The 576,716-nt window shown below is 39.1% G+C and overlaps 2 protein-coding genes across 5 annotated transcripts; both read left to right on the forward strand.

Moving 5' to 3' along the window:
• Positions 1-22,498: 22,498 nt before the first annotated feature.
• Positions 22,499-482,519, forward strand: Fras1 (Fraser extracellular matrix complex subunit 1). Of its 2 annotated transcripts, XM_046459197.2 has the most exons (74): positions 22,499-23,531; positions 31,141-31,172; positions 208,628-208,735; positions 216,746-216,838; positions 231,492-231,651; positions 233,309-233,442; positions 240,723-240,806; positions 242,513-242,614; positions 242,918-243,109; positions 246,941-247,030; positions 249,136-249,171; positions 251,018-251,165; positions 252,763-252,906; positions 254,286-254,420; positions 268,660-268,803; positions 284,250-284,390; positions 286,044-286,184; positions 287,874-288,050; positions 299,443-299,583; positions 303,055-303,198; positions 323,293-323,445; positions 323,651-323,797; positions 330,665-330,811; positions 333,519-333,659; positions 334,535-334,675; positions 336,205-336,345; positions 339,431-339,701; positions 343,122-343,206; positions 345,905-346,231; positions 356,118-356,271; positions 362,327-362,505; positions 366,485-366,601; positions 372,477-372,591; positions 374,031-374,168; positions 376,264-376,296; positions 379,611-379,742; positions 382,377-382,502; positions 384,586-384,833; positions 391,504-391,652; positions 391,935-392,097; positions 393,847-393,982; positions 397,967-398,157; positions 399,162-399,315; positions 400,680-400,943; positions 402,739-402,927; positions 404,366-404,485; positions 404,770-404,949; positions 416,235-416,359; positions 416,649-416,789; positions 418,477-418,704; positions 420,554-420,667; positions 422,762-422,912; positions 424,478-424,637; positions 426,010-426,178; positions 428,188-428,434; positions 429,618-429,962; positions 431,140-431,300; positions 431,750-431,897; positions 438,140-438,345; positions 441,366-441,522; positions 443,789-443,989; positions 445,745-445,932; positions 446,980-447,255; positions 449,595-449,827; positions 451,803-451,963; positions 454,092-454,306; positions 457,241-457,391; positions 458,952-459,059; positions 460,068-460,227; positions 464,457-464,573; positions 473,097-473,263; positions 476,079-476,284; positions 477,651-477,797; positions 478,914-482,519. In XM_046459197.2, exons 1-74 carry the CDS (start codon positions 23,456-23,458, stop codon positions 479,505-479,507), a joined length of 12,039 nt encoding a protein of 4,012 aa, XP_046315153.1. In that variant the 5' UTR covers positions 22,499-23,455; the 3' UTR covers positions 479,508-482,519. The 2 variants fall into 2 exon arrangements, with proteins under 2 accessions (XP_046315153.1, XP_046315167.1); XM_046459211.2 differs by lacking the exon at positions 333,519-333,659.
• Positions 482,520-497,739: 15,220 nt separating this feature from the next.
• On the forward strand, positions 497,740-554,256 carry Anxa3 (annexin A3). 3 transcript variants are annotated; one of them, XM_046459221.2, is made up of 13 exons: positions 497,740-497,893; positions 500,566-500,618; positions 519,657-519,744; positions 523,501-523,595; positions 526,929-527,042; positions 531,981-532,071; positions 536,058-536,137; positions 539,224-539,280; positions 539,632-539,725; positions 541,096-541,191; positions 545,903-545,961; positions 547,989-548,111; positions 553,664-554,256. In XM_046459221.2, the coding sequence occupies exons 2-13, from the start codon at positions 500,604-500,606 to the stop codon at positions 553,721-553,723; spliced, it is 972 nt and encodes a 323-aa protein (XP_046315177.1). In that variant the 5' UTR covers positions 497,740-497,893; positions 500,566-500,603; the 3' UTR covers positions 553,724-554,256. The 3 variants fall into 3 exon arrangements, with proteins under 3 accessions (XP_046315177.1, XP_046315185.1, XP_058440310.1); XM_046459229.2 differs by lacking the exon at positions 497,740-497,893 and adding an exon at positions 498,087-498,381; XM_058584327.1 differs by lacking the exon at positions 497,740-497,893 and adding an exon at positions 498,087-498,359.
• The last annotated feature ends 22,460 nt before the right edge of the window (positions 554,257-576,716 follow it).

The following is a 576,716-nucleotide window of genomic DNA, read 5'->3' on the forward strand; positions in this document are numbered from 1 at the left end:
TTAAAATTTTGGGGTGCTAGCCCAAGATTCCAGAAACCTTCAAATTCTAATTTTACTTCCCTTATATATAATCTCCTTCCACTAGGTTTCTTTAGGAATCTAGAATGAGGATTGATCATCTGTATTTTTGGCAGGACAATCCTTTCTCAAGAGAACACCAACCTCCCCTTCATTCAAGGGGCTCTGTGTCTGGGGATTGGGTGAGGGCCACAATCTTCTGTTGTAGTGATTCAAGTCAGTCTTCCTACATGAAACTTTGAGATTTTCCATTTAAACATCAAGTTTTGATTTTAATAACTTCTTTTAGCTTTTAAAAACTAGTGTTTTCTTTTTACCAATTTTTAATTTTTTTTTCTTTTTTAGTTGTTGATAGACCTTTATTTTATTTATTTATATGCAGTACTGAGAACTGAACCCAGTACCTCACACATGCCAGGCAAGTGTGCTACTGCTCAGCCCCAGCCCCAGCCCACCAATGTTTTTTGTACATACACGTTTTTACTAACTTGAGATATTTGACCTGAATTACTTTTCTCTTTGCTTTTATGTTTTCTCAGAAAGGACACAGAGATAATATATTTTGTGATCATATAAGATTTATTCTTTTGCCCTTTCATAGGGATGGTGTCTAGAATTCTTGCATTTTACTCTTTGTCTTTGGAAAGTAAGTAAATACATTTTTCACTGTCTTCCAGAGTTCCAAGTGAGAAATCCATTGTGATTTTCTTTCCTTTGTAAGTTAACCTATGTGTGTATGCATATGTATGTGAGTGTGTGCATGTGTGTGTATTAATGCCTAGAAGTATGAGATTTTATTCATATATTTTTATCCAATTTTGTCAAAATGTGTGTCATTTAAAAATTAACTATGCCTGGCATATTTCAATATAAAAAGGCAGACTCTTCCTTCTGTTGTCTTTTTAAGCTTCTCCTTTGTACGTTTCCTTTTTAGTTCTTCCAGTGCCCACTGGCAACCCCCCCCCCCCCACCACCAACTCTTCTGGATCTTTCTTCCACATGTTTTCACTTATAGCTTTCCACCTTTATGTTTTGGGGCATCATTGTCATGTTTCATTCCTCTATGGGACCTTTTAAATTAAAATTTTGTTTCTAGAAGTATTCATTCTATTTTGGTGTTTCTCTAATTAACTTTAGAATTCAAATTCTATGGTTTAAATTTTTTCAGATAAATATTTTTGGTTTTCTGATCCTTCATTTCCAATATTTTCTTATATGCCACTAATTTCCATATATTGGTTTCTTAAATTGTCCTCTCTTCATATGTTAATTGCCTCAATGGGATATGGCTGTTCTGGTTTTGGACTCCGGTCTTTCTCTGTCAGGCTACTGAACCATTTTTAAAAGTAACCTGGGATCCTTTTCTGTTCTTCCATAACAATATCTGCGTAAGTCAGGAAGTCAGGTTTTTGGGTCCCTTCAGTTGGTGGGAGAAGGGCAAGAAACAGAGTTAAAAAAAAAAAAAAACTTTTCTAGTGAGCAAGCGCTAAACAGGAACTTCACATGCTGGTCTAATCATCAACTTTCTTTAGTGAGATAGAGGGAGCGCTGATCCTTCTTTTGCAGCATCGACCCAATGGAACAGTTCTTCCTGAGAATGACCTGCAATGGTGGAACCAGAGGATTTCCTTGTGTTGGGGGGCATCTGTTAAGCTCAAATAGCCAGGTCTTGTTCCAGTAGATGAAAAATCAATATACTTCACCTTAGTTTCTGCTAGAGTGAGATCAGCCTTCTCCTTGGATGTCTGGCCTTTGATCCTTTCATCTTTCTAAAGGATGCTATACACAAAGAACCCAGACCAGGTCAATAAACTGTCTCCATAGAATACTAAATCCTAAGGAGGCCATACTTTCTTCATTTCCTCTCTCCCTCCCAAGGACCTTTCTACATTAGCTGTTTATCCTGCTAATCAACTGGAAGACATTTTGGTATGTGCTCAAGCCCCCATCCTCCCAGTATGAATTACTATTGTTTCTTTGATTTCTGACCCTATGTTTTCTGTTTCCTCCATTGGGAACACTCTATAGGCAGATATTGGGTCTCCTGGAGTGGTCTTGTTTTTCATTGCTCTAAGTTATAAAAACATACTCAGTTTTATCTTCCAAGTCTTCATCCATGTGTATTCTATTATTCAGAACTTCTACTAAATTTTTCTTATTTGTGGGATTATATCTTTATTTTTCAAAGACTCTTTTATGTTTCAGCTGTTCTTTTTTATTTAGTAGCCAGTACTTGCTATATAGAAATGTGGCCCTTTTCAAAAAACCCTGAGAACATAAATTCAACCCTTTCAAGAAATTTCTTTTGTTTCTTGAATAATGTTTTGTTTTGTTTTTTTTTTTTACTCTGAGGTCAGTTATGTTGTTTGTTTATCCTCACATTCTATTTTTAGCTGTAGTTCTTTTCTCAAATGTGTTTTGATTATGGGACTTCATTCCTATTTATGAAAGGGCTAGGTTGACTGATGAAGTGGCTGATGTGCATTTCTTCAGCAACAGTGAACAGTAGTTGCATCTTCCCTGAATGGGTCTGTGTATTTGGGGATTCCAGAGGTGGGTTAAGTAAAGAGGTCTGTGGGTGAATGCACACGGACAGGTTCTTTTCTAATCATGGGGCACTGAGCAGTCAGGTTAGCCTGGGACCCCTGCAATTGCTCAAGTTACAGAGGCATTACTCTCATTGGAGTGCTTTTTAAAAAATGATTTTTAATTGGTACATCATAATTGTACTTATCTATGGGGTACCTTGTGATATTTCCATACATATATACAATGTGTAATGATCAAGTCAGGAGAATTATCATATCCATCACTGCAAACATTAAATATTTCTTTGTGTTGGGAACATTCAAAGTCCTCTTTTCTACATATTTCAAACAATAAATTACTGTTAACTATAGTCACTTGCTACACTCCTTTTAATTGTAATTTTGTACATGCTAACCAACCTCTGTCTATCCCCCTCTTCCCACTGTTCTTCATAAACTCTGTTAACCACTATTTTACTTCCAACATTTTAAAGATCATCTATGTAGATTTGGATGGAGAGCTTGATGCCATAAATAATGCTAATTAATGTGTCTCAGCGTTATTTATCTTATTTTAAATTGATGTAGGTGGTCACTTATGAAATCCCTACTTACACATAGGAAATGAAAACAACTGAGGTTATTTTGGTGATTATGCAAAGTAGCACCATCTAAACAATGTTCCAGTTCAATTCAAAGCTTATTTTAAGTCTTTTAATATCTTCAGACTATAAGAGGATTTATAAGTGCTGCTGTGGATGAAAACAATTGCCTCCCTCTTTTAAAAAGAAATAGAAAATCAGAGTATACATTTATTTATATTCTTTTTTTCAATGGAAGGGAAAACAGAAAAATCAAGACGATCTAACTATGCTAGATCATTATACATAGTGTGTTAGCTTTGTTATGTCTTTAGATAACTATGGAAATAATTGTATTTTTACAGTTCTTTTCTTTTACTTATTTGCTCATCTTCACAGCAAATCTTACTCTATTTTACACTATATTTAAATTAAGATGCTATGTAAACAGCTTTGGTCTTACTTCATTGCAAGTTAAAGTTTCTATGCTGCTGCCACCTTCCATGCATCATTGATTCAGATTCATGCTGGTATGCTTTGGTGAGGAGAAGCACACTGGCAGATGCTGAGGGAGGATGCCGAACTCGGCAAGAGGGAGCCAATTCAAGAGACATAAACATTCCTCCCATCTCATCTGAGGTGTGTGTCTTCAAATTCTGTATACTTTTTGGTACTAAATGAGATGTGAAGGGACACAGGGTCATGGTTCTTCACTGTCTGCCTTCCCACCTTCTTTTTGTCTTGTACCCACAAGGGAAATATTTTTCAACTCTATAACCTCCTAAAAATGACAGCAGGTGTAGGGCTGCCTGTCTGCCAGTTAAGTCCCAGGAGAACCCATGGCCAGTTTTTCCCTGTCATTTCAAAGTCCACAGTCAGTTTAAGATTGAATCACTCCAGAGGCTCCAAAGTCTGATTTACTGCAACTCAGCTGTTACTAGATGTTCATAGAATAAGAAAAAAGAAAAAACAACCAAAACAGCAAAATTAAAAGCTAATGAATTAGTGTGAGCAAACATACCAGTCACACCCGATTATAAGGGCTGTGGCTCCAATTATGTCATCACTGAAATCTTTAAAAAAATAAAGCAGCTAAGGGGAACTTAGTGTTCTTGCATGGATGGGTATGAGATCATCTATCTTTACTTTCTGTTTCTCATTCATGGTTAGAGAAATATCATTATCATCATCATCATCATCATCATCATCCATTTTGATTTATCTGAATAGCTGGCTGAGATGGACCTCTGGGAACATTTACATATCCAATTACAACGGGGTGATTAGTCATACCCTTAAAACTGCCTTGCACATAAAAATGCCTGACCTAGCTGAAATTTCTTAATAATAATGTTTCACCCTTGTAAAGTGCTCTTAATGTTTCAAAAGTTTTTCATATCCATTTTCTTAAATTGAGCCACAGCACAATGCAATTTGATAAGTAGATCTCGAATATTTTACAAATGAGAATTTAGAAGATCTAATAATGACTTATCTGAAGTCAACCACCTATATTGTATCCTAAGTGTTTCTTCCTGAACATGGTGAGGCAACACAGTCTCTTTTTCCTAAGATTGTGGAGGCCAATATCTTTGAATTGCAGTGAAAATAACCTCAAAGTCCTGAGTTTACTTCTGAGAAGATAGAGTGTATTACCCTTTGTCATTTATGCTCTCAGATATTTAAAAGCTTCAGTGAAGGAGGAAAGCCCAGGACACTTCAGGAGGGTTAAATTCACTAATATTGATTCCTACTTGTGTTACCCTGGAAAGGATACCTGAGAAATAAGCTGGCTTCAGGAGCAAGCTTTGTACTCCACTGAGTTTTCCTTCATAGACAATTTATTTGATAATTAGTGCCTCAGGAGCCCTTTATTTTCTTGTAGGTATGTGATTAAAAACACTTTTTACAATGATCATCGTGATTGTGTCTCCATATCCACATTACCTACCACATTTTCTTACTGCCTTCCACATTTTCATTCAGGTGGCTATATCTTCCCCAGGAAGCCACATACTTTGAGAAGTCCTGATTTCTGTTTTTATTATTCTGGAATAATTATTAATAGCATTCTCTGTTGCTGTCAAAACATCTTGATTTGGATAGCAAATTTGTTATCCCAGGAGTGGGATGTTAACTTTACCCCTCACTGTAAATAGTCAGGCATGTTATGTAATTTCAATTTTTAATTTTATTTATTTATTTATTAGTTGTAGTTGGACACAATGCCTTTATTTCACTTATTTATTTTTATGTGGTGCTGAGGATTGAACCCAGGGTCCTGCACGTGCCAGGCGAGCGCTCTACCGCTGAGCCACAACCCCAGCCCTGTAATTTCAATTTTAATAGTTCAGTGAAATCTCAAACTCTGTCACACAATTGATTCTGTGATGAGAATGGGTGTGAATGTGGTCCAAGGAAACAGAAGGAAAAGTTTGCTGGAGGTTCATAATACAGTAGATTCGTTTCTTGTCTTAGATAGCTTTGATTTACCCTCAATGGACAGGACAAAACCAAACCAAACCAAACAAAAATAAAAGTAGGTATTGGCCGGCAGCTATTTTGAACGTAAAAGCAGGATCCAAGTAGAAGATGAAGCTGACACAGTGGAAGGCAGTATTGTCGGCATAGATTAGGTTTTGCAGATTAACATTAAACAGAGACGAGTGGGGGGAGAGAAAGGGAGAGAGAAGGGAAACTGTATGGAAATGGAAGGAGACCCTCATTGTTACACAAAATTACATATAAGAGTTTGTGAGGGGAAAGGGGGAAAAAAAAAACAAGGGAGAGAATTAAACAACAGCAGATGGGGTAGAGAGGGAAGATGAGAGGGAAGGGGAGGGGGGATAGTATTAATGACAGTATTAATGATAGTATTAATGAAGATGAGAGGGAAGGGTAGGGGGGATAGTATTAATGATATTAATGACAACAGTCATTAATATGGTATTATGTAAAAATGTGGATGTGTAACCGATGTGATTCTGCAATTTGTATTTGGGGTAAAAAAATGGGAGTTCATAACCCACTTGAATCAAATGTATGGAAGATGGTATGTCATGAGCTTTGTAATGTTTTGAACAACCAATAAAAAAAATAGATTAGGTTTTGCTAAAGTAACAAACAACCTAAAATGTCCATTGTTTAACAAAACAGTTTATTTCTACACTAGCTTGCCAGTGAGCGCTGGCAGAGACCTTTATTCCATGTAGCCATCCAGGGACTTGGTTTTGTTGAGGTTCTACCTTCTTATGATGTTGCCATCATAGGTTTCAGATTGAATTGAGGCAGAGGAAGGGAGCTTTGCTCAAGTGCTTTGGCCCTGAAGTGACATAGCTCATCATCTAAAACAGTGCTGTCTACCAGAAATATAATGTGAGCCAGAAGTGTAATTTTTTTACTAACATTATTATTGTTGTTATTTCTGAATTTGAAAGGGTATGGTTTGCTAAGATTTCTTTGTTGGTTTTTTTCTTTCTATATTTTAAATTGGGTTATAAGTCTGGGTATGGTGGTGCACATCTGTAAACTCAGCAACTCAGGCAGCAGAGGCAGAAGGATTGCAAATTTGAGGCCAGCCTCAACAAATTAGAGAGCCCCAAGCAACTTAGTGAGATTCTGTCTTAAATAAAAAATGAAAAAGGACTGAATATGTTGCTTAGTGGTAAAGCACCTCTGGGTTCAATGTCCAGTACCAAAAAAAAAAAAAAAGAAATATATATATATATATATATATATATATATATATATATATATATATAATTTTTAATGTTTTAGTGCATTTATTTATACATAATAGTGGAGTTCATTTTGACATAATCATAAATGCATATAACATAGTTTGCTCATTCTTAGTTTCTAGAAATTTCTCTTTTCCTCCTCTTCTCCCTCCTTCTGACTCACTTCCTCTGCTCTCCTGGTCTTCCTTCTATTTATTTATTTCTTAAAATTTGTGCATTGGGCTGGGGTTGTGGCTCAGTGGTAGAGGTGCTGGATTCAATCCTCAGCACCACATAAAATAAACAAATAAAATAAAGGTATTGTGCCCAACTATAACTAAAAAAAATGTTTAAGAAAAAAGAAGTTTGTGCATTATAATTATACATAAAAATGGAATTCATTGTGATGTATTCATACATGCATATACCATAATTTAGTCTGTTTCATTCCACAGTTCTTCTCTTGTCCATCTCTCCTTGCTACCCCTCAATCTTCTTCCTCTACTCAGCTATATTTTTTATATTCATGGTATCCTCTTCCCTGTTTTCCTGATGTCTCTCTAACTTCCAGAAATGAGAGAAAATATTTGACCCTTGACTTTCTGAGTCTGTTTATTTCCCTTAGCATGATGTTCTCAAGTTCCTTCTATTTTCCTGCAAATGACATAATTTTATTCTTCTTTATGGATGAATAAAAACTTAGTGGTGTGTGTGTGTGTGTATAGCACATTTTTTTATCCTTTCATCTGTTGATGGATATGTAGGCTGGTTCTGTAACTTGGCTATTGTGAATTGTGCTGCTATGTGTTTGACTGTAACAAACTGATTTTAGTTTTTTTGGTTAAATGTCAAGGAATGGAATAGCGATGTCATGTGGTGGTTCCACTTCTAGCTTTTTGAGGAATCTTTATACTGCTTTCCAAAGTGGCTGTACTAATTTGCAATTCTACCAACAATGTAAAAATGTAGCATTTCTCCTGCATCCTCATTAGCAATTATTGTTATTTGAATTCTTGGTGATTGCCATTCTGATTGGAGGGAAATGAAATCTCAATGTAGTTTTTTGTTTTGTTTTAATACCAGGGATTGAACCCAGGGACCTTAACTGAGCCACATCCCGAGTCCTTTTTAATGTTTTATTTAGAGACAGGGTCTTGCTAAGTTGCTGAGGCTGGCTTTGAACTCACAAGCCTCCTGTCTCAGTCTCCCAAACCTCTGGGATTACAGGTGTGTGCCACTGTGCCTGGCCTCAGTGTTGTTTTGATTTGCATTTCCCTAAATGCTAAAGATGCTGAACATTTTTTTTCACATACTTGGTCACTTGTTTTTCCACTTTTGAGAAATTCTATTTAGATCATTTTTCCATGTATTCATGCAGGGTTTTTTTTGGGGGGGGGCAGGGGTTAAGTTTTTTTTTATTCTTTATATATTCTGGTTATTAATTCCCTGTCAGAAAAGTAACTGGAAAAGATTTTCTCCCTATCTTTAGGCTCTCTCTTCATGCTCTTAATTGTTTCCTTTGCTGTGTAGAAGCTTTTTAACTTGATGTTATCCCAACTTATTGATTGATGGTTTTATTTCTTGAGTTTTCTGTGCTAATATGTTGGTGTATTGAGCCTACATTTTCTTCTAGTAGTTGTAGTATTTCTGGTCTAATTCCTAGGTCTTTGAGGCTCTTTGAATAGATTTTTGCACAGGCTGAGAAACAGGGATCCAGTTTTCCCTTGACATATGGATGTCCAGTTTTCCCAGCACCATGTGTTACAAATACTACATTTTCTTCAACATATGTTTCTGGCACTTTTGTTAAGGATCAGATCACTGTATCTATGTGGATTTGTCTGTGTCTTCTATTCTGTTACTTTGGTCTTCATGCTTGTTTTCATGCCAATACCATGCTGTTTTTGTTACTATTGATCTGTCGTATAATTTGAGGTTAGGTATTAGGATGTCTCCAGTTTCACTCTTCTTACTCACTATTGCTTTGGCTCTTCTGGGTCTTTTATTTTCCAATAGAATGTTAGGACTTCTTTCTAGTTCTGTGAAGAATGTCATTGTTATTTTGATGGGGACTGCATGAATCTGTAGATTGCTTTTGGTAATGGGGCCATTTTGAGAATGGTAATTCTGTTTATCCAAGAACATGGTAGGTCTTTCTCTCTTCTGAGGTCTCCCTTCCATTTCTTTCCTCAGTGTTCTGTAATTTTCATTGTAGAGCTCTTTCATCTACTTGGTTAAATTTATTCACAAGTAGTTAATTTATTCTTTTGATGCTATTGTGAATGGAATTGTTTTCCTAATTTTTTCTCAGAAGATTCATCATTGGAATATAGGGAAACTATTGATTTTTAAATGTTGATCTTGTAATCTGCTATTTTGCTGAATTTGTCAGCTCTAGGAGTTCTCTGTTGGATTTTTTTGGGGGGCGGTTTTCTAAGTATAAAATCATGTTATTGGCAAACAGAAATAATCTGACATCTTATTTTCCTATTTTCATCCCTTTAATTTCCTTCTTTTGCCTGATGGCTCTGGCTAGAGGTTTAAGACTATATTGAATAGGAGTGGTGAGAGTGGATATACTTGTCTCATTCCTGATTTTAGAATAAATGCTTTCAGTTTTTTTCCATTTAGTGTGTATACACAGTAAAATTTATTCTTTTTTTGCAGAGGTGGGGGTGGTTGGTCCTGGGTATTGAATCCAGGGCATCACCCATGCTAGGCAAGTGCTCTAACGCTGAGCTAAACCACTAGTCTTTTTTATTTTGAGATAAGGTCTCTCCAAGTTGCCCATGCTGACTTCAACCTTGAAATCCCCCTTTCTCAGATGACCAGTAGCTGGGATAATAGGTGTATGCCATTGCACTTGGCACTTTTTATCTTTTGATAAACACATATAGTTGTGCAACCGCCATTATAATCAAAGCTTAGAACAGTTGTATAGCTGTCAGAATTCCTTCTGTAATTAACCCCTCTCTTCTTACTCTCAGTCCCTGGAAACCACTGATGTATTTGTTGACCCAGTACTTTTGCTTTTCTGGGCTGTCCCATAAGTGGAATTGTAATTTTTGATTCTGGCTTCTTTCACTTAGCATAATGCATTTGAGATTTATTCATGCCATGGTGTGTTTCAATAGTTTGTTCTTTTTATTGCTAAATAGCTTTCTATTGTATGGATGTACCACAGTTTGTTTATGCATTTCCTAATTGAAGGACATTTAGGTAGTTTTCAGTTTTTGATGACTAATAAAGCCAATAAAAATAGTCATGTACAGGCTTCACATGAACACAAGCTTTAGTTTCTCTTCAGTAATTATTTAGGATTGGGTGGAGAAGTCATATAGTAAGTTTGTGTTTATAAGAAACTGCTAAACTATTTTCCAAACTATCTTTTTGCACTAGCCAAGAGTATCTGTGAGAGTTCTAGTTGCTCTACAACCTTGCCAGTGCTTGATGTTATCATGCTTTTTAAATTTGGAAAAGAACCTAGTGTCTAAAAGGGGTTTACTTTTTCATAGAACTGGTCATTTGTTATGAATAATAGATGTATCCAGTAAGTGTTTAAGGCTTAGTTATAGAATTCTTTACTGTTTTAAATTTAATTAGTTGGCAGCTTATCAAGGAATAAGATTTGCAGATATGTGACATCTCCCTTCAAACTATAACTCCAAATGATATTGTAATGCCCCTATCTCAGAGAAGCTGACAGCACATACAGACTTAATTTGCTAATCCTCCAAATACATCCTTCAGGAAAAAGTTTAAAAATAGGTGAGCCAACTCTATTCCACATCTTCTAAAACTGAAAGTAAAAAGGATTGGGTTAGATGTTAGGGAATAAAAACAAAGTCTTGAAGCTCATTTATTTCTTTTGTACTCTAGAATCTACTCATTCCTATCTTTAGTTCTCTATCTAAAAATTAATAATGGTAATTATTGTTGATTCTTTTTAGCTATACATAACATTAGGATTCATTTTGACATAATTATCAAAGCATGGAATATAGTTTGTTCTAATGCATTCCCCACTGCTTCCCATTTCTTACCCCTCCTCTCTCTCCTGTTCCCTTCCCTCTACTCTTCTATCTGCTATTTACTTATAGTTTTTTTTTTTAAATTAGTGTCTTTGTATACACATGATGGTGACATTCACTGCAGTATATTCCTGTATATACACAGGATGGTTAGGTCAGATTCATTCCACTGTTTTTCCTTATCCTATCCCTCTTTTCTTCCATTCATTCTCCTTTGCCTACTCTGCTGATCTTTCTTCTTTTTTTTCAACCATCCCCCCTTATTTTGGATTAGCTTCTACATATCAGAGAAAACAATCGGCCTTTGAATTTTGGGGTTGGCTTATTTCACATAACATGAAATTTTCCAGTTCCATGCATTTACCAGCAAATGCCACAATTTCATTCTTCTTTATGGCTGAGTAATACTCCATTGTGTATATATACCACGTTTTCCTTATCTATTTATCTGTTGAAGGGCACCTAGGTTTGTTCCATACCTTGGCTATTTTGAATTGTACTACTATAAACCTTGATATGGCTGTATCACTCACTGTAGTATGCTGATTTTAAATCTTTTGGATATATACCAAGGAGTGGAATAACTGAGTCATATGGTGGTCCTATTTCTAAATTTTTGAGGAATCTCCATACTGCTTTTTCAGAGTGGTTGTATGAATTTTCAGGCCCACCAACCATGAGTGGGTGTACCTTTTACCTCATATCCTCTACAACATTTATTGTTACTTGTATTCTTGATAATTTCCATTCTTACTGGAGTGAGATGAAATCTCAGTGTAGTTTTAATTTGCATTTTTGTAATTGCTAGAGATGTGTAACATTTTTTTTATGTATTTGTTGACCATTTGTACTTCTTCTTTTGAGAAGTGTCTGTTTAGTTCTTTGACCAATTTATTGATTATGTTATTTGGGATTTTTTTTGTTTTGTTTTAAGTTTTTTGGGTTCTTTGTACATTCTGGATACTAATACCTTATTTGTGGAGCAGGTGGCAAAGATTGTCTCCCATTCTGTAGACTCTCTATTCCCGATTGTTTTCTTTGCTGTGCAGAGCCTTTTAATTTGATGTCATCCCACTTATTGATTTTTGGTTTTACTTCTTGCATGTTAGGCGTCTTGTTAAGGAAGTCAGTTCTTGTGCTGACATTGCTAGTATTGGGCCTGCATTTTTTTCTAGCAGGTACAGGGATTCTGGTCTAATTCCTAGATCTTTGATCTACTTTGAGTTGACTTTAGTGCAGGGTGAGGGATAGGGGTTAAATTTCATTCTACTACTATGGATTTCCAGTTTTCCCAGTATCATTTGTTAAAAAGGCTATCTTTTCTCCAATGTATGTTTTTGGCATCTTTATCTAATATCAGATAATTGAATTTATGTGGGTTTATTTCTGTGTCTTCTATTCTGTTTCATTGGTCTTCATGTCTGTTTTGGTGTCAGCTATTTTTGTTACTATATCTCTGCAGTATATATTATAATTTTTTAAAAGCCATTCTCATAGGTGTGTAGGGAATATATATTAACCTAATTTTCTAGTAGCCATGTTTCAATTTAAAAAATAAAAAGAAACAAATAAAATTAGTTTTAATAATGTCTTTTATTTAATACAACACAAAATATATTATTTCAACATGCAATTAATATAAAAAATTAATGAGGTATTTTAATGAGATATTCTTTTTTGTATCAAGGCTTTGGAATCTGGTATATATTTTATACTTGCAGCACATCTTAATTTGGACTAACCATCTTTCAAACATTCAGTAGCCACATGTGGATTGAGGTTGCTGTATTGGACAGTGTGGGTCTGGATTTAGTCACATTGCTCTACCAATTTGTGGGTGGATTGGCAAAATATGATATCCTGTGTATCCAGAAAATGTTAGTGAGCACTAGTGATGTCTGTTCACACAGTCAGGGTGAAGAGAAAGAAAGAATTTAGATTCTCTATGATTATTATTAAACTACTAATTGAAGCACATCTGTAAATTTTCTAAGGTAGCAGTTTCTACTTGTAAACGACAGAAGTGTCACATATAGTTAAGCCAGGTTGAAATGACTTATTCTGTTATTTGAAAAATCCCTTCAATATAATTTTTCATTGCATAAGTAAATATGTATTCAATATAGAAGATGAGAAAATATAGATAAGCTAAAAAGAGAAATGAAATGTGACCTAGAATCTTAGAGGCAATATTTTTGTGTATGTTCTTCTTAGATAGATGTATTTGAATATGTGTGTGTGTGAGAGTTTAAAAGTACATGTGTGTAAGCAATACATAGGAACTGCTATGTACTGAATTGTATCCATCTGCCTCATAAATACATAAGGTATCATTTTCAATTGCTGTATAATACAGGTTGAACAATCCTTAGCTGAAATGGTTGGGACAGAAATGTTTTGGATTTCAGATTTTTGTCAGATGTGGAATGTTTGCATATGCATAATGTGATATCTTGGGGATGGACCCCAAGTCTAAAAAAATTTATTTACATTTCATTTATGCCTTGTATGAAGGTAATTTCATACAATATTTTTTAGTGTGTTCACATTTTGTAGTCCACCACATGAGGTCAGTTGTAGAATTCTCCATCTGTGATATTGTGTTATTAATAAATACTTTCAGATTTTAGAGCATTAAGATTTTGGATTTTTGGATTAGGGATACTCAACTGGTACTCCACTTTATGAAGGTCTCATAATTTATGTAACATATTTTATATTATAGGCTGTTCAGAATATATCATTGCATAAACTAGGAACAGAGGAGGTGTCTATTTTGGATTTATATTATACCTTCTTATCTAAAACAAAAACAAAGAGTATTTGGAAATCTTGTTATGTTAGTTTTCTGTTGCTGTGACAAAATACCTGAGAAAATCAACTTAAAAAGAGACTCATAATTTCAGAGGTTTCAGTCCATGGTCACTTGGCTCTATTGTTTTGGGGCCTTTGTTGAGGTTAAACATCCTGGTGAGGAGTATGTGATGGAAAAAAGATGTTCACCTCATGACAGCCAAGAACAAAGAGAAAGTGAGAGAGGAAGGGGCCAGGTCCCAATATTTTCTTCAAGAACATGCCCCCAATAACCTAACTTCCTACAACTAGTCCCACTTCTTGCAGATTCCACCACCTCCCAACAGTGCCATCCACTGAGAACCAAGCCTTCAACATATGGCCTGTGGGAGACATTTAAGATCTAAGCCATAACATTCTGCCCCTGGTCTTTAAAGGTTCATGTCCATTGTACAAATGCAGAATTAATTCAGTTCCTCTCCAGAGGTCCCCAAAGCTTTAACAGTGTTAGCATTACTCAAAAGTCCATGTCTAACATCTCCTCTAGGAATGGTGAACTCTTAGCTGTGATCCCCCTGTAAAAATAAAAAGAACAAGTTACATACTTCTAGGATGGAATGAGAGTAAACATTCCCATCCCAGAGGGGAATAATGGGAGCATAAAAAGAAAGGCTTGGACCGAAGCAAGACTGAAACTCAGCAGGGCAAACATTACATCCTGTAGTTCCAAATCGGACCTCTGGGGCACATGATGGTGTGATATGGACCCCCAAGGACTTGGGTGGCCCACCCCTTTGTCAGTGTTCTCCCCGCCCTCCGTGTTTTTCTTTGTTTTCACCTTTTCTCTTTTCACCTGGCCTCCTCTCCGTTTGTTGTGTGAAAACAGATAAAATGGGAATATACAATTCATCACAGTGACTGGGTAATTAGTAAAATAAGAAAAAAATCATTTCCTATAAAGTTGTTAGTAGTTTTTTTTTTTTTACATGACTATCTTGTATTTGTTACCAATAATACTTACATACATTATTCAAGGTATTCTAGGTGTAACTAGAAGATAATTGGTGATATAGAGAATGGCAGATAAAGTTTAAAAAGATCTGTAAGCAAGGATATCATGGTAAAGTGCAGGCTTATAGGAGTTTTATTTAAAAACAAAAAGCCAGTGCAAGATTAAAATCTGCACAGGAAAGAAATTGACTAAATGTGCTGAGCGGATCTGTTTTTCTTTATTGGCTGCTGTGACCTTTTGGCATTGGCACTGACCTCTGATGCTTGGCTTTCTGTTGTGTGGCTGTGGTAGGCATAGGGGTGATATTAAAAATATTTAACAACTGGTAAGGCAGGGGCACCAGCCAATGAGAAGAATCTCAGTCTGAGACCCTTTTGTGACTGAACCAGTGTGTTAGGGTTGGATAGCTGCCCTGAGTGAGGAAATAAAACAAAGAAACATATTAAAAAGAAAAAAGAACTTGAAGTTTTTGCTTATTTTACTCTAGAAAAAAGATTTAGGTATTGTTTATTTTTTATTTTAATCTTGTATGTGTTTCCAATGACACTGTGAGGAAATTTATCTTCCACATAAATAAACAGTAAATCACTATTCTCTTTCTGTAAAATACTATCTAAATTCATAGAAAAGGATTAATATATTGAATATTTGAATGATTCTTACAATTCTACATAGAAACAACAACAACAACAACAACAAAGGAAATATAAGCAGGCCTTTCAGATACACACACAAAATACAATAAATGTAAGAAAAGGTGTTTCAGATCATTAATGGGCAAAAAAATGCATATTTATGAGACAGCTGCATTTTACTTAGCTAACATGTTAAATGAATAACTTGATTCTGGTACTTTTACTTAATGTAAACAAAAGTCTTTAAGGTGGGCACTATTATAAGGTCCATTGAGTAGGCAGGGAACCTGAGGCTGGGGGGTTTACATGCCTGAGGACATGGCTGATAAGTGGTGTGGAGCAAAAAGCTCTTTTTTTTTTTCTTCTTTTTTTAAATTTTTTATTGTTGGCTGTTCAAAACATTACATAGTTCTTGATATATCATATTTCACACTTTGATTCAAGTGGGTTATGAGCTCCCATTTTTACCCCATATACAGATTGCAGAATCACATCAGTTACACATCCATTGATTTACATATTGCCATACTAGTGTCTGTTGTGTTCTGCTGCCTTTCCTATCCTCTACTATCCCCCCTCCCCTCCCCTCCCCTCCCCTCTTCTCTCTCTGCCCCCTCTACTGACCTTCATTTCTCCCCCTTGTATTATTTTTCCCTTTCCCCTCACTTCCTCTTGTATGTACTTTTGTATAACTCTGAGGGTCTCCTTCCATTTCCATGCAATTTCCCTTCTATCTCCCTTTCCCTCCCACCTCTCATCCCTGTTAAATGTTAATCTTCTTCTCATGCTCTTCAACCCTACTGTTCTTAGTTACTCTCCTTATATCAAAGAAGACATTTGGCATTTGTTTTTTAGGGATTGGCTAGCTTCACTTAGCATAATCTGCTCTAATGCCATCCATTTCCCTGTAAATTCTATGATTTTGTCATTTTTTAATGCAGAGTAATACTCCATTGTGTATAAATGCCACATTTTTTTTATCCATTCATCTATTGAAGGGCATCTAGGTTGGTTCCACAGTCTTGCTATTGTGAATTGTGCTGCTATGAACATCGATGTAGCAGTGTCCCTGTAGCATGCTCTTTTTAGGTCTTTAGGGAATAGACCGAGAAGGGGAATAGCTGGGTCAAATGGTGGCTCCATTCCCAGCTTTCCAAGAAATCTCCATACTGTTTTCCAGATTGGCTGCACCAATCTGCAGTCCCACCAGCAATGTACAAGTGTACCCTTTTCCCCACATCCTCGCCAGCACTTGTTGTTGTTTGACTTCATAATGGCTGCCAATCTAACTGGAGTGAGATGGTATCTTAGGGTGGTTTTGATTTGCATTTCTCTGACTGCTAGAGATGGTGAGCATTTTTTCATGTACTTGTTGATTGATTGTATGTCCTCCTCTGAGAAGTGTCTGTTCAGGTCCTTGGCCCATTTGTTGATTGGGTTGTTTGTTCTCTTATTGTCTAATTTTTTGAGTTCTTTGTATACTCTGGATATTAGGGCTCTATCTGAAGTGTGAGGAGTAAAGATTTGTTCCCAGGATGTAGGCTCTCTATTTACCTTTCTTATTGTTTCTTTTGCTGAGAAAAAAACTTTTTAGTTTGAGTAAGTCCCATTTGTTGATTCTAGTTATTAACTTTTGTGCTATGGGTGTCCTATTGAGGAATTTGGAGCCCGACCCCACAGTATGTAGATCGTAGCCAACTTTTTCTTCTATCAGACGGCGTGTCTCTGATTTGATATCAAGTTCCTTGATCCATTTTGAATTAACTTTTGTGCATGGCGAGAGAAAGGGATTCAGTTTCATTTTGTTGCATATGGATTTCCAGTTTTCCCAGCACCATTTGTTGAAGATGCTATCCTTCCTCCATTGCATGCTTTTAGCCCCTTTATCAAATATAAGGTAGTTGTAGTTTTGTGGATTGGTTTCTGTGTCCTCTATTCTGTACCATTGGTCCACCCGCCTGTTTTGGTACCAGTACCATGCTGTTTTTGTTACTATTGCTCTGTAGTATAGTTTGAAGTCTGGTATCGCTATACCGCCTGATTCACACTTCCTGCTTAGCATTGTTTTTGCTATTCTGGGTCTTTTATTTTTCCATATGAATTTCATGATTGCTTTCTCTATTTCTACAAGAAATGCCGTTGGGATTTTGATTGGCATTGCATTAAACCTATAGAGAACTTTTGGTAATATCGCCATTTTGATGATGTTAGTTCTGCCTATCCATGAACAGGGTATATTTTTCCATCTTCTAAGATCTTCTTCTATTTCTCTCTTTAGGGTTCTGTAGTTTTCATTGTATAAGTCTTTCACCTCTTTTGTTAGGTTGATTCCCAAGTATTTTATTTTTTTTGAAGATATTGTGAATGGAGTGGTTGTCCTCATTTCCATTTCAGAGGATTTGTCGCTGATATACAGGAATGCCTTTGATTTATGCGTGTTGATTTTATATCCTGCCACTTTGCTGAATTCATTTATTAGCTCTAATAGTTTCTTTGTAGACCCTTTAGGGTCTGCTAGGTATAGAATCATGTCATCTGCAAATAGTGATAATTTAAGTTCTTCTTTTCCTATTTTGATGCCTTTAATTTCTTTCGTCTGTCTAATTGCTCTGGCCAGTGTTTCGAGAACTATGTTGAACAGAAGTGGTGAGAGAGGGCATCCCTGTCTTGTTCCAGATTTTAGAGGGAATGCTTTCAATTTTTCTCCATTCAGAATGATGCTAGCCTGCGGCTTAGCATAGATTGCTCAAAAAGCTCTTTTTACCTTTTGAGATTTGCACAGATTAAATGATACATAACAAAATGATTTGGGTAAACACACAAAGGGCTTTCATAAAGACGTTTAGTGTGCCATTATTTGTAATGCAAACAAACAAACAAGTAAAAACCCAAATTGAAGTGTTCTTTCAAAGGGGATTGGCAAAATATGTGAGGATATCACCACACAATGTAAGCTCAAGCAGCTCTTAAAAAGACTGAGGTCCTTAAAATGATTTCAGCTTATAAACTTGTAGTTTTGTTATATTATTCAGTGGGAGAAAAATTCAGGTCACAAAATAGCATGTAAATTATAATCCTAATTTTGTGAAAGGAATTCCCCTTAGTTAAGCAGAGAAAAATGTCTGATTGTATATGCTGTGCTTATCCTGGTGGAGGAATTATAGATTATATATATTTAGAGTCTATTGGTTTATATTTCTATATTATTTGAGTGTTCTTTTTATTTTTTATTTTTTGGTACCAGGGATTGAACCCAGGGGCACTCAACCACTGAGTCACATCCCCAGCCCCTTTTTTGTGTTTTATTTAGAGACAGGGTCTCACCTAGTTGCATAGGGTCTTGATAATTTGCTGAGGTTGGCTTTGAACTCATGATCCTCCTGCCTCAGCCTCCTGAGCCACTGAGGTTACAGGTGTGTGCCACCACACCCAGCTGAATATTCACTTTTAATATAATTATTTGAAGCAGAAACAAAAAGCACGAAATATTGTCAAATGCTAAAATGACAGATCAGAACAAATGCACTAAAACTGCAAAACACTCCTAGGGCAGATGAGGTGAGTCAGAGAAGGCAGGCACAAGAGATCCAGATGATAAAAGACTTCACAGGATGGGGTTGTATAGAAGGAAGGCAGGAAAGATAGATGGGAGGGGTAAAGAGAAAGAAGAGCAAAGTGGAAGAGAAGGAAAGCAGAGTAAAGCTAGATTGGAGACGCAGTAGAACATTGTTCAAGGGTCAGCAAGGCCCTGGTGGTAGCAGGGAAGATCCAATTGGAGTTTGGCTGATAATGTAGCTAAGGGTAGGGAAGATGGTTAAGAGCATGGGCTCTGGATTGAAGCAGTACTGATAGAGCTAATTGCCACATGTCTCCCTATGGATCCTATCTTCCCTAATAGTAGCTTTCAACCATGTGACTCCTTCTTGTCACTGGACTGTGAGAGGGAGTGCTGAGGCCCTTAGAGGTTGTAGTGCCTCCTTTACTACTCATATGCAGAACTAGTGATGGTACATGTTCTATGATGGTTTGGCTACAAAAAGGAGTCATCAATGCCCATGGGCCAGGATGTAATTGAGAAATAAATTTTTTGTTGTGTTAAGACTCTGAGATTTGGGGGTTTGCCCATTTCAGTAGCGGGGTGTTTGCTCTAATGTGCTGTCATGTATTAGCTGTCTGACTCTGAACAGATTATTAACTCTCTGAACATCAGCTATTTCACTTGTCAATGGAAATAATAATGGTATCTATCTCATAGGGTAATTGGAGGATTACATGGGAAAGTGTACAGTGTTAGGCACAAAGTATTCAATATATGTTAGCTGTTATCATGTACAGAAGGAGTCAATAAATAAATCCCTCCAAATGGGCAGCAACAGGCCAAGTAAATGTGAACAGATGATAGCAGGGATCATCTAAGAAAATATTGTGAGACATAGTAACAAAAGTCAGGGAATCTGAACTGTGAAGAAAGAGGATTGAGGATATAGACCCAATACACCTGGGTAGTAAACTGTTGCTCCCTGTTGGAAGAAGTGTTTATTATTTGAATGAAACACTCATTTGTAGGGTTGACTTATAGAGATAAGGTAGTTGCATATCCATAAAAATGCTTACTAAATTTTTATCATAATGAAATTATAATTCCTTTCCTAACATATCAGTTTAAGTGGCCATAGTAGGTGTTAGATATGCCTAATTTTATCGACTCATTGGTTGATGTTTTTAACTATTTGGTTATCTAAGTTGTCTTGGGGTAGGGACTCCAGGACCACCTGTTCTACATTATGTAATTAGGGTAGAGGGAAGCCGTGAGCTGCTCACTGTGTGCTCCTGTGGTGGGAGAAGAATGTTGTATATAAATCTAATAATTATAGCCTATGTTGTATTCAAAATAATTTGATAGATCTATTCTTTCCTTCTCCTTTTTCTTCATCTCTTTTCCTTTTAAAGAGTAATACATTCGCATTTAGTAAGTATAACAGATATCTTATTGAGACCCCATTGAGTTCCATAATTGCATAATTTTTAATTTTTTTTTAAATTTAAAATTTTGTTTATTCTAATTAGTTATATATGACAGCAGAATGCAGTTCAATTCACATTACACAAATAGAGCACAATTTTTCATGTCTCTGATTGAACAAAAAGTAGAGTCACACCATTCATGTTTTCACATATGTACTTATGGTAATAATGTCCGTCTCATTCCACTGTCTTTCCTACCCTCATGCCCCTCTCCTTTGCCCTATCTAAAGTTCATCTATTCTTCCCATGCTCCCCCAATCCCCATTATGAACCAGCATCCTAATATTAGAGAAGACATTTGGCCTTTGGTTTTTTGGGATTGGCAACTTAGCATTATATTCTCCAACTCCATCCATTTACCTGAAAATGCCATGATTTTATTCTCTTTTAATGCTGAGTAATAATCCATTGTGTATATATGCCACATTTTCTTTATCCATTCATCTATTGAAGGGGGGTACAACCAATATGGAAAGCAATATGAAGATTCCTTGGAAAACTGAGAATGGAACCACCATTTGAGCCAGTTATCCTGCACCTCGGTTTATACCCAAAGGACTTAAAAACAGCATACTACGGGACACAGCCACATCAATGTTTACAGCAGCACAATTCACAATAGCTAAATTATGGATCCAACCTAGATACCCTTCAGTAGATGCATAAATTTTAAAAAATAAAATAAAATTGTTGATTCTGGCAGGAACAAATTGTTATTCTTAGTAGTGGCTACAAAAATCCTATGTAGGAGGGGTTTGGTGTGGTAATCTGGTTTGTCAGTGTGTGTGTTTGAATTTGCAAAATGCTCTTCTTGAGATTGAAAAAAATGTCCACTTTCTTAAAAAAAGGGTAATCCTTTTTGTTGGGAGGGTTTTAGGACCCCCCAGTCCAGCTTGATATGGCTGCTGCTTTCAGGAACTTACTATTTTGTTTAGTCCATTCTTTCAAGAAATGTTTACAGAGCCCTATTATCTGCTTCAGATACAGAGGTTAAAAAAAAAAAAATCTGTCTCTAGGAAGTACAGCCCAGTGGAGAGACTAAGGGTGAGATGCAGGATTTCTGGGTCCTCCAGATACTCAAGAATCACAGCCAAGTTGTCAGAGGTTCCCTCTTTGCTCTGGCTAAATATTACAGTCACAAGGACCTGCCAATTTCAATTTATCCAGTTATCCCCCCAAAAGTGAATGGTTCCAAAAGGCATTAGTGTGCTTTAGAACAGTGGGCTTGCCTTATGATGGCGGTGAAAATTGGGAACAGCTGGCACCTCTGCCTACTCACAGCTACCAGTTCAATGCTACTTCAAATTCTCTTGGACAGTCTCTCCATTACAGCTCAGCAGAGTGAACCAGGACATCTTTTCTCTGGGCCCATCGGAACCTAGCCAGTATCTCTCTGATGCAACTATTCCCGTCTTATAAAATGATTAAACTTAAACCCGGACCAGCTATTTTTATTTGATTCTACAAAAATAGCTATCTGTCAGTCCCGGCTGGGAATCAAAGCTTCCACTCTTCAAGTATGCGCCCCAGTCGGCTTTGCCTTAAAATTTACTTCCCAGGCATTGGCATTTGGGGGCGCAGCTGGACCCTCCACGCCAAGACAGCGTGTTGTTTCATTGACAGCGGCTCCCAGGGAGAGGTAAAGGTGCTTTCGCAGTGGGATTATCCCCCTCCGGCTTGCATGACTAGATTCTCCCAGGTTGCGGGTAAAACCCCAGGAGGGTCCCAGGACGCACTTGGTGGTAGAGGGTAGCTCTAGGGCTTTGATGTGGACGCTTTCGTCCATGAATCGGCCCCTCCTAAATAAGGGGTGTGGATCCAGTTAGGAGCCCTCAGCTGTGCCAGAGTAAGGACCACGCCACCTTTTTTCCACCCCGCCCCTCCATCCCCGGTGTGACCACTTTTGATCCCGCTCCAGACAAAGCCGATCTGAACTCCAGCCGAATGAATAAGGGGATCAGGTTGCTCTCTCGGCCTCCCCTCACTCCCCTCCCCGCGTCTCCCCTTGCCCACGTGACTTTCTGGAATCTTTGCCAAAGCTCCGAGTCCCTGGGTCCATTTTCACACCAAGCTAAAGGAGGGAGGGAGGAGAGGAGGGAGGCGGAGACAGGCGGAGTATGTGTCCTTTAAATGCGGGGATCCAGACGGGGATCTATTTTGTGCATTTCCGGGCTCTCTAGCCTGGATAGCGTTGAGTTCAAGGGGGCTTTTCCAGCCTTTCTCCTTCCTCAGTGAATCTAAAATTCTGGCTCCTCCTCCACTCCCGTAATCGCACCTCCACCCTGCAGAGCAGCTCTGGTTGTTCTGTTAGGACGTGGGTGTCGGTGTGGAGCAAGCCGCGCCCCCGCAGCCCTTCTCACTCAGGCGAGGGGCGGGGCCGAGAAAGTAGCAGCAGCGCCCCCCGCGCCCCCCGCGCCTTCCTTGCAAGCCTTGGAACAGTCTGCTGCAGGGAGCGCAGCCCGGGACGGCGCGGTGCGGCTGCAGCTCTGGCGAGTTCTGGACGTGCACGCATCGCGACACAAAGTTTCCAGTCAGGGGCGCTGGGTGGCTGAGGTCCGCTGAGCTGGAGGTGGCCCCGCCAAGAAGTGGGTGTGAGTGGGTTTTTCGGGATTCCGGGAGACCCTTTCTGCCTACGCAGCGCGGACGCGGAATATCAACCGAACTTTAAAAAAGCTACTCGAGACGTACCAGCGCCAAGATCTTCACTGTTGGAGACCCCAAAGAGGACGGGTCTAGCCCCGGGGAAATGCTGCGAGAGCAGATCAGTCCGTGACCGGCAACTTTCGGGTAGACTTTGCAGTGGAGAACTACGCTTTGCCCCTTCTCGTTCTCCCAAGCCCAGCCATCGTCGTTGTCCTGCGGTCCGGGAGAGCTCGGTCAGCTCCCCGCCCCAGCAGTGAGTGAATTGAATCGCCCGCCGGATCCGGCGCCTCGGGGCTGATGTGAGCGTCGCAATTGGCCTGTCCATCTTCTTTTCTCCCCGGAGGAAACAGCCCACCGTTCCCCACCCTCTGGGCGTCCCCGGCTCCGGGCGCCGAAACCAGCAGTTTGGCGGAGAGCCGGCTCTTGGATGCTGAAGGCTGCACTCCTCCACTGTGGGTGCCAAGGCGGCGATGGGTTTCCTCAAAGTGTGGCTCGGGGTGGCCGTAGCGTTGGCGGAATTTGCAGTATTGCTTCATCATTCCGAAGGTAAAAAGAGCAGTGGCGCGTGTGTGTGTGAGTGTGTGTGTGCAGTTTAAAATGCTCAGCAAGTTTTATGGTGTCGTGGGCTAGGTGGAAGTTTTTGTCTTTTACTTTCGGGGGTGGGTGGGCGTGGAACTGGAGTGGGCTTTTTGTTTTCTTTTCTTCTTTTTTTTTTTCCTGAGATTAGTTAGCATTCGGGTCACAACCCCCTTCCACGGTCTCCCTTTCCACCGTAAGTCCTTTGGGTGGTGGCAGGTTGAGGTGGATCTTTTAAATCGGATTTTCTTTCCTTTCCTCTCCTGCCCCCGAAGGAAAAGCAACTACATAAAGCCTAGTTGCTCTTACGTTTGCAAAAAAAAAAAAAAAAAAAAAAAAACAAACAACACGCCACCAAAACAAAACAAAAAACAAACCCAACTTCTGCTCCTATGAAACATAAAAGCTCCATTACTCTTGCTCCTTCCTGCCCCTATAAGTCTCCCCCTAAAGTCCAGTTAAGATTTTATAACTAGCTGATCAGAGCATGTTCTGGACGTAGGCAATTTAATTGTACTGAAATAAATCTCCCCGGTACGGATAGCTTTCCTCCTTCCCCAAAGGGGCGGGGGAATGTGGTTAATAAGAGTTTAGATTACTTCCCTTATCCCTCCGCCTCCTGGTTTTCCTCCCGGGCTTCAACCTACAAGTGAAACCCTGGAGCTGAGAGAGGGAAGGGAGACAGCGAAGAGTTGTCGCCATGATATCAAACGCAATCTAGGCTCAGCCGAATAAATAAATCAATAAGTAAATTAAGAGTTTTGGGGTTAAGGGGTGCAGGGCCAGGGACGCGAGGCGCTTTGAGCTCCCACCTGCTCGGAGGAGCCCGGGAAGTGGCCCAGTTAGTGTTTAAGGAGGGGGAGGGGAGCCGGCGCCTGGGAGGAAGAGGACTTAATCCACAGCACAGGGCGCTCTGCTTTCCTTCCCGGCTTCATTCATTATTCATCCAGCTGCGGGAAGAAGAGTTCACCTGCCCAGCCGCAAATTGGCTTCGCAGCCCCGGCGGCCAGCGCTGGGCGGGCCGCCTTCTCTGAGCTGGTGCTGGCAGGAGACAGTCCCCGACTGCTGATCCCTTGCCTAGGATTGGGGGCGTTGGAGGTCGGGGTAGGACAAAGCCCTTTCTTGGATCGACTTCCAGTCAAAGGAGCGGTGCCTCCTCTTTATTAGCTTCCCAAGAGAAAATGGTCTAGTTTTAGAAATTCACACATTGCAATGGAGACTTTCCCTACTGGTTAAGGTGATACCTTCCCTCACCCTCCTGGGGAGCAGGTGGAATGTATCCCATCCCCGGGAGAAGTACATCTAGGACCTGTGCAGATTTCTTCAAACGTGCAAAACCTGTAGAGAGAGAGAGATACTATGTATGCGAATGTGTATGCATACTTGAAAAAAAAAAGTCTAATTGCCCCAGACGGGAGAGACTGCCCAGGCCACCTAAATCTCAACTTCGGACTTAGAAAAACTACAGTTTCACTTGGTGGCAGTTTCTTATTTACAATCATATCCCAGCAACGAAGAAAACATGCTCCTGTATTGCTCAGCAGGGGGCATCTGGAATGATGCATTTTCTCAGACCAAATCTCAGACAAAAGCTGTTAATATTAAGAGTCTACAGGGGGCGCTCTTTGGAGATTTGGTCCATACAATGTTTAAGAACTGCCAAGGTCTTTTGATGGGTATTAGGAAAGAGGTGATATTCCTTCAAAGATATACTTCGGATACTGCATTTAATTGTATCACCCTACCTTCAGAGCATTCTGTAGTCATTTCACAAATTGGATTGCAAGATTGGTAAATGTCAGTTTTCACCCAAATCATAATGATGCTTATCTGATAATGAATGAATACATTTACTGAGCACATACCATTTGCCTGGTACTATGCTAAGTACTTTAATCCTTTATCTCATGAATTTAATTAAATGATATCAGTCCCACAGACAAGTTGTCATTCCATGAGACCTTCCATTTGGTTCTGTCAAGGTTTTATTTTAACATTAAAAGCACTGAGGTCATAGATGGAAATATAAGAATTTCAGAGATCTTCTCAAATTTTTAGTGCTAACCTAGGGAATGATTTTTAAAAGCCGAAAAGAAACGTTCACATGTATTTCTCTTGATGGGACATACTTGGACACTTTTGCCTGCCACTTCACAGAAGAATTTGTTTTCTTCTCTGTGCTCAGAGAATATGTCATATATGCTTCCAGTATCCCAGTTAATACCTTTCACAACTGTAGTTGATATAAATGTTACCTTGGTCCTTTGGCTATGTGCTTACTGAGGAGTTAGGATGGCTCCTAGTTATTCTTATATATCCAGTTCAACTCCTAGCACATAGTAAGTTCTCAAAATTTTTGGCCAAATGAACAAGTATTGCCAAATCACATTCTTTTGAAGCCTTTATGATTAGCTGGCTTACCTTGAATGAACCATCTAACTCTGTGAGCTGTAATTCTGTCATTTACTAAATAAAGAAGTCAACTAGGTGATAGTGCTAAAATACTTTTGCTAATCATCACGAATAGGGGGAAAAATGACTGACATTTGCCAGCTTATTTGTGATCAGTTGAAATTTCCAGGTTCTAAATTTTATTCTAATTATCAGAAGAAAAAATAAATTTTTATAAGGAAATTATTGGCAGTGTTATTTTATATTGCCAAGTAGATAAAATACTATGATTTGAGGTCTTAATAAAATCAAGAAGGCACAGGGAAACCCCTAATATGGTTGTTTTCTGAATCAGGGGAATTTTGTGATGGTGTTTTCTGGAGATGCTCACTTTGAGTTGTGTTGATATGTGGAAGTCCTGTGAGGTTACACTACATAGACAGCTGGCTTGGGGTAGGAAAGGTCACTGGCTCTGAGGCTAAGAGCACTGAGCTCTAGTTGATGTCTCATCACTCCTCGTGTGGTTTCAGTCAACTCCACAATCTTCCAGGCTTTTCATGTAAGTGCCATTGACAGATTATATTGGAAATGATCACTTGATAGACAGTGTGTTTTATTTAGAGATAGATCAGCATTTTTGGTTCTGCTCTTGGCTGAGGACTCCCTTTGGTGAGACACTGAATACTTGAACTTCAATATCAGAGAAGACATTGAAAAATAGCCAAGAAAAATAGCCTCTCCCTTCATCTTTCATTTGACAAGCCTTTTTTTTTTTTTGAGAGCAAATGTGTCATGTTGTGTCTGGTGGGGAAATACAGAGATCAAAAACAAATAATAAAAGCCTATAGTTCTTGCCCTCAAGGAGTTTGCATACCCCAAAATTATTATTATCAGAATTATGGTTCACTAGAGATAGGAGAACATTTGGTCTTTGTTGGCTTGCCCAATATTGAAATTTTACTGATTCCAGTTGATTGATACTAATTGCAATTTTGCAGCTTTATGGCTTTTATAACTACCTGCTAGTAGAAATAATGTGATGTATTAGCATAGATTTTTTTTATTTCCCCCAGTGCTAGGGATCAAACGCAGGGGCTTATGCATGCTAGGCAGGTGCTCTACCACTGAGCCACATCCCTATCCCCATGTTGTTGGCTCTTGTTTCTAATACATTGCCTTCTGGGGATCGACTCTGAGTATTGCTCTCCCCATAGACATCCTTTAGTGAGGACATACCCATCCATATTCACTATTATGGACTTGGGTGGCAATATCACTCAATTTTACTTAGACACAGTAGTCATAAAATACCCTCCACCACATGGCTCAGAAGAGGGGAGGGGACTACCACATGGCAAAGTGGGAGCTGCATGCCAACTTTTATAACAATTCAAAAACAGTTGGCCCATTTTCATTTTAACTACTCTATTAATTGATCTGAATCCTACTCGACAGTAATCAGGACATGAGCTGCCCTGTCAGTCCAGAAGCGATTCTATTTTAACTATTCCACAGTGTACACAGCCATATGCTGAATTATAATACAACATAAAGCTTGAACATTTAAATGCCAACTTGTGGCTGCTTGGTCCTAATGAGTCGTGTGTTTGTGAGGCCCTACTCTCCAAATCTCTTCATGTCTTAATGAACACTATTTCTTTCAACTAATGGGTCTGACATTTTGTGCTTCTTGGATTTAACTTCTCTAATTCTCTCAGTTTACCAGTCAGTTTCTCTAGTGAATAGTTTAAGGATGTCAGTACTGGTACTAATCATATCTCAGAATTTCCCTGAAAATATTAATTTTTTACAGATATGTCTTAAAGGAGTTTATTATAATCTTTGAAAAGCCATCAAATAATAAAGCCATTATTTTACTTGTTTAAATTTTATATGTAACATTTTGCCTCTGTGACCTGCAGGCAATGAGCCATCCACACTGGAAGAAGAGCAGCCAATTCTCCAAACATAGCAGCCTTCCTTTTTTGCTCTATATAATTACTTTACTCTGTAGACTATCTGCACTTTCTCACAGACCGTGTGCTGTTGGAATTAAATTGCTGGATGCTTTAGCCATATTTCATACCCTGAAACTGACAATGTTCTTGGTTTGGGATCTCTGGTTCCCATTTTTTTTTTTTTAATTTTTCCTCTATTTTCTTTTGAAGAAGGCATATTTCTCTTTCTAGATCTCTACCATTTCTCAGAATTCGTCTTGAGGGGCTGAGGTTGTAGAATGCTTACCTAACATGCACAGGCCCTCAGTTCAGGCTGTAAAAAGAAAGAAAGAAAAATCCACCTTGAGCTAAGCTGGATTTTCCTTTCAAGTTCAAATAAAGCCATAATTTGAAAGCTTAGATAGATCTGTAATCTTTCTAGAACTCCTTAGAGGGAAAAAGATGATGAGTAGAAGGAGTAATTTTGTTGTCAGTATTATGCGAATTGATGGATTAGTGAAAAGGCCTCTCTGCTCCAGTTCTGAATCAGAAGCTGCACCCAGCACCTAATGCCAACAAACCTCCCAACTTCATCTGCTAGTGGGTGTGCAGCGTGCCACAGTGTGGGAGAAATATGTTTACTCTGGATGACCGCATCTGGCTTTGGGTGGTGATAAATGTTTGATAGGACTGGGCATCATACTGGAATGCTTTGTTCTCTCAGGAGAGTAGAAATGAGGGTTTGGAAACGGTGTTAATGGACATTCGTTCATGTAGCTGCCTTCTGGTTAGAACTGTTTGGTTTTAGGAAAGAAAGCCCTCAGAGGGCAAAGCTTATTTCTTTTGGAATTGTGCATCATAGAGTGACCCAAATTGAGTTATTTTCTTTTCCTAATGACAGAATTTATCAACAGGTACATACCACTTGATTGGAGTCTATAGCAGATATTTCGCTTAACCACATCTGGCTCTGGTGCCACTCTTAAATGTAGCTTTATGTTTTCCTCTTATAGAACTTCCCCAAACAGGTTTTTATGTGGATATTTGGTTACTTCTTAAAGTACTTGATTTTGGGGGGAACTTTGAAAGAGGTGATACTGTGGGAGAGAGAAATAAAATTATAGTTATGTGCCACAGAATGATGTTTTGGTCAATGTTGAACTGAATATAGTATGTTGGTCTCATATTGCCTAAAGATGTCATAGCCATCTTACTTGGTGTGAATAAATGTTTGCATCACAGAAATGTTTCCTAATGATGCATTTCTCAGAAGGTATCCCTAGTAACACATGACTATATCTGAGGATAGTCTTTAAGAACAATTTTTTTTTCTGAAAGTTAAATTTTCTTTGCTTATCATAAAGGTTAAATGTACTTGAAAACATCATGTTGTACATGACATATATACATGATTTTATCTGTCAATTAAAAACTATTTAATATGTGAAAGGTTTTTCATAGTTTAACCATTAAAAATTAATGGTCTGGAAAAAATATTAAATTTTGTTAAATTGTACCTTAGTGATGAACTTTATTGTAATTTTTAAAACATTGGATGTAATTAAATATCCATTTAATCTATTTAAGCAGTTTAGAAAATGAATTGTGTATTTGAGTTATATATGATTATTTTATATCTAAATATACATGTACTTACATCCTTTATATGACATGCTGTAGACTGAAATACAATCTTTGGAACAAATTTCTTAAGGAAAAATAAGTCAATTAAGAAAAGTCCCTCCCTCCCCAAGGGCTTTGTCTCAAATTATTCTATCTGAATGTCAAGAACATAAAAGTCATTTAGTAAATTTTCCCCAGGGTCTTTGATTCAACTCAAATGTAAATAGTCATCTCACTTTCTTTGAAGATTGTTCTCAGTTCCATTATTGGTGGAGAACATGGACCAGTCCTTTCTGAAGAAGGTAATATTTTGAGACTTCATGAACGATCTGTTAGAGACAAGCACTGTAGTAAAATGTGTCCTTCCCTCTTTGGAAACCAAATGTGGCACAACGTCAAGATGACCTACTTTGGTTTGTGTATACAGTTTTATTCTGTTTGTGGCCTCAGTTTCTGAGAGTAGCCAGTAGCACATTGTATCCTTGTTTCTAGGTTAAATGAACACCTGTCGTGCTGCTCAAAAATTGGTTGAGAAATGTGTATTTTTTTAAAAAATCAGGATTACAATTTTATAAAGATTTGTTTTATGATATGCTAGTTATTCAGAATACATAAGCTATCCAGTCAAATTCAGCCTTCTTCTCCATGTAGAAACAAATCATCTTTTTTTTTTTTCACTTGGTGCCTAATGACTGGAAAATATAAAGATGTATCAGTTCATAAGCAGCCCATCAGAAAAAAAAGTGGAGTGAAAAGAGTCTTGGAGGTCAGGAACTCAATAGAAGGGATCTTTTCAAATAACCACCATTTATATTGCTCTTCTATAAAATGATTTAATCTCTCCAAAGAGGAGCATATTTTGTTAAAAGCATGAAATAGGTATTTTACGTTAACCAGATATCTAAACGAATGCCTAGTATATGAAGAGAAGGGGAATACCAAAAAAGAGAAATAGTCCCCATTTCCTCAGATATATATTTTGTGCAGGATAGCAGCATTTCCACATCTGTAGCAAGGATGCCAGAGGAAGTACACAAGGGTGATTCACAAATAAATGATTCACGCACAAAGTGCTATGAGCTCACAGGAGATGAACATAATCCTGTGGGCTGGAAAAGTGTCATGAAGGAGATGAAATCAAATTCAAAGGCTTTGAATAGACCAAACGCATCTCCTGTAGGAAATAAAAACAAACAAAAGCCATTGAGACATGAAATTTTATCATGGGATCCTAAGTTGGCTCTTTGGGTTGGACTGGAGAATTTATGTAAGCAAAGAGTGGAAGAGAAGCTTGAATAAGTAAATTGGGACTAGATTATGGAAGCTTTCCTGATTTATCATAAAAGAAAATATGCACTGTATTTAGAGTATGCCATTATAAATACATTTATTTTAAAATTCAGATAATGAGTTCTAATGAAGCCTTCCCTCACATGTGCCCAGGAAATGTTATTTTGGTGTATGGGGTTATTTCCCAAGGGGAAGAATGCTCAAGCTTTTAAGATTTTGGAAAAAGCGATTTGCTTATTATGATGCGTGTAGATGCAGTTTGAGCAGAGAGCCTGCTGGGGCAGTGCGTATTGGCATATTATGCATTACTTTTAATTCTTGTTTGTTTTTCCCCACAGGTGCTTGTGTCTATCAGGGTTCCTTGTTGGCGGTAGGTAATTCTTAATATATTTGGTTTTTTTCTTTTGAGAGTGAAATGTTTGATGGACTGAGTGAGTGAGGTGATTGCTATCATTGTCAAATATGTTTACTTTTGTTCACAGTTTGAAGGTTATCCCTCTTCCTGGCACAGTCAGGCTCTATTACTTAATGCCTTTTCTAGAGTGAATTAGTTCCATTCAGATACTCAGGTGCTGGAAGAGAAGTTCAGATATGCAACACACAGTTTGCATTCTGTGGCTGTCCTTTGTGTTTTCTTCACAGAGAAAAATTAGATCCCATCCTCTTGTCAGATATAAACTAGGGCACAATTTGTTTATATTCCTGTTGCATTTGCTTCCTCCTTTGATCCCTTCTCCAAGAAAGTACTATTATTAAATTCAGTAGAATAGTGAAGATTCCTGATTAGAAATGAACATTTTGGTAAACAACAAACAAATTAACATTTTATCTCTGACCCTTTGCCATAAAGGGTAGAATGGATTTTGAATTTAATGTCTGAATGACTTGGGGAAAAGCAGATGCAAGTATCATGCATTTCTTTTCATTAATAACGGACCGTGGTGCAGAACAGTGTGTTAAAGCCTTATTGAAAAGACTGTCTACACTCCATCAACTCTAATAAATGGTGTGACAAGTCGTTCTTCACCACTTTTTATTTTGGTGTAATAAATGCTATAATAAAACAGAACTGAGATGGTTGGAGAGAGTTTTCTCATTTACATCATAACCTACTATTGACATCTGTGATATTAATAAGTCATCTTGGATTATCCTTGTAGTAGAAATAGATGAGGAACATCTAAAGTGTCCCAGAGTCCAGATAATCATAGATACTCACAGTAATATTTTTAAATCTGATCGTTTTATATTATAGTTACTGCTCTGAAGATTTATGCATTTTTTTTCCTTCTTGATATTTTTCTATTTAAGAACCAGGAAAAGGCCTGATTTTCCTTCTTTTCTCATTCCATGCCATTAAAAGCAGACTTTTCATTCTGTTTATTCTTTATATATTTTAGAATAATATCAAAATCAAAGTGCTCGAAAGTACATTATCAGTTTGGGGGAGTAATGGTAGATATTATAGACAAGTAAGTCATCTTTATTCATACAAAGATAATTGCTTATTGTTTGTTTATCTAGTTTTTTTTTTGATAACCCAGTGGCTCAAACATGCTAGGCAAGTGCTCTACCACTGAACCACAACCCCAGCCCCAGTAATTGCTTATTGTATAGCGTGCTTTATAATTTTTTCATATATTTTCATAGTTAGTGATTCATCTGATATTTACCATAGACTGATAAAATAGTCAGGCCACATATTATTTTATACCCTCCCGCTTTTTAATGGAGAACTTAGGATAAGAAAGAGATGAAGAGATTTGCTAAAGGTCATTGACCATGGAGGGGTACATCAGAATAAGACAATTTATCTACTGTTTTATCTCTATCTGAAGCAAAGTGGCCAGATTATCCTCTATACTTTGCTATGGGTTTTTCTGTGTTTGAGTATGAAAACATCAAGTGATTGGAGACATCAGTTTGGTTGAGTTAAAAAGAGAGACTGTTTAGACAACTTGCATTTAACAGATGACCTTGCTGCCCTCTCTACCATGCCCTGGCTGATCCTAGGGCTCATGGATGCTCATGAGGCTGCAGGGTAAGCTCTTCAGAACCAGTGTACTTCTGAGCCCTCCAGGTGACTTCTTTGCTTACCAAGAGTCTTTGTTCCTAACCCTCCTCAAGTCTGAGGTACCTAGTGTTGCACTTATGCAATTCAGTCAGATAATACATTTATTACAACAACAGAGATTATTATTGAAGACTTATTAATGGAATGACAACTATGGCCCTGTTATTTTAGGCACTGGAGTACATCTGCAAACAGGCAACATTCCCTGCCCTCCTGAGCTTGAATTCTAATGGGCGAAATGTATAGAACGTCAGATACGTATGCTAGAAAAAAACAACATTGAGGTGGGAGGCCAAGGTGGCTACTTTAATTAGGATAATGGAGAAGGCTTCACTGAGAAGGTGACATATGAACAAAGAACTAGAAAGAAGGAATTCTAAGAGCTCACCCTGTGGATATCCAGAGGAAGAAAATTTGGAGAGGGGGAACAGCAAGCCAGTTGGAAGCAAGAGCTCCCTTGGCCACGTGAGGAAGTGTACCTGGAGGTCACCTAGCTGGAGTGGATTGACTGAGGAGGGGGGGTGGCAGGAGAGGAGACAGAGGGAACGGCAGGGGTCACAGCGTGTGGAGCCATGGACGGACTTTAGTGAGATGGGTGAGTCATTGGACACTCTAGAGAAGAGGGATGACAAAGTCTGACTTATTGTTTAATTAAACTGCTGAAATGGGAATATAAAAAGAAATAGCATTCTTGTTTCTAGGGAAACTGTGTTGAATACTTAAAAAAGACTTCATAGAGGTGAGTCACTAAAAATTGCTGTCAAATTAAGTGTGGGAGAAACAGCTATAAAAGATGAGGAAAAACTTGAAAATCTAAAGAGATTCTGCTTATGGGTTTATCTGTAATTATTTAAAATTCTTTCTATTTTAAGGATATTGAGATTGGAAATGGGGCTGGGGGATGTAGTTTAATGATAGAATATTTGTCTGGCATCCCTGAGGCTCTGAATCTCTAGCACTGTGGGGGGGAGAGAAAGAAAGAAAGAGAAGAAAGAGAAGAAAGAAAGAAAGAAAGAAAGAAAGGAAAGAAAGAAAGAAAGAAAGAAAGAAAGAAAGAAAGAAAGAAAGAAAGAAGGAATAGGAAATTGTACATGATGGATTGTGAGCATAGTTAATTGTCTGCATAACCCATCCCTGCTCTCTCCCCGTGTCCTAGTGTTGAAGAGAGGCATTGCGCCTACATCAGTGAAATTGGATAATGAGCACACATTTATATATTTTGAATTAAAATAAAGAGTTTGAGAACATTACACCATTGCTATTCTAGGATTTCATGATTAAACATCTCTCTGGGTGAGAGGGCTTCTATTATAAAAGGCATCACACTCAAGAGATGGCTCTGAGCACAGTGTGCTGTTTGTGTCTCAAACCTTGTAATTTTACCCATGTGCTCATCATTTTAGAGCTGGAAGTAACTTCAGAAAGTATATAGTCCCAGCTCCCCATTGGGAGGAAACTGGATGGGGAAACTGGGGGCAGGGATGGGAAGTTCTTGAGGTTCATTTCATTGGTCTGCTTGGAAATGTCACTCCTCAGCTTTACCCAGAATTCTATAAAATATATCGAGCAGACGAGAAATGGATTTAGGGGCTTGTTGTTAGTTTTTTCACTCCCCATCTGTCCTATGAGGATTCCTCTCACTGATGCTTTTTAGTCTTATCACTTGTTGCTTAGGAAACTGCCAGATACAGTGGAACATATCTGGTGGTCTGATGACTTGGTTTGAATTCTTCCTCTGATGGAAACTAGCTCTGTGACCTGGGGCACACTAAGTGAAATGGGGACAAGTAGAGCCTCTCCTGAAGGATTTTAATAGAATAAATAGGATAATATGGGGAAGACACCCCTGTGCAATGCCTGGTGTATATATATATATATATTTTTTTTTTTTGCTATAACGAAATTCCTTTCTACCAACCATTAAGAACAAGTGACAGGGACAGTGATTAAGCCCGTACTAGCATTTTATACTCTCAACAATGCCAGGAAGTAGGTATTGTCTTTACAGGTAAGAGAGGGAAGGCTCAGAAAGTGTAAATCACATTGTCCAACATTACAGGACTAGTAAATGCTAGAGGAAGAGAGGGTTCAAACCTGGTTCTGACTCTAAAGCCATTTCATCAAGCATTCTATTTCTCACCGCCAAGCCAGTCTGCTTGTTGTCTTTGTACACAACTAGCTTATTTTACCTTCAAGTCTTGTATGCTCATCCCCTCCCCTGCAGCACCTGCCATGCAGTTGTCTCTGCCAGTCTCTGTCCCTGACCTCCTGCGAAAGCCAGCTGTCCCTGGCTAACCCCTTCCCACTGAACCAAGGCTTTCCAGCACTGTGTGCAAGTACTAAATTCACCACAGGATGCAAGAAGCATTTAGAGGATCATTGGATCTTAAACAAATATGTAATGCTGTATGCAGTATATCATATACATGTGTATCTATTTGTATTTATGAGTGTATGTGTGTGTGTCTTTCAACATGTTGTGTTTTCCAACTTTTGGCAGCTTTCTGGATTTGCAGTGACATTCTGGGACAATTTGGTCCTGAGCCACATGTAGCTATGTACTGACTTCAGCTGTTTCCCTTCTGCTTTCTTTAACACTTTCTTCTCTACCTTTCTCTTCTCTGTATTTGTCAGGTCAGAAATTTCCAGAAGGGACACTGAGTACCATGAGAAATCCTGAATAATCTATTTTGGATATGTTTCTTACCCTACAATACTCATTCACTTTTTTGACTTACAGAGTTTCTCTAAAGTCAGTCCTGTGGAAGAAAGTGTGACCATCTTGGATTAGGAATCCATTAGAGGGAAACAGTTATGATGCCTAACTGTGGCAGGGATTTCCATTGTGAGGAGGAAAACAAGTTTTTATTTCAAAATTTTCATATATGTTCTGTTCTTTGCCAATTATATCAAATATAAAGAATTTAGCAGTCCTTTTGCTTTGCCTCACCACAAGTGAACACTTCTTTATTAAATTCTTCCTGAGGATGGATGGGCTAACTCTTCACCCCAACTTTTTCCATCTGTAAAATGGAGATGAAACGTTTGTTCACAGAACTATTAGGAAGATTGAAGGACATCAACAAGAAGTATTTGGCCTGGTGCTTAATAAAGGTTAGAAGCTTTTGGTGGTATAAAGCAGTTACAATTGGCAAAGGGGAACAAAACTGCTCTCCTTCCCTAGATCAAAAGTGCCAAGTGTTGGGATTTTCCTACTTGAGATACTTTTGCCAACACAAGCTGACAAAGGAAATCAGGAAGCACTAACTTTTAACAAAATTGAAAAAAAAGTTTTTCAAGGAAAATAAAAATGTGGAGTGTTTTCTGTACATAATACAGTAGAAAGATCTAAGTGTTAGAGTTTGAATCTTGGTGCTGTGACATACTTGCTATGTGGCCTCAGATATGATATTTTATACAGTTGAAACTCAGTTTCATCATTTGTATAATGGAGGATCCTATTCCTAAGGGTTCCTGTGAATACTGAGAGCATGTTTGTAGAAAAACCCAGAACTAAACCTGGCAGGAACTGACACTCATTGCATCTAGGCAGCAACAAGATGTTGGAGTGGAAATGACTGAGTGTCAAAAGTCAGGGTGCCTGGGTTCTTGTCCTGGCTCTGTAATTACCACCTATGTAGCATGGAGTAAGACACATGAATGAAATAGGCTTTCTGTTTCTAAATTTATACATTAAGAAAGTTAGATTAGGGGCTGGGGTTGTGGCTCAGTGGTAGAAAGTTCACCTAGCATGTGTGAAGCACTGAATTCAATCCTCAGCACCACATAAGAAAATAAATAATGGTATTGTGTCCATCTACAACTAAAAAATAAATGTTAAATTAAAAAAAGAGAGTTAGATTAGATCCTAGTGCAAGATCCCTCAGCACAGTGTTGGCGAGAATGGAAAGGTTCCACAGCCAAGCTGCTCAGTATGGCAGCGGGGGAGTCACCTGTGGTTGTTGAGTATACCTGAAATGTGACACTGAGGAACTGAGATTTAAGCTTTGTTTAGTTTCAATTCTGGTTTATTTTTGTATAGCCGTCCATGGCTAGTGTCTACCTTATTGGAAAGTGCAGCTTTAGAGATTTCAGATTCTTAATGTACTCTAGTGCTTAAACTTGAATTACAACATTGCAAATTGTTGTCACTCTGAAAATCTACTGTAGTGTCTTCAGCGATTGTGAGAAAGTTAGCAAGAAATTTGTTGTAGTTTCTCCATGTTTGTTTGCATATGTAATTTGAACACTTTTGAGATGATCTTAATTACAGCCCTACTCTGCCCATATTGTCCAGTGTGTATTTTTTTTTAATAAAAGAAAGGATAAAATTAGAGGTAAGCCATTACCTGCAGCCTAATCTTACATATTTCATTAAACTTTTTTCAATTTTGTTGTGTTCTGTTAAAATGTAGTGTATGTGCAGGAGTGTTATCCATTGTTTATATTGCAGCAAAGAATTGAGCAGCTCTGGTCTGATCTGTAGGCCTTGTTTATTAGGGCCAAGGAGAACTGGGGAAGACAGTTCTTCAGTGCTGGAATCTTAAAAAATTGGTGTGCTATAGCTTTACTTTTTTATTTGAAACTGTCAACACAAACCATAGCCCTGTAAAAATGAAAATATCTTCAAATTTCATTTTTTTTTCTGGTATTCATCAGCGTGCTCAAAGGATTTTTATGGAAGAACAATGAAAAAAGTTTGGAAACTTTCCCTATAAAGTTCTCAAAGTCCTTCTAAACACTTAGTGAATCTTGCTCAGTGGCTGCTAGTGAAGCATTCCAGACTTTCAGCACTTGGGTGACTACTTGGCTACTTGTGGATGTACTCAGGCCGGAGTCAATACAATCCTTAATTCCTTTATTTCCCTTAAGTGTATTGGGTAGTTTCTCAATAGCTGTTGGTTGACTGTAGGTTGCCACTGGTTTTTTAAATGCCTTAAAAAGTTGACCTTTGGATCTTCCTCATTTATTTTTAATCTTTTTTTTAAGTTAAAACTGTTTTTTTCTTTTTGTTCAGTATTGGGAATTGAACCCAGGAGTGCTTTACAACTAAGCTAAATCCCCAATCCTTTATATTTTGAGACAGGGTCATGTTAAGTTGCTGAGGCTGACCTCAAACTTGCTATCATCTTGCCTCAGCCTCCTGATTCTTTGGGATTATAGGCATGAGCCACTGTGCTCTTCTCTTCATTTATTATTATTATTATTATTTTGATACCAGGGATTGAACCCAGGGATGCTTAACTACTGAACCACATCCCTTATCCTTTTTTTTTTTATATTTTATTAGAGACAGGATCTTGCTGAGTTGCTTAGGGCCTTGCTAAGTTGCTGAGGCTGAGTTTGAACTCATGATCCTCCTGCCTCAGCCTCCAGAGTTGCTGGGATTATAGGCATGTGCCCCTGCACTTGACTCTCTTCATTTATTTTTAAATACTGCATAATATACTTTTAAGTGGGAAGGCCATCCTTCATTAAACTGTATGTAGTTTATGGTAAAAATTTATATATATATTGCAACAAATCATTCCCATGTTAGATGATGAAATGAATTTAGAGAGGTAGTGAGCTTTGTTTTAATTAGGAGTGTTCAAGTTGAGACTAGACTGACAAAATCAGGAATGAGATAATGGTGGCTTTCTAGATGATTTCCGAGGGTTGGTCTAATCTGGGTTAGATCTATGTGCTTCTGCCTAAGGAAGCCCTTCTAGGGTAAAAAAAAATCTCCCCACTTGAGTGTGCATTTTATTTAAGGGAGCAGTTTTGTACCCATGGGTGCCAGGTAGTGAGGAATTGTGATTCTTTTCCTTTTTGGGGTTTTAAAAGTTGTCCATCACAATTATATGTGTAGTTTACTATTTGGAAATTTATATCTTCTGGGAATAATTGTGTGAGGGGAATAATATAGGAGGCCTTATGCTTTTATTGATGAATAATCCATATGCACTTTCATTCTTATTCATATTCTTGTGGTAGGAACAGATGTTTTAAGTTAACAAACACATTTCTTTTTCTTTGTTTTGAATTTAGAAGATGCAACTGAGCTTGGCAGCCATATTTATTTGCTTAGATTATGCTGTGTGTGATCATATATCTCAATTTTCTGGTAGGACACTCATCCTCCCACATTTATTTTTTTTCTTTTAAAGTTTGTGCCATTTTTGCTCTCAATTGCCTTCTGACCTAGTACCTCATTTTGTGTTTTCCCATTTCTCTGTGTATAACTAAAAATAAATATGCACATGTTTATTTTATACATGGTATGTTTTATAGAAAATGTACATAAATACATAATACATTTTCTATAAAATATATGCACATACATATATATATATCCCCTAAAATAGACCTGTCACTCATTTATGACAACCCACAGTATTATCTTATTAAAGTTTACTTACTTTTTCAAGTCCTTTGCTTGCTAAGGGAAAGATAGAGTATAAATATCAAATGACAATTGAGTTAAGCCAGCATATGTTTTCTTGGAATTTGAATTATAAATGTCTAAGGAAAAGTTGGCTTTGAAAATTTCATATGGATGGCATTTTGTTTCTGTCACAGTAGGGGACATTTAAATATAAAATTGGCACAAAATAGCTTTAAAAAAATCACTGTGCAGTTTTGTGTAAAATAAGCACTTAGCTTCTGAGGTCCCAGCTAAGTTCTTTCAGCAATGATTTTTTAGGTTCCCAGCATTTATAAACTAAATAAAAGAAGGAGGAAAGGAAAAGCTCACATAGTAAGAAATGGCTTATTGTTAGTCCCCAGGAGGCCCTTGAGTTTGGGCCATGACCTGTGAGTGCTTTCCTGACAGCTCCTGAGATTGGTTATTTATTAAATTTATGTCATTCCTTTCCTCCAAAGGGAAATTGAGTAGGCGGGGAGGGAGGGGACAGTGTCTGCATTGGAGAGCAGATTTCATTGTTCTTTGTACCTTACATTCTTGAAATAAATGGTTTTGTTATAGTGAGCAGGGGAGAATTATTAACAGAAATGGATACTCTTTGATACACTTCCTATATTGACTTTCCCTGGAGGGAACTTTGTGCAAGAATGAGAAATCAGGAGCAGAAGGAACCTGAAATTAGTGGCTAAGACACCTCTCCCTCTCCTATTTGCTATATAGGTGTAGGTTGCAGTAATAATCGAACTGGATTCCAAAGACATCAAGCAACTTTCAGGTTGTGGACCCTGTGATTAGACCTGTGGTGAATACCAAGATTAGTGAGATTTGAGCTGGATCCCTGGGATATTAGCAGCAGACTCCAGACTGCCTATCCAACAATCCTTTTCCCCTTTTCTCTGCTAGAAGAGCCCTGATTTTTTTATTCAGTGCTCCGCCCCTTCCTTACATGGCTTGTGTAAATCCTAGTTTAAAACTCCATATGTGAGTATGTGACTTAGTTGTGGCCAATGAGATGTGTGTGTTAAGTTTGAGAAGATTGTTGGATGTTTGAAAGGAGCCCCATAAGTAACACCTCCCTTTCCCCAGTTATGAACAACATGAGAAATAAAACAGGGAATAAGTATAGAAGTCAAAATATTACCCCTTTAGTTTTTAACTAATGAAGCTAAGTTGGGGGATATAGATTTAGTTGTCTTTAGAGAATTGAGATGCTGATTCTCAGTCTCAGAATTGGGTAGACTTGGACATTCACAGACAGCTTTGATGAATTGGTTTTCCCAGATAGAAGGGCTGTGCAGATAAGAAATACCGTTAGGAGAAGCAGAGGAAAACTTACGGTTTTGGATGATAGCTATGCTCCATAGAGGAGGAAGGAAGACAAACTATGTTAGACTTATCTAAGTTAAATTTACCAGTTAGATAAATCATGCCACCTTCCTAGGGATAGGAAAGAGCCTGGAGTTATATGTTGATGTCCCTTCACAAAAAAGAAACACCATAGTGGGGGAAAAGAATTATCCATTAACATGAGATTTTGAAGCCTAGTGTTTGAACATTGGCCCAAGAAGAGGTGATCTCCTGGAGTTCCTGCAGCCATTTTGCAACCATTAGAATATCCAAGCAACATACAGAAATTGCTGGAGGAGAAAGATGGAGGAGTTTGATTACTTGAGGAATTGTTATTATCTACTGACAACTAGCACAGGAACTGACCTTCCAGGGAATTTTTGTATGAGCTTATAAATGCTCTCTGTTTAAACCAATATAAGTTGGATTTTGTTTCTCAGTCAAACCAATACCTCACAGTCAGTTAATGAAGTCTGCCCACAGCACTTTGGGATAAGTCAGTAAACAGAAGTATTATATCAGGGCAAAGGGTAGGAGCTCTCAGTTCTTGGGTTTAAGCTGAGCTCTTCACTATTGTTTGACCTCAGACAAGTTACCTCATCTTTTTTTTTTTTTTTTAAAGAGAGAGAGAGAGAGAGAGAGAGAGAGAGAGAGAGAGAATTTTTTTTAATGTTTTATTTTTTAGTTTTCGGCGGACACAACATCTTTCGGTTACCTCATCTTTTGAATGCAGATAATCGTTGCACCTATGTTACAGGGCGGTCGCAGAGATAAATAAAATAATAAGTGAAAGTACCTAGGAGGTAGTAAGCACATGCTTTAGTCATTGAGAATTCGCTATTGAGAACACTATATTCAGGAGGAAACCACTTTTGATCTTGGCCTTGAAATATGAGCCACTTCAGACTTGGGAGAAATGAGGAGAAGGCTCTTAAGAAAGAGGATCATTATGAGTACAAACCTAAGTGACAAAGGGAGTCCAGTTTGATTGAAGTGTAAGAAGCGATGAGATAAAATACTGAGAAGAGATTTTTAAAACTCCAGCTCATTGAAGGTTTAGAATAAGGTGTTTGAATTACATACATCCAGTAGGCAGAGGGGCACCTTTGAAATGGAAATAATTTGCTCTTGAATTCTAACTCTGTCCTGTAGACTGATAAGTAGACTGATGGAGATGTGACATCACAGCACTGCCCTCTGCTGTGCTCCTTCCTCTTCTCATTTCCTCACGGGTCCACATGTAGTTACTCTATAGAGCTTTGAGAGGGGTAGCTGGTTCAGTGTGACTGATGGGCACTTTGAAAAAGAGAGGTCATTTCACTCATGTACTCCAACAGTGAGTCAATATTGCTGAATTTATGATCAGTTCAGCAAAAGCAGGTTCTTCTGGCACTATATCAGGTGGAACTCCCTACTAAAGCAGCTGCGCCCATGATATCCATCGCAATGCTCCCTCCCCCAGGTGATAGTATAATCGTATAATTGTTTTCATTCCTCTTTAATCTAGTTGGCATTTCTTATTCTCCTTCACAATCCGCAAAGACTAAATTATGTCCGGGCAGTATTAAGATAAATATGCATGTTATTATATTAAAATTTATTTTTAAAATGGAAGGCTGATTATGTTGTATAGACTACCCCACAGATTGAAGAGTTCTTCTCTCATGTTGGACCACAAAACTCAGTGGATTATTGTTTGCTTCTAGGATTTTGTTAGATTTGTAAATTCCTACATTTAAAATGTGTTTTTTTAAAAGAAAAATCCAGTGTGGTCAGAAGCTTTAGGTCCTGTTGAAAAACAACACAATGTAAGAAAGGATTCTTGATAGCCCGGGGACTAAGGAGGAGACCAGAGAAGATTTCATAGTAATGAGGTGACTCAAGTGCGTGGGAAATCATGTTAAACTGCTGCTTTGGTGGTTACTTTAGAAGAATTAATCAGAATGTTGAGGAAAAAACTGTATTTTTATATTTCTTACTGTTTCATTTAGGATTAAGAAGAAAAATTTCAATAATCCCAGTCAGGAGATAAATATAAAGTATAATAAAAGAAATGTTATGAGCACCAAGGTGTGTATATTCCTGTGAGGTATCTTTATGCAAACTTATTAAGGTCAAGTATATTCAGTAATAGAGATTATGTCTTTAAAAGTAGGAGTTCTTTTTTTTGTATTGCTGATATTATTAAAGAGAAAGCAATTGAAAAATGCAAATAATAGTGTTATTTAAACATCAAAACATAAATTACAGAATACCATCTCAATTTTTGAGTTTGCTTTTTGTTTTTTTAAGTGAATATGGCCATATTGTCTTATTATATTAAAAGTATTAGCCTTGTGCAGTGGTGCTCGCCTGTAATCACAGCAACTTGGCAGCCTGAGGAAAGAGGATCGAAAGTTCAAAGCCAGCCTCAGCAACTTAGCAAGGCTCTAAGAAACTTAGGGAGATCCTGTCTCAAAATAAAAAGTAAAAAACTGGGGATGTGGCACAATGGTTAAGTACCCCTGGGTTCAATCCTTGATACAAAAAAAAAAAAGGCTTATGTAAAGGAAACCAGACAAAAATAAAATATAAAAAGAATTTTAATCCCATAATTCTGTAAACAAAATTAATATTAACTACTAAGTGAATTTATTACAGAACTTTTTCTATGGATATGTGTGTTCATGTTGTGTTGTGTGTATACAGATGTGCTATGTATATTTAAGAAAAATAGGCCTCATAATACGCATATTATTTGGCTGCCTGTTTTTAGACTCAATACTGTATAATGGGTGTCTTTCTGTGTCAGTACACATGGATCTACATCATTGTCCATCATGGATGGACTGTAAGTTATTTACCCATTCCTGTCGATTGGTAGTCATTAATCCAATATTTTGGGATTGTAAGCAACACCACAGTGAATGTTCTTGTAATCTTGGAATGTTCTTTCCAATTATTTTTTTTAATGTACATTCCTTAGAAGTACAATTTTTGAGACATATGGTATGTATTTTTAAAAAACATTTGTGTTCACATTTAATACATAATCCTAAATTCCCCTTCAGGGAAGTCATGACAGTTCACATTTTCCTTAGTTGGTTTGTTCTCTGATGTAAGGATAAAACCAATACTGGATTTTAGAATAATTGATTTTTAAATAGAAGATGGCATTAACAAGTTGAAATATATTTTGAAAGCTATCTAATAGTTATAAAGCTAAAAAAAAAAGACTAATAGAATACAGGTGTTCAAAGATTTTAGTGTTATAGGGCTGGGATGTAGCTCAGCGGTATAGTGTTTGCTTTGCATTCTCAAAGCCCTGTGTTCGACTTCCAGTTCTAAAAAAGCCAAAAAAAAAAAAAAAAAAAAAAAAAAAGCCCATGTCTGTAAACTCAGCAACTTGGGAGAGGAGGCAAGAGGATCGAAAGTTCAAGGCCAACCTCAGCAACTTAGTGAGACCCTAAGCTACTTAACAAGACCTTGTCTCAAAATAAAAATAAAATGGGCTGGGGATGTGGTTCAGTTGTAAAGCACACCTGGATCCAATACCTGCTACACTGTCCCGACCCCCAAAGTCAGTACTTAAAAAAGATTTTATGCAAATATTTAAGAATACCATCAAACTTTAGGAACTAAATTGACTGAGAACATAGACTTCACCAAAGGGAAAAATATATGAAGCAAATAAATATATCAAGAAGACTCATTGTTGTCAAATGACCAAGTAAAAAATAAACCTATACTGGGATGTGACCTTACATCTGTTAGAAAAAAAACTCATTCTCCCTCTGCTTTCTGATCATCATGTGAGCCTCTTCCCTCTGCCACATTCTCCTTCTGTGATGTTCAGGTTCAGCCGCACCTTGAGCCGCAAGGAATGGAGCTGGCTGTCTATGGACTGAGACCTTTGAAACCACTGTAACATAATCCTATTGCGGTATTTCCTCTATTCAAGTGGTGAGGAGAAAGATGAGGTCTATCTTAATCTGGTGCTTGGCTCTGTTCTGGGAACAGTATACAGAGTTGCCAGACACTGTAGTAGAGCCAAACAAGACTCTCCTTGTGATCTACATCAAGTTGTATATGTATCAACTGTTCAGAAGTTTAGCCTACATCTATTCCTTTGGATTCTGCCACTGGGATATTAAACCACACAGCCTCTTGTTGGATCCTGATACAGCCATCTTAAAACTCTGTGACTTTGGAAGTGCAAAGCTGCTGGTACGAGGAGAACCCAGTGTTTCGTTCTTGGTACTGTTGGACACCAGAGTCCATCTTTGGAGCCACTGATTATACCTCTAGTATAGAGTGTATGCTCTGCAGGCTGTGTGTTGGCTGAGCTATTGCTAGGACAATCAATATTTCCAGGGCACAGTGTTATGGATTAGTTAATAGAAATAATCAAAATCAAGTTAATGGAAATTTCATCTATATAGAATAAAATGTAGTCATTTAAGGTATGTAGCTTAACTAACACCCAGGTCATAATATAGAACATTTTCAGACAAAACAATCCTAAAATTCATGTGGAACCACAGAAGATCCCCCTCCCCAATAGCCTAAGCAGTCTTGAACAAAAAAAAAAAAAAAAAAAGAAGCTGGAGGCATCACAGTACCTGATCTCAAAACATACTACAAAGCTCTAATAATCAGAGTCGTATGGTACTAGCATAAAAATGGACACATAGACTATTGGAACAGAAGAAAGAACCCAGAAATAAATCCACACATCTACGACCAAATTATCTTTGACAAAGTCACCAAAAAACATATTGGCAAATCACAATCTCTTTAATAAATGATATTGAGAAAAATAGATACCTATATGCAGAAGAAGGAACTATACCCCTATCTCTCACCATGTTAAAAAAAAAAAAGCCAACTCAATAGGAATCAAAGACCTAAGTGTAAGACATGAAGCTATTGGAGGAAAACACAAGAGAAACACTTTAAGACATCCATATTGGCAATGATTTTTTTTTTTTTTTGGTGTATCCCCGAAAGCTCAGGCAACAGAAACAAAAATAGATAAAAGGTACTGTATCAAACTAAGAAGTTTCTGCACAGCAAAGGAAACAATAGAATGAAGACAAATTGCAGAATGGGAGAGAGTATTTGCAGACTGTTTATCTAACAATAGATTAATGTCCAGAATACATAGGAAACAAACAATAGCAAAAAAGGCTGATTTTTAAAATTGGCAAATGAGCCGAATAAAAATTTCTCAAAAGAGAACATGCAAATGGCCAACATTTTATGAACATATGATCAACATCACTAATCATGTGGAAATGGTGATCAAGATCAAAATGAAATACCATGTCACAGCCAGTTAGAATGTGTGTATTCAAAAAAACAAAATGAAAAAAAAAACATGCTGGCAAAGGATGCAAAGAAAGAAGAATCCTTACACATTGTTAGTGGGAATGTAAATTAGTATGGAAAACAGTATGATTTCTCAAAAAACTAAAAATAGAACTGCCATATCATCCAACTATCCCACTGTTGGGTATTTATCTAAAGGAAATGGAATAAGTATATCAAAGAAATAACTTTACTTTCATGTTTATTGCAGTGCTACTGATAATAGCGATACCGAGATACAGCGTCAGCGGAGGTATCCATCAGTAGGTGAATGCACAAAGACAATATGGCATCTGTACACAATGGGATACTTTTTGGTCATTAAAAAAAAATTGAAATCCTGTCATTGCAGGAACATAGGTAGAACTGGAGGACACTGTGCTAAGTGAAATGCCTCGTGTTTTTATTTAAAATTATAAAATCAACACCCAGCTGATTTTGAACTTCATATAAGGCAGTTATATTGTATGTGTTCATTGTTGAGAGTAAAAACTCACCACTGTATTCCTGAGGTGGGGGGAAGTCAATGATCAAGCTCAGTTTTGATGTGACTTCTGGGAATTTGCCTTAAAGAATTAATTTATTTTTTAAGTGTTTTTGTTAGTGTGTCATAGTTATACAATATTGGGGTTCATTTTGACCTAATCAGACATGTATGGATTATAATTTATTCCTTTTTAGTCCCCAGTACTCTAAGGAACTAATTTAGAAGAAAGAAAAGTTATATGTAAAAGAAGTGTTCTTTTTTTTTATTAGTTGTTCAAAACATTACAAAGTTCTTGACATAACATATTTCATACATTTGATTCAAGCGGATTATGACCTCCCATTTTTACCCTATATACATATTGCAGATTCACATCGGTTACACATCCACTTTTTTACCTACTGCCTGTTGTTATATTATAAAATGAGAAGTTATCGAAATGTCTATATTAGAGGAAGGTTAAGTAAATCACCATAAATTAACTTGACACGGGACATTATATAGTCATTAAAATAATAGATGTGCAGAGCATCTAGCCATTCAGACACATTTATGAGTTAATGTTAAATGAAAGAGTGTTGAATTCAGACTTTATGATTAAAACTGTCTTTAACAATGTGTCTTTCTGTGACCAGAGTTTGATAAGATGGAAAAAACATTTCTTGATCAACAGGAGATACACACACACACACACACACACACACACACACACACACACACACACGGGGGTCGGGGGGAGCGAGAGCGAGAGAGGGAGCGCGGGCGCAAGCAGGAGCACACACACGTGAGTGTTTGCAAATAGAGGGAACAGAACCAGTGATGAGGGAGGATAGCAGTTATGAAGGTGAATAGACAATGGATAAGGAAAGTCAAGAAGGGACAAGATGGGGGGCAGGTCAAACCATATGTGGCCAGGACAGCATAGACAAAATCGTTTTTCAAAGATAAGAGCAAAGCAGAAGAAAGTATCTGAACATTAAATGATTTAAGACTCTTGGGGGAAGTGATGGAAACTACTCATACCAGCTTAAGCAAAGCCTGTTAATTTATTGTTTACTGGGGTCACACGATGTTAGCAGGACATTTTCATGCCATCTCTCTTGACGATGCATTGTTGTATTCTGGGTTGGCTCCATTGTCAGCCAGCCTCTTTGTGATGGCAGCATTGTTTTACACAGTTCAGTTTATATTCTCAAATCAAAGAAAGCCCTTTCTTGGGGTGGCATCTCCAGTAAAAGTTTGAGGACAAGGTTGATTGTTCTGGCTTGATTCAAGGATCGTACCCCCAGGTTTAATCATACCGTCAAGGGGGAGGAGGAAACCTTATGATTTATCACATCACCCAGTGGAGGAGGGCAGTTCTAAAAATGAAAGCATGCTGGACAAAGAGAATGGAGCAGATGTTCTCTACTAGGATAAATAGACATTTGGAGGCAGCGTGGCTTGTTTACTGAGTCTTAAGTGAGAGCCACCATCTGCTTGATTGGCCTAATCAACACTGCTGGAGAAGGAATCATCAGAACCCTGTCTCCTATTCTTGACTCCCCTTATTTGCCGCTGACTGAAACTTGCCCCTTAGATTTTAAATTCTTGACTCTTGAATGGAATGGCTCTGCCAGCCTCTGTGTGTGTATTCCTGTGTCTTTTGCCCACCTCATGTGTTCCTATTGGCAGCCATTGGACCCTAAGACTAACATCCATGTTTACTTGCTTTTATCTGAAGTTGAGAAGAAAAGTTAGTTGGACACATTTCACTCTGTAATAAACCTTCACTTATTTGAAAATCGTAGTCAGCAAAGCGTGGACACAGTTGATGAATGAGGGCCATGTTGGCTTCCTTTCTGATAGTTTGGAGGGAGGGGCAGTGTGAGTAAATGGGTGTTAGGTTAGATGTTAATATGTTTTGAAATGGAATGTTTTATTGTTTTCTTGAAATGCTTGTTGGGAACATTTCTCAGGTACTTAGCCCTTTGTTTCATTTATTTTCCTTTGATAAATGACTAGCAGAAAGAGAAAGCCATCTGTAATAGAGACTGAAAATGTATTGACTAGAAAGATAGAGCTCGAAGTGTACAGGGCCAGACATTTTTCCAGTCCTTTGCAATGAGTGGATGATTCAACGCACAGCTTTCATGGCAAGATCATTGTCCATCAGGAGCAGCAAGAGCAAGTCAGTTAAACCTGGGCCCTTGAGGAGTTTAGGAACTTTAAATTGTTATCTGAAAGAGCTCTTACCATTTCTCAGCTTTCTGGAGTTACAATGTACTTGTTTTCTCCTCTGGCTCCTGAAAGTGTGAAGGAAGATAGGAGTTTTGTGTTATTGGAAGTAACTTATAAAGTTATTTAATTAGTAACTGTCTCCTTAATTAGTAACTGTGGTGACGACTGTAAATGAAGCTGCCCTTTCCCAATGTAAAGAAAGTTTTTTTTTTTTTTAAAGAATATTTAATTTACTTGCTTCTATTCAGTGAGATCCTCAAAGATTGCTTTTAGGGAAAGAAAATAAGACTCAGCTTATTTGTCTTTGGAAGAGAGAATGTTAGCAAGTCTGTTTTTAGATGTGAGTCAAGTTGCTTTTTCTATTTATGCTGGGATTTCTTCCCATGGGCTCCCTCCCTCGCGACCTCCTTCCCTCTCTTCCTTTCTTCCTTCTTTCCCTCCTCCCTCCCTATCTCCCTTCCTTCCTGCCTCTTTCACACCCTCCTTCCCTCTTTTGTTCCCTCCCTTTGTGCTGGGGATCACACTCTGGGCTTCATGCATGCTAGGCAAACACTCTACCGCTGAGCTACACCTCCAGTCCTTAATGTTGGTTTTCTAAGTTGAGGTCAGTCCTTTTGTCTCAGGGATTATAGATGTCACTAAGATTCAAAGAAAATAGAATTGGACAGGTTTTGATGTTACACAAAGGAGTGTAGGTAGGGATTGGGCAAGAAAAAATAGTGTTTTGAGGATGTCCTGGGTGGGAGGACCTATGTAGTTTTTGTCAGTATGAGTCTGAACTATGAGCCATTTACTAGGAGAATGATATGGGAACTCTGGGGATGTGTTGGGGAGAGAAAACAAAACAAACAAACAACACCCCCCCCCCCCATCATTGTGAAAAGAACTTTGGCGTTGTGGTATGGTGATGCGTATCTGTAATCCTACTGATTCAGGAGGCTGAGGCAAGAGGATCACAAGTTCACAGACAACCTCAGCAACTTAGTGAGATCTTGTCTCAAAATAAAAAAAAATAATGGCCTGGATAGGGCTGAGGTTGTGGCTCAGTGGTAGAGCGCTTGCAGAGCACACGTGAGGCACAGGGTTTGATCCTCAGCACCACATAAAAATAAATAAACAAGCAAATAAATAAATAAAGGTATTGTGTCCATCTACAACCAAAAAAAAGTTAACAAAAATTTATTAAAAAAAATAAAGGACTGGAGATGTAGCTCAGTGGTAGAGTATCCTTGTTTTCAATCCCCAGCACTGAAGAAATTTTTTTAAAAAAGTAAAAACTATGTCTAGTGATTTTTTTTCATTTCTTACTGATGCTCTATCTCATCTTAAGGAGTTTGCATGTAGATGTTGGAAGTAGTTTGAGTGTTGGTGTAGTGGTTGTCATATTTCTCTTCTTTTTTTTGAGATGGAATCTCACTATCTTGTGAGGGGCTGGTCTTGAGCTCATGGGATCAAGAAATCCTCTCACCTCAGCCTCCAGGGGAGCTGGCGACAGTCCCCTGGATTTGCTTTTTTAATATGTTCTCTAAAGTCAGAATCCATCATTTTTTGTACATGCTCAGTTTTCTTCTGCATATCTCTCTGTACTAACATGTCAGTTTTTACCCAGAAGTGGTGAAACCTGGAAACAAACAAGGAGCAAGAACTTAGAGCCTTCCTTTCCAATATTTACAGTCATCTCCTAAATGTATTATGGTATTTACTTATTTTGCATGTGGAACAATGAGAACGATTCTGTCATTCATTCTGTCTTGAACACTGCTCTCTTCTGCATCTCTGAGTGGGGCCAAGTCTCAAAAGGTGTAATATTGTGTGTGATTTACACCATGCAAATGAAGTGACATCTCACCTTTTGGAAACTCAGCTCTCGGGCCAACTCACCTGTTTGGGGCATAGTTAAGAAACAGGAACTAACAACAAAAGGCCTGTGAAGAGCCAAAACAGATCCCTCAGTGTCTCTGTCTCTGAGGGCCTGATTGATTTATTCCCTTGGGGCTACAGAGAGCAGCCTGGTCACTGTCTGCAGTATCTGGTGCTAAAGGAAGAGACATAATTTCGGTATTCACCAGTGTTTCCTGGAGAAGAGGTTGGTGCGCTCTGCCTTTTGGCAGAAAGGGTGCAGTGTGAAGGAGAGCAGCTCAGCCACAGATTCTTAGTCTTGTTTCTTTGTAATTATATATATTTAAAAATCACTTTTTCTATCATAAGCAGGAAGTCAATTTAAAAAAATCAAATATTTTCTAAGTGGAATAGGTTTTCTGTCTTAGTAAGATAGTTTCTTTTGTCCAGGGTTTCTGAACAGCTGCTATGTATCTGCTTTGGGAAACAGTTATGCGAAATACTATTGTCTGTGCTCAGTTCTGCTTTCACATGAATACAGAATTTAGACTGCATACACGTGCAGTACAGGCAGATACATGTCAGCATTTTGCACGGGTGCATATTGGGATACATTAATTTTGGGCTCAGAAACACTTTACCACCAGAAATTCCTTTATAGTTATGGAACATTTACTGCCTCTTCTAATCTTCCATTTGTGTGGCAAGACTCTTTTTTTTTTTTCCCCCCTTTTAAATCCTTCATAGTTACATTACCATTTAAATCTGTCCCAGGATGGATCAGATCTGAAACTGGGCTGTGCAGGCCAGTAGAGGTGGGACCTGCATCTCTATGATTTGTCCTTTTTCTGGTCTGGAGAAGTACAACTTCTAACTTACACTGGAAGTTTGGGCACATATTGAACTGGTGTTATGCTACATCCCCTGATTCATTTGGGACCTAGGATTCTCATAGGAAAGAGCTTCAACTCTGAAAACATTTAGAATTTGGACATCTGCTGTCATATCTTGACAATGGGGTTGGTGTGGGGATGCAGATGAGAAAGCTATGCTGTGAAGTGGGACATCAGGTTCCCTGAGAGGAAAATCCCTGCAAGTGAGGATACTGGCATGGTGGCAGTTGAGACCAGCATCCTCCAATAGGACTTTTTGCAGTAGTGCAGCTGTTCTGTATCTGCTGGTAGCCACTCACTACATGTGGCTAATAAGCATTGAAAATGTGTCAACGAGGAATGGAATGATAAAGTGTATTTTAAATTGAATGTAAATAGCCACATGTGGTTAGTAGCCACCAGGTGGACAGTGTAAAACTGTGATACCCACAGCAAACAACGGTTTCAGGTATTCTACATGTGAATACCCCCAAACTGATTTCTCACAGCAATTTTGCACCTGGTAAGGAGACAGGTGGGGGTAAAATGGAAAAAAAAATAATAATTTGGATTCAGATTGTCCTAGAAACCTGGGCAATTCATTGATGAGACCCTTCTTACCAGCTTTCTATACCCACTGTCCTGGGACTTCCCCTACCTGTTCTTGTCAGCCAGAGATAGCTGGGAGCCTCGGAATCCTAAGGTAGACTCCAAGGAGCTCCAGGCTGTGGCAGCTGCCTCTGGGCATCATAGGAAGACTGGGTGGATAGGCACTCTGGCTGCCTAGGAAGTCTTTAGTCCCCTCTCTCTTTTCTCAAAGAAGCTTGAGTCTTAGAGGCATACTTTTTCCCATGGTCATAACCTTTAAAAGAGTTGGACCTCCTCCTCATGCTCGGTAACACATTTTCTTTGGTTTAAGTCAGAGCTCTCCCCGCACACCTGTTTTTTTTTTTAATAAATTTTTTTATACTTTTATTTTATTTATTTATCTTTGTGTAGTGCTGAGGATCAAACCCAGGGCCTCACACGTGCTAGGCAAGTGCTCTATCACTGAGCCACAACCCCAGCCTAGAGCTCTCCCCTTTTTAAAAATTCCTTTTTTCTCATTTTTACTCATACACACCCCAAATGTTTTCAAAAATCATGTACTTCATTACACGTTAAAAATATTATATCTAAATTATTTTTTCTATCAAAGATGCATATATTGCATGTATGTATTTTTTACATGTTTTTTTAATATTTTAGGATAGAACAATTATATCTCTGTCAAATATATCCTGGAGAATCTGAATACTGCAGCATTTTGATTCCCACTAGCATCCATAGCAAATATATAACCTCATCCCTAACAATAGAAAATATACATTCTTTTTGTTCTTCTGAAACTTTGATTTCAGATGCAGTTTTTCACAGGATTTATCCTAGGGTAATTTATTTTTGTCTTCAAAATCTTTTATTGATCACCTTATGATACCTCCTTGCAATAAAACATGTATATAAATTTAAATTTAAAACATTTGTAATATTTCCTGTGAACATAAGGCTCCAAGTGTTAAGTAATTTCTTTTGGATTGAGTTATCATGGTTGAGCAAAGCAACATAAATACATTAAAATTTCTGATAAATACTTGTTAGATGTTAGAAAGAACAGTTTCATTGGAAATGCATCTTTTAATAAGATGGATAGGGCTTTTTTCCTTCAATTAGTTCATGCAGGATGCATATTATTTATTGCTAGAGCAGACAGGATTCGGCATCAATTCTATTCCTCCTTTTTGCTTGTCTAGATGTAAACTTTGTGAAATCTGTTCATATAATAAGTAGCTGGGAAAGGAAGAATTTGTTAGTCTTTTTCAAACTCAGCTTCTGAGTTATAGGCGAAAAATCAATTTTGATGGATCATTAAAAATTATCTTTAATGATCAGCTAAAACCTTAAGTCTTTATTCAAGTTTGTAAAAGCAAAGAATTTTTAACAACCTTATTTGCAAGAAGAATTAGTTATGAATTATTAATTTACTTTCTTGATACCTACGTTATTCCAAAATGTCCTTTATTTTAGCATCCCAGAACATTATGTTGTGCCAAGATACAGGATGGGTGAGAATTTTTTTTTTGTTTTAATAATGTGAGAAGGAAGCAGTCAATGGAAGAGTAAGCCTATTCTTAGGAAAGAATAAATATGGAAATAAGGATATGCAAGTTACTTTATATTATTTATTCCTTCTGTATCCTTAAGGAAGCTTCAAGAGCCTCAGAGGTATGGTATCCTCGCACCCTTAGTTTGAGTCCAGTTTCATGGTTCCTTTCCTCTGGCCTGTGATTGATCAGGTCATGGCATGTGAAGCCGTTCTGGAACATGAGAGAATGGGGGAAGTCTGCAGTGAGACTTCTGGGAAATCTTTCCTTGTTCTCAAAAAGAGATCCAGGAGATGTGTTTCTATCTGGTGTTTTGGAACATTCCAGAAATGCTTTGGTCATCATGTACCTGGCTTCAAGACAAAATGCTACCTTTGGCATGCCAGAATAGAAAAAAAAAAAAAGATGGAATAAAGTTTTATTTTTCTGGTGCGGGGGAATTGAACATAGGGCCTTCACAGGCTAAGCAAGTGCTTTACCACTGAGCTACATCCTGTGCTGAAGAGTGAAGGTTTTTATGTTGCTGTTGACCTACTGAACTAACCAACCCAACAAATACCCTCCTTCTAAAAATCTTAGTTAAGAAAGAAGTATTTTCTTATTTAAGTCACTTATATTTGGTCACTACTGTGTCATCATCATAGTTTTATATTGATAGGATTTACATACCATACAATTTACCAATTCAGTGATTTTTAGTATAATCACAGAGTTGGACAATCATCCCCACAACACATTTTAGAACTTTTTCATCCCCCATAAAGAAAGCCTGTATCTGTTAGTGGTTACCGTTCCACTTCCATTTTTCTCTACCTCCCACCTCCCAGTCCTGCAAATTCACTGCTCTGCTTTTTGTCTCCGTAGACTTGCCTGTTCTGAACATTTGATATAAATGAAATAATTTACTCTGTGGTGATTTATGGCTGGCTTCTTTAACTTAGCATAATCTTTTCAAGGTTCATCCATGTGGTATCCTATATCAGTATTTCATTTCATTTTATTGCTGAGTGATATTTTATTGAATGGCTACACCACATTTTATTTATCCATTCATTGGTTGATGCACATTCAGAATGTTTCCACTTCTCTACTCCCACTATTATGAATAATGCTGCTTTAAACATTGGTGTACCATTGTGTATGTGATCATATATTTCAGTTCTCTTGGGTATCACCTAAAGGGGGATTACTAATCATGTGGGTATGTTTAAGCTGCCAGATTGTTTTCCAAAGTGGTTATATCATTTTATAGTACTACCTAATACGTACACATCCTAACCAACACTTTCTATGTTCCAAGTTTTTGATTGTAGCCATCCTAGTGGGTGTGAAGTAGAATCTTATTGTGGTTTGATTTTCATTTCACTGATGCCTAATGATACTGAGCGTTGTTTCATGTGCTTAATTGGCCATTTGTATATTTTATTTGGACATTGAATTATTTTTAAAAAATATTTTTTTTAACTTTAGAAATTTTAAACATGTACAAAACAAAGAGCAGTATAATAAACCCCCATGCACTCATAACCCTTCTTTAATAATTAACCAATTCATAGCTAAGTTTGTCTTAATTTCCCCTCTGCTGTTCACTCAAACAACGGATCACTGTGTTCCTAAATATGTTGTTAGTATATATCACTAAATAACAAGGGCTGTTATCCTAATTAGAAATGTAACAGCATTTCTTTATACTATCAACTATGCATAATTTAAATAGGAAAGGCAGCAAGAAGTTGATACCCCCTTCCTGTCAGTGTTCAAATTTTTCTGATTTCCTCACAGATGATGCTTATATTTGGGTTAAATCACGATGTGTGTGTGTGTGTGTGTGTGTGTGTGTGTGTGTGTGTGTATAACCTCTTTTAATTTTTAAGTTTTCCCTCTTCTTTTCCTTACAACTTATTTGTTGATGATACTTGCTTGTCTGTCTTTTAGTCTTCCCCACATTCTGGATTTTCATGATTGCTTTCCCATGGTGCCACTGAACATGTTTTTCTGTCCTTGGTATTTTCTGGAAACTGGTAGTTTGATTTAAGTTCAATTTTTGGGGGGGCTAGAATCCAACATAGATCACAAAATGGTGATCCAAGTATATGTTTGTCTCTTTTTTTGTGATGTAAGTAGGGTCAGGTATTATTAGTCTAAGAACTACATTACAAAGTGTGATGAATTATATTACATTACAAATCAACTTTTCACTTAGTAGTGTTGGCACCATCAGTGAGCATCACCTGGATTTCTAATTTCATTACAGGTCAGCAGCAGGTAGGCAAAATGTTGATATGACAATTCTGTCATTTCCTTTTTCATTTATGAGCTTGAATCCATCTAAAGATAAAACTTTCCCTCATTAGCTATTAGGTTAGCCTAAGGCATAATTTAAATAGGAAAGATAGCAGGAGGTTGATCCCTCCTTCTTTTATTTACTATTCTTCAGAATAATAATTTGGTTTCTAACATTCACCAGAAATGATCAATGATGTTTTCTCATTTTACTTTTAAAATGGTATTATTCTTTTTTCATGAATTTTTGGTATTCGAGGTATATCAATTCATTGCCATTAACATTCTTTTAGCTATACAGTATGTTCCATCTTTCATTTCACTGATGCCTAATGATACTGAGCGTTGTTTCATGTGCTTAATTGGCCATTTGTATATTTTCTTTGGACATTGAATTATTTTTAAAAAATCTTTTTTTTTTTTTTAACTTTAGAAATTCGTAGCTACTTGTGCTTCAGGGCCATTTACATTTCTGTTATACACTCTCTTGAGAACCTCTTTAGACTCTGATAGATTGCCTGATTTCTAGAAGGAAAGATATTGCATCCTTGTCTTGTACTTTTCCTGCCCCAGTGAGTTTTTCCATGAGCTCTGGCTCCTTTCAGTGGGAAATGGTATCCAGATACCAAAATCTGGAGACTTCAAGCTGTTATTACTGGGTTGGTCATTGTTTCTTGGCTCTTTCAGTGCAGAGCTGGGAAATAAATACCTCCTTTTAGACAGAAAACATGAGGTTATACTTCTATTTTCACTTCAAATTTAGGGTTTTGTTCTTAATGTGTCATTTCTTTTATTCAGAGAAGCTTATTTCCTAATGATGCTAATATAATTATGTTTGTACGCTGTGCTTCTGCATATCCGTGATAATTTCACATGAACAAAACTGATGGTGAATTTACCAATCTGATTACTGAAAATAGTATATTGTTTAGGCAGAATTTTTTTTTGTCTTTAGAATGTCCTCTATCTAAGGATAATCAAATTTTTGTCTTTAAAGGTCACTTGAAATGATGATTTCATTTCTGTGATTAAGTATGTTATCAAAGTTTTGGATTTGATAGGCAAGTAATGATATCTTAACATTGTTGTAACTGGATTCTATGTTGGGGCTCAGAAAACAATACCCCCAAGTATGGTACTTTGCCATACTGAGCATTTTGAATTGAAGAACATTGGAAAAGTCTCAGAATCAAAGAATCTTTCTGACCTTTTCTTGCTCTTTTTTTCCTCCTATTCTCATTTCTTCCTCCAGGCAGACGATAAAAACTAAAAATTACTCTTTCCAAAGGTGGGTCCTAGAAACTAGGACCTGTTCTCCCCAAAGTGAGTGATAAAAACTACCTAGAGATATTTCTCTAGCCTCTCCTCTTCTTCTGGCTTTATGTGTAAAAACTGGCCATTGAGAAATCTTCTGACTTTTTTGCCTTCTCGTAGATCAGGATACCCTCATTCCAGAAAAGGTCTTGCCCTGTCCCAGAGAGGAAGGAGTGGTCCTCAGAGAGACCAGAAAGAATCTGGACAGGCAGGCCCTGCTGGATTCCCCTCTTGAGCCTGCAGATCAGATCTGTTTTTGTCCAATCCCCTTCTACTGGGCTGTCCATTCTTCTGTTAATCTAAACATACAAATGGATAGTTTTCCCTGGGTCTTTGGGTCTTCACTGTAAAAGCTCCCATGTCTTGTAAAACTTTGATTAAATACATGGGTTATGTGTTACGCTTCTCTCTTGCTAATTTGTGTACTGTTGTGGATTGTTGGTTGTGAGGTTTATGATGGGTAAGGAAAGGAATCGTAGCTACTTGTGCTTCAGGGCCATTTACATTTCTGTTATACACTCTCTTTTCCTACCTCCTGCCTGTCATTATTCATCTTCTTATTCTTTATTTTAAGGAAAGGTTCATTCACTGTTTCTTGATTGTTATTTATAGCCCCAAACATCCTGATAAATAGGCAAAATCATCAACTAGGGAATTAGTGGTAGTATTAAAATCTGGATAGTGGCAGCCATAGAGGTGGCAGAGCTGTAGGTAGCAGTTTTGAGTATTTGGAAAATCTTTCCCCCTGTCTCCCCACCCTGCTTTTTGGGCACTTTTAGGTTTGAGAAGGGGGAAGAGATTTACCTGGAAAAAATCGGGTGGGAATGGTTGATAGCTGTGGTTTTGCTCAGTGACCATAAATTAACAAAACTCACATATTTGGGGAGCCCAAGGAGCCTCTGCCTTATGCTTGGATTATATGCAAATCCTTTATTTTGACTTTCTTTAACTGTTTATTCCAAGTTTTAAATCTTTCTTTGTCTCTGAGATTTAAACTCCAGGTCACTTTGACTTTTCATTTTGTCTATCTGATGAGCATATAATACAAAAGTAGACAGTTGTCCAGACTCATCCTAAAATAACAGAAATAAATGGGAGGGAAGAGAAATCAAAAACAGCTCATTAAGCTTTAATTTTCTTTCAAAATTTTATTTGAAACCAGTCATATTGACAAATGAAATCAATGTCAGTGAAGATCCTGGCAAGGCATCGTGAGTATACGTGGGCTGGGCAGAACTTATGTGTAAAAGAACAGTTTAATGCTCTGGCAAAACACAAAAATAGTACATTTATGGCCATGTAAGAGGCACGAGCCATTAAGTTCTAAATTGGAAGAAAGCTATTTTACTTGGAGCAAAGAAAATTTTAAACATATTGAATAGTTTCTTATGCTGCACTAAATGGTAATATAGACAATTTTGAACATCTCTGGACTTTGAGAGCGAATTGATTGCTGAAGACTACTAGGAAGGTGTAAAAGCATGGATTTGAAATTATGCCAAGTTGGGAGCTCCTTTTTCTACAGAAAATCCTGTCCCCCACCTTGTTTTTAGAACCGAACAAATTGTTATGGTAGATAGTCAGATCTGGTTAAATCTAAATTGGGCGTTGTGGACCAGCCAGGCCTTTCTAAACTCTGTCATCTCTGAATTTGGCCTGTTTCCGTGGCCCCTTATGTTATCTCATCTTTGCTCAGAATCACTGGGGAAAAAAAAATTCAGGCTATTTCTAAAGTGTAGCTATGCATTTTGAAAATGATTGTCATTAAAAGAACAAATACCAAGAGAATTTTTTTTCTAGAACTCAACAACTGAAGAAAGGCATTTCCCCCTTCATTGATATAAAGGCTGTCATCATATAGAATGGTCTCTCTCATCCTTTTGTGCATTAACTGAGCATAATTTTCAAATGTAAAATTTCCAAGAGGAGCATAATTCTAGAAATGGCAGGATTGTAATTATATTCAGCATAAAGGATAAATTTGTAGTTTATAAATCACAGATATTAATATTCATCAGGAGCCCAATTCACAGTATAACATGAAATAACTACATTGTTAGAAATAATTGAATTTGGGTTTTATAAGAAATTTTAGCAGTTAAAGATTATTTTTGTGGGGAGGGTAAGCTGGGGTTTAAATTTGCATTTAGGTGGGGTAATTTTTATTGCTCTTTGAAATTGTGGCACACATTTAAGTTAATTTAGACTGATATTTTTTTCCATTCCATTTACCTCATTTCCTCATCTAGCCCCCAGAAGTTTGGCTTACTTAACTTTTCATGAATTTTGGAATCTCTCTTTCCTGCTGTTTCTATTACCACAATTTGGTTCATGTTGCCACTGCTTTTCGCTGCATTTCTGCAATGCCCTCCAACATATCCCCTCTCTCCAGTCTTGTGCCCCTCAAGTCCATGTTGCATAGCATAAAGAGAAATCGAGCTAATAGGTGAATTGCACATTACGCCTCTGCTAAAACCTCTGTGCTGCTTCAGCATTTACAGAGGTAGAATTTACTGTGGTCTGAAGGGTTCTGGTTGCTCTGGGGTAGAATGGACCAGAATATATTTTATTTTATACTTGGGCTTTTACAGTGGACCTAGATAATTAAAAATTAAAAATTAAAAAAAAAAATTGGTTTTGGGATCCTGCAGGTTGGGTGGCTTAGAGGTAAGAACTTCTCTGGCTGCTATTTCTGGTGGTTTATACTCTTCCCAGTCTCCGATGTTTTTGTAGGAAGACTTACAGAGTGGTGGAAACAAGGGGATTTGGGGTAGAATTTAGTTCAAATCCCTCTCTACTGCTTTCTTAATGAAGAACTTTTATGCATGTTATTTAACTTGTGCAAACTGCAGCTGCCTGTTCTGTAGGCTGTATTATCATGAGGGATGGCACTTGGGAGGTACTTCATGCATGGGGGCTGCTATGCTTTGAGCTTTTTCCATTGGTCCTGGGGGAAGTGAGTTTCACAGTCCTCACAATAGTGATGCTCCATATGGAGTGTGTTATTTCTTGAAGTAAAGCTTGACCTTTTGGCCACCCCCAGATGCTTGGATGGAGCACCATTAAAGGTATCTGAAGACCTTAGAATACCTCCTGCAGATCCACATAAAGCAAGCAAAAGGCTCCTTCTTCTATATACAGCCCAGGTGGTCTGGGCAGAGTAGAAGCTGCAGATTGAAGCTGGGTACTTTATTTTGAGTGACGGTTGAGCAGGAGAGAAAAGCTCAGTAGGCTTTACCCTTTCCTTTTTGTGTAGCTGGGTGTCCACAAAAGATCACAGTAAGGTGTGTATAATTTTCATTCATAGTCGCCTTGTGTTTGACCACATGGGTTCAGCCCAGGAAATTCTGAAGCCAGGCCCATGGTCATATTGTCTCTTAATTCAGGTGCAGTGAAAAGCAGGAAGCGTTTATCAAGCTAGAATAATTAGACATGCACTGAGATGTTTTCAAGATATGAAGAAAGTATCTCCAAATGGAAGGAGACCATAAGTTCCAGCCTAAAACTCAAATGCCTGTGCAGGAGCCATGAAAAAATAAACATTGCAGTTAGGAAGGGAGTAAACCAGGGTTTCTAGGAGCTAAGATAGAAATTGCTAAGCAGAAATGGAAGAGAAGCTCTGTTTTTACAGCTGTTATGACTAAAGTATGCTGTTTATGTTGAAACAGAAAAACAGAATTCATACCACTATGATAACTGATTATATTTAATATCTATTTCCATAAAAACCTTATTAATATTTCAGAAGAGCAGAAGATTAAGTTGCTAGGATTAAAATTATTTTTATCTGAACAAGAATAACAGGTATTTAAAATCTGAACTACCAGATCTGATATATCTGGCCAGATGCTCTCCAACTTTTTATTTTTATTTATTTATTTTTATAAAGAACCATCTGCTCTAAGTGGAGGTGCCTATTAACTTTTCTAGTAGAAAAAGAAATTAGCATCTGAAGACACAAAGCCAGTGAATTGTGAAAGAACACAGTTATGAAGACAAAATTAAAAAATCCTCTGACACCCCACGGACCAATTTAAAAGTGTTCTATTTAGAGAAATTCTGTTTGCAAAGCATATATTTTCGGTTATTTCTGTTAAGGTTACTACTGGCAGCAATTTCCAAAGTATGTTTTAATAGAACCTGCATTATGTTGCACTTAATGAGAGTGAGCTCTGGATCACAACTCCTGGTTATGGAGCTCATCCCCTGCTCTTCTCACCTCCCCCAAGTCTTGATGACCAGTCTGGGGCATCACAACAGGCTACCTGGAAGTCATTGTGCAGTTAGGAGCACAACATCAGTGTGAGAGGGGTAGATAAGATCATTTATGGAGAAACAAGTCATTTTCTTGCAGCTGTGAAACTGAAATTAGGAAAGCATAGTGTACTCCATCTTTATATTATCTGCATATTTCCAAAGACTTCAAGGTCACACAGCATCCCAGGTATTAAGATGAAAGATGGGGTCAGTTGGGATAAATTTCTGAAAGTGAAAAAGCTGGCAAATGCTCTAATTTAAATATCTGGGTTGTTTGAAACAGCATAGCTTTTTCTTGAGGCAAACTGAGTTGAAGCTATATGCAACATTCTTTTTCCCCTCTACATTGTGTTAAATATATCTGCATCTTTAGTTTAAAAAGTTTAAAATTAGATTTTTTTTTCTGGCTTTTATCTATAATAGAATCTCAATAATATGCAGTGTTCTAAACTATGTCATAGAATTTTTTGTGAACATTTTGCTGAGTTTAGAATACCTTGCAGTAAGAAAATATGTGATTAATTATTGCACAGTTAATGCTTAACCTACTAAAATAGATCATTTTCAAGAACTTTAACAGAATCTCTTTATATACTGACAAATGATTACTTAATTCAATATGAAGTACAAATTAGTGGCAATAAACTGGAGCTATAGGATCTAAATTTGGATCCTGGTTCTTTTATCTAGTAGCTATTGTATCTTGAATAAGTTACAGAACTCCTATGCTTCGATTTCCTCCTCTATGAAATGGGGGTAATCTTAATGCTAAAATGATGGTACAATTTGGGGGGATCAAGTCAGCTTTATTATTTACTATAATAGATATACAGAATTAAGTAGTCAACAAATTATAATTTAGTAGCCTCCTGGGAGCTAATGCATGGAGTCAAAAGAAACAAAACTAACTTGAAAATATTCTATAATCTAGATTATTCACCTATTCTTTTTGAAGACCTCATTAATTATTTAAATGCTAATGTCTGTTTGTTACTCAGCAATCTGTGTTAAATCGCAGGCTTAAAAGCTTGAGCAATAAAAAATAGTTCTTAATTTCTTCACATTTTCAAATTAAAAACTGTAATCATAATCAAATACTGTTTCTTGAAATCTTGTAATTTTAGAAAGAACACACCGAGCAACATCTTTGGGTAATATTTACCTTTATTTGAAATATTTGCCTCCCATTTGAAATTGGCAAGAGTTAAATATCACAATGAAGACAAAATTGCTAGGTTTTTTTTCCCTACATATATCAGAGGTCCCTGTATTGCTTATTAAATTATCTTGGTTAGAGTCTACGCTTGGTATAAGCCATGAATAATTTTACATATGTGTTCATATCAGCTGCAGAAAGCAAACATGGATGTGAAACCTAGTAATAATGGCAGGGGTGAGAGGCAAATATGGTAAATGCCAATTATTATTAAAGCATTTCATCAACACTTGTGATTCATCCTGGTTTAAAGAAAACTTAGGTGTATGGGGGTAAAGAGTACTCTTTTTTTTTTCTTCCTCCTTTGTAGTGCTGGGGATCAGGAATTTGCATATGCTAAGCAAATACTCCACTACCTGCTTTCCCAGCCTGGGTGTTCTTTGTTTGTTGTTTGAGTTTGGGTAAGTGATAAATTCTCTTAGCCTCAGTTTCCTCAGTTTTTAAAAAAATATTTATTTTTTTTTTTTAGTTTTATTTGGACACAATACCTTTATTTTATTTATTTATATGTAGTGCTGAGAATCGAACCCAGGGCCTTGCATGTGTTAGGTGAGTGCTCTATTGCTGAGCCACGACCCCAGCCCAGTTTCCTCATTTTTTAATATGAAGATGAAGCCTACATAATAGTTGCATTCATGTGCTAGGTGTGTGTTAAGGGCTTTACATATATCATCACATTTGATCCTCTCCAAAGTCCAGTGAGGTAGCTGCAGCCACCATTTCTGTTTGTGGAAGGACAGGCTTGGGGAAGGGAAGGAACTTTTCCAAGGTTTCACTGGAAGTAGCCGAGCTGAACCTCAGACCTGGGTCTGCCTGACACAAAGGTGCCATGCCTTTAAAATTTTTATAAACCTTAAGTGCCTGGGGGAAATTGAGTTGCTATAGTTTTGCATCTCATGCAATTGGTACAGGTAGTAAAAAGAAGGTATGAATTTTCACAATGGCTTTTATCATGTGGTTTTGTATTTTATTTGTAGCAAGTGTCTATGCTTCCTTTACTATTTCCCTAGAGTGATTTAGCAATTTGCTTATAATCAAGAACATTTTTAAAAACAATAATAGAATTGTAAGGGAACTACAGTGAGATTTCTAGATAATAAATGTGAAATTACCGAGTCTGATTGTGGGTAATACTAGCTGTCCCATTGATGGAATTGTCTTCTTTAAGAGTAAAGTGTCTGTGATGGCTTGCTAGAATGTTCCAGTTGTCATAGGAAACCAGTTTTGTTAAAGTTGTATTTTAGATTGCTTGGTTTTGTTTTTAGTTAAACATATGCCAACTTAATCTGTGAAACCAGAAAGAATGAATTTAACATTTCAGGCTGTGTTCAGCAGGAATACTTTAATACAAGATTATTACATCCTTCCCATGACTAGTTCCTTCATCAGTGAACAATTTTGACTATCACAAGCCTAAAGCAATATAAAGCTATAAATAAATACTTAAAACCTGTCTCACTGATCAGTAATATATTTATTTTGCATTTTAAAATATTGAATACGTTACCAAGAGAAGAAATTCTATGCTCCAATAGTTAGAACCTGCTTGGTTTCATTCAAAAGTGAAAGCCTCATTGTTGGGAAAAAAATGATTATTCACAGGTGGTCTATTAATTTGTTTATTTGGAAGTTGGAGCATATTTTCCTCACATAATTGTTAATAAAAGCTGGTTTTATCTGTTTAATGCTTGGTGAAGTCTCACTATTCCATTGTCTTGGTTATGATCTTAAGATCAGCGGTTGTTTTGGGCTGAATTATGTCCTCTTAAGTTCCTATGTTGAAGTCCTAACTCTCCAGAACCTCAGAATGTGCTATATTTGGAGCGCATTTAAGTGAATATCCTGTTTTAAGAGCTGGAGTTAAGAAGTGAGGGTGATCTGGCCATGACATCTGTCACCCATTGATCACGAGGGTTGATATGGTTGATCTGGCTGATCTGCCTCACTAGATGCATGTCCCCTTCCTCCCTCAACACCCCATGTGAGTCCCTCCCCGCCAAGCTGTGCCCTCGCTCAGTGGACGAGGACTACTTTCTCCAATAGAGGAGGACCATTTTCCCATCAAGAGTAGCTGCACTCTCCTGTAAACTAACTATCAGGAGCTAGAGTTAAACCCAAGGTGAATGGCTTACTGCAGGGATTGTAGATAGAATAGACAAGTGGAGTGAGACACCTCCAGCACTTGGAAATGTGTCCCCTTTTGTGGTAGGTTGTGTGTGAGGGGGAAATGACAGTAGATGCCCCAAGAGCCAGCTCCAAGATCATCCAGTTCTCCTTTATGCAACTTTTTCTCTTTCTTGTTATGCACCTACAGATGTTAACAATGTCCTCAATCCTTTAGTTTACAAGGGTTCCCCAGCATTCCCATCCTAGGTCTCCTCTTTTGTGAAATGGAGGAGATTATGGAGTGATAGGGGAAGATCACTTGTGCCTTTGCACATTGGGCTCATTAGTAAATTGAGGGTGGCCTCTGTAACTTATTTTTAACCTATCACATGTTTATGTGGCACTTAAAGTGGATGATGTGAAATGTAGGACGGGGAACAACTAAATTTGGAATACTTCTATAACTGGCCCTTCCAGACAGAAATCATGGCTGTGCTGGGAGGGGTTACTAGAGAGCAGCTGCAGGCTTTCTTCTCCCTGCTGCTCATTCCAGTCAACCCTCCACTGAGGGAGTCCTTTTTGGTCAAATATTTAAAAGATGGGGGTGGAGGAGCATATGAGGTAGGAGGTAACTAAAATGTTTATTTAATTTATTTATTTGGTGAACCTCTTACATAGCACTTGCTATGTTCTAGGCACAGTTCCAAGTGCTTTATACATATTCATTCACTCATGACCTTCATCATAACTCCGTGAGAAAACTCTTGCTCCTGACAAGAGTTAAGTGACCTATCTCTAATACTCTGTATATTCTTTAACAAATGAAGTAGGCAGTATCTTTTCTACCTTCAAGATTGTTGTGAAGATAAACAGAGGAATTGAGCACAGAACTTAAAATTGGACTGCTACATGCTCAACAAGTCCAGTAGTTTCCACTTATTTTCATGTTTTCAAATGAGATTAAGAAAATCAGTTATTCCAAGTACGGGTGACCTGCTCAGCCCAGCCCCTCCTCTCCTGCTCTTTGAGGGCACTCCAAAGATTTACCAGGGCCATGTTTAGAAAGCCAGCTCTCTATCCTGAATATGAAGAAATTAGACCAAGAGACATTCAGTGGCTTTCCTGAATTTGCTTAATGGTATTTCCACTTTCTGAGGGTTATGCTCTATTGGGAAAACCATCTCTCCCCGTGAAAACACTCTGAAAAGTTAAAAGTTCATATCAAAGTAAGTCCTTTTGCTTGAGTAGCACTATCATTTATGGATACATATAGTGCTTCTGAGCAGGGGCAGCTTCACTGGCATTTGACCCAGCAGGTGCATAGGCCTGGCACTCAGAATGCCCTGCTCTTGGTTTTATGCTCTGCTCTTGCCACTTGGAAGTTCTTAGTTGCTTTTGAACAAGGTGCTCTGAGCTTTCATTTTGTAACAGGCCCCATAAATTATGTAGGTGATCCTAGCTTCTAATGGCATGTGCGTGTGTTATGTCTGTTACCAGCAGACTGGTTTAAAATCACACACACACACACAGACACACACACAGCTGATCCTGGCTTTTGGCATATGTATGTAAACACACACACATATATACACACACACACTCACTTATTTAAAACTCACAACTATCTTCACGGTTTGGATGTTATTATTCCTGTTGTACAATCAAGGATAATGAGGCTAAGATAACTTCCTGTAGATCACATGTAAAGGAGCAGAATGGAGACTAGTTCTGAAGTATTGGTCTCAAAACCCACTGTCTCTGTTTCTCATACTAGTCTGAAGTGAGAATGTGCTACGGAAGGAAAAGGAAAGTAATGGTAAGTCTTTGTTTTGGGGTAGGGAATGTTAGAGCTGTTGAAGTGTTTAGCCTGGCTATTGGCAGTCATTTAACATATATAAACACCCCTTAATTTTTAAACTTGTCTAATGTGAACTTTATAAAATGATAAACTCCAGGGCTGGGGTTGTGGCTCCGTGGTAGAGCACTTGCCTAGCACATGTGAGGCCCTGGGTTCAATCCTCAGCACCACATAAAAATAAATAAGTAAAATAAAGGTATTGTGTCCAGCTACAACTAAAAAGTAAATACCTTAGAAAAAAAAGAGAGAGAGACTCCACAGACCTGGTGGCCAACACAACAAGTGTGATTTTGTTTAACTCTTCATAAGAAGTTAAGAAACTTTTGCAAAAAAAGGTTTTAATTTAGGCTGTGAATTGGAGGCAAGTTTAGGATTAGTACTCAGTTGTGCTTGCTTTTGCTTCAACATTCAGTTCATGTTTGTTTGTTTGTTTTAATTTTTTCACATATGGGTGAAGATAACACAGTGATTTTGGAATGGTTTTGATGATGAAAGTAGAAAACACAATTACTTGATATTCTTATGTCCACATCAATAAGAACCCCAAATTTTATGTTTGGTTTCCTACTCTTTACTCCCGACTTCCCCCATTTTTTCAAAGTGAGAGTACAATTTTTAGTATTTTTCCCATCCAAAATATTTGTTTGTGAATTTTTTCTATTACCTAGGGTAGAAAAATAAAAATTTCCCACACAGAGAAAATTTGTCTAGAACTGAGAATTTCTTGGCCTAATATTCTTGCATAATCTTATGGTACAACTTTTAATAACTTATAGAGCTTTTAACCTGTATGTGATTTCATATTTTCATAGAAAGAAGGATAAAACAGCAGAGTTGAGGGCAGAAAGAATGCTGATCTGATATTCTGACAGAACATGAAACACCAAATGGGGGTTTTTAATAAGAAGCAAGCAGAACAAGTGCACATAGGAGCAGGTGCTGCACAGGATTCAGAAGTTACTTTTTTCTTTTTCTTTTTTGGTTCTGTGGATTGAACCCAGAGGCACCCTACTACTGAGCCACAACCCTATCTCTTTCTAAATTTTATTTTGAGACATATCCTGCTACATTGTAGAGTCTGACCTTGAACTTGTGATCCTCCTACTTCAGACTCCTGAGTCACTGGGATTACAGATGTGTGCCATCACATCTGTGGTGATATTTTTCACCTGGCAGGAGTGACATTTTTATCCTGTTAATGATTATTATTTCACTTTATCCATCCAGCAACTATTCATTGAAGTTTTCAAAACCCAACTAAAACATTCCCCCTTTGGTCCCTAAATTGAAGTGACCCTACCAAGACCTAAAATTGCAGATTTATATCCATACCATTTCCTAATTTGAATGAAGACTTCTAAAATGCCTTGATCAATTGAACTACTTTGGTCAAAGTTGAATGTGGTGATCTTTCAAAAGGAAAAATAAAGAACAAGAAAAATTGGAACAATTTTCTTCTGCATCTAAACTGTTGAATATACATCTTAGGGATTTCTCAGCAAAAAGTCATTTCCTGAGGATATTCATATAAAGGAAGCAGCACAGAAAGCATCCCCATTACTAATCCTCACCTAAGTCCTTGAAAACTCAATTAGTGATGTTCATGCCCAGAATCTGTCAGACAGGTTGTAACCAGAGAGTGCTAATGGCTCAATTCTTTAGTTATCAAAATGTCACTTCATATTAAACGAATGAACTCTAAGTACCCATATGCTAATTGGATTTATTCCTTACATGTTGGCTGTGGTCATTATTACACTGAATATGAACTTTACCTAACTATTCTACAAATTCCCCTTAACTCTCTGAGTTAGAATGGCATTGGGACTATGTTTCACAGGAATGTTTTAACTTTTAGCTAAGTAGCGTGGTTAAAGTAAAAACTGGAAGTCAAATAAAAGCTGAACAGTTGAAGAATTTGTGTAAGCCAAATATATAAAGTAATGAGGGCCCCTATAAAGATTTCATTACTTTGAGATAGAAGCTACCACATTACGAAAGGTCTCTCTGTGTCAGACATGCCTTAATTTATTGCAATATAAATGAGTGTGCTGACCCCTGTTTCAGATCTGAGGGAGAAGAAAAAAGGGCAAAATAGCTTCATCTAGAGAATAGAGCAGAAGAGAAATAAGAGCAAAAGTTGGACACTGAGTAGCACTCCTATTCTTTAAGCCAAGTGAAAGCCTAAAGAGATTTGTGTCCCATTCCTAGAATTCCAAGACACTTTTGGAAATGATGTGCTGTGTGTGTGGCTTCTGCCTCTGGGACATATCAGCATCCACCTCTGCTCATTTTGGAGCAGAATGGGAAGCAGAGGAAGAAGCTCTGATTCCTAAGAACAGCTTTCTTTGCCTCTCCCTTTAAGATGCAGAAAGCCACACACAAGTATGAGGGCCTGGGGACATGGCTTCAGGGGAACTCTGTCCCAGCCTTTAAACCACAAAGGGGCTGTATTCAGACATCTGATATTATCTTCAGTGATCACTACCTAGTGGATGTACTGATGGTATTGGAAGCAGACATTTATCAAACAATTTTACTTTTAAAATAGAACATTTGAAATGATTAGTAATTAAAAAATGTTTAAATGTACTTGAAACCTCAAGAAGTGGTTCTGTTTTCTCTTGCCCTCTTATCTTGTCACCATTGATGGATATCTTTCTAGGCGGTCCTGTGTAGGTTTCACCTATTTTTCATAGATTTTTTTTCCTTCTTCAGAGATGGGAGTCCGGTAGAGGTGGAGATTTGGGAACAGTATAGAGAGATGGGCCTGGTGAAGGATGGGAATTTATGAAGGGTAATGTATTACAGTTTACTATGGTCTGAATGTTTGTATCCCTCCAAATTTATATGTTGAAATCCTAATCTCCAAGGTGATGAGATTAGGAGGTGGCTCCATGAGTAGATGAGGAGGAAAGAATTCTCATGATTGGGTTCAGTGCTAGCTCCTTCCACCAGGTAAGGGCACTGGGAGAAGGGAACAGCTGTGTGAAAGTAGCTGTCACCAGACATCAAGTCAACTTGCAGCTTGATCTGAGACTCCCAGCCTCTAGAACTGTGAGGAATAATTTCTTATGTTTATAAGCCACTCAATCTTTTTGATTAACAATGCAAATGGACAGAGACACAGTTCTTTACCATGGTTTTGCTGGTCATTAGTGCTTGTGGAACTGAGCTCTGTCATTGGGTCAGACAGTAACACCTTCCTGTACCCGAAACGTAATGGGACCATCTAGGATGAATTACCCACTTGTATAAAGTAGCCTTTTACATGCTTAAAGTTTGATTCAGGTCATCTTAAAGCTTAGCTCATTGCTTTTAGCTGGTACCTCTTGCCTTACTAAGGAGCTGTGACTATATGTTTCATTCAGTATTTTACTACGACTTCTTCCAGAAATGTTTGTGGCAGCCTTGACGTTATACACAAGACAAAATAGGATGTTTAGGAAATAAATCTACACCTTGATTTAAATCTCAAGGGGTGCTACTGCTAGTTCTCATGAGCCACATTACCACCAGACTCTCACAGTTCCTTAGGCCATTGTAGAGTTAACATAGTTGCTGTATAATGCACAAATAATTATAAGAATATTTAATATAAATAGATCAAAGGGCCTGAGATAGTGAGAAGTCTGGAAATAATTTTAGTAGACATGTAGGGAAGGAGATCTGATGCTGCCATTGAGGCTTTTCTTCCTTTGAACTCTTGGGGTATGTGCACAGCTGATATTATCTGTATCTGACTCCAACCATTGTCTTTATTAATTTGAAGAATTAGATCTAGCAAGATTAAATGATTCACCAAATGCAGTTTTTGGGCTTGCTTTCATGTTACTTGTTAATGCATTCTAGTGTACATTCTTTCAGAAAATGAGAAGAGAGGGTACACCTTGGTCATTTGTTCAGTCAGTTCATCAGAAACCCATTGCAGGGCAGGTATGTCTGCCATGCTGGATGGTGGCCCAGGGGGTAAAGTCATAAAAGCCCACTGCTTGTCTCCAAGGAATGAATAGTCATCTGAAGGAACTTCTTACCAAATGGGGAAAAAGCAAATGCTTTATGCTACATAACAATGATAGCCTTGCTTTAAAGTTGTACCTTTATTCTCTGCATCTTCTATTAAGAAACAGAACATTTTCTATCAAGTCTGTCATAATTTTGTAGGAAAATTGAACTAATCCTGTTGTTCAGACAGGATTTCTTCATCTGACTTTTCTCCATTGATTGTATTTCTGACTTAAATCGATCATTTCATTTGTTTTCTCAGCAGTGAGTTGGTTTCCTTTACCTAAATAATTCAAATTATTTAGGAAGCATGCTGTTCTCTCAGTCTCTCTTCCTTGCAACAGGTGGCTTCCTGTGGGTCACTCCCATCAGTCAGAAAGAGTCTTAATACTTCCAAAGCCCAAATTAAGCTTGGTTTGGCATAGTTCTCTGAGGAATAAATGTTTAATGGGAATACTTGGATTTCTCATCTGCTCTGGACTGTTGGTTTTCCCTGACATGATATATTTTTACAAAGTTATATAATATTCATTCATAATCCTCGTTTTGGAGGAGGTAAGAGAGATGGGGTGTTTGATAGGCATCATGAAATTCTAGTTGGTTATTCAAAATATCCTAGATGTGCTATTCTGTTCAATCCTGCAATATATCCAAGGGTGCAATGGAAGGAGAGATACTGATGTCCTAAACCATGAGCTCTTTGCTTGTTCCTTTCAGAGGACGAGAGGAAGAAATGAGAAAAGTTAATGGGAGCAAACACACTGTTCTGTGCTTGACTAGGTATGGTGGGGGAGATGTATCCTTCTCAACATTGTTTGGAGCATGTTGGTCTTAACATTACAGGGATAAAAGTATAACTTACAGAAATAGGTTAAAACAGGAAATGTGCTACAAGAAGACAGTGAACAAATTGTGAAAGAGAAGCAGTTCTGTCTCTTTTGCAATAACGTAAAAGTCACAAATAGTTCATCAAGATAGAAACTAAACACACTGAAAAACTAGAGAACCACAGGGAGAGGCAGGCTTACCACTGCCATGTGGGATGGCCTTGCCCCAAAGGGATGGTCAAGGATCCTAAGTCAGAAAAACTTTTAAGAATATGTACTTAAAATTAAAAAAAAAAAAAACACAATAAAAAGCAATTTTTGGAATGTTAGACATACTAATTTTGTACTATAAATGATCAGTTAATAAATACATATTAAAATTTAGCTTCTATACAACTATCTTATATTTGATAAAGGAGCTAAAAGCATGCAATGGAGGGAGGATAGCATCTTCAACAAATGGTGCTGGGAAAACTGGAAATCCATATGCAACAAAATGAAACTGAATCCCCTCCTCTCGCCATGCACAAAAGTTAACTCAAAGTGGATCAAGGAGCTAGATATCAAATCAGAGACTCTGCGTCTGATAGAAGAAAAAGTTGGCTCCGATCTACATATTGTAGGGTCGGGCTCCAAATTCCTTAATAGGACACCCATAGCACAAAAGTTGATAACAAAAATCAACAAATGGGACTTACTTAAACTGAAAAGTTTTCTCTCAGCAAGAGAAACAATAAAAGAGGTAAATAGGGAGCCTACATCATGGGAACAAATTTTTACTCCTCACACTTCAGATAGAGCCCTAATATCCAGAGTATACAAAGAACTCAAAAAATTAAACAATAAGAAAACAAATAACCCAATCAACAAATGGGCCAAAGACCTGAACAGACACTTCTCAGAGGAGGACATACAATCAATCAACAAGTACATGAAAAAATGCTCACCATCTCTAGCAGTCAGAGAAATGCAAATCAAAACCACCCTAAGATACCATCTCACTCCAGTAAGATTGGCAGCCATTATGAAGTCAAACAACAACAAGTGCTGGAGAGGATGTGGGGAAAAGGGTACTCTTGTACATTGCTGGTGGGACTGCAAACTGGTGCGGCCAATCTGGAAAACAGTATGGAGACTCCTGGGAAAGCTGGGAATGGAACCACCATTTGACCCAGCTATTGCCCTTCTTGGACTTTTCCCTGAAGACCTTAAAAGAGCGTACTACAGGGATACTGCTACATCGATGTTCATAGCAGCACAATTCACAATTGCTAGACTGTGGAACCAACCCAGATGCCCTTCAATAGATGAATGGATAAAAAAAATGTGGCATTTATACACCATGGAGTATTACGCAGCACTAAAAAATGACAAAATCATAGAATTTGCAGGGAAATGGATGGCACTAGAGCAGATTATGCTTAGTGAAGCTAGCCAATCCCTAAAAAACAAATACCAAATGTCTTCTTTGATATAAGGAGAGTAACTAAGAACAGAGCAGGGAGGAAGAGCAGGAAGAAAAGATTAACATTAAACAGATACATGAGGTGGGATGGAAAGGGAGAGAAAAGGGAAATTGCATGGTAATGGAGGGAGACCCTCATTGTTATACAAAATTACATATAAGAGGTTGTGAGGGGAATGGGAAAATAAACAAGGAGAGATATGAATTACAGTGGATGGGGTAGAGAGAGAAGATGGGAGGGGAGGGAGGGGGGATGGTAGAGGATAGGAAAGGTAGCAGAATACAACAGTTACTAATAGGGCATTATGTAAAAATGTGGATGTGTAACCGATGTGATTCTGCAATCTGTACTTGGGGTAAAATTGGGAGTTCATAACCAACTTGAATCTAATGTATGAAATATGATATGTGAAGAGCTTTATAATGTTTTGAACAACCAATAAAAAAAATAAATTAAAAAAAAAAAAAAAAAAAAAAAAAAAAAAAATAAAATTTAGCTTCTAATGATTTACACAGTCACTTAATACATATATTTACATCTTAATCTTCTCTGTGATCCATAGATCTGGAGATCATTGGTCTACAATTATTATTATTATTATTTTAAATATTTCATACCTTAAAAATGTGTGAGATTTTCTTTTGAGTGATTCTTCCTGATAACTGATTCTGAGGTCTCTGGTTTGTGGATAGGCTTAGAAAACATTAATGTGTTTTATAAATAATTAAGATTCAAGTCATTAATATTTTGTGCTCCAGAAATTGCTTGTGGAACACTCTTTTACAAGAGTAATACTAATTGTCCTCCCAAATAGATTTTGTGCATGGCTACTTATTTCTTACTTATGAAATAGCCAAACCAAAATGATCAAATGGCATACTCAATAGATAGTCCGTTTCATACTTTGATTATATTTCTAATAGTTATGTCATCAAGTTAAGGTCAGACTTTTTGTAATTGTGGTTTCAAACCTGGCTTTGCATTATAATCAGGAGATTTGTTAAAAACTGAGATATGTGACCTCATTCTGAGGATGCTAATTCAGTAAGGCAAGGTTGGAGTCCTGAGTCTCTACTTTTAACAAGTTCCCCAGGGGATTACCAAACCTGGTGCTTGGATAAATGCACAGGAAACTCACTTTGAGAGCCTTACTAAACTAGCAGCGCCTCCTCAGGGCTACTGGTGTAGCTGGGGTTCAGATCCTGCCCTACACAAAGGACTGCGCTCAACACTTGAAGGAGAGCAGAGCATCTTGTCCTGTCTGTGCTCCCTGCTGTCTACCCAAGTGAAAAACAATTGTAAAATGTGTTCTTTCTGTTTGCTCCTTGTCCTTTTGTCTTACTCAGACTTACGAGGAAAATTTTTAAAAGTTACAAATAGTTGTGTCTTAGACTCAACCCATTTACTGCCCAGGACATTTTCTGAATAAAATATAGATATATTGGTTAGTTTCTCATTGTTTTGGAGCTAAGCAATGTTTGTTTTGGAATTGAGAGCACATTTGGTTTCTTTGAAATGTACGCTGATTTCTTCTGCTCAATATAATGCCAAATATCTGAAATCTGAATGAGTAGTTTTCTCCATAAACAAAACAACAGTGACAAACTTGGTTTATGTGATTTCAGATAACAAAATAACTCTTTGCTCTGAAATGATGGTAACAAGATAAGAATCAGCCTCCTCTGTGTCATTTGTAGGATTGTTCATGTGTGGGTTCATCTGTGAGGTTTAACTTAGAATTATCCAGGAAGCACTGTGTGTTTTAAACAGGACTTCTTTCTTTCTTTTTTTTTTTATTAATTTTTTTTTTTTTTAGTCATTGATAGTCCTTTGTTTATTTTACGTGGTGCTGAGAGTCGAACCCAATGCCTCACACATGCCAGGCAAGTGCGCTACCACTCAGCCCCAGCCCCAGCCCTAAACAGGACTTATTTCTGAGATTACCAAAGTATCTTTCATGTTTCTCTTGGGTTCTGCAAGTCTTCCCGTTGGCTCTCAGCACAGACATAGGAGTCCTTAATAGTGTAACAGGAAGAAGCCTCTGTTAGCCTCACTTGTTCTCCACTGAGGTCTAGGCCAGCCAGGCTCTGGTGCAAAGGGGGCGTGTGTGCAGAACTGCAGTCTAAGCTAGTCTTTTTCAAGAGGCGGCCATGGCTATTCTCAAAAAAAAAAAGTTGGGTTATTTCAATGAAGGATCAAACATTCTTCTGGGGATTGCAGACTTTAGGAGTTTATTCATGAATGATTCAACACTTTTAAGTCTTTGAAATTTAGTACACTTAAGCTCCATTCCTAGACATTCTCCATCTCAACTGAATTAAAGTCTTGTTATAAGTGGGTTTGGACCTTAGGTTTAGACCAAATCTGGATCTGTGATGTAGGGATGGAGGAGTGATGGCGCTTCTTGTGTTGGCTTTATGGCCTTTGCTGGGTTGTGAGAAATTGAAACATGTCATCTTAACCTTGGTACAGATCAAGGAAGAGAGCCAGAGATCCTCAGTGTAGAGATCAGGTCGCTTTCAGAATTCATATTTCTGCAACCTCTCAGCCAGTCTTGCTGTCAAATTGGCTCTTCTGGAACCTGAGTAATCTGATGGTGAGCCTAATAGGACCTTTTACCTTGGAGCAATAGGCTATGTATGCAAATCTTCCTGTAATTTGAAAGGTGGGAAAAGGCCTGGTTAAGAACTTTGCTCAGGCCCCTCCCCCTGCACCGGCAAGGTAGAGGGAACTGTGACCACGCACAGAGCAGGCCCAGCGGCCTGCTGAGGGGCAGAGCCGCCCCCCACCCCTCGCGCCTGCCAGGTAGGGGAACTGTGACCATGGACAGAGCAGGCCCAGCGGCCTGCTGAGGGGCAGAGCCACCCCCCACCCCACGCCCCTGCCAGGTGACCACCGACAGAAAAGGCCAAGTGGCCCGCGGCAGGACAGAGCTTCCAATCACTCCTGCAAGGTAGGCGGGCCTGCGACCCGCCTGTGGAACTGTGACCACGCACAGAGCAGGCCCAGCGGCCTGCTGAGGGGCAGAGCCGCCCCCCACCCCTCGCACCTGCCAGGTAGGGGAACTGTGACCACGGAAAGAAAAGGCCCAGTGGCCCGCGGCGGGACAGAGCTTCCAATCACTCCTGCAAGGTAGGCGGGCCTGCGACCCACCTGCAGAAGAGGAGCAGCGACCTGCTGAGAGGCAGAGCCGCCCCCTCCCCCTGCACCTGCAAGGTAGAAGGAACTGTGACCACGCACAGAGCAGGCCCAGCGGCCTGCTGAGGGGCAGAGCCACCCACCACCCCCCGCCCCTGCCAGGTGACCACCGACAGAAAAGGCCCAGTGGCCCGCGGTGGGACAGAGCTTCCAATCACTCCTGCAAGGTAGGCGGGCCTGCGACCCACTGGCAGAAGAGGAGCAGCGGCCTGCTGGGAGGCAGAGCCGCCCCCTCCCCCTGCACCGGCAAGGTAGAGGGAACTGTGACCACGCACAGAGCAGGCCCAGGGGCCTGCTGGGGGGCAGAGCCGCCCCCCACCCCCCGCGCCTGCCAGGTAGGTGGAACTGTGACCACCATCAGAACAGGCCAGACCTGCAACCGAGAGACAGAACAGGCCCAGTGGCCTGAGGAAGGGTAGAGCCGCCCCCCCCCCCCCTGCACCTGCAAGGTAGGCGGACCTGCGACCCACTGGCAGTACAGCCCCAGAGGCCTGCAGAGGGGCAGTGCCGCTGCCTGCACCTGCAAAGTAGACAGAACTGTGACCACCCACAAAACAAGCCTAGCAGCCCGCAGAGGGACAGAGCCGCCGCCCGCGCCTGCGAGGGAGACTTTGCAACTATACAAGACCAATATAAATATATAGGGGGAAAATTCAATAACACAACAGTTTCACTAAGTAGAAAGGAACGCAAACAGTATGAAGAGACAAGGAAAGAAAGGACCACAAGCAATGCAGGTCAACTCAACATTAGAAGAGGTAATAGCTGCAGCAGATGGAATGTCAGATAAAGAATTCAGGATATACATGCTTCAGATGATCTGGAGTCTCAAGGAAGACATCAGACAGCAAAATCAGACAATGAAAGATCACTTCAACAATGAATTACATAAACAAATCCAAGAAGCAAAAGATCAACTACACAGGGAAATAGAGGTTATAAAAAACAAACAAACAGAAATCCTAGAAATGCAGGAAGCAATAAGCCAACTTAAAAACTCAATTGAGAATACTACCAGCAGAGTAGAACACTTAGAAGACAGAACATCAGACAATGAAGATAAAGTATTTCAACTTGAAAAGAACATAGACAGCTCAGCAAGACTGTTAAGAAACCATGAGCAGAACATCCAAGAAATATGGGATAACATCAAGAGACCAAATTTAAGAGTCATTGGGATACAGGAAGGGACAGAGTTTCAAACCAAAGGATTGAGCAATCTATTCAATGAAATAATACGAGAAAACTTCCCAGACTTGAAGAATGAGACAGAACCCCAAATCCTAGAAGCCTACAGGACGCCGAATGTGCAAAATCATAAGAGACCCACACCTAGACACATTATAATGAAGATGCCCAACATACAGAATAAGGAGAGAATTTTAAAAGCTACAAGAGAAAGGAAGCAGATCACATTTAGGGGTAAGCCAATCAGGATAACAGCTGATCTTTCAACACAGACTCTGAAAGCTAGAAGATCCTGGAATAACATATTTCAAACACTGAAAGAAAATGGGTTCCAACCAAGAATTGTGTTTCCAGCGAAATTAAGCTTCAGGATGGAAGATGAAATTAAAACCTTCCACGATAAACAAAAGTTAAAAGAATTTGCAGCTAGAAAACCATCTCTTCAAAACATCCTTGGCAAAACATTACAGGAAGAGGAAATGGAAAATAACAATGAAAACCAACAGTGGGAGGTAGGACACTAAAGGGGGGAAAATAATCAAAGAGGAAAACAAACCATGTTTAGTAACATAAATAAACAAATATGGCTGGAAGAACAACCCATATCTCAATAATAACCCTAAATGTTAATGGCTTAAACTCACCAATCAAGAGACACAGGCTAGTAGAATGGGTCACAAAACAAGACCCAACAATATGCTGCCTACAGGAGACGCATTTGATAGGAAAAGACATACATAGGCTGAAGGTGAAAGGTTGGGAAAAATCATATCACTCATATGGACTTCGGAAACAAGCAGGAGTATCCATACTCATATCAAATAAAATAGATTTCAAGCCAAAGTTAATCAAAAGGGATAAAGAGGGATACTACATACTGCTCAAGGGAACCATACACCAACAAGACATAACAATCATAAATATATATGCCCCAAACAATGGTGCAGCTATGTTCATCAAACAAACTCTTCTCAAGTTCAAGAGTCTAATAGACCACCATACAATAATCATGGGAGACTTCAACACACCTCTATCACCACTGGACAGATCTTCCAAACAAAAGTTGAATAAGGAAACTATAGAACTCAATAACACAATTAATAACCTAGACTTAATTGACATATATAGAGTATACCACCCAACATCAAGCAGTTACACTTTTTTCTCAGCAGCACATGGATCCTTCTCAAAAATAGATCATATATTATGTCACAGGGAAACTCTTAGACAATATAAAGGAGTAGAGATAATACCATGCATCCTATCTGATCATAATGGAATGGAACTGAAAATCAACGATAAAAGAAGGAAGGGAAAAGAATACATCACTTGGAGAATGAACAATAGGTTACTGAATGATCAATGGGTTATAGAAGACATCAAGGAAGAAATTAAAAAATTCTTAGAGATTAATGAAAACACAGACACAACATATCGGAATCTATGGGACACATTGAAAGCAGTTCTAAGAAGAAAATTCATTGCTTGGAGTTCATTCCTTAAAAAAAGAAAAAACCAACAAATAAATGATCTCATACTTCATCTCAAAATCCTTGAAAAAGAAGAGCAAAACAACAGCAAAAGAAGTAGAAGGCAAGAAATAATGAAAATCAGAGCTGAAATTAATGAAATCGAAACAAAAGAAACAATTGAAAAAATTGACAAAACTAAAAGTTGGTTCTTTGAAAAAATAAACAAAATCGACAGACCCTTAGCCATGCTAGCGAAGAGAAGAAGAGAGAGAACTCAAATTACTAACATACGGGATGAAAGAGGCAATATCACAACAGACACTTCAGAAATACAGAAGATAATAAAAAATTATTTTGAATCCTTATACTCCAATAAATTAGAAGATAGTGAAGGCATAGATAAATTTCTTAAGTCATATGATCTGCCCAGATTGAGTCAGGAGGATATAGACAACCTAAACAGACCAATATCAATTGAGGAAATAGAAGAAACCATCAAAAGACTACCAACTAAGAAAAGCCCAGGACCAGATGGGTATACAGCAGAGTTTTACAAAACCTTTAAAGAGGAACTAATACCAATACTTTTCAAGCTACTTCGGGAAATAGAAAAAGAGGGAGAACTTCCAAATTCATTCTACGAGGCCAACATCACCCTGATACCTAAACCAGACAAAGACACTTCAAAGAAAGAAAACTACAGACCAATATCTCTAATGAACCTAGATGCAAAAATCCTCAATAAAATTCTGGCCACTCGGATACAAAAACTTATCAAAAAAATTGTGCACCATGATCAAGTAGGATTCATCCCTGGGATGCAAGGCTGGTTCAATATACGGAAATCAATAAATGTTATTCACCACATCAATAGACTTAAAAATAAGAATCATATGATCATCTCGATAGATGCGGAAAAAGCATTCGACAAAGTACAGCATCCCTTTATGTTCAAAACTCTAGATAAACTAGGGATAACAGGAACATACCTCAATATTGTAAAAGCAATCTATGCTAAGCCTCAGGCTAGCATCATTCTGAATGGAGAAAAATTGAAGGCATTCCCTCTAAAATCTGGAACAAGACAGGGATGCCCTCTCTCTCCACTTCTGTTCAACATAGTTCTCGAAACACTGGCCAGAGCAATTAGACAGACGAAAGAAATTAAAGGCATCAAAATAGGAAAAGAAGAACTTAAATTATCACTATTTGCAGATGACATGATTCTATACCTAGCAGACCCAAAAGGGTCTACAAAGAAACTATTAGAGCTAATAAATGAATTCAGCAAAGTGGCAGGATATAAAATCAACACGCATAAATCAAAGGCATTCCTGTATATCAGCGACAAATCCTCTGAAATGGAAATGAGGACAACCACTCCATTCACAATATCTTCAAAAAAAATAAAATACTTGGGAATCAACCTAACAAAAGAGGTGAAAGACTTATACAATGAAAACTACAGAACCCTAAAGAGAGAAATAGAAGAAGATCTTAGAAGATGGAAAAATATACCCTGTTCATGGATAGGCAGAACTAACATCATCAAAATGGCGATATTACCAAAAGTTCTCTACAGGTTTAATGCAATGCCAATCAAAATCCCAACGGCATTTCTTGTAGAAATAGAGAAAGCAATCATGAAATTCATATGGAAAAACAAAAGACCCAGAATAGCAAAAACAATGCTAAGCAGGAAGTGTGAATCAGGCGGTATAGCGATACCAGACTTCAAACTATACTACAGAGCAATAGTAACAAAAACAGCATGGTACTGGTACCAAAACAGGCGGGTGGACCAATGGTACAGAATAGAGGACACAGAAACCAATCCACAAAACTACAACTACCTTATATTTGATAAAGGGGCTAAAAGCATGCAATGGAGGAAGGATAGCATCTTTAACAAATGGTGCTGGGAAAACTGGAAATCCATATGCAACAAAATGAAACTGAATCCCTTTCTCTCGCCATGCACAAAAGTTAATTCAAAATGGATCAAGGAGCTTGATATCAAATCAGAGACACGCCGTCTGATAGAAGAAAAAGTTGGCTACGATCTACATACTGTGGGGTCGGGCTCCAAATTCCTCAATAGGACACCCATAGCACAAAAGTTAATAACTAGAATCAACAAATGGGACTTACTCAAACTAAAAAGTTTTTTCTCAGCAAAAGAAACAATAAGAGAGGTAAATAGAGAGCCTACATCCTGGGAACAAATCTTTACTCCTCACACTTCAGATAGAGCCCTAATATCCAGAGTATACAAAGAACTCAAAAAATTAGACAATAAGAGAACAAACAACCCAATCAACAAATGGGCCAAGGACCTGAACAGACACTTCTCAGAGGAGGACATACAATCAATCAACAAGTACATGAAAAAATGCTCACCATCTCTAGCAGTCAGAGAAATGCAAATCAAAACCACCCTAAGATACCATCTCACTCCAGTTAGATTGGCAGCCATTATGAAGTCAAACAACAACAAGTGCTGGCGAGGATGTGGGGAAAAGGGTACACTTGTACATTGCTGGTGGGACTGCAAATTGGTGCAGCCAATTTGGAAAGCAGTATGGAGATTTCTTGGAAAGCTGGGAATGGAGCCACCATTTGACCCAGCTATTCCCCTTCTCGGTCTATTCCCTAAAGACCTAAAAAGAGCATGCTACAGGGACACTGCTACATCTATGTTCATAGCAGCACAATTCACAATAGCTAGACTGTGGAACCAACCCAGATGCCCTTCAATGGATGAATGGATAAAAAAAATGTGGCATTTATACACAATGGAGTATTACTCTGCATTAAAAAATGACAAAATCATAGAATTTACAGGGAAATGGATGGCATTAGAGCAGATTATGCTAAGTGAAGCTAGCCAATCCCTAAAAAACAAATGCCAAATGTCTTCTTTGATATAAGGAGAGTAACTAAGAACAGAGTAGGGTCGAAGAGCAGGAGAAGAAGATTAACATTAAACAGGGATGAGAGGTGGGAGGGAAAGGGAGAGAGAAGGGAAAATGCATGGAAATGAAAGGAGACCCTCAGAGTTATACAAAAGTACATACAAGAGGAAGTGAGGGGAAGGGGAAAAATAATATAAGGGGGACAAACGAATGTCAGTAGAGGGAGCAGAGAGAGAAGAGGGGAGGGGAGGGGAGGGGAGGGGAGGGGGGATAGTAGAGGATAGGAAAGGCAGCAGAATACAACAGACACTAGTATGGCGATATGTAAATCAATGGATGTGTAACTGATGTGATTCTGCAATCTGTATATGGGGTAAAAATGGGAGCTCATAACCCACTTGAATCAAATTGTGAAATATGATATATCAAGAACTATGTAATGTTTTGAACAGCCAACAGTAAAAAATTAAAAAAAAAATAAATAAAGTTAAACATGTGTTGTAAGAAAAAAAAAAAAGAACTTTGCTCAGTAAATTAGGTCATTTGCAGGAAAATGGATGGAACTAGACACCATCATGTTAAGCAAAATAAGTCAAACTCAAGTCAAGAGACAGAGTTGTATGTTTTCATATGTTTGGAAGCTAAAGAAGAAAATGGAAGAGAAAGGTGGGGAGGATCTCATGAAAATCAAAGGAGATCCATAGAAGAGAGCCACCAAAGGATGTGAGGTGGGGAGGGAGTGGGGAAGTGCTGGGGAGTGATATTAGCCAAATTATATTGTTTGTTATATTGTGTGCATGTACAAAAATGTAACAACAAATTCCATCATTATGTATAACTATAATAGACCATTAAAAAATGTGGGGGAAAAATATTCTTGCTCAATAGGCTAGGCCAAAGTACAGGTTCCTTTGAACAACTTGGTCCAGTGTCTGAGTAATTGTAGACATTTAATCCTGCCTGGGATTTAAACTTCTTAAACAATCCCCCCACCCCACCATTTTGGGAGTGGCAGTTCAAGGGGCCTCTGTAACTGAGTGGGAACTATAATTTATCAGGGTGAGGGGCTTTGGCACAGTGCTGGCCTGTATTCCTTCCTTTGAGGAGCCCATGGGAGCATAGTCCACAAGTAATGTAACTAAGCAGCATACTCTGCCTCAGTACCTCTTGGCACGCCCTGGGAAAGCACTTAATACAGTGTGTGAGAGTTAGCCAGCCAGGCCTGGGAGATTTATCTGGTTGCTGGATAGAAGGCAAAGGGTGTTTTATCAGACGCTCTTTAGATTTGTTATATAAACAAAGACTTCCTTGGTTCTGCTTGAGCTGTTATTGGATGGGACCATGTGGTTTACAGTGGAGCAGCTGTGTCATGCCTCTTCGAAGCAGCACAGAAGCCTTGGCCATTTCTGTTTGTATCGTAGCACATGTGGTGGGTTCCAATCAGTCATCTTTTAGCAGCTAGAATGTGAACAAGTCTTGGATGATATATCTTGGAATATATCAGAAGTTAAAGATGCTGATATGGCCTGTCCTAGTGTTTGTGTTAGACTCTATACCCTAGATCCTTGAGGACAAGAGCTGTATCTGTTTGTATCAACTGCCTCATCAGTGCGCCAGGTGTGTGTATGATACAGGAAATCCTTGATATTCCTTGTATTGAAAATTCTTGGTTTTGTCTGCCTGTGCTACTCGAGCCCACCTTCCCTTCCTCAAATTGTATTCTGATCCATTGATTTGCTTTTGAATCCACCCCTTTGTGCAAGTTCAGCATTAATTTCTATTTTTAATCATAGATCATGGAACAATGAAGAAGGAAGAGAGAACAGGGGAAAGCGTCATTGACCCTGGAAGGATGCCAGGATGACCTGACTGTGGGAAGTGAGGAGGGGAATAGTGAGAGATGGGGTTAAAGAGGATCCTGAGCTAGTAAGGAGAGCTGGAGCCCCTTTAAGGACTTCATCTGAAGGCAACAGGAATTATTGTAGAATTTTGACCTGGAGAGGGATGTGATCAGATTTGTAAAGAGGTCTTTGTTCTGGCCACAGCCCACACGGATTGGATAGGGTAGGAGTGAATGATGGTAGTTCATGATTTATGATGATAGTTTATGATTTAGATAATGAGGTGTCCCCAAAAGCTCACATGTGAGATAACGCAAGAAAGTTTGGAGGAAAAATGATTAATCACCTGATAGGGATTAACTGAATGGTAACCGGAGGCTGGTAGGGTGTGGCTGGAGGAGGTGGGACATTGTGGGGATGACTGTGGGGTATATATTTGTATGTGGTGAGTGGAGTCTCTCTCTCTTCTTGCTGATCACCATGTAGGCTGCTTCCCTGCGCATCAGTCTTCCACCATGATGTCATGCCTGACCTTGAGCCTCAAGAAATGGAACCAACCTCCTATGTATGGATTGAGACCTCTGAAACCTTGAGCCCTCAAATAAATCTTTCCTCCTCTACAGTTGTTCTGATTGGGTCCTTTAGTCACAGCAGTGAAATAGCTGACTAAATAGTGCTAACCAAGATGATAGCCCTGGGGTGCAGAGGACTAGGATTTAGAGAGACATTTAGGAAGTAAGGTCACAAGACTTGGTAACTGAATAGGAATCAGAGATGACTTCCAAGAACACAGGGCCGATGAAGTCGACTTATGTGTATTTGTGGCTTTAATAGTACTGATCATGTACTCAGTGTTGCTTCCTTATTACTAGCAGTGCTGGTATTACTGAGTCTAGCCAAACTAGAATTTATAGACCTTTTGTGTTCCACCATCTCCAGATGATTAAACCCTGGCCTCAGCAAGTGCTCACCACGGAACTATTCTCCAGACCTTCAGTATCATTAGCTTTACTTCTACATTTACCTTAGCTTTACTTTTACATTTTCCTGTCTTGAACATTGAATTGTGAGAATTGTAACCAACTTCAGAGCCCTATTCAGCTTAATATTCAGGTATTTATTCACCCCAGCCCTACTCTGATGATTGTTGTGTGTGCCCTAGTGCAGGCCCTAGGGATATGGGGACAGTCTGGCCACCTCCTCAGAAAGCTCACAGCTTTCAGACTGCTAGAGGCCTAACTCTTATTTCCTCTAGCCGTTGAACTCAGTACCAAATAAACCAAGCTCTTGATTCTGATTTTTTCTTACTTCTTTCAAGTATTATAAACACATGAACGAAAAACCTTGGTTTTCTAAAAATAAGCAAAATCTTGAAAGATTTGCTACGTTCTTGTGTGCTTTGTTTGGGCCTTGGGTGAAAACAAAGTTTCTTCCATAGAGAAACAATTCTTTCTGACATTAAAGTTCTGATCCTGACATGTACATATACATACATAGATCATAATAGGAGTTGATACAGAGGGCTAAGTTTGTAGGAAACTCCTCAACTCCATCTGCTTCATCAGGCTGGGACAGGGGTGTTAGATTTTCCTGCCAGCGCAGCGTTCCCTGAGAATCCTCTGCCCCAGCCACACTCTCCGGCTTTCTTTATCCCTACTGTCCTGCACCCGCACACCCATACCTATAGAGTTACATTATTTCTTTTGATAGAAGCAAAGAGCAATGCATTTGCAACTCGGTGACTGTAGAGGAATTCTGTAGTCTGCTGGAAGGAGTGACTATTGCGTTGAAAATGTCTGTGCTGTCTTCATAATAAAAGCAGTGTAGGCAGAAGCCACAACTGCCCAACATTCTGGAAACTTCCATTTGTGCCACTTGGAAGAGAAGATGATATGTTAGTGTTAGGAAGGCGTGTGTCTCCAAGCTGCTTTGCAGGAATGAAATCTACTGCAGAGCAAAGAACACTGGAGCTTATGAGCATCGTTCCAGGTAACCCAGAGGGGTTCAGTGACTAGAAGCATAGACTCAGTGGGAACAAAGTTGCTAATTACTTATTCAGGTATACCTCCTACCAGAATGGGATAAATATGAAATTATTTTTTCAGTATTAAGTAGAGTTTTAAATCAAAGACTATAAAATAACTTCTGCATAGATTTAAATAGTTGCCGATAAATAGGTGCCTGGGACCATCTCTGTGGGGATAGTTTGTTTTATTAAATGACCCCTCTCAATGGGCTATTAAAGCTCTGCATTATTAAATGCGATGCCAAACTTAGTCTGTAAATGTTAAAATGTGTTCACTTTCTCTTATCAGTTGTGATTCAGGCCTGTAGGGCTGATGTCCTGTCAAGTCTGGTTTGTGTTTTGGGTGTTTTCCCCAGGTCTCTTACCTACTATGAGGTCTTCTTGGCACCCCTAAGGAGGAGGTAGCAGCCAAGGTGGTCATCCAGTAAGTATTGACTTGTACTTGCGGTTTGGCTAGGAAAAAACCCCATTCCAATTTCAGTTGACAATCAGTGTTTATAGAAGAAATCAGGTCTTTGTTTGCTGGTGCAAATTATATGCCCTTCATGAAAACAAAAAACAAAATAAAGTCTCTCTTGTGATCTTACCACTAGCACTGAGACTCTCCAGCTTTTAGTCCAGCAACGTAGCACTGACCGCAGGCTCCTGGCTCTTGGTTGTGGAGCCAGCCCACAGATGATGATCACAGTCTGAATGTTACACAGTTGTAAGCATTTGCTGGGTGGGAGGTGCCAAGGCAAGGACACAAATAAGGAAAAGGAGTCAGGGGATGTGGGAGAGATGGCAATTTCAGGTCCACTGTGGTTTTTCAGGTTAAGGGAGGGGGTGGGTGGAGAGTAGATGCAGATTTGCCTGAGACAGATGGAGGAATACCCTTTCCACTGAGAAATAAAAAAGATAGGATGGTCTAGTTTTGGATTAGTTTGGGCGTTCTTCACACAGTGACAAAGGGTTTGTAGAAAGAGCCATTGGATAGGGTGAAGGGTTTCTGGCTTGGTTATCTCACCTGGGAGAAGTGCTGGGTGCCTAGGTACCTATTTATAAGAATATTGCTGGGTGTCATGAAAGCAGAAGGAAGACTATTAGGGTAGAAGAGGCTCGGTGGGGGGGGGACCCACTGAATGGTCACAAGTTTAGATTTTAAAGAGTCTGTTGGTCCTGCACTTCACTTTGTCTCCCAAGTTTCTCCATTTCTGACTTCCCAGCCCTCCCTTCATGTAAAAGTCAGCCTGACTCCCTCTTGTCAGGTGTATGACCAACTTGTCTATCTCTGGAACCTCAGTTCTACCTCCTGACTACAGACTTGTCTTTTCACACTCAGCAATTTTGCAAATGAGCTTCTTGGTGGAAAATCTGGCAGGACCGAGTCTTCGAAACTTTCTTTTATTTCTCCATGTTGAACTGGCAGACCCCATCATACCATATTGTGGATTAAACTCAGACAGAGGGAGTGTAACAAGGAGAAATAAAGGAAATGAGTGACCTGGTCAGGAGTCCAGCTGTGATGTGAAGTAAATGGTCCAGAGTCCACAGGCAGAGATAAGGCTTATCTCACTGTGGGCAGTAGCCCTCAGAGACCAGAATTGGGGACTGGTCTAGAGTTAGTGGCTTGGGAGGATCTGTGCTCCTTACCCAGATTAGGAAGATAATGGTGTCAGTTGCAATGTCATTGAAGGAACCTTCCACAGGGCCACAGGTGGTATGGAGAGAGGCTAGCAATAGATAGACAGGAGATGTTAGATGACCCACATCCCAGTGAGGGCCAGGATAGTGAGAGGAAGTGGAATTGGGGTTTTTAGGCCCATTTTATGTTTTTTGTAGGCTACCCTTCTACCCCACTTCAACTCTCTTAGCTTTCTTAAACCAGAGGTGTGTATCGAGGACTCGGAGTCATGCCAGACGTTTAGATTAAATGACACAAAAGATCCTTTCAAGGTCCATGACTCCCTTTTGTTCTAAAAGCAGAAAGAGTAAAATCAAGTGACTCATTTGAGTAATAATAACAGACACACAGTGATAATCTTCAGACCTTTAGCTCTAGGTGGCTTCTCTCTTTCTTTCTTTTTTAAACCTTGCTTACGTTACATATGCATTTTCAATATTTGGCCTGGAGGATTCCTGCACTGTGCCTCTGGGAGGGTATGGTGTTCATCAATATGCTGACGGCAGGTATTTAAGTTTTTTTCTTTCTTTTTAAATGAAGTCTTTTATGATTCTTTTCTCAGAAATAATTAACTTAAAGTCAAGATGGTGTTATAGATATTCATTATAGGTCATTTGACAGGTTCCCATTGATGTAACTAGCAAAACTGTCTTATAATTGTGATGTTAGGCGTGTGCTGTGATGTGTGTCCTCAGTTCTTAAGGCCACTGGAGGCTTTGCGAGTAATGAACCTTATTTCTCCCATTCGCTGTGCTCCTGGTGGAGACATGGCCCTGCAGCTTTCCCCTTCATCTGCTACCTATCCACTCAAGTCTGTTTTCCTGTCACTTGTCCCTTCTTCCCACGTCAGTGGGATATCACTGTGGCTTATAAGTGCTGGACCTGTAATCACATCAATTTTACTTGTAGGATTAGTTTTGGTCTCTGGGAAGTTGTTGATCCATTACTTGGCAATGAGAGAAGAAAAGTGGAAAGCTTGAGAAACTCCAAAGAAAATTGCTGTTCTCGTTTCTTCCTCCTGCCTGAATCACTCCCTTCATGAAAGATAACTTCAGAGGTGCTTCTGTGAAATCCATTCAGTGCTCTAGCTTCAGCTTCAGATTTAAAGGCCCCAAATGACCTAGATCCATGTGTAATTTATAAATTATAATAACATTTTTTTTTTTTTTTTTTTTTTTTTTTAATTTTTTTTTATTGGTTGTTCAAAACATTATAAAGCTCTTCACATATCATATTTCATACATTAGATTCAAGTTGGTTATGAACTCCCAATTTTACCCCAAATACAGATTGCAGAATCACATCGGTTACACATCCACATTTTTACATAATGCCCTATTAGTAACTGTTGTATTCTGCTATCTTTCCTATCCTCTACCATCCCCCCTCCCTCCCCTCCCATCTTCTCTCTCTACCCCATCCACTGTAATTCATATCTCTCCTTGTTTATTTTCCCATTCCCCTCACAACCTCTTATATGTAATTTTGTATAACAATGAGGGTCTCCCTCCATTACCATGCAATTTCCCTTTTCTCTCCCTTTCCATCCCACCTCATGTATCTGTTTAATGTTAATCTTTTCTTCCTGCTCTTCCTCCCTGCTCTGTTCTTAGTTGCTCTCATTATATCAAAGAAGACATTTGGTATTTGTTTTTTAGGGATTGGCTAGCTTCACTAAGCATAATCTGCTCTAGTGCCATCCATTTCCCTGCAAATTCTATGATTTTGTCATTTTTTAGTGCTGCGTAATACTCCATGGTGTATAAATGCCACATTTTTTTTATCCATTCATCTATTGAAGGGCATCTGGGTTGGTTCCACAGTCTAGCAATTGTGAATTGTGCTGCTATGAACATCGATGTAGCAGTATCCCTGTAGTATGCTCTTTTAAGTTCTTCAGGGAAAAGTCCAAGAAGGGCAATAGCTGGGTCAAATGGTGGTTCCATTCCCAGGTTTCCCAGGAGTCTCCATACTGTTTTCCAGATTGGCCGCACCAGTTTGCAGTCCCACCAGCAATGTACAAGAGTACCCTTTTCCCCACATCCTCTCCAGCACTTGTTGTTGTTTGTCTTCATAATGGCTGCCAATCTTACTGGAGTGAGATGGTATCTTAGGGTGGTTTTGATTTGCATTTCTCTGACTGCTAGAGATGGTGAGCATTTTTTCATGTACTTGTTGATTGATTGTATGTCCTCCTCTGAGAAGTGTCTGTTCAGGTCTTTGGCCCATTTGTTGATTGGGTTATTTGTTTTCTTATTGTTTAATTTTTTGAGTTCTTTGTATACTCTGGATATTAGGGCTCTATCTGAAGTGTGAGGAGTAAAAATTTGTTCCCATGATGTAGGCTCCCTATTTACCTCTTTTATTGTTTCTCTTGCTGAGAGAAAACTTTTCAGTTTAAGTAAGTCCCATTTGTTGATTTTTGTTATCAACTTTTGTGCTATGGGTGTCCTATTAAGGAATTTGGAGCCCGACCCTACAATATGTAGATCGGAGCCAACTTTTTCTTCTATCAGACGCAGAGTCTCTGATTTGATATCTAGCTCCTTGATCCACTTTGAGTTAACTTTTGTGCATGGCGAGAGGAGGGGATTCAGTTTCATTTTGTTGCATATGGATTTCCAGTTTTCCCAGCACCATTTGTTGAAGATGCTATCCTCCCTCCATTGCATGCTTTTAGCTCCTTTATCAAATATAAGATAGTTGTAGCTTTGTGGATTAGTCTCTGTGTCCTCTATTCTGTACCATTGGTCCACCCTCCTGTTTTGGTACCAGTACCATGCTGTTTTTGTTACTATTGCTCTGTAATATAGTTTTAAGTCTGGTATCGCTATACCGCCTGATTCACACTTCCTGCTTAGAATTGCTTTTGCTATTCTGGGTCTTTTATTTTTCCATATGAATTTCATGATTGCTTTATCCATTTCTACAAGAAATGCCGTTGGGATTTTGATTGGCATTGCATTAAACCTATAGAGAACTTTTGGTAATATCGCCATTTTGATGATGTTAGTTCTGCCTATCCATGAACAGGGTATATTTTTCCATCTTCTAAGATCTTCTTCTACTTCTCTTTTTAGGGTTTTGTAGTTTTCATTATATAAATCTTTCACCTCTCTTGTTAGGTTGATTCCCAAGTATTTTATTTTTTTTGAGGATATTGTGAATGGAGTGTTTTTCCTCATTTCCGTTTCAGAAGTTTTGTCGCTGATATACAGAAATGCCTTTGATTTATGCGTGTTGATTTTATATCCTGCCACTTTGCTGAATTCATTTATTAGTTCTAGTAGTTTTTTTGTAGACCCTTTTGGGTCTTCTAGGTATAGAATCATGTCATCTGCAAATAGTGATAATTTAAGTTCTTCCTTTCCTATTTTTATGCCTTTAATTTCTTTCGTCTGTCTAATTGCTCTGGCCAGTGTTTCGAGAACTATATTGAATAGAAGTGGTGATAGAGGGCATCCCTGTCTTGTTCCAGATTTTAGGGGGAATGCCTTCAATTTTTCTCCATTCAGAATGATGCTAGCCTGAGGCTTAGCATAGATAGCTTTTACAATGTCGAGGTAAGTTCCTGTTATCCCTAGTTTTTCTAATGTTTTGAACATAAAGGGATGCTGTACTTTGTCGAATGCTTTTTCTGCGTCTATTGAGATGATCATATGGTTCTTATTTTTAAGTCTATTGATGTGGTGAATAACATTTATTGATTTCCGTATATTGAACCATCCTTGCATCCCAGGGATGAATCCTACTTGATCATGGTGCACAATTTTTTTGATGTGCCTTTGTATCCGGTTCGCCAGAATTTTATTGAGGATTTTTGCATCTATGTTCATCAGAGATATTGGTCTGTAGTTTTCTTTCTTTGAGGTGTCTTTGTCTGGTTTCGGAATCAGGGTGATGTTGGCCTCATAGAATGAATTTGGCAGAGCTCCTTCTTTTTCTATTTCCTGAAATAACTTGAAAAGTATTGGTATTAATTCTTCCTTAAAGGTTTTGTAAAACTCCGCTGTATACCCATCCGGTCCTGGGCTTTTCTTGGTTGGAAGTCTTTTGATTGCTTCTTCTATTTCATCTATTGTTATTGGTCTGTTTAAGTTGTGAGTATCCTCCTGACTCAGTCTGGGCAAATCATATGACTTAAGGAATTTATCAATGTCTTCACTATCTTCTATTTTATTGGAATATAGGTTTTCAAAATAATTTCTAATTGTCTTCTGTATTTCTGTAGTGTCTGTTGTGATATTGCCTTTTTCATCCCGTATGTTAGTGATTTGAGTTCTCTCTCTTCTTCTCTTCGTTAGCATGGCTAAGGGTCTGTCGATCTTATTTATTTTTTCAAAGAACCAACTTTTAGTTTTGTTAATTTTTTCAATAGTTTCTTTTGTTTCAATTTCATTGATTTCCGCTCTGATTTTAATTATTTCTTGCCTTCTGCTACATTTGCTGTTGTTTTGCTCTTCCTTTTCTAGGGCTTTGAGATGAAGTGTGAGCTCATTTATTTGTTGGTTTTTCCTTTTTTTGAGGAATGACCTCCAAGCGATGAATTTCCCTCTTAAAACTGCTTTCATTGTGTCCCATAGATTCCGATATGTTGTGTCTGTATTTTCATTTATCTCTAAGAATTTTTTGATTTCTTCCTTTATGTCTTCTGTAACCCATTGATCATTCAGTAACATATTGTTCATTTTCCATGTGATGTAGGATTTTTCCTTCCTTCTTTTATCATTGATTTCCAGTTTCATTCCATTATGATCAGATAAAATGCATGGTATTATCTCCACCCCTGTATATTTACTGAGGGTTGCCCTATGGCATAATATATGGTCTATTTTTGAGGAGGATCCATGTGCTGCTGAGAAAAAAGTATATCCACTTGATGATGGTTGATATATTCTATATATGTCAGTTAAGTCTAGGTTGTTGATTGTGATATTGAGTTCTATAGTTTCTTTATTCAGCTTTTGTTTGGAGGATCTGTCCAATTGTGAGAGAGGTGTGTTGAAGTCACCCATAATTATTGTGTTGTGGTCTATTTGATTCTTGAACTTGAGGAGAATTTGTTTTATGAACGTCGCAGCACCATTATTTGGTGCATAAATATTGATAATTGTTATGTCTTGTTGGTAAATGGTTCCTTTTAACAGTATATAATGTCCTTCCTTATCCCTTTTGATTAATTTAGTCTTGAAGTCAATTTTATTCGATATGAGGATGGCCACCCCTGCTTGCTTACGAGGACCGTGTGCATGGTATATTTTTTCCCAACCTTTCACCTTCAGCCTGTGTATGTCTTTTCCAATCAGATGTGTCTCCTGGAGGCAGCATATTGTTGGATTTGTTTTTTTAATCCATGTTACCAGCCTATGTCGCTTTATTGGAGAGTTTAAGCCATTAATGTTTAGAGTTACTATTGATATATGGTTTGTACTTCCAGCCATGTTTGATTATTTATCTTCTTTTTTTTTTTTTTTTAATTTAGTTTGTTTCTCCATGGTTAGCTTTCCCCCCACCCTCTGTCTTTATAGAGGCACTTCCCACTGATGGTTTTGGTTATTGTTTTTCATTTCTTCCTCGTGTAGTGTTTTGCTCAAGATGCTTTGCAATGCTGGTTTTCTGGCTGCAAATTCTTTTAGCTTTTGTTTATCATGAAAGATTTTTATTTCATTATCGTACCTGAAGCTTAATTTTGCTGGATACAGAATTCTTGGTTGGCATCCATTGTCTTTCAGTGTTTGAAATACGTTGTTCCAGGATCTTCTCGCTTTCAGCGTCTGTGATGAAAAATCCGTTGTTAACCTTATTGGTTTACCCCTGAATGTAATCTGCCTCCTTTCTCTTGTAGCTTTTAGTATTTTCTCTTTGTTCTGTATATTGGATATCTTCATAACAATGTGTCTTGGCGTTGGTCTACTGTGATTTTGTGTGCTCGGTGTCCTGTATGCATCTACAATTTGTATATCCGTTTCCTTTTTTATTTCTGGAAAGTTTTCTGTAATTATTTCTTTCAGCAGGTTACTCATTCCCTTGGTTTGAATCTCTGTACCTTCTTCTATCCCGATGACTCGTAGGTTTGGTTTCTTTATGTTATCCCATATCTCTTGGATGTTTTTCTCGTGGTTTTTAACCAGCCTTTCTGAGTTGGCTAGGCTCTTTTCAAGATGATATATTTTGTCTTCATTATCTGATGTTCTGGCTTCTACTTGCTCCACTCTGTTAGTGATACTCTCAATTGAGTTTTTAATTTGGTTTATCGTTTCCTTCATTTCTAGAATTATTGTTTGGTTTTTTTTAATAATCTCAATCTCCTGATAAAGATGCTTAACTTCTTCTTTTATCTGTCTATGTAATTCATTTTCAAAGTGTTCTTTCACTGTTTGGATTTGCTGTCTCGTATCTTCTTTAAGGTTCCATTCCATCTGTCTAAGGTATTCCTTGAGTTCTTTATATGACCATTTTTCTGCTGACTCTAGATCCTCCTGAATATTTAGGCTGTCCTTCATTGTTTGTACTCCTTTTCTTCCTTGCTTTTTTATGCTGCTCATGTTACTTCTTGTTCTGTTTGACTGCTGAGTTACTGTTTACTCTTATAGATTTATTTGATGCTTGAGAGGAAAGATATTAGAAGGGAACGGAAGAAGTCACTAAAGAGAATGAGAGTAGGCAGGTAGAATTCAAGGAAGGGGGAATAAGAAGATTGAAAAGAAATGAAAAGACAAAAGAAACAAGAATAATAAAGATTAGATAATAAAGAAAGAAAGAAAAGACGGAAAAAAAAATTTTAACAAAAATAATAGTGATAATAAAAAATGAAAATTAAAATTAAAAAAAAATAATAATAAAATTAAAAAAATTAAAAAAAAATAGAAACATTGAAAAAAAATTAAAGAACAACAACAAATAAAAATTGAAAATGAAAGAAAAAGAAGAAAGAAAAAAAAAGAAAAAGAAAAGAAAAAAAAAAAAGATAATAATAATAATAATAAATGCAGTCCTAGAGTTCTATTAACTTCTCTTCCAGTAGGTGGAGCTGTGCCCACTGGGCCAAGCTTCTCCTCTCAATAGGTGGGAACCATTCACTGTGCAGCAGCTCTTTCTCCTAGACTGGGCGGGTCTCCAATCCTGAGTGTCTAGGGCCTTGTCTTGTGTTTCCTCAAGCCAGGCCGTGCTCACCTGTGACGCTTACCACAATACTGGCTACACGCCAGGTCTGCTGCTCCTGGGAGCCCTGTTTTCATGAACACCTGGGCTCACTCTCCCTGTTTGCCTCCCTCAGACCCTAAGTTTGTAGAGCTTGGGGCTGAGATCCCCCAGCGAATTTGCTTGCCCTCCTGTAGCCACGCCCCCGGTAGCTGGTGCAAGAGACCTCAGTTGTCTGCACTGGTGGGAGCGGTAGCCGGGAGTTCCGCGCCGCGAGTCCTGCGCCACTCCTGGTTCCCTCGGTCTGGTTATTGCGTTCACAGGAGAACTGGGAGTGGCCCTTAAGGTTTCCCCGCTGTGTGGAGAGAGATGGCTAGGGGATTACACACCTGTCGCGCTGGTTTCACTGCAGTTATCTCCTCCGTCCGTGATGCCATTTCTCTGCCATGGTAATATCCCATGCAAATGGTGACCGTTTGTTCCCTTTGCCGGATGACCAATGCAACGGGTGGGTCCTGACTGTCTCTCCCAATCCCCGTTTCAGTCCTGTGGCCACTGCCTATGAAGGCTCGGTTGGCTTTTACCTCTGTAAGTTCCTAAGGGCCGGCCAATTATTTCAGCGGGATCGTTAGTGCTGAGTCACACGAAGCAGGCGAACCGGAGCTTAATTGCCTCCGATTCGGGCTCTGTGTGTGTGTTCTGAGGGGCCCAGCCTGTACACCCCAGATCCACGTCAGCTCAGCATTGCCTAGTGATCCTGAGCAAACAGCATTTAGACAGTTTACGGCTCCCTATGCCCTCACAGTTGAAGATGTCAGAGACTTGATCTCTCTGCGCCTGCCACCATGTTACATCTCCTCAGTAATATTCATGTTGCCCTTACAGCTTCCTGGTATAAGCAAGTTCTTGGGATTATACAAACTGCTGCTTCTGTTTCCAGTCCAGATTTCTAGAAATGAAACTCTGGGCCGCGCTGACGAGCGTCCGCGCTTGTCTGCGACCGTAGCAGAGCCGCCCTGGCAAGCGTCCGCGCTTGTCTGCGCCCGTAGCAGAGCCGCCCTGGCCTCCGCAGCTCTTCAGCCCGGTGCCAGGCCCCAGGGGCCCAAGCGGCTGCCGCCGCGGCTCTCCGTCCCCCTCCTCCGGAGCACGGGTCCCCTGGCAGGGGGGTGCAGAACGACCCCAGAGCAGGCTCTGCCCGAAGGTGCAGCGGCAAACAGGCCACAGAGACGCTCGAGGCTGCAGTCCAGCCTTCGGAGGACAGGGCTCGGCACGAAGCCCAGCTGCAACCTCTAGGTGCGGCTGCCGGACAGTGTATACGGAGCCATCAAGACAGCAAGCAGAAAGCAAATGGCGGCTCCCGCGGAGTGGATTTTCGGCACAGAAACCACAGCCCCGCCAGCAATCCCAATCCACAAACTCTCCCTGTATAAAAAATATTCAAAAAAAAAAGAAAAAAAAAAAAAAAAAAAAAAAAGGCGGGGCGCACTGAGCTTTCTTTGCCTCGGGTACTTACAATCCACTGCTGATTGCACATTCAGCTTCTCCGCCCGGAGCGAAGCGAAAGAGGAAGCAGATGGGAGCAAAGCGCCCGCGGCTCTGAGCAGCCAAGCGTCTCTTTTTCGATTTCTTTGTTCTTCCTGCTCCTTGGCAAAGTGGTCCACTACAGATTAACGGTGAAAGGAGCTTTAACAGACTGTGCGAAATCTCTATTAAAGCCGCTGCTTTGAGCACCACGCTCAGCACTTCAGCAACCCCCGTACGCAGCGGCCATCTTCAGAAGTTCCCCGCACGGGACGCCAAATGCCGCAGTCTGGCTGGGCACAAAATCACGAGCCACCACACCTATAATAACACTTATAACATTTTAAACATTCGAGGCACGATAGTAAGTATTTTACTCGTATTATCCCATTTAAATTTTTTTGGAGTGGGTGCTGAAGATTAAACCCAGGGCTTTGTGCATGCTAAGCACATGCTCTTCCACTGACTTTCACCCCTAGACCCTCATTTTATTTTTAAAACAGCCCTATGCAGTAGGTGCTGTTATTATCTCCACTTTACAAATGAGGAATCTGAGGTTTAGAAGTTAAACCACTGACTGGCAGTGATTTAGCTAAGTGGTATGGGTGAGATTTGAATCCGCATGTTTGCATTCAGAGTTGAAGGATAATGCTCCTTTAAAATCCGAATCTTGACAGCCTCAAAGGACAATTGCATGCTGGCAGGGTTCACTGAATGAAAGTGTTATACCTGTGGTGTGTTTGGGCTTGACTGCCTTTGACATATACAGTAATAAACCATATCATAATGGAAAAACAAAACCCCCAAAATTCACCCCACTTGCAAATTTAAATAAATCTCCATCCGCCTTGCTGATGTCTTTCCTTTCTTTTCTTTTTTGTACCAGGGATTGAACCCAGGGGTGCTTATCCACTGAGCCACATCCCCAGCCCTTTTAGTTTTTTATTTAGAGATAGAGTCTTACTAAATTGCTTAGGGGCTCGCTAAGTTGCTGAGGCTGGCTTTGAACTTGCAATCCTCCTGTGTGGGCCTCCTGAGCTGCTAGGATTACAAGTGTGCACCCACCTTCCTCGTGCCTTCCTGAAATGCCATTTATTTCTAGCATCCTTGCTGTGAAAGTCAGTCTTTCTCTTTCATACTTGTCTCTTCCCTTTTCTTCCCTCCCCCCTCTCTCTTCGGGTTTTCCTTTTTTCCTGCTCGCATATTCTCTCTTCTTTAAAAAATGTTCTAGTATATCTTCTTGGTAGGAGTTTCAGGTGTCTACTTGAATTATTGATTGTTACTGGCCTGTGTTTTGTGGAGTGGATTTGTGGAGGATTTTCTCAGGGGGCACCATCTGCAATTATTAATGACCATTTCCAACTGATCTGAGGAGGAAGCTTAGAAACACTTGGGCTATTTCTTACCAAATTCAGGTTGTATGCATAAGAGAGTTAGAGGAAAGGCATTCTAGGAGCCAGTCATGGTGCACCAATGTCAGGAGCCCAGGTCAGGTGCAATAATTTTGTCATCGGCCCTAGAAAAGTATTTTTTAAAAAATTTTGGGTATGCTAAAGATAGAAATTTCTATTTTATTTTTCTTACTATTGTTCATTCCAACTGGATTGTATCTCAAGGGCGGCACTGCCGCATAGGGTTGGGCACGTTGTGCACTGTGCAACAACAGAGGAGGTCATTTGCCTTTCTTTCTAATTAAATGTGGAAGTCCAGACTGAGGTATACAGTTGATGCTCATTATTTTCTGTAGTGAATAATTAGCAACTGCTGAACTGTTGCTCTTAGAAGAAATATAGGCTTGAGAACTTGTGGACTTCTGATCTCAACATTTTCATCAGCTGAACAATATGTAATCTTGTTTTATGTGTGCTTTTGTTTAAAGACATCTTACTTAATATAGATTGTTAATTCGTTAACATGGAATTAGCCACACTCTAGCTGTACCTGGATGACATGTGCCTGATCCATGTACTTTCTCTGCAAGACACTTCACACCCTTCTGTACTTAGGGACACTAGACGTCACTTCAGCACTATGTGTGGGGGCCATGTTAAACAGTCAGGTCCCCCTAAACGAGCACAGAAATGAGAAGAATGTGGCACTGAACAGACTGCATAAGGACACTTATCTACAATGTGAGAGCTGAAACAAGGGGCCTGTCGCCTTGCGGGAGCTCAGCTGGGCAAGTGTGTACTCGGTGACAGTTCCCCTGCTCTGTGCCTGCGTGGCAATGCCTGTGAACGTCTGTATTGATTCGAGGGCTACAAATACGTTTTAGCCAGGAGACGGATCCCCAGATATGGGATCCACAAATAATGAGGTCAACTGAATATCTCCCAAAGGAGGTTGATTGATCTTATGGAAGTAGGGTGATAGCACATTAGAGCGGGAAGCACCCTTAGACAGCACCCAGTCTAATCTCTTCAGTGCTTGGGTGAGGAGGATGCTCAGAGATGATCCAGCTTGTTGGAGGGCACAGTCAGCGAAGCACCGAGCAGACTTTTGACCTGGAATAGCAGTTCAGGAGAACTCGAGTCTAGACATCCCATACAGTGTCCAGCCCCCTCTAGGTGCCCCTGGAAGGCTCACCACAGGACTTCCTGGAGCTGTTGGGCAAGGAATGATGGCTTAGCTCCTCCAAGAACGGGCTCCTTGTCCTTCTGTTCAACTCCTTCTCCAGGAACTGCCCTTGGCCTGTTTGCCAGCCTGTGCGAGGAGCTGCCCTGTGGGGGTAGGGAGACCCCTCAAGAGGTCTTCCCAGAGGAGTGGGTACCAGCACATACAGGGCTGAGAGCACTGGCACTGGGCCATCTGGCGGAAGTCCCTTCTCTGCAGGAACAGCTCTCCTGAGGAGCCACTGTCACTTCTCAAATCCTGCCCCAAGAAGCCACTCAAGTCTACCATCTGGCTGTTCTTTTTTTTAAAGAGAGAGAGAGAGAGAGAGAGAGAGAGAGAGAAGAAGAGAAGAGAGAATTTTTTTAATATTTATTTTTTAGTTTTCGGTGGACACAACGTCTTTGTATGTGGTGCTGAGGATCGAACCCGGGCCGCACGCATGCCAGGCGAGCGCGCTACCGCTTGAGCCACATCCCCAGCCCAAATCTGGCTGTTCTTCTGAACCTAAACAAGACCAGACTATACTTACGTGGTTTCTATAGCCCATTGATTCATATTTTCCCCCAAAGAAAAGATGCGAAACTTATGGCAGTCTAATGCTACCATTCTACATGATCAGAGTAAAATGTCCAAAGGCCCTGATGGTTCTGCGGAATTATTTAAATCAATAATTCTTCCTAGTTAAATGTTACTCATGTGCATCTCTGTGTTTGTGTCTGCATATAAATATGCATGTAAAAGAATGTGCAGCTTTTCATGTTGAAGATTACAGATTTATTTTATAATTTTTGTAATTAATATTTGAATTACTAATTCTGCCTTTACTCCAAAGAGATGTAAGATTTCTATTCAAGATTACTCTTCTAAAGTGATAACAGTGTCTTCTCTTGGAAGTAGAGGGGGTGATTGACAAGGGGAACCTCAGGTACAGTCTGGGGAGGCTAGATTGGTGCTTCAAGGGGAAGTGCCCCCCTGTCTGGCATGTGTCCCCTTGGCATTGATGGTTCTGTGTTCACTCATTCTGTGGAGGAGAGATGAACTTGAGCATCTGGATTTGGGGGCATGTGTGTGACAATGTATGCAGTGGTTAAGAGCATATGCTTTGTAGTTAGGGTGAACTGGGTTCAAAGCCTGTGCCTGTGTCACCTTGGGCATATTACTAAGGCTCTCTGTGCTTCTGAAGTTTTATTGTTAAACAGGAATCGTAGCATGAAACTTACTAGATTGGATTATTAGCATAGGAAATAGAACAAGTACTCAGCTCCATGCTTGGTACTCATGGAAGGCCTGGCAAAGGTATTTATTGGTAGTAGCAAGAGGTTCAGTTCGTTATTGGGGACTGTGTGTGCACTGGTTTAATCTAAGGGGGGAGCTTCCTTCCCTAGACTCCCCCACCAGGAACTTGTTATCCTTCCTCGGTGGTCTTAGGCTGAGTGGTTCTGCTGCCAGTCCTTTGCAGACAACTTGACTTCTAGTTTCACTGAAGCCTTTGGTGTCAAACTGCCTCTCACTTAGCCACATAACTGCTTTCATTTTAAGTAGTGATAGTGATCATCTCATCCAATGAACACCCCTCTTATCCATACTGTAATTTTACCAGAATAGGGGGCTTAGTCAAGAAAAGGAATGATGACCACACCTAGCAGCTTAGGTCCACGGTAAGAACTGAGTTGTTTATGAAGGGCCTCATGCCAATCTCTGGTAAGGATGTGGTCAGAGGATGAGGGAAAAGTAACCCAGGGATCAGCAATATTATAGATAAGCTTGGATTTTCATCCAGGAAGTGTATAGAGGAATATATCCGGAGCGTGATGCAATTTCTTTTAAGTGAATAGTCTTGCGGCCTGTTTTCATAATCAGGATTGATTTTTCAGCCCTGATTAAAAAGAATCACAACTGTTATATAATAATTCCCTGTGACCTCTCACTGCATGTCCCTGGACATGTGACTTAATCTCTCTGAGCCTCAGTTTCTCTCCCTGTAAGTGGGGAATATTTTTAGTACCTATCCCCTAGGGTTGTTCTGAGAATTAAATGAGATAAATTTGTGTACTGAAGATGAACATATATGTGAAAATATGGAGCCATGAGTTAGCTGGGTGCTTGCCTTGGATCAGAGCCAGCATTTGATAAATGTGAGCAGATACTTTTTCCATTGTATTGTGGTTTTAATAATTAAAAAGCTCCATCTTCCTTAGTCTTAAATAAATAAATACTGAATACTGATTATGTTTCTAATTTCTGGAACCTGGGATTTATAAGCAACTATTGTGTATCTGTGTGTGAGCGGGCATGTGTGCGGTTAGGTCTGCACATCTGTGCATTTAAGTTAGAATGCTCTAGCTCACGGCGGCTCACAGTTGGGCTCACAGACTTGCCTAGTTTGGGAAAGTCCTGCCATGTTTTTTTGGAGGTGAGTGCCCACCCCGCCTTGGAAAGAATATGCTGCTTTCCGCAGACAGTCACAGGCAGAGTGGCCTCAGGTAGGCTACTAGACAGGCTGTATTGGCCCCAAGGCCCAAGAAGCAGGGTCTTGGGATGTGACTGCATAACAAGTAAGGATACAGAGGAATAAAGAAAGAACTTGGAACATACTAAAAATGAAAACTGAGCAGACTATTGATTGAGCAGAGAAATTTCAACGAGATGTATGATAAAACCAGTTCCTGACATTTTTTCCCTATTTTATATTTGGGCTCCCCCTTAATCCTTAGTGCAGCAAAAGAACAAACTAATAGAGAAAGGAGAGAGAAGCCTGAGAATTGCAGAAAATAACTGGAAACTAAGGAAAAGAATTAAATAAGGAAAAGAATTAATAAATTAATTTTTAATTCAATTAAAGTTAAAAATTCAGTGAATGATTTCACCGTAGATTTGGCATCGTTGAAAAGAGTGAACTGAATGAACAGAAGAAGACAGTCTGAAGATAGAGAGCAAGAAGAAAGAAGAATGCGGAGAACAGCAAAGATACAAGTGTAGGATCTAGCACAAGGGTTCACATTGTGTAATCAGCATCCCTGAGAGAGGAGAGATGGGGTGGGAAAGCAACATCAGAAGAGAAACTGAGATACATGGAGTGCACATTCTGAACCCTCCGTAGAATTATCACCTAGCAAAAATTATCCTTTTCACATAAAGGTGAATAAGGACATTCTCAGACAAACAAAACTGTTAGGATTTGTCAGTAGTGCAAGAGGAAATGACATACCATAGGGTGTTCTTTAGGCAATGGGAAAATTACGCCAGATGAAAACTCAGAGGAACCAGAAGAGATAAGGAGGGATAAAAAGGGTAACATGTATGTAAATCCAAATGATCATTGACTATCAAAAAAGTAATTAAAATTGCACATGAAGTTAAAATATGCAACAAAAGTAGAACATAATTTAGGAGAGGGACAAATAGAAAAGAAATGTTCTATGGTCCTTGCATTGCACAGGAAGTAAAAAATATATGAATTTAGATAGAAATTCAGTATGTCAAAGATGCCTGTTGTAATCCTTAGAGTAACAACTAGAAGAATAGTTGAGGGATGTTTTACCAACAAGCAAATAAGTGAGGGGAAGAATAAAAAATTCTTGATATAGCCAAAATAAGGGGGAAAGGAAAATATATAAAGCAAACAGTAAAATGGAAAATTTAAACAAATATATTTTTGATTCCATTAGATATATATTATTAAAGTCTCCTCTCAAGAAATGAAGATTATCAGATTGTAAAAACAAGACCTAACTATATAATGCATTAAAGAAGCACATATTGAACGTAGGATTTAAAAACATTGAAAGTAAAGGATTGGCGAATGAGATGCCATGCAAACACTAACTAAAAAAAAAAAAAGCCAATTAATAAATATCTTAAAGCAAGAAGAATTCACTAACATGGGCCTTACATATGAGGGTCAATTCACTAGGAAAATGCATTACTTTTAAATGGGTAAATACCTAATAACAACAAAAAAATCAGAGGATTTAGAACATTTAAAATTTAACAACCTAATTGACATTTAGTATATAGTATAGTACACTCAACAACTGCAAAACACATTTCTTTTAAGGGCATATTGTACAATGACCAAAAATAAGCCTATGGCAGACATAAAGCAAGTTTTAATTTCCAAAGAATTAAAATCTAAAGAGTATAGCTCTGAGCACTCAGAAATTAATCTATGAATCAATACCCAAAAGTACTTAAAAATCCCCAAATATTTTGGAAATGTCAATATTTTTTTTTAAACAATTGGTCAAAGAAGAGGAGTTAGAAAACATTTTGAACACAGTGATAAAATATTATGTCATAACTAAAGTATTGACTACAGGGAAACTTATGACCTTAAAGCATACATCTAAGTATGAAAATAACACACATAAATAAAATAAAAAGACTAAACAATCTCAAGAAGTAGGAAAAGAATAAATGAAACCCAGAGAAAGTAGAAGAAGGAAATAATTAGTGTAGGACAGATATTAATCAAACAGAGACAAATCTGTAATGATAATCTATTTTCATAAGACTAGATAAGTAGATAAACCTATAATGAGACTGTATTCTCTGACTTTGGAAAATTATTCTTTGGGTCAAAAATATGTTCCAGAATTAACATTCCTGATTCAACATCTTCTTTTCATCTTTTTCTTGTTATTTTTAAAAGTTAGTGTATGTGTATGAGTATGTGTGTGCGCACCCCCTCCCCACTCCCGCCACACACATACTGTTTGTAAAATGATGCCAGTACTTTTGTGGCACCTTTATTTTTTCCTGATCAGCTCTAAAAAGAAATAGCTTTTTACTTGTTTCACTGTAAAGTGATTTATTTTCCTTAAAGAAAATATAAATATGTAAAATGAAGAAATGAAAATTCACTGGATAAATTTAATTGCCAGATAGCAATTGCTATTAATATATAGTTGATCTTTTATATCCATGGATTCTGCATCTGAGGATTCAAGCAATTGTGGATCAAAAATATTTTAAAAAATTGAATCTGTATTGAACATGTATAGACTTTCCCCTTGTGATTATTCCCTGCACAGTACAGTATAATGACTAGATTTCATTATAATTATAATTATTTCAGTATAATTATAGTATTGTAATTAATCTAGAGATTAAAGTATACAGGAGGATATGCACGTGTTATAAGCAAAGAAAACATTATTTTATATGAGGCACTTGAGCATCCTTGGGTTTTGATGCCTTCAGGTATTCCTTAAAATCAATCCTTTGTGCAATACTAAAGTATGATCACATATTTTTTTCAGCCTTTCTCTTTCTTTACAGATTGACATAATGGTCACAGGAATATAATCAATGTGTAGTCTGTTTTATAAGTTTTCTCACTTAATATCCTATAATAAGTATTTTTCCATGTCATAAATATCCTTTTTCAGAATTATTGTAGTGACTGCATAACATTTCATTGTATGCCTGTCCTATAATTTATTTGAATGTATCCATAACCTGTGTTTGAACATTTAGGCTGCTTGCAACCTTTTTGTGATTATAAACAGGGCTATTGGTACATATTCTTTGTAACTAAATCTTTATGCAAATCACTGATTATTTTCTTAGGATAAATACCTGGAAATGAAATTGCTGAAAGGAAAAAAACATTCATTTAACAATTTTGTAGTCTCTAGAAATAGTGTACCATATTATAATCTTGTCATAAATAACAGTGTTTAAGAATGTCCATTTCTGAAACTATCTTCAACATTAGGGCACAACATTTTAAAACATGTTAGCTTTCCATTATTATAACAAATACCTGAGATAATCAACTTCTTCTCATATATATTTTGTACTGGAGATTAGAACCCAGGGCCTTGTGCATGTGGGGCAAGCCCTCTACCAACTGAATTACATCCCTAGCCTCTGAGATAATCAACTTCTAAAGAGAAAAGGTTTATTCTAGCTCATAGATTCTAGCTCATAGATTCAGAGGTTCCAGTTGATGATTTGTTGGCCCTGTTACTTTGGGCCTATGACAAGGCAGTGCATCATGGCAGGACCATGGGCAGAGCAAAGTTGCTCAACTCATGGCCCAGGAATAAAAGAAAGAGGAAGAGGAAGGGGTAGGGTGCTACTGTCCCCTTTGAGGGCATGCCCTCAGTAACATGAAGACTTCCCACCAGGCCCCGCCTCTTAAGATTCTGCCATCTTTCAGTTAGTGCCATAGGCTGAGGAGCAAGCATGTAGCACATGGACCTTTGGGGGACACTTATCAAAACCATATGAGTAGGCTTCATGTTAACCTTTTCTGAAATGTTGTCAAAGTCTCTGAAAGGATGCTAGTTGGTGGGGGGCATTAAAGTGAAAGAACTTTTCTGTATGCCCCACTGTGGGTGGGTAGCTCACGGAAAGGCAGTGATTGGAGTAAGGCCATTTGTGTTTAGTGATTTTCACAGTTAACTTTTTTTTTTTTTTTTTTTTAGGTGCTAGGGGCACTTTACCTTTGAGCTACATCCTTAGTGCCTCTCTACCCTTTTTGAGACAGGGTCTCACTAAGTTGGTGAGGCTGTCCTTGAGCTTGCGAACCTCCTATCTCAGCCTCCCCACAGTTAACTTCTAAGAGACCTTGAGGGGGTGGAAGTCTCATATAAGCCAAGAGAGGTGAAAAATGTGATTTTTTTTGGTCAATTTTCTTTATTATTTAATCATCATTTCTGTTTTCATTTTAATTTAACTTATGGTCACATAGATGCCCCAAAGTAATCCACCTGAGAGAACAACTGTTAAGTAGGTGCACTGTGATAAAGGAAGGTGAGAGAACCCAGTGGAGCTGTTAGAAGCTCAGAATTTACATTGTGATCACATGTGGGTCTGTTTGGGAAGTCAGAAGTCTTAGTGAGCTCAGCAACTCTAATTTATAAAGTACTTCAAAATTTACAAAGTTTTCATATTTTTCTTATTGAAAAAGATATGTAAGAACTACACTAAAAGATATGTTAAATCACCCCAAACCCAAAGCATGCAGCACAACTATTATTTAGCTGCTGTGTTCAATTTTTTTTAATCAAAAGAATAATGTTCATAATCCTAAAACTCAAATAGTAAAGCAAGACATAGAGTGAAAACTAGTTAATCCCTTGGACAATTCTTCCCACTTTTCATAAACAGCTGCTTTGAATACTGTCAGCTATTTCTTTGGACATTTTTGTCCATGTTGCAAAATGACATATTTATTCTGCTATTTCTTGATCTTTTTAGTAACAGTTAACATCATTGGTTGCTATAGATGATTAGAATGTAGTTTTTTTTTTATATACACACATATTCCATGCATACTTTTCTTCCTCTCCCTTCATATTCTATGAAACTTTCCTTCTTCCCCTTTATCTTCTCCCAATATAATTTTAGGAGGTTTTATTATGGAAAATTATACACAAAGAAGTTGTGAGAGCCCTGTCATGAACCATGATGTGCCCATGATCAAGCTTCAACAGCTAGTAAGTCGTACTCTAACTTATTTTAGCCCTATCTACTATCTTGCTTGCTCTTTGCATTCCCCTAAACTGAATATTTTGAAGCAATTCCTATAATTTATCATTTCATCCACAAATAGTTCAATACATGTGCTCCCAACATAGTTTTATCATCATTTTTTATTAAATCAATTTTTAGTGTTGACTTTATTATGACCACATGAATATTGATCATGGGTTCATTGATTTCTTGTCTAACCTTGGGGTTTTGGGGAATTGATAATTATATATGTCTATTTGGTTGGTTTTCTAAGAGTCTTATCGTAATTTATTCCTAAATACTCTGACCGAACTCTAATGTTGATCTTAATATGCTCAAATGCACCAGGTAATCTGTCAGTTCTATTTCCAATGGGAGACCTCTATCCAGCAGTTATTCAGAATCCTACCCCAATCTTTCTGGGTTGTTTTCTAGGTTTATGACACAGCTGTTATTTTAAGCATATAGTAAAGGTTCTTTTGTGTGTGTGTGTGTGTGTGGGGGTGGTACTGAGGATTGAACTCAGGGGTACTCAACCACTGAGCCACATCACCAGCCCTATTTTGTATTTTAGTTAGAGACAGGGTCTCACTGAGTTGCATAGTGCCTCACTTTTGCTGAGGCTTTGAACCTGCAATCCTCCTGTCTCAGCCTCCAGAGCCATTGGGATTATAGGTGTGCACCATGGCACCTGACTTGTAAAGGCTTTTAATATCAGATCTCATACCCTATAGTTTTGGAAAATATATGTGAATTGTTGTGTTGACTCCTTTTTACCTTCTGTTTTCTCTGGCCCCTCTTTCAGGACCACATATCTACATTTTCTTTTTCTTCCTACTTCTCTTCTTACTTCATTTTCCCCTCTCTGTTCTTTTTCCTCAACTCCAATAGATTTAGGATGCACTGGATGAACCATCTCATTCTAAAGTCTCCCTCCCCCAATTTTGAGTTCTTTAATTTTTAAAAAAAATTTCTGTAATGTTCCCCTAACTTTATCTTCCATCTTTTTTTTTTTTTAAAGAGAGAGTGAGAGAGAGAGGGAGAGAGAGAGAGAATTTTTGATATTTATTTTTTAGCAGACACAACATCTTTGTTTGTATGTGGTGCTAAGGATCGAACTCGGGCCGCACGCATGCCAGGCGAGCTGGCTACCGCTTGAGCCACATCCCCAGCCCTATCTTCCATCTTTTTAAAAAAAGATTTAAAGATGTTTTCTTTCTACCATCAATTTAAAGAAAATTCCTGACAGTTCTTTCTCATTTCTTCATTGTTTATTCCTTTTTTTGATTTCATGATTGCTGTATCTTCTCTGATCTTTTTGAAAATCTCAGTTACAATTGTTTTTCAATTACAGTTTGAAAAAAGATTTTCTTTTAAAGCTTTCTTCTATTCCTTGCATTGATCTGCTTCTTTCCAGTTTCTTTTATATGTTCTCTATTTTTTTGTTAGATGTCAGTCATCTTTGGTTTATCCACTCACACTTATTAGTGAAATATTAAAAAGGTGACTGGTGGTTTCATATAAATGGGGATTTTTGTCAACTGTTCGATGGGTGATCTGGTCTGGTGGGAACTCAACCATATCCTTGTAAGAACCCCCACATGTCAATCTTTAATATAGTCATCAGTTTTATCAGAGTGGAAAATAGCTACATTTCTGCAAAGGGAGACTAAAAGCCAGTATTTCTGGGAGACGAGTTGGAATGGGGTTGGTGATCTCATTGAGTAGCCAGATTTTCACTTATTCCTCTTTTTTCAGGAAGATGCTTCATTCCTCTTTGAGCTGTGCTTGATTCTTCCCAGTTCAGTGCACCCTAGTTCAGTGTCTTAAGAGGGTGAATTTTCAGTCTTCTTTCAGGGTTGAGATGGAGGGTCATAGACATCTAATTGCTCTAATTTTTCAGCATCTCCAGGGTTCTGCAGTGTTGGCCACCTTCTGTAGGCATTTAACAAAACTGAGAAACCTGAAACATTTGTCCCTCCTTGTCTGTTTGTTCTGTCTTTAGAAGTTTTGTTATCATGTGCTATTGGTGCTGGCTCTTCTCTACACATGTGTATACTTTATTCCTTTTCTTTCATTTTACTAAAGCTTTAGGGAAAGATAGAGATAAGCACTTGTTCCATCCATCATATTTCATAAAATTCTTATTTAACAATTTTAGTTTTGCAGCCAGCTTTCTAAAGCACCCGATATACAAGGAGGCAAAGTTAGAAAGGGGCAGAAGAGAACATAAGGAAAGTTCTAGAAGATATGGTTTTTGTTGAGGGAGTGCTGCTAATTGTTGTGCCATTGGTTTCCCATGGGGAATAAACTCAGAAATTGAGTAAAGGCTTTAATTTTATTGCTAGTGGAAATGTATGGTCATAGGTGGGTCTGGAAAATAAGAATAGTGATAGGTGCTGAAAAAAACATTGGTGATCTTCGACTCAATATGGCAAATATTTACTACAAAATGAATCCCAAAAGTCATTTTTCATCTTTTAACCAGAATTATTCCCACTTTCTGTCTTGGCTTTATCGAATAAGGGATTAGATTTCTTTTGAATTGAATGGAGAGGAGAATGAAAGATTTTTTATTTCCATTATGGTTTATTCTATCCTTCCAGTAAGTTTCCAATTATCAACCAAAATTTGGGTCCTGAAAAATATATTATTCATTCACTTATTTGTTTATCCATTTATTCACTTGTTATTTTTCTTTTAATTTCCAGATGAGGATTACTTTCTTAGAAGATGCTTATGACTTAGGGATTTAAGTTTGTTCAGGTTTGTTTTCATCATTATTTATTTCTGTACAGATTCATAGACTACTTATATGTGGTGTCTTGGTTTCTTAGAATCAAAGTTGAACAAGGGATGATTTTTATCCGCTTAAAGAGTTTATAGTCTCGTAAAAAGCTGGGCCCCATTTAGAGAAAGAAGGGCATTGTGAATTGACAAAGCAATTTTGCATGGGCAGAGGACGAACAGTTTTGGAGCTGAACTCGAGTATACAAAATGGTAAATCAGTGGGCTTCAGAATGAGTTAATCCTGGCTTTGAGTCTAGCTTTGCCATTTTTAGTCTATGAGGGGAATACATGTATCCTTCTGTGAGTCCCATTTTCTTCAACTATCAAATGGACATGATGATACTCATCACATGTTGGTTTAAACTTGGCAACACATTTGGAATACCTGGTTCTGAGGAAGAGGACCTATTAAAGAGTAGCTTTAAGGACAGTAGCGAATGTCAGACCAGGGTCTTGAGCTCGTATTCTGTCTCTTTATAACTGAGTGTTGTTGGATAAAATATTGTCTCTCTGCTTCGGTTTCCTCTTATTTAAGACTGAGATATTATGTCTGTCTTAGGAGTTGCTTTGAGGATTGTGTGAAATGGGTTAATGTGAGCAGCTCTTGTTGTGTATAAGTGCTTTGGATAGCTGTTATTAAGATGTTAGGGAAATCCTGGGTACTGTAGTGCATGGTGAGAGTGTCCCAAGAAAGCTGAGAATTGTAGCTTTTGTACTTAGTAACCTAATCTTTGTGGTGCTTTCCAGAGCTGGGGTTTTCTTGAAAACTTCAATCTAATTGCTCATAGTGAGAAGTTTCCTGACGTGTTCAGGTAGTCCAAAATGATGATGACCTTGGAAATAAATTAAAAGTTAAAAGCAGCTACCTTGGGGCGGGGAGTTGTGGCTCAGTGGTAGAGTGCTTGTCTAGTGCTTGTGTTCAATTCTCAGCACCACACAAAAAATAAATAAAGATACTATGTCCATCTACTATATATATATAAAGCAGCTACCTTTCCTGGAATAGTATGTGATAAAAATGTCATTTCTTCATTTTAAATACCAAAACCTTCTCTTATGCAAAACATGAGAGTAGCTTTAGAAATTAAGTTATTTGGGATTTTGTTTTTTTTCTTTAGAAGGATGGAGAAATTATTTCTTTTTTCCCCCCTTTAGTGAGTAATATGCTAATGGAGACTGAAGAATCATATACTTTTGGAACTGAAAAGTAGCTTAGGGACCATCTGATTAAAATTTTTAATTTTATTGATGAAGAAATTAAGCTCAAGAAAAGCTGTTACTTGTCCAAGACATAAAGCTATTAGCTAGTGTAGCCTGAGAACATAGCCAAGTCTCTGCTTAAATTTCAGCTGAAAAACATTATGTAATAAAAGAACTCAATATTATAATTGAATACTTTGAATGCTCTTTAGTCAGTGGCAATCCAGAATAGATAAGTTAGAATCCGCAGAGTTTTCTAAACAAGTTTGTTGAAATTATGCAAGAAAATTTGAAAAAATTAAATTCATCAGTGAATTGGGAGTTAGTGAGCATTCTTGAGTTCTAAATTAACACTCTAATTTTCATATGCTACAGAGCTATTAATTATGTATCTGTTCTTAATTATTTATCTCAAAATGTATCTAAAGGATCACATTCCCCTGTTTTAAGAATTCTGGTGATCACAGCTGCTTATTTGTGGACTACAGTCACAAATGCTTGATAATTTGACCAGACACTCAGTGTCTTTTGGTAGGTGCCATCTTTACTGGGATCCATCATTCTTTTCTCAGTGGCATTTATTGTTATAAATGTTAATACACAAGGTTTTGCAAAGTATCATAAACGTGTAGGAAGGCATGCAGCAGCAAAATCTCTGTGATGTTTGTTTTATCTAGAGAAAACGAGCCATTTTCCTGACTGGCAGTAGAAAGGCTCCAACTCTCCTATGTAACTTTCGTTTCTTAGTTTGAATATGGGCTGTGACAAATAGTTTTTTAAAAAACTCTCAAAGAAGGTAATTCATACATTTTTTGGGGGTGGGGAGGGCTATTTCAATATTGCTGTTTCTTTACATGATGAATAAAGCTCTAGATTTGGAATCCTTTTGCCCTTTTCTACTTTGGCTTTCCTCACAATCCTGGTAATAGCCTGAGCCTGGAAATGGCAGAATTGGGGCAGTGCCCACAGAGCAACAGGCCCACAATGAGTGCCATGCTTTGGTGAATTGACCCAAGGGCCTCAGCTTCCTTGGCAACAAATGTGGAATTAGCTTTTGAACATCTGATTTTGTATTTGTGTATTTCACTGCCTCCTTCTCCATCTTAAGTTCTGTTTTTGAGTAGTTTGTGTTTCTCAGTTTTCTATAGCCTTTGATTATCTTAAAAAAACTGTTGTAGGGCTAATGCATTCTTCCAGTAAGAAATTCTGAAAGAAAAAAAAAATGTTCAAAGTATCTGTGGACTGTTTTGTTCTCTCTTCAAGCTCACCATTCACAGGAAACACCATCTATTGATTCTTGGGTCTCCCTCTCAACATTTTCCATGTGAACACACCCATGTTTGTATACATACCTACATATTATTCCTTGAATGTGAGCATAGTACACGTGTGTAGTATCCATGCAGTTCTGTGTCTTACCTTGTCACTTACTAATATGTAAGTGAGATCTGTTTGCATCACTGCATACAGCTAACTCATTCTTTTCGGAGGCTGGGTGGTGTTCCATCTTAGGGATGGCCTATTATTTATTGATATTCTCACACACTCTCCCATCTTCCCCAGACAGCGTATCTCCTGACAGGTGTTTAGTCAGTTTCTCACTTAAGTTCCAGTTGCCTGGAGTACTGAGTTTTCCAACCCTGAGAAAGCAAGCTGGTGAGAGCCTGGGAGTAGTTAACTGTCACCATCTGCACCTCCTGTAACTTCTTGGCATATGAGGGATGCTGTGTATTTGTGTGTTTGCCAAAGTCAGAGCTGCGGTGATGGCTCCAGGAGGCAGTGAAGCATGGACCAGTGAGTGGGAGGTTGGGTACATCAGTGGTGAATCCTTAGATTGGACATAATGAAGCAGAAAATCAAGGTACTGTGCTGTCAGAATTTTCAAGGTCAATGATGCTGCTTGCTCTCTTTTCAAGTTAGGTTAGTACAGGGGCTGATTCCAGCAGCTTTGCGTGTTTTCCTAGACAGGAAGAAGGTCTCAGAGCTTGTAAAGCCCATCTCAGGAAGAGTGCGCAAATTCCCAAAGGAAATTGAAATGTCAGTTTTACCCTGACTTCAAGCAAGAGTGCTAAACTTTGGACAAGATAAGTAGTTTTCAAACTTTTTTTAGAAGCGGAACCTATTTTTCAGACAGACTTTCCTTTCTATTTCCAGTATATAAAACGGATAAAAATGGAGCTGCAGGGTTTGGGTTGAGTTGGGGATGTGGTTGGTCTTCCCCAAACAATTCTAATGACTTGGCATCTTCCCAGAACGGAGATTGAAAACGGAGATTTCTTTTCAACCAAGGTGTTATGATTTTTATCTTTCTTTGTCTTCAAAGAGAATTTAGATACTCTGCAGGGTTTCTGCTTTGCTTGTAATTTCAAAGAGGAAATATCTTTCTCCCTTTTTTTTAAAGGACCTGATTTTAATCACAGAGCAATCTGTTGGTTGAAGATAGGATATATCCCTTTGGTTAACTTTTAGCTACTAAAGGAAAAGTTAAAAGTATCTGAACTGGAGAAACTGGCTTGTAAGGGCAGCAAGTCTTCCTACAAATTCCAAAGCCTGTGAGATTGATTGTTTTACTGTTTGCTCCAGCCAAATGATTAACTAGAACCCTGAAACTAGGACCCCTGGGAAGTGATTTATGCTCTGAGTGCAGAGAGGATGTTTGCATATACCATTGGATTTCTTATTGAGGCCTTTTAAACATTGTTTATCTTGGGGACACCCATTGCTTAGAGCATTTTAAAATCCTTTTGTGTTTTATTGTCTTATGCTAGAGACCAAGGCCAGCCTTAGAGTATCTATTGAGTTTCATTGATCAGGGCTTTTCTAGGGGGCCACTGAACATGGGAAAGATGCTTCAAACTTTCTGAAAATTTTTACCACTGCCAATGACGTAGTGGGTTTACAATTAATTTGTTTTTCTAACTAAAGAAAGAAATACTCACAAACATTGAATCATACTACAATTATTTGGGATTTCAAACATGAAATGTGTCTTGATTAAAGCCGGAACCAGCTTTTATGGAATTTTCTTGCTGAAACCTCTCTTACCTTACAGTTTTATGGTGGATGGAAAGCTCTCATTTTCCCACACTCAAACAGGAGACTTCATTTAAAAATGTTTACTGAGCACCTGATGCCAGTCAGCATCATGGGGATATAAAACTGAACACAGCAGGCACAGTTCTGCCCTCAGTAGACTCTCATTCTTGTTCTTGGGAGCTGTTGTTAAAAAATCCAGTGAAGAGTCATCTGTCCTAACCTCCTCAAAAGGTGTCTGAGGGAGTCAGGGTGCTTCAGGGAGTGAACCTGCCATTTTAGGAGGGAAATCCCTCTGTGCTTTCAGGATAAGGCTAATGGAACATGAAGTTGATAGCCTTGTTCTGGGAGTGACCACAAGTAACACACAGGTTCCCAAAACATGCTGCTATTGCTTACCTGCAGGTGGAAGAGTAAGACATTGTATTAAAAACATCTGTTCCTCTAGATGCAATGCTGATTAAAAGCATTCCGTGGTAATTCTTTCCTCATAGGGAGCGGGCACCAGAGGATTGAAGATTTTAGAATCCCATCTGGAGCTGTGGGATTCTAAAGCCTTCACCTTGTTTATCCTTCCTTATAACCAGCTAGAGTATGAAGGCCTAACAGCTGACCAGAGCCTTCAAGAATTCTTACTCATTTTGGGGAAGATATTTTAATTTTTTTGTTTTCTTTTGAAATAAACATGGATGGCTGGAATCGTACTTGGTCAACAACTCTTCTGAAAAGGTCTGATTCTAAGTGACAGCTCAGATTCTGAACCAGTGTGTGCATTGTTCCTTGCACCTATTCTGTGTCACATCACACTATAGTTTGTTGTACTATTATGTGGCATTTTAGAGAAAGAACGGCAACATTGCCATTAAGAGAGGTTGAAATCTCTGTATAAATTTGAACTGGTGTCTTTTCTGGTGAATTCTTGTGTGTTTGGAACACTGTCTTTTATGTGGATTCTGGAAAAGCCCATTGTATCTGAAGGCAGTTTTTCTGCCCCATTCACAGGAAAGACAGGTGCGGTGTGGTAGGAGAATTGACTGACTTAGGCCAGAGTGCATGGGGGTCAGATTCAGTTTCTCTCCAATGTGCCTCTGTGGAGGGCTCTGGGTTGCTTATTTCAGGATCTAGGAAGAATAAAGTACTTATCAGTTTTAAATTGGGTATACGTTTTAATTTAGAAGTAATTGCTCTTTCAAATTATGCATGTGTATCTCCTCCCCAGCCAGAGGCAGATGTTTTCAATTCAAGACCCTTGCACTCTTTATTCCTCATATCACGTAGACTAATTGTTTTGTATGTAACAAACCATTCATAAATATTTGTTTGATTGAAAGTGGCAAGTAACTTACAGATAATGACAGAGCCTGTTTTGGATAATTCAGGGATTCCTTCCATAGACATCCCTGGAGGTCTCACTGTATGCTGAAGAACCAGTGGGAATAATTTGCTCCTTTGGTTGGATTTAAATCCCATGTGCGCATATGAATATGACACGTTGAATTTCACCTTTGTGTGCATCTATAATGCACTCATTTAAAAAAAAACTATAAATAAATAGAAGAAAGACCAGTGGCGTAAAGGAAGGGGTACGGGGGAGGGAGGAGGAGAAGAAAGGGGGAAGTACTGGGGACTGAAGTGGAGCAAATTATATTCCATGCTTGTATAATGTGGAAATGAACTCCCCATATTATGCATAACTATAATGCACTAATAAAAATCAAAAAATTAAAAGGTAAATCTGGTTCTTAGTGGTAATGCATTGTATACGATATGATTATAAATTGATAAACATTTCTCTGAGAAATCGGTCTCATGACTTATAGGGGTGTTCTATCAGCTCTCCAGCCTTGCTCATTTTACTGCCTAAATATAGCACAGAGCTCTCCCTCCCTTTCTGTCCTCAACCACCTGGTGTAAGCTTCAGCTTCCACTATTGTTCACTTGGATTGCCACTGCAACTTAACAGCGGTGCCTATTTCTATTGTGCTCCTGCCCACCTATGGTAACCCTCTGGGCTCTTCTACACTGAGCCTACAGTGGTCTTTCTAACCTGAAGACTGGCCATAGCCTTAGAGGGGTTTTTCTGTGGCATATAAGACCTGCTGATAGCTTTGTATCCTTAATTCCCCACTTTGTTCTGGGGCTGACCAGTGATAGTATTGATTTTACTGTGAGTCCTATAAGGACCTGTATGCATGTATCTCTTTGACTCTCTGGGATCCAGAGTAGTGCCCATATTACATTTGGTTTTTGTAAGTTTTGTAGAATTTAACTGAGTTATATTTACCCTCTGAAACTAACCTGATTTCAGCTTGTTAGCAAACCAGATTACTTTGCCTTCTGTCTAATCCCTTAAGTTTTTATTTGATGGATTCAGCATTGTTTGTCAAAGTGCTTTGTGCAATGGAAATTAGATGTCTTTTCCCTCTTACTGCTAAACCAAATTCCAAAAATGTATCTAGAACATTTAGAAGTTGAAGGGTGATAAGATTGTCCATGTGCTTCATTGGGTTGTCCTCCTTATCTGATATGGTGGGGTATTATTAATTTCCAAAATAACAGAAAGGGGGAACGGAGTAGCCAGAGAGTCTCCCACATATTCTGTTCTTCAGCATATCTTTTACCTTTTTGTTATCAAGAGAATACAATGTGTAAGCCAACTTTAAAAACAAAACATTGATTCTAGAATTTACCCAGTGATATTTAACCAAAGTTTATGGACCTAGTGTTATTTCAAGATCTTTCTTGCTCGATTAGATCAAATACTTTAGAAATCTTTGAAAATTCTTAATTCTTTTGTTGAGTAAAAGTTTATTCCTCCTAACAAAATTGTGGATTTCAGATCATTCACTGATTTGCCTTCTTCACAGACACGTCTAATTTATAGGATGTTTTTACTTTTTCTTATTTCATGTGGTAAAGATACTGCATAGATATGTGTGTAGATGATAAATGGTGTGTCCTTTCTATTTAGAAGTGATGCGCTCACTACCGGGTTTTGTATATTGAGTTGTGTTTCATGGAAACACACAGACAACATGTCACCCAGAGTCTGTGGATCTCATTCTCCTCCATGGTGTGCACTTTAGAGGTACACAGAGATAATCTCTGCAAAGAAGAAGAAATAGAGGCTTAGTTGATTTAAGTAATTTGCTCAAGATAACTCTCATCTCTGCTGAAAATCCATGGGATTTTATAAAGGTCTTACACGGAAAAATAACATTATGAGGAACTAACATGTACCATTATTCAGCTTTAAATGCTATCAACATTTGTTTATTAAGGCCCATTCTTCAGTATTATATTTGCCATACACCTAACAATTTCCACAGACATTCAGTTGACACAGAAACAGAAAACATTAAATTTCTTTTAAGCCCATTTTAATTGCATTCATGTAATTATAAGCATGACCATTTTAACTCATTTTTCTTGTTATTCTTTAAAAAAAAAGAAAGCTAAGAAAATCTATTATTAATCCCTAGAGGGGGATAAAAAGCAAAATGAAGCAAATTGGAAATTTTAGTAGATGGGTAATTAAAAAGCAAAAGAAGTAGAGTTATCTGAGAGTTAGTACACACGTTTCCATGTACTGAGAATGCATATTTTATTTGGGAGATTAAGTATGCTCACTCCTGGAATATCTAGCAGTGGATGATTGACTTTGTCTCTGAGTCTTCACCCTGTGAACTGAGACTTCCTTCTACTATTTTCCTGATGCAATAAGGAACAGCAGTAGTGGAGTAGCAGCCTGTAAGAGTTTCCTTCAATAATTTGCATTGATTTTGGATGAAGCATTAGATCGTTTTGATTATTCACACTGCTTCTTTGTTATCTTCACACAGATACTAAAACATTGATTTGGATAGTTGCTTTAAACTATAAAGTCCTTGAGATCACTGCTTGTCATTTTTGTGTCCCCCAGCACATAGAACAGAGCCTGAATGCCTGTAGGTTCTCAGTGAGCTGTGGCTGGAGCAGAACCACACTAAGTCAATACGCCCTGGGTTAAGCATGTCCATGTGATGCTTAATTTTAAACTGGGTTAATATCACCTGAACAAAACCTTTTTTTTTTTTTGGCATATGTTTAGTGTAAGAAAAATATTATTATCATTAAATTATGAAAACATTATTATTTTGAAAGCAAAGTGAAAACTGAGAAAATTAAATGGATCTAATTTTACACTAGACACATTGCCAAAAATAAAGTAAAATAGGGTAATTTTTAATGAAATGGGAAGGAGAGCAAACAAAATCTAAGGGAGAGAGAGATTCTAGCTAGAAAGAAAATTTATTTTTCAGAGTGATTATTTCTGTTGTAACCTTTTCTTCACGTTAGCTGGTGACGTAGACACTTGCTTTCTCTAATATAGAAGCACATGGAGCTTTTCTAGGAGCTTGTTTATAATGCCCTGCATCTTAAACAGCGCATCGTGTGGTCGGAATGAAGTGTCATTCTGCTTGTACCATGCTATCTTTTACATCTGAGCAAATGTATCTGGCTTTCTTTCCCACTTCCCCCTCTTTTTTTCTCTGTACAGGAAACCAGTTTGGTTGAGTTTCTCGTGTAGGGTGAAACCCATGGACTTGTACAGAGTTGGTGAGTGGGCCATCAATGGGATCTCTGTTAGCTCATTTTTCATCAGGGAGATACATTTCTTTCCCAAAGCAGTGATCTTGAAGAGTTGCCAAGCAGCTAGAGTTTAAAAAAAAAATACACAAAACCCAGCAAACAACGTAATTCTTTCATGTGGCGATCTCTGCCTTTGTGTTCATTATGCTCGTTGCTGGCTGACCAGTTCTGAAATAGAGTCCGTGGGTTCCTTTGCCTTTGGCTATTTCTGGGCTCTTGGAATCTTATTCAAAGCTTGGTTCCAAATAATCATCCACTGACAGCATTCAAAGGGTGGAAGTGTAAGACTCTTTTTGTAGATTGGGAGTAAATTGAAAAACTATAGAAGTTCATGAAAGATTTCTTATGTCTGCTTTTGTGAGCTTAGCACGTGTAAGACATTTACAAAGCTTTTGTGTCCACATCTGAACTTGCGTATTCTTTTTAAAGAATACACAAAGTCCTCATCTGTTTTGATGATGGCGCTGTCTATCTCTTTGACGTGATATATAATGATAACTTCAAACTCTTAACATATTTTCCTCAGATCTTCACCAGGACTAATATGGAACATGTCAATTAACACAATTTGGTTTCCATCTGCTTAGTTTTGTGAATATCTCTTTTGTAGTCAAAGCCAGCTCCTGTGACCAGAGGAAACAATGATGCCCACCAAGTCAGTGAGTACTTGAATTTGGCTTGTGTGTAAGATTCCCTAAAAAAGCAGTAGTTTTTCCATTACCTGAACAAGACACCGTCCCCAGGTAGCTAAGAGTCTTAAAAAAATGTCTTCTGTTTCATGCAAGTCTTTCAGATGATTGAATTGAATCTACCCATTCTTAATGTTACCCATTTGTGAAAAATGTCTTACAATCACTTTTGGGAAGCTGGGATGAATGTGGTTTCAGCTCAACTATTTTCCCATCAGAGTGGCAGTCTGGTGATTGTCCCATAACATCAGTTGCAGGAGGATCGGGTGGGAGACTTCCTGCCAGGGGCGGTGCTGTATATTTATTTCCTTCTTAGTGCATTGTCCTTTCTGGTGCTAGAGCCCAAGGTCAAGGTGGGAGGTGGCCACACACTCCCCTGCCTGACCTATGAGTCCCAGCAGCCGCTCCTAGGATGACCTGTCTGCCCCAGTTACTCTGCAGAAGTCTCTCTTTTTAGTTCTGTTGACTGAAAAGAGTGATCACCAGCTATGGTGCCTAAGAAGCAGTTCATGAATTAAATTCCCATGACTACATAGTAATCAATAAGCAAAATATTTCTTTTTCACCTTGAAGTTATATTGTACATATGTTTTTAGGCCTGCTATAACATGTGCCCAAGACAAATAGTCCTTGGGTTCTTTTGAATTCAGTTCTTAGTAGCAAAACTAAGTTTTTCTTTACTTTATTGAACTTCCCATGACTTCCTTTCCCAGAACAGGCTGGTCATTGGAGTCTACTGTCCATTTAATTATGTCACCATTGTTCTAGTCTTTAAATCTCTTACTGGAAAATGGCTGTTGTGTTGATTTGGTGTTAAAATTAGGATGACTTGTGTTTTGGTCTTGGGCATCCAATAGTGATGAAGAGTAGGCACAAATAGGGGTTGCAGTCCTTAGACATTGTCTGTGACAGTTTAACTGTAAGCTTTAATGAGACACCAGCAGGAGTTGTATGGCATCTAGAACAGCCCTTCTCAATCATGTATCATGTCAGAGCTGTGTGTTACACACATTCGATGCTGGTGTGATGGGGCAAAATTGGTCAGGATGGGGCTGTTCACAGATACCTCTCCCTGTTCCCCCATTCTCTGAAAAAAAAAAAAAAGTCAGTGGCTGAATTCTTGGGAGAAAAGTTGTCAAGTTGTAATACAAACTAACTCCCTTTGGTGCTTCACTGGAGGGGAACTTGGTGTGTGGGAGTATGTAGGATGGGCATGGCAGGCACAGGCAGAGGGACGTGGCCAAGGAGAACAGGAGGCTGGTATGGTGAGTTTTTGAGTAAGACGTGGGTGGGCTCCTAAGAGCAGTGTGCTGTTGGAGAACAACGTAAGAGAGGACTTCATGTTACTGGGCACCCTCTTCTGGAACTCCTTTAAATGATGGTGGATGGTGCTAGAGAAAATAGAATTTCTGGTTTGGGTCACATAATTGTGACTTTGTTCTCGACAATGTTATATCACAACTTTTTAACTTTGGTATGATTTACCTTTAAAAATAACTTGGAACAAATTTCACAATTATTCCTACAATAATATTATTCCCTTCATTCTTAATCATTTAAAGTGTTTTTTTCCTCATGGGGGAGAAAGGGTGCACTAGGTATTGTACATAATTTCCAACCTATCTCATCTGTTCTACATCTCAGAATAGGGATCTATTACTACTAATGTGGCAATTACCACTTATTTATACTGCTTGTGATTTTTTATTTTATAATTTTTAATTTGCCCCTTACTGAATTTTTAATAAGGGAGAAAGCAAGGATAGATGAAGAAAGTAATGTGTCTGCATTTCCATTGACTGTAAAGAAGAAATTCTTTAAGTGTTTTTCTTAGCAAGAATACAACAGTTCCATGGGTCACAAGCTAGAGAGATTGCAGGTCAAATATGTCAAATACAGCCTATAGACATATTTAATTTGGCTTTCATAGTGCTTAGAAAATTTTCAGTCTGTTGCCAACATAGCCAATCGCTAGATTTCATAGGAAAAGCTAACATTCTTGCTTCACTTGAATAGGTGGAAGGTGTGGGAATATTAGGCCTATATTCTTATGACAGCCATCATCTGAATGTGTTGAGTAGTTTTGCTCATTAGGTGGGGCATGTTTGCTGTCACCTCTACAATGCTGTTTTCTTAGGTGTTGGCTGTTTGTTCATGTATGTGTTTCTAACTAATTACTAACTTAAAGGCAGACAAAGCAATGAATCCCAGTATTATTAATAACATTATATACCTGGACATTGTAGATATTATAAAATGAAACTATAAAGTAGAAAATATTTTCTTTAATTAGAACACTTTATTTTCTTATTAAAGCACCTTATCTGAGATATTTCAATGTCTACTTTTGTTACCCAGATGCAAGCATAAGTCATTTAAAGATGTAAAAAGATGTTTGGGAGGCTGGGAGTGTGGCAGTGGTTGCTAGACTCTGGGTCAATCCCTAGAACCACTAGTATTTTTTTTCTTTTCAGTGAGCATTTATTTTTCCAGATCACTAACTCGTGGGCTTTATTAGTAAGATGAGTTGGTTTGCATACAGAAGCTCTGTTGTTTTACCTTATAATACACAGAGTGTTGGCTCTAGATGAAGACTGGTTAGGTTTGAATACTGACTCTTCTACATATAAGCTGTGTGACCTGGTCAGAGCTTCTCTGTACTTTGATTTTCTCACCTATGATATAGTAATCATTCTAGCATCTATCTTGGAGGATTGTCTTGATGATTAAATGAAATAATCTAGACAAAAAAGTTGGCTCAGAATAAAAATTCAAAGAATATTAGCTATTTATCATTTCTAGATAAAGAGTATAATGTGTTATATACTTTTATTACAACTTTAAATTTTTTTTTTCTTTTTCCTGTGCTGGGGGATAGAACCTAAGGTTGCATGTATGTTAAACAAATGCTTTACCACTGGAATACATCCCCAGCCCCCCATTTTTTTTTAATTGACTAAAATCCTAGTGTAATTTTGAGAGTATTTTGGCCTGGTCTGCAGCAAGTTTCAGCAGCAAGGCTGTGATACTCTTCCCCAGAAAGTACTCACGTTTTAAGTCCTACCACCTAAAACTACTTAGGCCTTCTGCTGTAAAAAGAGGATACTTCTCCTTGCCATCCAGCTAGTAGCATAAAGCAAGGTAGAAATTTTATAGTGATAGTTGGGGCTATTGGCAGAAAGCTGCCACAAAGACTTTGTCTTCCATAAATTTATTTGATGACGATAATTAGTCATCCATTCTCTAATTCCCAATTCCTTGCATTTATTAAGCCTTGGTAATCAAATATGGAAAAGCATAAAGTTGTAGCCAAAAGATATGTAAAGCACTGATTTATTCACATAGGAACATCTTTTGTCCTTGATGTACATCTTGTTTTGGGATTTTAATATTCTTTTCCGTTTTTTTTAGCATTATTTTTCTTGATGTTCACTTTGACTTCTTGCTGGAAGGAGAAAAAGCAGATTCTACTCCTTTGTCTGAAAGGAATCCAGAAGAAAAATGTTTTTAATCAGCATATATGGGGTATAGCACCAACTTGGAGAAGGTGCTTTTCAACAGAAATTTATGGTTATGTCCTTCCATCATCTTGTTTCCCAGAAAAATTTGGTTATAAGTGGGAAGAGATAGAAATGATAGCATAAGAACTCTTTCTCCGACTGGCAGTTGTTTTCTTGCACCACAGGAATCCCACATTGCTGAGTGACCACTGTCCTCTGTGAGGAAATAGAAAGCACTATTTCACTGTTGTAAATGAAGATTGAGTGTGATGGGATACATTTGACAAAAACATCCTTTTAAATGATTGCAAAAACACAAATCTATCTCAGCTGTAGGGTTTGCAGTGTGGAAAATCTTGCAAATCCTGTCTGGTTGCTGTTGTCATTGTTGTTACATTTATTCTGTTGCTGTCACTGTCTGTTAGGTGAATGGTTTGCTTTTATCTGATAACTTGGGAAATTCAAGTTATTTCTCCTGAGGCTAGAAAGCAGAAGACTCTCAGGAGCTGGTTCTTCCTAAAGTATGAAGCTGTTGTTCCTGAAGAAAAGATGTGTCAGTGTAAACCATCCTGAACTGGGGAAGACAGTAAACAGGAATTATCTAAAACAGGGACTCTGGGAGCAGCATTCCAGTTGTTTTTATTGCTAACTGGTAGCGATTTGTGGGGTGGGCTCTTTTCCTCCTTTCTAACCTGCTCTGGGACTGAACATGCTGGTCAAGAGAGGAGCTGGCGCCTGAACTAGTATCCAAACAAGCAGCAGCAGGCAGATGACCCACGGTTGTCACTGTGTCATGCTGTCTCTGAGAAGACACATCCGCTTCAGATGATAGAAAAGACAGTAAACACTCTGCTCTTTTCAGAGAGACTGTTAGAATACTGCCACACCCTTATATAAGAGTGTTTTATTCCGTGTTTTCTCATACCATTTTTATTTACCTTTTTATGAATAAATTTATGTGCACAGGCCTCAGATATACACCTTCACTTAATTTATTTATTATTCTCTAAAAATTTTGTCTCTTCTTTCCTGTTATTAGAGAATTCAAAACAATAGTTCTCCTTATTTAAAAAAAAACTATTTTAGTTAAATTTTAGAGTCAAAGATTTTACATATTTCTGGGATCAGTTCATTGAGTTACTAATTATTCCAAGAGTGGGTCATGTTTATAATGGTTTTATGAGTGTGTCGTAACTTAGGGATTGGTTTCTTTCTAACATGAGGACACTTTTAAAAGTTGTTTGGTACTTAGAATGTAGCCCTCCCTGTCCTGCCCCACAATGGGAACAATATTTTATTTATTTATTTATTTTTATTTATTTATTTTTTTTAATTTTTTATTGTGTGTTGTTCAAAACATTACAAATTTCTTGACATATCATATTCCACACTTTGATTCAAGTAGGTTATGAACTCCCACCTTCACCCCATACACAGATTGCAGAATCACATCAGTTACACATCCATTGATTTACAAATTGCCATACTAGTGTCTGTTGTGCTCCGCTGCCTTTCCCATCCTCCACCCTCCCCCCTCCCCACCTCTCCCCTCCCCTCCCCTCCTCTCTCTCTACCCCCTCCACTGTATAACCCTGAGGGTCTCCTTCTATAACCATGCAATTTCCCTTCTCTCTCCCTTTCCCTCCCACCTCTCATCCCTGTTAAATGTTAATCTTCTTCTCCTGCTCTTCGTCCCTACTCTGTTCTTAGTTACTCTCCTTATATCAAAGAAGACATTTGGCATTTTTTTTTTTAGGGATTGGCTAGCTTCACTTAGCATAATCTGCTCTAATGCCATCCATTTCCCTGTAAATTCTATGATTTTGTCATTTTTTAATGCAGAGTAATACTCCATTGTGTATAAATGCCACATTTTTTTTATCCATCTATTGAAGGGCATCTAGGTTGGTTCCACAGTCTTGCTATTGTGAACTGTGCTGCTATGAACATCGATGTAGCAGTGTCCCTGTAGCATGCTCTTTTTAGGTCTTTAGGGAATAGACCAAGAAGGGGAATAGCTGGGTCAAATGGTGGCTCCATTCCCAGCTTTCCAAGAAATCTCCATACTGCTTTCCAAATTGGCTGCACCAATCTGCAGTCCCACCAGCAATGTACAAGTGTACCCTTTTTCCCCACATCCTCGCCAGCACTTGTTGTTGTTTGACTTCCTAATGGCTGCCAATCTTACTGGAGTGAGATGGTATCTTAGGGTGGTTTTGATTTGCATTTCTCTGACAGCTAGAGATGTTGAGCATTTTTTCATGTACTTGTTGATTGACTGTATGTCCTCCTCTGAGAAGTGTCTGTTCAGGTCCTTGGCCCATTTGTTGATTGGGTTGTTTGTTCTCTTATTGTCTAATTTTTTGAGTTCTTTGTATACTCTGGATATTAGGGCTCTATCTGAAGTGTGAGGAGTAAAGATTTGTTCCCAGGGTGTAGGCTCCCTATTTACCTCTCTTATTGTTTCTTTTGCTGAGAAAAAACTTTTTAGTTTGAGTAAGTCCCATTTGTTGATTCTAGTTATTAACTTTTGTGCTATGGGTGTCCTATTGAGGAATTTGGAGCCCGACCCCACCGACTGTAGATTGTAGCCAACTTTTTCTTCTGTCAGATGTCGCGTCTCTGATTTGATATCAAGCTCCTTGATCCATTTTGAATTCACTTTTGTGCATGGCGAGAGAAAGGGATTCAGTTTCATTTTGTTGCATATGGATTTCCAGTTTTCCCAGCACCATTTGTTGAAGATGCTATCCTTCCTCCATTGCATGCTTTTAGCCCCTTTATCAAATATAAGATAGTTGTAGTTTTGTGGATCGGTTTCTGTGTCCTCTATTCTGTACCATTGGTCCACCCGCCTGTTTTGGTACCAGTACCATGCTGTTTTTGTTACTATTGCTCTGTAGTATAGTTTGAAGTCTGGTATCGCTATACCGCCTGATTCACACTTCTTGTTTTTGCTATTCTGGGTCTTTTATTTTTCCATATGAATTTCATGATTGCTTTCTCTATTTCTACAAGAAATGCCGTTGGGATTTTGATTGGCATTGCATTAAACCTATAGAGAACTTTTGGTAATATCGCCATTTTGATGATGTTAGTTCTGCCTATCCATGAACAGGGTATATTTTTCCATCTTCTAAGATCTTCTTCTATTTCTCTCTTTAGGGTTCTGTAGTTTTCATTGTATAAGTCTTTCACCTCTTTTGTTAGGTTGATTCCCAAGTATTTTATTTTTTTTGAAGATATTGTGAATGGAGTGGTTGTCCTCATTTCCATTTCAGAGGATTTGTCGCTGATATACAGGAATGCCTTTGATTTATGCGTGTTGATTTTATATCCTGCCACTTTGCTGAATTCATTTATTAGCTCTAATAGTTTCTTTGTAGACCCTTTTGGGTCTGCTAGGTATAGAATCATATCATCTGCAAATAGTGATAATTTAAGTTCTTCTTTTCCTATTTTGATGCCTTTAATTTCTTTCGTCTGTCTAATTGCTCTGGCCAGTGTTTCGAGAACTATGTTGAAGAGAAGTGGAGAGAGAGGGCATCCCTGTCTTGTTCCAGATTTTAGAGGGAATGCCTTCAGTTTTTCTCCATTCAGAATGATGCTAGCCTGAGGCTTAGCATAGATTGCTTTTACAATATTGAGGTATGTTCCTGTTATCCCTAGTTTTTCTAGAGTTTTGAACATAAAGGGATGCTGTACTTTGTCGAATGCTTTTTCCGCATCTATCGAGATGATCATATGGTTCTTATTTTTAAGTCTATTGATGTGGTGAATAACATTTATTGATTTCCGTATATTGAACCAGCCTTGCATCCCAGGGATGAATCCTACTTGATCATGGTGTACAATTTTTTTGATATGTTTTTGTATCCGATTCGCCAGAATTTTATTGAGGATTTTTGCATCTAGGTTCATTAGAGATATTGGTCTGTAGTTTTCTTTCTTTGAAGTGTCTTTGTCTGGTTTAGGTATCAGGGTGATGTTGGCCTCATAGAATGAATTTGGAAGTTCTCCCTCCTTTTCTATTTCCTGAAGTAGCTTGAAAAGTATTGGTATTAGTTCTTCTTTAAAGGTTTTGTAAAATTCTGCTGTATACCCATCGGGACCTGGGCTTTTCTTAGTTGGTAGTCTTTTGATGGTTTCTTCTATTTCCTCAATTGATATTGGTCTGTTTAGGTTTTCTATATCCTCCTGACTCAATCTGGGCAGATCATATGACTTAAGAAATTTATCTATGCCTTCACTATCTTCTAATTTATTGGAGTATAAGGATTCAAAATAGTTTTTGATTATCTTCTGTATTTCTGAAGTGTCTGTTGTGATATTGCCTTTTTCATCCCGTATGCTAGTAATTTGAGTTCTCTCTCTTCTCTTCGCTAGCATGGCTAAGGGTCTGTCGATTTTGTTTATTTTTTCAAAGAACCAACTTTTAGTTTTGTCAATTTTTTCAATTGTTTCTTTTGTTTTGATTTCATTAATTTCAGCTCTGATTTTCATTATTTCTTGCCTTCTACTTCTTTTGCTGTTGTTTTGCTCTTCTTTTTCAAGGATTTTGAGATGAAGTATGAGATCATTTATTTGTTGGTTTTTTCTTTTTTTAAGGAATGAACTCCAAGCAATGAATTTTCCTCTTAGAACTGCTTTCAATGTGTCCCATAGATTCCGATATGTTGTGTCTGTGTTTTCATTTATCTCTAAGAATTTTTTAATTTCCTCCTTGATGTCTTCTATAACCCATTGATCATTCAGTAACCTATTGTTCATTCTCCAATTGATGTATGCTTTTTCCTTCCTTCTTTTATCGTTGATTTTCAGTTTCATTCCATTATGATCAGATAAGATGCATGGTATTATCTCTACTCCTTTATATTGTCTAAGAGTTTCCCTGTGACATAATATATGATCTATTTTTGAGAAGGATCCATGTGCTGCTGAGAAAAAAGTGTAACTGCTTGATGTTGGGTGGTATACTCTATATATGTCAATTAGGTCTAGGTTATTAATAGTGTTATTGAGTTCTATAGTTTTCTTATTCAACTTTTGTTTGGAAGATCTGTCCAGTGGCGAGAGAGGTGTGTTGAAGTCTCCCATGATTATGGTGTGGTGGTCTATTAGACTCTTGAACTTGAGAAGAGTTTGTTTGACGAACATAGCTGCACCATTGTTTGGGGCATAAATATTTATGATTGTTATGTCTTGTTGGTGTATGGTTCCCTTAAGCAGTATGTAGTGTCCCTCTTTATCTCTTTTGATTAACTTTGGCTTGAAATCTATTTTATTTGATATGAGTATGGACACGCCTGCTTGTTTCCGAAGTCCATATGAGTGATATGATTTTTCCCAACCTTTCACCTTCAGCCTATGTATGTCTTTTCCTATCAAATGCGTCTCCTGTAGGCAGCATATTGTTGGGTCTTGTTTTGTGATCCATTCTACTAGCCTGTGTCTCTTAATTGGTGAGTTTAAGCCATTAACATTTAGGGTTATTATTGAGATATGGGTTGTTCTTCCAGCCATATTTGTTTATTTCTGTTACTAAACATTGTTTGTTTTCCTCTTTGATTATTCCCCCCCCCTTTACTGTCCTACCTCCCACTGTTGGTTTTCATTGTTATTTTCCATTTCCTCTTCCTGTAATGCTTTGGCGAGGATGTTTTGAAGAGATGGTTTTCTAGCTGCGAATTCTTTAAACTTTTGTTTATCGTGGAAGGTTTTAATTTTATCCTCCATCCTGAAGCTTAATTTCGCTGGATACACAATTCTTGGTTGGAACCCATTTTCTTTCAGTGTTTGAAATATGTTATTCCAGGATCTTCTAGCTTTCAGAGTCTGTGTTGAAAGATCAGCTGTTATCCTGATTGGCTTACCCCTAAATGTAATCTGCTTCCTTTCTCTTGTAGCTTTTAAACTTCTCTCCTTATTCTGTATGTTGGGCATCTTCATTATAATGTGTCTAGGTGTGGATCTCTTATGATTTTGCACATTCGGCATCCTGTAGGCTTCTAGGATTTGGGGTTCTGTCTCATTCTTCAAGTCTGGGAAGTTTTCTTGTATTATTTCATTGAATAGACTGCTCATTCCTTTGGTTTGGAGCTCTGTACCTTCCTGTATCCCAATGACTCTTAAGTTTGGTCTCTTAATGTTATCCCATATTTCTTGGATGTTCTGCTCATGGTTTCTTAACAGTCTTGCTGAGCTGTCTATGTTCTTTTCCAGTTGAAATACTTTGTATTCATTGTCTGATGTTCTATCTTCTAAGTGTTCTACTCTGCTGGTAGTATTCTCCATTGAGTTTTTAAGTTGGTTTATTGCTTCCTGCATTTCTAGGATTTCTGATTGCTTGTTTTTTATAACCTCTATCTCCCTGTATAGTTGATCCTTTGCTTCCTTGATTTGTTTGCGTAATTCGTTGTCGAAGTGATCTTTCATTGTCTGATTTTGCTGTTTAATGTCTTCCTTGATACTCCAGATCATCTGAAGCATGTATATCCTGAATTCTTTATCTGACATTCCATCTGCTGCAGCTGTTACCTCTTCTAAAGTTGCGTTGACCTGCATTGCTTGTGGTCCTTTCTTTCCTTGCCTTTTCATACTGCTTGCGTATCTTTCCTGCAGGTGCGGGCGGCGGCTCTGCTCTCTCCTTATTCCAATTGGGGTGTCGTGGCTACCACGCCGGCATGTCACTGGGCCTGTTCTGGGAGCTGGCGGCGGCTCTGTTCTGCCCCTACTCCAATTGGGGTGACGAGTGTACCACGCCGGCAGGCCACCAGGCCTTATCCGCCAGTCGGTTTCAGGTTTGCCTACCCTGCAGGCGCGGGCGGCAGCTCTACTCTGCCCCTACTCCAAATGGGGTGACGTGTCTGTCGTACCGGCAGGCCACTGGGCCTGTCCCGCTGGTCGGTCGCAGATCTGCCCACCTTTCGGGCACGGGTGGAGACTCTGCTCTGCCCCTACTCCAATTGGGGTGTCGTGACTACCCCGCCTGCAGGACGCTGGGCCTGTTCCTGGCAAGGGAGGCGACTCTGCTCTGTCACTACTCCAATTAGGGTGGTGTTTGTACCACGCCGGCAGGCTCCTGGGCCTGATCCGCCGGTCTGTTGTAAGTCTGTCTACCTTGGAGACGCGGGCGGCGGATCTGCCCTGCCCCTCCTACCACGCCTGCGGACCCCTGGGCCTGATCTGCAGTTTGATCACTGGTCTGCTCACCCTGCGGGCACGGGTGGCGGTTCCGCTCCGCCCCCACTCCAATTGGGGTCACGTGACCAGCACACTGGCAGGGCCTGATCTGGGCGTGGGAGAAGGATCTGCTCTGCCCCTACTCCAGTTGGGGTGACGTGTGTACCACACTGGCAGGCCACTGGGCCTGACCCGCCAGGCTGTCACAGGTCTGTTTACCTTGCAAGCGCGAAGGGCGGCTCTGCCCTGCCCCTCCTACCACGCCCATGTACCACTGGGTCGCGGGTCTGCCCACCTGGCGGGTGTGGGTGGCAGCTCCGCTCCGCCCCCAATTGGGGTCACGCGGTCACCACGCTGGCGAGCCGCTGGGCCTGCTCCGGGTGCTGGCGGTGGCCCGGCTCCTCCCCTCTGGCTCGAGGACAAATTGAGGAGACTCGGGTGACTGTGCCTCACCCCCCCTACCAGGAGACCAACTGCTTATGTCACCGCTGGTATTGATGAAGATCTCTCCTCCGCCGCTTTCTGCTGACATCAGATCTCTGCCATGTTGGTATCCTATGCGAATGGCAGCATTTCGTTCCCCTTGCCGGGCAACCAAAGCAACGGGTGAGTCCTGACCGGCCCTCAGCAGGACCCGGACCGAGACGCAGTTTCCGCGGGCTCCTAGCCCCGGTCCAGGGAAGTTCCGGGAGCCGGAACTCAGCCGCTCCGTGCTCGGTGTAAGCTCCTATAAGTGTAAGCTCCAAGAAGCAGTCCCCGCGGGCTCAGTTCCGGGAGCTGGAATTCGGCTGCTTAGTGCTTGGTGTATGCTCTGATAGTAGCAGGGTCCAAGAAGCAGCCTCCACAGGCTCCGCAGCCCTGAGCCAGGGCGGTTCCAGGACGGTTCCGGGAGCCAGAACTCGGCCGCCCCGCGCTCGGTGTTCGCTCCGATAAGATCAGATTCTAAGAAGCACCCAGGCGCTGAACCCTAGCAATCTGTCTGCAAGCCGCAGGCGAATTGCAGCCTGAAATTACCTGTTCTATGGCTGAATGAGCTGCGGTCAGTCGAAAACAGGGAAGGTGACGTCAGTTTACCAACATGGTGGCTGCTGGCCTCCTCTGTGGTCTGACCGGTGTGGAGAACCGAGATGGACCGCTTCCTTCCCCCGTCTCGAACCCAGAATTCAGCCCTGAGTACGGTGCTTGCGCGGCTGGCAGAAACTGCAGCACTGTAACCCTGCGTCTCTATCCCAGCGCGCGCTGCAGACTCTAGCCGCGGGGCGATTTGCTGAATAAGCAGTGTTACCTTCCGTGCGACAAACCTCTCGCGTTTGAGTCCCCATAGCCGATCCTCGTGCGATGGAAATCCTTCCTCCAGGTTCCGGAGCACCCCACTATTGCTGGAAATTCCTAAGAAGATATCCTTTAGCCGTCCTGACTTGTCATACTCCCACACAGTGAAGCAGCACACGGGGGTAATGCACTCCCCTCGCCGCCATCTTCCTTCGGGAACAATATTTTAAAGTAGGTAAATGAAAGTTAGATTTCTACAAATCTTTTTAACCCATACTACGGCTGATCTGTACTGCTGTAGTTTCTAACTCCTTCTTTGGAAAAATTAGTCCAAGTCACAATATGATATATGACTTCTGTAGCTCCAATATTGACAAAAATATCTGTTGCTCTTCCTTTATGCTTGGACTGGAAGAGGTTTTCCTCTTCTTCCCCTTAACCTGAGTAGTGTGAGGAGTTCTAATTCATTTTCCTCTTTCTGATGTAGAGACATGTAAGGTGTCTTGCAGGGTTAAATCTAACAAAAATGGCCACAGGGAGAGGTTTTTGCTCTGTTTGTCCAACTTTCTAATTCCCATACTCAGATGGTAGGGGTTACATTGGCCACCTGATTGGAACATGAGTTGGGTTCCAAGAGTCTGGAGACAAATCTAGGTTACTTCACTGGACATAGAGAGCTAGAGGGGCAAGTGAAGTCCGGGGGCAAGTGCCTGAGGACAGACATTAAGTCAAATGATCTGAGATAGTATGGTGCAGAGCACAAAGCTTGGTATGAGGCAGAAATGGGGTCCATGATGGAGGAGCATTTATGTAAATCCAATTTCCATTGGAGAGGGTGGGGTATTACATAATGCTTGAACCAGAGGTATTGCTATTTATGTTTTATTTTAAATGTTTTTTAAAGTTTATTTTAAATTGATGCATAAATTTATACATATTTGTGGGGTACCGTGTCATCCTTTCAATACATGTATATTGTAATATTTCAAACCAGGGTAAGCATATTTGCTTTCTCAAAAGTTTATCGTTTCGTTGAGGTAAAAACATTCAAACTCCTTTTTTTCTGGGTTTTTTGAAATAGTACCTGATCATTATCCATAGTCATTCTACTGTGCAATAGAACAGCAGAACTTCTCTTATCTAACTAAAATATAGAACTCATTGACTGACCTTTCTCCACTCCTCCCTCTTCTCTACCTTCCCCACCTCTCATAATTACGACCCTGCTCTAAACTTCTATGAGATCAACTGTTTTATCTTCTACATATGAGTGAGATCATGTGGCATTTGTCTTTCTTTGTGTAGCTTATTTCACTTAATTGCCTCCAGTTTCATCCATGTTGTTGTGAATGACGAGATTTTTTCTTTCTAATAGCTGAATAGTATTCCAGTTGTATGTGTATGTGTGTGTGTATGTGTTGTATAATATCACATTTTCCTAAGCACTCATCAGTTGATGAATATTTTTTTGTTTCTTGGTTATTATGAATAGTGTTTCAGTATACATGGGAATGTGGATGTCTCTTTGGCATACTTATTTCATTTTCTTTAGATATATATTAGGTAGTAGGATTTCTAGGTCATATGGTAGTTCTATTATTAAGTTTTAGGGAATCTACATACTATTTCCCATAATGATTGTAATAATTTACATAAGTACATAATTACATAATGACTATACTAATTTACATTCCCACCAAGTATGGAAAAGCGCTTTTCTCCACATACTTACCAGCATTTATTATCTTTTGTTTTTTGATAATATTCATTCTGACTGGAGTGAGTTGATATCTCATTGTGGCTTTGATCTGCCAATTAGTGATGTTGAATGTTTTTTCATTTTCATACACCTGTTGACCATTCATATATCTTCTTTTGAGGAGTGTCTATTCAAGTCTATTGCTCATTTTAAAAATCAGATTACTTGGCTTTTATTTTGTGTTGTTCTGCAATTTAGTTATTAAAGTTACATAATATTGTGCATTTTAACCCTTTATCAAATGTATACTTTGCAATTTTTCTCCCATTCTGTAGGGTGTCTCTTCACTGTTGATTGTTTCTTTTGCTGTGCAGATGCTTGTTAGTTTGATATAATCCCACTTGTCTATTTTTGCTTTTGTTTCCTGTGCTTTTAGAGTCCTGTTCAATTTTTTTTTTCCCGTTTCAATGCCCTGAAGAATTTTCCATGTTGTTTTCCTAGTTAATTTCATAGTTTCAGGTCCTACATTTCAGTCTTTCCTTAAACCACTTTGAGGTGATTTTTGTATGAGGTATGAGATAGGGCTCCAGTTTTATTCTGCATATAAATATCCAATTTTCCCAGGACTGTATTGAAGAAATCGTCCTTTGTGCATTATGTGTTCTTAGAACCTTTGTCAAATCTCAATTGGCTGTGGATGCATGGATTTACTTCTAGTCTCTTTCTTACTTCTAGTCTCTTTCTTACTTCTAGACTCTTGTGGATGCTTCCACTGGTCTTGTGTCTGTTTTTATGCCAATACTATGTTGTTTTGATTACTGTAACTTTGTAATACACACATACACACACACACACTAGAGAGAGAGCGAGAGAGAGAGAGAGAATTTTAATATTTATTTTTTTTTTAGTTTTCGGCGGACACAACATCTTTGTTTGTATGTGGTGCTGAGGATCGAACCAGGCCGCATGCATGCCAGGTGAACGCGCTACCCCTTGAGCCACATCCCCAGCCCCTTTGTAATATAATTTAAAGTTAGTCCCTGTAATGCCACTTAGTTCTTTTTGCTTAAGATTGCTTTGTCTTTTCACAGTGTATGTGTTTGCTTCTGTACAAATTTTGGATTGTTTTTCTATTTCTGTTAAGAATATTATTGGTATTTTGATAAGAATTGCATTAGATCTGTAGATTGCTTTGGGTAGTATGAACATTTTAACAATATTGATTCTTCCTATTTATGAACAAGAGATGAAAGGATGGATGCCTTTTCTTTTTTTGTGTGTCCTTTTCAACTTCTTTCATTAATGTTTTATACTTTTCATTGTAGAGATCTTTTACCTTTTTGGTTAAAATTTCTCCTAGTTATTTTATTTTAATTTTTGTAGCTATTGTAGATTGTAAATAAGATTGCTTTCCTGATTTCTTTTTCAAATAATTGACATTTGGTGTCAAATAGAAACATTACTGATTTTGTATCTTGCCACTTTGCTGAATTTGTTTATTAGTTATGACAGTTTTCTGTGGAGTCTTTGGGGTTTTTAGTATATAGATCATGTCCCTATAATCAGTGATAATTTGACTTTCTTCTTTCCAATTTGTATGCAATTTACTTATTTGCCTTGCCTGATGGCTCTGGTTACAATTATTGTACCAAGCTGAATAAAAGTAGGTAGCCTTGTCCTGTTCCTCATCTTAAGAGAGAAAGACTTCAGCTTTTTCCCATCTGTATGGTATTAGCTGTGGGCTTGTTGTAAATAGCCTGTAGCATATTGAGGTATGTTCCTTCTGTGTCTAATTTGTTCAGGGTTTTTATCCCTAAGGTTTGATTGCAAAGATAAGAACAAAAACAAACGGGGAGGGGGGCAGAACTAATTAAAAACTGCACTTGTAATGCATTTCCCCCCATGTTTGCAATTTTTGATGTCCCAATTTATATCTTTTTTATATTTTCTCTCAGCGTATTAATGTTTTTTAAATTGTTTTGTTTTTAGTCTTTATACAAAAATAAAAATAGTGAATACACCTTATTTCCAACATGAGAGGATTATGAATTTGTCCATATAGTTGCTCTTACCGGTTAATTTTATACCTTCATTTTTTGTTGTTGTTGTGTTTCATTATTCTGGTTTGAGGAACTCCCTAAAAGAGATGTTTTAAAGTGGTGTGTTTGTAACTCCAGAGCCACCTATAATACTTTGGAGTAATAAAAATTTTGAATTAGTATAAATTAAGGAATATAATATAAGGAATGGACTGCCTTTATGGTCGATTAATAAAATTAATCCTTTCAAAATTTCATAAAATGTTACAAAAAATGAAAGAAGACATTTGGAAAGTTTATGATTTTATAAAATGCTGCTATAAGTTTAGTACTTATATAAAACACTAAAATTGTCCTAAAAGGAAAAAAAATCTTACCTGGGATAATGCCTTATGTAAATGTAAGTTATTACCATATAACAAATTTTCTACAGAAGCAGTATAAAAGCTAAAAGCCTATTTAAAGAAATTATTTTTTTTTTTTTTTTTTTTTTTTTTTTTTTTTTAATTTTTTATTGTGGGTTGTTCAAAACATTACAAATTTCTTGACATATCATATTCCACACTTTGATTCTAGTGGGTTATGAACTCCCACCTTCACCCCATACACAGATTGCAGATTCACATCAGTTACACATCCATTGATTTACAAATTGCCATACTAGTGTCTGTTGTGCTCCGCTGCCTTTCCCATCATCCACCCTCCCCCCTCCCCACCTCTCCCCTCCCCTCCCCTCCTCTCTCTCTACCCCCTCCACTGTATAACCCTGAGGGTCTCCTTCCATTACCGTGCAATTTACCTTCTCTCTCCCTTTCCCTCCCACCTCTCATCCCTGTTAAATGTTAATCTTCTTCTCCTGTTCTTCGTCCCTACTCTGTTCTTAGTTACTTTCCTTATATCAAAGAAGACATTTGGCATTTGTTTTTTAGGGATTGGCTAGCTTCACTTAGCATAATCTGCTCTAATGCCATCCATTTCCCTGTAAATTCTATGATTTTGTCATTTTTTAATGCAGAGTAATACTCCATTGTATATAAATGCCACATTTTTTTTATCCATTCGTCTATTGAAGGGCATCTAGGTTGGTTCCACAGTCTTGCTATTGTGAACTGTGCTGCTATGAACATCGATGTAGCAGTGTCCCTGTAGCATGCTCTTTTTAGGTCTTTAGGGAATAGACCAAGAAGGGGAATAGCTGGGTCAAATGGTGGCTCCATTCCCAGCTTTCCAAGAACTCTCCATACTTCTTTCCAAATTGGCTGCACCAATCTGCAGTCCCACCAGCAATGTACAAGTGTACCCTTTTCCCCACATCCTCGCCAGCACTTGTTGTTGTTTGACTTCCTAATGGCTGCCAATCTTACTGGAGTGAGATGGTATCTTAGGGTGGTTTTGATTTGCATTTCTCTGACAGCTAGAGATGTTGAGCATTTTTTCATGTACTTGTTGATTGACTGTATGTCCTCCTCTGTGAAGTGTCTGTTCAGGTCCTTGGCCCATTTGTTGATTGGGTTGTTTGTTCTCTTATTGTCTAATTTTTTGAGTTCTTTGTATACTCTGGATATTAGGGCTCTATCTGAAGTGTGAGGAGTAAAGATTTGTTCCCAGGATGTAGGCTCCCTATTTACCTCTCTTATTGTTTCTTTTGCTGAGAAAAAACTTCTTAGTTTGAGTAAGTCCCATTTGTTGATTCTAGTTATTAACTTTTGTGCTATGGGTGTCCTATTGAGGAATTTGGAGCCCGACCCCACTGACTGTAGATCGTAGCCAACTTTTTCTTCTATCAGACGGCGCGTCTCTGATTTGATATCAAGTTCCTTGATCCATTTTGAATTCACTTTTGTGCATGGCGAGAGAAAGGGATTCAGTTTCATTTTGTTGCATATGGATTTCCAGTTTTCCCAGCACCATTTGTTGAAGATGCTATCCTTCCTCCATTGCATGCTTTTAGCCCCTTTATCAAATATAAGATAGTTGTAGTTTTGTGGATTGGTTTCTGTGTCCTCTATTCTGTACCATTGGTCCACACGCCTGTTTTGGTACCAGTACCATGCTGTTTTTGTTACTATTGCTCTGTAGTATAGTTTGAAGTCTGGTATCGCTATACCGCCTGATTCACACTTCTTGCTTAGCATTGTTTTTGCTATTCTGGGTCTTTTATTTTTCCATATGAATTTCATGATTGCTTTCTCTATTTCTACAAGAAATGCCATTGGGATTTTGATTGGCATTGCATTAAACCTATAGAGAACTTTTGGTAATATCGCCATTTTGATGATGTTAGTTCTGCCTATCCATGAACAGGGTATATTTTTCCATCTTCTAAGATCTTCTTCTATTTCTCTCTTTAGGGTTCTGTAGTTTTCATTGTATAAGTCTTTCACCTCTTTTGTTAGGTTGATTCCCAAGTATTTTATTTTTTTTGAAGATATTTTGAATGGAGTGGTTGTCCTCATTTCCATTTCAGAGGATTTGTCGCTGATATACAGGAATGCCTTTGATTTATGCGTGTTGATTTTAAATCCTGCCACTTTGCTGAATTCATTTATTAGCTCTAATAGTTTCTTTGTAGAGCCTTTTGGGTCTGCTAGATATAGAATCATATCATCTGCAAATAGTGATAATTTAATTTCTTCTTTTCCTATTTTTATGCCTTTAATTTCTTTCGTCTGTCTAATTGCTCTGGCCAGTGTTTCGAGAACTATGTTGAAGAGAAGTGGAGAGAGAGGGCATCCCTGTCTTGTTCCAGATTTTAGAGGGAATGCCTTCAGTTTTTCTCCATTCAGAATAATGCTAGCCTGAGGCTTAGCATAGATTGCTTTTACAATATTGAGGTATGTTCCTGTTATCCCTAGTTTTTCTAGAGTTTTGAACATAAAGGGATGCTGTACTTTGTCAAATGCTTTTTCCGCATCTATCGAGATGATCATATGGTTCTTATTTTTAAGTCTATTGATGTGGTGAATAACATTTATTGATTTCCGTATATTGAACCAGCCTTGCATCCCAGGGATGAATCCTACTTGATCATGGTGTACAATTTTTTTGATATGTTTTTGTATCCGATTCGCCAGAATTTTATTGAGGATTTTTGCATCTAGGTTCATTAGAGATATTGGTCTGTAGTTTTCTTTCTTTGAAGTGTCTTTGTCTGGTTTAGGTATCAGGGTGATGTTGGCCTCATAGAATGAATTTGGAAGTTCTCCCTCCTTTTCTATTTCCTGAAGTAGCTTGAAAAGTATTGGTATTAGTTCTTCTTTAAAGGTTTTGTAAAATTCTGCTGTATACCCATCGGGACCTGGGCTTTTCTTAGTTGGTAGTCTTTTGATGGTTTCTTCTATTTCCTCAATTGATATTGGTCTGTTTAGGTTGTCTATATCCTCCTGACTCAATCTGCGCAGATCATATGACTTAAGAAATTTATCTATGCCTTCACTATCTTCTAATTTATTGGAGTATAAGGATTCAAAATAGTTTTTGATTATCTTCTGTATTTCTGAAGTGTCTGTTGTGATATTGCCTTTTTCATCCCGTATGCTAGTAATTTGAGTTCTCTCTCTTCTTCTCTTCACTAGCATCGCTAAGGGTCTGTCGATTTTGTTTATTTTTTCAAAGAACCAACTTTTAGTTTTGTCAATTTTTTCAATTGTTTCTTTTGTTTCGATTTCATTAATTTCAGCTCTGATTTTAATTATTTCTTGCCTTCTACTTCTTTTGCTGTTGTTTTGCTCTTCTTTTTCAAGGATTTTGAGATGAAGTATGAGATCATTTATTTGTTGGTTTTTTCTTTTTTTAAGGAATGAACTCCAAGCAATGAATTTTCCTCTTAGAACTGCTTTCAATGTGTCCCATAGATTCCGATATGTTGTGTCTGTGTTTTCATTTATCTCTAAGAATTTTTTAATTTCCTCCTTGATGTCTTCTATAACCCATTGATCATTCAGTAACCTATTGTTCATTCTCCAATTGATGTATGCTTTTTCCTTCCTTCTTTTATCGTTGATTTTCAGTTTCATTCCATTATGATCAGATAAGATGCATGGTAATATCTCTACTCCTTTATATTGTCTAAGAGTTGCCCTGTGACATAATATATGATCTATTTTTGAGAAGGATCCATGTGCTGCTGAGAAAAAAGTGTAACTGCTTGATGTTGGGTGGTATACTCTATATATGTCAATTAGGTCTAGGTTATTAATAGTGTTATTGAGTTCTATAGTTTCCTTATTCAACTTTTGTTTGGAAGATCTGTCCAGTGGCGAGAGTGGTGTGTTGAAGTCTCCCATGATTATGGTGTGGTGGTCTATTAGACTCTTGAACTTGAGAAGAGTTTGTTTGACGAACATAGCTGCACCATTGTTTGGGGCATAAATATTTATGATTGTTATGTCTTGTTGGTGTATGGTTCCCTTAAGCAGTATGTAGTGTCCCTCTTTATCTCTTTTGATTAACTTTGGCTTGAAATCTATTTTATTTGATATGAGTATGGACACGCCTGCTTGTTTCCGAAGTCCATATGAGTGATATGATTTTTCCCAACCTTTCACCTTCAGCCTATGTATGTCTTTTCCTATCAAATGCGTCTCCTGTAGGCAGCATATTGTTGGGTCTTGTTTTGTGATCCATTCTACTAGCCTGTGTCTCTTAATTGGTGAGTTTAAGCCATTAACATTTAGGGTTATTATTGAGATATGGGTTGTTCTTCCAGCCATATTTGTTTATTTCTGTTACTAAACATTGTTTGTTTTCCTCTTTGATTGTTTCCCCCCCCCCTTTACTGTCCTACCTCCCACTGTTGGTTTTCATTGTTATTTTCCATTTCCTCTTCCTGTAATACTTTGGCTAGGATGTTTTGAAGAGATGGTTTTCTAGCTGCGAATTCTTTAAACTTTTGTTTATCGTGGAAGGTTTTAATTTCATTCTCCATCCTGAAGCTTAATTTCGCTGGATACACAATTCTTGGTTGGAACCCATTATCTTTCAGTGTTTGAAATATGTTATTCCAGGATCTTCTAGCTTTCAGAGTCTGTGTTGAAAGATCAGCTGTTATCCTGATTGGCTTGCCCCTAAATGTAATCTGCTTCCTTTCTCTTGTAGCTTTTAAAATTCTCTCCTTATTCTGTATGTTGGGCATCTTCATTATAATGTGTCTAGGTGTGGATCTCTTATGATTTTGCACATTCGGCGTCCTGTAGGCTTCTAGGATTTGGGATTCTGTCTCATTCTTCAAGTCTGGGAAGTTTTCTTGTATTATTTCATTGAATAGACTGCTCATTCCTTTGGTTTGGAGCTCTGTACCTTCCTGTATCCCAATGACTCTTAAGTTTGGTCTCTTAATGTTATCCCATATTTCTTGGATGTTCTGCTCATGGTTTCTTAACAGTCTTGCTGAGCTGTCTATGTTCTTTTCCAGTTGAAATACTTTGTCTTCATTGTCTGATGTTCTATCTTCTAAGTGTTCTACTCTGTTGGTAGTATTCTCCATTGAGTTTTTAAGTTGGTTTATTGCTTCCTGCATTTCTAGGATTTCTGATTGCTTGTTTTTTATAACCTCTATCTCCCTGTATAGTTGATCCTTTGCTTCCTGGATTTGTTTGCGTAATTCGTTGTCGAAGTGATCTTTCATTGTCTGATTTTGCTGTTTAATGTCTTCCTTGATACTCCAGATCATCTGAAGCATGTATATCCTGAATTCTTTATCTGACATTCCATCTGCTGCAGCTGTTACCTCTTCTAAAGTTGCGTTGACCTGCATTGCTTGTGGTCCTTTCTTTCCTTGTCTTTTCATACTGCTTGCGTATCTTTCCTGCAGGTGCGGGCGGCGGCTCTGCTCTCTCCTTATTCCAATTGGGGTGTCGTGGCTACCACGCCGGCAGGTCACTGGGCCTGTTCTGGGAGCTGGTGGCGGCTCTGTTCTGCCCCTACTCCAATTGGGGTGACGTGTCTGTCGTACCAGCAGGCCACTGGGCCTGTCCTGCTGGTCGGTCGCAGATCTGCCCACCTTTCGGGCACGAGTGGAGGCTCTGCTTTGCCCCTACTCCAATTGGGGTGTCGTGACTACCCCGCCTGCAGGATGCTGGGTCTGTTCCTGGCAAGGGAGGCGACTCTGCTCTGTCACTACTCCAATTAGGGTGGTATTTGTACCCCGCCGGCAGGCTCCTGGGCCTGATCCGCAGGTCTGTTGTAGGTCTGCCTACCTTGAAGGCGCGGGCGGCGGATCTGCCCTGCCCCTCCTACCACGCCTGCGGACCCCTGGGCCTGATCTGCAGGTTGATCACTGGTCTGCTCACCCTGCGGGCACGGGTGGCGGTTCCGCTCCACCCCCACTCCAATTGGGGTCACGTGACCACCACACCGGCAGGGCCTGATCCGGGCGTGGGATAAGGATCTGCTCTGCCCCTACTCGAGTTGGGGTGACGTGTGTACCACACTGGCAGGCCACTGGGCCTGACCCGCCAGGCTGTCACAGGTCTGTTTACCTTGCAAGCGCGAAGGGCGGCTCTGCCCTGCCCCTCCTACCACGCCCATGTACTACTGGGTCGTGGGTCTGCCCACCTGGCGGGTTTGGGTGGCGGCTCCGCTCCGCCCCCTCTCCAATTGGGGTCACGCGGTCACCACGCTGGCGAGCCGCTGGGCCTGCTCCGGGGGCTGGCGGCGGCCCGGCTCCTTCCCTCTGGCTCGAGGACAAATTGAGGAGACTCGGGTGACTGAGCCTCACCCCCCTTACCAGGAGACCAACTGCTTATGTCACCGCTGGTATTGATGAAGATCTCTCCTCCACCGCTTTCTGCTGACATCAGATCTCTGCCATGTTGGTATCCTATGCGAATGGCAGCATTTCGTTCCCCTTGCCAGGCAACCCAAGCAATGGGTGAGTCCTGACCTGCCCTCAGCAGGACCCGGACCGAGACACAGTTTCCGCGGGCTCCCAGCCCCGGTCCAGGGAAGTTCCGGGAGCCGGAACTCGGCCGCTCCGTGCTCGGTGTAAGCTCCTATAAGTGTAGGCTCCAAGAAGCAGCCCCCGCGGGCTCAGTTCCGGGAGCCGGAATTCGGCCGCCTAGTGTTTGGTGTATGCTCTGATAGTAGCAGGGTCCAAGAAGCAGCCTCCGCGGGCTCCGCAGCCCTGAGCCAGGGCGGTTCCGGGACGGTTCCGGGAGCCGGAACTCGGCCGCTCTGTGCTCGGTGTAAGCTCCTACAAGTGTAAGCTCCAAGAAGCAGTCCCCGCGGGCTCAGTTCCGGGAGCCGGAACTCGGCCTCTTGGTGTTTCGTGTTTGCTCTGATATTAGCAGGGTCCAAGAAGCAGCCTCCGCAGGCTCCGCAGCCCGGAGCCAGGGCGGTTCCGGGACGGCTCCGTGAGCCGGGACTCGGCCGCCCCGCGCTCCGTGTTCACTCCGATAAGATCAGATTTTAAGAAGCACCCAGGCGCTGAACCCTAGCAATCTGTCTGCAAGCCGCAGGCGAATTGCAGCCTGAAATTACCTGTTCTATGGCTGAATGAGCTGCGGTCAGTCAAAAACAGGTGTGGTGACGTCAGTTTACCAACATGGTGGCTGCTGGCCTCCTCTGTGGTCTGACCGGTGTGGAGAACCGAGATGGACCGCTTCCTTCCCCGTCTCGAACCCAGAATTCAGCCCTGAGTGCGGTGCTTGCGCGTCTGGCAGAAACTGCAGCGCTGTAACCCTGCGTCTCTATCCCAGCGCGCCTTGCAGACCAAGAGACTATTTTCAATATGAGTAAGTTGAGTTTTTAAGTGGTTGTTTTCATTAGCTTTTTCATTACTGTGACCAAGTCCTCATAAGAATAACATAGAGGAGGAGAAGTTCATTTTGGCTCATGGTTTCAGAGGTTCAGTCTTTTAGACTGGCCTACTCCATAGCTCTTGGCCCCAGGTGAGGCTGAACAGCAGGACATGGCAACCAGGAAGCAGACAGAGCTCTGCTCACCAAGGACAAAATATAAACCCCAAAGGCCCACCTGCATTGACCAACTTTCCACAGCCATACCCTACCAGCCTACAGTTATCGACCAGTTAATCTGTATCTGGATTAATTCAGCAATTAGGTAAAAGCTCTCTAATTTAATCATTTCACCTCTTAACATTCTTGCATTGCTTCACATTTGAACTTTGGGGACTCTTCATATCTAAACCATAACAATGATGTTTTATTTCAATATAGGTTCAATATAGTTAATATCTTTTCCCTTTTAAAAAATGCTTTAGAATATTTGCCTCATTCCTTTCATCCTCTTTTTCATATAGATTTTTTTAAAGTAACATCACATTTTCTGCCTTCTCCTTTATAAAACCAGTCTAAAAGTTCTTTCTCAAAACTCCCACCTTCTTGAATTTTTTCTAAAGTTTTCCTGAAGATTAGGATTTAGTCAGTTACTCATTCATTCAGGTTCAGTTCTAGGCTGTGGGAATAGAGTGATTAAAAAAATGTCATGGTTTCTGCCCTTTTACCCTTCAGTCCTTTAAGTCAGAATACAAATTAAAAAGACAAATTCTAGAGTCATTCTCTTGATGCTTTAAAATAATGAGAATTAATCATGTTGGAATCCAATCCTGTCCTCTTTTTTATTTGAAGACTTGTAAATATCCAGATAGAAATCAGGACTTTCTGAGCTAAAGGTACAATAAAACTGATCAGTGATTTTTCTTTGGACAATGTAAAAGTTTATAACTTTCATCATTGTCTCTGGCATGCAGTAGAACATCTTGCCTTTTATAGTACTTAACAGTTTACAGTATGTTCAAACAGTCTCATTTTATGGAGAGGTCTAACAATTGTACATATGGCATTCTTCAGTGGCCAGCTTTTATGGAACTCTTGTGTTTATGTTGAGCTGAGTAGCCCTAAAGACCTTGCAAATGAAACAAAATGATCTAGTGAATAGTACATGAAACTGCTAAATTAGAAAAATCTGAGTTCTGAACCTATTTTTATTAGTATCTGATTTCACCACTGTGCTGCATAAGCCTTCTCTTTCCTCATCTGCAAAACGAAAGGTTGGGGTAAATGAGAGTAACTGTCTAAAAACAATGAGCAATTATTATTATACAGATTGGAATCTATGGGTCATCTGGGCAGTTCTGCTAAGATGGGTAAGGTCAGCCTGATCTTGATTGGGCTTTCTCATTATCTATCAGACTCACCTGGGCTTTTTTTGTGACCAAAGTATGTGTCCACAAAGTGAGCAGAGTGAAACCTGTCAATTGTACCACATTCTGTTGGCTAAAGGAAATTTGAAAGCTGGCTCAGCTTCACAAGATGCAGAAATAGACTCTGAAGTCTCATAGCAAGGTCATGGAAACAGGGAAGGGTGAAGAATCACAGCCCACTTTGCATTTAATTTACTATAGGCTCCTTTGAGCTTTAACTTTTTCTTCAACTTGTGGTGATCTAGTTGGTTATTTGAATACCTATTGCTGTATTTTGGCACAGAAAGAATTGTAAAAGAGAAAAATAACCCTTGACTATATCAAAGGCACTTTGTATTTTATAAAACTATTTTCACTTTCCAGAAAAAACATAGATAACAGATATCTTTGAGGAACTTGCAATGTGGTTAAGCAAATAAGGTCCATCTCTTAAAAAATAGCAAACATTTCATGACCATCTTTTCTTGGGGGTTGGAGATTTGTAAGTGCTTCAGGATACAGAGTGGTTCTTTTTCTTCTTCTTTTTAAAATTAGGTATATATGGCAGCAGAATGCATTTTGATTTATTGTATACAATTGCAGCACAACTTTACATTCCCTTGGTTGTACACAATGTAGTGTTGCACCGTATGTGCGATCATACATGTACCTAGGGTAATAATGACCATCTCATTCCACCATCTTTCCTATCCCCCTCCCTACCTCCTCCTCCCCTTTGCCCCATCAAAATTCCTCCATTTTTACCATGTCCCCTCAATAAGGATCAGCATCCACTTATCAGAGAGAACATTCAGCCTTTGGTTTTTTGAAATTGGCTTATTTCACTTAGCATGATATTCTCCAGCTCCATCCATTTACCTGCAAATGCCATAATTTTATTCTCTTTTGATGCTGATTAATATTCCATTGTGTATATATAACACAGTTTCTTTATTCATTCATCTATCGAAGGTCATCTAGGTTGCTTCCACAGCTTAGCTGTTGTGAATTGTGCTGCTATAAACATTGATGTGGCTGCGTCACTGTAGTATGCTGTTTTTAAGTCCTTTGGGTGTAGACCAAGGAGTGGGATACTTGGGTCAAATGATCGTTCCATTCCAAGTTTTCTAAGAAATCTCCATATTATTTTCCAGATTGGTAGCACCAACAATGAATGAGTGTGCCTTTTCCCCGACATCCTCATCAACCTTTATTGTTGTCTGTATTCTTTAGAATGTTAGATAACTAACATTCTGACTGGCATGAGATGCAATCTTAGAATAGTTTTAATTTGCATTTCTCTAATTACTAGAGATGTTGAACATGTTTTTATATATTTGTTGATCAAATGTATATCTTCTTCTGAGAAGTGTCTGTTCAGCTTCTTAGCTTATTTATTGATTGTTTATTTTTTTGGTGTTTTTGAGTTCTTTATATATCCTGCAGATTAATGCTTTGACATGTATGTGGCAAAAGCTTTCTCCGAAAATGTAGGCTCTCTCTTTACCTCATTGATTGTTTCTTTTACTAAGAAGAAGCTTTTCAGTTTGATATACATACTTTGAGTCCATCCCATTTATTAATCCTTGATTTTATTTCTTGCGCTTTAGGAGTCTTGTTAAGGAAGTCGGGGCCTAATCTGATGTGATGAAGATTTGGGCCTTCTTTTTCCTTATTAAGTGCAGGGTCTCTGGTCTAATTCCTAGGTCTGTGATCCACTTGGTAAGAGATAGATAGGGGTTTATTTTCATTTTGCTGAATATGGATTTCCAGTTCTTCCAGCACCATTTTGTTGAAGAGGCTATCTTTTTTTCCAATGTATGTTTTCTCCATTTAGAATGATGTTGGCCTTGAGTTTAGCATAGATAGCTTTTGCATTGTTGAGATATATTCCTATTATCCCTAGTTTTTTTTAGTGTTTTGACTATAAAGGGGTGCTGTATTTTGTCAAATGCTTTTTCTGCAACTATTAAGATGATCATATGATTCTTTAAGTCTATTGATGTGATGAATTACATTTATTGATTTCCATATATTGAATCAAGCTTGTATCTCTGGAATGAACCCCACTTGATCATAGTGTACTATTTTTTAAAAATATATTTTTGTATGAAATTTGCCAGAATTTTATTGGAAATTGTTGCATCAATGTTTCATCAGGAATATTGGTCTGAAATTTTCTTTCCTTGATGTCTCTGCCTTGTTTTGGTATCAGGATGATACTAGCTTTGTAGAATGTGTTTGGAAGGGTTCCTTCATTGTATATTTCATGGAATAATTTGAGGAGTATTGGTATTAATTATTCTTTGTAGGTCTTGTAGAACTCAGTTGTGAATCCGTCTGGTCCCGGACTTTTCTTGGTTGGTAGGTTTTGATGGCATCTTTTGTTTCCTTCCTTGAATTTGATCTGTTTAAATTGTGTATGTCCTCTTAACTCAGTTTGGGTTGATCATATGCTTCTAGAAATTTGTCGGTATCTTCAAGGTTTTCTACTTTACTGGAGTATAAATTTTCAAAATAGTTTCTAATTTTCTTCTGTATTTCAATAATGTCTGTCATGATATTTCCTTTTCACGAATTTTAGTAATTTGAGTTTTCTACCTCCTTTTCGTTAGGTGGCTAAGGGTTTGTCAACTTTATTTATTTTTTCAAAGAACTGGCTTTTTTGTTTTGTCAATTTTTTTGAATTGTTTATTTTGTTTCAATTTTATTGATGTCCACCCCGATTTTAATTGGTTCATGTCTTCTACTACTTTTGGGGTTGGTTTGTTCTTCTTTTTCTAGGACTTTGAGAGGTAATGTCAGGTTACAGCTTAATTTTACTGGATAAAAGATTCTTGGTTTGCATCCATTTTTTTTTCAGAGCTGTTGTTCCAGGATCCTCTTGGCTTTGAGGGTCTGGGTTGAAAAATCTGCTGATATTAATTGGTCTCCCCCTATATGTGATCTGATTCCTCTCTTACAGCCTTTAAGACTCTATCCTTATTCTGTATGCTAGGCAGTTTCATTATAATGTGTCTTGGTGTAGATCTGTTGTTATTTTGTACATTTGGTGTTCTGTAAGCCTCTTATATTTGATTTTCCAATTCATTCTTCAAGTTTGGGAAATTTTCTGATATTATTTCATTGAAGGGATTGTGCATTCCTTTGGTTTGAATCTCTGTGCCTTCCTCTATCCCAATAATTCTTATATTTGGTCTTTTGATGCTATTTCATAATTCTTGGATATTCTGCTCATGGTTTCTTATCATCTTCACTGTGAGGTCAACTTTATTTTCCAGATTGTATACTTTGTCTTCATTATCTGACATTCTGTCCTCCAAGTGATCTAGCTTATTGGTGATGCTTTCTACTGAGTTTTTTATTTGGCTTATTGTTCCCTTCATTTCAAGGATTTCTGATTGGTTTTTCTTCAGAATCTCTCTCTCTTTCTTGAAGTAATCTTTTACTACCTGTATTTGCTCCTTTATCTCTTTGTTGTTTGATCAATTTTTGCCTTTTATCTGCTCATTTAGGTATTTCTTTAACTCACAGATCATTTTAATTATGTATATTCTGAACTCCTTCTCTGACACTTCATCAATTGCGCCATCCATGGATTCTATTATTGTAGTATCCTGGTTTGTTTGGAGCACTTTCTTCCCTTCTTTTTTCATGTTGCCTATGTGTCTTCCTTTCTTGCAGTGCATATCTGAGGTATTAGAGTTTCTACTCTATAATCTTGTAATATCTGTGCAGATTATCTCTACTTCACCTTGGTGTTGGGCTTCCAGACCCTGCTGGTGTCCCATCATGGATGCTACTGCAACTATAGGTGGTGCTAGCAATAGTGGAGGTAATTTGAGATAGCAGTAGGGAGGTCCAAGACGGATGCAACCACTTTCAGAGATGGGGCCGAAAGGGTGGGCCTTACAATGGCTTTGGGCTGTCTGTTCTGAGATGCAGCTGTCTGTGTCGCAAGGTGGAGGATACTGCGTGAAAAGGGCTATGGTGATAGCTGCAGTGTCCCGCGATGGAGGTGGGCTAGGCCTGGGCTCCCAGGTGGGCCCAGGAGGTGGACCTGGGCCTAACCTGGGCTTGGGCTCCTATGGGGAAGTGTGTGGTGGAGGTGGTCCTGTGCCTGGCCCTGAGCTTTGGAATGGATCTGCTGGACAGTGGGCACAGAACAGTTTTTAAGAGACAAACTATGGGCTGTACCTAGACCAGAAGGTGAGGTGTCAGTGGCTAAATTTGGACTGATCACTGTTTTCTTTTTAATCACCTCTAACAGTTATACACAGAATGAGGACAAATGTTATTTTTAATTAAGCAAGGGAAATAAATGGTTGCTGGTGAATAATTAATTTCCAAACTTACATTTTGTTGGTTTAAAGAAGAAGCTATATCTTGAATGTTGATTTTCATAAACAAAAAATATTATCAGAAGAATATTTTACTTTTTTCAGGAGTCACAAAATATTTTTACGTTGGGATTCCTTGAAGGAAGCTAATGGGATTATTTTCAAAGACTGTTGGCTGTTCACCAAATTACATTTTCCCTTGCAAAGCTCCCAGCTTCCTTAGCTGTTAGTGTGTCATCTGAGTTCCATCTAATGGGATATGCATGGGAAAATGTGTGCCGCTTCCCAGCTTGTTCCATAAAACCTCCACCACGGGCTCTTCCCTGCTGGTTCCCTTTTCTGGCCGACTTGGTTGGCCACACACAGGGTGACTTTGGAAGCCATAGGTTGATGTTGGAAGGCTTGTTGTCAACCTGTGTTCCTAAATGACTGCCTGGAGCAAAACCACTCTTTCATAGGGAATACCTGCCCTGGGTTATTACCTGAATGAGACCGTGAACTCTGTTGTGTTTAACACCTTCTCTGATGGTTTGTTCATCAGTATAACCCTAACTAGTATGGTAAATAATACACTTGCTTGAAAAATCAAGGCAGGAAAGTGTAATTAAAGAATTTTCTCTCTGTTCACAGCTATACAAAGTTGAGTTCATTAAACATTATCGACTCTTTTGCATGTGCGACTGCTGAATGCATTGCTGGTATTTCTGCTTCAGGGAGATCAGTTTGATAAGATAAACTTATGCATAAACAGATGATTATTACACAATGTAGTAAACCTACTTTGGTGTTTGAGCAAAAATAATGTATCATAGAGACCCCAATATTCAGTGGGTCAGACAAGATGGAAAATTCTTTTTCTGAAACAGTTCAGAGGTGGGTAAGCCATCTAGGGTAGCAGGTAGCTCTGCCCTAGAGAGTTATAGTAATAACTGATAAGAAGGATTATTGTTGGTAGTAACAATTATTATTATAGGTAGCATTAATTGGCACTTATCACTTGGTAAGCTCAGTTTCCAGTCTTTAGGTATAATAACTCCTTTAAATGTTACAAAACCCACATGTATTATGTGCTGGTTCCCAATTTGATAGGTAAGGAAACTGAGGCATAGGTTGCAAGTATTTACCCAGGTTTACATAGTCAGGAAGTGATTCAGCTGGGCTTTGAAAACAAATGATCTGAGTCTAGGCTGTTAACTACCATGCTATACGTAGATGAGCAAGTTAAAACCATGAGTAGTCTTTGTTGGTGTGGGGATATCCACTCATTTGCAGATATGGTGGATATTTGATGCCTTCAAACCACGTTCCTTTAGCTTATGCACTCAGGCTATAATGGTTTACTTGGTCCTTCTGGGAATGGTGCATTGCATTTGTGTGCCATTTGATGTTCTAGATGTATCAGGATTCACTGAATCAACTGTCCCAATTTTTGTGGATCTCTGGTGTTTATCTAATCCATATAGGGAGTACCAGTTCAAAAATCAGTGATAACTATTTGCATGTGTTGTCTTCCCAAGTTGACTTTTTATGGGTCTCTAACTTATTTAGAATGTATGAAACTGACCCTTGCCCACACCAAGTGTCAGGTAAGCGTCTTCCTGCTGAGCAAACACAGAATAATCCTCTATGCAGAATTCATGTCCCTTGAACTTCTTGCATCAGAAACATACTTACCCTGCAGGTCTTGCCCTCTGCATCTGCCTTGCAGTGCTTACTGAGACACATGACAGTGTCTTAAAGTTCCTTACTTTCAGTCACTACTTAAAGAAGGCTGAGTTTAACAGAGAGGACAAAAAAGTGCCTTTACATAGTATTTTTGCTTTTTTCCTTCCGTGATATTTGTATTTGCACAGAATGGTTTTGGCAAATATAAATCTCATCTAAAATTTCAAATTCTATTTTTCTTCTGTAGCCTCAAAGTGTGGGAAATGTCTTCTTTTTTTTGTTACTCTACTCTTCACTACATTTTTTCCCCCATTTTATCATGTTGGATCCTTTTGTCTGAGGCTTATACCATATTGGTTTCCTAGTGGAGGTAATTTTAGTTTTCCTTGAAATATTGTGACTGCTGTCCTATTTTTTTTTGTCTTTCTCCTGTAATAGTTTTTCTCCTATAGGGGATTAGATGCTGGGAGTAGATGCTGAACATCCCGTTGGTTGTGTTCTGAATGCCCCTGGCTTGTGAGCCAGTCCTTTGATAAGGAGTCTAGGCAGGTGCTAATATATTCTTGGAAATTCTCTCTCCCTGGGGCCATTGAGTCTGGCTAATTCTGAACATTGTTAGACTCTGTGAGGGTGCTTTGTGTTCAAGACATCTGGCCACAACAGAATAAAGGAAGAAATTGGGCAGGGTCAGTTTACTAAAGTTGGCAGCTCTTCACTGGGAAATTTAGATGTAAATTATGATCCAGGTTTGGACTGCTGCATGCGCTAACAAGAAGGGTGTTGAGAGTCCAACAGGTCTGACAAGGGGGGAAATTGTAAACTGCAGGCTGCCTTTTTATTCCTTCAGTACAAATGACTTGAGCCTTTGGGAATGAGTTAAGTAATTTTTCTCAATCATCATGTATTCATCACATTTGCCCCAGTGGTGTTCCAGGTTAGGTTAGTGAATGGGAGGTCAGGAATTCTAATTTCCATGACTGGGTCTACTTTTCATTGGTCGTCTTACCTTTGCCAAGTTGTTTTACCTGTGTTCTCTCTCCCTACAACAAAGCTAGCCATAGCTCAGGGAATTCATGGGTTGGTACAGGGGATGGCACTATTAGTGGGTTGCATTGGAGTTTGGATTTCCACTCTGCCACTTACCTAATGCAATCTTCATCTGGTTGCTTAGTCTCCTGCCTTTTCAGATGCCACCTCTCAAGTGGGAGAGTAATGTGCACTTTATAGGGTTGCTGCAAGGATTCAATAAGGCAATATATGAACCTCATCAAGGACAGTGTCTAGCACACAGTTGTCACCCATTAAATTCTAGTTATAATTATGTTTAATAATTATTATTAGCTGTAATCAAGCCCTTCAACTGGATGGGATGCTGGCAAAATATCAACAGAGGTATAGAAAGGTTATTTTATGAAAAGATCAATCCTATTGCTATTTAACTGAACTATTGCTCAATCCAATAGTAATTATGATAGTAGTGTTAAAAAGTTTTTGTTCAGAGAATTATTTTCATGAACAAAAGAGAATAACTTCGGACACCATCTGAGTTGAAAGTCAGTGTGGCATCCTGGAAAGAGTGTGCGATCTAGCTTTGCATTCTGCAGCCGTCGTTTATGAGCTGTGACCTTGGAAAAGTTAATCAATCAACTTTGCCAAGTGTTAAGTTTACTTGTCCGTAAAATGGAGATGAGATGACAATGTTGATTTAAGCAAAATTCATTTTGAGGATCAAAGCTAATATATAGAGTTGGTCAAGTCTTGACATAATATGTGATTCATTAATAGAACATGACAAAATATTGCCATATGCTTTCTTAAGGTGTTTTAAAATGTCATCCTGATAACAGGGATAAAAGGGAAGATCAGTAGTGCCGAAGAAGGAGATTGAGAGGTAGAATAGAGGGATGAATAAGGAGAGGCAATGCAGAATGAACTCATAAAAAATCAGGTTAAGTGCATATATAAATATATCACAGGGAATTTCACCTTTACTCATAGGTAAATAATGATATTTACGAGCAAAAGGAAGTCTAGTAGAGGAAGGAATATAGGAGATGGAGGGAGGGTGGGAAGAAAAAGGGGGAGGATCATGAATTGAAATCGAATTCCATGCATATATGAGTTTGTCAGGATGAACCCAGTTACTATGCATAACTATACAGCTCTAATAAACAAGAAAAAAAAAAGTCATGCTGAGCTTCCAAGTTCCCCCAGTTGGGTCCCATGTCACTCTGTTTTTAAAGCATTCCATCCTTTTCTTTAGTAGCACCTGGCATGGTTTTCATTCATATACTACCCGTATGCTTGTCTACCATCTAGGTCGAGGACTAGGTCTGTGTCTGTTTTATTCGCCATTCCACTGGCATATAGTTGGTGCTTAATAAATCTTTGCTAAATGGCCAGATGAAAGGATAGCAGGATAGCAGGATAGCAGGAAGGGATAACAACCAGTGGTGATATTTCTCCTCTGTAAGCACATATCAATTATTTGTCACTTCATTTCACACTGCCTTTTAACACCACCTGTTGTCTTGTTAATTAGCTCTTGTAAAATGGCTAATTATTTTCATATCCCCTCTGATACGTTGTAAGCCCCTTAAGTGCCTGCACCATAGATAAGATCTCTAGTGCTCTCACAGGTTGTACAGTGCTTTGCATAGTAATTATTTGTTGAATAAATGAACCAGAAAAGGAAAGAAAAAAAATTCATTCTGGGAATTTCACTAAAGAGTAAACTTTGGGGGAAATGTCATAAGTCAGAATGCATTTACCACCCTCTCACTGATGTCTCCATCTATTGCATTGGCATAGTGATAACTGATGTTCAGAGAAATGAGATGACAGTTCACAAAGATTATCTCTCTATCTCTCTGTCATTCTGTATATGTTCCCCTAGGTGGTTCCAGCCTTGCCCCAATGGTGGCCCCATTCCAAGGCCATACTGCCTCTTTGGGTGAAATTGCTGTGCATTTAAATTCCTCTCCCAGGTTACCTCTGCCCCTCTGTCATGAGCAACTGCTCTTTGTCTTCCTTTTGGCCTCCAGTTTCCTGGTCCACTTTCTCTCTGTCAGTTCTCTTTTCATTTCTAACCTCTGTCTTATTTTCAGGGCTACCAACATCTGCCACATTTGAGTTCACAGTGAACCGGTTACTGTAGGGATCAGGAATCTCCTTGTAGGTGGCTTGAATCTGGCGCTCTTTTGGCTCCATCTTGGTGTCTTGAAAACCATGAACTCTAGTCTCAGCTGGACCCTCATGGCTGCCAAACAATCTTTTATTAATTAAAAAAAAATCCATGTACAACACAATTCCACATCTTCTCTGCTTTCCTCAAACTCTCCTGTCTACCCCTCCCAGGGAAGTTAAGTAATTTGTCCAAGGTTGCAGAGCTGGCAGTTAACCCAATGGGGATTTGAACCTGGGCTTTGACTACCTTTTAATGTGTTTTATATATGCCCACACAACACACACAAAATAGGTGGTATGATGTTTCAATGATTTTGCTTTTACATAAACATAATTACTGTGCTTAGAATTCTTCCACTTGCTTTTTTTTTTTTTAACTTAACAAAATATTTTGGAGTTGAAATTATTCTTAAACCTCCTTCCCTTCTTACCACATTTCAATACTTATCAGATGTCACCAGGGACTCTTTGTAGTTTCTCTTATCACTCTTTTCATGCCCAGGACACCTCCAACTGTGCTTAGGTCACTTTGCCTACCATTTCAATGTTGTTTCCTGGCTAGCAAAGAAAAAAATTAGCATATGGCTGTGAAACTGCCACCTCCTGCCTGATGCCAGCCATGCTCCCCAGCATATCCCCACAGCCTTCCATGTATTTCCAAAGTTCAACTTTGATCACATTCCTTCCTGCCTCAGTTACTTCTGTGGCTCCCTGTTTCCCACCAAGTGAAGCCTAAATTCCTCTTCCTGGCCCTTGAGACCTTTATAATGCAGCCATATATGATCTTTCTAGTATCTGCACCACCCTGCAAAATTCTCTGTGCTTTCTCGTGGACATTCCTGTCTCTTATTAGTTTCTAAATCAAAGATAGCCTCCTTCTATCTTTACCTGCAACAGCCTTGTTCCCCCTTCATCCCACCTTACACACTGCCTTCCCCCGGCATGAAGATGGGCCTTGATTCACTGACCTCTTATGTAAGTCTCCTCTTCCCTCCTTCCTGCTCCCCTCCCCATTTCATCTCCTTCCTCACTCACCCACATGCTTGCACAGGCCCTTGGAACATTCCTTGATCTTCTTGTTACAGTTTTTATTCCTTGGCATAGTGCTTGGACATCAGTTCAAGTCCTAAATGTAGTTTCGTTTTAATTAAATAGAATCATCCAAGAAAAACTGTTGAAGTGTGCACATATTAATATACAAATACATTTTAGAACATTTTTGGTAAGATGTGACATCAACAGTATTCTTGTTTAACCAAAAATTTAGGATTTATTGAAACAAGATAGCCTTTGTGATTTCTGTTTAGTTAATTAAGGTTGCGTGTTGTCAGCTTTGTGTCACGGTGACCAATATACCTGAGAAGAGCAACCTAGAGAAAGAAAGGTTTATTTTGGCTCATGGTTTCAGAGTTCAGACCATTGCTTGGCTGACTCCTTATCTCTGGGCCTGAATAAGGCGGAACAACATGGTGTGAGAGTGTGGCAGAGGAAAACAACTCAGGACATGGCAATCAGGGAACAGAAAGAGCTTGAATACAAGGAACCGGGGTAATATAATCCCTAAAGGCATGCCCCTGGTGACCTACTTCCTCTAGGGACACCCTACCTGCCTGCTGTTTATCACCCTTTAATCCATTCAGATTATTAGTCCATCAAATGGATCAATCCACTGATTAGGTTACAACTCTCATAATTTAATCATTTCATTCTGACCAGCCAACATTGTTTTACACATGAGGTTTCAGGGGACACTTCATATCCAAACTATCACACATGCTTTTTCTGACCTAGACATAACTGCTAATTGGAAAACAAATATAAAATACCTTGGAAATTTGTATTTAGTTTTCAATCTTGGTAGATAAGCTGAATTTTGAGAACCCCAAATTGTTAAAATATAAGTGTCAGGACACAAAGAAGATGGAGTATGTTATTTCATTCTGACATTGAATAGCCATTTAAAAAATATGTTTTTTTTTTTTTTTGATAAAGGGATAAATTTAGTTTTCTTTCAGTAAGTCATATTTTTAAATCATTATTATTAATATAATACTAAACTAAGAAAAATCACCATTAAAAATCTCTTTCCATTCATTTTATTAGCCTGAAGAACATTAGTCTATTGAGATTCTTTTATGAAGTTCTCAATCGAAGAGCTCTTTGGGGGCCCCTTTAGATTTTAAAACTGTACTTTCTCTCAAAGTGTCATTATTTGGGGATGAATTTAAAATACAATAAAAACAACGTCCTTATGGTCTTTGTGTTGGCACTAGTATTTTACCTATGAGACCCAACAAAGAGGAGCACATTGAGAAATGTTAACTTGGAAGATGGGAACCAATCTGGGTTCACAACTCAGGTAATCTAGAAATACTGATCTGCATTCCATTAACTCAACACTATTTCTGACTTCGAATCTCTATACTGTCAGGTGGGCAGAAATACAATACCCTCAGTTCTTTTGAAGTGCTCCTCTCTCTTCCTGGGATTTTGTCACAGTCTGAGGTCTTACTGTAGTGCTAGATCTCCAGGTCTTCAAGGAGGTGGCTCATATCTGTCTTGAGACCAGACCAGTTACCAGGTGATGTCTTCTCCCACACCCTTGGTTATCTGCTTCTGTTCCACCCTTCAAGTGTGGTTATCTAACCTGAGACTGTCTAGGGAGCCCTCTGTAGGGCACCCGGAACACAGCACCATTCCTTTCCGGAGGAGTCTTGTGTGGTCGTGGGGAAGCAGGGTCCAGACTCTGCTCTTGAAAAAGCCTTCTCTTGCAGTCTCCTTGCTTTTTCTAATTTCTGGAACTACCCCTACTCATTTCTACTCCCATCCCTAAGAAATATCATGTCTTTGAAACGCAAGAAGCATCTCAGAATTGAAACTGAAAAGCAACATATCTCTTGTAATTATTAGAAGGATTATTTTGATTCTAGAATACTTTATCACTACTCGTTCTTACTCAATCCACGTCTTTGTATAAGGTACATAAAGTTGAGACCGTTTACTGGTTAGTGATGAAAACTGACATCTCCTAATGGGAAGAGCTATTAGTCTTTCAAGGCCACTCTCATTTCTTAGTGAGAAGCTATGGCACGGGTGTTCATATTTAAAACATTGTTTTGGAGAGCCATCATGGGCAAAAGTGACAGGCTGGCTGAAATAATAAAAACATTTTTATTTGCACTACACTGTTATTCTCAATGTGCTTAATAATTCTTACTAATGCTCATTACCAGTTACTATGCACATTCAGCTTCATTGTACAGATGGTGTGGTTGGGTGCTACGTGACTAACTTTTGATTACCATGTCCCTCGGTGTCTCTGGTGTCTCCTGTGTTTCAGCTGAACACACAGCAGCATCTGTGAGATCAGAATAGCAGCTTCTTTTATTTTTAGGACCAATCTCTGATGCTTAGCCTCTCTGAACCAGCCTTGTATTTCCCAAGAGCTGTCTGCAAATTGAATTTTGCTGTGTTTACTGCTTCGGCTTGGAAACGTGTTGCCTAATGTTCTTGACTCTAATGAGTCATTGTCCACTTAGGTCACTAAAATACCTTATTGTTAATTTAGGGTGTGACAAACATTCCTATGTCAATGTCTCTTTTCCATATTTGACATGATTATGAAAACTGCTTAAAGAAGACTTGAATATCACTTGAATATACAAGACTATCATGTGTCTGACCAGAGGGTAACGAGGAGACAGCTTGATGGATAGTAATGTTTCCTGCCAGGGATGGCAGCTTAAGCACCACCCCATGCCCACTCCACTCCACAAGACTCTTTGTTTTTCTATAACTGGAAATTGTTAGCTACTGATATAACCAATATAAAAGGAAGGAGAAAGATGGACGGGGTATATTCACCCAGCTGTCTCAAAAATGCTGAGCACACCAGTTGCCTAACAATTAAGATAAGCCAAGTATTTGGCTGACTAGTACTGGTCGTCTTTATGCATTAAATAAAGTAACCTGGAATATAATCTGTCTTGGGATATAATGACAGGATTATAAATCTTTAACCAGGCTCTTTTAAAATCCACTAAGATGGAAAACTGAATTAGGTCAGAAGTCTCAGGCAAGAGAACACAGTCTAAATCTTGAGCCATTTGCTTGAAACCAGAATACCTGTGTAGAAATGGTTGTTGGGATGGATGTTTTCAATTGGAAACAAAGCATAAACCCTAAATGTAAATCACTGAATTTTCTCCTAGCAGCATCAGAATAATGCATTACATTCATTCACAGGCTGCAGTATTATTGAGGCAGAAAGGCATTGCTATATTCAGTAATGTGCTGTGAAGATTTTCATTATTGCATCTCAGCAGGCTTGGTTTTAGGCAGAAAGATGAAGTAGGTGAACTCAGCCTTTGCTACCCACTTTTTCTTGCAAATGCAGGCGGCTTGTCTCTGTTGGCCCATCTTGACACTGCCTAGCAGGCTCCTGGCTCCTTTTCCCATTGCCTAGTGACTATTTTTTTTTTTTTTTTGGTTGGAGGAGAGCAGGATCTCCCTTTGGGCTCTTTTAGTATTAATATACTGACTCTTATTAAGATCCTACCGTGTCCCTGCCAGGAGGTAAGGTGTTCTGCATACATTCTCTCTCTCATATTTGCACCCCTAGGGCCGGGGGAGTGCTTCTCTCACATCGTCCTGTGCTGGGTTCTTCTTCCCCATGTTCCCCATGATCCCTCCATGGGATCACATGTTCTCCTCCCTCCTTTGAAGTCCACACATAGACAAATCTACGACTCCTATACCAGAATTCCATAATTTAATACTCTTAAATCTTCTTAGAGACAACTAAGTTAATAAATTTGTCCATGATAATATTTAGCATTCATCGCATACTGTGGGCTGGATTTCTGCTGAACATTTTATCACATTTAATCTTTACAACCTCTCAAGGTAGAAATAATCATCTCTGTTTTACAGTTGAAGAAAGTGAAGCTAGGAAGGCTAAGTAAACATCTCCAAGGTCATTGGCTAGCAAATGTTAGAACTAGGATTTGAGCTTGAGGTTGATTGTAGTCCGACCCACTCTCTGGGTCCAACAGAGCGAACAATAAGGGAGAGGAAGAGGGAGGAGGAGGGAGGGGGAAAGGATGATGGATAAGCGGAGGATGGATCCTTTTCCTTTTTTGTTTCCTTTTAGCTGACTTCTGCATTGTAGTAACAACCCTCCGAAGGCCCCATTAGTCTTAAGCTGCTTATCACCAAGGAATTTTAGACTAAAATAAGAAATGGCAGGTTGGATATTGGACATATCAAACTAGGAAGGCAAAGCAAAGTGGTCCAATCTTGAAGTTTAAAAAGAAGCTTTTCTAAAAGTAATCAGAAAATAGTAACATTATCACATTCTTCGTGTCATACCACATGTCTTCTTATCCAAATCTCATCAGATGGAATGGAGACTAGTTTTTTTTTTTTAAATTTTAAAAAGAAAGATAAAAAGCTTTTTTCTCTCAGTTCAGTTCAAAGAAATTCATTTTCTAAATTGACTGAATTGTGTGATGTGCACGTATGAATATGTCACATTGAATCCCACTATCTATACTCCACCTCAAATTAATTTAAAAATAAAAATAAAAAAGTTAAAATTAAAAATTTATTTTCTTATGGATTGATGTGATTTCGCCTACCGTCTGGTTGCTTCTGAGGTTCGTTCCATGATTAGACAAACATTGCTGGAGAGACTCCCCACAAAATTCCCAGAGTGACAGCATCTCCCACTTGGGTGCCTTGGCAAGGAGGGACCCACTTCCTCTGCCAATGGATGCACATTTTAGCATGTTGGTCCTGACAGGTATCTGGTGCATCGGGGCTCTGGCAGGAAAGACTACCTATCTACATTGGGCAATTTGAAGGGTTTAATAAAGGGACACTTTTCAAAAGTGAAGGCAGGCCACTGTGTACGGAAAACATAGGAACAGGGCAGTACCCCAGGGTAGTTGCCACAGAGAGCCAATATTAACCTCTCCTCTGACAGGGCAAAGGGAGGGAGCACTTACTGATACCTGGAGGCAAAGTCAGCTTGTGGAGAGGGCTGCCTACAGGAGCTAAGGCCTCAGAGGAGAGATCTGGCCAGACCAGGATTAGTAGGGAGGGAAGCAAAGGAATAAACAGCTTCACTGATCTTTTGCCAGTCTTCCCCTTTGGCCAAATCCCACTGCATGCCTGCTGATGTGGTCCATAGAGGCCAGCCTGCTTTGGCAGGGAGTAGGGGTAAATGGAGGACATCTAATACAAGGGCTCTCAAGCATGTGACATAACTACACCCTTAAGAAATGCTAGATTGCTGTCTCTTCATGGGTTTCATTTTCCAAATCAATAGGATTAAGACCTTAGCGGCTCAGACATTAGTGAATTGAATGTCAAAGCTGCATTAGCTCTCAGGGGAATTTTTATGTGGAGACCAACCAAGTTAAAAGTAACAGCTGTAGTTTGGTTGTATCTTATTTTTTAAAAAGCAAAGCATTTTGGGGGCTAGGGACATAGCTCAGATGATAAAATGCTTGCCTCTCATGTACAAAGCCCTGGGTTCAATCCCCAGCACCACAAAAACAAACAAACAAACAAAAAACATTTTTCCCCCAGGGATCAAACTATTATATGTGAGATGTCATTACATCATATATCCGTGTTTATCAAAATTGGTAATAAGCAAAAGGACTGAAAAGTATGACATCTAGAATGTCAGAGTCGTGCACTTGGAAAAGCAGCCCATTTAGTCTTCCTAAGACAGAAATCCCTCCTGAAGTACCCTCAGGAATCAGTGGTGAGAGGACTTGCTATCCAACCCATTCCCGTTGCCATCAGGTGTAACTGTTAGAAAGAACTTCCTTATCCTGGATAAAAACTGACTCACTATTCATTTTTCCAGTTGTTCGGATTTTTCTGCCAAGAGTCACACAGCTTCAATTTCATGTTCTTTCAATATGTGAAGACAGTAATCATTTCATTTCCCCCTGATACCATCTCATTTTTAGGCCAAACATTCCCAGTATTGGCAACCTGTCCTCAAACGGTACAAACTCAACAACCATTTATGTAGACCTCAGCTACAGGCAAGGCACTTGACCTAGATTCCAAGAAGGCATACCTATCTTGTGAAGCTTACAGTATATGGGGGAGAGAAAGGTAACACTTAACACAATACAAGATAGAATGGAATGTGCTGAGTAGAAGTTTAACTCACGCATTTCATTCAACTCATGGGTAAAAATGTTTAACAGGAAGGGAACAAAGAAAAGGTCATATAGCATGTTAATAAAAATAAATATAGCATGTTAATAAATGTAAAAAAAATGGGTTAACTGATTAATGGGTCCCCATCTGTCCTTATTCAGATGGGGACCCATTAATCAGTTAACTCATATTAGCGAGTATTGTCTTTCAACCTGCTCTTAGCCCTGGTCATCTTATTGCACCATCAGGACATCACAGAGGACCTTTGTCATGCTTTGCTGAAACCTGTGTTCATTGTGTCTGCTCCAACAATTCTCAATCATGGGCTATACACTTCCATGGTGAATATATGTTAGAACCCCAAAGGTGAATGGAGAAAGAGAGTGTTGTGAAATTTTTATATGTATCAGAACAGGGGACATGGTTTAAAACAAAGTTGAGAAACAGAAATGTTAAAAAAATTATTGAAGCTAAATGGTAGAACATTGGAAATTCTTTATCTTATTCTATATGGTATGTTTGAAATACTATAACGTTTGTAATGCCCTGGCTCACAGTGAAAGCCATGGCATAGACAAGTCATGAGACATGTGATAAGAGGTTGGGGATATTGGTCTATGGGTGGCATTTTCTTGTATCTGTTTAGTTTCATTGTTAAGGTGGCTCTTTGATTGAACTAAAGCAAAATGAGCAAGCTTCCCTAGGTGAGGCCACTCGGTAGCATCTCGTTCCTGAATCACCACTCCTGGGCTGTGTGCCTCAGGAGTGGCCTTTGGCAAAGGAGGATCTGCCTGCTATACTTGAGCGTGCTTGCAGAACCTGAAGCTCCTGGTTCGAAGTTCCTAGACCTGTAACACCTGGTCATCCTCACCACATCAGAGGATGCAGCCTTCTCTATCCTTGACACCTCCTCCTTTGAAAAGCCTCCCCCTCCTTTTTCAGACCATACAGATGGGTTCTGGATTGCTCATAGCATGCCACCTCCTGTGTGAAAGCTATACAACATCATGGATCTCCAGTTTCTGCATCAGTAAAATGACAATAATGACACCTACCTTAGGATTTGTATTAGTTTTCTAGCATGGATGTAAAAAATTTCCACAAACTGAGTGGCTTAAAACAGCAACCACAGTTCAGGAGGCCAGAAGTCTGAAGCCAAATTGTTGGCAATGCTATGCTCTCTCTTAAGGTTCCGTGGGAGAATCCTTCCTCCTTCCTCCAGCTGCTGGTGGATCCTGGCATTCTTTGGCTCATAGTAGCATGATTTTTTTTCTCTGCCTTTGTTTTTACATGACTGTCTTCTTTTGGTGTGTCCTCTTCTTTTCTTCTAAGAATACCAGTCTTGGATTGAATTTAGGGTCCATCCTAATCCTATGTGACCTCCTTTAGATGTGACTAATTATATTTATAAAAGCCCTATTTCCAAATGGGTTCACATTTTGAATTTCCAGATATACATGAATTGGAGAGGCACTATTAAACACACACACACACACACACACACACACACATCTGTAGATTATTTTAAAGCTTAAATAAGATACTTTATGTGGAGTACATACAACGTACATAGGTATGGTTACACAGTAGATATTCAACACAGTTTTCTCATCCTCTACTGTTGATGCACAAATCTTTGAGGAGGCAGGAGAAGGTCTTTACTATATAGTCCCCTTGGAATAGCCCATGGGTTGACCTTCAGAATACTTTTCAGTACCTCACTATTCCTATCTTCCAAATAGGGCCAATCACTTATCCATAAAGCATAAAGCATTCTTTTTTTTTCTTGTTTTTTTTTTCTAGTGTTTGAATTTGAAACACAGCAAAAGAAAACTTGAAAATGTATCTTAGAATAAAATTAGGAAAATGTAGTTGTTCTCACTGTCTGGAAGCATACCATCCGTTCAGGCCCCTTAGGATCATTTGAATTCTTCTCATTCTTTCGGCCGTGGGGCCTTTTCTTGACGTCTGGCTCTCCACAGAGAAAGCACCTGTGGTGACCTCTCCTTTTTAATATCAAGTGCCAGCAGGTAGGGAGGCAAGTTATGCTGAGACATTGCTCACAATCTCCTCAGGCTTTGGATGAAAGAAAGTGGAATTCCCCTGAATGAGCGGGAAGCGTTTCATTAAAAATCTCTGTTGCATAAAACTCTCTAATGTGAAGCTTTGAAAAGCCATTGTTTTCTTGCTCTAGGAATATATTTAAAATGACATCTCTATAAACTTTGAATGTGTTGTATGTACAGAAATTGAAAAGAAGTAAATAAAGGAAAGATTCCAGACACTCATTTAGTCCAAATAACTTATCTCAGGGAAGTTACTTTCATCTGAAGGTGGAATAAAGCTTGATTCTATTCAGAGACACCTGTTGTATGTCTCTAAGCATTTAAGGTACCACACTAGCAGCCACTGTGAGACAAATGGACATAACTGTCATCACTGACAGGCCCTGTAAATAGTGGCTACCCCTGGGAAGCACAGGGAGTTAGGCAGCTGGTGTAAAGATGCTGTGACAATTGGTGGGATTTGTGGGTAGAAGTGGCTGAGAAGATTTGAATAATTAACACTCTTGCATAAATGAAGCTCATTCTTTGACTACTGGTGGTACCACTCTATCTATATTATCTTATTCAACCAACCATTATTTATCAAGCTCTTACTATGTACCAGACATTAGGGCTACAGAAATAATGGTCAGTTATTTCTTGTAAGGGGCTCCTAGTGGAAGAGACACATGGTAGACATTCACACACTGAACAGTTCATGGTACAGTATCTCAGGTATGGGTGTGTTGGGTGAGTTGAACAAGATACATGGTCCCTGATGTTATGAGACCTTCAGGCTAGTGGGGAAACACATTTAAAATTATATAAATAATTGCGCAATTATAATTGTAAGAAATGCACAGGGTACAATGAGTGCATTTAACAGAACTTTGTTATTGTGGTTATTGGTTTCCCAACTATGATATGATGGGATAATTGCTGCACTGGAAATGTACATAGGGAGCACATAGGGGCATGGGAGGGGAGCTTTACTTGGGCTGAGGTGCATTAAGTTAGGGTTCCTGAGAGAGGCAGTGTCCAGATGGTGGAAGATGAATAGGAGGTAACCATGTGAGAAGAAGGATGGCCTCCCAGGTTTTCAAGTTTTCCCTCTGAGTAACTGATCATGCTATTTAGCAAAACAAAATTTAGGAGGAAAGTATGTTTAGGGGGAGTGACAGTGAGTTTGATTTGGGTCACTTTGAGTCTGAGATACTTGGGGACATCTAGGTTAAGATGCTCCAAACGCTAAGAACCATATGGGTCTGAAGCCCAGCCTGAAGGTCTCTTAGGAATCACCTGTAGCACTTAACAGCTTGGGAACAGATGGAGAGGGAGAAAAACAAGAACTTGGATTGAGAAGACGTATACAGTGGAAGAGCCGGAAAATGAGACTTGAAAGGAGCAGCTGGAGATACAGGAGGAAAACCAGGAGAGGTGATGTCACTGAAGTCCCTGAGGTTGAGATGGATTGGTAGTGTCCAGAGCTGTAGAGTGGACAAGTCAGCTATGGACTCACATGATTGCTAGGTTTGGCACAGGGAGGTCATCTGCATCTTCAGTAGGTCCATTTTCATGGACTGATGAGAGTGGTAAATTGAATGATGGGTGTGGACATGGGAACAAACATCCCAGTTTCTGAAAAATCATGTCTCTCGAGAAGGTATTTTTATTCCCAAGAAATTAAGCCTTAAACCACAAGAACGGTGTTGTTATCATAGAATATGAACAGTCACCAGCTGAGGGAGAGTTGGGAGTGTTAGTCTTTGCACAGGTTTTGTCTTTGCTTCTCTAGAAATCACACCACCTGTGCACATAGCAGGTCCATCATCCTGCAATCTTGGTCAGGAAGGTACTCATTGTGCCCAGGAAGTGTAGTACATGGTTTCTGTGTTGGCATTTGACTATGTTCTGTATTAGACTCAATATATAATAATCTTGTCTTTCTCTATTGTCAAATGATCTCTTAGTCTTTGGTGTTACAGTGTGTCTTCTACCAATTGAATTATAAGTGATGCAGGTGTCTGTAAGTACACCTTAGTTCTGGATATGGGGTATGGGAAGGCATTATTTAATATTTGTTTTTTGATATGTTTTCTGTTTTTATTCTCTTTGTGTTTTCTTATATTACAGCCACCCAGAGCTCTAGAAGGTGGCTAATGCATTATATATTTCAAATGCATTAATGGAAAAGCAAAACAACAACAACAAAAACCTGAAGATTGCAAGTAAAGAGGTGGTACAGAGAAAGAAATTAACATTGGTTCAGTGTGTATTATGTTCGAGGATCTCTTGCTAGTCAGACTGTGTCCATTGGCTAGTGGTGTTAGCAGCAACTGTGAGCTTGTTAGAGATGCAGACCTGAGGTCGTGCTCCACACCTCCCTTCTCAATTGCATCCCCTGTCATTTGTGCTCACAATAGAGTTTGAGAAGCACTTCTGCTCTGGGTACTTTATAACCTACCACATTTATCCTCCTAGCAAATCTATGAAGTACAGATAATTAACCCATGGATCAGTTGGCTTTACCAGAGAAGCAGAAACAGTAGGAAGTAATTTTAAGATATTTATTTCTAGACATTGGCTCACTTGCACTTAAGGTTCAGTGAGCAAATCCATACCCATAGGACGGGCAGTCAAGAAGGGAAGATGGTGTGTTGATCAGGACCCTTTGGCATGAGTTGAAGTTGTTTTCCTCAGTCAGTGAGGAACCATTCATCAAAGGTCGAGCAACTGTGGACCCAGGTGCTATGTAGAGTCTCATTGCCCAGGAAGAGCCTGTCTCCTTGTAAGAGCTCGCTTGATTAGGTTAGGCCCACTGACGATGATGTTTGCATAGATGAAGCTAATTCTTTGACTACTGGTGGTACCACTCTATCTATATTATCTTATTCAACCAACCATTATTTATCAAGCTCTTACTATGTGCCAGACACTAGGGCTATATAAATAAAGGTCAGTTCTTTCTTGTAAGGGAAGGGACAAGTCAACTGTTTAGGGACTTTAAGTACATGTGCAAAATCCCTTTATAGCAGCACCTAGAATAGTGTTTGATTAAATAACAGGGTAAAAGTCTATGTATACTACAAATGACTCTGGCCTCCTTTCTATCATTGTAGTCTAGCCTAGCCAAGTTGACATTAAAAAAAAAAAACAACATCTTAATTTTTCAGCAAACAGAGGTCATGCAATTTATTTTGGTTCATAGAACTGGTTAATGGTTCCCTGACATTCAATCCCAGGACAGTCTATCATGCTGCCTCTAAGATTATCACTTTTCAGAATGTGTTGATAGGACCATGGGAGTAACACTGCCTGTCACTTGCATGCAGAGCTCTCCTCATATCTTGTGTAGGAGCCTGTGGCCCGTGCTGAGCCAGGAGGTGTCACTTAGTAGAGTGCAAGTGAAGTAAAGCACAATTCAATGGACCATAGTGGTGTAGAGTAGGTAGCTGTTTTATTGGCTTGAGCTTTGTTTAACTTGATTTATCAAGATTATTGCCTTGCAGAATCTAAATGGAATGTCCTTGTGCCAGAGTTTATAGATTGCAAATTAGTTGTTAGCTTTTTCGAATCAAATTGCAAATGGTGTTTGAATCCCTATGTTTGTGAGCACCCCTGCATCCCCTTTAGATGTCTTTTTTAACCTCAGGCTATAAGCTTTAAAAGGGACTTGTGTTTTTTTAGTCTAATAAAGTTATTTGCTTTTCTTGATTGTTAGAAAACGTGCTCCAGTAAGTTGTGACACTTTGTATTGCTGACTGGGTGACTGTCATCCAGTTCATGTTAACACATACATCATTTTGACTAGCATGAAAATTACCTAAACTTGATGCAGATCAGGACAAGCAAAACCTTTGAACCACAAACCACTAAGTAAGTGTAATTTGCCACTTCTTGAAGATCGTCTTTGCTTTGACTCTTGTCTGTTCCAAGATTTTCCTGTCTTCATTGTCAGACTCTCTTGCTTTTTCCTGATGACCCACATTTCAATCAAGGCTTAATTTGGCACTTTTTATTAAAAATGTTTTTGTATTTCCTTTTGAGGTTCTCTTCTTTACTGACCCCCTGCCATAAACCTACTGATCCTCATTATTTTCTTGGGTCTTATGGCTCTAAAGAGGACTTAGCCCTGAAGTTGAACCCTCCGTGTCTGTCAGGGAAAAAGGTGAAATGTGATGTGTGTTAGAAGTGCCAATCTTTGGTAATATCAGAAAGTTGGGGTTTTCAAGATAAATAGATGGGAAATTGAACTATAGTTCAACTTGCAGAAGATTCATATTTGATTTTACCTTTCTACAAAACAGCTTTGATGAATGGCTGATTTTTTTTGGGGGGTGGTGGGGAGAAGGTGAGAAACAGCTGTTAGACAGCCTGCTTGGGAAATTAAGATCTTGCTCATATTCCACCCCCACCCTCCTTGAAATGGGGGAGTTTGATAGGATCCTGGACCAGAGAATACTAAATGGTGATCAGTTATCAGGGATATCTATTATAAATGCCATCTGTTCCAGGCTTTGCATATATTTAATGACATTTTTACTGGAGTACTCTGTTTATCATAAAACCTGTCACTTGTGAACTATGTGAAAGTCTATATTAATTTGGAGCCAGCGTACTAAGTTTGAATCACATGAGACTTATTAGCATTTACCAGGTCAGGACTTGTTTGGGCTCTTGCCCTGTGTCTTTGTATAGATGTAGTTTTTTTTGAAAAAAAAAAAACCAAAAAATGACAAACTTATGGTTATTTGTTCACCTGCAACTTGTCAGCCAGACCACAGCAACAATATGCAAAGTGACACAAATCACGCTACAAATTGTGTTGCAGCCCTGTTGTTTGGTGATTTCCCTATAGACAATATCAAAATTGTGTTCTGATTAATTACTTTTCTAGTGCCAACTAAATATATAAATAGCAAGAAGACCTTCGTTTGATGGCAGTTTCCCAGGGGTAAAGGCTCTCAATATATCATGCCATTACTATTCTGTTTTTCCTCTTCTTTTCATTCTATCTCTGCACTATGTCAAACTCTGTCTAAACTCCTGTAGAATTTTTATTTGTGTATTTTATGCCAACTTGTATTATGGTAATAAATGTACTTAGCTTCTCTCCAAATCAGTGAGTCTAAAATCTGGTCTGATTTATTTTAGTTTCTTCCAGAGCACTCAATAAATATTTTTGAGTGAATAAGTGCACAAATGAAAATGTTGGTGAATTTAAGGAGAAGCTATTGTTAACTCTATGGGAAAGGTGAGTGGGAGCTGGAAGGAACTCTTTCTGAGTCCAGCATCCATTCTTGCTGGTTGGAAGTCCAAGCAGAGCTTCAAGGACCTTTGTATTGTTCCTCACTATTCCTCTACTAGAAGAGGAATGCTTTAACCGATAATGTTTCAGAAGGGACGTACATGGAATAGAGAGAGGGAAAGGGCCCCCACTATATTGTCCTGATCACCTGGGCAACCAGAAAGATGAGTCCCTCATGCCTGCCCTTCCCATTGCGAAGGATGAAGGTTCATAGAGCTCACTTACAAAGGTGAGGAGAGGCAAGAGCAGAAAACTAAGGCAGTGGACTTTTAGTCGAAGGGATTATTACTCAAGTTTATCTCCATAATTTGCAGCCCCAGATGTCCCATGTTCTGTCCCAAATGTTTCTGAGGGACAATTCAAAGCACTAAACTTGTTGCACTAAAACTGTTGTCTATATAGTTAAATAAGACCTAAAAGCAGCTCAAAGTATGTGCCCTATAGATGTGGTTTTATTTTCCAGCCATTAACTAATTAATTTTGTTCAGGTGAAGAGGTCTTGTGGTATTGCTGCTGAATTGCAGGTAATGCATAAAGAGGGGTAAAAGGCTTGCCCATGTTAGAGGATGCTTAAAGACTTAAATTCAGCATCAGAATTATTATTTTAAGCTTCTGTTTCTGTACATCAGATTTAACAGAGAGGCGCTGTTGTCTATATAATTAAATAAGACCTAAAAAACCTGGAACTAAAATTTGGATTTGCCAGCTGTATGGAGGATGTGATTAACAAGAGGTAGAATTTGTCTGACTGAGGTCTTACTGACTTGTCAACATTTATCTGCCCTTTGCTTCCCAGGTGAGAAGGAAGTAACTTTTTCCATTTCCCCTCTATGGAAACACACTGTTTAGCTGTAGTAGTATGCATTTACATAAATTTTGATTTTTTTCCTCTATGGAGAAAAGGAATGTGTATCAGCTTGCGTTCTACCAGAGAAACAGAATCAATAGGGAGATCTAGATGTAGATATACATATACATGAATATAGTTTTTATGAGGGGCAAGAAATTGGCTTATCTGATTGTAGGGCCTAGTCAGGCCACTGACCCTGTAGTCCACAGGAAGTATTTCTTCATCCTTAGGGAACCTTTACTTCTACTCTTAAGGCCTTTCAGCTGATTGGATTAAGCACACCCAGATTGTTAAGGAGCTTTACCTTTATTTAAAGTCAGTGGATTGTAGGTGTTGATTGTGTCTATAAAATACCATCACAGTAATGCCCAGAGTAGCATTTAGTTGAATAACTGAGCACTGTAGCCTAGCCAAGTAGACCGTCATAGGAAAGATTTTGCACATTTGTGTTTCTAGAGTGCATGTGGACTTGTGACATGGAACTTTTTGCATTACTGCAATGAAGGGTCACCAATTCCAAAGTCACTGGTTTAGTCCTTGTATTGGTTGACATTACTCTGTCTCCTGTCCTCATGTTACAAAAGGCCATAAAAGGGCAGCAGCATGGATGAACAATCATAAAAGCACTAAGATAGGGCAAAAATAGCTCAAAGTATGTGCCCTACAGATATGGTTTTATTTTCCATCCATTAACTAATTAATTTTGTTTAGGTGAAGAGGTATTGTGGCATTATTGCTGAATTGCAGGTGATGCACAAAGAAGGGTAAAAGGCTTGCTCATGTTAGAGAATGCTAAAAGTCTTTGTGGGGCTTGTCTTGGGATATCCTTCATCCACTTCCAATTCTGACCTATTTACCCGTACACATTGCTTCTTTTGACTAATCTGACCATATGCATAATTATATTACATCTTGTTAAAAGACACAGTTGTAGACATTATGTTCATTTAATTTGGTTTTGACCTTTAAAGTATAGAAGGTACCCTTCTGGCTTATTTGTGTCAGAAATTAGTGGACAAGTCAGTGCATCTGTCTTAGATTCCTTTGGTTCAGATTAGACTGCCTTATTCCTTTCCTTTAATATTCCCATAATAGGCTTTCACCCTTTTGATCATTTTTGTTGAATTTCTCTGAGTTGTTCCTGGAGTACAGAGGTTTTAAATATGTGCACAGTTCTCTAGGTTCAGAATATGCTATAAGAAGAAGGCAAGAATGTGATTTTCATCATCTTTAGAGTATTTTTTCTGACTGCTTCTTTATAAGTTGGTGTGCCTGGGTGATAACTGAGGCCTTCTTGCCTAGCTATGGGGTCTGCCTAGGTGCTCTCATTCAGCTTTGTGATTCAGACAGGTCATCTGTACTAACTTGCAAATTCTTCTCTCTAGTCTCAACCCTTCTGCAGCAGATATGATGGCAAATCTCCATTTTACTTCTCCATTTGCATGTCTATTGGATCTTCAGACCTCACATATTCAAAAGAGAGCTCTTCATTCTGTACCCTTTTGCAACCAATTTCTATCTATTTATTTTTTGGCTTAATAAAAATATCTCAGTTATTCATAATTCTTCCAGCCCCCATGACAATGTCCTGTGAATTCTGCCTCCTAAAACAGACCCTAAGCCTTTTTCTCTAATTCCATTGCCTCAAATCTCTTCCCAAAATCCACCATCTTTTCCCTACAGTGATGTATTAGCCTGCTAACCTAGTTTTGCTGCTTCTGGGTTACCTGGCTACATCCTTGCCTGGCCTGAGACAACCCCAAGTCATGACAGTGTGTTTGGATGAGTCCCTTCCCTGCTTGATTCCCTTTGATGCCTTCCTGTTGCAGTTCTTTTAAAGTGCAAGCTCTTCATCATGGTCTCTAGCTCCCTGCCTCCTTCTCAGGCCTCAGCTCATATCTACCCTATCACTTGCTGCAGACCAAGCATCCCAACTTTGTTCCTAACATTTGTCAAGCTTATGACCAGCCCAAGCCTTTGTGTTGTCCACTCTTTCTCCCTGAAATCCTCTCCTCAGAAAGCTCACATGAGTGGATATGTCTCTCTGATCCCAATGTAAAATTACTTCCTCAGAGAGGTCCTGTGCAGGCTGTCTACTCTGGTCAGTTCTCCCCAGTCCTTCCTCATCCACCCACTCACTGCTGGTTTTTCTTTATTTGCACACTTGGTTATTTGCTATTGATCATCATTTACTAGAACATACTATTGGTAAGCCAGGGTCTTTAACATCTCCTGCCTCTCCCTCCTTCCTTGTCTTTTTTTTTCCTTTTCTTTCTCCTTCCTTCCTTTCCACAGCATAAGATAGTGCCTGACAAAGTATTTACTTAATAAATGTGATTCAAATGATCAAATAAATAGTTACTCTTTTATTGGGCTTTTGGTCTATAGCAGTGAGCGAGGCTGACAGCTTTAGGAGGTGCTATGAACTAAATTTTGTTGTCCCCAAATTCGTATATTCAAGACCTGATTAATGCCCAGTGTGTCCATACTTGGGGATAGGGCCTTTGCAGAAGTAATTAAGGTTAAATGAGGTCACAAAAGTAGGGTCCCTATCCAATAGGAGTAGTGTTCTTATAAGAAGAGGAAAAGACTCCTGCTCTCTATCCATGCACACACTGAGAAAAGGCCACGGAGCCCGCGTGATAAAGTCCATCTTCAAGCCAGAAAGAGAGGCCTCACCAAACCCAAAATAGCCAGCACAGCGGTTTTGGACTTCACAGACTCCAGAGAACCATGAGAAATCAATTTTTCTTGCTTAAGCCACCCTGACTGTGGTATATTGTATGGCAGAGCCAACAGATTCAGAGAGTGACCCAGAGTGGCTATCAGGTTGCTTTTGTAGGTCTTAACACATTTAGACCCTATAATTTGGTTTGGATTTTCCAAAATGTGCTGATCGTTTCTCTTATTATTTCTTATTTACCAATTGTCTGTCTTATCATCTAGCTCTTGGGATCTCATATTAGTCTGGCATTTGATTTCTCAGGGGAGTTAGTTTTATATGCTGAAATAGAAAATGTATAAATACATTAATATGCTAAAAGTAATATAATATTGAAAGAAGGCTGCTCCCACTGTCAGCTTCTGGGAATCTCTTTTCATATCTAGCAAAAGCCTCATTATTCTTATTCTTAGTAGTTGTTAATTTGAGGCCAGTTCCTTATTTATAACAAGGGCATGTCTTATTGATTGTAGCATCTCTTGAATGTAGGGTGGTAAACCATCTCCTTTGGAACACAGTATTTACTCAAAAAGTTTATTGAATAGATAAAGAAAGTTTTCTGTACTATTGCAATTTTGGTCTGCCTTTGGTATAAAACCTAAGAAAGATTAAGTAAATTACATATTTTAGAATAATCAGTATTTACTCTTAGTATATCTTTAAGTTTCATCTTTTTTTCTTATTCAAAATTAAAGCCTAGAACTAAATAAAGAGGATTTCTTTTTCTTCCTGAGTCGGTTTCTCTATCTTTACCTTATTGGTGTCTGTGGGCATCTTTCTACAATATTGTTGATGGCGACTGCATATTGCTTTCACTTCAAAATTTCATATTTTCTCTATTCCCTAGAAGTGTTGCAGGAGATGAAAAAAAGTATGTGAAGAATTTGGAATAATGGCCTCTTTAACATATAAGAGACTTGGAAGACTTTAACATCCACTCTTCGGGCTTAAATGAGATTTCCCCCTACTCTGTAAACTTCATAAAGGTTAAATAAAAACTGTGATTCCATAAGCATTGTTTTGCACTTTTGAAACTGAAAAATTGTGATTCCATAAGCATTGTTTTGCACTTTTGAAACTGAAGAATGATTTTAAAAAATGGTTGCAATGAAGAGAGGTCTGAAAAACAAAAGAGTTGAGTACAGAAATAATTGGGACTAAGTAGAGCAGAAATGTGGGTGAGATTCCCAGGATAGCATGTGCTGGATACTTTAGATGAAATTTTGCCAGTGTTTGCAAAAAATCTTCTCATCTTTTTGCTTCTTGAAGCAACTCATTGTTTTTACCATATAACCATAATTATCACTTAACTATGGTTATTATTTATTATTATTATTTTTGTCTATGCTCACCCTACTCTTTCTGCATAATTAGTCTGGTCTCTGAGGTCAGACTGCCAGGATTCATTTAAACTTGTGTTCCTCAATATAATATGTTTGTGACCTTGGGCAAGTTACTTAATTTCTCTATGTCTCCATGAAGTGAAGACACATTTATAAAGTGGAGCAAACGGTTCAGAGAAATCGTCATGGGCATTATATGAGTTAAAATATGTAAAGGACTGGCATATACCATGACCTCCATAATTAGTTATTTTTGTCATCCTTCTTATGGTTATCATCTTCATTTCTAGGGAGCCTAGCATGGTATTGTTTTATTAATTGAACAGTTTCTTTCAAGTGATACATGGCATTGTAAAAGAATTTTTAAAGTGGAAAACCTCAGAAGTCAAGCACTTTGTTGGGTAGAAAAAAATAGCTTGTTTCAGATGCATAAAAAGTGGGTAAGAAAGAAGGATGGAGAAAGGGGAAAAGTTGAGAGTTCAGAGTGGGCTAAATACAAGACTTTTAGGGAGGACTGTGTAATAGGTGCTTTTGATGCTTCACATTGTATCTCCTCTGCTCACCTCTGGTTTCAGCAGCTTTCCTGGGGAATTCCAGGGGAGGGGCTGTGATAGTTCCATGGGCGCTCAGACTGACTCTGACAGTGCCCCACCTTAACCTCCAGGGAGACTTTCTCTCGTTGTATCTCAGAACCTTCTGGAGTTAGCTTGGTCAGCAGGCAGATGTAGCTTACAAGTGGAGTGGATTTAGAGGAGTGAATGTATTCCCACAGCCTTCAACCAGGAGCTCCAGCCTTCAGCCCTGTGGATGAACATCTTGGGAGATGATCTCCTTTCCTTGTACTTAGATCCCACTGGCAAGCAGCCCCAGTTGACTGTGACCTTTATGACACTCTCTCATAATGGTATGTCCTAGACTCTGTCTCACTTTTCCTTCCCACTTGCTCATACTTTCTGACACATCCCCCTGGGTGAATTACCTGTGCAGGGGTCCTTGGCTTTGACTTAGGCTGTGTTTTGGGAGGAACCCAACAAAAATGAAAGTGAAAATAAATATAGAATCTTGATAGTCAGCATTTGAAATGCTTTTTTTCTGTTCTCTCCAGTACATTGCTTGCTAGTAGAATACCTTAGAAATATTGTCGTATTGTAACTTGTTGCAACTACATTAAAATTTTCTTGAGGACGGGCAATTTTTTAACATGTGTTTTGTAGCCCCCAATTTCTGTCACCCAACAGTATGCATATTTTTTGATGGGTTGGTTTTCTAGTTGAACTTCACAGTTTCTCTTGGGACAATTCAGAGTGATTTGGTTTTACTAGAGAGGAGTCCATGCAAATGACAAATGAGTTCTATTAGTAAGGGAACTTAGTTTTTAAGAACAGGAGTTTTTGTTTTTGTTTTTGTTTTTTTTTTTTTGTAGCTGAAGAACCACTGTGGCTTCTGCATGTAATTATCTCTCCAGAGACTGTCACCTCTCTGGACTGTCCCTTATCTTCATGTCCCTTCATGTAATAGTGAAGTTTCTTGGCTCTCTGTTTTCAATCTGTTCTTATGAGAAAGAAATTAATTCTTTGGGGATCATACTACTGGAAAGCACTTGTATACAGAGCATGAAAGCAATTTTTTCCAAATTACTGACTGAACAAATCAGTAAAAATGGTCAAAATAAAGTTAACCTAATCAGTATTTCAAAACATTTAGTAATTCTAAAACGTCAATTTTACCGTTTTTAGTCTCATCTCATATTCCCTCATAAGATTCATGAGAAGATCTGTGGACTGGCATGGTGTTCAGACTTCTGCCTCCTAAAGAATTATCCTGACATTGATATGAGAAAATAAATCTGTCTCGGGATCAATGATGGAGCCAGGTGTAACCAGGCCTGTGAGGTTGTAACGGCAGGTACCGTTCCAATGATTTCATCCATTGCTTAGAATTGTGCCTGACACATGGTAAGTACTGTGAACGTTGACCCTGACAATGATAATGGATGGATAACAACTACAGAAACACTGGGGGAAGAGCCCTAATGCCTTCAGCTTGTATTTTTCCTCTGTGATTGGGATTATAGGTAGAGGATACCTTAAGGTTAGGCAGAGGGAATCCCCTGCATTTGACAAATGCGGCTTCTATATGGAAATACAAGTAGTAAGAACCACCAGAACCCGAGCTGCCTGCCCATTCAATATGAGGAAATTGAAAGCAGATCCTGTCTTATGGCCAGAGTAATGTGAATTTGATTTGGGACAATGAAATGGGACTCTCAACTGCAGGTTTCTAGCCCTTGTCAGAACCACATTTTTGCCTTGGTTGTTACTACTGTAAATAGATGCCAACTTAACCAAAAATGAACAGAACTCTTTCCCTGAATATAGCAAGTGTTCAGCCACAAATAGTTCACTCTAGGCTTCTGGGAGACATGAGTCTGTATGTCATATTTTAACACAAACAATATATGGAACCACTGACAGATATGACCTCTGTCATGTGTTATTGCTGACATATTTCTCCCAGTGCCGCGCTGCTGATTATTATGAAAGCAGGGCCAGTTGGAGTGCAGAAAGGATATGCTTCAGCTGAAAGAAAATAAAGAGCAACTTCTAATGCATCTTTGGAGGCTGTCTTTCAACTTTTCCCCTGTGTTATTTTGAAGCAAGTACAGGCATTGCTGCAATAGTGGTGTGATCAATCTATTCAAGAAAGTAACATATCCAAGTTTGTTCTAGCCCCTGAATTACATTTTTTTTCAGACAAGCAGCTGACAAAGAAGTCAGCGAGCCATCAGTTTGATGAAATGTCTTCTAGCATATTGCCATTTCTAATTATTCAATATATTTACCTCCACAGTTACGTCTTTCATCACTCAACATAGCTGTACTTCAAGGGGAGATGTCTGTAGATGAGACTGTTGTAACTTGAAGTTTCCAGCATGCTTTGAATTTAATCTTTGTTTCATTTGTCCCCCAATCTGGAAGGCCAAAAGAAAATACATATTTTTTTTTTTTTGTCATCCACCACTGTTCTCTTTTCAGCCATTTCTTTCTCTCAAATGTAATGAGTTCTCAGTAACTATTTGAACTTTTGTTCTTCTTTTCCTGACCCTGGATTTTTCTCATTACATTTTCACAGAGCACATATTTCAAGGTTTTTGTTATTTGCCTATGTTCTTTGCCTCTCCACCTTGGGATCAGGGACCATGTCTTATCCTTTTTGGTGGAAAGCCAAAAAATTTATAAAAATTAGACACTCAAGAATCATTACTTTGATGAATGTTTATTGAACAAATATTAAAATATTGGAGTTATTTTTATTGAGTATCTGTCCTCAAAGTATGATGTTCTTGAAGAAGAAGCTAAATAAATAAATAGGAGCTAGATAAATAAATCAGGTATTAGGAATTAATTGAAATCATGAGATTTTTTAAAATAGCATATGGAATTTTAGAGGAACTTGAGACTTTAGCCCAACTTCTTTGTTTCATAGATAGGGAATCCTGACCTGCTTTGGATAAGAAGCCCATGGAGTCAGGCACTATAATCTTTTGGTGCTTTGACTAGAAAGCTGAAGAACTGACATACGAAAGACCTGTTGTGAAATTAATTCTAGGAATGTAATAAGATCTTTGAACTCTCACCCGGTAGCCAACTCTCTGTGTATAATGTGCATGAATTCTAAAGACAAGACTCAGATCAATTGCTTCTGAAAATTGCTAATATTAAGAACAAACTCATGTGAACTTCATAGACCAAAGTCTGCTCATTTTAACTGACTACAAAGCGAGGTTTTAAGGTGTCAGACAAGAAACAAAGGAGGTGTCAAAAATGACAGAGCATTGAGGATGTTGCTGAAAAACAGCTGGAGCTTTTCTTCTCTGAGGATCCCGTGTGCTTGGGAAAGAAGATGAAGAAGGAAAAATAACTATTTTTGATAGCCTATCTCATGTCATGCCCTATAATTTTTATTAAGTCCAACAACCCATTGAATCAGTGCATCTCAAAAAGGTGATTTTGTTCTTCCTAATCCCCCTTCCCCCTGCTCCCATATCTCCGATTCTGTTGGCAATGTTTGGAAACACTTTTGATTGTCATGACAAGGGTGTCATGGGTAGAGGCTAGGGTTGCTGTCAAAGCTATTACTATGCATAGGACAGCCACCATAACAGTTATCCAGCCCAAAATGTCTGTAGTGTCTCCGCCAAGAAACCCTGTAAGCTAAGTATTGTGTTGTCCTCATATTTATAGATGAGGAAATGGAAGCTCTTGGCTAATGAGTGGATCGGGCCCTTGAACCCAAATCTCGTGACTTTTAAAATGAGTACCTGCTGTCATGCCCATTTCCTCGATGGAGCAGGGAATACCAAACATGGGTTCACTTAGGCATTGACAGGAGATTGTTAAAAATTCAGCTCTTTGGAACCCTTCTGAGATTCTGTCTCATTCGGTGTGGAATAGACTTGAGATCCTCATATTTTATCCAGTACTCAAGGCTTCAGACCCTCAGGGTGAGAAACACTACCCCAGGCAGTGGTGTCTGTAGGTATCCAGAGCTGCTTCTGTTATTCCTGGGGCTGGAATCCAGTCATTTGGTTCCTCCTGCTTTGCTGTGGTTTCTTACCTCTTTACTATCACATGTTCCCCTCTGACTGTGCTTTGGGTAATGCTAGGTAAAAAAGTTGTGGCTGTGAATGTTCCAGAAGATACTGAGTAAAGCGAGGGAGTAGAGGCAGCCATTTTCTTTCATGGGATGGTATACATTTTCTTCATTCTAGGATGCCATTATTTTTAAGATTAAATAGTGCTGTTCGAACTTTGGGTATTGAAAATAACTATTTTATAATGCTGATTTTGGGTAGGAGTTACTAATGTTACCTTTAGAGTCAGACTGGTTTTATTTATTTCTATGAAATCTAGGAATTTTACTACACTATTCCCAGAGAATAATATGCGGTAAAACAGGATAAGATTGGGTGGACATTAGGAATCAAGAGATCTCACAAAGGAACAAGAAGTCACTTAGAGATAGGTAACATCTCTATTTGTAGTATCCTTCAAATAGGGGGGAAGGGGCCACAAACCAAGGAATATAGGTGGCCTCTAGAACCTGAATAAAGCAAGGAAATGGATTCTCACCTCAGAACCTTAAGAAAGAACTATACCCAGGGAAACCAATCTCAGACTTGTGACCTCTAGAGCTACAAAATAATAAATTTTTGTGGTTTAAAGCCACTAAATTTGTTACAGCAGTCTTAGGAAGCTAACATACTACGTGTGTTTGTCAGCTTTCTGTTACTATAACAAATACCTGAGGTAATTAGTTTATAAAGAGAAAAGGTTTATTTTGGCTCATAAGTTTGGAGATTTCAGTTTATAGCTGGTTGACCCTGTTGCTTTTTGGCATGTGGTAAGGCAGTGTGCCTTGGCAGGAATGTGTGGAGGAGCAAGCAGCTCAGCTCATGGCATTCAGGAAGCAAAGTGAGAGAGACAAAATGGAGCCAGGGTCCCAATATGCCCTTAAACAGCATACCCCAATAACTAAAAAACCTCCTATGAGGCTCTCCTTCTTAAAGATTCTACCACTTCCCAATTGTGCCACGGACTGGAAACTAACCCTTTAACACATGGGCTTTAGGGACACTTATGCAAACCATAGCACTATCCAAAGGGCATGGTTATGGTACTGCTGTTATGCTATTTCCTTTATATACTGGTTCACATCACAAATCTTTTGAGCAGCTGTTTCCTCACATTTCGTCTTTTCTCTATCAGGGTAGTTTAATGAATTTATTTAAGCATTTTAACTAGGAATGGCTGGGAGAAATCATAAAATTGTGACATTTAAAGGGGTCTAAGGAAAATTTACTCTAAGAGATTAGTCAGCAGGGTATAAAGTCTTGGTCTCCTGACTTCCAGTCTAATGGGGATAGAATATGAATCATGTTTCCACTTATGGCCTCTTGGGAATTTCCTGCCTCCTTTGTGAAAACGATTCAACTCTGACAGTTGCTACCATATGTGATTGTAACAGTTCTGAAGACTTTTGGTTGGTAGCAATAAGGCCTGGTTATTCTGAGCTGCTGCTGGGGGTAGCTCTGATTTTATTAAGGACAAGAAGGTTGGTATGAAGAAATAGATACCAGCTGGAATAAAGATATTTATAAAAATTATACCAAATATATAGTTATCACTAAAGGACTGCAACATGTATTATACCCTGATGTTTTAAGCCTTCATTAAGAAATGAAAGGACTTTTCCCTGAACTCTGTAAGCCTTGTAATCCAATCCTTATTCATCAAATGCAAAGTCTTGAAATAAAATGGAATGTTATAAATTACCTCAATTAAAATTTTTTTCTTTTGTTGTGTTCTTTTGGAGACTAATCCAAGGAGAATAAGAATGCACCAGAAATCAAGCTTGATTATAATACTCTCAAATCTGAGACTAATTCAAAATTCTGCTTACTTTTAAACTTCTGTCTCAGATAAAATAGGGTTCAAGGGAATATTTAGGGCTTCAGAGAGAAGGAAGCTTTTAGAGCACAGTCTTTTTTCCCCCCATCTAAGTGGGGAAAATTGTAATCCTGATACATCTCCATATTTCAAAAATAGTGTAGAAATGCTGATTTTTAAGTTCCTTGTGTTTTTAAACAGAAGGAGGAAGATGTAGTAATATGAAACCTTTGCTTCTGGTAGGTTCTATAATCCTCCCAACAGTCTATGAGGCAAATATTGTTATTTGATTTTGCTTATCAAGAAACTGTATGTCACTGAGCTAATTAGCAAAGTTACAGTAAGCAATTTGAAAAGAATTCAGGTCTCAGAACTCTAGTGTGAAATCAGGCTCTTATCATTTCTTCTAACTTGGCATTCTCTTCTTTTATATTCATGGGTCTGTGCAGGATATGTGAATACCTGGGGCAAAGGCAGAGTCAGCCTTCCTAATTCATGACTTTCATAGTAAACACATATCTTCATTGATGGTATTTTTTACTTGTGAAACTATCTATTTCAAAAATGTGTGTGTGTGTGTGTGTGTGTATTGTACCAGAGATTAAATTCAGGGGCATCGGACCACTGAGACACATCCCCAGACCTATTTTGTATTTTATTTAGAGACAGGGTCTCCCTGAGTTGCTTAGCACTTCGATGTTGCTGAGGCTGGCTTTGAACTCTAAATCCTCCTGTCTCATCCTCTGGAGTCCCTGGGATTACAGCAGTGCGCCATGGCAAAAATGCATTGTTTACATACTTATATTAAACTTTTCTGCATTGTGATTTATTTTACAATAATACATGCTAATTGTAACAAATCTTCAAGGCAAATAATGTTAAAAGTATGGATAATTCCATAACTTTCTCTAGATTCATACAATGTAGAACTTTTAAGGAAAAGTGATACTTTGTTTAGGTCCTACTGAAGAGGGAAGAGTGAATTGTAGTTTTTTTTTTTTTTTTTAAGAGAGAGAGAGAATTTTTTTTAATATTTATTTTTTAGTTTTTGGCAGACACAACGTCTTTGTTTGTATGTGGTGCTGAGGATTGAACCTGGGCCGCACGCATGCCAGGCAAGCGCGCTACCCTGTGAGCCACATCCCCAGCCCTGAATTGTAGTTTGTATACCATTATAAGTCATTGCCCTTCAAATACTGTATCCAGTTTGGTCTATTCAGTAGTTCTTGAGATTCTCTGCAGTTTTGCTTATTCGCAACCTAGTCTGAGATACCTCATATTTCTAATGTAGTTGCTCATGAATGAATGAGATTTTGCTGTATTATCCATTCTCTTCACTGCACAGCCACTCACCTGGGTATTTACACCAATCAGATCAGAGTCCCTGAGGAAGAAGCTCCTTGGGCTCATGGGAAAATGTCTCAGGGTGATATTAGGACTCCTCTGTGTGAAATGGGAGCTGCTGACCTATGGCCAGCTGGCCTTCAAAAACCCATTGTAACTTGCTTATCAGAGTTCACCTCATGTAATATCCAACTTCTCAGGTGGTTCATGTTTGTGTCTTTGAACTTTGGTCTTCAGAAAACTCCTTAGAATTGCTTCAGCCTTCTGAGAGTTCCCAATCCTTTCCCTATTTCCCCTGTTTATTCTTTCTGTGTAACTATTGGAAATAAGCCCATTCTTACTCCAACATTCCCACCTTATCACAGCATTGCTCACCTCCAGAGAAGATGGCAGTGGCCTTCTAATCATCATCAGACTTCACCTTTGCCTATTTTGAGACTAAGGCTATAGAGACCAAACAGTAGAGCAGACTAAGTATTTTGGCTGGGTATTTTTTATATGTCTCTCCAAACCTACCACTTACGCTGTTTTGCAACCCTGGAGGTTGCATGCATTCACAGGCCCCTGCCCTTCTTGCTTCCAGTTGGGTGTAAGTGATGGGAGACACTGGTCAGAGATCCAAGGGCTTCAGGGTAGTGAGGTAAGGAAAAACCTGATAGAAGTTCAGATTCCAGTTCCCACCCGTGAGTTTGGGTTCCTCTGTCAGCAAAGGTCACACAGCTCTTCTGGGTTCTGAGAACCATTCTCTACCATTTCCATTCAGGCCTGGTGATGGTGAGGGCTCTTTCTGTTTGCCTGAGGCTCCCTTTGCCCGGCCTCCTTCTTCATTAACAGTGTCTGCCTTGCATTTTCCTCAGTACCTTACTGTAGGGAGCCATCTGTTTTATGCCTAAATCTCTGGCCTCTCTTTCTTAAGAATTTTCTTAGTCTGTTCCCCCATGTTTATGTGGCTCCTTTTTTTTTTCTTTATGTACTAATACTTACATACCTCTTTCCCCAGTCCCCATGGTTTATGCAACTATCTGTAATCAGTAATTTCTACCTTAGTAAGAAATGATTTCAGAAAGAAGTATTAGAATGGAAAGCATTCGAGAAGTCATGGGGCCTAATGAGTTTTTTTTCCTCTTTAACTCTTACATGAAGAAAATGAGACCACAAAAGATTGGTGTCTTGCTGAAATTCTACTCTATGTATCTAGTAGCTAATCCTTTGTTTTTCCTCCTTACAAATGGAGATGGGGAGAAATGTCCCAAAAAAGAGACCTTTCAGAAATTAAGGCCAAAAGGGCTGCCTCCTGAAATTGAAGCTAGTAAGATCCAATATTAAATAGTGGGAAATTGCCCTTTGTAGAAATAATGCATTCTAAGAGGAGAAACTGGTTTTGGAAATGGATTGCTGATAAGTCGAGCATGTTTTACCGTCTTTAACTAATTGGAAGTTTTCCAAGAAGTTAAGATAGTCTTCAATCCAGTGGATTTAACATGCACAAAGGAATGCATCATCATAGAAGGAGGATTATTTTCTGAAGAAGAGAGAAATGTATAAGACTTTATTTATGTGTCTCTGGTGTTGATTAGTTAACTCAAATATCATCCTAATTGACCAACTCAAGTATTCTGAGTCATTTCTAAGACAGGGATATGAAGTCTGTTAACTTTAAGACGGACCCTTCTTAGTGAGTTTCTGGGTCTTTCTAGGAATTGGATATATAGAGACCTTCTAGATGTAGATTCTTCCTTGAGGCAAACCATAACAGGGAGAGCACAAAAACAATCCATTTTGATGTAGACTATATTAGGCTCTCTTGTCATGATCTCTTATAGGCTTTTCTCTTTTTCAGAATACCTTTCGGCTACGAAACTCCTGGGAAATTGCTCCTTGTGGTCTTTATTCTCATGCTCTATTAATGATATCAGCTGCTCTGTAGCTGAAATCAGACCAAAGTGGGTTGGGGAGCACCAGTTTTCCCTGGGGTTTCTTTCTAGGTTGTTCGCGAGAATATGCAGGGCTACTTGTTGGATCCAGCTATTGCTATATGGGAGGAGATGTTACCTCCTCTGGCTGGCACATAGTATGGACTCAGTAAATTATTGTGTTCTATAGTTATTTAAAGCATACCTGTTAAGTGCATTGGAGATGTAGGAGTCAGTAAGACCCAAGTCCTAACCTTCCTGGTGTCTAGGAAGAAGGTTTTTGAAGAAGGATTCCTGGAGAAAGTGGTGAGTCTTAAAAATCAGAGAAGCCTGGGGGTAAAGGGGGGAGGGGCAGTCAGATTCCTGGCTGGCCAGTGGAGCTGGAGAAAGAGGAGATGGAAAAACCTGATAGAAGTTCAGATTCATGTCAATGTTGGGTTACTTTCCCCTGAGGTTTGTGCATTTCTGTGGATCTGAGCACAGAACCTTAACCTGCCAGGGTGCCCCTGGATACTTATTTGTTATTACAAGGGTTGTAACAGCAGGATCATATCTCAACTGACCTTTGAAAATAACTGCTTTTAATTAAGAAGAGTATTCGATTCTAGGTGAGTCGTCAAGGAGACTAATTTCATTTACGTTCTTTACTGCTGGCCTGCCTCCCAACTGAGTTGGCAAAAGCCTGTATTTTCCAGAACAGTTCATCAGCTCTGTGCCCTTTAGTTTCCTGTGCCACAGTTCCCTGTGGTTCTTAGGCTGTCCTTGGGGTCCACATGGCTGTCGCCTGAGTTCTCTGTGTTCCTTGATCAGGCCTCACGTGTCTTGCTCATCCTCATCTCCGTCGGTTAAGCCATGGTGCTGTGCGCCACACTGCCCCTTCTCTCTCCCTGTGTGGCTGCTTCCCCAGCCCCATAGTGCCCCTTTAGTTAATCTGTCTAACTGCTCTCAAGACTCAATCCAGGTATCATCACCTCCCAGAAGTCTTTTCTGCTTTCCCCAAACAGGGCCACAAAGGCCCTCTTCCCTCTGTTCCCATTCTAAGCCACAAATGCCTCTGTGGCAGCACTCATCGCCTGCATATAAACTAGCCACGTGATCAGCTTTGTATTTAAACTGTTTATTCTCACCATGCTTCTCTAGGCCTAAGTCCAGAGCTTTGAAGCCTCAGCACAAAATAGAGTGGCTGGTGCATTTTAAGTAGACCTAATGCATCCTGGGAGAAAGTGTTCTGATTTGTAAGAAACAGCATTTATGTTTTGGGGCTCTCTTGACTTCCACGGAGTCTGTCAGCTTTTTGCTTTGCCTTCCTCTGCCACCAGCTCTTCATATTTCAGGGACGCTTGTGTGCCCTGAGAAATTGGAGCCATTGAGGTAGCTCATGTGCCATTGTCCTGTCCTTGCCTATCAGGAAGATTACACAATTATGGGAAATAGGTTTCCTTTCTATGGGAGCATCTGAGAGAGAGGAGAAGTGAATTACATGTGTCCGTGCAATCATCACAGGCAGGGGAATCATAGGTGTCAGGGCTCTTGGTGGGAATCAGAGGATGTTAACTGATAGAATCACAGGGTCTGTTAGGTGATAGTGCCTCAAGAGAAATGGTAAGCTGCTTTCTTCCTAGGTGTGAAATGTGGAGTATCTGTTGGCATCCCACGTCCATACCCACTGGGGCTTCACGTGCATGGCAACTTTCTTTCACTGAGATGGAAGCGTTCTCCTCCTGCTGTGCATATAGTGATGGGCATTATGGCCACTCTGAGAGTAAGATGGCAATTGTTGGCAAAGAAAGGCATCAGTAAGGAGTTTAATCTTGAAAAATAATTATGACGCAACTAGTAGATGTTTATGAAGTTGGAATGGAAGTTGTTTTGGGAAGGGGTGGATTATAGACTGGGAAAAGGTGTGAAGGAAACTTCTGGGGTGCTGGACAAGTTTTGTATGGATACTTGCATGATGGTTACAAAGCTGTCTATGTATGTGAAACTATCACCAAACCCTGTGCTGAATCCTGCATGTATTTTGTGTGCCAGTGTCATCCTTCAGCAAACTTTAAAAGAGAAGTTGCCTGTTAAAATGTGTATATTGTCATCGAAAACTCAGGAAGGCAGGAGGGAATTCTGACACTTCATCAAAATGTCCTGTGACTAAAATGCCACCTCCAGACTTTCTGATTGTCAGGCTGACACAGGGTTGGGGAAAACAGACGTGCAGTGCCTGTTTGGTTGAGCCCCTTTCCCTTAGAGTACTCTCTGCTCACACCATGCACCCTGGCGCCCTGGGGCTGGGCAGTTGTTTGACTTTTCTTGGACTTAGACTGAATGAAGTGAAGCTTTGACATTAAGTACAGTCAGTGCTCCATACCCATGAAATCAATCAATAGCAGACTGAAAGTATTTTAAAAATTGCACCTATACTGATTATGTACAGACTTTTTTTCCTTGTCATTATTCCCTGAACAATATAACAACTATTTGCATAACATTTATATTATATTAGGCATTATAAGTAATCTAGAGATTATTTATAGTATATAGGAGGATCTGGATAGGTTAAATGCAAATATTATGCTATTTTTATATAAAGAACTTGATCATTCACAGATTTTGATGTGTTGGAGGTGTCCTGAAACCAATTCCTCATAGATACCAAGGAATGACTAATTCTTTTTTTCTTAACTTTCGTAAAACCAGATATAGCATAGAATTTGCCATTTTAATATTTTAAAGTATACAATCCAATGCCATATAATTATACTCACAATAGTTCAACTTTAAAATTTTTCATCACTCCAAAGAGAATCATAAAGATTATAGCCATTAAGTTGTAACTCCCCACTCTCCTGTCAGCCCTGGTGATTTCTTATCTACATTGTCTCTCTAAATTTGTGTATTCTAGATATTTCATGTAATGTTTTCCATCTGTGTCCAGCTTATCTTACTTAGGATGATGTCTTCAAGGTTCATCCATGCTGTAACAAGTATCAGAAATTCATTTTTCTTTGTGGCTGCATACCAGTCCATTGTGTATGTGTATGTTTCATTGTGTTTCTATATACACACTTACCACATTTTGTTCATTCATCTGTTGAAGATAATGGGTTGGTTGTGCATTCTGGCTATTTTGAATAATTTTTCAATGAATATTGGCTAAATTATACTTTTTTAAATTGTGTAAAGCTTGAAGACTGTCATCTTTGCAAATGATCTGTCCTTCAAATCTCAACTAAACCATTACCTTCTCTGTAGAACTTTCTGTGATCTCCTTCCTCTTGCAGTTGCCACATATTTTGTATTACCTCTTCCCTTCCTATAGACCTGGGCTAGTGCCTTTTGTCTGGAGCTGAAGACCCTGCATCCCCCAAACCAGGAGAGAGAGAGTAGCTTAAGTCAGAGGATCTTGAGAAAAGATGAGCCTGATAAATAAAACAAGTAAGTCTGAATAGATCATCTGAATAAAGGAATTTAAGGTTCATCTTAAGGAAGCCAGGGAATTAGTGTATGAGAACGTTGAGACTTGGATAAAGACTGATTTTGTTCTTTTTTCAATGTGGTGTGGGGCAGACCTGAGGGCTTTTATGAGACCAGGTATAGTCAAATCTCTATAACTACCCTATTCCTTATTTGCATGGCTTTTGCTATACATTTTACACATGTGAAAGTCTAGGGTGTGATAACTTAGAATTTCTACCACTGAGCTCAGCACATAATAGGTACTTGGATTGGTTGAAATATAGGTCCTGCCTGCTCTTACAGAGCAAATAATAGTGGCTTATTGGCTAAGGTTGGGTTCCTTGAGAAATAGACTCTGGGGCTGAAAATTGATGTGTAGTTGAGTGTTTTATTGGGAGGTTCTCTTGGGGTAAATACTGAGTGTGAGAGGAGAGAAGTTAAGCAGAGGGAAAAGTTGCATTATGACAGTTATAGCAGAGCCAGCAGTGATTCCACTGGAGCTCTAGAGTGGGGATGGTCCTTCAGAGTTAACTGTGCATCTAGGGAAAGACACCAGGGCTTTGCACCTCCTTATGCAATCAGTCACTGGATGCAGAACATTTCCTTCCTGAAGGGAGGCGTCCAAGGGACCTACCACAGCTAGAGTGTGGCTCCATAGTTTTGTAGAGCTGAGCTCCTTCTATCTTGTGTCTCTTATAAAACACAAATGAAAGAAGACAAATGATAATAGTGGTTATTTTGAGTCTTTATTTTTTCATGTCTTCTCAAGTTTTTTTTGGAATAAGCATATAGAGCTTTCATTGTCAGGATAAATTAAAAATGTAATAAATGATTAAATATTATATAACATTTTAATGTTATAAATGATTACTGGAAGACTGTGAAATTTTAAAGGGTGAATATTTAACTGGCTTCTGTATCAAATATGGAGACCACAGAAGAAGTTGGCAGACAGTTGCCTCAAATGACTTTGAGTAATTATTTATTTAATTCATTTTTTTTAACGGACTTTGAGCATTCTTCTTGGATGGGGGAAAATTTACTTCTACTTCTGTTAGTTTTCATTGGTCAACACCTTTGTGACTTCCTAAGGTCAAAAGTTAGTCCACACAATGGATTGCTTTTCGTTTTGGTTCTTCTTTTATTGTTTTTTCCTGTACTGGGTGTGAATCCAGGGGAACTCTAGCACTGAACTTCATCCCCAGCCCTTTTTATTTTATTTTGATACAGGGTCTCGATAAGTTGCCCAGACTGACCTGAAATTTGCTGGGATTACAGATGTGCATCACCATGCCTGGCTATGGATTGCTTTTTCAAGTTAGAAGCGTTCTTGGGAGTCAAATGGGCAGATAACTTTAATAGTTGTTGGGTTTATTAATTATGGTTGCTATCGGATTTACCATGGAGTTGGAGTTTGGCCAATAAGAATCATCAGTACTTTCCTCACTCTGGGGGATTTGGTGGGGGGGCTGACTTTCTGCTGTGGCTCCCTTTCAGACTGAATTAATGTAGCTGAAAGAGGCAGGGGAATAAAAAATGTCTCCTTTCCTACGTCTTGTTCTCTTTCCTCGCCTGTACACTTGTGTTCTATTACTTGTTTTGTTCAAAGACACTGTCACGTTCTATTGATAATAAATCATCTTGCTTAATTTTATAGTAACTTAATGGGTCAGGAGTAATCTAAATTCTGTACCTGTCTTGAAGTCATCCACAAGTCTGTCATAAATTGTTTTGTTACATGTACATTTTATAAAGTAAATTTTTACTATGGAAAATTTCAAGTAAACACGAAAGTAGAGAGGATAGTACAGTGAACCTCAACTTCATGTAACCTTTATCTAGCTTCAAGAATTATCAACATTTTCCAATCTTGTCTCATCTTCCTTTTTATTTTTTTTTTCTTTGCAGTGCTAGGGATTCAAACTAGGGCATTAGTGCATGTGAGGCAAAAACTTTGCCACTGAGCTACATCTCCAACCCTACTTTCCCAATTTAAATTTTGTGCTAGAAAATTTTGAAGCAAATCCTTCATTGTGTCTGAACATCCCACATACATGAAAATAGAAGTAACACCCTTCATGAGTACCTTTCAGATTTTTTGGGGGGGCTGTCTGTGAAAAACTGCCTGTGTTTTAAATTTTACAGCAGAAAATTTACTGGAGCCAATGGGTTACTTGTGCCAATTAATTTCCTCATTCATAACCCAGTGTAAAAGTCCTGTTCCATGTGCAAGTGAGTTGCACAGCCTTTACCTAACTTTGCTGGCTGTTTATTTTAATTCATCTGTCCTCATACTGCATTACTAGCCAGTCACCTCTTGACAGCCTTTAATGAACAGGGGACATAGAAACAACCTTCATTGCACCAAGGTGTCCTCCCACCTGGTATGACCTAGGAGTATAGTCTGTATTCTTTGAGATTAATGACAATTCAGAGGTGTCCCCTCCCCCAGCCTTTCTCCAAAGTAGTCCATCAGTAGCCAGTTTGTAAACACGTCTTTCTGGATGTTGGGCATCTAGGTGTATCAAGAACAGAGCTTGAGGGTGCTACCCCAACCTTGCCCAGCTTCACCCTGGTCTACCTGCTTATAACATATTTTTTAAAAGTTTAATTGTGGTAGAATAGGCATAACATAAAATTTGCCATCTTAACCATTTTTTTACAAAAAATTTTTTAGTTGTTATAGATCTTTTTTTAAATTTAAATTTAAATTTTATTTTTTTTTATTTATATGTGGTGCTGAGAATTGAACCCAGTGCTTCACACATGCTAGTCAAGTGCTCTACTGCTGAGTCCCAGCCTCGGTCCCTTAACCATTTTTTAACTGTACAATTCAGTTATGGTAGTTATATTCACATTGATGTACATCCAATTCAGTGCTTTTTATTTCACTGAATGGAAACTCTATACCCATCCAGCAAATCCTTCTTCCCCCAACCTTTGGAAACCACCATTCTATTTTCAGCTCTATGAATTTGACTACTGGAGGTATCTCACAAAGTGGAATCACACTATTCGTTCTTTTGTGACTGATTTATTTTACTCAGCTCAATATCCTCTAGGTTTGTCATGTTAATACCCTGTATCAGGATTTCCTTCCTTTTTAAGGTTGAATGATAATCCATTGTATTCATAGACCACAGTTTGTCTGTTCACTCATCTATCAGTGAGCACTGGAGGTGGCTTCCATTTTTTGGCTATTGTGAATAATGGTATTAATGAACATGGGTATACATAATTTCTTTTTGTAGGTGAAGCCTTTTTCTGGTCTGAAATTTGGTGCTTCCTCTTCACATACACCACTGGTTGAGTACTCTCCTAGCCTGAAGTTATTGGAGGGCCTGTAATACCAAACCATCATTTCTTTCAAATCTAGGACTTTATCTGACCTGCTGTGTAGCTTTCCACTGACATGCCCTTACATGGTGCCTAAGACACAGTGTGCTCAGTAGATATTTATTCAGTAAGTGAAGAATAAATGAATAAACGAGTACAGTAAAATTAAATAGAAGGAAAAGAAGTTGTTCTTTTCCATGAAATGGTCAGAACTCCAGACCTCTCTAGATATGTTCCCTAATATTTCTCTTTGAAATATTTGGTCCATATTTCAATGTAAATGAACTCAATATTGATTAAAATAGTTTTTTGTATTTATAATTTTCAACATGCACAAACCCAAAGCATACCTCTTTTCCTACATTTCTTCTCATGGTTTGAACATAGTAGGAGCTCAATATGTATTCATTGTAAATTAGTAATCAATGAATGAATGCATGCAAAAGGGAATGATTTCATGAATAAGCCAACTAAGAATGTATGATTTGGTGAGTGGTATATTTCTTGGACCCACATTATTTTGGCCCTGCTCTTGAACCTTTACTGTGAGAGGAGAGAGGCATGGGAGGACAGGGCAATGGGCCACCATTCATTCTCTCATCCTACAGTGTCTGCAGTTATGGGCACCCTGGGTTCATTAACAAACCAGACAGGCCTAATTTCTGCTCTTGGGACCTTATCTTCCAGGGAGTGAATCAAACATAAATGGAATGGATTTCAGTAGTTTTTAGAGCCATGAAGAAAAACAGGAAGCCATGATCGAGAATAACAAGAGGCCCGCATTGTGTAGGGGAATCAGGGAGGACATGGATGAGGACATAAAATCTCAGGAATGAGAGAAGCTGAGTAAGGAGAAGGGGAACAACTGTCAGAAAAAGGAAAAACCCAGCTCCAGAGGAAAGCATTTCAGGGATCTGGTGGAAAGCCAAAATGTTGAGGCCATAGCGCAAAAAGTGCAGAGGGGAGGTTGGAGCAGTCAGGGTCATGGTGGGCCATAGTAAGGAATTTGAATTTTTAGTGACAAATAGTGAGAAATCCATTGACAATATTTTAACATGTTGTATTAAGGTTGTCCAGAGAAACAAAACCAAGAAATTATATATATGGCACCTGAGAGTTGTAGACGGATTGAAAATTCATCTGGAGACAATAGATGGCCTTCCTCATCTCCCATGTTCAGTCTGCTTGTGCCTGCATTTATTTTGTTGCTCTAAAGGCAATTCCTCAACATCTGCAGAATCTATTGCTGCTTTCTTCCTGCCATTTTTATGAGTGATTTAAGCTGGAATTGTATCAGATGTTTAGCACTAGTTTGATGGACAAGAACTATTGCAAGCTCCTGTCTGCTCTCACTCATGAACTCCCCCACCATTTCCTTCTTACACTGCCCCCTACCAGACAAAAAATTCCATATTTTGCTGAGTGAAATTTGATAATTCTGTCCATCCTGGACACCTCCCTTTGACTCCTAAGAAGCTTCATTTTGGAGAACATACACAAAGAGGGGAACAATTACAGAAAGATCTGTGTTTAAAATGTAGCCCAATATTCTTCCCTAGGCCTCCCTTTTTGTTCATAGAGGGTGGTGAGAGTTGGGTATATCTGGAAACATGCCTACATGTTCTCTGATTTATTTGGCCTATTTAAAACTGGAGAAGAATGAGAAGACTATACTTTTTCTGAATGTCATGTAGTTTATTTTGTGAGTATTGCAGCAACAGGCCAGAGGTGGACAGTGACCAGAGTGACATCAAGAAGAGTGTATGAGAACTGATGGCCAAAGTATATTCTTTCTTTATGATACCTGGTTGAAAGTGGGTTCTGATCTAGCTCTTGGATCTTATCTGAGGGCATATCTTCTTAGAGTTACTTTGTAGAATCTGTGGACCCACCATCATTTTGGCCCTGCTCTTGAAATTAAAGGGGGTTAGCCCAGAATCAATCGAACCAGTCTTCCTGGAGATTTGAAAATAAATGATGATCTAGCACCTCTCCAAACCCAGAGCCACCCACTTTCCACCTGTGTGGGAAGTATGGAAAATCAGATGGCTTTGGGGATCTCTGAGAAGGTGATAGATGTAGGTTTCTTGCCTCAGAATATTCTGAACCCTGCCTACCCTCATCTCTGTGTTATTTCCAAATACACATGTGAAATTTCTTAGGAAATGATTATTAAAACTGATTCTGTATCTATCCTTTCAATTAAAAAACTTGTGAACTACAAAGAGCATATTATTTCCCATCAGGGCTCAATTTCCCTAATATGGAGTTTCAGCCCACAAAATTCAGATCTACTTCTATGGTAATCACATGCTTTTGTTGATTTTTAAATTTTCTCATACTGAAGATGATTTTGTTTTTTCATTCTATAAACAAAATGCTACTTAATGTTCTTATTATGGATGATCAATTAATATAGCTATAAACTGTAGCCCTATTTATATATCTGTTATCAGGGCGAATTGTTTATTTGCTTAAGAATGAAGTTCTACCTCATTTAAGGCCATTTTTTGTCTATTAGTAAATGAGTTCTATTTGAATTTTCATGAGTATGCTTTACTTCACACCAAAGACCCATTATTTTAGAAAATCATTAGAACATTTAAAAATAAACAAAAATATATTATCTGCTTATAAATAGCGGAAGTAGAATCACAAATAATATATTTCAGGATCGCTTTTTCATTTAGATGTAGCAACAATTGATCATGTATAGTGTTGATATTGGCCAGTTTCTAGGACAAATTATATATATATATATATATATATATATATAATATATATATATATATATATATATATATATATAATATATATAAAACTAAGCAAGAGTATATTTTAAAGAAAGCTTTTTTTAAGAGCCACCTGCCAGGTCAGATTGATCAAGCATCTAAATAACATGTTGAATTTGCAATATATTTGTGTGAGATACTTGCTTCATCCTCAAAGAACAATAACAGACTTTGTTGAGAAGGTGGCGCTTTCTTGAGTTTACTTGAGATGTCAGGATAAATAATTGCCTTGCTGCTACAAATTTGGAACTTAACATTTTCTTGGACCTGTTTTTGCTGCCACTCCACAGATAATAAATTTCGTGAAAGATCTTGCCATGGCAGAAGTTAGTTCCTTTTGTTTTCTCTGCAGAAAATGAGTTGCTTTTCTCTTTTGCTAGACAGGTATCCAGGCACTAATACTTTCCTTTTCAGTCTAGAATCAGGTAATGACAGCCCATCATCCTCATTGACAGCAGAGATGACAATTCAGCTTGTCCCATATCTTCTAGTACAGCTCAAGGACAGGAACAGTGGCTGGAATTTTATCAGCAGTCTCAAGAGCCTGGGGGCAGGAGTTATATGGATTGGAATAGATGATTAACTCCTGGACGGCTGCTCTCATGTTATCTCCAAATCAACCAGAGCCCTTAATGTCTGCCTTCTTTTATCCCTTAATGATTCCCTTTTTCCCTCCCTCCTTCCTTCCTTCCTTCCTTCCTTCCTTCCTTCCTTCCTTCTTGATGCAATGGGTCAGATATTAGCAAACTATGGCTTATGGGTCTAATCCAGTCTATGGCTGATGAGCTAAGAACAGATTTTGCATTTTCAAATGGTTGAAAAAAAATAAGATTACTTTGTGACAACAGGAAAAACCATATGTCAGTGCCCGAGTAAAGGCTGATTGGAACACAGCCACACGGGTTTATTTACATATATATATGGCTTTTTCTCAGCAACGTTGACAAAGCTGAGTTGACATAGTTGAGTAGTTACAACACATACAAATGGCCCAAAGTCTGGTTGAGGCAAGTCTAAGCAGTTTTTAAAAAATATGTTATTTATTATGTGTATAGCTACAGTCTTGTTCTTACCTGTAGTGGTAATTTTTCTATATTATGGAGCCAAATAGAAAAAGTTTTTTTAGCACATTTCTCATGTTCAATATAGTTGAATTGTATTAAGGGAACAATCAGAGTAATAGGATTCTAGAGCCAGTTCAGAAAGTAAATCACCTAATCCAAAGGTACAAGATTAGTGCGGGAATTAATTTTTACCTGCTCTTTCTCTAGCCATTTTATTTAGGAGCTCATATTAACTCATCACTATAGATAGTTCATGAACAGCATTAACATTTTTTTTCTTTTTAAAAAGAAATTAAAACATTTACTATAACAGTAATACACAACTGATTATCTTTTTGAATTCAAAAAATAGGAATATAGAATTTATTATAAAGATTAACCCCCTCCTTTTTATTTATTTATTTTTATTATTGGTTGTTCAAAACATTACAAAGCTCTTGACATATCATATTTCATACATTTGATTCAAGTGGGTTATGAACTCCCATTTTTACCCCGTATACAGATTGCAGAATCACATCGGTTACACATCCACGTTTTTACATATTGCCATACTAGTGACTGTTGTATTCTGCTATCTTTCCTATCCTCTACTATCCCCCACCCCTCCCCTCCCATCTTCTCTCTCTACCCCATCTACTGTAGTTCATTTCTCTCCCTTGTTTTTTTTTTCCCTTTCCCCTCACAACATCTTATATGTAATTTTGTATAACAATGAGGGTCTCCTTCCATTTCCATGCAATTTCCCTTCTCTCTCCCTTTCCCTCCCACCTCTCATCCCTGCTTAATGTTAATCTTTTTCTCATGCTCTTCCTCCCTGCTCTGTTCTTAGTTGCTCTCCTTATATCAAAGAAGACATTTGGCATTTGTTTTTTAGGGATTGGCTAGCTTCACTTAGCATAATCTGCTCTAATGCTATCCATTTCCCTGCAAATGCCATGATTTTGTCATTTTTTAGTGCTGAGTAATACTCCATTGTGTATAAATGCCACATTTTTTTAATCCATTCATCCATTGAAGGGCATCTAGGTTGGTTCCACAGTCTAGCTATTGTGAATTGTGCTGCTATGAACATCGATGTAGCAGTATCCCTATAGTACGCTCTTTTAAGGTCTTCAGGGAATAGTCCGAGAAGGGAAATAGCAAAAAATTATCTTTTAGTTGTACACAATACCTTTATTTTGTTTATTTATTTTTTATGTGGTGCTGAAGATCGAACCCAGGGCCTTGCACGTGCTAGGCAAGCGCTCTACTGCTGAGCCACAACCCCAGCTCCCCTCTCCCTGTCCTTTTAATGCTGGGAATTGAACCCAGAGCCTCGGTAAGCATATGCTTTACCACTGAGCTACACTCCCAGCCCTGCACATTTCTTTAATGGTCTCCATTAGTATTCTAAGGTTTTTATCTTCCTCTGTAAAAAATCTTTGCCTATTATAAGTATGTACACAAAGCTAACTTGATGGTAAACAACTTCTGAGCTGATTAATTGATAGTTGGATTTTTTTTGCATATGTATTAGAAAGTTTAAAAACTTTGCTTATGTTCTGTATTTATGCAGAGTGGCTAAATACAATGCCATTTACTGCATTTATAGAAGTTATCTGTTAGCTCTCTGGTAGACATTTTAGAATGCCTTGCAAAGGACCTTGATCCTCAAAATACTATCATTTTCTACAAATACACATTGACCCTTGCCAAGCCTCATTTCATTCATATCTTTGCATGATGTATCATCCTCTCACCTTTAGGATGGGGTTGAACAATGTGGTTCGTGGGCATATTGCTCTCAGAGTTGGGAGACCTCATCGAGGGTTGGCAAGCCCTGCTTTGCAATTGTGCACGTCCTCTTTTCCTACATTTGACATTCAGCTTCAGGACAAGGTCACAATACCCCTTTAGTACATATTGAATGTCAATCATGGGGCCAAAAATATATAAGAGAATAAATTATTATGTATGCTCTGCCTTTAATGGAATTGTTCCTCAAGGGTGCTGGAAATTTCAGGCTAGTGAGCAGTGTGGCCAGGTAGAACTTTCCCAGGCCATTTACAATGTCTATGATTAACCTCCTATAAGCGCTGAAAGAGTATGGATGATCAGGGCAGAGGTGGGGAGGCTGGCACTGAGGCACTGGTTGATTCTGCTCAGCTCTGGAAGAGTTAGTTATTAAAATCATGCCAGAACTTGTGAGATTCCAGTGGAATGTATTAGACAGCCCCCACCCCTTGAGGATTTAGCTAGGATTCTGACACTAGCCAGTAGCTTTAATGATTCAGTTATTCCAAGTTACTGGGGTCCCCTCTGTCCACCATATGGTCTTGTGCTTATTTCGTGTGTGTGCGTTTAATTTCACTGAGGACACTGTGGGCTCCCCCTGGAAATTCATTGTCTAGCCCTTTAACAGCTCCTGAGCACTAGTGGGACTTTGTACACAGTAACTCCTCTATAAGTGTTGACTGCAGGGCAGAACTGGAGAGGATGAAGTTCCCAGGAGAATGTTGTCTTTTGCATGTATATGCTGTGTGATGTTAATAAGTCCCAGCTAGACCTTGCAGTAAGCAAGTTCAGGGGCAACAATTTAATTCTCTTTTCATTAGTACAATAAGCAGTAGGTGGGATGGGTGTTAAGCTTAAATGTCTCTGGTGCACTATTTAAACCATACATGCCACCTGTGGGTGTTCCACTGCCTGCCCTTTTGTTGCGGTGGGTCCCCTAATTTGTTTTTCAGTCCCTTTCATCTCATCATTGTTCTGGAAGGCACAGCTCTGCAAACCACATAGAGACCTTTCAACTTCCCCTGCATTTTGTTTTATTCAGCCGATTGACTAGTACTGTCAGCTAATTGAAGTGGAAATGTAAAATGAAAGCTGTATTATTCAGCTGCCAAGGCCCCTCACTTGGCAGGGAGTGGGGTGATGCTGGTAATTGTACCAGAAGTGTAATTGCTCAGGGTTTTGCCTCTGGATTTAACAATGAACCCTGGGAGGGTCTTCCTCTGAGACACTGGATACCTGCTTCTCTCCAGTGGCTTCCTGGCGAACAGTGAGGCTAGAGGCAAATCCAATCAAGCATTCCTGTGTTCTTAGAGAATGACCACTATGTATTCTGCTGACTGTGGGAGTGGATTGCTTGGTCTGAGTACTTAGTCAATATGTCATTCCCCTTATAACTGGCAGTTAATTTCCTCTTGGTGCAGAATGGGGGTGGGACCCACATTCTCAGAGGCAAAGATGGTAAACTCACATGCCAGTTGTAGCCCGTGCCAGGGTGTTCTTGGGAACAGTTGCTGATGCAGAACAAAAGCCCATTTTCTAAACTAGTTATGACTGAGGAAAGGTTTACATGTCTGGAAAGAGTTGAGAAGCTTAATGGAAAAATAAGCAGAGTAAAATGTTCATCATTAAAGTTGAGCATCTTAGTGGATTTGGCCCAACAAACTTTCTTTCTTTCTTTTTCTTATACACTTTAATTCATGAATAAAATAACAGCAGTGAACAGTACTTTAGGATAGATTATGTTGGGCTAGCCTATGAGGAACATATGGGGCAGGTACCTTCATTTCTCTCCACAGATTATCCCTCACTCCATGGTGGACGAGACAATAATCCTTCCCACCACCTACCTGGTCAGAGCTTCAGAATCCTTCTCAACACAACATCTTGGATAATTATTCCCCAAGCAAATATATCTGATTAAGCCTGTTTTACCCTCTCTAACTTGAAAATTAGAATATTTTTTCTACTGTGAATTCAAGAAATGGAAATAAAGTAGCTAAGTAATTATTACACTACTTATGTGCCAAGTTAAAGGAGGTTGATTTGAGCGTAGTTGTTACTGTAACATTTTGTTACTATATCATTATTATTTTATTGCATCATGTGTCTTTATGAAAAGCTTCCTCAAACATTTCCAGAGGAGAGGAGAAACTGCTTTTGTTTTCCTAAACAGGAAGATCTTGAGAAAGATATTGAAAATAAGGTTGCTGAGGCAGGGCAGGTTGCCAAGGTTGATCCCTAACTCTCTCCTTCCCAGAAATCCTTGCCAGCTGCAGAAAAGGTATAGGTAGAAGCAGTAGCCAAAGTCAATTAGGTCTATTGATCAGAGAGACTCAAGCCTGTTGAGAACTGTTCTCTCTGGAACCAATGTCATTTTCCAGTTGAAAAAATATGAACCTTAAAAACAAATAGTCATGGGTTCTAATCCTGACTTCACCAGTTATATGATAACTAACCAAACACTTTCTGTAATTTTCAATTTCTTGTTTTAATAAGTAAAAATTAATTGCTTCATAGAATTTTTGTATTTTGTGTCAAATATAAATACATACTATATACATATGCATGTAATGTGTAAATGTATGTAATATGTATATTATAGCTATTTGTATAGACCTATAATATATGCATATCCTACATGTATATACACATATGCATATGTATGTAACATGTATGCAGTGGTTGCTCAATAGTATAGTACCTTACATATGATCTAGAACTTATAGCTATAAAAATATATTAAGAGCATATAGCTTGTGTAGTGACATTTTAAAATGGGACTTGAGAGGTTTTTTTTTTCTTTTTTAAGTCAACAGTATCTCTGTGGATGTGACATTTTGAAAAGTAAGCTTTCTAGCTTATTTATACATTAGGAGTGGTCGTATATTGATGAATGTGGTTGTGGAATTCACACAAAAGAAGAAATCCAGTGCACGATGAACTCCTTTATAAATTCTGTGCAGGGGTGTACTTTGATAATTCCTCTGAGAAACAGTTCATACAGAGATTTGTCCGGAGTGCACAGAAATGTCTGAGGACAGCTTGCTGAGAGGAAAGTGATTTATCTTTTATTTTCCAAGGAAGTGATTTATCTGTTGACCCAGGCTGGTACTGGTAGAGCCTGGTCTAGAATCCAGTGTGTCTTTCTCTATGCTATGTTCTTTCTCAAGTTATTTTCTTTTGCTTTGTTCTTTGTTTCAAAAGTCCTGCCTCTCCAACCAGGTTTCACATTTAAGAGCCAATGTAAGGGACTGGGTTGTAGTCTTTCCTATCTGGATTGGATTGTATTTGTCTGTTTCTTCCACTTTGCTTAACACAATGGTTGGTTCTTAGTAATTCCTGGTGCCTTGAATTTGTAACATCCTATTTTGAATGAGGCAGATGTGTGAATATATTCAAATATAGATATGTGTGCATTGGTATTTTTCTTTGCAAAATTCAGTTCACACTATATAATCATGGCACTGAATGTTATTGGATTCACTGCTTTGTTTGTAGTCCAGTCTGACAGTATTTATCTTTTAATGTTTCATTCATTGTAGTTACTGGTATTTTTAGGTTTATATCTTCTATCTTACATTTTGTTTTCTATTTGTCATTCTGGTTCTATGGTATTTTCTTTTAAGTTGTAAGTTTTTATTTATTCAATTATTTATTGAATAATTTAATTTGTTTTATTCAGTTATTTTTATGTGGTGCTGGGAATCAAACCCAGTGTCTTACACATGTTAGGCAAGTGCTGTACCACTGAGCCACAACCCCAGCCCTCTTTCTCTCCTTGTGTTCTTTGGATTAATACATTTCCCCCCACAATTTCAGTTACCAATAAGTTAATCTGTTAGTTATACATATTTTTATTATTCCTCTAGTGATTATCACAGATATTACACCATGCATTAATCATTTTAATTATAATCTAGTGTTAGTACCTTATGATTCCAATTTTATTCACTCCTCTTATATCTTGTGTCTTATTGTTGATATGTCATTTATATTTACGTATTTTACAAATAATACATAAATCCCACAAGGTGGTGTTCTTTTTGTTTTGTATGGTTATTATTCATTTAGATCTATGCAGATATTTACCTTCCGATTACTCTGAATTCCTTCCTAATTCCTGTGTTCCTACCTAGAGTAATTTTCTTTTTGCCTGAAGAACTTCCTTTAGTATTTAGTCTGAGTCTGCAGGTGATAAAGTCTCATAGGCTTTATTAAAAAACATCTTTATTTCACTTTTATTTTTTGAAGGATATTTTTGCTGGGTATAGAATTCTATGTTGGTGATTGCATTTTGCTTATTACTTTAAAGATTTATCTTCTAACTTTCATCACTCTTTTTTGGTGAAGAAGTTGTCAGTTATACTGTTCTTTTTTGAATATAATTCCATATTTCTCTATGACTTTAAGATTTTTCTTTTTGCTTTTATACTGATGCTGATGTACTTAAATTGTTATTTTCTTTAACATTTATTCTGCTTGATAGTTACAGAACTTTTTCAATCTATGGCTTGACATTTTTCTTTGGTTTTAGAAAAGTATTGCCCATATTTCTTCAAGATATTTCATTCTTCCCATATTCTGCATCTTGTCTTCAGAACTAAATTACCCTGTATGTTAAACCTTATAACATGTTTCATGTGTCTCCAATCTTCTTTTCTGTATTCTCTATCCTTTCATTCTTTGTGTTTCAGTTAGGATATTTTCTATTGATCTAAATTCTTGCTTACCATTATTCTCTTTAGCTGTAGGCAGTCTTCCATTAAACAAGCTTAGTATTATTTGATTGGATTTTTATGTTTTATAAATTCTGTTTAATTATGTTTATAAATATTTGTTTTCTGAAGAAATTTCCTAGTTATTGAAATATTTAAAATATAAGCATCTGATATTTCTAATATACGTATTGTTTTTTATTATCTTCATAAAGTTCTGAACCACATATAATACAGTCTTTCCTTAAGTTACATGGTAGCTAAATTTTGGGTAATTCAATGTGTGATCATGGTGTACATAAACAGTATATAATAATCAGATAAATATAGGTAGATTTTTTACTACATGAACATTTGGTAGGACTTTTAAAAGTCATGTCGAAGGGGGATAATTTTTATTTGTGCAAGAATGCACACAACATGACATCTAGAATTTATGATCCTAGTTCATTGAATACTAGTAGCACCCCAAATCTTCTGTATTTAAAGCAAATGTTCCGTGTCTCTTTGAGTAGCATGGTCCCTGTTCTGGAGTCCTCACATTAAATAGTGAGAATCAGCTACTGGAAAGGAAGCCTTTGATTCAGGATGTCTGCCAGTCCTGACCTGAAAATAGACTTAGTATGTCAGTCTTTGTCTGGTCAAGAAGTGCAAGTATCAGTACAAATCCAAACCATTTGCTTTCACTGGATGGTCTGTTTAACTAGGACTACTGCCAAGGGGCTGGCTTGAGGAAAAGTTAGGGATTAAAGACACACCAAAAGAGCTTCAGATGATATGACACAGTTGTGGCATGCTGGAACACAATAGTATCAGCTTGACATTTAATCAGAAATAGAGGGGCTCTTTTAGAATAAAGGTCTTAACTGAGATGTAAGTCTAGAAGGCAAGCTCTCAAATATTATAGATTGAAAATGGCTATTGCAGCTGCAAGACTTTTAAAGGGCAGCATATTGAATGAAGTGCTGTTGTTTGTGCATTAATTTTTTTTTAGCAATTACATCATAAAACAGCTAGCAATTCTTTAAGTTTGGGAATATTCCTCCTGCCATTCATTTATTATTTCATTCAAAAACATGTGTCTGCTATGTTTTAGTCCCTATGGGAATACATAGCTACATGAATATAAAGAAATTGTCCTTACTCTTTAAAGACAGAGAAGTAGAAAACTAAAAGAATAAAAGAAATGATAATGATCTAGTAGAGAAGACAAGAAAATAAGTAATTTTAATATGGGCAATAATGGTATAGCTATAATTTAACTTTATGTGCAAACATTTTGAATGTTTAATTTTTCCCCCTACATTTGCTTTAGGAATATGAAATGAAATCTTTGGGAGCTGAATTGATAGAATAAAAAAGTAATTACAAGCTTAGCTACAGTAGAATCTCCCTAGTATCTGGATTCCTTAAAATGGAAATATGTGACTGAATTAATCAGTAATGAAAAATTTTCTGTGGTAATTGTCTCCAGGAATTTAGGAGAGTTGTCATTTGGGATGCTCTTAGGTCAGACTCTCACTATAACAGGATTGTGTCAGAACAAATGGAAAGTTGGGTGTTAAGTAATAATAGATGAGCTATAATTGAGCTTGTATTTCAAATGTTTCAGAATTTGGAATGGGGAGTACATCATTTGGATGTTTATTTTATTCTATATTTTAAAGATATCTTAATTATTTTGGGCATGCTGTATTGCTGTAGGAATACAGTTTACATATAACTTGATAGTAGAATATTGTGTAAACATGTAAGCCCTAGGAAAGTGAACTACCCCGTGTCTTGGGTACTGGAGATTCCAGGGAGACTTTCTACAGGTCTAAACACTAACTCTTTCCTCCGTCATAAAAAATACAACAGGTGAAGCTTATGACATGTGTCTAAATTCATAGGTAGCATCGACTGCGTGCATCTCATGGGAGGGTCTCTGGACCAAGAATATTAGTGTAGTTCATTCTTACTGTCACTTGATTAGGTCCTCTCTTTTACTTAATTTACATACTAGGAAATGGAGACTCAGAAAAATTAATAGATTTGTTCAGCATTCTAAAGCTAGGAAGTAGTTGAATTGGTATTTAACCCAAGGTTACCCACTCTACCATGTCAGCACTGCTATTTGAACTAGTGCTGTGTAACCTTGTGTTCCTAGACCAGGCTGTGGCTACAGCGGTGATAATGTATGAAAACAAACTTTAGAATCAAATGGGTACACCAGTTCAAACACAGGTACCAAGGCTCATGAACTTTGGTACTATTGCTCAACCTCTCTGAACCTTAGTTTCTTCATCTATAAAATGGAAATCATGACGAAAATCTGTGTAAAGAGGTTTTAAAAAGAAAAATAAAATGATGTAACTGCCAAACAATCTAGAACCCAGAAGGTGCCCTCTTCTTCCTTGTTTGGTTTCTATGTAAAACAAAACTGGGAGGAGTACATATGTCTCTCTGGAATTGGGAGGTGCTTTGAGAACATGAAGCAGAGGAATATTGACTTGGTTGAGGAGGCAGAGCAGGCCTTCTTGAGGAAGTGATATTTAAACTGAGACCTGGGGGCTGTATGGAAGCTAGATTAAGAGGGGTGGGAGTATTAAGTAGGTAGGTCACTTAAACCTCACATACTCTTCATTGTAAACGGAGGCAGCACTGCCCTAGGTGTTTCTCAATTTTAATCAGTTAAAGTCAGAAAGTAGAACTAAGAGTGATTTAAAATGGTAAAGTTGTTATACATTATAGTACATGATTATTGATATTATATAACAGCAAAACAGGAAAAAAAAGAAAAGAAAAGAAAGAATGGGTTTGAATTCCAGATGTCTCAATTACCAGCTGAGCTCTATGCAGTTCACTCAACCTTCTATGTTTTATTCCCTCAGTAATAAAATCAGGGTCATGATACCTTGTCTACAGGATGCTGTGAGGAGTAGTAGGATCACGAATGTTTGGAGAATCTGGGACACACTAGCGCTTGGAAGTAACTTGTTCCCTTTTCCTCCCTCTCCCTGCCTCCACTTGTGGTATCACGCTATTGTAAGACATCTGTACAAAAACGTGATGCTAACTTGCTGTTCAGGGTCTTTTGAACAAAGGCACTTTCAGTTATATATAGCAGCTATCTTTTCATCTGTGATGCTTGCTGTTGTTTCTGTATCCAATCTGATATTCTTACAGTGGATGCCTATAGGTTTATCATTTTTAAGACAGGTGAAGGAGACCGGGTACAAGCTAATCATCCCAGGATGCTGAAATGGTCCTTGATATGTAAAACAAGAAGTTCCATAAGTGGGTATTATATGGAGCAAATCTGTGAAATAGGTCTCAGACAGAAAGTGGTTTGTCATTTTCTCTTTTGTGGCATTAACTTGTACTTACTCTTCCTGAGAGGAGATAATTTATTGTAAATACAAGATCCCATATCTTTTCCTGACAATATATGCCCTGTCTTCCTTCTTGTTTGGGACTGAATGAGGAGCTTTCCATGAACTTTAAAATGAGACCAAATGAAAAAGGTATTGTTTATCTAAGTTGTCTGAAGAAGGGCACTTGGGAAAAGCACTGAGCTCTAAAATAACCTTATGAAAGTTATTGATTCGTTTCTTTATGGTTCCTTGACAAACAAGGACCATTATTTCTGTGCCTGAACTGAAGCTGGGTCAAAGAACCCTTTTTTATGGATTATCTTTCTTGAAAACCAGACTTGTCAGGAAAATGAACCTCCAGAAATGAAGACATAGGCCCCGGTTGAATATTGTATTTCTTTCATTGCTTTGAAGGACAAGTAGGGAGTACAGTTAATTTTTGAAATTTGACTGAGTTTGGGGATAGCTCAGGAAGTTTAGATAAATCACCTACTGTTATATATTTAGTAAATGGTTTTATTTACCCTCTCTCCCCAAGCTAGTTTAACACCAAAGCCCAGTTTTGTCTGGGTCTATGTTTGTTGGGGGTAAAAAAACCTTTTGTTTTTGTTTTTGTTTTCCTACCTTATATTTTTAAAGTGACTTTAAAATATCACATAAGTTAAATATGAAATAAAAATAGAAAATACAGATAAGGATAAAGGACAAAACAAAAACTCACCTACCACCCACCAGTAATGACCACCCTTTGCTTCCTGGGTGTTATGATTTGATATCAGGTGTTCCCCCAACTCCTTTGTCAATGCAGGAACATTCAGAGGTAAAATGCAAGTGGGGTATGGCTGGAGGGCATGGGTCATTGGAGTCATCCCTGGAAGAGTTTATCATCTCTGGGCCCCTTCCCTACTCTATTTTCTGGCCACTGTGAATGGAGCAGCTTCCCTCCATCACATCCTTTTTCCATGAAGTTCTGCTTCACTTTGAGCCCAGAGCCATGGAGTGGACCATTCATGGATGGAACCCCTGCATTCATGAACCAAAATAAACTTTTCCTCCTTTAAGTTGTTCTTGTAGGTATTTTGATCACACCATTGAAAAGCTAACCAACACCCTGGTTATGTAAAATCACATAATTTCACACTTTGTTTCTTTGCATTTAAATATATTTTTATTCCAAAAAAGCATTATAGTCCACATACTATTTTGTAACTTGAAAGCACAGTTTTGGGGAACATTATTCCTTCTTTCTCATTTTTGCTCTAAAAAGCCAAGGGCATTTAAAAATGAGATGCATTAATCAATAATTAAAGTATGGTTATTATAACATTTAGATGAAAGAAAATTTATGTTGACAGTTGATATTCTGCTCTTTAGAGTACTATAAATAATTTCCCCCAGAAATTTGAGTCCTGATGAAGGGTATATTCATTGTTCATTTTTAGCACTAATCAAATGTTCAATAGATACTTGACAAGTAAATAAGTTTCTTTTTAAAGTACCCTTCTACTTTAAAGTATTTGGGTTTGGAATAATGATATTATCTGAAAATTTTATTCATATTTTATTAAAAATATTAAAACTGTTTAAATAGACCATATTTTCATTGCTTTTTAGTTTTGTCATAATCTAATCCTTTCATCTATATTCTAGTGAAAGACTCTCTTAAGAATATACTTTTGCAGAGTGTGTTAAACTGAAAGAGAAGATTATAAAGTGATAGAATTGCAGTAGTAACATGAAAATCTGTAAAACTTACTTTACAGTGTTATTTCTTTGGATTTTATGGCTTTATCCAAAGTTTTAGCTATTGAGGAACTCCCGCGTCCCTACTTTCATAAAGCAATTTTATGGCCTCATAGAAATTGATTTGTAAAGTTTTAAAACTAAAAAGTATATGACCATCTATCCAGGCTTGGGAAAGCATTTATTTTACTTAAAATTAACCATAAATTATTTACCTCTCTGAGGATATATTAATTAAGGGCATAAAATTAAGAACTTTTTTCTTTGGGTTCAATGCTTAGATGAAGAAAAGTTTTCTTTAAATATAGTTAGACCCCAGGAATGTCATAACATCCAACATTATAAGGATTTTGTGGTGATATCAGTTAAACATTGTTTCCTCAAGCTCTCACAAGCCTAACTAGAATATATGAATTTATACAGGTAGATGTTTTCATGAGGGTAAACAAGTACCTGAGTTGTTTATTAATTAGTTCAGACAACATTTAGGAACTGGGTTAAGTTCAGGGGATCTACAAAGAGGAGTAAAATGAAATTTCCTTTCTTGAAGACTCATTATCTGCTGGGAAGACAGATATGGAAACAGATCAAGAAGGCTTCCCAGATCCAGAAAAATTGAAACATTGAATTGACATGAAGAAAGATTATGGGTTTTGTGAATGAAAGTGGGAAACTTACTCTCTGTTCTCAGAAGGTCCTATTTAGAATTCAGTAAGCTAAGTGCAATAATTGAAGGCTGCTAAAATGTGTAATGGGCTTTTAGGAACTTGGAGGTCATTGTGAACATGATTGAGTGTAGAGAAGAACTTGAAGTCTGGTGTTTTGAATGTTGCATCTGGAGAGAATGAAGTTGGTTGGCCCAAACTAAGATGAAGAAAGCTCATATGACCCAGTGTGGCTATTCATGGTCTAAGTTAAAGAAAGATGAGGACTCATGCTGACTGCTTTGTGAGACAGAGACCTTTCTAATTACCTAATTGTCTTCAAACTCAGTCTACAGATTCATTCCTACAGGTCTCTCCCATGGCAATGTTCTGGATCCTTCGAGCGCAAGAATACCAATTAAGAAATAATCTTATTCCCCTAAGTTTTACTTGTATAGAGTGAGAACATGGGAAAATCATGATACTTATGGGACTGTATTCACTTTAAGAAAAGGAAATGTTTAGAAGATGTTTGTTGAATGCCTATAACATAGTAGAAAGCCTTTGGAGCAAAACCAGATTACATTTAATGATCTCTTAGTAAGTCCCAGACAATGTTTATAAATCTTTAAATACAGCATCTCACGTGATGCTTCTAAGAAAACTATGGAGTAAGTACCTTTAGCATCTACCTTACTTTAGTATCCCAGTTTCACAGACGAGGAACCTGGGACACAGGCACTTTAACCACAGATGCACAGTTAGTAAATGATGACATTAGGATTTGAACCCAGGCAGTCTGGCCCCAGAGCCTGTGTACTGAGATCTTCTAAGGACTTTTTGAACTTGGGGAAATTTTTCCATCTCTCACATCCTGTTTCCTCATCTGTAAATTGCATTGGAGACCTTTACATAGGGCTGTCCTGCAGGTAAGAGCTTTGCATGGTACCAGCACATAGCTGTGTTCCCTGGTCTTCCAGGACGATGGCAGAGTTTGAGAAAACCTTCTTCCTCTTATACAATAATTGCTCTTCCTGCTCCAAGATTGGTCAACATAAACTAAATTATCAATAAATGGTAGTAATTGGCTTTGTGAAATTGTCATTTTTATTTAATCTGTATCCTAAAACTGGAACTATTTTCTTGAAATCATCAGGAAACATATATTGCATTGTGCTTAGAAATGAACTTCATTTTTCCTCACTTTCATGTCAGTGTTCTTTGGGTTAAGACCATCCTGTAGTTGTCACATTATTGTCAAGTTTGAAGAATGTGCTATAATGATAAGGAGAAATTCAGAAGTAATCCAAGGCAAGTTCTGGTATTCATTTGCTTTGACTTAGAATTTGTGAGTCAGCCACTGGGAATGTCATCTTACCTCAGATACATATTATGTGTCTAAAATAACTTTGGAAAATTACCTGTATTTGAAGCACATTCTCTGAGTGATTATGAGCGTAGCGTTTCTTGACCTGAGAAGTGACTCTGTGTAGAGTGTCATGCATATCCATGTAAATCTATACAAGTGTTGGTACATTAGTCATGGTTATGCAGATAAATAGAACCGATAGGAGGTGGGGGTATTTAAGGAATTTGTTCATTGGCTCATGCACTGGCAAGTTCAAAATCTACAAAACAGATGAGCAAGCTGGAAATGCAGGCAAAATTTCCATGTTGTAGCTCTCTTTTCTTTTTTGGTACCAGGGATTGAACCCAGGATGCTTAAGCACTTATCCACATCCCCAGCCCCCATTTATGTATTTTATTTAGAGATAGGGTCTCACTAAGTTGTTTAGGGCTTTGCTAAGTTGCTGAGGCTGGTTTTGAACATGAAATCCTCCTGCCTAAACTTCCTGAGCCATATTATAGATTTAAGGTTGAATTCCCTTTTCTCTAGAAAGCCTCAGATTTTTTCAATTAAGGACATTAACTAATTGTATGAGACTCATCATGTTATGGAAAGTAAACTCCTTTATTTAAAAGTCAACTGATGGTACATGTCAATCTCATCCACAAAATACAGATGTTCCTCAATTCTCAATGGGTTATATCCTCATTGATTGTAAGAAAATATTAGTCAAAAATGCATTTCATGCAACTAACGTACCTATTACCTGTACATAATAGCAACACAGGACGCTGTAGAGTATTTGTTGTTTACCCTGGTGATCTTGTGGCTGATTGGGAGCTGTGGTTTGCTCTGCTGTTCAGCATCTCAAGAGAGTATCACACTGCATATTGCTAGCCTGGGAAAAGATTCAAACCCCAAATTCAAATTATGATTTCTATTAAATGTGTATTTTTTTGTACCATCGTAAAGTCAAAAAGTCAAAAGTTGGGGACCACCTGTTTCTTCACTGCAACATCTAGATTAATGTCCAACCAAACAAATGGGCTCCATAGCCTAGCTGTGTTGGCACATAACATTAACCATCACATTTGGTTTCTGCCATTGCATGTAAAAGTGTCTGTTGTGTCCACCCATCTCCCAGCCCATTCCCAGCTCAAGTTAAATACTTGTGTTCTGATGACGCTGGCAGGAGCTTAGAAACTTCTCTTTCTCTCCCTGGAGTATTGAGTAGCACTTGGATTTTGGTTTATTGAGGGAAAAAAAAGGATGAGAAAGTTTTAAAGGGAGAATAAACCTTCACTAAGCAACTTATGAACTACTAAGTCCTCTTTTTAAGGATCTGCAGTGTAGCAGGCCAAGTTCATGCTTCAAAGGATTTACAGTCTGCTCTGGCAAGGCTAACAGGCATTTAAATGAGTGCAATAAAGTGTGACAGTGTGTGCAGGACAAAGTGGGGTTGCAGGGGAGTGTCAAAGAGCTGCATGGAATAGGGGTAAGAATGATTCAACTCTGAGGTTGGCGTGTAAAGAGAGTGTGGGTTTGCAAACTCCTCCAGGAGAAGTCAGGGAGGAGTAGGGATCCCAGCAGGAGAGTGAGATGTGAGACCAGGTGAGAGGAGGCAGTGCTGTCTAGTAACTTGACCTAGTTGTTGTGAATGGATGAAAGCCTCAGGACTGTGAGGTTCAGCAAGCCCAGAAAGCGAGGTGAAGGCCTGATTGTAGGGTCTGTGTTTTATCCCATCTGAAGCAAAGATGAGCCTTAGAGTAGTTTTAAACCAGAGAATAGTACAGACAGCATTCTCAGGTTTAGTGTTTAAAATTCAGTCAAATAGTTTGGCTATTTTCAACTCATGTAGAATAGGAATAGGAATGTCTGGGAAAATGGATTTCAGTACATCCTCTAGTGTCTTTTTGCTTAAATTCAAAGTCATCATAGCAACATTTCAATGGATAGAAAAGGTCTCTGTGGAATCTCTGAGAGAGTTGGGCTAAAAGTTACTTTAAAATAGTAGGATTGAAATAAGGATTCAACATGATAGAGGGTGAGAAATAGGAAAGAAATTCCTGAGACCTTTATTAGAGCCTGGATTCTCTTTTATGTTCACTATTTTTCTTCCCAATTTGTTGGATAATCACATTTTTGTTTATTTAACGTTCATGATCCAAAATAATGTGTGAGATCTTCATAGACGGTCCCATACTTGGACTTCATTAAGATCCCAATTAAGATCACAAAACAGCTACTCAATGCATATGTGTTTGGTGAATGTATCTTGAAAAACAGAACCACTTACATACATCTGTCTCTGATGAGCATTGAAGTATGCAGTAAGCAGAGTGAGGTCTGAGGTGCTTTTATGATCTGGTGGCAAATACTGCTTTTTGAATACTTATTAGAGCTAGACAAAATGTCATTTTCCACAGGACGTGGTGGTGCATGCCTGTAATCCTAGTGATTTGGGAGGCTGAGGTAGAAGGATCGTGAGTTCAAAGCCAGCCTCAGCAAAAGTGAGGTGCTAAGCAACTCAGTGAGACCCAGTCTCTAAATTTAAAAAAATACAAAATAGGGCTGGGGATGTGGCTCAATCCCTGGAACCTTAAAAAAAAAAGTCATAAACCTTCTCAGATAATTTGTGCTAGTTAACAGCAAAAAGAAACTTCAAGTCAGGGAGCAGCATGTCCTCAGAGGTTTGTGGCTAATCGATACTTTCTGCTCTGGGTATTGACAGCTGTGTGCTGAATGCCCTTGTCTTTGGCTATGTAGGTTGACTATTGTGAAATGGATCATACTGCTTTTATTGCCATTCAGGGTTAATCAGTGCCCAGAGAGTATGTGTGTGGTGTGCCTGTGACACTCCTCTGCCTTTTAATTGTTCAGGATGTGGGGCTTTTGATGGTGTTGCCTTTGTGTGCTCAGACCTTGACTGATCAGTTTTTAACTCAGAGCTTATGCTTCTTTGCAGGATGCCACAGTTTGGAAGCCTGATTCATGCCAAAACTGCCGTTGCCATGGCAACATCGTTATCTGCAAACCTGTTGTTTGCAGAAACCCTCAGTGTGCCTTTGAGAAGGTATGATATCCTAATGGTACCCTAAATATATTGGATTAGTCTGTGAAGGGTCAGGTTTTTGCATCTCATTGATCATCTGTTTTCAACATTCAGCTCAATCTCTAATTGCGAGCTTTAGGAAATGCATGAGAGAATTTTAACATATCACATGTAAGAATATATTAATTTTCATTTATTGAGGACAAGGTGCTCAGTTAAAGGTTTACCAGTTGTTATCCCAGTTAGTATTATGGAGAGTTGGTGCCTTTACCCCCACATTACAGATAAGAAAGGTGAAGCCTGGAGATTTTAAGCAATTAAACAAGATGGTACAATTAGTAAACTGCTGCCCAGAGATTTTTCCCTGATTTTGACACAAGCCAAAGATGTTGACATTAATCTCAACAACTCATCACACCATTGCATGAGTCAAACATCAAAATTGACTTCTCAAATACTATTTTCTAAAAACTCCACTTGTGTCTGCCCCTGATGGTATCACTGTATTGCCAGCAGGTTCCTGAAGAAGCAAGAGAGTCCTTGATACAAGATTGTCCTCAAATTTGAACAAGCATATGCGTGATATGTCCTCCTTTATCCTCTGTTAAAACTTTTCAGTTTTTTTCTGACTATAAATGTTTTGTTAGAATAATTTATTTTCTAGCTGTTGACTCTTTTTAAAGTCAATATATATTTTTTAAAAGGTGTAAGTTTGAAATTCGAATGTTTGAAGCTCCCTAGAGAAGACCGATTATTTTCTTAAGAAAGCATTCTGTCAATTTCACAAGCACAGTTTATTTTTCTGGTTTCCACCCCCCCCCCCAGTAATTAATCTTGAGACTTTCTACATCTAATGCTAATAATAAGGTTCTGTTTTTCCCTAACATTGGAATGAAGGTGTGCCTTTAAGACTATTTCTCATTTTCTGTGTGGGTGGATTTCTGAGAATCAGGGAGTACACAAATGTTAATATTTTGCTGCATATTATGAATCCTTCTATTGTATGGAGTCAGTACTCCTAAGAAATCACCAATTGGTTGATGGCAGAGTCTGTGTGGTGATGTAGGGGCCATGCTGTGGTATCACAGAAGAAGTCCTAAATTAGTTGTAGAAGACATATTGGTGAAACTAAAGTGTTTTATACCAGGAGTCAACAGAATAAATGTGGCCTGATGCATATATTTTTATGACCTGTAAACTAAGAATATTTTCTTTATTTTTAAATAGTTGAAAATAGTCATGACCAATAACTTATGAAAGTTATATGAACTCAGTATTTAGAATCAAAAACTAAAAATTTATTGAGACACAGGCATACTCATTTGTTCATGCATTATCTTTGGCTGCTTTTATACTTCAGTGACAAGCGTTGTGATATAGACCCAATTGTGAATCCCAAAGGCTAAAATATTTACTGAAAAAGTTTCTGGTCCTTGTACTCTACTGAGCTCACAACTTCATCCTTTTTAGTTTGTTCTCTTCCTAATTCTTCTCATCTCAGTAAATCCATTCTCCAGGTACACAGGTCAGAAATCTTACACCATCTTTGACTCCTTACTTTCTTCCCATCCCACATCCAGGACATTTGTAGATCTCCCAGCTCTTCCTTCATACAATAGTACATTGCAAATGTGAGTTCTCTGCTCTCACTCTGGTTTCACCTGTTACCATCTTTTGCTTAGTAGCCTCTCATCTGGTCTCACTGCTCCTGTGCTTGCTTTCTTCATTGTAATGTTGGTGTAGCAGCCAGAATGATCCTATTAAAACTGACATCAGATCATGTTGCTTCTCTCCTTAAACCCTCCAGTGACTTCCAACGGTTTCTCTTCTCAATTGGAGTAACTCCTCATGGTGTCTTTTAAGGTATTACTGCACCACTCTAATCAATCTTCCCCTAGCATCTTCTTGCTCATTTTGCTTCAGCCATCAAGCCTCTTTGCTGGTCGCTGGATACAGGTACACACAGATACACACGCCACATATCTTAGAACAATTTTGTGGGAACAGTAAAGTGAAAGGTTCTATGGCAAAAGTGTTTGTCTGTCTGTCTGTCTATCTATCTATCTATCTATCTATCTATCTATCTATCTTAATCTTTTAGTTTAAGTCTTGCTGGCATGATTTTCTGTTTAAAATTGCTACCCTTTACCACCTACCTCACATTTTGTATCCACCTTCCACGTTTTTCTTCGTGGTACTAACTACTGCCTGGCATACTATGTGCTTTTGCTGATGATATCTCTTGTTCACTGTCTCTTTTATTCACTATATATCTTCAACACCAGCAATCATACTTGATATGTGGTAGGTATGCAATAAATATTTTTAATTGAATGAATGAGGGATGAGGCTAGAAATTGGTAAGTTCACAGTTATAGAGAAGTTTGTAGGCTGCACTATGGAGCTTAGAATTCTTTTCATGGTGATGGAATGCTAATGAAGGTTTTAGGCATAAATGCAGAATGGCCAGGTTTTCTTTTAGAAGGATACCACTGGTGTTTCAAAGATAAGCATAATATTAGAAACAAGGATTTCAATTTAGAGGCTATGAGAATAATACAGATGAAAGGATGAGTATTGTTTGCAAGAATCAGGGGGAAAGTCACACTCATACATTGCTGGTGGGACTGCAAATTGGTGCGATGACTCTAGAAAGCAGTATGGAGATTTTTCAGAAAACTTAGAATGGAACCATCATTTGACCCAGTTATCCCACTTCTTGGCATATACCCAAAGGACTTAAAATCAGCATACTATAGTGACACAGACACATCAACATTTATAATAGTTAATTTCACAAAAGCCAAGCTATGGAATCAACCTGGGTGCCCTTCAACAGAAGAATGGATAAAGAAAATGTGGCATATATACACAATGGAATATTCCTCAAACATAAAGAAGAATGAGATTATGGTATTTGCTGGTAAATTGATAGAACTGGAGACTATTATGCTAAGTAAAATAAGCCCATCTCAAAAAAACCAAAGGCCGAATATTCTCTCTGATATGTGGATGCTAACATATAATCAGGGGTTGGGGAAGGAAGAATAGAAGTTCATTGGATTAGACAAAGGGGAATGAAGGGAAGGGAAGGGAAGGAGGATGGGAATAGGAAAGACAGTAGAATGAATTGGACATAACTTTCCTATGTTCACATATGTCTACACGACCAGTGTAACTCTACATCATGCACAACCTCAAGAAAGGGAGGTTATACTCCATGTATATATAGTATGTAAAAAATACACTCTACTGTCATGTATATCTAAAAAGAACAAATAAAAAATTTTTAAAAAGAAAGGATGGATATCTGAATTAGAGCATGGTAGTGTAGGGATCAAGAGGAAAGGTTAGGTTCTATACATATCTAGGGGATACGTCAGTAGAACTGATTGAAGGTAGGAAGATGAGGGAAAGAAGTAGAAATGACTTCCATGTTTATGGCTTGATGAGCCACCAACTGATCCCTCTATATCTTAACTAGGTATCTGTGTATCTATCTATCTGTCAGTATATGTATATCTTAGTAGTCCAACTGGGAAAAGTGATGATTTCAGTCTGAGGCAAGTTGAGTTTAAAGTGTTCAGGGAGAAGCCAGTCAGCAGGATATATGAGAACAAACCTCAGAGGGGAAGACAGAGCTGAAGTTATAATGTGGGTGTCTGGGGCCTTTAGAATTAATGAATTTATCCAAAGAGATTATGTGAGAAAAGGATACAAAGCCAAGGATGGAGTTTGGGCCAGAGGAACATGAGAAAGAAAACTTTAAGAAGACAGGGTGAGAGAGGCAAGAGCTAAGGAATGGTCAAAGAGGAAAAAGCAAGATATGGTTGCAGGGGGGTAGAGGGTTTTCAGGAGGACTTTGTGTTAACTACAGTTGAGGGACTAAGTGGAAGAAGAATTCAATGTGATCCACTGCATTTGGCAACATGTAGGTTAATGTGAGTGGAGTGGAGGGAGCGGGAGTCATGGTGCTGAGTTTTGAGGACTGAATGGAAAATGAGGAAAAGAAGGCTAACTCAAGGCTACTACTCTTTCAAAGCTTGACTGAGTGGAGAAGGGGGATGCTTGGCAGACAACAGCACATCTGTGAAGTTTCTTGAACTCCTCTCCCACAGCCATCTAGCTCTCCTGTGCACCGCCATGGTGTTTTGTGCTTAGCCTTCTTACACTTCTTGGCTAGAATGCATATGCCCTTTTGTCTGCTCTTCCTCCAGACTGTAAGCTCCTTGAGAGCAGCAATCTTGTTTCCTTCACTATTGCAGATGAGCAGAGAAGGCTTCTGCTAGCATTTGTAGAATAATCCCTTGGATAGGGGTGGGATTTTACTTGTTTTGTTTTTTAGTTCATATATGAGAGAAACAAGATCACCTTAGGAGAAAAGGGGAATGATCCAGAATGGAGAGAGAAGGTGAAGACATGAAGGTTGGGAGGGAGGAGAATGAAAGAGAAAAAATGAATTAGAGTAGTTTGTAGTGAATTCCAGAGTATGGAATGGGATAGGGGTGGGAAAACAACCTCATTCTCTAGGAATGGAAAGAAAAACCCATGGATAAATACAGATACAGGTAAATCTGGGGATGAGAAAAGGAAGAGGATACTGATGCAGTCCATACCTAGTGAGGTTTCTTTGTGAACATTTTGAGATTCTTGTGGGAGTTATGAGAGAAGTGAATGTTAGAGGTCAGTGAGGGGAGAAAGGGACTGATCAAGGTCAGATAAAGGGTGGTGTTATGGGAGCAGGAGGCCATGAACTTGTGGGTACCAAGCTGCATGGTGGAATGCTTTTCTCAGCAATGCACACCAGTCAAGTATAAAAGAGGATAAGACACAGTGTGGGATAGATACGGGACTGGGATTTTGCCATTCTCATGAAGAGACAGAGTAGAGATATGGGAAGTGGTGGGTGTTGAAAACAATGCCAACTGGGGGCTGAATGGCTTCTAGGAAAAGAGGTGCTCAAGAGTCTCTGAGGGAAATAAGGTTAGTGGGAGTGAGGATGAATGAGAGCTAAATACTAGGAGGCACAGGTTCAGAGAGATGAAGGCCTCTGGTCTACAGTAGTGTAGAGTGCAGATAGGTTCCAAGTTTACCTATGGCTATGGGCCTTCTCAAGACAAATGGAGTGAGGATTGCTTGAATTGAGGTGGTCAATAATGTACAAAGAAAGAATGTGGGACTGATCATTTTCATGGACACTGAAGCTGTCAGAATGATGCTCAGATATAAGGTAGAGAAGAAACTGAGATCTGGGTGCCACATAATACACACACACACACACACACACAATATATATATATACATATAACATATTTGTGCATGCTTATATATGCTTAGTACAGTAGTGCCTTCTTACCTGTTGTTTTGCATTGTCAACCATGGTCTGAAAATATTATCTGGAAAATTCCAGAAATGGATACTTCATTAGTTTTAAATCATATGACATTCTGAGTAGTGTCATGAAATATTTACACAGTTCTGCTCCGTCCAGGACTTGAATCATCCTTTGTTTAGTGTATCTACAGTGTATATGCTGTCTGCCCATTAGTTGCTTAGTAGCCATCTCAGTTATTAGATCCACTGTGTTGATATGCCAGTGCTGTGTTCTAGTAACCTTTATTTCACTTCATAATTGCCCCAAAGCTCAAGAATCATGATGTTGGGAAGAAAAACATTAATGTACTGAAATTCACATACTGAAAAGATCTACAGTACAATAGATATTTTGAAAGAGACATCACATTTATATAACTTTTACCACAGTATTTTAAAATAATTATTCTCTTTTATGATTAGCTATTATTTTTAATCTCTTACTGAGCCTAATTCATAAATTAAATTTTATCATATGTATGTATGTAAGAAAGACATAGAATATATAGGGTCCTATACTATATGTAGTTTCAGGAATCTACTGGGAGCTTTGAAATGTATCCTACATGGGAAGGAGACTACTGTACCTAGCTCTTATGAGCACTCAATAAATGTTAGCTAAAATTATGAAATTATCCCTTATTGTTAGTTGTGCTTCTAGAACCTAATCAAGTCCTCTTGCTCAGTTTCCCTGACAGTCATCCTTGATGTCTCTTGCCCATGCAGTCACTTTCATTGGTCTTCAGGGCAAAGCCCAAAGGAAGAGTGGGCTTGTGTGATTTGTGCAGTCCACAGCTCACCAAGCTGTGTAGGGTTACATGGTCAGGTGCCAAGAATTCCTTGCTTCCCATTTTCCAGGCACACACTTGCAACATTTTTTGATCCTCCTTCACCTCATCTCTGTCATGCCCCACCGGAAGTTCAACAGATGGACCCTCGCTGGGAACCTCCCTTTCTTCTTGCCCTCTGCCACTCACACATAAAGAATACTATGTTTTTGAAATGAGGTTTTTGAGGACCATATCTGAAAATTAGTTGTTATATAATAAAAGAAAACTAATTTGGAGGCATAAGACATTCTTTGAAGTTTTCCATTCTCTCTGCCTTTCTCCCTTGCTCCTTGCTGCCAAGTTAGAATATAAACAACTGGATTATCTCATTTCCTATCTGTATGAAATTCTTAGGAGAAATTATGCTAATGTAATTTCCATTGCCATCTTAGTGGAAATTGAAGTGTACTTTTCTATTTGGGTTCAGAGGCGACTTTTCGGAGAAGTCATTAATGTTGCACAGTATGGGCAATTTTATAAAATCCCATATCATATAAATTTTGTTCTTTATCAAGCAAATAAGAATTTGGCGATTACTGTTATTGATGTATTTATCTATGTAGTGGATTAACTGTTGTAAAATTTCAGCCCTATTTCCCATACACGCTTGCGGATGTAGTTGTATGAGTGAGAATTTCTTGTAGACACAATTTTTTTTTAAATGGAAGCAACAAAAAATAACAAAGAAAATATTATCACACACAAACATACACACACAATTTTATTTTTTCATTCTACTGACTGAATTCTTGGTTGACTTTTATCTTGTGGATGTGTTATGACTTCTTGGCTAATGAAGAATCTTCTACCATTATTGGTCAGAATCATTCATTGCCTGTTCTGCCACATCTAGAATTGGGGAAATCCTAAGATATATAGCAGAGGAGTGATGTGAATAAGAGGATCGAATAGGAGAATCACAGGGCCCCAAAAACCAACCTTCTGCTGTTTGTGCTATGTGTATGTATGTGTGTGTGTGTGTGTGTGTGTATAAATATATATATTGTAATTCTGGGGATGGATTCCAGGGCCTTACAATTGCTGGGCAAGTATGCTACCACTATCACTCAATTTTTAGTAACTCTTAATAGATTCTTCATAGTGGCAAATTCATTGTTAGTTAATATGTGATAACTTCCAAAAAAAATCTTGAGATATCAAGTGGTAATCCATTGTTTTGATACTATCCAGAAGCACAATTGCAATTAAAAAACAAACAAACAAAAACCCTTGAAAAACAGGGCAGATTTTTATTGGAGCCCAGGAATTCTACCCAGCTTCCCACAGTACTTACATATGATACCTCCACAACAATGCTACTTCTTAGACAAACTTTGTCCTTCAACCTCCTGCCCCCAAGTGCCTGGTTACTCTGCTTCTCAGATAAAAATGAACTGTCAGCCCCTCAGCTCCCCTCAGCGTTAGGCCTCACCAAGATGGCTGGAAGATTTGCCAGCTCAGTGGCCATCCCCCACGCACCAGAATCTTCTTCCTCTCTCCAATAGAGGAAAATACTACCCTCAAGGAAATAGGCTTCTTCTCTCACCCTGACTGCCTTTCTTGGGTGGAACATTTCTAGTGAAAATAATTCTTCACTTCATTACATGTGAAAAGATGTAGATTTTTTTTTTTTTCCCCAAGGAAATTACTTTCATAGAAGCTCCTCTTAACAGAGGATCATTTTGTTAGTTTATTTACTTATCCTGTCTGTTGTTGTCACTGGTGGACACTCGTGAGATTTAGAGACTCTAAGATACTTGGGGACTGATGAACCATGTGATTCTGTTTGCTGTTGCTGTTTTACACTGAGCTGTTTTTAAATGCTTAGGGGGAAGTGCTTCAAATAGCTGCCAATCAGTGCTGCCCAGAGTGTGTATCGAGGACTCCTGGATCTTGCCACCATGAAGAGAGAATCCATGAGGTAAGTATTTTCTGATCCCAGGTTGATTCTGTGTCTGTAGATTGTGGACAAGAGAAATCCGAATGTTAAACTTGGGTTGATGGGAGACTTTTTTCCACCTGGCCTGCAGAGGATCTGAAACTCATTTGACTCACTATGGGCAATTAGGTTTCTTGAATAAGATGCAAACTGTCCTGTTTATCCCATTCGCCCTACATAAATATCTATAGATTAAATCTGATTGAATAATGAGTAGTATGAGAATGTTGATACCGAGAAGTTGTGAAAAGTATCACCTTTCTTTTGTATACTATATATATTTTATTTGATAGTTATAAACAACCCACGAGTTGTTGAATAAAGCAGATGATATTACTCTTTACTCAAAGATATAAAAAAATTGAATTGCAAATAGCCAATGCATGTTACTAATAATAAGTGGGATAACCTTGGTCTTTAGAACCATAATTTATAATTCTACCCCATTCAGGTAGTTTCTCAATTTCAGTACTATCAACATTTTAGGCCTTATTTTGGGGGCTGTCCTATGAATCGTAGGGTGTTTAATATCATCTCTAGCTTCTACTCAGTAGATGTTAGTAACAAACTCTAATCAAGACAATGAGAAATGTCTGCAGACATGACCAAATTTTCCTTAGTAGGCAAAATGCTCACACACCCTTCTCTCCATCCTGTAAAGAATCACAGTAGTAGAAAAATATCCTAAAGATTTTAAAATTATATTTTCTCATTCTAGATCCTTTAGGATTAATTTAGAGATATTAAATACTGATTATAAGCACCATTGCTAGGTTTATATTAGAAATGATGAAAATAGTTAATCTTCACTCATACTTAAATGTTACCCGGAAGCACCAGGTTGAATGTGATGGAGAGAGGTTCTTTGATTTAATCTTCATCTTCTACCTGATACAAAACTTTCCCTAAGTTAGTGCCTCCACCTATTCAGGAGAGATCATAGGTTAGCAGGGTTTGCTATATTCACTCTCAGCTAGTATTCAGTGTGTGTTCCTAAATCTCAGTGAGTACAGTGCTCATTTCCCCTGGGTCTGGATCATCTTACTTCAGCCACTGTCTCCTAATTACATGAGGAAGCTACTCTTTATCTTTTGCACAATGCGTTGTTGAAAGACACCCAAACAGGATTTACACTGGGAATGTCTTCATACCTACCCATCACTGTGTGCTGCTCAAGCTGTTGGGAGCCAAAATAAGGTCCGAATCTGTGGGGAAAAGATCTCTCAAATAAGATTTGACACCAGGCACATGTGCCACCTGAGTTCAATAATTCTGCTTGGACTATTCTAATGACACTTGCCAATGGCTTTCTAATGCTACATTTGTGCACATGTAAAATCTTCTTAATTTAAGATGCCTGAAAGTCTTGATGATATTTTCAATATCTTTATAATTATCTTCTCTGCCTCTTATCCAAAAGTAACCTGGCACTTGGCCCGGAACTTTTCCCAAAGTGGATGCTTAATATACATTGATGAGTGAAAGACTCAGTTAGCAGATCCTTTCTCCACCCTCTCCTGTCCTCGTCCCAAGAGCATGTTGGTCATTGACCTGTGTCGCTGGGCAATTCTGAGGCCACAGAGTTGCCATGGGTTGGTTAGAAATCCCCTTGGCCGCCTACGTTTGCCATGTGCGTTCAGAAAGTCCTCTTTTTGGCTATCCTCTCCCCGTCTCCCTTGCATTTCACACCTTCTCCAATAATCCATCATGTAGAAATCTCTCAACTGGATAAGAACATGGCCATGTGTTGTTTTTCCATGTGCACTTTCAAAATTTATTCCCTCAGAAAATGTTATTATATTTTTGGTACTTGATGTAACTGAGGAAAAGGCCGAATTTTGAGAACTATAGCTTTGAGGGGAGGGAAATGCTAGTGGTCTGCCTCTTCAAAAAGTGCTGGAGATTGATTTTGATTTTTTTTTTTTTTCAAGTTGAGACAAAATCTAATTTTAGTCAGGTTAAGTTGTTTAGGGCCTTGCTAAGTTGCTGAGGCTGGCTTTGAACTTGTGATCCTCCTGCCTCAGTCTCCTGAGTTGCTGGGATTGCACCCCTGTGCCTGGCCTATTCATTTTCTTGAGCAGGTTTAACACTGTGTGATTTGGTCTGAGTCTTGCCATGTCCCTTGCTCTACCAGGCAATTTTCTAAATCTTGCCACCTTTCTTTTTTCCCCCCTTTTAGCTTATTTGGTAAGCAGTTTCTGGAGTACTTTCCTCTCCTGCTGAACAGCAGTAATCCTTTCTTTGGCCTCTGGCTTGCTTCCCACAGGGCAGGTTATGGAGACTCTCCCAGCTGCTGTAAAATAGCCTGGTGTGTTAAGAACTCTGTGGCGATGTGAGGAGGAAGCCTGGCTCTAAGGGATTTAGCAGAAGCTAGGAGAGATGGGATGCGGCCACAGGGGAATCAGCTGAAGCAATCTTGTCCCTAGAAAATGTACTACAAGCCAGGGAACTCAGAGATGGGCTGAGTTTAAGGCCTCATGAGAGGGCCGCCCCCAGTGAGAAGCTGGGCCTCCTGGGAGGACGCCTCTGCTCACAGGGCAGGCAGCAAGCAGCACTTACAACTGGCATCCCAGCAGGTCTAGACAAGTCCTGAGATCTTTCCTGGAGTGAGGAAAATGCAGGGCTTTGGGCTGACTCCAGGTTATTTGGGAGCCTTGTGTTGGGTTTGTTACAGCCAGGATTTGGGGAGTCTGCTTCATCTGTGACCTCCCGGTACTCTCCCCTCAAATGTGTTTCCTAAAGACTTGTTGGCCTTTCCCTTGTTCTTTCCCCACAAATCACCTCATGAAAGGTAGGAGGAAGGACCATGAATCCCCTTTGCTTCCTTTTTACTAATTTAATCCAAGCACCTATCATGTCACTGAAGAAAGAAAATGGCAAGTGGTAATGCCCTAGTGTTGAGGCCCCTTGAGGGGAGGAGTGAGGAGAGGGTGGCTCATGCTTAACCGTCCATGAGGTTAAGAGAAGTAATTTATGTTTGTGAGGAAAGAAATGAATGTTGAATTCTGTGGCCTGTTCCCTTCAAAGTAGAGGATGTAATTATAATATGCTGTGAACATTCCCAGATATTTAGCATGCTGGATTTATAACTTCATAACAGGAACAAATTATATGAAAAAAAATATTTTTGTTCTGTCAGAAAGCCAAAGTAAAAGCTTTATGATCTTATCTTTCTTTTGGACTTATGCAAACAGCTAAGCTAACTTATTAGTTGACTATGCAGAAGAATATATTTAAGATGTTGTCTGCGGAATTTGCTTTTGCCCATGTCAAAGTCTGATATTTTCAAATGGATATTAGCAAGGTTAAGATGGCACAGCTAAAACTGGGTCTTGTGGGAGCCTTGCTTTGTGCATCTGTTATTCCTTGATTTTACAAAGCTCTTTGCTACCACAGTGTTTTTTAAAAATAATGCTCTTGTATGGGCTGGGATTGTAGCTCAGTGGAAGAGCGCTTGCCTAGCATGTGTGAGGCATTGGATTTGATTCTCAGCACCACATGCAAATAAATTAAATAAAGGTTCACCAACAACTAAAAATATTTTAAAAATAATGCTCTTGTAAATGGATATGGAGGACACTATAAAATTATTTATATGTGTATAAGTAAAATTCAGCATGTGTGGAACTCCTTGATCTTTAGGTTGGCTGCTTTGCATGCATTATCAATCCTTGGAACACTCTGGGAAGGTGTTGCTCTTCCAGGGATAGGTGTAGGAGACAAACTTAGAAGGGAACATATGTGACCTATTTTCTCAAGAGATAAGAGAGTCATTCATCACTCTGCAGACTTCGCATCACCAACTGAAGCTGTTTTTGTAGCTGTGACATCAAGGAGTTTCCCTATTACATGTTCTTTGTTATTCCCATAATTCTTAAGCTCATTGTGAAGGGAGAATCCATTGCTTAGTTTTGTGTCTCCTGAGTTAAATAATAGATTCACAAGATCATAGAGCTCAAAAGTACTGAAGGGTTTCACTAACGTAGCCCTCTCATTTTACAGATGAAAAGGCTTGATGATTGACAGGTTGTTATTATAGTTAATTTTTTGGTCTCCGTCTGAACCATGATGTGATTACAAGTGTTTAAAAACAACAGTGCTAGAGCAGGCCCAGCGGCCTGCTGACGGGCAGAGCCGCCCCCCACCCCCCGCGCCTGCCAGGTAGGGGAACTGTGACCACGGACAGAAAAGGCCCAGTGGCCCTCGGCGGGACAGAGCTTCCAATCACTCCTGCAAGGTAGGCGGGCCTGCGACCCACCGGCAGAAGAGGAGCAGCGACCTGTTGAGAGGCAGAGCCGCCCCCTCCCCCTGCACCGGCAAGGTAGAGGGAACTGTGACCACGCACAGAGAAGGCCCAGCGGCCTGCTGAGGGGCAGAGCCACCCCCCACCCCCCGCGCCTGCCAGGTGACCACCGACAGAAAAGGCCCAGTGGCCCGCGGTGGGACAGAGCTTCCAATCACTCCTGCAAGGTAGGCGGGCCTGCGACCCACCGGCAGAAGAGGAGCAGCGGCCTGCTGAGAGGCAGAGCCGCCCCCTCCCCCTGCACCGGCAAGATAGAGGGAACTGTGACCACGCACAGAGCAGGCCCAGCGGCCTGCTGAGGGGCAGAGCCGCCCCCCACCCCCCGCGCCTCCTAGGTAGGTGGAACGGTGACCACCGACAGAAAAGGCCCAGTGGCCCGCGGCGGGACAGAGCTTCCAATCACTCCTGCAAGGTAGGTGGGCCTGTGACCCACCGGCAGAAGAGGAACAGCGGCCTGCTGAGAGGCTGAGCCGCCCCCTCCCCCTGTGCTGGCAAAGTAGAGGGAACTGTGACCATGCACAGAGCAGGCCCAGCGGCCTGCTGAGGGGCAGAGCCGCCCCACACCCCCTGCGCCTGCCAGGTAGGGGAACTGTGACCACCGACAGAAAAGGCCCAGTGGCCCGCGGCGGGACAGAGCTTCCAATCACTCCTGCAAGGTAGGCGGGCCTGCGACCCACCGGCAGAAGAGGAGCAGCGGCCTGCTGAGAGGCAGAGCCGCCCCCTCCCCCTGCGCCGGCAAGGTAGAGGGAACTGTGACCACCCACAGAACAGGCCCAGCGGCCTGCTGAGGGGCAGAGCCGCCCCCTACCCCCGCGCCTGTCAGGTAGGCGGAACTGTGACCACTGACAGAAAAGGCCCAGTGGCCCGCGGAGTGGCAGAGCTTCCAATCACTCCTGCAAGGTAGGCGGGCCTGCGACCCACCGGCAGAAGAGGAGCAGCGGCCTGCTGAGAGGCAGAGCCGCCCCCTTCCCCCCGCGCCTGCAAGGTAGACGGAACTGTGACCACCATCAGAACAGGCCAGACCTGCAACCGAGAGACAGAACAGGCCCAGTGGCCTGAGGAAGGGTAGAGCCGCCCCCCCCCCGCGCCTGCAAGGTAGGCGGACCTGCGACCCACTGGCAGTACAGCCCTAGAGGCCTGCAGAGGGGCAGTGCCGCTGCCTGCGCCTGCAAAGTAGACAGAACTGTGACCACCGACAGAACAAGCCTAGCGGCCCGCAGAGGGACAGAGCCGCCGCCCGCGCCTGCGAGGGAGACTTTGCAACTATACAAGACCAATATAAATATATAGGGGGAAAATTCAATAGCACAACAGTTTCACCAAGTAGAAAGGAACGCGAACAGTATGAAGAGACAAGGAAAGAAAGGACCAAAAGCATTGCAGGTCAACTCAACGTTAGAAGAGGTAATAGCTGCAGCAGATGGAATGTCAGATAAAGAATTCAGGATATACATGCTTCAGATGATCTGGAGTCTCAAGGAAGACATCAGACAGCAAAATCAGACAATGAAAGATCACTTCAACAATGAATTACATAAACAAATCCAAGAAGCAAAAGATCAACTATACAGGGAAATAGAGGTTATAAAAAACAAACAAACAGAAATCCTAGAAATGCAGGAAGCAATAAGCCAACTTAAAAACTCAATTGAGAATACTACCAGCAGAGTAGAACACTTAGAAGACAGAACATCAGACAATGAAGATAAAGTATTTCAACTTGAAAAGAACATAGACAGCTCAGCAAGACTGTTAAGAAACCATGAGCAGAACATGCAAGAAATATGGGATAACATCAAGAGACCAAATTTAAGAGTCATTGGGATACAGGAAGGGACAGAGTTTCAAACCAAAGGAATGAGCAATCTATTCAATGAAATAATACGAGAAAACTTCCCAGACTTGAAGAATGAGACAGAACCCCAAATCCTAGAAGCCTACAGGACGCCGAATGTGCAAAATCATAAGAGACCCACACCTAGACACATTATAATGAAGATGCCCAACATACAGAATAAGGAGAGAATTTTAAAAGCTACAAGAGAAAGGAAGCAGATCACATTTAGGGGTAAGCCAATCAGGATAACAGCTGATCTTTCAACACAGACTCTGAAAGCTAGAAGATCCTGGAATAACATATTTCAAACACTGAAAGAAAATGGGTTCCAACCAAGAATTGTGTTTCCAGCGAAATTAAGCTTCAGGATGGAAGATGAAATTAAAACCTTCCACGATAAACAAAAGTTAAAAGAATTTGCAGCTAGAAAACCATCTCTTCAAAACATCCTTGGCAAAACATTACAGGAAGAGGAAATGGAAAATAACAATGAAAACCAACAGTGGGAGGTAGGACACTAAAGGGGGGAAAATAATCAAAGAGGAAAACAAACCATGTTTAGTAACAGAAATAAACAAATATGGCTGGAAGAACAACCCATATCTCAATAATAACCCTAAATGTTAATGGCTTAAACTCACCAATCAAGAGACACAGGCTAGTAGAATGGATCACAAAACAAGACCCAACAATATGCTGCCTACAGGAGACGCATTTGATAGGAAAAGACATACATAGGCTGAAGGTGAAAGGTTGGGAAAAATCATATCACTCATATGGACTTCGGAAACGAGCAGGAGTATCCATACTCATATCAAATAAAATAGATTTCAAGCCAAAGTTAATCAAAAGGGATAAAGAGGGACACTACATACTGCTCAAGGGAACCATATACCAACAAGACATAACAATCATAAATATATATGCCCCAAACAATGGTGCAGCTATGTTCATCAAACAAACTCTTCTCAAGTTCAAGAGTCTAATAGACCACCATACAATAATCATGGGAGACTTCAACACACCTCTATCACCACTGGACAGATCTTCCAAACAAAAGTTGAATAAGGAAACTATAGAACTCAATAACACAATTAATAACCTAGACTTAATTGACATATATAGAATATACCACCCAACATCAAGCAGTTACACTTTTTTTCTCAGCAGCACATGGATCCTTCTCAAAAATAGATCATATATTGTGTCACAGGGAAACTCTTAGACAATATAAAGGAGTAGAGATAATACCATGCATCCTATCTGATCATAATGGAATGGAACTGAAAATCAACGATAAAAGAAGGAAGGGAAAAGAATACATCACTTGGAGAATGAACAATAGGTTACTGAACGATCAATGGGTTATAGAAGACATCAAGGAAGAAATTTAAAAATTCTTAGAGATTAATGAAAACACAGACACAACATATCGGAATCTATGGGACACATTGAAAGCAGTTTTAAGAGGAAAATTCATTGCTTGGAGTTCATTCCTTAAAAAAAGAAAAAACCAACAAATAAATGATCTCATACTTCATCTCAAAATCCTTGAAAAAGAAGAGCAAAACAACAGCAAAAGAAGTAGAAGGCAAGAAATAATGAAAATCAGAGCTGAAATTAATGAAATCGAAACAAAAGAAACAATTGAAAAAATTGACAAAACTAAAAGTTGGTTCTTTGAAAAAATAAACAAAATCGACAGACCCTTAGCCATGCTAGCGAAGAGAAGAAGAGAGAGAACTCAAATTACTAACATACGGGATGAAAGAGGCAATATCACAACAGACACTTCAGAAATACAGAAGATAATCAAAAATTATTTTGAATCCTTATACTCCAATAAATTAGAAGATAGTGAAGGCATAGATAAATTTCTTAAGTCATATGATCTGCCCAGATTGAGTCAGGAGGATATAGACAACCTAAACAGACCAATATCAATTGAGGAAATAGAAGAAACCATCAAAAGACTACCAACTAAGAAAAGCCCAGGACCGGATGGGTATACAGCAGAGTTTTACAAAACCTTTAAAGAAGAACTAATACCAATACTTTTCAAGCTACTTCGGGAAATAGAAAAAGAGGGAGAACTTCCAAATTCATTCTACGAGGCCAACATCACCCTGATACCTAAACCAGACAAAGACACTTCAAAGAAAGAAAACTACAGACCAATATCTCTAATGAACCTAGATGCAAAAATCCTCAATAAAATTCTGGCCACTCGGATACAAAAACATATCAAAAAAATTGTGCAACATGATCAAGTAGGATTCATCCCTGGGATGCAAGGCTGGTTCAATATACGGAAATCAATAAATGTTATTCACCACATCAATAGACTTAAAAATAAGAACCATATGATCATCTCGATAGATGCGGAAAAAGCATTCAACAAAGTACAGCATCCCTTTATGTTCAAAACTCTAGAAAAACTAGGGATAACAGGAACATACCTCAATATTGTAAAAGCAATCTATGCTAAGCCTCAGGCTAGCATCATTCTGAATGGAGAAAAACTGAAGGCATTCCCTCTAAAATCTGGAACAAGACAGGGATGCCCTCTCTCACCACTTCTGTTCAACATAGTTCTCGAAACACTGGCCAGAGCAATTAGACAGACGAAAGAAATTAAAGGCATCAAAATAGGAAAAGAAGAACTTAAATTATCACTATTTGCAGATGACATGATTCTATACCTAGCAGACCCAAAAGGGTCTACAAAGAAACTATTAGAGCTAATAAATGAATTCAGCAAAGTGGCAGGATATAAAATCAACACGCATAAATCAAAGGCATTCCTGTATATCAGCGACAAATCCTCTGAAATGGAAATGAGGACAACCACTCCATTCACAATATCTTCAAAAAAAATAAAATACTTGGGAATCAACCTAACAAAAGAGGTGAAAGACTTATACAATGAAAACTACAGAACCCTAAAGAGAGAAATAGAAGAAGATCTTAGAAGATGGAAAAATATACCCTGTTCATGGATAGGCAGAACTAACATCATGAAAATGGCGATATTACCAAAAGTTCTCTATAGGTTTAATGCAATGCCAATCAAAATCCCAACGGCATTTCTTGTAGAAATAGAGAAAGCAATCATGAAATTCATATGGAAAAACAAAAGACCCAGAATAGCAAAAACAATGCTAAGCAGGAAGGGTGAATCAGGCGGTATAGCGATACCAGACTTCAAACTGTACTACAGAGCAATAGTAACAAAAACAGCATGGTACTGGTACCAAAACAGGCGGGTGGACCAATGGTACAGAATAGAGGACACAGAAACCAATCCACAAAACTACAACTACCTTATATTTGATAAAGGGGCTAAAAGCATGCAATGGAGGAAGGATAGCATCTTCAACAAATCGTGCTGGGAAAACTGGAAATCCATATGCAACAAAATGAAACTGAATCCCTTTCTCTCGCCATGCACAAAAGTTAATTCAAAATGGATCAAGGAGCTTGATATCAAATCAGAGACACGCTGTCTGATAGAAGAAAAAGTTGGCTACGATCTACATACTGTGGGGTCGGGCTCCAAATTCCTCAATAGGACACCCATAGCACAAAAGTTAATAACTAGAATCAACAAATGGGACTTACTCAAACTAAAAAGTTTTTTCTCAGCAAAAGAAACAATAAGAGAGGTAAATAGAGAGCCTACATCCTGGGAACAAATCTTTACTCCTCACACTTCAGATAGAGCCCTAATATCCAGAGTATACAAAGAACTCAAAAAATTAGACAATAAGAGAACAAACAACCCAATCAACAAATGGGCCAAGGACCTGAACAGACACTTCTCAGAGGAGGACATACAATCAATCAACAAGTACATGAAAAAATGCTCACCATCTCTAGCAGTCAGAGAAATGCAAATCAAAACCACCCTAAGATACCGTCTCACTCCAGTTAGATTGGCAGCCATTATGACGTCAAACAACAACAAGTGCTGGCGAGGATGTGGGGAAAAGGGTACACTTGTACATTGCTGGTGGGACTGCAAATTGGTGCAGCCAATTTGGAAAGCAGTATGGAGATTTCTTGGAAAGCTGGGAATGGAGCCACCATTTGACCCAGCTATTCCCTTTTCGGTCTATTCCCTAAAGACCTAAAAAGAGCATGCTACAGGGACACTGCTACATCGATGTTCATAGCAGCACAATTCACAATAGCTAGACTGTGGAACCAACCTAGATGCCCTTCAATGGATGAATGGATAAAAAAAAATGTGGCATTTATACACAATGGAGTATTACTCTGCATTAAAAAATGACAAAATCATAGAATTTACAGGGAAATGGATGGCATTAGAGCAGATTATGCTAAGTGAAGCTAGCCAATCCCTAAAAAACGAATGCCAAATGTCTTCTTTGATATAAGGAGAGTAACTAAGAACAGAGTAGGGTCGAAGAGCATGAGAAGAAGATTAACATTAAACAGGGATGAGAGGTGGGAGGGAAAGGGAGAGAGAAGGGAAAATGCATGGAAATGGAAGGAGACCCTCAGAGTTATACAAAAGTACATACAAGAGGAAGTGAGGGGAAGGGGAAAAATAATATAATGGGGACAAACGAATGTCAGTAGAGGGAGCAGAGAGAGAAGAGGGGAGGGGAGGGGAGGGGAGGGGGGATAGTAGAGGATAGGAAAGGGAGCAGAATACAACAGACACTAGTATGGCAATATGTAAATCAATGGATGTGTAACTGATGTGATTCTGCAATCTGTATATGGGGTGAAAATGGGAGCTCATAACCCACTTGAATCAAATTGTGAAATATGATATATCAAGAACTATGTAATGTTTTGAACAGCCAACAATAAAAAATTAAAAAAAAAAAGAAAAGAAAAAAAAACAGTGCTTTTCAGTGTTAACAGAAACAAGCTCTGTTTTAATGAACTGAAATGTCTAGATGTTTAGAAATAGCCTCCTAACTTTTAATAAAATAGAGTATTTCACTTCAAGTAGCTTTAAACAGCCTTCAAATTTGACTTTATTTAAGCTATCTAAAAGAATCATTAGATATTTTAAACAGTAATTTGCTTTGTGGTGACAAAAATAAGAATATTTTATTGGTGAAAATTTAGAAAATAGAAGTATAAGCAGAAAAAAGGTCACAAATACTCTGTCACAAATACCCCAATACTTTGAAAAAACACCATTAATATTTTCTCAGGGTTTTTTTTGGCAGGAGCTGACAGTGGACATAGATAGATAAATACATATAGATCTATTTGTTTGTTTTGGGGTACTGGGTATTGAACCCAGGAGCGCTCTATTAGTGAACTATTACCGTAACTTCCCCACCCACCCTTCATTTATTTATTTATTAAGACAGGGTCTTGCTAAGTGGTTTAGGGCCATGCTAAGTTGCTGAGGTGGGCTTTGAACTTGAGATCCTCCTGCCTCAGTCTCCCAAGTTGCTAGGGTAATAGCTGTGTGCCACTGGGCTCAGTTTCTATATATGGTTTAACATAATTGGATTTATGCTGTGTATATGGTTTATGTTCTTTTTACACTGTATTGTAAATAATTCCCTAGGATACCCTTGGAGAACATTATTCCCTATTATTAAGCATTTGGGTAGCTTTTCAGTTTTCACTAAAATATTTCCAATTTCACTATGAAAAATGAGATGGAATTCCTTGTATTTAAGCCTTTGTGTATTGTTGATCATTTTGTTCAGATAACTTAAAAAGCAAAATTTGTAGGTTGAAGCACTAAAGACTTTGGGTGTTGAAGCTGTGATGCCTGTCATCATTAACATTCCATTTTAAATGTCTGCATCTAGCCATGGGCCCAGTGGGCATCACACAGACCATGCAGCCTCCTTTCTAGTATGACCACCTGGGTGAGGCCTACCTGCATTCATATTCCAGGTGCTACAGTAAGACAGGTCTCTGCTGGCAAATCCTATTTCACCGCAGCTTCACCAGCACTAGATACTATGAATTTAAAGCTCCTCCCATATCTTATCTTAAAAAATGTCATCCAGTTTTTATTTTAATTACTATTTATGTGTAATTCATAAAGTTGAACGTTCATAAGCTTTTTGGCATTATTGGGAATATTCATCTTTCTTATTGCTTGTAAGTGCTTTTATATATTATGGTTAATTTTTTAAAATCAGTTTATCATTGGCTTTTCATTTGTTTATGTTTTTGACAGATTTAAAAATTTTAATTTATCAGAGCCTATTAAGTTTTATTTTACAAGTTTTTCCTTTGTTTTATACTTAGGATTTTCTATGTATAAATGTCAAAGGTCAGTGGCACTTTGTCTTTTATTAGCCTATAATTTGTGAACTTGAGTGTTTATATGCTGTGCTGAATTTGAAGTTTTATATGTAATCATAGCAGAAGTAAAAATTGATGGGAGATGACTTGGCCTTTGTATCCATCTCTATCCCCACTACTCATAATCAGCACAAAAGTATAAAAACAGGAGGAAGACCCTGAACTCATGCAGTAAAAAGAGGGGAGATGATTGAGCAACTTCTTTTTTATTTTTGAATATTTAATTGACAAATAAAAATGGATCACACATCCTGTGTGATGATTTGATACACATACACATTGTTTAATGATACCACAAATTAATGCATCTGTTATTATGTATGCCAAAACTCGTTCATCTTGTAACTGCATATTTGTGCTCTTTGGCCAAGACTCCCCTGGCAGCCTTGACTGTGTCTTGAGTGAGTGCCTGTGCTTGCCCATCCCTTGCGGCTCTCTGACAGTCTTCCTCATTGAAACTTTGTAGGAAACAAAGGAAGGGGACATCCTACCATTTCATTTTTATAGTCAAGGAAGCTGAGATTAATGAAAATTAAGCCACTTACCCCTGTTCCCACGGCAGAATGGGTTGAATTAACCTGAAAATTTGCAGGTGGTCAAGGAAATCCTGGTTTCTGAGAGAGTTCACATGCATTATTTTCCTCTTGCACTCCCTGTAAGTCTCTCTAGAGGAGAATAATTATGATAGTAAGATGAGGGCTGGGTTCCCAAATCATTGGATGATCACAACTACCTGTTACTATTATTGTTACAATAATATCCAGGTTTCTAATAATTTTATAACATTAGATTTGGCATTGCTTGCAACCTGGCAACAATTTGCAGAATAAAAGAATACTGACTTGTTCAGGTAAGATGGCTGCTTTGTGTTTGAGAAAAATGAAAAACTATTCTGGATGCTAGTTTGAAGGGACACAAGAGGATAATTATTTTCATGTTTCTCAATGACACTTGTAGTTGTAAACCCCAGATTGTATTTAGGTGATGGAGTGTCTAGAATGTGTGATATTTTAATAAAAGTCCATATGTGATTTGTGCTGAATTGGATATTAGTCAGATGCTATCTGTGAGACAAAGGAGAGTGGTTTCAGAAAACATTGCAGGTGGAAAAGTTCATTAAACTACTTTTTTCTTCTATCTCGGGAAAGGCCACCAGTATTCCATTCTGCGGTCAAGAATATATACTTTGGCAGCTATTTTCCTAATTAGTGGCATGGTTGTAGCTTTTTACATGCTGGTTTATTCTGCATCACATCGACAGTGACTCCTATAGATACTTTAGGCACTTAGTAATATCAAGGATAGCTCAAAACCTGGATCTCTTAGATCCCAGACAAAATGCTTTGAGAACATGGTATTCCAGCATTAAGTGGCTTAGGAGCATTCTGCATGTGTGGATAGACACATTCACTGGGAATGTCTCTTCTGTACAGTTTGTGGGAGAACTGGATGGAGCAGGAACCTCTTCTTGACTATCACACCTTCCCCAAGATTATAAGGTCATTGGAACAGGAGGGGGGGATAAATATGGATGAAAAATAAAGTTAAAGAAATGAAAAAGAGCAAGAACTATTGAAAATGACTGTGGATATAGCTCACTGGTAAAGCATGTGCTTAGCATTTGTGAGGTCATGGGTTCAATCCCCAATACCATCAAAAAACCATAAACAAGATAGGCAGGGTGTGGTGGAGTATGCATGTAGTTCCAGATACTTGGGAGGCTGAGGCAGGAGGATTGATTGAACCCAAGAATTTGAGACCAGTGTGGAAAACATAGTGAGATCCCATCTTGAAAAAAAAGAAAAGTGACAGAACCATCACACACACACACACACACACACACACACACACCCCAAAAAACCATAGTAAATGTGTGTATATTTTACTTGGGGTTTTATAGAATTTTTTAATGATGGGATTCAGGTCATTTTTATTTTCTTCTTATGTTTTTCTGAAACTTTCAAATATAAAATCTTAGTGATAATAGAACAAAAGTCTATATTTAAACTGGTCTCCAACTTGGAAAAATGCAAACCTTGGTTTCAACTTTTCAAGCCTTCTTCCACCTTTCCTGAGCTTCATCCTCAGTTTGTATAAGGGAAGATTTGTTTCTGTTTGGCTAATGAGGCTTATATTCTGGAACTAACCTTCTGATTCTTCTTTTCTCCCTTGATTCACAGCATGGGACAGAGTGGGCCTCTTCCCCATGTAGTGTGTGCTCTTGCACTCATGGGGAAGTAAGGTGCACCCCCCAGCCATGCCCACGCTTGTCATGTGGACCCCAGGAGCTGGAATTCATCCCTGAAGGGAGCTGCTGCCCAGTCTGCGTGGGCCCTGGGAGTGAGTATGGGCTTGTTGCCTTTGAGGTTACATGGTGGCACCCAGACTCTTGTCTCCTTGTCCTGTGTGGCTCAAAGATCTCTAACTCATGCCTTATTGGAACCCAGTTGTAACCTTGCACTTGGTAGGGAGAGAGGTATCAGAGAGTGAGATAGGAAAAAAATCCTTAAATTCCATTCCCAGTTTAGGATTCTGCTAGTCTCTGATTGATTGATTGATTTTGCCTTGGCCAGATGCCTCACTCTGCTTTTACAGCCCCCAAGAGGAAAAGGGAGGAGGGAGACGATCTTTTGATATGATTCCACAAGGCCAACATAGTTCCTCCTGCTCCTTGGTGGAGAGAACAACCAAATCTCTTCTCCATATCATATTGCTAGCACTAATTCTGTCAACTGGCCTTTGAGATGACACAATATCTTTCTCTCAGGCATTCTCAACAAAAAGAAGTTTTTTGTTAGCCTTTGTTGCATCCTCACTGAAGGGATTAATCCTGTTACAAACTGAGGCATCCAACTTTTGTTCAGCAAGCCAAGGTCAGACTCCAGGCCCTCTCCTTAGAATCTGTGCTTGGTCCATGTACCCCTTTTATTGTACTAAAGTAACATGTCCCTTCCATTTATACGACTAAATAGAATAGTCTTTATGATAAACATAAATTATTGTCGTTGCTGCATGATGCCTTCTTGTGACTTATAATAGCTGGAATACCTCTTTTATTCAGTAGCATCTGCAGCCTATACTCTGTTCTTGCCCTTTCACTTTAAAAAGATCCCTAATTTCTTTCCCATACCACTTGTTCTACACCTGGCAACCCATTTCTCTGGAGAACTGTTCCAAGTATTAAAAAGTGTGCTCAGGAAATGATGAGTAGAATGCTTGCCTATGCATTTCAGTCATCACCCGCCAGAAAAGGATTGGCAGTGGTTTTGGGGCCAAGTGACCCAGCAAGTGAAAATGCATGAACAACGGAGTCCAGTGGTAGGGGAAGGTGCTGTCTGAGTTTGTGGGATTCTCTCTTAGGTCTTAAGAGGCTTTCTCATGGGCCCTCCATGAGAAAAGACATTGGAAGCATTTTTTCCTTGAGAAGTTGGAGGATCACCCAGCCCCCACTACCTAATTTATAAAATTCCAGACTCCTTTATTTAAAAAGCAGGGGAAAATGCTTTTTCTTTGCCTCTGTCGTCTCCAGGTCTCTCTCTCTCTTTCCATCTGCCATGTTTTTTATTTGCTATTTAATGTTGTACTCCTTGGGGCCTGGGGATACTTGATTGGTGAATGAAGACTCTCCTAGGCACACTGGGCCCCATCCTATGACTTGGTGCATAGGGCACATGCAGCTTCCTGGAACCCACACCAAGGTCCCCACTGGAGGGGGGAAGCCTTCATTGGGCTGGGGCTGGGGACACCAGGCAGCTGAGAGCCCAACCCAGGAAGCCAGTAGGAGGTGGGACCATGCATGGGCTGAGGCATCATGTCCCCTCCTTCACTTACAAAACACAGACTAAGAGATTTCAAGGTAGCAGTGACTGCAGAGCTTTAAGTCCCAAGAGCCTCCTACTGTGCACCCTGAACCAGACCACAGGGCTTACCTGTGCGGTTAGCCCTGAGATCAGCACACACAGTTCTTCCACTAATGCTGACTCCTTCGACCTTCCAGAACCCTGTTCCTATGAAGGCCGTGTGTTTGAGGATGGGGAGGACTGGAGGCTGAGCCAGTGTGCCAAGTGTGTGTGCAGAAATGGAGTCGTGCAGTGCTTCGCGGCTCAGTGCCAGCCTCTGTTTTGTAACCAGGTAAGGGAGATACCTCTGGGTGGGTTTGTCGAGGCTGTTAACTTCCTGTTCAAAATCTTGGAGTCTCTTCTGAGATTATGTCAGGCAGCCTCCAGAGCACTAGAGACAAGAAGCAAGAATTGCTTTGTTTTCCTTATACTTTTGGAGACTCCCTCCAAGACATTTCTTTTCCCCTTAGAAGCTACAGATAGGTCTAATTACCAGCCATTTAGGCTAATTGTTACATAATGAAATTGAGCCTTGAGGGTACACACAAGGAAGCCTCCAGCTTGAATTACAGATGTTCCAACAATGTCAAGCTAAACATCTGGAAAATTTCGTAACACAATCAGGTTTGTTATTGTTTTTCAGTGTATAGGTGTAGTCTGCTTTTTAAAGACACATACATGTCTTTGAGCATGATTATCCAGATGTACATGATTTAATTCTTACAGGATAATGATTCAGATTATCGAAGGATTTTCTCTGGAGGTATTTAAGAGAGTGGGATACTGTTCTTCATTTAAATCTGGTCTGATTTTCAAAACATTAGGCACTTCACACAAATTTGGAAGACAAAATCAATTGAAAACAAATGTGGTATACATGGTATTTTATAGGATTTTTTTTTTGCTCTTCCAGAGGCTTCTATGGATGTTCTGTGACAGTTGACAGATAACCATGAAAAGAGTTTTGCCTCTAGTCGAAAATTGCTCATTTTTGATCTAAGGAAAAGCTGGAAGCCAACATTCAGTTGATAACAGAGCAGTACTTGTGTCAAATAAAACAAAATCAATAACATGGCATCTTGTGACAATTGGGCAATATTTTTAAAGGCAGACAAAAGGCAATTAGACATGAAATGCTAAATGTCAGATGGAGGGAAAAACGTATCTAATTGAAGGACTAGATTGTATTGCCCACACTATTCCAGCTCCCTGCTCACTCTCATCTCCCAATTCATCACCAGATCTTGTCCCAGCTTTAAGATTACAAATGAGCCACTGGTCGAGTTGCATAGTATCTCCCTCTTCTGCTCTTACATCTGGAGGACATTGTCACATCATGGCTCTTTGATAGCATATTTGGGGTGTAAGAAGGGTCATGAAGCAATTTGCCACCATTTCAATAAGTGAGGTGGGAGGAGTAATGGAGGAAACACCCCATGGAGGACTTTCTGCCTTAATTCTTCAAAAACTCAGCCACATACTGCCTATTTGGTGGGGGCAGATATATTACTATTTCTCATTTTAAGAAACATTAAACATAAGCTCTTGCTTCATGCATAGTATTCACTTACAGTTTGCATCAATATGATAATGTGAGATGACAAAATTTGGTATCATACTTTAGAGCTAATTGATATACAGGCCCTCTGAAGAATTGGAAATAGATTGATTTCAATCACTCTTGCATGAAGTCTGTGTTTTTACCATGACATTTTAAAAAATTCAACTGTCAGATCACTTAGAACCACTTTTCTTGATTTAATGTTGCTATTAAATGTTGAATGTTCCAATGATATAAAGGGATGCCATAGAATTGGTGTTACTGATGTAGCACATCTCCCCACCACTACTATCACAACCACCATTAGCACCACCAGCACACTTTGGGTAATTTATATGTACCAGTCATTGATATTTAAGAGCTGTGTAATTTTCATTATCGCTCTATAAGGCAGGAGCTTTTATTATCATCCTCATTTTATATCTGATAAAACTGAGATCTGGGAGGGAGTAAGTGACTTGCTCAAGGTCCCACAGTTAGGAAGTGACAGCACTTCTCTCCTTTGCACTTGTACATTACAACCTCAGAAAACCATGTTGACTCCTATTTCTAACCATTATGCTATCTTGCCTTCTAAATGAGGATTTACTAGCACTTACATATACTAACCATCACAATATTTGCTAACATCAATGAGCATGATTGCAAGTATTTTTTATGCATGAGTTCATCAAATATAAGGAAAACACAAGTTTTCCAGTAGAAATGTTATTTCTCAGGGCTTATGCTCTGGAAAAATACTCAACCTGTCTCAGGGATTGCCATGATTTTTACTACAATGGTTTTGGGGTTTTTATAATTATAAAAGGAATGTATATTCATTAAGGAAAGTTTAGAAACCAGAAAGAAAATGATCACCCATATTTCCTCCATTCAAAAAGACTAGGACAGATTTCTTTTTTCAGTAATTCATTTTGGTCTTTTTAAAGGAAAATGCGGATGTTTATTTGCACTGTTATAATTACATTCTAAAAGTTAGTAATAATCCCTAACAAAAGAAGAAATTCCTTATGTTCACATAAGGGTTATTCCCTTAATGAGGGATTAAATTCATACTGATATTGCAGGCTTTCAACTTTTGTCCAGATGCCTTGTGAACTGAGCCATAAGTCCTTCACATTTTTGTAGTCTCACTAAAATGATCTGTTCAAACTACTGAGAGCTGTTTCTGATGATATTTCCACTAGTCTTATTAATACCACATATATTTCCATTAGTCTTATTAATACCACATTTTCCCTATTCCTAATATTGATTAATCTGAGTAGTTCGAACTTCACCTATGGATATGTTTTCAAGAAAGAGATGATTGGTGAATCTTTTGATTATCTAAGTATTTAACAATTATTTCTCATTGCCTGTATGCATGAAGGACAGCTGTAGGGGCTGTAGTCTCTTTTCATCCCAACTTTATAGATTCCTTTCCATTAAATTTCAGAATTTAGCTTCAGAAAGAAGTCTGAGAACTGTCTCCTTTCTATTCCATTATAAGAAGCTAGTACTCTGTTGAATCCTTATAGGATGTTTCTTTATAATTAAAACATATTTCAGGATAGTTCTAGGTGAAGTACTATTTCAGAAAAACCCAATCCCATATAGGAGAAATAGTAGCCAACGATAGAAGGTGCCATGTCACTGGGGTGGAGGTGGGGTGGAAGGATGTGAACAAATCCAGGGTTTCTCAAAGTAAAATGTATTGCTGACTTACAGACAGAAGTGTATGTAGGGCAGCCACAAGATGGGGGATCCCCACACTCATAACAGGAAGTGGAAAGATGTTCATATGCTAAGCTAGACAAGTGTAGGCCACAGTCAGCCAGAATGCACCTGGCCTTTCTCCAAACCTCTTCACAGTCCAGTGTCAGTTAAGAAATAGCCCAGCCATCAGTGGCCGGCACACCATGGATGTTCTGTGGCAGTTGACAGATAACCATGAAAAGAGTTTTGCCTCCAGTTGATATTGACAAATATCTTAAGGACTATGGGGATTGGGATGTGTGCCAGGGTCACCTGGTGGACAAAATGGCAGTGAGGACCAAGATAGCTACCACAGGGTCAAGCAAGATCCCTAGGAATGTCTTTTCACATACTTTGCCTACAGAACCCGTCAGACTATGTTCCAGTTTTTGAAATGTGTTTTTTTCAGTTTGATATGGATGAATGACATCTGTTCTAATTATTCTCATTTTTTTTCCAGAAACATCTATGACTCTTAGTTGTCTCACCACCTCCTCCTCTTTATCAATCATGTTCTCTCATCATTTTTCACTTTGTGTCTTTCCTTAGCATATGGGGAGAATTTCTCAAGTTTATATTTATTATCTCCAGTATTGATTTTTAACTTGACACATTTGCTTTACACATTTTTCTTTTAATTCTTCCTCAGTGTGGTCTTTCTTTTATTGCTTCCTGCTTCTGTTTGCTAACAGACTGCATATTTCTTCATCTTACTCCACTTACAAAATGGCTCTGAAGTGTTTCCATTTAGATTCTGTAGTAGTGTTCAGAAGTCTGTTCTTTAACTGCATCTTCAGAGTTACTCCTTTCTCTTGATGGGGTTTAGGTCATGGTATCCACAAATATGGCAGCTTGGCATCCTGAATATTTTAAGATGAAGGAATTTGAGAAAATGGCAGAAACTTAAAGGTTACTTTGACCTTTTCCCCATCCTTCTCCCCTGAAGCAGGTCATAAAACCTGGAAAGGATTTTCTGACCTTCCCCTGAAGCAGGTTATAAGGCCGTCAGGTGAGAGGTACCCTCCCTGCTCCTGGAGAAAAGGATCATCTTTGTCGCTATAGACAGAAGAATCTCAACAGGCCTTGCTGCATTTTCTTGGTTATTACTATTTAGTCATACTCTTTGCCCTGTTATATTTCTCCATGACTGTCTATTCTTCATCAAACCTACTGTTGAAAAAAAAAAGGTTATTTTCTTATGAAGGTTATTTCCTTATGAAGGTTCCTATATCAGGTAAAACTTATGTTAAATAAAGTGGGATGCTTTTCCCTTGTTAATCGTTTTTTTGTTATAGGAGCCTTAATCATGAATCCAAAATGAGTAGCGGGAAGATATTTCCCCTTCGTTACAGTTCATTCATCCCTTCCTCCTACCAACTTAGAAAATATAGAAAGAAATGAAAAGGTCCTGTCTACACAGTTTTGATCAAGAGGAATCTGTCCATTGCTTAAAAGTACAAGGCAAAGTAGACTGTCCTTAGCTCATTTCCTTTCTTGAACCCATAGCCAGAAACTAGGAAATATGCATCTTTCAGTCCCAGGGTCTGACAGGTTTTCCCTCTCAATCCTCCTACCTCAGCCTCCCCCTACCCTTTTATTTTTCTGTGATTGTACTTCTTTACATTTGGGGCACCCTCCGCCCCCTACTTCCCCAACACACGTGCTTCCCACTCATTTCATTGTTCTTGACATTATGGGCTTGGACTAGATGTGAAAAGATATTGAGGGAAGTGAAAAGCCAGAGTTGGCACTGACTGCCTCAAATAGCACACAGTGGAGGAATGAAGGCCTAGAAAGGCAAAAAGTTGAGAAGAGATGATGCTTGCTATTTATTTATTTATTTATTTATTTATTTCAGGGATTGAACTCAGGGCCACTCGACCACTGAGCCACATCCCCAGCCCTATTTTGTATTTTATGTAGAGACAGGATCTCACTGAGTTGCTTACTGCCTTGATTTTGCTGAGGCTGGCTTTGAACATGAGATCTTCCTGCCTCAGCCTCCTGAGCCTCTGGAATTCCAGGCATGTGCTGCCATGCCCAGCTGATGTTTCTTATTTGTACTTTGAATTGCTCAGTCAAAAAAAAAATAAAACAAAACAAAACAAAAATATAACATCTACATCTACATCTACATCTTTCTTGGTAATGGCAGGAGGATGACTATGAGTTCTTGGTGATGGAGTTTTCATTTCTTTCTATATTTTCTAAGTCACTATAGTGGGAAGATATTTAGTCAAGAACTATCATTCTGAGCACACTATAAATTTCTCTATCATAATTATTTTTAAGGAATATTAAAAACCATAATTGAATATATCCTCACTGGTAGTCCCATCCCCAATTTTAATGGCATTAGTATATTTTTTTTTGTATTGAGCCCTTGTGAGAACTCATATTAGTATGATATTAGATTTGGAGCAAACATTTTCTGTAAAGAATCAGATACTGAATATTTTCAGTTTTGAGTACCATCAAGTTGGAATAACTACATAGTTCCACAATTGTAACACAAAACCATAGAACCTATATAAATGGATGGATGTTAAAACTTTAAAGAAACCATCATTTGCAAAAACAGGTGATGAGCTAGATTTGACCCACAGTCCATAGTTTGCTGCATTAGACTATACGTTTGGAAGGGCACATGTAGGTAGGCTAGAAAAAGTATTAAAGTGTATGATAGCTACAAAAGTGTACTGTTAGAAAACCTTGACTGTAATTGTGTCTATTCCAAGTTGATAAAGATGGATCAATACTAACTCTAAGCCTACTCAAAATTTATAATCATGACATTTGTTTCCTGTTTGTCTAACATTGTAGAAGGCTTTGTTCATTTTTTTTTACTGCAATAAAATTACTAAATAAAGTATGACATCAAAATACTTTTATTTTACTTCCTTACCAAAATCCCATCAAGTTGAAAAAAAATGTTATCTGAAGTCAAGAAGTGCTCAATTATTTCAGTGCCTATTCAGCTTTCACATCCTCTATTAGACATCAGTGGTCAAATTGCTTTTTGTATAGAATAATACAAAAATAAACTACCTTAAAACAACAAAAAATAGTTGTTGGTTTAAATCTAGTGGTTGAGGCATTTGAAATAAATCCCTATTAGGTAGTAATGCATGAGTCCATCTGGTTATATATAACTGGGTTAAAGGACTACTGAGGTATGACTGGAATTTTCCATGAAAAATTAAGGTTTTGTGACCTCTCCTCCATCCCAAGTGTACTGGCTTTCCTGATATGGCAAAATGTGTACACAGTAACTGATAGTAGAGTCTCAGCTTCTGCTTCTTATAAGAGAAAGTGAAGTCAACTGTTCTGGATGTATCATCTGTCCAAGACCTACTACTTCTTAGCCATTGAAATCTGGTTTGTCCTCCCTCCTCTTCTCCTACTTTTAGCAAGTCTACCTTCCTGCAGGAGAAGAAGGCTGTAGTGATAATTCAGAGCAAGTAACTGACTCTTTGGCACTAATGAGAAAATGCTTACTATGAAAATTCTTTTAGGGCAGAAGAGACAAATGGTCTGATATTCTGGGGGCAGGGTAATCCAGGTGAGAATATAGGGATAGTGTACTGTGGGGTGGGTTGTTTGGGGGTTGAAACTCTCTTCCCCACGTTGCTTGGCACTCATCTATTTTTATATTTCTGGAAGTATGACCAATTCTTGCTCATGTTAAGGACCTTCCTAATGCACATATATATTAATATGTGGATTTATATACAGATGCCAAAGAATGGTGAAGTAGTTGATCAAGGAATGATTACCTCCACTTTTGAGTTTAGAGGTCACTTAGGAAGACTATGAGTCCCCTTAAGTGTTGGCAAGGTTGTGCTCTAAATTCTGTTCCAACCATATGCCATTACTAGGTCAGCTGTATAACTTCGGGCAAGTCACACAACCTTTCTGTTCCTTACTATTCTCATTTGTGAAGAAGGAATAAGAACATCTACTTCATAGGGTCATGTAAAGCACTTACAACAGTGCCTAGAAGAAAACCAAGTGCCATTGTTATTTTTGTTCTTATTTGTTCTTAGAAGGGAACAGGACTTGAGGCATATATAAACTTTTTAAAGATCACACTGACCTTGGAAGTGCTAATTCCTATCAGAGCCCCAGGTGACTAATAAGTGCTAAATGAGAGGAAATTGCTATAATGGATGCTGAGGCACATGGTTGAATTGGCTGTGAGTGAAATCTTCCTATCAATGTGAATTTTATTAGTATCTCCTTTTGATGGATTAATTCTTTCTTTTGGTGTTAAGGATGAAATTATAGTCCGAGACCCTGGAAATTGCTGTCCCCAGTGCTCTGCACAGTCCTGCTCTGTAGCTGGCCAAGTTCACAAGGTAAGCTTTGATGCCCATGTATGTAGGTGTTTTGACACGCATTCTCACATGTCTATCCTGCACCCGCCAACCATCATGCCTCCCCGCCCTCACATCTGACTCTTTGCCAGGATTAGTAACTCAGCACATAAACGGCTTTCTTCTTCTCTTCATGGAAAGCCTTTATGAAAAAAATTAAGTTGAAGGGGATTAGAAATATAAAGGAATGTGCTGGCAAGCAGTACCTGGTTTGTGAACCTTGGTGAACTTAATGTTCATACATCTTGAAGGGGAAAAAAGGACTATCGTTGGTCACCATCAGGTTACACCGAGATTTCAGGCTCTGGGAATGTCTGTCTGCAGACATTGGCTGGATTTTATCCACTGATATTCAGAGACAACCTCCCCACCACCTACACTGGGAGGAAACATGGGAGCAGCAGAGGCAGGCAAGAGGCTGGGAGTAGTGGAAACCGCAAGTATGAAGATACTTTTGGAATAATCTAGACACCTGTGTCTAAACTACAGTGGGTACTACATAAAGATGAGTTCAACAGATTGAAAGATGGAGTGAATGTTCTGTCTTAGAAGTGCCTGACTGAGTCAAAAGAATGTTACATTGCTCTAAAGCAAGGAATAGCTAAACAGAAACAGGAATTATGGCTGTCAGTAGAGAATCTGGAACCATTTGGGAATAAAAGTCTCACAAATTCTAGAAGTGTCTCTTGAAATATGAATGCAAGAAGCTAACTGGGATAACTTCTGTATGTCCTGAATATGCACTGTCAGACACAGTAGGCATGCATATATGTGGCTTTTATGATATTCTTATCTACCGTAAACAGGTATCTGTCACAGTATTTGTATTTGTTATGACATTTTTGGCTGCAAGTAACAGAAATGCCTCTCTAACTGTGGCTAAATTTTTAACCTTTGTTATCTCATTTAACAAGAAGTCCAGAGGGGGTTGGGGCTGTAGATCAGTGGTAGAGCGCTTGCCTCACAAGTGCGAGGCACTGGGTTTGATCCTCAGCACCACATAAAAATAAATAAATAAAGGTATTGTGTCCATCTACAACTAAAAACAATATTAAAAAAAAAAAGAAGTCCAGAGTAGGCCAACTGCAAGGTTGAATGATTCAGTTCTCAGCGATATCTTCACATTGCCTTTTACCTTCATCTTGTCCCCTCAAGTCCCCAAGGTGGCTTCCTTTGCAGGTAGCTCATCCTTACATGATCATTGCACAAATTGGTGGAGAAAGGGGTAGGAGGGTAGCCTCTCTCTTGACCTCTACCACTTAGCAAACTAGGTCTTCTTGGGTAGAAATGTCTGTGCCTAAGCTGGAAGGGAAGCTGAGAAAATGGGCATATGGCAGTGAGAGATGGATCTCCTGGAAAAGAAGACCTAAAGAATGTGCACAGGGGAGCCAACCAACAGGGCCTTCCTACTCTTCTGTGTTGCTGAGGTCTCTACGTGCCTGACCTGGAGTGGGCCCTCAACATATCTGGAAATCAGTATAGTCAAATGAAAATTCATCTGAAGCTCCCTTTGGATAATTACTGATGTTTTCTTAAAAGCCATTCCTACCTATGTCACTTCTCAGGAGCACAGTCAATTAGCTCCATTAAAAATAAATAAATAAAAGATTTTAGCATCTTAGGTGTCTGTTTCTGTTTGGTGTATGTGACATTTAGTGTTCCACTTTCTTTTCTTCTTTCTTCCTCAGCATGGTGAGCAGTGGACTGAAGATGCCTGTACAACGTGTACCTGTGACCAGGGTGAGGTCAGATGTCACACACAGGCCTGCCCACCCCTGAGATGTGAGAAGGTATTTGAGAGTGTGAAGCTTGATTTTTTTAAATTTGATTCTGGGTCATTTAAGAAATGCATTTCTTAGTGCAGTGTGTCCTTTGAGGGAAGCAAGTTTTATAATATGCAGAATGTTATGTAAAGATACGAAAGATCTTTTTCCTAGGAAGGAAGATTGAGATGGAAGGGAGCTTGCATCCCCTGGGTCAAGTAGAGGGTTGTGTTGTACACATCTGTCTGTGTCTGATGTCCTTCTGCCCTTCGGCTGGGGTTTTTCACTGCCTTCGAGGACTGCTCTTCCCTTGCCATTATGTTTCCTCAGGGTCAGAGCAGGGCTCGGCGTCATGGGCAATGCTGTGAGGAATGTGTGTCTCCCTTTGGAAGCTGCACATCTAATGGGATTGTGCGGTACCAGGATGAAATGTGGAAAGGTTCAGCCTGTGAGTTCTGCGTCTGTGACCGTGGGCAGGTATCCTGCCAGACTGGAGAGTGTGCCAAGGTGGAGTGTGCCCAGGTAAGAAGCAGAGGCATTCCTCTCTGGACTGTAGCAGCTCCTTCCAGCGGGATGGGTGGACCTGCACCAGTTCCTTACTTTTTGGCAGAAGAGGGGACCGTCAGGTTTGATTCTCATGTTTCAAGGGGCCTTTTAACACAAAGATTCTGTGGTGTAGAGTGAATGTCACTATTTGTTGAGACTAGCTTGGAACGGCCCCCTGGAGCTTTCCGCTCTTTGTGCATCTGGTCAGATTGGAAGCCCTGAGCCAGAGACATGAAAGGCAAGGACATGACATGGGACATCAGCCTATTGGTCAGCAGAGCTGGACCTCATTGCTGGTGGCCTGCCCGGCTCATCACGCCTGCAAAACAAGGGTCTACAGGTGTGCCAGGGCTGGGCTTATGCTGCAGACCCCACTGGCTGCATTTAGCAGAAAGGAGAACTGGCACCTGGGGACTGCTCATGTGGATGAGGAAAGTAAAGAAAACAGCTTTTGTTTTGTTTTCAAGAGAGCAAAGGGGACCTCATAAACAATTAACTCTGCTGACCTCCGTTGACTTCTGCTGTCTGCAGAATTTCTAGAAGCTTCTAACAAAGCCGCCCCTGTTTGGACTATAGATATATATTTTAAGGAAATTACTTTTTTTTTTCTTTGAACTCAATTTTGACCCATGGCAATACAAATTGCTTTGAAAGTAGGCTTCTTCTCCCTGACCGCTCCCATCCGCCCCGCCAGTTTCCCTCAGGGCTGTGAACTTGTGTAGATGAGGGGAAATTGGAAAGATCTGAAGCAGGGGGTGTCAGTGAAGACATTTTTCTTTCTAGTTCCTCTCCCCCATTTCTCAGCTCTTCACAGCACTGAACCTTAGGAGGAACAACCTTTCAAACAAGGCTGTCATTGACAGGGTAATTTTTTACTTTGCCTCCTACTTCTTGGTCTTGGCAGAGTGGAAACATTTAGGTAAAGAGGGTCTTGCTAGTTTACAGATCTATTTTCCGTCCCCCACACCTTTTCATTTCTTTTTCTTTATGTTAGGGAGTCAGAATGGTTGGATGAAGATGAGAAGAAACTTAATAAGGGCCCTTTTCTTTCTCTCTCAGGCTGAGGCAAAGTTTCCTTCCCTTGGCAGCCCTCCTGGGGGATGTTGGATTATTTTCTGAGTTAAATTGTCTAAGATCCCAAGATTTATGGAAAATAGGAAGAGATGACCCTAGTAGGGAGCGTCCTTTAGCCATCTACTTTCAGTGAGCTCTGAACAGAAACTGAGTCTTACTCCTACCTTCTGGTTAGTATGTATCAATGGTAATAAAAAGATGAATAAGACACATTCTAACCTCAAGAGTTCCCAGGCTTTGGGGGAAGTCAGATGTATAAACAGGAATACTGCAGCACCAAGAATTATGAAAATATGAATTAAATGCTTTAGGAGTTCCCTGGGGAAATGGCTGTCTATCAAGGGAGTAGTGAAAATGCATTACTGTTATTTTTTATTGAATTTATTCCACTTTCTGCTTCTGTCTCTGAAATATCAAGGTCATTTGATTTCTAATCTTGGACACCAAAGATGGGTTAAATGTTAGTGTCAGCACATCTAGGAAAAGATGCAGAAGCTTCTAGGAGAAGCCAAATTGTGCAACTTTGCCATTATTATCATTATCACATTTGCTATCAACATTAATACTTCTGGATAGCATTGAAACCAGCACATGATTTTTATTTGTTAAAATAGGGAAAAAAATGGTATGATCCTTGTCTTTGTTATCCAATCAAATCCCTAGACATTGAAACATAAATAAATCAGTGGTAGAAAAATACCACATGATGGATTTCATTTTTCTGTATTTTATAAAGTCTTTGAACATAAATTCAGATAAAGTCAAATTACCTTTTTTTTTTTTAAGAACCTACATTCACATCTGAGGCATGATATAGTGGGGGAAATGAAGCTGGTAGAGAAATGCAAGGAAGAGTGTAGGCATGCCTACATGTCAGGAAAATTCCCTCGAAAGAATGTTTATTTTTCCAATGGAAAAGTAAATGAATGGAGTCAGATTTGACTTTGGTCTGATGGATGAAGGTGGGGAAGGAGTAACAGACTCAATCTGACCTATGTAGAAGAATCCTCTTGAAAAAGGAAAGAATAAGTTTTGTTTCACAAAACAATTTTGTTCACAGCAAAAGTCAAATGCTAATTGGAGCCAGCTCTCACCTCCCCCCTGCAGTGAACTGATGTGGTTTGGGGCCACTGGGCTTCTTCTATAAATAGTAAATCTATTTAGAATGACTGCCTCACCAAAACCGAACCCTTGCTCTCCAGGAGCAGGGCCCTTTGGTATTTACCTTAGAGTTGAAAGCTCTGTATAGCCACCTTCTTGTCTGTGTGTTATGGCATGGCGGGCACTCTAGAACTCCTCCTGTGTTTTGTTTTTAATAGGAGTACACTAATGCTGCCTTGTTTCAAAGTATTGTTTTAAGCAACTTAGATTACATGCATATAAACCCCTCTATATACTTTGAAAGCAAATTTCAATCTGTTTCTGAGTGATGCCTTCACTACCAGCTGATTCTTCCAGTTTCTGCAAAACAATTTATATGTAAATATGTCTGATCCCTTTAGCACCCACTGCTCTCTGCTGGCCTCTGATAGGCATGAAATTTTGATGGACAGTCATCTACATAACTCCCTTCTTTTTGAAATAACTTTTTAGGCACTATAAAAAGAAATAATCATTCTTGTCTTTTTATGTTTTTTTTGGAAGTTCATATTTTCTTTCATTGAAATAATATATATTCATGCTGGAAATTTTGAAGACAGACTCAAGAAAAGTAGAAAAGAGACTTAAAAATCCATGCAACAAACCAAAGACAACCAATGTTATTTCTTTATATTTATCTTTAGTTCAGTGTTTGCAAATATAAAATGCCATCATGATTATTTTCTTTATGTAGTTTTTATTTAATATGGCTTCTGTACTTTTAAATATAATATAGACCCCAAATTAAATATTAAATATTTAAAGAAATATCATTCTTTCAAAAATAGATGTATCTTTAGAAGGTAGAACATTCTTTAAAGCATACTCTCTACCCTGTAAGTATTTGATATTAGGGTATGCATATGGCAAATTATTGTATTATTAATAGCTGATTCCCTAAAAGATAGGACTACAGTGAAATTATACTTTCTAAAGCCATAGAATTCCAAATTACTTAATTTTTAAACAGCAAGCATTTATTATTTTGTCATTAAAATCACAATTTGAAATTATTGATATTGGGGCATTAAAGTGACAAGATTTTGTTAGTCAAACATCTACCCTTTAAGTGTGGCATTTCTTTTCTTCATAATTTTTAAAAGTTAGATGTGAGTTGGCTAACAGTACAAGTTTCACAATGCTGAATAAAAATCAGTTTATGCCTGAGACTACATCTCTGTGTAAAGAGATCTGTATCTGATTTTTGTATTCAAGGAAAACATGTTGCTGTGATTTGCCCACTGTTGATGAAACCAGAGTCCCAAGTTCTAATCTTGTGTCTTTGAGACAACATGATCCTTTCCTGAAACTCACCTTTCCAAGAACCTTAGCCATTCTTTGTATTCATGTGAGCTTCTGCTCATACATTGGCAGTTGCTTGGGGGGGGGGGCAGGGATCACAGCATAGGCATCAGAGAAGCGGCACTTGGTGCCACAGTACTAGACCTTCCACAGGAAGACAGCACAAGGAGACCAAATAAAGGGTGTATCGAGGTTTCTCACTGCAGTCAGGGCATCCAGCTTCTCACAATTTAGCACTGCTACTTGAACATGCTAATTTGATGTGTGCCACTACAAATCCTATTTCTACAGGGAGAAGAATTAATTCACTTAGATGGAAAATGCTGTCCTGAATGCATTTCTAGGAATGGCCACTGTGTGTATGAAGAAAAGGCAGAATTTGTGAGTATCAGGCTAATAACTCAATATTATTAAAAATTAATCATTTGAAATTAACTTTAGAAGGGGACCTCCATTACCTTCTAGGTTCCTTTATCCCTTCATTTGTTCAGGAGATATTTTTGTGTGTGCACCTAGTATGTGCCAGGCACTGGGATATAGAAGTGAATGCAACAGGCAGAGTCCCTGTTTTCATGGTGGAACATACTATCTAGGGTGGGGACACAGACCCCACCTACCATTACAGGTGCTGATGAGTACTACCTAAAACTATAAAGCAGCGTAAGTAACTGGGCTTGGTTGGGGGACAGTTTTCTTTTACATAAGATGAGTGGGCAAGTCCTCTTACAAAGAGAAATTTGAGCAAAACCTGAAGGAAGTAAGGGAGTGAGCCACCTATATGTGTGGGGGATACACCAGGGATAGGGACCAGCAAGTTCAAAGGCCTTGAGGCAAAAGCATACTTGACAGATGTAAGAAGTAGCAAGATGGAATATACCAAGAAGAGAGCAAAGGAGGGTAAAGGAGTTGGAGATGAGGCTTAGAAGGTGGCCTGGAAGCCAGGGTCTTTTACCCTGAAGCAGATGAGAGCAGCTGGCTGGGGTTCGGTTCAGGGGAAGGGGTTGTTTGAAGTCCAGCAGAGCCGTGATCTGACTTAGAAAGGATCAGTTTGGCTGCCATATAGACAACAAGGCTGAAAGTAGGTGGTCCAGTTCGGAGATGTTTGTAGTAGCTCAGATTAGGAGTAACATTGGCTTAGACTGGGGGGAGTGGTGAAAGTGGTCAAAATGGATCATGCCCTAAATCTATTTTGCAGATAGAAATGACAGGATTTTGGTGGGATTGGATGTGGGATGAAACTTCACTTGCTAAAGTTTTATTTCACATCATGTCTGTAAATTGTTAATTATATAACACCAAGGAAAAAATATCTAAAGTGCTTTAAATTTGCCCTATTTTGCGGGGGTGGGGTTGTGGCTCAGCAGCATAGCATTAGTCTTGCATGTGGGAGGTGCTGGGTTCGATCCTCAGCACCACATAAAAATAAATAAATAAAAATAAAGGTATTGTGCCCAACTACGAATATATATATATTTGCCATATATATATATATATATATATATATATATATATATATATATTCATATATATAAATTTGCCTTTATAGCTCAAATTTTCCACATGGGGTTTTAAAATGTTGACAAATTCATCATGTTCTTAAAAACATGTCAATTGATCAAAAGTATGACTCTTTCATTGACCAATCAGAATAGGATAATAAGAATTAGGATGAAGTGCTTTGACTGGTGAGTGATTGGCAGGTGGATTGAAGCCTGCCAGCCTGCCAGTATTTCTGTGTGTTCTGGGGAGGCAATGTGGTGTATGAAAACAGGGCAGGCTCTAGGTTCCAATCCCTGCTCTGCCACACACCAACTGCGATGTTGGGTAAGTTACCGGGTCCTCACTGTAAGGTAGGGATAACATCAGTACTCACCTGGTGTAGTTATTGAGTGTGGAGTGCTTAAGACAGCACCTGGCATATTAAAAAGAAAAACTGAAAACAATGGCATTATCATTATGCTGTTGTTCTTGCTCCTCTTATAGTTGTATTTCATAGTTTAGATGTCCTAATTTTTAAAGAATTTAGGAAATTTAAAGGTTCCCTCCAAGTGTTGAATTTGTATTTTCTCATTTTATCCATTTTCTCACTCATTTTTGAAAGTGAATTAAATCCACTGGATTTAAAGAAAACCAAATTTTTGTAAATAAGTACAAATCTCCACAATGCTCTGGTAACACACAAAATTCAAGGATTCACCTTTAGAAATTTAGAATACTTGACCACGAAGCCATTATAGTAAGGGGCATTGGAGCCAAATGCTTGACCACAAGGCAAGAATGAGAACTCCAAACTCTTTCTGCTGCCTGTTATCATCACTTTATTCTTTTCTTGTTTTTAATATAGATGGATTTTATTTCTATTCATAACAAGTCAATGAAATCACACATTATTTGGGAGAAAATGGATAACTCCTAATGAAAAAATAAATAGATCAGCATAATGATGTTTGTAGTAGGATAATGAATACATTTCTCTTTGTTCCTAGATATCCTCAAATGCAGGTGAAATTAAACATATTCCAGTAAGTATAGATTTTTTAACTTGTATATGGATCATTATAAAATTGTTTTAAATAATCATCTGTATGAACTATTATGGGGAAATAGCAGCTTAGTATTTTTGACAGCCTCATTTGGTGGCACCAAGGTCCGAATTAATGATCTTGATGATAACTAAGACTTTCACCATTACATTTTTTGCTCCTTTCCTTACCTTATTGCTTTTTGTAACTGACATTAACATTTCTCTAATTACCAATACCTACTTATACTCTTTCCCCTTCTTGTGATGATTTTCTCCTCATGATTTTCCATTGTCAGTGTGTTTTGAGGCATTGAAGAACCATCACTGCACAGCTCCAAGAAGACTTTATACATGACATTATCCATGTGGGATCATTAGCAATGCAGTGGGTACATTGCAGCCATCATATTCTAGAGGGGACCCTGAGCCACTCAAACAGTTAATACAGCTTTAGTTTTGATTTATTTTTAACAAAGGAATGTTTTATAAAACAGTAGAATATGATCAGCTCATTATCTAAAATAAGTTTTACATATCCAAAGCTTCTTCTGGAATGGTATTTAACAGTTTTCTTGTCTCAAGTTATCTATTCAATTTAAAACTCATTAGTTTTTTTTTTTTTAAATATGCTTAGCTTTATTGTATTTTCCAGTCTGTCATTGTGGATTTTCAGCTACCTGAATATAAAGTCTTTATTTTTCCTTGTCTCTGAAATGACACTGAGGCCTACCTACAACACATTGTTAAAGGCGGTATCATTAAGCATTTTGTCATTGAAGAAGGAACTTCTTGGAGTTGTGCAGTGTTCGTTCCCCCAACAATGCTGAGCACTGGTTCCCTCTAAGTTGTTTACAAGACAGTGTTGTGTGGCATCTCTTAAAGGGAAAGTGCAAGCATGTGGATTCATACAAACAAGCTTTTAATTTTGGATGTTAGGAATAAGGGGAAGGAATCCAGGCTGCCTTAAAATGGAAGAACATCGCTTCTGCCTTTTCAAAATGATATTCCTCAGCATTCTAACGTTTCCATTTTGTTGAGTACTGTCACATTAACTGAGATACAAAACATCAGTTAGCTTAGTGAACATCTGTCGACCTTTGTTTGGAAATCCACTCTCCTCTACTGTCCTATTTTCCTTTCCTCATTATCTCAGTACATTCTGATAAGGACCTTTGCCTCTTTTCAGTCTCCAGGCTGAGTGGGATAGTGAGCAACAGGGGATTGTTCTTAGAATCACTTTGGATTGTCTGTCAAGCAGTTCATGTTTATTGCCATAACTTCCTTGTCCAAGAGAGATATTTCATTGTGGGAAAGCTCGTGGCACATCCGCATCCACGTGACCCACAAAAAACAGCCCTCAATTTTAAGAATACAGTGACCTGCCTGCTGCTCTTTCAACAGCGTTGAAATCAAGGTTCCCACTATTATTTAGCGATTATATTTAAGGTACCTGTTTATCACTAGGTGCATTGTAATCCCTCTGCTGTGAGTGTGCACATGTGTGTGTATGTGTGTGTGTGTGTGTGTGTAAAATAGGTTGAGAAGCAAGTTTTGGAAGCTATGTATATATTATGGTAGCCCTTAGGGTACTTTCCTAGTTTATCTCAGAGTCTGCCTAAAAATCATTCAGCTGGTGCTCTTTGTCAAAAGAAACCAACAATAAAGAAAGAAGGAGAAATTTTGCCGTTTTAGTGTGGGACACCTCTGCTGTATCCTGTTCCAGAGGTGGTGTGGGTAGAGTGGTGAGTGCTTCTCTCTGTCCTTATGGAAATGGGAAGTTCCTTACAAACAGATTCTGAATCCATGCAACCTGATGCCATTGTCATCCTTTCTTTTCCATGCAGGAGGGACACAAGTGGGAAGACAGTCCCTGCAGGGTGTGTGAGTGCCGGGGTGCTCAGGTCACTTGCTACGAGCCCTCTTGCCCGCCATGTCCAGTGGCCACCCTAGCCCTGCAGGTGAAGGGACAGTGTTGCCCAGATTGTACTTCAGGTGGGTCCATGTGCCGTGTATTTCTGATAAAATGGTTTTCCTGGCAAAAATTTCAGGGAAATTCTTTTTCTTCCCTTATGTCTTTCTCTTTAGTCACTTGATTTGAAAGGATTTTCCCCCCTTAATTTTTCTTTTTTTTTTTAATATTTATTTTTTAGTTGTAGTTAGACACAATATCTCTATTTAGTTTATTTATTTTTATGTGGTGCTGAGGGTCTAACCCAGTGCCCTGCACATACAAGGCGAGCGCTCTACCTCTGAGCCACAACCCCAGCGCCCCTGCCCCCCCCCCGCCTTAATTTTTCTAACAAAAAATTCTAGTGAATCTTCACCCTATAATTGACAAACTCAACTGATTACAGTTGTGTGACCTTAGACATTGACCTCATCTTAATTTTTTTGTTGACAAAATATGCCTTATCTATCTTGTGAAAGTTTGGTGAAAATCAAATAACATGTTTGAAAACTTGTAAAGGCAAATCCGTCTCCCACTATTGGAAATACAAGAATAATTACACAAATTTTGTTATGTATGTTTATTCTTTTTTATTTTAAGGTGAGCTATTAAGCAGATGGTTCCTTTTGGAGTTCTCAAATGGGGTTTTAAAGTTTAAAGACTCATTAATTTCTTCCAAAAGAAAATTTTATCTACTTGTTCTGCAATTCTGCTTTCAAATCACCTGGGGTTGAATTAGTTCCAGTTAATAATTGTTGGCAAGCTCTCGAGTTGCTGTGGCTGAGCAGTAATTCGCATATAAGCTTAGTCTCTCTTAGAGAAATGGCACTTTCTTCCATTCATATTTCATAATTAATTGTTTTCATCCATGGGCCACAATTTTTCACATTGGCAGTTGCTCTTGTTACACGCACCTTATTTTGGCTAATCACGGTGTTTCACTGGAGAGTTTATCAAGGGAAAAGCAAAGCAGCTTTATAGTTTAATTATGTTACCTTCACCACAGTGGCTCTTTGGGCTTTCCAAAACAAATATTTTAACATATTATTATGCATTATACATCGAAAATCAGGTCTGTGATGACTTCAGAACCTGAAAATAGTCTTTTGCTGACAATTAACACTAAGGTCAGTGATGCCCCCAATCACTGATAATGAGATTTAAGATTCTGGAGAAAAAAGAAGAAAATGGGCTGTTTTTGAAAAGATAATAATCATTGTTTTTAAACCTTGTAGGTTTTTCATGTCGGTCCTTTTTGTGTGTGGCAAGCTTAAGAGGAAACATCTCAGATATTGTAAATTATTGATTCTGTTTAAATCACATACTGTGGAGATAGTCGCTCCTGTTTCTAGAATCCTCTCAGCAGGTATAGACACTAACGAGGCTGTTCTTTCAGCATCTTTAATTTGGGCTATGAAGGCAGTTGGTGGTATTTCAGACAAGGAGGGGTTCCTTGGAATCTTGTATTGAAATGCATTTTTCACTATTTGGGGGGCCTTTTTGCACCTTCATTCTACAGTTTTCTGTCCTTCATCTTGTCTGTAATACGTATGTATAAAGCCTGTGGATTCTTTTTCTGAAGGGTATGAAAATATCCTAAGGTTTTTACCGAGCTCTTCTCTTCTTTGTCCTTAATTTTAGTCCGTTGTCATCCAGACTGCTTGACCTGCTCTCACTCTCCGGATCACTGTGACCTCTGCCAGGATCCCACCCAGTTGCTGCAGAATGGACGGTGTGTGCACAGCTGCGGTCTGGGATTTTACCAAGCTGGAAGTCTCTGCTTAGGTATGGCCCTGGTGGGCAAGCCGGAGGTGGCACTGTGTAGTGGATAGAGAGATTCCTCGGAGACTGGTCTTTTCAAACGGAGGCTCAGTACTGTCAAGGAGGGGGTTGTGTTTGCAGGAAATGCACAATATCTAAAAACCACTGGAAGGTGCTAATGCCATCCATTGGTTACTTGGCCTCTCCACCTTCAGGTCTCTTTCTTCTCACATTTAAAAGTATTTCAGTACTAACTGGGAAAAAGGTGGTATGGAAGTCAGATGGTTGTTAGGGAGTCATAGCTGGATTTGTTTCATTTTTGAAGACTTTCAAGGATAGTGATATCATTGGATGTTTGGTGTCTTTTATTAAAACACTCATTTAATCCATGATAGAAATTTACAATTGACATAGTTCTTCAAAACTACTTACTAAAACTTTCCAGTTTTGCACATGAGGAACCGAAAGCAGGGAAGTTAATTCCAATTAATTGACTTGCTCTGTATCACACAGGTCATTGTTAAGAGAGCTTATCTCTTTTGAGCTACCTGAGGATTCAGGAAGGGTCCAGGTGCATTTCATAATTTTTGTACATCTGAGAAGGAGCTCTTACTTGGGAGACTTTAGCTTGGTTGACATTGGATCTAGTTACTTTCTCCCTTATCTCTGATTTTGGAGGTTAATTATTCATTTAGGAGCACATAGGGTCATAGCCTGGCAGTGACTACATAGCCTCTCTTTTGCTCAATATTCTTATCTGTAAAGTGGAGGTAATCCTAGTACCTTCTTCAGAGTTTTTGTGAAGATTAAGCATGTCTATACCTGCTGAGCACCTAGAATAGTGTCTAGAATATAGACAGGGCTCAGTAAGCGTTAGCCACTTTTATTATTATTTTTGTAATTATTCACTTCTCCCCACTTTCTCTTTTTATTTATGATCTTCAACCTTTTGGAAAGTTATTTATTTTATCTGCCATAAGATGTGGAGGAAAAGAGGCAAGGAATATATTTGCATAAAGGTTGAGTGACAAAGATATTGGGAGCTATTAGATGAGAAGAAAAGATCATAGACTCCTGAGCCAAATTGCCTGTCTTCAAATGCCAACTCTGTGTAGACTTGGGCAGGTTACTTAACCTCTCAGAGCTTGTTCTTTATTCATAAAATTGGGATTAATGGTATCTACCTCATAGGGTTGTTGTGAACATTAAAGGCATTGGTATATATATATATATAAAGTGCTTGAACAATGGCTGACCCAACCACATGCTATGGAAATATTATTGGCTCCTGTCTTTTTCTCTGGGACTCCAGAGGCTCAGGATTGAGGTGAGTCAGCCCTAGGGTGATGTTTTTGAATTAATCAATTGTTTCTTTTCCTTTCTTGATTCTTGTCTGGAGCCAGCCTGCCAGCCTCAGTGTTCCACGTGCTCCAGTGGGCTGGAGTGCTCCTCCTGCCAGCCTCCCCTGCTGATGCGGCGTGGGCAGTGCGTGTCCACCTGTGGGGAAGGCTTCTACCAAGATCGCCACTCCTGTGAAGGTAAGCACTGTTGGGCTCCAGCCAGGCAGGCCACAGAGGAAGCTCGTCACCCTCACTCAACAGAGATTTGGGGCTACCAGGAGATGAAAGCTGTTTTTCAAATAGAAATGCAATGTTTAGATTGATTGTCCCCAAGAGGACATGAGCTGGAAGCTGGGTTCCCCATGGCAGTGTTTAGGTGGTAAGAAATTTAAGAGGTAGGGCCTCATGGAAAATAATTAGGTCATGGGGGCCCCACGTCTCATGAATGAATTAATGGCACCTCTTGGAGATTTGGCTCTTATGGGACTAGATCAGTACCACAAGAGTGAGAAGTTATAAAGCTAAGTCACTCATATGTGTGACTTCTTCTGCATGTGGCCTATTCCCTTTCTTCTTTTTTACCATGTTGTGATGCAGGTGGGGGCTCCTTGCCAGGATGCAGGTGCCATGCTCTTTTGATCCTCCAGCCAATAAAATCAAGGGCCAAATAAACCTTTACACATAATAAGTCAGATATTTTGTTATAGCAACTAATTATTCTAAGACAGGAAGAAACTCTGAATAAGACTTCTGATGGAATGAAAAGAATGATGAATGGAAGAGATGACACATTTGTTTTTTATAACAGTATTAGATTACTCTAGTATCTATATACTTTAGTAGATTTATATGCCTAATTTTATTTTACATTTTGAATTTTATTTTTAATTAAGATCTAGTTGAAATTCTTTTTTTCAAAATTCTGAATATTATTATAACCTCTAGAGGTAGAAGTGGCCATAATATAATTTAATTTACTTATACCCGAGCAATTTTTCAATAGTGATTATAACCTTGAGTATAGGTAAAACAAGTAAATGTATAAAGAATCTTTTAAATGAAGAATGGGAGAGAAAGGAAGTGGTAAAAGCCTAAAGGCAAAGAAGGGAGATAAAAGTTTGTCTTTAGAAGGATAATAAGATCTGCTCCATTTGTGTACAATGAAACAAAATGCATCCTGCTGTCATGTATAACTAATTAGAACAACAACAACAAAAAGATGTGCCCAGACCCTAAGGCCAGGTTTGTGGTAGCGGGTAAATCTGAAAACGTGGATGGACCAGCAGAGGGTCTCTGCCATCATGCCTGGGAGCTGCAGTTGAGAACAGTAGATCTGTGAGGAGAATTGGAAAGTGGGCCAATCTGAGGGGCATCTGATAATGGTCCTCTTTCATGCCTTTGATGAGAGTTTTCAGGAAAAGCATTTGGAGGGAAAGGAGTTAAAGAGAACAAGTGCCCTGAGCTCGGCAGATGTGCAGGCTGCAGGTGCTCCATGTGGGGGTCCTAAGTGGAGGGGGCTGCTGGTTCCCTCCATCCCAGGTCATGGGTCACAGTCAGAGCCCATTGGATTATAGGAACAGTCTTGAAAGGTAACACTCATGCTGTTTATGCCCATAGAAATATGAGGAAGAAGGGACTGTTTTGTGACAGTCTTGTGATGGAATGTGAAAGGAGTTTGGCTGGGGGGTTCTTTGAGATCTCTAAGTGTGACTTCTGAATCTCTGCACCCCCAGCATTCAGGGTTACACAAAGTATTCTTTTATTGATCAAGGTAGGATAAATGAATGAATGATTCCTTCATTCCCTTGAAGGACCCAATGTCTCCATAAATAAGTCTAAGCCATAAAGGAGAAGACAAATCTTAGTGTTTATGGTTTATCTTATTCTATTTACCTGTGATTTTAGAATGGGCTTGGAATGAGCACATAGAAACGGCTTTGTGAATGTGTAATGGTGGGACAATTTAAGTAAACTGCTGAAATTTCAATTTGATGAAATTATTGAATGTATTCCTTACTCTTTTCTTCAATCCCATCAAAGAGACCTCCTGCTAACTTTCCTGTGACAGATTTGCCTTTAGAGAAGAATTCATTCCCCCTAGATTGTTCACCTCCCTGTGTATCACCTCCACCTCCTGGGATACACACATGCCACATACACATTTCCTTTTTGTTCCTTGTGCTATTTTCCTTTCTCCCATGCCTAGTGTTTTAATTGGTGATGCTAATGCTGTTTTAGGGCATTTTGAAATGGATAATGTTTCATTTGATTACTGGTTTATGTAGCTGCCTGCTTCACATTCCATCCACATACCCACCCACAAATGCCTCTAGTAGAAAGTTGCTGGGAAAATTTGTTCATGCTCCCTCCAGGGAATTAAACCAATTTGCTTTAGTTCAGGCTGGTTGCATTTTTATGCATAAAATAGGAGAAAAAAAAAACAGCAAGAGGAGAGTGAGAAAGACGAGAAGTAAGAGGAGAGAGAGAGAGAGAATGATCTTAAAAATTAAAGCTAGATTTGTGATAAATTTCCAGATACATTCTTGGCACCAAGGCTGCCCAAATTATCTTTGCAAATAATCTTTCTCAGCATTGGAAGTTTTTGTAACATTTGTGCTTGTGCATTTTTGTTGACTCTTCACCATTGACCTTGGAAGTGGGTCAGCCAGCCAGTATTCTTTCGACATGTGCTAAACTTTTCAAAAAGAAGCCTGCCATTTTTGATACTAACACATTCTTCTGGATTGTTTTGTTTGGGCAGGGTCATTTATGCTATGACTGGGATAATTCTCTACTTTATTGACACATCAAAACCAAAAGAAAGTGAACACTGTGCTGAGAAAACTAATGAACAGAAATTACCTGATTAATATTCATGCTCACTATGTTGAATATAGGGCAGAGGGAAAAATATGGGACAGAGCCAAGTAGCACACATCCATGGGTCTAAACAAAAGAGTATGAGCAGGTCAACCAGAGCGGGGACAAGAAAGTACTAGGCCTGCCCAAGATCTCATCCTAAGGGGCCCTTATCATTTTTCCCTTTTTGTTTGAGTTTGGTGGTATAAACACGCACTCACGCCATGTGCACACCCATACACCTATGCATTTAAACATGTGTGCATTTATCAGTATTACTGTTGCATCTTGTATTAGATTAAACCAAATCATGTTGTAATTATAGGCTACATTATGCATCCCATACCAATCCCTGCTTCATCTCCCCTGCCTTCCCCAATTTTGGAGTTTGATGATTTGATCACTTTACATTATAGCTCAACATTACCCAGTTTTTTTTATAACAATCTAAGTCAGGGACAAAGCCATATGTAAGTTGCCTCTTTTCCATGGCAGGTAGGACCATAGAGTAATCACCCTGTCAGGGCCCAAACTGTGCATTTCAGTCCTGGCACTCATGTTCCTGCTTTAACCTCTGTGCTTCCTATGCCACCAGCTGGATCTTGTTTAGCATCCTTTTTTGCCCACTCTGTTCCACTCTTGTGGACCCTGTGCAACTTAGATCCTAGGATTGGGCTTCTGCTTTTATTCCTGCTCCCTGTCCTGTTCTGATCCATTTCCAGGAATTAAAAGCCCAGTTCTTGGCCAAGCATGGTGGCACATGCCTATAAATCCCAGCAGCTCAGGAGGCTGAGCTGGGAGGATTGTGAGTTCAAAGCCAGAGTTGGCAATTTAGTGAGCCCCTAAGCAACTCAGTGAGAACCTGTTTCTAAATAAAATTTAATAAAAGGGCCGGGGATGTGGCGCAGTGGCCAAGTTCCCCTGGGTTCAATCCCTGGTGCCAAAAAAATAAAAGAAAATAAATTAATTAATAAAAAGAAATTTAAATATCAAAGCCCATCTCTTAATCACCTGCAGCTTGATGGTCAGGCTTCAACTGTGTATGGCCCTTCCTTGACCCTCCCTCCCCCACCATGCCAAATGACTTTGCTCCTTTCCTTCATGGCTCTTTGGTACCACTTGTCCTGGATCTATTCTTTCTCATTTTATCATCTTAGAAACTCTAGTATTAAATCTAAATTTAGATCCAGACTGTACTTTCCAGGTCTTGAGAACATTTGTCCTTGCTCATCTTGCCCCATTTTTTTTTAATCAACTTGTGTTCTACTTTGGTGGGACCATTGTCCTATGCACATAAAGCCTAGTCATAAAAGCCTTTAAGAAGAGCTAAAACAGCCAACAACACATGTCATGCAAGATTAAAAGAAGTAGCTCATAAGAGTAAACTTTGAATGGAGAAAGAGTAGAATTTATCTCATTTTTTCATGTGTATTAATATTTAGTTTTACTGTTTAAAACTCAAATTATTCATAAAGGCCTGAGGATGGAGCTATGTGTTCCCATAGCAAATTTTGCCTTAATTCTGCAGATCCAGGGTTGGGAGGGAGCAGGGCACAATGGTCAAAAGCTTAGGCTCTGGAGCCAAACCAGCTGGATTCTAATCTTGGCTCCATCTCCTAGATAGTCTTTTTTATTTTTCTTAATTTTTTTGTAGTTTTTTACATAGTCTTTAACTTCATGCTTCAGTTGTCTATGGGTAAAACTGAGAGTCAATAATATCTGCCATGTGGCATTGCCATGAAGACTAAGTGAGTGCATTCACATGTATTGTAGGAGATGGTGCTCCATACCTGGCTAGTCCTCCGTTATACATTGAGAGATCTGAATTTCTGCTTCCCATTGAACTTATTCTATGTTCCTTTCTCCAATTCCCCAATTCAGTCTCTGTTGACCACTGCACCTGGTTCTGAGGATATGAAGAGAAGTAAGATTCAGTCTTTGAGTTTATAGTGAATTGGCAATCGAGGTGGGTTAGCCATTCCTTGCAGAGATAGAAAACAACAATGAACCAACCCAGCAAACACCTTTGAAGTTTTTTCTATATTTGAGTATTTTATGGCCGTAGATATTGAAACCTAAAGAATCAAGACATTTAGACATTTTATGAGATCATAAAGTAAAGGATTATTTTGAATCTCCATTCTACCACTTATTTCTATATGATTCTGGGCAATTTGGTTAACTTCAATTCCCTCAACTCTAAAATGGGGATAATATTATCTACTTTACACTATTATTATGAGGAGCAGGGAAGATGTTTGAAAAGCATAAATATGCTTGGTTCATAATATGTAGACAATAAAAGGAAGCTATGGACATTAGTGAAACTATTTGTTTTTTAACCTATGGTGATAAAAACCAAATGTCTTGCATCAGTAAACAAGGAGTTTTGTGCCACTAATGTCTGATTTAAAAGAAAATATACTTTTAAATGTTATTGAGAAGGAACTATAATAAAACAGTTAACTATATTCCTTATAACTTTTTAAAAAAAATGTTCAGATTGGATAATGACATTTTGTAATTATTTGTTTTTTAGCTAAATTAGGATATATTGAGAGGGAAAATGTGAAAGAAAACCTGTGGACTTTGCATATAGGATGCTGACCTAGTTGAGATTTTAAAGCTGTGGTTTGAGCAAAGGAACTTATAAAGTTAATTATTCGTTGGAACTATGGTTGACTGGAGTAGCCAATCATTTCAGGAAATGAAGTGCTGACCTTCTGGAGCCAGGTTCAAAGCACAGAATACTTAATGGGTTTTGGCAATCTGTTTCAGCATGTGACTTATCATGGCCTAACTGTGCCCTGGGTGGGCTTCTTGGCAAAGGCACTTGTGCAACTACTGTTTCTGAAATCCTCAGCAAGACGGAAGCCTTCCTTACACAGCTAGTCATTGTCGAGCTGGTATCCTCCATGGCTCGAGCATCGTGCTTCCAAATCAGAGCATCAGTCCCAATTTCATTGCCAGAGCACATGTTCAGTTTGGGGGCCCAGCACATTCCCACCAGTCTGTCTTTGTTAGTTTTGTTCTGTTCTTTACATCCTGTGCACTGTTCAGTCCTTCTTTGGCATTCTACAGCAACCACGGTCTTTGCTACTTAGTTGCTGACTATTTTGTATAAGGGGATTTATTGCTTTGAGTGATATTCCTGCTCATCTCTTCTGTACAGGCAACAAGTTATGTATCAAGCCTCTTCTATGTTTCAGGCCCTTTTCTGGGTGCTGGGGATACAGAGTGAAGCAGACAAATTCCCTGTGGTTAAGGATCTTGCTTCCTCAAGTGGGAAAAGAGTGTCCTTAAATGAGTGAACAAGATCCCTTCAGATAGTTATTGTCATGTGGATTTATTACCACCAGCGCTATAATGACAGTTTTAAAAAGGAATAGAGTGGGAGGAGACCAGTTATTGGGACATGTACATGTTTTATATGTCTGAATTTCACACAGAGCTAAGCCCATACAAGGCATTCTGGAAGACTTTTTAATGGAGAAAAATATGACGTGTCATTGCATGGAGAAGAGGAGACAGAAATATATGGGCATGCCTAGACTTTGCTTACAGGTGACCTGTCTTCCATATGGCTTCTGATAGTTACTCCTTGTCAGCAATTCCTGGCTAGGTGTGGCAGCATCAGGAAAATTACAGAATCTCATTTTTTTCCCTTCCTTTTATCTTTTCTTCTCTTCTTGTCCCTTATCTTTAAAATAGTAGGGTGCTGAAAGGGTGACTTTTGAAATAAATTATCATTGGAACCTGGGTAGTGTCCAGGGAATGTTTTAAGCCATGTGGAAGGGAGGACAACAGGATGCCTTTGTGGAATATGTTTCTTGAGTAAACTAGACCCAGTGAAGCAGGGATTCCAAGTCCCCTCTCTCTTTGGGTATTCATGTACAGGATAAATAGAAGAAGGAAAAAGCAGCTGGTGATGTTTTGCTTGGGACTGTTGCTTTAGCAGGAGACTGACTGTGTTTGGCATTTGTCTGCTTGTAGCCCTTTGCTTTGTATGCCAAAGACATACATTGATAGAACAAAAGCATCACATACCACCAGAAAAAGCCTGCCACAAACACAAGGGAGTTTATCTTCTAGACAGATCTCTCATTCTTTATTATAAATATGAACCCCCAAATATTTCAGCTATGGGTTGCAAACTTACGATAGGTCTTCTGGCTTTCTGCCCAGTTTCTGGGTCTCTCAATTATTTTAGCTAGGCCACGTGGCATCCTTTCTTTCTTCTCTTCCCCACTCTCCCCCTCCAACACTATCCCTACTCCGCCTTCCCGTCCCCTTCCATGCTGCTGGAAGAGTGAAGGGCACCTTCCTGTCATCACATCTAAGATCTGGGCAGAAGTCTGAGAATACTCCCCATCAAAGGCTTTGCTTTGGTTGGTGGTCCCTCCTTTGGCTTTCAGTTTGCATAGACAAACAGAAGTCCCTGGAGAAGCCAATAATCATTTAATGAACAGGGGCTAAGGGAACTGTGGGGATGAGGGGGGACCCCAGGGAGGTTCTGCAGCTGTGGTTTACCAGTGGTCACCAGGGATTGAATGGAAGACCCAGTGAATCTAAGCCTGGTGGGCATGGCATTTGCAAACCCCTGGGGTACATTTGTGTTGTAGATCTAAGAGTGTAGGCAGAGGGGCAGGAGATATAAGGGATAACTTTGAGAATGTTCCTGGTGAGCTGATTGGCTCCCTTTATTCTCTTACTTATGAACCAATGAAGGCCAACCTACTTGTAAAATCTCTCACCACGGGAACCTGCCAAAGACTCCCTCAGCTTTGGTTCAAGTTGAGTCTCTATAGAAGACACTGATAGAAATTCAAATCATTCAATTGTATCCCAAGCATGGTTAGTAAATTAACTAGTTACTTACCTACCATGTGCCTTAGGGAAGAGGACTATAAACCCCCTTCCCTTTCATAATATTTTTTCCTAAGTACCAAATAAATTCATATTATCCCAAAAAATAATTTGGAAAAGCAATAAAATATAAAGTAAAAAAAAAAAATCAGCTAAAATTCCTGTCTTAAACTTGCCCAAATCACTTCTGTTAGTATTTTGGTGTCTGTATTTGTAATTTATGAATGTGTCTCTGTACATGTGTCTATACCCATGCACACATTTATTTTTCCAAAGAAAAATCAAATTATGGCTTCATTGCCTGCTCTCACCATGTTATTACTTATCCTTGAACAACATCTGATTGTAAAGCTGTTGTGTAACTTTCTGTTTGTAGTAATTCAATCATTCATTTAGCCAATCCTCTATGTTCGATATTTGTACCTAATTAATCACTATTATAAATAACCATGATAAAATTGTGGTAAATATTTTTATTAAATTTTTAGACATTCAGATGCTAGGTCCAAGTGTGTGTGTGTGTGTGTGTGTGTACATTTTAAGCTTTCTTTCTTTATTTTTTGGTACTGGGGATTGAATTCAGGGGCACTTGACCACTGAGCCACATCCCCAGCCCTATCTTGTATTTTATTTAGAGACAAGGTCTCACTGAGTTGCTTAGCACCTTTCCTTTGCTGAGGCTGGCTTGCGATACTCCTACCTCAGTCTCCCAAGTTACTGGGATTACAGGCGTGTGCCACCACGCCTGGTGCCATTTTAAGCTTTTTGATACATATTCACATATGGCTGTCTTTTTTAAAAGTGATATTAATTTGCACTTTTGCCAGGAATGTACAAGAGTGCCTACTTGCCACCACCCTGTCAACACCAGGTATGACAGTGCTTCTTAAATCTGTCAATGTAATTCATGTAAAATGGAACCTGCTTAACTTTTTTGTTCACTCATTTTTGGGATTTCTATGAAACAGGTTGAGTCAGACCTGTCAGTTCGTGGCTCATTTTCATCACTGACCTGTTCCAAGCTATTCTCTTTCTTAACAATCTGTCTGCCCCTCTGCTGATCTATTCTTTTTCTTTTCATTCCTTATTCTTACCCCTTATCTTCCCAGATCCCAGCTTACATAAGTTTTCTGGTGCCATTCAGCCTATATTTTTGTATGTGCTTGCTTTTGTTGTTGTGTATACCTATAAATGTTCATGAATATTACAGGGTGGACACTTCATTCTTTCCTTTTAGTCCTCACTAAGCATTGGGTCTGAGGTACATACATGTTGCTTCATATGTTTTGAATCCATTGTTTAGTTGCTGCTCATCACTCAGTGTGTGCATCTCTATTTGTGAAGCTGAATATTTTTTCACGTGTTTGTATTTTTTTTCTTTTAAACCCTGTCAAGTACTTAAGGGTTTTCAGAACACATGGAGACAAGATGTCATCATTTTAGGATGTAAAGCCTTCTGTTGACAGAGGGAGACAGGTGGAAAGCAGAAGCACAGCCTTGTAGGGGATGGAACATTGTAGTAAATGGATCAAAAATGGTGATCGCTCAGATGTCCTCTGAACTTCTTTGAAATGTGTGTGGCATCTGAGCTTCTCAGGCAACCAGTCTTGGCCTCCTGTGAGTCTCTGGATTGCAGAGGAGCAGGATGAGGGGATGGGAGAGGGGCCAGTAGTCTTCCATGCATCTAAGCCTCACCAAACTATTTCCAGTCACTTTCCAGTGGGTCTTTTGTGTTTGGTAGAGATTTCAGGGAAAGAACTTCAAGTATGAGGCTTCTGGTAAAAGGCCAGATCCCCTTTACATAGCTGCTGGAGTAATCCTCAGGAGCTCCAGGTCTTTCCTTTGTACGTGAACCCACCTTCCACACAGTCTCTTCCACCTTCTATTTCATGCTGCACTTTAACTATGCGCATTGCTTTTGACACCAGTTGAGGCAAGTTCATCAGGTTTCCCTTAAAGTACTCACAGGATGGCATACAACATTCTCTGCTTTTTCAAACACTTTTTCAGCTCATCATGTCCTCATGAATTAGGTACAACAAATATTATCCCCACTTCACAGGTCAGAAAACCAGGGAACAATGAAGTTGAGTTTTAGAAAAATTTTTTATCTGATAACTTTCTTATTGAAAATTTGCCCACTGTCACCAGATAATACTTTGAGCATCGGCTCAAAGTGCTTCCTAGTCATTCGTGAGATGGGAGTGAAAACCTTGCTCCAGGATGGACAAGAACCAGAAGCAAGGAGCTTTGACCTCACTGATGAAATCTGTTGATGGCTAATGCAGATTCCCTGACATCTTGCTGAACAGGTCCTAGAAGATATACCTAAGGACCCTTCTCTTTCTTGAGGGGAAGGTTTGATCCAAAGGCTGAGCCTGTGGCTATCCCATCTTTTGTCTGGCCTGGAAAGGCTTCTGAAAAAATAGATTGCTTTTAAAAGGAATTCCTTTTCACACTTCCCGGAAAAGGGGCTACATTTTATTCTTAGGGAAGCACAGGTTTAAAAAGTCTTAAAAATTCAAGTACAAAAGGGCTTTTTTATTTTCAGAGTAAGGTTTCTATATAGAGCTGATGAAATGAAAAATAATCCATTGCTTTTCATTTTTGAAATGAATTGCTTGACAAGCCAACACATGTCTTGTTTTGCACCAGCAAAGTCAGGGGCCTTCCCAAATAAATTATCTACTGCATGTGAGATAAGATGACTTTCCCTTATTCGCCCTTTAAAAAATTTATTGCTGCAATTTTCACAATATACAATTCAAGACTTGAATGATCTGAAATGTATCGCTAAGAGAAATTATGACGAAAAGTCAGGGAGTGAACTTTTACATTTCACAAGAACCCCAAATGGAATAAAAGCCACATGTAAAATAAGCTTGCAAGAAGAGATAATCTGCAGTAGCATATGTTCAGTATTAGAAATTAGAAATCAATTGCAAAACACAGTGGGAGTATGTCATCCTGCGAAACGATAGCTCAGCATGCTCTGTGTTGAAATAAAATCCCTCTGCCATTGTACTTGGCATGGAACATGCATTTTACCCAATATGGAAGAAAGAGAAAGGCCAACAAGGACCAGTATTGCATTTGGTACTCTATATAGATACAGCATGAATATTTATCTTCCTAAACAGACCTGGACTTCAGCATTTTTTTTTTTTTTTGCGTTTTTAAAGTACATTTTATAGTTTGGAGTTGATCTTATCATATCTTAGGACTACAACATTGTGGTTAGTTGTTTCCAGGTAGAAGGATACTGAAAGGATGGATTTCCTGTAACCGATTAAAAAATCCACTGTGCATTCATTTGGCATATATTTAATGAGTCCTGACTGTGTAGTAGATATCAATCTGGACACTGAGGGCTTAAGCTGACTAAAACATGGTCTCCATTTGGGAAGTTACTATGTTCCACTGCATGATTGATTTGCAAAGAAATAGTACAAAATGGAAAATACCATAAGAGAGGCTTGGATAAAATGCTGCAGGAACATAGAGAAAGGAGTAACTAACCTTGTTTAGAAACTTTCAACAAAGCTTCGCAGAGGCAGTAACAACTTAGGAGGCCTCTGGAGTGTGAAAGGATTACAAAAGCTAAGGAAAGAGGCAGAGAGAATGAGTTAGGTGGGTGAATCCTGGTAGTGGATCCAGAACCCAAGAACAGGCATGTGGCATGTTTATGAGCCCCTGTCCCCTGGAATCAGCGTGGGGAGGGTAGCAAAAGAAGTGCTAGAAAGTATAGTAATGATCAGTTTGTGAGGGGCCTGAATGCCTTTCCCAACTCTGTATTTACAGAGGCAGTCCTGCTCATCTTTTGGTTCCTGATTTGATACTTAACACCAAGGGTGATATTAAAATATTTAAAAGGAAGCATAGCAGATTCAAATTAGTCAGAAGGTCAGGCTTCTCAGACTTTCTTCTGCATAGGATCTTTTGCTTGCTGGACGTGGTATGGATAGATCAGGGATCCCAGGAAGAAGTCAGAGTATCAGGGAAAGGCGCTTAAGGGTGACAGACATTTACCAACCAGTTTGGAGGTATTTCACTATTTTAGCAGCCAGTATAGCTGAGTGTACAGCCATCAAGCCAGTCACTGAAGAGCCAGGGAACTGTGCTTTCATTTCTTGTCTCTTCTGCAATCCCTGGACAGAGATGACTTCAGCCTCTAAAGATGCCTTGAGCTAACCATGTCCTCTTCCTACTGCCTGAATGAACTCTCTAAAAAAGCAGAATTTATTAAAGCTCTTCTATGAGATGAGGTTCAAGGCCCTTACTTGGACCTCTTGACCTTGGTGATCTGGTCTCTGCTGTCTTCTAAGCCTCACTGTCCAAAGGATCATCATTCCTTTGAACAATTACTCCCCACTGCCATGTTCACAATGCCCCAGTGTGCCCAGGTGATGGAGTGTGGCAGGTGTTCCTGCAGTGGGCCTCAGATAAATGGCTGGGTGGGAAGCCCCCTGCGGGCTAGCACAGAGCCTGGTATGGTAGCTGCTTCTGTCACAGGTTGATAGATCTGCCTGACAGACCTTCTTGGAAATGAGATCGGGTTTTACGTTTGTTTGGTTGGTTAGGTAACTTTAAGTGAGACCAAGGCATGAACAGTGACGGATACCTCAGATGATGACGGCAGTCAGCAATCAAGGGTAGCTGAATAAATGAGTAGCATATTTTATGTATGCTAAAGGTGCAGTTTGTTACTGAGATCCTTGCATCCACATTTTTAATTATAATGCAATCCTAGCTGCTTATCCCAAATATGAACAGAATTCCTGTGCAATCTTTATAAGATATAAAGGAGTTGAATATAAATGAAGTCACTCAAGAGATGTTTAAAGCACCAAGCACTGAGCTCGACACAGAGTTAACAAACTAGAAATGGGCTCTGCCTTCTTCAAGCTTGCAGTCTCTTGATGGATCCAGATAATAAGTAAGGAAACTTTCTTCCATCTCTCTATCCCACCCAATTAGTCCAAGCTATCCTCATGACTCACCTAGACCACAGGTAGTTCTTCCTGCTTACCTGCACATCCTGACCCTCTCTCCATGACAGCCAGAGGGATCTTTGAAAATCTAAGTCAGGAGTGTGGCTCTTGAATGAACCCATTAGTGACTTCAAGTTAGGATTAAATGCCTAATTCCTTGTGGTTTTCAAGGTTAAGTTTGATCAGCCCTCTGCATGTGGCTCCAACCCTTAATGGTACCACTGTGCCCCACAGCGCCCCAGCAGCTCCAGCCACCAGGGCAGACTTCATTTCCCTGAACACCTGAATTCCTTCCATTCTCAAGAATGTTGCTGTGCTGTTCTCTGATTCTCCCCATAGCTGTTCACTTCCCATCCTTCAGATCTATGAAGTGGGCCCCACCACCCACACGACTGTTACTCTTTATGGCAGAGTGTTCCTAGCATTTAACAAAATTAGTAATTATCTTTAAATTTGTTGAGGAGAAAAATTGTCTGAAATTAAGACTTTCTTGTGCAATTTAGAACTGAGAGAAGAGGATTGGATCTTGAAGTTTGCAATGTAGGTACCCTATCATCTGCCTGGAAAAGGGATTCCTAATTAAATTGCTAAGGTATGATTACCAAGTCACTTACCAGCAGCAAACACATTCATTCCCTCTACCAATTTTGATCAGAATCAATGCCTCTGCAAAATAGGTTGTGCTCCATTGTGAAGCAAGCATTTAAGAAATTAGGATGTATTAACCAAAGTATGGGTGGATTTAGCTATACAGCCAGCTTGCCAATTCTGAAAATATTCAATTAGTTAGTTTAGGCTTTGCTTTGTAGAAGTAATAAGGTAAAGAGCAAGTATGAATGGTAATAATAATAATAATACAGGCCAAATGTTGGAAGAGAAGAAAATTGTAGAATGTTAACCCAGTGAGTCCCAATTTTTCTGTTCTGTGAATATTTCTACAAAAGCAAGACAGGTTCATTAAGATAGGTCAGAAATCATAATCTATAGTGTGGATATATACACCCATATAATTATTTCAGTTAGTATATTGTAATATAATTATGTTCTTACCATATAATTACATATTTTTATCCATGTTTCATATCTGGTATGTGGGACAAAATGGGTGAAGGGAACAACTCTAGTCTTGGAGCAACCTATGGTTGGAAACCAAAGGCATAAGAAAAAAGCAGACCTCATGAATCCTTCAGATTCATGTACAGGGTAGACGTTATGGCAGGAAAAGTGCAGATGAAAGTTGTGAGGAAGGACAGAAGCTGGTGGGGGTCAAGGGGGTGGGGAGGGAGAGAGAGAGGACCCAGATACCAGTAGTTCTCCATCCTTGAAAGGTCTAATGGAGGTGTTGGAGGGTTATACTGTTGACACTCTGCTGTGTGATTTTAAAAGTCGAGGATGCAGGGCCATCTGATTTCATTAAACAGTCCCATTTGTGCCTAGAAAATGATGATTTCCTTCCCTATGACTCCCAGGACTCCAAACCCCCACTTTCCTGTTCCACATCTCTTAGCCATCATTTCCTGAAGTCATCCTCCTGGTCATAGTTTGCTTTTTTATCAACCTCCCCCCGCCCCACATTTCTCCTGATGTGTACCTAGGTGCATTACAGTCCAGAAACCTAGGAGCCAATCAACAGCCCCCTTGTAAATCCAAACCTCTAAAAGAAAAGTGACCTGCAATCCTTCCTGCAATCATTGTTCACTGATTTTGCTCTTTACCTGCAGGCTGTCATGAGTCCTGTGCACGCTGCTGGGGCCCCACAGAGAAGCACTGCGTGGCCTGCAAAGATCCCCTGCAAGTGCTGCGAGATGGCAGCTGTGAGAACAGCTGTGGTGACGGTTTCTACAACAGGAAGGGGACCTGTGTTGGTAAGTGCTGGGCGGAGATGCCAAAGCATCTTTTCCTTTTCCAGCATCCCTTGTATTCAAGTCATAGCACGGATAACCAATGTTTCTTTGGCTCATTGAGTACATGAATGGTTGCTGACACTGACTTTGCTTTGGTAGTTTGAAACTGCTAAGTGGGATCTCCTTTCACTACCCTGACACCTTTTTAGGATGAGGTTTTCATTTCAGCCTCATTCAGCAGATGAAGACATTGAGGCCCAGGCTGCCTGCTCATAAGCCACAGCTATAGGAGAGGAGCAGGGTTCCCATTCATGCCTTGCTTTCCCCTAAACCTAAATTCTGTCAATGCAAGACCACCCTCTGTATAGCCAAGGGCAGACCCACCTGTGGTGTTGGTGCCACTGACTTGAAGTTATAGCATCATTGTCATTCCACCTTTAACACCTGTAGCATAACAAGAATTAACCCAGCATAGTGCTTCCTCATGCCATGTATAGGAACCCCTGAAAGGGAGGAAGTATGGGGGAAGGCATGGCTTTGGAAAGTTACTTCATCTTTCTGTATTATCAATTTCTCACTTATAGAGTGGGGATAATTGTAAAGGACGATGGAAAAGCTCAGTAAACTCAACAAGCCAAAACAACTGTTTACCTGTCCAAGATTTTATTAGCAGGACCATAGTGGCCAGTCGCAGAGGAGAAGGGAGTCGAGAGAGAGAAAGAAGAGAGAGGGGGAGAGAGAGAAGAGAGAGAGGGAGAGGGAGAGGGAGAGGGAGAGAGAGAGAGAGAGAGGGAGGGAGGGGAAGGAGGAGAGAGAGGGGAGGGGGGGAGAGAGGGGAGAAGGAAGAGAGAGGGGAGGGGGAGAGAGAGAGAGGAGAGAGAGGAAGAGTAAGAGAGCGAACATGAACAGGGTATTGATATTTATGGGCTTACCACAGGATGAGGAGGAGCAAGGCGAGTGGGCTATTACTTCTTCATTGGCTGAGAGTTCGCGCCACTTCAGGGATTGGAGGTGTGCCATTCAAAGTTCACGCCATTCACAGGGATTGGAGGTGACGGTTCGGAGCCATTCAGTGCGTCATGGACCTGAGCTCCCGGAAGAGAAGCGCTCCGGGTGCCATCTTTACCAACAATAATAGTAGCACCTGTGGTAGACAAAATGACCCCAAAGATCTCCATGTTCTAATCACCAGAACCTGTGAGCATGCTACCTTAGATGGCAAAAAGGACTTTGCAGGTATAATTAAGTTTAAGGATCTTGCGATGGGAATATTACTTTGGATTATGGGGATGAGAAGTATATAATTACAATGGTTCTATAAGAGGAAGGCAGCACAGATGAGAGGGAAAAAAAAGTCAGAATAGAACCAGAGGTCAAGCTTGAGAGATGCAAGGAAGGAGCCATGAACCTGCAGTCTGGCTTTAGAATCCACAAAGGGCAAGGGAATTGATTCTGCTCTGGAGCTTCCATAAGGTATTACATCCCTGTTGACTCTGGATTTTATGACTTTCTAACCCTAGAACTCTAAGATAATATATTTGTGTTGTTTTAAGTCAAAAAGTTTGTGGTCATTTGTTACACAGCAATTGGAAACTGATACACACCCAGCTCAGAAGACTGTTGAGAGGATTGAGTTAATGTATGCAAAGCACTTAGAATGTTTCTGGGCAGAGTGTTCTGTCAGTATTTGGTGTTTAATCTTCACAACTTCATGCAATAAACATTATCATTCTCATTTTCCTGATGAGGTCATGGAAGGTAAGAAACTTGCCTCAGGTCATCGGACTTATAATGGGCAGAATGGAATTTAAACTTAGATTTTCTGGCTCTAGGTCATAAATTTCCTTGAACTGCTACTGTTAGCTGTAATGTGGCATTGCCTTATGCACCTCTGCTCATTTTCCCTTTTTTCCTTTTCATTCTTTTTTCTTCTTCCTTTCCTCCTCTTTCTTCCTTGTCTGCCCTGGCAGTCTAGGTGAATCAGCTGCCCCTATGGACATCGCTAGGTCCACAGGTAGCATTCTGACAATAAATGAAAGGTTTGAGTTGCACTTACTGTGATGCCCATACTTATAGAAAGACCATGATGACTTTCTTTTCATAACTAAGTCCACTAAATCAATTAAAATGTGCAGCCTATAAAACTTGCTTGACTTATTGTCCTCATTTGTTCACTGAGCTGGGCAACAGCAAAAATGAGATGATCTTTGGGACTTGACAGATCCACTTGTCTTAGGGAAGAGAGAGAGCCCTTGCAGCTGCTTGCTTAATGCTGTGGAGAGATCTATCAGCTTTGCTGGTGTGAAAAATCTCACTTGGTATGGATGAGTCACGGGTGCTTTCGTGTGGATTTGAGAGAGAAGAGGAAAGAAAGGCCAGGCTGCCATTAGCTTGAGCAAGCTAATCTTTTTCTGCCACCATCACTTTCCTGCTCAATTAAGCCAGATGTATTCTCTAAAGGTCGACAGATGTCAAATTTGCAGCTAATCTAAGGGCCTAAAGGCATTTACCCTTTAAGTCCCCATGGAGGCTGGTTACTGTCACTAACAGAGGAGCAGGTGACACTGACCTGCCATTATCAGGACTGAGAAAGCAACTCTTGCTGGTGAAGTGTTGTATTCTAAAGAAGAAATAGTTAGTGTGAGCCTTGGGGCAGTGAGGGATGGGAATCTGCTTGGGTTATGAGGTTGAGTGAAGAAAGCCAGGACTCCTTGTAGCCTGGAAGAATTTAAAAAGACTAATGAACAGTGGCTTAGAGAAAGAGAGTACACATCTGAAATGCTATCTGTATATATTTTGAAAAGTGTCAGAAAACTTGTAGACAGGAGGAGAGAACTGATATTAATCAGGCAACTCATCATTTTCAACAAGTAATTACTGGACACATACCATGAGCTTAGCACCTTGCAAGAGTTTGTGATGCCATTGGTATTGCCCCGTGCACCTGTTAATAAAGAAAACTGGAGCTTACTTACACTCAGCAGAAATTGTTAGACTTCTCTAAGTTGATATCAAATGACCTCAGAAATGTTCCCCATAAATGTTTTCTGAAACAACACTAAGGGTGGATATGATCAAAGTATGTTATTTGCATGTATGAATAAGCCACAAAGAAACCCATTATTCTATAAAACTAAAATTCACTAATAAAAAAATAGAAAACAAAACAATGGTGAACCAAGTTGCTGATTGCTATCAGAATGTTAATTAAGATGTTGGATGCTGATAATGGTGACTTATTTCCAATTCAGATTAGCGATATTCAAGATAAAGACTGGCTGGGATTGGTTTAATCATTTATAGCCAACCAGCCCATATCAGCTGAAATCTCAAAGTTGGGTGCTGAGAAAAATCCAGCATAGCCTGTTAGAAACGGCAATGTGCCCTGGCCCGAAGAACTTGCAATACCCACGTTCCTCTATGATACCTGTCTTGGATTTTAGAAATATTAGACATAAAGGGTGGGATAATACAAAGGATAAACCTCCTCATTCTTTCAAGTACTTGTGCTTTTTTTTTTTTTTTCTGGTACTAGGAATTGAACTCAGGGGCACTGGACCACTGAGCCACATCCCCAGCCCTATGCTGTATTTTATTTAGAGACAGGGTCTCACTGAGTTGCTTAGTGCCTCGCTTTTGCTGAGGCTGGCTTTGAACTCCCAATCCTCCTGCTTCAGCCTCGAGAGCCACTGGGATGACAGGCGTGCGCCACCACACCCAACCTTATTTGTACTTTTAAGAAAGTCTTTTCTTACTCTAGCTAACATGGTAAATCAAATTCAGAAGTTTTGTTAGCTATTCTCTCTCTCTTTCCATCCCCCCTTTCTCTCTCCATCCCTCCTGTTTCCTCTCCTTTTTTTTTTCTTTTCTTTTATCCTCATTTCCCTTCCTTACTCAGGCAATCACTTTAATTTTTAAAACTATTTTATGTTTATATTAGCTGGTTATTTTTGTTCTGAGGGCCGACATATTTAATTTCCTTAAATATTATCATGTTGTAGAGTTTATGCTTGTCTCTGCTTCTCTCAACATTATATTTTTAAGATTCACCCATATTGTTATATTATCTGGCCCTCCACTTTTCACGGCTGCTTAGAACTCCTGTGTGTATCCCCATACCATCCAGTCTGCCAGTGATAGACTGCCTCCATTCCCTCTATCTGCATGCCATCACTAGAGAGTGACATCAAACAACCTTGAAACCATCACTTTATGAGTTTGTCTGGGAGGTTCCCTGGGATTTATACCCTGGAGCAGAATTGTTAGTTTCTTGACTCTCCATATTCTTTGTTTGATGAAGTTGCTCTCCATAATAGCTGTTCCATCTACACCCCAAAAATGAAGATTCTCTCATCTCCCTATCTTTGCCACCATTTGAAGTCATTGAGCTGATTTTTTTCTGCTTAGTAGGTAGAAAGGGCCATTTAATTAAATTTGCATATTTTTTGATTATTAATACAAGTATATCTAACTCCTGTTGGATTTTGCGTTTTCTCTCTTATCAATGGGTTTTCAGTTTGCTTTTCCTATTGCTATATTGACTTTGCTATCTTTTATGAATTTCCTTATATATTATATATATTAACTCTTTTCACCTTTAAATATTCAAAATTTCTCATCCTCTTCTCTTTTAACTTTGAATGTGATGTCCATTGTTAAACAGAAATTTTTATCATTGTTTTTGCTTGAAAGTTTGCTTTTGAGTTTTGGTTTAATGAGGTCTATTCATTTTTCTCCTATCAGTTTGACAATTTTGTCTTAATGTAGGTTGTCAGTCCACTGGGAGTTCATTCATGTATCTGGGTTTAGGAAGGGATTTGTTTTGATTTTTCTCTATTTTGTTTTCCAGTTTTCTGAACATTATCTATTCATTCAATCTTACCATCTCTGTTTATCTTTATTTTGTATATTAAGCTTCCACATGTGCATAGGTTGGGCTGAGCTATTCTGTAGTCTAGATTTCTGTTCTTATATCACTATCACACTCTTATGAGTTTCTATTGCTTTGTACTGTTTCAGTATCTGATTAGGAAAATTTCTCCTTTCTTCTTCAAATTTGACTTAGCTGTTCATGGACATTAAAGTACATTTATTGAATTCCTGAGAAAATTCGTCTTGCATTTTTATTGATATTATATTGAAATTCTAGATTACTTTGAAGTGAAAAGACATCTTCTTAACTATCATGTTTAAATTTACAAATTACCCTGAAAGTATTCATTCAGATTATTATACTATTTATTATGTCACATTTTCATTATTGGTTAAGAACTAATCTACAGTTCTTTACTTCTAGGAAATTCCATAAAGCTAACAGGTTATTCAGTTTTGTTGAGATAACTATTTTAGAATTAGGAACTTTACAAGCTTTTATGGGGGCTAAGCAGGGAGAATGCTTTTCAGATTCATTTTTGTTTCTTTGTTCCAGTCATGAGTTGAGGGGTGATTTCCTTTTTCCCAATATTAAAGCCTTTGCTTTATTTCATTTGCTGAAATTATCTTATTCATTTGCTTCTACAGAGATGCTGAATTCTCCAACATGCAGGATGGGCCAGTTGGCTCCATCTCCTAGCATCTTTTTACTCAGTTCTTGAGATTATTTTTTAGGACGTTAGCAGGGTATAGGTGGACTAAGGAAACACATTGAATCTCTGCAGTTCTCTCTTGCTGAAACATTAATTCTGTGTATGAAGAAAGCCACTTTGTTTGTTTTGAAAGAAGTGAGTCAATATGGGGGAGAAGGTGAAGTCCTGGACTGCCCTGCAGCCCTGCTTGCCTGTGCCTCCTTCTCTGCTCTGACCAAGGATGGTCTCTCCACCTGCACTTTTTCTTTTGAGAATTTTTTGAGACAAGGTTTTGCTAAGTTGCTGAGGCTGGCTTCAAACTTGTGATCCTCCTGCCTCTGCCTCCCAACTCTCTGGGAGTATAAACTTGTGCCACCATGCCTGGATCCCACCTTCACTTTTGAATATGCAGCCCTGTTTTTACCTAGGTAGCCATTTCAGATTTCTAAACATCACCTTTCCAGTGTCTATACATGTCTTGAATTTTAAAAATGTTACAGTGACTCAACAGCCCGTAGCCTTTTAAATTATTTTTCTCCCTGTCCTCTTCCATTCATAGTCAGGGGTATTTAAAGGAGTACTTTATAATGAATGACAGCCTTCATTTTTGTACTGTCCAGAGACTCTGCTGGAATGAGTGGCATGTATGATCTAAGCGCAGAGAACCTTTTTAGATGTGATTGGTCCTTTCTGCATTGTTAGGGACCTTTCTTCTTGAGACTTCTCCCCTTAACATCTCAGCTATTAGTTCCTTTTTTGTCTTCTATCATTGGGTCATTTCTTTTTGGTCATTTTTGTTGGGTGTGTGGGAGACCTTGTTTGGGGTTTTATTTCCTCCACTGGGTTTCTCCCCACTGAAGTTAAGTTTCCTTCTCTTGAGAAGAACCCCTCCCCCTCCTCTCTGAAGGGCACCAAGCCGAAGGGCACCAAAGTCAAAAGTTTTCTGGACCAATCCCTGCAGGACACAGTGTCTGCTTGCCCATTTCTGAGTCACCCTGCCAATCAGCACCTGCCACATCGCCAAAGCATACCTTCTTAAGCTGAAGCTCTCCTTTTTTTCCCCTTTGGGCAGCCCCCCAATAAAATCTCTTGGTTGAATTTCCATCTTGGGTGAATCACTCGCCTTTCAATTTTTCTATTTTTTTTCTGCTTTTGTTAGATGTTGTTGTTCCCTTGCTCCTTATCTTCTTCTGTCTTCTCTTGCATGCCTTTCCTGAATTAGTCAACAAATTTCTGGTCTCAACAACTATTTATATGTGATGAACTTTAGATCTCTCTCGAGTCTAGAACTAATATCAGACTCCTTACTGGACCCCACCTATACCAAAGTGTGCTCCTCATAATCCTCCACACCTACATTCACAAATGGCACCTCTTGTCCCTCAAGACAGACTCCTGGAAGCCATATGAGACACCTCTCTTTGACAGCTTTCAAATATATTCTTCACAGCCTTGCCTCAACCCCCTAATCATCTTGTTCCATGCGCCTTGCCAAGATCTTTCAACTGTGTCCCCAATATTCTTCCTCATCCCTCCTAACTATTCTCCATATTGAAAGCCAAAGTGGCCTTTCTTTTTTCTCTCCATGTTTTTTATTGGTGCATTATAGTTGCACATAATGGTGGGATTCTTTATTTCATGTTTGTAAATACATAATATGTAACATAATTTGGCCAATATCACTCCCCAGGATTTCCCCTTTCCCTCTCCTCCTTCCTTTCCCTTGTCCCTACTCTACTGATCTCACTTCCATTTTCATGAAGCCCACTCCACAAATTTTCTCTTTTTCCTCTTTAGCTTCCACATAGGAGAGAAAACATGTGACCCTTTAGCCTCTGAGTTTGTCTTATTTTGCTTAACATAATGTTCTCAATTCCGTCTATTTTCCTGAAAACTCCATTGTGTTTATATACCTCATTTTCTTTATCCACACATCCATTGATGAACACCTAGACTGGTTCCATAGTTTGGCTATTGTGAATTGTGCTGCTATAAACGTGTGTATGCATGTATTGCCCAAGTATGCTGACTCTAGTCATTTAGGTTAAATACTGAGAAGTGCTATCGCTGAGTCGTTTAGGGGTTCTGTTCCTAGTTTTTGGAGGAATGACCATACTGATTCCCATAGTGCTTGTACTAATAATTTCCAGCCCTACCCAACAGTAAAAAGTGATCCTTTTTCTCTACATCCTCTTCATCATTTATTATTGTTTGCATTCTTGATGACTGCCATTCTAATGGGAGAAAGAAGACATCTCAGTGCCACTCTGGTTTACATTTCCTAATTGCTAACAGTGTTGGAAATGTTTTCCTTTATTTGTTAGCCATTTGTATTTCTTCCTTTTAGAAGCATCTGTTTAGTTCATTTACCCATTTATGAATTGAGTTGTTTATTTTTGGGGTGTTAAGTTTTTTCAGTTCTTTATATATATTCTGGATATTAATCCTCTGTCAAAGTGGTAGCTAAAAAAGATTCTTCTCCCATTCTGTAGGCTTTCTCTTCACATTCTTAATTGCTTCTTTTGCTGTACAAAAGCTTTTTAATTTGATGACATCCCACCTATTAACTCTTGGCATTATTTCCTGAGCTTTAGGGGTTCTGTTGAGAAAGTCAGTGCCTGCACCTGTATGTTGGAGTTGACTCTATGTTTTCTTCTAGGAGTTGCATAGTTTCTGGTTTAATTTCTAGTTCTTTGAATCACTTTGAGTTCACATTTGTGCAGGATTTGACATAAGGATCTAATCTCATTCTTCAACCTATGGATAATCAATTTCCCAGCACCGTTTGTTTAAAAGGCTATCTTTTCTCCAGTGTTTGTTTTTGTCACCTCCTTCAAAGATTAGAAGACTGGATCTGTGTGGGTATGTCTCTTGAGTGTTCTGTTCTATACCCTTGGTCTATGTTTCTTTTTTTATGCCAGCACCATTCATTTTTTGTTACTATAGCACTGTAGCATCATTTGAAGTCAGGTAACTGATGCCTCCACCTTTTTTTGGCTTAGAATTACTTTGATTATTCTGGGTCTTTGATTCTTCTAAATGAATTTTAGGACTTTTTTATGTTCTGGGAAGAATGTCAGTTGTATTTTGATAAGGATTGCACAAAACTATATATTGCTTTTGGTAGTATGGCCATTTTTAACAATATTAATTCTGTCTATCCATGAACATGGGAGGCCTTTCTATCTTCTTGTGCCTTCCATGTTCTGTTGTTTTGATGTAGGGGGCTTTCACCTCCTTGGTTAGATTTATTCCTAGGATTTTTTTTAAATATTTATGTTTATTTTTCTTTTTTGAGGCAATGTAAATGGGATTGATTTCCTGATTCTTTCTCAGCAGATTCATTACTGGCATATAGGAACACTATTGATTTTTATATGTTCATTTTGCAACCTGCTATTTTGTTTAATTTGTTTATTAGCTCTACAGTCTTCTGTGGAGCTTTTTGGATCTTCTAAGTATAGGATCATATTATATGCAAACAGTGGTAATTTCACTTCTTTGTTTCCTATTTTTATCCCTTTTATTTCCTTGCCTAATTTCTCTGGCTAGGATTTTTAGTACTATATTAAATAGAAGTGGTGAGAATTGACATCCTTGTCTTTTACCACTTTTTAAAGGAAATGCTTTCAGTTCTTCATCATTCACTGATGTCTGTCTTGGGATTTCTTTGCAGATAACCTTTATGATTTTAGGGTAAGTTCCCTATAGCCCTGGTTTCTTCAGTGTGTTTATCATGAAAGTTTGATTAATTTTGCCAAAGGCTTTTTTTTCTGCATCTATTGAGGTGACTTAATGCTTTTTGTCCTTAATACTATTTATGTAATGAATTACACTTATTGATTTGCATATGTTAAATGATCCCTGCATTCCTGGGATAAAACCAACTTGATCATGATGTACAATGTTCTTAATATATTTTTGAAAATGATTTGCTAAAAATTTATTAAGGATGTTTGTATCTAAGTTTATTAGGGATGTTGATCTATCGTGTTTTTTTTTCTTTGATGTATCTTTATGTGGTTTTGAATGTGATACTGACTTCATAGAATGAATTTGGAAATGTTTTGTCTCTTTCTATTTCATGGAATAATATGAGGAACATTGGTCTTAATTCTTCTTTAAAGGTCTTGTAGAATTCATTTGAGAGTCCATCTGGTCCTGGGCTTTGTTAGAAAGTTTTTTATTGTTTGTTTTATTTTGTTGAAAGGTTTTTTAAAATTACTGCTTCTATCTCATTGCCAGTTATTGGTCTGTTTAGGCCCCCTTGATCCAATTTTGGCAGGTCATATGTGTCTAGAAATGTTTCCATTTCTTCTAGATTTTCCAATTTATTAATTTTATTAATTTGGTCTCTCTCTCTCTCTCTCTCTCTCTCTCTCTCTGTTAGTTTGGCTAGTGGCTTATTGATCTTATTTATCTTTTAAAAAATCTATTCCTTTTATTGATTCTTTGTATTTTTTTTTATCAATTTTTGCTCTGATATTAATATTTTCTTTCTTTCTACTGGTTTTGGAATGTTTTTTTCTTATTTTTCAAAGACCTTGAGATGTATCCTTGGATTTATTTGAGCTCTTTCTGATTTTCTTAGATAAGCACTCATAGCTATAAATTTTTCTCATAGAACTGTCTTTGTAGTATCCAAGACGTTCTGGTATGTTGTATCTCAATTTTTGTTTGATTCTAGAATTTTTCACATTTTCCCCCTGATTTCTTCTATCACTCATTCACTATTCAAAACTATATTGTTCAATCTTCCTATGTTTATATAACTTCTATGGGGTTTTTTTGGGTGTGTGTGTGTGTATGAGTGCAATTCTAATTTCATCTTGTTATGATCCAATGAGATATAAGGAATTGTGTCAGTGTTTTTGTATTTACTGAGAGTTTCTTTGTGGCCCAAAATGTAGTTTATTTTGGAGAAGATTCCATGGACTTCTGAGAAGAATGTGTATGTGAGTGTTATTGGATGAAATAATCTATAGATGTCTGTTAGGTCCATTTGAGTTATAATATTTTCCAGATTCATAAAGTCTTTACTGAGTTTAGATAGCTCTGGATGAACTATCTAATGGTGAGAGGTATGTTGAAATCACCCAGTATTATTGTATCAGGGTCTATCTGAGCCTTTAATTCAAGTGTTGTCTGCTTTATGTAATTAGATGCACAAGCATTTGGGCATAAATATTTACTATTATTATGTCTTCTTGTTAGATTTTTCCCTTTTTCATTATGAAGTAATCATCTTGTGTCTTTTGATTAATTTTGATTTGAAGCGTACTTTGTTGTAGGCCTATTCTTGTCATCTATGAGAGGTGCTACTTCTGGTTGCCTTTGGACTTCATTCTAATAGTATATAAATTTTCATCCTTTTACTTGCAGCCTATGGCTGTCTTTGTCTATAAGGTGATCTCTTGCAAACAACATGTAGTTGGGTTCTAGAAGTCTGTGTCTTTTAATTGGAGAGTTGACACCATTCACCTTATTGTTATTATAGAAAGCTGTTTATTAATTCCTGCCATTTTTGTGTATTTCTAATGTTTAATGTGGTCCTATTTATCATTTCCTTAACTACTTTTTAAATGAGATTTCTTCCTTTGTGAGCTTTGGGATTTGTTTTTGAATTTTTCTGTGTGAAGTTTTTCCTTTAGTATTTTTATAGTGATAACTTAGCAGTAATTTTTTAGTTTCTGATCATCTTAGAAGGTTTTGGTTTCTGCTTTGATTCTAAAGGATGGTGTTGCTAGATATAGCAGTTTTTGGTGACAGTTTTTTTTTTCTTTAAGACTCAGAACACATTATTCCAAGTCCTCTTGATTTTAGAGTTTGTGTTCAAAAATCCTAAGTAATTCTGATTAGATTGTCTCTAGATGTAACCTGACATTTTTACTCTTTTAAAATTCTATCCTTATTCTTTATGTTAGCCTATTTTTGTTATAATGAGTCATGAAGAGATTCTTTTTGGTCTTGTGTAATTTGGGTTCTGAATGCCTCCTATATCTGGATATCCATGTCATTCTCCATGTTTGGAAAATTCTCTCTCATTATTTCTCTGCAGAGGTTATTTCTTCCTTTAGCCTGTACCTCACAACCCTCTTCAATCCCAGCGATTCTTAAATTTGGTGTCTTAATGTTGTTCCAGAGCTCTTGTATATTCTAGTCATGATTACTTATTTTCTTTTCCCTAACATTGTCTGAATGTTCAAGGCTGATAACATTGTCTTCAGCTCTGAGATTCTGTCTTCAGGATGGTCTTCTGTATTAAAAAGACTTTTAACTGAATATTTATTTAATTTTTGTGCCGTTCTTTTCTAAGATTTTTGTTTGATGGAATGCCATATTTAATTTCTCATTTATACCCAGTACTGGCTTCCTTAATTAATTCTGCTGTTTTCCTTTACTCTCTTGGAATTCATTGATAATTTTTATAATTGTTCCTTTTGATTCTTTATCTGATAGTTCATCCACTTCAATATCTTTGGAGTCAGTTGCTGGTGAATTAGGAACTTTAGGAGGTGTTGTGTTAACTTTTTTTTTTTAATAAAATTTTTTTTTTTTTGCATATGTTGGGATGAATTTCTCTTTCACTCCTGTGTGGGCATTTTTAGGTCATGGTCTGCTCTTGGTAATTTCCTCGAGTGATCTAGATTAAGACCCCTTATAGGTGTGGTACCCACAGCCTTTGTGTTAATTCTCTTTGTTTTTGCTGTTGATGTGAATGCCCATGAGAGAGACCTGCAGCCTCCCTCTAGCCATATTTGGGACCTGTCATTAGTTTGGAGTTTTTCTCTCCTATTCTTGTATTAAATTATAACTGAAATTTGAGTGTGGTTAATTTATGTGTGACACATGATGTGCTGTATTTTGGCTATGTTTAGTTCAGATGCTGAGTCTCTACCCTATGAACTTGTAGTGTCCCTGCAGATTCCCAGCACTTCACAGAAAAGGGAGAAACAAACAATAGCAACAAAGAATATACCACATTAAAATAAAAACCTGGTGCCTACTATGCACTAATTACCACATAGATAGGAATGGAGAGGTCAGAAATTGCCAAGAGCAAAACTATAAATAACTGTGAACTTGATCGGTAGTAGAGTAAATAGCAGGTATAACCTTTGTCATCCATAGCTCTAATAACTGCAACAATATTAACAGTGTGAGCAGGAGTTATATAAAACAAGTAGTTCTCAAAAGTGGTAAAAATACAGTTCATTAAGAAAAAAAATGTGATAGAAAAATAGAAGAAAGTTTACAATGTTGAAAATGTGAATAGAGAAAATGCAGAACAGATGTAGCAAATGATGGTTATAAAGAAGGATGAGAAAAATTAGAAAAAAACCGAGAGAGAGAGAGAGAGAGAGAGAGAGAGAGAGAGAAAAGAATTTGGCTCTTAGTAGAAGAGAGAAAGAAAAACAAATGAACAACAAAAAAGAATGAATGAATGAATGATCAAACAAGCCAAAACCCTAACCCTCAAAAGACACGATAAGGAAACGTAACTATTGTAAGAATATGCTAAATACGAGGGGGGGGGAATATGTCTGTGTGTACATGTCCATGTACCAATCAGCACAGCAAAAACACTGTCCTCCCTTGCAGAAAGGGAAAAAAAAAAGATTTTTAATGAAAAAATAAAAGAATTGTCCTAATTGAGGTAGTCAAAACAGTCAGAGAGTATAGATGGTCATTTCTTTTGCCCAACTGTCCTTCTCTTTGTTACTTCTTTGGCTATGTACTGAGAGAGAGTGTGTGAGAGCAAAATGGGGATTGTGAACCCCTCCTCTTTTTTGTTACTCACCAAGCTATCAGCTGAAGTGGCCTAAAATCGAAGCCAGTTGAAATAACTCTTAGCTTTCCTTCTCATCAGTATAAGATATTCTGTAATGGGAAGTATTGTTAATTGGAGTTTTGTCTGGACAGACCAGATGGATGTACACCCAGCCTGGGTTGCTGCAGAGTTCTAAGAGGGGAGTTCCAGTGTCTGAGGTTTAGGTCTATTCAGGCCTTACAGTCTTTGTTGGGTGGCATCTATTTTGGAGAGATTAGATCAACATCCCCTGGAGCCATGCAGATGCTGATCTCTCTTGGGCATATAGATCTCTGGAGTCTCCCAAGGAGTTCTCCTTGAGGGGATGGGATACCAACCCTCCACACACTGCGCTGTGCATGAATATGATCTTCCCAGGCTTAGTCCCTGAGTGTATTCACATCACCTGTTCAGTTTCCTGACCCTAGTCACCTGGTCACATGAGCTGCCAAACTCAAAGGAAAGTGAGTTGTATTCCCGTCTGTTTTTCTGACTTGAATTCCCCTGGGTACAATCTTCCCTGTGCCTGTTTCATTCACTTTATGCTAGGTAAACCATAGGGCACATGCCAGGTGCTTGCTGGGACAGTAAGGCAGTGTTGGCTGTGATCTTTCAGCTCCCACAATAGCAAGCTGCAGTGTGACCTCCTCAAGATGACTCCCACCTCAGTTCTCTGCTTCCCAGTTGAGAAATATAGAGCATTTTTTAAACACCAATTTATTGTTCAGCCTCTGGATCAGCTAAGTTCAGGCTTCTCTTCTGATCATCAGGTTTTTCCATGCCCAATTTGTCCAGTGTGTTCCTCTTTCTGTTATCCCTTCCCTCTGCAGTTAAGCAGTTCTACTGCCATTGCTGCTGCTGAGGCCAGCTTGGCTCAGATGTGCTCTTTCTGGCTTTTTGTTAATGCACCTGAATTTCTGAGTCTTTATGAGATGGTGACTGTCCAACATTGAATTTCAGTGAATTCTTTCTTTCACCAACCTAGCTGAGAAGCAGTACTCTTGTTGCTTGAATCTGTAGCCGTAGAACAACAGATAGTGAAGCCTTCCTCCAACCTGCCATCTTGAATCTACCCAAAGTTATCTCTTATCCACAAATATGTCCATGTTTCTACTATGCTTGAAACCACAGAGGCCCTCAGTGCCTTCCACAGGATGAGAAACTAGACACTGCCCAGTTGAATTTGAATTTCAGATGAAGATTGAATGGTAATGCCTTCCACAGGAGAGAGCCTAGACCTCACAGTATGGCTACAGGTTTCCATAGTCTGACTCTTCCCATTTTTCTACTTGCGTAGACTTTGTGGCTTCATCTATGGTACATTCCCATCAGCCTGGCCAAAAGCAACTTGCTTTCTAAGAAAATGCTCAAGGGTAACTTCTCTGAGTTTTCTCTTGACCTTTACTACTTCTTATCCTACACACTTTAAAAAACTATGTTTGTGCCTATATAGGCTGTTTTCAACAGTGTATTCAGTATTATAATATTATCTATTATTTCCCTGTCTTAGACTTGTAAGCCACTTAACCTAGAGACCAAGGTGATTTGCTTTTTGTGTCTTGATCATATAGCATGACACCTGATACAGATCTTAATGAAGATTATTTGAAATCCAACAACTTCAATGCAATGTTGGTAGCACAATTGCTTAGTAAAGCTGAATTTCTGAATTCGCTCTTTCAGTAGAGTGAAATAAAGGATATTTTATATATTTTTACACTTAAAAAATATTCATTATTTATCTATAATACATCTGGTATTTTTGGTTTATAAATCTGGCAACGCTGCCTCCAAGGCTATTTTAATTTTAAATTAAATTAAATTTTAAATTAAATTAAAATCCCATATTAAATTTGATATACTTGTGGGTATACTTCAGAGTATCTGTAATGCTTGGTTCAATGAATAATTCTTCAATTCTCCTTCAACTGTGAGAAGAGAAAGCATTTGGGATCAAGGAAACAGAGCTCGGATGAGCAGCCAGAGAATGAGATTGCTTTATTGATACCAGTTGTGAACATTGTGAAGAATGGAGTTCATTGCTTCTTTTCTCACAATTGCTTTTTTTCCTGATGGGTTTTTCTCCTCCTTAGCTTGTGACCAATCCTGTAAGAGTTGTGGCCCCAATAGTCCCAGATGTCTTTCCTGTACTGAAAAGACAGTGTTGCATGATGGGAAATGCATTGCTGAATGCCCGCGTGGGTACTACGCAGATGCCACTGGCAGATGCAAAGGTAAGAGGTGGGGTGTCATCACCACCATCATCACCATCATCAAAAGTCTTTAATACATATAATCATACTTGGTGCTATATGCTAGTCATTTGAGATTTTGTGTGTATGATGGGAAAATGTTACTTTCAAAAGGATAGCCTTTTCTTTTGTAGAACCTATGTATATTTGATATGAGAGTGGAAGATATGGATGGATTCTCAGGGCATATGGTGAATTAAATGAAGGACTAATGCCTGTCAATCATCCTAAGAGAGTATTTGGTCTATTGCAAATGTCAAGAACGTCTTTATCACACAGTCCTTGTGTACTTGTAAACAGTCACTAACCTATGTTAGTGATGACAAAATTGTTCCTTCCATGGCATTTATAAACTCGTACATTGGCAGCTACGATACACCACAAAAATAAAATGAAAAAGAAAACCAAGTTTGATAGCTAGGAAAGCTGAGGTCTGTTTTCATTGAAATTTTGTTTGTATGTGCTATTTATATATTGTTTCTTTCAGATTGGTACAACCTAAACTATGACACATTGCCATTCGAGACTTTATACATTTCCAACTTATATATGCCTGACTTATGTCTTTACTTACAGATACCTAAGAGTGTATTGCTACCTGGAAAACCTTAATTTCCCCTCCTTTGTGAAATACACATTCTCACTTCTGCTTAGTGTCTGTTAGGATATTTAGAACTGTCTTCCCCTCTCTCCTTATCAACCTGTTTTTGTCTGCCAACCCCTTCATGCACCCACAGTTCATCCCTTTTCCTCAGCATCCTGCCCCTACGGTTCTCATCCTGTCTCCCCACTTCCACCACCCAGCTCCTGACCTCTGTCCCCCAGAGCATTCTTCCTGGACATCACTCCTATCCCAAGTCCTGTTAAAGGCTCAGGTCAGGCCATGCTCCCACCACCTGCCTCTGGAAATCAGAGATGTTCCACCATTAACATGAGGGCCAAGGCAGGAAGATGTGTCCCTCATGTTGGCATATGGAGTGGTCAGATTCTTTTCTGCAATAAAGTAATTCTTAGAATCCTAGAATGTCAGAGCTAGAAGCATCGTAAATTATCATTTAGTACAACCTTTCACTATGAATGTGCCAAGGAAAGTAGACCTGGAGAGCACCAGACATGGCCGAAGGCATCATTGAGTTAGTGGACAAGTCGGTTGGAATTTCAGCATTCCCAACACTCATACTCATAGGTTTTGCACTCTTCCCTTAGTTCAGGCAGTGTGGGCTTCAGTTTGGAGCAGACTAAATCCTAACCTTGTTCTGAGTGAGCTTTGTGGTCCTGGGTAAATTTTTTAACATTTCAAGATTTCAATTTCCTCAACTGTAAAATTTAATTAATAATATGTCATAGTGTTACGAGGATTAAAAATTAATGTGTAACAATCATTTCATGCAAACACTAAAAGTAGCTGATAAGTAGTAGGTAGAATATGGATAAAAGGTGGGTGGAGAGCAGTAAGGACAGTTTTAGCAGTGTCACCTCCTCCTAACACATCTCTTCCCTTGGTCTGGTGTGACAAGCGAGGGGACTGAAAGTGAAGAGGGCTTCCCAGCACACACCAGCCCAGACAGGGAGTATGCTGTGCAGTCACCTCAGCCCAGGTGCAGCCCATTGTGTCCCTCTCTCTTTCCTCCTCAGTTTGTCATGACTCATGTGCCAGCTGCTCCGGACCCTCAGCCTCTCACTGTACAGCCTGCGTCCAGCCCCAGGCTCTACGTCAAGGCCACTGTCTATCCAGCTGTGGAGAGGGCTTCTACCCTGACCGTGGGGACTGCAAAGGTATCATTGGTATATTTGTCATTCTTGGATAGTGTCATATCACAAGGATGTAGATTGACTTTTTCTCAATAATATCATTTTGCAGTGCAACTTTTCCTGACCTGAGCCTTTTACAGGACTTAGGACAGGAGTGATGTCCAGGAAGAAGGCTCTGGGGGACAGAGGTCAGGAGCTGGGTGGTAGAAGTGGGGAGACAGGATTAGAACCTTAAGGGCAGGACGCTGAAGAAAAGACTTTATACATTTCCAAGGCCCTCTGAATCTGTATTTACATGTTGCACATCCTGGAGTCAATGAACCACAGATAGGAATTTTTTTTAATTCCAAAAATTTCCAAAAAGCATATTTTGAAGTTACTTCATGAGTTCTGTGCAGGGTTTGTGCAAATGACAGCTCTATAGGCATTGTATTAATCTAAAGATGATTTAAAGCATACAGGAGAATGTGTATAGGCCACATGCAAATTCTATGCCATTTTATAGGAGAGACTTGATTATCTACAGATTTTGGTATCTTCAGGGGTCATGGAAGCAGATACTAAGGGACAACTGTGTTGCCTTATTTCATTAGAATAGTTTTGTGAAAGGATAATCTGGGGTGGGGGGGTGCAAAAATTTTTATGATTTTCCAGGCTATCCTAAAGGAGAATGGGATTTTCTTTACGATACGAAATAAAATTCTTATTTTCTTCTTTCTCTTTTCTCCTAGTATTGCTAATGTTTTTCTAGACTGCATTTTGCTTTTTCCTGCGGAACTTCTCTTTGTTAATGATACTCTGAGCAAACTGAGAGTCACTAGCAATGCCTCTGGGCTGAATAAAACGAGAAATCTTAAATTGCCATTTGCCAAAAGGCTCTGAGCTCATTGATAGAGCAGAGGCATTTGAGCTTTTTGAAACTAAAACACTGAGGGCAAACACTTAATTAAATGAAATAAAATTATATTTATTTGTATATAGGATATCTTAGAAAAGAATTTGAGAACAGTTACAGAAAAATGTACTTAAAACTGAAAAGCTGCAATAAATACTTTGAAAAAGTAAATTTAGAGAATCTTTAAGAGAAACAGAAAAGTTAATCGTATCAAAATGTGGGAACAAGAAGGTTTAAGTACAGTGTTTTGGCTTTGATTTTCCCCAGTCACCAGGGAAAACAACACACTGTGATTGATGGTGAAATTTTCATTGCTACTTGAAGGAAGCCTTTTCCTTGTTTAGAAAGGCAGCTTTTCTCCAGATAAATTCTAAGAGGAATTTGTTGTCTGGACCTCTCTATAATGGATGATAGAAGACATAATAGACAGTTACACAACAACCATTTTTGCGAAAGATACAGTAATGGCCATCGTATGAACGCTTCTAAAAATCTTCAATAAAAACTAAGGGCATAATGTTAAATCATTATTCAGTGAATGTGCCAAGCCAATAATGTCCACTTTGCTGGGTTTTGTGATCCAGCCTGACAGCCCTTACAGCACCTGAGAGAAGTAACCAGTCACATGACCCCTCACTTTCCTTCTACAAGCTTTATTATCACCCCTGTGCTTTGTATAGAACTCTATAAAAATCACCTTCTGAAAGGATGTATCTGGTGAACTTTCCTAAGTGGTTTTCATGTAAGGAGGGACTCCAGTCGGTTGCAACATATATTTGATCTTTGGATTATTTTCTGCATTTCATTCCTATTTGTAGCCTGTCATGCTTCCTGCCAGACATGTGTGGGTCCCGAGCCCTCTCATTGCACTCAGTGTCGGAATCCGGAGGCAGGACTGCAAGCAGAGCAGCTCTCTGGGGCACACATCCCCTCTGGCGAGTGTCTGTCCCAGTGTAGAGCCCAGTTTTACTTGGACAGCTCTGGGCTGTGTGAAGGTGAGTAGGAGTGATTTAAAGAAATGCAAGTTTCTTCTGGGTTTACCTCTCCAGAGATCCTGTGAGGTGAGACTCCAGCCAGGAAGACATTCGTTTTTATATGAGAAGGGTTCCAGGCTGCTTGTGGATGAATCAGGAGATGGACATACAGAAGAGAGGCCCCACTGATGTCTTCCCTCCCTTTGGGAACAAAAAATGATCTTCAAGAGCCTCTAACACTCCCCAAGTTAAGTTTTCAGAAGATGCAGACAGAAAATCCTTCAAAGACTAAAAGTATCTAAGGGAGACCCAGATCTCATTATGTAATTCCATTTATTTTTTTCTCATATTTTGCTACCATGCATAGGAATTGGCCCCTTCAGGGCAAAATCAGGACTAATGTCAAAATATCTCATGACCTTGGTATATCATCTACAAGAATTGATAATACCTGGAATGATTTGACTCAATAGCCAGGTCATTCAGGATCTGAAGGGAATGGTGTATTTTCCTAGGAGACAGGGGAGGAAGGCCCTTGTAAGCACCTATAAGGAGCCACCTTGCTGTGGCATGAATAGTTCAATTCTCAGGCTACCTGAAAAAAGAATCATTAACCTTGTATTTTGCATTGTAAATATAATATTCAGTCACAAAAGAAAATTTTGACCAAGAGAAAAGTAGAAATAACCTGCCCATTACTTAAGCCAGTTGCTTTTACCATTTTTTTTCCTATAACATCCAAGTCTTTTTTCCTATCATAGCTTCAAGTGTTTATTTTTGTGACACAACTGTAAGCATGCTGCAGATTCAAATTTGTATCCTATAAGCCCACGTATTAAGTAGCTTCAGTTCCACCCTAGAGTATATTCTCTCATAGAAAGGCTATATTTCAAAGTTAGGTTAAAAGATTTCAGACAAGGGAGTAATTTGGCATATCAGGAAGTGTGCAGAATTGGAATATAGACGCTCGGACTAGATACTTAACCTTTCTGAGCACTTGCACTCATGGCACTAGAATACAGAATTATCTTTCACATGGCTTTTTGCTTAGGATTGCAAAAATGGCTGGTAAATTAAAAGTCCCCATGCTCAATAGGTATGCTTTTCAGTCTACCTCCTGAGGTGTTCAGGAACGTAACAGAGGTAATCCCCTGCTCCCTGAGAGGCATCAGACTCCAGGAGGTTTACAAGGTTTCTCCAGACACCTTCTACCCATATATGTAGGCATTGCCCAAACTCTCCAAGGTGCCCTAAACTCCCCTAACTGTGCTCCATAAGCACTTGTGGAATATATGACTCTTTGTCAATATTGAGAGTCCCAACTGCTTCCCAAGGCACACACCACACAGCCTTCCCCTTCCTTGGATTGACTACTTCTAGGTGCTATAATTAGGGGTGATGCTGTTCTTTCATTAGGAACCCACAGACCCCTGTGGGTGGGAAAGCAGGCGTTCTTCTGTTTCATTGCCTCTCAGCTGTCTTCAGTGGGTTTGGGTTTACCAGACAAGATTCCTCAAGTCTTTCTGCTTTCTGGCAAGCCCCAAGATCCCCAGAGGAAAGTAAATACAGTGCCTAGCCCTGCTCAGCATGGGGAAAGTACCTGGAGTAAATAGAAGAAAAAACATTACTATTTCTTGTTTGTTTGTTTGTTTGTTTTTGCTAGGGATTAACTTAGTCTAAGCAAGAGCTCTCCCTCTGAGCAAACTAGCCTTTTTAATTCTTCATATTCTGCTTCTTCCTCTGCATTCTCTGCCTCCTCTACCTCCTCCTCCTTTTCTTATTTCTCTGTCTCTGTTTCTCTCTTTCTTTTTCTCAGTCTTGGCCCACATTGTTATAAAAGTGGTTTTTGATTTATTGGAATCTGTGAAGCTAGTCTGCATGGTTTCACCCAGCCCTGGACTGTGTGCCCTGGGGTTTGAGTGGAAGCCCAGAGATATCAGACTTGTGTCAACGCTGGTCTTCCCAATAATTCAGAGAGCTGCTGTGGGAAACTCTTGGCTTTTGTGGCACACAGATTGAAACTAGCAAAGCTGGAGGAACCCTAGGAGAGTCCTTTCTGTGGCCCAGTGACTCTGGTGTTCTCCTGGGCATAGTGATCTTAAGAGAAATTCAGGAGGAAATATTCCCACACTACTCAGCACAGATAGTGTCTTCCTAAATTTGAGCACTATATTAAAAACTAAAAATGGAGAATGTGGAGTGAGAAGACAGAAATAAAAATGATGAACACCTTAAAGGTTAGAATTATAAATAAATAAAAATGAAAGTGACCAAGGTGATTCAGCCCAGAAAATAATGTAACCATTTGTTTGGTACCTACCATGAGCCAGGCCCTGTGAAAAGTGCCTTACTTGTTTGGATCATTTATTCCTAATACCAACCTTTTGGGGTCTGTGGGGTAAATATTTTCTAGAAGAAATGGACAATGCCTACATATATGGGTAGAAGCCAGAGTGTCTGGAGAAACCTTGTAAATCTCTTGGAGTCTGATGCCTCCCAGGGAGCAAAGGATTACCTCTGTTATGTTCCTGAACACCTCAGTAGGTAGATTGAAAATCATACCTATTGAGCATGGGGACTTTTAATTTACCAGCCACTTTTGCAATCCTAAGCAAAAAGCCATGTGAAAGATAATTCTGTATTCTAGTACTGTGAGTGCAAGTGCTCACAGAAGTTAAGTCTGTAACTTGCTTAAAGTCAGGTAGCAAACATGGAGTAGAGATGGATGGGAACCTAAATCAGTCTGACTCCAATATCTGTGCTCATAACCATCAGGCTTCTTTACTCTCTGAAGGTGCAGCCACCTATTATAGGTAGCACAGCTGCTAGTCTCCTTCCCACACTGGGGGAGGGGAATCAAGGCATACTTATTCTGCAGGATCGGAGCATATTAAATTTAAGAAATCATCCTTGGCAAGGGGGAGTTTTCTGGAATCCCTTTATATAGGTACCTTTTTAAAAGGATTAGAATCTAATCCCTTTGGAATGGCTTAATTGTGGTCAGATGCAAAAGGGCTGGATTGACCTCTTGAATCTCTTGTAGCCCCATGATTTTATGCTCATTAACATAATATCATTAGGTATCACACATATAGCTGTCTACTCACATTTATTAGCAAATCCCTGTGCAATCTCCACTAGGTAGGTTGTTGTACTCAATTTGCATGTGATGAGAATGTGGCAGAAAGAGGTTAATTGAGTTGCCCAAGATTCCATTGGGAAACTGAGCGTGACTACCCATTGTTTCCAGCCTTACCTGAGTACGAAGTGTGTTGATTGATGTATTTTCTGTCACTCATCCTGTATCTCTGGAAACCTTCTCCTTCCCACAATCTGTTCCATTTTCAATTCTGCTGAAGTGTTGTCTATGAAATCAGGCCTGGGAGTCCTGGGAGATTGCATGGGGCTTTTCTTCTTCTCACAGCTTCCCAGAAGTACCCTTGCCTCTCTGCAAAACAGTTTAAAATGTTGGGGGTGGGGTGCGTGTGTGTGCGCACTCACACCTGGAATGTGCTATTGAGAATTTCTTTTATAGCACCTTTGATCTCAAGAGCTTTTCTATAAAGAAGAAGAAAAACAACTGTTTTCTGAAGCTCTCAGTATCCCATTCTTGGATACAGCAGCATAGAGTGATTAGAATATTATTGCACTAATGAAAGCAAGAGGCAGATGCAGTATAGGAAGAAGCACTTTACTCAGAGGCTGACACAGTGTCGGAAATTGTCATAAAAGTTTTTACTTTGAGCTGTATTATATACTCTGGAATGACCTTGTGCAAGAAGTATTAGTACTTCAGATATTTAACTAAAATTTAAGTCTGATTGACGGGACCAAAATAAATAAATATTTATATATATAAATTATCAAACAGTGACCATGAAGAGCACTGCTTGTTGGAAGCTGCCTGTATTTATTCATTCCTTACACAAACATTGATTGAGTTTATGTATACCAGGCATTTCTGGGCACCAGAGATGCACTAGTGGATGAGTTGGATGAAAATTCCCGCCCTCATGGAATATGTATTTTAGTGAGAGAAACAGGGAATGAATAAATGAATGAATGAATGAATGAATGACAACAGCAACAAATCCCGTGGTATGCTCTTGGATGGTGGACTGCATTATGAAGCTCATGGCAAGACAGTGGAGAAGAGTAATGCGCTGGGGTGGCTCAAAAGCAGAAGAGTTCTGGAGAGATGGAGCCATTTACCTGCATGTGTTTATCTTGTGGTTTTGGCTCATTCTTAAGAAAGAGCTGGGCACTTCAGGAGATGGAGCTTGAATTTTTTTTTTTTTTTTTTTAATTTTTTTTTGCCCTAGAGCCTCTATTTTTCTAAAGAGAGGCTAGTATTGCTGAGAGTCTATAAAAGATAATTTGGAGGCATTTTAAGTAAAAATGTGTGTGTTTATTAAATATCAACCTTTAGGATTCACTAAAAGAAAAATTTTAGTAATTTCATACACAGTTGATCTCACCTGTATAACCAAGTATTCACCAACACTGAGGAAAGATTAAAAGTTTCTTTTTTTTTTTCCTTTCTTTTTCTTTTTCTTTTTTTTGGTATCAGGGTTTGAACCCAGGGGCACACTATTTCTGAACTGCATCCCAAACTCTTTTCATTCATTTTTGTTTTTTTTTGAGACAGGGTCTTGCTAAGTTGCACAGTCTGGCTTTGAACTTTGCATCCTGCCTCAGCCTTCAGTTGTTAGGATTATAGGTATGTGTCATGGCTCCCGGTACTAGTTTCTGAAGGAAGGGAGGGATGGAGGGAGGGAGGGAGGCAGGCAGGACCCCTAGCACCTCCCTCAATAAAACTAAACAAATTAGTAAAAACCCAAACCCTCCAAAACATCACTAAAGCATCCTTTGTCTTGTGATCAGCCTCCACCCACTGTTTTTTTTTGTTTTTTTTTTTTTTCAGGCTTCTGTGAGTTAACCAGGATGGAGTCTCCTGGGGAGCCAATAGAAGCTTCTTTGCCATTTCCTTGCAAGTGTGTGCCAACTCCTCCTGGAGTCATTTAGTGACAGTATGTGTGACTGTCTCTGGCAGAATGGACGGAGCACAGGGCTGAAACTCTGTCTCTTGTTCTTAGTATCAGGTCAAATTTCTCAACTCAGTCTGTGATGCTCCTTGTACTCTTGCTAAATGAATATTTTTCCTCTAAATTATTCAGTTATTTCAAACACTTACCTTTTAGTTGAAGTCTCTAGAACATAGAAATTTCTTGGGAACCACGTTGAAATGCAGATTCAGAAGGAGTAGGGATCTTGAGTATTGTATTTATGACATAGTCCCAGGTGAGGCTGATGCTGCTGGTCCTTGGACTGTATTTGGATAAGTAAATCTTCTATTCAAAGAAGGATAACCACATCATATTAGCCTTAGTATACTTTTTCTCTCTAAAAGCAATTTTTTAAACAAAAATCCCAAGTTTTGTTTCTTCTCACTGCAAGAATTATACATGTAACAGAAACTTTTGAAAATACAAATGGCAGAAAGCGTCTATCTCTAAGGTTCCCAGATTTAGCAAATAAAAATAGGGGATTCAGAAGATTCAAAAATGAATAATTTTTAGTATGAGCCTATGCCCAATATTGCATTAAACATACTACAATAATATGTTTATCTGAAATTTAAATTCAGCTTGATGTTCTATATTTTATCTGGCAACACTACTAGATCGATCAATCGATTCCTTCCTTCCTTCCTTCCTTCCTTCCTTCCTTCCTTCCTTCCTTCCTTCTTCCTTCTCCTTAGAAATTACTTACAACCAAGAATTTTGTTGAAAATCCTGAGTTTGCACACATGTACTTCCATTTTATAGATGAAAAAAGTTAGGCTTAGAAAGAGCCAATAGAAGCATTTAGCAATGGAGGATCATGGGTTGATACACAGATATAGTTGCTTAGTAATTATTTCCTTCTTCCCAGCGCTAATGCCTTGTTCTTTGTGCCACTCTAGAGCCTTATAATTTAACTTCAGACCAGGCCATGCAATTAATGATGTGGCTCAGTCACCATTAAGGAATTTGGCAGTGGTGACCAGGACTGGCTATGATTTGATTAGCCATGTAATTGCCCAATTCCATGGCAGATTAATGTTGAATTCTTTCAGTTGCCACAAAGTGCAGTGAGAGGACTTAAAATTATAAGTCTTGAAGAAATCACAGATTTTATTTTAAAAGTGAACTTGGTACTACAATGATGAGTTTTATTTATATATTGTCTAGTTTATTATATCAGAAGAATCACTTTTTTAAAAAGATTGCATAGGCAATACATCCTAGCAGAACCCTTCCTGGTTTGGCTACTTTTTCGTGGTGGCAGAGTTTTGGTCAGGAAGACATCAGGGAAATTTCAGTAACTAAATTTTTCTAAGCCTTTGTTTTCATTTTGGAAGATAATTTGCCTTCTTGGACTGGGTCTTAATACATAGAGCAAAATTGCACAAAATTGGTATAGGTCAATTTTTTAAAAATAAGAAGTTCAGCAGTTATTTTGGCCTATTAAGTAACTTGCTAGGTGAACAGGGAGAAGTAAAGTATACTGTATGTATTTTGGTCTATTTAGTTGTTGCTAAGACTTACCAAAGGCCTCAAGGCAAAGAGTTTTAATTAAAGAAATAAATGGGCAGGAATCTGCCTGCACAATTTAAGATTATATGATCATCTATGAAGTTAGGATTCCCTTACATCAATTAAATAAAGCATACAGAATCTATATTAAACAACGTTCTTGATGTGTTCCCAAGAGTGCTGACATAAGCTATATGAATACATGCCTTCTGGTAATGTTCAGTCCTCTTCATTTTCCCCTTCTTTTTAAAGCATGGGTGTGTTAGGCTTTGGGGATAGAAGGATGAAAAAGATACAGAACATGGCTTAAGGAAAGCCTGATGAATAGGGGAGAAATAGTTAAAAACACATGGTACATATTGGAATGGCCGGAGGCACTAGGTACAGAAACAGCAGAAAGGAAGGGAGGGAGGAAAGGAGGGAGGCAGGACCCCTAGCACCTCCCTCAATGGCTCTCCAGGATGGAAGGTAGTGAGGGTGGATTTGTAGAGGAAATCTTTTCATGATTGGGCTTCTGAAGGGTCAGTGGGCATCCATCCACCAGGTGAAGAAGGCAGGGAAGGGTGTTCAAGGCCAAGGAGATAACAAGTGCCAATCATGGGTGTTTAGAGAAGTACAGCACATTTGGTATTCCTGCACTAAGAAATCCAAAGAGAAAAAATTGTGACAAACGATACTGGAGACACGAGGCAAGGCTCATATCGTGAAGTGTTTTAAGTGCTGTGATTAGGAATTGGAGTTCCTTGTTACTCGTGAACCATTAAAAGGTTTGAAGTAGGGGACTCACTTGGTTCACTTGCATTTTACAAAGATCTACCTGGATGTTATGTGGCAGATAGATATATGGAATGAAATGAGGTGGAGCTGGTTAGGAAGGTGTGGCATTAGTGATCATGAGTGATCTTGAAGGTCTGGACCCAGGGGTGGGAGGATGGAGAAGCTGGGGTAGATTTGACAGAGATTAAGGACATAAAATCAACAGAACCCAAAAGTTTTATGGTGACTGAAAAAGTGAAAGTCTAGGGCAACTCAAGTTTTAGCATGAGTGACTTGGTGAATGGTGGGACCAGTGAGATAAAGGAAGGACACCAGGTGGGGAGTTGGGTGTGGGGTTGTGGGTGAATCTGGAGTACAGTTTTGAACAGATGTCATGATTCACATTAAGAGATATGGCTGAGCTTAGAAGCAGATAAGAAGTTGTATTTTAGAAATGGGGAAGGTGGGATATCTATGAATCACTGAATAGAGAACTTCACCAGGCAGGAGATTTGTATGATTGGAGTTTAGAACAATGGGACAGAGCTGTATTCATAAATCTTAGGACTCACAGGTGTCTAGAGGTCATCACGAGAGCTACAGGTAAGTTTATTGGAGAGTTGGAAGAAGAAGGGGCGGAGGGCGGAATTTTGAGAACTCATATTATTTATGGGGTGGACAGAGAAAGAAGTGATGGGAATGACCAAAGAGAGAAGAGCTAGATCATATGATACCAGTGTGTTCATTCATCTGCCCATCCATCACCCACCCACCCACCTGTTTAGACAGCAGAGGTTCATCAGTGAGAACTTAAGACATGCCTGGGAAAGGGACTAGGACGGGTATTGATGAATCACAGAGATGAAAAGGGTGTGATTTTTATTCTTACAAAGCTGCCAATCTAGTCAGGGTACAGGAGCAAGGAAGAAACGAGAGTCGTTAAATCATATCCATTAGGAAGCGTGAGGGAGGATAAGAAGAAGGAAAAGTAAGAGGGAAAGAAGATCAGTTTTGTTCAGCTTCATTCATTTTGACTTTCATCCCTGATCACAGTGCTCATACTGTATGTCCTAGAGGATTTTGATATCTACATCATATTTCAAGAGAAGCCTACCTCAAAAATTGCTTTTGACATGAAAAGCCAGGAAATGTTATCTGATATGAAAGTAGAGGTGCTCTACCACTTTTTTGTATCGTTACATAGAAAAGGAAAATAGTAATATCAGTCATTTGAAATTTTAATGAAAAGTAGAATGAACAAAACTGGACATGTTTTAATTGTTTTAAGTGTGATTTCTGCTGGAGTCAAGATGACTGGACTTTATAGCCATCTAAGGACACTTTTAGTGCTGACACTTCCAGTGCTTACGCAGCTCAGTTACGCCTTTTCAGAAATATACTTCACCATCAACTGGAAAGCCAGTCTCTAAAAATGTTGTAATACGTGGTGGAGGAATTATTCATAGAACTTCTTTCAAATACCTTCCATATATGCCCTATAATGGAGTTAGTCTTCCTTGAAGGATCTTAAACTGCACACAGAACTCCTGCTATGAAATCAGCTTCCATAGAATGATCAATCCTAATAAAACTCACTGAAATAGTGTAGACATTTCCCAAACCAACACAGAATTAAGTTTCATGAGATTGTTTTAGAGATGCAAATGCCTATACTTACATAAACAGAGCATTGCAGAGAAAAAGACACTGAGAAGGGCTTAGACCAGCCTACCAACATCATTTTTTTCCTCTGTGCCCCCAGCCAATAATCAGCTCATTATCCATTTGGTTCTCAGACATTTCCAGTGGAGGCAATTCTGAATCAGCTGTGTTGTTCAGTTGGACTTATTTCTAAAATCCTGTGGGTAGCAAAAGGACTTCCCTCTGAACTGTTTGGCCTACCAACCCTCCAACTTGCATGTCCTCTCTGCTTTCCTGTTTTATATACAGTAATAACCTTTATTCACTGTGCTAGGCTATCACATTGACTTCGTAACCAATTGGAATGAAATAAAATATGTTTGTACTCATCATGCATTAATTCATCTTTCCCCGGTTTTCAATTCCACAGTGATACGCTTTGATTTCCTATTTATTAAGGAAGTATATCAGGAAGAGCTAGGGATTTTAGCAATCTTGTAAAGACTAATATAACCATATTGGTATTATCATAAGTATATTTATTTAGGTATGTAGAAAATATTGGTTGCTTCAGGTTGCTTCCCTTAGTCATCCTGGAACAGCTTTGCATTGACAGTATAATTTAGCTGTTTTTTGAAATATTGCCATCTGACGTTCCATTACATGCTATTTCATTTTGTGTTAAATATGTCTTAAATAGGGAGCTAATGTGTACCCTTCTCTTATTTGCTTAAATTTCGGTCTACCAATTGCATTTTGTTTCTTAAAGAATACTTAGGAAAAAAAATTCCTGCAACCTGTGCTAATAGAGCTATTTACAAGAATAAATTCTTATAAACAAATAAAATAAATTCTTAAGGCAGAGCAAAGCCCAGTGGGCATAGGCATTGGCTTTAGCTTAGGAGCAGGGTCAATAGCAGGGGTAGGGATGGGGAGCATTGCTGGTACAGGTTTGGGACATTTAGGTGTTGTTTGATGGGTGGGGCAAGATACAAAGTGTGGCACTAGAAGGCTTGTATACCAGCCAAAGAATGTAGTCTAATACTTGAACAGCCAGTGCTGATGGACGAGGACATCCTAGCTGAATATCAGCTCTGTGTATGTCAAATATTATGTTACATTTTATTAGGGGTTGGTAGAAATGGAGATCTCTGTGTTGTCAAACTACATCTGTTTTTTTTTTTTTTTTTTTTTTTTTGCCTCCTAGACTGCTGTAGTGTAAGTAGGGGTCTTTGATAGAGGAAGCAAGAGGAGACTCATCAGGATATTCCTGCAGTCTGGAGTTCTTGTCCATTGGACAGAAGATGGTTTAAAATGCATGGGGTCACCTGCTGGAATAGGATCCAGTAATAGGATCTTAATTAGAATAGTGACCCAGAGTGAGAGCAGGAGAAGGAGGGCTCGGGTGGGGCTCTGGGGTGGAACTCTGTGGTGGTTAGTTGCATAGGAAGGCCTCCTCCTAAGAGAATTCTTTCCTGTCTCTAGGAATCTAGCCTTGGGAGGGATGTTCTCTGCAGAATCAGCATTGTCCCAGAAGACATAGAATCAGAAATACAGAGAACAAGGAGGCACGATTAATACAAAGGCCATTCTTGGGAAATGATACAAATGTCCGCCTTATCCTTAGAGGTCCTATGAAGGCAGGCAGAAATGTTTTCTTTTTCTTTACTCTTTTTATAGTTGTGGATTATACTGAGATTTATTAGGCCCTTACTATGTGTGTGGCACTATCCTAAAAATTTTACATGCATCAGCCCCATTAGTGTCCACAACACCCTGTGCAGTATGTAGTGTTTGTGTCCTTGATTTGTAGAAGAGGAAGCAGGAGCCTTGAGAAATGACACACCAAGTCAAGGTCAAGTAGAGCTATGATGTAACACTCATCCTCTGTCCTGTACTATCTCTCTCTCTTATTGTAATTGGGTTACTTGCTTGTCTGTTGATATAGCTAGCTTGAGCAGCTCAAATGTTGAATGGTTCTCCTTGCCTGTGTATGTCTGTTCTCCATCACAGAGAAGACACTGTAGAAACATTTGTGGAATCAATGAGCATAGCTCTATCACCTTTCTCTTTAACTTGGACAGCCTGAGGAGCAGCCAGGTATCTAGTGACAGTGAGAGCTGGCCCAAGGGAGAGGGAACTGTTTTATATTGCATTTTCTGAGAATGGCAACTGGGGAGAAAGACAGGTATGATTCTGCAAATGCTTATGTGTGTTTTGTGGCATTTGTACTTTACCTAATCTGGTTCCACAAGTGCTTGCTTTGCAAGAGATCTCCTTGAAGAAAGAAGTACGAGATGTGTGCCATGTTGGGAAAACCAAGTGAATGTGCAAAACGTGTTCCAACCCAGACATGTTCATGTGAGGGTGAGCTAGACCTCCTGTTCGTGTCCTATGGAGCTTCCCTAATCATCTCCTCTGCCTTGTCCTTCTCCCAGCTTGCCACCAGTCCTGTTTCAAGTGTTTGGGGAAAAGCCCTCATAACTGCACAGCCTGCAGGCCTTCCCACATGCTGCTGGATGGGCGGTGCCTCTCCCAGTGCCCTGAGGGCTACTTTAACCAGGAAGGTAGTTGTACAGGTGAGTATGTAACATGCTGGGGCAGAGTCCCTATACCTAGGCTTTCTCTTCATACCGCAGCCAGACAGTGTAATTAGAAACCTTGTCATACCAGGGACTAGGGTTGGGCTGTAAAGCCTTGTCTTCAATTTACAGGTGTAGAGGTACAGAGGGAGGGAAAATGTGAAGTTCTGTGCTGCCAATAAGGAAGCATGGATGAAGTGAAAAATTAGAGTCAACTTTACCCTAGAGACAACAATTATTTGAATATACTTGGAACTAGGTGTTTTCTTGCCTGGGAGACCATGATCTGAATAAATAACTCCCTCATAAATTAAATAATGATGCTAATGACCTATAAGAACCAGAACTCAGTTCAGCATAACTCTTTGTTCCTATAGCTCATTAAAAATTTTAAAGGTTTTTTTCTGATTATTAAAGGAGTATGTGTTTGTGGTAAAAGTTTTTAAAATTCAGAATAGGAAAAATAAAAGGGTTTGGAGGGTGGGGATCACTTATAATTCCACATACCAGAAGCAACAACTCTTAACCTGGTAATATAGTTCTTTTCAGTCTACCTTTTATGCATGCTATTATTTAGCTGAAACAACATTAGAACTATACTTTTTTGATATTTACTTTTCCCCAAACATTAAGTCATAAACAATTCCCCATATTAGGAAAAACTATATATATACATACACACACACACACACACACTTTTCTTAGATGCCTACTATTCCATTTTTTCTCTCCCATTCCTTGTCACATAAGAAATGGAGGAAGGATTTAAAATTTAAAGATTCAGTACTCAAGGAGGCTAACTTTTTTTACTTTATCTCTTACAATGTGGTTTTTCTCTGGTTATCTATTGCCACCCCAAATTAGTGGCTTAAAACAATAGATTATTTCATCTTTTCCAGTTCTGGGAGTTGATGGACTCACCTGGTCAGCTTTCTCTTAGGATTCTATAGGTGGGTTCTTCATTGACATATCATCCTCCTGCTTAGTCTCTTACCTGATGAGGCCTCTTGTGGTTAAGTGAACTTCTTCACAGCCTGGTAGACTTCTTTAGTCAGTTTTCTTAGACACCAGTTCTCTTCCCCTGAAGTGAGTTTTCTAAGAGACCTACTAAATAGAATGTCCATGCTTCTTATAATCTAACCTCAGAAGTCTTGCTGTCACTTCTACTACATTCTCTTGGTCAAAGCAGGACAGTCCAGGTTTGAGGGTATGAAGGAATAGACTCCATCCCTCAGTAGGTGAATGGCTTATGCGTACAGTGAGGGATGGGTTTAATGGAGGTCATCGTGGAGACAAACTACTGCAGGTGCAAATGCATGTTTATAGGATCAGGCATTTGGCACAGGTAACTGTGGTTTTCATCTTCTGTTCTTGTGGCTACCACAGAATAGAGCAAGAGGGGAGAGAGGTATTTATTTCCTTTGTTGATGTGTTAGTCCAACATGTTTTTAAGAGTACCTTTGTAATTCAATGACAGAGATTCTGGAAATTGCTAGTTCAGATTAGTGCAGGATTTTATTGGAATTGACGAAATACTAAAATTTAAGCACCTTATTGTAGGACTGTATTTTCTTGTATCTACAGGACAGAAAGAAGACAAAACACATTCTATTGTGATTTTTTAATTTTATTTCCAAAACTAGATGGCTGAAGCCAGCTAATAGGAAAAAGCTCATTGTGATAAAATCGTATTATATGTGTTTCTGGAGTCAGAACACATGTAACAAATTCATAAAATATTTTTTAAATAAATTAACATTTGGTAGATTTGGGTAGCCTTAAAGCTCAGAAGAGAAAATTTAGATTGAACACAAATTTAGACAATTGAAGATCAATATTATTTCTATTCTGGATTTTTCTTCCTTTTCGCAGATACCTTTTTAATTTCTCTAGGTCCCTGGTGAGCTGCTTTACTTTAAACACTCTATCAAGCCCAGTGGGAGAATGTTCCTGGTTTCTTTGTCATTAGAGTTGACCTTGAAAGCCATTTCTATCCCTAGGTGCTTTCTTCCTAACTCAGTTGGTTTCTGTGTGTGTAAAATTGTTTCGAGGAGGAAACTCTGTGCAGCTCTAACTCTCCTCTGTCTGCCTGAAATCAGCAGATGGATGGTACCACCAGCAGCAGGGCACCCAGGTCACTGGAAATATTCTGGTAGGGAAGAAGAACTGGGTGGGGGAATCATCCTGAGAATGCTAGCAGCTCTCAGATAGGCATTTTCAAAGTCGAGAGCCCTAGGAATGTAAAAGGGGGTTAGTACTCTCCTTCTAATCAGCAGTTCATTTTCTTGCTTGCTTTTTTTTTTTTTTAATATAACTCCTTATCTTCTTCTGGCCTCTTGCCAGAAGCAAGAGGCAGTTGACTTGACTTGAAATCTGCACCATTGCTTTCCACCAGTCGTGTGCCAGGAAGGAATTCATCAGTTCCAGCAATCTCTACCCAGCTCCAGTCCCTTGCCTCCCCACCTCTTGGAATCAGACCTGCTTAGACCTCCTTGTCCTTGGCAGAGAGATCCTTAAATCTCCTCGCATGCGCCTGCTCCTGCTGCTGCCTGCTGCCTGCCTTGGCTGCGTGAATGCAGCTGCTGCTGCAACATCCTTTGATTCCTTGCCACCCTTATCTTTATTGCCTACCCCTTCCCGAGGCTCACCTGGTCTTTTGCAGTGTAGTACCTCTTGTTCACGTGGTGGTTTTTCTGGGGAAGACATAGCTTTGACATAATTTTGCTTTAGGGGTTGAACTTCAGATGCAGCTCATGATAACCTCCAGAGAGGACTTTTTTTTTTTCTTGTTCTTCATATTTTCACTAAGTATTGCTGATAAAACAGACTTTCAAGTTGTGTGAAGAAGGGAAAGCTTGGCTGATGACACAGGCTAATGAGAAGTCTCAGTATCACTTGCTGTGTGGATCCCTCCATCTGCCAGGAATTTCTGAGAAGTAAAATATCTCCCTCTTCTCCCTATCTCATTCTCCCTTTGAAGCATGGTATTTTGGAGTGGGGGATGTTTTACCATTTATCTTTGTGCTTTGTGACTCTGATTTGAACTTCCTATTTAATACAGATGGGGATGGTCATTCTGGTTCCCCTGGAAGGTATAACACATTACACAAAATTTTATAGTTCTAAATTCCATATTATGTTTGTGGACAGTATTCTTATTTTTTTAAGTATTTATTTTTTAGTTGTAGTTGGACATAATACCTTTATTTTATTCATTTATTTTTATGTGGTGTCGAGGATCGAACCCAGGGTCTCGCACGTGTGAGGCGAGTGTTCTACCGCTGAGCCACAACTCCAGCCCAACAGTATTCTTATTAATAGCAGAAGTGCAGTCTCTTGGTCAGGTCTAAGGGAGTGCCTGCCTTGCTCTGCAATCTTCAAAAGATGATTAGAGTTTGAGATTTGTAGAGTGCATTAAATACTTCATGAACTTGCATGTTGAGCTGCTAATTCTATTTCTCCCTTTAGAATGCCACCCGACCTGCAGGCGGTGCCATGGGCCCTTGGAATCCGACTGCACCTCTTGTCACCCTCATGTCACTGTTACCAATGGGAAGTGTAAGACCAGTTGCAAGGAAGAGCAGTTCCTCAATCTCGTGGGGTACTGTGCTGGTGAGTGGAACTTCCTTCAAAGTCCTTGGAAATTGCCAGGCTGCTGCTGGGGCTCTTCACAGCAGGCATAAAGGGCTCTTGTACTTATCCTTTGGGCTCAGATGCTGAACTCTTCTATAGATACTTGTCTCATGTCTGGGAATTCTCTGCACTGCTCGCCTGCAGGCATTTACTAAATATTTGTGGATTCAAATGGAACATCTAATAATATTCCTGCAGGACCTGAAAAACCTTAGAATCTCATACTAAAGAAGAGTGAAAGGATGACTTTAGTACCTTTGTATGCAGTTGGCAATATCATTTTAAGACAGTAAAGTGTATTGTCAAAACACTCACTCCAAAGATGGTGTCCCTCTGTCTCCCCTTGCTGGGTAGAATATTTGCCATAACCAGGCATGAAATTTTAAGGAGATTAACCCAAAAGTAGACCAGTTGCCTCAGGAGATGAGATTCTTTTTTTCATTCTCATTTTAGAACTCAGATATCAAACAAACAACAAATTAGGAAAGCAAAGAGAAATTTCAGTAACGTTGCAGACATCTGCCATTTATATCCATCTATTCATTCACACAACATCAGGAAATCTTGAGTCTCTACTAATGGTCAGATGTTTGGAATACTGCGGAGAAAGTGAAGAAGACAATGAGCCTGTCACCGAAGACTTTATACAGACGAATATAATGTTAATGGGTCTGTGTACACGGTTTTACCCTCTTCTTTAAATTATAGGTGAAATTTGAAGAGTTCTGCCTTTAGCAGTTCTGCTACTGGGCAGATGGTAAAGGCGAGGAAGCTGGGACCTGGTAGAATGGGTGCTAGAGGGCTTGTCCTTGGGCAGGATGGACTCATGGCCAGTTGTCTAGGTCACAGTGTCCAGCAGGCACATTCAGTCTGGATATCACAGTCTGGTTGTGGGCAGAGGGAAGCGAGTCAGTGGCAGTGTAGCTGGTGGTACCATGGTCCTGGGTGATCCATTCCTTTCTGTGCAAGATCTTCATGCTAGACTTGGGGATAAGTTCTGAACTCTAAGAAGACTCAAAACTGTCAAGTTGTAGGAATGTAGCTGAAAAGCCCAGTCACAGAGACTGGGAACAATTTAGAGGCAATGAAAAGTAGAATCTCCAAGTTCAGGCTTAAGACTAATCAGAAACCCTACCAGCTTCAGGATCTGAGTCTCCTTGCTCATGCTGCTCATTGTAGTAAGGTCTGTCTTAGGAAGTTGACAAAGGGAAGACATTGGTGTCTACCTCCCAAAGGAGAATCTGATGATAGCAGGGGTTGACTGTTATCATCATTTGTAAGCTTGAATTTAGCTACTGAGTCTTATTTTAGGATATACAGGAGGAGCTATTATGAGAACTAAGAAGACCCGATACGGTGTGTCAGTCAGCTTTGTGTTACTACAGTGAAATACCTGAGGCAGCCAACTTATAAATAGAAAAGGTTTATTTATTTTCAAGTTTTGAAGGTTGGAGGTCATGGCATTAGCTTCACTTCCATTCTGGTGAAGGCCCTTCTCTCAGCTGCATCACATCATGGTGAAGTCATGTGTGTACGTTAGAGCTTATATTACTAAATAGGAAGTCAGAGGGAACAAACTTCTACTACTCCCAGTAGCACCACCCTGGGGACCAAGGCTTCCATCACAAAGGGTCCTTGGGGGATCCAAACCATATTAAAATCATAGCACATGGTTAAAACACATTAGTAGTTAAGTATTAAGGACCCACCAAGCCACAAGTTACTTAGTTGCTGTGTGAGGGAGCACAGAGACCCTTCAGCCTTCTTAAGGAGATGAACTAAAGACTCAGAAAACGAATCGTATAAAGAAATGTATGTTCAGTAACATTTATAGGCAGTAAAGGCTGTAGGAGTTCAATAGAAAGATATGCAACAAGACATGGAAGGCATCATACAGGAGAAGAAGAGCAAGGATTCAGTTAGAGGGAGGTCAGGTGGGCTTTTTGATTCCTCCAGGAGAGAGGCCTAGAAGCTAAAGCCTAGAAGGATGTTCATGGCCAGTGAGTCCTCCAACCAGAGTGAAGAACATGATTGGCATTAAAGCATATTAAATGAAAGTGTTGGAAAATTTAAATTGGAACCAGAGTATTAAAAAATCCAAAGTTTTGGGCAAAATAGTGTGGACTGATCTTATAGGTGATAGGGTTATGAGAGTTTTGCAGAAAACTGTTCCTTGACTAAAGGAGTGTTATGGGCAAGAAATCTGCAAGCTGTGTGAAAGATGGACAAGGAAAGATCCGCATCAGGGAGAAGAATGAGAAGGTAGTACCAAAGCTACACCCTTAATGATGGCTTATTCTATTTCCAATCTATTTTCATGTGGACCCTAAAAATTTTATACTGGGACATATTTTATAAATAAATGTTTATATAAGGATATTGGAAAATTTTACTTTTTAATGAGCTCTGTTCCTGCCAATGTCCAGAACACTGTTTGATAGTAAATTAGGTGATTAGGAAATGCATTGATTTTTTAAGGCTAATATGGGACCTTTAGAATCATGGGACTGAGTTAAATGATTCTGTGAGTCCCTAGTCTTAGAAGATCAGGTCCCATTAATGTGAGCAGGAAAGGCAAAGACTGGCTGTCAAGGGAATTAAGTGTACTAAATAATGTTTTAAAATAAGATAGCCATCGTCTGGTGCTTGGGAATCATTTATTCGGTGAAGACTGGTGGAATAGTATTTGTTATAGAGAAGTTTGAGTAGTAATTTCAATTGTTACTTTTAGAGAAATGCATTGAGCCCAAGGCTTGTTCTTTCACTAAATATATGCCTTTTCTAAACACTTCTCACTCATCTGTAGCATTGTAACACATTCATCCTTTTACCAATTCATTGAGCATTTATTAAACATAAGTGCCATGGCAGGCTGAGCTCTGTGCTAGGCTCTGGGGGTACAAAGATGGAACTTGAATTCAAGAAACTTAGTTTAGTGACAGAAGGAATATTAGTCTTCTAGGGTTGATATAACAAAACACCAGAGGCCGGGTGTCTTAAGAGAAAGATCTGTGGAAGATGGTTTGGATGAGGGCGGAAAGACCTTAGGAGGTAGTTGCAGGAATCCACATGAGAGATGAAGACATTTATTGAGAAAATTGATGAGCGGATGGAAAAAAGAAATCCTGGCTTTTCTAGACCAGACGTCCAAGATCAACAGCCAGCAGGGTTGGCTTCTCCTGAGGCCTCTCTCCTTAGTTTGCAAATGGTTGTTCTCTTGTTGCCTTCTTTCATTGACTCCCCCCTGGCTTCTTTTATTATAAGATTGAATTAGGATCAGACTCTGAGGCTTATTTTAACTTAATTATCTCTTTGGTGGTCCTATATCCAGCCGTGATGACATTCAAAGGTTCTGAGGTTTAGGACTTCAACACACAGATTTGTGGAGGACACAGTGCCCATAAGAGAGGAGGGTATTGATTAGTATGATGTTGCTGTGGTACTCTATTTACGGTACAGGATCCTTGATAAACCTGCAAGACAGGACCCCAACCCAGACTAGAATGTCTGTATAAGGGGGTGTGAAGGCTTTCTGGAGCATGTCACAACTGATAGGATTTTGAAAGGTAAGAATTAGAGGAGCATGAAGTTTTGAAGAATAGAGCAATCCAGCAATTCCAAAGAAGATATCTACTTAGTCACCCATGAAGACTTAAGTAGAATGTCAGTCCTGGGTGTGGGAAGTGTGGGACTTGAAGTGGAGGGAAGCAGGGCAGAGCAGAAAGGCTCTACTCAGTTTAAGAACATGCTCTGTCATCCAGGCAGTGCTGAGATGATCTCACAAAGGCTTTAAGCAGGGAGTGTCATGGTGAAAATGAAAGATCTGTGGAAGACGGCCTGAGAGATGAGACTAGGACAGAACCACCATTGGGAAGTAGTTGTGGAATCCACCTGAGAGATGAAGCTCTTCATTGAGTTAACTGCTGAGGAAATGAAGGGAGGGAGTCCTGCCTTCGTTGGGTGTGACTTTAGGTTAATCTGTACATGTTTTCTGTTTTGTGGGCAGAAATAATCCAAGAGTGGCAATTTCTTTTAAACCTGGTGATAATGGAAGAGGGTGCTTTATAGATGGTTCCCAGGTTTCAGGTCATAGAAATTCAAGGGATGGGAGTAGATAGATGTACCACAGGTAGGAATAGGTGTAACACAGAGTGAGGAAGACTATGTGTTTGAATTTAGACAAGTTGAACTTGGGGTGACAGTTGGACTTCCTGGGGCAGCTGTTCAGGAGCAGACTAAAGGGACAAGTGAATCGGTTTCTTCATGCAGCCACCAGGAACTTGTCTCCTATCTTAAGTTTACCCTGAACCTTTCTCCTGGAATTCTGTTTTTTAAACTGAAGTGTTGCCTTATTTGGGTTGTAGTTAAACTTGTGGAATGTTTAGATGAGTTTTATCTAAACTCAGGAAGGTGTCAGGAGGAGCTATGTGATGACAGAATGGAGGGTCATCCACCCTGGGCTGTGTCATCAGTGGAGCATCCTTCAACGTCCTTGAGAAGTCCTAGCTCATTGGAGGGCCTCTCTGCTCTATGGTGAGCCTTACAGGGTGGTGGGATTTACCTGTGGGACTTATTCACTATCTGAGCTGTACCCCCAGATCATCATTGGAGACCTCTTAATCACACTTAGCTGTTTAAAAAAGAAAATTACATCTAATCTATCACACAGACAAGAGTAAACACATCCTGGGAACAGGTCCAATAACCTCAATGTGTTCTCACATATGGAGATGTCATATGTTTGGGATTTTTTCCTCTAAGTCTATCAAAGAAAATATATAGTTAGTGAGATTTAGGCCTGGGCTGAGGGTTTTCAACAAAGATAAATGAACTGGGGTGAGAGGCAGGAGTGCATAACATTGAGATAGACATGGTTAAGTGCTATGGAGAGCCAGGGTTTTTCTTCATAGATTTTTTTTTCTCCCACATCTCAACATTATCAAAAATTTCCAAAGCCTGGGGTGCTTTATCCATTTATCATTTGCAGCTAAAAGCTTTCTCCTGTTCATAGAAGTGGGTAAAATTAAAAAGAAAACACAGATAAAAACCTGAGGGGGAAATGTCAAATGCAGATGCATTAAAAAAATAATAATAATATCTTGGGCTCTCTGGATGCCTAATGGGATGGCTATACATTTTAGTTCTTGTGGGAAAAGGTAATAATTCTGAGAGAACAATATTGCAGAGGGGAATACTGGAAAAAATTAAAATCACTGATTTGTTAGAATGGGGGAATTCTGAGGGATTAAAAGTGTTTTTGTTTCAGCAGGAATTTTTTCATGTTTCACCATCCATATGGGAATATAAGCAAAAGAAAACAAGTTTCAGTAAATAAATATGACTTTGATCGTATTTCATCTTGTGTTCCGTGGAATTCAGGGTCTAAGCAACAGTTACAGGTGTTACATACAACAAAGACTCTTGGGAAAAAAATAAGTTCTCATATTTATTTGATCAGGCATTTTGGTTAATTAAAGTTAATAGACTTTCATTATTCCAGTATTTCTTAGAACTTTATAATTGCATGTGTTCATTATGAATTGATAAGATATGGTGGCCTGGACATCATTTCCCCAATATTCCATTAAAAACCCTCTCTTACTTTTTTGGTAGCCTTTCACAGGGCTAAACAATGGCTTACAGAATGATCTTTGGAAAAACCCCTGGACTAACCGGTATTAGTGTTTTGAATTATATTTGGTACTAAAGATAAAATGAGATTATTATCCTGTATGCCATAGGCTCCCTTTCCCCTCCTTCCCTCTCTCCTCTTTTTCCCCTCACTCCCTCCTTCCTTTCTGTGTGGACTGGCAGAGGGGTCACCCAAAGAGATGCACATTTTCTACCCTTTTGCTTCCTGAGGAAAATAACTGTCAACATTTTTCTTCCAAACCAATTTTTTTAAAAAACACTGTTGAGTTTTTTTCCATGATTTTCTCCATTTATTGTCATAATTTCTAAAAGAAGGGTCCTAAAATTTTTTTGGTGAAAAAGTAGAAGTGCACAGATTAAAAGAGCAATAGATATTCATTGTGAATAAGCTGATAACAACTGCCACACTGAGTAATGTGGTGGTGTGGGGGCGGGGTGCAGTTCAAGTTGAACACAGTTGAGAATCTGGGAAGGAGCCCTGGGCGAGCCAATGAGAGCCAGATCTGTTCTGTAGCAGCTTCTACCATGTGGGGAGACAGGTTGGCTTTGCAGTTGCAAATGAAAAGGAAAGAAAGAGGCACAAACCCTAAACATGTAGTGGTAATTGCTTCCTTCTGATTATCAAAATCCATCCCTCAGTGCCTAGCTGAGATTTCTTCCCTTCTAGACCAGCCTTTTCTTGGCATCTCCCATGTCTAATTCCTGGTATGCTACTAGTTTCTACCAGTTACCTGGCACTCGGTATTAGATCTAATAATAGGTGATGGTTGTGGGGACTTAGTATGTAAAGTGTTGTGCTGATTGCTCCAAATGTATTTTGCCAATGAACAGTCACAGTGATCCTCTAAGGTGGCTACTAATCCTTTTACAGCTTTACATTAAAGAAACTGAAATGCAGAGAGTTAAATAATTGGCTCAAAATTACTGAAGTTGCAATTGATATAACCAAGAGTTGAACCTAGAGAGTGAATCCAGAATGCACATACTTAATCACTTGTAGTACTCCATGATGTTATAGAACAACTGAGAACACGCAATAGGAGCTCAGGAATGATTTTTTTGGTTAGTGGATTGACAGGGTCTGGTATGACGAATAAGGGAGCTTGGAGAAGTGCTATCAAGAAAAGTTGCATGAACTTGTTAGTCTCTTGAATGAGGTATACACTGTCATGTTCCTGTGTTCTTGTAGTATATTATCCTTATTAAATGATCAACTTTAAAGAAACATTTTAACACATACTCAAGTTTGATAATTTATATCATTCCACATTTATTTTAATATTTTTAAGGAGTATATAACTGCAGTTTTATAGTTGTAGTCAACAACTATGTAATTCTTTGTTCTTTTTCTCTTAACTATCACGTTAATTTGCATGTTAATATGTGCAACACAATATGTGTTGACAATACTGGAAGTATCCACATAATTCTCATTTTTTATGGCTAAATACTGTTCAGTTATGTTTATGTAACTTAATTTAATTGACCATTTTTATCTGGTTGATAATGAGTAAGAGATGATTTTTTTGCTTGGTCCAGGATAGGTTAAACATGACTTCCAATACTATAGCTCAGTTTTCCATGTTATTGTTAATAGTAAGAATGGTGTGTGGATTTATACTTTTCACAGCATTTGCTTAACTTCTTACTCATTTGATCATCCCAAGAAAGCTTCTTGCAGAATTGGGAATACTAGATAATTCCCATTTTTGTTGACTGGAGAATTAAAAGCTCAGTGCAGTGCCTAACTAGCACATAGGTGGTGTTTGAGAAATGTCAGGTAGAACAAATGACTCAAATCAGGTGTCCCAATGTCTCATCTAGTCCCTTTCTAATGCGTAGTAATTGGATCCAGGACCTCTTTCTTCTCAGTGCAAATCATATTTTGCTTCTTATCTCCTTTTTTTCCTCTTCTTTCCATTCCTATTCTTCTATCTCTATATTTTTTCAATTTTCTCGTGCTTTCTATTTTTTTTAAAACACTTGCTTCTTTATTTTCCTTATCATCTTTTTGGTAATGCACTTTCTTTTCTTATTTCTCATCATGTCACCGTATCTCCTTTTGCTTGAACTATGAATTGCTTACCCAATCTCTCTCCAAAATTTTTAATGATTTTCTCTTCCTGTCTCTATTTGTGTTTTATTTAAGAGATCACACTGTCTACTGAGGGATGATTGAAGATTTCAAGGCATTTCTTTTCTTTGAGTTTTTCCTTTCAGAAAACAAAAACAAAACTTTTTAGTTTGAGTAAGTCCCATTTGTTGATTCTTGTTTTTAACTCTTGTGCTATGGGTGTCCTATTAAGGAATTTGGAGCCCAACCCCACAATATGTAGATCAGAGCCAACTTTTTCTTCTATCAGACGCAGAGTCTCTGATTTGATATCAAGCTCCTTGATCCATTTTGAGTTAACTTTTGTGCATGGTGAGAGAAAGGGATTCAGTTTCATTTTGTTGCATATGGATTTCCAGTTTTCCCAGCACCATTTGTTGAAGATGCTATCCTTCCTCCATTGCATGCTTTTAGCCCCTTTATCGAATATGAGATAGTTGTAATTTTGTGGATTGGTCTCTGTGTCCTCTGTTCTGTACCATTGGTCCACCTGCCTGTTTTGGTACCAGTACCATGCTGTTTTTGTTACTATTACTCTGTAGTACAGTTTGAAATCTGGTTTCGCTATACCTCCTGATTCACACTTCCTGCTTAGAATTGCTTTTGCTATTCTGGGTCTTTTATTTTTCCATAGGAATTTCATGATTGCTTTCTCTATTTCTACAAGAAATGCTGTTGGGATTTTGATTGGCATTGCATTGAACCTATAGAGAACTTTTGGTAATATTGCCATTTTGATGATGTTAGTTCTGCCTATCCATGAACAGGGTATATTTTTCCATCTTCTAAGATCTTCTTCTATTTCTCTCTTTAGGGTTCTGTGGTTTTCATTGTATAAATCTTTCACCTCTTTTGTTAGGTTGATTCCCAAGTATTTTATTGTTTGAGGATATTGTGAATGGGGTGGTTTTCCTCATTTCCATTTCAGAAGATTTGTCGCTGATATACAGGAATGCCTTTGATTTATGCGTGTTGATTTTAAATCCTGCCACTTTGCTGAATTCATTTATTAGCTCTATGTCAAGAGCTTTGTAATGTTTTGAACAACCAATAAAAAAACAAATAAAAAAAAGAAAACAAAAACATGATCCATGCTTAAATTAAGGCCTTTCTATATTTAAAAAAGGAAATAAAAAAAAAAAGAATCACAACAACAACAGGTATTTTCTCCTTCATGTGACTTTTGCTAAACATACCTTATCCAGGTGTAGTAATCACAGAAAGCTTACTTACAAGCTCTGCATCCATAAGGCTCCCAGTGAAATCAGGGTGGCTGATGTCTTTGTGGGAACTGTGAGCCAGACCCAGATTTCAGGGAATGTTTTTGCAGGTCTGTGTTAATGGAACACAGATGGATTTAAACATAGCTTATCCTCTTCAGTACCAAAGGCAATAGAACTCTAAGGCTACACTAACTTTCTTTCCTTACATTCATGCAAATCTCTGTGGTTTACTTGTAGTGGACAAAAACAGTGACTTAGTTGCAAGCATGATTGTTATGGTGTGATATGAGGTGCCCCCCCATCAACTCCTATGTTAATACAGGAATATTCAGAGGTGAAATGATTAGATTGTGAGCACTGTAACCTTATCAGTTCACCCTAGTTTGAATGGGCTCACTAGGCAATAACTGTAGGCAGATAAAGTGTAGCTGGAGTAAGTGGGTCACTAGTGGGGCAATTCCCTGGAAGGGCTCATCTTCTCTGCAGCCCCTTCTCCTGTCTCTCTGCTTCCTGGTTGCCTGAGATTCCCTCTTTTATGATCTTCCACCATGATGTTCTGCCTCCCCTTGGCCCAGAGCAATGGAGTGGATTTAGACCTTAGACTAAATCTCTCTGAAACTGTGAACTCAAAGTAGACTTTTCCTCCTCTAAGTTATTTTTGTCAGGTATTTTGGTCACACTGTTGAAAATCTGACCCACACAATGATCATCAGTATTAATATTGGTTCTGATGGGGCCCAGTACAGATAGAGAATAATAAATGTTTATTGAATACTTACTGTGTGCCATCTGTATACATACATTATCTCATATACTCCTTGTTGCAACCCCAGGATATCAGTCTTATAGCATCTCCATTTACAACACAAGAGACTGGGGTTAATGATAATAACCCATCTGCCCCAGCTTGTAGCCAGTAAGCAGTCGAACTGGGCTTTATACCCAAGCAGTGCTTCTTTAAAGGTACCCACGTGACTGCTGTGTCCTTGGCCTCAGTTTCCATCAGGCTCTCTCTGCTTCTTGGTCATTTTATTTACTCTTTTTGACGCTTTGTGGTCTTGCCCACCATGGCCTTCCCATGCACTCTCCACACTACCTTTATGTTCAGTCCACAAGTCTGATTTCTTGTTTTGTTTTGCTTAAAGGAGTAACATCCGATGATAAAGCAAACAAACCTCACCTTTTCTTCTCAAAGTCTCCACCCACTTTTCTTAAATCAGCACAATTCAAAACTGTTGAGCTACAGCTGCTTCCTACCTACCCCTTTTCCATATTCGAATCACTGCCATATTTTGCAGATGCTACCTATGCAATAGCTGTTGGATATATTACCTTTTTTCTGTTTCTACTGCAAAACTCCAAGTTCATCTTTCCCAGAAAGTACCCTCAATTTTTTTCCCCAAAAGGCTCTTCCCTATTAAAAGTCTCTGGCTTCTTCCCAAGATGAGGGGTAACTCTTCTTGAATATTGGCTTTGATTTATAAAACACTTTTTAATGCTCAATACTTTTTGATGGCTTCCCATTGCCTACCAAATGAATTGTAAATTCCTCACCCTGCTTTCCAAGGCCTCTGGTCTCCCTTGGCCACTAAGTGTGTGTCCAGAGCTCCAGGCATGCTAATTCTCTTCCTCATTCCACACTATCCCCTTCCTCTATACCCTGTGCTAAGAATGTCCTTAGTTAGCATCATTTGCATTTATCCACCGAGCATCAAAGTTTAAGGCCCTCTTCTTCCCTTTGGATAAATGCTCTTTGTACCTTCTTTGACACAGCATTTTGTGTGTGGTTTTCTTGTCATTCCTCCATGAACCTGTCAAGGGAAGGTTCTGAGTCTGACTCAATGTACGGTCTTCCATAGTATCATCTGTAGTGCCTCCTACCCAGCTGACTTGCCAAAAGTGTTAATAAAGTGAACCATTTTCTATTTTGAAGCTAAGTCAAGTAAAACAGAGATGGGATACAAGGTGTCAAGATCCACAAGCAGGTATGTGCTCATGTCCCCTTGTTGGTGGTGTGATCTGGCACCAAAACTGAGAGCTTTGCGTTTATATTTGACACTGCTGTTTGCCACATCCCTCGGCCACCTTCTTCAAATGGTCTGTGTTCTCGGCTCCTACTGAAGCCTTCCCAACACATTGGTGAGTTTGTGCATACTGGGTAGAAATCGATGTCCTTTCACATGAAGGTCAGTCTATTGTGGTGCTTTTTGTTTGGTTGGTTTGCTAAGAGTAAAGCAATGGCCGTAGGCACTGAAAGAAGGAAGTTTTGTTTGCTTATGTGGCTGGTTGGTTTTGTTTTGTTTGTTTTATGGTTTTTGCACTAATTCAGAGTCTCTAAGAAAAAGAACACATGCTTTCTAAGAGCTTATGGGTGAGCTGAGCCTAGAGTAATGATGAAAAGGAAAGAGATTCCTCTTTCTTGTCTGCCATCCACTTGTTATTTTGGGATCCTTTCTGTACTTATCTCACAAGTTGAATCCCATCGATTTTAAAGGAGGCATCAGAATCCAAATTCTACATCTTATAAAGGGCCTGAGTTTCAGTGTGAAATTGTTTCCTTTTTACCTCATGAGGAACAGCTACAAGTGCTGATTATTTTAACCACTTCCAAATGCACTGAATGTAGTTGCATCAGGAACCTAATCGACTGACAGGACATTACTAAAAATCTCACTGTGTGTCTAAATTTATCTTTATAGGTCATTATTTATGAGCTAAGGAGTCACTGCCCCATAAAACTCAAATCCAAAGCTATTGCTTCAACAGTACACATTTACTTTAATATCTTCAAGCTTTTTTGACTTTGCTCCAAAGACCTGAAATCAGTCATTTCACTGCTGTGTGCTTCCATCCATCATGATTGTGGGTAATCCTCACTGATCCTTGAAGCAGAGCCTTTGTGATTTGAAGAAAGCATCACACAGTGATGACCACATGCAATTTCCTCACAGCTGCAGGGTGACATATTAGGGGATGTTGCAGCTGCTGAGTCAAAACATTAATTTTTTATCTGTTGAAATTTTTAGCATGTCTGCATGCTGCGCAGATTTACAAAACAAATAGAACCTTCTGATGCTCAAAACAAGAACTGTATTTATTTTATCTGGAGCTAGTACTTCATTTCCAGGCTTCCTTGTAATGTGTTCATTAATTTGCTTGTTTAGAGTATGAATTCACTGCATTTACTAACAAAGAGGCACATACTCAAACAATTGGAATTCCACTCCCCCACACACATACTACACAAATGCTTATTAGACATCAGTAACTTGAAACAGGCTAAACAGAAAGGTACCCTGTGTCTCTCTTCTTTCCTTGTCACCCTTAATGAGTCATATGTAAAGACTCACCATTGTAATTGCAATAGTGACAAGAAAGAATTTACTTACTGAGTGGCACTGGGAGGAAATCTGAGACGACCTCCAGAATTGGCACTTTCTTCAGCAATTAATGGATGCACACTCACCATGTAGACATATTAGAGGCCAACCTCCTATTTTTCTTTTTATTACAGACAGGAAGATCAGATGTAAATGCCTCACTGCACAGATGGGGATTTTAGGATGGGACACTAATCCTTGCAGAGGCTGCTAGATTGGTGGGTTGGAAACTCACTTCCCCTATTTTAGTAACTGAAATCCTGGTAAAGATTAAGCAGCAGTGGTATAAACTTTCTATAGTGTGTCCTGGGAAATTGTTTCAAATAATCACCTTTGGGCAGGAACAGGAGTGGAGTAGACAGGGGATTCATTCTGGGGTTTGTTGGCCTCTCTGAAGATACTGCCCTTTTAAGGACACAATTTCTGATGGGTGTGTTACTACAGCATAGTCCAATAAGGATCTGAATTAGGTTAACACCTACCAAGAATAATTCAGGGGTTGCCTCCAAATCAGCTTAGTTCTAAGAAAGTGTGTCCACAGTGTAAAGTGACTGGTGTCAAACATCACTGGCACCACGTCACCTCCCGCAGTGCCTTGAATCAGGACTCCTACCATCTCTTAATTGCATTTAGACTATATAATTAATACATTTGGCTAGCCACTGGGATATTTCTCTCGTCATCATCTCAAATTGTAACTGACAACACACTTGAAAATTGTCACACACACAGTCAGGTAGCACCTTTTTCCTCCTGGCTGGAAGTGGATAGAAACCAGTCAGTATCACCTACATTGACCTTTTCATGGGACTCCAAATTCTCCCCAGTTCCTTAGTATTTATTCCGATATTGTTTTCCTTTTACTTGACAATTATGTAAGTGCTACCTACTAGGTACTACTTATTTGGCCACATTCTACTTTGTTTTCCTTTTTAAAAGAGTTTTGGGAACTGACATGAAGATAACCTGAGGTGTGCTTTTCTTCCTTCCCAAGGTTCTCCTTGAGACCCGCACTCCCCTCCACAGTGGTGTTCATGTACTTGTGTTATGTTAGAATTCTTCACCTGCCTAGTCAAGCATAAGCCCCTTAAGAACAGTTCAGCTGTGGGATGTTAATTGCCAAGAAGGGACTTCTGCAGATGTAACAGAGGGAAAGGGGGGAGTAAACAGTACGGACCCTAATCCCATCTCCTCGCAAACGTTTCATGTTGACAGCAGCTGAATGTCAGAGTTTTTTTGGATTGTTGGTTTTCTGCTGTGGTTTTATGTCTTCTCTCATTTATACGATTTCTTATTTAAATCTGTAAGAAAAACACAGAAACTTCAGCAGATGGATACAAAACACAAATTCCTAACTGCCTTTAGGAAGTTATTATATTCCAAACTTCTTTTCTTGACTTGTTGTGGTCTTCCAAACCTGACCCAGCCAGGACCTCAGCGGTTCCTTTTATATTCTTTAAGATCCTGCCATATATGAATTTTTTCTCCCTTCCTTGAAGACTTCCCATTCTTTGGGATTTTCCCAGGTCTTGAAGGCATCCCATGTCACTGGATTTTCATCGAAGATTTCCCTCTTTTTGGAACCCTTTCCAAAACCTCTCCACCTTACCTGGTTGCTCTTGCAGAGAACCCACACTCCTGGCTTCCCTTGGGAGGTCTTCCCTGTTTCCTGGACTGAGTTGGTTCCTCTCTTATATACTTCCATGTCATCCTGTCCTCACCCTATAGCATTCCATAGTAATAGCCAAGCTACTTCTATGCCTCCATGTTTACCCTGTGTTCTCTTATTGCTGAACCTGCTGTGCCACATCTCCATCCCTGGTGGCACAGACATAATTTGATTTTTTTTTTTTTTTGGCATTGCCAGGGATTGAACCCAGGGCTTTGCACATGTTAGGGAATTATTCTACCACTGAGCTACACTCAAGCCCATGAATGTAAGTTGGAGAGAGCTCTCTTTAAGGAAAGAAGCGCAGCCCAAGTCCATCTGAACACTGGATCAACATTCCACTGGGCTGTCTCTAAACCAATTCTGTGGGAGAGGAGACAGGGAAAAAATGAATGGTCTCCCTGCTCCTTTTTTCTCTCCATCTGGAAAACCTTTTGTGGGGTGGGATAGGGAGATGAATAATATAGGGCTGATTTGATAGGGGACCTGGCTCTGTTAGTTCTCCAGTGCACATTTGGGTTTCCTTTCTTCTTTCCTTCTACCCCTTCCCTCCCCCCCTTTTCCTTCCTTTCTTCCTTCTTTCTTTCTTTTCTTTCTTTCTTTCTTTCTCCCCTTCTTCCTTTACCTGTGTCCTGAGATCTACAAATTTTTTTGTTTTGTCTTTTTGTTTGTTTTTAGATGGTGCTGGGGATTGAACCCAGGCCTCACACAGGCCAGGCAAGTGTTTTACCATTGAGTGATGACCCTTGCCAAAAATCTGGTACCTCTGTAGGTCTGATTTTGATGACTTTCTCTAGGAGCACATGATGATACCACATTCCTGGTTCAATGCAGGAAAGTCACAGTGGGTGAGGAAGAAATCACTGATATTGATATTTCAGATTATTATTGGACATACCTATTAACTACTCAATTATAATGATGTATGTAGGGTCATTTCTCCCCCTCCCACCATCCTGAATACCCTGTAAGTAAAGTAATAATCTCAATGTCGCAGTTTGAAAGAAACAGACTTTTTAAATGCTCATCCTCACTTAAAAAAAAAAAAAAAAACACAAATAAAAACAACTTAACACCAATTATCACCAACCAAATTAGTCAAGATTGGTTTTGCTGTTTTAAATTTTTTGGTTCTGTTGAAGGTATGATGAAACAGTCTCATGAATGGTTCTGGGAAATATAAATTGATACAAACTTTCTGGAAAGAATTTTTTGACACATATTAAGAATTTTGTCTTGTTTTTCATTCCCATGGTGGTTAAAAGTATATACCCCAGAGTTGGTCTGGATGTGACATATGAGCAAGGGACTTTTAAACTCCCAGAGCCTCAGTTTCTCATTTGTAAAGTGGGGATAATGAGATTGTCTACTTCATCTCTTCAGATGAGATTATGCACTTATAGTAATTAGTAGAGTGCTTAATATGTATTCAGAACTCAGTAAATGTAAATAAACTATAATGATACTGTGAATTATACTATTTCAACATTGTCCTTTAGGAAATAATCTGGAGTGCAGACAAAGATTTATGCACAAAGATTTTATCATAGACTTAATTAGAAATTGAAGACAAATTGGAAGTAAATGTTCAAACTATAAGAAAAAAAAGCATTTTTGGTTGTTTCCTCGATGCTGGAATATCAAGTAGGTCCTGTTTACAAAGAGTCTCTAATGATAGGTAGAAATGTTGGTGAGTATATTGAGTATATAAAAAAGGGTATTGAGTATGTAAAAAAAGAGCTACATGCTCACATTTAATATAATCTCACCAGTGTGAAAATCTGTATATGTAAAATATGTAGAGAAAAAACTAAAAGAAAAAATGCCAATGTTAGTAGTTAGTTACTGGCTCTGAAAGGCATTCCTAGGGTGATTTTCATGCTTATTTATAATGTGTAAAGATTTTTTTCTATTTTCGTCCATGGACTACTTTACAGTCAGAAAAATACTACCCCAAGACCCCTGTTTGAACTCTGCTCAGCGTTTTCCTCTGTAGATCACAGTGGCCCAGGCTGGAGCCAGAATCCTGCTCGCAGGTGGTACCCAAGGGACTGGCCCCTTGTAGCCTGTCATGCCTGAGTTCTGGAGTTGCCCCAGGGAACTGTACTTTTCTGGTTGTAAGTCAGAACACTGGTATTAATCCTCGAGCTCTTGTTGCTCTGATTTCTGGCTTCTTTCCCTGTGAGTCATTACTCATTTTGAGATCTCCCAAGGAATTCTTTCCAACAAAGAGATTTTGACTTTGAGCCTCTGAAGACATAGGTGTTTTCTAGGTTTTAGGAATTTATTGTTCCTTTTGGCTTGGTTTAATAAAAATCAGTCAACCAGCCTTTGGAACAGGATTCCAAAGCATATTTATTTAAGTGGTCTTCCGTGGAGTGCTTGTGTATGACAGGATTAGGAAGGGAGGTTTGCGTGAGTGGATGAATGCAGTACCCACTCAGGTTGTTGCTTCGGAGTGAATTTATTTAGAGGATCTGGTGTTCAGTATGACTTTTTAAATCACAGAATGCCTACAGATAGCGAACAAGAAGAGAGGGTTCAACTTTCCAAACTCAAGTACTTATAATCTCCCATGTAAGCTGGATCTGTAAACTAACTTGGATTAATGTGACACTTTGGGCAGCTGCAGTTCATGGTTTTATATTTTCAGACATCATTTATTGATTTCTCCTTTGCCTCTGGGTACTCACTCTATCATGCAATGTGATATGTCAGGGGATTGATGGATATCTTCTTATGACTCTTGTAACAGGGAGCCATAGAAGGAAGTGGAGGCCCCAAGTCGTTTCAGTCTCCACAGTTCTTGAGCTGTTTCTACTAGCTTCTGGAAGCTCTACGCCTAAATCCAGGCATTTTTGGTTGAATACATCTGGAGACTTAGTTAGCATAGAAGTTGAGGGTTGTGAGAAATCCTTACATTCATCAGGCAGTCAGAGGCAGAGAAAGAGGACTCAGCGCAAGATGATCACCAGGGTAAAATGTGCTAGGAGAGGATACAGGGATTTTGCTGAGGAGGGCTGGAACTCTGGAGGCCAAAGGCAGGTAACAATGAAGTGGGAGTTAGGAAGGCAGGAGACAGGGTATGCAGAGCAAAAAGTTCTGGGGCAGGAAGAAGTGCAGAACACGTTTGTATGTTGAGGTAAAAGGAAGTAAGGGGGAGGAAAAGTGGAATAAGTTGAAAAATTGGATCAAGAATGCAGATGCAGGGCTGGGTGTGGTGGCGCAGGGCTGGGTGTGGTGGCGCATGGCAGTAATCCCAATGGCTTGGGAGCCTGAGGCAGGAGGTTCACAAGTTCAAAGCCAGCCTCAGCAACTTAACAAGATCCTATCTCAAAATAAAATGTTAAAAAGGGCTGACATTGTGGCTCAGTGGTTAAGTGCCCCTGGGTTCACACAAAAAAATGTAGATGGAGGAATCCTGAGACATGGAAGAAAATGAAATAAAAAAATGGGTAAAGATAGCTGTTAAGGTTGGAAGGAATGAATTGAAGGTGCTAATTGAGTGAAGTAGCTGGGAGAGTGGGGAGGAGGATCCACCTGACTCTCGCTTCCTTCAGAAGTAATTAATACACAGCACATTCCTCATTTCAGCAGCTTCTAGAGAGCCCCAGGATCAGGCAGACCCATAAATACCTATTTATTATTCCCACAAAACACTACAGAGATTTGCTTACTTTCTCTTCGAAATGTCCCCTTGGTGATTATTCTTTTTTTAATTTCTCTAATTGCACACTAGAGAGAGCTTCAGTTAGATGCAGCTAGTTGTTAGGCAGTGGAACACCTGCAGATCTTGTTGCTGCATGCCTGAGCCCAGAAAGCTCTGTTCATGCTTGTTTGAAGAGGACGAGGCTAAGGCTTTTCAAATAAAAAAGCCTTGACTCTGGTAGTGTTTCGGAGATTTCCATCCTAGAACTTCCCCACTCGCCCAGGTAATCATGAAACACTCTCACCTTCACTTCCCCCAGCAACTTTCCAGAGCTTTTGAACTTCCCCTTGCACACCTAGGATTGTGCTGCTGCTCTGGGAGGAAGACACAGAAGAACAGACGGCTTGGCATGTGTAGAAACCACGCACCAGGCGGGGGAAGAGTCCCCTTCTCACATTTCCCTTGATCTGGTCATTATTTCCATTATAATTTACTGAAGAGCTATAATGAAGATTAATTTGGTTCTTATGATATCATGAATTGTTTTTGATATGGGCAAAAAAGCTGCTTGTAATTTGAAACTCCCAAGGTTCAGCGAAAGGTCAGGCAGGGGCTGTTGGTTTGTGTGCTATTGAGAGTCCTTGTTTTTCAGGGGAACACTTGGCTCAACTTCTGGGCTGGCTTTAGGGTTTCTAGGGAAAGGGTTCTTCTGTGGACAAGTGGGCACTGGGATGGGGGCGAGAGCTGGTACTTGTACAGAAAATGTGTCTAGATGGTTAGTAGTTGAGAAAGTGTCACCAAGAGTACAGGTAGAAAGACTGATTTTCAACAGGGCTCAGGGCAGGTGATCCGTTTTACTGACATGGATTTTTTTTAATGAAAATCACAGTGTCTCTCTCCAAAGCCTTGAGGTGAAACAGGACCCTCTGGTATTGCCAACTGGCCGTGCTATCAATAGGAACTAGGATCAAAGGAGCTGTCTGTATCAATAACTAAGAAAATAGCGAAGAAACCACACAGCACAGGAACATAAGTTTCTCAGGTAGGATGGCTCGGTGACCTAAGGGTCAGCTCTAGCACTGGAAGGAGCAAGAGAGAGAGCAGGCACACCCGAAAACTTCTATTTATTGGGAAAAATACATTCGAGAAAGTTCCACCCAAATAAGGCAAGGGATTGGGTTTCGAAGGGTGGAGGGTGGAGTCTTGCTTGGTGATGTCTTGTGGTCAGCAGATTGACTGACATCTTGGAAAGCCACACCCATCTCAGGTGCTGTGTGGAATCATAGGCAGAGTGAGAGGAAAGGCACACATATGTTGCACAGCCCCGTCAGGCAGTAATGTCAGGCCAGTCCCCTCATACACTCACATGCGCACTGCTCACACACACACAGCCCATGGCTAGCTCGTGACACTCTGGGTCCTGGGTGGGCATTAGCAAGTGCAAGCTCTTTGCATCCTGCACGGGAAGGTGGGAAGGCTCTGTATCCTGAACTCTGACTTTTCTTTTCCTAAATCTTTATTCCTTTTTCATTTGGGCGCATAATTCAGGATTTGTGGGTTTTCTTCTGCCTTTGGGATAAAGGATGGTAAACGAGACTCAGAGGGTAATCACCACTTGAAAGCAGAGCAGAGGACATTTTCACCCACAATGAAAGCTGAGCACAATCGAGTTCTTTATTAGAGGATGACTATTATATGATCGAGAACAAGAGAGTGCTGGCTGCACAAGATAATTTGTTTTATAGTTTTAATCACAGCTGGTCTGACAGAGCGGCTATGAATCATGTATCAGGTCATAAAAGTGATTTTTTTTCAACTCCCAACCCTTCTTTATAACTTTATCTCTAGCTAAAGACTAAAAATTTCCAGTGACTCAGTCCATTATATACTACCTGCCTTGCCCTCATCCCAAAGGCTGAGACTGGTATGCTCTCTCTGGAAGACCAAATTTGTGAGAAGGAGCCAAGTGCAGGGCTCAGAAGCCCACTATGACCAGGAGCACAGACTGGGGACACACTGCCCTCAAGTGCATGGAGCCCTTATGGGAGATGTTGAGCATACTGAGCCTGCTGTTTCTGTTGGTCTGACAGTTCTGTCTACACCCCCAGCAAGTATCTATCACATGTGCCCTGGTACTTGAAGGTCATTCAATTGGAAAGAGATGAAAACTCAATTGCTGTGCTGGGCCTAGCCATTTGCTAAAAACCTCAAACACACAATTTGTACAGGTCCCAAGCTTCTGCTTTACTGACATACGCTGCCTTTGGGCTACTGTCCGGCTGTCTGTGCTGCAGTGCTGGTAATTGAAATCCCTCTGCCCTCCGGTGTAGTGATTAGGCTGTACTCATGAGTACCGCTGCCGTCTCTCTGTTCCCTGCCCTCTCCAGACTGCCATCCCCTGTGCCAGCACTGTGTAGCTGATCTCCAGGACACTGGGAGCGTCTGCCTGAGGTGCCAGAATGCCCGCTACCTGCTGCTAGGGGACCACTGTGTTCCTGACTGCCCTTCTGGATACTACGCAGAGAGGGGAGCTTGTAAAAGTGAGTTAAGTGCTGACTCAGGAGGTTCTCCTGGGGGCAGTTGCTGAGAGGGCTTGAGCTTCCTGAAGAAGAGAGGAGCATATGTGCATGGACCGTGAGCCAGACCAGCGAATGTGCTCGAAGTGGGGGCCTTGTTATAACCAGCACTTGCAATGCAGCCTTGGAAGTCAGCCTGGCTTCATGGTTTCTGTTTGTTTCTCTGCAGAATGCCACTCCTCCTGCAGAACCTGCCAGGGTGGAGGACCTTTCTCCTGCTCCTCATGTGACGCCAACCTCGTTCTGACCCACATTGGCACCTGCAGCACCACTTGCTTCCCTGGGCACCATCTCGATGACAACCATGCTTGCCAGCGTAGGTATTTTAAATGAACCTTCTCCCCTCTTCTGCTCTTCTGGGCCCATGAGAAGAAATTGTGAGGTTCATACTGCCATCTTCTCTCCTGGCAGCCTTCATTTTTCTAAAAGGAAGAAAGCTCATCTAAAAGGCAACATGGATACTCTTAGAAGACTACAACTCAGATTTCAGACTCACTGAAAGCACTGTCCTCTCTGAGTATCAGCTACGTGATTTTAGGCAGGTTACTTCTCTTTTCCGGTTACCTCATTAACAAAATAAAAATGTTAGTCTATCTCATCTTTACGGTTTCTCTCATAAATCCAGTTGTTTGATCCTGGGCAGAGAATGGAGCTCACTCTAATTCACTGTCAGTGGATTGAGCACACGCCTGGATTTAATTTGTCTTCTACGTGTATTTATTGAATATTGACAATGTGCCAGGCTTTATATGTTTCAAAACATTCCATTTCTGCCCAAATAATAGTTATTTTATCTTGTATAAGAGCTACTCATATACATGTCTTATATCCTAAATAAGCTAGAATATGATTAATTGCTTTGATTCAAAGAGGACAAAGGACAAACCAAGAGTTAGAATAAATTAGGGAAAGGGCAAATCTGGATGGGAAAAAAATTAGGAAATCCTTCACAGATAAAGGAACATTTGTGATAGGCCAGGGCAGCTTACTTTATTTCAATCACTAAAGTGTCATTTTAAAAAAATTGTTATACTTTTGAAAATGACAGTGAACAAATACAGTGGTGATATTTCAATTTCATGTTCTGGGAAGAACCATATTAAAGGCAGTGTCGACTAGTGGCTAGGAGAGTGGGCTCTGGAATCAGGAGACTAAAGTTCAAATCCTAAATGGCACTCGCCCACTCTGTGACAAGTCAGTTAATTGTAGTTCCTTAGTTTATTTTTCTGTGAAAAGGGGATTTGAACAGTATCTACACTCCAATGTTGTTGCAGTTAACACAGACCCCAGCAGGGAACCAGGTCTATGCAGACTAACTATTCTTGTTACCATTTGTCATGGTCGTCATCACCATTATCAACACCATCTGGAATGAGGCAAATAATTTAATAAAGTTTATTTATATGGATGGATAGAGATAGAACGATAAATACCGCCTTTAATTTATTGAGATGCTTGCGTGTATTTGCATTTGAAATGAAGTTATATGAAACTCACACTTTTGCATCATTTGTTGAGATACCAGAGATAGAACTCTTTTTCAATGAGAAGATTTCTTTACTTTTGAAACAAAAACTTTGCTTGTTATATATCAACCATCCGCTGGAATCTGTAGATTCTATAGTGCAGGAGACAGGAATAAAATACTTGTGCTTTCTATCCAAGAGCAAGAGCGTGTTGGTGGAGAAATGGTGACACAGATTTATGAGGATCTTCCTAGCAGCAGACTCACAGAAATAGAAGTTCAAAAGAAAAAAACAGAATCCCTTGTATGAAGTATAGGTGACAAAAATGCATTGCATTAAAATATTTCTCTTTTGGGAAGTGTTTTCCTTGCTGCAGGGTGGTCGTTGCATAAACACATTTGCTATGCTACCATGTAAATAGGATTTCATAGACTATTTCAGTTGAATTAAGAACCTCCTAACTTTAGTCCTTAAGTTTCACCCTTTCTAAGATCGGATCAAGTAAGCCCCAAATTGAGATATTTAAGTTTCTATTATGTAAAAAAAAATAAATAAAAGTCAACAATGCTCCTTTGTAATGCTCCCCATTATAGACAATTATAGGCCCTGACAATTTTAGAAATTGTGTAGTAAAGGGCTTTTGAGGAAATGTAATCAGAATTGTGTGAGGCAGTGATAACTATATTATTAAAGAAATTAAGGACTGGAGAGCTTTCTAGATTTCAGTTGCAGAAATCTTTAGAAAGTGTGCATTATTAACTGAGCTCTAAAGTTTTAAGGGTGACTAGGTTGAGATAGAAACTATAAAAAAGCAATAATAAGGGGCTGGGGTTGTGGCTCAGAGGTAGAGCACTTGCCTCACATGTGTGAGGCACTGGGTTTGATTCTCAGAACCACATATAAATAAGTGAATAATATAAAGGTCCATGAACAACTATATATATATATATATATATTTTTTTTTTTTTAAAAGCAATAATAAAAAAAGGTTCTTAGTCCTTAAAACCATAGTGCTTTGGAGCTCAAGGACTCCAAAGTTACTCCATCAAACATTGCACCCCATGCAAAGATAAAGATGGCTTTTCATAGCCCTCCACAGAGCAACAGAGAACAATCCCTCATTTACACAGTTACCTTCAGAGGTTTAATTAACTGTCATTTCCCACTTGGACATTGCTCCAGGCAGAACTGGAGCCAGCAGAGTGTTCAAGCAGAAGTGGGTGGCCATCTCTAATTTAGGGACATTTCTTTTACCAATTACAAAGATTTACTTTTTGAGTATGCATTTCAACCATCTTCAAATGCACCTACAACTACTAGGTACCACTTCATTTTTGTATTCACAAGTTTATCTTTGGGATCTTCATCAAATACTTTGCCCAATCAAAGTAGACATGAAGAACAGTGGAATAGTGCAGACGACACTGTGATAAACCCACATACTGACAACCATTTGATCCTTGACAAGAGAGCCAAAAATATGTTGGAGAGAAGACAGCCTTTTTAACAAATGATGTTGGGAAAAACTGGATATTCATATGAAGATTGAAACTAGATCCTTGTCTCTCACCCTGCACAAAAGTCAAATTAAACTGAATCAAGGACCAGAAACTTTGCAAATGCTAGAAGAAAACAGGGTCAACACTCCACCATATTGGTACAGGCACTGGCTTCCTTAATAAGTTCCCTAAAACTCAAGAAATAAAACCAGGAATCAATAGTGGAATGTCTTCAAATTAAAAAAGCTTCTACACAGCAAAGGAAATGATTAAGAATGGGGGTAAGTCTTTGCCAGCTGCTTCTCTGACAGGAGATTAATATCTAGACTATATAAAGAACTCAAAAAACTTAGTACCAAAAAACAAACAAACAAACAAAAACTCAATCAATAAATGAGCAAAAGAACCAGACACTTCTCAAAAGAAAAAACACAGATGGTCAAATGATATATGAAAAATGTTCAATATCCCTAGCAATCAAGGAAATACAAATCAAAACTACACTGAGATTTTCTCTCATTCAGTCATAATGGCAATGATCAAGAATACAAATAATAATAAATGCTGGCAAGGATGTGGAAGGAAAGATACACTTATACATTGTTATAAGAGACTGCAAATTAGTACATACACTCTGGAAAACTATGAAGATTCCTCAAAATACTAGGAATGGAACCACCATTTGGCCCACCCATCCCATCACTCCCTCATATTTATCCAAAAGAAATAAAATCAGTATAATAGAGCCATACAGCTACCTCAATATTGATAGTAACACAACTCAAAATTGCTAAGTTATGGAATCAGTCTGGATGACTGTCAATAGACAAATGGAAAATAATATTATATATATATATATATATATATATATATATATATATATATATACACACACACACACACACACACACACACATACATACACACACAATGAAGTATTATGCAGCCATAAAAAGAATGAAACTATGGCATTGGCTGATAAATGGTTGGAAATGGAGAATATCACATCGAGTAAACTAAGCCAGTCAGAAAATCAAGGGTCAAAAGTTTGCTTTCATATTTGGAAGCTAGAACAAAATAAGGGAAAGAAGGAGGAGGAATCAGATATCATAAAGTTAATAGGAAAGATCAGTGCAGTAGAAGGAGATCAAGAGGGAGGAAGGAGGAACTATAAAGGGGAGGAAATGTGGAATGAATTTAACAAATCACATGGTGTACTATAGGGAATTTCACCTTTATGTACATGTAGAAAGCACCAATCAAAAATAAATAAATGGGGACTCAGCACCACATATAAATAAGTGAACAAAATAAAGGTCCATTAACAACCAAAAAAATTTTTTAAAGAAAGAAAGAGTGAAGCAGGAGGCATCACTGTACTACAGAGCCATAGTAACAAAAATGGCATGGTATTGGCACGTAGACCAATGGTACAGAATAAGAGACACAGAGACAAACCCATATAAATACAGTTATCTCGTACTAGACAAAGGCGCCAGAAACATTCACTGGGGAAAAGATAGGCTCTTCACCAAACAGTGCTGGGAAAACTGGAAATCCATATGTAACAAGATGAAATTAAATCCCTATCTCTCACCATGCATGAAATTCAATTCAGTGTGGATCAAAGACTTCAGCACTAGAACAGAGACCCCATGCCTAATAGGAGAAAAGTAGGCTCAGATCTTCACCATGTCAGCTTAGGATCTGATTTCACTGACAAGACTCCTAAAGCTCAAGAAGTAAAATCAAGAATCAATAAATGTGATTGATTAAAATTAAAAAGCTTCTTCTCATCAAAGGAAACAATCAATAATGTGAATAGAGAGCCTACAGAATGGGAGAAAATCTTTACTTAAGGCACCTCAGATAGAGCATTAATCTCCAGGATGTATAAAGAGCTCAAAAAACTTAATGCCAAAAAAACCCCAAATAACCCAAATCAATAAATGGGCCAAGGAACTGGACAGACACTTCTCAGAAGGTGATATATACAATCAATCAACAAATATATGAAAAAATGTTCAACAACTCTAGCAATTAGAGAAATGCAAATCAAAAAGACTCTAAGATTTCATCTCACTCCAGCCAGAATGGCAATTATCAAGAATACAAACAACAATAAATGTTGGTGAGGATGTGGGGAAAAGGTACACCCCGACATTGTTGGTGGGGCTGCAAATTGATGCAACTATTATGGAAAGCAGTATAGTGATTCCTTAGAAAACTTGAAATGGAACCACCATTTGACCCAGCTCTTTCTTCGCTTTATACGCAAAGGACTTAAAATCAGCATATGACACAGCCATATCAATGTTTATAGCAGCTTAACTTACAATATCTAAACCGTGAAACCAACCTAGGTGCCCTTCAGCAGATGAATGGATAAAGAAAATGTGGTATATATACACAATGGAGTATTATTCAGCCTTAAAGAGGAATGAAATTATGGTGTTTGCAGGTAGATACATGGAGCCTGAGAATATCATGCTAAGCAAAATAAACCAATCCCCCAGAAACAAAAGCTGAATGTTTTCTCTGATATGCAGATGCTAATTCACAATAGGGGAGGGGGTAGGAAAGAATAGAAGTACTTTGGAATAGGCAGAGAGGAATGAAGGTAAGGGAGGGGGTATGGGGGTAGGAAAGATAATAGAATGAATCAGACATTATTACCCTATGTGCATATATGACTACATTACTGGTGTCATTCTACATCATGTACAACCAGAGAACACTTTGATGTCTTTTAAACCTACATCTCACTCACCAGGTCCCTCTGTACTCTTTTCCTCTGACAGGTATTCAGAGTCAATTTCAGAATGAGGCAGAGATGGTGGTGCTTGTGCATGTGTTAGTGTGGTGGGTGTACTTACGTATTACAACACTTGGATTTTTTTCATTTCTGTAGTAAGTGTTTATTGAACACCTACAATATGACAGATCACCAGCTAGATGCTGGGGAATATTGTAAGGAACATAACACACCTGGTCTTTGCATTCTAAGTCTACAGCCTTAAGGGTACACATGTTAAACAAATAATCACCTCAGTGAAAATTGTTACCTAAGGCAGGAAAGAAATGTCTGGGTGCTGTCAGAGCATGTACCTGTGAGACCTGTTCTAGAATGGAGATTCCACAAAGGATTTCTGGGAGGAGAGAGAAAGAGGATGGGTAAAGAGTTAAAGACTTGGAGATTATAGTAAGAGGATTCAAATATGTGTGTTAAGCTTTCCAGGAGGAGAGAATGAAGGGAGGGTGGAGGAACAATATTCGTACAGATGTTGGTTAGAAATTTTCCAGGATTGAGGAAAGACTGGGTTTTAGGGGGAAGTGTACTTTGAAACCTAAGTAGTAAGAATGAAAAAGTCACTCTGGTAAATGCTTGGAAATGAGATTGCAAGAGTAAAAAAGTTAGGAGGCTGTGATAGTAATTAAGCAAGGGATGATGATGGCTTGGCTATATTGGCATTTGTGGATATGGAGGAAAGCAAAAAGTCCTCAGAGTTATGTTGGAGAGTTTGAATAAATAGGATCCAGTGAGTGACTGGATTAGGAGTGAAGGAAGGAAGATATCAAGATAGACTCTTAAGTTTTCCAGCAAGAAAAACTGAGTAGATAGAGAAATGAGAGAATGCAAAAGCATGACCAGATTGGGAATCATCCCTGCATGCCTGAATCGCCTGACGGGCTGCTGAGAATTACCTTTCGTCAAACCAATAAGCCGAGCAACCTTTAAATCCTGAAAATATGGGATTTTACAAGCTTCACAATTAAGTTGGTGCCTAATTTTAATCTTGGCCTACCTACACCCACACCCTCCCCCACTGCCCCCCCCCCCAACACACAGTGTACATCATGAGCTACAAGGGACTTGATTCCCTAAGAAGTTAAGTTCAAATAAAACTCTGGACTATAATTCTAGAGATCTTAGGGTAAGTATAAATTTTGTGGCTGAATCACAGGACAATTTGGATGTGGGATTTCCATCTTTGAGTTTATAATTTATCTTTTGGGAAAACAAGAGTACCTTCTATATTTTGGGAAATAAAACTAATATTTTCTGTGTCTATTGATCACCGTGGAGGGTTCTGAGCCATAATTAAAGAACAGGTTGGGGCAGGGCTTTGTCCCTCTGCAGCATGTATCTAGTTTTGATCAATGTGTCCCTATTTGCAATTGTAATCATCCGGTCATTTTCTTTTCCTGTCTGCTCAGCATGCGACACACATTGCTGGAGCTGTGATTCACAGGCCAGCTGTACCTCCTGCCGAGATCCAAGCAAGGTCCTGCTCTATGGGGACTGCCAGTATGAAAGCTGTGCCCCACAGTACTATCTTGACATCTCCACCAAGACATGCAGAGGTAAAGTTCTTCCTGAATTGTGTTAAGGAGTCTTTTACTCCATGGTACCTCTTTACTATAAACGCCCCGTGCCCCACATTGGGAAAATGCCTTCATCAATCATTTTGACTTTCTCTGATGATAGCAAGAATTAATGTACGAGTGAATTCATCTACTCCCTCATTGATTTGTTTTCTAAGCCAATTTTTTGAGCACCCACTATGAACTAGACATTGTTCCACATATTGGTAACTAGACCAGAGGTAGCAAAATAAAAATGCTCAGGTTATGTTTGACCCATAGACATGTTTTGTGTGGCCCACCTAATGTTCTGAAATTTAAAAATCTTTGGTTATTTGCCTCTTAACAAGCTAGAAGTCTTCACATACAAAAAGAATTTGAGATTTTCAGTTTCTTTTGGAGAAAAAAATAGGAAGATCTGACAATACTTGGTTTGCTTTACTACACAGTGTAACAAGAGGTTGACTGTGTTGCTGTCATCCCCACTGGATGGAGCATCAACTCCTCAATTTACCACAGTCCCCACCATTCCATAGTCTATCATGCCAGGCCTATTTCAAAGGGCCTTGTAGGTATTTTTATTTACGGTTCCAGATTGCTAGACTCTAAGCTTAAAGAGATCAGGAGTTGTTATCTGATTTGTCCACCTTCACTTAACACAGTCAAATGAGTGAAGATAGAGTTGTTGTCCTTGAGGAATTTTTAACATGACAATGTCAAATTCCAAATGCCTATTTTCCTTGTTCTTCAGTAGTTGGAATTCGTGGGCCTTGTGGTTTTTGAACAGCAGTGCATAAAGGGAAAGATAGAGTTAAGAGCAGATTTTACTTGATTCTGTTCCATTTCATCTCTTCATTCCAGCCTCTTTCCATGTTTCCCTCTATCCCTTTGGCTCTGGCAGAGAAACTAGAGCTCAGATATGGAGGTCAAACATCTGTCAAGTAAACTTGGGATGCTTTAAGGCTCTGCAAAATTGCACACTTTCCAGTCCAAGAAATTCTACTTGGTTGTCAACTTAGGTGGTCTGCTGGGCTCAAGACCACAGAAGCTTTCCTTTTATTTATTTTTTGTCTTCTAACCAGGGGCTGTCAGTATGTGGTGAAAAATAAGATTATCACAAAGCCTCCCTGCTGTAGATGATTTCATAACTATACTGGCAGTTGTGAGTCTCTTGTTTTAGTCTTTTTCCCTCAGGATCCATTCAGCTAAATAAATGAGTGAGATTAACTTTATAAATCTTCTTGGTAGCATGTGTACTGTCTTGCACATTTACCTGTTTCTTGGAGACTTTGAAATAGTGCATCAAGATAGAGAAAAGGTGACTAATGAGAGGTTTCCCTAGCTTCTTAGCAGGGTGGGGAAAGTGGGATTAAGACAGTCTTGAGTAGAGATATGTTCTCTAAGAAAAATATTTTAACAGCAAACACTCACTGAGCTGTTGCTATATGCCAGACACTGTGTTATGTTATTGATTATTGATTGATTGATTTTTGTTGGGATTGAACCCAGAGCTGTGCATACCAAGCACTCACTTCACCATTGAGTTATACCCATCTAAATTCTTTACCTTCATTAATTTGCTAATTTTCACGAAAACCTTATATAATGGGCACATTTGTCCCTGTTTTACTAAGGTTCAACAAGTTTAAGGGTGATATACAGGATTGTACAGATTAAAAGTAGCAAAGTCATGACTTAAATAACAACTTATTTCAAAACCCAGGTATTTAACCTCACTTCCCTCATTCTGTGTTCCACACATGAAGGTCTGGCTTCCTTACTAGAGAGAACACTGGCTGTCAAACATGAGTTTTCTAAATGTATCAGAATTTCAAGGGTCATTAAAAAGAACAACAGCAACAACTATAATAATTGTTATAACAAAAATAATAGTAGCAGCAATATATTTTCCTGTGCCCCACCCCTGAGACCACATCAGTATGTCTCACATTGAGACTGATCATCTGTATTTCTAACAATCCCCCGGATCATCCAAGGTTGGCCCCACTAGAGTGCAAGCTCCTTGAAGGCAGGGTCTGTACTTCCCACTGTTACATTCTCCTCGTGCAGTGATATGCATTATTGCATATCAAGTGCTTGTTGAGCAAATGAACATGTGAACAAGTCCATTCTGCTGACCCCAATGAGGTCTTTTCCAGTAAGCCATTTCTTTCTGGACACTTTCTTTATCTCCATTTAAGTCTAACCTCACTGTTTCTTTCTGTTGTGTTGGTCAATGCCTGATTTTTGAGAGCGAGAGTCACGTGGCTGGTGTCAGTGACAGTATCAGATACATTCTGAGTGGGATCTCTGATATCTCTTTACCTATGGAGCACTGAGCATTTGGAGAAAGTCTAGATTAGGCTTGTGGGCAATTTGGCCCACTCCCCATGGCAGACTTTCTGTGAAGAGTTGGCATACAAATCCAGGTAGACCTGGCTCTCTGCAGCCCAGCTGATAAGCAGGCTCTGCACAAAGTGTGGTGTGCTCTTTGTACATGCTCATGTCTAACATATTGAGGAATACAAAACCTCAGAGAAGCATCAGGGCTACTGCAAGCACAGGCCTTGTTACAACTGCCTTATCTGACATCTCATATTGTCCCCGCTTTACCTCTTGCAGCTGCAGACAGCCTCCTCATAAATTAGTCTGTGGGCCTCAGGGGTGGACAGAGGGGAAGCTAATCTAACACAGGATTTCTTTCTAGAGTGTGATTGGAGTTGCAATGCATGCAGTGGTCCTCTGAGAACTGACTGCCTGCAGTGCATGGATGGCTACGTTCTCCAGGAGGGTGCCTGTGTGGAGCAGTGCTCGCCATCTTTCTACCAGGACATGGGCCTCTGCAAGAGTGAGTGTCTGGAGACACCCCCCCACTCTGTGATCATTGAAGTTTTGGTTGCTGATTTCTGAGAAGCCTGTGACAAGAGTCCCTTCTGGCTTTTTATCCCATTCTGGGTTTCTTTGCTAACAGTTGTCTTTGTTATGAAAATTTCCCTTTCCTTCTCCCATGCTCTTACGTGACATATGCTAAAATTTGATGCCAGTATGGGAATCTTAGGATTGTATGGTAGGCCATTACGTTTGGATTTCTTTAAAGATTTGAAATACTGTCCTCCAGATGGGAAGATTTGTGTACCTGGGCATTCAAGCACACGGAAAGACCATGTTGTTCTACCATCTGCCTCCCTCGAATCTCTGTGTGCCATATTCCTCACCATCAACTCTCTCTGCCCAGTACCTTCTTCAGCCTCAATTTAACACCACAAAATCCTCAGACCCTGAAATTCCTACCAGAACTACACTGAGACCATTTCTGAATGATTGACTGGATGAATCAGGAAAAGACCAACACTTAAGTAACACAGTACTGAAAGCTAAGGACTAGTTAATACTAACAATAGTTGATAATGTCCATCGGTCACTTAAGAGTTCATGGATAATATTCCATCAATTTGATCTTTACCTGGTAAGGTATGTGGGACAATATTTTACTCCCATTTTAAAGGGAATAACACGAAGGCACATAGAGGTGAAGTAACTTTTCCTCTAACTGCTAAGTATGGGGATCACAAGAAGAACTGTGGCTCCGTGACTTCTCATGGGGTGCTTTGCCCAGTACATTGGATGGTGTTGCTGCCTGATACCTAGTGCTGCCTTGAATAGGGGCCCAGATCCTTTTGCAAAGCTACACACTTTCCTATTGACTTGACTTTTCCGTTTCAGGCTGTGATAGTCACTGTCTCCAGTGCCAGGGGCCCCATGAGTGTACCCGCTGTGAAGGGCCATTTCTCCTCTTGGAAGCCCAGTGTGTCCAGGAATGTGGGAAGGGGTACTTTGCAGACCATGCAAAGCAGAAATGCTCAGGTAACTTGAGTCTAAGCTAAGTTCTCTGGTAAGAAGTAAGAGCATCAAGTCATGTGTGCTGGTTCTCAGGCAACCAGGAGCATCCGAATTAGAGGCAGAAAGAAAACCCAGGGAACTTGGCCTAAGTAATTGATGGCTTCCTATGCACATCTGCCAAATGCTGATTAAATAGGATTTAGGAGTGTAGCCCAATAATTCTCTTGCACAAATCAATATGTCCCTAAAGGTCTTTATGGAAACAAAGCCAATTTTTTTTAATGGAATATAAAGTTTATATTGAACTGCAGTGAGGTATCCATTAAGAGTGGAGCCATATTGATACGGACAAAGAATTTTCAGTGTGTAGACTAAATCACCTGTAACCCTGATATTGGTATTATATCCTTGAAGACTAGGATTCTGAGGAATAATTTGGTGATATATACTGGAGCTTTTATTGTTAAACTCAAAGTCTTAATCTCCTTGTCCACTGGATCATCCAAGAAAATTTTCTGTTCATTCTCATCATTTCTACCAAACCTTCGTACCATATGCCCCACTTAAAAGAATAACTGATTTTTAACAATAATGCCATTAACCAGGCACAACATTTTATGTTTCACCAAACTTTCTTCATCTGCCTTGTCTTATTTAACATTCACAACAACTTGATAAAATATGACAGATACTATGAATCTTATTTTACAGGGGAACAGAAAACAGACTAAAAAGTGTTGTTAATCAAGGCAATGTAAATCAGACATTAAACCCAGGTTTTCTGATTCCAGTCAAGCTCCTTTATACTGTGTAACCACTCTATAACAAAATCCCAGCAAAGGAAGCCAGAAAATTAGGCAGTTATCACTCAATCCATAGAAGATTATCAACAACCGAAAGAAATAATTTGGTGGTTCTTTAAATAGCTGACTTTCCTCATGCATTTAAAATATTTCTTCTACTACTACTACTACTACTACTTCTACTACTTTAATAATAATAATAATAATAACAGTGAGCAGTGGCAGCAGTAGAACACTCAGACCTTTCTATGCGTTCACTATTCTAGTCATTTCACATTATAACATGTCATCCTACAACTATTACTTGCATTAGGTGATATTATTATTCTCTTTTTAAAAACAAAGCAAAACAAAATTGCAGCACTGTTGAAGGAACTTGTCCAAGGTCACAGCTGGTAAATGACAGAGAAGGAATGGTACCTAAAGATAGTCTATGCTCTTAATCACTATGAATGTCCTCTCATACAAGTCTACATGATTAAAAGCCATCCATGAGCAGACTTTCTAAATGGCATTGTGTGAGGTGGGGAGTGCGTCTCTCTGTTCAGTTTCCTTCTGAGTGTATCAGCTCCCATGAGACTCTAAAGGAGACAGTTAGGAGGCTCTTTTGTCACAGTCTGTTATGGGTGGGGGGCCATTTGTTGCTTGTGCTCCAACTCTTGTGGTTACAATCCCTTTATTTCCCTAATGGTCCTACTTGGGTGTCTGTGCCTTGGTTGTGTCTCATTTATTGTGTCTTCTCTTTCATAGCCTGCCCTCGAGGGTGCTTGCAGTGTAGCCACAGAGACCGATGTCACCTCTGTGGCCAAGGGTTCTTTCTGAAGAGTGGCCTCTGTGTTTCCAACTGCATTCCTGGCTTCTCTGCCCACTCTTCTAATGAAACATGTTCTGGTAAGAGCTCTTCTGGCGGTCTGGTGAATGCACCATTAATTTTTCTTTGCAAAGTCTGGATTTACTGAAATAATTGATTCAGAGTTACCACTGTGGGGGGAAACCAAAACTTGATGCTGCTAAGGAATAAGGAACTGTTTATACAACATGGAAAAATTAGGAAAACTCAACTTCTATGATCTTTGAAGGAAAAAAAAGAAGCAATCTGTGCTCTAAAAGTCACAAGTATAAGATAAGAAATTTGGCATAAACTTAGCTGTGTTCTTGAACTGCAGCCACATTATAGAAAATTACATACATGTTTATACATGTAATGCACTTATTTGTATTCATATAAACTTGTAGAGTAAACTATGCCAAGAGTTCAGTGGTGCATCTTTTGGGCAAACAGTGGAGATAAGCTATAAATAAACAATGAACAGGATGAGGAGACTCCAAGAGGTTCATCTGTTGAAACTGGATGAATTTGTTTCTGTTATGAATAACAAGTTAAAGGAAAGGCGCTCATTTCTCCATGCATACCTCACCTTAAATAACAGAGAGAAGCGAATTTCAATTCAGTCCTCATTTTGAACTCCAAAAGTTTTATAGGTGGATAAACCTTAGAAGTGTTCCTTAGCTTTATTGTTTACCAAAAGCCTGAGGCATTTTGTAGTATCCAAAGTCACACATTCTGTCTCTATATTTCTGGACTCTAAAGAGATTAAGATTTTCCAAAGAAAAAAATATCCTTGACTCATTTTGTTAGGATCTTTCTGGAAACCCCATCTACTTGAGAGTCAGCTTACTACTCTTGGGACATAATACAAGTCAACCTGTGGAAATGAATTCTACTTTTATTAGAATAATCTTATGGTAGATGTTGAACTGCACTGTCTGGCCTAATTGTAGAAGGGAACATTGCCCGTTAAAGACCTTGGCAAAACACCTTGCAGGAGAGAGGATGAATTCTACATTATGGAAGGAAATCCTCATTTATCTGTCAGATGTTTCATACGCACAGAGATTGCAAAATTTTTTTTAAAAAGTGTATATATTTCACATGAATTCTGAACGTGAGCCACCAACAATCCTACTTCATTGTAGATTAACTGGTACCCTTTAGAGAATGGCATCATACACCTGTCTCTTTTCTTGCCCTCAGTGGATCTTATGTGACAGGTGTAATCAGAATAAGACTGTGGTTCTCAAATCTGCCAGCCAATTAGTGTAAGCAGGGGGGCTTATGAAATTAATGAGGTCCATCCCAGAACATCTAAGTCAGAATATCTAGTAGTAGAGCCCAAGTGTCAGTATTGTTTTAAAAGATCCCTATATGATTCTTTGTTATTGTTATTGAGATATAATTCAGACATAAAATCCAAAAATTAAAGTGTATAGCCCAGTGGTTTTTAGTATAGTCACAAAGCTGTATAACTATCACCAAAATCTAATTCCAGAACATTTTTATCATCATAAGGGAAACCCATAACCATAGTAATCTCTATGCATTTTTATGTCATTCTAGACCCTGACAACCACTAATCTAGTTTCTGTCTCTATGCATTTGCCTGTTCTAGACATAAATAGGATCACACAATGTTTCCTCTTTTATGTGGATTCTTAGCATAATATTTTTAAGGTTCATCCATATTGTATTGTGTATTAGTACATCATTTTATTTCCTTCTTTTGGATAAATAATATGAAATTGCATGGATATACCACATTTTTTTCGAGCACCCCCCTCCAGAACTACTTCCCTCCCTGCTCCAGTCCTAGGAATCAAACCTGGAGCTTCATGCATTTAGGGAAGCACTCTACCATTGAGTCACATCCCCATATCCCAAACCCTTGATTATCTATTATTCATCAATGGATATATATTTTTGCAATATTTTCTCTTTGGATATTATGAATATGCTGCTCTAAACATTCATGTACAAGTTTTTGTGTGGGCATACATTTTTAATTCTCCTGGGTGTAAACTGGGAGTGGAATTCCTGGGTCATATGGTACTATATTTAATTGAGGAGCTGTGCAACTATATTTCCAAATGACTGCACCATCTTATACTTCCATAACAATGTGCGAGGGTTCCCATTTATCCACATCCTCACCTGCACTTTTTATCGTCTCTCCTAGTGAAAGTGAAGTGCTACGTAGTTGTGGTTTAGATTTACATTTCCATGGTGATGAAGGTTGTGCACTGTTCATGTGCATATTGGCCTTCTGTATATTTTCTTTGTGGAAATGCCTACTAAAATTTTTACCCTTTTTTAAAATTGGTTTTCTTTTTCTTCTATTGTTGAGTTAAAGGAGTCCTTTATAGATTCTGGATACAAGTCATTTTTGAGATGTGTGATTTGCAAACGTGTTCTCCCCTTCTATGAGTTGTCTTTTCACTTTGGTGAAGCACAAAAGTTTTTAATTTGGTGATGTCCAACTTACCTATTTTTTTTTTCTTTTGTCACTTGTGCTTTTTGTGCCATAAGAAAGCATTGCTTGGGCTGGGGATGTGGCTCAAGCGGTCGCGCGCTCGCCTGGCATGCATGCGGCCCAGGTTCAATACTCAGCACCACATACAAACAAAGATGTTGTGTCCGCTGAAAAACTAAAAAATAAATATTAAAATTCTCTCTCTCTCCCTCCCTCCCCCTCTCCCCCCCTCTCCACCCCCTCTCTTTACAAAAAGAAAAAGAAAGCATTGCTTAATTCAGAACCATAAAAATTCTACTCCAGTCTTGTCTTACAGTTTTTTCCCCCCAAAGACAGGATATCACTGTGGTGCCCAGGCTGGACCCCAGCTCATGATCTGCTTGCTTCAGCCTCCCTTGTAGCTGAGATTACAGGTGTATGCCCCTGAAGCCAGCTTGTCTTCTAACAATTTTATGGTTTAACTCTTCCATTGAAGTCCTGTGTCATTCTCATATACATCTAGGGGAACAATCACTGAGTTAGAAAGATACTTATGTTCTATAATATAGCCTAGAGTCTCCTCTGTACAGTTCTGAATTAACATTACAAGTCTATTTCTTTAAAGCAAATAAATAAGACCTACTTAGTGAATATGACAAGCCTGAGCTTTGGATTTGTATGTTTTTCAGGCAAGGTGCACACTCCCAGCCTTCATGTGAATGGCTCCTTGATCCTTGCAATTGGTTCAATGAGGCCACTGGACTTTTCCCTCCTAAATATCCAACACCAGGATGGCAGGGTGGAAGATCTCCTGTTCCATGTTGTGAGCACTCCCACCAATGGTCAGCTGGTGCTCTCAAGAAATGGAAAAGAGTCTCAGCTGGACAAGGCTGGCCATTTTAGCTGGAAAAATGTGAATGAGAAGAAAGTGCGTTTTATACACAGCAAAGAAAAGCTCAGGTGAGTCAATGTTGCTGATCTCCCCCCATCTCTTTTCCATCATTGCTCTGGCCCCCACCTCCTCTTTTTTAATAGCTAACCCTTCCCATCTGGGGAAAATCAGTACTCCTCAAATGTGTTCAGCTGCCTGTCATCATGTCCCTGTAATTGTTCAGAGAGTGTACTTCTGTTTGAGACATTTTCATTTTATCACATAATTATGGGTAATTCTCTGATGTGACAGGAAAATTCTGAGTATAATTACCCACTTTTTTGGCCCAGTAGAAACAAAACTGGTTATATAGCCAGATGCTAGAGTTGCTTCTTCCCCATGAGCATAACATACAGGGAATAGCGGGCAGATAAAGAATGGAGCACGTGTTTTTCAAGGTGTGATGTGGTCCCTGGAATTTCAGAGTTGGAAGGAAACTTAGAGTCATAGTTAACTTTTTATTATCCACATTATAAGATTAATTGTGGCTAATTTCTAAGCCCCATCCAGTTTTCTCCTGATGCTTTACACATATCTGGCTATCTTCCCCACCCAGGTGACATATGCTTCAGGAATTCAATTGAATGTTAAAACGAACCCAAGCAAATATAGCCCCATAATTAGCAGAGTAAATCTACTAAACAGAAATCAGAGAATGCATCCCAAAGATTAGCCTCTTGGATTCTCCTTCACCCTGCTCTGCTTCATTAGTGCAGATAATTCACCATAGACTATTTGTGTAAATAATGATTTGAAGACCACGAAACCATAAGAACACAGTGAATATTCTCACTGTCAATACTAAATTTGAGGATTTTATTTTATTATTTTTGTTACTTATTTATTTTGAGATTCAGGCAAAGCCATAAGTAGGGAGAACAATAGATGGCACTTTCTCTGTGGTAGTTCAGAGCTGATGATGCCAGTAACCTCAGAAGGTCATATTCTAGGAATAAGAGCAACATTTACTGAGTGCTAGCTTTGAGCCAGGCGTTATGGTAAATTTTTTACATGAATTATGTATATGGATTATATGTGTTCTCAGTCTACAGATAAGAAAACCGAGTCCTGGGAAATTTTGCCTAAGACCTCATAACCTGAGAGTCTAGAGCTGAGACTCCAACCTGACATTCTCTGAGTCCACAACCCATGCCTCTAGCCACAATGATATCTGCCTCCCCAATATTATAGGGACAATAGGCTTGCTTTCATCCTCAAGGGGCTAAGATCACTACACAGAGAAAAATATTGTGCTACGGAGATGGAATATTTGAAGCCACAGAGTCACTCATCAAATCCCTGCTCCATTTCTCCATTTACTTTTGTTACAAGTATAGTTCTTAAGTATCCACATTTCTCTCTCTCTCTCTCTCTCTCTCTCTCTCTCATGCACACAGAAACAGACACAGACACACAGAGCTTCACAGCAGAATCCCTTGTGAAAAGTGTAAGCTTCACAGACAACCAACATTAACCCTCTTCTCTATTTAACATCTTTAACCTCACGTAACCTACAGAATCTTAAGCTTTGTACCCCTAAATAGGACAAAGAATGACAGTTTAGGGAATTCCTACACATCTCTTTTTCTAGGTACCTATTTTAATACTGGATTTTCTTTACCTAAAAATTAAAACCAAAGAAATAACAGAAGAATAATAAAATGAGGTTGTTAAAAACTTGTGAAAATTAAAATTGTCTTTGAATGACAGAGAAGAAAAGAAAAACTTATGCTTGCTGCATAAGTTTGTGGTTTTTGTTCTTTGCCATGAAAATACTGGCCATGATTCGTTGATGAAAATTCTTTAGGATTGGATTGCCCCGGGATTAGAATGCTGCTGTGGAGTAAAAGACAACTTGTAAATGTAGTCAGAGTGACTGTGATAAGCTGGTAGTGCTCAGATGCAGAGTGCCACCAAAAATCATTTCTCTTTCTTGGTTCTTTCCATTGTTTCTGTCAGTTGCATCCTGTTGAAGCTTGGAGGTGGGAGCAAAGAGGGACAGGATTTAGATGGGGCAGAAAAGGAAAGAGTGGTTGGAGTAGGAGGGAAGGCAAGAATACATTTTTTAAAAAATCAGGTTTATTGGGCTATAATTTGCATTCAGTAAAATTCCCTATTTTAAAGCATGCTGTTCTATGAGTGTTAACAAATCTATATGGTCTTGTTACCACAGTCAAGACATAAAAGAGTTCCATCACCCCCCACCCCCCAAAATACCCTTTTTATAGTTACTCCTTTCCTTCCAGCGCCTGATCTGGTTTTTTAGCCCTGTAGTTTTAGCCTTTCTAAAATACCCCTTGAATGTAATCAGACAGTATATGTGGTCTTTTGCTTCTGACATTTTCTACAATGCTTTTGAGATCCACCCACATTCTTTCAAGTATAAATAGTTAGTTCCAAGAATACCTTTTAAAGAACCTTTGAAACAATGGTCCCTGCAGTAGTCAAGAATTCCAAAGCTCCCATGGTGCATTAACCACATATATCACCAGCCAGCTGTGAGTTCTGTGCTTGGATCAGCTTTAAAGGTGGGCAACTCATCCCTGCCCTTCCAACAGTCTCTGAAGCTGCTGGAACAAAACCCACAGCAAAGAGTGATCCTTCTTTTATTGTTAATTGGGACGGTTTGGTTGCAAGTGATGAAAATCAACTTGAACTAGATTAAACAAAAGAGTGAGGTTATTATAATGTTGCAGAAGTGGCTCAGATCTCAAAGACTTGAAGAGCACTGGTGCTCCAGGGCAAGTCCAGAAGCTAGAACTGGAAATGTGAAGCAGGACTCAAACCTTCTCTCATCCCTATGTCTCCTTGCTCATAGACTTCATTGACCCATCTCCCACAGGCAGGCTTGTTCCATATTGTCATTCACATGGTAGGTTCTGGTTATCCCGTAGTAAAATGGTGAGACTGACTCAGGCCAAGTCCAAATTTCCATGGAAGAACAAGCCATTCTTCCCTAGTCTTGCCACAATGAATGTTGGAATGGTGGGGAGATAATACTGCAAACATTGTTATTGGGTGTCCACTCCTATGAATTGAGAAGGGGATGGAAGGAAGGTTTGTTGAAAGAAGGAATCACTGGGAACTGGGTCAGAGACTACACAAGATTCCTTTCCATTCTATAATGTATAATAATGTATCACTAACCTGTCTTGGCCTGACAACTAATATACAAACTTAGCTGTTTGTATATTCAGTTTAGAAAAACAGAGAACAAAATAGTCATATTATTATTATGTTATAACAAGGTCTAAGAACACAAAGCAATTTTACCTGCATCTTACTATGTCATCTTTGGTAATTTCTGTTTACATTTCAGATATCATATTACTGTGGTGGTTTGATCCAAATTTTTACATCATATAACCTGAAAATATTTTTGATCCTTTCTCTTTCTACAGAATAATTTAATGATGTATTTTCTCATTCTTTTGGGGGGTACTTTTTAGGAAAGGTTACTTTTCCTTGAAAATTAGTGACCAGCAGTTCTTCTCTGAACCACAACTGATCAACATACAAGCATTTTCAACACAGGTAATAAAAATGCCGAGCAGTTAACAATTTTACATGCTTACTAATTCTCAAGAACAAATTAAGCCTTCTTTCAGTTTTAGCAAAAATGATTGAGCTATATTAATCTTAGTTTTATCATGAAATGCCTCTTGAGTAATTTTTAGTACTTTCGATAATAATATCAACAATAATAATTACTAATGCATGTATAGTTCTTAGTGTTTCACATAAGTTATCAGTTGATACATACACCAATCTCATGACATACTGTTATCCCCAGTTTATAGATGAGGAAACTAAGGCACAAGGGGGTTAAATAATGTTTCTGTAGTGTTGTAGCTAATAGTCAAGATTTGTGCCCAGCAGACCTGGCTTCAGAGTCTGTGGTCCAAACCCTTATCTTATGGTGACTTACTATACTATACCAAACCTGACACTAGTCCTGCAGAATAAATCTGTTCCAGTTGTGAAGACTTCCCTTATTCTTAGGTAAATAAGTTTAGTTTACTTCAGTATTTCTCTCTCAAGGGTTTAGAATCGTTAGTAGTTGGAGGATCTTACATCAGCTCCTACATGAGGTGTCAGAGTGGTCATCAGCCAAACATGGATCTGAGGAAATCATAGTAGAAGCTATAAGACACAGTGTAATGGCCCTTCACACTCATCTCTTATCACTCACTCTGTCAAGTTGTACTTATGTGTCCAGAATACACACGGCGGTAGAAGCTCTGAGAACTGGGTTTGAGGGACTGAACAGCTAAAATGTGCTAAAACAATAGGAAGATGGTGTGTGTATGTGCGTGTGTGTGTGTGTGTGTGTGCACATGCACATGCGCACGCATACATCATTAACAGCAGGGACATGATGTTGAGAACTAAGACTACCTAAATATCCAGACCTTACTATTGCATTAATCGTGATTCCAGGAAGGACACTAGATTATTGTTTTTAACTCATATTTTTATCTTTTTGATCAAAAATGAAAAAAAAAAAAAACATGAAGGACAACATAGACTTGAAGAAGTGACTGCCACATGGTTTTAATAACCCAACTCAGTTCTTCTTAATGATATTATCACGTCAGGGATAACTTGAAGTTTAGGAGTGATTAGAAATCAATCCTACTTAAGTGTGTAAATTTTGTTTTAATTAATGCTAATACATGTCATCTCTGTAAATATAGGCCAAAGGGCCAAATTCAGTCTTAGGATGTACTGGCTTAGGTGTTCCTTAATTCTTAAACATTTTGCTTTGACCTCTTCATTTGGGCTAATATAGTTACTCCAATGAAAGGCCTAGGGTAGGTATTAGCAGGTAACTTTCTAATCTGAGATGATGAGTTCCCACAGTTTTTTGAGTTTTGTCTGTTTTCCACTTTCCCTAATCGAGTAGATAATGAGGGCACATTTTATTTATGTATTATATGATAAACTCTTCATTTTAACTTTTTAAAGTGGAATTTTAAAAAGAAATTTTAACTTATTTTTGTTCCTTTAAATTTTGTATTATTTCAATATAGTCTTGAGCCTCCCTGATATTTTCTCATGTAACTGAATTTAGTCTATTTATGGACTTTGACATCACCTCTGACCTTTCCTCTTTCAGAATATGAGGGGCCATTCATTCCCACATACAGACTCACAGCTTTAGAATTCTCAGGAATGTTGAGGAGTAGCTACCATCTAATTTTCCACTACGTGATTATCATAATGATGCATTAGTTAGACATTACTTTAATGGAAATTTTAATTTCTGGGAGGCCAGAAAGGTGCTTGAGTAGTTTTTTTTTTTTTTTTTAAAGCCATTTGGAATAAAGAAGACAGTATGTTGAGAAAAGTCTTAGATGGTTCAACTTCAAATGGTATTAAAAAAACTAAGAAAATGTTTTCTTTGGCTTCTGGCCTCGTTGAGTGTATGTGTATGAGGTTTTTTTCTGTTGTGACTCACTAACTTTTTTCTTCATGAAAGAACATTTTATCTGCTTACTCAATTGGTGGGGGGAACCAAACAATCCCAAGGAAAACATTAAAGTTAGCAGTGTTGTACGAATTAACCAGGTGGTTGCCTGACTCATCCAGATCATAATCTCCTGGGCTTTCTAGGCTGAACTGGGATGGGACTCTGTCAAGATTTGAATGGGAGAACTTGAAAAAACTTGCTGGGAGGGACCAGAAAAAGCATGACTTCAGAAAGCAAAAGTGCCTTACTCTGAGTCAGCGTATTGCATAGTGGCCTAGAGTGAAGCACTTAACTCCCAAAGACGAGTTCAAAAATTCTATAGCTCCTGTTAGTCTTTATTGAATGCAGATAACTGACTGGCCTTCCTGGTACTGAGCTGATTTCATTAACAATGTAGAGGATATAATGCAAATCAAGAGAGCAGATGAAATAGAAATTTAGAAGCTGAGCAGATGAAATAGAAATTTAGAAGCTGGAAGCCCTTTTTGATTGCCTCTTATCAAGACTATGGTCTTAAATTGACTTGAGAAACCTCCAGAGTCCAGAGATGTAAAGTAACTGCAACCACTGTTCTTACTATGACCAGCTGCACCTCTGACAAATGCTTTCACCATGGTACAGGGTTATTACTTTGCCATAGCACCTACAGTTTCTTAAAAGGCATAGAAATATCAATCAGGTTGCCACTCTGATCCACTGAGTTGCCCTCTCTTTCCCTAGTAAATGACTATTCTTCCCTGCTTCCCTTCAACTCCACAGGCCCCATATGTGTTGAGAAATGAGGTTCTCCACATTAGCAGAGGAGAGCGGGGAACCATCACCACCCAGCTCCTTGACATTCGAGATGATGACAATCCCCAGGATGTGGTCATCGAAGTACTTGATCCTCCACTTCATGGCCAATTGCTCCAAACTCTTCAGTCCCCCACAACCCCTATCTATCATTTCCGGCTGGATGAACTCTCCAGGGGCCTTCTCCTCTATGCCCACGATGGCTCAGAGAGCACATCTGATGTTGTGGTCTTGCAGGCCAGTGATGGACACTCCTTCCAAAATATACTGTTTCATGTGAAGACTGTGCCCAAGGTGAGTGTCATTCTAGTTTCATTCCTTGCACCTAAATATGAAGTTTGCTGATAATATTTTGCAATGCTTATAAAGTTAGGATATGGGTAGTTATTCATTTATTCAAGCATAACCTATTACGTGGGTGCTCATTAAGTACCTATTATATAAGTAATATATTTTGGCAGTAATATATAGTAATATATCTTGTTAGGAACACACTTGATCTCTATAAATGGGATGATTTGCAACTCTTTTTGTTGACCTACTCCTGTAAAACTGTATTATTATTCACTGATCCTTTTGTCTCCTGCCTGAGAATCAAGGCATCTTGGTATTTGTCTGCCCTTCTAAAACAGCTCATGGAATGAGAAGCCCTTGGTCAGTAATCTTAATGAATTAAAGGGGAGAGTTCAGCCATAATGTTAGCCTGTGAGCCCAACTGAAATGGGATAAAGGAACCCTCCTTTTTGGTAATCATAAGGGTCTTTGGCCTAGGGGCTAAAAGTGTGTTTATCATTCTGAGTCACTGATGTGTCACCTTATTTTTTTCCTATTTCCATGAGTGCTGGTGTTATTATTTACTTATTATTTTTCTTTGAAACAATTTGGTTTGTGTGTGTGAGAGACCTCATTCTAACAAATTATATTGATATAATCATGGACTTAATGTCTATATTATACTTTTCTAAAATATTAAAATATAACCTTTCTATACAATTTTATCCATGTACTACATTTTTGGACATTACAAATGAGATGGTTATCACACTTTATGAAATACTGAGCTAACCTATGCTAGATCACACAGTCCTACTGAAAAATATTTTCCAGTCTGGGCACAGTGATACACACCTATGATCCCAGTAGCTGAGGCGGCTGAGGCAGGAGGATCACAAGTTTGAGGTTAGCCTCAGCAATTTAGTGAGACTCACAGCAACTTAGTGAAACCCTGTTTCATAATTTTTAAAAAAGGCTTAGAATGTAGTAGAATATAGTTCAGTGGTTCAATCCCCAGTACTCCTCAAAATCTTCTTTTCAAAATTTAGTGATATTTCACTGGAAGACCTTTTCTCAGTAGCATCCTGAGTGCCTCTTTTCCATGGCAGTAGTTTAGAAAACACTTTTTTTTTTTAAACTTTTCATTCCAAATATCACTACCTACAGAGTTGTCACTAGTGATTAGCTTGAGAGATTGACTTGCTGAGGACAGTTTAAAATCACTTGTCACTTTCTCACCAATGATCACTCTAAATTTGCAGTGGAGCCTCCTGAAGGGAAGCAATTGAATCTAATATGGTCTGCTAACTAGTTTCTCAGTCTCTTGTCTCATCATTTTCAGCTGCCGAACACAGTGATGGTGGCGAGCGAGAGAGATGGGAGGATGTGAAGGCTGATTAGGAGACGGAGTTGGCAGATGGCCACCTCGTAGCTAATCCTAATTATCACTCTCCTGCAGTCACCCTGGGAGATGAGGTTTAGTTATGAAGAGATGAAGTCTAGACAGATGCAGAAAGTTTCTCCCTTCCTTGTTTTTTTTCCAGAGGCAGTCCTAGATTTCAGTGCAACCCTCATGGCCACCTTTCCTATGGTGGTACCAGTCTCAATGTTGGGAGTTCAGTTCATTGTATTACACAATCATTTTGTGTGGAAAGGCTCACAGCTGAAGGGCATTTCTAGGATTTTAGCTGCATTGACTAACAAAACTAATAAAAATAGAATTGTCATCCTTAAATGAGACAGAAGGCACAGAGGTTTGGAGTCCTTGAAGTCCTTGTAACTTGCAAGTCATGTGTTTTTAATGTGTCTGCTTGTGATTCCTAAATGGAGTGTGGGTTGGCCCTCTCCCTTCCCCCTTTCCATCTCACCATCTCATATACTGCTCTTATGGATCTATGACGTCACTCATAAACATGAAGAGGAACAGTGAAACCAGTGGCCAGAGCCCTCGCATGTAACAGGATATGCTAATAAACTTGAATATAATTTTATAGTATTATACAAATATTATCAAATTATTATCCCTTTAGAAACTCAGAATCTTTTTCCTTCTACCACTTCTACTGATGCTTATGCTATCTTGCTGAAGAAGGTAAAGATAGCAACTATTATGACCTTATTTCTTCTAGAGGAAATTCTACCATGAGTGGAAGGGCTTTTTTTGTTTGTCTGTTTGTTTTGTTTTTAACATTTATTGGACACTAAAGTGTGATGTGAATTGTTCCTTTTGAATTGCAGATTTATTCTGTGATATTTGTACAATTATCGTTAATTTTCCAAAAGAGGAAACTAAAGTGTAAAGAAGTTTGACAACATGCATTTTTATAAAGGTGCTTAGGGCTGGGGCTGTGATTTCATTTCAAGTGCATCTGCCTCCTGTGTTTATCAGACTCTTTTCTTTCTGGCCTTTGTTTTTCCATGTTTGGGTCATACATGTTCTTATTTCCTACATGGATAAAATGAAGACGATTATTTAGTCATTTTCTTAATGTCCTGTCCAAGCAGACTGGGCCTCAAGCCTCCTGGACTCTTCCCTTTGGACTTAACCACAGCCTATTACAAGCCAGGCTATTTATTATCAGAAATCTACTGGGCACAAGAAGAAAAAAAATGGCCTCAGTTGCTACCGCATCCAGTAGTTATGCAGTCAGACATGATTGGTTTCATTCTGATAGCCATTTTGGAAGATGGGCATGAGAGATCTTAGCCTGAGGCTACTTGTATGTTAAATTTGGAGAGGGACCAGTTATTGGCTAATGCCTAGCTGGCAGCTTAAATGGAATGGCCAACGATTTCAGTTTAGTGAATGAATGGATGTACTTATTAACCCTAATATTTTTCAACAGAAGCTTAGCCTGTTTCTCTATTCCTTCTGAGAGGAAGGAATTGAAAAAGGAATCTTTGTGAGAAGAGGGACTATTTCAGTTTTAGTGTCTTGAGCCCAGCATATTATAGGGGTTTGGTGCATTTCTGTGGGCTGGGTAGATGAGTGATGGATGCAAGGGCCTGAGGGGGCAGGTGCCTGTGTCCCTGTCTTGCCATAGGTTTCTGTGTTAGATGAGAAGCACCCCGGCACCTCTGCTGCCTGAGGGGAGGCTCACCGGGCACTGAGTGGAGGAGCTGTTTGTTCACCCTGGTTTTTCAAGTTATATACCAGTTCCCCCAAACTTGGCCTGGCAGTGAATAAACTTGACTGCCACCTCCAGGCTTGTACTGAGCTGCTGAGGAAATGGAACCAGGATTGATGCTGAAACATGTCCAGTTAGAGGAAGGAGGCAAAAAGAAAGAAAGAAAAAGTAATAAAGAGAAAGCCCTACTGAACAGGCTTTCATTAATTGGGTGGATTACCAACCCCAAGTCTGCTAGAGAGATGATTCCAAAGTAATTCAACATCCAATAAGGGCTAAACTGGCCTGGGGAAAGAAGTCTGGTGGGCTTCTTTCTACTGCTGGACTTTCAAGGAATTATCTGCTTTCTCATTAATTAAGGTGCCTGTGGAAATCATGCCTTTTTTCTATTCTGATAATAAATCTGATGATCTTTCTGACCTTGTTTATTGTTGTTTGGATGGTTGTTTTCTGCAGCCGGGTAATGCTTTAATGTTAAAAGCCCCCACTGTCATACTGTGCATTGGATTGAAAATCTATCCTGGTGGGTCATTTCTAGCTGTGGTAATGCCTATGGGCAGCTACAAAGCACTGTTGTGTTTCCCCTCAGTTTCATCAATGACTGCCTTTCATTGGTGGTCTTGCAGGGATACAGTTAATTTGATAATAATGATGTTTGTAAGAATTATAGTTATCAATGGTAAAAAATGTCTATTTGTATGAATAAGAGCCTGTTTCCCAAATAAATAAATCCTTGCCACATGTCAGGGTTTTACCTTTTGGCAGGACTTACCTTAGCCTGTTTAATTCAGTGTCTGAAAAAGTGCATGCTCAGAAACATTTTGTTGATATAAATATTTACATCAGTAGACATCTACCTGAAGCAAAGGTCCTATATTTCTGACCTGAAGTAGCAAGCCTCTGAGGCTCATGCCCACCTTAACAAACACAAAAACTTTCAAATTAGCTTCCCCTCGGATAAATTTGACTTTATATCTGTCACACCACATGCTCCTTCCCTAAAGTTCACAAAGTCCTACTACATTAAATCTTAAAAGTGATGGTATAAATGAAATCTTACAAATTAAAGCATATTTTTACAAAGTAAGTAAAATGATAGGGTCACTGTTATATCCAACTTTAGTCATTTTCTAAAGAGTGAAGTTTTTAAAACTTTGTCTTGCATATTTTAGCTAGGAGTTGGAGTACACTATCATTTGAGCTAAAGTTACATCATTGATGTAATTTTAATTTTTAATTTATGGGATTGGGAGCTTTCATTTTGTTTGTGAGATTTTTTTTCCCCCAAAGGATGGAGGCTTATGCTCTTACTTCTCGTTTGAAACATTAATATTTTTACTCAAATATAATAAATATGTAATGGCTAAACTTTATTCCCAACATTTGCTTGCCTATTGTTCTATGAAATGAATTAGAAGAACTATTTAATATAAAGCACTGTTTTAATCATGCCCTCAATTTTACTTGTTGAACTTTCATCGCCTGCTAATGTACTCTGGAGGATTTATCAAACCTCATTGGGCAGGAGATTATTCAACTAGTAATATAGCTAATTTCTTGAGCCGACAGGGATATATGAGCCAATGTGCAAGAAAAAAAAAAAACCTACAAGGAGACAAATTCCAAAATGTCAGAGCCACTGGGAAAATTATATTAAAATTTGGCTTTTTGGACACTTTACCATAGAAAAGAACTTATAGCCATCTGTTCTCAAATATTTCCTCACCCTCTCCCAGAAGAAAACAAAACAACAACAACAACAAAAAAAAAACATCATCATGACAAGTGGGAAGATTTGTATTTCTTTGTTTTAAACTACTTTATTGAGAATGATTGGTAAGTAAAAAACTCTCTGTATTTAATATGCACAATTCAATGAGTTTGGAGATAGGTACACACCCATAAAACCATCATCACTTCAGAGTCATAGACACCATCACCAACCAAAGTTCCCTCCTGACCCTTTAATGTCATTACTTCTCTTTATGGTAAGAACATTTTACCTAAGATAGCTCCTCTTAGTAATTTTGAAGTCTACCATACAGCATTGTTAGCTTTAGGCATTATGCTATATAGATCTCAGAATTTATGTCTTGTAGAACTGAAACTTTATGTCCTTTTTACTGTTATCTCCCTATTTCCTGTCTTGTAGCTTCCATCAACTGCTGTTCTACTCTCTGCTTCTATAAGTTTGACTGTTTTAGATTCCATATATAAGCAAGATCATCCAGTTTTTTTCTTTTTGTGTCTGGCTTATTTCACTTAGCTAAATGTCCCCCCAAGTCCATCCATGTTACAAATACAGGATTTCCTTCTTCTTTGAAGCTGAATAATATTCTGTTTTCCTTAGTGATTTGATGACTTTTTTTTTGTAGTGGTATACATTGATTCCTTTCTCTCCATCTTTTGTGTATCTATTGCAGACTCTTTTGTGACTACCATGAGGCTTATAAAACATCTTATAGCTATAATAGTTCATTATAAGCTGATAACAATGTCTCTTCAATCACATACAAAACTCTCCACTTTTACGTCTCCGTGTCTCTCACCATTTTGTTATTGGTATTATAATTTATATCCCTGTAAGTCATAAATCCATTAGTAAGTTTTATAGCTATCATTATTTTAATAATTTTTTCTTTTAACTTTTATACTAGAGTCATTAATTACCACGACTATGTAAATAGTAGTTATGCTGTATGTAGGGAATAATGACTAGAAAAGTTTCTACATGTTCACTATACACATGATTTTATTTTTTCCCGGGTATTTTTTGTCTGTAGTTGGGTGAATCCATAGATGTGGAACCCATGGATACAGAAGGCCAACTGTATTTGCTCTAGCCATGTTTTCTACTTTCATGTGTTTTCATGTTGCTAATTAACATCTTTTCATTTCAACTTGAAGAACTTTGGCATTTCTTGTGAGACAGGCCCAGTCATGATAAATTCTGTTGGCTTTTGTTTGGAAAAGTCTTTATCTCATCTTAATTTCTGAATGACAGCTTTGCCGGTAAATTATTCTTGGTTGGCAGTTTTCATCTTTAAACATTTTGATTATCATTCCACTCACCTGGCCTACAAGATTTCTGCTGAGTGATCCACTGCTAGTCTTCCAGGGTTCCTTGCATGTGATAGCGATTTTTCTCTTGAGAATATGCTTTGATGAAGAGTTTATGTTCAATCTATTTGCAGTTCTTTGGGCTTCATTAATCTGTATGTTCATTTCCCTCCCCAGATTTGGAAATGTTTTTCTGTCATTGCTTCTGTTTTGTTTTGTTAATTTATTGAGATGAAGTTCACATGAAATGCAATGAACTATTTTAAGGTGAATAATTCAGTAACATTTAATGCATTTATAAGGTTGTACAACCACTACCTAGAGCTAATTCCAAAACACACCCTTCCCTCCAAAATGAAACCTTACACCTGTTAGAGTAGTTATTCCTAGTTCCCTTGCCCCCTCACGCCTCCACCCGCAAGCCCTTGCTAAACAACAATCTGCTTTTTGTTGCTATGTTTTTACCCACTCTGGATGTTATATTTAAGTGGAATCATACAGTTTGTGAATTTTTGTACCTGACTTCACTTAACTTTTTTTTTAATTTTTTTTATTTGTTCGAAATAGTTACATATGACAGTAGAATGCATTTTGTCACATTAATTATAAATGGAGTATAACTTCTCATTCTGGTTGTACATGATGTAGAATCATACTGGTCATGTAGTCACAGGGTAATACGTAGGGTAATAATGTCTGATTCATTCTACTATCCTTCATGCCCCCTCCCCTCCCTTCACTCCCCTTTGTCTAATCCTTTGCTTCTGAAGGGTGTGTTTGTGGTACACAGAATTCTAGATTTCTGGGGGTTTCTCTCTCTTCTTCTGAGGGGTGAAGGGTACTGGGGATTGAACTCAGGGGCACTCGACCACTGAGCCACATCCCCAGCTCTATTTTGTATTTTATTTAGAGACAGGGTCTCACTGAGTTGCTTAGTGCCTTGCTTTTGCTGAGGCTGGCTTTGAACTCTAAATCATCCTGCCTCAGCCTCCCAAGCCACTGGGATTACAGGTGTGTGCCACTGCACCTGGCTCATTGTTTCTTTAAATAAGCTTTTTGCCCTTTTCTCTTGGCACTGAACTGTACCATCTTGAAGAGGGTGATATGGATTAAATGAAACATTTTTCTTATCCTCTTCAGTGTTCCACCAAGGTGCTGAAACCTTTTAGCTGGACTCATGGGCTTTGATGAAGATAGTTATCTGTGGATGGTAGTTAAAATTAAGTTTCTAGGGCTAGGTGTGTAGCTTAGTGGTAGAGTGCTTACTTAGTATGCACAAGGCCATGGGTTTGATCCTCAGCACTACAAAACATTTTATAGGGTTTCTTGGGGGTGGGGGCTAAAACCTCCTATTCCACCATCTTGCTGACATCCAAGAATTGTACTTCTTATCCTTAGTGTCATTTTCATTTCTTCCTAAGTGCCAAAAGCAATAATTCAGAATCGGAGGCATATATACTATTCATTTTAAGCTTAAATATTCTCAAAGATCTACTGTGAGCCACTCTAAAAGATTGTAGTCTCTAATCTGAAAATAGTTCTTGGTACTTGAGCATGACTGCACATCTCTTGGATACTTTTTCAAATGTGAATTCCTATTCAGGAGGTCTGATTCAGAAGATCTGGGGTAAGGGCCAAGATTATACGTATCTTAAGTTTCTAGGTGCTACTGTTCTCTAAGCACTGAGTTACAAATTGTACTATTTCCTAAATAGTTACACAGGAATAATAAAGAATTATATTGATAAAAGTACAGTCAAGACAGAGATGTAATACAGAGCCATCTGGGGAATGTGTGCTCAGGTCCCAGTACTTACTTGCTTAGAATAAAATAAACAAACAAACAAAAAACTGCATTGCCTATTTAGTCCAATAATGTAATATTATTGACATATAATTGATCTCTATAACCAAAATTAAAGTTGACTAGGCTACTTCTATTAGAAATATTCCTAGCAGTTATGAAACCTGTGTCCCAATGTGTCAGGGCATTTTAAATTCTCTTGGAGTTAGAGCCTTTTCTCCCAGAATTTTGGTAGACTATATGCAAAATTACTGACATACTTTTGATGTTTCCGTAAATAGCATGCTAGATCCATTGCGAAAGAGAAAATTCTCTGGGATTTTGCCCCTGAGCACCAATCAGCATAGAAAGTGCCTTCATGACTGTTCTCTTGGGCACCATTTGACTCAGTTTCTTGATACATGTGGTGAAAATGGGCATGACTGACTTCTTAGAGGTGAAATGCTCAAGTGCCTAGTAATTGCAAAAGAATAGCTGTTGCTTTCTCTTCTGAGTGTTCTCCTGAGTGTGCTGTTTGCTGTGTTGTTTATTGGCATATCCAAAAACAACAACAATAATTTAGAAAACCATTCTTTATGAAATGTCCTGTTTTAAAATATCAGATTCACTGATTTTTGAAGTACAAAAACAAATGGAAAACTGGACCTTGGCAGCCACTAATCGCATTCTGTGGAAAATGTCAATTATGAGGTTTGGGAAGAGGGTGTACACCTTGTAAATCAGGAATGGCAGCACTTTTTAATGACATTAGTTTAGCAATTAAAGTGGTGGCTTTCTCGGGAGTACTAAATAGGTGATTTCTTCCAGCCAGCTACTCTCCACTTTTGGTCGCTCACTTTCAATCAGCCATCAGGCCTGTCCATTTCACTCTGTGTGTGTTTCTCGAATCTGTTTCTAACTATTCGTCCCCATTGCAATTACCCTCTTGCAGGCCTTGTTCTCCTCTCCCCTGAGCCATTGCAAGAACTTGTTAAATGATTTCTCCAGCTCCAGATTCATCCCAATGCTAGTCACCTCCATCTCTTGCCCTTGGAGGCTATCTTTCTAAAGACAGGCTGATAATTCCATCAGTGTGATCATCGCATTTCCTTCCCTGAAGACACCTGTTTTCTTTCCAGTGCTGATAAGATGAATTGAGACTTTTAGAACTGCTTCTACTTTTTAGTAGCCCTCCAGAAGACACTCTCACTTTTTATCCACCCTTCCCCTGGCTTCCTCAGCTCTACTGGCGCCAAACAGTTGGACATTTATCAAACACAGTATGTTGTCTCGCATTTTTGCCTCTGCTTAAACTGGGCCCTCTGCCTAAAATCTGTTTCACCACTTCACTACTTAGAAAGCCCATTCTTTTTGTTATTCAGAAATGAATGATTCTTCTTTAGGAAAATCTTCCGGAGAGTTCCTTCTTCTATGGCCTCATGGCTCCCTGCTGAAGCTTCTTAAAGAGCATCACTGTAAAGCGTCCTAATTATTTGATAATTGTGTGTCGCTCCTTCTGAAGTTGAGATCTTGCTTTCAAACATTGTTGCATATTTCAGTTCTGTAGCAAAGGAGCTGGCATAAATAGGTACTCAATAAATAACTCTTTTGAATATAGTGGATGGTGAGAACAGAAGGGCAGATAGGTGGACAAAAGAAGGAAAGAAATAGAGAGACAGAAAGAAAGAAATGGAGAATGATGTAAATTATTGGCTCATGAAAAATTAAAAATCAGAATATAGATGCTTATAAATGTATACATGCACATATCTACACATAATGTATACCCATGGTTCATACTATGACTCTAAACTATAAATCTCTCTTTCTTATCAAATGATCTTTTGCAACAAAAGGACCTGATAACTAGTGCTTTTCAGTATTAATGTGTTCTTATTATTCTTGGTTCCAATTCTGCCCTTTTCCCTTATTCTAGAATGATGGAGCACTTCGGCTTGTAGCTAATTCGATGGTATGGGTTCCAGAAGGGGGGATGCTGCAGATTACCAACAGAATCTTACAGGCTGAAGCTCCAGGTGCCAGCGCTGAAGATATTGTCTACAAGATTACACAAGATCACCCCCAGTTTGGTAAATTTTTTTTCTTTGCATGGTTTCATCTCTGCATTCAGCAGTCTAGGACTTGTTTTTGTACAATGCCATGAGCAAGGTTGCAGTTCCAGTGAACTCTCTAATTTTATACACCTCTCTTAAAATTTCCACACCTACCACACTGCACACATTTGCTAGGTAGTGAGTAAATTTTATAAATACATTATATATAACAGTGAAAGCTTAATTTAAATTTCTAATAACTTAATTTTGCATACTAGAAATCTGGGATAAACCAGTCTGTTAACAGTCAATGACTAATTAATGGATGTCAGTTAAATTTCAAAGGTCAGGCTCTCAAACTCTACCTTACATCCTTCTCAGACCATCGCCAGACTTCTTGATGTGAATTTTAAAAAGTATATTTCACAGAAACATTCTTCAGCATTCACCACTGTTACTTCTTCCAGCAAGATAGTAGAATACAATAACCAGAGAAATTGCCCATTGTCATTGCCTAAAAACGCTGGATAAAATGTAGCAAGAATGGTAAGGTGTTCATAGCTGAGCATCCAAGATTGTAAAGCATTCATAGCTGAGCACCCAAGAATAAAGAGAAACTCCAGGTGCCAGCAGCGAGGAAGGCACTGGAGTCAGTGTGCAAGAGCTCAGGGTACAGTGTCCCTGAGAGGGGCACTCTGTCTCAGGAACCTGGGAACTTAGGAGTTAAGATTCGTGCACAAACAGGGAGCTGAAATTAAGACCCCGCCTAAAACCAGGGCTCTGGAAGGATGGTCCTTCACTTTAGAGAGACAGAATAGGAAAGAAGAGGCTCATCAGCACAGAGACCTGCCTTTCTCAGAGTAGAGCAAAATGTCTGCTGAGAATTTAGAACTTCGAGCCTATTTCTCCTTCAGATCCAGGATTAAATTACAATATATGCCTTGTGCACAACACCAAAAATGGAGACTTTATATGAAAATTAATCTAAGGCCAATGACACTTCTTGGGTTCCTTGCAGGAAATATAAACCACTGTAACAAGGCCTACTCTCCACCAGGCCACTAGGACTCTCAGATCAATCCACTGAGGATTAGTGCAGAACCCAAAACCAAAAGACACAGGAGGACACAAAATCAAAACAAACAAGGTGATTAAAACCCCAAGAATTTCAAAGAAAGGAACAATCATTAAAAACTATGAAATAGGTATATTTAAAATGGTTTAAAGACCTAAAAGAAGGAGTCACAACTGAAAGAAAATTTCAAAATGCAGTATAAATAAAGGAACAGGTAGAATAGGTAGTGGATTTGTTTTGTTTGAGGTGGGGTCTGGTGTTGTTTAGGCTGGCCTTGAACTCCTGGACTCCAGGTATCCTTATGAGTCATCTTCCCACGTGCTGGGACTACAGGCATGTGCCACTGCACCCAGCTTAGGCAGATTTTTTTTTTTAAGTACCTAAATTGATCATCTAAAAATGAAAATTATATTCATAAAAACTAAAAATCCACTTGGCACATTAAAAAGCAGAGAAAGAATATTTTTCCCCCTCTGGGTTATCACATTTTAAAAATTATGCGTTTTCTGTAGTGAGGAAAAAATTAACTCTAGACAATTTGAAAATAATTCCAGTGTCTACAGACATTAGAAAGCATAATCTTATCAAGAATTGATATTATAATTATAAAACAGTCTAGTTGAGATATAATAGAACTTTATGATTGTGAAGAAGGCAACTGTACTCCCTTGGGCCATAGGTTTCTTCGAGAAATTAGGTCAGATAATTTTTTTACTTCCTGTTTAAATAATTTTAGACTTAATTGAAAAGTTGCAAAAATAATTCACAGTTCTTGAATACTTTACCCATCTTCTCCTAATGTTAATATCACACATGACCATAGAGCAGTTATTGAAACCAACAAATTCACATTAACTATCTATAGATCTTATTCAAATTTTGCCAGTCTTCTCACTAATGCTATTTTTCTTAACCAATCCAGAACTCCAGCTTGCATTTAATTGTCATGTCTCCTTGGCCTCCTCCAATGTGTGACAGTTCTCTGCTTCTTTTCTTTAATGACCTTAATACTTTTGCAAAGTACTTGTTAGATATTTATAGAGTGCTGCTCAGTTTGGGTCTGTCAGGTGGTTTTTTCTTTATTAGATTAAGATTATGCTTTTTCCCCTGTTTCAGTGTACGATATCAGAAGGTGCATGATGGCCCTGTCTTATTGCTGGTTAATTTGGCTAAAGTAATATCTGCCAAATTTCTCCACTGTTAAGTTAGTGTTTTCCCATTTGTAATTAATAAATATCCTGTTCTTATCTTACTTCCAACTACTGATTTTAAGCTAGATAACATTTCAATCCATTTCATCTCTAAAAATCTAAGACTCTTGTATTAAATTCTCTATCTTGATTATTAAAAGCGAAAAGCTAAGCCCCCAAATTTCACAGAAACAGCCCAATGTTTCATCAAATATTAAACAGAACAATACTGAATTAAATTGCTTTAAGCAGAAAAAGTTTGCCATTTCTGCTTAATAAATGCCATGTAGACTTTATTGTGATCCCTTTCTTACTGTAACTCTCTTAATTAACTTCTTCCTGTGAACATAATCTTTCTTTGTGTCCAGATCTCACTACTAATAGTAATCAAATCACATTACCCTTGGGAACTATTTAAGAGTGAAAAGAGTGGTGGGAACTAGACACCTGTCTACCTTCCTCCATCTGTTCAGTGAGGTGCATCTGTGTAGCGGTTACCTCCTTGGCCCCTGGCTACTGTGAACTCCCTTATCACTTCAGAAGGTTCAGGTTGGACTCCAGGCATTTTGTAAAGAGTTGACCTTGGAATGCAAATAAATATATTTTTTTTCTATATTATGTGCATAAAGGGCCTAAATTCAACTGCTCCCAGATTCACCACTATTTTCAAAAAAAGGTTTAGATGAGTTGATTAATACTTGTACCCTTTGCTACTTCATAGATTTGAAATAAATTTAATAGGATGGTTTTAACAAAGTACCTTGAACATCATTTGAGGGAGAATCTGACTTAATCATACTGCCAACTCTAAATTATTCATCATAGTATAAGAAAACTGTTAATAGAAATTATCTCAATCCCAACATAATTCATGGAGTTCCAAATGAGATTCTAATCCTTAATAGCTATTAAATTTTCTCTTCAAAATTCTCAGTTAAAATATAAAATTTGGTATACAGGGAATCCCAAATGAAGATGATTTTCAGTATTTTAAACCTGTGTCATATCCTTGTATGATATAATCATAGAAGCAGAGGTGAGGTGCTACAGAAAAGGTTGTTTCTCTGGGGAGTGATATTGGACAAATTGTATCATTATATTATATGCATGTATGAATATATAACAAATCATATTATTATATAATATGATCAACTATAATGCACTAATAAAAAAATGTGGAAAGAGGTGGGGGAAAAAGGTGCCTCTTACCACTGTGTGGTGACTCTCACACAATACCAGTATTTCTCCTTGTCCACTCATGAGCTTGTCACCAAGGTTTCTGTATTAAAACACATCCAGTACTGAACTCTTTGTCCTCCCTCCAACCTGCCATCCTCCTGTTATTATATTTTCACACATATTATTCCATAATATTATTACATTACTATTACTTGAGTGATTTTTATAGAATGAATTCCAGCCTCTCTAACAGGACTACCAAGCTTTATAGACTTTCTATATTCTGATCACACACATTATGTGTTCTAAATCAACTCATGCCATTCACCTTCTGAGAATCTCCCAGTGGCTTCCACTTGGTTGGGGGCTGATCTTTAGGGATAGGAACTGCATCTTGCTTATCTTTGAATCCCCCTAGTTTCTAAGGGCCTCGTTTAGTAAATAGACCCATTGGGTTCTACTTATTGCATTGAATCTAATGAAATTGGCCAATATCCTGTGATTCCTGTCTGTCTGTATAGCATGGAAGAAACTTTTATATGAAAAATAATTTATTAGGCCTCATTAGGAAAATTCTGCATTACTTTTCTATTTTAGAAGGCCAAGTAGCTAAGAAATCAGCAATTGAGTTGTTTTCTGTCCCTTCTACTTGTCACATTTGCATTGTGGTGATTTCCTTTCAGAATATTTTCTGGCTGTATTTGCACTCATAAAAAGTCCACATCCTGGGAAGTCATGTCTATTAACAGCACCTTATGAACAAAATTTGAGTTGGGAGAGTGGTAATGGAATTTTTGACTAGGTACAAATGAAAAATAATATAAGAAAGAAAACTAGAGTGAGTTGATTCCACACCTGATTCTGTAAAGAAGAGTAGTGATCTTCTTCTTATATTTCAGTATTTCATTACCATCCAGGACATTATGCTCATTTTAAACTTGAATTTAGAGCATCTAAATATTAGAATGAGTGTTTTCTTTGGCTAAGAAAATAAATTTCTCTAGGGTAATTAAAATGTGCTACCAATTTTTTGGGGAAAAAGAATGTGCAGTCAATTGCCCAGTATATCTGTTTTAAGAACTCGGTGTTATCCTACTGAATGTTTTAAAAATAGACAAATAAACACATAGACATTATTTTTCTCCTCCACCTCACACTCTTCCATGCCTTTCACTTTCAAAGGTGAAAGGATGGCTTCTTTCCGATTTATTGTTATATGCCTTTTCGTGTGAATATCGCTTATTTTCAGCAGTTCTTCTATTTCGGTTTCACCTTCACTTGAAGGTATATTCTTCTTGTGAAATTTTAATTGTTTCTATAACACCTCTGTATTTGTGATCTCACTTTAAGACAACAGTAGCTTCAGGTAAATAATAAGCAGTAAAAACAGATTTGGTGGTGTTTAGAGTTATATTTTCTTGCTTCAGTTCAAATAAAGTTTAAAGAATGAAGGAGGAGAAAACGTGATCAGTTATTTATCAAGATTAATACTAATACATATAAACAAAATACTTTTGATTGATAACGGAGGTTCATGACCAAGAATATGAGCTTCAGATCTAAATCCTCACTCATTACCTTATCAAATGTGTGATGACCACTGAACTTCTCTGAACCTAAAGAACTTCATCTGATGAATTAATTCATGGAGATTCATGGAGATGATAATAACATCATTTAGAAGTATTAAATAGAAATTACAGTAAGGATGAGCATTTGTGAAGTGTTTACTGCAAGTTAAGCATCCCTTATCCAACAGGCCAAGGCCACAAGTATTTCCGAATTCAGATTTTTTTTTTCAAATTTTGGAATATTTGCATATCTATAATGACATGTCTTTGGCATGGGATCCATGTCTAAACATGGAAATTCATCTATGTTTCATATACACCTTATGCACATATCTCAAAAGTAATTTTATACAGTATTTTAAAAATGTGGCTGCATTTTCACTATGATCCATCACATGAGATCCAGTGTGGAATTTTCCACTGTACCATCATGGTGATGCTCCAAAAGTTTTGGATCTTGGAGCATTTCAGATTTGGATTGTTATTTTACAGATTTTTCACATTACAAATGCTCAACCTGTGTTATCCTTATTTTACCGATGAAGAACAGTGACTTACAGAGCATAAGTAAGCTCATGCAGTTGGAAGTGGTGGAGACACCACATAGAGTCTGGTGCCTGCCATATTTTTTCTAGTATTAGCTATTTATTTTCATTGAACAGAACTCTCCCAAGAGCATCTTTCACTGAATGTTTTCTAATTTTCTATTGTGTTTTTATACCAACTTCCTGGTTAGAAAATTGTTGCACAGAAAGTTGTGTATAGAAATGAATCCATCCCATGCCTGATGTTTGAGTGTTTACAGCCTACACTAACTACTATTTTGGCCTCCTTTATACAACTTTATATGTAAATTTTCCTTGGTTCTTTTAGCTGAAAGACTGGGAATTCTATATCTAAAGATGAATTTAGTAATATCTGTTGAGTTCTGTATTAACATCCTTTCCTTCATCTTAAATAAAAACAATCATTTATTTTTAGTTAAAAAAAATAAAAGAGAAGGATGGGGAAGGAGGATAATAACTCTTAACTTACTCTCCCCAGATCTCCTCATTGTGTGTCCTCTGGTTTCCTAGGGGAAGTGGTCCTTCTGGTGAATATGCCTGCGGACAGTCCTGCAGACCAAGGGCAGCACCTGCCTGATGGGAGGACAGCAACCCCCACCAGCACCTTCACCCAACAGGACATCAATGAAGGCATTGTGTGGTACAGGCACTCGGGAGCCCCAACCCAGAGTGACTCCTTCCACTTCCAGGTATCCTCTGTTTCCTGGCTTTTCTGAACTCTGTAGAAAGCCTTCACCCTCATTTATAAAATTGACCAATTTTCTACAATGGCCTGAAAATCATGTTGGGAAGAAGAAAAAATGCAACTAATAGCATTAAGAGATTTTTTTTAACTGTCTATTTAGATATATAGGTGCCTTCACAAGCAATCATCCACTCCAAAAAAAAAGGTTTATGTTAAATAATGGCCCAAGTGTTCAGAAAAAAAAAAAAATCCTTCAAAATAGAAAAATACTTTATGGGGAAAAATCTTATTTTTTAAAATGTTCTTGAAGCATTTAACATCTTATTAAAATCCTGGACTTATAGCCAAACTCAGTAGGTTTGAGTGTGAGTTTTGCCACTTTACTTGCCACTTTACAATTACTTGAGCAACATCCTTGTGCCTCAGGTTCCTCATTTGTGAAATAGAATTACTGAGAAAATTGAGTTAATACATACAAAGCATTTTTGAAAACTGCCTATCAAATAGTAAGCACTATGTAAGGATTTGTTACTGCCCTTTATAAAAATTGATAAAATACTTGATTGTAAGGAGACCTGGAGTAAGTTAATGAATGGATAATTATACTGGCTATATTCTACTATGAATATATTAGAAATTAATAATGAAAAGATAATAAAAAAATTTAAACCCCTTGGAATATTTTAAATAATCTCCTAAATAATTACTAGGTCTTAAAGGAAATCAAAGCAGTAAACTATTAAGAAATATTGATGAGGAAGAAATCAGTTATCAAAACTTAAATGATGTAGGCAAAATTATACTCAAAAGAAAATTGATGGCAGCTCTTATTATTGAGCAGTAAAGCACAAAAACAAATGGACTAAATATTTAACTCAAGAAGCTAGAGAACCACAACAGAAACCTAAGGAAAGTAAAAAGAAGGAATTGATAGAGACCAGCAGAGGGGTCGATTAATTATGAAATGCTAGACATTATAACAGTACAAAACCCGATGTTTAAAAAAAAGCAATAAAAATCAGACAAAACTCTGCTAGCACAGTTTGGAAATGAAAAAAATTAAGCAAATACAAAGGAAAAAAGAATAAAAACAAGAATGTTTAAGCAGAATACAGATAAGAATGTGGCAGTGTCAGAGAAAATACATATGTTAATGATAATCAGCCAAAGCAGTGTCACCTCCGAGTCTGAGGTTTTCTTTTGTTAGGATCCAGTTGGGAATAAACCAACCACAATCGCTCACCTTGTTAAAATTTCCTCCGTTCTGCTTCTGACACCTGGTGTGTACATCTTCATTGCCTGACTAATTTATATTGTGTAAAAGATGTGCTTTTCCAAAGAGTAGGTTGAGATAAATCTGGAAACCGTTAAAATGAGATTCTACTGAACACATTAAATGTCCATTGAGCGAGCAAATGCTGTGGGTCCTTTGTCCTAGTTAACTTTTCATTGTTAGCACCTGGGGACTACTGCAGTCATCAGAGAATGAGCCAGAATGGAGGCAAGGACCTCAATCAAAAGAAGTCACCTCAGCAAACTAGAATCTGGGGACCTGCTTTTACCTCCTTGAGGGTCAGGAGAGAGAATATTATCAATGTAGCAGGTTTCCCTGGAAGGGGACTCTAAGCACCTGCTCAAAATGATATCTGATTGCTCTCACAAGTTGGTTGCTAAGTACAAAAACAAAATAAAGCAAATCATTAAATAAAAATAAAAAAATAAAGCAAAATGAAATAAAATTTTAAAATGAGAGTAAAAATTATCCAATTTTTTAAAAAACTCAACGAGAATTTAAAACATCCATCTGAACATTATCACTTAGAAAGTTGTTCCCTTGACACTTCTTGTGCAGAATTTGTTTAGAATTCCCATTTCAAATTACTTTCAAAGTGTGTTGGATAATATACTCAATAATGACAATATACGTTTTTGGAAGTAGATTTGAAAATATAGAAAAAAAAAGTCAAAAGTCAATCAGAATCAGGTCTGGCAAGAAAAAGAGTGGTAATTATTTTTTTATTAAAGTGGATAGTAATTATGAAGTAATGCTCTCAGCTTTTTTAATGATTTGTGAACTTCCTCTGAAGGCAGTCCAAAAAGTGCATTTTAAACACTGACAGCACCTTTATTACAAGTATGAAACAACTCTGAGATTGTGTTCTCTTAGACATAAAAGTTTTGGTTTGTTTTTAAAGTCTCAATGGTTTATAGGCTTACCTCATATTTTGATTTGAAATACAGACACTATAGCCATGTGCTAAAATAAATGGTTAGCAACTTTTCCCATTTATCATCTTAGTGTCCCTAAAGGATTTTAAACTAAAAAAGATGCTGTTCTGATGATTCATTTTTTCTTCCCTTGTTTTTCTTTCTTTAAGGCAGGAAATGCAATATAATGAGTTGCATATATTTAATTCCATTTTAATGTTGATGTGCTGTCATGAGCCATCAATGCATCCCATCTGTTACTTTGCATGAAAGACGGGATTTATGTAATACAAGTGGCATTTTAAAATAGAGACAGTCTAAGGGAGAGGAAAGCATCATGCACAATTAGTCATTTTTTGGCGTGGGAAATAGCCCTAGTTTTGGTATATTTGGATCACATTGACACCTCCTCGGAGGATTTGGTTTTTGAAAAAAATATCAATGTATTTCACTATCAGTGACTTTACTGAGAAGCCAGACAGACTCACTTGCCAGTAATATGCCCACATTTCACTACCTGCACATGCTGTTCCTTTTTCTTCAAGAGATAGAACACGTTTTCCCCTTTCTTCATTTCCGAAAGCTTCCAAAGTAAGTCATCTTGGTCAGTGGAACTGATATAAAACCAACTAATATAAAACCAACTAACCAATATTGGTTAATTGGCTTTGCAAATTTGACACATTGCATTTATTTATTTTTTTATTTTTGTGCAGTGCTGGGGATTGAACCCGGAGCCTTGTGCATGTGAGGCAAGCATGCTACCACTGAGCTACAACCCCAGCCCAGAAGACAACCTTTAAAAAGCAACTAATACAATGCTGAGCTCACACTAGATGATCAGTGAATTATAGATTAATATTATTTTATAACAACAATATGAGGTATCTCCTTGAAGACACAGATATTCTGAAACTTGATCCCAGGCATGTGATGTGATCCAGATAAAGACTAAGAGTTTTCTTCTGTGAGCTGTAGCTGCTGTGTTGCCTTCTGTCTTGGAATTTGCACAACCCTTACTCCTGTCATATGGAATTAATATAACTACACGTGGCCACCAAGGGCTTAGCAGTTCTTATGATAAACAAAGGTGGAATAAACAGTGGCGACAAGGGAGAGTTTAAGGGGGCAAGAAGCAGCCTAGGAAAAGCATAATTTTTCAGTGGTTTTGAAACAAGAAAAAGTTGATTCTGTGACTACTACCCTAACTGTAAATGTTAATAATTTTGTTCTGTAAAAACGAGGCTGAGATTTGACATTGCTAGTCTAGGTATAGGAATCTATTATGAATAAAGATGAAAGGAATGGAATAAAGATCACATGTCACATAATCATAATAATGCATTACGTAGCCATCCAGAATTATGTTTTCAAGAATGTTTAAGGATATAGCAAAATATCACAGTATTTTTTTAAATAAAAAATTAGAATATAAAATTGCATACAAATTGAGATTTGTCTGCACAGTAAAAAAATTAAACTGAAATACCTCAATGTATTAATAATCACTCTAACTAGGTAGTGAAATTCTAGATGAGTTTTTATTTCTTTTTCATACTTTCCTGCAATTTTCAGAATTGCCTAAAATGGTTGTGTGTCTTTTGTATAATCAGTAAATGATTAACAATAAAATATGAAGAACAGAATGAAAAGTGTAATGCAGGAACGTATAGGATGCAAAGACAGATGGTTTAAAGGGGGAGAAGCAAAACCCATGTAAGCATACTCTGACCAGCAGAAGATGAAAGGCTCACCAGGATGTCTTTGCTTTTCAGGTGTCCAGAGCCACAGATGCCCAGGCCCACCTGGAGAGCCGCGTGTTCAACATTGCAATCTTACCGCACACGCCTGAGGCAACTAAGCTCTCTCTGGAAACATCTCTCCATATGACTGTGAGTTGGGTGGGAGAACTCATGGTGTACACTTGGAAGAGGCATGTAGTATGCTGCTGGGATTTGATACAGTGTCCTGGTTTTAAATGCGGTAGATTCTTGGCCCAGAACGCAGACCCCAGAGCCAACAATAGCAGCCCTGGAAACACATTTCTCACTGACTTGAAAAAGAAACTTAAAATTCCCAGGATGAGAGGAAGATTATGTGGAGTGCATCTTGACCTCCTATCCATTGCCAATGTCCTTTCTCTAGCATCCCAGACAGTTACAGGATCTCTCCTGGAGTGCTTAGAAGAAATTTCAGGCTTATCTACATGTCATTAACACCATTTGAGTATAATTATTCAACCAGTTATAGCACCACCTAGCTGGAGAAACTGTTATTTTTCAAAAGCTGTATGAAAAGTTATCCTTGCATTGTAAAACATCCTAGAGAAGGTGGTGTCAGTGCTGCATCCAGAGAGATAAGTAGCAATTCGTTACCCAAGAGAAAACTTGGGGACAGGTTGCAGAATGGAGAGGTGATGTCAAAGGGCACTATCACAGATATTAAGAGGACATGAAAGACACAGTGAGAAAGGATATGACTGTGGAAAAATTGCAAATAGTCCCATGAGACTGAAGAAATGAGGAAGGCAGAAAAGAAGAATAGTGGAAATGTGGAGGTAACTGCACCAGATCACAGAATGGCCCGTGTGCTGTGTGAGAGGAACGTGATGCATAGAAAGATCTGAAGGAAGGTGTCAGCTACATTGTCCCATGAAGCTCAGTTCAGACGATTAGCAACTCTACTGTAAACTCTACTGTAACCCTGTGTCTAGGGTAAGTGGGATGCCAGAACCACTCTTCCAGACAGCCACAAGCATGCAAGCCCTTGTAAATCAGCGACTATGAATCCAAGTTTTAGTTAGTGCCCACATAATTACACTCCAAAGTAGTGTATCAGCCTTGAGCCACAACAAAGAGAGTGGTGATAGTTTCAGAAATTATGGGTCTAGGGCATGACAGAGACATAAAGGGGAAAATAGAAAGTTTTTAATGAGTAGCTGGTATCGGCATTTCCACCATAAACCGTAATTTAAAGAAATCATAATTCAGCAGCACTATCAAGTCTATAATTCATCATTCTGACTGGAGGAACTTGGATCAGAATTTTCTTCAAACTGTAAAGAAAACTGTGCATACACATTTCTTGCCAAATGCTAATGCAGTGTTATTTTGAGCATAGATAGGAAAAACAGGCCAGGAGCCATGAAGATGGTGCCGTTCCGCTCTGCTGCTGAGCACCTCTGAAGAGACTTGTCAAGTTGATTTAACCTTTAGGGTCTCAGGTTTCATGTTGCAAATTAGGTCCATCCATCTGAAACAGAGGATATGTCAAAAGTTAGTTTACCATAAAATTTGATTAGCTTGCTATTTTGTTACTTATAATATACAGAGTGTATATTTATTTGATATTAATTAGGGCTATTGCTGTAAGACATGCTTGTAATCTGTAACAAAAAACACATTCTCAGTTCAGTAGTTTAGACTCATCTAAACACATAGGTACTGCACATATTTGCTAACTACATTATGAATTTATGTGGTAGATATATAGTATAAGCGTGCATGTGCATACACACGTGCACACGCACACACACACACACACACATAAAAATAGGAGTCTACCTCCACATGGATTCATCCAGGCATTCATTCATAAACACATTTGATCTCCTGGTTTATGCCAAGAGATGTGGAAGACATAGAGATTCAATGACCTTAAAATGGAGCCTCTATTTTTCAGGAACTTTGAGTCAATGAGGAGACAACTAAATAAGCAGTGATACTACAGTGATAAATGCAATGACATGGAAGCCAATGGGAGGGCACCTAGTGCATAAGAGCACGGGAGAGCATCACAGAAGCTTCCTCTAGGAGAGGACTGAGTTGGCTAAGTGGAAATTATCTCAAGATCAGGGTTCTCGAGATCTCAAACTAATGCCTGTAATACCAGCAGTGTGGGAGGCTGAGGCAGGAGGATTGAGAGTTCAAAGCCAGCTTCAGCAAAAGCAATGTCCTAAGCAACTTGGTGAGACCTGGTCTCTAAATAAAATACAAAACAAGGACTGGGGATGTGGCTCAGTGATAGAGTACCACTGAGCTCAGTCCCCAGTATCCCCCCCACCTAAAAAAGAACCCACCCTAGGATTTCTAACTCAGCAGGTCTGACATAGAGTGAAGAATCTGCATTTCTTTACAGGTCCCCAGGGGATGCTGTTTGCTGCTCAAATCTCCACCTGTAAATAACCTCAGATGGAGAGTAAAAAAGGGAAAATTCACCCAGGCAATAGGAGCAGCGGATGAAAAAAACTGGAGACACAGGAGAACATGACATATTTGAAGAATGATAGGTGGTTCGGTGGGCTGGCACATAAATCCCTAAGTGTAAAAGCAGCATGAAATAACAGTCAGATCATGGAGAACCTTATGATGAAATTTCCATTTTTGTCCCCAAAGACTGTTGTGTTGAAGGATTTATAGCAGAAAAGTGCCATGACCAGATTTTTAATGATTGGTTCTGGAAGCTCATTCTGGCTACAGAGTAGAGAACATTCTGGATGGGGGATATACAGACAACCAGTAGACTATTGCATTCACCTAGAACAAGAGAGATTAGTGGTTTGAACCCCATGCAGTGGCAATATGAGTTCAAGTTTAGGGAGATCTTGAAGAGATACTTATATTCCCATGTTCATGGTAGCATTATTCACAATATCCAAGAGGTGGAAGCCAGATAAATGGACAAAGAAAATATGATATATAAATGTTGTCTATACATGACATATAAAGGTGATACATATGTGTGTATATCTTTATTATACACATATGCTCATACCTGGAATATTATTCAGCCTTAAAAAGGAGGAAATACTGTTATATGCTACAACATGAATGAATCTTGACATTAGGCCAATGCAATAAGCCAGTCGCAAAAAAGACAGATAACATCTGGTTACACTGGAATGAGGTCTATAGAAGTAGTCAGTCTCTCAGAGAAAGAAAGTAGAATGGTGATTGCCAGGGGTGAGGGGGGAGTGGGATAGGGAGAAAAGGAAGGTTTCTCAGTGGCTATATTTTTAGTTTTACAAGAAGAACAATTTCTAGTGATCTATTATATAATATGCACATAGTTAGCACTGCTGTACTGAACACTTAAAAATGGTTACAGTGGAGCTGGGAGCTGTGGCACATGCCTGTAATCCCAGCAGCTTGGGAGGCTAATGCTGGAGGATTGTGAGTTCAAAGCCAGTCTCAGCAATTTAGCAAGGCACTTAGCAACTTGGTGAGACCCTGTCTCTAAATAAAATATGGAAAAAATATGGGGATGTGGCTCAGTGGTTAAACACTCCTGGGTTCAATCCCCAGTACCAAAAAAAAAAAAAAAAAAAAAAAATTGTTACAATGGTAGAAAAAATTAAGAGAGAGATAAAGAAAGGTTTAGAGGCACAGTAGCAAATTGTATATGGGAAGACTCTTGTTTCTGCTACTCCTATTGAATCCTCACGAATCAACCCCAACTGATCTCCATCAAACATTAATACCAAAGTGCCATTTATTAAGATTAGGGATATGGGTGGGCGTGACAACTTCAGTTTGGGGTCTCCTTATTCTGAAGCATAGTGAGTGAAAGTGAAAATAATTGATGTGAATTCACAGATGTGGAGGGGACACAGATCACAGGGCCTCACCAGACCACTGTAAGAACTTGACTTTTGTTCTGATTGCAAAGCCCCTGCAGGGTGTTGAACCCAGATCCAGTGTCCTTTGTAAAGGGATCACACTGGCTGCTGTGCTGAAATAGACTGTTGGGGAGATGAAAGGACAGTCAGGAGGCCATATGATCCAGGGGAGAAGCTGGCTCTGAGCAGGGTGGTAGCAGTGAAGGTAGGAAGAAAGATTTGGATTCTGGATATATTCAGAGATATATGGGTATTATGAAAACCATTATTCTGCAGTTTTCTTTGGTTGACAGATATGTCATAAAAAATGTCTTCCGTAACGATTTCCGTGAAATTTAATCTCTCATTTCTTACTATGTTTAATTGATAAATATTGAACATTTTAAATAGCCAGTATTAAAATTGATCATATTTTTATATGTCTCAACCTCAATATTGCTTTCTTCACAGAATCAAGTCCTCACTTTTTCTACCCAATGTCTATTTCTATTAGTAGAGAAAAATGTATAAATTCTAAAATAGAATATCTGTTGTCTTGGCTGGAACTTATTTCCCTTTTCCATAGACCTATATCTCTGATAATTCTCTCTTCTTACCACTTTATTGTTTTAGGGACATCTAGATTTTCAAAAGTATCCCATGGTACTCTGAGAATTTTAGGTTATTACAATGGTTTGGAGATTGCAGTTTTGCAAACAGAACTGAACAGTGTGCCAAGCCTTTACTTTTTTCCTAGTATTCATGCCCACATGTGTCTGCACACATGAATGGGCTGTAAACACCTTATATAGGGCATATATTTTTAAATTTGTTGTCCTTACTTGTTTTATTTTAGGTTGAGAGACCAGCTGCTGTTTGCAATTCTAATTTTCCTTGCTCATTACATTCCAGACCTGAGCAAGGACCTGAAATATGACTCTTTACTTATGGGGGGATTGTCTTAACCTGCAGATGCCGCCTCTCCCTGGGACAAGTATGCCTTGGGGACAATTACAAAGCAACTGCAACCTTCAATCTTTTTATGGTTAAAAGAAGAGCACCACACCCTCCTCTTGGAGCATTACTGAGCCCCACTTAATCTTTTTCTAAATGGGGAAATTCCTTCTGGAAGAAGCAGAGCTTCAAAGAGCAGAAGAGCATGTCACACCCCAGCCTACCTCTAGGGTCAGTTAGGAAGAGCCTGCAACAAGCAGGATATTATGTTCTAAGACAGCATGCATGACTCGGTTAAAGGTCCATGCTCAGACTAGTTTTCCCTTTTATTCTCTCTATACTGATTTTGCTGCCACTGTCCCCAGTCATTGCCTACTTGTGGGAGTCTGAATCTTTCCTTGTTTTTTTGAGTGTTGCCTCCTGTTGGTGGGTCATGGATGTGCACAGGATAGTGAAAGTAACACACATACATGGGGCCCTCTGATTAATATTGCTTGACCTGCTTGCTCATTGAGTCCTGAAAGCTAGAGGAGAAAAGCAATATCTAGTTCTTTTGCATAGTAGAATGAACACAAAGAGAAATGTTGGCTATTATTATAAGCTTTAATAAACAAATAGCTCTGAATGCAAATAGTGAGCCTCTTTTGGTGTTTGAGGCCCTATTCATCTTTAGCCCTTTGAAAACAGAAAGCATTACAAATTCACAAAATTGAGGTTTGGGGTAATGCTCTGAAGAACCTCCTGGGGCCAAAACTTAAACCTCCCAGTTGGGTCATCAGAACTTCTTGCCAGATTCAACCTTAGCCCATTAAGTTAAAAGAGCAAAGATGTGGAAGCCAGATGGAAACAATAGAATAGCCATCTGTGGAGCCTCTTTTAGACCCAATGTGTTCCCATGCAAGCTCTACTTGGGGAAAAATAACCATATTGGGACCCCCCCCACAGCATATACTGACATAAACCTGAGGTCAGGGGCAGAGGAGAGAACAGCTAGATAATCTACAAAGGTCTCTGTAACCCTGAGAGCTTCCTGAGATTGGGACAAATCTGTAGTGCAAGACACCAGATCCTTTTGGACTTCTGGAGAAAACTCTACTCAGTGTGACTGATTTAAAAGCCCAGAGAGAATTTGCTTTTATTTTCTTAAAAAGGTTTTGGAGGTTTGGTTTTGTTTTCATCACACCATTTTTCCTTCTCCCTTTCTGAACGTTTTTCAGGCTCGGGAAGATGGCCTGACTGTCATTCAGCCTCTTGCCCTGTCCTTTGTGAACTCGGGGAGGCCCAGTAGAAAGATTATATACAATATCACTCGACCTCTGCATCCAAACCATGGTAAGATGTGCAGTAAATGATCTTTTGGGAAACGCTATCGCCTACCATTTGTGGACAAATCTTAAAAATTCTGTAGCTTTTGCTGCTTGGGTACATGGAGATACTGATGGGGGTTTTAGGAATAAGAGTTATTCATATCCCGTGCACCTGTCCTCTAGTTTAGAACTAAGAGAGAAAGAAAAAGAATAATGTGTTGGCTTTGGCTCGGATAGAGCTGATTTGAGTACGTGGTGCCACCGGATTGAGCACTCTCTGCCATGACCTGATAGAACCCGGCGCACATAGGCATTGTCTGTAGGGACCAAGCCTGCCCTGAGGGGGCAAGCAGACCAAAATGAGCAGGTGCTAAGGGCAAAGAAGTCTGCCAGAGCCCAAAGGCTCCTCCTTTCATAGGGAACACAGGAATGCAGAACTGGAGTCAGAGGAGAGGTGGGCCCCTTCCATCAGTCCCCAGCACTCAGATTTCTTAACATTGAGCTCACATAATGAGCTTGTGTCCAACAGAGGTGTGCTGTCCCTCCCAGGAAGGAGACCAGCTTCTATGACAGTTCTGCTCCTTCTCTGACACTGTTCTCCCGACACCAACCACGGTCCCTGAAGGAAGCCTCTCCCATTACCAAGTTCCCAACGAAAAGTAAAAGTCTGAAAATTAAACTCCATTACCTTTTGATAAAGTCCAAAGCCATTTAAAGTCTAAAAGTCGCCCTGCCCTTTTTTTTTAATCTGCTAAGTTATCATAGAAATTCTCCCTACAGTGTCAGACCAGAAGCTGGGCCATCTTCTTCAGAATGGCCATTGGTCTCAGCCCCACAGAAAGTTCAACCCCCAGCCTCACATGTGCCTTCCTTTTAAAGAATAAGATATGAAATACGATGAAAGCATTAGCTCTGTACCTGCAAAATTTATGAACAGTCAAACCTGCAGCCCCTAAAGCACTGAGCATAGGCCAAGTGAATGCTGCAAATCCAGTTCTTAGAATAATCGAGATTCATGTTTCTGTTGCCAAAGATCATCGCAGAGACTAAAGCATTTTCTAAAGAGAGGAGGGAAGACGAAGGAAAATCTCTTTACAGCCTCATCAGAAAATCATTCTAGGTTGGCCTCTTAGCAACCTTGACCTGTGAATGAAACTCACCTGGGAGGGTCTCATAGTTATGGTACCCTTTCTGTGACTTAAGGAAAATTACGTGGTCCGAGCTCATGAGGGGCAGTAGTTTGCCTCTTACTATGTTTTAAGTTCCATGAGTCCTACTTTGGGTTTTAGATTTGCCCTTTTCTTCAATTACAAGAGAATAGTACACCAAGAACAACCAGAGAGAGTAATTGGACCTGAAGGATAAAAGACTCCTACCAATGAGCAAAGCTGGCTTTGTGGCTCTGGCCAGCTCGTCAGCCTTGAGAGTTACTGGTGGTGCTCATGCCCATTTCTTTCTCCCCAGGTATCATTGAGCACAGGGACCAGCCTCACTCACCCATCCGGTATTTCACACAGGAAGATGTTAACCAAGGGAAAATCATGTACCGCCCTCCCTCTGCAGCTCCCCACCTCCAGGAGATCATGGCCTTCTCCTTTGCTGGTAATGCTCTCTCTCTCCTCTGCCTTGAGGCACCTACACTGCTCTCTGTGGATCTTTATGACTGACTCGCTCCAACTCTTCCCACAGTCCTCTGGACAGTTTGGTGTGACACTACTTTATAGCTGTTGAAGATAGTTTGTGACCTGTCAGCCACTATGTGCCTTTGTCTCCTCCATTCCACCTTTTCTTTTTCCCATTAATTCACGCATGTAGGCTTACTTTCAGTAAGCTTTTATTTTGTGGCTCTTGAGTGCTGATCACTAAGTGAGACCTTGGAGATACAGTGGTAAGCAAAGAGAGGTATGGATCTGTTCTTGGACTGCTTGGAGATTTAGGTATGGAGACAATTGGATAAATAGTCCCAGTAATGAATGATTAATTGCAGACTGAGACAAGAGCTCAGAAAAGGAGGAATAATGTTCCACAGTAGAATTAAACATTGCAAGACTTGACCTAGTTAGTCCACGGAGGCTGTTCGAGGAAGATATTGACAGTGGAAGGATGGATAGATGCTACCAAGGCTGTGTGTGCATAGAGGTGATGGGAGAAGCATTCCTAAAAGAAGGGCATGTGCCCTGTGTGTAGAAGCCCTGGGAAGGAGAGAACATGATAGGATTTAAGAGTCAATGATCCTGTAATATGGTGAGTGAGTGTGCAGAGATGAGCTTGGTGGAGGAAATGGGCCAGACCTTATAGGTCCTGGAAGCCTATAAGAACTTGAATCTTAATTCCAAGACTTAGAGGATGCAGTGGAGGTTGATGATATAGGGGATGGCTTTTATAAGGAACTTTTTATCTATAGTGATGTAAATGCGCTTGACAAGGAAGCCAAAATAAATAGGGATGTGAGTAAGGGAAATCCAGGTGGGAGGGTCCTGCAGTACCTCAGTGAAGGCTTCACAAGCAGAGGTGGAGAATACAGGTGACCTTCTGCGATTAATACCAGGAATTGATAGAAGACATATTTTTAAACATTGAGTGGAAAAACAATTGAATTTTTCATTAAAGCTAGCACATGCCTTTCTGCTAAACCATGACAGCCTTTAGTCTTATCACAGTGTCTCTTCCCTTGACCCAGTAATCAAAGCTGCTGACTGCAAAGTTGCAAGTCCCTACCCCTAAATATTGCTATGACTTGGAATGACTTGAAAACTTTTGGAGCTTGTTTCTTTATTTCTAAAATATATGCACCACATAAAATGCTGAATATAGGCTATTACTTTGATATAGTAGATTTATTCAAATAGAACAGCTGGTGATTTCTACGGTAAGTTGAACATGGATTAAATAATCCTAGAGTTTCTTTTTTGATTATGGTAAACATATGAAGTGATATTTGCCACTATTTAATATAAGTTCAATTGTCTAGAAAATGTTAACTCCTTAATTAGATTGAAAATCTCTAAGGGCATGGAGAGGCCCTTTCTCTGAGGAGTAACCCTGATGTTTAGTAACTGGGTAACTAATAGCCCATGAAAATTTTCATGGTTCTCTAGCCCCCACTTTACAAGAACTACTTTATAAGAAACTCAAGATATCCTGGGATTAGAGGAAAAGAAAACATGCCAGCCATGGTTGAAGTAATTTCCAAATCTGTTATACTTGCCTTAGTAGCTAGAGTCTCTTTGGGAGAGCAGAGTCCTGTCTTGTATAATCTATGGGATAAATGCCACAAGATAAATCTCTCTCACAGTTACAGTGTGTAAATCAATGTCCCAAGCATCACTCAATTCTACAATGGAATTGACCCACCTGAGAGCGCTGTCAGTGATATACGACATCACCCACATTTGCCAATTTGTAGGATTTTATGTACTGATAAAATTGGATCTGAATGAATGTATTATAAATCACTCTAACTGCTGTGATATAGAATTATTCCACTATGTGGTTCTTTTTGCTACTTAACATTAATGTTGGCATCATTAAATTTGACATAACATTAGCGAATGACCTACTGATGGTTCCTCAAGTCAGAATCATCTAGGTTAAAACAATTTTTACCTTCCTAATTTCTGTCATATATTTTGTGCCTTTTCCATGTATCCATGATTCCAAAATATATTATATAAGGATTTCCTCTCACTCTTTTCAGGTCTCCCAGAATCAGTGAAATTCCACTTCACGGGTAAAGATTTTAATCTCAATTTTATTAGACAATAAGACTTTTCCTTCTCTTATTATTCCTTTCTTTTTGCTCTTTTCCTCAGTACTTTAACCTATTTTCTAAGAGTTACTTAAAAGTTGTGTGACTTTCCTTCTACAACAAGTGTCTTTTAAAATAATCACATGGTTAGTTACTTAGTAATTGCTTAATTTTGTATTCATAGAAAATGTCAACCCAGGATGCTAAAGATTAATGTTATTTAGGCCCTGATTCAACTTATCTTAACATTTGTTAAAAAAGAGCTGATAGTGGTTAAGATCTTAGACTCTGAACCAGATGGCCTGAAGTTCAACCTACTCTGGGAAAGTTTCTTAACCTCTCTGTACCTGAATGCCTCATCCATAAATCGAGGTAATAATAATAATAGTAATAATAATAACATAGGTAAGGACCCCAGAAAAACGATTGGTCACAATCATCCCTGTACACTCAGTTGATGAGTCAGGGTTGTATGTAGTCTTGAATAAAGCCTCTCATTGAGTGCCTTGACACTGGAGGGAAGAGTCTTATGACTCAGAGCATGAGCTGAGAAGTCTGTGCAGAAGACCTTAGCATCCTCTTGTAGTTCATACCGCATTAGAAGCTGAGCTTCATCAGTACAAGAGAGTCTGACTTCTATGCTGGGGCAACTCGGGCAAGTTTTCTTGTTTAAGTTTGACTGAGGGTGGTTGGCTATAAATAGTGTCTTAAATAACCATTTAGATGGGATTGACTATTCCATTACAATCGCCCATCCATGTGTCCTGTTGTATTTCATGGAGGGGGAAATCTTGGTGGGACAGATAATCACTTATGTCAAACTCCCAGACTTTTCTTTCTTCTTTGACGGTTAAAAATCACACTTGAATCAACAGTTTCAGTGTGTGTCACTGTTGATGTGACCCTAAAATCAGTTCATCTAATGGCAGGCCTCTATGTAATCCATGCAATCAGAAATGATATATGATACTTTTTTTACCTTTTTTTGAAACAACTTACAATAAATATAGTCTTATTTAATCATTTTACAAGAATAAGTATTATTTTTAGCATTTTAAATGAGGGGAAACTGAAGGTCATTAGGAGTAAATAATCTGCCACTGGTAGATTAGAACTAGGATTTAGTACAAGTTTCTGACTCACAGTATGGGGTAATTAGCTTCACCTGATGTGTATGTGTTGCTAATGGAAACTAAGTGTCATGGTAGGTGAAGGGTTAACAATTAATTTCTCTAGGACTTTAAGTTAATGATCCTTGAACCCTTAATACAGATTTAATGGGATGGACTTTGGGCTGACCTTAAATTATCATGTATTCTTCCTAAGATTCTTTTTAACTATTTTTTTGAGAAAAACTTGGATTCTAGTAAGGAGGAAGCCATCTCCTTCAGGAGAATTTTGTGAGAGAAAATTGAAAATTGGACAGATAATGAACTACAGCTGTAGCCAGTCCAAACCTGATATTAGCCCATGAATGAGGGAGAGGAGCTATTTCAGTTAATCAGCTACGATGAGAAGGAACACTGATGTCCCCTGAGCTGACTGGCTTCACGACACATGCAGACACTGTGGAACAGTGTGTGTTCTCAGCAAGGAACACACGGGAGGTAGATGGTGCCCACAGGAGGCATTTAACCCCAACAGGCAGTTTGACTATTTCTTAGGGAAATCAGAAACATTTCTTAAAGAGAGGGCTAGACATGGAATTGCTAATATTTTCATTTTAAGTCCTTATGTTTGCTTGTGAAACACTGCACCAGCATGATATATTTTCTAGTTATATAACATGAACTGGAAAACAGCTTTCTTCCACTTTTATACAGGCAAGGATATGCCTCAGTCACACTATGTGATATGGCCAAGTTTTAGGGCCTTTCCTGTCCTTCTCTATAAAATAAAGATGTTGATGTCCCTGTGCTTCTTCCCACTGAGAAGCAAAACCAATTTAAATCATAGCAAATAAAATATAATTATATTTTACAATTATTTATTTTTACTTTAACTTAGATTCCAGAGATCTCAGAGTCCTGAAACCACTGAAATTTATAAAAATAAGTTTGTGTGTTTCCCTCCAAATTGTCAAAAGTTAAGAATCATCTGTCCCTATCTTTGATCATCCAGAGAGAAGGAGATTTAATATAAAAAAGAAGCAGTGGCAATAATTTTGCCCTCAACTGAATGTCCAGAACCTGCATTTCTGTGCGGATGATGTTCTCTCTCCTTCCACAGGGCTATTTCTGGACTTCTCTAGGACATGGAGTATACCTTATAAAATCTAACTGTATTTTCAGATCTGCCTTAAGAATGAGAAAAATCTAAAACTTGAATGGCATCATTACTAGGAGTTAGTGAGCATTGCTTAAGAATGCTTAAAGGAATCACTCTGCTTCAGAAGGAATTGGATTCCTACTGACTTGCTACTAAGTCCAAAAGAAAGTGAGGAAGGAAACCAGTTTCTCATAACCAGGTCATCTGAAAGCATACAACACATTTTAAAGCATGAACAGTGCAGTTCTCTCAACAGCCACCATAGATAAACACTCTGATGGGCTGATGATGCTGACTTCCCTCTAGACCAAGCTTTGAGAGAGGGGTGGGCATTACTGAGAGAGAAGAAAGCAGAAATAAGAGTCAGTTTTGCCTTGTTTTCCTTAAGAGATCAGTGTTCACTTGGATGGAGGGAACCCAGGGAAATAAAATTTAAAGTCACTGTTTTGCTCACAAAGATGTCTTCTATTTATGGCATTGTGCATAATGACCAGGTAAAAATGGATCTGCTTACTTTCAAACAATTGCCATACCTTCAAACAGTTGCCAAAATCGTTTGTATGACAATTTTCTGTCCTTTCAAAAAATTATTTTCTAATGAAACAAAAATGTGTTTTTTCTAAAAGAGAGTTCTTAAAAGAAAATATTTTTTGGAATATTAGGGGAATGAATTTAATAAAAAAAAAAATCTCCACAAATAAAAGCCTTTACCAGCATCATCTAAGAGTGCATATTTTGTGTTACTTTCCACTAACATTTGTCAAAATCAATTTGCTATGAAAATATTCTCTTAAAATGGCTTTGTACTTAAAGTCCTTTATCCTTTTCTTATCCATAGAAAAGGCTTTGTTAGAATAGCTCACAATATCTTGCTTATTTACTTTTCTATCTATAAGGATCTCTTCATTGTTAAGGTAATCTTAAAATGCTTCTAGCTTTGTATTTGTGGAAACAGCCCGAAGATGACTAGACTACAAGTTGATTAACACTTGTGTGCACACGTGTGTGTGTGTGTGTACACTTACCAGTTTCAGATGGAGAGCACACTAGTCCAGAGATGACCCTCACCATTCATCTCCTTCCCATGGATGGACAACCACCAGCGTTTCAGGTCACAGCTCCCCTGCTCCAGGTCAGCCCAGGAGGCCGCACTTCTCTAGGTAAGAACTGGGAGCCTGAGAGAAACATGTCTCTGGAGATAGGATTGTGTTTCAGCAGCAGTTCCTCTTGAAGCTTCTTGATGGTCGCTAAAAAGCAGTGGCCTCCTCTTCCTGAAGTTCCGAGCATTTACACCTATATCCTCTGATACCACCAGTGATGAGAATCAGTGGGGTGAGTTCCATTACAGCAGATGTGAAGATTAAACACACAGGAAATGCCGAAGCAATTGTAGAAAGCAAGTTTTATTTAAAGGATAGAACAGAGACTTCTTTATACATTTTAGAATTCCTTTGTTCTCATGCCCTCCTTCTCCCCTTATCTTGCCTCTCTCCTCTCCTATCCTGCATATGTGACCAAATGGTGGGGCAAATAGTGGAGTGATCCAAGGCTGAAGGAAGCCACCCAGGGGGATGGGCAAGAAGAGACCAGCCCTGGAGGCATTAATTAACAGCTCCTACAACTCCCTGAAGGGGGGAACAATTCCTGGAGCAGGTTACCTTTGCAACAGGTTGGAGGAGGAAGGGGAAGGGCTTTGGAGATGGGAGCATGTGTTTCTTTTTTTTTCCAACCATCTCCCATCTTCCAGATGGGACCCAATTATTTATTATCTGCATTGACTGTCCTTCCTGCCCCGCCAGCCTCACTTCCTCCTGCCCATTCTTATGCAAATAGAAGCAGCATAGAGAGAATGAAGTACACCCTTGGAAGGCCAGCACTTGTGATGGAATGCAACCCTGAATTTATTCCCCAGTCACCAAGAGTTTGATTTGTTGCCTTCACTAAAATATAAAAGTAACAGCAGAGAGGAGAATGGAGGGGAGTGGGTTTCAATAACTACTCTTAGGATTTTTATTTAGAAAGTGAAGAGGAAGAGGAGAAATGACAGATCAAAATAACCTTCAGAAGTTGTGAGAAGTTAGAGTCAGCCCAGTTATTTCGTACATATTTTTATTTAGTTTTTAGTATACCTATTCTTTAGGGGTTTATGTGTTCCTCTACCAAGGACAAACAGTAGACAATGATTTTTGTTAGGTATGCTCTGTAGATCCTTATGCAGTTTCTCTGTATGGCTTCTGTCCCAAAATTAATTTTCCTGTTTTCTCCATGTGGGTTTTTAGCCAAAAGTTGACATCGAATTCATAAACAAGCCATTAAACTAAGATAAATGTCACTTTTACTCTTATCTTCACTTTCATGATGGGCATAGCAGCTATCATTAAACTTGGCTTTTCTGGTAGAATCAGAAAAATAACAAAAGAAGAAACCATGATAAGCAAAAATAGTTTATGGAGTATTTCCTGAAAGAAAACCTACCTCAGCTGGTCAGGATCAACCTTCTCATGGCCTTCCTCTGTGCATGCCCTCATTTGTATGGAAGAAAAAAAAGTATTCTGAATTCAGAACTGCCTACTTGTAAATGAATTTTGGAAGAACCTACATGATACAGTTTGTGAACAGACTGTGCTATCAGTTTTCATTCTTGTGCTGGATTGGAATTAAACAGCACTTTTTTCACATTTTTTTTATTTATATATGACAGCAGAATACATTATAATTCTTATTACATATATAGAATACAATTTTTCATATCTCTGGTTGTATACATAGTATATTCACACCAATTTGTGTCTTCATACCTGTACTTTGGATAATAATGATCATCACATCATTAATACCCCATGCCCCCTCCCTTCCCCTCCCACCCCTCTGCCCTATCTAGAGTTCATCTATTCCTCCTATGCTCCCTCTCCCTGTCCCACTATGAATTAGCCTCCTTATATCAAAGAAAACATTCGGCATTTGGTTTTGGGGGATTGGCTAACTTCACTTAGCATTATCTTCTCTAATTCCATCCATTTACCTGCAGATGCTATGATTTTATTCTCTTTTATTGCTGAGTAATATTCCATTATGTATATATTGCCACATTTTTTTATCCATTCATCTATTGAAGGGCATCTAGGTTGTTTCCACAGTTTAGCTATTGTGAATTGTGCTGCTATAAACATTGTTGTGACTGTGTCCCTGTAGTATGCTGTTTTTAAGTCCTTTGGGTATAGACCGAGGAGAGGGATAGCTAGGTCAAATGGTGGTCCCATTCCCAATTTTCCAAGAAATCTCCATACTGCTTTCCATATTGGCTGCACCAATTTGCAGTTCCACCAGTAAGTATGAGTGAACCTTTTTCCCCACATCCTCACCTACACTTATTGTTTTTTTTATGCATAATAGCTGCTATTCTGACTGGAGTGAGATGAAATCTTAGAGTGGTTTGATTTGCATTTCTCTAATTGCTAGTGAGGATGAACATTTTTTCATGTATTTGTCGATTGATTGTATATCATCTTCTGCGAAGTGTCACTTCAGGTCCTTGGCCGATCTATTGACTGGGTTATTTGTTTTTTTTAGTGTCTAGCTTCTTGAGTTCTTTATATAACCTAGAGATTAGTGCTCTATCTGATGTGTGAGGGGTAAAGATTTGCTCCCAAGATGTAGGCTCTCTGTTCACCTCACAGATGGTTTCTTTTTGATTACAGATTAGCTACAGCCTGGCCTGAGGCATTCGTATATAGAGTATGCAGTTTGTCATTGTACCCACTCTGCCTCACCATGCTTTGTTCTCCTTGTTGCAGGCCTCCGGTTGGTAGTGAGAGATGCTGAGACAGACCCTGAAGAACTCTCCTTCGACCTCCGGAAACCTCCAAAGCATGGTGTTCTGCTTAGGCTTATGGATGGGTTCCAAGAACCCATGGCCACAGGTAGCTGCACAGTCCTTGACCCGCCTGGGAGGTTTTTTGCTCTACAATTGGTTTTATGTGAAAAGAAGTGAAGTGGCTCTGTGGGATACACTGTGAGGAGAGACTGCCTTTCATGTTTCATTCACTGGCCTGGTATTAGACTTCTTCCTCTGTCCACTCCCACTCCTCATCCCTCGTCTGCCCCAGCCAACTCTGGAAACTGTGAACCTGCTTCCTCAGGTTGTAGGTGAAATGGGCAGACTTCTAAAGCTTGTAAATGCATGTCATCACCACCATAGGCGTGTTAGCTGTAAGCTTGCACGGCTTGCTGTGCGGCAATAGTTCCGGTAGCTTCTCCATGAAGATGAATTTGTCATACTGTGGTGTGCATATCCTCACTATGTGTTTAGTACTGTGACTTTGATAGCATTAGCAACATGTGTCTTCATAAAAAAGGGGGAACACATTTTTGAAGTATTACCTAAGCAATATAATAGACCAGCTTTTAAGAAACACATGAAAGTACAAAGAACACAATTGAAATCTACTTTTTAATAGTTAATATCAAGTCTAGTGTTATTTCTTCCAAAGTGGTCTCCTTGAAATGTCATTTTATTCCAACCATCTGTACTTTCTCAAACCTTGATATGGTTCCTTTTAGAGATATAGTAATGCTTGCTTCTGAATATCCCTGGTAAGAGATATTATTAATATCTCTTGCCCTTGAAGGTATATTGAATTTTAAGAACTACCACCAGCATGTGGGCATCACAGAGGTAGATTTTAAAATTTTACTAAACAAATGCAGTGCCATTAGAACAGATATGAACCACCCAAAGGGAGTATGTTAGGGGTATTTTGGTCACTGTCTTGTTTCTTTAACATCACATGTCACCTATCCTGTGTAATTAATTTATAAGGTCTAAAAACATTTGTAAAAAGTTTTATTTCCTTTCTCAGGCATCACACCGCTAGTACTAGTAAAACACAGTAACATACTGTTGAAGGGAAGGCTTCTTAGAATATGAATACAGAATGAGTTGATTTTTCCATCTCATTATATAATACTAATTATTAGAGCCGAAAATAACTTCCAGGAAGACTGATTCCTTGGCTGTGTTCTGTGGACTCATTAGAGCTATGGCTCTTAGAGGCACTTGTCATGAAAAGGGTTCCATAACCAAACAGGTTTGAGAACCTTTAATATTTGTATATTAATGTTTTAAAACATTATTTAAAAACTCAAAGTCCTGCAGGTTAAAACATAAATTCTAAATTCTATTCAATACCATTATATATGTGAACTTGAAGCTTTCTTCCCACATTTGTCTAATCTGTTATGAATTCGTACTCTAGACTATGCAGTTTGAGTTTCAAACTTCAAGTATATTTTTCAATTTTTAAGAAATTTTTATACCCTCAACTAAATAAAGATCTCTTATAGGCCCATCAAGCTTAATCTGTTAGTTTTTTTTTTTTTTCCCTTTGGTATCAGGATTAGATTCCAGAAGGGCTGTCATAAAAAATACAGGTTTGTTCTTTTTCTTTCCTTTCCTATTTATTTATCAGTATTGGGTATTAAACCTAGAGATGCTCTACTATTGAGCTACATACCCAGTACTTTTTTTATTTTTACTTTTTCTTTTGAGAAAGGGTCTCACTAAGTTGCCCAGACTGGCCTCAAATTTGTGATCCTCCTGCCTCAGCCTCCCAAGTAGCTGGGATTACAGGTGTGCACCACTGTGCCCAGCCTGTCATTTGTTTTTCTGTAACTAGGAGTCATCGGGGAATCTTCTAGAGGTAGATTTCAGTTCGATATAATTAAGAACCTTTAAAAAAAATTAGGGTTATTGCCAGAGGAATTAGCTATCTTGATCACTTGCTGCTCACCTTGAGACATGAGGAAGGACAGACTAACCCACCCTTTTCCAAGGGTGGTGTAAAGGGAATCCTAAATTGGATGGGCGATTATAATAATAAGCTTGTAATTACCAGGGTTTATGATTCTATATGTACTTTGAAATCCAGAGAACAAAGGTGCTATATAAATGAGAAGCACTGTTCCCAGAAGTAATAGGTTTTACAATTTGTTTTATTCTTAAAGGTGACACTTTCACATATGATGATATTAAGAAAAACGCTCTGCAGTATATCCATGATGGTTCCTCTGTCTGGGAAGACAGCATGGAGATCTCAGTCACAGATGGCCTCACAGTGACCACGTCAGAAGTGAGAGTGGAGGTGTCCCTATCAGAGGGCCAAGGGCCGCGGCTGGCTGCTGGCTCCTCCTTGAGCATCACTGTTGCTAGCCAAAGCACAGCCATGATCACCAGGTCGCACCTTGCTTATGAGGTAAGTCCTTCCCTTTGCTCTCCTTGTTCTGCACTGCACCTGCTGGCCAGATTGACTAGAAAGGCTAAATATTTGAGGCAGCTGGTATGTGGCCATGTGAACAATGCTTTATCTCAACTTCCCTACAGTTCTACTCTTAGGAGGAATCACATTGTGTACCCTGGCTTCTGCTAACATCTCAGGAGCAGATCAGTGAATGGGTAAAACTTTGATGAAAAAGCAATGAGTATGTGGAGGGCTGGGTACTTGTCGATGGGAAAAGAAGCCAAAGTCAGAAAAGCCTGAGTACTGTTGTTTAATTGCCATGTATAATATTTCTAATGTGAATTTTGAGAAAAGAGCACCTTAGAAGAATTTATCTGGTCAGTGACTAAATGGGAATGGTGTTCCTGGCTCCCTGAGAGAAAACTTGCTTGTTACCAGCTTTTTTTTTGAGGAGGGTGGGTATCAGGGATTGAACTCAAGGGCACTCGACCACTGAGCCACATCCCCAGCCCTTTTTTGTATTTTATTTAGAGACAGGGTCTCACTGAGTTGCTTAGTGACTTGCTGTTGCTGAGGCTGGCTTTGAACTCTCGATCCTCCTGCCTCAGCCTCCTAAGCCATGGGTCCACCTGCTTTTGTTTTGAGTCCATTCTAGACAGAACAAGAAGCACCAGTTTGCCAGTGCCTCTGCAGGTTCTGTAGGCCAGATCACTCATTCACCCTCCATCTCCTGCCCCAGTAGTATAGTTAGGGGACCCCGGGGAATCAAGGACTCTGGGGGGGGGGGGTTTCCCCTGTCTGCCCCTAACTTGGTGAGTTAATTAAATTCATCTTATTTCTTTGATTCTGTTTCTGGGGCTAAGGACTATAAGGATAATTAATTTTATATTACAGTTATATATTCTGTAAACAGAGAGGTACTCTGTGTAAACATAATAATGAATAGTCTTTATAGTGCCTTGAAAGGAAGAATAATTATCTGGTAATCATTGTTAGCATTGAATTTTTCTTTTAATAATCTTAAAATTCCAGTGAATAGCCTGGACTTTTTTCCCCCTCTTTTTAAACACTCTATAGTTTTAAGTAATCTTTTTTAAGTAATCTTTTTCTGGGCTGAAGAATCTCACCATAAAAATCCAACCCTGTCCAGGTGCTGTGGCACATGCCTATAATCCCAGAAATAGGGAGGCTGCGGCAGGATTGCAAGTTTGAGGCCAGCCTCAGTAACTCAGTAAGATCCTGTCTCAAAACAGAAACTTAAAAAAATAAAAAAACAGCATGTTAGATAAACCATTGACCTGGGAACAATTGGTTTTGCAGATTTTCCCCTTAAATTGTCAATTTTTTTTTTAAATGATGAGAAACTGCATTCTACTGTAATTCTTCTTGTGGGTCTACTACAGTTTCAGAACAGCTTTTTTTTTTTTAACTGACAGGTGATTTTTATCATTGGTTATGGTCTTTTGAATCCTGTGAAACTCACGAATTCATAAAAATGTATGAATTTGGATTTAATCAATAGATCGTGAAGGCTTGAAAAATGTTTGACAGACAAAAAATAGGACTTCAGGAACAGTTCCTGCCCATTAGCTGCATATTATTAGCTGCATATCAAAATGCAAGCCCATTGGCAACTGAACACATATTTTCAAAAATTGATTGAATTTGAATTTACCCACCAGAGCAGAAACACTCTAAAAGATCTGTTCTAGACTGCTGAAGGCATAGCATACATTCTTAAAGACTTAGCTAGGTTATATATGAACTTTTCTCTGAGGGCTGTAGAAGAAGTTTGCAGTTAGTGTTATGGAAAAAAATTTTTCCAGAAATGTTAGTTAGTAAGCTTTCAGGGAACATCCAGAAGGTTTAAGAAGCCATCTGAAATGCTTGTCTAGTCATGAATTGGGCAGAGTATAAAGAGCCCAGAGCAAGTGAGACTTCTTAATTAGAGTATCAGCAACTACAACAGAGTGATGTGATGTTAGAGGAGATAAGAGGCAAAAATAGGGTCCTCTGTGATGTGTTTAACCGTTGCTTAATAGACACAATTTACTGTGTACCTCAAGTGAACAAATAGAGGAGGGATAGCATGGGTTCTGGAGTCATGGTTGATGGGTTTTAATTCAAGCTCCCACTTACTAATGCAGTGACCCTTGGCAAGGTGTTTAAGCAACTTTAAAAACTCAGTTTTCTCATCTCTAGTGTGAGGTGTAAGATCAATCTTGAAAATCTAATAGCATTTCTATGTACCAACCAAAGATAAAACATTATATCATTTATAATAGTATATCAAATATCTAGGAATAAATGTTAAAAAAGATGTGTAATTTCTGGAGAAGGTTGGTGCTATGACTGGCTATATGGAAAAATCCAGAAGACTCTTCTGACAAAGAATAAAACATAAAAGGAAAATTTACCAAGAGGCTAGATAGGAGATCAATGAACAGCAATAGCATTGCTATATATAAGCAAAAAAAAAAAAAAAAAAAAAAAGTTCCACTAAATGTAACTAAAAAGATGAAACTACTTAAAATAGCATTTAAAAAGTCATGTTCCTTGGATTAAATCTTTTTTTTTTCATTTTTTTTAATTTTTATTGTTGGTTGTTCAAAACATTACATAGTTCTTGATATATCATATTTCACACTTTGATTCAAGTGGGTTATGAACTCCCATTTTTACCCCGTATACAGATTGCAGAATCACATCAGTTACATATCCATTGATTTACATATTGCCATACTAGTGTCTGTTGTATTCTGCTGCCTTTCCTATCCTCTACTATCCCCCCTCCCCTCCCCTACCCTCCCCTCTTCTCTCTCTACCCCCTCTACTGTAATTCATTTCTCCCCCTTGTATTATTTTTCCCTTTCCCCTCACTTCCTCTTGTATGTAATTTTGTATAACCCTAAAAAGGCAAAATTCAAACTAAAAGAAGATAATTTATATTCTACCCTGCCTTCCTACAGAAAATGAGATAGCCCAGCTGACACTATGAATTATTGGGTTTGCATGCCACGTGACTTTATCACTTCATCTCCAATAGATGTAAATGAAGGAGCCTACCAATAGATTTCAATTGTTGCTACAGAAACTGGGAACAGAAACAGAAACTCCTCTGATTGTTTGATTAGGGAGGCACATTGGAGATGAAGTCAAGCTCTTTGTAACAGGGCATTTTTCCACTGTAAACCTCATTCTTTAGATGTTCTTGCTACTGCCTTTTACCATTAAGTCTACATCCTTGGATTAAATCTTAACAAAAACTAAGTAGTACTTTACTAGGAAACACAAAGCACTTAATTGAAAGATAGTTACAAAACATTAAATAAATGAAGATATATGCCATGTTCATGAATAAAGAATGTTAGGTGGGCAGAATGACTTATCCTACTATATACCAAGATTTATTATAAACCTACAGTCTTTAAAGCAGCGTAGCACAGAAATATATTAGAAAGTCAAGAAACAGACCCACACATAATATAAAATAAATAATAAATCTAATATAAAACAGATAGTCAGCCATATTGGTGGAAGCAGAAGAACCACTTGTCTCACGGAGCTGTACAAAATCATGACTCAGACGGCAACAGAGGAATTTGCACCACACCTTACACCTACACAGATATTGACTTCAGACAGATCAGAAACATAAATGTCATAAGTAAACATTTTACAATTCTTTGTGGAATATAGGTAGATATTTTTATGATATTGGGAAGGGAAACAATCTCTCAAAGTAGAAACAAAAAAGAGCTAACTCAGGAAAGCTTGATAAATATGATTATATTAAAATTAAATTTATATTCACTGAAACAGGCCAGAAAACAGGAAAGTCACAAATTGGAAAAAGATATCTGCAACACATATAACCAAAAATAATAAAGAATATATAAAGAACTCTTACAGATCCAGAAGAAAGAGAGATCCCAACAAAAAATGAGAAAGAGACATGAATAGGAATTTCACAGACACAGAAACTATATGGTCAACACACATGTGAAGAAATATTCATTTCTATTAGTGACCAGGGAAAGCATGTTTAGACCAAACCACTTTATATCAAGTATTGGAGGGGAAATGGATCTAGAAGAGGTTCCTTCCTAGTGGGAGTATAAACTGAACAAGCAGAATTTGGCATTGCCTTGGTGGATGACTAATTATTTGCCTAACCATTTAACTCCTGGATTCTTACCCAAGAGAAACTTTCATGTATACACCAAAGGACTTGTGCAATAATGTTCATAGCAATGAACAATGTTCAACAGCAAAACTATTGAAACAAGTCAAATGCCCATCCACAGGATAGCATAACTTATAATATACTTACTTGATGAATACTAGTGAGCCTCAAATCAGATGAATTACAGTTAAATTAAACATAAAGTATGGATGGATCTTAGCAGTCTACTAGTGAATAAAAAGAAAAATAAACCCCATCAGAGTTGAAGCCAACTCTATTTTTACAAGTTAAAAAAACTAAAAATACATTTTATAGTCATATATTAAACTACATTAAGAAATTCAAGAAAATGAGAAACAAGTTTCAGGGTGATGAAAGGCCCCAGAACAGGATAGATAAAGAGCACATAAGCAAATGTTATCAAGTTCTAATCCTCTTGTTGAATGGTGGGTTCATGGATGTGGAAATAATAAAAAGAAAATGAGAATGAGAGGAAGGTTTTTTTTTGTTTTGTTTTGTTTTTTTTTTAATATTCTTAAGCATTTTGGTGCACCCATGGTATCTTGGATATCCTACAGCAGTGAAAAAAATCTAGCAGATTTCTAATTCTTTCAAACTCAGCAATCATTTGAGAATTGAAACATAATAAGATAGCCTGATGTGAAATAAACATTTCTTTGTCAATTTGCCAAAGTGGGATTTAGAAGCTATTCATTCTAATCAAGAGCCAGGAGCTCTGCCCTTATAGTAGTTCATCACCATCTCAGAAGACAATACCTTAAAACTCTCAGGTGGCTTTTAAAAATTGTCTCTCAGAATGAATTCACAGTAATATTAGGAAGTAGTCCTTTGGAAACCAACATATTCTATTTGATAACTCATGTGGGGAAATAAAGATACTTTGAAAAAGTATAAATTTAGAGGAGATTTTCTGAAGTTTTTCAGCTTTGATAAATTTTAGTTTCCTTTCTTGCTTGTGTCAATGGATAAGGAAAATCTGTGATCTTGCATTGAGGCTCTGAGCCACTAGGGATAGAAATGAGACTGAACTCAAATACCCTGTCTCTGGACCACCAGGTGTCTGTGCTAACAATCCTGATCCCACCCCCCACCTAACTGGGCAACATAAATGTGAGAATTTGTATTTGAAAGTAAAACTGACTATGCAATGTTTGTTTTTATTACTGCCCTGATAAAGTGTAAATTTCCCCCATTTTCACAATCAACTGCTCTAAAAGACAAATGACTCGGGAAACTTTCCAAGAAGATGTTGCCTACCACCTAGATACTTCCAAAAATATTCTTTAATAAAGAGGAAGTTGTTCATTAAGATATTCAGTTATTAAATTTGGAATAGAATCATCCTTTGACCCAGTTATCCCATTCCTCGGTATATACCCAAAGGATTTTAAATCAGCATACTACAGTGACACAGCCACATCAATGTTTATAGCAGCTCAATTCTTAATGGTAAAGCTATGGAACCAACCTAGGTGCCCTTCAACGATGAATAGATAAAGAAAATGTGGTGTATACATACAATGAAATATGTAGGTATATTCCATTGTATGTATACACCAATGTATACATACAATTGTATGCATACAATTGTGTGTTTTATTTCTCAATAAAAAGACAGTTTTATTTCTCAATAAACAATGCACCTCTTGGGGGGTGAGCACCCACAGATTCACTTCTAATAGAATGAAATCTGCAAGTCTAAAATGCTTTCCTTAATCCAGCATCTTACCATGTTAAATATTAAAGTGAGTCATTAACTAAGCTAAAGAATTTCTGTTCTTCCTGTACCACAGACTTTTGTCATTGTACACTGTATTCTATGTTACAATAGAATGTTACTCCAGGCATGGAGGTGCACACCTATAATTCTAGCAACTCGAAGGCTGAGGCAGGAGGATTCCAAGTTTGAGGCCTGCCTGTACAATGTGGCGAGACCTGAGCAACTTACTGAGAACCTATGTCAATAAAAATAAAAATTTATAAGGGTTTAGGGACATAGCTCAGTGGTTAAAGCACACCTCTCTTTACTCTCCAGTGAGGAAAAAAAAAGTTTAAAAAAGAAAAATATTATTGGAATTTTACCTGTTTCCAAAATACAAACTGTCCTTAAAAACTCGAGAAGCAACCTATACCTTTTTTTTACAGATAATGACTTATAGCTGATTATGTTTCATTCTTCACTAGATACTTGTAATCACAACAAAAACTTTGCATGGTCCTTGTGGTAATAGTCAAGTGGGTCCATACCTAAAGTGCACTTCCCCCACTGTTATTTTGAGAGACTCTTGGAAGAAGGCATTATCAGAGAGGCAGTTTAGGAGCAGTAAATGCTAAGGTTGGAAATGGTGTTGCTTTATGACAAAGGGAAAGAGACTTTTACCATTAGCAGAGAAGGAAGTGCCTACAGATCTTTAACTGCTGGAAGTATTGGTTCCTACAAATGTGCCTTCATGTCCTGACTCATATTTGCCTGATTAGGATGATTCTTCCCCCGACTCAGAGATCTGGATTCAGTTAAGTTCTCTGCCCATGTATGGTGCTCTCTTAAGGACCTCAGGATCTGAGGTGGAGGAACTCTCAGAGGTTTCCAATTTCACCATGGAGGACATCAACAACAAGAACATTAGGTAACCACTTTGTTTATTTGTATTTTTAAAGATTGCATTAAACTAGCTGGGGATGTCACCCAGTGGTAGAGTTCTTGCCTAGCATCTGGAGGTAGTGGGTTTGATCCACAGAACTGCAGGGAAAAAAGAAGAGTATTTATTAATTGTATTAAAATATTTAAGCTACTGTCTGTAACTTCTTCAAACAATACATTGTTTCTGGCCCCGTTTTAATAACAAAATTCAACTTCCCCAGCTTGTCATTATGGCTCATTCTTTGGAGTCTTCTTTTGGCCTTTGTAGATACTCAGCTATATTTGAGACAGATGGTCATGTGGTTACTGACAGCTTCCACTTCTCTGTCTCTGACATGGACCACAACCGTCTGGACAATCAGATATTTACCGTCACAATCACTCCTGCCAAGAGTCCACCTCCAGTCATCGCTTTCGCCGACCTCATCACGGTAAACAGTTCTCAGATCAATGAGCAGTGAATGCTGTGGGGAGCTGGAGTCCTGGGTGATGTAAATAGAGGGTTTCTGCCTGAGTAGGTTGCCATGTTTTTTCCCCAAATATCTAGGCAGTCATGTCAAGAAATGCATGGTTTTCAATCATGAGTTTTTCAAAAAGTATGAAAATAATTATATCCAAAAGTTCAAATCACTCTATTCACAAGTCAGTCAACAAATGTTTATGTGCTCAATATTGTTATAATTGGGAGTAAAACTGAAGTAGAATGCATCTTAGAGGAGTTTGCAATCTAACGTTGGTAGTAACTAAAACACAGACAGTACCTCCAGTCACTCCTTAGATCTATCGAATATTTATCACTGTAAACAATATTAACAGATCCTTGGAGGAAGAGGGGCAATATAATGAGCCTTCATCACTGACATTATCCAAACATGAGTTCAAGTACCAGATCTGTTACTTACTAGCAGAGTTATGATAGACCTAGTACTTAATCGTTCTTAGCCTCAGTGTCTTCATCTTTAAAATATTACTCTTCTGGCTGGGCACCATGGGGCACACCTGTAATTCCAGCAACTTGGGAGACTGAGGCAGAAAGATCACAGTTTGAGGTTAGCCTCGCAACTTAGTGAGACTCTGACTCAAAAATAAAGATAAAAAAGGCTGGGGGTGTAGCTCAATACTAGAGCACCCCTGGGTTCAATCTCCAGTATTATGCACACATACACAAAAATATTACCATTCCTACACATAAAGGATTTCTCTGATAATTAATAAGATAGTATGGATCACCTTTAGCACAGACCTGGTTGGTGCATGGTAGGGCTTTTATGAAAGTAAATTTGTTTTCCTCTTTCCACTTTAAGTACATATCATAATGTTAAAAGCTCAGGAGTTTTTCTAGTTTTGTCCAGCAACTAAAAATTCACAAGACTCTGAATGGTTTCTAGATGGTTTTGATAGTTTTCCCATTTTTCCATTTCCACATCTTGGGAAAACTGCTTGGACCCTCCCTCTTCCTTGAGTCCCATATTTTAATTTATAGATCTTCCTACAGTTAGCCAAGAGTTGTTCAAAGTGGAATGGCTTGACCGTTTCCAGTAGGTCAGCAAAAAGCACCAGGCTTATGTTGCAGAGTTAGCATATAAAACAGAGCCCTAAAGGAAAAAGGTAGTTTGAGCAACTGCTTATACTTATACTGATTTATTTTCTTTCTTGACATTAAGATAAGCATTAGCTTTCAGATATGATGAACCCTTTCTTCCCACACACCCATAAATATACAATGTAAGGAAATAAATGGCACTTTTATTCTGGATGGTAACACCTATAGGACAGTCACCCTCATGGAGCCCCAGGGAGGACTGGATCTATCATTCTCTGGCTGTGGACTTTTGAATGTTGATGCTGTAAGAAGGCAGCCATCCTGTTGTGCAGCTGCACTGAGGAGGGTGATTGGAATGGGCCAGAGCTGCTTTATAACCAGATCCATCATTGAATGAAGTGCAACTTTGAAGGGAGACGTGGAAGTCATCGTGTCTGAGTGTATCTTTGAAAGGCGCTGAAAGATTGCCTGGCTTCAGCAGCATGCACATTCCTCATCTCGTCTGTAGAGGATCTGCCTCCTCTCAGAAGTGGAATTGGTGCTGGAAGGTCACCCCAGGCAGCACTTTTCAATTCAGTTCTTTTTTTATTGCAGTTATGTGCAACTGTCCAAGGACTCTGCATTCTCTCTTCCTTAGGTTGATGAGGGAGGGAGAGCCCCACTCTCCTTTCACCATTTCTTTGCAACTGATGATCATGAGAACCTCCAGGGAGATGCCATCATTAAGCTAAGCGCGTTGCCCACATATGGCTGCATTGAGAACAGAGGAACAGGTAATAGTAGTAGCTTTGCTATAGATCTTTGTTCAAGATCTGGAAAGAAAGGCGTGTGGAGGGAGAACTTGTAGTCCCATTCAACCTGGTGATGGAGAACTAACGAGAAATGGAAACATTTCAATGAAATGAAAGGACGGAAGGTTTCATTCATTCAACAAAAATTTACCAAGCATTTTCTGTGGACAGTGCATTTTAAAGCATTAGGGAAACACCATTAAACAAAACAAAAGAAAACCCTTACCTTCAAAGTGCTTTAGATTCTAATGGAGGAAGACAAAATAATAATAATTATGAGAAAATTGAGTAAGATGTTAGAAGGTGAAAATGCTGTGGATAATATAGGTCAGGCAGAGGAATTTGGAATGCTAGCAATGAGGGCAGAGGGTGTTTTGGATAACTTTCAGAACTAAGTGTCAAAGAGCAAAAAATTTCTCTCTTTATTGTGAGGCAGCTGCAGTTTAGCTGACCATAGTGTATGCAGCATCTCTTCCTATGGCTGTGACATGAATTGAAATGCATGCTCTCTATCTCTGACCCTCTTCAACATCCCTCCCACTCCACCATCTGCCCTTGGACCCACTGGTGTTAATCACAGAGAAGGAGAAGCAAAAAGACATGTACTGTCCACAAGCCCCCTGAGACCTACCATGACTGGCAGTTGAGACAGCTCATGGCAGGTTGCTGTATGGCTGCCTCAGCAATGAGATTCCTGAGCACTGGTGCTTGGCTCTAATTGACGTGTAGCTAGTAGCTCCCACAGAGAGACCACTGACTGCAGGTGTCTGTGGTCAGCATGGTGCCTGGGATTTGAGCCTGGCAACTGGAAACTCATTTAAACTAGTCATGTTTTCCTATCCGAACTCTTGGAACTCTTCCCTATCTTGCCTTTCAGTGTGTGCACTCAGATTTGCTTATCACTGAATTAGGTTTGTTTTAACAAATGTTTGTGTTAGATACAATGGATGTACAGCTAAATAACATAGACCCTGCCTTGAGAGGGAGACAGGTATGAAGATTGATCAATTATGATAAATGACAAATGCCTGCTAGGGAACGGAGCAAAGCTCTAAGAGAATATGTAAAACAAAGCAGTTGCTTTTGCCTTGGAAGCTAGTAAAGCCAGAGGAAGTGGCATTTGAGCTGGAACTTAAAGGATTCATGGGAGTCACTAAGGGCAGAAGGACAGTGGCATTTCTTGCAATGAAAAGAGCATGCACATAGTGGGAAATCATGAAGGGATGTTGCCCCCGCCCCAATCATGTGTTTTTTTTTTTCCTTATGAAGCCTTTATAACACTGTTTTACATTTATCTGGAACACATGATGGAACATAAGCATGCTATGTAGAGGGGTAAGTAGCTCACTGGCCCAAAAGTTAAAATTCTAACAAGACTCAGCCTCTTTAGAAAGTAGTTCTCAAACCTCCTTCACTTGGAGGGCAACAACCTTAAAGGTCCTATTGTAGGGTGTTGGTGTAGCCTGTGAATTTGCATTTTTCTCTAGCTAAGAGGTGATGTCATGGCTGCTGGCCCAGGGGACATACTTAGAGGAGAAGCAATTCTCTGCAGTTTCATGGGTATGAACCTGAGATTAAGGAAAAAGGCATTCAGGGGAGCAAAATCATCATCCCAGGTTATATCAGCTAAGGATCCTTCCCTTTGTTTCATGGGGGCGGGGGACTTTTGCCTCTGTTTGGAATTGAGAGTCTTTCTCTCTCTCTCTCTCTCTCTCTCTCTCTCTCTCTCTCTCTCTCACACACACACACACACACACATTTATATATATATATATATAAAACTAGCTACCTAAATTCAGAACCCAGCTGATCAGAAGAACATATTTTTAAAAACTGTTAGAAGAAGGAGCTTTGACTTCTTACCAAAAAGAAGAGGAGAGACAGAATGACTGTCACGTTAGGTATGAAATTTAACAGCATGTTCCCTTAGTACTGCCACAAACAGGACAGGACTCACCTCAGTACCTCTGCATTAGTAGGTGTCCATAATGATAGCCTGAATGCATCAATAACTATTTAATTTGCACATAGTAGATTCTGTTTGAGAAGGCAGGGAAGCACATTAATAAGAATTATTTATGTCAAAAAAAAGTGAAGTTTTAAAAAGTGTAAGGATTGGTGCTTAAAACTTCAGCAACCTATTCACCTGTTACATAGTTAGTTCTCCAATTATTAAAAAATATGGCTTTATTAGATGTGAGTATATTTATGGAGCATCATTTGCTTTACTTAGCTATTTTTGATCTGAATAAAGAAGATACATTTTCTCTATTTATAGTGATCAATGGAAAGAGAAAGTAAAAATTGGAAGCTATTTTAGCAGTTCTCTCTGGAAATCCTGCATTGTATGTCCTAGTCACTGGTCACTTAGATCTCTCTATTTATCTGATGAATCAGTTGGAAGGGTAACTAAAATTCACATATTGAAGGGAAAAATGTCTCAAGTTCTTCTTTCAAATCATTTTTTTAAAAAACTTTTCATTCTAGTCTTTTTGTCCAGATGCCAATGAAGATGGCACTGCCTATAATTCAGAAAGTCAATGGCATTTTAATTTGTGATCCGATATTTGCAAAGAATCATGGAGAAGGGAAGGAAAAGCTTTCCTGCTTTCACATCTGCCAACTACACTTTTCTTTGTTGATATATATCCAGGAAATTGTTTGAAGTCACAAGGGTTTCTTTTTTCTCCTTTCTCCAGAAGAAAATTGTGGTAACAATTTAAAATCAATCAATTAGATGGGCTCGGGTTATGGTCAAGTAAAAGACAAGATATCCATCATTTAGACATTTCTTATTCTTCCGTTTGGCCTTTTAACATATTTGGGTTGGGATGAGAAGAAGAGGAAACTGGAGCTAGCACTTTCTGTGGAGTTCTGAATGGTAACCAGGCATCTCAACACCTGAATAGCATCTATGTCAGTCAGCTTTCCATTGCTGTAAAAACATCTGAGATAAATCAAGAAAGACAAGGTTTATTTTGATTCATGGTCACTTAGTCCCTTTGTTCTGGGGTCTGTGGTGAAGCATTGCATGATGGCTGGGAGCATGTGTCGGAGCAAAGCTGCTCATCTCATGGCTGGGATGCAAAAGAGAGAGAGGATGGGGCTGGGATGCCAATTCCCCTTCTAGAGTACTCCCCCAGTGATGGGAAGACCACTCACTAGGCTCCATCTCTTAAAGCCTCCACCACCTCCAGTAGCACAGTCTGGGAACCAAGTCTTTAATACATGACCCTTTTGTAAATGTTTATCCAAACCATAGCAGCATCTGAGCTCTGAATGGGACCAAGCATCTCGGTGCCTGAATTGTACCTGAATGTCATGATACATAACCTGAGCATCACAGTAGTACTGGTATATTCTCCCACAGGTTGGGATCTGGCATGCAAAGGTTTCATTAAGAAACGGAGAGGTCAGACATACTGGAGGAGAGGTGCCTTGAATAAAAAAGTTAAATATAGTTAACTGTGTGTGTGTGTGTGTATATATATATATATATATATATATATATATAGAGAGAGAGAGAGAGAGAGAGAGAGAGAGAGAGACAGAATATGTTCTTCTTGCAGGATAAACCAGATAGAGTGGTTTTGAAATGGGCTAGAGTTTAAGGTAGAACCTTGGCTATTATATTGTTACATAAGACGCATGAAAGATTCCTAATAAAATGACCACTGATTCTGTGCTATATAAAATGAAAACACTCTTGAGTGCTTTCACATATATCATCTCATTTGGTTACCTGTGGAGTCAGCGGGGCAGGTATATCCATTTATAGATGAGAAACAGAGAAACTGGAATCATCCCAAGCCTTCTAATTGCTGGTCTTGTGTTTGCCCACTCTCCTAGCTTTGTCCTCAAGCATGTTTTCATCTTGTGTTGAAAAGAACGTCTCATTTTCTAGTTGAGTTTAGTAAGCAGCAATCAATGAATCAAGGTGAAAGTCTTCTCTTGATGTTGATGCAGGTGATCGTTTTGGCCCTGGAGCTACCAGTGACCTAGAGGCATCATTCCCTATTCAAGATGTCCTAGAAAACTACATTTACTACTTTCAGAGTGTCCATGAAAGCATCGAGCCAACACATGACATTTTTAGTTTTTATGTGAGTGATGGAGCCAGTCGCTCGGAAATTCACAGCATCAACATCACCATTGAGGTAACGACTTCGGAACTTGGAAAAGTCGAGGCTTTGTCCACCCAGTATCTTACCACTAGATTTCTTTTGATGAACTCAAAAGCAAAAGATTGGATTTGACTTTGAATTTTAAAACATAACCCTGACCTTCAGCGAGCTTATGGAATTAAGGTTGGCATTTACGGAAGGTCTGAGTTGGAAATCTGAATTTCTATTTCAGGATAAAATTTATTCGTCCTGTGTGAAAACAGTTTGTGAGAGTCAGAGAAGCCTTGTCAGTTCCACTTTAGATGAAAACCAACATATGCCTCATTTTCTATGAAATATAGGCCTTCATATGTGTTTGATTCTGCATGAACACTTGCCTTTTCTTATATTTTAATGCATTTATTCATTCCATTGCAACATCAAAGAAACATGATCCTGGATTCTGTATTCATGTTTTCATTTGAGCAACTACAGTCTTGTCTTACCACCCCAGGAACAGAGAGAAAAGATAAATCTGAATGGATTACCCTGTGCCTTGGGAATATAAACCGAATGACACCTTTAGAATCTTAAGGGACAGTAGTGGATGGGGGTTGAGAAATAGCATGAGAAAGTCACAGTCAAATATGGTGTCTTTCTATGGCTACTGTGATGTGCTTAGAGTTTTTAAACATGATTCTGAGTTCAAATAGTAATGATTTGAATAGTAAATTTCTTGATCCCCCAAATATATTTGCGCTTCTCAAAACATATGACCATAGTTTTGATCTAGAAGAAATGCTTATTATAACTATGGGAAATATTTTGGAAGTTTTTTTGTAGAATGCTTCTTTTCTAAGGGACATGTTGTTTACGTGGCTTTCTCTTTTGTCTCTTCAAACTAATCATTTTGATTAGGAGGTGAAGATGGTAAAACTTTAAATGCTATTTTAATAGTGAAAGTTTCTGCAACAGTGATACTTTCTCTGAATAATGTGCTTTTTCTTTCTTCTGAAACCAATGTCTGTGTGAGACTGAATATTTTATGCTTTAATCAGAGGAAGAACGATGAGCCTCCCAGGATGACCTTGCGGCCCCTTGGAGTACGGCTGAGCTCTGGAGTGGTGATAAGCAATTCTTCTCTGAGCCTGCAAGACCTGGACACCCCAGATAATGAGCTGATTTTTGTATTGACAAAAAAGCCTGACCATGGTAGGACACAAACTGCTGTAGAAAGCTTCTTAATTGAGGTGCCTGATGGGTTATTAAAACAAGCACATAGATTTCAGGTGGTTATTTTTTTGCCTTTCCTATATATAGTCCATTATTTGCATAAAGTATAATCAGATTCACAGCTAACTAATATTCTTTGGAGTCAGGGTAGACGTTGATTGTTTAAAAAGCCTGAATCCTAGGTAATTGGTATCTCTGACATTTAATTTCAGCTATTTTCTTGCTTTCCTGTGTAACTTCAAGCAGAAGAGCTTTCAACATTTGCATCTCCTCTTTCAGAGCAGGCACGGGTAGATAATCTCAAGCCATCTCTGGTAGCTTCTTAGCATGCTAGATTTCTCTATGAGCTTCTTCCCTTTCCAGAGAGAGCACTTTTCCTGATTTTAACTAGGTGGAGAAAGTACTGTGGGGATCTTCTACTCACCTATTTCTGAGCTCCATCACCCAGGTGTTAGCTAAAGATCTGGAACTGGAGTGGTGTGTCTCAATCTATGTAACACCTACTGGTCTTTCAAAGATGAAATTGTTGCTGTTGATGGGAGGTTAACAGAAGAGGCGGTTGGCCTTTGCATTTTAGCTTGCTTTCATTCACTGTCACTTTCACTAATAAAGCACTTTAACTGTCCCTTTGGGGTACATGACCCTTGAAAACAGAAAAATAAGCCTCAATATAAAGATGCTTAGTGTCTTTATGAATTTAAGAGGAATTTAAAACATATTCCCATCTCCCATTCCACATGCCCTAGTAGAAAGATAGAGAGTGAAGACTGCTATTTTCACTTTGCAGAAGGGAAAAATAAAATTTAGATAATGAAGTGAATTTGAATTCAGGAGGGAGATGTGATTCCTAAGCTGCTATATTGCACCATCCATTTGTGTCTCTTTAAGAGATTTTTTTAAACCAGAAAAAGAGCAACTTTGTCTTTATAGATGAGGCCAGAGGTTAACCCATGCTTACTTGTAAAATGCTAAATTGTTGCCACCAAGAGTGCCTGAGGGGCCTGGTATTATATCTAGGCTCATACTGGTTGGCATAAGTGGAAAATGTTTTGGTGCCATAGATATCCTTCCTTCCTTCCTTCCTTCCTTCCTTCGTACTGGGAATTGAACTTAAGGCCCCTGAACCATTGAGTCACATCCTGGGTCCTATTTTTTGTATTTTATTTAGAGACAGGATCTCACTGAGTTGCTTAGTGCCTCGATTTTGCTGACTTTGAACTCGCAATCCCCTGCCTCAGCCTCCTGAGCTGCTGGGATTAGAGGCACATACCAACATGCCCAGCTGGGTACCATATATATTCAACCATTGCTTCTTTGTCTTTTTTTAAAATTTCCTTCCTCAGGTCATCTACTCCGGAGACTTATTGCTTCTGAGCCTCTAGAGAATGGGACAGTTTTAGCCCATGGTTCCTCCTTCACCTACCAGGATGTCCTGGCTGGGCTGATTGGGTACATGCCTAGTAACTCTGGTATAGCAGTGGATGAGTTCCGTTTCTCGCTCACTGATGGCCTCCATGTGGACACAGGGAGGATGGAGGTCTACATAGAACTGCCCACAAGTGATACTCCCCGATTGGCTGTGAACCGAGGCCTACAGCTCTCAGCAGGTACCACAGAAGAAGAGGAGAGATGGCCTTGCTTCTTCTATCCTCATTTCTTTGTTGGCCAGTGTCCAGTACCTCTTTTCATGTTGGTGGATCTGAAACTAGCTATTCAATACTTGGGGAGACTAGGATTTTGGAGAACTGTTGTTTAAGGGATATTGAGAATTATGTATGATAGATGTGAGCCTCTGAAATTCCTTGGACCAGATGTCTGTGTAAACTTAAGGAAAATTTGCAAAGAATTTATATAGTATTTTCAGTGTCCTCAAAAAATCTTAATTTATCCAACTACTCCCAGGCCCAGGTTTCCTGTAGTGTTACTTCTGTTCAGCCAACCCCATGGAAAGCAATAGCAAAAGATATCTAGCAAAATTTCAAAATGCTTACTTTTTTAAAAAAGTCATGGAGGGATAGTTTGGGGGAGGAGGGATCATGTATTAAAATGGATTATGCAAATAATAGAGAATTATTCAATATGATTTCTAGTATCTAACTTTCACAGTTTTGCCATGTGTTAGCAACACTAAAGGACCTGCAACTATTATTAGTCTTGGACTCCGAAGTAGGGAGTTAAGTAACGAGGGAGTGAGCCTTTTTCTAGCCTTTCTGCATCATGCTAGGATTTTATTGTCTATTCTTAGTTTCACATGTAGCTTATATTGAAAAACATATGGTATGATAGTATTTAAAACTTTGAGCACTGCCAGAAGTCCTGCGTATCAAGTCTAGGATTCAACTTTACCCTTTTTACAAGCTAGCCAATTACTGTTTCATGGATGCTGGTAGAAGACACAAGATTCCTCTATCAGAAACAAAGTACTTTGTCCCTCACAGTACCACCGGCAGCATGGATGTCAGCAGGTTTGCACTGGATTCCCCTACCCTTCAAGTTCCATGGGGGTGATGCAGATGGCCCACATGGATGCCTTCACTTGTAGTGTGGTATATTACTGGAGAGGAACTTTGAGCTTGGAGAACTTTCCACATCATAGCAAGAAAGTCTGACCTTTGCTCCAGAGGAAGATAGTACCTCATCCCTCAAGGTTCCTTTCTGAGAGATGGTCTGAGTAAAGTGGTCAGGGCTGGGCATTGAAGGTGTCATCCAGTAAGATCATTAGCAATGTTCAGGGCTTATGGTGCACTGCAGCTCCAAACTCCAGGAATCATGACACATGAATGATGAATGTCTACTTTTCTAGAATTTACTATTTTAAACATAAGAAAATGGCAGAACAGGGAAGCAAAAGGGCAAGACCTTGAGAAGAAGTGTTTTCCAGTAGGGAGTGCTTTGCCTCCAGCCCTGATACCTGTGCAGCAGGTCACCTGGCTCCTGATACTCAGTTTATCCTCTTATTCAGAAGCACTGATTTTGACAATTTCATCTGAGACAACAACATCTCAGATATGTTTATGAGTTCATGTGAAGCTGTTTTTTTTTTCCTCAAAACAGTAACTCAATTAAATCCAAGCAGATTTCATCATAGATCTAAAGGTTATTTGCATCACAGAACTAGGAGTTATTACATAGATCCAGGTACTAACTGATTGGCCATTGGGTAGAATGAGTCTCCGGAAAGTAAAAATAGATAAGAAGAGCAAAGGAGCTCAGATCTAAGTTCAAGAGACTATTTAATTTAGGGTGATTAAATTATTCATTTGGAAACTGAGAAGGGGAAGTACCTGGTGCAGAGGCCTCCAAAAATGTATGATAATTTAGCCTCTAGTCTCCTGAAATCATTTGACATGCCATTTGAAGGAAACGATAGAGAATGACCTCCTCTTTTCCATTCATTTTCAGGATCTGTAGTCCGCATCACAGAACAGCACCTGAAAGTGACAGACACTGACTCAGATGACCGTCAGGTTATGTACATCATGAAGGAAGATCCCGGTGCAGGGCGCCTGCAGAAGGTTAAGCATGACAGCCTGGAGCAAGTCTCTGTGAAAGGTCCCATCCGAAGTTTCACCCAGGCAGACATTAACCAAGGTCAGCCAGTTCTCTCTGCCTACCCAGGCTTCCCTGAACTCCACCCACAATAGGAAAGTGGGAGTTAAAGCCTGGTAGCCTGTGGCAGTAAACCATGCCTGCATTGTTTTGAATAAAAGCTGAGTTACAGCTTCTTTTTTTCTCTTGGTCTCCATTTTTTTGTTGTTGTTGTTGTCAAAAGAAAAAAAGAGAAAGAAGAGGAAGAAGAAGAGTTATCTTTCTTGGCAAAAAAATGTGCATGCTTTGACATAACATTAATTAAACTGAAAGCAATTATGGAGGAGAAAAAAGTCATTTTGACTTGTTATGATGCTAAAAAGTGTGTGTGAGAGAGGAAAAGAAAAAAGAAGTGAGTTGGGATGGATTAAGGTGAAAATTATGCCTTCCTTAGGTGAGCAATTTATATCTCTTTTCAGCTCCCCAAAGAGCACAAGTTAATGAACTAAGCAAAATAGAAGGGCATAAATCGGAACTGCCTGGAGGAAATTACACGGCTCATCCCTCCTTCAGGAAATGCTGATGTAATGTGAAGGCATAAATGTTAAATGCTACGTAGTTACTGTACAGTGCTTTCAGGGGATGTAAAAGGGAAAAAAGTTAGTCTGGGGGGGGGGGAATTGTCCAAAGTCATGTGATGATGTGCAGTTCCTTTTAGAGGTAGAAATGTGCCCCTGAAGAGCAGAAACAAGGGTCCCACCCAGGCACAAATACCTGAAATTGATAGTACCTGAATTCTCATCAGATCTGTTTGAGCTTCAGTGAAGGGGAAGGAATAGACAAAGGATAGGAATTCCCTAATTATCCCATGCTTCTGTGTCTCCTGGTAAAAAATGAGATAGGACACCTCTTCTCAAAGGTTTAGTTACATTGATGGGTACATATAAATGATGCTGTGGGTTAACAAAAATGCAATGCCTTATAGTTCTCCCTTCGGATCCTTTTGAGCTCTGTGTGGAGTTTATTTGTGTGCTTCTCTATTTTCTGCTGGTTAGAGTCCACATCACTGCATGTGTGGGGCAGTGAAGAGTGAAGAATGCTGAGAAAGGGGCTGCAGCATCCTTTTGCCTTGGGATCGGGATAAATAGCAGGGCCACTCCAAGTGATGTGGGTGTGGTTGGTGCACATTTTGCACACGGGCAGTTCTGTCATGAGACCTCCTTAGAGGCTAGGCCTTAACCATAGAAATGTCTTTTTAAAAAGCCAAGCTTCAGCCATAAGAAATGTCACTTGAAGTGAATTTGTTATGAGGATGTCTTTGGGTGTGAGCAAATCCATGGTGGGAGGGCAAATGGAGGAAATGAAAACTTTAGATTAAAATGTCAAAGGTGGTATCAAAGTGATTCATTGGTGTGAATACCAATTGAAGTCCCCTCTTGCTCCAGAAATAAGGGCAGAAAACATTAATAACAAATCTTGATTTTTTTTTTCCTTTTTATAGGGCAGATAGAATTCAGTCATGGAACAGGAGAACCTGGTGGGAGCTTTGCTTTTAAATTTGATGTGGTTGATGGAGAAGGCAACAAATTGACTGACCAGTCATTTTCCATCAGTATTTTAGGTAAGGGGGTGTGAGGTTTTCTAATGTAAAAATACTTCGGCAGTTCTGAAGTTATGTAGTTTACACTGTGGTCACCTTGAATCTTGAATTCTTCCCTTCACCTAGCCAACATAAAAGTTGAAAATCATACCACCTGTATGGTTGCCTAGCTTTGGCCCCCTTGTGAGGTCCCTGGGGGACTGGCTTGAGGATCTCTTTGATCCTAACCCTGGCTAGCAGGCCTAGAACTGAAGAAAGGAGGCTGAAAAGATCTCACTCTGAATCATTATCTCTGATACTTTCAGAGGACAAATCCCCACCAGTGATCACAAACAATAAAGGGCTGGTCTTGGATGAAAACTCAGTGAAGAAAATCACCACTCTCCAGCTCTCAGCCACTGACCAGGACAGTGAGCCTGCAGAATTGATCTACAGAATCACTAGGCAGTCCCAGCTGGGCCATTTGGAACATGCAGCATCCCCGGGTATGTCTATCATCTCTTGCTTCATCCAACCAAAAGTTAGATTTTTAAGAAGTGTCGGAGATAGCTAAATCAGGTGCACATGTACACCTAGAATCTTCCTTAATTTGTTTTTGGTTTCTGCCTCACTAATTTTGACCATTCTGTATTTGTATTGTATTATATGTAATATATAGTAGGTACTCAATAATTACTTGGTGAAAGTGAATAAAAAATTTTAATTTGGGGTCAAGGGTATGAACATACATGTTTAACATACATGAGGACCTGGGTTTGATCCTTGGCACCACACACATAAAATTTCAATTTTATGTTGGCAATCTTATCTCCATAATTAGTCAATTCCTATAAATTAAACACCGCATGCTATTCATCTACATTCCCCTGAGCACCTGGCATGGTGCAACATTCTGTACTTCAGATTTCAATTCAGAGGCCTGGGGTTGTAGCTCAGTGGTTGAGCACCTGCCTCGCATGCATGAAGCACTGGGTTCCATCCTCAGCACCACATAAAAATAAATAAATAATAAAACAAAGATATTGTGCCTGTCTACAACTAAAAAAAATAAAAATAAAAATAAATATTTCAATTCAGAGACTGGAGTGGTAGGTGGTAGAGTGCACGTTTAGTGTGCTCAAGACCTGGATAATCCCCAGCACCAAAAAATAAATAAATAAAATTAAAAATTAAAAAAATTTTAAAAAATAAATTCAGTTCAGCAAATAGTGACTGAACATGTATACTAAGCAAGATTCTAGTTTAGCTGTGACTCAGGAAAGTAAGATGAATGAGCTACAATCCTTGCTCTCCGGAGTTCTCTATTGGGTAAGATAAGGAACTTCTGCAGATAAGTACAACTCAGGGAAGGCTACAGATGTTTAGAGAAAGTATAAACATAGAGTCGTAGAAGTTCACAAATGAGAGTGTCTACATTGGGTAAGAAAGTGCACTAGGGTGGCATTTAAGAATGCATTAGAAGATAGAGTTTGGGCAGAGAGGATTTGTGTTGTTTTCAGTGTTGGGAGCAAATTCAAAAAAGAATGAGTGGGCCAGTTTGGCTGAAGCATATATTCTGAAATAGTAGAAGACAGGACTCATGAGTAGATTGAGATTTTATGGCAGGCCATCAGAATTGGGAGGAGTAGTCTCTCCTTGAGGCAATAGGAAATAGTGAGCTACTGTAGAATTTTGAGCAGGGAAGGGAGTGAAGTTCATCAGGCAGCATCCAGCAGGATGAACTGCAGGAGAGGGCACAGAGGCAGTGAGAGTGTTAGGAAGTTTCTATACTGGGCCAGGGAGAAAGTCGTGAGGCTTCACCTGGAGGGGCAGTAGTAAGAAGAGCAAAGAGAAACAACCTGGGACCTAAGAAGTGAGTAGTCAGTAGGCATTCACTGATTGAAGGAGGGAAGAAGGAAGGAAGGAGTTTCAGGGGAGACCCTGTATGGCTTGGCAGCTGAATAAATGTGAGGGACAAGAGATATTTGCTGAGTAAACAATCTGAAGATAGAATTGTCTTTATTTCTTAGAATATAGAAACCATGACAACTTGCTAGAGATTTAGATTTTCATTATTTTTCTTTGGCTTTTGAGTTAACAGATTCTTCATACAACCAGGAAAATATCAAAACAGGGCAAATACTTGCCCTTATAGTACTCATTTCAATGTGGAGACTCAGACAGTAAACAAACAAGCAAACAAATATATTGTATAACAGGTGTCGATGAGTGTTAGGGACAAGGGTGTTCCCAGGGTGCACAGGAAGAAGGGGATGAGGCAAGTCCTCCCTCATAATCAGAGGACACTTGAGTGGAGATCTGAAGAGAGGGAGGGAGCCAGGCACTCTGAGGAATATAAAAAAGCATACCAGTCAGAGGGAATCAGCAAGTGTAAATATCTGGAGTAAGAATCATCCAGGCAGAGATAGTAAGAAGATCAGTATGGCTGCAGTAGGGAGTGGTGAGGAATGAGCTGCGAAAGGTAGAGGGTGATCTGGCAGAGGAGGTGAGGGTAGAGACTTCTCTGGGTCCAGGGTGATGGTGGAGGAGGAGGTGTTGGATGTATAGGGTAGGAGGGCATGGAAGGGAATGGACAGATTGGCTAAAGTCCCTAATGCAAATTAAAGCAGGTGGCCTTCCCTTTTGTCCCCAAGTTCCTGGGAAAGTATGCAGATCAGCACCCTCAAGACCTTGGCTGCATGAGATATTTGATAACTAATTCATGAGTTAATTGCTTCTGCCAGAATTCTGTCAGGTTGCTGATTGTATCTCTCCAAAGATGAAAGGGCAGACTCTTGGCTGTTGTGCTAAGCAACTGCATGCATACTGCACAGCACTTTAAAAACCTCAAGGCTTTGCAAGGCATTGCCCTGTTGCCCACCCACTGGTAAGTTACAGCCCTTACTGTCCTCTGACCCCGGGGCTGGTGAAGAGGACTGGGAGCTGTGGGACTCCAAATTCCCCTTTTCTTTTTCACAGCTCTCAGACTTCACTAGGCTTTAAAATCTGGTTATCAAGATCAAGCCAGTTCTGCTTCAGGAGACATCAGTAGGTAATCATGCTGTTCCCTTCTCCTGGGACAGTACCCTCCAAGAATGGGAGGATGTCCCATTTACCTGGGACAGTCCTTCACCTGCTCTTTCCCAACAGGCTTAACTTCCTAATCCATGTCTTTTCCTGTCCTGACCAGGTTTTCTTAATCTGCCTCTTTCTAGTAACTCTAAGCAGGTACAAGGATCCAGCCCCCTCCTCTTTACTCCTGGGGCCCCTCCCCATTGCCAATAGGGCAGGGCATCCCTGCCCCTCCCTCATCCTAATCCCACATTGATCCTTCCCTCTCTCCCCCAGGTGAGAATGTTTCCATGCAAATGATTCTTTTAAATGTCAAAGATCTTCCTTTAGAGGAAGTACATGTGGATTACTTGTCAGCCTCTCTGAAGGCTAGAGCTTAAAGCATGTGTCTTATTAGGTAAGGATGGGTCTAGCAGGAGTTGAGGTTGGGAGGGGCCTGTTCTTTCTAAGATGATCAGAGCAGCCTCTAGGGCAGTGTCCTTAGAGCAGGTGCTGAGCCATTTGGGAGCCATATGCCTGCTGGAATAGCATTAGGCACCAGTGTGAGCAGACTCCATCTTGATGCCTCACTATGAAATGGACTTATCCTCATGCTGTCAAGCCGATTGTAATTGATCGTCCACCTTAAACAGAAAAGGTACAGAAGTCCTCTTTTCTTCCCTGAACCTCTGCAGGGAACCCTATGTGCATCTGAACTGTGGCGAAGACAGTGTGGACCTACTACCACTGAGAGGCTAACCTGGCAGTCAAGTCCCCACTCTTGCTGTCCTTCAAGGTTGGGGAACAGCACCCTCACAACAGGGTTTCCCTTCTCCCCTCAACCCAGAGACTTTGTTTTTCTTGGGAAATTAGAATAAGGATTAGAATTAACTAAGATAGAAGCTAAACTGATGGAAGGAAGAGACCTCAAAATGCAGTGGCTTAGCCAGGAAATGTATTTTTTTCTCAGAGAATAAACCAGAGGCCCACCGAGGTGGCTTAGTGATCCTCAACACCAGGCTTCCATCTCTGACTCAAGGAGACCACTGTAGTTATCACCCTCCTGCCAGCAGGAAAGGAGAAAAGGCCCGGAGAGCTCATATCCATTTCTCTTTTAGGAGCATTGCTGGAAGAACACACATCACTTTTGTGTGACCACAGCTGTGCAAAGCTGAGAGGTGGCTGACAAATGTAGCCTCTAACTGAACAGCCAATTGCTTACCTTGAATTCAGTAGCCATATGTTTTAGGAAGAAGAGAAAGACTATTGGAATATAGCAATCTCCTGCACAGCACTGGTCCTCAAGGGATAGGTCATGTGGTCATCCCCTCTGTGATACAAGTTGTCATGCATCATAGATGTGACTTAGATGGGTGAGGGGGTGGGGGTAGCAGTGGCTGACCGAGCATCTAGAGGACAGAGACGGGATGCTAAATGTCCTGCAATGAATAGGTTACATCCTGAACCAAATAACTGTTCTGCCTAGATGGCTAATAGGGATATTAGTGAAAAACAGTAGACTGAGGCATATAATACAAAATATGAATCCTTGTCTTAATTTTAATTTCATCCCCACTAGAGAATGTTGATATTAGCACAGTTGCATTAAACGTTGACCCCTCAACTCTCAATACCTCACTGATTTCAGTCCAATCCCAAGTGCTGCAGGAAAAGTTAAGTAGTTGCTTCTCTGAAATACTTCAAAGAGGACTACCTCCTGCTGGAATTCCCTTGCCAGTTCAACAAACCCTCTTCCAAGGCTGAAGTGACATAATGGTTTCTTGGCCAGACCAAGAAAAGTCCTGTATGATCTGTCAAAATTCCTAAAGGCACTTAAGCATCAAGGAAAAAAATCATCTGCTGCTGGGTAGCCAGATGGCTCCTTAGTGCATCAATAAGTCAGGTAGTCCCAGATAGTTTTCTCTCCCGGAAACCTGTCCTCTGTTGTGGCACTGGCAGCCAAACCTGAGCCTCAGATGAGGGCATCTTAGCAGGGAAGACAGTTTGACTCCTGAACCACAGGAACATGGCAACAGAGGACATAAAGACAGGTCTTCATGATTCTCCTTGAGACGCTGACAGAAGAAAAGTGCTGTTCATGAGGCTGAGCTTCCTCAGCCTGTTTCACACCTGAATCAGGTTTCAGAGATGAAATTCCCCGCCCTTCTGGGAACTTTGAATGAACACCTGTGTATTTTTCCTACAGTTTGAGAGTTATATGTTCACCTTAGGAGACAATCTTGCTCTTCAATCTTAAAACCATTCAAATGAGTAATTCTACCCCCAATGAATGGAAAGTCCTTTTGTCACTTGTTTTCTAATCACCAGAAGATTTTCCCATAAAAGTGAGCACCCAAGGAGGAGCCCTCGAGTCCAAAGTCCTTGGGGCCTCTGGCTGTCGTGAAACCTCACAGGGGAAGTTTTTCTCTAACCGTGAGCATGTGAGGGAGCTTCCCATAATGTTTTCACTTTCTGCTTTGTACTTGCTGCCAAATCTTCACTTCTTGAAGGAGGTAAATTAAGCTCCTAAAAAAAAAAGTGAATTACCTTTCAAACGTGCATCTCTTCCCTTTCCCTACCTCAATTCATTAATGTGACCCCTGGCCTTTTAAATTGCCTTCTGAAAGTCCTCAGAGAAGTGGGCATTTTGCCCAGAAACCATAATATCACATAAACTAGATTTCAGAATGGAGTGTCAGCATCACGAGAGATGCCACATGGCCACAGAGAATGCTCTACTCGGTGAATGCACAGTTAGAGAGAGGTCAAAGTGGGGGTCTCAGGACAGTGTCATAGGCTTGGCTTGGCCACCCCAGTGAATCAGTCTGTCCTGCTGTTCAGGTTGCCTCCTGGGATGTATGAGCTGCAGTAGATTTAGCTTCTTCAATTGTGCATGCAGGGTTAGATCATTCCACTTCCTCACCTCTTGCTAGTTTTATGTTTTTAAGGAGGTTCGTTTGTGCCTGATATCCTCATATATGGTGAAATTGCATAGAGAGCTCCGCTCAACTAGTAGCTAACTAGGGGTGTGAAGCATTATTTTTATTCACTAGATATAAATAGTTCTTTCATTAGTATGTCCACTCAGTTTCCCTCATTAAAAATATGGTAGAATTTACGTGGCTTCAGACATCACTGCACAGATCAAATAAGCTCCAAAACATGGTCTTGTTATCATCTACCATTTTATCTACTATCTCCAAGGTGGCTATACTGTTATAGTTTTAGAGATGTCAAAGAATAAAATATGATAAAATAAGGCTCTGTGTTATATGACTTGCTTTAGCTGTGTGACTCATGTAGAGCAGAAAAGAAAGAGAGAAACCAAAGCAAAAGAAACCAAAGATTGTTCTTTCAACTTTTCTCTTATATTAGTGGTTCTCTGCCTTTTCTGAACATGAGAGTCACAGAGGATGTGTTTAAAAATAATGATACTCAGGCTCCACCCAGACCCATAAATAAAAAAGTTCCTGAGGGTTGTACATGAATGTCTTTCTTAAACACCATTGATTAGTCCATGTTCTGCTGATGTGACAAAATATTTGAGACAATTATCTTTTATTTTATAAAGAAAAGAGGTTTATTTAACTCACAGTTTTGAAAACTCAAAGCCCAAGATCAGACATCCCCATCTGCTCAGCTTCTGGTGAGGTTTCTCATAGCTATGACAACATGGTGGACAGCAAAATGTTAACAGCTTGTGTGAGGGGGAGAGATTATATGGTGAGACAGGAAACCAGAACTGGGGAATGGCCAGTCTTGCTATTTTCACAGGAACCCTCTCGTACAGTACCCTCTCATTCACTCCAGATAGTACTCCCAATGACCTAGTGACCTCCCAGTTGGTCCCATCTCTCAAAGTTTGCACCATTTGTTAATACCACCACATTGGGACCAAGTTTCCATCTCACAAAACATTTGGGGCCACACTCACACTATATGCAAACCATAGCACATCCCCAGGAGATTCTGATTCCAGGCTGAGATGTAATTATATACATGATACTGTATCGTATTAGAAGAGGCTTCTTTCATGGTTTGGATCTGAAGTGTCCCCCAAAGCCTCATGTGTTAAAGGCTTAGTCCCCAATGCAGCAATGGTCAGAGGCGGAGCTTTTGGAAAGTGCTTGGATCATAAAGACTCTGATCTCATCAATGGATTAACCCATCGATAGCTGAATGGACTACTGGGAAGTGATGGAAACTAGGTGGTGAGACATGGTTGGAGGAAGTAGGTCATTGGAAACATGCCCTAAAAGGACATTTCTTATCCTCAGCCTCTCCTTCCACCCTTGCCCTGTCCCCAGTTTCTCTGTTTCCTGGCTGCCATGAGCAGAGCAGCTTTCCTCCACCATGCCCTTCCACCATTATGTACTGCCTCACTTTAGGACCAAAGCAATACAGCCGGTGCTGGCCATGTGCTGAAACTCTGAAACCCTAAGCCAAAACAAGTCTTTCTTCCTTTAGGTTGTTTATGTCTAGTATTTTAGTCATATGACAAAAAAGCTGGTTAATAGTTTATTCCCTCTCTTCCTCCCTTCAACAAGCATTCATTGAGTAGTTACTAAAAGAAAAAAACAAAACTAAAAGAAAAAAACTATGTTTTAGAAGTAAGAGCCATGTAAACAAATATGTGTAAATGTGTCTCAGGAGCTTGACAACAACATGACAGAGGACCATGGAAGTCTCCCACCTTGGAGAGGGTGGGAGTTGTCAGGAAAGACTTCTCAGAGATGCTTTACCAAAGGTGTGCTCTTTTTCCACCTTCTTTAGGTGTTCTGACACCAACCAAAATAGGATGCACCTGTTGTTAGTTTGGGCTTTCCCTGAGAGGTGCATTGGTAGCTAGGGATGCTGTTTTTAAAAAAGTGCTAAACTGCACAGCTTAAACCACAAAAGTTATTTTCTCACAGTTTTGGAGGCCAGAAGTTGGAGATCAAGGTGTGGGTGGGGTTGGTTGGTTGTGAGGGCTATGAAGGAAGTGTGTGTTCCAGGTATCTCTCCTTGTCAAGTAGGTGGACATCTTCATGCTCCCCTTAAGGATCTGTGTCCATATTTCCCTTTCTAATGGTGCTATCAATGTTGAATCAGGGCCCACCCTCATGACTTGATTTTATCTGATTATATCTATAATGACCCTGTTTTTAAACAAGGTCACCTTCTGAGGCACTGGGGGTTGGGACTTCAGCATATGAATTTGGGATAATAAGAAGGTGCAATTGCAATTCAACCCATAACAAGAGGCTTCAGAGAAAATCTGAAGCAGGAAAGAAGAGGGTCTTCCACAACATGAACTAAGACACGACACAGGCAGCAAATGCAGAGCCACCCGCGGCTGTGCTGAATGCAGGCCACTGGGGCATCACGTGACATCGTGTTAAGAAGGCAGTTTCTCTGGAGATGCTTTATTCCCACACCACTTCCCTGACCTGGACTGAGCCTTCTCTAATGTGTAGGCCTTCCAGGGGAATTGGAAAAACTGACAGGGTTAATGTGGGTCTCAGTAATACTGCCAGATATAGTTTAGCCAGCAGGTTGGTGACCGAAAACACCTTCAATGGGATTAAAAGCCTTCAAGTATTTCAAACAACTACTTGCTGTGACAGCCAGGAGGGAAATATGTTATTCAAAACACCATCTTGCTGGCAAGTGAGTAGCTGACATCTTCCAATACCCAATTAGCAAAGGCTAAAATTTAAAAAATAAAAGTGTACAGGGATTGAAAATCTGTGCTCAGTAGAACCTCCTAGAGACAGATTATAGCAGAGGTACTAAATATATTCACCAGACATGGTTTGAGCACCTGACATGTGGCAGGCACTGCTCTAGGAGAACATCAGTGAAGAAGCAAGAAGAATCCTTGCCCCCTTGAAGCCTGCGTGCGACATCAGCTTGTTTCCCTCTGGCATGTAAATATGGTTATCATTTAAATAATTTTAAACTCTGTCCAAATCAGCATTTCAGACAAGAAAGAGGCTGAAGTCAATAAAGTATTTTAGAAGGAATGATTCATATATATAATGGTGATGTTTCAGTGATAGGTGTAAGGCTGATTTTTATTTCTTTCCTCCTTTTCTGTGTTTTTCACATTTTCTTTAATAGACATGTGTTACTTCTATATTGAAAGAGAGCTAAAGAAAAAGGGTAAACCCAAGAAGCTCCTGTCTGGATGGCTCTTACAGCACTCCCGGCAGACACAGGCTTTGGCATTAGACTGCCTGTGTTTCAACCCTAGGGTTGCTCTCTTATTAGCCATGTGACCTTGAGTAGGGCACATAACTCTTTAATTATATTTACTGTTATAATCTATAAAAATGGGAGTAATATGCCTAACTCAGCCTCCCAGATTTGTTAACAGATAAAATTCAACATATATAAACAAGTCTGAAATAGTGTTCTGTCTGTGGTGGGTGCTTGACTAAATTGGGAAAATCCCACTAAAATGCCTTTGAACTGGGAAATTCTCACTAAGACCAAGCCTAGGGCTCTCACAAACTACTAGTGAAAATGTAAAATGGCTCTACCACTTTGGAAGAACAACTTACCAATTTCCTAAAAAATTAAGCATGTACTTAATTAAGTTAAATAAATTAAATGAAGCATATATTCTAGCCAGTCCGTTTCTAGAGATTTACCCAAGAGCAAAACCTTGGGTCCATACATAGACTGTACACAAATAACCATAGCAGCTTTATATACAATATCCCCAAACTGGAAAAAAAATAAAAAATAAAAAAACAAATACCCATCAACAGGTGAATGAATAAACAAATTATGATACATCCTCACAGTGGAATACTACTCAACAATAGCAAAGAGTAAACTATTAATACCTGTTGGATCTCAAAATAATAATGCTAAGAGAGAGAAAGCAGATCCAAAATAGTACATATTATATGATTCTATTTATTAAAATGTTGAGAAAATGCAAATGAATCTATCATGACAGAAACAATTCATTGAGTGCTTTTGGATGGGACTGGGGATGGAGAATGGAAGGGTGGAAGGATTACGAAGTGTCACTTGGATACTTGGGGAGCAATGGATACATTCACTCTTGATTGAGGTAGTGGTTTCACAGAAATGCCAAAGCTTATGAAATTGTGCACTCTAAATGTGTGTAATTTATTGCAGTCAATTTTACTTCAATAAAAAAAGTTTTTAAAATAAATAAATATAAAAGAATTGATCGCAGAGCTTTCTTCCTAAGAGAAAAGCAAAAACTTAGCATTGTAATTGGTCTTGGACTCTCATAAAGGGAACAGTGAATAGGTGACCAGTTGATTGTGAGAATCCAGATAAATATTTTCTCATGAACTGTGAGGATGGTTTCACAGCAGAGGGAAGAGATTTAAATTTCTCAGTGCAGTCACTCTGAAGTTATTAAATTTTTAAAAAATGGTATGGATTTCTGTCCAGAGTCACAAAACAAAGCTATAAGACAGTGGGCTGCATTTCTTGCCTGTCAAGAACTGATATAGCAAGCACAGAAATATAAAATGCCTCATCAGAAAATTAATGCCCCAATATTCAGAAGGCTATTGTATTGGGTGACAAATTTCAGATGATAAAGAGAGATGCAAATGTAAGCTGTGTGGTTTGAGTTTTTTTTTTTTTTTAAGGTGAAGCAGAGATACTGCTTGTCACACTTAACTTTATAAGAGTCAAATAGAGTCTCTGTTTTTTCATAGAAAAGCCAGACCGGTTTTGCCAGGCTTAATAATGAAAAATAATAAATCTCAGGGAGCAGCAAATGAATTTCAGGGCTAAACTAAAGACTTGATTAAATGGATTAATTTTCCAATACCCAGGATCAGAAAGAGAGAAATTATGCTAAGGGACTAAAAAATACATGTTTTGTTTCTATCAGAGCTGGTACAGAGTGTGTGTCGTGTTCCCCAAGATGGAAGCAAGGATTCTGTGCTCATTTACTAAATGTTGTTAGGCGTTCAAAAATAGATGGTGTGTGTTAGTGGAATACCTTTTCATTATTTCAAATTGTTTTATTTTTTTTAAATGATGCCACCAAAAAAATTACATGATGTTTTCTATATCATGTTAATAAAGGATACTATTTTTTCTAGGCTATTTTCACTTTGATATAGAATGATTATTCAAGGCCCAGAGTCATGCAGAAAGTTTCCTTACTGCCTGACTGGCTAAAATTGTCAATGAGAAGCTAGGATCATAGTCCTGGGAGTTGAAAGGGACCTTGAAAGATATCTAGTGAAATTATGGAGACCAGGAATGGCTCACCAATCACAGAAGCAAGGCTAAGTGTAGCCAAGCCTTATAGCTGCAGTGTTCCAAAGCTAACCCCTCGCACAATATTAAAAATTAGGTCAGATTTCCAGAAAGGACTGTGAGGTCATAGGGGACTGTAAAACTGAAGAGAGAGGCGTTTGGAAAATAAGGCAATGGCTCTGCCTTTCACAGACTTTACCTGCGTACTTAAACCCCAGGAGAAAGGAGAGTAACATTTACGGCACACCTGCTGTTGGCTTGGCACACAGTAGAAGCTGCGATAATAAAGTTAACATGTCTCCCACAGAACATATGCTGCTGTAGGGGAAAAAAAAATTCACAAACCACTTCATGCAAGGTCTTCAAGGGCAGAACATAAATGCTAAGGGAAAAATACAAAGGACTTCTCTCATTCTCTCCCTGTGAGAGCCTGACCTTTCCTTAGCCTTAGAAGCATTTTGACATTCTTTCTGTTTCTCTCTTCTCCTTTCGCCAGGTATCCAGATTAGTTCCTTTACTCAGGCTGACCTGACTTCACGAAACGTTCAATATGTCCATTCTAGTGAGACGGAGAAGCATTCTGATGCCTTCAGCTTTGTGCTGTCTGATGGAACCAATGAGGTAAGCCAGGCTCTGGATTCCATCCTTGAGTGGGTATTGATTCCTTGCTGTCTTTGAATGGAATGGGCAGAGACTAGTAATATGAGGGCATCCATTTCCTCTGCTCTCAGCCAACAAATAGAGGCACCCTCGGACAGCCCCCTGGCCTCTTTCCAAGAGTACTCACTTGTGGGATCCTGGCTGGTCAGGCATGCCAGGAATGGTGTGAAAGGGAACTCAGGGAGCACCTGCCTTCTTATTGGGTAGTGCTGGAGACAGGTATCCCACCTGCACTTTTCTGCCATCCTAGGTGTCTCAGACTTTCCTTATCACCATTCACCCTGTGGACGATTCGCTGCCTGTGGTACAGAACAGGGGGATGCGGGTACAAGAGGGCGTGAGGAAGACCATCACGGAGTTTGAGCTCAAGGCAGTGGATGCAGACACAGAGGTAAGAGTGCTCCCCTAGGCTCTGGCTGAGTGAGGCTGATCTGGTGGCCACCTTTGGTCTGTAGCTTTGCATCCTGAGGGTGGTGCTCAGTGGTGAGGTGAAAGCACCTCAGGAACATGGACCTGAGGACACCATGCCTTCTGGAAAAGGGGAACTCATACATTTAGGATCAAACCATTTTTAAACCCTTCCTGAAATCCTAAGTACATTCATTCTCTCCCCTGATTACATGTAGCAATCCTCTTAACATGCTGGCTTTTTGTTATGTTTCATAGAAAATCAGGTGGAAGGCATTTTACCTGATATTTTTATTGTTCCCTATTAAAATGAACAGGGACTTTCTGTACCTGTGCACCTTTGCCTCCATGTCAGCCCCTTGATCCAGACCTTTCTGATGGCAGTGAGTATCACAATCTGAGCATCCTCAAAAACTAGGCTTCATACACCCAACAGGGCATATGGAGACTAAGCCCTTGTTCTCATGATGCTTCCAGTTTATATTTATAATATATATTTATAATTTATAATATATTTATAATTATAACCTTTATTTATCATTATAAATTATATAATTTATAATATATTTATAATTAAAACCTTCGGACATAATTCAGTTTGTGTGAAAGCACACATTACACTTACCATAATACAGTAAGACTATAATACAGAATTATGTGTATCCTTCTCTGTGCACTCATTCATTCATTTATTCATTCTTGATCAAATATTTATTACGTATTGGCTCTAGGATCTGCTCTAGATGGTAACAGCAGAGCTGTGAGCAGAATAGATAAAATTCTAGGCTTCGGGAATTTGCAACCTTTGGTTGAGGGGAAAGATAGTAAAGAAAGAATAGATCCTGTCAGATACGATAAGTGTTATGAAGAAAAACATAAAAGGTGAGGTAAAGGAGATAGAGATTAATGGCTGTGCTATTAGAGTGGTCAGGGAAGGCCTCTCCGAGGAGGTCATATTTGAGCAGGGATATCATTAAGAGAAAGAGCAAGCTATGCAGTTACCTGGGGAAATTCACTCTCCAGGTAGAGGAGCCCAAAATGCAAAAGTGCTGCAGTCAAATGCCCTTATATCCTGAGAATTGCAGCAAAGGTTACAAGAGACCAAGAGGCTGAAACCCAGGAACAGGAGGAGGCAAGACTAAGGCCAGGGAGGGACTCTGAACCAGGTCACAGAGGGCCTTGTTGGCTCAGGTCAAGCCTCTGCATTTTACTCTAAGTTGGTAAAAACTCTTGAGCAAGGTTTTAGGCATCTCTTTTTCCTTCTATAGGTCCCTTTAGAATCAGCAATTAGAGATGAGAGATTCACTTCTGTTATGATGCATATGGGATTCTATAGATAAGTTTGGGAAAAACGAGGAAAATAGGTGGGAAGCAACTGGATGGTTTAAAAGGTCTGGTTCCTGTCATCCTGGTAGCATTTAAAAATTTAGGCTTCTCCCCATGACCTGAAGAGAAAAAAATTAAATATTTTAGTTTTATAACTGAAGGCACAGAATATAAGTCCAATTGTGTAAAACAGATGGTTTCTCTCTTCCACTTTGTTTTTGGTATCTATTATAAAATGCAGCCCTATTTGATAAACGTCTTTAGGTTATATTACCTCTGGTCACCTGTTGGCCACCAATCACTCATCAGCTTTCTCTTGTCAATTTCCCTTCCATCCTGGGCAGGCTGACTCTGTCACCTTCACCATTGTGCAGCCACCACGCCACGGCACCATCGAGAGGACCACCAGGGGGCAGCATTTCCACCTCAGCTCCACCTTCACCATGGAAGACATCTACCAGAACCGGATCAGCTACAGCCATGACGGCAGCAACTCCCTCAAAGACCGCTTCTCCTTCACTGTTTCTGATGGGAAGAACCCCTTCTTTATCATTGAAGAAGGAGGAAAAGAGGTGAGGGGTAAAGGTAATGAGGGAGAGGCCTGGCAACACATGCCCCAGGTGGGGCAGCTCGTGGGTTTTTCTATCTGGCATAACATGCAGTTGTGACTGTGAGCTCAGAAATATACTGGCCTTGGGCAAATTACTTAACTTCTTTCTCCAAGCCTCGGTTTTTCGTCTGTAAAACAGGCACAGTAATAATTGCCAGCTTCAGATAGTTTGAGGATCAAAGGAGGTAATCCTCATAAAGTGCACATTTAATAAAAAAGATAATTGCTGTTAATGCTGTTGTTTCTCCTTTTTTGCCCACTCTTTACTCCTTGAGTTTTCCTTTCATCTGGTTTTTCAATAATATCTTGTGGTTCTAGATTCTCTCTCTGTTTTTGGACTAAGACCCTCAACTTTGAAAAATAACAGCGAATAAGAGCATGGGTTTTAATCATGCTCTTAAGATACTGACTTGAGTGCTCTGTCATTTACAAGCTGTGTGAGTCTGTAAATCATTGAACCTTTCTAAGCCTCAGCTTCCCTGCCTGTAAAGTGGGGGTGATACCTACCCTCTTGGTGTACATAAAGCACTTAGTTCCATGCCTGGCACATAGGAACCATCAGATAATCCTTGGCCATAATCATCATTGTCACCATTGTTTTAGGACCAGCTTATGTAATCAGTAAGAGGTTTTTTTTTCTCTTTTGGTTATGCAATTGCCAAATTCTCCTTCCTGAAAGAATGAATCCTTCCCGACCCGCAGGTATCTAAAAGAAACTTCAAGATTCCCTTCTCTACCTTCCCTGCCATTTCCTCAATCCTTCATTCCTTAACAGATCTCCGTAAATGCCCCTCTGGGCTGGGGGTGTCTCTCCTCCCGACGCCTCTATATCTGACTCAGCAGAAACAGTTTTAATGAGCAACTTGCTTGTTCCCTACTGGACCTCCAGGATATTGGGAGGATCTACACTCAGTCCTGCAGAGTTTCTCTCCCTTGCTGATGATCATTGTTTTTCTGAAAGATTCTGCTGTGTCCTTCACAGACAAACAGAAGGTCATTCTCAGCTGACCGGTGCAGTGGGTGGCTCTTGGGATTTCCCTGCACTGCAGCTCCGCCTGGCAGCTGTCACTGTGTTTCTTCTCTCCCACTGTCCCTGCTCCCCAGTTAGTTTGACTTTCAAAAGAGAACAAAGATTCCAGATGTCTTAGTAAGAGGGCTGCCCCTCTCATAAGCAGAAAAGGCTACAGTAGGTATTGCAAGGGACTGTGTCATTTTAAAATGGAAAAATATTTAGGAAATGATTATTATAGGAAATTGAAAAGCCAGCATCCCGCTGTTCAGGTTCCATTTGGCCACTCAGGGACAGAGAGGTGCTGGATCAGCCGTGTGTGTGTTTGTGTGTGCATGTGTGTGTGTGTGTGCACGTACCTGTAAACTAAACTTCTGTTTACTCTTTCCATAAGTGCTTTTATTCTTGATTTTTTTCCCCTGTCCCTTACCCTCAGAATTACTTTCCTTCAAAACAAACAAGCAAACAAGAACAAGAACAAAAACCTAGAAGAGGAAAGGGAAAAAAAGAAAATGTTTTCCCATGGAATCCTCTTTTCATGTCTGACAATCCCACCTGGAGATGTCGACATTAACATTTTAAAGATCATTTTCGTCAGGCCTGATGAAAGTGTTAAGAAGGTCATTGGAAGGAAAATACTCTAAATTATTTTATCCTGGGACAATGTTGATTTCAAATAAAGATGGCGCAGGGGCTGGGGTGTGGCCCAGAGGTGGAGTGCATGCCTAGTGTGTAGGAGGCCCCGTCCACCCCCAGCACCACGAACAGCTGTGGATGTTGAGTTTCCTTTCTGCCCCTGCAGATCATGACAGCAGCACCTCAGCAGTTCCGAGTGGACATCCTCCCAGTGGATGATGGCACCCCTAGGATAGTCACCAACCTGGGGCTCCAGTGGCTGGAGTATATGGATGGCAAGGTAAGGCCTGTCCCATCTACTCCAGTTCAACTCATGATTTTTACTCCCTCAGTGAGCTGATTTTCCTAAGATTGGCAAGCTCTGTGAACTTGGTTAGGATTCCTTATGAGCTAAGATTGTGCAGGATTGGTTGAGATTGAATATAGTTTAACAATGGGGTATTATTCAGCTATAAAGAAGAATAAATATTTGCAGAAAAATGGATGGAACTGGAGATATGATATTAGGCAAAATAAGTCTTACTCAGAAAGACAAGTATCACAGGTTTTACTTCAAAAGTGGAATCTAGGGGAAAAAAAGATGACATGAAAGCAACAGGGACACTATTAGAGAGGAGGAGGGGATCAGGAGGAGGTGGGAAGGGATGGAATGGAGAGTAATGGGGGATGGGTATGATTGAAGTATATTATGTGCCTGGGTGATTATGTCATGATGAACCCCATTATTCTGTATAAGTAAAATATGTTAATACAAATAAATAAATAATATATATTATGGTGGACAGAATATGAAAAAAGGGGTTATGTATAGTTTAATATAAAAACACCCCCGAAATGTACTAGGTCAACAAAGTGGAAACTTTTGCTTGTTTTCACATACAGGGTGGAAATATGAGTTCAGTCTGGAGTTCTGCCTGACCAGTTAGAGATGTGGACTCCTTCCATCTTATTATTCCACCATTACTGGGGGGTTGCTGTTGACTCCATAGCCACATTTTTTTTCAGAAATTCATCCACATTCCAGTGTGAGGAAAAGAAAAAGAGGGAGAAGTCCAGGAAAAGGCACTTCATTTTAAGCATCATCCTTTAGGTATCCTTTTCTGTATCATTCTGCAAGTGATACAGAAATTGAACACGTCACTTGTGCTCATTTTCTAGTGTCAAGAAATTGGCCACTCGGCCCCACGCGTTTCATGGCGGGCTGGGAAGAACGTCTCTAGCCTAGCAGGCAGGTGCTCAGTTCCAACTTTCTTAACTGCAGAAAGGGAGAGTGGACTTTGGAAAACTTAATACCTGCCAAAAATGAGAAAGAAGTTGGTGTTTTTTTGTAATAGAGGAATTCTATTTTATAAATTTCTTTCTCTCAACGTGGTCATTTTAAGGTATATGCCACAATCTGCCCCTGGTAACATGTTACACACTAAATCCACATCTGTACCCAAACACATATGTGTTTCTTCATCTTAGCTCAGAACTGATTTCTTACTTGGGTGCGTGGTATTCCCTCGAGGCTGCGGCTGGTTTTTCCTCTCCATGGAGCTAATTAGTTGTCCTGGGTGTAACTGTTGTTCAGGAGCTTCCTACTGAACTGTTTCAGTTTCTAAAAATGAACAGCATTAGTGCAGATTCCTCTTATGCCCTATCTGACTCAATATTCCCCCTCAATATTCACAATGATTCTGTTCCTCTCATTCACAGTTTGGTTTCCACCGTCCACTCGTACCCTACACCAGTGACCTCTATTTTGCTAAATTCAAAAGCCAATTATCTGCCCTTATCTTACTGAACCTATTGACATTTAATACTGTTGGTCACCCTCTTTCTTTCCTCAGACATTTACTCTCACTAAATATTTGTTGAATAAATGAGTCAAGTTTAGCCAGTATATTGGGTATGTTGCGGGGGTCAGCGGAGAGGGTCTGGTGCATTTATCCTATTCAATTTCAAACAATGCATTTGGTTCCTGTAAGATTTAAAATAGCCATCTTCTCTGCGTTGTGTGGTTCTTTTAAAGTTCCAACTTCTTTTCAAAGCCAAACTCAAATCTCACTGCCTCAAATCCCTCTTTGCTCACTTTCGGTGGAATTAATCTCTCCCTCTCCCAAAAAGTCTATAGCATTCTTTTTATATCTCCATTATAGCTCTTGCCATATTGACCTTGCTCCTGAGCCTCTCTTTCCCAATAAAGTGAATACCTCAAGGACAGAGGCTGGGATGGATTCTATCCTCATAGCATCCTCTGTCCTGACAGAATTTTCCAGGTGGTAAATGCGCTCAGTAAATCACGTTGAACTGAATTAAATCTGAGTCAGAGGGTCTCGATCCTGCTTCAATTCCCACTTCAGGAATTAAATTTAATGGGTTTCTATTCCAGGCAACCAACCTGATCACTAAGAAAGAACTGCTGACCATGGACCCAGACACGGAGGACTCCCAGCTTGTCTATGAGATAACAACCGGCCCCAAGCACGGCCACGTGGAGAACAAGCTGCAACCCGGCAGGGCTGCTTCCACCTTCACCCAGGGTGGGGACCCCGGGAACTGAGAAATGGGAAATCTTCAAATGCCACTCTCTGTATCTGCCTGTTCTTTCTCATAGCCACTTGCAGCTACTAATGCTCAAGAAACCTGTTTGCAAACAAGTAGATCTTTCAGTGTCTAGCATCCACCTTGTCAACTTTACTGCTCCTTTTTCCCCCTATTAAACTATGGCAAACAATCAGTCATCTTTACCATGTCCTCCCTTTAGGTTTTGGCCAGGTTTTCTGGAAAGGATATGGTGTCACTGTTGTTTTTTTAAAAAAACAAACAATAACCAGAGTTTATGAGAGATCTATGGTCCTGTGTGACTTATTTTTTATTCTCTAAGAACTATAGTGGTTGCTTTTGTTTGTTTTGTTTTTATTCTTTTGTTTTGAGATGGTGATTCACTATGTTGCCCAGGCTGGCTTCAGACCTCTGTGTTCAAGCATTTGTCCCTCCTGGGCCTCCTGAGTAACTGGGACTAGAGGCACACACCACCGCAACCAGCTTCTGTTATTATTTTTTTTTAACTAAATTTTTAGTTGAGAAATTAAAGTCCATGTGTATAGATTGCTCAACAGAAACAGTTTCCTGTTTGGATTTCATAAAGCAGGTTGTTTTACATTTTTCTTTCTTCTAGTCCTCTTTTGAGGATGGGACTAATTGGGAACAGTCATTGCCACACTACGTCTTAAATATTATGCTCCATATTTCTTTTTACCTCCTAGTCCTCAATCATGTATTCTCTCCTAGCACTTTTTTTTTTTTTTTTTTTTTGGTACCAAGGGATTGAATTCAGGGACACTCGACCATTGAGCCATATCTCCAGCCCTATTTTGTATTTTTTTTTTAATATTTTTCTTTAGTTGTAGAAGGGCACAAGGACTTTATTTTATTTGTTTATTTTTATGTAGTGCTAAGGATCAAACCCAGTGCTAGGCAAGTACTCTACCACTGAGCCACAACCCCAACCCCCTATTTTTTATTTTATTTAGAGATAAGATCTCACTGAGTTGCTCTGCTTTTGCTGAGGCTGACTTTGAACTTGAGATCCTCCTGCCTCAGCCTACAAGCCTCTAGGATACAGGCGTGAGCCACTGTGTCCAGCTCTCCTAGCACATTTTTACTTGTGCATTGTGTATGGGTTGTTTTAATCCACTTCCAGTTTTTCTCATTATCATGTACCTTCCAAAGAACCCTCTTGAAGGAATTAGGACTGAGTGTGAGGCTACACACAGCCAAAGACTTCTCTGCCAACTCTTGAATTTGCCCTTCAACATTCTACAGTTATTTATGAAGTACTTTCAGTCAAGACCCTAAGATTCTTGTTTTACAACAGCATAAGAGTACTTTCTGTACATAAAGACAAGGCTTTTGTTTTTATTTAAAATCTGAGGGAAAAATTATGTTAAATTAAGACTATTTCATCTTTTGTCCTTGGAAAAATAAGGTCTGCCCATGACCCATGAGAAGAAGAACCTAGATGTGTTGGTTTGGGGATCTATGAGGCTGTCTCTGTATCCATGTTAATTCCCAGTGCATTCATATTGAGTCTTTTTTCTCACAGAGGATGTGAACTTGGGGTTGATTCGTTATGTGTTGCATGAGGAGAAGATCCACGCGCTGATGGACAGTTTTCAGTTTTTGGTGAAAGACAGTAAGCCCAATGTGGTCAATGATAATGTCTTCCATATCCAGTGGTCCCTCATCAGCTTTAAATACACCAGGTACAAGTTACTATGCTTGTTGAGAAACAAATGAGGAAATTAGAAGAAATCAGGGTGACTTGGGCCGGGGGCACAGTTCTGGTTACCTGTGAAGAATGGTAGTGGTGGTGGTAACAATGGTGATGATGGGAGTGATAATAATAATATTTATTGAATACTTAACATACCAGGCACTGTAATAGGTACTTGACACACATCACCTTATTTGCTTGCAATTATGAGATTAATCCTCTTGTTGTCCCTACAGCAGCAAAACAAGAAAAACAGAAAAAGGTTAAGTAATTTGCTCACAAAGTAACTAGGATTTAAGCTCAGTAATCTTAACCATTGTGCTTTCCTGCCTCCTTTACAAGTATTTTCCACTTCTGTCTTCAAGTTTTTTAAAACAATCCAGTAGAACTGATAGGAAATTTTTAAAAAGACAATCAAGTTTGGAGAATAATCCTGGCCAACATCAACAAGATCCTCACCTTCTGTCTGTATTCTCTGTGTTCTCACACTTGTATTCTCCCCTAGCTCCTTTGATTTCTACAGAACTGTATGTCAAAATCACAGCATAATGTGGTCAGCTCTTGAAGGTGTTTTCCTCACCTGCAGGAGATCTGGAGAGGCAAACAGAGAAACACTGACAGGTGAAGGTGGAAGACACACATGGAGCTGTCTTCATAGGTTAAATTATAACTAGGGTTATTATTTTTCTGGGCCAAATAATTCTTTAAACTTATATACAGAAACTCGCTACCCTAAGAAGTCAATTTCATGACAAGTCATGTGCAAATTGGAACTCAGGTATAAACCTGCTTTCCTGGTCCCAGATAAAGGCTTTCCACTCTTAGATACACTTGGAGAATTATGGAACAGTTAGAATCAACTTTAAGGGCTGGGGATGTGGCTCAAGCGGTAGCATGCATGCGTGCGGCCTGGGTTCGATCCTCAGCACCACATACAAACAAAGATGTTGTGTCCAACAAAAACTAAAAAATAAATATTAAAATTCTCTCTCTCTCTTTAAAAAAAAAGAATCAACTTTAAAATGTAATGTTTTGCTATTATTTGCCTTTTGGTTGTATCTCCTTCAAAGTTAAATAAATTCAGTCAGACTCATCCCATTTTGTCTAACCCTCTGAGGTTTGATGGACTGAGTAATAGAGAGGGTCTTGAAGTTGACAGTGGCAGAGGCATTTTGCCTAAAACCCTGGCATTGTGTGTGTTCCAAGTAAACAAAGGTTTCTCAGTTCCTGTGGAGCTTCTTGAAGGCACAAAACTGCCTCTTTGCCTAACACCAATAACCAGATGAGCCAGGCATTGAACAAGTGGTTTCTTCACAGCAACGGGGCTGATTTTCAGTGACTGCCTTTTTGTGTGTTCCTAGCTACAATGTCAGTGAGAAGGCAGGGTCTGTCAGCGTCACTGTGCAGAGGACGGGGAACCTGAACCAGTATGCCATCGTCCTGTGCCGTACTGAGCAAGGCACAGCCAGCTCCAGCTCCAGGGTCAGCTCCCAGCCGGGACAGCAGGACTACGTGGAGTATGCTGGCCAGGTAGGTGGGCTGCAGACCTGATCCCTGAATTTACCTGATCCAGCAAGGTCCAAGATGATGGGATCTTGGGCTTCAATTAGAAAGTTGGAAAGAAGTGAATGGATTTGAAAGATTAGTAAGAATTGATAGGCTTTAGCAGTGGATTAGATAGTGGGGCAGAAGGGAGAGATGGATAGTGATGCCTCTTACATAGAAGAGGAGCCAGTTTGACAGGTGTGGTGCTGTGACTTTGCCTTGGACATGTTAAGTATGAGTTGCCTTAGAAACAACAGGTAGATGGATGAATAGAAGGGCAGGGACTGAGGGAAGGAGTCTGAGGTAGAGAGAGAAATTTGCAAGTCATCTATGTGCCTATGGTCCTTAGCATCAAGGTGGCAATGAGCAAGAAGAGGGAGCAGTGAGGAGACTGGGGATATAACTCAGGATACAGTGTGTGCTTAGCATGAGCGAAGCCTTGGGAATGAGAGAGAGAGAGAGAGAGAGAGAGAGAGAGAGAGAGAGAGAGAGAGAAAGAAAGAGAGGAAGAAGGAGGAGGAGGAGGAGAAAGGAAAATAGTCCATTCCTTTAGGGCAAAGGGCCCTGTATTTGTCCTCCTTTATGCTTGGCATTTAATACTTACTCAATGTGTTTTGAAAGTAATTTCAGTATTCTATGGCGACACAAATCTCTGTAAGAGAAAGTGGACTGGAACCTTTAATTGAGCTCGGAAATCAGCTGGCCTAAGCTGAGCCCTCTTATGTTCAATTTAAATGAAGAATTAGAAAAGAACAGATAAGCTAAAGGATCTTTTAGAAAAAAGGCTAAGACAGTATGTTCTTGTAGTTTTTATTTTCCCCCAAGAAAAGACAAAGGACTGTGAATGGTTTCTAGATCTTAAATAGAGATCTATTGAGTGTTTCATTTTCATTTTCTTGGGGGGTGATTTGAAATATGGAGCTTAGTAAAAACTTAATTTGATTAATCAAGTAGATAGGTGCTAATAATTCTCTGACTAAAATTCTGTTTTTCAGATATTCATGGCCCTAGATGTTTATGAATATTTAACTATTTTTTATACTTGCAGTTTGCACAAAGTATAGCTCCTGCCCTTTCACTTCTGGGCAAGTTCATATGTCAGGTTTCATTTGAAGGATTTATTTCCTCCTTTCCTTTTCCTTCCCCTTCCTCCCTCCCTCCCTTCTTTCTTTCCTTCTTTCCTTTCTTCCTCTTTCTCTTTTTCAACAAGGTAAAACCAGAAAAATTCCCATAAGTTTACAATTGTATGCATATAAAATAATTTCTCTGTTTCATATCAGGCTAAATTTAGTCATGTTATAGTTCTAGCCCATTTTAATGGCAAAAAATTTAGTTAAATATGAAGTTGAAATTAGTTGGGCTCATTTAAATAACTTTCTATGAATTAAACTCTATTATTAGTGCAGTGAGATTCTATGTCAAATTTAATTATCTGAGTAATATGGTCACAGTAATGATAATATATTTGTTCAGTGCTTTAAATTATTCTTGATCCTCCAATAAATATGTAAAATGGGAAAATTATTATTGTTATTTACCTGATGAAGAATCTGATGTTCATAAAGTCATAACTTTACCCAGCTTGGAAATAACAGAAGCTGAGCCTAGAACCTCATACTCCAAGGTCAGAGGTCTTTATTGTTAAACTTGCCTCAAAAGAAGAGGAGAACTAAGTAATCAAATGATGGCTATTGCTATCCCAAGTGAGTTAAGAAAACAGGATATGAGTAATTATTAACTGGGTTTCTTCAGTCACCAAATAGTAGGAGGCGGCTCTGCCCTTCAGGCCTCCTACAATTAATCAGCCCAAAGGTCCAGGAGAAGAATGGGACCAGGTGGCTGAGTGCCCCAGGTGTGCTGCAAGGAGAGGGGTTAGAGATCCTGTTCAAGTCAGTTCTCGACCCACTGGACTTGAGAGCTCTTTGCTCAGGATACTCCTGGAGACCAGAGCAAGGGATGCTGAGGCTAGGCTCCTGTTGTTTTCTTTGTGGCAGGTACAATTTGATGAGCGAGAAGATACCAAGTCCTGCACCATCGTCATCAATGATGATGACGTGTTCGAGGGTGTTGAGAGTTTCGCTGTGGAGCTCAGCCTGCCGGCATATGCCCTCTTAGGGGAGTTCACCCACGCGAAGGTCACCATCAGTGACACTGAGGACGAACCCACGTTGGAGTTTGATAAGAAGACCTACCGGGTCAACGAAAGTGCTGGGTTTTTATTTGCACCTATTGAAAGAAAAGGTCCGTTGTGCCAAAGGTGACAAGGAGCTACAATAATGGCTAGCCATCCCTGAGTGCCTCTTATGTGCCAAGTGCTTGTGTCATATTAACTCATGTGTGTGTATTTTACATGTATTGACCCACTGCATCCCCAGACAGCACTAATAATGATTCCACCCTTACTGAGTTCTATCAGAAGGCCTCTCATCTTAATTCAAGTACTTAGAGCTCCATTTATTCTTAAATCAGACTAGAAGACTGGTTATATTTAATCTTGCAAATTATTTATGAACACAGGATTCTTAATCAATCACCCAATCTGTAAAATATTTAGTAACCTTGGTTAAGGAAGGAAGTTAAGAACCTTAGTTCTTACAAGACAGAAAATGTACTTAAAGATTTCCCTACATGAGTATCATATGTAGAGCTCAGATGAGAAATAAACTATGTGTGAGAAGCAAAAGACAATTCTTGAGGTCAAAAAAATCAAAACAAAGATGTATGGATTTGTGATTGAGACTTTAAATCACAAATGGAATGGAATCCCCATGACTGTAAATGATGATGTCAGATTTCATTATTGAATCTGCTGACTGGGTATTAGTGTAACACATACTGTAGATGGCAGAAAACCTTGCTAATACCACTTGAAAAACCGGCAAGCCCCATTGATTGCTCTAGGCCACCAAGTCAGGCCCAGAACAGGCTATCACCAAGGGACAATTCAGCACTAATAAGTAAAGCCATTGAGAGGCAAGTTTTATTTGGCTTTGTCTTTCTTTTTTTAAAACAAGCTTCTTTCTCTGAGGGAATTAAAGTGCAGAAGTTTATTCAGAAAGGCAGTGAACTGTGCTCACAGCACTACCTTCAGGACACAATTATTTTGCTACTTAAAGTACCAAATATGTCTCTTATCTTTTCACCCGCTGTGGTCTTAGATGGTGGGCAATCAGACTTGTGAATTAACAGAGCACAAAATTCACAGAATAGGAAATCCATTTTGAGTTATTTGGGCAAGTATCTGGGGTATATTAAATCCTCAAGCGGTTTATACTACAGGCTTAAGAGAAACTGTAACTCTGGAAGGTTTCCTGATAGAGTCTGAATGTGTCAAAGGGAGCCAAGCTCATTAATGGACCAGAGATTCTAAAATTTGAGAAGTGCTTTTTCAATTGTGTTGGTTTTCTTGCCATTTGACTTGCAGGTGATTCAAGCAGCATCGTATCTGCAATTTGCTACACGGTCCCTAAGTCTGCTATGGGAAGTAGTCTCTATGCTCTAGAATCAGGCTCTGATTTTAAGTCTAGAGGGATGTCTGCTGAGAGTCGAGTGATATTCGGGCCTGGTGTCACCATGTCCACCTGTGACGTCATGCTTATTGATGACAGCGAGTATGAAGAGGAAGAGGAGTTTGAGATTGCCCTGGCTGATGCTTCTCACAATGCCCGCATCGGAAGGGTGGCAACAGCCAGGGTGCTCATTAGTGGTCCCAATGATGCCTCCACGGTCTCCCTGGGCAACACAGCTTTCACTGTCAGTGAGGATGCAGGTAATGGAGAGCCTCTCTGAGGTTCCCTCACCCAAACTAACTTCAAAGTTTCAATGTCTTCACACAAAGGAACTTTTGCACTTATGTATCTGCCCAAAGCAATGGGTGGGCAAATTTCTCCCACATGGTGTTTCAGAGCCCAGGCTCCTTCCTTCTTATGGGTTCCCAGTGGTCTTAAAGTCCCCTGCATGCTGCTGACAGAGGGGATGGTGGATGTGCTGAGTATCAATTGATCTGAGCCACATTAAGGCCATTTAGCTCTTTGAAGGGATTCTGAGGAGTATTAGAAACTACTATTTTTGAGCATGGACTGAATGTCGGGCAGCATGCCATGGGTATTTCATGCATTCTCACTAAATCTTCTGTGGAAGAGAAAACATTACATAGAAGAGCAAATGGAGGCCCATAGAGGTTAAATAAATGACCAAGGATTAAACAGCTAATACAGTGACAGAGCTGGAGTAGAACCCTGTTCTTTTGACTGCACTATCTCCCTTCCATATACCAAATACCCAGCCATGACTACATGTCACCTCACAGAATATTGACTATAAAAACATGGCAATTGATAGGGTTTTCATGTCAGCCTTTCTCTGACTTTGGTTGTGAAAGTAACCAAACATCTTTAAGTTACTACAAAATATGATGTCACAGTGGGCCAGAAAATGAGCTTCATTCCTGAAATAAGCAATAAGCACGTATGGTTTGAGTAATGATGTGTGCACCACTTGGATAAAATAGGAAGATCAACCCAGTTAAAACATTCAATTAGGAACATCCAGCTCTGGGCCCCATAAGGTCCCCCATGCTGGTTGTTGACTATTTTCTAGCTGAGGACCCAGTCTCTGAGTTTCTTCTCCCTAAATAGCCTTGAGATGGTTTACAATGGGCACTTCTCTCCAGTACATTGTTAAGAACACTCCCCAGAGAGCTGCCTCTCCAGCACCACCTCCATGTGGTCCTCCTCTAGAGCTCCCCTTGATCATGATGTCAGGGGAAAAGGGGGCAATGTCACCTCTTGGCCCTCCTCCAAGGGGGCATAGGACCACCACCAAAGTTGATTTAGATAAGCTGAGTTGGATAAAGTTGTCACTGTTGCAGTGAAAGAGAACAGTGTTCTAGAAACTCCACTGATTTTTTTGGCTCAAGGTTGACCATTAAAATCTCTGTTAATCAGGCACGGTGAAGATTCCAGTTATCCGCCACGGTACTGACCTTTCTACTCTCACATCTGTCTGGTGTGCAACACGGCCCTCTGACCCAGCTTCTGCCACTCCGGGAGTTGACTACGTCCCCAGCTCTAGGAAGGTGGAATTTGGGCCAGGTGTCACTGAGCAGGTGAGTCTGCAACACTGAAGACTCCACAAACTCATAAGTCTGGTTGACACTGTTGGTGTGGTCTGGAGTCTACTTTCCAAGCCCTCTGGAGGACCCTCAGTTCCCCTTGCAATGTTATGACCTTCACTTTCTATAAAAACATAAGCATACAAACAAGAGAACAAATTATGAGGGGATCTTCTAAAACCTCTCAAAGTGGCCTGTTGAGCAACAAATATCCTACAGTGTAGATTTAGGATAGGAATTGCACCTGTTTGATGAAAGTATCTAGAAACAAATTCCAAAGAATGTGATAAAGAGATTATCATTCTGTGGATTAAAAAAAAAAAAAAAACACCTTGCTTTAAGACCACCAGAAAAAGATGAGTTGCCGCCTCTTCCCTAGTGTCCCAAAGGCAGAGAGTCAAGTGTTGAGCCTGTTGTAAAGTCTACTTTGATTTCTCCTCCAGTTCTGCACCTTGACTATCTTGGATGATACCCAGTATCCGGTAATTGAAGGACTGGAGACATTTGTGGTTTTTCTGAGCTCAGCACAAGGGGCTGAACTGACCAAACCCTTCCAGGCTGTCATTGCAATTAATGACACATTCCAAGATGGTAAGAGATTGGGGATGCCAGCTGGTGGTTTCAAAATATATTTCTATGTTTTTACTTAACTTCCATGTATATGACATTGTATCTTATTCATATTTTCATTCAAGAAATACATGGTGTGCTGATACTCTGGCAGGCATAAAGATATGTATAAGCATTGGGCTGTGTACTCAAGAAGTTCAATGTCAGACCCTAAACCAGAAAAATTAGAACATATTATGATAAATGACTCAGTGTTGCTGTAAATCCATTACTGCAGGAGCAGAGGGAACCAAACAGTAATTATGCTTGGGGTGATTGTAGGAGATTTCACAGAGGAGGTGATAGTAAGCCAAGTCTTCAAGTGTGATAGGAATCATGATAAAAGAAATCCCATCACAAATGTAGAGACATAGTATATACAACATATAAGACATAGGTGCATATTTGGGAAACAGTGGAATACTCCTTTTTGCTTTGAGCATGAATAGAGAGATGAAATGGGGAGACAGGTTGGAGTCAAACCTTAAAAGGTGTTCTCTTCCAGCCAAACAGACCAGCAGATGCTTGTCATCAGTCATTGATGTGATTTTTTGTTTTAGGAAGCTTATACTGCCAGTATTGAAGATGATATGCAGGAATAAAGAGAGGCAGGTATATGAACGAAGCATCAGTTACTGCTGAAGATGTAACCCAAGTAACTGAGGATGAGGAGGAAAGGGAAGTTGCTTCTCAGGAGAAGTGATGGAGGTTAGAATAGTTAGACCTTTAGAATACATTGTGTGGATTCTAGACGTAAATAGAGAAGATTTGAGTCCGATTTTCCACCTAAAGCAAGAGGACCCTCATCAGCAGCCCCCATGGTGGACCCTAAAGTCCATGATTAAACTCTTCTTAGTGACTGAAAAATCTCCCCAAAAGGAACAGGCAACCCAGCAGGGTATCTCTAATGTTTTTATTCATTTTTAAATAATTTATATCTTGTGTATAGTAGTAAATATGTAAATGCTAAAAAGATATACTATGAAAATTAAATCTTTCTTCTACTTTGCCATCTCCCAATCCCTGAGGTTCCTTCACTGGAAACAACCACTTTACTCAGTTTTCTGTATGTTTATCCTTTGGGGAAAAACATATATTTATGTATATATGCATATATGTGTATGTGTGTGTACTATCCACACAAACACACATATGTGTGTATGCATACACACCCAATGCATCCAAAATGATGCTGTCTTATTTTATATCCTGGTTTATTGAAGTATTGAAGTGTTTATTCACATAAATGAACTTTTCCCTTTTTATTATACAGTTCTATTTTGAAGAATGCATACAGTGATGTGCTCACCACAATAACAAAGATGTTGAACAGTTCCAATACCCTGGAAAATTCTCCCATGCCCCATTGTGGTCAATTTCTGCCCAAACCCAAGATCTGACAACCACGTATTTGTTTTCTGCTCCTAAGTCTTACCTTTTCTAGAATGTCATGTAAATGGAATCATGTAATATGTACCATTTTTTTTATCTGATTTTTTCCAACTAGAGAAACCCATTTGAGGGTTATCCATATTGTTGCATGTACAAATAATTCCATTTATCGTTGAGTAGTTTTCCATTGTATGGATATACCACAGTTTGTTTATCCATTGACCTATTGAGTAACATTTGGATTGTCTTAAGGTTTTGGCAATTATAACTAGAGTGGCTATAAACATTTGCATATAGATTTTTGTATGAATATAGTTATTCATCTGTCTGAGGTTGCTGGATCATATAGTAAGTGCATGTTTGGGATTGTCAGAGTTTTGTGTTTTTTAAAAATTATTCTAGTAGGTATGCAATGATATTCTGAGGTTTGAAGTGTTTTCCCTAATGACTAATGATGCAGATTTTTCATGTACTTTTGCCATCCATATATCTTTTTTGTGAAATATTATTCAAATATTTTGCCCATTTTTTTTGCCATTCCCCTCTATTATTGTATTGTGGTACATTCTGGACAAAGATTTGTGTCTTGTAAATATTTTATCCCAGTCTGCTTCTTATCTCTTTCTTCTTTTTAATAATGTCCTTCAGAGAACAAAAGTGTGTCATTTTGAAGTGGCCGCCCTTGATTGATTTTTCTTTCAGAGATCATACTTGTATCTCTGAAAGATCATAGCCTTGTATCTGAGAAATCTTTGCCCAGCCCAAGGTTAAAAAGATTTTCTTTGGTGTTTTCTTTCAGAAGTTTTATTACTTTAAACTTTATATTTATGTTTGTGACTCACAAAATGATAACTTTTCACCATGGACGAGATTATACCAGCTCTACAATTCTACAATTCAAATGTTATTCAGAGTTTATAGAGTGAGCTGTTAAATGTATCCCATTTGTTTGAAATCGTGGCTTTCCTTTTGTTTCTAGTTGGTAGTTAAGGAAACTGAGAATAAGGGCAGTAAACAGTCACCCATTGCCTAGTAGGAACCAGCGCGTGTTCTGAAGTCTTTGACTCCAAGTTCATTTTCTTTGCATTATGCAGCATGGTTCTAGTTGGTGTAGTGGTAGAAGCAAGCCATGGGATACTTCTTTCCTTAGGGAAAGAAAAAATAAGAAAGAAAGAAAATCAGTTATTCTTCTTATTGTTGAAATGACTTCTTAGTTTTTTTGGATAAAAGGTTAGTTAATTTTCCTCTGATGAAGTGGAAAATGAATGCCAAGTTAGAAGCCCTAAAATAAATCTCAGCCCTAGCACATCCTTAGCCTTAGGCCAGAGGCTTAAGGTTACTAATCCACATTTTGTTCATCTATAAATAATAAAGATACTTACCTTATAAGATTGATGTAAGGATTAAATTAGACCAAATATGCAAAAATTTTTCCTATAGCCCATGGCACATCATAGATGTTATTTTACATATTTATTCCTGGCACATCTATAATTTATGCCAGTAACCAGTGAAATTCCAGTAATACATGCAATCCTCACTGTACTCTGATCAATGCAAAAGATTCTAGTTACTTTTTTCTCATTATTTTATTGATAGGTGTTGAGGTTGTAGACTTAGGGAATACATATGTGAAACAAAATATTTCCCATCTTTCAGAAAGGCTACAACCATCTATTTCCAGTCAACGACTTACCCTGAGGAAAGAAATCCCCAAACCTATTTCAGTAACCTATTGTAATATTCAGTGCTTACTTCTATTGGTTACTTTTCTTCCTAGTAATAACTGACTTTCATTGAGTCCATTTTCGGGGCCAATCTAGGGTGGAAAGATCTTACATCTCTGCCCCTCAGCTGGTTACACTGAGGCTGAATAATTTGTGCATGATCGTATGGAGAGGAAGTGATGAGAGCCAGAGTTAGAACTCTGGTCCATGCCATCCATGCCTCTCTTCTGGTTTCCTGTCCTCCCTCCTGTGCTAGCTTTTTATATTGCAACTTTAGCTGGCCACTGCCATCTAGACAGCAATGCTTGCCATCGCTCAAGAGTCTTACAAGCCATCTTTCAGCCTTCTGATGTATCTTAGCGCCTTTTATCATTTCCCGCTAGGCTGCTTTCAAAACCTTAAATCATCGAAGTAGCTCATCTCAGAATGTTTTCCTGTTTCTCACCTACCTCTTCTGCTCTGCTACCTAGAATTAGGCATGAGTAACACTGACTGAGCCAGACAAAAAAGGCCATATAGCCACTACGGCAGTATTCTCCTGCCTATGCAACTGAGTCATACCTTCTCATTAACTTCAAGGAACCAGAGGCCAGATTTCCCCTAAATCTCCAGCTTAACCATTGCCTGTAAAGAGACCATCACATTCCAGGCATTGGTGTTTATATTCACATTGTCAGTTACTAAGAAGATTAGCAGGGTAAGATGTTTATAGAACATTCTCTCTGCCTAAGACTGGTGCTCAACATTGTATGGGCTACAGAGTAATAGAGGGCAGAGTCTCACAATCTATTTCTGGATACCAGACTTACACAAGTGAAAAGATAACTACAATGGCCTATATAGAGAGAGGTACAATTACTATATGGAGAGAGGTGCTGATAATAAGTGCCTTATACCCATTGTAAGCCCATGAAACTTCAGGGGGAAAATCTCTGTTTTATATTTATGTACCCCATTAGTGTGGAAAGAGAGGGGCTCTGCAATCTGGGGAACTAACTCCCAGGGCCAATGCTACTCCTTCCTGGGGACTATAGTGCTTTATGGGGTTGTTGAGATGACATTCATATATATGTGAAAGCCCTTAACACACACATTCATCATGCAGAAATCTGTTCCTACAATCACCTTGTTTCTCTTGTCAGTCTCCTGCTGAGAAGTGTCCATTCCCAGTCTCTCTCTCTCTCTCTCTCTCTCTCTCTCTCTCTCTCTCTCTCTCTCTCTCTCTCTCCACACAGGGAGAGAAATGAGAGTGAGTATCTTGTTAAAAAGGAGCCTTCTAAAGCTCAGGATGAATTGGGGGTTGATAAGTACCTGACAAACCCTAAACATTAATACATTACCACTTTAGCACTTAACTTTCTCATCTGACTTGAGGCATGCCAGGCCAGCAGGAAAAACCAATCTAGAGCTGGAGATGTCTGCCAGGAACAAAAAAGCTTCCCTGATTGTTTTGCTTTTTCCCTGGCAACAAGCCTCCTTTAGGTCCTCCAAAGCTAGGTGATGTCATTGCTACCTACCTTTTAACAGCACAGGCCTTCGTCTGGATGACACAGTCCTCACTGGTTAATGTATAGGGCTTAATGCCAAAGCTATTAATTCTCTTTAGGTGTCTTTTCATCTGTCTTTTGTTAAGTAATATTTGATAGCTAGTAGGCTTGGTTCAGATGATGGGATGGTTTTGTTTTTTCCAAAGCCGATAGTTCTAAGCAAGGGTAGGTCAGAGGCAAACAGCGTTCTGCCCATGGACTCTCAGAGCCAGGAGCTGCCTACAGCAACCCTTCCTGCTTCTTCCTTTCTGGTTTGGCAAGGCACATCCAGAAAGCAGCCAGGAAATAGGTGGTAACAGCTTTAGGTTGTCTTTCCTACTGCCTTGAAGATTAATTCACCTTGGGAGACTTTGACATATGACCCTCTGGATTATTGGTAAAAAAAATTAATAACCAGTAGTCAACAAAATATTGAGCTTGGGGAAATGTCTTAATGCAGAGCCTCACAGCAGGAAGTAAAGAGGAAAAAAATGATTCTTCATGATGAGAAACCTGAAGTTAGGGGACAAATATAAATCATAATATATTAATTTCTACCAAAATTTGAGAGTGCTTCCATGAGCTAGATACTGTATTGACTATCATGCACATATTTTCTAATTGAGAGAGTATTTTCAGTACTCAATACTATTTTGACTATCATGCACATATTTTCTAACTGGGAGAGTATTTTTAATACCTTCTCAATTCTATAAGTTAGATATCAATATTTTTCAATTAAAAAAAAGCTCCAAGGCTCAGAAAGTCTAAATGATTTGTCCTATGCCCTATACAGTTAAGTCTGGAATGGATAATCAGGCCTAATTACCCCCAAATCCTTGTTTTTAACTACATTTTGGCTATGGTGCCTCCCTAAAAACCAATGAGACATGACTTATTAAAGATAAAACTATAGTACCTGTCACAGACTAGGAGCCAAATTAAGACTGTGTATATGTTTTGTTTGCTCCCAATAGTTTTGGCTCATATGGAAATTAATTTTTACCATTTTATTTTATTTGTTGTTATTTTTACGTTAGGTAAAAAAAAAAAAAAAATCCAGAAAAGCACCCAGATCTCTGGCTTCATTTGAAATTAAGATCTGGCAACTGGAGGCCTTTAAACAGAACCTTCCCTTCTCTCTTTGTCAGGATCCACTCTTCCCTTTTGTCACCTAGCCTCAGTTTGAGAATGTGAGTGGCCATTTGCCCATCAGACTAGCCCTGCTGTTTTCCTTATTGTAGCTCTAAAGTGAAGTGCTGAGTACCCAAGTCACTGTCACAGGTTTGTTTTGTTTTGTTTTTTGCACCTGTTTCATTTTTTCACCTGCCTGCATTTGAGATGGTGACCACACCCTGAAGCTGAGCAAAGACAGGTGAAAAGTTGATTTCTTCTGTTTCATTGGAATCATATTCAAAGTTGAAGTAGTTTCCTTGCCTGAGAGCAACAACCATGCGTGAAATCCACTTAGCACCTGTGACTTGTCAGCCTGTGTTGGCCGTTTGCAAGCTGTGTCATGGCCACTGCATCCCTGTGCCTCCCACTAACAATGCCTCCATCTCTCCACCTGCTCACCCAGTGCCAAGCATGCAGTTTGCTAAGGATTTGCTCCTAGTGAAGGAGAAAGATGGTGTCCTGCATGTTCCTATCATTCGGAGCGGAGACCTGAGCTATGAGTCATCAGTGAGATGCTACACTCAGGGTCATTCAGCTCAGGTCATGGAGGACTTTGGGGAGAGAAGAAATGCAGACTCTTCACGGATTACATTTCTGAAAGGGGAGAAGGTAAGTGGAACTGTGGTGGCTTAAAGACAGCACTCTCTTCTTATCACCTTTGTTTGTCCAAAGGTAGGTAAATTAAATGAACTTGGAGCATTTTTTAGAATTTCCTTACAAATTAATAATATTTTAAATAATGTCATCTATTCCATTTGACTATCTTCTTTGTCTCCCACTTGCAAACAAATACATATATCACTGTTTGAACTGGGAAATTTCAATAATGTGCAATGTTTTGGAAACTTAGTTCCATCAAATGTAACACTTTCCACTGATGTTACTTAAGGACTAAGAAATAGTTCTCTGATATCTGGGTCTTTCTCCCAAAATAATATGCATCCTAACACAGGACTGAATAGAGAAATGTTGAGCAGATTTGAGTCAGTGCAGTATTCTCTTGATAACGTACCCAAAGAGTCATGCGTATGGTCATGGGAACTCTGGAAAATCTCGTCACTAAACGCAGCTGCATCAGAATAAAAGGATTCGACCACAGTGTATGTCAAAGGTTTATATTGAATGAGAATCCATTTCCCCCCTTTTGAATCTCAGTTTCAGATGACTGGGTCAGCTGTACCTCTTGGATCAAGGCACACCATCCTCGTTAGTTGGCACCTTTTTTATTTTTAGTTTGTTTATTCATTTCATTTTACTTCCATTTCCAGCCACATTCTCTTCTCCACCCATCAAACTTTTATGTTTAATCTGTATCTCTGTTTTTATTTGTTCTATTAAAAATGCTTCTTATTTAGCATGCATGAGTTTTAATTGATAAAAACTTTATTATGTTATGTCTTTTTCAATTTTTTACTGTTGTTATTCACCAGTATGTTTTAAGATCTGTCTGTGGACCTCTAATCTGTTGCTTCTGGCTGTTACATATATTTCATGGTGTGTATTTGCTATATTTCACTTATGCACACTGAGCCATAGATGATAAGGAGTCTCAGGGGTTGCATCAAGAAAGCTCCTAACACTCCATCACCTCAAACAATGTTTCAGTGCACATCCTCATACATGTCCACTTACAGTCTTGAGAGAATTTCTTTGGATATGTATACTCAGGGGCAAAATGTCTAGACCAAAAGACATGCATGTGCTTAATTTGGGGGAAAAAAGTGTAAGAATATTTTCCAGAATATCACTAGAAATGCAGGAGGGTTGCTACAAGCCTATATCCTCTTCAACACTTAACATTACTCATCTTTTTTTTTTTTGCAGAGATAATTATAAGCATAAAGGTATACCATGTTTTAACTTGTATTCTCTAATTACTACTATTTTATATTCTTGTTAGCTTATTGGACTTCCAAATAGCTTATGAGCAGATTTTTCTTCTTTGTTCCTTATTTTATCATTTTATTATCTTTTACTGACTTTTACTACTTTCTTAAATATCCTAAATGTTAATTCTTTGCCAGTTTTACATAGTATACATATATCTATCTATATGTCTATATATCTATATATCTATATCTATCTATCTATCTATCTATCTATATATATATATATATATATATATATATCTTTCTGTCACTTTCCTATGGTCTTCATAGTTCAATGAAGTTCTTCAATCTTGATGTAATCAAATGAATCAAAATTTTGTCTTTTTGAAATTTAGCCCAAGACCTTACCCATTGTCACTCACTCCAAATTTGTCCTCTATTCATCTCTACTACCAAAAAAAGATAGGTTTGTTCTCTGGGACTTTTAAGAGTTTTACACACCCATGACTCATAAATGCCTGTCCTAGTTATATATTTTATTGGAATTTTACTCATGGAAGGTTGAAACATGCTTGTGAACACATGCAAACACTACAGATATAATCTTCAGCTTTGAGTCTACATGTCTGTATTTGCTTTAAGTTCAAATGAGGATGCTCTGTCTTTTTAAGAGACAATTTTAATTTAATGAAAGTATAAAGAAAATACAGCTTAATAGTCTGTATGTTACTCACATGACAATCTATCATCATTCCTAAGCATGCTTTAGAATCTCCATTTCTTTGACTTGCAAAACAAAAAACTTTGGGTCTTGGCATATACTGTAATATCTTTTAAAAAGAATCCCATGAATCACCATTAATTTCATGCTTTCTATAAGGAATTCTTATTCTAGGAAAGATGTAAGAAAAGGAAAACAATCTTCAGGACTTAAAACAGGTTAACAAGTAACATATAAATGCTCACTGGGATTCCTTCCTACCATGTATTATGACTTAGGAAGTATCAGAGTGAACTCTCTGCCCACATATCCTTTGCAATGTAATAAGATAGTAGATTTAAAATGATCCAACTAAAAATATCTCACTTCATATCACATGGATCTACTACCGAGGCTGGTATGTTATCTAAAATTTTGTGATTTTGTTTTACATTTTTTCAAAAATGCAATCCTCGCTGGAGAATATTCAGTTTGAGAAACACTTGACTTTTCTCCACCAAACAGGTATTGGGTTGTGTTCTCATTTTCAATTCTCAACAGTTTTCAAATAAGATTCTATTTGGCAGCAGATTTGAGAGTTCTTTAAAATTTAAAGATCTTTAGCCTAACATGAAGACGCTTTGAGTTTCTTTTAAAAACCATTCAGTTTTCAGAAGGAAAAAGTATGTTATGCAGACATCCAGGAAGTCCAATGATATGTCAAATACCCATTGTTGGAGGTCTGTTGTAACACATGCAAACATACTGAGCAGCCGAGGCAACATGTGGGAAAGCATACGAATGTTCTACAGGTGCTTTTTAGTGGGTGATTTGTTTTATTAATTTTGGTTTTCACGACTCATCACCAATAATTCAAAAGGGTTTGAAATGTTCTAATACCAGTCCCATTAGTTAGGTGGGTTCCCCTCAGGCATGAGTTGTTAGATGTAAACATTCTATTTTAGGACTGCAACTGGATCCTTTTGAATTCATGTTGACTCTTTGATGCTGAAAAGAAGAAAAATAGTTTCCTAGGAAAACCAAGCCAGTTACTGAAACCTTGCTATAGATTTTAATTTATCTTGTGCCATTGCCTCTAGGTAAAGAACTGCACTGTCTATATCCATGATGACTCCATGTTTGAGCCTGAGGAGCAATTCAGGGTCTACCTTGGCCATCCTCTTGGAAACCACTGGAGTGGAGCCAGAGTTGGAAAAAATAACATGGCCACCATCACCATATCCAATGATGAAGATGGTAACAAAAGAAATTGCCTTTAGTTATTCTTAGGTTGATGGGACATGAAATGATATTTGAAAAACAAAAATGCTGTGGAAGTGCCTACTAATAACAGTCTCTGAATGTATATATCAAATGTTTGCAGCAGGTGATCACCCTCTACGGCACTCTGATAAATTCAGGGTATTTCTAATCTCACTATTCCCTACATATTGCAAAAAGATAAGGAATAAGTATGATTAAAAGCTAGGACAGAAATGCTGACACAGAGAATAGAAACCATTTAAGTCATTGCAGATCAGGAGCAGATTCAGAAATACAGTCAGAATCAGTTGACTCCAAGGAACTGATTTAAAACACTGCTACCTTCCTGGAAAGGTTCAATTTTTCAGCTTCTTCTAACTGATTTGCCCTAAAACAACAACAACAACAACAACAACAAAAATACCAACTTATATTCTATAGTCGGGTGTTAGCAAAGAGTGGCCCAGGAAGAAGAAGAAACAAATCCTGTTTTGAATTAGGACTTCACTGTTACTAAAGTAGATATTTTAATGAGTAACTATATAAAATAATGCAAACAGCAATATCTGATTTTTGTTGAATATTTATGGTACATGCTAACCATGTTATAGTATTTCACTCAATCCTGGCAGTAATCCTTTGAAATAGTTTTTCTTACCTAGGGGAAGAAACTATACTTCAGCAAAGTTATGTAATTTGAACTGTTAATTACAAAACTGTTAGCAGTTATATATATATAAAACAATTCTAATATATATTATATATATATTAGAATTGGTTCTCATCCAGTTTTTTAGCCAGGCATGAGGGCACATGCATATATATCTATATCTATATCTATATCTATATCTATATTTTTTTTGCACAAGGGATTGAACCCAGGGGCACTTAACTACTGAGCCACATTTTTAGCCCTTCTATTTTTATTTTTTATTTTGAGACAGGTTCTCACTAAGTTGCTTAGGGCCTTGCTACGTTATTGAGGCTGACTTTGAACTTGCAACCTTCCTGCCTCAGCTCCTAAGCCACTGGGATTACAGGCATGTGCCCTCATGCCTGGCTAAAATCTATACTCTTAACTACTGAGAGAGTTAGTGAGATTTGTAGGGTTCCTAATGAGAAATCAGGAACTGTTTTGGAAATCATGTAAAATAAGAACAGCCAGACTTGATGTTGAAGTAGCCCTTCACCCAAATAGATTTAGGTTCAAATCCTGAAGTGAGCCTCTCCCAGCATATAGATAACCCAATGATGGAGGCTCAGCGAGATAACAGTCCCACTGTTCCAGCAGCCTTCCTCATTTTAGCAACCATTCTTATTGAAAACTCTAAAGTCTCAAGTAATGTTCATCTTCTACAATTAGAAAGACTAAGAGCAAGGAAGAGCAGGAAACAGACAAGAAACATCTACAATATACTAATAATATCCTAAAATGGTATAAAACTTGTAATTGCTCCCAATTTTCCCATCTCTTCAATCTCACTTTGTGTTATCACTATGACCACCACCCTGCCCTTCCCCCATGAGAATGTACTAGAAAAGATTTAAATATTTTTTGGAAAAAAAGCCAAATTGTTAATCATTTCCTAATAATGACAGGAATGCCTCAGAAAAGATAGTATTTGAAAGTTTTGAGTTTCTGAATTATCATTGTAGCCAGTTGCTAAAACTAACCATGCTTACCTAAATAACCAGTGAAGAGTTAGGAATAGCTGATTGTGGGTAGGTACTAGTACTGGGAGGGTGTATCCAGAAAACCAGAGATGAAGGATAGATTTGGTAACTCAAGTAGTATATAAATGAGATAAATTATAAACCTTAGAAATTCATAGCTTATAAATAAAAAGTCGATTCATGGCATAAGTCAATAGCTATTTATCAAGGGTCCACTATGTCTCAGTCTCTTGATAAATTGTGCAAATTTAAAAACATTCTAGGAGCAAAAAACAGAAACTTGGACATCATGCACTTCAAAGTCTCTAAAAACTATTTTCCCCATTATATTGTTTTTAATACACATGTGAGAAATAACTCCTACAGGATCACAAATAAATTCCTTTTTCCAAAGCATTGCTTAAGGGTAAATGCTGATTGATTTTTATGACTACAAGCCATTTTGCCTTGGTATTGTTAACTAATGTGAATTGTTCCCTCTTGTCATTATAAGGTATTTCTTGCCATTATACGGTATTTGCATGGGAGTCTGGATTTTTTATGCTATTCTGACTTGTTCTTGTTTTCCTAACCGTTTTTTCCTTAGCGCCCACCATTGAGTTTGAAGAAGCTGCATACCAAGTCCGGGAACCCGCAGGACCAGATGCCATTGCAATTCTGAACATCAAGGTGATCCGAAGAGGGGATCAGAACAGGACCTCCAAGATTCGCTGTAGCACTCGGGATGGATCTGCCCAGTCTGGTGTGGATTATTACCCAAAGAGCCGAGTCTTGAAATTCAATCCTGGTAATTGAATGCCAATTCCAAACTGTGGGTTTCCTTAATGGAGAGATGACTATCTTGTATGTGAAGAAAGGAATGAGCAGAGAAACAAAGTTGTGGCAATAACATAATGCATTTGTTAAGCATATATTTGAGGTTGCAAGTAAAACTTAATTCATAATCATGGCGTGGATTTAAAAGTCTGTAACATAAGAACATGCTGGCAGCGGAGCACAACAGACACTAGTATGGCAATTTGTAAATCAATGGATGTGTAACTGATGTGAATCTGCAATCTGTGTATGGGGTGAAGGTGGGAGTTCATAACCCACTAGAATCAAAGTGTGGAATATGATATGTCAAGAAATTTGTAATGTTTTGAACAACCCACAATAAAAAATTTAAAAAAAAAAATAAATAAATAAATAAATAAATAAAATTCACAGTTAATGCTAAAAAAAAAAAAAAAAAAAAAAAAAAAAAAAAAAAATAAGAACATGCTGGGCATTTTGGTTTATTTAAAAGGACTTTTTTTATCCTGTGGTTTGGTTGAATGATAGGAACACTTGGTTTTAAAATATATATCCATCCTTGAACAATCAATAGTGCAAAGCTTTGCACTGGATCCTTCAGAGCTTGCTAAAATCTGGAATGCATAATCCCTGTGCTCAAGTTGATTTCACTTCTACTAGGAAACTCACATGCCCTTTTATAGGCTTTCTAAAACAAGTGTATCCCAGAGAGAAACATGGAGATAAGCCAGAAAAGAGTGAAAGACAAAACAGATCACAACCAGGGGTCTGTCTGAAGTTTTGATGAGGAGAACGGACCAAGTAAAGGGTTGAATTGTATGCTAGTTTTTTTTCTTAGAACTTTCTGGAGCAGTGTAAAGTGAAAAGCTGGTATAGATCCTGGCATCATTTTTAGTGTAGCCAGAGGTGAATAGCAGTATTAGGACTTTTCAAAGATGTCCTAGCAAATGGATGGAAAGGGTGACTCAGAAATGGTGGAGGCTGGTGGTCATGGGTCCCTGTGTATCTCTTCCGCTCACTGGAGCCTTAATGGGCTTCCACCTCCAACCCATGTGTGTCTAGTTGATGCTTGCTGGAAAAGAAGAGCTCTTCTTCCACTTTTGCAGAAGGACCCCTCTTTTCTCCACAGGGATCTGGAGGAAAGATAGATCTGGAAGCAAGCTGGTCCTCATGTCTCTAGGACAGGAAGAAAGGTCCTTACTTATGATCAGGGATGTCTGTATACTCAAAGAATCATTTTACAGCAAAGGAAGGGTTTATAGCACTCTTCCAGGTGCTAAACCTCCACAGTGTGATCTTTTTGTGGAGACGGACCTGGCCCCTACTGCTTCTTAGGAGGCAATTTGGAAGAGTATGCAAGTACTCACAACCACACAGGAGCTCATGCTTAAGTGTAAATGGGAAAAGAAAATTAAGCAAAAAAAACTTGTAACCAGGATGAAGCATATTTTGGATCATAGATTTTTATTACTGCCAGCCAGTGTGTCAGGCAGGGGCCATTAATCCTCATATGGTGCTGAATAGTAATCTCTAGGACAGAGCCTCTACCACAGGTGGAATTTGGTCTGTCAAACAGATTCCTCACTTAGGATGGGGCTAAAGTGATTAGAAGTCACTACATATATAGAAAACTTCTGTAAGGAAAGGTTATATTTTAACTTGACATCTCAGCAGTGCCAGCCTGTACTCTCTTAGGTATGTCTACTAATAAGGTTTTTGCTCTCTTTTTGTTCTGTCCTTGGTGAAGGTGTGGATCACATCTTTTTTAAAGTGGAGATTCTGTCCAATGAAGACCGGGAATGGCATGAATCCTTCTCTCTAGTCCTTGGCCCCGATGACCCAGTGGAAGCAGTTCTTGGGGATGTGACTACTGCCACAGTGACAATTCTAGATCAGGAGGCAGCGGGAAGTCTCATATTGCCAGCACCACCTATTGTGAGTTGCTTGACACCTAGGATTGCTGCTTTTATGTCTTAGTGAATAGCAGATGAGAACTTGAGAGAAGTGGGACTTCTGGTGAGCTACTTCTTTGTTCTTCTAACAATGGTTCTCAACCAGGAGAATCTAGCCAACCATTCTCTCCCTCCAGAGGACATTTGGCAATGTCCAGAGACATTTTTGGTTGTCACAGCTAGCATCCAGTGGGTAGAAGCCAGGGATGCTGCTAAATACCTATAATGCACAGAACAACAAAAAGAATTATTTGGCACAAATGTTAATAGGGCCAAGGGTAAGAAGCCTTATTCTGACATAAGAGTAAGACCAAACCATGTAGGTAGCTTAGCTTGATAAAGACATTTTGCTCTGGTAGGACCTGGAAGATAAGAAAGTAGAACTCCCAATCTATTATCCAACATATTCACCCCACAAAGAGAGTTAAGTATATGCAGAAATGTGGTACTGTGCTTCCCAATTCAGGATGAACAGAATGAATGTACAGACTTTACATTTAAGAGGAAAATGCCTGAAATCACCAGGGGGTATTTAACACCTAATAGTGCAGTCAGAACAAGCCTTCTAACCTCCCTTAACTACTCTCTTACATTTTAAAACAGGAGATTATTTCAAATTGTTTCTTGTTTGGCCATGGAAGAAATGCATTACCTTTGTTTACTCTTATTATACTGGGTGTGCTACTATGTACGGATAACATTTTAATACAACTTTAAGCTAGCAACTGCCAGTCACAATATAGCTTTGGTTCCATGTGCAGGAAAATGAAAGTATTTTTTACATGCATGATAAGAATCGACTTGGAATGCAGTTAACAGGACAATAAAGCTCTTAGCTCAGGCAGTAGGAGGATTTCCTGCACCACTAAAGATATGCAGTGCCCTTAAGGGTACCCGGCAAAGGATTATAAAACCTTCAGTTATATTTTAAAGAATCCCTAGAAATTAAGTGATCAGGAGTGTCTCTGGGCAAGGGATCTGCGATCTTCCCAAGAACCAACCTAACCTGAAGCTTTGCTGCCTTTCTCAGGTTGTCACCCTTGCTGACTACGACCACGTGGAAGAGGTTACCAAGGAAGGAGTCAAGAAGGCCCCCTCTCCAGGCTACCCACTGGTCTGTGTCACACCCTGTGACCCTCACTTCCCCAGGTATGCCGTCATGAAGGAGCGCTGCAGTGAGGCAGGCATCAACCAGACGTCCGTGCAGTTCAGCTGGGAAGTGGCTGCCCCCACTGATGGCAATGGGGCCCGGTCTCCCTTTGAGACCATCACTGACAACACCCCCTTCACCAGCGTCAACCACATGGTAAGTCTGGTGGCCGGGCCAGGTTGGGGAGGAAGAGAATTGCTGAATCCCTTTGTTACTCCGATTCTGTCAAATTCCTTCAGATTCATGCATGGCATTTGGAATAAGACAAATAAAGAGATGCATATATAGTTTGTTCATTCTTATATATAAGGAAAGGCATTATAGTATGATAGAAAGAAAATTAAGCTGCTAGTCAGAAAACCTATTCACAAACCCTAATTCTGCCTATTTTAATATGTGATGTTAAGTTACTTGCCCTCTTGGTCTTAATCTCCTGATCTGCAAAACAATATTTCTTCTAGTTAACAAGGTCACTGACCAGTGTTATTATAAATGATAAAATAAGTCCAAATTTCCAGGTCAGTACCATTAAGTGATTACTATTCTTTTCACATATTTTTAATCATTCAAAGTATTCAGATATAAACTCCTTCAGGACATGGATTAAGGTTTCTGTCATATTTGTATATCCCAAAGTGGCCAGCACTTTAATAGCAACCAGTTTTACAAAAGGATAGAATGGCTGTGGAGTGATCGGCATTTTGCAAAGCCCTGTGGATGGACATGAAAAGAAGTTCCTAAGGCAGTTGCTGCCCTCAAAGACCTTTGAGTCCAGGCCATCACAGAGCAGTGAATACTGCTATTTTCCACCCTTATAAGCCAGTCCACTACAGTGGTTCCACACATTGCACCAGTGAAGCTGGTTCTCTTCAAAAAGAGACAAAAGCAGTGGAGGTTCAGGCTTAGCACAGAATCCAGCACACAGTTCTTGATTTTTTATTGAAAGGTTTACTCATATCCATTGTCTTCAGCACAGCTTACTCAGAAAGCCCAGAGTTCCATTCTTTTGCAATACAACCTGGTTCAAATTTAAGTCATCTTCCTTATTATTAAAAACTTAAAAATGCCAAGACTTAACTTATTGTTTTATAAAAATCTAATTCTGTGTCCAACAAAACCATATTTGTATATTTGAGCCAACTATACATTTTTTACAAGTACAAAATTGATGACTCTTGAGTTTTTTGTCTTATAATGAATTGGTGAATAATATCCTTCACTCCAATTTCCTTTGCTTTATCTTTATTTCTTCATTTGATTTAATACCATCATGTTGTATGCATTTTTGTTATATGCGTCAAATCCCTACTGGAATAAGTCCATATATAAATAAATAAAGAGTTGGCAGCTAATTAAAAAAAAATTTAATGGAAAAATCTTCTTTAATTTTTAATGGACTTCAGTAAAAATTGTTTTCATGGGAAGAATTTATACATTCGTATGATTGCTTTGTGGGAGTTCTGAGGCATACAGAACTACTAATTAATTTTTCTCATTATGTACTTCCTTTTGAGTGTGGACACATAGTCCTGGTGACCTACATTGCCTCTGCACAGATTGTTGAGCCCTCTTATTGTTCCTATATATCTGAAAATGTGAAGGGATCTATATGAAGACCCTCAAAGGCTGGGAGAAGTCAGAGGTCAAGTTCTCAGCGTCTAGCCTGCATGTTATTGTGACCCTTGCGGTTCTAAGAGTGGAGCAGTAGAAAAAAAAGAAAGAAATACTCCTGAGGAGGAAGCATCTCTCTTCAGTATCCAAACACCATTGTCATCAAGCAAGGGCTAGAGCCCAACATGTATAGGAGCCAATACCACAGCACTGGGTTCTTGCAGAAAGCAGCTTTATTATAGGGACAACTGATAAGGGGATCAGAAGCTAAAAGCTGCCTCCCAACTGGTTGATAGTGGAAGAGGATGGGAGAGGGGAGAGCTGTTTGTTGATTGGATGTATTTTTTCCCCCAGGGGAGTTAATGTTCTGTGTGAGGGCCTTTGAGCCTGTGATATCATTGACCAAGTATCCTAGAATAAATTGAGGAATTTATGTCTAGGTGTAAAGCCCTGCAAAGGCCTTAGCCAGTTTCTCTATGCTCCCAGCAACAGTGGCTTGGAGGCCAATCAGTCTTACTGAAAGGTCTGAAATATAGTTGGGTAGTCCTTTTGCTAAACTAGTACACAAGGAGAATAATACTGTTCATTGGTAACCAGGCATGTTTGGACTCTTGCCCCCACATCTGTCTTTTCCATCTTATCTCCTTAGACTGTAAGTACTCACTGCTCTGTCCCTAGTGCCTGGTTCATGGTGATAAGTCAGTGGTTATGTGACAAATGAATGAATGAATCAGAGGATGGACAGATTAGTGGGTGGGAGGATGGATGGCCTTCCCAAGTTACTTTGTGCCAATAGCTTATTGTGTCATCTAACCCAGAAGACACAGTGTAAGGACCTGCTCAGATTGTATGTACATATCTGAGGTGCTTTATTCTTCTTCTAGGTCTTAGATAGCATTTACTTCAGCCGGAGGTTCCATGTGCGCTGTGTGGCAAAGGCTGTGGATAAGGTGGGCCACGTGGGGACCCCCTTAAGGAGCAATATTGTTACCATTGGAACAGACAGTGCTATCTGCCACACTCCAGTGGTGGCTGGGACAGCTAGAGGCTTCCAGGCACAGTCCTTCATCGCAACCTTGAAATACCTGGACGTCAAACACAAGGAACATCCAAACAGGTCAGGCGGGTGGTCCCTTCCACCACAAGTAACTTTTCCGGTATCCTTTATGTGCTTTCCAGGTGACACAGATCAGTGAGTAATGCTTCTGCAAAATAAATGTAGTGGTAATTTTTGCTTCAAAGTTGTTGTTGTTGTTTTTTTCATTCAAAGATCCCTTGAGGTCTGTCCCTTGTCTATTTTCCTAGCCTCTTAGCCCTCACCTTAACATTTTTACTTGCCAGTCCACCCACAAAGAATCACAGATAAATTCCCAAGGGTTTCCACCACTTTTAGATTACATGCCTTTACCATCAGCTCCAACTCTCTCCCACCCCCTTCTACTTGCTGCAGTTAAATCCTGCTGTCCTGTGATACCTAGCTCATAGCTTCTCTTCTAGGAAAATCTTCATCATTTCCTCCAATTTAATTTAGAGGCTCCTCCAGCACCTGCCAATGCCTCTTTCAGAGCATTGTCATCATTCTTCCTCTCTATCCACATGGTAGATGGTAAAACCTTAAGGGCAGAGACCATGATTATTAATTTTGCATCTCCTGTATACCTAGTTCAGTGCTATTTGGCCCATGAGGCATTTGCAGAATATCTGATGAACAAATGAGCGATAGCACTGTCTAAACTCCATGCCACTAGACTGTTTTTCCTGTGCCACCATGATTTTAGTGGGAGAGGGATAATTTCAATTTTTTATAGCAAAAGGGAATTCACATACACCATAGGTATTCATTAAACCTTGCAGAGTTTAAGTGTGTGCTTTAATGAACAACTGAGTTCAGAGAAATGGGTTTGACTGTGAACCCCCAAATACACAAATTCCTCTCTTTTTTCCCCAAATAGAATAAAACTTGTTTTTGTAAAAGATCAATAAGAGAAGTACTCAAAGTACAACTGACTCCTTGTTAGGAAAAGGGTCATCCTCTTTACATCTGAGGCTCAAATTCCTCTTTAAAATGTGGTTCTTTGCTTGCAGAGGCAACCTATGTATACTCAAAACACACCTTCAATAAAACATGCTGAAAATGTAAACTCATACAATGAAAACAAATGCAGCCTATAAGTACAGTTCTGTTGTGTCGCGGTCTTAACCAATATTTATTAAGCTCATATTTTCTCTAGAATTGTATACTGCATGCAGTGAAAAAACAAAAGGAAAGAAGGAAATGGTTCTTATCCTCATAGTGGGGAGGCAAGATAAGCAGAGCCTCCAAACACACAAGAAAAAGCAGCCCATATGTATAAGTCATTGATTTCCTTGTCCAAAGGTCACCTAGAGTAGAGGAATGTAGGTGAAGGGAGAACATGCTGCAGTTTGAGGCTAGTAAGGGCCAGGTGTAAGGTGTTGGTGAAACTTACAGAGAAAGAAGGGAGGGGGCAGTGTTTATTTGAGGAGAGATCATGTTAGTAGTGAGACATTATATTTCTAAGGTATTTAGCTGGGTGGGGAAACTGGCCTTAGAATTTAAGAATTCAATGATTTTTTTTGCTTTCATTGCTGGAGATGGAACGCAGCACCATCATACATGCTAGGTCTGTGCTCTACCCTATTTGCAGCCCCAATGATACTTTTTGACTCAAATAAGTACCCTCCCAGCTTCCACAGATTTTCATTGAAACAGAACAGGGGCAGCTCCTGTATCAGTCATTCAGCTTTAGCTCCTGAGGATACAAACCTTCCATTTAAAGCAAAAGAAATATTTAAAGTAATTTGTGGTTGTGATGTTATCATATATAGGAAAAAACATCTCTGATTCCTGATTGCTATCAGTCTTGAGTCTGGAGGATCTCTTGGGGGAGAAAGCAACCCCACATGTATATCCACACCCTCATGTTCAGATAGAAATCGTACATGGCAAGCTGCAGGGGAAGGAAGATTGCTAAATTCATTGGTGAAAACAGATTTGTGATGAAAAAGAAATGCATCCTACCGACTGTTCAGAGCATGCAGATAAACACTTGTTTCTGCCCTTTCTCCCCTAGAATCCACATTTCAGTGCAGATCCCACACCAGGATGGAATGCTGCCTCTTATCTCCACCATGCCATTGCACAACTTGCATTTTCTATTATCTGAGTCCATCTACAGACACCAGCATGTCTGCTCCAATTTAGTCACCACCCATGACCTGAAAGGCATCTCAGGTGAGGGATGAGCTGGGTACCAGTTTTCCCATACATCCTGTGCAGTGACTTTTGGGGGGTGTGGCTAAATGGGGAAAATCTCTGCTTTATATGCTTTCCTGACCTCAAAATATGCAGATAATTTTTCCTTCTTAGCAAGCATCCAACATAGGAACAATAAAGTGAATACGAAAGAATAAGGATTTTGAAGTCAGATTGATTTAGATTCCAATCCTTATCCCACTACCTATGCAACTGAACAGCGATAGCTTGACCTCTCTGAGCTGCTGTTTTCTTGTTTATAGCATGAGGGTAAATATTGCTACTAATCTAGGTGAGGATTAAATGTGTTGACATGTTTAAAGTGCCTACTGTGGAAAATTTTAGTCCCTTCCCTCCCTTCTAGAGAGCATTTTTGGGTCTCTGCTCTAAAATTCCAGGATAGCAGCCTCTTTGGAAAGCTGAAATGCAGGTGTTAGATGTTTAAGGATGAATTCTCCAGAAGCAGGAGCTGAGAAGTTTGGGGTGTGAGGCATTTTTTTAGGGCTCAGCACCTATCTAAAGGAAGGAGAGGAAACAGGACTGGGTAGAGGGAGAAGTCAAACTCCCCTGTAAGCCCACAAAGCAAGAAACTCTGGAGAGATTTGTCCTACTTCCAGCCCAAAAGGCCAGACCTTCATAGCCCACCTCATTTGGTCACTGGATGTGGGCTTCCCAGAAAGTCATGACCTTGGACTGAGCTATTCTCCAGCTGTCACCATCCTGAAGGAGCTGAGAGTAAGGCAGTGGGCACATCTTTGTGTTCACCACAGCAGACATTTGACTTTACAAAGAGTCCCGTCTGTTTCCATTTACCTTAGCAAGTGCACGTTAAAAGCACATTTCCTCCCTCACAACTAGTGAATCATTTAACAGTGTTTTTGAAGACAGAAATGCATTCATATGCTCTTTCATATTCATTAAACATCATTTTGAGTAGTGATGGTCTTTATTCAGTAGAATTAGTTGAGGGCAGAATATTCTTAAATCATTGAGCTACACATCAAAGTTTAATTGGTTCCCATAAGCTGCTAGTGGCAGAAACATACCATGTTTAAACACTGAAACTTTGCACCTCTTCCTGTTTGAAAACCATTGGATTCAACAGAGGCCAATTGAGTCCCTTGTCTTTGTGGGACAAAGGCTGATTGCCGGTGTCAGGCATTCTAAGAGATGCATGAACTCTTTTAAAATTCTATCATCACTTTTAGTACTATAAAAATTTTAAATTTAATATGCTAAAAATTGTATCTGTATTCAGCTCTGTGCTGCATAAAGGTCTGTTTTAATTCAGAATAGTTTGCTTGCTTGGCAGCTTTTGATCCAATAATTTTTGCCTGTAGCAGGTGAGGTTTAGTCAAGCATCATTAGCCAGCTATTTACTCATTAAGACATTTTTCCTCAAAGTTCAGAAACCATAGAGGGAGGGAGAAGAGAGAGTCTGATGTTGGTTTGCTGGCTTTCCAAAAAAGCTGTTCTTTAAATTGGTCTTCAGAAATAGTAATTGGTCAGAGAATGATCCATGTAGTAAATCCATTTCTTTTTTTCCTTTTTGGTACTGGGAATTGAACCCAGAGGTGCTTAACCACTGAGCCACATCCCTACCCCTTTTTTGTATTTTATTTTGAGACAAGGTCTCACTGAGTTGCTTAGGGCCTCGCTAAGTTACTGATGCTGGCTTTGAACTCACAATCCTCCTGCCTTAGCCTCCCAAGCCACTGGGATTAGGTGTGCACCACCGCACCCAGCTAATAAATGCAATTCTTCAAGACTGATTGTAAAGTAGGTAAAACAGAACCACACTGGCCAGGTGTACAGGTGAAGCTACAGTGTGTTTCTTTTCTGAGATCTGTCTTCTTCATTTATGGTATCATTTGTCCACCTTTTCCTCCCTGGTTCCTGGAGTTCTCTGTGTAACACCTGGCAATGGGCAGTGATGCTCTTTATAAGCTCTTCTCACATACTCTGCATTGGGAGCTCTGGGTTGCTCTATTGATAGTCAAATGAGAAGAAAGCTCTCTCAGTGTCAAAAATGAGTCTCTTCTCCCTATCCAGCTTCTAGGCATCCTCAAGCTGAGTTACCATTCCTTGTCCCTTCCCTCTCTGGCAGAGGCAGGCTTCCTGGATGATGTTGTCTATGACAGCACTGCCCTGGGTCCTGGATATGACCGTCCCTTCCAATTTGACCCCAATGTGCGGGAGCCAAAGACCATCCAGCTATACAAACACCTGAATCTGAAGAGCTGTGTGTGGACCTTTGATGCATATTATGACATGACGGAGCTCATTGACGTCTGCGGGGGCTCTGTAACTGCTGACTTCCAGGTGGGTGTTCTAGGAGCTCCCGTTCAAGGGCTACATGCACATAGGTGCTGGTACCAACCCTGTTCATTCCTGGAGGACTTCAGGTGGCACTTTGCTTCCAGAACTGGGCCAACCCATCGAGGGATGCTTCTTTATAAGTCTCTCAAGCAAGATCTTGGCAGCATTGTGGCTAAACCCCAATATCCTGTAAATTAAGTTAATAGGCGGGTGGATTATTGTTTGGCAAGTTATTTACATAAAAATTTAATATTTACTTCTCTGGGCATTTTTGTTTTTCCCTCTGTATATTTTGTCAAGTTTGATAGCAAGACAATCATTTGATAGCAAGGTTAGATGTATTCTCCTCCCCACTTGGGGCAGTGAGTCAGAAAGGCAGGTATACACCCCGACTTTCAGAAGACAAGAAGAACACTGTTGGCCTAAGCACTGAGGAGAGATAACACCCATTCCATACCTATTCCAAACTAAGAACCCCTGTGGGATGAAGAGGGAGAGAGAACACAATTAAACATTAGTGACAACTGGAGATTTTATAGCAAGAAGCCAGGGTCATAGAAGAGCAGGGCAGTTGTATCAAAGGGCATAGAAACTAGGCTCATCCATCCTCGTGGGAAAATAAATTCTAAAACAGTTTTCATCCCATTTTGAGCACTTATCTCAAAGAGACAAAAACTAGCTAGGTGTTTGTTCTTCATTTCAAATCAGGTTTAACCTCACTGAAGGAAGGAACCTGGGGAGGACATAATCATTTGGGGAAAGTATCTTTGATTAAATTTTGTTGTGTTCTTTGCAGTATCTCTGTCCCCATTCCTCTTGTTTTGTATACACTACTGCCCTCTACTGAATAGAATTTTAAGACTGTCTTGGGTTTTGTTTCTATTTCTGCAGTTGCATAACCTACAGTTGCTGGAAATTGCGGAAATGATTGTTCATCTCCTGGAACAATCAAAAAATAGTACTCTCTGTTCTCCGTTATTTTGCTTCGATTATACATTTAGATTTTTCAGAATATGTTTCAAAACTCCAAAGACAAGGATTTTGTATTAATTTTGTCCCACTTTTTAAATCGACACAGAAAAAATATATACACAGAAGTATTTTGTTGTTGTTGGTTTCTTTAAAAATAATTGGAATTGCTGAAATGTCATAGAAAAATATAGAACCCAGAACCATTCCTAGTTTATATCTTTCTCTATCAAATATTAGCAGAATTGGATGAAATAAAACTTCTTGGAGCCTCCTCTGAAATTCTGACTCTAACTCAACATATGAAAGTACCTAGCACAGTGTCTGGAATAAAATTGGTCTGCAGCAAACAGTTGCCAGGGGATTTTTACTTTTTAAGATTGAAGTCTAAAAGAGAATGAGAGAGAAACAAAGAGGGGAAAATAAATTTTGCCAACCACCTAAAGGATTGTTAAGGTTCTAATGTCAACAATTATGGGGTTGGGGAAGGAGTATTTAGCAAAAGCTGTGTTTTAATGGATAGATGTGGCATAAAATCCAGTTAAATCTGGAAATTTTCTAAAGAAAACAGAATATGTCATGTCCAAAAGGGACATTTAAGTGAATATGAAATTATCAAGTCTTTTGAAAAAGCCGACATCAAATTTTCAATCCCTGGCAACTTTGAAAAACACTTTTTAGAAAAATTAAGTTTTTAATGTCTTAAATATTGATAAAGCATTTGGTTCTTTTCCTTAATTATCCATAAAATTCCTTCACATTGTATTTTTAAAGCTATCAAAGCCTATTTTATGCATTTTGATTCATTGTACACAATTGCAGCACAACTTTTCATTTCTCTGGTTGTACATGATGTAGCATCCCACCATATGTGCAGTCATACATGTACCTAGGGTAATGAGGTCCATCTTTCCTGCCTCAACCAAAGGGAATATAAGTCCCTTAATATGTTATAGTATTTGTCCAATGACAAAATAAAATTATTTCCAACCAACTAACTTAGCTTTTTGTTAAAAAAGAAATTCATATTTTGGGGGAGAAATATATAAAACATTTTTTAAAATGAATAAAACAACTCCCCCACTTACACACATAAACCCAGTTAGCTTTACCATGAAAGCTTTTACTATTTTTTTTTTTTTTTTTTTTGTGATCTTTCCATCCAGTTTTGTTCATTTCATAGTAAAACAAATGTCGTTGGGCCAAATTAATAGCAGTAACAGGAACCCTTTTAGAAAGAAGTGTCCCCGCTGCCTTTTCAAAATTCTTTCCAACACAATTTACAGGATAGGAAATTATCAAAGCCATATACAGCTCCGAGCTGTGTGTTGTTAGCTTCCCAGATATGATCTCCAGGTCTTTGTTTCTGGAGCAGGAGGCAGGAGTCCTCACTAAAACTTCCTGAGCCTGGCACTGTTCCTCCCAGGGGATGGACTTGGACCTCTTCCCGGTCATGGTTGATTCCAGCTGTCCTGCAGGTCATCTGCGAGCCATCAGCAGAGAGAGAATGCAGTGAATGGTAGAGCCAGCAGGTCCATCTCTCGGGAATAACCGTGATACTTTAAATTTTCAGCTAAGGTTTCTAGCAACTAGAGAGTAGAAGTAAAGCTAATTCTCACTCTTCAGAGGTGTTCTGTTAAAAAAAAAAAAAAAAAAAAAACACCATTTTTTTGTTCAAAAAAGCATTGCAGATCATCCTGACCATTTTCTACCCTCTTGATTTCTTTTTTGTGGTGCTGGGGATTGAACCCAGGGCCTTAGTGCATGTAAGGCAAGCACTCTACCAACTGAGCTATATCCCCAGCCCTTACTTAATTTTTTTAAAAACCAAGTTCAGCTGTGGGCTCTTGATTATTATTGGATGAGTGCATGACTGAGTGAGTGGAAATTGAACTGAGGTGATGACCACATGCCCTTTCACCTGGAGAAGAAATAAGCCTCTATGCATGCATACTGTTTCCTTGCCAGGTGAGGGACTCCGCTCAGTCCTTCCTGACGGTACACGTGCCTCTCTACGTGTCTTACATCTATGTGACCGCCCCCAGAGGCTGGGCCTCTTTGGAGCACCACACAGAGATGGAATTCTCCTTCTTCTATGACACAGTCCTCTGGAGAACAGGTATGCCTATGGACAGCTTCATGTTCCTACCTCACACTCAGTAATCAAGATTAAATATGCAGTGACTGTTGATAGCAGCTCTATTCCTGACTTCCTATAGAAAGTCACAGGACAGCTGCCTGAAGTCTGGAAAGTGCATATCTGTGGTTCCTTAGAAAAAGCCATGTCCATATCTGCTGACACCGGAAGGGGCCCAGAATAGAGGATGGCAAGTGACAGTGGGTCCTAGGCTGCCCGTCAGGGATTCAAGGAGTACCTGTTCTAATAGAGTGTGATCATGCTTGGCTTCACCTGGTTAAAAACAGTGTAGCTCATCTTGTTTAAGAAGCAAAAGGATCTTCAAATTAGATGCATGGAAATGGGAATATGTCAGAACCACTTGATGTGATAGGTTAAGCGACTTACTTGATTCATTTGACATCATTGGCTCCTTTGTTGATTCTCAAAAACAAAGATTTTAACAAAGCTGAATTTTTAAAATGATATTCCCCTCAGGCTTGTCCCTATTCTTGCCCCTTTCCAAGGAGCCCCCCTGGGCTGGATCTGAGATGGCCCCTCTGCCAGCAGCATGCACCTCAGTCCCACTGAGTGTCCCCACTGAGTATCCCCACTGGGGACACACACCCCTTCTCCCACGGCTATTACAAAAATGTCTCCTAAAACTGCCAGGTTCTCTTCTCCACTCATTCCAACGGGGCGTCCTTGGTTTTGTTGTTCTTTTTCTCATTTCCAGTGTCCTATACTTCAACAGGACCCCAAACCCACTTCCCCTTACTCCTACTTCTCCCATTACTCCCTCCCCGACCCCAGACAAAGCTGATGCACTTTATCTGCACACATGGGACTTCAGGAGTTTTCTTTAGGGAGGGCTTCGTCTCAGTAACTCGCTTAAGTGGCTTAAGCTCAGATCATTTATTGACTTTATATTCTTTATGGGAAAGTAATTTGGTTTTCCCAATAACTGGGTCCAGATTATTCCTTGAATTTTGGCTTTGGTTTTATTGAACTTTATTTTTCTCCTTCAGTTATTCTTTTTGGGGGTCCTTATGAACTGCTGGGCATCATGACTGCAGTTGTCTTCTAAAGCCACAGCTTGCTCATGTCGCGTCTATACAGCTGGCCTTCTGCAAGCTTCCCTCTACTTCTCCAATGGTTTGAGTCCTAACTGTAGCCATCAGGACTAATGACTTTATTAATACTGAAAGGAAAATACAATATGAAGCAGATACACTGTAATCACTTCTTGGTTTATAAAGTTTGATGCTAAGAAATTTTAGATTTGTTATTTTCAGAGCTATGGGATGAACTCTATCTATATGTATGAAGAGTCTATGTCAAGGACAGAGGAACTGTTAAAAAAAAAAAAAAGCCAAGTGGAATGAGCTGTCATACTATTTAATGGCAAATATTTCTCTAGAGTCTATTAATTTTCTCTTGCGTCACAGTCAAATAAATACACAGCTTTACTTAAAGATGACCATGAGATAACTTCAAAGTAGGCTGTCATTCTGAAGGTCTTCTCCAGACCATAATTTGGACATTTTATGTATGCCTGCCTAGGAATCCAGACAGACAGTGTGCTCTCTGCAAGGCTTCAGATAATAAGAATCTATATTCGAGAGGATGGCCGCCTCGTCATTGAATTCAAGACCCATGCCAAATTCAGAGGTAATATCAGTGTGGGTTTTTTAACCAGCATTTTGTTAAGAAGCAATTTGAACCTGCAGAAAAGTTGAAAAAATAGAACAACAAAAAGCAAAGTCAACAGTTGTGAACATTTTACTCTACATGTATGAACATATATAACATACCTTATTTTGTTACTTCATTTGAAAACAAGCTGCTGTCTTCATGTCAAGTTACTGTAAATACTTTCGTAGCTATCTCCAAAGAACAAGGATGTTTTTCTTATGCAAAGCCATTTTCACCTCCAACATATTTAACATTGATTCAATAATATTCAGTTCCTATACGTATTTCCTCTATTATCCCTCAAAAGTCTTTTCTAATTGTTTATATGTTTCTTTACATTTATTTTAAACCTGTTTGTATAAAAGGTAGGTGAATTCCATCATGCTTCACTTGTTACATTTTGGTTGTTTTCTCTCTTTAGTTTTTTTCTCTTTAATCTAGAATAATCCACCTACTTCTGTTTATTCACAACAGTTACTGGTGTTTTAGAGAACAGAGGTGTCTTGCTAAGTAACCTTCACCAAATAGCATTTACAATTTTACAATTGATGGAAGTCCCCTTCCATCAAGGACTTTAATGACCCTAAATGTGATTTTTATCCAATATTGATATTTCTGTTTATAAACTTCTAACCTTTTTTATATCCAATCAACGTGTTGGCTTGAATTCAAAGCTAGGTATATTCAATATCCATAGTCACATAATGTCCACCTTGTTGTATGTAAACTCCACCCCATTTTCACAAGGCATATTAATATTGTTTACACATGTACCGTATTCCATGACAGCCACCATGAGTGGGGTGATCAGCTGGGGTCAGATGCTGTGCTGTCTCAACCAATGTGGGATATACTTGAAGGGGCAAAAGGATAAAATCTTAGTTGTTTGATATGAATTCAGTTCTTAGGCTTTTAGAAGGGTTTTACCTTGAGTACAATAAAACTCACGAATCGTAAGTATGTGTGTTTTTCCCCTTGAAATAGGACAGTTTGTGATGGAGCACCACACTCTCCCAGATGTGAAATCCTTTATATTAACTCCAGACCACCTAGGAGGAATTGAATTTGACCTGCAGCTCTTGTGGAGTGCTCAGACTTTTGATTCTCCTTATCAACTCTGGAGAGCCACAAGCTCCTATAACAGGTAAGTAGATGACAGATGCTTACAGAATTGATCTGAGAAGTTTTCAGTTGCTTTCAGAAGCTTGGGACATAAGGTTTTCCTTTGATGGTTGAATTTCTGTTTTAAAAGGAGCATAGAAACAACCCTCTATCAAATAAAGAAAGAAAGAACTCAAATCAACTTCTGATGCTTAAGACAGGAAGTAATCAGGCTTATTCCAAGGGAAAGACCAGAAGAGGCCCAGGTCACTTCTACTCACATCCCACTGCCTGGAACTTAGTCTCTTGGCACTTCAAAGAGAAGCCAGAAAATGTATCCAACTAAAACATTATATCCTAAAGAAACTTTGTTTCAATTACCAAAACCAGTGCAAAATCTAGGATTTCTGGTTTTTAGGTCCAGATCCACCTTTATGGCCCAATGACTAGAAAATAAATAACAAGAGTTACACCTGACTCCACACAACATACAGAAGAATAGGAAGTAGTGGAATATCTCATTTTTAAAACAAGAATGGGAAAAGCAAAATTAAAACTACTGTGAAAAGGAAAAGGGGGCAAACAAGAGTCTATCATAAGTATTATTATTATTATTATTATTATTTTATAGGCCATGAAATTAAGAGGTATATCTAACATGAAAGTCTTGTCCCAGTTTTATAGTTAAGAAATGGTAGATTGTCTTAATCATTTTCCTAAGTATTTCCTTAATTGTAATTTTTAATTTTATATCAGGTATTTTTATTACATCATGATTCCTTTGGAATAACATATAGTAATCTTCAAATATGGTGCTCCCTAGATTATCCATGTACTCTCTCCCAATTTAGAAGCAGAAAACTGTCCTTCTCAACAGACTCCTCATTGTCCTCTGGATGGAATCCACACCCCTGAAGCACATAAGGCCCAGCCCTCCCTGAGCCTAGTCTCAAACTCAGTCTTCTAACCACATTCAGTATCTCACCAGCACCTGAACTCACCAGAGCATCCATACCCCGTGCCTTGGCAATCTCCTCTACCCTCCCTACTCTTTTACTGCTGCAAAAGTCCGACTCCTCTGAGACCCAACTCAAACATTAATCCCTCTGGGATAGTTCCCTGACTGTTCAGTGCTAATAGCTTCATCATCACCGTCCCAGTTTGTTCCAGTTTCCACTGTATCACAGCTGATTATCATATGATGGTCCCATTTGTTCACCTGATTGCAAGCTTCCCCAGGTGAAAGACTTGTCTCATTCATTTTAAATCCCACTGCAGGTTTTAGACATAGTAGTTCCTAAATAAGCAGCCATTAGGAACTTACCTTTGAGGTAAGGAGATAAAATACATAGATAAATAAATGGCAAAATGAAGAGTACCACCAAGCATTCTGTACTGAATGCACTGAGAGGTACAGAACATCACAACCATTGTTGTTCAGAGAGCAGAGGGCCCAGTGGGGGCTGGAAATTGTACAAGCCTTCCTGGGGGAGGTGACGCAAATTTGTGGTATGGGAAATGTTTCCATTTTAGAAAGGAGGTGGGAACAACAGGATTGAAGACCTGCATCTAGGCTGTGTTTGACATATTTGCAGGGTTAATGAAGAAATTGACCTAAATTCAACATCATGTACAACTACAGAATGGGAAGTTATACTTCATGTATGTATGATATGTCAAAATACATTCTACTATCATGTATAACTAGAAAAATTTTTTTTAATTAAAACATTTAAAAAAAAGAGATTGACCTAAATAGTATAGGGAAAAAGAAGACTGAGGGCTTGGGAAACTGCAATTTGTTTTGCATTCATTTGTTTGACCAAACATTTATCTAACTTTTACTGTGTGACAGAAAGTGTTTTGGGAACTTTGAATATAACAGTAAACAAAATAAAGATCCCTGAAACCAGGATTTACAGAAAAGTAAGAAGACACAAAAACCATAGACATAGTCCATAATCAAAATATGGTCACTTGTCACATAACAACATAGGGACAGCAATAGTCCCATAAGATGATGCCACCTGGTGACATCATAGCCATTTAGTTTGTGTAAGTGCACTCTATGATGCTTATGCAATGTTGAATAGCCTAACGACACGTTTTTCAGAACATGTGCCTATCACTAAGTGACCTTGGACTGTATAATGTATGTCAGAAGCTGATAAGTATTATGGAAAAATAAAGCACAGAGCCAGGTAAGGGGAACCTGGAATGGGAAAAATTATAATTTTAATTAGGACATTCCCAGTGGGTCTCACAAAGAAGATAAGTTTGAACAGAGACTTGAAGAAGGTGAGAGAGTTGGGTAGGCAGATATCTGGAAACAGGGTTGCTCTCATAGGTCCTGAGATGACAGCATTTACAGGAAGCCCAGGGAATAGTAGGGAGACCAGTGAGGCTGCAGGGAAGAGGTCAAGGAAAGGCTAAGAATTTATAAGGTCGAAGAGTGAGAAGTTGGGTAGGGCACTGTGTAGAGCCCCATAAGCCAGTGTGTTGATTGAGCTGTAATGAAAGCCCCCCTGCCCTGGGGTTTGAGCAGAGGATCAGCATGACCTGGCCTGACTTTTTTATTTTTGTAGTTGCTTTGAATTTGTATATTTATTAATTTTCTAACACAAAGGCAGTAAAATATTTTCAGGGAGGAACTTATATGTCATATATCTATCTATTCAGACATACATACATATGCATCCACTACTACACACGTTTCCTCCCCCTTCACATAGATACTTATATTTTCTTTTCTTTTTTTTAAAATTAATTTATTGCATTTTGATTTACTGTACACATTGCATGTGATAGTAACCTATAATCAACAGAAATATTCAATTAGGCAGAAAAATCCATGCCTGGACCTTGCTTTTAAAAAGTCAGGCCAGCACCACCAGCAGCAGGAAAATTGTATTTGACATCTATCACATTATAGGTGCCAATTTTCATGTAATTCGAAAACAGTATATTAGGTCTCATTTTCTGCTAGTCTAAGCTTTGGAGGAAGGTAGGCACCCTATAGGGAAACTGCAGGTACACAGACATTAGAGTGGGAAGAAGCTTAGAAATGAAGGCTGCAAACGTTCATATGGCTTCTCAAAGTCATTCAAGCATAGCAGCGGCAAAGCCAAGCCAGGCTTAGGCTCTGTCCCAGTGCCCAGCCTGTGCCACTCCACTAAAATCATCTCAAGCTGTGTCACAAAACTTTTACTATTTTTTAAAAATACCACATCTTTACTATCACTTTACTAATAAACAGATAATAACAGAATGTAGCTCAGTGGTAGAGTACTTGCCTTGTGTTTATGAGGCACTGGATTCAATCACCAGCACCAGAGAAAAGAGAACTAATAAATAGATAAATATTAAAAATGTCATCAAAATGAACACAGCAAAAGTTAGAACTATTCAAAGATCACTCATTACAATTAAAATCAGAATTTGTAGCAGTTCTTCATTCAATGGATGACAGACTCCCAAGCCCCTTGAAGAATCTTCCGGAAGTTTCTGGAGGTGTGACTGCTTTCTAGATGACCCGCCAGGGATAAGGCTGCTACCCAGGGAGGATTGTGGGAAATTAAGTAAGTGAGGGGTACAAAGGCCCCATGCCTTCAAGGTCATGGACCTAGAGAATTCCTGTATTTTCTATAAACAAGGAGATTCCCAATGAGTGTCTCCAGTGAGGAGGGATCATGCTCCTCAGTTTCACAAAGGGATGAGGCTGTAGAGTCTGGGATGGGAATCTAATGAAATGGGGTGGGAGTGTTCCACAGGACACTATTTCTGTTAGGTCCTGGAGTGGTGTCCTGTAATCCTGAGGCATTTTCCACCTCTTCTGTAAGAGCAGCACTTGACACAGTCACATCTTAAGAGCTTTTGCATTTGAGAATGTATTGAACAGGCATCTGTGGACAAGAAACACTGAACACTTTGTCTAACAAGTTTAGTGAAATCCAAAGGCCCAATTCTTTTTTGTCATCACCTGAATCTTGTTAGGTTTTTATAAGCATTGTGACTTCTCATCTTTCTTTCCTCACAAAAAGAACTTGAATAAGTGAAAGTAGCTCTATTTAACACCTCTGGATAATACTTGAAAGGTTAGAATAATCCGAGATGAGTTCCTGAAAATGGTGTTTGTAGACTTGTAAAGTTCTTAGATGCTACACACAAATACCATCTGAACCTTAGTGGATATAGCCTGGGTCTTTCTTTCTGGAACAATTAATAGTCTCTAGGTTGTTTCCCATGACCACAGTCTGCTCTGTCTGTTTCCAGGAAGGACTACTCCGGGGAGTACACCATCTACCTGATCCCTTGCACCGTGCAGCCCACCCAGCCATGGACCGACCCAGGAGAGAAGCCCTTGGCCTGCACTGCACATGCCCCAGAAAGGTAGGAAAACGTGGATGTGGTCAGTCCTCATAAGTGGTTTCCTTATTTGCAAATTCTCCTACCACTCATGTTTATATGTACCCCAAATCCATACCCACCTGGCTTTTATAATCATTCACTGACATGCAAAGAATGGAAAGAGTCCAAGTCACCTAGCACGCACATCCCCAGCTGAGGCTGGGCAAGGCCTCACTGTGCCTTCTGCTTCCAGCTGTCCTGTGACAAGCAAGTGTCCTTTCACAGTCTAGTTAGTGCCATGTTTTTCACATTTATGTGCTTTTTGTTATGATTTCCATATTTAAAATGGCTCCCAAGCATGGTGCTGAAGGCCATGCTGTACCCTATGGAGTGCTAGGTAAGTTTCGTTCAGGTGTGAGTTACAATACCATTGATTGTGAGTTCAATGTTAATGAATCAACAGTATGTATTGAGTAAGGGGTCTATAAACAGGAACACACATAAAACAAGCTTAAGTATTAATCAGGTGATGAAGTTTTGTGACCAGAAAGCTTATAGAGAAACCTCACCTTGCAGTTCTCCTATGAGCACTGTTTCAATATCCACAAATTCAGTGTTTATGGGAGACTTTCTAGAGCCTAACTACAAAAATCAACTGTCCATCTTCTCATACCCCCCTCAGCCCAGGAACTGTCTGCGTTGCACATATATTCATTCACCAGTGTCCATTCAGCCTTTCTCCTGTGCTTTGCTCCAGCCTAGGCATTGAGATTATAGCAGTACATTCTAACAGTTGATTGAAAGCAACCTGAGCTCTCAGACTGTTTACAGTTCAGTACCTCCTTTCTCAGAGCAAGGGATAGAAAACATTTCTCCCACCCAATACTAACCAGGTCTGACCCTGCTTAACTTCCAAGGATGGGTGAGATCAGGCATGCTCAGTGTGTTATGGTCATAGACTAAGAACCATTTTGGAGAGAAGATGTGCAAACAGAACCTGACATTAACATGAAGAGAAGACCATTTAGATTGTGGCTTTAAGTTAAGACTGACAATAAGCCAGTGGATTTGGCAATTCTGAGTTCATTGATGAGCTGAGCCAAGAACAGTTTGGTGGACTGAGGGAAACACTGGCCTGGTTGGAGTAAATTCAAGAGAGAGAACTAAGAAAGCAGAAACAAGCAGGAATTCTGCTAAAACGACATTAGAAAAATGGAGCAGTAACTGTTGAGATGAGAAGTCAAATAAGAAGGAGGTTTTATTCAGTTGCATTTTTTTTTTAATTTTTTATTGTGGGTTGTTCAAAACATTACAAATTTCTTGACATATCATATTCCACACTTTGATTCAAGTGGGTTATGAACTCCCACCTTCACCCCATACACAGATTGCAGAATCACATCAGTTACACATCCATTGATTTACAAATTGCCATACTAGTGTCTGTTGTGCTCCGCTGCCTTTCCCATCCTCCACCCTCCCCCCTCCCCACCTCTCCCCTTCCCTCCCCTCCTCTCTCTCTACCTCCTCCACTGTATAACCCTGAGGGTCTCCTTCCATTACCATGCAATTTCCCTTCTCTCTCCCTTTCCCTCCCACCTCTCATCCCTGTTAAATGTTAATCTTCTCCTGCTCTTCGTCCCTACTCTGTTCTTAGTTACTCTCTTTATATCAAAGAAGACATTTGGCATTTGTTTTTTAGGGATTGGCTAGCTTCACTTAGCATAATCTGCTCTAATGCCATCCAGTTCCCTGTAAATTCTATGATTTTGTCATTTTTTAATGCAGAGTAATACTCCATTGTGTATAAATGCCACATTTTTTTTATCCATTCGTCTATTGAAGGGCATCTAGGTTGGTTCCACAGTCTTGCTATTGTGAACTGTGCTGCTATGAACATCGATGTAGCAGTGTCCCTGTAGCATGCTCTTTTTAGGTCTTTAGGGAATAGACCGAGAAGGGGAATAGCTGGGTCAAATGGTGGCTCCATTCCCAGCTTTCCAAGAAATCTCCATACTGCTTTCCAAATTGGCTGCACCAATCTGCAGTCCCACCAGCAATGTACAAGTGTACCCTTTTCCCCACATCCTCGCCAGCACTTGTTGTTTGACTTCCTAATGGCTGCCAATCTTACTGGAGTGAGATGGTATCTTAGGGTAAGGGGGAAAGTATTTCAGGATGTTCGTTTGCTGGTAGGAGTAATCCAGTAGAGGGGAATGTTGGATGGTGCAGGGGAGATAGAACATTGCTGAGCAAAGACCCTGAGCAAGAGGAAGAGAGAGCCAAGACTAGAGGGGAAAGGCCCCTTTAGCTAGGAGCCCAGAGCATTCCTCCACAGAAGGAAGAAGGCAGAGCCTGTGATTCAGGCCAAGGGGATTAGTGATGGAGGAATGAGGATGACGAAATAGACATATGGCATCAGTTTTGGTAAAATGAAAAGCCAGATATTAGCTGGAAGAGAAGAACCCTAAGGTTCCAGAAAAGAGAAGGAAGGGAACCATCCCTGAGAAGGGAGAGAAGTGAGTATTGCAAATGTCAATGGTGGCGGCAGCAGGCAGGTAAGCCGAGGCCAGCAGAACTGATCTAAATTGTCTGCTGTTGACATTGAGTAGATGCACATCTCATTTGAAAAAATAGTAAACACAGCCATTTCCTCCAGAAGTGTTCTTTACACTGATTTGTGTGCCCTCCCACCCCAACCCCTTCCCTGGGTAACCTTTCTGATCTGCTTTCTGTCACTATGAGTGAGTCTCCATTTTCTAGAACTTTATGTAAGTGAAGTCATACAATATGAATTTTTTTCTCTGGCTTATTTCACTCAGCCTGATTATTTTGATTGATCCATGTTACTCTATATATCAGCAGTTTTTTCTCATCGTTGTTGTGTTGTATTCCATGGTGTGTATTTAGCACAATTCATCAGTGGATGGACATGTGGGTTGTTTCCAGTTTGGGATTATGATAAATAAAGCTGCTATGAACATACAGTGCAAGCCTTATATGAACATGAGTTTTCTGTTTTCTTGTGTAAGTACCTCTGAATGCAGTGGCTAGATTATATGGTTGTTTTTAACTTTTCAAGAAGCTGTCAGACTGTTTCCCCAAGCATTTGTCAATAGTTAATTATGTTTGTGCCTTCCCACGATGAATGTGTAAGTGTTCCAGTTCCTTTGCATCTTGGTAAAGGGGGTCAGGGAGGTCCTGCTGTGGTTGAAGAATTAATGAGTGGGAGTAAAAGAAGACAGGAACTGGGCATATACAGGTGGTGGAGAGTGAGGTATCTGAAAATGAGATTGGGATGCTGGTGCACAGGAGGAATATGAAGAGTGGGTGGTGCAGTCAGAACAATCTCTGTGGAGGTGAGGAAGTCAGGAAACTGAGAGGTGAGGTTTGGATGAGGTTTGGGGGAATGAGGATGACAAAATAGACATTTGGCATCAGTTTTAGTGAAATGAAAAGCCAGGTATTAGCTGGAAACTGAAAGGTGAGGTTTCTCCATGGATTTTTTTCCATATGGATATCAAAATGAGCATGATGGGTGGATGGCAGGAACAAGGCTAGAGAACATCATAGTCATCTACATTAAGGGAGGCAAGGTGACCAGAAATTGGTAATTGGCTGCAATAAGGAAGAACGAGGCAAATAACTCAACAGGATATGCTAAGGAATTTTTAACCATATATTGCATTTTTAAATTATAAAATGTTTCAGATATTCAGAGGACCATAAATTATGGATATGTAAAATAAACATGTGTTTACTACCTACCTCAAGAAACACAGTATTACCAGTCCTATTTAATTAATTATTTATGTATACTGGGGATTGGACCCAGGAGTGCTTTATCGGTGAGCTACATCCTTAGTCCTTTTTTTACTTTTCATTCTGAGACAGAATTTTGCTGAGTTGCTGAGCCTGACCTTGAACTTGAGATCCTTCTGTCTTAGCCTCCCCAGTGGCTGTGATTACAGGCATGTGGGCATGTGCCACTGTGCTTGGCTACCAGTCCTTCATAAATGTCCTATCCAGTCAAACTCCCTGCCTTCTCCCACTAAGATGACCACTAACCTGATATTTGTATTTGCAATCCCTAGTTTTGCTTTATGACTTTACTTCATGGTCACCTGTCATGGTTTTGTATGTTTTTGAACTCTATGTAAAAGTTTCATATTGTATGAATTCTCTCTGCTGCTATTTTTTTCTTTTCTCCATGGATCATTGTTGATTCCTTTGTGTTGATTCATGTAGCTGCAGTTTATGGCTCACTGCATTAATGTATTCATTGTAGGAATATTCTACAATTTATTTGACCGTTCCACTTAGTTTATTGTAGCAGATTCTATTACAAAAAAATATTTATATATATGTGAACATTTCCTGGTATAAATCATATAAAAAACAGTTTCTCCAGGGTAGGTGCTTGGGTTTTTTAAAAGGACAGAGAAGCAATGATTTGAAAATGACAAAATGGAGCAAGAAAGGTACCAGCCCCATCTCCAGGTCCAGAGGTGTAGGTGAGGAGACGACAGGGGAGAGAGTGTTGTGAGGATACCAATGTCCTTGCCTTACCTCAGGGAGATCATTACTTATATCTTCTCCATTCTTTCTTCCAGGCCTAACCTTGCTTCCAATTCTTTACACGACTCTATATGTGTACCCTAGAATTATAACACACAATAAAATCAGGACTGGCACAGATAATTCAGATTTAATTGAAAAAAATTATGTTTCATATTGTAACTCTTTTTGTGAGGTCTATAATCCATTATAAAATTATTATTTATTATAATAATCTCAGGTCTGTTATATATCCCATATAATCAACATTAATGTCGTATGCACCAGGCATTGTGGTAGATTCCAGTAGTGTAAGTATCAATGAGAAAAAATAATTTTCCCCAAGTCAGACAAATGAGCTCTTGATATGACCAATGGTGATATCAGAGCTGTTGAAGCAGAGTTAGCTCTGGCTTGTGTGGGCTTCAAGATCTTCCTGCATCCTCTCCAGTCTACCCAATGGGACACCTTCAAAATACAAAACAGAGTAAAACAGTGAAGTGATCACTCCTTCACTGTTCTTTGACAAAAACATGCATCAGGAACTTAGCATTGAGCATACATGCTGAGCCAGTAGAGACCATGGAATCTGGAGTGGTGACGTAGATGTCAATCATAGTCACACACTGAAATAAAGTTTTAAACCATGAGAAGTTCTGCGATTGAAACATGCAAAGTATATGAGAATGGATGCCAAGGGATCTAAGCTAGCCTGAAGGTAAGAGCAAGAAGGAAAACCTCCTAGAGAAGAATTCAAGTTGCCACCTAAAGGATCAGTAAGAGTAATAGGAGAGTGTGTTCTGGCAGAATATTTAGCAAGATCAAAGCCAGAAAACTTTAAGTTCACTATCACTAATCTCAAATTGATCTCTAGGGCCACTAAGCAAAATACATTAGTTCCCTAATCCATCCACTCTTCCACTTTTTAAACTGTCTTATTCCTTCTCTGAACTTGCTTGCTCTCTCGCCTGTCCTTGACCTCAGCCAATTACCTTGTGCCCTGCCATGTGGTGGAAACAGAAGAAACCAGAAGAGAACTTACACAGGCTCCCATCATCATATCTACCCACCTGCCTGCGTCTCTGCTTGTACACCTGTTGGTACAAACAAAGGCTCTGAGTTTCTCTCCAAAGGCAGCCTCCCCTCCTCTGCACTAGAACCTGAAGTCTCTTTCCACTTTATAAAGAACATCTCAAGCAATTCTCTCTTCTCCATGAATCCCTCTGGTCAGCTGAAAAGCAAGTTGCAACTTCTCCCATCTTTCAAAAACAACAACAACAGTGTCTTGACATTCCATTTCTCTCTCATCATACATTTTTCTCATTTCTCTTCCTGCAGTATGCCTCTGGAGAGTTGTCTATATTCATGATTTCCAATTAATCTCTGCCCATCATCTTTTAAACCTCTCAGCCAAGCTTCTCCTGATAGTCCTCAATGCAACTTGTTCTTATCAAGGTCAGTGATGACTGTTCCTGATCCTGGGATGGAGCCTCGCTCTTCCTTTTCAGTACCCTCAGCAGCACTTAGCCATTGAGCGACGTCTGCCCCTTGAACCTCTTTCTTCTCTCACCTGAGACATCCCACTGTAGGTTTCTCTCAACCTTGCTGGCTTTTCCTCTGTTGCTTTGCCGGTTCTCCATCTTTTCATAGTCTGTGAACTTGGAACGCCCTCAGGATCAGGCCGGAACAGTCTCTTCTAATGGCTTTTCACTTCCTTACGGATTTTCTTTATCCTCCACTTTCAAGGTTTTAAGTACAAGCAAACATCTCCAGCCCAGGGCTCACCTCTGGAGTTGACACTTGTCCATCAAACTGATTACTCAGCATCTCCACTTGGCTCTGACAGGCAACTCAAACTTAACGTGTCCAAACATGTCTTTATCTTTCTCCACCAGATACGTTCCTTTCTACAGTTTTCCATCTTGGTGAAGGGTAGTTCCAACCTTCCAGATCAAGGATCAGTAAACTGCAGCCAAGTACAATTCCAGCTCTCTGCCTGCTTTGGTAAATGCAGTTTTACTTTGGAATAAGCCACACCCCATGGTTCAGCATTGTTTTCGTGCTACAACAGAGTTGAGAAATTCTTTCCTTCCTTTCTTTATTTTATTGCACATATTTAAGATGTACAATAAGATGGTTTGATATTCATGTATGTAGTGAAATGGTTACTGCAGTCAGGCAAATAAATGTATCTATGTTCTCACATAGTCACCTTTCTTTGGTAATCTAAGTAAATTTCCAGTGTGTAACTATATTATGACCTATGGCCATCATGTTTTATCCTAGATACTCTCATTCTCTAACTGCAACTTTGCCTCCTTTGGCCAATATTTCACCATGTCCCACTCTCCGTCATCCCTGGTAACTACTGTTTTCTTTTTTTCCTGTGTATTTGGCTTTTTGAGATTCCACATATAAATGAGATCATGAAGTATTTTTCCTTCTGTGTCTTATTTTACATAACATAATATTCTTCAGGTTCATCCATGTGGTCACAAATTGTGGATTCTCCTTTTTCAGGACTGAGTAGTATTTTATTGTGTATATCTTTCATACCACATTTTCTTTATCCAACTTTATCCAACTACTTTTGTATCTTGGCTATTATGAATAATGCTGCAACAAACATAGGAATGCAGCTATTCTGTAATGTACTGATTCCATCTCCTTTGTATATATATTCAATTGAAGGATAACTAGTTGTTTTTAATTTTTTGAGATCCATACTGTTTTCCATAATGGCTGCACTAATTCTTTGTCTCTCCTAATTTTTCTCCTCATCACCTGTTACCTTCTAGCATGTTATATTATGTTTAAGCTTATTTGCGGATTACATCCTCAGTAGAGTATAACTTCCCTGAGACCATATTTTCTGGTTTTTCCACAGACAAATCTCCATAATTAGATTAGTGTCTGTCATATAGTAACTAATGCCTGGTGATTATCTGAATGCATGACTCCTGAGGCAGTAGAGATCATAGAGAAGAGAACCAGTCACGAGCCCAAAAGAAGGCTATTCTGGCTAAATCCCAGAAAGGAGGGGAAGAAGGAGAGGAGCAGGAGATGAGGCTGGAGAAATAAGCAAAGGCCAGGGCTTTATGAGTCTTGTTAAAATGTTGTTCTTCACCCTAGAAATGGAAAGATCATAAGCAAATATGAGTGTTTTTTTAAATTATAGAGTTCATTGATTGCATTATATAAAATAGATTAGAAGGAAGTAAGAGTGACTCCATGAAGACCAGTTTTAGGAGGACTCGGACTTCACTGTGATAGGAACACCAGAAGGAAGATTAAGTTTGTGAGAGATGAGTAGGTCGAGTCTGAGGTATCTTTGAGACAGCCAAAGCTATCAGAGAAGCAGTCAGTGGAAGGCAGATAGGTGTTTCTAGAGCTCAGAAGAGAAATCAGGATTAGGGAATTAAACATGGCATCCCTACTTTGGGGATGGAAAATGGACTCAATGGCAAGGCTGGGGTGGGATTATTGACAGAGAATATCAGGGCTCCCAGGCCCTTGGTCCTGGAGGAGTTCTTACCTACCAGAAGGGGCAGAGAAGGGACCAAGGAAGAAGGCCAGGGGTGTGAGTAAGAGAGTGTCTCCTAGCAATGCCCTAAAAAGTGGCACATGGAGTGAATATTGACCAGAGTGGAAGAGTAATAGTCAGAGTCTCAGAACGTGCAAACTGAGAAGAATTCTAGTGCATACACCATGGAAAGGAGCCATCTAGCAATCAAAGAGGGCCCTCAGAATGAAAGAGGGGAAAAAAGCAAAGGAAACCAAAGAGTTTCAAAGACTAATTAAATTTTTCCTGTTCAAAAGAACAGACCAACCTCATAAAGATCAAATAAAGTTCTTCTCCCACATATGTCTCTTTATTCAGTAAATATTCAGTGCCCACAGCAAAGCTCTGTGCCCAGTCCTGAGAAGGGCAGGGAAGAGAGGGCAGCTGAAATGACATGTGCAAAATTAACCCTGCTCTCAAGAGGCTCTTATTTCTCCCACATTTAGATTCCTGATACCCATTGCGTTCCAGCAGACCAACCGTCCTGTGCCCGTGGTGTATTCACTCAATACTGAATTTCAGCTCTGCAATAATGAGAAGGTGTTCTTAATGGATCCCAACACATCCGACATGTCACTGGCAGAAATGGATTACAAAGGAGCCTTTTCAAAAGGTGAGTTGCTTCCTCTTCCTGCAGAAAGAGGCTCAGCCTAAGCATGAGAAAGTTCCTGGAGTAGAATCCCTACTCTTTAGCTCTCAGTTACCTCCCCAGTGAAGATTCTCAGGGATGATTTCAGGCCAGCCAAGGTCAAATCAAGGACCAGACTCATATTCTTCCTTCATGTTATGAAATAATATCACACTCATAGTTCCTAAATGATTGACAGTGTATTACCATGGAAAAGCATTGATCTGGGTGGTAAGAAGACTGGTATTTCCAATCCCATTCTAACACACTAACTCTGAGTAAGTTGCTTTATCTGCCATTTTCTTAGAGAGGTTACAATATTACCCCTACTGCTCCCAGCCTCAAAAGAATGCCACGTATACTCTCTGTCATGCTTTCTCTGCTAGAAATGATCCCTCAGTCCCTCACCTGCCCCACAAACATGTTCTCTTGGCTTTTCAAAAGGCTAGCTGCTCCTTGTCCTTCAGGGCTCTACTTAATTGTGAACTTCCACAAAGAAGCTTTCCCTGACACCCAGACAATCTAACATGGGCTCCACATATTTCACTTTTGCAGAGTGCTATTCATTGTATGTAGTTCTTATCACGTTTTTAATATTATGCATATTGTATATTTATTTATTTTATTGTCTCTCTTTACCACTAGTGTGTAAGTTCCATGAGATTGTGACTAGATATCAAATTTGTGCACCATAGCACCATCCCCAGGAGCTCAACAAATAATCATTGGAAGAATAAATGAATTATTCAGCTGTCTGCCTTTCCTCTCTCAGTTGTCTCTTGACTGTCTTTGTTTCTTTAAATTTTCTCATATCTGAGTCTTTTTTCATCTTAAAATCATACTCAAGGGGCAAGATCTGTAACTAAGTGGTAGAGCACATCATGGGCATGCACGAGGCCCTGGATTTTATTTCCAGCCAGCATCACACACACACACACACACACACACACACACAGAGCTATAAAGGAAAAAAAAAACATTGACGTCCAGCACATCACAGAAATAAACCTTCCCTCAACACTACCTTCATCTCAGCTTCAAACTTTTCCTTTCTCTGACAAACCTCCTAAAGAAGTGCTAATCACACTTTGTCTCCATGGCCCTTCATTGCCTCTCCTCTGCCCGTTTGCTACAGACTGGATTCTGTTCTGTTTCTCTCCTGCCCCTCGGATCAGATCACTTCTCTCTCTCCTGCCCTGGGCCTCTGCCTTTGCCCCTTCCATGTTGCTATTCCCAGGTCCCATTCTTCTTGAGTGCTGCCTCTGGTCATCCCCATGGCTTGGACCATTTCTTTACTCTCAACATTCATACCCCTTCTATTCCACAGCCATAACCTTGACCTTATCCCTGATCTCTCCTGATTCATTTCTGCACTTCCACATGCAGATCTGGAACTGCTGAGCCCAAGTGAGCTCTCCTTCAGATGCCTGGAGGTGTCTAGGACTGGACCTCTCTCCTTCCAAATGTGCTCCTCCCCCATCTGTTGCTCCATGAATGGCATCCCCTGTGCTAGGTGTCCCTGGTGAACATCTCATTTGTCCTCCACTTCCTCTTCACATTCTACATTCCATCTGTTATTCAGATGAATGGACTCTGACCCCTAGACATTTCTTGAATTCATTGCTTCAAAGCTGTATTTTACATGCTTATCCCTCACCAGAACCTTAAAATAGTCCCCTGTCTTCTGTACTCAAGTCTCTTTGTCTTTGCTCCTTGCTCTGTGTTTCTAAAGCCAGGTTGTATTGCTATTCCTCCCCCGTGTAAAGGCTTCCATGTTTCTTATTAGTCACGTATTCATATCCAGCATCCTCAGCACAATGTTCTCTGCCCAGGAGTCTGTACTGCCAGAGCCTCTGCACCTGCACCTTCCCCTTTGGTCAGGATTTCTGAATTTTGACACACAATTAATGCTTTGGAGAAGCATTTAGAGTCTGATGTATTTTTTTGCTCAAATTCTTCTCCCACCCCATCGTTGATGTGAGCCTTGGATAAGTTACCTAAGTGGCAAAGATGATTGAGCCTCTCCTGAACTCTTAGGAAGATTAAATAAGAGAGTGCAGGTAAAGAACTTGGTGCTATAGCAGGCACAAAAGAAACAGTGCCCATACCAACATTTGTACCTGCCCAGCATTCGGTATTTTGCTCATGGACTTTTTTTTGCCTAGAATTCTCTCTCCTGCCTTCCCCTCCCACCCCAAATGCACTGACAAATGCCTGCTTATTTTTCAGTATACTGTTCTAATAGCCTGTTCTTAAACCTTTCCATGCCTATCCCCAGCTAGATTTCCATGCTTAACTCTGCTCATTTAGTGTGACTAACCTTTTTCTGTATAGCATCGTAGGGTTTAATAGGGTGGGCTGTGGATTCAGGTTGTGCCTCGACTTTGAATCTCACTTTCACCATTGCTAGATCTTCAACAAATTGCTTAGACACTCAGTGCCTCGGTTTCCTCCTCTCTGAAACTGTGAGCACTACATGAGTTATTAGGACATTAATACAGCACCTAGAAGGTAGTGAGTTTGATAAATGTTAACTATTTCTGTCAAACACTTTGCTTTTATTTCTGTCCTCTCACCTGCCTCTCAGTCATTTTTGTGTCCCCTGCACATATCCAAGTGTTTGGCTTAATTTAAATGCTTAAATAATGTTTTAGGTGTTTGTAGATTTAAAGCATCGATAAATGATGAATGAGCAGAGAAAGGTACTTTTGACTCTAAGGGAGCATGTTAAATCCTTTCTACCCTTGACATTTCTTGTTCTTTAAAGTCTGACCTAATTAATGTCTTTCAATCTTTTCAGGTCAAATCCTTTATGGCCGAGTACTTTGGAATCCAGAACAAAATCTTAATTCTGCTTACAAACTGCAGCTGGAGAAAGTCTATCTTTGTACTGGCAAGGATGGCTATGTGCCTTTCTTTGATCCTACAGGAACAATCTACAATGAAGGGCCACAGTACGGATGTATTCAGCCCAACAAACACCTGAAACATAGATTTCTGCTATTGGTAAGCTGTCAGTGCTGAGAGGCAGATAACTAGGGGACTTCCCCAGCTGTGAATTTTGCCTGAAGCAGATAAAGCCCCACTCTTAATGATATATATATATATATATATATATATATATATCTTAATGACACACACACACACACATATATATATATATATATATATATATATGACATATATATATTTTTTGTTTGTTTGTTTCTCTTTGATCAGCTAAACACTCCCACACATTACCAAATGTGATGATGACAGCGGGTAACAACACTGTGCTGTACTGACGGCCCAGGAAGAGGAAACTCTAAGTCACTGTTTCTCAAAGGATGGTGCCAAGACCTCCAGAGTCCCTGAGACTTTTTCAGGGAGCCCACAAGCTCAAAACTGCTGTCACAGTACAGTGATAGGGCCAATTTTTCACACTTGTTCCCTCATCCATGAAGAAAACTTGAGAAGTTTTTTGATATGATTTGAGACTCCACATTGTAACTAATCTTTTTAAAAAAATCATTTGCCAGGTTTTGATTTCGTATTTTAAAATATCCACAGAAATCATCTGAAAAGGCTATGAACACATTTTTCCCTTTTCCAACCACACAGCTGTGTGAGGCCAGATTTTGTTCATAGACTTCAACTAAAACAGCATATCATAACTGATTGAGTCCAGAAGCAGTTATGAGAATCCAGTTCTGTTCTCAAGAGTTGCAAAAATGCAAAACAATGCCAGCCATCTTTTGGGAGGGAGGGGAGAAGAGGAATAAAGGTATTTAAAGGATTTTCACTGAAAAATATCTCACTTAAGGGGCTGGGGTTGTAGCTCAGTAGTTGAATGCTTGCCTAGCATGTGTGAGGCACTGGGTTCTATCCTCAGCACCACATAAAAATAAATAAATACAGTAAAGGCCATTGAGTCCATCTACAAATAAAAAAATGGTTGAAAAAAATCTTAGTTAACATAATGAATTTTTCATTGTCATGTTAGAATGACTTAATATTTAAGTATTTTTAATTTTTCAGGTTTTATTTTTAACACAATAAATGTGGATGGATAGAAATTACATAAACAAAAATTCTTTGGGCTCCTTGCTTTTTAAGTGTATAAAGGGCTTTGAGACCAAATAACTTGAAACCAAATAGCTTTTGGTCTAGGCTTGTTCACTCTGCTTTGAGATCACAGAACCCAGCAAATTGTTCCTTTAAAGAAGACAATGGGTGCCCAGAGACAGCTGTTGACTTAAGGAGAAGCCATCTGCAATATATTCTCTGACCCAAAGCAGCAGTGGAGACTGCCTTTCTCCTCCCCGTGATTGTACCTACCTGTACAGCTGTTCCATCATTCTAAAGCCTATATTCTTTCTGTTGGAAATTCTAGGACCGCAGTCAGCCAGAGGTCACTGATAAGTACTTCCATGATGTACCTTTTGAGGCCCACTTTGCTTCTGAGTTGCCCGATTTCCATGTGGTCAGCAGTATGCCAGGTGTGGATGGATTCACTCTGAAAGTAGATGCCCTCTACAAGGTGAGTTTGGTGAGAAGGCTAGAAGATAAGCTTAGAACCAAGTCCACCTTAAAGCTGGAGGGAAGGGACACTCTGGATTGGCAGTTTCTTTTTACAGCATTCTGGTTGGCAGATCTTTTTATTTATTGCTTTTAAGCTTATTGTTCACCCCAGAATTTCACCATCTATCCTCAGTAGACCAAAGCAATGATAAAATTATTTAATTTGCATACAGTACCTGTCATATATGTGCCTGGTCTACATATGATGCTCTAGTCCTTCCTAAATTCTTTTGAATTGCTTACCTCTGTGACTCTCTGCTGAACCGGCTCATTTTCACAGCCACATGGAAAACATTGAACAAAATCATAAACACAATACCGCTACTTAGAATGGCTAGAGTGACTAGTATCCGTTAAATGGAACTACCCTAAGTTCCAGCAATAAACATGAATTTCCGAGATCAAGTTTCACTGTTTTGCTGTTTCCAGATAGTAATGCATGACCTTGGATTTTGGCACTATTAATAATCACACTCTTCAGAAGTTATTTCAAAACCATGGAGGGTTTCAGTGGGGGCAGATGAAAGGGAATAAAATACTTGACGATCTCACTTCTCAGGGGACAATCCAGGAAGTATTCAGATGAAGCCTATTTTGTCAAGAATTTGTCAGAAATGGGTGTCAAGTATTTGTTGGATGCTCCATTTTAGCTAAAGTTCATCATAAATACTAAATTAGCATAGTGAACAATTGAAGGTCACTGTGATTGAATGTGATTATTAATACAATTATGTCACTACCATCAATAAAGACCAATAACTCATAAGCATTCATTTAGCTAAAGAAACCATGAAAAATAAGTTTTTAGGCTATTCCATGTACTGGTAGAGAAACAGAGAAGAATGTGATTAGCTGAACCAAAATCATCCTAATTTGGAAATAAGAGAAAACCCATAATGGTTGGTTTAGTCCTCTGTGTTTTAGAAGATGCTTAACCATTGCTAATGCTTTTCTAAAAACCATTTTTCTATCTAATCATATGGTGGCAACTGTCTTTCCATTTCCTTTCTTCAGACATGGTCCGTGGGCAACAGTGACATATGTGGTTTGTCTCCCTGTGTCCCTCCTCCTGCAGGTGGAAGCAGGACACCAGTGGTATCTCCAGGTGATCTACATTATTGGCCCAGACACCATCTCTGGACCCCGTGTCCAGCGTTCTCTCACAGCCCCCCTGAGGCGCCACCGAAGGGACTTGGTGGACCCCAGTGGCTGGCTGACCCTTGATGATTCCCTCATCTATGACAATGAAGGGGACCAAATCAAGAATGGCACCAATATGAAGTCCCTAAATCTGGAGATGCAAGAGCCAATTGTGGCTGCTTCTCTGTCCCAAACTGGGGCATCCATTGGCAGCGCCCTGGCTGCAATCATGCTTCTACTTCTGCTGTTTCTGGTGGCTTGCTTCATCACCAGAAAATGCCAGAAGCAGAGGAAGAAACAGCCCACGGAGGACATTTTGGAAGAATACCCTCTGAACACCAAGGTGGATGTGCCCAAGAGGAACCAGGACAGGGTGGAGAAGAACGTGAACAGACAGTACTGCACTGTGCGGAATGTCAACATACTGAGTGACACGGAGGGGGCCTATCCGTTCAAAGGCGCTAAAGTAAAAAAATTGAATCTGGAAGTCAGAGTCCACAACAATTTACAAGATGGAACGGAAGTTTAATGGAGGAGACCCATGTGTATTTTTATCTAAAATCATTTTTATAAAACGGGGAAATACTGGTATTTTTATAATCTTGCAGACTTAAAAAAAAAAGGGAAAATTATAGCTTTGAGTGGCAGACGGCACACATCACACACATCGACTCAACTGAGCTACCTCGTGAAACAAAGAACCACTGAGACCCCCAGAGTACTGGAGCAGAGGTAGTCTGTGGACCCCTTTCACAGTCTCAGCAGCTACTAAGAGTACCTGTGAAAGGCTGAACTTAGAAGCAAGTGTTTTAGCATTAGGACAGGTGTTGGACAATTAGGGTAGCTGACAGAGTTCAGAGGATGTGGTAGATCTCCCCGAGAGTGAGTGGGATATAGGACCTTTGGCTTCCTCCCACTCCTCCAGTATTCTCCTTCTTGGGCTTTTCATGGACTCTGGACAATATAGTACCAATTGCTGACACCCAGATTCCATTCAAAAATCTACTGATCAGCACAACAGCTCTATTTGAACAGTTTCCTCCTGATGGCCTAGTCGTCATGACCTCTGAGTACATTTTACTTTTTCCAAAGCCTTTTACACAACTAGGGGTCTCCATGTGCTTCAGACTAGAGGGCTTCTCTGCAAGTATTTACAAAGGGGAGAGGATTGACCTGGGGAATGTAGGGACCTGGTCTTGAAGCAGGATGCTGCACAACAGATCCAGCGCACCCTGGCCTTTGTATGCCATGGATGCCTAGAAAACATGAACCACACTTTCCTGCTACCCCAGGCTTTGCCCAGTCCAGTAATAGACAAGCACACATGCTTTGCTAGCAGTGGGTATTTAATTTTGTTAGCATTTTAGGGAAGCAAGTAATTTATTTGAATAAAACAAGAGGAAGCCCAGGTTGGAATGAAATCAGAATAAACAGATGTACATTGGTCCTCTTGCTGTCTGTCACCCAGGAGATGCAGGCACTGTCCCTGTTACAGAATTTCAGGGATTTATCTTTGGGGGTTCTTTTCTGGTAGCTCAGGCACTTATTTTTACCATATCATCACATGACAAGGCCATAAACATGTGGCTTTAAAATAATTTAGCATTCACATATCAGCTTACCTATTCTGTGTGTGGTGTGCTCAAGTCTTGCCTTTGCTTCTCTTTTATTTCTGCCTTATTGGCAAAAACATAAGCATGCATAACATGTTGTTTTGAACTGGAGGCACAGTTTCATTATTCAGGAGTAAAACACATGCTCTCTTCCTGATGCATGGCACGCCATCGTCACTGAGCAAATGACAGACCGTTCACATTGTGTAATGTTTGTGTTAGAATTTCTGAGTCAAGCTCTTTGAGAACATTCCAGACTGGAAACACCATGGTACTCAAACCTAAACAGAATGAACCATGAAAAGTTTTAGGCAGCTCTATCAGACTCCAAGCTCCCGGAGAGCCGGACCTGCATGAGCCACACCTTTTCATTCTTCCGCAGTACCTGTCACAGGCATGCATGCCAGAAGTGTTTGTCGAGTGAGTGAGTGAACAGTGCAATGGGTGAGAGATAGAGGAATAAATTTAGAAGGAGAAGGTGAGAGAGTATGGTAGGCAAAATGACAAGGGTGAGTAGAAAATTTACTTGGATTATGAAATGACACTCTTAACTGGAGCAAAGAAACACTGCTTTACCTAGGCATGACTGGCAGTGATCCTTAGGAGGCATGAATAGAAAGTTTTAATAATGTACCAAGAACAGGAGATTAAAGGCAAAGTCTGACTTCATGTTCTGAGGTGAGTATAAGGTTCTCAAGATGAATTGGGGTGAGCCCAGAAATTCCTGATTGGAGAGGTGCTACTTCAGACCAGCTTGGGCCATTCAGGCAGAACTTCTGTCTCGGCCTCAGAACATCCAGACTTGGTATCTCACGGCTGGAGAGCTGATTAGCCTGGCACGAAGTCTTCTCCAGAACAGCCTAGAGGGTGAATGCTAATTCTGCAAGAACAGGGAGCCAGTTATCTGTAGAGCAGCATTCCATTTGGCCCGTTACTCGTCACTGCTCTGAGTGCCAAGATGCTCACACATTAAAGCAGCACATTTCCTTTGCTCAGATGTTCTTCTCGCACACCCCTTCCATTACTACTGAATAGGACATGTGTTTGGGAAGATTGCAGACAGTTGGCAGAATGAAACTAGTGTGGGGAGGGAGACGGAAGCCTAAGAATGCTCCTGGCAGCCTCCGCACACAGGGTGTAAATTGACAAGGGCAACATCCCTTGAGGACCTGGAGGGGATGAATTTTGTGAAGAGAAAGCCTTGCAATATTCCTGCCTCCCTTTCTTTCTGCCCTTCACCCCGTTATGTACACATTTTGGAATGTCAGTACTTCTCTAGTGAATGCGTACTTGTTAAATAAAAATTGTTAAGAGATGGGGAGTTGAGATTCACCCCTTTGATGTAGAAGTGTTCAATTCATTTACATTTTATGCTTCATCTTAGGGATCAGATAATTTGATGACTAATGTGGATTATATTTCAAGGAAAGCTTTGCTTTCCATTTCTCTGACTTGCTCACTAATGCCTTGTGTGTGTGTGTGTGTTACTAACCTTTTATATCATGCCTTCAGGTGAGAAGGAACAAAAAAACCCTCAGGGGTTGCTACTCACTATCATATGCCAGCTGTGAAGGTTAAAAGAAATAATGGTCTGAACCATTTTTCTGCCTTGCTGCCCTTTTATATTACCCCAGGCCTCCTGGAGGACTCCTGCAGATCCCTATTGTTGGATGGGAAATAGTGTGGAATGTGTTTGCACAGTTTTATGATATTCAGTCTCAGACTCCTATAGGTATTTGTTATTCTTGGATCCTACACACCTGCTCAGACTGAGTAAAACATTCGTGGTGCTGTCAACCTGATTTCTTGATCCTCAAATGATTTTTTTTGTATTTCTAATATGAATTTGTGTGTTATGAATTTCTGATTTCTCCAATACCATATGCCACTATATAAATTTGTATTAATAAATAACAGTCTGGTTGGTTTTTGTTTGTTTTGCTATATTCTTTTTAAATTATTCATCTCATTAACATAGACATTGCCACCAAGATGGCAAAATCATTCTGAAATTTTGAGTTGGGTTTTATTTTTTAAGAAAGACCCCTCTAATGTTGTTAAATATGAAACCAGTTAACTCCGCTAAGAACAAGATGCTGAATAAATTACATGTTCTTACTATCATTATAGCTTTTCTTTTGCAATCAGGACATAAACATTAGAAGAAAGAGGAAAAATTTAGATTTCCATATGTAATATGTTAGGATAATTATTTACCCTATATTAACCATCAAGCCTTCTCAAGATCCTTGATATAATGTGAGGATGACTATGTCCTTTTATGCACATGCAAAGATTTGTTAAGTGTCCATAACTCACCCTGGAGATGATCAGGGCTCTAAAAAAAAAGTTTGAAAATGTTTGTTGGCTTGAGAAGAGAAAAATAGCAGTGACAGAATGGAACTACGCCCAGACCGTCTTGGCATTCTGCAAGCCTGTGCAGTTGTGTCCCTTTACCCTCTGATAAAACAAAAACAAAAAGTGACAGTGACCAGCAGGGCTCTTTTGGCACATTTGCAAACTCAGTAAGATGAGAAAGTGTGCTTTCATAAAATCTGGGCAAGGGATGCCAAACCAAGCCCAGAAGTTCCTGGGAACCATGGGCTCAATGTAAGCTTCAGATCCTCACTGGCCCTTGCTAAGAGCAGACTCTACTCCTGGAGTGCATTTCTCTAGGGTGCATGGGGAAGCTATCCCAGGAGCCAATCTATGTAATGTTAGGATTGTCTATAAAAATGCATCTGGGACTGGGAATTTCATGGCCTTAAAACTTAGGAATCTTGGAAGGTAACTGACAGAAAATACATTTTCATTTAAAATTTAAAATATCTCATAGACTAGGGTTTTGAAGAAACTTAATGGGAGCTGAGGAAAGAAAACTATATTAATAACTTATTAACTATTACTATGTTATTAAGTTATGCTACATGAAATTGAGGATTTTGAAGGTTATATGTAGTCCAATATCCATATTTAGATACCACAACATGTAATACAGATTTTGTCCCCAAACAAGCCAGAGATAACTCCTAACAAGATCCCTTTAGATTGTTCCATTGTGAATAGTTAAGAGCCCTGGTAAAATTCTATATCGGGGACTTCTAGCAATGCTAAAATCAAGTGCAATAACTCCTTTACATTCTGTTCCTCATTGTCCTCATAACAACTCTGAGGTAATTGTCCTAGATAATTTTCTTTGGAAGTTCCATATGAACACCAGAATTTCAAATCCTTGAGGGCTTCCACAAGCACAACTTGGCATTGCTTAAAAATGGCTGCAAGCCCCTATAACCTAAAGTTAATGCTTGTCATGAAAAATTCCATTACTTGGTTGATAGAATATCATAGACCCATACTGCATCCCTCTCTTTGAAAGCTAATAGAATTTTATCCTTAGGCTCATTTTGGTTCTAAGATTAGTCCACAAGTGATAAAAATCTATTAGGATCCTTGTCTCTGAGAGAAACTTCCATAAATAATCAAAACCCAGTTTCAAGATGCCCCCCTTATATACACCACTAAGGAATGTTTCAGAAATGACTCTCTTGCCTTGGCTTCCAGTATGACTGGCCAAGTGCAGCCCAGATAAGAGAGAGAAGCTGGGGAGTGTCGGTGATGCTGTCCTTGCCCCACCTGCTTTGCTGTGGTTCTGGCCAGGGATGCATTCCATCTGGGCCACAGGTCCTATTGTTGCAGGTTCCACAGTTTCAGTTCTTGCAGTTTCTGGATAAATCCTTTGCCTCCCTTACCCAAGCAAGCATGGAGGTAGCAATGACTTCATGTTGTTCATAGTCTCAGGGACATCAGCATCCCTATGGCTGTCTTAACTTAACCCTGCCCACACTTCCGTAAATAGTACCTTTATTAAACTGTTTATTCAAATACTTTGAGTATATTTTCTTTCTTCTACCCTAATTTATACTGTTCTTAAACTCACCATCATTTGGATTTGGATTTTTAATAAAAACACAAACATTTGAACTCAAATCAAGTCTTTATTTTAAATTTGCCTTTATTATATTATAAAAAGTGGTGTGCTGATAAATGATTAACAAACCACTTTTGGAATCAAGGGAAGCCTGATTTGTAGCATTTGCTCACATTTGTGTTGTATTTACTCCTACCATGACTGAATTAAACTTAACAGTATAATTTTACTGAATACAGAGTTGAGAAGAAATGCACAGTAGTACTAATTTTTATAGTATTTCTACCACATTTATACAATAGACAAAAAATAACCTCAAGAGCATCAACAATAATAAAATGTAGCAAAAATAATTAGGAAGTGATTAATTTGAGCACTTATTACCTTTGTCTTAAACATAATTCAATCAATTGTGTATAGTAATTTAATTTTTTTTTCCCCTGACGGGATCTCGATTCCTGGGCTCAAGCAATCCTCCTGCCTCAGCCTCCCAAGCAGCTAAGACTATAGGCATGTGCCACCATGCCAGACTCCAAATTAATAATTTAAAGTAATGGCTTTGTTTAACAACTGACTTGTGAAATTCTTGAACATTTAGCAGTTGGCTTGCATGGGTCGGTATGAGCCAGCTCCCAGCTCACCGTATATAAGAGCAAACAAATATTCAATATCTATAACCACTTGGTCATTTGGTTTTACCCTCACATTTTGCCATACATTTTAAATACGCCTTAATAACTTTGCTGTAAAATTTTAAATTTGACTCTTAAATAGTTCTGTCAAGCAGAGAGAAAATGTGATAGGAAAATTAATTTCTTACAAAGCTAGGGAACAGTTCCAAGTATTCAGAATCATGAAAATTTCATCAAAAACAATTTTTTTCTAATTTTTTTAAACAAATTTAAAATAACTATTAACCTGGTTTCTAGAATCCTAACATCATCATCTAACATTACCTTTTGAGAAAAGTCATCCTTTGGGGAAACAATACTAGTTTTATAGTATATAATGAAATGATTCTAGTCTAAATGGTCATAAGTGGGCAGTCGTTATAGCTAGAAAAACTCACAAAACTCAGAGTGTATTTTATTTTAAAGTTGACATCCTGAAACCAAAGAGGTTAAATCCTAAACCTGAACAATTACAATAAATCCTCCATGTAAACACCACCTGTTACTCATTTCCTTCCAGATATGAATTCAGCCCTATTGCTTCCTAGTTGTGAGGATTGCAAATCTGCAAATTTACTTAATCATTCTGAGTCTCTCTGTATTTGCAACATAGAAGCAACCACACCTAATTTACAGTTGGATTAACAGGATACAAGATCCTGTAAGTAAAGTGAGTTACTCTGAAGTCTGGCATAAATATTAAGTTCTCGATAAATATGTGCCACCTACCTCTTATGCTAGTCTTAGAATTCCTAGGTGATCTGGGATTTAACAGTCTATCTCTGAATGGGAGTTACAATGCAGAATGGAGTACAGAATGCAGTCATATCTTCTCTTTTGACAGAAAGCTCATCACTTCAGATTTGCAAATCTAGCAGGTTCCCAATGCACTTGGGTGTTAAGCAAGTTCATCTCTCTACTTTTACCATTGAAGCTCCTCTTAAACCAGAGGTTCTCAAACTTCAAAGTACATTAGAATAGCCTGATGGGCTTGATAAAACATAGACCTGGTATGGGGTCTGAGAGAATGTGTATTTCTAACAAGTTTCCAGGTCTCAGGGCCAGCTCTGAGGACTGTTCCTGTCTTTCCAGCTCACACACAAGAAGGCCAAAGTACTTATACTGAGTCAAAGCAAAAAAAAAAAAAAAGACTTCATGAAATAGCAGGCACACACGTGTAATCCCCGCAGCTCATGCCACTGAGGCAGGAGGATCACAAATTCAAAGCCAGCCTCAGCAACTTAGCAAGATACTGAGCAACTCGCTGAGACCCTGTCTCTAGATAAAATATATATTAAAAGGCTGAGGATGTGGCTCAGTGGTTAAGTGTACCTAGTTTCAATCCCTGGTGAAAGAAAAAAAATGAAGTACTACCTGCTGAAAGATGAGAAAAAATGTATCCTGGCAAAGTTATTGTCAATAAATCAAACCAGAAGTTACAAACTACATGGTCATTCATTAGTCATACTCCTTTAAATTTACTAAACTTTTCTTAGAAAAATAGTAATAGGAGTAAGGCAACCTATATCACTGATAGAGAAATATAGAGCACACTAATTTAAAATTTAAAAGAAAGTAGGAATCTATCCAAATCATGTTTATGGATGTTCATTACCTGTTCAATTGGGTCTTATTGCCCAACTGTTATGGCCTTCCTGATGTTCCTCTTCTCCTAAAACCACAATATTTCAAGCCCTTTCCCCAGATCTAAGCATTATATATAAAAATTCATATATATATATATATATATATATATATATATATATATATATGGCAAAACTAAAAGGAAAATTTATTTTTTAACATTTTCATTTTTAGAAGAGTTATAGAATCTCAGTAAATTTGAATGGAAGGTACAGAGATATCTCTTGCCCCTACATATACCATCTCCCCCATTACTGACACTCCCCACCAGACTGGTACATTTCTTACAACCAGTGAGCCTATATTAAACATCATTATCACCCAGAATTCATAGTTTACATCACATTACTCTTGATGTATATTCTATCAGCTTTCACTAATTTATAATGACATGTACCCCCTATTAGCATATTATACAGAGTAGTCTTTAAAGATCCTCTGTGCTCACCTACTTATACTTCCCTCCCTTCAACCCTTGGCAACCACTGATCCTTTTACTGTCTCCATAGTTTTGCCTTTTCAAGAAGGTCTTATAGTTGGAAGTACACCTTTTGCGGCCTTTTTGGATTTCTTTCTCTCATAATATACATTTAAATTTCCTCCTTGTCTTTTCATGGCTTGATTGCTCATTTAATTTTAGTATTGAATAATATTCCAGTGTTTGGATGTACCACAGTTTATCCATCTGTCTACTGAAGGACATCTGGGTTGCTTCCAAGTTTTGACAATTATGAATAAATCTGCTATAAACATCATGTGCAGTTTTTGGTATTAGGACATGTGTTTCACATCAGTTGGGTAAATACCAAGAAGTGCAATTGCTTTATTGAATAGTAAGGGTATATTTACATTTGTAAGAAACAGCCAAATTATGTTTCAAAGTAGCTGTACCATTTTGTATTCTCACCAGCAATGAAAAAAATTTTCCATTGGTCCACATCCTCAACAGCATCTGGTATTATCAGTGTTCTAGATTTTGGCCATTCTAATAGGTGTATAGTGATATCTCATTATAGTTTCAATGCATTCTTCTAACGGCGTGCGATGTGAAGGATCTTTTAAAAGACTTATTTGTCATCAATGACTCTTCTTTGATGAGGTGTCTGTCAAGGTGTTTGGCCTATTTTCTTGCTGTTGAGTTTTAAGAATTATGTGTATATTTTTAGATAAGAGTCCTTTACCTTAGATGTGTTTTCAAATATTTTTCCCATCTGAGAGTTGTCATTTTATTCTCTTGACAGTGTCTTTTGCAGAATTTTTAAATTTTAATGACATCTAGATTATCATCCTTTCCTTCAGAGTTTGTGCCTTTGGGGTCTCATCTAAAAAGTCATTTCCAGATTTTCAGAATACAGAGTGACCTAGGTTTTCTCCTATGTTATCTTATAATAGTTTTGCTGTTTTGTGTTTTACATTTAATCTGTGATCCCCTTTGATTTAGTATTTGTGAAAAATATAAGGTCTATGTCTGGGTTCACTTTCTGCATGGGGATGTCCAGAAACTCTTTTCTCTGCTGTATTGCCCTTGCTCCTTTGTCATGGGTCAGTTTACCCTCTGTCTGTGGGTCTATTTCTGCAATCTCTTGTCTGTTTTCTGGGTTTATTTGTCTATTTTTTTTTTTTTACCAATACTACACTGTTTGATTTCTTATAGCTTTATGGAATGTTTTAATGCCAGGTAATATCACTCCTCCAAATTGCTTCTTTACCTTCAAAATCATTTTGATTATTTTGAGTCTGTGCCTGTCCATATAAATTTTAAAATCAGTCAATATCCACAAAATAACTTGCTGTGATTTTGATTGGGATTGCATCGAATCTATAGATCAAGTTAGGAAAAACCAACATCTTAATAATATTGAATCTTCCATCCATAAATATGAAATATCTCTCCATTTGTTTAGATCTTGTTCAGTTTTCTTCATCAGAGATTTGAAGGTTGCCTCATAGAGGTCTACATGTTTCCTTACATTTACACCTACGTGTTTCATTTTGGAGGGCCCTAATGTAAGTGATACTATGTTTTTAATTTTGGATTTCACATGTTCATTGCTGATATAAGGAGAGTAGCAGACTTTTGAATATTAACCTTATATCTTATAACTCTTCTATAATTATTTATTAATTCCAAGAGTTTTTGGTTGTCATTGTTATTTGTTTGCCTCTTTTTTTTTAATTATTCTTTTGGATTTTCTACAAAAACACATTGTGAACATAGTTTTATTTCTTCTTTCCCACTCTAAATACCTTTTTATTTTCTTTTTCACTTTATTGTATTAACTAAGATTCCAGAACAATGTTGAAAGCAGAGGTGAGAGGGGACATCCAAGCCTTCTCCTTGATCTTACTGGGAAAGCTTCAAATTTCTCACCATTAAAGTTGATGTTAGCTGTAAATTGATTGGTGACACTCTTTGTCAAGTTGAGGAAGTTTATTCTGTTCCTAGTTTATAGAGTGTGTATATAATGGACCTTTATTTTATTTGCTTATTTATATGTGGTGCTGGGAATCAAACCCAGTGCCTCACATGTACAAGGCAAGCACTCTACCGCTGAGCTACAACTTCAACCCCTAGTTTATTGAGTTTTTATCATGAACAAGTGTTGGATTTTGTCAAATGCTCTTTCTGCATCTGTTGCTATGACATGTTTGTTTCTTCTTCTTCTTTAGTCTGCTGATTCAATGGATTACATTAGCTGATCTCTGTATGCTGAACCTGCTTTGCATACCTAGGATACACTCTACTTGTTTCTTGGGTATAATTCTTTTTATACATCATTGTATTTGATTAGCAAATACTTTGTTGAGGATTTTTGCATCTATGTTCATGAAAGATAGAGCTCTGTAATTTTCTTTTCTTATAATCTCTGGTTTGGATATGAGGGTAACACTAGCCTCCTGGAATGAATTAGAAAGTATTCCCTCTGCTTCTGTCTTATGAAAGAGAATGTAGAGAACTGGCATAAATCATTTCATAATGTTCAGTAGAATTGCCCAATAAACCCATCTGTGCCTGGTGCTTCCTGTTTTAGGAAGATTGTTAATTATTAATTCAATTTCCTTAATAAGTAACGGCCTATTCAGATTGTCCTGTTTCCTCTCATGTGACATATGTCACATTGTTTCTCTCAAGGATTAGTCTACTTCATCTAGATTGGCAAATTTATGGGTATGGAGTTGCTTATAGAGTTCTTTATTAACTTTTTAATGTACTTAAAGTAACAAAAAAAAAACTATGAAGTCTTTCCTCTAGTTGTTTGCAGGATTGCTGTCATTCATTTCACTTATACATAAGCATATATGTACTAGAATGCATTGTTCTGTTGTTATTTTAAACTGGTATCTGTTAGATCAATCAAGAATAAGAAAAATGAAAGTTTTTAATTATTTTGCCTTCACTTGTTCCTCCTTTTATGCTTAGAGACTGGAGCTTCTGATCTTTGTTATTTTCATTCTTTCTGAAATTTTTCTTTTTAGTATTTCTTACAAGGCAGGTCTACTTGCAACAAGCTCCCTGTTTTTTATTTGTCTGAGAAAATATTTATCCTTTGTTTCTGAAAGCTGTGTTTGTGGTATACAGAATTCTAGATTGCTGGGGTTATCTGTCTTTCTGGGGGGGGGCAGTTACTGGGGATTGAACTCAGGGGCACTCGACCGCTAAGCCACATCCCCAGCCCTATTTTATATTTTATTTAGAGACAGGGTCTCACTGAGTTGCTTAGGGCCTCGCCATTGCTGAGGCTGGCTTTGAACCTGTGATCCTCCTGTCACAACCTCCTGAGTGTCTGAGATTGGGTTTTTCTCTCAACATTTCATTTCATTTTACTCTCTTCTTGCTTGCATGGATTTTGAGGAGAAGCCAGGTGTAATTCTTACCATTGCTCCTCTGTAGATGTTTTTGTCCTCTGCCCTTTTTCAGGATTTTTGGTGGTGGTTGTTATCGGCTATATTGGGGACCATGCTTTCAATACATGAGCTTTGGGGAGCATTCTAGGTCCAAATCATAACAATATTTGTTCGCTTAATGTTTTGTTCTTGTGGGATGCTCTAACTGAACAGCTTTGAGGGAAGCAAAAAACAATACCTAGTATAGGCTATGTGCAGAAGTGTTGCTATTCATTTTATATTGCTGTTGTAACAAATTTCTACAAACTCAGACTTAGAATGAATATTATTATCTTATAGTTTTGAAGGCAGAGGTCGGAAATAGGCCTTACAGGGCTAGAATCAAGGTGTCATCAGACTTGTGTTCTTCTAGAGGTTCTAGAAGAGAATCCACTTCTTTTCCTTCTCTAATTTCTAAGTGCCATTTGCCTTTCTTGGGTCCCTCTCCAACTTCCATCTTCAAAGCTAGTCATGACCCGTTGATTCTTTCACACCTTTCCATTTCTATGATTCTCACTTTTCTGTCTCCTTCTTCCCCATTTAAAGACTCTTGTAATTACATTGGGCCTATCTGGATAATCCAGGATGAACTCATGATGTTAATGTAGGCCGATTAGCAACCTTAATTCCAATAGCAACCTTAATTCCATGATTCTCCCTGGAAAGGTAACACATATTCACAGGCTCCAGGGATCATTTTGGACAGCTTTGGATGCCATTATTCTGCCCACACATGTGCTATCATAATATCACACAGAGATCTGAAGGGCAGAATCCAGAAAACCCAAATCACCTGCCCTTTCTCCTGCTGCTGCACATAAACTTGAAGGTTGCAGATGAGAATCTTTTGTTGAATAATTGTATTTTCATAAATGGAACAGACCAACTTAATGCATGATTCCACTTAGCCTATATTTATTTCCTGTCAATTGAGCCGACAGGGGTAATGACTAGTACCTCTTGCTAGAGAATGGGACTATAACTCTTAACACTTTTGAACTCAAAAGAAAATGGTTTCACCTACATTACTGGCTAGTGCTTTCTCCTCTCCTTCATCCTCAAGGGGGATCCTCTGGTCATCCCCTTGGTAATATGTAAAGATTTATTGGTACTTCATTCTAGTGATTAAGGTAAGCTTTGGAAACTGGCTGCCTGTATTTGAAACTGTGAAAGTTATCTGACTAAAATTGGAATCACTCATGTCAACTCTAACTATAATAACAACAAAAATACAAAAAGCTATAGGCAGTGTTCTCACCCATGACTGACTGATAGTAACTATCACCAAAAAATCTGCAAGAACTTAAATAAAGACTATCACAACCTTATAAAAAAATCTGCATGGATACATGTCCAGCCACAGTGTGATCAGCCTCAGCCTGGCACCACGCTTGTTATTAATCCTGTGATTAAGGATTATTGTTTCAATATATTTTGCATAATCTTTTTAATGTTTGCCTTTAGAAACTTCCCCTTGCCTTAGCTGCCTTAAATATTCTCATTATTTCATATATATATTTCATATATATATTTCATATATATATTTCATATGTATATATTTCATATATATATATATATATATATATATATATATATTCCCATTGCAATACTCTTCTATTCTCATATAATGAACATTATTATTTGGAGAATTTATCTTGTTATTTAGATGGACAAATCTCAACCACCCAACTTACCAGCTATGTGGCCTTGGGTCAGAATCATATTCTGCAGCTTACTCATCTTAAAAATAATACATAGTAGGACCTACCTCAACTGATTGTAGTGAGAATTAAAGATGATGTATGCAAAGCATTTAGAATAGTGCCTGGCATTCAGTAGATACTTTTAAAATATTAGTTAATATTATGAATTATAGTTCTAAACACTAAAATAATATCTCATGGCTTTCTGGTTGATAAGAGCTAGAAAGCTCTTTTTTTCATGCTCAATAGTCTCCTGAGATCTTGAGAGCTTACATATTGCTATCTTCCCTAGGCCTAAACATTGGATAAAGGGGCTTCCCTAGTTGTTCTTCTTATATTTGACAAATTTTAGCCATGTTGCTAATGCCCACTCCCTGGGTGCTGCTGAGATAGAATAATTATTGCTCAAAAGATTTCTCTGCTCCCTCACTCCACAGAGCAAAGTGTACTTCTCCATCCTTTGACTTTGGCCTCTTTTGACATGTTGCCTTCTTTTTTTTTTAAAATTTTTAATTTATTCTTTAGTTTTCAGTGGACACAACATCTTTGTTTGTATGTGGTGCTGAGGATCGAACCCTGGCCCCATGCATGCCAGGCGAGCACACTACCGCTTGAGCCACATCCCCAGCCCCGACATGTTGCCTTCTTTTGTCAACAAAATGTTCACAGCCAGAATGCAAGCCAGGGCTTAAAAAGTGCTGTGCAGTTGTGAGTGCCCTCTTGTCCTCTGACATCACCAGGAGAAGACCTTCCTCCAGGTAGCTGCTGGGTACCTGGGCCCCAGAATGAACACACAGAGAACAGCCACCCTGTCATCCTACCTATCTGACAGAATAAATGATTTGTTTTAAGCCCCTGTGCCAAAAGTAAAACAAGTTGTAAGAGAGTAAAATAATTGTCAAGTCTATTCCTACCTCCTGGTATTAACAAATCATTTCTTATTCCAAGCATTCAGTGTTCATTTTATTTCCTTTTCTATTTTATATCAAATGGTTAAGCCAGCAACTCACACATTTGCAAACAGGAAGATATGTACAATAATGTTCACTGCAGCATTATTAATAGTAGCAAAATACTGAACTATGTAGTATATATCAGCAGAAGAAGGATAAGTAAACTGTGATATGGCCATAAAATGGAATACATAGAGCAGTTAAAATTAATGAATGACAGTAGCTCCTACAATAGCTAGAGTTGGGCAGAAAGAGTAAGTAGCAGAATATACATCACAATGCCATGTATTTAAAAAGTTTTAAAGCATGCTAAACAGTATTACATAATATTTATGGCTACACCAGTAGTTTTAAAATATATAATATCATATGTAATAATAATAATAACACTGAGTTTATTGTTGGGCTATGTCTGGAGAGAGAGGAGAAATGGAACAGAAAAAGGATACCCAAGGAAGATAAATTATATCTTTATGTCTTAAAAACATCTTGAGAAATATTCCAATTAAATACAGCATAATTTTTAAGATTAAATATAACTAGATCATTGGTATATAGGTAATCTATATTATTATAATATTATATATTCTCATTGTATCTTTAAAATGTTTTACAACTTAAAAATTTTAATACCAATGTTTTCAACCATTGACCGTGGGAACTTTGTAAATTGTTTTTCTAGACCAATTTTGTCATCCCATTCCTCTTAGTTGTCATTCTGTAATTTAGCTTAAATTAAACAAATCCTAGAATTTCTTCCACCTTCGAAGAAGGAAAAGCGCATGCATTCTCTCCTGACCAGCTTTGGTACTCAGGAATGCCATTTCCAATTATTTCTCATTTTTACAGCTTCCAACGGCTTTCTACAATCTCCCAGTGGGATTTTTCTCTTTGGATTCATTTTTTTAAATAAAATTTGTAGAATTATCTTTTATTTTTTATTATTTTTTTATTTGTTTTAATTAGTTACACATGACAGTACAATAATCTTGACATATCATACATTTGAATAAATGTGGTATAATTTCTCATTATTCTGAGTGTACAGGTTGCAGAATCACATTGGTCATGCAGTCACATATACATACAGCAATACTAGTGTCTACTTTATTCTGCTGCCCTTTCTATCCCCTCTTCCCCTCCCCTCCACTCCCATCACTTCTCTCTACCCAATCTAATGTGACACACTTCTTTTTTTCCCCCCTCACATCATCATACATGTAATCTGTATAACGATGAGGGTCTCCTTCCTTCTTCCGTGCAATTCCCCTTCTCCCTCCCTTTCCCTCCCACCTCTCTTCCCTATTTAGTGGTAATCTTCTTCTCATGCTCTTCCTCCCTATCCCATTTTGAGTCACCCCCCTTGTATCAGAGAAGATATTCGGCCTCTGTTTTTTAGGGATTGGCTAACTTCACTTAGCATAATCTGCTCTAATGCCATCCATTTCCCTGCAAATGCCATGATCTTGTTATTTTTCAGTGCTGAGTAATATTCCATTGTGTATGAACTCAAATCTCTAGAGTATACAAAGAACTCAAAAAGTTAAACAACAACAACAAAAAATAACCCAATCAACAAATGGGCCAAGGACCTGAACAGACACTTCTCAGAAGAGGATATACAATCAATCAACAAATACATGAAAAAATGCTCACCATCTCTAGCAAGCAGAGAAATGCAAATTAAAACTATTCTAAGATACCATCTCACTCCAGTAAGAATGGCAGCCATTATGAAGTCAAACAACAACAAGTGCTGGTGAGGATGCGTGGAAAAAGGTACACTCATACATTGCTGGTGGGACTGCAAATTGGTGCAGCAAATTTGGAAAGCAGTATGGAGATTCCTTGGAAAACTGGGAATGGAACCACCATTTGACCCAGAATTCTCTTTTTAAAAGGTGTATTTCATACCTGACTCTCTCAAAAACTTTCAATAATTTCCATTTGGCTGCTAAATTGTTCCCAAATACAGGAAACATATCATTCTTGATTTAGCTCTGCCTGGAGGCAGAGTAACTTCAGGCAGAGTAACTTCAGTAACTTCAGAGTCCAAAGCTGACCAATCCCAGCTATAATATTTTTCACTTACATGGTCCCTGGGTAAATCATTGACTTTTCTAAGCTGTGTTTCCTTTTCTACAAATGCTAATAAACCAACAGCTCTTAGAATTTCCTTGAAGATTAAAAAGAAAAAAAGACAGTGTAATCAAACACTTTAATGCCTGCTACCCAATAAATAGTAATTTTTATTATTTTTTACTCTATTCTTCAACATACAACTGCTCACAATTCCCTCGATACAAATAGGACTTTGATTTTTTTCCTCCTTGATTCGTTTTGTTGTTCCAAATACCTTAAATGCCATTCATCATATTATCTCCCCAAGCCTTTGTTTCTAAGTCTCATATCAGAGAGTGAATAAGTTTATCAGAAGGACTACTAAAATATCTGGGTTCAAAAATCTAGCTCTAAAGCCAGTACAACCTTAATTATGACACATCAAGCAAAGAAAACTACAGATTAATATCCTTGATGAACATAGATGCAAAAATCCATAAAATATTTGCTAATTGCATTCAACAACACACTAAGGAGATTGTACATCATGATCAAGTTGGTTTCACTCCAGGGATGCAAGGATGGTTCAATGTAATTCATCACATAAATCATTGCACAATGATTTTTCTCAATAGGACTCCTGAAACTCAGGAAATAATACCAAGAATTAGTAAACTGATGGTGTCAAATTAAAAAAGCTTCTGCACAGCAAAGGAAACAATTAAAAATGGGAAGAGAGAACTTACAGAATGGGAGACAATCTAAACAGAGGATTTACGTCCAGAATATACAAAGAACCCAACAAACTTAACACCAAAAAAAAAAAAATAATAATCCAACTAATAAATGGGTAAATGAACTTAACAGATGCTTCTCAAATGAAGAAATACAAATATATGAAAAATGTTCAAGATCTTTAGCCATTAGGGAAATGCAAATAAAAACTACATTGAGATTTCATCTCATTCCAGTTAGAATAGCAACCATCAGAAATATAAATAATAACAGATTAGAAGTTGTGAGGCAGGAGGATTGCAAGTTCAAAACCAGCCTTAGCAACTTAGCCAGATCCTGTCTCAATTAAAAAAGGGGAGGAGGGTGTTGCTGGAGATAATGCTCAGTGGTTAAGTGCCACTGGTTCAGTCCTTGGTATATAAAAAAATACAAATAATAGTAAGTGCTGGTGAGGATGTGGTAGAAAAGGAATACTTTCACACTGTGGGTGAGATTGTAAAGTAGTACAATCACTATGAAGATCAATATGGAGTTTTCTCTAAAGACTAGGAATGGAACCACCATGGAACCCAGCTATACCATTCCTAGATATTTATTCAAAAGAATTATATAGCAATACATGCATACTCATGTTTATAACAGAACAATTTGTAATAACCAAATTATAAACCAGCCTAGGTGTCCATCAACAGATGAACAGATAAAGAGAATGTGACATACATGTACACTGTAGTTTTGTTCAGTTATAAAGAACAAAATTATATCATTTGCAGAAAAAAAATGGTGGAACTGAGGAACATTTTGTTTATTGTTGAGAACAATTTTGTTTATTGTTGAGAGCAATAAACCAGACTCAGAAAGTCCACGGTCATATGTTTTTTCCTCATATGTGGAAACTAGAAAGAAAAAAAGGGAAAAGGTATATTTGTGGAGTGGATCTAATGAAATTAGAAGAGAGATCAGTAGAGTACAGAGCTGTAGAGAAGAGGACAGAAAAGGGAAGTTCTGGGAAATGAAATTGACCAAATTGTTATAGGCATGTACAAATATGTCACAATGAATCTCACTATCATGTATAACTATAATGCATCACTAAGAATTAATTTAAAAATTTGACTCTGCCATTTACTTTCTGCTCGATTTTGCTTAATTTACGGTAATCTCTGTGTCATGATTTCCTCATAAAGAGAATAATAGTAGTATCTATCTTATGGAGTTGCTGTAATACAGATTTAAATCAATTCAGGTGTAAAGCATTGACAATAGTGCCTGACACCATGTAAATACTAGACACATGCTACTGTTGTCGGTGTTAGATATCTGTCACCTTTTATCAGGAGATTAGGGGACTGTCCAATCTCTGAATCCACAGTGCCTAGATCAAAATAAGCACTGCAATAAACTTGAAGACCCTAATGTACAAAACCGGGGAAACGGGTTTCCACATGAGAATGGTGGGAGAGGCCAGTAGGAAAGCTTAGAGACCCGGTTGGGCCAAGGGCTGGAGCTCTGTGTGCAACGCGGAAGCCCCAGCAGCAGAGGGGTGCGGCTTCCTTTTCCCGGGCCTGGGGCAGCGATCAGGTGGAGTCCACAGGCGAAGGAGTGGCCGGAGAAAGGGGTGCGGTCGCTGCCGGGAGCGCACGGAGCACCAGTGCGCGGGGCGCACACCTTCGCGGGCGAGGATCTGCGGGCACTGGCGTCTCCTTCTGCTGCACTTTTGGGGTAAGTTAAGCCGCGAGCCTCTCCTGCCAACCCTCTCTCGCCACTTGGGGCGGTAGATGCGCCTGACCCACTAACCCCCGCGAGCGCGGTCGGTGCGAGGCAGCGCTGTGCTGGCGTGGGCGCGGGGTACCGACCCCCTCACTGGCGCGGGCCTGGAGGGGCCTTAGTGGACACAAAGCTCATTTCCTGCATTTCAGAATCGAGGAAACTGAAGTCCCTGGGAACAAAAGTGTGATTCCCCGGGAGGATCACCCAGCTAGGGTCCTGGCAGGGCTCCAGCTGACACCTAGCTGTCTTGGCCCCCTGGAAAATTCACTTTTCATCGCATCTAGCAGAGCAAGGGGATCCAGTTAGACGTCTCTGCCTCTCGGTTCCTGAAGGTCTTGGGAACCAGAAAAAAAAAGGCTGGGAGTTATCGTGGTCCTCAGTGTCCAGGTGGGCTGACTCAGAGGAAGCCACCCATCCTGTGAGCATGTTCTTCTCTTCACGTAGGCAATTTATTTTATTTTACTTAATTTTATTTTCTGAGGTGGGAGAGGTCGATTAGGACATTGGGCGTTGGAAGTTGGAGAAGTTTGCTTTCTCCTGAAAAGACTCACCGTTTTCTTTGATTGCAACAGAATCCTGATTCATTAAACATGAATCATTCCCTTTGGCATGTGGGCACTTGATTGCAGATGACCAAATATAGGAAATTGTAGTTTCCACTGGGGCTGCGAGTTCTGGGGAGCTGGAGGCCCCTCTGGCTGCTGATAAGAAGTCACACAGATCAGGCTAACTTCTTTCCAAGGATTTATGTTCAACACAGATAACAGGTTTCGTCCTTTGAAAGAACTCAGTTACTACTTTTTTGATTGGCATCTTAAATGTAACTAATGAAAACGTTATTCCGTGAAGATATTGCCACCGGTTTCACGAAGGTAGAATCTTCAGACAGAAAAGAGAATTTAAACTGTAAAGAAAACCAAATCCTTGTTTTCAGAGTTGTTTGGTTGTATGGAGAAATCTATTTAGAAATAAGGATCCAGGAAGAAGTAAAAGGAAATTATGTAACCACTGTAATGCTCTTCAGGAAGGACATGTTTTAAAATTCTATTGCTTAGGTCATTTGGCCTCCACAGTGGAGTAATTCTTCTTAAAAGGTAAATGATAGATCAGTAATACTTCTTAATTATTTACACATTACACTAGATCAACAAATACTGAGTGTCAGTTTTGGCCAGGTACGGTCAGGCACCTTAGTAAGTCAAGAAGTGGGTCATCAAGTTCATACCTTTGAGTCTCTTTCCAGTTACTAGAGTCTACTCACAAGCTGTGACTGTGGAACACTTTCGTAACTCTCTGTGCCTCCTGCTTCTTCACATACAAAATGAAGGTGTTATTACTGATATCTAATGCACTACATTGTTATGAGGCTTGTATTAAGTCATTCATTAATTCAGTAAATATTTTTTCAGAGCCTACTATGCTTTAATGAACAGACATCCCCAGCCTTGTGGAATTGACCTCATAGTACTTTTTGCATGACCTGCCACATAGTGAGAACACAAGACCCCATTCAACATTATCATACATATCATCTCATTCAATGCTAGCAATAGCCCTCTCCTCTTCTTACAGATGAGGAAACTGAGGCTCAAAGAAATTGTATTAAAACTACAACTAATAGCATCTTGTATCCATTATATACTACATAGGGAGAAATGTGGGTTAGACACTCTAACTAGAGCCCCAACTGCTAGGCTACTGAGAGCCTGAGAAACCCAGGCCTAAATATTGTTGTGATTTCCTGTTGAACTTTGCTTTGGGGCTATAGTTGAATTTTTAGATTATTTTCTTCCCAGGATGGGCGGGAGCAACTTGTGTTTCTAAATCAATCCTGGACACTTGCCAATGAATAAAGTCTACTTATAGAAAGTGTGCTCTGGTTCCCAATGAAAGAACTGCCCCTTTCACCTCTGCACCTACCAGGGACTGGCCTGGTCTCCTTAAAGAGCAGATGTGTCTGTTTATAACAGGCATTAGGCTTGGAGCCTTGCAAAGGATGCATGAGGTTCCATAATGAAGCACAAGGAAGCTAACTGAAGCCATCTGGAATTTGTGTTGGTTTAGAGGGGAAGAGCAGTTTCCTGTGTTTTCTTTTTTCCTCCCTCCTTTTTTTCTTTTCTTTTTCTTCCCTGTGATGGCAGTCTGTCCTGGTTAAAAGAGAGCAGTATACATAGTTCTAGTTGATTTCTTTGAGAAGGGATTTGCTGTGTTATGCAGGTTGGTCTCAAGCACCTGGATCCAAGCCTTTCTTCTGCCTCAGTCTCCAGAGTAGTTGGGACTGCAGGTGCATTCCATACACCCAGCTCACACCCAGCTACTAGAATTTAAATAAGTAAAAAATAGGCTTTCTAGGAAGCGTGTCTGTAACCTCTCAAGTGTGGAGATTTCTTTCTCCTTTGTAGAGTCTTCAAAGATCTAGCACAGTGCCTCGGATATGGAAGGTGTCCAGTAATTATTTGTTTAGCAAATGGGATTCCTCAGTCAGAGACACATCCTCTTCCTGAGAAGGCTTTTTCTTTGAATATTGACTTCTGTTTTCTAGATTAAAGATTAAGAGCTGGACTGAGATAATTGCATTCTGAATCACAGATTTATACAATTTGGTGATCTTTTTCTTTTAATAGATTAGTGTGATCTCAACTCAAGGAAAAGGAGAGATACCATGGCATCTATCTGGGTAAGTAAAACTCAAGCCTTCACAACACAGCAACTTATCCAAGTGAAATCAAAATACATGAAGTCAAAATATTGAGAAAAATTTTTGAAAATTGATAAAAATTCCACCTGGAAAAAAAAACAAGGCAAAAAAGCTAAAGGATATCTAAAACTAAAATATTATAATATTTTATAAAGTTACATGGTTAAAATAATTTGTGATGACACCAAAGCAGAGAGGTAAAAAACAGAATAAATTTACTACATATATTTATTATATACATTTATTTAATGTTACTTTTATTCATGTCAGTGAGAAAAATATGGCTTTTTCATTAAATGAAGTTAGCAAAACTTCTGTTTGGTGATAAAGTAAGTCTATATTCCTTCTCCCTTTTTACAGTAAAATAAATATCAGATGAATAAAATATATAAATGAAGAAAATAAAATATGGGTAGATTTAAAAAATAATCTTGGAGTGGGGAAGGCATTTACAACCATGACCCTGAACTAAAAGCCTAAAAGAAAAATATTGATCTATTTATGTATAAATTTATAATGGTGACAGCAAACAACATTGTTAGTAGAGTCAGAACACAGCCTACAGGGAAAATATATTTTCAGCATATCAAACATAAGACTTATATTTTTGACACACAAGTAACTTGAATAAATCAATTTAAAAAATGAACTTGATGGAAAAATTTCTAAGGGACATAACTAGGAAATGGAAAGTATTATAAATATCCAACAAACACATTAAAAGATGTTGCACTTCACCGACAAAGAAATGTAGATAACATAAGGAGAAAACGTTTTCTATTTAAGGAATTAGTAAGGGTGAAAAAAAAAGCCAGTACAACCTATATTATAGAATGCAGGCAAGACAGATTTTCTCACACTCTGCTCAGGGGAGAATGAATTTGGTACAGGTTTAGGTGGTATTTTGTCAATCAATAGCTATCCATGTTTAAATGCACTTGTTCTTTTTTTAAGTTTTTTTTTTTTTTTTTAGTTGTAGATGGATACAATATCTTTATTTGTTTTTATTTTTATGTGGTACCAGGGCTTGAACCCAGTGCCTCAAGAGGACTAAGCAAGCACTCTAACTCTGAGCCACAACCTGGGTCCCTAAATGCACATGTTCTTTAACTCAGTAATTCCACTTCTGAGTTACAGATACACTTCTGAAGAAAGTAATACATTCTGGGACGTATCATATGGATAAACTTACATATGCTTGAAAAATGTATGAGCCTGAAGACATTCACTTGTATTAGTGAAAATATTCAGGGACTGGAGTTGTGGCTCAGTGGTAGAACCCTCGCCTAGCACATGCAGTGCCCTGGGTTCAATCTTCAGCACCACATGAAAATAAATGAATGGAATAAAGGTATTGTGTCCAACTACAACTAAAAAAAATTTTTAAAAATTGGCATAAATCCAATCACATTAGATTGGATAGAGAGAAATGATGGGAGGGGAGGGGAGGAGTAGGGGGGATAGGAAGGGCAGCAGAATAGAATAGACATTATGATTGCTGTATGTATATAGGTGACTCTATGACCAGTGTGATTCTGCAATCTGTACAATCAGAAAAATGAGAAATTATACCCCAATGATTCAAATGTATGAATTGCCAAGATCATTGTAATGTCATGTGTAGCTAATAAAAAAAATTGGCATAAATGGCCATTTGTTTGTATAAATTAGTAAATTGTAAGGTATAGCTTATAGCCTTTTATATATATGATCATTAAAAAGGAGGAAAAGGGAGTCAGTTCTATGTGTATTATTTTACAAAATTGGAAAAGAATATATTAATGAAAAATAAATCAAATTACAGAATGGTGTGTATAGAGCAATTCTGTTTGAAAGAAAGGAAAAAGATCTAGTTGTAGACTATTACATGAACACTTTCTAGAAATGTGGGAGTTTGAGCAAGGATGATTTTGGTTTTCCTAGTGTCACCTTCTGTACTCTTCAATTTGTTTCTTTAAACTATGAACATATATTTTATCAGTAAGGGGTGGAAGAAGTTTAAAGTAAAGCATGAAAGCTATGACCAGCCCTTAGCCTGGCATGGAGAGGAGGATGTGCTGATGCAAGGCTTCACTTGGCCCCACATTATTCTCATACCACTGAACAGGAAGCTAATCCTGCCTCTTTCCAGATCTGATATCTGCTGTTTTTATTGACTGCTAGCAGAATCAGATGAAAATAAAGCATCTCTCCAAAATGCTAGCCCTTGTGCATTAGTTAGTAGACACAGAATTGGTTGGTCAGGCTCTCCAGCTGACACCTTTGAAGGGCTGGGAGAGCCTCAGGTGAGTATGAATGTATTAGTTTCCTGTTGCGACCATAACAAGTTACCACAAATTTAGCAGTTTAAAGCAATATCTCATAGTTTTATATGTTAAAAGCTTGAAATGGGTCTCATGGCACTAAAATCAAGACACTGGCAAGGCTGCATTCCACTCTGGAGATTTCAAGAAGAATCCTCCTCTCAGCTCACTTAAGATCTTGCAGAGTTTGGTTCCTTACAGTTGTAGGTCTCTGCTAAGATCTCTGCTGACCCCAGCAGGGTCTGCCTGTAGCTCCTAGAGACTCTTTGCATTTGGCCTCTGTAGCTCAGCACCAGCTTTGGTACATTGAGTCCTTCTGGCACCTGGAACCTCTTTGGCTTTATTTTCTGGGGCATCTTTCCTGTCTTCCTCTTCTTCCTTCAGCTCAAGACAGTTCTCTGCTTTTAAGGTTGCATCTGCTTTTAAGGGTGCAGATAATCCAGGATAATCTCCCTATTTAAAGATATGGAACCTTAATTCCATCTGCAAAGTCCCTTTTGTCATGTGACTGAACCCATTCACCATGTCCAATGATTCCTGTGTGTATATTTTAAGAGAGGGACATTGTTGTGATTACCATAGGGGTTGGGAGTCTGGTTGCATTAGGAAATGGGAGCATTTGGTTTCAAGCAGAGAGCAGGCCAGTAAGGGGAAGCTATGTGGAGACAAGAGGGAAGTGAAGAAAGAGGCCTTAGCAAGAGGGATTTATACTGTCTCTTTTTTTACTTTTTTTCTTTTTCCAAATTAAAGAATTAATATTTGAGTGAGATCTCAGAGAACAGAGATTAAGAACCCAACTACTCTGGAAAACAACATGGAAACTCCTCAAAAAATTAAATATAAAATTGTTCAAATATAATTGAACAATCCCACTTCTGGGTATATATCCAAAAGAATGAGAGCAGAGTCTTGAGATATTTGTATACCATGCTCATTACAGTGCTTCACCATAGCCAATGTCAATTGACAGATGAATAGTGCTATGAACACAGAATGGAGTATCATGCAACCTTCATAAGGAAGGAAATCTTATCATATGGTAAGATGGATGAGCCTCAAGCACAATATGTTAAGTGAAATAAACCAGTAATAAAAAGACAAATATTGTGCGATTCCATTTATACAAGATATCTAAAGTACACAAATTCTTAGAATCAGAAAGCAGGATGGTGGTTGCCAGGGGTAAAGAGGAAAAGGGGGAATTGTGTTTTAGTCTGTATAGAGTTTCAGTTCTGCAAGATAAAAACATTTTGGTAATCTTTTGAAAACAGTGCGAATATTCTGATCACTGTTCAACTACGCACTTGAAAATGGTAAATTCAGATTTACAACTGTAACTACTCTTATCACAAAGTTTTGTTCTGGAGCAAGGGCTAGCTGCCTGATGCACACAGAAGTCACTGCTATGGCTCAGGATTTTGCAAAACAAAAAAAGTTTATGTTGCAGTCAACTGGCAAGGAGGTCAGGAGTTAAACAGGGGTTCAAATCTGCCGCAGAGTCGGGGAGTTTACAGGAAGAAGAGGGGAGAAGCTGCTTGTTGATTGGGTGGCGAGAAAGGGGGGTTGTAAGGATCATTCACACACACATAGACAGTCCTCGTGCCTCTTCGTAGATCTGGTGTTTCTTTTCCTGGGGGAACTATGTTCTGTGCAGGAGATTTTAGGCTTGTGACATCAAAAGGTCACTGACTGGAGGAGCTGGCTTCTTCTGCGCATGTCCATCCTTGAAAAGTCAGTTCCAAACCCTCCTTAAGTGGATTCTGCAGGCTTTTCCTGAAAGACAACTTAAGCACTTTGTTATTCAAAGAATTTATGTCCAAGTTTGTCCAGGCTCAGTTGATTTCAGCGGATCTAGGAGTATTGTAATGCTACCATTGTTTTACATACACAATCTCTGTTACATCAGTATTTCCTTTGTTTTGAAGTTTTAAATATCTCTGTTCCATCATGTGTTCTACTCCTTCACCCTTGATGAAAGGGTCTGATATTTCATTGGTCTCTACTCCTTGAACTCAGGGTTCTTTGTCATTAGGTCCCTAGCAAGCACTCAGAAAGCTCACAAATTAGAATATCTCAGGGCAAGACTTTTTATTAAGATACAAAAGCAATATTTTTTTTCCTATGCGTGCTCCCTATAATGCTTTCTCTGAGCTCTTTCCTCGTTGGTCAATTCCTAACTTGCTTTTTAAAATATAATTTCTATTTTGTTTAAACTCTCAATTTAGAATTTTTATATGCTATTAGAATGTTTCCAGATGAACCCATAATCAATGTCAACAACATGAATTGTTATTAACATTCTAACTTGTTATACATCCTTTTTGCCTGTTCTAAACTCCAGTTTACAAAAGGAGGAAAGGGAACATAGAGCTACTCTGGAACCAAGGGATAAAAATATAATTTTACATAAATACAGTGCTGATGAACTTTGTCTTGAAGTTCATCCAAAGCATAGATAAACAATTAAAGCAGCAAGTACCTAGCGCAGTAGGCTCTAGTGGGAGCAAAATAAAGATAGCGCCCCACAATCTCAATTTTATCTTTCACAGAGCCATACTTGATTAAAAAGCAAATGATCTAGTCTTTTGCCCCAGTTTTCTCATCTATAAATGGGCATAATAGTCGTGCCTACATCATCCAGTGCTTATAAGCATTAAACCATTTCCTATAAAATACATTAACAGTGCCTGCAATGGAGTAGACATTCAACAAATTTTAGTTGTTTTCATTATCATTTTAATATATCAATTTTATTCTAAAATCATATTCTCTGCTAATTAATAATAATTACTATTTATTATTTACTTAATAATTCTCTAAACTGTCTTAATAAAAAAGCCTCTGCCTATTTTCCAATTTGATTTTATTTCAAATTAATATCATGTCATCCTCATTGGAATGGTTCTCTCAAAGAGTTGGCTTGTTCTCAAATAGATTCTTTCTGACTACTTCTATTTTTAGTATTTTATGGTATCTTTAACATATGTGTCTTTAAAGACATACAGTGCTCTGTTTCCAGTCCAGTTCTATTACTTCCTGAAGTTAGCATCTGATTCCTTAGGTTTAGGAGCTCTGTCCTCCATGAGGTTGCTCTCACTTTAGATGTCAATCACACTTTGGGTAACACCCAAACTTCTGACTGATTGGCTAGCCATAAATTTGGGTGTTTCCATGATCCCCTGAAATTCGTAATTCACTAGTCTGACTCAGAGTTCTCATTGAAAACATGTTCTCATGATTGTAGATTTCTTATAAGGGATACACACAGGGCAAGATCTGGAACAGTCCTGGCCATAGAGCTTCCATGCTCTTCCCTGTGAAGTCGGGGCACGTCACCTTCCTCCACAACAGCGTTTTCACCAGTCAGGAAGCTCCCCTGGGCCTCAGTGTCCAGGATCTTCATCAGGGCTCCACTATGTAGGCATGTTTGATTGAACTATTTATCACTTTACCGAGCTCAGCCCTCCTTTCTTCTCCAAGGTTGGTCTGATCCCAAACTCCAACCCTATAATCACATGTTTGGTCTTTCAGGTGACCAGCTCTCATCCTGGGTCTATCTAAGGGCCTGATGGGTGTCACCTCAGTAGCATAAAAAAAAATCACTCACATTACTAGAAAATTACAAGGATTTTTGAACCTCTTTGCCACAAACCAGGCAAATATAATATTATATAAGTTAATTATTATTGATTGTTTTATATCATTATGTATTATAAATTATCATAATTAGCTTTAAGTATTCTATTTTATTAACTACTATTAACATAATACTTCTTATTATACTGTACATATATGACTCACATTAAAGCACAGAGTTTCCAAAATATCATATTTTTTTATTTTTTTATTAAAATTATTTCAAGACTAAAGACACTGGTTATCTTAATACTGATCAGAAGCTTTATTTGTTAGTTATATCTGTAATGATGAGAAAAAATGGGAAGTGAACTTAGGTTTTATAATAAATAAAGACAGAATCACTCAAAAACATGGCATTCATGTAGACAAAACAAAAAAGGATCTTCATGGTATAAAAGTTGAGGAAGGCCATTGGACAGTAGAAAGTTGCAAACAGGAAAAGCGAGCCCAGGAGGATGTGTTCATGGTGAGAGTCCAGCCTCCCTCCCCACCTGACCCTTCCTTTCTTTTCTGGGAAGAACATTGATGTGGTTGAACACATGAGGACACAATGGTCTCACTTCCAGGGTTAACTCAGTGGTGGGGCTCTCAGGAAGGGTGTGGTGTACTAAGATGAAAGAATTTGGGAAGGTAATGCCTTTCAAATTCTGTCCCATGGATGCCACCAGCTTTGGACATTTGCATGCTATTGCTCCTGGGTTCAAGGAGTTTTGAGAGCCCTGTTCAATTGCATATTTCTGGACCTCTCACTATACCTTTCTTTCCTGGTGGGCTTGCTCTTCATGACCATGCAGATTTAAAACAAATGTGAGGAGAACACTTGTGTGCCCACGTGGAGCCAGCTGGATTCCTCCTCTGGCCCAGCTCCCATCTACCACCTAGAAGAGCTGGCTTTGAGGCTATTTTCTTCAAAATAGACTTTTCTTATCCCGGGCAGAACAGGTCTTTTTCCTGGTTAGGTACTTTTCAACATGATTGCAATTTCCTCTCTCCGTTTTTTTTTTTTTTTTTTTATTTAAAGAGAGAGTGAGAGAGGAGAGAGAGAGAGAGAATTTTAATATTTATTTTTTAGTTATCGGCGGATACAACATCCATTCCCTGAGGCTTCTTTAGGTAAATATTGGCACAGTGACTGATGGCCCTCTGGAGGAAGTCAATGAAAAACAGGTTAGACCTGGGTTCCACATCAAAACAGTAAAGCTTTGTTTCAGGATGAAGCCTGGAAAGAAATACTCTAAAATCTGAGGGAGGAGAGTGAGGCTCCCTAGGAATGAATGGAATGAACAGGAAGGAGCTGTCCTTTGCCACTCCCTGATCTGAGTCCTGCTATGAAGGAGGGAGGGTCCCTCTTCCATATTTAATCATGATGAAAGTATAAATTCTGAATCTAATGAGTATCCAGGAATAAATCCGGTAAATCAGAGGCTAAGAGGAAAAGAGAAAGTTTTAAATTGGAGAGGAAGAAATGTGAAAAGGAGAAGGTATGATTTGATTCTCTTGAAAGTATATTGTTTGGTGGATACAAAGCTGTTAGTATTTTAGAGTACTGCATCATACGATTAATACACAGGCCTTACATGAGTTGAAAGAGAAGAAGTCAAAAGGGCAGAAAATTCTCAAGTCTGTCTGGTCCTCCCTTATCAGATCTTGGCTCCTTTTGTTTCTACTCTGTGTTTGATTAAATTTGTCGCACAGGTTCTAGAGGCATGTTTAAATAGGAATAGTGACAGCTCCATGTGAACAGGGATTAGAAAAGGTGAAACCAGGCACAGTGGCACATATCTGTAATCCCAGAAACTCCGGAGGCTGAGGCAGGAGGATCACAAGTTCAAGGCCAGTGTCAAGAACTCAGTAAAACCTTAAGCAGCTTAGTGAGACCTTGACTCAAAAACTTAATTTTTTTTAAAAAAGGACTAAATATATATAGTTATAGTCAGTGGTAAAACTCCTTTTGTAAGGGTCTGGCGAACGTCGGAGGAAGAGACCACCAAGAGACCACGGCTCATGCAACAGCAAAAGGGGTTTATTGAGGATCCAGTCCAGCGCGCTGGGGCTTCGTGCTCACTCAAGGAAGGAGAGCAGCCCAGAGCCCCGAACAGGGGCTGAGCACTGCTTAAGTACACTTTTTGGGGAGGGCGGGGACTTTACATACATCACAGTCTCCTTTAACAAATCATCATACACTGCGGGAAAATCAAACAACAATTCTGAGACATGATTAGTACATTCATTGGCGGGAACAGGTCGGGCGGGGGTGATAGGTCAGTTCTAAAGTGGGGTACACATTCAAACTGATTGGTTTAGGCCCTGCGATGTCTACGTGCAAAGTCACACACAGGGTCCTAGGTTATTAAACAACCAGGCGGTCAGGGGGAATATTTACTGGGCAGTTCTGGTGAATTGTCCTAACAGCTACAGGAATTTCAGGTTTTAGGTGCAGCATAGGAACTTAACAATACCTGGTCCTTTACATTTTAACTCAGGCCTTGCTGCTTAGAAACTTTACAATGCCCGGTCTTTTATACTTTAACTTCAATTTCTTTTACCCTTACACTTTGGGTTAAATCCCTGGTATGTATAAAAATAAATAAATAAAAATGCAATTGTAAGATTTTGACATATGACATGAAGCTCTGAAAAATCTGGTTGTGTTGAAAGACCTAAGTAATCTCATTCTGCTTGGGACCTCATTTTGCTCTGAAACTTAACCTCTGACCTACTGTAGTCCTAAAGTCAGGAAAATACTACAGAAAAGCTCTGTGGAAACAGTTCTCAGAAGCAGATGGTGATCACGTAAGATAGGCCAAGATAACCACATATCTGAAATTCCAGATGGCCCCCACCCAGGTGTGGTGACCAGTATCTAAACTAGAAGCCCTGCAGTTTGGCACATACCCCCCTTGCGACATCCTCATGATTTAAACCAATCAATTTTAAATGCGTCAACCCCTTGAACTAACCAATAATTCTTTCTATATTCTTTCCCGCCACTTGATACACTAATCATGTTTTAGAGTTGTTATTTGATTTTCCCCGCGGTGTGTGATGATTTGCTAAGAGATGCTATGATGTATGTGGGGGTCCCTGCCTTCTCCAAAGAATGTATAAAACTGCTGCAAACCCTGAGCTCTTAGCGTCACCTGTTGCTGTGTGTGCACGGAGGACCGAGCTAGCTCGCAATAAACACCTCTTTGCTGTTTACATCGATCTTGGTCTCTGGTGGTCTTTTGGGGGTCCCGAATTCGAGAAATAACAGTGTCATTTGAGAATTGTCAAAAGAAGCAAGATCTAGACAAGAAAATATGTTTTATTCACTTATTCATTCAACCGATTTTTACTAAACAACTCCTATGTGCTAGACTAGGCTCTGGTGATACAGTGGAGAAAGAAATTTAAAAACCATGGAACTTACATTTTATTATTGAAAGCAGAAATAACCAAAGAAATGTATGATATAGCAAATCAGTTTTAAGTGTTTTGGAGGAAAACAAAGATGGGCACCGAGAATGACGGGTTATTCTCAGCTCAGGTAGATGAGCAGGGGCGAAGGAGTGAGCTTAGGAAGAGCACCCCTGCAGATGCTGGTGTAAACAGCAGGTGTCAACCTCTGAGGCAGACTGCTGAGGTATATTTGAGAGTTGCCAGAAAATCCTCAAGAAGTGAGAGAAGGGGGCAAGATTAGCGTGAGATTTGGGGAGATGTCACCATTCTCTTTTATGATGCTTTAGGATCCTCCAGGGGCCAGAAAGAACTCCCAGTAGTCTTCTTGTGAACTGTTCAAGGAGTTTCCTTGTCTGGATTTACTTTATATTAGGAAGAACTTTTAAATCTGGGGCAATATGTTAGGATGCTCATTTCCAAAACAAATTTATAAATAACCCATAAAATAATGCATTTTTTTGCCATCATGCTGTGTAAACAGCAGTGACTCTAGCTGTTTATGCAAAAAAAGTATTTCTTTCCAGAACATTACAAACAGTAGCTGTTCCTGATCTTGTCCCCTCGGGGGAGACTCCTTTCCCTGTAGGAGTGAGGTGGGTAGAGAGTGGATTTTATCACTGCAGTCCCCAAATCCTGTAACGCAATGCTATGGTCTGAATGTTGAAATCCTGACTTCCAGGTTGATGGTATTGGGATATGGGAGGTAAGTAGGTCATGAGAGTGTTATGCTCGAATTCGAGACCCCCAAAAGACCACCAGAGACCAAGATCCATGTAAGCAGCAAAGAGGTGTTTATTGCGAGCTAGCTTGGTCCTCTGTGCCTGCGCACGCGTGCACACACAGCATGGTGACCACAGAGCACGGTGACCGACAGGCCCCAAGCCCAGGGTTTGCAGCAGTTTTATACACTCTTTGGGGAAGGCAGGGACTTCACATACATCATAGCATCTCTTAGCAAATCATCACACACCATGGGGAAATCATAAAACAACTCTAAAACTTGATTAGCACATTCACTGGCGGAAACAAGTTGGGTAAGGGTGATTGGTCAGTACAAAAGGGGTATTCATTTGAACTGATTGGTTTAAGCCATGAGGGGAGTACGTGCTGAACTACAGGGTTTCCCAACATGTTATCAACCACCATAAACTCCTGGGAGGGTCATCTGGCATCCCAGGTATTTCCCTGTCTCATGCTGATTGGTGGCTGCTAGGGGGTTGCTATGAGTCCATACCTAGCCTGACTGAGTCAGAAACACCTGGCGCAGCAGATCTCTCCTGTTATTTGTAGATAAACAACTCAGCAGGGTGGGTATGGGCCTAGGAGTGCTCTGTAGGTCTTTCGAAGGACAAAGGTCAGCCCCCTTCCTTGGACAGGCTTTGCTCTGAGGTAGAGGCTGGCTTTTCAAGAGCAGAGCCCTCCTGAATGGGATTATAAAGGACACCCAGAAAAGCTGGTTAGTTCCTTCTGCCATGTGAGGACACAGCAAGCAGGCACCATCCATGAATTAGAAACTGGGTCCTGACCAGACACCAAATCTGCTGGTGCCTTGATTTTTGAATTCTCTAGCCTCTGGAACTATGAGGAATACATATCTGTTGTTTACAGATATGGTATTTTATTTTAGCAGCCTGGATTAAGACAGCCAGCCTCTGTCCTCCAGCCAAGGACCATTTAGGATATGGATGATGCCAGGTTGCCGCTTCTGTGAGCCAAAATCCATGTGTCTTCCACAGTTAGGTTGTAGGTCTCCTGGACAGAGGCGTCTTCTCCAGAAGATGAAGTTAGATCTATACAGAGCTGAGGATATGACCAGAATAGCCACATTAGTCTCAACTCTCTATGGCCTTTGGCTACAAGGAGAATTTGGTCAAGAATTCTTAGTTAAAGTTAGATATGAAATTTTAATTTTGAAACAAAAGTTTAATCCTTAGATGCTGGTGCTGGATGACTCAAAAGAAGATAACTATAAAACATAAGCTGCTTCAAACAAATAATGAAAATTATTCTGAGAAAGATTTTTATATTGATGAAGTCCTTCTGGGGCACCTGATGTTTTAAGCTCGATTCAGAAAGTTGGGACTGCTGCATTTGCCACAGCACCCTGAGTGCTTGGAGAGACAGGGAGGGGAATGAAGTAGAATCACTGAACACCTTGGTACACTAGGCACCACCAGCTTCTAGAACATCTCCTAAGTCTCCCAGGACTTGGTTTGATTTCTGTATCATTGATGTTATTGAAAGAAACCACTTCATCAGGCAGCCAATTATCTAGTTAGACCTTGGAGAAATTCCACACTTAGGGATGTCATTATCTTGAATCTATTCTCTCAACAGTTGTGTTTAAGCCTCTATCTGGAGGCTAAGGACTGGACTAGAATCTGTTTTATGTGGTGGTGAGTGAAACCAAATGTCTGTGCCCTCTGGAACTTTGTTTTAGAGGAGGTAGAGACAGAAATGAACACAGAGAAATGACTGAATGCTGTGTGCCTTAAAGGGGAAATGGCTGCCAAGATGAAGAAGAAAGGAGAGGACCATTTGGATCAAGTGCCCAGGAAGGTGTGTCAGAGAGGATGACCCTTACAGAGAGGAATGGGAGAGAAAGACCTTCCATGTAGAGTGGGAGGCATGAATAAAGGCCCTGAGGTAGGAAAGAGCTCACTGTGTACCTGCTGAAGTTTCAGAGAACTCAAATGTGAAGGATGAAGGAGAGAGAGGCTCCAGATGAGGGCAACTAAAGAGTTTGGACCAACCGCTCATGGCTGTATGGACTGGAGCAAGGAGTTTGGACTTGATTCAGGCCCAGAGAAGGTTGTTAAGTAAGGGAATGACTAATCTGAACTCTGTCTTTAACAGATCTTCAGCTGCTGTGTGGGGACAGTTGGAGGTGAGCAATAGAGAGAATTGAGAGGGACACTACTGCGGATGGCCAGGAGTACAGAGACACCAGGGACAAAGAGGCAGGGGAGGAGTGCAGGCAAGATTACCTTTTGAGATTGTCTCTACAGGACTTGCTGATGGGCTGGACTTGGGGGGAAAGGGAGATGAAGGAAACGAAGGAGAAGCCAGGTCTCTGATGATACCGTTTACAGGAATGAGGATGGTTGAGGAAGCAGAGCAAATTGCAAATGAGCAATGAGACTGGAGTCAGATTGCCTGGATTCAAATCCTGCTGTGCCACAAACTAGTTGTGTGACTTTGGGCAAGTTTCTTCACCCCTCTGTGTCTCTGTGTCCTCCCTGGCAAAATAGGGAAATCAATGGTACCTACCTCACAAAGTGACTTTGAGGATTAAATGAACAGGTATATGCAAAGTACAGTGAGTACTGTCAGTGTCCCCTGTGGGAAGAAGGAGGTTGGGAGGAAGTAATGATAAGTAAGATTCAAAACTGACACATGGAGCTGACAGTGAATATGTAAAACCAGAGCCCAGATTTGAAGTCTGGGCTGGAGCTATTACAAATGGAGTTGTCAGCATACAGAGGAGAGAGTGGAAGAAATAACCACCAGCAGAATTTAAAAGGGACTTTGTACTTTAGAAAAGCCTGCTTGACAATGCACACTGGCGTGGTAGGAAGAAACACAGGAGGTGAGACCCAGGAGCCTAAAGAAGGCAGGGGCCAGGCAGCTGAATGGAGGGACCCAGGCTTCTGAGGGGTCACAACTTCTTCCTCTCATAATCCATGCTTCATGGGAAATGCATCCCAAACTGCTTGTCTGTCCCTGTCTTCTGCTTTCTGAGCCACATTCCGCTCCAGCCCACATCCTCCTCTGTTATCACATTCCAATGCTCTTGCTCCAGAGACACTCCTGATGAAATCACTATATTTGTAAAAGAAAAGCTGGAGTGTATGAATATTTCTTGCTTGAGTGAGCACAGAACTGATTGCAAACATCTCCTTCAGACCTCTAGTCACAGGGCAAACAAGCCATGAGGTCAGCCTCGCTTCTATCAGGCCTCTCTGATGGCTGCCCCTCCCTCCTGCTGACAGAAGCACATTGGGCACCTGTTGCTGCTCTTTACTGCCCTCTGGGTGGCAGGGGTGGTAGGAGCAGTTTGCCCCTCACACTCCCTTGGTCCAGTGAGTGGTGCTGGTATGTGGGAGAAGGAAATGCCCCTGGTGGAACAGAATCCTTACCAGTCCTTTTCTCTGGTATTTCACCTGCTCTATTAGCTTTCTAGGGTTTCTGTGATGAAGTACCACAGACTGGTGGCTTCAAACAATAGAAAAATATTGTCTCATACTTCTGGAAGCTGGAAGTCCAAAATCAAGGTGTCAGCAGGGCCATCTTCCTTCCAAATCTTGCAGGAAGGGCCTTCTCACCTCTTCCTAGCTTCCAATGGTTTGCTGGTGCAGGGGAGTAAAAATAACCTCCATATATTCATAGCTGGAACTGACCCCTGTTCCAAAACCCAGATTAATAAGAGAAAAGCAAATGAGCTTATTAACATGCATGTTTTGTCTATACATGAAAGACTCCTGGAGAGTGAATAGTTCCCAAAGACGTGCCTTTGATTTTCAGCTTCTATATCATCTTCAAAGCATATGTAGCATTTACAAAGAGTAAATTTTTAGAGAAGTGATAAGATGAAGGAAAAGGAAGGACTGTGAGTTTCTATAAGCAGCAATTTGAGGAGAAGGCAAATAACTGGCTGGTAATAGTTCGGAAAACTTGCTAATATAAATCCTCTGGTACCTCCAGGTTCCAGGCTGACCAGGGTCTCAAGCTGTTCTTTAACTTTTGTTCTCTTTGGTGAGAGCTTTTGTCTGTGTCAATCCATGTCCTGGTTTAGGCAACAGAGGGAGGGCAGAAGGCTGTCCTGTGCTCTTTTCTTCTGAATTGTCCTCAGCTCATAACCCTTCATGTTTTAGGGAAGCATATTCTGGTCTTCCACATGGGCAAACTTTGGGCTCCTTGGAGCTGCAGAAGGCTAGCCTCTACCTTCATTGTCTTATCACATTCTCCCTGCATATTGGTCTGCACAGGGCTGTCTTCTTATAAGGTCATCAGTCATATTGGAATAGGGGCCCACCCTACTGCAAAAAGACCTCATCTCAACAAATTACATCGACAGTAACCTTGTAGCTACATAAGGTCCCATCTGTGGTGCTGTTAGTTAGGACTTTACCATATCTCTTTTAGGAGGAAGCAGTTCAGCTCATACCACCTTCCTCACTTGGCTGTATTTCATTTTGAGGTGTCTTACAGTAAATTTTCTTTGGTTTTGAAGACAACTTCGTGCTTGAAGAATTGAACAAGAACTCTTATATTTTCCAAGTTTTGATTGCTTTATTTTTGTCATCTATTCCACCTTGTATCATAAAATTTCACGACCCAACAGTACCCTGACATTGAGCAGAGAGTGGTCATTTCTCCATGGCTCTTTGAGAACTCTGGAGTCCTGTAGTTTTATCAGAGACTTTGATTTGAAGCCTTAATTTTTGAATCTGGCCTTTATAGAGTTTTATGAAGTGGGGGTGATATGGTTTTTGCCTCACCTTCAAAATGTACCTTGCAGTTGCTGCTATTCTTGCTCTGGAGCATTTGGTTGTAAATGTATTTTATGTCAACAGAGTTGGCACCTTCCATTTTTCTCTTTTCTTCATTCTTCTGAATATAAATGTTTAACTTCTTGCAAACCCAGTACACATGGCATGAAGAAATGATACAACAGTGTTTTGTAAGTCAAGGACAGATTGACCTCTTAGCAGCACAGTTCCCCAGGGCCAGTTTGAACACATTGATGGCTTTATGCCATCATGTCCTGTGGCTGACCTCCAACAGATAGTTTAAGAAGATCAGGGAAAGTTATATCGGTAAGAAGAAGGTGGTTCATATGAGATGCAGTCTGGTCTAGTAACTAGAAGCAAAAGCTATTGGGACAGACCACTTACTGACTGTGAACTTGGACAAGTTTCTTAAGCATCAGTTTCATCATCTGTGAATAGGATTTATTGTATCTACTTTATGTTTATTGTGGGGATTGTATGAGCTAATACAAAAAATGTGCTTAGCCCAGTTTTTGGCACATAGTGAGTATCAGCAATTGTTCTTACTATAAAGACATCCTACTGGGTGTGGTAGTGAAGACCTGTAATCCCTGCTACTGAAAAGGCTAAGGCAGGAGGATCAGAAGTTTAAGGCCAAGCCTCAGCATTTTAATGAGAGAGACTCTGTCTCAAAATAAAAAATAAAAGGGCTGGGGATATCTCTCAGTGGTAGAGCACCCCTGGATTCAATCCCAAGTGCAAAAACAAAACCAAAAACCCCTCCTATTTTTCTCCCACTTTTCAAAGCCGCTCCTTCCTTTAATTTATTTTTCATCTGTCTTCAGGTCATTTTCCTTTTACGGACATCTGAAGACCAAGTTTGAGAAAAGGAAAGCAACAAAATGTGTTTAAGAGATGTGGATGGATATCTGATCAAACCTAATTTTTTTAAATTGCTTTTTCTAAGTATTCCCATGATGTCCTACACTAGTAATGACACTGTTGGAGTACTAGGGTTACTTTAAAGAATCTCAGCTTCCTATTGAGTAGGAATTTAAAAGGCAAGGCATTAACTTACAAAGAAGCAGGAAATGCAAACAGCTCTGTTTGGCTGTAAAAATGCCAACATTCCTGAAACAATGAGCTCATCATCAAATTCCTCCTCTTCCACACCCATGAAAGAATCCCCCTTGTTTGCTCAGTTAGTTTTGCTTTGGCTCTCTGGGCAGCTGACAATGAAATCAAGCAGTGGTTCTTAAAGGGCATTAGAATCATCTGGAGGGAGTGTAAAAACAGACTCAGTCCTACTCGGTGGCTGATTCAGTAACAGTGAGATAGTGCCTGAGAGTTTGTGCTTCTTATAAATTCCAGGTGGTTCTGATGGGGATGACCAGGAACCCTACTTTGAGAACCACTAAGATGGCCCTCCACTGCCTCCTCCCCTTCCAGGCAAGGTTATGTGGTGTAGAGCACAGGGCATTTTAGTTATAAGGAGGTGGGTTTAAATTCTGGGGCTATCCTTATTAGCAGAATTCTGTTCAGCACATCATCACTTCAAGATGATTTCTTCTATTTTAATAAAATCTATCTCATTAAGGTCACTGTAAAAGTTAAATCAGATGTTGTAAAGCACTTCATTCATTGTCTGGCATGTATTAGAGTAAAAATTTCCATTCATTTCTTCTATGGTAACTTTTTTTTGCAAGTCATAAACATTTGCAAGTCATAAACATGGATCATATGGGCAACCAAGTCTACCAAATGAACACTGTAGTACTGTTTATTGAGAGAACTGAAATAGTTTTAAATAATACTTCCCAGTTCCCCTGGCCTGCACTGGGTGGATGCAGCTCAGTGGTCAAGCATTTGCCTATTATAGATGAGGCTCTTGGTTTGATTCCTCACACCAAAAAGTAAATAAGTAATAAAATCCCAATTCTCCTTTTCAAGTTGGGGTATGTGTGTGTAGATTTTTTTTTCTTTTAACCAGACAATTTTTTTCCCCATTTAATTCTCATTATATAGAAAGTTGCATAATAGATTAGGAATTTCATCCTCCTCTAAATTTGCACATTATAATTTTAACATATTTTGATGCGTAGGTGGTAAAGGGCAGTGAAAAGGTCATGGCTAGAATGCCAACCCTGAGTTTTCAGAATGCATAAACAATTAGGATCTAAACACAATTTTGTCTTCTTGTAAGCAACCATGTAAATATCCATGAGGCATAGAATCAGGGGAGCTTCTTAAACATTTAGTCCTTTTCACCCTATCTCTAAAACTATGATTCACTATATCTAGGGACCAGGTCACATGCATTTTAAAGTATCACACCAGTGTAGAGACTGTATTTCAAAAAACACCAGGAATAGATAGAATAGTCTAGAAGGCATTCAGATTCAGATTCTATTTCTTAACTGGCTGTGTGGACTTGAGCAAATTCTCCAATCTTCTTACATGTTGGTGCCATATGTATGAAATGGCTCACCCTTATGTACCAGCGCCTCATGTATGATAGGCAGATGCTCTACCACTGAGCTACACCCACCCAGTGCAGGCCATGGGAACTGGGAAGTAGAATTCTAGTGAATTATTTAAAACTGTTTCAGTTCTCTCAATAAACAGTACTACAGTGTTCACTTGGTAGATTTGGTTGCCCAGATGATCCAGAAATGTTTATATGACTCGTAAAAAATCTTACCATAGAAGAAATGAATAGGGTTTTTAAATTTAATACATGCCAGGCAGTTAACATATAAAGGACCTAGGACCGTGCTGGGCATGACACATGCCAATGCTCAAATGGTGGTTCTTCTAAAATGCCAGACGTGTAAGGGGAACGGATAGGAGAAACACAGACGTTCATAGGTGGATAGAAATGAAATGAAGCCAGTGGATGATGCAAATCTATAAGCTATTCATTAAACCTTGGGGAAAGAATTCTCTGAAGAGAATCCATTAAAGTGACTGATTTCTTACAAGTGCCTTCAGATCTGGCACAATCACAACTGGCTTCTCACTTGTTATAATTACTATTTTTTTAGATTCAAACTCTTTATTTTGGGGTGCCTTAATATTAAACAGTGTTTGACTGTGATGAAGCAAATTATTCAGTCTGTTCTTTTGAATCAATAGACTATCATTTTTTTTACAATGCTAGAACATTAATTTTCCATTCACTTTAATGTGACAAGATAATGTCCTTTCATGAAAATATTAAACACTTCAGAAGAGTGTAAATGAAGCTATATTAATACAAGACATCAGAGCCAATATTAGTAACAGGATAGGAAAATGCTCTTTAAAAAGAAAATGTAATTACTATAAAGATAGGTTTTATAAAGATAGGTTTTTATTCTAAGAGTTAGTATATACCATGTTAGAAGTACATGTTCACTTTGATTTTTTTTCTCAATGTCTTTGTGGCTGTCCTTCTTTTGTCTTTTAAGCAGTTTTAGAATATTTTATTCTTTCAGTAGTACGTCTTTCCCGGCTTACTGACATGTTTCTAATTTATGTGCTTAAAATTGTTCGTGTGGTATTTTTTATTTCTATGCTATTCCTGAAGATCTATGATGTCAGTGGAGCTTTTAGAAGGGAATTTATCAGCCACAATTGCACATCCATTAAACAAAGCTTAAGAACAGACAATCCTAATAGGGTTTCCATTTATGGATCCTTTAGTGTAGGGTTCCCCAAGGACAATGGTCAACATTAATTAAAACGTCTTGAAGTCTGTAAACCACAATTACTTCTGGGTGAGATGCAGTGAAGAGCTCTGAATTATCACTGAAAACAAAGAGGATGTAAGAAATTTCAGCTTTCTTGTTGTTTTTATGCAAATGCCACTTTAAAGCAAATATTCTTCAGAGTCACCAAGACTGACACAACATTGCTCTAGAGAAGCAATTTTTATATTTGTAATTTGTTACACAAGAGAAAAAGAGAGACCTCCTGTTGCATGTGGTAGAAATGATATTGCCTATATGTCTAGGGAGGGGAGACTTTCTTATGCCACTCCTGAAAATGGCAGGAAGGTGTGCAAGTTTTGGGTCTGTTACATGTGTCCCATATGCATATGAGAGTAATAAGAATAAAATGCTATTTTGAACTAGTGAGACTTTCAAATATTTACCTCCTAGGTTGGATCCCGAGGAACAATAAGAGATTATCCAGGCTTCAGCCCATCGGTGGATGCTGAAGCTATTCATAAGGCCATCAGAGGACTTGGTAAGTGATGCTGAAGATAATCAGGAAAGTTACATTCTCAAAGTTCACTAATTCAGTTTGCCCACGTTGGTTTACTCAATTAGAGACATTGTCAAGGATTTTTAAAAGTAAAAAACAATGAGGATGCAGAGTGTGGTGGTGCATGCCTGTAATCCCAAACTCTCTGGAGGCTGAGGCAGGAGGATCACAAGTTCAAAGCCAGTCTCAGCAACAGCAAGGTGCTAAGCAACTCAGTGAGACCCTATCTCTGAATAAAATACAAAATAGGGCTGGGATGTGGCTCAGTGGTCGAGTGCCCCTGAGTTTAATCCCTGGTAACCCCTGCACCAAAAAAAAAAGAGAGAGAGGAAAAGCATAGAGAACCTAGTTTTATTAACTATAACATCTGCCATGTTTATTTAATATTAAAAACTACTACCACCACTGCTGCTGCCCATAACAATCATCATCATCATCATAAAGCATAGATAAGATCTCTGTCAATTTTTCCTAGATTTCATCCCCACCCCATTGCGTAAAGATAATTACCATCCAAAATTACAGTTTATTTCCATGAAATTTTCAATGCCATATTATGTATGTATGTACATACTATTTTATATGGAGTTAAGCAGTAAAAAATGAAATTATAATATATATTTTTCTGCAATTTGTTTTTATCCCTTTAAAACAATGTTTTTGAGATTTATCCTCATCGATATGTTTAGCTCTAGTTCATTAATTTTAACTGCATAGTAGTCTATTCTGTGTTGCATCATAAAATGGGAATATTGATAAAACATTTAAATTGCCTATAATTCTTTTCTATTACAGTATAAAAATACTGTGCAATGACTATTCCTGCTTATGTTTCATCACAACATTTGCTAGCATTTCTCTAGACTATGACAAGGATTGGAATTTCAAGGTGGAAGGGGATGCTTATTTTCAGATTAACCAGAAATTTTGCCAAACTGCTCTCCTAACTGAATACAGAAATTAGCATCAATTCCAGAACTGTATGAGACTTCCTTTTACTCCATATTCTCACAAATACTGTAGTACTATGCAGTTTCTCTGATTGACTGGATCTAAAATTGTATGTTATTCTATGTGTGTTTGTTTCCTCTCATCTCTATGTAGATATAAGATTACTGATGCTCTTAGCTTCCTTTCTTATTTATTTGCATCCTCTATCATGCAATACTTATTCATCTTCTTCAGATATTTTATCCTTTCTTTTCAGCGGGAATGTCTTCTTCATGAATGGCAAGAGATTTTTAAATTATAATTTCTGGATACAAAGCCTATTTCAAATTGAAAAACATGGAAATATCTTCTCATCTATAGCTTTCTGTTAATGTGGGTTATAGTAACTTATATTGCGTTAAGCTTTACATTTTTGTAAAATCAAGTCTGTCGATATTTTTCCTCTCAGATTTATGCTTGCTTTATCTTTTGTATAATTAGGTCATAAATATATTCCCCTGAATTTTACCCAAAGCTTTAAAATTGTTTTTATACTGTGATCTTATAATCTATATGGAGCTAATATCTGCAGTTAATGATGAAAAGAATCTAATGTTATTTTATCTCATATGGATGTTTGTCTCAGCACAATTTACTGGAAAGCTTATCCTTTCCACTCTGATTTGTGTTGCCACTCTATTTTATGTTTCCTTGTTTTTTTGTTCTTAAGCAGTAAATCCATTTGTCTATTTACCTCTCCTGGATCCAATACCACCTTGTCACAATTATAATTTTATAATGATGCTTGGTGTTTAGCAGGGCAAGGGGTTTATTTATTTATTTACTTGTCTCTTTGAATGTTAGGATCATCTGTATAATTTTTTTTAGTTGTTGATGGACCTTTATTTTATTTACTTGTTTATATGCAGTGCTGAGAATCGAATCCAGTGCCTCATACATGCGAGGCTAGTGCCCTACCGCTGAGCTACAACTCCAGCCCCTGGGCTGTATAATTTCATGAAATATATGATTAGGACTTTATGTTAGCATAGTTTTATTTTATTTCTGACTAGATTCTTGTTTTTTCCCATTTTTAAATGAGAGCCTTTCTTCACATATCTCTTTGATTTCCCTACTCATCATACCCAGTGTTGCATAGACTGCTCCGTGATGTAGTGTCAAACTAAATGCATTCATGATCTTTAAAATCTGTTACTTGTCTTTCTTAACATTGTTTCTTCATGAGTTTTTGCATTTTGGCCTGAAGGTCCAGATGGAGGTTTTGTTTGTAAGCATCATCTCTGAAATGTTCTGTATCCAGAACCCAGCATCACAATGTCATTTGCGTTAGAAATATGTCAAATGCAGTCTATGGACTGGGATGGAGCTTGATATTGTTACTGGTCTTGAGCATGCACAGACATAAAAAGATGAGAAACTCCCAGACATACAAATTACATGGGGGTCAAATGAGGAAGCTATTTAAGTTATCTAGTTAAATTAGACACATAGCAGAGGCATGTGGAGGAAAGGACAAATTACAGAGATGCAAATACTTGCTACAATATATGAAATAAGGAAAAGAAAGGAACCTAGGATGATTGCCAGGATTTTTTGTCGGATGCTGATATCCACAGTTGTATTATTGATGAGGAACAGAATAAAAGGAGAATTAGAGAGGAAATACAAAGACTTCCACCTGGCCCATGCTGAGATTGAGATAATGTGCAATGGGAAGTATCTAGTTGTATAATGACACAGATGCTGTAAAAGGTCAAGTTGTCCATCAGATTCAAAGAGTGTAGTAGGCTTTAATCCAATTCTCTGTACTTAACAATATAGAAAAATACAATATCAAAGGTACAGAAAGGTAGTATCTTCCTTTGGGAGACCCACCAGATCATCAAATGCACACATCCTTTTGCTCCCTCATTGAGGAAGGTATGTACCACTGTCATGGACATTTGTAGACAAGGTGTGTATTAGTCACCTCAACACAGAGAATTTGAGTCTGCAGTTACAGTTGATCTTTATTGCATTCTTGTCATGCATACCCAAGGCCTTCAAGCCAATTTACCAACTCACAGCTTCTCAACCTAGCTGTAGCTCACGTAATGATCTTAATTCTACACTATCAGGAAGGCCAGCCTTAGCCCTGGCCTCATGTTATCCTTGACTTAACAAACAATTGGTTAAGTATATGGGTATGGCATGAGTGAGAGAGGTGTAAACCAGAGATAGAAATACATGTTTGGGGTCTTGCTGCATCACTTACGAACTATGTACTTTGGCAAGTGAATTAAACTCTCGAAGTGTTAATGTCTTTATCATTAGGACAGCTTAGTCCTACCTACTGTACAGGACCCGTGTGACTGTCATCTGAAATAGGGAATAAAAAGGTGCCTGGTACATGGTAGGTTCTCAGTAAATGTCAGTTCCTGTTGTCTAGGGGAGAAATACCTTGATGTCAAGTATGGGGATGAGAGTGGTAAGACAATTATTGAACCTCATAAGGGTGAAGCTGAAGGTTCTTTGTGCTCTTCCCTCTGTCTCATCTAAGGAAGGGAGAAGACAATAACTGACAATATTTGCTTTCTTCCCCCAAAACTATCCAAATAAAGTTTACCTTCTTTTCCAAAAGCCAGGCAAACAAGCAGAGAAATAAAAATTTGGACCTCATAGGCAGCTGGAAACTAAAATGCCTTACTCTCTGCATTTGTTTCAGCCTATTGATCATTTTCTTTTGCTCAGGACAGATATTGAGCATCTTTGGGTTGATGGTGAGTAAAATACTTTTGTTTCCTTTAGGAACGGATGAGAAGACACTCATCAGTATTCTGACTGAGAGGTCAAAGGCCCAGAGGCAGCTGATTGCTAAGGAATATCAAGCAGCATATGGAAAGGTACAATTAGATTCCCACACTGGCAGTGGAGAGGGATGATCACTGCTCCACCACAGTTGCTCCCTCATGACGGTGCCCTCAGATCTTTTGTTCCAGGCCGATTGTAGTAGGCGTGCCCTGGGCATCCAGCCAATAACCTGGGATCTATGTCCTGGTTTTGCTTTTAACTGGTTGAACCTAGTGTCCAAGTCCCCAGTTTTGGATTAGGCTTCAATTTCTTCACCTATAGAATAAAGAGGGTCACCTTGGATCAGACATTCTAAACCAGGAGTGATTTTGTTTCCCATAGGACACTTAATGGGAATGGAAGCTTTTGATTACCACATATGGGATGGGAGGGGTGGTTTTAGTTTTTAGTGGACAGAAGTCAGGGGTGCTGCTAAATATCCTCCAGTACATAAAACAGCTCCCCATAACAATTGACCAACGAGCTGACAAATCCTGGCTTAGATTCTTTAAATTCTCTTCTTATTCTAAAATATCTATGTAACTGTAGGCTTAATTCCTTCAGAAAATGACAACTTGCCAAATTCTAGAAACCACATAAGGAGAACTGAGACCTTGGTCTTTGCTACACGGTTTATTTTTTCATCACCTGTTGAATATTGCTCTGTGTCAGGAGATACCTTAGACATTGGGGATACACTGGCACAGACAGCAGATGCTTCCTTTCTTCCCCAAAACTATCCAAATAAAGTTTACCTTCTTTTCCAAAAGCCAGGCAAACAAACAGAGAAATAAAAATTAATAAATGATTAACTAAAGTAAGTTCAGACATTGGTGCTATGAAAAAATAAAGATGGGGTGATATGATGGAGGGCGACTGGTGACAGTTGGATGGTGAGGAAATGTCAGTGAGGGGTTGCCAACTTGCTCTCAACTAAGACTAAGCAATACTAAGATTCTGCCCTGCTGTGGAAAAGCATCTCGGGGAGAGGGTATAGTAAATGCAAAATCCCTGAAGCAGAAACAAACTGGGAAAACTGCAGAAACAAAGAGTTCCAGTATGGCAGGAATGCAGAATTGAATAGAAGAAAGAGATGAGCTGGAAAGAGGCTGAAACTGCTGGGCTTTGGGTTTTCTTTCTTTCTTTCTTGTCTTTTTTAAAAAATTTTTAATTGGTTTTTTAAAAATAAATGACAGCAGAATGCATGACAACTCTTATTACACATATACAGCCCAATTTTCCATATCTCTGTTTATATTCTATATAAAGTATATTCACACCAATTTGTGTCTTCATACATGTACTTTGGATAATGATATCCATCACATTCCACCATCCTTGCTAATCCCTGCCCCCTCCCTTCCCCTCCCATCCCTCTGCCTTATTCCCCCCACTCTCCCACTCTTAACCCCACTATGAATCAGCCTCCTTATATCAGAGAAAACATTCGGCATTTGTTTTTTTGGGATTGGCTAACTTCACTTAGCGTTATCTTCTCTAACTCCATCCATTTACCTGAAGATGTCATGATTTTATTCTCTTTTATTGCTGAGTAATATTCCATTGTATATATATATGCCACATTTTTTTAATCCATTCATCTACTGAATGGCATCTAGGTTGGTTCCACAGTTTAGCTATTGTGAATTGTGCTGCTATAAATATTGATGTGGCTGTGTTTTCTTATTTTGTTGGTTTGTTTGTTTGTTTATGAGAAGGGGCCTTACTGTGTTACCCAGGCTGGTTCAAGTGATCCTGTTACCTTGACCTCCCAATAGCTAAGACTGCAGGTGCCTGTCAACTAAACCTTTTTGTTTTTCTATGTTGTCCAGGCTTGGGCCTTGGGTCTTGGTACAGAGTTTACATTTTATTCTAAGGACAAAAGGGAACAATTGGAAGTTCATAAGCAAAGGAATGTTAGAATCCATTTTTTATTTTTAAAAGGTTGTTTTGTCTTCTGCAGTAATGAACTGTGAAAAGGAAAGTGTGGAAACAGAGAAAGTCAGGGTATGGAGAAAGTCTAGTGATCATCCAAAGCTAGCTCAGGCATCATCTCCTGAGATAGTCTACAGGCCCCCAGACATTAAAACTCCTTCTCAGAGGTCCCTTTATCAGACACTTAAGGCATTATAATGAAATTTTATCTTTGATGAGCATAATATCTTAGGGATAAGGGTTTTATTTCATCTTTAAATGCACAGCACAGAGCAAGTGCCTGTAAACATGCATTGAATTGAATAGATTGAAAGCATCTGGGCAAGGCAGTACTTTCATATATAGGGAACATGAATGATCCATTGATCTTTCATTATTTCCAAATATGGAGGGAGATTGGAGGCAAGGGTAACAGCTATTTCTCACAGTGGAATAGAATGCAAGCATGTGAGAAAAGTTTCAGTTCCAAAGTCCTGAGTTGAGGCATATGGTAGCAGAACTTAGCATTTAATGAAGAAAAACCCTGTTGCAATTAAAGCAGAGCAGATGACCTTTGACTCCATTTGTTCCAGCAGGAGCATGGTCCTGCTTTGTGCCTCTGGTGGTGTGGTTGTGTGGTTCTGCATCATCATAATAGTCCGGGAGGCTGCCAGCCTCTGTGTCAGACCTAAAAACAATCAGGAGCAGAAAAAAAATTTTTTTTCTGTATCACTCCTTTGAATCATGGAAGTAGAAACCATGTTACTTTCCTTTAGGCAAGGGAGATGTACTGTACTTATGTAATGTGTGAAAACAGGGCCAAAGGATGATATCAATAAGTAATGTCCACTCCATGGCCATATAGGACTTCCCTTGCTATCGTTACCAGGAAAGGGCTTCTGCTGTCTCCCAGTTCACACCTTCAACAGAGGCAAATGACCAACCACTGTCCTCCCTTCCCCTTTGCCTTTGGAGCTTGTTGGAGTCACAGAGAAGAAAGGCACCTAGGAATAGAGCACCTACCAGTGAAGCTGGGTGTGAATTTTAAGGCTCTTCCTCCTCCTCTTCTCTTATCCCATCTTAAGTATTGAGAGCCTCAAGGACCCAGAAATACATTTTTTAAGTATTTTAATTGTGCATTTGTGCATATTTGTAGGGGAGAGTATGATAATTCAATACATATATGCAGCACGTAATGATCAATCCCAAGTAGTTACAGGAAATGCATTTTAATATATGATTTCTAACTGTGGCTCACACAAAAGTCCTCTATAAAACAAAACACTTTGGAAGCAATCATAAAATGCAGATTAATATCCATAGAAACACTTCCAGCATTTCTGTTTTGTTCCCTGTGTGTTGGCATGTTTTCATCGGATTTTGATACTTACGTTCATCTTTTACTAGATGACTTTAGAAAAAAAGTGTTTCACAATTCCTTCCTTGTTTTTTTTTTTTTTTTCTTTTTTTAGGAGCTGAAAGATGACTTGAAGGGTGATCTCTCTGGGCACTTCAAGCATCTCATGGTGGCTCTTGTGACTCCACCAGCAGTGTTTGATGCAAAGCAGCTAAAGAAATCCATGAAGGTATGAGCTCCACACAAGCAAATTCTGTGCAGGATTTGACTATGTTATCAAAAATACTGCCAGGTACAGTGGTATACACCTGTATTCCCAGCAGCTTGGGAGTCTGAGGCAGGAAAATTGTGAGTTCAAAGCCATCTTCAACAAAAGTGAGGCGCTAAACAACTCAGTGAGACCCTGTCTCTAAATAAAATACAAAATAGGGCTGGGGATGTGACTCAATGATGGAGTGCCCCTGAGTTCAATCCCTGGTACCTGCCACCCACCCGCCAAATAGTGAGCTGTCTTCATTGCACGATTGAGTCTTGGGTGGACTTCATTGGTGTTCTGGTTGTGCTCCTTAAGTGGTGGGATGACTCTAAAATAGGGGGCAGTTGTGGAACCCAAGTGTTCCTGGGCTGAAAGAATATTATCACATTCTTATTTTATTTGTTTTTGGACATGACCAAATTCTCTGGTTTGTTGGCTTTGAAAGTAAATAACACTATCATCAGCTCTATTGCTTAGGCCAAAATCCTTATACTGTGTTTGGACTCTTATTGTCCCTTACACTTAAGAGGTCCTGAATCTATCAGGAAGTCCATTAACTCTACTCCAAAGTCCACTGAAAATATCTGCATTTCTCTCAAAATCCACTACTGCCATTCTGTTGTAAGCACAGCATCTCTTGACTGTACCATCAGTATCCCAACTCGTCTCTTTGTTTCCATGTCCTCCCACTTTGAGTCCATTCTCCATAGAACAGCCAAAATTATTTTATAAAGTTATTTTAAAATGAGATTATGCTACTCACCTGCATAAATCTTTAGTGGTTGCAAATACTTAAAATCTAATCTCTGAATGACCTTCATCCAACTTGTTTTGCTCCTGTCTGTTTCTGTGACTTTAAAAATTCTTTGTCAACTAGGGTTCCCCAGAGAAGCAGAATTGACTAGGCAGGACAGCTATTTTAAGAGATTTATTGTAAGGAATTGGCTACACAATTGTGGGACTGAATAGAAATGTCAGCGCACGCTGACACAGCAGAACCTCTTGTTCAGAGAAGTCTCATCTGGGCTCTTAAGGCCTCTCAACAGATTCTGTCAGACTCACCTAGAAAGTCGAATATCTGTCTAATATCTCCTCTGGTTAACATCAATCGATAACAGATTTTAGACTTCCAAAATGCCTTCACAGCAACACTTCACTTCGATTAGTGTTCAGTTGAATAATGGGAACCATAGCTTGGCCAATTTGGCACCTAAAACTGACCATTACACCTCCTCTTCTCTCCTCATTCAATAATGTAGCCCCAGTGGCCTTTTCTCTGCTTCTTCTTTTTTTAAAAAATATTTTTAGCTGTAGATGGACACAATAAATTTGTTTTATTTATCTATCTTTATGTGGTGCTAAGGATAGAACTTGGTTCCTCACACATGCAAGGCAAGCGCTCTACCACTGAGCCACAACCTCAGCCCTTTTCTCTGCTTCTTGAACATTATAAGCTAATTTCTATTCTGCAATTCATTTACATCATGCTCCTTCCATCTGCAATGCTTCTCCTCCAGACATTTTCTACTCTTAACTCAGATTTCTTTTTATTATTATTTTAAAATTTTTATTTGCATTTATTTTATGCTGAATTTATTTCTGGTCTGTAAGTTTTGGTTTTTTCATTTTCTTCTGGGATACCTTTTTCTTCTGTGACCCTCCCCTTCTGATTTAGGAATAATTTATTTATTTTGAGTAAGGACCATCTCAGCTTGGCAAGGGGAGCAGATGTATGGGCTAATCCCACCACGAGCTTGGTAAGTGTGGTGCCCATCCTGGGTGCTTTGTTCACCTGGATGTATTCAATGACCAGAGAAACTACACAAAAATGTCTAACCTTAGCAGCACTCTGAATTTTAAAGCATGCACAGCAAAAGTTTAGCACCCTTTTTGGGTCCCTGACTGAATAGCCCTACTATTAGACCTGGCACCCCTACAAACTCCATCATTATAATGTCAGCATAGCACACATTGCATTTGTTGTTGCTCTTCCTTTTAAAAAAATTGTTATTATTTTAATGGTTCTAGGGATTGAACCCAGGAGTGCACAGCCTTTAAAAAAAACTTTTATTTATTTATTTATCTATCTATTTATTTGTTTATTTTTGGTGAGACAAAGTCTTGCTAAGTTTCCAGGATGGCCTCAAACTTTCAATTGTCCTGTCTTAGACTCCTGAATCACTGGATTATAGGCATGTACCATCAGGCCTGGTACATACTGCTTCTTCAAAGTGACATCTTTCAGATCTTGGTTGCTTTTCAGGTATATGCATACCCTTGGCCTGGACAGTTTCACAGATGGTCTTAAAGTAGACATGAAGTCTTGAACCTCTTGATTTGCAGGTTTCTGTGAGGTTTTCTGGGTCAAGTGAATAGCAAATATTTCATCGATCACCTCAAGTCATATACAGGAAAAGCCAGGGTTTATTTGTTTGTTTGTTGTTGTTGTTGTTTGTTTTGTTTTATTTCGGTACCAGAGATTAAACCCAGAGGTGCTTTACCACTGAGCCATATCCCCAACCCTTTTTTAATTTTTTATTTTGAGACAGGGTCTCGCTAAATTGTTGAGGTTGGCTTTGAACTTGTGATCCTCCTGCCTCAGCCTCCCTATCCGTTGGGATTACAGGCAGACACCATCACGCCAGGCCAGTGTTCTTTCTTTAATTGAACCTTTTGTTATTCAAAAGGCAAACCTGGGGCTGTGGTATAGCGCAGTGGTAGAGCGCTTGCTTAGCATGTATGAGGCACTGGGTTCCATCCTCAGCACCACACAAAAACAAATAAATAAAATAATTATTGTGCCCATCTACAACTAAAAATATTTAAAATATCAATATTTTAAAATAATTAAAAATATTTTTAAAATATTTAAAATTAAAAATATTATGCCCATATACAACCAAAAAATTTAAGAAAAAGGAAAATATTTTTTTAAAAAGACAAACCTCCCTCATGACAAGGAACCTCATCAGTCTTAGCCTGTATCTTCTGATCCTAGAATAGTCTAAAATGAAGTAGGTGCTTAACATGTTTATTGATAGGAAGGAAAGAAAAAGAAAAAAAGTTGTCCAGGTGTGAGACAGGCCATATTCTGCCCTCCCACCAAGGATAGGAGTTATTTTCTTTTCTGTGGAATAGGTTTGCTCATCTGAGAAGCAGATGGCAAATTGGAATTAGATGTAAAGAGATTTGTTGTGAGAAGACCTCTGGAGGACAAAGAGGAGACAGAGCAGGGGAGGTGGATGAACCTTCAGGCTGCAATGCGGATCTGCCACCTGTGAAAAAAGAGATGGGAGAAAATAGGTTCAAATCAGAAGAACTTCAGTGAATGATGCAACTCTGAGAGAGCTTGACAGGCTGATGGGGAGCACCTGAGCAAAGACTGCAAGAGTCCAAGGTTGGAGAGAAATGGCCCAGCTCCAGAACCTCTGCTCTGTTCAAGTCCTTGGTTAATTGCAGCATGGAACGAGCACAACATATTTTTGTGGGGGGGATGGAGGAGTACTGGGGATTGAACTCAAGGGCACTCAACCACTCAGCCACATCCCCAGCCCCATTTGTATTTTTATTTAGATACAAGGTCTCACTGAGTTGCTTAGTGCCTCACCATTGCTGAGGCTGGCTTTGAACTTGCGATCCTCCTGCCTCAGCCTCCCAAGCTCCTGGGATTACAGGCATGCACCACCATGCCTACCTTTTTGAACTGGCAGATCCAAAGCTGTGGCAGTTGGAGGCTATTAGCCTACTACATTCTTTGCAGCAAACACTTGTTAAGAGAAGTGAAGCCATGTGTCTATATGACTACCACATGAAGAGAGGTTAGCAGGCATAATGGTAAGGAATAGATAAACCAGGAAGTATTAGAAAAAGTTTATGTGAAAGATTCCAAAGTAAGCAGTTCAGAACTGAGTATTGTGGCACCACCATTATCAAATAGGACCCTGCCATCTCTAGGCTTTGCCATCTTCAGCTCGTGATTTCTACTTATTGCTCAAAGATTGCAACTCAAGATCCAGCCCTTGTATCTTCATCCCCATCAACTAAATAAGAAAGGAAAAAGAAGATTTCATTCCCTCCGAGGACATTCCCAATACATGGACATGATACTTGTATATACATCTGATTGGCCAGCATTTAATTATATAGATCAACTTTGCTGCAAAGGCAACTGAGAAATACAGCTTTTATTTGGATAGTTAGGGGCCAAATTAAATATTGGAGGATCTATTTCTAAGCAACAAAGACAAAAGAAGTTGGGGGCAACTAGGAATCCCTGCCCCAGAAGGACAGAGCTCAGTCTCTGCTCACATGTCTCATTGGCCCTGTTTGCTCAAGTATGATTGTAAATGGCTTCCCTTGGAATCACAGTGGGATTCAGTGACCTTGGTATAAATAAGGCTGAGGGGGTAACTAGTTTCTAAGCTGGTCAGACCCATGATACAGATTATTGAGGATGTGAAAACCTCCATGTGTGAAAAGAATGATACATGTTAATCCACCCAGCACAGGGGTGCAGTAATAAGCTCATTTAAAAGGCTTGGAGAGGCCTTTCAAAACACAGTGGCATGATTGAACACCCAGTGGGGTTAATCCTATTAGACTATCACTTCTGATCTTTAATGACACAGGCTTTTTCCTTTATATGCTTTCTTCCTAGAATTATTCAATTGATTTTTGCACTAGCCTAGGAAATTTTCTTAAAAAATTTGGTCAGTTTACTACAGATGCCTCATATTATTTTAACACCAAAATGTAAGGAGAATTGAAAACTACTTTAGAGTAATATGAGATCTCATATTGATTTACCCAAAAGTATTCTTTCGTCTGTATAAAATAAGATATTTAGACTGAAAAGCATGAAAATTGAGTTTTTTAAGTGTTCTAAAAATTAGATTTCCGTTGGCTTTTTAGGGTGCTGGAACAAATGAAGATGCCTTGATTGAAATTCTAACTACCAGGACAAGCAGGCAAATGAAAGAGATCTCTCAAGCCTATTATACAGGTAATCCTGTTTTCTACTTACCTATACCACTGTTCACATATACAGGAGCCAAGGTGCTTTTACCATAATTCCACCAATTTCTTCACAAGGCATTTTGAGAAGGCAGGAGTTATAGAAAGGAGGGTACATCCAAAAATGTGTTGTGGATTTTTAGAAAACATTAGAATACGATATGAGCTAGAAACTGCTGCATAACAATGACATTAACATTTTACATTTATAATATTCCAGCTGCAGTGGAATTTGCTTTCAGGGAACACTTAATTGAATGAACCATTTTCATCAATGTAAGAGACTCAAATCATTGTATATTACTATTACATGTTAAAACCCACTCAGATTAGACTCCTAATTTTCAGTGGGGGAAATGAGATGGGCCATTTAGAGGATATGTTAACATGTGGACTCAATATAGTTAACTTAAGTCCTAAAGTTCTATAAAGTCTTTACAGTGCAATTCTGAATCCACACATATAGTGTGACTTCACATGTTAAGTGGAAGTCCTTATAAGGCTGACCTTGCTTTAGAGACCATCCTACAAACTCAGGGATTCTCAGGCTGCTCAGGGTTCTACAAATCCAGAGTTCTCATTGCCCCTTCATGTTCAATATCTTGATAGAATGACTAACAGAACTCAAGAAAGTGTTCTACTTACAATTATAGTTTTATTATAAAGGATACAACTCAGAGCCATTCCAATGAAGACATATAGGGAATGGTCTGGAAGAATCCAATGTGAAGCTTCCCCTGTCCCAGGCCATAGATATGTAATTACCAACCAGAAAACTCAGTTGATCATTGGTAGCCATAGTTTTTATAGGGGTTTTATTTCATAAGCATGCATGGTTGATTGAGTCATTATTCAAGTGATCTAACTCAATCTGCAGCCCCTCCATTTCCCAGATGGGGCTGATGTCATGTGGCTCAAAGCCTCAGCCCTCTAAGCACATGGTTGATTTTTTCTGATGTGACTGCCCTCTATTTATGAGTCATCGAGTTAGCATAAACTGAGGGGACCACCATGAATAACAAAGACGCTCTAATCACTTGGAAAATTCTAAGGATTTAGAGGTTATCCCCTCTGGACAAGAGACAAAGACCAGCTCAATTCTTTATTATACCAGAGCCACCTATAACCTTCTCCAGGTACTTTAAGGGAGCCATGTTTTCTAAATTTGTGTCACTGGAAGGTCAGCTGTGTATCAAAGGAGTTTTTGCTATGTGAAAAGCTCAAAGAACAGGTATCCTGGACCTCAGATGGGAATTAGAGAGTTTACTTTGGGAAATTCTTATATAAGGTAAATACCTTAATGACAGGTGACTATTTTAGTATTGATATACTAGTTAGAAAAATATATACACCATGGATATTGTAATAGAGTTTAATATTGAGAATTGCTTCTCTAATATGGAGAAATGAAAACTCAAGATGGAAACACAGTGGGTAATACAGTATATAACCCTCAGGACTGGGACAACAAAGGGAAGAGGTTGAAGTCATCTGAAACTAAGAGGGACATCACCTGCCTAGTGTTAGTACCTCCATGGCTCAGAGGACAGGCATAAGGAGGATTCCAGACTTCTGGGAATAGGAGTCTACCTAGCTGTAACTTGACCGTGCAAATGTCATTTCTAGGAGACAATTGCTTCTTGGGGTGAAAGGTTTTTGCTGGGTCAACACTGACATGAATAGCAGGCAAATATGCCTCTACTTCCCCTACTGGTGGACCCTAACAGGAATGGGTGAATTTGAAGTAGATAGAATTGCTTGTTAATAGGCATGGCAGGTATTTAAAATATTTGATTTAAAATATTTCAGCTCAACAAGTTTAAATATTTAAAAAATATCAGCAGAGCCAGATGCTCTATCCAAGTGGCTTGTTACTGCCTGGTGTCTCTTAGAAGCTCACTGTTCTATGAGTATCATGTAATGTGAAGTGGTGATCCATGGTAAAAAATTCATCAGAGCAGACTATCCATAAAGAGACCAGGCATCTCTCATAGCTTATTTGGTACAGTGACATAATAGTCTAATAAATAGAGAGCAGAATACTGGACTTTCCCCAGAATTCTAAAGTTAACATATCTGAGAAAAACTGAATCAGGGATCAAGAACTCATTCGTGTTCAGGTGCCTACAGTGTTAAAATCTCATGTTCATTTTTCTATAATGCCTCAAAATGGTAGTTGTCAACTTGGATTGAAATCATTTTCATTTTAATAGTCTAATTTTCTGTAAAATATCTGGGATAAAGGTAGGCATGGGGAGGCTACATGAAATAACTAGAAAGTCTCATCTAGAGCATTCTAAAATTACAAAATATTTCCTCAAATTCTATTAAAAAAATCCTCATTCTTTAACTTGACATTTTTAAGTTTAAAAAAAATTCTAACTAAACTGATGTTTAACTCCAACAACATAATGGCTTAGATATAATGGTGGCTGCTAAATGTTATTATCATTCAGATAAATAATTTACATTTATAATGGATTTTGCTTATATGAATTGCTCTGAAAAATTATAGATTTCGTTTAAAAGATACTTACTGAAATTACACTAAGGAAGTTTCCATTTCAGCACAGTTTTTCTATTAGATAATTTCATATCACTTTCTATAATTGTCTTTCATTGCTTTAAAATGATGAGCATGCATATGGCTAATTTATATAGAGTTCTTGAAAATGATGCAGACAGTTCAGATTGCCACTTGGTGTCACCTATGTCCAGATGTGTGTATTGACTGCAAGAAGGTGACTGTTTCCTGAATGGATCAGAACAGAGAGTTAAGATTCATGGGCAGAGGCTGGGTGTAACTCAGTGGCAGGGTACTTGCCTAGCATGCAGGATGCCCTGAGTTTGATCCTCAGCACTGCCAAATGAGATAGAGTGATATAGTTACTGCATATCATAGGCCATGCAAAGGGTGCTATAACTAGTTCATACTAAAATACATGAACATACAATTGTCATTTGTTAAGGGAAAATAATGTTTTAGCACAGCTTTCTTATTTTTGAGCAACATTAGATATAACTTAAGATATATTGGTTAAGATTGAGGTTGGGTTCAATAAAAGAGAAACAGGGGCTTACATAAGATAAAAGATTATTTCTATTATATGTAGATGTCTGGAGATGGGCAATTCTAAGACTGGTATGATAGTTCCCAGAACTTTCAGGATCACAGGCCCTTCCTGATTAGTTTTTTTTTTTTTTTTTTTTTTTTTTTTTTGCCATGGCTTAGATGCAGTCCTTATCTTTATAGTCCAAGCTCCAGGTATTAATCCACATAGAATTTTTTAAAAAAATACCTGTAGCTTCATCCTTGTCACCTTGGAAAAGCTGCTAAACTATTAACCACTGTGTGACCCAATGGGGCCACTCCTGGCTTTCTTTATTTAGAAGGCTCATAACCAGTGATAAGTTGGTAAGGCCAAGGATGAGATGTATTCACAGGCATGTTAGAGAGGAAGTGATTCAAGTCATATCTCAAGGAGGGACTAAGCCAAGCATGGCCTATTGCTTTAAGGAAATTTCCCAGTGAAGTCGCATATGTCTGCACACATTTCACTGTGAAGAACTTAGTTATGGAGCTCTCCCTAGATACGAGGGAAGCTGAGAATGGAATTTTGGGGTTACGCACATTGTATCTTGCTAAAAATTAGGTTTCTGTTAATATGAGGGAAGGAGCTAATGGAAATTGGAAGGGAACTAGCAGGTTTCTACCCTCTATATTCCTGGTTCCAGGTCAAATGAAAAGGACCAGATTTGTTCCTAAGTGGCTTTTATTCTTGTTCTTTTGCATCTACCATAACACAGAGTTGTCTCCATCTCACACAATTAGGGCACCCAGAAGTTAAATAAAAATGCAAGGTTTATTTGATCAGATACTCATTTCTTGCTAATGTGGGCATTTATACTCTTATTTGCTTGAAAGTAATATTTTTCAGTTTGTCAAATCTTAATTTCATTCTTATTTGATTTCAGTATATAAGAAGAGTCTGGGAGATGACATTAGCTCTGAAACATCTGGTGACTTCAGGAAAGCTCTGTTGACTTTGGCAGATGTAAGGTTTTATTTTTTGCTGTTAAACTGTTTAATAAGCTGCATGCTCAACAATAATTCTTAGGGAGTTAAAAAAAAAACAACCCTGAGACAATGAGATTGCAATTTTCCTTATGAAATGATTCGGTCATGTTTACATTGGCATTGTCAACAAAATGTTTAACCAAGAACATAAAAACACCCATGGTGGTGTAGCAAAATAAAATCTTGTCTGGTTCTGTTTATGGATTAGAAGCATTTTGACTAGATTTCAGAATACATTAGAAAATGTCCTAATAAATCACCTGACATAAAGTAATTGTTTTTCATTTCTGTTATAAGTGTCTCCATTATTAGAATATGCTTATTTCCTTCTGAACTCCAAAGATATTTATTTCTTAGAAGTTAAGTGAGAAGTATGATACATGAGATATTTTCAGATATGGGTATTAAATTCAGAAATGAGTATCAGTTTCAGAATTTTTAAAAAAATGACCTGCAGCTTCATCCTTGTCACCTTAGAAAAGCTGCTAAACCATTAATCACTGTGTGACCCAACGGGGCCACTCCTGGCTTTCTTTATTTAGAAAGCTCATAACTTCAGTGATAAAGTTGGTAAGGCCACGGATGAGATATATTCACAGGCATGTTAGAGAGGAAGTAGTTCAAGTCATATCTCACCAACTTCTTTCAGCTGATTTTCACCGCTCCTAATGTGTGAGAAAATCCCAATCATAGCCTCATCCTGACGGCTGAACAGCACTTGTTCAAGTGAGGTATTTTGTCATTAGGGAATATTTATCCTAATTATGGCTTCAATTAAAATGCTGAAAACCTTATGAATATTGAACCCAGCACCCCAAGTTTATGAAGCATTGCTGCAAACATCTGCTCTCAGAGGCATATGAATATGAGCTGATGTACCCACAGGGGGTGGTAGAGGAGGGCTCCAGGGCAGGGCTTTAAACTCAAAGCTGAGCTCTCCTCATACCTACTCACTCTCTGTCTCTGAACAAGTTACTTCAAAAGCTTTTGAGCATTAGTTTTCACATCTGTGAAATTGAAATACTGATAATACCAACCCCTGAGGTGCTGTAAGGAAAAAGAGTATGTGCAATACTTAAAGCATAGAAAATGATTAATACATGGTGATAATAGTTCCTATTATTAAGGCTAATAAAAATTAGACTTTTATTATTGGAGCAGAGTGCTCAATTGAAAGAGAACAAGAAGAAGGCAAACTAACAGCTGCAGAGGTCAGCTGCATACGAAAGAGATCAGGCAAAAAATCAGACAGGTGTACAAGAACCTAATGTTTGAAAATGGAAACAAAGTCTTAGAGTCAAAAGTTTTGTTCACCTATAATTTTCAAAATAATTCAGGCAATCTGTTTTCCCTTTCTGTTTTTCATCTTTCTATAATGTGCTAAAGTACTTGTTCATAACCGGACATGCACACCTCATTACCCAGTATTCGGTATTAGAGTTGGTAACTCCAAAGTCCAGAGTCATATTTTCTCTCATTTGTGGAAATTAGAGATGAAAAATAAAAAGGGCGGGGGGGGGGTACCATGAAATAAGTGGGAGACCAGGAGAATAGAAGTAAGGGACCAGGGAAGAGAGGGGGGGAAGGAAAAGGTAAATACTCCCATACACCCTTCTTTCCTGCTCAGTTTTAACAATCTTGTGTTAATGTGGTCCAACTGTTACAGTTGCTGAGTGGATACTGATATGTTATTATTAACTGAAGTCTATGGTTTGCTCTTTTACGGTTCTAAAAAAAATTTTTTTTTGGTACCAGGGATTAAACCCAGGGGCACTTAACCACTGAGTCACATTCCCCAGCCCTTTTTATTATATTTTTGAGACAAAGTCTTCCTAAGGTGCTCAGAGCCTCACTAAATTGCTGAGGCAGGCTTTGAACCTTCGATCCTCCTGCCTCAGCCTCCAAAGCTGCTGGTATCACAGGTGTGCAGCACCATGCCCAGCAATTTCTATGGGTTTTGACAAATGGGTAATCTCATAATCTGCTATTACAGTATCATACAGAATAGTTTCACTGCTCTAAAAGTCCTCTGTGCTCTGCCTGTTTATACCTGCCTCCCCCTTACCCCTGGAAATCACTGATGTTTTGCTATCTCTGTAGTTTTGCCTTTTTTTCAAATGCCCTACAGTTGGAATCATATACTTCATAGTCTTTTCTGACTGGCTTCCTTCACTTAGTTATATGCATTTAAGTTCCCGCCATATCTGTTCATTTCCAGATGGGTCATGTCTTTTTATCATTGAATGATATTCTATTGTACGGAATATTTGTTTCACTGACTGGAGGACATATTGGTTGATTCCAAATTTGAGGAATTAAAAATAAAACTTCTATTAAATATTTATATGAAAGTTTTTATGTGGACTTGTTTTCCACTCATTTCAGTAAATATCAAGGTGTGCTATTGTGGTATCATACAGTAAGAATATATTTAGTAATGTAAGAAATTACCAAACTGTCTTCTAAAGTGGCTATACTATTTTACATTCCCACTGGCAATAAGAATCCAAGTTCCTATTGTTCCACATCCTCACCAGTATGTGGTGTTGTCAATGCTTAGGATTTTAGCCATTCTAATAGATATATGGGGGCATATTACTGTTTTAATTTGCAATTTCCTGATGGAATGTGATGATGAACATTTCTTCCTGTGCTTTCTTGCCGTCTGTACCTTTTTGACAAAGTGTCTGCTCAGATCTTTTTCTCATTTTTTGATTAGGTTGTTTGTTATCTTACTGAGGTTTAAGAGTCCTTTACATATTTAGGACATAAATCCTTTATCAGATATGTTTTGTAAATATTTTCTTGGTGGCTTATCTTTTTATCTTCTTAACACTTCTGAATATTCAGAGGAGGTTGAAGCCCCCAAATTTATGTGATTTGCTATAGATATTATGACAAGTCAATGGCAAAGCCAGAACTGGAGCTTGGAATCCCCAATTCCTCTCTGTTTCTTGGCCTCTGCTAGAGGAAAACCATCAAGATGTCCTGCTGGTTGGGGTAATGAGTGTTAGAATCTTCTGTCCTCAAAGGATTGACCTTATTTTAATCATCCCTATTTAGGGTAGAAGAGATGAAAGCCTGAAAGTGGATGAACATCTGGCCAAAAAAGATGCCCAGGTCTGTAACAGAGCAAAGAAAATGTCTCCTTTAACTGTTCTCCCCCTTCCTGTAGACAGGGTGGTACCATCCAGAGCTGTTCACTCCTCTGCTGTCAGGGCAGCAGCCTGGAGACAGGGGCTCACCCCACCCCAGCCTCTGCCTTCTCCCAGAGATGATCATTCCCTTGGCTCCTGCTACCTCAACCTCCAGATTTCTAGTCTGCTAAAAGTGAGAGTCTTAGATAATAGATGATCTCACTGACCTCTAAAAGAAACTAAAGCCCCCACTCCTCTCATCCCACCCCCTGAAAAAGAGAGAGAAAGAATTGTGTCTGTTACGACACGTAAGTCTTCTTCTCCTTGTCAATAGATTCTCTATGATGCTGGCGAGAACAAATGGGGCACAGATGAAGATAAATTCACTGAGATCCTGTGTTTAAGGAGCTTTCCTCAACTGAAACTAAGTATGGACTCACAATCCTTTTTGTTTTATATTGTTCTTGCAAAGTTTTTAGGTTCAATATACAGGTTTTGGGAAATGCCATTAAAAATTATAAACTCTATTGCAGTTTATGTATCAACATTTCAGGAAACAAACCAGGCAAGCTATATTCTAACTCAAGGCAGTGCTCACTGACGCTCCTCTTTGTTTTTCCCTAAAGACCAAGTAGATTACTTAGTGAGTCATGGGAAATAGCTGGTAGAAGGAGATGGCAGAGAAGAAAAGAGAACAGAAAGGCCTGAACAGAAAGGGAAGGAGGAGCCTGGATCATTGCTGCCACCCCACCTCTCTGTAGTTTGCCACTTTCCAGAAAAACCAAGCATTGCACATGAATTTTTGTTGGTTGATTAATGCTGATTCATGTCCAGCTCTCTCTGATATGAAGGCAAATAGGGGAATGAGGAGGACCAGATCTTTTTGTCAGAGCAGCAGTTATGTAGAGCTACTGAGCACCTACCCTCTCTGCATGCATCTCCCATCTTCTGGCAGCAGCCAGAAGCCTGAACTGCCTTGACTGTGAACATCTTTGACTGTGGCTTCCAGGTGTCAGGTTAGAGAGCATCCATGGTGCCTGACTAACCTTATGTTGAGCTGTTGGAAAAATGAGGAAACATAAGGTTATTACTATGACTTTTCAACTCTAAAATGAGTCCTTCCTTAATTTTGGCATTAGCTGATTTCAAAACTATAAACTCTGTTCCAGTTTATGTTATAAACTGTTCCAGTAATGGTGGATATATTATAGTTGTTTTATTAATATCTTTGTTTGAAAAACAAAAAATCAAATGAATCCAGATATCTCCCTAAAAGGTTTTTTTTTTTTTTTTAAATTTACTTGGAAAAAAATTTACTTGGTTTATAAAATATGCTTGTATACTTGGTGACATATGTACAAGTTTTGCTTGGGGCAAATACTGATCAAGAAATTCAAATGCCTTCTGGTGGATGTAAAAATAGGCCATGCTGCCTTAGGAAATGGTTCACTCAGCACAAAAAAGTCTTTATGATTAAGACTTAAATTATTGAAATCTTAATCATTAATATTTTTTATCAGATAAAACACTGGACTAATGACCACAGAATTATTTCCCAGGGGCTGCTATAATTTTAAAAAGACCATAATTAAATTAGTTATAATTTAAACTTTCAGGTAATTTTAAATGTTTCAGCCTGGGAGGAGGGAAGAGAGATCATTGAAGTTCAGATTTTATTGTATTCAAAGGAGTTTTTGATCTTGCTACTTGGTCTGTTGCATAACAAATTTAAAAACTAAATATATTCAAGTGTGGTCAGTTGGGGTACTTTAAATATTTTTGTGGTACTACTTTTTAGCATTTGATGAATACAGAAATATTAGCCAGAAGGACATTGAGGACAGCATTAAAGGAGAATTATCTGGGCATTTTGAAGACTTACTGCTGGCCATAGGTAAGCCCCAGAGTGCTAATAAACAGAATTACTTTGCACTTCTTTTAACTCAGTCAAGGTGAGCTCCTTTCATGTAAGAATCCTGACTGATCATCTTTATGCTCCACACAGCCTCCAGCATAGTCCATGGTAGAAACAATTGACTCAACAAATATTGTTAAATGATGCATGAAGAAGTAATCTTTTTACCTCTTATTTTGCCTTTTAAATTTATATTTGGCTTGTCGCTATGTTTAGATTGTAGTCTCCTTAAGAGCTAAAATATTACGTTTCTACTGACATTTTTATTTGAGGCTTGTTGAAATCTAAGACTTAAGCCAATTTGGTATTTCACTGTATTTGGTTATTTTTGAAAGGTGTCAGTGGTCTCCCAGAGTAAAACCAAGGTCAACTTGAGGTCTCTTCTTCTATGGTGGAGTGAGCAGGGGATATGTCAAAAAGAAAGTAAGTTTCAGGCTGGACCTGTTACTATTTAGACACATGCATTAACAGGCAGTCAAAAACACAGTTATATAAGCATGAAGTCTCAGCAGTATGTCCTTTCAGGCACCAGGAAAGAACCTTGCAAGAAAGGTGCATTCAAAGGGATGAGATACTGCTCAAAGAGAGGATTCTTGCATATGTTGAAAGCAGGATTCCTAATTCAACAAGCTTCAGATGTGGGGCTTTCAGGATTTGCTGGATTAATCTATGGATAGCTAAATGGTGCTAGGAGATATGATCTACTTGGAGGAAGGAGGTCAATAGGGGGATGCCCTGGAAGCATTTACAAGTTCCCTGGCACTTTTTCTATGTCTCTGCTTCCCAGTGCCATAAGCTGAGCAGCTTTCCTCTGCACTGTCCTTCTACCATGACATTCTGCGTCACCTTGGGCCCAGAGCAATGGAGTCAGCTGACCACAGACTGGAACTTCTAAGATTTGTGAACCCAAAGGAAACTTTTCTTTATTGGGTATTTTGGTCTCAGTGCCAAAAAGCTGACAATACAAGACACTTATGTTTATGGTGGCCACTGGGCTTACCCTGTACTCCTTCTCCATGGTGCCAACACCTGGAACACACATCTTGTTATTTCAGCAGAGAGAAGCAGTTTCTAAAGTCCATCACAGTAATTCACAGCACCTCTGGTGACTATGTTCCTATGTTACTAAGTTATTCCAGGGTATTCCACAAGTTATTCCCCTCTGAAGTGGAGCCTAGGATTCATTATTTAGATGTTAATGTTTACCCCTGGAGGGTGAACTCCTAATAGACTAACTTAAGTTTTATTTTTAAATAACTTATCATATTCTGGGCACTGTGCCAAACTCTTTATAAATATTAACAAATTTAAGCCTCATAATAATCCTGTGAAGTAGGTACTATTATTATCCCCTTTGTGGAGATGGCAAATCTAAGGCACAAAGAGGTTAGGTGACTTCCCCAGGTTACCTGGGAGAGCTGGGATTCTACCTCAGGCCGTTAGGATCCATAGTCTGTGATGTGAACCAACCACCTGAGGTGCTGCAGTGGAGAAACAGACTGAAACACAGTCTGTGCTATAGTATTTTAAAGTAAATGACAGAAAATGTACTAGAGAACAAGCATCCTCGAAGTTCCAGGCCCCATTCTAAGGGCTTCCTCCACATATGATATTTCACTTCTGTCTTTTCAGTGCCAAGAATAGGGCTCTTTATCCAAATGCTAACTCAAAACAACAACAACAACTTTTAACTCAACTGTTAAAAGATAATCCAAGAAAGGGAAAAACTTTTAATTAAAAAAACTTAAAATCAGTTTTCATAATTAGTTCAGAAAAGGTTCCAGTGACAATGAGGTAGCCAGTTACTTTTTTTTCCCATTTCATATTGTGAATCTTTACATTAATTTTGCTGTTTTGCCTGCTCTTGCTAAACTGTAATATTGGAAAAACTCTCTTGAGATGAACAAACCCTCACTCACTGAGTGTTAATTAGCCCTCTGCCACTGCAACAGAATATCTGAGATAATCAATTTAGAAAAAGGAGAGGTTTATTTTGAGTTTTAGAAGTTTAGTCCATGGTCACTTGGGCCTGTGGCATTACTATATATCATGGTGAGAGTCATGGTGGCAAAGGAGGCCTAATCACCTTATGGCAGCTAGAAAGCAAAGAAAGAGAAGGAAGGGGCTGGGGTCCAATAATCCTTCAAGAACACTTAACTTCCTCCCACTAAGATTCCACCACATCCCAATACTACCATAGCTAGAGACCAGGTCTAACATGTGGGGTTTCAGGGGACATTTCAGATATGAGCTGAGAGGCATTCTTGGAAGTATATATTGAATGGAGCATTAAATTTAGGCCATAATGTACATTATTTTATCAATTAAAATTTTAAAAAGACTTAGAATTCAACAATTCAACTTTTTTTTTTTTGTACTATGGATTGAACCCAGGGCACTTTACCACTAAGCTACATCCTAAGTCTTCTTTTCTTTTTTTTTTTTTTTTGGAGAGCAGGTTGCCCAGGCTGGCCTTGAAACATGCCATCCTCCTGCCTCAGTCTCCCGAGTCACTAGGACACTAGGATTACAGGCATGCTGCACCATGCTCAACTTCAACTAGTTTAAATTTTGAAATATGTCACATTTTAATTCACTATATCAGAATACAATTGGAATGAAACATTTTTAGAATTTGTTCATTGAAATAATAAATAAATTTTTTGAGATATAATTTACATACCATAAAATTCACCCGAAGTGTGCAATTCAGTAATTTTTAATATATTTACGGAGTTTTGCAATCATCACCACAACCTAAGTTTAAGACATTTTCGTCATCCCTCAAAGAAGCCCTGTATTATTGGCAGTACCCGTTGGCAGTCACTCCCCATTCTGCTTACCTTCCAGATTCTGGAAATCATTAATCTGCTTTCTGTCTTCATAAATTTACCTATTCTGGATATTTCGTATTCCAGAAATCTAATACAGTATGTCAGCATATGGTTTTTGGCATGAAACCATCTGAGCATTTCATCTTAGAATTGTATAATAAATAGGAGCCTACTAGTTGTCAAATAAAACCAAATACAGGCTTAAATAGAGATTTATTCAAAAAGACTCTTACAATAGGGAGAACCCTTTGATCTCAGAAATGTGCAAGAATCTCAAAATCAAGCAGAAATTTCTTCCCTTTTATAAAGAGGATGAGCAGACTTAAGCAGGAATTATTAAGGGCGAATTGGATGAGCAGGGGGTCATGATCATTAAGGTTTGAATGGATGTGTGTCCTGCTTGCTGGATTCTTGGGATAAACTGATGAGGGGCATGGTCTTCACGTTAGTGCATGCCCAGGATTGGGGGCAAGTCAGAGTTGAGGGGCCTATGAGAAGAGAGGCCTGACTGAAGTTTGGTCAAGACAATGAACAGGGTAGGGAAAGGGCAATTGTGAACTCTTGGTTTTAGTAATTAACTCTATTATCCTTCCCAAGTTTCCCTATCTATGCTGTTGGGTGCTAAAAAATACTTCCTTACCTCTAAAATATACTGCCACCTCCCCACACTTTCAGACAGGAAGAATAGATCTGGTACTCAAGAACGTAAAGCAGAGGGCAAGCTAAAAGGAGAGAAAGAATTCTGAAAAGAAAGGATTGTACAAATCTAGTTAGGGTCTGGGTTGAAAGACTCAATAAGATAAAAGAGGCTATAATGATTTTGATCAAATTATTAAGATTTTCTTAATAGGAGTTGAGAGAATTTATTTAGCACCAATTCAAATGGCTAGTTTCTTGTCAGACAGCTTCACACACTGAATAGTTTTCAGAGTTGTATTTCCCTTAAATCACTTACCCGAGGTGATTAGAAGACACCAAGGCTTTCACTCTCTTTAAGAAATTCTGTTAGCCCCTATGAGACAGTCAAGATTTATTCTTGTCCTGAGACCCAAAATCCTTTATAAAAGCCATTCACTTTCTGTGAGATTATTACCCACAGATCAGATTCAAGATTATAAAAATAATTGTGCTGCAGTAAATAGGTTTGTTCCCTGTAGACTTCTGTTTCTATTTTCACTTTATTTTAAGGATAATTAATTTACTCATGTTTTTGGCACTTTCCTATTTCCGGTTTTGTTGCTGCTTTACTTGTTATTTCAAAATAAAGATGTTGAAAGATGATAGTATTTTTTAGATGACAGAATTTAAATTACAGGCACTACCTCTAATGTAGTTACTCCAACCAGCTTATAAATTGTAACTCAATCATTTTAAAAGAAAATACTTCCATGAGAGAAAAAAAAATGGTTTTAAATTGAACTCTAGTGCCCCTTTTTACCTAATGAGTTATTTGGAGCCACATCTCTGCAGTCGTTAGGCCCAAGTTATTCATCAGTGGCCAAAGATGTTGGGAACTGAATGATGTACACCCTAGGGAATTATCAGTGTAAGCGTAGGTGTTCAGTGTGTCTGGGATGTAGAGATGAGTCAGACATCGTGGGAGTTTCTTTGGCAGGTAATTTTATTTTCCCCATGGCTGAAGATAATTACCATGCTAAAGTTCTGTGCAAATATGACATTATAAAGCTTTGAAATTCGGGTTAAGCAGACTTTCTTTCATTCTAAATAAAAGCCAGTTGTGGGGAGAGGATAGAGTGGTGTAACAATCCCAAGAACCTTCTTTTAAAAACATATTACCATAGATTAACCCAGTTTCTATTAAATGAAGCCAACCATCACTTTGCTTTGTATAACAGTTCATTGTGCGAGGAACACACCTTCGTTTTTAGCTGAAAGACTGCATCGAGCTTTGAAGGTAGGTCTGGAAATTTCATACACATTCTTAGCGTTTCTCATGGAGAATATAAAAAAAATTGCTTAATATTGATGGAATGTCATATCCCTTTTCCACTTCACTGAGTTCCCTTTTGTAGCTAATCTGTCTACTAATTTGTCTCATTGTTCAATACAGAGGATTCCAGTTAATATAGAGACAGCTACCGCGAATTGTTGGCTAAATGTTTATTTCCCTCATTACACAATGAGCACAGGCAGTGAGACTCGTTTTAGAATGCCAAACCTCAGACTTAACCCCTGAGATCTGGTGGCTTCTCAAGCAGCCTCACTTAAAATAAACCAGGCTGAGTCAGCAACCTTTACAGAATATTGAAGCCCTGTGTTTTCATGTCTGTCTTTGCTGCTAGATGATGAGCGTCATGAGTCATGTTCTTATGTATCTTCAGGCCCTAGGACAGGGCCTGACACATAAAAGATGCTTACCTTGATTTCTTTACTTGACATTTCCTGCGCTTTCACATGTACCTTCAAAGTAATGTCCAAATAAGCACTTGATTTCTCTCCCCTCACTCTCCCCACTCCCCAAACCTCCCCCCTCTGTGTCCATTCATCTCAGTGGATAACCCCAATAGGAGCTGCCCTTGCCCAGCTCATTGAAAATGGTACCATTCACCCCCAATCTTGTCCAATCCCCTCAGCCTTCTTTCCATTCCCTGACTATGCCAAAGCTACTCCTGCATCCAAGGCTTTGCATTTGTTGTCCTCTCTGCCTGGAATGGCCTTCCTCCAGATCTCTCTGTGGCTCCTTCTCATCTTTTTAGATCTCAGCTCAGATGTCCTCTCCTGGAAGAAGTCTTCCCTGATTATGCTATGTCAGGCGGTTCCCTGTCAGTCCCTCTCCATTCCATTTGTCTGCTTTATTTTCTTCACAGTTCTTATTAACATTTACTTATTCAATTAGGTGATTTGCTTTACTGTATCCACCTATTAGAAATAAGCTGCATGAGGACAGGTATAATCTGTGTTATTGACTGCCATATCCAGAGTATGTGGAACAAAGCCTGGGATACAGCAGATGCTCATAGGCATTTGACAGATGCATAAATAAATGGAGTCAACACCAACTGAACTGCTCAGCTTAAAATTTTACCCTCTCCTTCTCCATTATCCTTAAGCAATGCATCATTATTTGGTTAATTCCCTTATTAAGCATCTCTCAAACCTTCCCATTTTCTCCATCCTTACTGCCACTATTCTAGTTCAGTTCATCATTGTCTGTATTACCACAGTTATCCCATGGGGGCGTCCCAGAGACTCTAGTTTTATTTTCCCTTGTCTTCATTTTACTCCTGCCTTGCAATCTGTTCCACATATTGCAGTCAAAGCAATCTTCGAATCCACAAATGTGATCTGATCTCAACATTCTTATGCTTAGAATAATGTAATCGTTCTCCACATTTGGGATCCAATTAGAGCTGCATTTCATGGTTAACAAGGACTGGCCTTTCCAGACACATCTCTTGCTATCCTTCCTTGTTGTTGATGTACCCTGGAATGTGGCATTCTTTCTTGACCTAAATGTTCACTCACAATACAGCTTTCATTCTTCTATTAGAACATCCTTTCCTCTATATGAACCCACTCCTATTTCCCCTGGCTGATTATCTAGGCTTCATTACAAATGGCACTTCCTTGGACAGACTTTTCCTAATCTTTAATCTTTCTTATCACTAATGTATACTTCCATGGCACCCAATATTTCCCATATCAGACCATTTTACAGTGGCCTGCTTTCTTGCCTGTATCCTTTACAAAACTGGAAGTTTACCAGGGATGGCTCCTCTGTTCTTCAGGATTTAGCAGGATTCTGGCACAGAGCAGGGGCTCAATAAATATTTGTTGAATAAATGAATGGTGGAGTTTGGTGGTAAATAAATGAAGAAGAATCACTTTGTGCACATATAGTTTATAGATATAAACATAGATCTACATAACATTTTTGTGACCCAGGGGATATGCATTGTCAACACCTGCCTTTCTTAACAGGGTGCTGGAACTGATGAGTTTACCCTCAACCGAATAATGGTTTCCAGATCTGAAACCGACCTTTTGGACATTCGAGCAGAGTTCAAGAAGCATTATGGCTATTCCCTATACTCAGCAATTAAAGTAAGTTTCTGTTAAAAATAGCCAATGTCTTTTGCCCTTCTTGATTCATCCTCTTTCTCTAAAATCACTTAAAACACAAAGATATATGACTTAAATTTATTTCTTCTTGTCAACGTGTAAATGTGTTTTCTGAATTTAAAATAATTATAGCAAAATGTCCTTAAACATAGTGTCTGATTTTTCAGCTGTAAAATTCCAGGTGTCTGATAGACAACATTTCCTTTTTTCCTTTTTCTTTTCTTGTGTGTGTGTGTATGTGTGTGTGTGTGTGTGTGTTTTACTGGATTTTGAACAAAAGGCCTCCCCCATGCATGCTAGGCAAGCACTCTACCACTGAGCTACATCCCCAGCCCCTCTCATCAAATTTTTAGGTGTACTGGCCATCAATTTTTCTTCCTTAGTGAAACACATGTGCAAGTTGTTTGCCTATTACTTATACTGCAATGTTTTTACTTAGTTCAGTGTTTAGAACAATGTAAGGGAAAATTAATATTTTAAATTTCCTCTTTGTGGGCTCGGGTGTATCTCAGTGGTACAGTGCTTGCCTAGCACATGCAAGGTCCCAGCACCACAAACAACAATGACAACAACAACAATACATTTCTTCTTTGTTGTATACTAAAGACGGCATGGTTCTGCAGCGTCAGTTCTTTTCATTGCAGAGGTGAGACACTTTCTCATTTTTAACAGTTGTATATCATCCCATTGTTTGAGTGTTTGTACCAATGACATCAACAGATGTTTCCGATTCCGTGCTGTTATAAACAGTGTTGCAGTGTGCACACATGATTTCATAAGGCGCAAGTGTGTCAGAGGTGTAAATTCTCAGAAGCAGGATTGCTTAGACAAATGTAAGTGCATTTTTAAATTTTGGTAAATGTTACCACTTGACCTCCATTTTCCACTTCTAAGAAGAAATTGTTTCACTACAGCCTTGGAACAGAAAGTTATTTTTGACCCACAACCAAACTTTTTTTTGTTGTAACAATCTGAGAGGTTAGGAATTTATATCTTCAGTGTAGTTTCAAAGCACTTTTTTTTTTTATCCTGGGTGTGAGACTGAACATGTTTTCATGTTTAAAATGCCATTGGTATTTCTTTTTCTATGCTGTATCTTTCTATATTCTTTGTCCCTCTTCTTTTGGATTTTGTTATTTTGGGTCCATTTCTGAGACTTTTTTTTGGTACCAAGAATTGAACTCAGGAGCACTTGACCACTGAGCCACATCCCCAGCCCTATTTGTATTTTATTTAGAGACAGGGTCTCACTGAGTTGCTTAGTACCTCACTATTGCTGAGGCTGGCTTTGAATTCGTGATCCTCCTGCCTCAGTCTCCTGAGCCACTGGGATTACAAGCCACTGAGACTTCTTTTTATGGAAGGTAGATTAGCCTTTTATCTTATAAATATTTTCCCCAATTTGTTATTTGATCTTTTACTTGACTGGAGGTATTTTTTCCAAGCAGAAGTCTTAAATTTTATTTCATTGAATTCATCAAATTTTTATAGTTTCTTGGTTTTTTAAGCAGATTGGTCTATTGTATTTCTACTGTTTTGGAGAACAACCTTTCTAAAATGTGTTATACTGCTTCCTATTTTAAAGAATGAATCTGATTTTCATTGTTCTCAGATCTCAGTTTATATAATTATATACATAGGAAGATCAAATAAATTGCAAATTAATTATAATTTAATAAGGAAGTAAGACTGGCAAAATATGTGCAAGAAGCTTCCATACCTTAAGGCCATGGTTGAAAGTCATAGGAACATGGCAACTGGTAAATAAATGGCAAACTAAGGGATTAGCCACAGACTTGCTGACAGTCTTATTTTGATTCATTTTTCTACCTTGGCCCCCACATGACATATGAAAGACTTCAGAGTCTCAGTACAAGCTGATTTGCTGGAAGAAAGTGAAGCTGAAATTGAGCCAGGCTGCTCAACCATCCCAATCATCAGGGCCTTACTGACTAGATAGGATAGAATCCAGGGCTGGCTTCCTGCAGGCTGCATGGCTTCCTTGTGTCTGCTTCCCCATCCTCCCTCTAAAAATCTTCATTGGAGAGCTGGACCCAGGTGGATTCCCCAAGGACCAAGCTGGGGATTGGGGCCCACAGGGGAAGCTAGGACAAAGAAGGAAGCAGCAGCCCAGCAGCCAGAGCCCAGAGGAGAGCATTCACTCTTGAGCATTGAAAGTCCAAAGCTGGGAGTGGAATCATGCTCTCCAGACACCCAGTTTCAGATGACGATCATTTGTAAACTATGTGCGGATTCTGACCCTGGTTAGCCCCTCTGCAGCTATCTCTTCTCAATTCCCTAGGAGGGTGGAGTCCCCTTCCTTGTGGGAGATGATGCCTAAACATGGCCACCAGTGATGCCTGGCTTAAAGCATGTTCCAGTGTCACTGTGAGCAGCTGTGACCTTACCCAAGATAGCCTCCCTTGAACAGATGCAAACATTGGCCTGGCCAGGCCTCTCCACAGCCATCTTGAGAGCATTCCTGCTTCGGAGTCCACAAATGGCTTTTTAATGAAGAATGAATTAACATAATCAGTTTTTTTTCAACATTTTTTTTTATTATTATTTTAAGCCCTAGCCTTTGCGTTTACACCAAACGAAAAGTTTAGTTGACATGAAAGGCAGACTTGAGTCCTGTTGCTCTAAGAAATGCTGTTGACCTGAAAGCTGAAATCAGGAACTTTAAAAAGCAACTGACTCTGCCTGGGGCTTAGCACAGATTTCATCAACTATTCACTCTCAATTCTATTTGAATCGATCCCGACACATTACAATAGTTTCAATCATCAGAGGAAGATTCAATAATGTTAACCATATTGTACTTACTAAGGCAGAAAAGTAGACTCATACATTTTATAACAATTGTCAGTAACAAGGTTGACACACAAAGAGGGCTTTCAGTTCACCATCAGCAAACCAGAAAATTCAATTAAGCAACGGCTCTCAGTCCCCCAGTGGTCTGGGTAATTGAGACTTATCGTATTAGAAAACATTTAAACTGTTTGTAGTTTGATAAAAAGAAAAATCCATACTGAAAAGTTCAGTTTGTGATTTGAAATAATATAAATCCTTTCATTTCTACCACCTAATGTACATTATTGGCTAATCTTATTATGTTTTTCTTACCGACAAGCAGGATCTTTTAAGATGGTTAAGTTTCTGAAATCCAGGAGGCAGAGTTCCACTTCATTTCTTGTCCAAGCCTTTAATTCAGTTTTCTCCCTTCCTCAATACTCTAAATATTTTTCTACTTACTAACACCTTTCTTATGTGATGGTTGATGGAAAGGAAAGGAAGAACAGATGTTAAAAAAAAAAAGCAAATTTGTATCTTCTTTTACTTAACAAGAAGATGTTAGTGGAAAATTTGATTGAATTACATTTGGTCAGTAAATTATGTACCTATCTAATAAATATGGCTCCTTAATGGAAAATACAGTAGCTACCCTCAGTAAACTCATAACCTATGTGGAGGCTTGTAGTAGGAATAAAAAATTACAAGACAATTGAAACAACATGCAACTAAGTATCAGTAAAGAGAGAAATATAGGAACTAAGAGAAGTTTGGGGCTAGACAGGGAATATTTCTTGGAACAGACAGTGTCTGCTGCCTCTCTGTTCGACAGCATGCACTGAGTATCTCCTATAGGCCAGCTGTTCTGCTGGTCAACATGGTTCCAAGATGAACATTCTGGAAACACAACTATAATGAGAGGCAGGAGGAAAAGAAGTGATAAGGCATTTACTTGATTAGAGTCTATGTCAGGCAATATTAAGAAATAAAATCCAAGTGCCAAGATGAGTTCAGTTAAAAAGAGCTTTGAAATCAGGGAATTTGTATTACATTCATTTAGTTTAAAATATCTATTAGATGCATGTAATATGCCAGGTTTAGGGTTACAATTCTAGGGAAGGAACTATATTTCCTGTTATAATTATAAATAAATGTAAAATAATGACTATGGTACTATGAGGGAAAGAGATATTGTGCTATAAGATCACATAACACAAGAGCTTGACTGACAGGAAAGGCTTCTCTGAGGAAATTCTTATTCTGATCTGATAAATGATAATAACAAGGCTGAAGGCTATGGAGGTAGGGCATTCTAATAAAAGGAATTGCAAATGAAAAGATCTCATGGGTGAGATATTTTGATCATAATGAAAAATGAGGATAAAAGAACCAGATCATGCAGGAACTTTTTGATAATGTTTAAGGATGTGTGTCTTCAGCTGAAGAGTAATGAGAAGCTAGCTAGCAAAGAGTTTTATGCAAGACAGGGTCATGAGCATTGAAAAGATCCCTGTGACTATGGAGAATGAATTGAACATGAGCTAGAAGAGATGGAGAATGTGAGTTAGGACAGTCATATTCTAGTAGCTGTGGGTTGGTTGCAAAGAAAGGAAAGGCAAGGATTCAAAAGATTTTTAGTAGATACAACTTGAGGGACTCGGTTTGATATCTTGGTGTGAGGAGTGAGGAACAGGTATCAAGGATGACACCCAGGATTCTAAGTCAGGAAGCAGAATGTGGTGCCATTTCCCAGAAGAGGGTCAGGTCTTATGGCTTCCTCTTTCTGGGGAGTGGGAGAAAGTTCATGAGTCTGAGATGCCTTTGGAACATGTAAGTCGAAATGTCCACAAGACTGATAGTGGACTTTGATGAGATAGACTTTGAAAATGAAATATGTCCCTTTAGGAAGAAAATATAGAATGAGAGGAGAAGAAAGCTTAGAATTGAGCTTTAACCATCACTAACATCTAATGGCTGGCTAGAAGAGGAGGAGTCTGTGAAGGAGAGGAAGCTAGGCCAGGCCTGCGTGTAGAAAGAACAGCACTCAAGGGAAGAAAATGTTTCCAAGACAAAATGAACAGGATGCTATGTCCTGCTGACAGAAAAGTTTAAGATGAGGGCTAGGAAAATGTTTTTACTCTTGAGGGGTATGCTGGTCATGGCACTTGATTTACAAATATAGTAATTAACACCTTGGGTAGAGCTTAATGAATCTGTAGTCACACTAGTGACAAGAGATGAAAACCTAGATTAGATTTGCCGTGGTCACTTTTGGGAAAGGAATAGACTCTAAAATACCACAATGAGAGAATTGGCAGGATTGATGAAGTGTGAAGAGTGAAAGATGGGCTCAAAGTTGGGAGAAGAGAGAACCATGGTACACAGGCCCACAGAAGCATTTAGTTAGTTTCTTAAGAAAAATTAATGTGCCCTAAACCAGGCATGGTGGTGCATGCCTATAATTCCAGTGACTCAAGAAGCTGAGGCAGGAGGATCACAAGTTCAAGGTCAACCTAGGCAACTCAGCGAGACCCTGTCTCAAAATGAAAAATACAACGAGCTGTGGATGTTAGTTCAGAGATAAAGTGCCCCCAGGTTCAATCCCCGAAACAAAAAAAAAAAAAAAGAAAGAAAGAAAGAAAAAGAACAATTAATATGACCTAATTAGAAAGGTATAAATTAGGCTACTCTCATAATTTATGCATATATTTGTTTTTCTCTATTGGTTCTGTTCTTTGCAGTCAGATACTTCTGGGGACTATGAAATCACACTCATAAAGATCTGTGGAGGAGATGACTGAGTCAAGAAGATAATCTCTGAACGTCACCTGCTCCCAAGGTGGACTTCTCCAATAGCTCTGCTTGCTTCTTTCTCATAGTATTTAAAAGTACAAACAAGTGTAAAATAGCAACTTATTTGCCTAACAGAAATTTTCATTGTTTCATAGCAACAATAACAGCTTATTATTTTAGAGCATCTCATTTATAATGTAATTTTTAAAAATAAATAAATGAAATCTATCAAGAGGTATTAAGGATCTGCTAATACTATCCAAACTATATTTCTGCTTAGGAAGTCAGAATCTTCATATAGATTTAAACCACTGCATATAAAGCAGGGTAATAAAAATCACTGCCTTTGTTAAATGTATGTAATTTGTCTATTTCTTTTTAAAGTCTACCAATATGTATGGTACCTAGGCTATCGACTAATGGTATTTTAAAACATTTGTTATAAAATCTGTTGATGCTTTAGTTTATCTATTACTTTATTAATCACAGTCTTTAAAAAACTAAAAATAAAGATGTATGTGACTCTGTTCTAACCTTTCAAGTTCTGGGAGTTTCAATGCCTAAGTTCTTTCAGACCACAGAACACATCTGCTGAACAATTCATTTTACCACTTCCAGTCGAAATGGCAAGCATGAATTGTGGTTGTGTATGCTAAATGCTACTTTCCCAGAAATGGGTATTTACAATCAAGCCTCTTAGGTGTCTTTTCCCCCCAAGACAGCAAAACTGTACTTTGGAAAAAATATAACCTTCATGTTCTTTTTGAATGGGATGTAATAAGACATACCTTGGCTGATATGAAATACATAAAGTAAAAACTTGCAGTTGGAATTATCAGTCTAGAATAAAATGAGCATACTGCAGCAGCTATGTCTGAGTCCAGGGCTTTTGAGTCATAGGATGGTAAAGAGTACTTAAGCTGATGTCTCTGAAGTGCTTATCCCTGTGCCAAACCATATCTAAACTGTAGCAGGTGGGAAGGAAGAATATACAGGAGAAGAAAGCTAGACGCAGGGAACCCACTTAGCAAGTTAGTTCTATAATCAGTACCTAAAATGTGACTTGAACTAAGATGATGGTAAGGGAGAATTTAAAAAAAAAAAAAAACCCACTCAAATATTTAGGAGGAAAAAAAATGGAGTAAACATGGTAATTGAAGTCATCAGGTATCAAGTATGCCCCTACAATTTTGGCTTAAGTGATTTAGTAAATGTCTGTATCCCCAAGGAATAAAGTAATGCTTATACTCACTGACATTGTTGGAATTCAAGTGCTGTTAGCTGTCATTAATACGTCCAAGCACACCAAAATGATCATGACAGCACTGCAGGCATTTCTGAGTAGACTTCAGCTCACCTACCACACACTAAGCCTGTGTTGAATAAGTGTTAGATGCAAAAAAGACACTGACACATTTTCTTTTTCCAGGGAACTTTAAGTCTGTTTAGGAAGACCTGCAAGCCAATAAATGTAGCAAGCACAGTGTGTACTGAACACTCCCAGGGAAATGACATTGTGGACAGGAAGCAGAAATTCAGCCTTTTGAAGGTTACAAACTCAATAGAAAAGAAGGTAGGAACTCCACACAGATGAAAGCACTTGCAGGTATAGAGCTATGAACTTTCATGGTGTGTGCACAGCTTCACCAAAACATTGGTGTGGTTGAGGCTTGGAGTACAGGTAAGGTGAATAAGCAAGGGTCAGATTATTAAGCAAGGAGGAGTCATGGGAGGAACCTTCTAGGAGGATTGCAGTTAGGGAAATGACAAGATGTTGTCAAAATTTAATTGATTAGAGGACACATTAACCCATTTTACATTATTGTAGCAAAATACCTAAGGCTAGATGATTTTATAAAGAGAAGAGGTTTATTTAGCTCGTAGTTATGAAGATTTATATGTCCACATCTGGTGATGGCCTCTTTGCCCAGGGAAGCTCAGGGCATCACATAGCAAGAGACAGGGAGCTCTCTCTTCTTCCTCACATAAAGCCACAGTATTTAATTATAAGGGGCTCAACCCTGATGACCTCATCTAATCCTTATCACTCCTAAAGGTTCCACCTCTAAACACTTACTAAATTTCTGCTTTTCTTAATACCTCAGAACAGGAATTTCATTTCAACACATGGAGGTGAGCTGTAGCTCAGTGGTTGAAGTATGTGCTTAGAATGCACAAAGCCCTGGGTTCAATCCCCAGCACCACACAAACACACACTAAAGTTCAGCACATGAACCCTTGGGAACGTAATTAACCATATACAAACCATGGCAGGTTGGAATGAAGAAGGTATTGGAGAAGAAAGCTAGAGTCAGGGAACCCACTTAGCAACCCACTTAACTAACTTAGCAAGTTAGTTCTATAATCAGTATTAGAAATGTCACTGAAGTAAGATGATGATAAGGAAGCACAACAACAACAAAAATCCTCAATATTTCAGAGACAAAATTGAGCAAACACTGATCCAAAGTCATCATGTATCAAGAATGCTCCTCCAATTTTGTCTTAAGTAATGTGGTAAATGCATCTGTCACCAAGGAATAAATCAATAAATATTCACTGAGTGCTTACACTGTGTCAGGTACAATGTTCAACAGTGTAGTTGATTTTATTTTATTTAGAAGGATTCTTACCCCTTTGCCCCATCTGATCTCAAACTTCTAGCCTCAAAAGATCCTCCTGCCTTGGTCTCCTGAGTAGCTGGTACTATAGGCATGCACCACCACACCTGACCAGTGTAATCTATTTTAAATTGCTAAACCTCAAGCAACCTTACAATATAAGTACTAACTCACAGTACAGAAATGGAGCTTAGAGAAAGGAAATGGTTTTGCCTTCAGAAGAGTCAGGATCTAATCACAAGTAGCCTCACTCCTTTATCCCAGCTCTGAACCACTATTTGGCCTTAGGATTTTTCCATTCCAGGGTCACTATTCTTTTCAATCCCAGAATGTGAGCTGCTTGACAGCAGGGATTTTTGTCTGTTTCGTCACTGCTGTGTCCCTGGTGCTTGAAATAGTGCTCAGCATGTAAAAGCCACATGAGAAATCTTTGTCGAATGAATGAGATTCTTTTTATTCTAAGCATTTGAACTATGCAAGTGAATTTGAGTGGCTATTTAAACATGTAATTATACCTCACCTTCCTAGGTGGAGAGCCTTGGTGAAAATTTTATCCATGTACAAAGTACTCTTTCCAAGCTACCCATCACTAACAAGAGAAATATTGTAAGCTGGCCAGGATATTGGAACTTTTTGGAGAAGCAACAAGTTTAAATGCATATGGGATTCCCTTTATGTAACATTAAGTCAAACTCCTAAAAGGGCATTGCAAAGTATTAACTCAACCTTGGCCACATTGTTCAGAGTTGTGGAGAAGGACTCTCTATCCCTGCAGATTTTAACATTAATTGTTCTCTTTTCTCCTGGGAAAAAATGTTTTGTACCAATAGAGCTTCCCCACATTTCTTCCTTCCTTCCCCCCTGACCCATCCTGGCTCCCTCCCTCATTCGCCTCCTCTCTCTTCCCTCTGGCTGTCTACCCCTTATGCATTCTTGACAATAGGGTGCCCCATGATGGCCACAGAAGTAGCCTTTATCTCCATAGAAAGGGATGAACCATTAAGCTGTTCTGAATGACCATGTATACATTGATATCTCTAAATTCCATCGTAGTAGGTGCCCAGTAAATATTCACGGTAATGATTTATAAGGCAAGGTAGAAGAACTTTCCTGCCAGCCAGACCAGAGTGTTTTAAGGAGCACAGGAAATACTGATAGGAATAACCTTGAAAAGTATCAAATGCTATTAAAATGTAATACACAATTACAGTATTGTATTAGAATATTTTAGCTTTTATTTTAAATTTGAATTGAGGCCTGGGCATGTTGGTACATGCCTGTAATCCCAGTGGCTCCAGAGACTGAGGCAAGAGGATTAAGAGTTCAAAGTCAGCCTCAGCAAAAGTGAGGCACTAAGCAACTCAGTGAGACCTTGTCTCCAAATAAAATACAAAATAGGGCTTGGGATGTGGCTTAGTGATCAAGTGCCCCTGAGTTCAATCTCCGGTAACCTCCAACCCCCAAAAAAGGGCTGAACATGTAACTCAGTTTTTAAGCACCCCTTGGTTCAATCCCTGGTACCCCCCCCAAAAAAAAAAAATTGAATTGAGAACTTTCTATATATTCCAAATACTGTGCTAGATATCTTAGATTTCATATATCACTTATTGTAAACATGTTCTGAAACAAAGCATAGTTATGTGTCAATATATCCCCATTTTATGAATAAGGAAAATGAGAGTTGGAAACCTTAGATAACTAGTCCAACATTGTAAAGTAGGGAAGCCCAGGTTTAGGATTCAGTTCAGTTGAACTTTAAACTTATCTGTGCATGAGTGAGAATGTGAAGGGAGTTGTGATCATGTGAGAGAACAACAGAAAGAAAAACAACAGAGATAATCAGAGGAAACCCAGGAAGCTCTCCTCCTCCAACCCTTCTATTCATCTTTCCTGAGATACTCTGGACCAGCTGGAGCTGCTGAAAGCCTATTTCTGATTATTCTGATAGGATGAAGCTATTTAAAGACAACTGTTAATGATCCTTTTGAAGAACTACTTTTTAAAATACTTAAACACCTGTCTGAATAAGAGGGACAGTATATAGTACAGGAGCAGTTCCAAGGTTAAGTTCATGGGCCTTGGGGTCAGGATGCCCAGATCTGTTGACTTCAGACAAATTATCCTTTGAAGCCACGTATTCCTCACCTTTAAAATGGGGACAGTAATAGTACCTACTTTGAAGGTATGAATATATATATAAAAGAGAAAACATTTAAAAGGTTTGCAGCTCAGTTAATAACCTCAGTAAATGTTCTCTTAAGCCAAACATAGGACTCTAGGTGTATGCCACCTAGAGTCCCAGCTACTTATTTGTAAAATTTTAATTCTAAAATTTTTATTTTAATTATAAGACAAACTTACAAGGTAGGTACTACTATTACTGAGGAGGCTGAGATGGGAGGGTCACTTGAACCCAGGAGTTTGAGACCCAGCCTGGGATATATAGTGAGATCCTGTCTCATAAACAAAGAAAGAAAATAAATATTAGCCTATATGATATTATTATTATAGTGTATCATTCAAGGGCCATGTTTTTAGTGCCTCCAATTTCCACAAGGTGGCAGGTCAACTTCAAAGTGCACCCCATGGCTTTGTGTCCAAATGGCAAAGTCTACTTTACTTGCTTCAGAATAACTGGTCTAAATATGAACTGTTTGAATCATCTTCTTTAGGAGATTTGTCATGATCCAGGCATCTAATTGTCACTGTAAACTCTTTCTTAATGGAACCTGAAGATCCTTTAATTTAATCCTCTGGCTTCTCAGGATTCCCAGGACCATCTGCATTTACATGAAGTATATGTTAACTGCCACAGATAATTGCATAAGTGAGTGCACTCAGATCAGCTTGATAAACACTAAGTTTAGTCCCTGAAGACAATAAAGGAGAAAAATCATGAGCTGGGAAGAATCCTGGGCTCTGTGATTGGCAAACTGCAGAAGATAAGAGATTTGTGCCTCTTGTTGTAGAGTAATAGAATGTTTGGTCTATAAATCAGGAGTTGCAAAAAAATGGCAAATGAAGACACTGAATAGAAGATTCTCTAGCCTATTTGTGAGGGCAATTTGAAGAAAATGTTTAAATCATATAATTTATATTTTTATTCTGTGTGTACTCTCCTTTCTATATTTCCATAAAAATTGTGTATCACATCAATAACCCCCAATTTGTGCATTGCTTTTTTGGGTCAGATCAAAGTGCATTCAAATTCTGGCTTCCCTACTTATACACCAGTCTGTATAGCAATTAAGTACTTGACAAATACTTATCCTCCCTAAAACTGGATTATTTATAATAACAGTACCTACCTCACAGAATTGTGAGGATTAAATGAGATGAAGCATATAAATAATTTAACTCAATAAAAATGAGTTACTAGTAATTGCACTTGCATAGACTTACCTAGTGAATATAATATAATAAATGTTCAATAAAAGAATAAATGATACTTATTTTAGGACTGCACAGCAATAATATCTCTTAAGACTGGCCTTGGAAGGTCTCAGGGAATTTCTCAAAGACATCAGTGTTACATTGCCAAATGTGTCCTTTGACAAAGGGAGTTAAATGAGTCTACCTTGGTGATTGCAGGATTGGAAGGAAGACAAGTTCTCTGGGCTTATTTTCTACCCATCCGTTGTTAATTGTGTGACATATGAGTAAGCAAGTTGTCTAACTTTCTGTGCCTTATTTCCTCATTGGAAAAGCTAGGATGGCAAAAGCATTTATTGTTGAGGATGGTGTGAGATTTCCGTCAGTTAGTTTAGGTAAAATACTTAGCACAGCGCCTGCACCCTTTAAAGTGCTCAATAAATGTAAGCCATTGTTCTTTGACTCAGTTTGGAAGACTCACAATAGCTTATACTCATTCACTTGGGGGATTTTGGGATGTTGTAAAGTTCTCTTCTAGTTTGTAAGTAGGAAAGAAGACAAAGCGGACCTCTTGGTAATTTCCTGCCTATGAAACCTTGTTTTATGAAGCATGGAAAGTACCCCAGATTTCTTTTCAACCCACCCCAGCAAACTGACAAGCTCAGATCTTTCCCACCCACTCTCTGTACATCTCCCATGGGACTGTGAGAACTGAGTAAGTATTAGTTGCTTTGTGCTTAAGCCATTTTACGGGTGCTGTATTTCTTCTAGTTAAAACAAACCAGAGGTTTTTTTTTTTTTTCCTTTTTATAGATTTTACAAAGTCAAAGTGAAAGAGAGAGGGTGAAGAGGAGGGTGACTGAGTAGGAGTAACATTGAATGGCTGCAGCAGCAAACTGTAAAAAGAAATCCCAACCCCCAAACCCAAGACGCCAAAAACAGTCCATTCAATTGTATGTTTTAGAACACAACTGTGCTTTAGAGAAAACTGGCTGTCAAGATATGCATGTGTCCTCTTTTGGCACAAGTTCTATGAAACTGGAGTAGCAATTAAAAAAAAAAAAAAATGGTCCAAGGTGACTTGCAGAGCCCTGACATTGCTCTGAAACAACAGATGTTATTTGACAATTGATACAATATTCACCACCAGGCAAAGGAGAATTTTGAGAAAGGATATTGAGACAAAGTCAGCTCCTACGCAAAGAGCATGCCACGGTGTGGAGAAGGGGGAGGAGGAGAACCAAGGTCCCAGGGAGAGGAAGTTGGCAAGAACAGGGGCGAATTTGCTCTCCCTGGAGGGAACTGCCCCAATCCAGAGCACAACTGGCCTACATTGATGCTCCTGGCCACATACCTCAGATGGAGCTCAGAGATTTCAGTGTGGAAATCTTTAACTTCTTGTTTTGCTCTGTGTTGTGTTGGAGAGCCAAGTCCTTAACAAAAAACTTGGGTCACACACTGCAAATTCTATTAAAATAGGTGTTATCTGATCATTTCATGCATCCTTCAGTCCTTTATTCCTTCAACATTTATTGTACGGTCACCATAGTCCAGGAACTGTGCCATGCACTGGGATTACAGAGATGAGTAAGGCTATCCATTTCCTAACCTCACGGAGTTGACCATCCAGGGAATGAAGAAGGGGAATAAAGAAAGATGCTTAGCTAGTTTGCAAGGGCAGTGTGGTGGTGATGGAGGAGGATGGGGTCAGGATCTGGCAGACAGGGTTGCCCCTACCTAGCAGCTGATGGATCTCAGACAAGATTTTCACATTGTTGCTTATAACTTGCAAAATAAGGGATAAGATTTTTGAAGGAACTGCTGATTACTAGGTGCTCAATTCAAGCACAGTTGTTAAGTCTAGGGTCAACCTACTTTGTTCAAATTCCAGCTCTTAAGTTACTAGCTGTGTGATTGTGGACAAATTATTTGAACCCTTTATATATCACTGTCCTTATTCGTGAAATTTGAATTACAATAATTAAACAAACCACCTGGGAATACAAAGATTAAATGGATCAATGCATGTAAGTACTCAGAATGGCCCAGTACTGCAGAAAAATGTGATGTCATTACAAGGCTATTAAAAATGCTATGGACTACTGTGTACCCTAAAGTTGACAAGTAAAGGTGAGGGTTGAGAGAGACAGAGATAGACACACACATATAAAAGAGACACGATATTTTGTTAAATGGAAAAAAGTGAATTGACCAAATAGTGGGAAACAGAAGACCAGACCGACTGAAAAAAATGTACATGGTTACCTGTTTACTTCTGGGTCATAAATATGTAGCTGACCCATTTTCTTCTCTTTTCTAAGCTATATTTTCAACAACTTGTTGGCTTAAGGACTTGGTTTGGTGTGCTTGTATTTGTTTTTGTTTTTGTTTTTGCAGTACTGGGGATGAAACCCAGAGGTGCTCTACCACTGAGCTATATCCCCAGCTCTTTTTGTTTCAAATTTTGAGACAGGATCTCGCAAAGTTGCCCAGGTAGCCTTAACTTTTGTGATTCTCCTGCCTTAGCCTCCTGAGTAGCTGGAATTACCATCTCACACCATTACACCCGGCCAAATTGGCTTAATAATTTTAAAATATTTTACTTGAGGGCTGGGGTTGTGGCTCAGTGGTAGAATGCTCACCTGGCACTTGTGAGGCACTGGGTTCGATCCTCAGCACCACATAAAAATAAATAAATTAAATAAAAGTATTGTGTCCACCTAATCAAAAAAGTATTTAAAAAATATTTTACTTGAATTATAAGAAAGTTTTGTTATTAAAAGGTACCTGGAGGGGCTGGGAGTGTGGCTCAGCGGTAGAGCGCTCGCCTAGCATGTGCAAGGCCCTGGGTTCGATCCTCAGCACCACATAAAAATAAAATAAAGATATTGTGTCCAATTACAACTAAAAATTAAATATTTTTTTTTTTATAAAAGGTACCTGGAGCTCAAATGAATGATTAATTAGATATGTCAGGGAACCAGTTACTGGGAATTGTAACCTTTGAGCTGGGTATTAAAGGAATTGATTGGCAGGAACTTTGAAGACATAAAGAAATGTGTATCATATATCATACATCAATGAGATGAGAATGAGCTCCCCCAAACTGTCTCCATCAGTAATTCTTTGGTTATATTGGGAAATCATGCTTCAAATAGTACATGAGTTAAGTGCACTGTTAATCTTCAGTGAAAGGGACTTACTTGGGCACTGAATATCACACAGAGTCCGTCCTTAAATGTCACTCGTTCTGACCTACCTCTCTCTCTCTCTCTCTCTCTCTCTCTCTCTCTCTGCTTTTTCTCTCCAACTTCGACTTCAGATATCTCTTAATGGAGTCCTATCTATTGACGTCAGCTAGAAGCCAATTTGTCTTCATTGTTCTGGAGCTAAGGAATAGATGCCAATTCAATTGCCTATTGTCCAGACACTGGAGCCATACAGACCACCATTTCAAGGATTAGAGCCAGGCTCAGGTCCATCTTGTGAACACTCAAAGCTGATTCCTTCCTAGGAAGTGGGTGGTCCAGATCAACCATCATCTGGTAACAGTCTATTTTTCTGGTTCACGTGCCTCACCCCAAACCTCAGGACTCCAAGGAAGCAACAGAATATGCTCTCTCTCTATGTAACCAAAAGGTGAGACCAACAAGCCTAGAGTCCCTAATAATTATTTCAGATCCTCTGTGTAACCAGCCTACACTTTAGCCTGACATCACTGGAGTCTAAATTACAGAGCAATGACTGGAGTATGTCCACAATTTATCCAGACATATTTCTGGAAAGAAGATTTGGTGACAGGGAGAAAAGCACTTCCTTCCTCTCTTTCTCAGCCCTCTTCTTTAATTCCTGGCTAATTTCAGCAACATTGACAAAAGAAAGAAAAGTTTTTGCACTGTTTAGTCTACTTCTAATTAGTTCATTGTGGAGACCTTCCCTGGCCACCAGGCAACAATCAGCCTTTCTTGATTTTCTCCTCATTCTTTCTTTTGGGTGTTGGGTATAGAGTTTGGTGGGACCAGGTGCTGCCTTAAAGTTCTTGGGAGGTCCAGAATTTCCCAGAATTCAGAATCCACAGAGAGCAAACCCCTGTAGGGAAACTCTACAGCTCTTTCTGATTATGTCTCTAGGGACACCCTAGTTGTCCTGTTCCCTTGGGCTGCTCTTGGCTTCTTCAATGTGACAGTCCTGTTATTCTTCAAGAAAAAACAATATCCTTGAACTTCCCCTTCCTAGATATAAAGAAAAGAATCTAGGCTCTGGAGTTCTGGGTTCAAATACCACTGGCTCTCTGTGTAACTTAGGATAAATACTTGGCCTTCTTGATTCACCACTTCCTCCTATTTCTGAAATGGGTATAAAAATTTATCTAATTCTTAATGCCAGGAATATCCAGGTGCGAGGAAGGAGGGCTTGCTTAGATGCATTTTAGATGCTATAAAGAAGTAAATAAGATAACAAAAGTAAAGCACCTCTCCAGGCACAGTGGCACATACCCGTAATTCTAGATGCTTGAGAGGCTGAGGCAGCAGATTCCAAGCTCAAAGCCAGCCTAAGTAACTTGGTGAGACCCTATCTCAAAAATAAAAAATAAAAATAAAAGGATGGGAATGTAGCTTAGTGGTAGAGTGCCCCTGTGTGCCCTTAGTGGTAGAGTGCTCCCAGTACCGTGCAAAAGAAAGAAAGAAAGAAAAAGTAAGCCCCTAACTCAATACCTGAAATATAGTAATCATTGGTTATTATTTACATCTTTCCTCAAGTCCCCATTCTCTTTCTCTATATTAAGTACATGCATAAGATTAAGTACATGCATAAGGATTTTACTCCCAAAGGATTTATTATTAATAATTAATGGAAAGCAAAGAAAGGATTATAAATTCTGTATAATCACCATGTGAAACTTCTACAACCTAACAAGCTATGCCACATCCTTGACTCCTTTGCAAAGAAAAAATTCAGTTTCCCCTTGGGCCTAGGCTTTATGACTTTTCAGTGTCTTCTCAGCAAACAGAACTAAAAGCACTGACTTGTATCCTTTGGGGTATCTTCTTGATTCAAGAACCAAAGGCGCTTTTTTTTTTTTCTACCAGGGCTTGAACCCAAGGGCACTCTACCAATGAGCTATATCCACAGCCTTTTCTATTTTGTATTTTCAGGCAGGGTCATGCTAATTTGCTCACTAAGTTGCTAAGGCTTGCCTCTATCTAATTGTGATCCTCCTGACTCAGCCTCCTAAGTTGCGGGATCAAGGCACCATTTTCTTAACACTCACTGTGAGTAGTCTCTATATGTTATCTCATTAGACAGATAACGTTATCCCATTTTCTAGATAAGAAACTGAGGTTCAGAAAAGTTAAGACCACTCTGAATCCAACTAACTAGTTCTGGAGCCACAATATACAACCCAAAAGTTCTCTCTCTCTCTCTCTCTCTCTCTCTCTCTCTCTCGCTCTCGGTACTAAGGACTGAACCCAGGGGTGCTTAACGGCTGAGCCACATCCTCAGGCATTTTTTTATTTTAAAATTTGAGACAGAGACTAGTTAAATTGCTTAAGGACTTGCTAAGTTGCTGAGGCCGGCTTTGAACTTGCAATCCTCCTGCCTCAGTCTCCTGAGCCACTGGGATTACAGGCATGAACCATTGCACCGGGTCTCTTTCTTTTTTTCTTTCTTTTGCCTTTTTCTGATTGGTACATTGTGATCATACAATGCAAGTATCAGTATAGTATGCTAACTTTAATTATTCAGGATAAATACTGATGCAGTAGTATAGATGGGTCATATGGCAGTTCTATTCCTAGTTTTTTGAGAAATCCCCATACTAATTGAAGCCAAGATTTCTAAAACTCCAAAATCTATAAACATTGAGAAACACTTTTGAGTATTTATTCCAACTCAAAAATTTGAGTAATGATATCCATATTCATTCACCACATCAATATTAATTGAAGACTCACTGTGTGCTAAGCATTATTCTAAAAGCTGCATTTACATGAGCAAAAATTCAAGTCTGTTTTCATGGAGTTGACAGACTGTGTACAGACAAATGTGATAAATTATATAAAATTCTTGGGATTTGGCAGTTATTATTTTCTTAAATCCTCCTAGTGATCCTGTGTTGAGTGTGCTCTTTTTATAGCAATATTACCCACTGTTGGTAAGCATCAAAAATAAGTCTAGGCAGATCCAGACTGAGAAAAAAAATGAGCACTAGGTTTATCTTAATTGCAAAAATTAAATGACCACAATTAGTAGATGGTTCCATATAATTAAAGCCAATTTGAGATTGTGGTATTAGTCAACCTTTCATCACTATGACAAAATACCAGAGGAAAAACAACTTAAAGGAGGAAAGATTTTATTATGGCTCATGGTTTCAGAGGTTTTAGTCCATGGTTGGCTGGTTCCATTGTTTCTGGGCCTGTGGTGAAGCAGAAACATCATGGAAGAAGGGTTTGGTAGAGTAAAGCCACTCACTTTATGGTAGTGCAGAAGCAGAGGGAAGGATTGGAGGGGTGTGCCAGAAATACCATATATCCTTCAAGGACATGCTGCCAATGGCCTAACTTCTCCAACTAGACCCCACCTCTTGCAATTCCCACCACTTCCCAACAATGACATCAAATTATGAACCCATCAATGAATTAATCCACTGATGAGGTTAGATCCTTCATTATTCAATCACTTCCCCAAAGCCCCATCTCTAAAAATTGCTGCACTGGGGACCAAGACTGCAATATAAGAGATTTGGGGGACATTCCAGATCCAAACCATAACATGGTATATATATGTATGTCATATTCAAAAACTAATTCATATCTTACATCAGTGTATATTTTATTCTTAGCACCTGTCCCAGTACTTACTACACATTAGGTGATTGCTATATAGTTGTTGAATAAAATTGAGTATAAATTACTGTCCATTCCAGTCATTACTTATTCTGAAAATTGCATTTTAGCACATCTTTGTTCTTAGAAATTACATAAGGGCTTCTGTATGAAAACAGTAAAATTCCAGCCTAGTAAACTTTAGAAAGACGAGTCAAAAGAAATGCAGTCAGGGAACAGTGGTATAAACTAGTCTTAGATGAGGAGTTTCTCTCTTTCCAAGATAACTCCCTTCTACTAACAACAACTTGGGATACCTATTGTTGCTAACAACAACAGGTATCCCAAGTTTCTGCCCTTGGATTTCTGCTACTTTCTGATTTTTTAAGTCTAAAAAATCACAGTCAATATATAAATAAATAAAATCATAGTCACAAAACTTACTAGCTGAGTAATTTTTGTGAAGTTTCTTCATTGAATACTTTAGTTTCTTCTTATGGAAAATTGAGACAATGCCAATATCCATGGTAAACCGAATTAAATAAAAATGATATTTTCAAGAGTACCCAGCACACTGAATAAGAGGATTAGAATCTGGAAACAGGAATAGTTACATGCTATAGCATAGCTAGGTGTGTAGGAAGTATAGAATGTTATTAGTGCCCCACCCATGTCTCTTTGCCACTCAGCATTCTGTATATGCTGACTGCTTCTTACTGCTAGTCCCTGTGACTCGGCTGTGGCCTTTATCTGGCTGTAGGATCTGCATTGGTGCAGATCCTTCCTAGGATAGAGTAGAAATGTCAGGGAGTTGATGTCCCTGAGGCAGGCTTTAATCAAGAAGGATGGGAGGCCACCGGTACCTGTAGGCTCCTGTCTTTCAAGTGGGACAACTTTGAGACAGGATCTACACTGTCTCCCAGAGACCCCCAGGAAGACTGAGTCTCAGCTGTCGGTGCTCATGCGCAGCCCGTGTTGGCTTCCTTACCCTCTGTCTCATTTCTGCACCTGCTTCCCAGTGCTTCCTGGGATCCCTGGATCCTTTTCTCAGCATCTGCTTCTGTGGAGGCACACAGGAAGGATGAGTTTCAGCAGTCATTTCAAAGTAGAAGGTGTAACTGAAGGAGTTGGGGGAAGAAAATGATGGTTTATGAGGGCAGAAATAATTTAAAAAGGTAAACCCTCTGAGTTGGTGTGCTGGGGAGTCACTAATAGATGTAGGAGATAAATGGAGAGGTAGGAGCCATGATGTAACTAAAGTTATGTAACACTGAGTAGGAAATGATCTGTATATTCAGAGTTCTGTCTTTTCCTCCAAAAATCACAAAGTAACTTGGAAAGGAGAAAAGGAAATGAATAAGAGAGGAAGATGCAGAATAGGAGCAATAAAAAGAAAAGGAGAGGGGCCTAGAAGTGCAATGCTTGCCTATCATGGGCAAGGCCCTGCCTATAATCCCCAGGAACACACAAATAAATAAAAATAGAAGAGGAAGAGAGGATCCCATCCAATTATTATCTAAAATGTTACTCCCTCCCTGTGACATTACGTTTATTTCCATATGTTCTTTGAAAGTCAAGTCTAGGATGTGGAGGCACAAAGAGTCTGTGATCCTAGCAAACAAGACAGGAGGCATCGAAGGTGAGCAGAATCAGTGAACAAAGTGGGATAGGCGTGGGAAGTAGGAGAGATGGCAGGGAAGCTGGACATGGGTTCACTGGGTGGGATGAGGAGATGACAGGCTGTGGCTGCACAGGGGATGATGTCTCAGAAACAGATGAGCCTGAGAGTCCACGGGGTCCAGGAACTTGAAAGGTTAATGTGGAGATTGTAGTCCATAAATTTAATGGCAATGGGCAGGAAAGAGGTGAAGGGATGACTGTCAGCTGCTGCAGGAGCATTAGAAAGTGGAATGGAGTCACAGCGCTGAGCTTGGCACAGACTTCAGAAGGACGAAGATGAGAGCAGGGGAGGGTAGCAAGAGGAAGCACGCTGCTGAAGGAAGGAAGCTGGCCGCCCCCGCTGACCCTCTGACTAGAGGCACTGCAAGGAGCAGCCTCATGCTGAAGACAACTGGGAGAACAATGCCTTCCCAGGAAAGCTCTGAAAGGAGCCAGGAGGCACAAGTGAAAAGTGGGTTTAGGTTAATTTACTGGATGGTTAATTTTGCATATCAACTTGGCTAGATCACAGTATCCACATAGTTGCTCAAACACTATTCTGGATATTTCTGTGAAAGCATTTTTAGATGAGATTAACATTTAAATCAGGAGACTCTGAGTTAAGCAAATTATCTCCCATCATGTGGGTGGGCTTCATCTGATCAACTGAAGGCCTTAACAGTTAGACGCTCTTCCAACGAAGAGGAAGGAATGATGCCGGCAGATGGATTTTGGATTTGAACAGCAACTTCAATTCTTCCTTAGGTCACCAGTCAATTTCTAAAATAAGCTCTCTTCCTACCCACCCCATCCATCCCCCCCCCCATGCCCCCGACCTCAACTCTCTCTCTCTCTCTGCTTCTCTGAAAACCCCGATCAATATAGGGACTTCATTCACAGTGTAGTGGGAACTCCAAAGATTACAGTTAAAGGCAAAAAAAAAAAAAAAAAAAAAAGGTAAAAGAAGGAGAGAGAACACTGTCCAGGCAAGACTGACTGAATAAGGAACTTGAAAATAAGGAACAGATTTTAAAGATTCATGAGGATAATGGCATAAATTTTTGTTCCAACAATTAGATTTAATTGCAGGAAATAGAAATCATTTTAATTATTTTAATGTTTTGGATTTGACTTAGGGAATCATGCACTTACAAAACCTTAGGAAAAACTGGGTTCCCAGAAATGATTCCTCGAGTAGCACTTCCATGTAGCTGCTCCCATGTTGCAGCCAAGAAGACAGGCACTCGGAAGCTGCCACCAGACACGCAGACTTCAAAAACACATTGCTTGAGCTATAATCCAGACCTGATTTAACCACTAGATCTAGGAGGCACAGTATCTAGGGCTACATACAGTACTTTTAGTGGCCTACAAAAACGTATTAATTTTCTCTAAAATCAGAAGAAAAAAATGAACTTTTAGATTGAGTAAATTGTTTTGCTGTATTATAATAATGTGTGTGGTTCCAAACACAGTGTAGACTTGATTTATTATTTATAGGAAAGGGCCCATTAAAACTGAGTGTTGGGGGCCAGTGAATGTCATAATGCTGCCCCCAAAGCCACTACTGCTGCCACCTTAGTAACTGTTCTTTGACACTCAGAACTCATAATGGGACAGTGGACTAGACTGCATAAAAAGTACAGTGGGCAATACAGTCAGCAAAAAAGACAGAAAGGTGTCATCTGCCTCACTTTGCTTTCCTAACTCATGAGACTGCATCTCATTTGTGGAATTGAATTCCTAGCCAAAGCCCTAACACAGGGAGTATAGATGAAGTAGGTTTAGGTTTCTAGTCTCAGAGGACAGAGCAAGATGGAAGCTAAGAACCTCCAGTGATGGTCTCTCTACAGACACACCAGGCACAAAAACTAGCATAGGGCTTTACCTTGGAGCCTAGTACCAATAGCTACGCACACACCAAACAATCTTCACAAAAGGTAAGAAAATAAGGCAAGGGACCATCGTGCTCACTTTTAGTATAGAAAAATGAATAGTGGACTCGAAGGTAGGAAGGAAGGAGTTGTTGTATCATCTTCCCCAATGCCAAACAGCTAGGCAGGTTGGAGAGAGGAGCCTCCTGCTCAGTGGGGTGGAGGGGGAGAAGGAATAAAGTCCAGGCATTAGACTTAAAACACAGTACCAGGCCCACCCTGGTGAAACCCAGCACGCGGCCTCTACTGCCAGGCCACTTCCAACTGACTGAGCTGTTGGAACTGGTTCCTTCCCTCAGGTGACAGAGCAGGGAGTCAGGCATAAAAAACTAGCACAGGGTTTTGCCTTGGAGCCTAGTACCAGACCTGCATGGCGAGACCCAGCAACCATTCAGCTGAAGGTCTTGTGCATAGGTCAGAGCTCATAGGTTGAATATCTACACCGGCCCTGGCATCAGGCAGAGAGATCCAAGGGCCAAATAGGTCACTTCAACTTTCATCCTGTATGGGTTCCAGTCTTGGAGTGGGCTTGGAGCATACCCACACTCCTCCAAAGAGCAAAAGCCCTTGATACTCAAGAGTAATCCAGTTAAACGTCAGCCTTGGTGGCCACAGGACTGTCTCCCCACATGGTCCCCCAACCTCAGGCAGCATGGCTATCACCAGGCCAGTGCTCATAGGTGTGTGTGTGTGTGGGGGGGGCATTAGAACTTCCCTGGCACCAGGCATATGCCTGTGCCCCAAAGGGACAGAATTGTATTTTGGCCTGCATCACTATTATCTGTGGTGTGGGCCCAGTGCACCCCTGAGACTATAGGTGTTTGTAGCTATGAGACTCAGGTGCAACCCAGTTTATCACTGGCATAGGTGGCTAACAAACTACCTTAACTGACACTACCCCAACCTTAGGCATAGCATGGTGCAAGACCCCATTCACTGTGGGTAGGACAGGGCAGTAAGAATAAGATTTTTCCCTGGAACTAATTGCGAAGCTAGTAAAACCTAATCAACACTGTGCAGATCCTAACAGTTCCGATCTCCAGACCTATCTGAAGAAGAAGCCACTGGAGCAGCTCCAGTGCCAGTGGTAGATGCACAGCCCTTTCTCTCCCCAGTCTTTTGGATTCCTAGTCCAGCTGACAACACCTGTGGGTGATTGCAGTGGTCTTGGGCCATAAGTCTATTCCAGCAATAGGCAGCCCATAGCAGTGTGGGTCTTGGTCCGACTTCAGTATTATGCTGGTTTGGTGAGTTGTGGGCTCAGTTTGTGAAATAGCTTGGTGGCATTGGTGTCCATTGGTGTGACATAGAAGCCTGGAGCTAATTCATCTTTAGTGATTCTACCCAAAGCCAGGCAGAAGCCTGTAGTGCCTGGCCACAGACCAGTAACTGAGGATAAAGCATCTGGGCTTGCCCTGGCCCCAGGGAAAGGCTAATGGGGACAGACTTACTCTTTCTGGTACTCTCCTGTCTTTTTCTGAATAAAACCCAAGTGTATTTGGAACAAACCTGGGGTTGAATAGTGACACACCAAAAGCAATTCCTGGCATTTCTGGAGGTGGGTGTCATCCAGTGCTGAAATGGTGGAAGTGACTATAGGTACAGAGAAAATAAGCAGCCTGCCTAGAATTTCTGGAAAGACAGGCCCAAATAGAACCAGATTAGGAAAATTGGAATAAACACATGATCCTTCAATGTGCATCTGATGCTGCATGTCAACAAGAATCAAAAGATTTCAAGAACCATGACCTCAGCTGATATTCAAAATAAAGTCAACTGATCAGGTAGTCATCAGCATGGAAGATCACTCAGAAAGAGAATTTAAAACAGCTGTTTCAAGGAAACTAAAGAAGCTTGAAGAAATGTAGAGAAACTTTTCAATACTCTGTAACAGAGAAACTTGACAAAGATATGGAAGCAATTAAAAAATGAATCAAACTATTGAGCTGAAAAATATACAAAGCAAAATTAAATACATGATAGAAGGCATCAATAGCAGGATAGACCAAGCAGAAGAAAGAATTAGTTCAAAGACAGGCTATCTGAAAATAATAGCTGGAGAAGAAAAAAGAATGGGGAGGAATGAAAAAAAGGTTATGGAAACTTTGGGACAGTATTAAAAGAGAAAATATTCAGGTTATCAGGGTTTAAAGAATTGAGAATATCAAAGGGATAGAAAACTTATTTTTTTTTAGAAAAAATGCCCTAAGCTGGAGAAGGATATAAATATCCAAATATGGGAAGGTTGAATGTCACCAAATTTAGCTCAACCAAGTTTGTCCCAAGGTATCTTATAAATCAAGCATTCAAAGGTGAAAGAGAAAGAGGAAGTTCTCAAGATTGCAAGAGAAAATAATAATAATAAAAAATAACACATAGGAGTGTCTCAATTTGCCTGACAACAGATTCATCAATATAAACCTTATGGGCCAGGAGAGAATGGCATGAGATTTTTAAGTACTGAAGGAAAAAACATCAACTAAAAATACCATACCCCACAAAGATATGAAGATAGAATCTGATTTTTTAACTATTGCATCCTTAGCACCTGTGGTAGTGCTCATTTTTAAGTGATCCAATGTATCTGTGAACAAATGAATGATAAATATTAATACCAAGTCTCTCTCTTTCTCCAGTTCAATTCATTTTGTTCACCTTCAAAGTTCTTTGAGATAGACATTTTGTGTTTAGATCAAGTCAATTAGGTCATGAGCACTGAGATGAAAACAGGAATTACATCAGCAAGTGCTGTGTTTCAGTAATCAAGATTTATAGTTAGACACTTCCATACCTCATTCTATACATGAAGAGAGCCTGAAAGAGAAGTGACTTGTTTAGGGCCACATAAAGTTTAGGTTTCCTAACTGGAAATCCATATGTAGCAGGATGAAATTTCACCCTCTCTCTCACCTTACACAAAACACAACTTAACGTGGATCAAGGACCTAAGCATTAGAGCAGATACCTTGAGCCTAATAGAAGAAAGGGTAGGCTGAACACTCCATTATGTTGGTTTAGGATCTGAATTCCTCAACAAGACTCCTAAAACACAAGAGGCAGGGCTGGGGATGTGGCTCAAGTGGTAGCGTGCTTGCCTGTCATGCGTGCGGCCCGGGTTCGATCCTCAGCACCACATACAAACAAAGATGTTGTGTCTGCCAATAACTAACTAAATAAATAAATATTAAAAAAAAAATAAAAATAAAACAAGAGGCAAATCAAGAATCAATAAATGGGATGGTATCAAACTTAAAAGCTTCTTCATAGCAAAGGAAAACAAGAACATGAAAAGAGAGCCCACAGAATGGGAGAAAATCTTTATCACATGCACCTCAGATAGAGTATTTATCTCCTGGATATGTAAAAAACTCAAAAACCTTAACATCGAAAACCCCCCAAATAATCCAATCAATAACTGGGCAAAGCAACTGAACAGGCACTTCAGAGAAGGAGAAATGCAAACGGTCAACAAATATACGAAAAAATGTTGAACATCTCTAGCAGCTAGAGAAATGCAAATTAAAACTACTCTGAAATTCCATCTCAGTCCAGTCAGAGTGGCAAATATCAAGAAAACAAGTAAAAATAAGTGTTGGCAAGGATGTGGGAAGAAGGTATACTCATACGTCACTGGTGGAACTGCAAATTGGAAAGCAGTATGGAGATTCCTCAGAAAACTTGGAATGGAACCAACATTTGACCCAGCTATCTCACTCCTTGGTCTATACCCAAAGGACTTAAAATCAGCATACTGTAGTGACGCAGCCACATCAGTGTTTACAGAAGCACAATTCACAATAGGTAAGCTATGGAACCAACCTAAGTGCCCTTCAGCAGATGAATGAATAAAGAAAATGTGGTACTATTTACACAGTGGAATAAATAAGTCATAAAAAAGGATGACTTTTTAACTTTTACTGACAAATGGATGGATCTAGAGACTATCATGCTAAGTGAAATAAACCAATCCCAAAAAACCAAAGGTGAATGTTCTCTTTCATATGCAGATGCTAATACACAATATGTAGGGAAGTAAGAATAGAAGTTCAGTGGATTAGACAAAAGGGAATGAAGGGAAAGGAAGGGGGATAGGAATAGGAAAGACAGTGGAATAAATCTGACATAACTTTTGTGTGTTCATATATGAATACACCACAGTGAATCTCTGTATCATGTACAACCACTAGAATGGAATTTAATTACAATAAATTATACTCCATGTATGTAAAATATGTCAAAATATACTCTACTGTCATGTGTATCTAAAAAGAACAAATTAAAAAATCAAGTTTAGGTTTCCTAATTCAGAGCCCAGAGTACTTTGTGCTATATACAATAGAAACTTCTTGTTTTGCAGGAATATTTGAGAAAAAATGACTAACTCAATTCTCTTTTATTTTTATTAGAAATGACATGGTCCTTCACCTTTATTCATGTTTGGTCTGAGAATCAGTGTTATGACACATGCAACTTCACACATGAAAGGAGTTAGTTGATATCCAAACACCTTCCTCTTTTAAAAGATAAGAGCTGTTGAGAAGAACCAGCACAATCTAACAACTTATTTAAATTCTTGTAAGAACCAGTTGCAAGATTTTTTTTTTTTACCAATTTACTAACATTATGTTCTTATCATCTGTCAGAGATGTGGAATCTAATTAGGCAATGTTAGTTCCTGGAAAGCTAAGGTGTTCATCATTTTGGCAAATGAAAAGTAATTGCTGGATTCACTACCTTGGATACAGACTAAATTCGTTTTTTCCTGAGGGATATCAAATGCTTCAAAATTTTAAATGAAAGTCTAAAAATACCTTATGATGAAACCACTACTAATTAAATGATCCTGTTTAAGAAATTCTTCTGGCCTATAAGAATTCCTATAACATATTCTCCCTGTCCTTGTTTCTGTGAGATTGGCAATCAGAAAAATGAGTCATTATTTAGGCTTAACTTTTGGACAGGTATTATTTCATATAGATGATACCTGGAGTTTCTACATATAGATTCTACTCTGAAAGTTGAAAGAATGGTAGTAGGTTGTTCCTAGGATTGGTTTACAATGACATTTGGCAGAGAAGAGATAGCAATGAGCTTAGAAAGCTAGAGGGAATTGAAGCTGTGTTAAGGCCATGTGGAGGATTGTACTTCCTATTGTTTGGTTATGGTTTGAAGGCATGGTACTCAGTGCACTAATGCTGGAAGGTAGTGTGGACCTTTAAGAGGTGGGGGGTCTAGTGGGAGGACCTTAGGTTACTGGGAAGCCCCACCCTAGGAAGAGATTAAGATAGTTCTTGTAGAAGCCTGAGTTCTCAAGAGAACTATTTATAAGGAGCCCAAACCTCTGTCTTCCTGTGTGGTCATGTAATCACTTTGTGCCACCCACATACCCACCATGATGCTAGAGATCCTAACTAGAGCCAAGCTGATATTGGCACCATGCTTTTGAACTCCCAGAATTGTAAACTAAATGAACCTCTTTTCTTTGTAGAGTAGCTTGGCTCAGGTGTTTGCTATAATAATGAAAAACAGGCTAATACAAAATTTCATTAAGGAAAATTTTGGAAGGCCTGCCAGCTGGCTAGGTATAAAACAATCAGTCTATTCTAGAGGTGAGAGGAAGTATCCTCTCACCACTAATGTGAAAAAGAATGAAACCAAACAAAGCATTTCAAGAAGAATAGAAGTAAATCCTAGTGAGCTGACTCCCAGTTTTGTTTTGTTGTAGGCCATCTCATTGTTATAAGGAGTTAATTCTCCAGGAAGTAGCTATAACTTTGCTTGTTTCTTCCCCTCTCAAGAAAGAGTATGGGAATGTAATTGAGTAAGAGCACATTATTATAGAATATTTTAGTTAAGATCCTTCTGGATGTTAAAGACAGAAAATGCTACTCACCCAAGAGAGGGAATTGATTGAATTACGTAACTGAAACTCCAGGGATAGAGTGGGCTTTAGGCACAAGTGGACTCGGGGTTCAAACTCAGTTATGGTTTTTCTTCATTTCTGAGCTCTGCCTTTCACTGATTGGTTTCAGCCTCAGATTCCATGTGAGAGCAAGTTAACTGCAAAAGTTCCAGCTTCAGATTATCCCAGGGTGAAGCCCATTGAGAATGTTGCCTGTGTCCCAGAAGCCTTAGCAAAGATTTTTTTTTGCAAGTTAATGTGCATTATTGTTATTATCATTCTCATTATTATGAATGGGCCATGTGTCATCCCTAAATCTACATCCTGAAGAATGCTAGGCTCTCATTGGCCAGAAAGTCTCTACGGAAAATTAGAAATACTGACAGCATTGAAAATGGAAGATGGAGGAAGTCACTAACTAAAAATTAGGGATATAATATAAAAATTCAAATAACCAGAATGTCCATGTAAAAGAAAAAAACCTGAAGTCTGTTTATATTCAGATTTACTACATTAAATATTGTGGCCTTTTCATATACCCCAGAACTGAATGAGACAGCAGTGTGAATTGAGAGTGAAGTGGAGAGGTCAGGGCACATGGGGTTGGCAGAATGAGTACAGAATAGCACCTAAGGGTTGCTAAGTAATAATCATGTTTGACCACTGAGTTTTTCAGATGATTC

The sequence above is a fragment of the Marmota monax genome, unplaced genomic scaffold, assembly GCF_021218885.2.
Source record: "Marmota monax isolate L192 unplaced genomic scaffold, Marmota_monax_Labrador192_F-V1.1 WCK01_AAM20220418_F8-fsc00112, whole genome shotgun sequence".
Lineage (NCBI taxonomy): Eukaryota > Metazoa > Chordata > Mammalia > Rodentia > Sciuridae > Marmota > Marmota monax.

Excerpts from the sequence above, each read along its gene's own strand:
- Fras1 (XM_046459197.2), top strand. The coding sequence starts at position 23,456 with ATGGGTTTCCTCAAAGTGTGGCTCGGGGTGGCCGTAGCGTTGGCGGAA. Across the intron at positions 333,660-334,534 it reads GGACATGGGCCTCTGCAAGA|GCTGTGATAGTCACTGTCTC; the intron begins GTGAGTGTCTGG and ends TTTCCGTTTCAG. Across the intron at positions 416,790-418,476 it reads CAGTGGATGCAGACACAGAG|GCTGACTCTGTCACCTTCAC; the intron begins GTAAGAGTGCTC and ends CATCCTGGGCAG.
- Anxa3 (XM_046459221.2), top strand. Across the intron at positions 532,072-536,057 it reads CTCTCAAGCCTATTATACAG|TATATAAGAAGAGTCTGGGA; the intron begins GTAATCCTGTTT and ends ATTTGATTTCAG. Across the intron at positions 536,138-539,223 it reads CTCTGTTGACTTTGGCAGAT|GGTAGAAGAGATGAAAGCCT; the intron begins GTAAGGTTTTAT and ends ATCCCTATTTAG.